General features: G+C 45.2%; 19 protein-coding genes across 23 annotated transcripts; 13 read left to right on the top strand and 6 right to left on the bottom strand.

Annotated features, from left to right (window-relative positions):
* Nucleotides 1–26,079: 26,079 nt before the first annotated feature.
* On the top strand, nt 26,080–51,435 carry snx7 (sorting nexin 7). 2 transcript variants are annotated; one of them, XM_070928076.1, is made up of 10 exons: nt 26,080–26,237; nt 31,230–31,311; nt 31,375–31,463; nt 31,933–32,043; nt 32,439–32,597; nt 32,981–33,179; nt 34,093–34,292; nt 35,372–35,458; nt 39,611–39,763; nt 49,529–51,435. In XM_070928076.1, exons 1-10 carry the CDS (start codon nt 26,154–26,156, stop codon nt 49,607–49,609), a joined length of 1,245 nt encoding a protein of 414 aa, XP_070784177.1. In that variant the 5' UTR covers nt 26,080–26,153; the 3' UTR covers nt 49,610–51,435. The 2 variants fall into 2 exon arrangements, with proteins under 2 accessions (XP_070784177.1, XP_070784176.1); XM_070928075.1 differs by having other exon boundaries at nt 31,230–31,463.
* Nucleotides 51,436–75,410: 23,975 nt separating this feature from the next.
* Nucleotides 75,411–144,273, bottom strand: LOC139304229 (phospholipid phosphatase-related protein type 5-like). Of its 2 annotated transcripts, none has more exons than XM_070928117.1 (7): nt 144,211–144,273; nt 129,658–129,846; nt 109,184–109,316; nt 96,978–97,228; nt 85,130–85,306; nt 81,677–81,811; nt 75,411–75,440 (listed from the first exon to the last, which is right to left on the bottom strand). In XM_070928117.1, the coding sequence occupies exons 1-7, from the start codon at nt 144,271–144,273 to the stop codon at nt 75,411–75,413; spliced, it is 978 nt and encodes a 325-aa protein (XP_070784218.1). The 2 variants fall into 2 exon arrangements, with proteins under 2 accessions (XP_070784218.1, XP_070784219.1); XM_070928118.1 differs by lacking the exon at nt 144,211–144,273 and adding an exon at nt 130,014–130,088.
* Nucleotides 144,274–153,864: 9,591 nt separating this feature from the next.
* LOC139304296 (phospholipid phosphatase-related protein type 4) lies at nt 153,865–180,405 on the top strand. Its single transcript, XM_070928211.1, has 10 exons — nt 153,865–153,936; nt 166,939–167,124; nt 171,565–171,694; nt 172,586–172,781; nt 176,609–176,666; nt 177,533–177,706; nt 178,705–179,749; nt 179,810–180,066; nt 180,133–180,196; nt 180,245–180,405. Exons 1-10 carry the CDS (start codon nt 153,865–153,867, stop codon nt 180,403–180,405), a joined length of 2,343 nt encoding a protein of 780 aa, XP_070784312.1.
* A 35,817-nt stretch (nt 180,406–216,222) lies between these two features.
* Nucleotides 216,223–244,877, top strand: palmdb (palmdelphin b). The gene is made up of 7 exons (XM_070927723.1): nt 216,223–216,267; nt 219,105–219,185; nt 219,696–219,826; nt 221,612–221,726; nt 242,016–244,299; nt 244,422–244,513; nt 244,794–244,877. The coding sequence occupies exons 1-7, from the start codon at nt 216,223–216,225 to the stop codon at nt 244,875–244,877; spliced, it is 2,832 nt and encodes a 943-aa protein (XP_070783824.1).
* Nucleotides 244,878–257,653: 12,776 nt separating this feature from the next.
* On the top strand, nt 257,654–264,422 carry LOC139304054 (CBY1-interacting BAR domain-containing protein 2-like). The gene is made up of 9 exons (XM_070927891.1): nt 257,654–257,823; nt 258,561–258,795; nt 258,903–258,971; nt 259,922–260,023; nt 262,725–262,730; nt 262,846–262,950; nt 263,047–263,160; nt 263,926–264,123; nt 264,222–264,422. The coding sequence occupies exons 1-9, from the start codon at nt 257,804–257,806 to the stop codon at nt 264,420–264,422; spliced, it is 1,050 nt and encodes a 349-aa protein (XP_070783992.1). The 5' UTR covers nt 257,654–257,803.
* Nucleotides 262,341–463,363, top strand: abcd3a (ATP-binding cassette, sub-family D (ALD), member 3a). Its single transcript, XM_070927890.1, has 24 exons — nt 262,341–262,431; nt 446,765–447,430; nt 448,833–448,869; nt 448,998–449,096; nt 450,112–450,200; nt 452,844–452,913; nt 453,989–454,086; nt 454,464–454,587; nt 455,030–455,086; nt 455,829–455,971; nt 456,061–456,130; nt 456,593–456,662; nt 457,003–457,100; nt 457,830–457,921; nt 458,088–458,179; nt 458,289–458,361; nt 458,483–458,546; nt 458,652–458,729; nt 458,825–458,890; nt 460,220–460,309; nt 460,428–460,547; nt 460,947–461,051; nt 461,690–461,746; nt 462,658–463,363. The coding sequence occupies exons 2-24, from the start codon at nt 447,321–447,323 to the stop codon at nt 462,733–462,735; spliced, it is 1,980 nt and encodes a 659-aa protein (XP_070783991.1). The 5' UTR covers nt 262,341–262,431; nt 446,765–447,320; the 3' UTR covers nt 462,736–463,363.
* arhgef4 (Rho guanine nucleotide exchange factor (GEF) 4) lies at nt 268,270–309,531 on the bottom strand. Its single transcript, XM_070928157.1, has 14 exons — nt 309,517–309,531; nt 307,370–307,406; nt 307,129–307,163; nt 306,728–306,983; nt 283,670–283,821; nt 274,435–274,614; nt 274,112–274,312; nt 273,367–273,546; nt 273,001–273,233; nt 272,092–272,221; nt 271,839–271,970; nt 271,089–271,332; nt 269,148–269,225; nt 268,270–268,427 (listed from the first exon to the last, which is right to left on the bottom strand). Exons 1-14 carry the CDS (start codon nt 309,529–309,531, stop codon nt 268,270–268,272), a joined length of 2,031 nt encoding a protein of 676 aa, XP_070784258.1.
* LOC139303942 (uncharacterized) lies at nt 344,013–344,843 on the top strand (the record flags this gene model as incomplete). The annotated part of the gene is made up of 1 exon (XM_070927755.1): nt 344,013–344,843. A coding segment is annotated over one exon (831 nt), but the record flags the coding sequence as incomplete, so codon positions are not given.
* chchd7 (coiled-coil-helix-coiled-coil-helix domain containing 7) lies at nt 362,628–366,864 on the bottom strand. The gene is made up of 4 exons (XM_070928217.1): nt 366,591–366,864; nt 364,751–364,810; nt 364,547–364,645; nt 362,628–363,624 (listed from the first exon to the last, which is right to left on the bottom strand). Exons 2-4 carry the CDS (start codon nt 364,802–364,804, stop codon nt 363,520–363,522), a joined length of 258 nt encoding a protein of 85 aa, XP_070784318.1. The 5' UTR covers nt 364,805–364,810; nt 366,591–366,864; the 3' UTR covers nt 362,628–363,519.
* On the top strand, nt 372,338–374,000 carry plag1 (pleiomorphic adenoma gene 1). The gene is made up of 2 exons (XM_070928455.1): nt 372,338–372,600; nt 372,812–374,000. Exons 1-2 carry the CDS (start codon nt 372,338–372,340, stop codon nt 373,998–374,000), a joined length of 1,452 nt encoding a protein of 483 aa, XP_070784556.1.
* On the top strand, nt 384,598–385,614 carry mos (v-mos Moloney murine sarcoma viral oncogene homolog). Its single transcript, XM_070928494.1, has one exon. It carries the CDS (start codon nt 384,598–384,600, stop codon nt 385,612–385,614), a length of 1,017 nt encoding a protein of 338 aa, XP_070784595.1.
* steap2 (STEAP family member 2, metalloreductase) lies at nt 389,598–394,705 on the bottom strand. The gene is made up of 5 exons (XM_070928240.1): nt 394,294–394,705; nt 393,114–393,280; nt 391,322–391,849; nt 390,192–390,356; nt 389,598–389,891 (listed from the first exon to the last, which is right to left on the bottom strand). The coding sequence occupies exons 1-5, from the start codon at nt 394,703–394,705 to the stop codon at nt 389,598–389,600; spliced, it is 1,566 nt and encodes a 521-aa protein (XP_070784341.1).
* On the top strand, nt 397,549–402,267 carry alg14 (ALG14 UDP-N-acetylglucosaminyltransferase subunit). Its single transcript, XM_070928454.1, has 4 exons — nt 397,549–397,693; nt 399,532–399,683; nt 400,794–400,916; nt 401,835–402,267. Exons 1-4 carry the CDS (start codon nt 397,549–397,551, stop codon nt 402,063–402,065), a joined length of 651 nt encoding a protein of 216 aa, XP_070784555.1. The 3' UTR covers nt 402,066–402,267.
* Nucleotides 403,221–416,072, top strand: cnn3a (calponin 3, acidic a). Of its 3 annotated transcripts, none has more exons than XM_070927819.1 (7): nt 403,221–403,402; nt 412,045–412,166; nt 412,277–412,343; nt 412,671–412,775; nt 412,897–413,013; nt 413,853–413,999; nt 415,079–416,072. In XM_070927819.1, exons 1-7 carry the CDS (start codon nt 403,346–403,348, stop codon nt 415,418–415,420), a joined length of 957 nt encoding a protein of 318 aa, XP_070783920.1. In that variant the 5' UTR covers nt 403,221–403,345; the 3' UTR covers nt 415,421–416,072. The 3 variants fall into 3 exon arrangements, with proteins under 3 accessions (XP_070783920.1, XP_070783919.1, XP_070783921.1); XM_070927818.1 differs by having other exon boundaries at nt 412,671–412,808; XM_070927820.1 differs by lacking the exon at nt 412,671–412,775.
* f3a (coagulation factor IIIa) lies at nt 439,608–445,154 on the top strand. The gene is made up of 6 exons (XM_070927804.1): nt 439,608–439,865; nt 441,122–441,233; nt 441,585–441,778; nt 442,514–442,695; nt 442,798–442,963; nt 444,456–445,154. The coding sequence occupies exons 1-6, from the start codon at nt 439,799–439,801 to the stop codon at nt 444,599–444,601; spliced, it is 867 nt and encodes a 288-aa protein (XP_070783905.1). The 5' UTR covers nt 439,608–439,798; the 3' UTR covers nt 444,602–445,154.
* Nucleotides 463,364–467,406: 4,043 nt separating the features above from the next.
* Nucleotides 467,407–479,407, top strand: LOC139304652 (putative ferric-chelate reductase 1). The gene is made up of 16 exons (XM_070928573.1): nt 467,407–467,641; nt 469,224–469,475; nt 470,083–470,219; nt 470,966–471,063; nt 471,173–471,311; nt 472,084–472,281; nt 473,016–473,117; nt 473,300–473,444; nt 475,551–475,658; nt 476,090–476,205; nt 476,730–476,816; nt 477,462–477,553; nt 478,234–478,292; nt 478,431–478,574; nt 479,201–479,220; nt 479,318–479,407. Exons 1-16 carry the CDS (start codon nt 467,407–467,409, stop codon nt 479,405–479,407), a joined length of 2,022 nt encoding a protein of 673 aa, XP_070784674.1.
* Nucleotides 479,408–481,453: 2,046 nt separating this feature from the next.
* ift74 (intraflagellar transport 74) lies at nt 481,454–496,096 on the top strand. Its single transcript, XM_070928215.1, has 19 exons — nt 481,454–481,582; nt 482,486–482,627; nt 482,800–482,848; nt 483,008–483,106; nt 483,322–483,382; nt 483,642–483,701; nt 483,942–484,003; nt 488,766–488,904; nt 490,136–490,198; nt 490,632–490,775; nt 491,180–491,220; nt 491,512–491,591; nt 491,931–491,984; nt 492,641–492,738; nt 492,922–493,048; nt 493,240–493,403; nt 493,486–493,611; nt 494,434–494,494; nt 495,560–496,096. Exons 1-19 carry the CDS (start codon nt 481,454–481,456, stop codon nt 495,679–495,681), a joined length of 1,821 nt encoding a protein of 606 aa, XP_070784316.1. The 3' UTR covers nt 495,682–496,096.
* Nucleotides 484,954–487,130, bottom strand: LOC139303920 (leucine-rich repeat-containing protein 19-like). The gene is made up of 5 exons (XM_070927730.1): nt 487,004–487,130; nt 486,607–486,883; nt 486,228–486,339; nt 485,894–485,981; nt 484,954–485,468 (listed from the first exon to the last, which is right to left on the bottom strand). Exons 1-5 carry the CDS (start codon nt 487,128–487,130, stop codon nt 484,954–484,956), a joined length of 1,119 nt encoding a protein of 372 aa, XP_070783831.1.
* Nucleotides 496,097–501,149: 5,053 nt separating the features above from the next.
* Nucleotides 501,150–569,107, bottom strand: LOC139304315 (microtubule-associated protein 4). Its single transcript, XM_070928236.1, has 17 exons — nt 568,921–569,107; nt 566,629–566,685; nt 548,959–549,072; nt 547,788–547,874; nt 545,576–545,770; nt 538,652–540,076; nt 513,290–514,338; nt 511,484–511,729; nt 510,056–510,236; nt 509,820–509,882; nt 506,852–507,159; nt 506,066–506,122; nt 504,750–504,842; nt 503,777–503,858; nt 503,048–503,160; nt 501,990–502,176; nt 501,150–501,223 (listed from the first exon to the last, which is right to left on the bottom strand). The coding sequence occupies exons 1-17, from the start codon at nt 569,105–569,107 to the stop codon at nt 501,219–501,221; spliced, it is 4,449 nt and encodes a 1,482-aa protein (XP_070784337.1). The 3' UTR covers nt 501,150–501,218.
* Between the last annotated feature and the right edge of the window lie 7,609 nt (nt 569,108–576,716).

Genomic DNA, 576,716 nt, shown 5'->3' with positions numbered 1-576,716 from the left:
CTTGCAATGACGGCGTATACGTAGCCTTGCATTGGCTCGGGCCTGAAAACATGGAGGCCATCAGTGTTTTTTTTTCTTGACCCATATTATGTCTATGGGAACCCTCGTCAGCTGCTAAAGTTTCTTCCTGTTTTTAACATTTTCAGTGCTGTTTTCTCAGCGTTAAGCCTAGCTACACACAGAGACGCAGGTACGTCTCACTCCTCATGCCTAGAAACCTGACCAACCATGACCACCAGTTATGGATGCCTGACAGGAGGAAATACATAAATAAACTCTTTAAAAGTGTCCTCATATCTGCCTACAACGGCATCATGGTATGTCATTTATTAAACGCTAAATAAAAGGTTACCATTTACTGGATTCTGATCTGTAAACTACAGGACAGTTTAATTGCACTTCCTTCTAAGTCCCTCATATTCTGATTTATCTGCGCGGGGCATCGGTTGGGGTGGTCTGACGTTTCTGTCACATCGTGGAGGACCAGTGGAAATCGCCTCCAAAAGGGCTTGGCGTTCATATTCAACTTAGGCGTCAATGTTCTTAGCAAAAGCTTTCATGAGTGGCTTGAAGTAGGAATTCATCAAGGCATCAGCCTTCATGGTGCGACCACAAACACACACACACACACACACACACACACACCCCCTGGAGAGCAACATGACGAGAGTGAAAAATAAAATATGCACACCGCCAAATGCTTCCAGCCATTACCATGAAAAATCCACATACCATTATGCACAATGTATACAGCCCAGACCTAGACAGGTGCACACACACACACACACACACACACACAAAACAGACGCACCTACGAGCTGTTGCACAGAGACACACAAAACAAACACACACACACACACACACACGCACACAAATGCACCTGATTTCCATGACAATCAAAGCGGCAGTGTTGGATGCAAGAGGGCGTTTGCACAGCGGGAGGCTAATGTGGATCCCTGCATGCTCGGCCAGGTGGCTGCGTCCTCCCCCCTCTGCCTCTGCCCACCCACACTCTGTGTGAGGGAGGGAGAGAAAGTGACAGAGAAGTGGGTGGTGGGGGGGGGGGCAGTAGAAAAATGGGAGATTGAGGGGAATGGGAAGAAGGGATAAAAGTGGAGAGCACATGGAGATGCTTTTTTTTTGCAGCGGCTTTCAACTCAAGCCACTCTCATTTTAATATGTGCGTTTCACTGTGACACTTCATATTTGGGCAGGGTATAATTACAGGGGTGGGGGATGGGGGGGGGGGGTTGATCACATTGAGTGAGTATGACTATGTGGCCATAGACTATCAGGGAGGAAACCATGGATGTATCAAAGCAACTGACTGTTGCGTCTTAATATGTTGACAAAAGGAGCAAATGCTTAAAAAAAAAAAAAAGAAAAGAAAAAAGAAGCTTTTCAGGCTTCAGACACGTCTGAACTAGCCACAGACACCCGACCTGCATGGACTCTGCCTCTTTTGTCGACCTGGTGGGGTTCCTCCAAATGGCCTGCGGTGTTATGGGAGCTGGTGTTCCCTTTTCAAAGTTGGCTAAAAAACGGAAATCGTAACGTCAAGTCCTGTTTCATCAGTCTTGCCTCAGTGCTGCACATTTCCCGTTTTATTTTGTAGCACTTAACCCCTCCTCTCGTTTCAGACGCCTGCCCCGCCCTGATTAGCTTCACCTGTCCCTCATTAGCCACTCACCTGGGTGTATTTAGTCCGTGTGCCCCCCCCCCCCCCCCTCTCTCTTTGTCCTCCGTGTCAACGTGGAGGAGGAGAGTTATATTATAAATACAGAGCATGATGCATGTATGGTTATTTTAAACCATTTCTGCATTGAATTTACGGAACAGTTACTGTAGTCTATCATGATGTAAACTGACCTAAAATTACAAATAACGTGGCAGAGGACTTTGCCCATATCGCCCACCCCAAGACCTATTTGCATTCTAACAAATGTCAGTGTGATTTTTCAATGAGGTTTTCTTACTTCTGAAATGGAAGCAAGAAGTTCTAGTTTAGTCTGCTTTGTAATGATGGTGTCTGGGGGTTAGGTCACTTCACCAAAGGGCCCAGCTCTGTTCCTGGGGGGCGTCTGCAGGTCTTCCTTTCGAGCCACTTGCAGCCCCACGAACCTCCACCATTTTCAGAGGGTTAGGGCGACTCGTTTGTCGCCTGAGAGGCGAGACCCAGGGCATAACCCATCTCCCACTTGTTTTTTTTTTTGCTTATAAAGCTTATTGCTGTGTGATATGACCCCCCCCCCCCCCCCCCCCATCACCCAGGCCTTAGCTGCTCACTGCTTCATTGAACATGTTCTGAGAACAGTTAGTGTTGAGGACATTATCCACAGATCCCCCCCCCACACACACACACACACACACAGTGCTGCTGTCATTTATAAGAAGGAAACAAATGCTTACTTTCCAAACTTGGCAGCCTGAATATTTAATGCAGGTTCCCCCACTGTATTTTAAACAGTTTTACAAAATAGGACATTGACTGGCTTGCTGTATAGTTTAAATAAACAACAAGAGAGTTTAAAAAAAAAAAAGCATTTTATGCCAGAAAATGTAAATGTTTGTTTTTCATTCTCCCTTTTCTCTCTCTTTTTACACAGCCAATAATTACAGTGACAAGAAACTAGTTGTGTGTGTGTGTGTGTGTGTGTGTGTGTGTGTGTGTGCACCATGGGGGGAAAGAAAATAATTAGCACCGCATTTCAAATCTAATTTTCGGACCAAGAGTCTAAGATCGGGGTCTCAGTTTTGTCCAGTGGGACACAGTTCCATCATGGAGTGATTAAAGCCCCGTCTTCACTGGGATCTTCCATTCCCTGACTCCAATTCAAGTTATTAGGCCTGGCTATTGTTATCAGGTCAATTTATATGCTTATAGGTGGGGGCAAAGTGATTCTTGGAAGTGATTCCGGGGGGGGGGGCGTGCTGAGGCTCGCTGCTGCCCATGATCCCGCCGTTTCCCCTCTGTCCCTGGAGTTTCTGTGGATCAGTCAGTCCTCCTCGATGCTCCATTGCCCTCCGAGCTCATAGGGGACAGTGAAGTGGAACCCAGAGCCCCCGTCAGAAGCTGGCTGATAAACCACCCTCCATCTCATCCTGCCACACTTTAGCATTCCAACAGAGTGCCAGGCCCCACTTTATCTGCTGTGTGCCGAGGCGACTATCAGGAAGTGGACCAAATGCACTTTTCGCATCCCTTATACGCCGTAATATCGACCGCACATTCTGTCATCATTTCAAAGCGGTCAGCACCACCGACCTTTAGGCAGACGTCACCACGTTTTGTTGGAGTTGCTTCCCGTGTGTTGTGTTAATTTCTCCATCTATGCTAACTAACTATTTTGTTCGTTGTTTGTTTCCACGTTTTTTTTTTTTTTTCTTTTTCCGGTACTTTTGTTCTCGTAATGCTGTGACTTAAAGCTTTAAATCTGGCGTCTGTGGTGACATTCCAGTGCTGGTGCGCCAGTTGGGACGTGTTTTACGTCATCCAGCAACGACTGGTTTGCCGGAGCTGAATGGGGGAAGGGGCCGTGGCGACGGAGTGGGCTACCACCATGGCTGGAGTCGCATCAAAATCATCTTGTGATTCACGTAGACTTCAGGTGGTTCTAGGAAGTTCTTGGTCTTAACACGTACATGTATTTGACAGCGCTGAACCTTTTTTGAGGGTCCGGAGAGTCCACGACAAAGGAAGCTGTCAAATTAGCTGTGTTGCACCATCAACAGACGTGAATTTGCGTAGCGTATTGTCCGGCTAGCAATTGAACTTCCTAGCTTGAAATGGACCGTCATAGATCTGGCCATCATTCCTATCTGTAATATCAACCTTGTAATCCCAAAGTGAATTGCTAAGATTACATGCCCAGATCTCAGTAATTTAGTGAGTACACTGATATTATAATCATTCAAAACGGTGAAAATAAGACCCAAGTCCTCTCAAAGTTTGCTATTCTTAATAGCAAGGTCGAGAATGAACGTCCACACTCAAGACCCACGTTTTGATTAACCACAATTAACCTTTAACAAATAATCCACGTCAAACCAGTGACGTCTGTTTGATTTTACTGTGCTTCGCTATATCATATTTTGCTCGTGCTGCGGCCTCATTTTTCCCCACAGGAATCATTGAGGCTTCATTGTGTCTAACAGCATAAACTGAGAGCGTCTAAACTGAGTATTCGGTGCCTCATCTCCAGCTGGCATCCCTCAGGACGCTGGGTGTTGACTCAGAGCCTGCTGAAAAAGCAAGTGATCGAATGAACTGAACTTCCTAGTCTACGGCCCCGTCAGCTCCATGACTCATTTCCTGCTCACTTTACGTCATTTTAGACTAATATTTCAGAACTAACAAACTGGATCTGGGCTGGACCTGAGTTCTAGACAGGACAAGCGATCAAAGGTACCTGATTGAACCAGAGGTGCTCATGTATCTGACAGGAACTAAATAAACCAACACAACTGTATTGTGTGTGTGTGTGTGTGTGTATATATAAGCCAATGGGAATACCAGCACTGCTTCCTTTTAGAAATACAGAGTCACCAATTTTGGAAAGTCACAAGATCAAGAAATCAGATTTCACTTCTCTGTGTCCGTGACTGACAGGTCTCTCAGCCTACCCAGCTGAGCTCCATCGCTCACACTGCCCAAACTTGAATGTTTTTTGGCGGCTCCAGCACTGACAAAGATGATCTTGGCTGTACAAGCCAGTTCAACAAGTCCTCCAAACTAAATGGCAAAAATGAAACATTTGTCATTGCCTTCCAAAACAGTCCGGCGTTTTCCTGATCTGGTGCCCCCATCAGCAGGACGGAATCATTTGTCAGTGACTGTTTGTTGTTGTTGTTGTTGTTGTTGTTATGTTTTCTTGTGAGGCTTTGAGCTAAATGCCAGCATGCTAACATGCTCGCTATAACGATACTCACACGCTCACGTTAAGTAGCTTGAAGCTCATGGTGGCACTAGAGAAAAAGTCAGAGGTTCCCCGGTAATTTAAGTAATTTGGGCACATTGTTTGGGGACCACGAATGCCCGTACAACATTTTGTGACAATCCACCCAAAAGTTGTTGAGATATTTCAGTCCAAATAGACCAAAGTAGCAGACCGACCGACTGACCGACCGACAAACGGCATTGCAAGCCCTAGAGCCATGTTGATAGCATGACTAAAAACTACTGAAGAAGAAATCATCGCTACGCACAAACTGCTTAGTTAGCGTTAGGGAAACCAACCGTGACTGTTGGTAGGAAACAAGATGCAAGATGCTACAGACGTAAACCCGGCTGACCCAAAAGTTGAACTTGACTCAACTTGTACCGCAGCGCAACCTCACCCGGCAAAGGGGCTGCTTTCCAAAGTGGTTCAATCTTGTCTGTGAGTATTGTAAACCTCTGCGCAGTGTTTTGGCGTCCGATGAGCCTTTAAACGCATAAATCTATAACTCCAACTGGACTTCCTGGACCGTATTTAATTGTCTCGCTGGTACCTTCAACAGCACACCCCTAGGTCCCCTGTGCCATTTCAAAACAGGACTGTTTTCGGTCTGAATGCCCCCTTCACTTCACAGTTTCAGTCTTCACCTTGAAGACAGCAGTTGAGAAAACAAGGTCGATTTTAGAGGCTTTTCCGGACCTTGCCATTGTATCACATGATCAGCTGATGGGGTTTGCTCAGTTGCCATGAAGTTGTGGATGTTCGAATGTCCTTTTTTTTCCCTGAGTGCAATATTGCTACACCGCGTCAACTGAGCAAACTCTCTCTGCTGACGAAGATCACGTGATGTGATCAAAAGCCACTATTATCTTAATTAGCATTAGCATTAGAGAAGTCTGTTCTTGCACACGGCGTCTTTCTGGATTAAACGCATGACCTCATTGCTACATGCCGTTGCTACAATGATATCACTTGTCAAACAAGCAAATGCAGCAGTGACAGATATCCCTGTTCACCCCAGTTGTACCAGTGACTCAGAGCAAATGAGAAAAGACTTGCTGTCTGTTTCTGTGGAAAGAAAAAGCCTCAAAACTCATGAAAAACCCATGTGTGGACGTTAATGGTTCTCCCTCTAATAGTAGTAGAAGGAGACGGTGGGGGGGCTAAGACGAGGAAAGTGAGGTGATAGGGTTAGGGGAAAGGAAAGGAGAGGAGGAGGAATGAGACGGAAGCGACATCCTGCTCTCCTTCCCCCCTCTCACCTCCCTCCCGTCCTTCCCCACTTTATAAATAATGCAGAGCGCGGCGCCCCCCGGTGTTGTGAAGTGTTTGTTAATGGCCGTGCTAATTGCAATAAACAGGAGTGGTGTTTGAGCCCTCTAACGGGCACAACACTCCTAATTAGGTTGGCTCGGCCTGATGGGACACTGGGAGGAGAGAGGAAGGAGGGGGCAGACAAAGAGAGAGGATGGAGGAGAGGGAGGGAGCGGAGAAAAAGGGAGGTCAGACTGGAGGAGGAGGAGAAGGAGAGGGAAAGCGGGAGAATGGAAAGAGGATGTTTCCCAGGGAGACACTTGTAGACAAGAGGGAGTGGAGGAGGAAGAGGGGGATACTGAGAAGAGGAAGAGTGACAAGGAGAAGAGGGGAGGAAGGGGACAATGCTGGGGGTGAGAGAGAGAGAGAGAGAGAGGGAGCAAGGGGTGGAAGATGAAGAGGCCAATGTTGGAGAGGGGGAAGAAGAGAATGCCGAGTAGGAATTCAGAGAAGAAGAAGGAGAGGCAGAGGAGAGGTGGTGGAGGAGGAGCCGAGGAAAGGTCAGATCACATCTGATCAGAGGTCTGATCGTGGAGGAACACTGGGCGAGAGGAGGAGGAGGAGGAGGAGGAGGAGGAGAGAAGGACAAGGAGGTCATCGTCCCTCCGTCACCCTGTTGCTCACAGACTGCTGAGAGGCTGAATGAATTACAGGTTGTAAAGGTAAACGCACGTATCAGCAAATAGTGCTTTCTTTAGATGTATATCGTTTCAAAACCACCACCGTGCCACCCTGTTGTGTGGAAAACTACTCGGACTGTGTGTCCACCATGAGATCACATTGCACTTGCTGCACAGAATGATTAGTGATGAGTCATCTCAGCCCTCTAGCGGCCGTAGTAATTATGACAGGAAGAAAAGGATGGACGGGTTTACAAAACATAGGACTTTTAACACAGGAGACAGCTGTTTCCAACCGACAGTCAACGTTGGTTTCTTTTAACCACGGCCACGATTTTTCCATATCCTCAACCAGGAAGTTAATATTGTAAACAAGAGTGATTTGTTTTGGAAGGCGCAGACGATGATGTCATCTGAACAGCTGAGTTTACAGTGTGCGACAGAAGATGTGCACGGCTTCTGCTGTCCCGGTGTCAATGGGGAGCTCGTTCCACCATTGCGGAGCCAGGACTGAGCGGTAGCTGGGCCCACCTCGTAGTGAGGGGGGTCGTAAGCAAGCCGGCAGTAGCAGAGCGCTGGTTTGACCATGTCCTGGATGTACAATGGGCCTGCGCCATTTGAGCATGGTAGGCAAGTACTAGTGTCTTGAATTGGAGTTTGGCAGCTGCCAGTAACCAGTGCAGGGTGAGAGGAGCGGCGTAGCGTGGAAGAACTTGGGTAGGTCAAAGACCAGCAGAGCTGCTGCATTCTGGATGAGCTGCAGAAGCCGATTGACACATGCAGGCAGACCAGTCCACCTCCAGGAGGTGGTGAGAACAATCCAGGGGGAACTGAAGGTAAAGATCAGGGATGCTAAGGAGAAGTACAGGAGGAAGCTGGAGTGGAATGAGGACCATCACGGGTTCCAGGCCGACCAACAACAGAGGAGCTGAAGGCAGCGTGGACCGGGCCAACGAACTGAATCTGTTTTTCAACAGATTTGACTCTGTGGGCCCTGCTGCTCACCCCAACCCTGACTCTTCTGCTGTCTGCCTCCAACCCAGTTGGTCCAAGGACTACAGACCCGTGGCACTGACCTCCCACATCATGAAGACCCTGGAGAGACTCGTCCTGGAGCAGCTCCGGCCCACGGTCAAGCCACACTTGGACCCCCTTCGGTTCGCCTACCAGCCCCGACTTGGAGTGGAGGATGCCATCATCTACCTGCTCAACCGCGCCTACGCCCACCTGGATAAGCCGGCGAGCACTGTGAGACTCATGTTTTTTTACTTCTCCGGTGCGTTTGTTACCGGCACCAGACCTAGGGGAAATCTAGGCCGGTAGCAAGGGTTGCACAGGCTGAGGAGCACTGTGTAGCCTAATATCAGCTTAGCTGTGGATTAATGAGAGAGAGAGGACCAAAGTTAGCTTCTTGCTCCAGCCACAGTTAACACGTCTCCCTACTGGATCCACAGAGGCACCAGAGCGCCATCTACTGTTATGGAGGAGTATTACCCTCAAATTCAGACCGTCAAAGTGTTAGTGTTAGATTAGTACAATAATAAACAAAAATTAGATGGGGGGGGGGTTGTTTCCACATAAAAACTTCCTCTCCCGTGTCTCTTTTCGGAGGCGGCTGAGGTCCTTCAACATCTGCCGGACTATGCTGAGGATGTTCTATGAGTCTGCGGTGGCCAGTGCTATCCTCTATGCTGTTGCATGCTGGGGGCAGCAGGCTGAGGGTGGCGGACTCCAACAGACTCAATAAGCTGATCTGCAAGGGGCCAGTGACGTTGTCAAGAAAGTATTCCTGATTCTGATTCTGATTCTGAAGTGTGAAGTGGATGTGAAGATGGGAGAGTGCAGGGCCTGAGACTCCCAGTTCTTGGGAGGGTGGAGAGGAGGATCCGGTGGTTCACCTTGTGTCAACATCTGCTTGGAAAGGTCCAACCCGAAGAGAGGGAGGCTGCTCTAGAAGTGTGGAGTTCAAGGCATGTTTGCTGCTCCCATTGGCCGCTACGTGACATACAACCACGAATACTCAAGAGTCATACACAAAGCGCCGCTTCCACATGCTCATACACACAAGAACAGCCAAACACTCCAGACTAATGATGTCTGAAGGCTTCTCCTGTCTTTTGATGAGCGCTCCGCTCCGCTCGGCTGCCAGCGCCTCGCGTTGCATCGGGTCCGGGCAGGTGGCATCACGTGGCGTGTTTGGGCTTGTGTGTCTGAACCCCTGACTTTGATTTTTGGGAATCAATGCAGCCTCGAAAACTAAAGGCGACACACGCTAATGTGAGCAGATGAAAAGCTGCAGGGTCCACTTATGCCGCATTCGTGTCATATTGGATTTACCATAAATACACACAATACGCAATACGGTGGCTGGAACAAGACAATTTTGAAACGCAAAATTCTTCTTCGCAAAACTAGACAATACTACTACAGTAAATGTTACAACAACAACAAAAAAAAAACACGGAGAATTGGCGTTACCTGTACTGTAAAGGCTCACATGTTAAATTCAGTATAATTACTTTATAATGTGTAATGTCTGATGTCTAATTCCATCAGTACAACAACAGAGTCATGTCATACTCACCACCGCCTTCTCTTCTCCAACAGAAAACACTGTCCTCATTCACTTTTTCAATTTCAAGAGCTCTGATGCTCAAAGCTTTGGGGTCTAAATGACAAACCACCCCCCCCCCAAAAAAAAAAAAAGTTTGCCTAAGTGCTTGTTTTTTGCTCGTGACAGGCTCAGATTAAGGAAAGGACCTCTTCCAGAGCTAGACCGCTCAGACAGCTTCTGTTATGATATTACATTGTTATAGACGCATAACAAAAATGCAGATAACCGACACATTCTGACCAGCCACCATGACTATTTTAACAGGAAGATGACAACCTGATGCCGGTGCTGCGAGGGGAGAACTTGTCCAATTAGCTCTGCTATTTCCTTGTTGCTGAAACGCATAAGGTCAATGATGAAAAACGCTGCATTAGACCAATGCAAGCGCTTTAAGAGTCCATATAGCATGTGCTGAAGTTTGTGCTTGCTTACAGAGTCCACGCACTTGTGAATCATCACCATTCCGATTGAGACGAGCCTATCCCACCATGCTTTGGTGACAAGAGGGTGACATCATCACATGTGACACCAGTCATCAGTGAAACGACAAGGGCCCCCCCCGGAAAAGAAGACAACCAGAAGCGGAGACAACATCAGCCGGACCAAAACCGCTCACAGCATCACCAGAGGCCACCTTTGAGCAGAGACGGGGGGGGGTTTACCATCTCCCACCATATACAGGAAGTGCTCTTGGTATCTATCTGTGGTATCGACGCAGCAACTCTGACGTTTTTAAGGGGTTAAAGCAGGTGTACCTGAGAATCAAAGGTCTTCCAGAGTGCTGGTCTTTCCCTTGGCTGTTGAGCGCACAAGGACTCGACAGCCACACCAACATTCACAGCCAGTCGATGGCAGCCTTTTTTCTCCCCCAGGAAAACCCCAAATATCTGCCGAATTAAGATGTTTGTGTGTGTGTGTGTGTGTGTGTGTGTGTGTGTTGTTTCGTGTTTTTGTCCTCTGAAACATGATGGAGATTAAACACGGCTGGATCCCATGGAGATGGGTTTGCAGCACTTTGTTTTCCTAAATAATTAACCAGCCCCCTAAAACATCACTGCTGTGTGTGTGTGTGTGTGCGCGACACACACATGCAGGACAATAACAGAGTCTGCCATAATGAGTCCTTCTGGATGAGGAGGAGCAGACATGGAGGAAAGACGGGGAGCAGGAGGAAGAAAAACAATTGGGGGGGGGGGGGGGGGGGGGGGTATGGACAGAGAAACAGACCGAGGCAAAAACCCAAGGAAGAAATTAGGCAGTTAAAGGAGGTGAGGATGCGACGGAACAGGAAAGGATGGAGGAGAGAGCGGGAGAGAGTGATGGATGAAGAGAAGAGAAAGACAACTATTAAAGGAGGAAGGAAAAGAAAACTCTCAGGGAAGTGGAAGTCGGTCCTGGTGTTCGATGAATTCTAATTTAGGGGGGCTGCCGCACTTCATGCGCCCTTCACGACGCTGTTTGTCTGTGATTATCTGCTGGAGCAATTTCCGCTGTCCATATTCACAGAAACAGCTCTATGAGTTTCAGGTGAACTGGTCCTACCGTTTGAGCAAAGAGGCACCTGATTTTAGTTTTATTTCGTCTTGCCACTGAGATGTATATTAGTTTTAATAGAATGTTAGTCATTTGATTTTTGTCATTAGCTGGATTCACTCACTAGTTCGCTGTCTGGATTTAGCTGGAAAGGAGAAGCCAAAGCATCAGATAATGTGTGATATTTCTTTAGGGGACACCTAGAGGAAGCCTTAGATCAGGGACACTCACCTTGCTTTGCCCGGGGGGGCCACTTTTGCAAGATGACACGAGGCCAGGGGCCACTTAAGAAACAGCACGGGGTTAACTTAGAGAAACAGCCACAGTTTTAGGCACCAAAACTACTCGGTTAGGTTTAGAAAAAGGTCATGATTTGAGTTAAATAATAATAACGCTGACTCTTGGTTGCACGCGGGGCACAAACAGCGGCCTCCCGGGTGAAAGTCCTGTCTTTCTGTCGGAAAGGCTTGCTTTGTGAGACAGGCTCTTTTGATTCTGATATTAATAGCTCAAAGTGAATCCTCAGCCCGGGCCTAAAGACTCTCATACAGCTCTGGGATCTTTACAGGACGGTGCGCCTCCCTTCATCGGGTCCACAGGTCAGCTTGTCGATTTTTTTGGTTTTTTTTGTTTGTTTTTTACCCAACCTGCGGGCCTCTCGCTCCGAATCCCCTCTGGAAATAATTAAGAACTGTGAGAATTATTCATCTCCACGATTCTCCCGTCACCTCTCGCCATCACAGATCCTAACAACAAAGTTCTGCATGAACGCACCGGGTGTCGGCTGATAAGACTTGGCACAGTGCGGCTCAAAGCACCCAGACAAAGAATTTATTTTCCATCTGCCGAGTGAATGTATGGCATTCATAAAGATGATGAGTTCAAGTGAATTTAATGAGTGAGTGTAATAAAGATATCTCCATTCCAAAACATGGCCAAGTGGGGCTAAAATTGAACATATAATCTCCCTCTTTCTCCTCTTCATCCACTCTCTTCTTCTTCCTCCTCCATTCCTCTGTATCCCTTCCTCTTCATTCCTCTCTACTCCTTATTGCCTCCCCTATCTCTTTTCTTTATCCTGACTTTCCTGTGCTTCCTCCCTCGTCTGTTTCCCGTCCTCTCGGTTTACTTTCCTCACTACTGCTTGCGTAGCTTCCCCCTTCCCTCCTTCCAGGACCCTTCATTGCAGATGGGCCCCAGGGACTCAGTAGGCCAGGCCTCCCTGGTCACGTCGCCGTGCCCACCCAAACAAACAATAAGAGGAAAATAAGTTGAGACATCCCTAGTCTGTCACACGGATTATGACTTGGCCTTGGACTTGTTTCGACCCTTGTGTTTTGTTGACTTTGTTGCCGTTTAGGGTTTAGGGTCCCACAAACCTCACTGCCATAATGTGCAAATATAGTAATCTTTCCTTCTTCTGACCTCATTAAAACCCAATAAGTAGAAAAGCACTAAAGTGGTAGTCCTTCCTGTTGACACAAATTAGGCTTGGACATTTGATGAAGGCGACAAAATACAGAAATGACCATAAAGACCCCAATAAGCATAGGCCTATTTGGGGGGCTGGCGCTGCGTAAAAAGTCCTGTCAACAACAACATCACTGATATGAATGAAACTCCATTGTATTTAACCAGGTTTTACAGCTGCTGTCTCTGACACCCCAAATAGAAGGAACGTGTCATCAGTTCAAAGTCGTATTTATACGCAACTGTCGTAAAATAAGTATTAATCTGACTTTTGCGTCATTCCCCTCCAGCAGTAGGCTGCAGTCCCTCAGAGTCAGGTTGAACATTCTGGTTTCAGCAGGCAGGTAAAGAGAAACATACGATACTTTGGAGGGAGGGACAGATACAGAGAGGTATGGGGACAGAGGGACAAAGACAAAGGTAGGCAAAGGTCAGGGACGACCGGGAGAGAAAAATATCTGCTGGTACTCTGAGTCCACAAAGAGCGACACCGAAGATTGAAAGAAACACACGTTTGAATCCGTGACATTTGAAATATGTTTTTTGACAGAATTTAGCGCTGATAAATGTTGATTGTGCCAGCAAACAGAGAGAGAGAGAGACAGATGGAGAAAGTGGGTGGGGGGATAGAGAAAGAAGATGCAGTGCCGCTGGATACATAGGTACCAGGTGGACACGTGGATTGGCTTTAGATGCTTTCAAGCCCCAAGCTAATGGAAGGATTTGGGTGGGGGGGGGGTCTCATTAGGGAAACAGCAGTGGAAACACTCCTAATCCCCATGCTGTTGTGTTACTTTATTAATCCCTCCTCTGTGGTTTAAATGCTCTCCCTGTGCACACAGTTTGATTGTGGTTTGAAATAAAAAAAAAAGTCCTCCATCATCATCATCAACTTTCATGGTGGCTCTGCGGTTGAAGGTTACGGTGGGATGGACGGGGTCTCGACCGACTTCAATCCTTATTATTCCGAGCCTGGACTGACCGGTGTCAGACCGCGTCAGCATTACGGGTGTTTTCAAGCCTGTGCCATGTAGTCCGGTTGAATCAGACTCTGGTTCGTTTTCCCCCCTTTGTTACGACATCGGAACGCAGCAATTGTACTTGGGTGCAGGCCGACACAAACAAACAAACAAACAAGCAAATTCCGGAGAGGTTTGTTTGTGATGGGAACACGATTCTGACCAAACTGCAAGGCGCGCCGAGGAAGGAATCTCAACGGATTGTCAGGAATTCATGACTGGCCATGTACTTCCTTTCTTTCTGTATTAGGATCCCCATTAGCACCGGCATGCACACCAGCCGTCCACCTCCACAGCATCCATCCACCTCTCTCAGGAGTGGTGGTGCGGCAGTGACCCTACCGGCCTCTGAGGGGCAAGAGGGTAGTTCTGTATCACTGAGGAGTCAAAGAAGCTTTGGTCCGGCATCACAGGGACGGTGCCCATATTTCTTTCTCAAAATAAATGCTATTTCAATCAAAAACACCTTTACAGGTCAAGTTACATGTTGACATAGGAGCCCTTCTTGGATATCACCTTCGCAACTCTCCCATCCGTTGAACTTGTGAGTCCATGTATAGTTTCTGCCTGGATTTCATTTGCGTATGCCAGAATTGCCTCCCAGAGAGCTGCTGTTTTGAGGTATACTGCCGCCCACCCTCATAGATCTTCCTTTTTAAAGGATGCTCCACAGGTTCTCACAAGGGTTGAGGTCAGGGGATGATGGTGGCCACACCATGATTTTCTCTCCCTTTATGCCCATAGCAGCCAAGGACTCGATGGGATTTTTTGCAGCACAGGATGGTGCATTGTCTTGCATGAAAATGTTTTTACTCAGGAAGGCACGGCTCTTCTTTGTATACCATGGCAGGAAATGATCAGTTAGGAACTCCACATATTTTGCAGAGGTCATTTTGACACCTTCGGGCACCCTAAAGGGGCCTACCAGCTCACTCCCCATTATTCCAGCCCAAAACATCACTCCACCACCTCCTCCTTGCTGACGTCGCAGCCTTGTTGGGACATGGTGGCCATCCACCAGCCATCCAGAACTCCATCCGTCTGGACCATCCGGTGTAGCGCGGCATTCATCAGTGAATAAAACTGTTTGAAAATTGGTCGTCATGTATTTCTGAGCCCACTGCAAACTTTCCTCCTCGTGAGCATCGGTTAGGGGTGGCCCAAATACAGCTTTATGCACAGCTGCAAGCCTCTGAAGGATCCTGCATCCAGAGGTTCTTGGGGACTCCAGAGGCACCAGCAGCTTCAAATACCTGTTTGCTGCTCAGCAGTGGCTTTTTAACGGCATGTATTTGCTTGACAGAAATCTTCCTCAATACACCTTTATCTGAACGAACCCGTCTGCGCTCTGAATCACACGCACATCTTTTCACAGTACGATGATCTCTCTTAAGTTTTCGTGAAATTTCCAGTGTTTTCAAACCTTTTGCAAGGCACTGCACTATTTCACGCTTTTCTCCCCATATTGCATGAAACCTGTGACTTGCTTAATAATGTGGAACAGCCTCCTTAAGTAGTTTCCCTTTAATTAGGCTCACCTGCCAAATGAATTATCAAACCTGTCTGAAATTGATGTCAGACAGGAGAAACAACACAAGCGAAAAACGAAAAAAAAACCAAATGTTTATTTAACTGAAATCCTACTTGCATAATAGTTTGGAACACAGTGCTTGCGAGCTAGTCACAATCACAGCTACAGCTACTGTCATAGCCATAGCAATAACCACGTAGCTACTGCATTAGCCATTAGCCACCGCAATAGCTGCAGCCACAGCCAGTAGCAACAGAAAGCTATGGCCACAGCACTGAGCGCATCCACTCGCATTGTGGTCACAGCCAGTGGCAATGGCTACTATGGTACAGACAGTCATGGACAGTTTACTGCGTTACAATTTACTTGCAGGTTGACAAATATTACATTAAAAGGAGTGGAGTGTGTCAAATGAAGGCGTTTTATGTGTAACAAACATTTACAATATTTGAACAGTGCGATATTCTAGTGTACACGCACATATTCAACCATGTTGGCAGCAGTGACTTTGGGGACATTCTAGTGAGTGTCAGTGGGGGGGGTGGGGGGGAGGGCAGCATATAAGTGGTTTGTACCATCTGTCTTTCCCATCTCCCAAACCCACGCTCCCCTCAAATTAGATTCAGGAGTGATGCACTCTGTACACTGAAATGTCTTTGTACACATACTTAGAGATTATGTTTGCATGTGAATATATTGTTGTTTACAGTGTAAATGTTGGGGGGTTATGTTGCCTGCCTGAAAAAATAACTGTATAAAAAGACACCTGGACAAAATACCGTATACAATAAAATGGAAAGAAAAAGTAAGAATGAAGAAAATAAGATTTGACGCTGACAGAAAGTTTTCTCAGTACATACATTTTTCTTGTATATAATGCTTGCTTTATACTTTATGTCAATTGTGCTGGACAGCAGCCACTGTGGCCAAAATATAGTAGAATAGTACCAATGCAAGTACCAGTAGTGCTAATTAGCCGCTATAAGCTACTGGTCATACCAGACCAAGTAAGGCTGCGGCAGTAAAACTCCTGCCTGCGTTAAATGGGCAAAGGCAGTCACGTACTGGTTCACCGTCACTGTTGTGTCCTTCCACTGCAGCTGAGAAAGGAAACACAAAGAGGGAATCTCGCAGTATACAGATTACAACCATTGTATTGTATAAAGATGGAGAAAAGAAAAAGAAAGCCTTTGCTTTAAACCAGGGGTAGAAGGTCCATAACTACCAGGTACACAATGTTCAATATTATCTGTATAAGCTGTCCCCTGATTAAAAAAAAAAAAAACCCCAAAGATCTCTGTTGAGCAAATTATTTCAATTTGTGCAAATCTATTCCATGCCCCCACTACACTTTAACATGCAGTAAGTGGGCGGCCACACTGGCGGCTCAGACAGCCTCTCTGTTTGTCTGATGGATAGATTTCTGTCCGCTGGGTTGTTTCTCAAAGTCACTGTGGTGGGCAGAGCAGAAGTACCGCGAAGAGAAAACACTGATGCCCAGACGGCCGCGCTCATCGCAGAGTGTTTCATTCTAAAAGGAATGAAAGAAAGAAAGATGGAACAAACACCACGCTGACGATTGAGCTATTCTAGAGGTCATGGGGTCATTAAATCAAATGTGTTAATCCGATAGGAAAAGTAAATATGTGAAGTTCATTTTTATGAAGAAATCTGTCAGTTAGGTTGTGACATAATTTGCGTACGAAGTTGACATTTTCCCTGAGGGTGTTACTGGATAGGGTTAGTGTTGGTGTTGTTCTGGCGATGCTAAAGGAAAGGTCGGTGGGTTGAGCAGTGGGGGAGCCGAGGTATCGGGGTCCCGCCCATGCAGCCGCCCGGCCCAATCGCGAGCACACCACTGTCAATCATGACGTCTCACCCCCTTTTTATAGCATCAAATAACTAATTAAACCAAACTCATCAGAAAATGAACACTTGAACAAACATCAGTGTGAAATGACAGAAATCATCTTTCTATTTGACGAGTACTTACATTTTTTAGTTTGGCCCATCCGCTAACACGGAGGGGGAGGGGCTTACGACCTATACTGCAGCCTGCCACCCGGGGGGCGATTGGATGAGACGTTTTTTGGCTTCACTTTTGGGGAGCTGTCATGCCGTCCATCTTTATATACAGTCTATGGACCAAATCTACGGTCCATGGCTGTGTGGGATGTTTGTGTTAGCTTATGCACAGCTGTTAGCGAATGCATTCCTACCTCCTTCTGGACCGGAGGAGGGCTGACCCTGACTCACATGGAGCCGAAAAAACGAAAAAGACGGATTGCAATCAGATTCAGGATCTGGTCCGACAGAGACGCATATATGTGGCTAAGTATAAATGAGAGTGTCTTACGAGACACTTGAAATGACAAGTGGAAAGACCCCTGGGCCACCAAGACATCGCAACTCCCGAATATGTTTTAAAAGCCCCTGCACACCCATGGTGTTTTCTCTTATTTGGCTTGTCATGGTAGGAAAAGCACAGGCTCACTGTCATGGCTTACTGGGACATGCTTCACCTGTGCTTTTGCCGCTACAAAAATATAAAATACCTGCTATGAAAAAAGGTCTATTTTGTTGCACCTGTTACCACAAGACGTTTTTCATTTTTCATAATTCTCATTGGGTCATGAAGTTGAACGATCTCGCGTCATTTCCAGCATAGCTCCATCCAACGTCTACGTAAGGTGTCATAAGCAAGAAATAACTGAAATCACCGTGCAGAGCCTTTTAAATATACATAATGGCTGAGTCCTTCATTATTCTTGCTCAACTGTCTCACACATGTAGGCCTGAAAATACGACGTTTCAGTCATTTCTTTTCCCATCCTTCCGCATTGTGCAGAAATATATAAAGAATTAAAATCATAAATCCTCCCCAAGCGTTGAAAGAAATCTATGCAGTCCTACATTATGTGAGAGTGCACGGCATAAAAAAAACATTTGAGACCCGAGTGTCTGGAATATGATGTCCTCTTTGCCACGTCTTTTAAATATGAAACACTGCGTGTTAAAACAGTCAAAACAAAGCACTCCATCACCGTGACGGGACGAAATAGACAAATCCTCAGCCCCTCTCTCGGGGAACGAGAGTGCCGGATCAGGCTTTTCAGATCACACTGAGAGCGCTTTTATTTGCTCATTCCATCGGAATAAAGACCGGTCCAAAACGCTCGCGCTCTTGCTGGAAATCAAAACAAACATCTCTTCCGTTTCGCCAGATACGTTTTAGGCCTATTGTACGAGTCCCCGTCTGAGTAATACACTATTTACCGCTGCATTATCATTATGTGGGCATGTAAGCAGGAGGATGAAAAACAATGGGATAGTTGGGGGGGGCATTAACACAAATATGAAACAACGTGCGAGGAGGAGGAGGAGGAGGAGGAGGAGAAAAAAAAAAAAAGCGGTGCCCTTGAACAGAAAAGCTCCTCTGGCCTGCATGCGGTCCTAATTAGAAGGCAAAGCTTTTTGACGGTAAATTGATTTTTAATTGTTCATTCCCTGCATTCATCCAGGTGGCCAAGTTCTCTCTCTCTCTCTCTCTCTCTCTCTCTCTCTCTCTCTCTGTCTGCCCCCCCCCCCTGCCCCCCCTCTCTGTAAGTGGAACATGCTTGGAGCTGCCTGCCACCGTTAGCAGCAATTTCCTGAACAAGAGCAATTCATTCAGCATTAGACAGAGAGGATAGATGGGGTTGGGGTTGGGGTGGGGGGGGTGGGTGGGGGGGGGGGTGGGCACTGGAAACTGACAAACACAAGAGTTGTACCATAATTGTGAGTAATGCTTTTCTACTTTAGTCATTTTGGATGTGGTACAGGGCAAACAGTCACAGTGGATGTTTTCCATTTGCTTTGATTTTTTTTAACCCCCCCCCCCCCCCCCCCCTTCTGTCTTAGCGAGGAGCCACTCAGGCCTGTGCGGCCTAATGGCCATGACAGTGTGTAAAAGCAGTTTGACAGCAGTGATCTACGTAAGCCATTGTTGAAGGAGGCCTGGGGATTGCTGAAGGAGGCCTGGGGATTGGTTGATCTGATTATCATGCTGCTGGCGGGCTGCGCACGGATCCTGATACTGTGCCAGAGGCAGGGGGGACGGGGGACGGTGGGGGGGGGGGGGGGGGGGGGGGAGCTTTTAGCAGGGTTACACCAATGCATCCATTTCTCAACACCAGCCTTTTATTAAGAATCAGCTGTGGTCCAATCCACCTCCCACGTGATGAGGTTCCTCTATCATATTGACAGGTAGTCAATATGTTTATTAGAATTGTTATATATATATATATATACAGTATATATATATATATATAAGACAGACAGATAGAAGCATTTAACCATTTTCCTGTGGGAGGTTTTTATTACACAAACCTATAATGAAACCTCCCTGTCTTTCCAGTCTGTAGTGGCCATATAAATTACTTATATATTCCCACATATATCATTGAAAAACTTTCGCACAATAGTCAAAATGTAGACCCCCCCCCCCAAGACAAGAGCTCTCGTCAAACGTCACCATCAGAGGCACTAAAAACTAGACGTCTCTCTTCCGGTCTAACACTCACAAACCTCTAACAACCCCTCCCCGTCCTCCTCCTTCTCTACTCATCCCCCTCCACTCTCCTTGCTTTCACTGTGAAAGAAAAAAAAATCGGCCACACTGAGCCTTGGAGGAGGTGAAGCTTTATTTTTAAAAATCAATCAGACAGACAAACTGGTATGAAATGGCAGGGAGATAATGCAATGGTGTGGCGTGGTGACCTTTAAACACAGCCTGCTGTTACATCCCAACCACTGAAAAACCCTGACCTTTGTAGAACCATTACGGAGGCCTCTAATCTGAAAGGTGGGGGACTGGGAGACACACACACACACACACACACACACACACACATATGTAATTTGCACAGGCACACACACTCCATACAAGCATGTATTGCATTTGTTTCATTCATACAGACACACACACACACACACACACAGATACAGCATGCATCCATGTAGATGAATATATTTACATGTGCACACACACACACACACAATTAACACAGACACACAAGGTAGAAACATGTAATCAAACTGAAACACGCACACACACACACACACACACACACACACACACACTCTGCAGCCTTCCTGGTGGCTGCAAAGGCCAGATGTGATAATGGCTTCCTGTATGTTAATGCCGCAACGCCTCTCTCTCTCTCTCTCTCTCTCTCTGTCTCTCTCTCTCTCTCTCTCTCTGCTCCTCAGTATTCCGCTCAGGCGGCGCTCGGCATCGTTTTGAATTGCAAAAATGCCAAAAGTGGATCGACACATTGTTTTGTAATGCCATCGGCGCTGCGCATTTAGAGAAAATACAGGGGGAAAAAAATAAAAAAAATACCCCCGTGGAGTGTTTGAATAGATAATTATGTGCGGCGCTGTGTGTGTGTGTGTGTGTGTGTGTGTGTGTGTGCATATGTTGAGGGCGCGTACGTGCGGCAAGTGCAGGCTGAACAATCTGACCCAGGCAAGTGGAAGACTAGCACTAATTGTTACTGTAGAGGAGAGGACGGATCGATGGGTATTGATTATCCTCTGTCCATTAGGAATAATTGGTGACTGGTTTGAGCGAGGGGCGCGATGGCGCATCGACGCGGGAGAGTAAAACACCATCGACCCCCAGCCCCCCCCCCCGAGGAAAATGCACAATTTGACAGTCGGTTTGAGTCGACGCGTCACGACTTGATCATCCGCAGCCTCGCTTCATCGGGGATCGGTCGATGTGGGATTGCTGAGATCCAAACAGCCGCGTGGGTGTTTTTCTTTTTCCTGATACGGGAAGCTCCCCTGCAGCTAGCCAACTTCATTTGATTCAAACCAAATGATGGGGCTAATCATCTTTACTTCTTTAAATGTTGGATGTGCCAATGACGAAATTGACCAACGTACCGTTTGGAACAACCCGAGCAAACGCATAACACATACATAGAATTACATAACTAACTTCCCCTCTAGCTAACTTGCTCAATACGGAAATATCTTAATTAAGCAAATTATTCCAACAACAGCATGTCTTTTTTTCTGGCTGGACTGTTGCAGACGTCGTGATTACGTCACGGTGTTAGCTGGAGGCAAAACACGAATCACCTCAGAGCGGTCGGCTACGTAACCTCCCCAAAAAAACATCATCTTGCCGCGTTGTTGCGTGCCAGAATCGAAGGAGTCGCGGCTCCACCATGTAGCTCACACTTGATATCACGTAAGTTTAAATAAAAGTGCTGTCCGTTGTAGGTATGGATAACGTTATGTGCGCAAAGCTTTGTCACGCCCACCTCATCAGAAATTGGGGAACTCTCAGGTCTCGTTATGCTAACTGTTAGCTAACTTTTTTTTTTAGCTAGTTGTGCGGTGGGGCCAGAGACAAGACTCGCCTCTTAAATCTTTGCATTTCAGGTCTTGTAGGCCTACGTCACCATTCAGGACATAGTTGTAGGCGTCTAAAGATTTTATATATACGCCCTCAGTTTCGTTTTTTTTTAACGATACGCGCTCTGGTTTCTCCGCCAGGTAGGTGTCGTTACGTCCGGCCCCGTTGGTTCGCGTTAACTTCAACCGGGTGAGTGGCCGTACATATTCAGAGAGACTCGTATTGTCTTCAGCCATTGTTTAAAAAAAAAAAAAAAAAAAAACAAGCCAACAAAGCTTGCTAGCTAGCGTGTTCAGGGAATTATTCGGCCTCCGCCTAAGCTCCGCCCACAAACAAACGTCATGATATTTACGAACAGAGGAGGGCTCTATAGGAACCCGTGCACTCCCTTCTTTCTTGTCAAATATTTTCATCATATTTTCTCTACAATTCGACAGAAAAAGCCCCCTCATCCTCTTATCCACTGCTACCTAACAGCCGTGATGCCAATGTGCGGCGTGCACGTCACATCCACATGGGGCTGTGATGTTAAATGATGTCACGTATGTCAAGTGCGCCACATCATGTATCCCCAGATGTAATACAGCTAATCTTTCATGCACATTACTCTTATTTTGCTTTTATTTTTCATTCTCCTCTGTAATCTTGTCTTTGGGTTGGGCTACATGTTGATATACAGTATGTCATATCATTTTGCTTCACCCTTCACGGTGTTTATGCTTAAAGAATGTAGATAAAGCCGTAAAAACTGGGATATCCTCATTGGTTCTCTTGCAAATTCACTTTTTCTTACACACAATTATTGTATTAATATATACATATATTATTTATTTTGTCTGTTTGTTGGTTGTTGTTTTTTTTTTGTTTTATTTATTGCTGTTTGTATGTGCAATAATCCTTGTCTATGGTACCTTGTTTCATGGGACAAACTCAATAAAATGTTGATCACAGGTTCACAAAATGCCAGACAAATATTCTTTTTCTTTTTTTTGGGGGGGGGGGGGGGGGGGGGGGGGGTAAATAAAGAATATCTGGCTTCCTCGAGCCTTGAAAGGCATTCGTCTTCTTTTTGCCGCGGAGTGAAGGAATGTGAATGTGAGAGGCAGCAGAGAGGAAAGTGCAGCCTGTGATCGATGGCCAGGACGCCTCCACCCGGGGACAGACTGAAGCCTGACACACAGCTTTGGCTTGTGCAACAGTGACATCTTTTGGTTTGTCCACGCCGGCCAGCCAGCCGGCCAGCCAGCCAGCCAGCCACGCTACAGTAAATAAAGATTATGATCGCATTATGCAAATGACTGTTCCATCTGTACACAGCTCCCTCGTGTTCGCCTGCGCTCTCTCTTTGTGTTCTGACAGCTATTTGAGTCCTCAAGGTGACGGAGAGTTTGACTGCGCGGCCACGTGTTGACAAGGCTGTGGGGGGGGGTGATAGGAAGCCTTGCTCTGACAAATACGCCGGGATATATCATATTGTTTCAGGTGCAGTGAGCATGAAATGAGCTTTCAGAGGTGAGCTGAAGCCGCCAGCGAATAAAAGCCTGGACTTGGAAATGTTCACAGGTTGAGACTTGTAGTTCTCATTTGGTTGCACATTTGATTGGTTGGTGCATTTGCATTTTTTTTTTTTTTTTTTTTGTTTTTTGTACGCTAATGTCAAACCAGGGGGAGCTGCTATTGGGTTGATGGGGTCAGACCTGGTTCCGATGAAGGGAAACGTTAATGCCACAGCAGAGAGCGCTATTTAAGTCAGTGGCTTTCCCGTTTCAGCATGACAATGCCCCCCAATGCACAAAGTCGGGTCCATAAACAGGCTATCAACACTTACACAGTAAACCACCCATAGGCTTAACAGTCCAACTTAACCTGATGCTCCTCTCAGTCTGAACCCACCCTTTATGTTATGAGCTGCTTAAGAGAGATATACATGGTCCTATCAGACAAAAAAACAAACATTTAAAGGTCCCATGTTGTACAAAGTGAGACGTCCACGTCTTGTTTGATTATAAAGCAGGTCTGGGTGCTGTTTAAATACTGGGAAAGCATCAAAACGCTCAGTCCACGGAGAAATGAAACACAGCCCGTATTCAGACACTGCGCCTTTAAACGAGCCGTCGGGACTCCCTGTAAGGTTGTGATGTCACAACTATGCGGCCACCGCCCTCAGCCACGCCCCCCCCCCCCCCCCCCCCCAGCAGGTCATCTGATCCAGGCACAGCACCACCCACCAAGTACAGGGACGAGCTCATCCACTCTGCTCAGGAACTACTCTTCAAGTGTTTGGAGGTTGTTCAGTTTGTCTGAAACGGCTTGTTTCAGACGGGGGGGGGGGGATTTAAAGTCACACAACTAACCTGTTTCATGAGCGTTGCGTTTCAAACCTCTCGCTAACTGTGCGGAGGATCTGCGCTGCAGTCTACTACAAAGCACGTCTTGTAAAATGCTCGTGAAATACACTGTGCTGTTCAAGTCTTTGTTTTTTTTTTAATGATGTGCATCAAGTTTGAATGTGGAGCACTCTTAAATAATCATTAAATAATGTTCTTCTCCCTCTGAGGGCAGACATTTTTTTTTTTTTTTTTCTATTCCTTTTTTCCTATTGAAGGCGATGTCACAGGACAGAACATCTGCATCTTGGTTTTATTTCCATTGGTTCGGCTCTTGTGGAAAACTCAGGAGCTCAGCAACTCAGCCCAGCTCTGTCCCTCCCCAGCTGGAGAGCGAGGGGAGTGACTTCTGCTCCGGTCCTTCCGCATATGCGCGTACGCGCTGCGCAGCTGCGTCAAGAGTAAACATTTCCAGCGCCATGCCGGAAGCGCCTTGATTTTTCACCAAAATAAAAGGCGTTCGTTTTGAAAAATTGTGCTTTGCAGATGGAAAACATACTACTATGTGAAATGTATGGGATTACATGTGAAACCATGTGCTCCACGTGTTAGCACATATTGCAACATGTGGTACCATGATTTCCACATGTGCTCCATGTGTGGATGCATGTGATGACTTAGACTTTATTAATCCCACAGCGGGGAAATTTACAAGTCACAGCAGCAAAGACAGAAAGGTGCAGAAACACACAGCAGACGAGCACTGTGTCAATGATAATTAGAAATGTTTTTTTAAAAAGGAAAAACAACATACAAATAATAGATACAGATATAAAAAATATGGGGGACAAAAATGAATATATACACGGAAAATATAAAGTATGTACAAACTGTGCAGATTTATGTGCAGTTAAACAGTCTTATAGCCGTATGTTGACATGTTGCAACATGGTTTCCCATGTCATCCCATAGGTTTCACATGGGAATTTAGATGGGCTTCACGCATGACACCACGAAAATGTTCCTAAACCACGTTTCCCATGTGCAAAGTATGTTTCCACATATTCCACATGTGACTTCAACATGTTTTCACGCGTTAAATTTCACACGTGTGTCTGCACGTGGAAAACGTGGGTAATTCATGTGGTTTAACAACACAAAGAGCCTAAACAGAACAGGCATCAGGAAGAGGTTGATGAATTAGTTGAAATGATGAATAAATAGAAAGCGCAGGAGACAGTCACCCGGAAAGATTATGCCAAAAATATACCAAGAGTATCGATCATTTTATCCTTTAATATTTTAAAAGGTTTCACAAGTCGCATCAAAGTGAAAAGCTGACATATTAGATTAAATACAGAATCACACTACAGCAGTCAAATAATTGTAATGATGAACTGCGTCACAGTTAATACATCTATAGTCACTCGTATACAACAGTAAGTAGCTAACTGATCAGGACGACTAATGAGACGGCAAACACACACACTCCCACACACACACACACACACACACGATGATCTATTTGAAGTAGCAATGCACCAATCTGATACACTGGATAGGCAGCGGTGCCAATGCTGACCTTCTTACGCAGATCAGGTACCAGCTAGATGTGACCAAACCACATCAGTGTTTCCTCTGTCAGTTACATTCATTCCGTTTGTGTTTATTTGTTCAGTTTTCAGCTTTGAACATCTGACAATTCACCTGGGCAAACTTTTTCACCAGTTTTCACCCAACTTGAGAGGTTTGCCCACCCTGCGTCAGTGTGGAGAGGCCTGCGGGACACCACCAGCTACAGGAAACCATCCCAGGCCCCCCTGCTGGACAGTCAGTGGATGATGCAGTCAACTTGGGACTGCACCACGCCACGGCTCCCCAGGGACGTATGCAAGGTTCTGGTTTGCCATTCAACAGCATCATCCCAGAAGTCCCGGAGGATGACCAGTTTGCTCCGAATGTCCTGCAAAAAAAACAAGGTTTTTAACGGGGCAACAAAATGATGGTCAGGCTGCAGCTGTGTAAACTAACACACACATTATAAGCTTTCACAATATCTTTTTTTTTTTTTTTTTAATGTACGAAGCAGCTGCAACTGAAATTACATTATTATTATTTATTATTATTAATTATGTAGTGAAATATATATATTTTTTAATCCATCACGAAAATCTGTAAAAAAAAAAAAGAAAAAAAAAAAAAAAAGCACGTTTTACTGAACAACAATTGCGCGGCTTTTATTTTGAAATCCGCAAGCGGAAGCGCTACTATGGTGTCGACGCCCCCCCCCGCTCTGGAGTTGCGGTGGAAGTTTTGCCTCTCGGGTCTGTCCGATGAGCCCAGTTCATTTAGAAAAGTTTGCGAGAGAGCGAGAGAGAGATGAGCGGGCAGGCGGTCCCCGCGGACTTCTCGGGACACATGTTGGACCTGGACGAGGACGAAGACCTGGAGGTTTTCAGCAAGGTAAAGAGAGAGAACACGGCTGAAAGCGTCGGACCTCCCGGCCACAAACTGTTCCGCTGCCTGTCTTGCTACGTGGATTCGATTCGACCCCCCCCCCCCCGGCGCTAACATACCCGCTTTAACCCTCGCTGGCACAAGAAGGCGTATACTGGGCTGTAAGCGTCCTCCAGTCCGTGCTGAGTACAGCATAGTGACAGTCTGGTGGTGCGCATCGTGACCGAACACTGTCACGTAGAGAAGGAAGGAAACCAGGAACCACATTTCCTGGATCAGCTGATGAGCTGACCTTAGGACCCGACTGTCCCAAACAGCTCGCGTCTTTTGTGGAAACACCAGCGCCAAACTCCGTTCACTTTTTCGAACGATTCAACGTTTTGTTTGCTCAAAATAAAACTTTCCAGCATGTAAAGATGCACTTAAGGGGCTTTTACAACTCTGCAGACCCGCCTTTTCAATTCGGTTCAGACAATGACCCTTGATCACTTTTTAGTCCGGCAGGTTTTAACCCTTGGTGATTGTACCTGTTGGTTGTTGCTGGTTGTTAAACTCGGGAGTGAGCAGTGTCAGATGAAAAAAATGGCGTTGCATTGGTGGTGTTTGGTGGATTATGTAGAAGCCGAATTAAAATATCCCCTCTGAAGATTTGATGAAGGCCCAGAGTTACATTTTTTTTTTGTGGGTCATGTAGTATGCATATAAATCAAGGCCACATATTGTGACATTTCTACATGCAGTTTTGTGCCACATTCTTTGCATGCAAGAAAGTTGTTTGTCCACATATGCTGTAGTTTGTTACTCAGTATTTGCTTCCATGTGATATTGTGCGAAAGTGACATACAAGGGCTTTGGAAAGGTTGGAGGATCGTGGGTGAAAATGGCTTCATTCTGTGTGTTTGTGCCGGGCCGTTTATTTGGGTCAGAATGTGAACAAAGGGGAGGGGGGGGGGGGGCTCAAACAAATCCGGAAAACAGAACACCTCAGCCTCAATCTACTTAGTCACAAATCAGCAGTCAGGCTCCGTGATCAGGTGCAGGGAGGGCCTGTAGGGTCTGTACGCGCCCAGTGGGTGGCCCCTTTCCCAGCCACACCTGCACTATCTAATGCAATCCAATACAGGGGGCTTCTGTTCAGTTTTTGTTGACACTGAAATTTGGAACCAGTACTTGATACCCCCAACCTTTATGACGCCTGCCCAGCAATAACTCTCCTCCTCTGGTGGTTTTTAATACAGTATGACAACAGGAAACCACAATGAACTCCACCAGAGCAGCTTTGCATGATTCCCAGTTGAAAAAAGTCCTCATGTATCTTCTCCTGGCCCTTTCTGCAGCGCCCCCCTGCCCCCCCCCCCCCGTCTGAAACAAGCCGTTTGAGACAAACTGAACAATACACAGAATAAAAAATGTAGAACAGTTCAAACCGCACCTGTTAATAAGTGGCGTCAACATGATAATACACAGTGTGCCATTATCAACAAATAATGGACTCAGTGGGGGAAAACGCAGTCCCTTCTTTGTCCTGTTTGAAGGCAGGTTGTAATGACAACCCCCCCCCCCCCCCCCCCCCACCACCACCACCACAAACATCACAATTATTATATAAAATGGTGATAAATAAACAGTGTTTCAAAGTCTTATTTTTAATCTGCATTAGTCGTGCTTTTGTAATAACTTTTCGACGCTGGTTGTACCGTTCGCAAAACAAGTAACCGCAGCCAGGCACGCGTCATTCGGCGCGTACTCGTCGAGGGAAAGACACGGATGCACAGATCCATCTTTTGGATCCCAGCGCGAGCCGAATCAGGTTGCTGTCACTAAAACACACTGAGCTGCTGCTGACGTGATCCGAAGCTGCTTTTCTCCACAACCACTGGATCTGAGTGGAACGGTTATTCGTAGCCGTGGATGCGTTTTGGCTCAAGCAGTCAACATATGTGCCAGCAGGCATGTGCAGCAGGCCTCCCAACGGCTCCGGTCTCGCCTGCCGCGCTGTACGATGACATTGTGGTACCTGGGAACAGAGGTAGAATGCCCTGCTCTCCTCCTCCTCCTCCTCCTCCTCCTCCTCATCTGGCTGTTACCATAACAACCAGTTCATAGACGGAGACACAGACGTTAGTTGTGCTTATTCTTTGTGTATAATTTGGTTTCAGCAGGAGTTAAAAGTCCACCGCGTGCCGCCATGTTTCCATTAACACACCGGCGACAGACGGTGCCGTGTTTGCGGGTTCCTGGAAAGAAAAACAGCGAGAGCTCCCTGCTGCATATGTATGGTCGGGTGATAACCACCTGTCAGGGAGGGGGAGAGAGAGAGAGAGAGAGAGAAGGCATCACATGTTTAGCGCCATTGTTTTGTAGCGTGGAGCGGCGCTCTGGGTCCTCCGCTGACCTCAGCAGCTCCACAGCTGTTGTGTACACGCGGGACCTGCAGGCAGGCGCACTTATGGTTCACTGCTGTTTGCATAAACTGGACGCGATTTGAATGCCATTCCACTGTAAGCCTGTGCTTACAAATGAGTCGCACAGATGTCGCCACCATATATTATGTACAGCCTCTTAGGTTCAACCGTTTTATTATCCGTTTGCAACCTGTGCGGTTGCAGTCATATCCCCAGTGTCCCCAAAGGTCCACACAAACCTCTTCAAAACTCTCGTGACCAGTATTTTTCCACAAATTAAAGATGAACGCATCACGGAACAAATGTGAGGCTCTCTCTTAAGGATTAGGGGTTAGGGTTGCAATGGCAATGAATTACTGGCGTCAGCTGGACAAAGTGTTAAAGTGAAAGAAATTCGGCAGTATGGCAATGGTTGTTCAGTCCCATGGTGGGAAGTCGGATTGTTAGTCTTGGAAAGTTACACAAGTGGTTGGACACAGACCCAAATGTTGGAAAGGTTTGGTGTGGGGGGGGGGGTTCTGATTTAACCAAGAGATTACTAAAGAATTTCCTAACAAAGGACAGAAATCATGCTTCATGAGTGCATCCCTTTTCAAGCAGCGTAGAGGCGGTTCACCCTTGTGAGGTTCTTGCGTTCAGGGTTTGACTTGTTAGTTGCGGGAGCTTTGTGAATCTGTGTACTTTGCCAACCCGGATCAGCGTCTAAACCCAGACTCCTTCGCACCACTGCGTCCCAAAAAAAAAAGGTGATTCTTGACATTGAAAAAGTGTTGTTGGCTTTTAAGAATGGGTGTCAAGTTGCGGTCTGAAAAGGTGGGTTTTCAGTGTTTGGGAGAACACAGTGGGGAGTTCATTCCGCAGGGTCCTTGGAGTGGCGCGGCAGCCGATCGTTCAGAGGTAGATGAGCGGAATGGTAGCGTCAGAGTGAAGTTCCAAAAGCTATCCTGACATATGTAGCGAGCCACGCGGCATACCTCAGAGAAAGGGTCCGTTCCAGGGTTGCATTTTTAGTCATTGGGTCGTTCGAAGTGTCAGTGGGACTTTGAATTGGGATTTTCTTTTCTGACTTCTGGAACGGGGCCCGGAAGTTCCCGGTTTCACTTTGGCTCTCGACTAGATGACGCTGCCTGTGCAAAATCTGACAGGAGTATCACCAAACCAGTGCCTAGCCTAGTGAATCGTGTAACTCCCATGCCCACTGGGGTGCCAGTAGCCTGGGTCCATGTAGTTATTCATCGTTCTATAAAATGCATGATCATTCCTCTGGTAAAATTACGGCTGCCACTTCTGATCTTTGACCTCCTTACTATGGGTTGTTTGGAATGTTTATAATCTTGGAATCTTTTCCCCCTGTTGATCTTGCTACTGTAAATTGCTCCGGGTTAGAGAGTTGAGAACGGCAACAGTTTCACTCTTTTACGACTGAACGTACAGTACAGCCTGTGTGTAAGAGGGATGGATGAATTGGGGATTAATCCAGTCCAATTTTTGTCTTTTCACTGAGCATATTTAGCCTCAATTAAGTTCTTACCCCACGCACCATCTGGATAGGTTTGCAAATTGAAAATGCGCCCACAGGGCCCAGATGGCTCCCGAAGTTAGTAGTCAAAGATAAACCGGGTGTATCACTGTTGGAAGTCCTAACTCCTGAAAGTCACAGCAGTCACAGTCTTCTAGAATGATAATCATACACTCCTTGAAATATGTAAGTTGTCTAACTGTGTATTTCCATTCAATGAGAGGCAACTTTTGGATGTTGCATTATAGTAATTACTGTAGTATGTAATGTACTTCAGTAGTCCAAGTACTCCTTAAAAAGTGACAACTCACAGGGTGCAATATATGTGCTTTTTACTGCCGTGAAAATACACTCGTGCTCTCTGGTGGCCAAACTTTTTCAATGACCTTAAACGTAATCTTTCTTGTTGTTTCGCAGTGATAATATGCACCAGCGCTGTAGGGCTGCACGATCCATCGAAATGACAATCAGTTCAGGCCTTGGCTTGATCTCATTTTTACGTTTAGATTCTGCAGTGTTTGCGTTTGCGTGGCGCGAGGTCCCATGTCGTCCATCTTCATGTAGGGGTCAGTGGGTGGTACAAGTTTATGTTCATTGTTGTCATGGAGTACAGCGAGACTATAAAACTAACTTCAAACAAGTTCCTCTTGCATACAAGACCGAGCTGACCTCATGCCAAAACCACAGGCAATCGGTAAACACTGAGCCGCTGTAAGGAGCTCAGTTACTGAAAGTCTGTCGCTTAGTAAGGTGTGACCCCAGTCTGTTTTTGTATGTTTAAAAACTGCCTTCTGACAGAACGTGTAGTGCATTTCTAAATCTAAAGTTTTTGAAAGATTGTCTTTGGTAACGGTGACGGAGCCTGCATGGCATTGTCGCGGTAAAGGCCTACATATTGTGGCGCACATGCAGGAAGTGATGGGTTTAGACTGAGGTACGCTTGAAATAAATGAGTTTGTACAAAGTTGGCCCCCCCCCCTTCCCTGTGTTGCTCACATGGAAAGTGACACAACTTGAAGAGCTTGTGTTTGCTGTAAACATCGCTCTGGGCTAACAGTTGTCTCATTGGTTCAGAACACATCCCTGGCAGATGGAAGTCCCGTGCCCATCTCTCCCAGCTCCATGGTCAACCAGTACAGACTGGAGGAGGATGAGGAGGAGGAGGAGGAGGAGGAGGAGGAGCAGCAGCAGCAGCAGCAGCAGCAGCAGCGGGATACCAACACCAAAGACATCTTCGTCACCGTTGATAACCCAGAGAGCCAAGTCACTGCCATCGAAACCTTCATCATGTACAGAGTCGTGACCAAGGTGAGGAGGTCTTACTGTGCAATCAGGGCAATCGGGGGGGGGGGTGGGTTCTTGGTTCAGGTGTTTTGATTCCTCCCTTCCAACCGTTCTGATTCACACTTCAAATCCAGAAAGGTGGAGCCTTCTGTAGAACGCCCTTGTTTGCGCAGAGCCGATGTGATTGGCCAGTTACGCGCTGGTTAACCTCTGATTGGTTGTTTGATTCAGACCAGGTCCAGACTAAATACAAAGAGGGGCGGGTGCTCACAGACACACATTTCTTTTTTTTTTTAAAGGAGCCCTTCAATTAGATGCTGTTAGTAACGGTCAAAATGAGTTATTTCAACCAAAATTATCATTCGAAAATATTGCCAACTGCAGCTTTAAGCTATTTATTAATTTTGCATCACTTAGTTGTTAGAACTGCCCCCTTAGACGTTAATGATTCGAGTCATTGGTTACCGATTTATGACTCTCTCTCTCTCGCCAGACCACGCGGAGCGAGTTCGACTCCAGCGAGTACGAGGTGCGCCGGCGCTACCAGGACTTCCTGTGGCTCCGGAGCAGACTTGAAGAAAGCCACCCGACGCTCATCGTCCACGTACGTACCGGCGCGGGCGGCACCGCCATGCTGAACATGCAGTGTTTTTTGCGACATAAACATAAAGATACAGATGGTAGCTTTTTTTTTGCATTACACACCCCCTTTTTGGTAGTTATTTGGAGTTTTTGGAGTATTTCAGAAATACTTTATTGATCCCCGGGGGGAAATTGTACAGTACCAGTGCTCCCATTCAAGAGTAGAAAGCAGCATAAATTTAGAACTAAAAGTATGTACAAAATATAAAAATAAGAAATAGAAAAAAAAAATATATACACATTTACAGTATTTAAGTGAACAATGAGGTAAAAAAATATATACAATAACAATGTATATGTATGTATGTGTTGCACTGACGTGTATGACTAATGACCAATGTCCCGCTGCGTCCTCAGCCGCTGCCGGAGAAGTTCGTGATGAAGGGCATGGTGGAGCGTTTCAACGAGGACTTCATCGAGACCAGGAGGAGGGCTCTGCACCGCTTCCTAAACAAGATCTCTGAACATCCCATACTGTCCTGCAGCCAGCACTTCAAGGTCTTCCTCACTGCGCAGGTGCCTCACACACACACACACACACACACACATCCCACGGGTGGTGGGGGTGCTCCCTCTGAAATCTCAAACTGTTTCATACCTTTCTGTTTCTGCATGGACAAAACAATTGATAATACACACGTGTGATTCTAATTAATGAGCTTTAGAGGGGTTGGTAGGCGTGCGTTTGAACTTTCGGACAGGGTCAGGCTAGCTGTTCCCCCTCTGCTTCCAGTCGTAATGCTAAGCTAGGCTAACCACATCACACGTAACCTCCGTCCTTGCTCGGGAGTGATTCCGCAACATTCTCAGAGCAGCTCTTTGAAAAGGTGTAATTGGTTGATGAAACAAAAATGAGGAAATAAAGTATACCGGGGTATGCTGGTGTGCGACTCCGGCAGGAGTTGCTGTCTGTCAGGAAACAGGGCCCGGGCTTCCTGAGCAGGATGGGGGAGACGGTGAGGGCGGTGGCCAACTCGGTACGAGGCCTGAGGAGCCGGCCGGAGGAGTTCACTCTGATGCAGGAGTACGTGGAGGAATTCAGCAACAAGGTCTGCTCCGTGGACAAAGTCACCCAGAGGATCATCAAGGAGCAGAAAGGTACCCTCCCCCTGAGTCCTAAAAAAGCTATTTAAATACTGTATATCTAAAATGTCTGTGAAGTAAATCATTTTCCCTCATCATGTACAATATTTCCCTAAATTTCAATATATACCAGTTGAGGAAAATAGAAAAAGAAAATGGGGGGGAAAAAAATATTTGCAATACTGCAAACTTTAATTTAATTGTAAAAAGAAAGTTATTAATAAATAGTTTATTGAAAGAAATGTCAGAATTAGGGGGGGAAAAAAAGGCTTGAATGGGAAATGTTTCATCACTATTCACACAATTTCAGCTTTTAAGTCTTTCCATTTGAAATGTTACGTTTCCATATTTGTTTATCCCCAATAAATGTTGTCATCAGCCCCCTTTTTGTTATGTTACGGTGCGCTACAGGGGTCAGGTCCTACAGTGGACACACAAGTCATTGCTCTGCGGTTTCCTCTGATTGTCATGTTGATGACACAGATTTTTTTTAAATCATAGTTGTTCTATCAAAATAAAACGGGGGCTGAAGATTACAAGCTTTGAAAATGGAAAAGAACCTGGGGGTGTGGAGTCGTAACGAACTAGTAGCTCACCAGACCCCTGGAGACCGCTCCTCATGTCTGCTGGAGGTCTAGAGGCTGCATTAGCCGCTGCTAGCGTAGCACACCGAAATCTCTGACTGCGCTGCCGGCGGCCGTGGAACCTTGCCCAATAACCGGCAAGGTTCCAGAGCATTCTCGCATTTGCAGTGCCAAGCTAGTTAGTTCCGGGTCATTTATTAGGATTTAATATCATTTTGACTTGGAAGGCGTTAAATAGTCAGGCCCCTCTGAACGTAAAGGACGAGGACACTGGACAATAGTTGTGAAGCTGTTGTGACTGTGACCGTTTAACCCACCCGGCTGTCTTACGTTGTGGCTTCCAGAGTATCTGGACGAGCTGAAGCAGTACAGCCCCTCCTACACCCAGTGGGCCGGGTCCGAGGAGGAGCTGGCGGAGCCGCTGAAGGGTGTGGCCGGCTGCGTGGAGCGGTGCGGCAAGGAGACGGAAGCGCAGATCCACCACCTCTCTGAGGTCCTCGTCCCGGCCCTGCACGAGTACGTCCTCTGCGGCGAGACCCTGAAGGTGAGCCCAGACCACGTCTCGGGAACTCCTCCACCCCCACAACTGCTGTATTCATGTTCGTTCTGAGTTGAAACTACGATTCCCCATGGCAACGGGTAAATAAAGAGCAGAGAAAAGAGTCAGTAAGTTTACACTACATTACATTTTATTCGGCGGCGTCCGCTCGCTCATCATTTACCGGAGCTGAATTCCCTTAATGGATGTTAAAGTGATGGAGTCCTACCGCGCGTCCCGTTACATATTTAAATGCAATGCGTTCAGCTGTAACCCCGATGGGGACAAAATGCAGGTGGCGGCAACTGAAGATGAACATGTAGGTCAAACAGACTGAAGACAGTTTCTTTTAGAGAAACGTAGCAACGGAGGTGGTGTTAAAACACGATGAGACTATATGCAGCCTATATTCAAAGCCTTTTAAAATATTAAAGGATGTTCTGCTCATGTCCTGCTCTGTATTTTTCTTCTGGGACTCCGCCAGAGCAGCTTTGCATGATTCACAGTTGGGGGGGGGGTCCTTATGTGTCTTCTCCCGGCTCTTTCTGGACTTTCTGTTGTTGTTCCCTCACATGCGACAGCCGTTTCTAACAGAGCCACTGTTTACTGAATCTGTTATCGGTGTAATTTGCCTACAAACAACGAACCGAAATGCTGTTTGGGGATCTAAGTTGCAGGTTATGTTCGTCTGTCTGTCGAGCAGCGTTAAAAATCTACAATAACTGCGCCCGCCCCCCTTTGCCTGTGAGCTGCATCTGTGCCCAAGCTTGCAGCCACGCACTGTGAGAATTTCCCAGAAAGGGATCTCCCTTCTGTTTTTTTTTTAAAAAGGGTAAGAACCCTGAGCAAGACCTGCAGGCGGCTCAGTCCGCATCATTTCTGGAAATGGTTTCTTTCAGAGTTCAGGGTGCTTTAAACAGCTGTTTGGGAGATTAGCAACATTTGTGGAATCGCACTTCAAAAAAAAAACTCACCAATATCAAGTGTTCTGGGCAATTTGTGAGTTCTGTAAAATAAATAAATAAAAATGGACTTGGATGGATGAGTTTTATTAAAAGTGACTCTGTGCCACTGGTCCGTCTCAGGCGGTGATCAGACGGAGAGACAACATCCAGGCCGAGTTTGAAGCCAAGAACGAGGCCCTGGCATCCAGAAAAGTCGACCAAGAAGCAGTAAGTGCATTTCTTTTTTTCTTTTTTTCTTTTTTTACATCCACATACACTGACGGCAAATCAGACACACACACACACACACACACACACACACACACACACACTCCCCTCCTCCCTCCCTGCGTTCCCCCGCGAGCCCGCCGAGCCTTGTTTGTGTGTCCTCCAGTCATCCTCCCAGAGATTAGGTGTAATAAAGTGAAGCATGGAGTGGGGCCTCTCCCAGAGGGCCACCCCCACCCCCCTCCACCCCCCAGCTCATATTGGGGAGGAAAAAGGGCTTCCTGGGAGTGTGTGTGTGTGGGGGGGGGGGGGCGGATTATCTAGATATCCAGGCTTGTCGGCTGGAAGTCAGTCCTCAGCTCAGTGGGAATAAGAGCTGTCAATATTATTTCACAGTGTAAGCCCGGGGGCTAATCGCGGCGTAATGAAAATTCCCACATCCCTTCTTTTTTTTTTTTTTTTTTTTTTTTTTTTTATATATATTATTTTCTTTTTTTAGACGACGACTCGCTTCAAAATGTCAGCAGACAAAAGGACGAAGATGGAAAGTTGGGAAAGCAAAGGACAGAGCTATTTTTAGACACTTTGTACTTGAGGTGTTAGCATCTAATGTGCTGTTGTGTGTGTGTGTGTGTGTGTGTGTAGATTTGCAGGTGTACCACCCACCCAGCTGATATCAAGATCCATCTGTGAGATTTTAATTAAGAAGCAGGACTGTGTATCCCCCCCTTCCCCCCCACAGACCTATATTGTATTCCTGCTTTAATTAGCTGTGTGAATGGAGTCCTCCAGCTTCTAATGCCTATCAAGCCTGCCTCCTGCCTTTTAACACATCTGTACTAATGAGAAGGGAAATGTCAAATACATGCCTTTTGTTACCGTTTCCAACTGGGCCTTTTTGTCAAAGAGACAGAGAGAGAGAGCCGAGGAAACACGGCGGCTTTCATTCACGAACGTATTGGTTACGCGGGGGCAAAGTGTGTTATCGGATAAAGAACTGCGTGTTTTTCGGTTCTCGACATTTGTTTAATGTGGGCGCTCGTTTTCCATTCTAAGTGAATAATCCTGCAAGCAGCATTTGCTTACCTTCGAATAGATGCTGAAGCAGAATCGGCATCAGCCAGCGTCAGCCAGCCGATTTGTAACTTTAGGATGGGGCCGTCGACCCGGGCTCCCGGCACATTTGAAACAATTTGAAATCACTGATTCGAACGGTGTTTTGCCTGCATGCTCTCAACGCGTCACAAATATGCTTTTATCTGAATGGACGGAGAAGAGCAGTTCGGTGAATCTGAAGAAAACAAAGACATCATGAGGCAAGATCTCAAGTTCTAGCTGTTTTTATATGATATGTAAATAAAATATAATATACATGCATTTAATTAATTTCTGTGACGAAGCCAACTGAATTATTAAGGGTCATTCTAGAAGTTTGTATCTTTTATTTATTTGGTATAAAGCCAAGGCTGCTTGGACTATTAAAACGGATGTATGATTAGTGAAATTAAAAGAGAATCATAATAAGGACGTGGATGATTTTTCCTCATATTTTTAGCAACACAAATATATCTGATGCTTTGCGATATATATCCACAGGATCATCCCGCAGGCATTAAGTTCACTATTTAGGTTATATTATTATTTTTATTATTATGTATATTAATAAAATAGGGGGTCCCTTAAGAAAAAGGTTGGGAACCGCTGCTTTAGACCGGGCAGGGCGTTTAGCGTTAGGCTAGATCTGTTCATACTGCTGCAATAAATGTCCTCATTTCTGTTTGCATGATTTTATTCACTCTGTTTATACGTTTTTTCGCTTGAAAGCATCGTCAGTAACGAAGCGATCCCTTTTTTCTGACACTTCGCTTTGAAAACTACAAACACTCACTTTAACAACAGGAAGCCAAAAACGTGTCAAATGCTGATGGTTCCCTAAAAGGCTACATTTTAGCTGAACATTTGGAGCGTCTGATCACAGGAATAAGGAAACCAAGACCAATCCGAACAGACATTTGATGCCAGCTTGCAATACTTGGCAGTTTTTTTATTTTTTTTTATTTTTTTATGCTTGGCGATATAAACGCATTTTGGCATTAAAAAAAAAAAAAAAAAAAAAGTATTAAGGTTCAATACCGAAACCTACACACTCTCGACTACTAGGCAAGAGTTAGTGTGATGATTTCTCATGATTTTCCAGACAGAAGTTCCTTTTGCACACTTTGGTCCATCACCACGACATTTGTTGCTCTCGTGGGAATGAACCCTTTTGGATTTGAATGGCCTTGTGGTCCCTCCTCTAGACTTGAGGTCTTCACAGGTCCTTTCAGCTCCTAGTGCCCAAAGCCCAACGTGGGACATGAGTAGGGATGGGGCTTGATGGCATTTTATCAGATGTGAATCCAGTTCCAAATCTGCTTATTGAAGCTGAATCCTTTCAAATCCCTTATCAAATCTTTTTTTTTTTTACGTGATCTGGGTTTGGGAGGGAATCAAGACACCTCTTAGTTAAAGGGGCTGCAGAAAGGGCCAGGAGAAGATACATAAGGACTTTTTTTCACCTGTGAATCATACAAAGCTGCTTGAGTGGAGTCCCAGAATAAAAATATAGAGCTGGAAATGAGCAGAATATGGGACCCTGAAGAGCTGTACTTCAGAGTCACCCTCAGTACAAGGGTATTGGACACCAGAGAGGCTGCTAGCAAGCCTTAAGACTTGAAGCCAACCTTTCCAGGGACAGGCTGAATGTGTTTCTATGACACGACACAACCAGGAGGGGGCAGCGTCGCTCCAATTTAGCAGCACACAGTGAGGAACCAGGTGTTTCACCAGAGCATATTGCACCATTATTTCGAGTTTCTTTAAAGAGGTAGAATACCACCACTGCTTCTTGTCATTTTACTTATGTCGCTCACTTGTAATTGAATCATTTTATATTGTTACATGGGTACTTTTACCAAAGGGCCTTCCAGAACAGCTGTAATTGAAAACACTTATTTTAGGGTTTGACCGAAGTGTTGTTGTTTGGATTAAAAGAAGTGGGCGGTGGAGGAAAGTATTTTGAATTCTTACTGAAGTTAGTCCAATATTAGTAGTTAGGTAAAGACACTGGTACATTTGTAGGAAGTTAAAAGTCAAATATGGCCCTTTTTTTTTTTTTTTTTTTTTTTTTTTTGCATATGCAATTGTGACCCAGCTAAATGAGCAATTTGACTATGTTTTACCTGGCATGCACATAGGAAAACATCGGGGGGGGGGGGGTACACACACATACACAGATGCTAGATGCTATTCAGCCATAGCCTTGCCTGGCTGATATCACTGCAGTAACAAGCAGGCTACTGAGATCCCCACACTTAATATATGTATATATATATATATATATATATATATATACATGGTGTGGATAAGCCGGTGTTATGCATGCGTTGTTTATTGAACTTGAGAAAATGCCACTGTCAGTCTAAATGTCAGACAGCTAATCCCTGCTCAGGCTCAGGGAAGCCAGCTGCACTCGGCAGCACGCTAACTAGCTATCTGATGACCTGCACCGCAAAGGAGAGGTAAACACCATGCGTGCTTCAGCCTCTCCATAACGCCTCGTGCACTCCTGCTCAAATATGCACAATAGGTTGTATACCTAATAACAAGTAAAGGCTCAGTGCGATTTTTTTTTTTTGTTTGTTTTTTTGTAGTCACAAGCGGTCTTTGTCCAAACTGAGTTTATTGTCCAGCGGGGATTCCAAGGTGTTTGAAAGTGTCAAACCTGTTCCGCTGTCTCACCATTGATGGAAATGGGGTTCAGGAGAGTGCAGTGTGAGCAAAGTGAATATTTCACTTTTTGATCATGTCATTATACTGTATAATATTTTTTTGCAAATCCGTAAATGCCAAAATAGCGCTGCAGGGATGACGTGTTTTTGTAGGCAAACCCCCGGAAGTTAGCGTCGCCCCGTTTCCCTTGACAAAAAGCCAGCGAGCCTCAAGCGGAGCACAATGCAGCTGTTATCCCCAACACCTGTAAACGCACAAATCGGTGGAGCTCCCCCTTTTTAACTTGGGACTTGAGACTCCAGACTTGAGGCGTACTTTGTCCCAGCAACAGACAGTTGATCAGTGGTCAGTCATTGTTTTTTTTTTTTTTTGTTTCCCCAGCTGCAGGAGGAGGTGGACGGTCTGGCGGACCGGGTGGAGCTGGCCAGCAACGCCTTGAAGGGAGACTGGTCCCGCTGGCAGAGCAGCATGAGAACTGACCTCAAATCAGCCTTTATATCCACTGCTGAGAAGAACGTGGAGTACTACGAGAAGGTGAGCTGGAGGTTGACGACCACACAGCGTTCGTTACGTACCGTAAGACTTTTAATCCAAGCCCACGCACAAGCAGCTTTTTCCTCACGGGGGGGGGGGGGGGGGTAAAAACGCCAACTCATACGGGGTAATCTTATGTTCGCAATACTACGGTAGCTAACATCCTGTTCTAGCGTCCGATGTTCTAGTTGCATTGACACCAACGTTGCTCCCCATTGACTGATCGAAAACCCCTAGGTCATGACTTTGGGGCCTTTCCAGTGGTGCAACTGGGTAAACCGAGATTGCGGTCTTTTTGCAGCTAGAGGATCGCCTGTCCTCCGGCTCCATCAGCGTAGGGCAGGGGGCCAGACGTGTAAAAAAAACAAAAAAAAAAGCTAGCCGTAACTTAGCTACACAGCGTGGATCTGCTTTATTCTATGCGGATGTGTTGGCTAAAGCCCCCGGACGCTCGCTCGTGCCTTCGGAGCGCAAAACAGCGGCCACCGGTGTCATTCACAGCAAACTCCACATCGAACTTTTAACTGCGGATGTCATTTTGTGAATCGGCAGAGGACACTGGTACCAACTTTGCCGGTTTCGTGTCTTTTCACGTGACTCTCAGAGGGAGAGGATGGAGATATATTGAGCATGCAGACACATCAGCAGTGGAGTAGGAGAGTGACACGTGGAACAAAAGGAGGACCCGAGAAAGAGGAGACAGTCCCATGTCCGGATTAACCAGCAGGCGGCCCCCGCGGGGAGTTAAAAGAACAATGGAGCTGGTTCGAAGGAGAGAGCATTGCACGGCAGGAGGAGAGTGAGACGGTGAATTTGTTATGGTAACTATCATTTTATAGGTTTTGTCAGTCATGCCGGAGTCTTAAGCGTGCAGTTAGGATAAAGATGTGCTTCCATTTGCTCTGGGTGTGTTTTGGTCCTGGAGGCTGGGAGCTCTGCCAGCAGGCGGCGGTGGCGGCGGCGGCGGCCTGTAGATGGGGTTGTCAGTTAAAGTCTGCCAACCGTTCCAAGGCACGTGTCCTTGTTCCCTGTTTTTTAATCGGGGAGATTTGAATGTCCGCTTCATGGCTGCTCTGTTGCGCAGCAGTCCCAGCTCCTGCCTGTCATAGGGAGATGGTTGGCCGCTGTTGGAAGCAAAGAAATGCTGAAAGGATTTGACTGAATACTTTAAAAGATGTTTATTTAGTTTTGTATTAGGGGTGTTTTGCCTTTATTTAATAGTAGACAGTGGAGATATAGACAGGAAGTAAAGGGTGTAATAAGGGGGATGACGTGCAACAAAAGGCCCCCCGACTGGAAGCAAACCTTTTGGTTATGGTACGCGTCTTTTGTGAGGGTTGATCACCGCTGAGCACTTACTGTTGAAACCGAAATGCCACCGAATCTATAGCACTGAAATATTTTACTTTGAAAAACCGTCTATCTGACTGAATGTGCTTTGAAACTGCCCCCCGTTTTCAGTGTCACAGCATCAGATAGAAAATTCAAAATGTCCGATATTCAAATGACTTTATTCAAGCAAATCTAGTTGGTCATTTCCAGATCTAAACTGGACCGGTGGAAATTCAGACCAGGTCTTGATTAATTGTTAAATTGTCGGTGTATGAAATAGTGGAAAATGTCCATCACAACTTCCCCAGAGCCCAAAGTGACATATTTAAAGCCTTTTCTCGCTCACATTAGATGACCATGGCATTTGAGTGGGCTTTTCTGTCACAGTGAGTGTAATAACTGGGAGTGTGTGTGTGTGTGTGTGTGTGTGTGTGTGTGTGTGTGTGTGTGTCCTTGTCCTTGTCATATTTGGGTTTTCTCTCCAGTGTGTCTCTCTCTCTGTCTTCGGGGGCAGGCCGCCTCTCTCCTGGCCTCAAAAAACAAAACAAAAAAAAAAACCCCACTCATCACACAGCACAGTGGCCCCCGGCAAGCAAATGCAATACGACAAATGAGCGCTGGTGTGCGCGTGCACGTGTCTGAGTGCGCGCACAAGAGCGTGTGTGAGTGTGTGTGTGTGTATATAGAAGCGGGCCAAGGGGCACTGGGCTTCTGAACGTGAAAGCATTTCTAATACAGCCGGTGAAACTATCTCTTAGAACTAAGCTTTAAAACGTCGGCTGGGCCTGATCTGTGGGTACGGCCATGGGCGCCGCCTTTTAGTGTCCTTTTGAGCTCTGCGCAGCTCGCTAGATATAAGTACCAATGATGTTCTGGGCGGTTTTAATCTCAGCCCTGGGGGGGGCTCCGGTGTTGAGCACTACATGGGAGGTGGTTTAACCGCCATTCCGAACCGTCCGGGGTCTGTTTTGTGAGGAAGTCCAATATCCAGTTGGTGAGTGTGTGTGGTACTCGAGCCCAGGTAGTTTGGAGGGTCATGGACACATATATATATATTTTTTTGTCTTTCCAAAACCAAAAACACAACAAACAAAAAAAGTTTATATGCTAACTTATAAGTTCATGTAGGATTGCGTTTGGTGTCCAGGTTGCAGCGACGGTGGCGTTGCAAAAAATGTGCGTTGTCATAGAATAGTACACGGCGTATGCAGACGATGTGATTTTACAACTGTTACTGTTAAAAAAAAAAAAAAAAAAGACGACGATAAACTTGGTCCTCGGCGTTGCTAATGCTAACGTCAGTTTGCAGGCTAATTAGCTGCTCATCTGCAACACATTGAACAGCTTAACGAATGTACCTGCAAATGTCCAAACCCACTTTTCACGCGCATGGACTACAGTTCTTTCGGCATGGCAGAATGCCTCTCACTGTGAACGGAACCTCCCAAATAACATCTTGGCCACCGCCCTCCGTGACTCAAGAAGCCGCCCAGTGGCATGACCCAGGACTGGAGACAGCCAATCGCGCAGTAACAGTCGTTATCTACTCCACACTCCAAATACGTAAAAGCGTTTGATTTGATTTGGTCATTTTTGGTCAAATTTCAAGCCCTATTTGGACAGGATTTAGTTCTGTATGCTTGGTAGGATGACTTTAATATTGTATATTCAGTGATTTCAATCCTGTCCAGATGTGTGTGTGTGTGTGTGTGTGTGTGTGTGTGTGTGTGTGTGTGTGTGATTTTCCACCCCCCTTCCCCCAGCATTAATTACAGCCCCAAATACCTGCTGGTTTTTGGCACACATGTCGGCCCTCTGAGAATTTCTTCCATCTGGATAATATCCGGTGCTCCCAAATGTATTCAGAGGTTTTTGCATATGAAAAGCTGCAAAATTCCTGTTATTTTATCAACTGGTTTGAGTCATGTGGGGTGTAATAAAAGAAAATGGAAAAAGGTGGTTTTGGGATCCCATCATATATGTTGTGGTGAAAAACACAGAGTCCGTTAGAGCCAGGCTAGAGTTTGTCAATGTGGACGCGATCTTCGATCACAGAATGTGTAATTTTCTCCCGTTATTGATATGCAGTTCATCATAATGTACATTTTCTGTAAATTCAATTGAGAAAAAGTTCCAGGAGGCCACCTGACAGTACAGTGCGTGCCGCCTGCACAGTATGAAGATGTCCGACCATGCAGACGCCTTTGTTTGTACTATAAACAGAACCACATACAAACCTGTGCAACCTGGGGGGGCACTAAGCTACTGTTCTGCATCCTGTAAATCCAATATTGCCATTGCCATCCTGCTTATTAATTCTCAACATTGCCCCCAATGGCCTACCGTACACCCAGAGATATTAAAGGGGAGCTGTAGGGGGGGGGGCGGGGGGGGGGGGGGGGGGGGGGGGCGAGGTACTCTGCAAACAGTTAGTTATTGTAGTGATCTGGCCCACGTACCAGCTGCAGCAGTGGCCGTGGCACGCAACTCGTGGAGGCTATAAAGGTACCAAGGAGCGGCGTAGTTAATATTTTCTCACCCACCTTCTTTCCAAATGGGGCTTTGGGCTGTTTTATTAAAACAATAGATAACCACATCCAGTCGATTTCGTCTCAGCGGCTCATTTGGAACCAAAAAAACAAAACAAAAAACCCTCTTGAGTTGAACTGTAAACAGCAACACCAATTGCAGTTCATTTGAAATGCATTCAACCCTTTTTTTTATTCTCCGGACGGCGTCCCGGAGGATGAGCTCGCTCCTCGCCGTGTGCTGACATTGTTATTCAGGTGCAGATGTGGGCCAGTGTAGCCACGGGCCCCGTAAATGATTTATTGGAGCGGAGCGCAGAGAGATGGCCCTATAAGAATCTAATAAGACACCTGCACCTGGGAGGGTTTCATACCGCCTAGGTGGGTTGCAGGGGAAAGACTGGGAGCTAGAAGGGGGTGAGGGCGGATGGGAGACAGAAGGAGACGTGAAGAGCGTAAAGAAGGCAGGGCGGGCGAGGAGTGCCGGGGGGAGGCTTAAGAGGAAGAGATTCAAAGGAGCAAGAGGAAGAGAAAGGATGGGATGTAGGGTTTGAAAACGGAATAGTGGCCGACGCCAACGTTCGTGAAACACTTCACGCTTGTTCTGGTTTGTCAAATGTGAGGATTTGGGGCATGGTGTCGCCCCCCCCCCCCCCCCCCCCCCCTCCTCTTTTATAGACCAATCTTCCGTAAGAGTAATCAACACAACAATCAAGACGTCACGGGACGAGATTTAGACATCTTTCAGCGCTCGAGCGCACCCGAAGTCGTCACTTTAACAAGTCCCAAGTCCTTCTGACAGTCATTCCCGCGCACCATTAACACAGAGTGACAGAGGAGGGGGCAGGGGAGGACAGGTGTGAAGTGGATTGCGGGGGACAAACTTATCCTCCCCCCACGCCAACCTTTTTGTGGCTTTTGTATTTTGAAATGGAACAATAACAGCCATGAGGTCCTAACCCTAAACCCTAAACCCAGCCCACACTTCCACTTCGCTACTGCACAGGAAGAGGATAACAGGCTGCCGTTCCGCAACGCACCAGTGTTCAGTAGATGATTGGAATCCCACCATGACTTGAGACCGGTACAGACACTGCTAACTCAACGGGGGGGGGGGGTAACCACCAAGCGGGGCTCCCTTAAGTGGCTGGACTGTCGTAACATTTGGCGAAAGACACGCTTACCACAAACTATTCAACGCCTCAAGACCTCAGCTGGTGAACCCATCTCCAACTTATGGAAAACATGAAGCTGACCCCCCCCCCCCCCCCCCCCCATATTAAATATTACATATTTAACAATAATACAGCATCGAAGCGCAACAGATATGGATATTTGCAGAATCAATTTGACAGACGTCGCCAGTTCAGGCTAGCTGTTTTCCCCCCTGCTTCCAGTCTTCATGCTAAGCTAAGCTAATTGTCTTCTACATGCAGACCCATACTCGGCACACGGCTGGTATTATGCAAGACAAAGCTGAATCCTTATGCACCACTCCTGCATCAGTTTTTTTTTGTGTTGGTTGCTCTTCAGGCACTTCATGCAATGGATCATTTGCCAAACAGCCACAGAACCACTCGTATCACTGATGGACTGCTGCGGGTAGGCGTTAATTCCGTCAAACATGGGGAAAGAGACTAATTTAGCAGCACTCCACATACCGGAGAGGTGATTACCTTCATTTAAAAAAAAAAATTCTATTCTAAAAATTTTATGTATGGATAGGACAAACCCCCGGCTCGCTGTTGGAGAATAATAACCCGCGCAGCAGAATGAGGACGCGGCGATATTTGCAATTCTATTAGCACGTCTGCAGGCCGCGTTCACCCCAGTTGCTCCATTTGCACATTCTGCGTGTTGTCTTACGGTAGCAAGACCACCGTTAACGTCCGAAGTATTCAACCCACGGGACCAAGCGTTATGCCTGCCAGGCAAATGTTCAACCTACTCGGGTTTAAAATGTGCATTTATTGAAAACATCGAGCTGATACTAATGACTGATTTATCTTTATTTCATGAATGCCCATTCGTCCTGGCGGGGCCATAGCCTGCCACAGTCTGACTCATGTTGCTTGGCAGTACGAATTAAGTCCCAAGTTCAAAACAGAAGCAGCACAGAGAGACCTTTTTCTTTTTCTTTTTTTCTTTTTCTTTTTTTACATTAATATGATGAACTGAATTTAAAGTTACATCAACTGCTAGCATCCAAAACATGACAAAGCTCTGTGTTCCCCACATCCAGCAGTTGCTGACGGCACAATGATTATCATACGGCCGTGGGTTTGTGATGAGCTGAGTGCTCGGGCCGTCACCATGGCAGAGCCTTGTCGGCGTCGCCATGGTTACCTCATAGCAACAGGGACTCTGCTGGAGAATGGGACTGATATAACTATGTAGGATGTTGTTTATATTTCAGATTATGTTTTTTTTTTTTGTGACTTCATAGGATCGTCCTGGTGTTTTTGGACCGAAGGTGCCAACAGTTGTGTGCCGCTGTATGTACATATTATATATGTATCAATCAGTGTATCTTGTGGGCTTGTGAGATGGAAAATCCTCCAATACAAAAATGACAAAATCATGGCACACTAAAACTTAAACCAATGGCAGCTCGATAAAGAAATCTAGTTTAGTAATCTTTACTTTTTCTGCTTTACTTCCTGCCACCAACAGTTTAATTCATCACTCTGGTTACTGTAAAGCAGTGTGTATATATATATATATGCAGGAGGTCAATAATCCGGCATAGCATAGAAGACGCTGTGTTTTGTTGCCTGTCAAACCAGATGCAAGACGCTGCTACTTTGCGTTAGTTCAGTGTTTTTTTCGCAGACGTTGGATGGAATCCTTTTTAAATACCAGGACGCATCGCCCTGTAGTCGCTCAGCTGTAGAAATTTAGATTTCTCGATTCAGAAAGCCGGCATCCCGTAATATACATTACAGAGAACTCTGCGTTCTCCAGAAGAAACCTACTTGGGGAAATCCGGTTTTCCTTCCCCCCCCTTTCCCGATGACAGAAACCAGGTTTCTCGTTTGCGTGGTGTTTAAGAAATCAGCGTAGTGGAGAAAGCTGACTGTAGCCTGGTTACTTCAGTACCACTTAAACGCCTCCCTGTGGCATTTGGATCCTTGACTTCCTGACGGGCAGACCCCTGGTGGTCTTCCACCCTCATCCCTAACACCGGAGCTCCCCCACCCCCACCCCCAGGGCCTACGTTTTGAGCTCCCCGCTGTACTTCCTACTTAGCGAGAACTAAGAAGCTGATTCAGGACTTTGGGAAGAAGCAGGGAAGGAACTTCGCCCCCCCTTAATATCAACGGGTCCTCGTGGAGAGAGTGGACATCTTCGAGTGCCTTGGTGTCCACATCACAGAGGAGCCTGACCTGGGCTCTGCATACTGACTCAGTGGTGAGGAAAGCAAGGCAGAGACTCTTTCACCTCAGACGCTTGAGGAAAATTCCGGGTATCCCCTCAAATACTGAGGAATTTCCACTCCTGCACCACCGAGAGCGTCCTGACAGGGAACATCATCACTGCCTGGGACAGAAAACAGCACCGAGCCTAGATTTACAGCAGGGGTTGCGTGGAATCTCGACAAGAGGCACCACGCCTACTCTTAATATAAAATAAAATTCTGCACTATGTTTTTTGTTGTTGTCAGTGTGTACGAGAGGTTGCGGTATGTCTCCCCCCCCCCCCCCCCCCGCCATCTGTGTGTGTTTGTTCTGATTCTCCATGGTTACCTGTTCGGCACCAGTGGAGCCTGGAGGATCGCTGTCGGCTGATCAGGCCTCGGCTTTCGTAATGAACCCTGTAATTAGAGCTTTAGCCCCCGGGTTGTCTGTTTGTTTGTGTGTGCATGTAGCTGAATGAAGCCCTGTGTGTGTGTGTGTGTGTGTGTGTGTGTGTGTGTGTTGGCGTTTTGCATGCATTTTGTGTTAATGTGTCGGTTCCTGTGCATTACACAGGACATGCATGTGGTCATTTAAACCAGAGCTTATATCTGCTCAGTAGAGAGGTGTTACGACGCTTTAACTCTCTGTCTGTGGTTTATTTATTTTCATATTTGCCTTTTCTGGGCTTTGCGTGGACGAACGTGCAAAGGGGTCATTCAAAAACCTAAACATCGCACACGTTCCGCTCCTGGCCAGAGTTGAATATACCAATCCTGGTGAGCAGGTCCTCGCAGCAATTGGCGTCTCCAGAGACACCGAATTCAGCTTTACCCGGCAGCGCCTTGTCCTCACCTGCTGTGGGTGAAGGTTGACGGCGACGCCCTGCTGTTTTCCAAGCAACGCAACCGCCTCCGGGGGGGGGGGAATCCCCTCTCGTCAAGCACGCTTGTGAATATTGGGGCGAATTAATCAAGCTACCTCAACCAAGTAGCTAACCGCCACGTGTGGTTTGAGATGATGGGAGGGGTTGGCTGGCTGTCCCAAATCACATGTTTAAAATTAGCGTGAATTAGAAATTAGCTGCTAAATCATTAGAGAGCCTTTTTTTTTTTTGGTTAAAAGAAATGTAGGTAAGTTGGTATAAGATGTGAAGTTCGTCTTCATGGCCTTAGTTAGTCTTTTCACTGGACTTTCTGGCTCCTCCCATTGTGGTTTTAAGTTGCCTCCCGAAATCATTTTGTACGACAAAAAACCGAGGTGCCATCGAGAGAAATTGGCTGTTAAACGGAGGGTTGACGGGCCGAGGCTCTGACTTATTGCCGCCTCTAAACAAACTGCCATTACCCTGGAAGAACCGACTGCGCTTTATTGATGCGCGCCGACGGAGTGGAACCCAAGTTCACAGATTGGCTTTTGAGTGTGTCTGTGCCTGTTGGTGTGTGCCTGTCATTTCCACTTCCTGCCTCTCCTGCTATCTAGATAACTGCTTTTACCGCCGTAAAAAGTGTGATTTGCTTTGTCCTCCGCGACACACACACACACACACACACACACACACACACACACACATCCACAATGGGACTCTCTCAGTGCTTCTGTCGCTGCAATAATGTGCCTTCACTGATGAGATGGCAAGGGAGTTAGAGAAAGAGCGAAGAGAGAGACGAGATCAAAAGAGAAAGGGGGGGGGGGGGGGAAAGCTCTGACAGAACACTGTTTTGTATCCGATAGTGCTGACGAGAACCTCACCACTGTTCTACTTTTACCACGACGGTAATGATGAATGTGATGCCCGTTTCTTTCAATTTATCATGAAGTGGCAGCAGCATCCCGGCGGTTTTTCAGTGCAGAATCTTGCTGGTCTAAACCCTGTTTCACCATCGATGGTAAAAAAAAAAAAAGAGCAACTCATGGGAAGCCCCCTTGCAGCCTGTCCCTCAAACGTTCAGGGACATTTCCTGCATGGGGTCACGCGCGAATGGGAGCAGGGATCGGTATTCGGGGGAAATCTAGCTAGCCTCGACCAAAAGGAAATGAGGAAACCCACTGTAAGTTCTCTCATTTATGTTGTGTCTTCTTAGCTGCTAGCTAGCTAGCTACTGGTGAGCCTACATTCTGGCATGACTTGGTTTTGTGTGCAGTCTCTGGGGCTAAGCTAGCTGCTGACGTTAAATATCTCCAAACTGTAGACCGGCTGCTTGTGAAACCACAATATCTCCATCTCCATTTCCATTTCTACACACATTAAATTCACAAGACATAACGGATAATGTAATGTGATGAGTCATATAGGCCACAACAAGTAGTTATTGGGATGATTTCATTTTGTTGAAATCAGATTTTGTTGTATTGACTTATGAAGAGGGCAGTGGAGAGAAGTGGCATTTTCAGCCTCTTCAGTATCAAGAGCGGCGGTCACTGTCGCGTTATTGGAAAGTGGTTTTTTCGGATGCTTTTAGACAACCACCTAAACCTCTATGTTGATGATGATGTGTCTTCTCTTTCAGTGCCTGGCTGTGTGGGAGTCGTTCCTCCTGTCTCAGAGAGCGGAGCCCGGCGAGCAGAGAGATGAGGAAGACGCATCTTAAAAAAGTGTGGAGACGATCCTCTTTCGAAAAATAATGACATGAAGCGCACCCTCTGTTGTCTGTCCCAACACATCCAAATACAGACTTTGAACCAATGTCCACTCATGCAAACATGCATCGATGTACAAAACAAGCACACTATCTTTTTGTCTCTCTTTCTTTCTTTCTTTCTGGCCAAAGAGGTTAAACCCACTCTCGCCATTCCAGTGATGATTGTGCATCACTAAAACCAACAACTGTGATCCAAATATCCACACATCAGTGTTTACACACCTCCGTGTGAGTTGCCAAAAGTTGAAAGAAGACTCCTGGCTCTTCTGGCTCCACTCTGCTGTTGTGTGGTGCATTCTTTTTCATAGATACACTAACTATACTCTGTTTAGACGACGTAGTGACACTTTCAAATATGGAGGACAGCTGTGTCCCACTTCTGGGGATGCCTAAAACTAAAGATGCATTCAGGTGGCCCTCTTAAACTGTGTTAGTTTCCAACTTTATCGTCAGGAAATTGTAGTGTTTTTAGAATTCCTTGTTACAGAAGGAATTCTGAAAGTTCCAAAGTAATGCGACGAAGCGCATGGCTTCAAAACCATAGAGGGAGGAATCGTAGATGAAAGTGCCTTTTTAACAAAAAAAAAAAAAAAAAAATGCCACTGATTTCGTTGTTACCAGGACAACAAATCAGAAGTTACTTGTAAGCTCAGCGAGGCAGCAGAGGACGCCACACTGAATGGAAAATAACGTCAAATTCTAAAACGTGGTTTATGATTAGGCTTCGTGGTTTGCATTTGAATCAGTTAGAACAAAATCACGCCTTCGTTAGGGTCCAGCTAGATTATTTTTGAAAAATAAACAGCCCTAATGTATTCATTTTAAAATGCCGACTTCAAAATATGACGTCCTCGGATTGGGACACAGCTGCTGATGCTAAGGTACTGCATCGGTAATACCAATGTCATGGAACCATCTGACCATCTTTTCCAATCCTTAACCATATTTCAGCATTTCAGCCATGACCACAGTTTTTTTTTTTTTCCCCCCTGCAAATATTAACCAAAATGCTTTCATGGAGCTCAGAGAAGTCTCTTGGAACCATGCCACTAACTGTGTATTGAGTGTGAAAGTTCATTGTTGATCTTGGGAACGGTAGTTTTGACAAATAGTCTTCACCCAAGGTCCACTTACTAGCTTTTTCCTGGTTGAAAGTTCTGGGGGGGGAAAGCTAGTAAATGGAGCCTGAGTTAAGATTTTTTTTTGGTCCAAAAAAAGAAGACCAGAATGCTATGCAGCTTTAAGACTTGTGGTGTCGTGATGTCTTTTCAGCCAAGTCGAAGCAAGACGTTTGGATCGCCCTCCTTTGACTAAAAGCTCGTTCAGGTCTAGAAACGTGTTTTCTCAAGATTCTAACATTTCGTTACAAAATGGCTCAAGGAATGCATTGAACATCGTATACAGATGACATCTACATTCAGCTCAAGTTAGTTTTCCTTTCGGACCAGTATGAATAACACACAGTGCCTTTGATCTCCTGTCAAACTTTGAGCGGAGAAGCCTTCAATGCTTTATGAAACACTCTCAAGAATGTTTGTGCCGATAAGAGATTTTGCGTTTACAATGTCTGACGAAGTCTTGGTAACAGAATGCTTAAATAATCTTTTTATACTGATCTTTTTCTTTCTTTCTTTCTTTTTTTTTTTCTTCTCGCTTTTATCGTTACTGAATATGTAAAAAAAAAAAAAAAAAAAAAAAAAAACAACAAAAAGAACGAAATGTGACTGAAAATTGATTTTGAGATGTTGACATAATAATAAAGGCAGATCTCACACTATAAACTGCTTTTTATTCTGTTTGTAGGCTGCAAAGGCGTAAAAAAGACAAATGTGAAAAGCTAAGTTGTTGAATGTCTCTCCCAGATCAGCTTGAAAGCAGGTTGTTTCTGACCTCTCCGTTGTTTAAAAGTGTCTCACAGAGTTTGTGCTAGTTGGCGGGGGGGTGGGTGGGTGGGCTCATCCTGCAGCACCTACGGTCATTATCCCTCTTTCATGACGAGCATATCGATCGAGCACGTTGTAGTGATTATTGCTCCGGGGGCCGAACCGAAACGTCTCATTTGTCTTTTAAACAAATCGTTCTGCTGGAGTTGGGCTTCGCGCAAATGTTGAGTTTATGTGCATCAGTTTGCTATGGAGCCCCACAGCGTGCCCCCCCCCCTCTGGTAAACGCATCGACCTCCTCCGGAGCTATAATGGGAAACGCGTCAATGCTAAAGGACCATAAGTTGACAGTTGGAGTCAAACGTCGCGGCTGTATTCTATGCGTAGCTCTGGTTATGGCGCTGTCACGTGTTCACTGGGGATTTGGCCACCCATGGGTAACCTCTTTTACGTTGCACACACACACACACACACGTCGTTTGGTGCACTTTAAATAATAATATGAAGATGTGTTGTTAGTGCGACTTTAAATAAATGCGGTCGAATTCAGTTTGTCGATTTTTATCAATGTAGAACGCTTATCAGAAGTACAGCAGACCTGTCGGTCAAACCCTTCTCATGAAAAGCGGTAGTTAGAACTACCAACCAACTCATCTTTGGCAACAGTTCAGTCGGAGGCCGTTGGTTTGTACATGCTGTACAATAATTGTGTGCAAGTGCAGCTGTGCTTTTAGCATTAAGCAAAAAAAGACTATTCCTCTCTCCCTGCACAGTGAGGACCGTGCAGACGTGCACGCCACCACTAAGTAGGTTATCCTACACACTTAATCACATTAAATATTAAAGAGGGTTCTTTAAATAAAGCGGCCCATAACAAGCGCCTTTTTCTTTTTCCCTCATGCAGTGGGGAATAACAAGCAAGGGAGGGAGAGAGAGAGAGAGAGGAAGGGAGGAAGGGGAGGGGGAGGGGGGGGTAGAGAACATGTGTTCATACATGTACATAAGAGCTCTACACTGATAAGTGCGCCGCGCCCTGCACCGGAGGGTCCCTGTGGAGAGATTATTGCATTGTTCGCGCGACGTGTTTCACGCCCACTAGCGGGTGACTGTTAAAGATTATTCGTGTAATTATTTGATATGTAAAAGGCACAAAAAGTCCAGTGATGTTCCTGCTCTCCCATACTCACTAGAGCTTTAATAAAAACTACACTGACCAGCTGTTTATATATATATATATATATATATATATATATATATATACAGTGCTTAACAAATGTATTAGACCACCTGTCATAAAAATGAGAAAGCACAAATATTTTAGAAATCTGTCAAAAACTTGTTTCAAACTAGAAATTGTGTTGTTATTTATTAGGCAAATAACAAACTGGAACAACTAAATAGTCCTTATTCACATATATTAACCAAACATCTTAATATTCTGTACGACCTCCTTTGGCCTTGATAACAGCTTGCATTCTTTGCAACCACAAAACAAATGTTTCTGTTCAGGAATGCAAGTAAATAACTGTAACTTGGCATCTCAATCAAAAAATAATAAATGTGCTTTACTATTTTTTTCTGCTTTTTTTTTAAAAACTAGTAAATTTGAGAATTCATGGATGACAACAATAATTATATTTTAGCATTAAAGATATCATCTTGAGTAAAGAGCTTGGCTTGCACATACTGGTGGATTAACCATTACAGAGACATCAAATATTTTGGTCATCAGCAATACTGTTCATTTAGGGCAGCGGGGGCAAACACCTTACACTGGGTGGGGGTCTAATACATTTGTTAAGCACTGTATATATATATATATATATATATATATATATATATATATATATATATATATATAGTAAAAACATATTTATATAATAAAATATAAAAATTGTGTGAATTCAACACTGTAAGGCAGAAAGTCATTGATATTGGTTTCAGCACAAACTGGGCAATTTGAAATCACACGAGAATTAAGAATATAGAATAGAATTAGAATAGTTATTGGACCAAAAATGTAAAATAAACCTTTTGTAGGGTTGTCAATGTTTTGTCATCATTCATTACAGGCCTGATAAAGCGGCTCGCATCATCCGTCCCACCAAGCGGGATGCGTCACTTTCAGCTTGTCTCACAGAGAGCTTTTATTTTGAAGGAGGAGCGGAAGGGGAAAGAAGTGAGGAGCCCCCCTGGAGGATAGCGTGTCGCCGCGCTGACAGATGTTAGGTGACGGGTTAACAGGCGGCAGTGTCATTTGAAATCAGCAAAAGGCTAACAGATGTATTTCTTCTCCGTGAGCGGTTATTTTCTCTGTATGAAAATGAATGCATCACGAGATGAATGTGTTCATCCTCGTGTTTTATGCCGCCACCTGATGCAACGCGGTGTCAACGCAGTGCACCTCTGAAGCTGCAGTTACACACTACTGTAAATCACCGCAAATCAGTGAAATCCATCTCCAAATATGACGCGTCAGTGGCATCTTAAGTACTGGTGCATCATTTATGGTACGCAGGAAGAAGAAGATCCGATCTGGCTGCTTGAAAAAACCACAGATATTTATAGTTTTCCACAGAATCGAACCCTTGTTTGACAAAGTCCCCTTCTAAAGGAGCCTGCTAGAATGTCTCTCTTCAAATGATAACTATTGATAGTTATCATGTGCAGCCTTCACATGCCGTCGAAATTGTCCACTTAACACACAAAATAGCAGCAATTCCCCCGTTTGCTCACAGCATCACATGTTCTAAACAGCCTTCACTGCACTCTGTCGGACACTGAGCAACGCATCTGCCCTGTTAAAACGCCGGCTCTCCTACGAACGGCGTCTCCCTCTCTTGCCTCTCATTTCTTGGAGCCTTCGGACGGCACCATATGGACCAATGGAGTATCCCCTCAGGTGCAGAGAGGGGGACTTGTGCTACAGCGCTGGGCCTGGCAGAGAACGGAGGTTCTATTAGCAGAGACGGAACGGAAGCCGAGTGCGCTGGTACCCAGCGCGACGCGCTCGGTGTGATGGAGGCAACCCAAGTGTGGCAGCGCTGACGGGCCTCCTGCAGGCGGCGGTTCTCTGTGAGTGCAAATGTGCATGTGTACATAACACACACACACACACACACACACTCACACACACTCACATTATTAATGTATCCAACTATGCATGCCCTACTTCTTCTCTGTCTGCTGCCACTATGGGCTCGGCATATGGAGTGCGACAATGTGGCTTTTGTGTTTCATTCCGATCCCGTCTCCCAGAAATGACTGTTTATACGCTTCTAATTTCCGAGAGCAATTTGTTTTGGAAGAAATGTGCGCTTTGCGGATTATGTTTCTTAACAACATGAGGAAACGTTTTTTTAATGACCGTACAATATCTGTAAATGTGTAAAATGTGCACTGCTACTTCGTCTGCCTCCCTGCAACAACTGGGGCGTTGGCCATCCTCCGCCTACACCTCCTGCATTCACCCTGAAGTCATACATATAACCGGCGGAGGTGTTCTTGGTTCATGGCTGTCATCATCAGCTGCTGTTGTTGTATGACCTCATTCATCACATCCTGGTCTATCGTGACCCCATGCCACCCACGGTCTATCGTGACCACATGGTCTGTCGTGACCCCATGCCACCCACGGCCTATCGTGACCACATGGTCTGTCGTGACCCCATGCCACCCACGGTCTGTCGTGACCCCATGCCACCCACGGTCTATCGTGACCACATGGTCTGTCGTGACCCCATGGCACCCACGGTCTATCATGACCCCATGCCACCCATGGTCTATCGTGACCACATGGTCTATCGTGACCCCATGCCACCCACGGTCTGTCGTGACCCCATGCCACCCACGGTCTATCGTGACCCCATGCCACCCACGGTCTATCGTGACCACATGGTCTGTCGTGACCCCATGCCACCCACGGTCTATCGTGACCACATGCCACCCATGGTCTATCGTGACCACATGGTCTATCGTGACCTCATGCCACCCATGGTCTATCGTGACCCCATGCCACCCATGGTCTATCATGTCCACATGGTCTATGGTGACCACATGCCACCCATGGTCTATCGTGACCACATGGTCTATCGTGACCATATGCCACCCATGGTCTATCGTGACCCCATGCCACCCATGGTCTATCGTGACCCCATGCCACCCATGGTCTATCGTGACCCCATGGCACCCATGGTCTAGCTATAACATTATTTTCTTTTCATCTATGCATTCTTTGTCTCATTAAGGGTTAGGGTTAGGTATTTTACTAGAAATCCACTGCTGCCGGCTCAGGCAAGGATCGAGATATACTGCGTCGGTTTGTTGTTCCTCTCACTACTCACGGCTGCGCTAACCCCTTAGATGTGATGATGTCACCATGGGGTGTAATCGTCTAAAGACTCCTCGCATTTCTCATCTTTATAGCGGACACAGCGCTAAAACACGTCTTCCCTCTTCTGACTGAACTACATTTGTCTTATTTCCGCGCTTTGGCTTCACTCTGAAACTCTTTCGGTTTGGTTCAAAGGAAGGTGCGGGTGTCTGTTTGGCTCAGTTTGTTTTGGCTCGCGAAAGCGGTCAGTCGCTCTTCTGTGGACCCAGCAGGTGTCAAGGACAAGTGGACTAAACGTGTGGAAGCAAAAGCAGACCAACCTCGGGATGTCGTGACGGTAGATGCACGATTTTTAGCACAAATTCAAAAGCTTTGTGGCACCAGAGGGAAAAAAAAACCCCAAAAAACATAAGGAGCATGTAATGTCACAGGAATTTAATTTCCCCCTCGTGGGTCCCACCCATTAACTAATGATGCAGGATGACATCACCAAAACTGTCCAATCATAGATAGAAATGGTGGCCAAAACAATAACTAAATGAAGTGAAATGGATAGGACCCAAAGCTGTAATAAAGTGGAATTATCGTTTAACTGTTTCCGTCAGACCTTTGTTTCAAGAAAGCAAAAGCTGGGATGATAAATCAAATGAAATATGATTATTATAATCGTTATTATTATGCAGAAGCACTCAGACTCTGAAACAATGCAATGCCCCCCCCCCCCCTCCCCCTCCCCCTCCCCCCAAGGCCAGTTGAAATGAATGCAAGGAACATTGTATAACCCCATGTGCCGTCATCTTGTCCTTAAAAAATGAGTCACCGCATTTTTCCTGCCGTGCTCGTCCCGCGAACGCTGATGGCCCGGCCTGCTCTTTCTGTTTCTGACATCACGCGCGAGCCGCTGCCGCACTTAGTGAGCCCCGAGGCCGCCGGACATCCAGACCCACAGTCGCAGCGTGACATAATGCGACTTAATGACCGCGGCCCCACTCCTGACGCCGCGCAGGCATCGCGCTTCGCCATGCCATCGTCTTGTTTTCATCTCGTCGGCCCCCGATCTGACCCTGTTTAGGATGAATGCTGCGATTAATTCTGTACGGAGTCTGCTGGAAATGAACCCTCTGTCCTTGGCCCGGGGGCCCGGGGGATTCAGAGGATACCCTACCTCCGCTTTGTAGAGTCCGAAAGCCGTGCCATTTAGCTCGAGACTTGAGGCTCGGGAGTGTCCGAATTGGATGTGGATGATTGCAAGTGCTGCTCTTTGAGATCGATATACAGCAATAATACTGAGCAGTGACTCATCAGCCTCAGAGCTCTGGGGTCCAAAGGGCCTCGCTGAGAATCTGGATGAGCGAACAGGAGAGAAAAGGTCTCATCAATCCTCCTCATAATGATATTGGACAAATTATGGCCCTGGTTAGAGCCATTAATATTAAAGCAGAACTCGCCCTATCCTTCGTTGGGTCTCGAAGATGACGCAAATGAGGTTATTCAAATAAACGGGGCAAAACCGTACTGTTAAGACTTCATTGTATCGGTGGCTTTTCTTGTTCATGGTGAAGCCACATTCTCTCTTCTTGACCTCTGTTCATTTAAAGGAATCAGATCAACACTTCTTCCCGAGAGTGAGATGAGCTAAGATCAATATCGATCTCGCGTCTGTGCGTTGAGGGCGTTAGCCTAGCTTAGTATAAAAGACTAAGAAAGCAGGGGAAAAGGGAATAAATACACCCCAACGGTTAAGGGTTGTAGGGGTTGTTATATGCTGGAATATTTCTGCCACTGTGCCAGACACAAAACTGCATGATTGGAGGAAGCGTCAAACCCAGACTTAATTTGATCACATCTCCTTTTAATAAGCATCACCCGGTGGGAGAGGAAGCCAGGGAAGAAAGGGACCGCTTGTACCGCAACTTCAGTTAATAGATTTCTTTCACACACTGGTCCTTATTGAAGGTGCGATTGTGCGATTGAACGCTGCATTCCACTGGCATTGGTTGTACGAGTCCCGCGGCAGAATGCGGCGTTATGTAACATTAGTCGCCTTTTAGCTAATCAAGGAGCAGACGGAGCTCACGGCGAGGGACGAGCCTGAACTCCTACCGACGGGGGTTGAGAAATGGCCGCTGCATCGGCCGCTCGCTGTATTTATAATTTGGCGTGCGTGAGCGGAGGGATCAAAAGGAAACCGTCCCAACTTCAGCGTCAGGGTCCAGGTTCATTGCCAAGTGGGTTTTCACATGCAAAGAATTTGCCTCGGTATTTTGGTGCATCACAATAAGCGTAGTAAGAGAAAATAAAAGTGTGAAGCAAAGTTTTTTTTTTTGTTTTTTTTTATTGGATTAGAGCTGGACAGTGTTGTTGTGCACAATTTGTATAAAGTATAAAGAACATGTGCAACGTACAGAGATGACAATCCAAAAGATGTGCTTTAATGTAACGCACTGAGTCAGCCAGGATAAGAGTAGGTGTCAAATCTCACCACACAGAAATCACGCACCATCAGCCGAACTGGCTCTTTTTTTTTTTTAACGGGCGGTGTGAGGACATCCAAGTCCGTCAAGGGCGGTCGGGCGCTCCTGATCACTTCATCAGATTAGACTTTAGACTTTAGACTTAGACTTTATTAATCCCACAGCGGGGAAATTTACACGTCACAGCAGCAAAGACAGAAAGGTGCAGAAACACACAGCAGACGAGCACTGTGTCAATAAGAATTAGTTCTTTTTTTAAAAAGAAACAACAATATACAAATAATAAATACAGATATAAAAAATATGGGGGACAAAAATAAATATATACATGGAAAATATAAAGTATGTACAAATTGTGCAGATTTATGTGCAGTTGAACAGTCTTATAGCCGTAGGAATGAACGACCTGCGGTAGCGCTCCTTCTCACACCGTGGGTGTAGCAGTCTGGGTGCTGAAGGAGCTGCTCAGGGCCCCCACAGTCTCATGCAGGGGGTGAGAGGTGTTGTCCATGATGGATGTCAGCTTGGCTAACATCCTCCTCTCCCCCGCCTCCTCAATGGAGTCCAGCGGGCAGTCCAGAACAGAGCCGGCCTGCCTAATCATTCTGTTGCCCCCCCCCCCCAGCAGACCACAGCATAGAAGATAGCCGAAGCTACCACAGTGTCATAAAAAGTCTGGAGCAGTTTCCTGCACACACCGAAGGACCTCAGCCTCCTCAGCAGGTGGAGGCGGCTTTGACCCTTCTTGTACAGGGCCTGAGTGTGGTCAGACCAGTCCAGTTTATTGTTCAGGAGAACACCCAGGAATCTGTAGTTCTCCACCACCTCAATGTCCAAACCCTGGGATGTTCACCGGTGTGATGCTGGATGACTTTCTCCTGAAATCGATCATCATCTCCTTCGTCTTGCTGGCGTTGATGTGAAGCTGGTTGAGCTCACACCAGCCGTCAAAGTCGCCGATGACCTCCCTGTATTCCAGGTCGTTCCCCTCAGACACACATCCAACGCTGGCAGCGTCGTCAGAGAACTTCTGGATGTGGCAGCTGACAGTGTTGTAATTCACACTTCACCTCCAGTAGCAGAGTATTCCAGGCCTGGATAAGCCAGTCTCTTGCAGGACGCTTCTCAAACTGGCTTCCGTGTAGGACGCCGTGTCTTTCGAAGTTTACTTTGGATTGCCTCAAAAGGTAAGCAGTATACATTATCTTCATTTATTCATCTCAGCGTGGGTTTGAGCATTTGTTTCCTTCTGAAGTATTAAAAGTAGTAATTTGTTTCGAATGTATGTGTGTCATGAACATGTATGTTTGCATGTGTGTCCAAAATCAATAAAAACATGTATGTTTGCATGTGTGTCCAAAATCAATAAAAACATGTATGTTTGCATGTGTGTCCAAAATCAATAACAACATGTATGTTTGCATGTGTGTCCAAAATCATTAAAAACATGTATGTTTGTATGTGTGTCCAAAATCAATAACAACATGTATGTTTGCATGTGTGTCCAAAATCATTAAAAACATGTATGTTTGCATGTGTGTCCAAAATCAATAACAACATGTATGTTTGCATGTGTGTCCAAAATCAATAAAAACATGTATGTTTGTATGTGTGTCAAAAATCCTAAAACTTGTATGTATGTATGTATATATATATATATATATGCAAAAACATAAAACACCTTGCAGGTATATATGTACGCATGTTTGGTTGTTAAAAACCATAAAACACCTTGTGTGTATGTGTGTAGGTATTTCCAAACACATACATGCATACACACATACATGGTGTTCCATGATTTTTGGACATGCAAACATACATACATACATAACTATGTACATATATCTGACTGCAAATGAGACAAGAGTTAAGTTGGAAAAAACAATAGATGCCACTGGAGCGGAGTGTTTCTGGGTTTTGGTTTGATGGTGGGGTTTAACGTAAATTTTGTTTTAATGATTTATTCAAGGTATAAATTGAAAGTATTGTATATGTATTATACATCAACTGTGAACTTTAGAGGCGATGGTAGAGGCATTTGTTTTGGACAGGTTCGGGCTAGCTGTTTTCCCCCCTGCTTCCAGTCTTTTATGCTAAGCTAGGCTAACCGCAACCTGACTTCGGCTCCGTATTTAACACACAGACGTGAGACTGATATCCGTCCCCTCATCTCTCTCTGGAAGAAAGCAAATGAGTGCATTTCTCAAAACGTCCGAGTGTTTGTTCGTTCCTTTACTGGGATTAGGAAATGACTAAATCATAGCCACAGAGAGAAAAGCTGGGTACGTCATTGTTTAGATAAAAAGGACTTCACTGTGTTGTTAGCCTACTTAAACTGCTCATAAACCATGTTTATTTACAACCACGGCTGAATCCTTACAAAAAAAATCACATTTTTTTTGGGGGGGGGGGGGGGGAATTCCCCTTGCACATGGGTTGCGTTTACTCGACTGCCGTTCATTTGAGTCACCAACAAGAGTGAACAATGGAAGATTTAAGAAGGATTCAGCCACGCTGTGCAAGTGTCTTCAGATAATGCCACTGAGTGTATTGTCTACCCTTGTCGGTGTCCTCCGAGGAGAGGGGCTTTTGATGAGAACGCTTGCTTCTCTATATATCGCGCCACAATTCTCGCAGTCATCATCTGACAAGGGCGACACAACGTTTGCCTCATTAAAAGCTCCTCCCGCGGGGCAGATTGTCAGTCATCTCCACCTGTTACATTGGGCCTAACCCCCTTCAGATGTTGCTTTCAGTGTAATTGACAGTGCGGGGGGGGGGGGGGGGGGGGGGGGTATAGCCTATGGGAGTGGGAATGCACACTTCCAAACCCCAATTCCCTATCACCATACCTACCCCACCAATCCACCCATTACTTCCCTCTGTCTCTCGGCCTCGTTCCCTCTCTACTTATTCGCAGGGACGAAAAAAAAAAAGGAAATGAAAGCCGAGAACCCGGTGGGAGCGCTGGGAAGTCTCGGGAGGTAGATTACCAACACGGCAGTAAGTAATCAACCTCCCATTCAGCCCGGCAGCCCCTTTCATTCATATGCACACTGTGGCGGGAATGTGACGGAAGCTGCCTCGGCTCTGTTGAAGAGGAAGAACACAACGCTGCTGATGTCTGCTTGATGGAAGGATGGTGCGAGTAAAAAAAACAAAAAAAAACAAAACAAAAAAGAGATGGAAAAGGAAGGAAAGTAAATATGATAACACTCCTAAAAGTCAAATGCAAATGAATATGATGAAAGTATTGTGATACACACTGAAAGACATGCCTCAGTGTTAAAACGGTCCGTAATGATGGGGCTTTCTGCCCGCTATGAATATTTTAATAGGTGTTAATATTTAAAACATTTCATCATCTGTATTATTTTGTTGTCATCGGGCGATGTCTAATCTAAGAGGCGACAACACTTCTCACGACGCTAAAAAAAGATCATTAGAACTATTACACTTAAGTAAAAGTACAGTGAAGAGTAAACAGTACTGTATTACATTTTCAAAAATTGGGGGTTTGTAGTGCATATGTTACTACATACAGTGCTTAACAAATTTATTAGACCACCTGTCATAAAAATGAGAAAACACAAATATTTTAGAAATCTGTCAAAAACTTGTTTCAAACTAAAAATTGTATTGTTATTTATTAGGCAAACTGGAACAACTAAATAGTCCTTATTCACATATATTAACCAAACATCTTAATATTCTGTACGACCTCCTTTGGCCCTGATAACAGCTTGCATTCTTGCAACCACTAAAACAAATGTTTCTGTTCAGGAATGCAAGTAAATAACTGTAACTTGGCAAAATAATAATGTGATTTACTATTTCTTTCTGCTTTTTTGTAAAACAGTCAATTTGAGAATTCATGGATAACAACAATAATTATATTTTAGCATTAAAGGTATCATTTTGATTAAAGAGCTTGGCTTGCACATACTGGTGGATTAACCATTACAGAGACATCAAATATTTTGGTCATCAGCATTACTGTTCATTTAGGGCAGCGGTGGCAAACACCTTACACTGGGTGGGGGTCTAATACATTTGTTAAGCACTATGTTACTATGTACGATAACTACTTTTAAAATAAAGTGAATTTTTGTTCTTACTCTGTCACCGATGTGACTCAAAATGTAGCCAGAGTGAAGTCATTTTTACTTGTGATAAAAAAAAAAGAAAAATTGCTACAGGTAACAGTTTACTATTAATAAATCATGACCAAATTTCTACCCAAGTAGAATTACCAAAAAACTAAATAGGCTGTTACAAGACAGATTTCAGTCGAGACAGAACATCAGTCAGCGTTGTCCGAATGTACAACCAAGGCATCAGCCACCCCGACCACAACTACACCCCTAAACTTAACCTGTAATCTGTAATACAAGGACTACTACTCTAGAAAAAAAAAAGCTTTAAATCGTGGTATCATGTGATCCCTGCGAAGCCGTCACTGTGAATGATTTATATTTGTACAATCATTTATTTCTAGTAGATTTCAAAGGACATGAGAATTCATGTAGTGTTCATGTTTACTGTGTGTGTGTGTGTGTGTGTGTGTGTCCACATGTGTGTTGGTCCATGTCCAGCCTCAGCAGGACAGGGTGTAATTGCACAGCAAGCGCGAGCACTGCCACAGGGCTAAATGATGGTAATGGATCCAGAGACCTTCCATTATGTGCACTGGGAGGACAGGCGAGACAACAGAGGCCTGCGCTGACTGAGCAGCATGCTGTTTGACAGACACAGCTGCTGCTGCTATGTCTGGGCTTGTATTGTTGATAATGGCAGAAACCCAAAGGACCGCTGACCAGATTGCCATGAAATTCACCGTGGATGTCCATTATCCCCGGAGGACGGCTGTTAAAGAATTTGTTGACCGTCGGTCGGAGTCAAACTCCACCTCCAAATTCACATGATCCATGACAAGCCGCCTTACAAAACTAGTGGACAGACTTCCATTAAATTGAATGTGGCTATTATTGGTCCCCAGAGATGAGTCTTAATGTGGCGCCACCTCCAGGCCCCTATTTCCACTTCTACATAGGAAGTACTCGCTGTAAGTGTTTACCGTCCATGAAACTCAACACTTCCTCTGCCGATGTTTCATGTTTAAAGCCTTGAAGTGGCTCTCTTTTTTGCATTGTTACATTGACAATTTGCTGGCACTTCCTAAACTAAATGAGCAATTTACTATTCACGGTAATTATATTGTAAACCATTTCCCCATAATTCTTAAAAGGCAACCTTTTAGTTATAAAGGTACGTGTGAAGAGCAGCAAGATGGTAAAATAGCAATTTAAAAGAATCGTTTTTTACTAATCAGTAAAAATCAAACCGCCACCAGTACACGAGTTCACCTCTGACCACAGCCAGCATGACTTGCTTGGTGTGTTTTGGGTGTGCTTTGTTGGACTAGCAAACACACCAAACAGTGATGCCACAGGGTCCTGGAGTACACCCGTACATCACTGCAGCAGCAGGTTAAACAACCAGTCCGCAAAAACAACAATTTTCAGGGGACGATAGGTTTAATACCGACAAATCCTCCACCTTAAACAACAAAGAGGGTCGCAGGTCTATGCCCTCTAGAACGACACATAGAAGCGTTTCTTGGATCTGATGCCCCTGATCAGCAGGACCAACACAGTTTGTTTGTGGCCTCCGGTAATTGTTAAAAATCACTGCTGGTTATGGGTTAAAAAGGTGAGACTGGAAAAACAAAGCCACCCCTGGAGACTTCCTGAATGCCCATTTCTAATGACTTTCAGGAGAAAGCCGAAGAAAACGGGACACAACTGAGTTTTGAGGACGATGTGCGATACTGCACGTCAACTGTGGCTTGATTGTACATGCGCGCTGCGTGATGCACTGTGCTGCCACGTCAACTGTGATCTCTCGAACGCCCAAGGCAAATTTCCCCCAGGGGAGACAATAAAGGCTAATCTATCCATCTAGCAAACGACAGACCAGATAAATGAACACTTTATTATTAGATTACAAGTCTTCATGTTACCCTGTTCTCCCCTGCGGTAAAATAAGAGTTTAGAATAAACTTGAGGCAAACGTTGCATTTAATTGCTGATCTGGGACCAGTGTCATTACCCGAACTTTAGTTAGTGATTGCAGGCCAGCAAAATAGCCAGCTGCCTCCTTAATTCATCTCGTCCATCGTTTGCTGTTGAATCCAACATGTTGAATGGAGGATAGGCTATAGGCTACTATCTGACACAAACAGCTCAGGATGGTCGACTGGGTGTAAGTAGGCTCGGTTGAGGCGTGGCCCTGCCCCCGAAACCTAAATGAACTAATTCGTTTCATGAAAAGCTTGAAGTTGACTATCAGTCCAACTGTTCACCGACACGTACGTGTTTTCCTTCGCACAGTAATAAACCTCAGGCAAGCGAGTCTGAAGCGCCCACAGTGTGAGACAAGAAGCATGAGTACAGTCATCCATCAGAGTCTGGGTCAAGGTAGACTCGGTGCTGTGATGTTTATAGACCGGGCTCTGATGGAGAGCTCTGGCTCTCCGGAGCCCCGGCTTCACAGACAAGCTTATCTAACTGAGAAATATGGTGAGACAGCTCACTGCTCAGAGTGCAGGCGAGGGGGGGGGGGACCACCTTCTGCTCAAGACTTAACCGAACTGCCATTTTAATCTGTCTGGGCTTTCTATAGTTATAGTATAGATACTATAGTATAGTATAGTTATAGTATGTTTATTGTATAGATTCAATTCATTTCATTCAAAGACAACTACAGAAAGGATATTTGGTCTGATAGGAAACACCACAGATTACTGATTTAGGATCAGATGCATATCAACCAACATTCCTCTATGCCTCCAAATGTACCTCTCTTTAAAGCCGGAATCAAGACTTTGGTAACACTTTACAGTAAGGTACACATATTCACCATTTACTAGCATATTAGTGGCATATTGGCTCTTTATTAGTCATTATAAAGCACTTATTAATGCCTTATTCTGCATGACCATATTCTACAACTACAAGGCCATTAACTAAGAGTTTTCCCTCAATAACCTCCTAATCACTGCTTATTGATAGTAAGTAAGGAAGTTGTTGTACGTGAAATGAATATGCTTTGCTCAATATGGGCCTTACAAGGCGGTAGCACCACAAGAACAGTCGTTCTGCCTTAATAACGCTTAATAAATAGAAACCATTCTCAGAAGACAGGCTCCATTTAGCGCCCCCCAGATCTGGTGACAAACCAGGCAGCAGCACCAGAGACTCCATCCGTTTTCCTGCTTCGCCGGCGTCATCAGACAATGGATTTGGGATGTGAACAGTTAAGAGTTACTGACATGACCAGAGAAGTGTAACACTTGTAGTTTTGTGTTTTGTTACATGAGAATTGTTTATATTCATTAAGTGTTATTAAGGGAGAATGACTATTCTTGCGGTACTACCACCTTATGAGGTCCATACTGAGCAAAGCATATTCCTTACTTAATGTGTGCCGATACACTAGCAGAGCTATACCATAATATGGTTTTTGAATGCTACAGTGTGCTCTCCGAGTCATTGACTTCATAATGACAGCATTTTCTTCCGGGCAAATGATCCACTTCATCCTCTGTGCTGTTGGATATGCAATGAAGCGATTCCATCTGCAGCGATTCCAGCGCTCGCACGCACAGATAAGTAGCAGGACCAGATTAAAGTCATTCATTTCACACTCTATATATGAATGCATTGTTACCCTTTCTCCCTGGCTTCTTCCCTCCCCCTCTGATCTCCTCACACATGATGATAATGAATTTCACACGCCACGGGATGAGACGGGAATCGCAAATGTGGATGTTTGGAATTAAGGATTATGGTAGTGTGGTGGCCACGCTGCAGCAGCTGCTACACTGTCCTGGCTGCATTTCAGTTTTATCCCCCCCCCCCCCCCCAGCACCACCCCTCTCCGAGCTGAGGCAAGGCACATCCCCAAGCATGCCCTTCCATTTCTCTGCTTCAGGGGCTTTACTGGGCTCAGACCCACTGTCTCTTGCCAGCAAGTGGCATCCAGTCACTCGCACTGACAAGTCCCTTGATATCAGTGTGCATGCAGATGAGGGTGATGATGAAGAACCAGCCCAGTGGCACTCTGCAGCCCTCCATGGATCGACTATCAAAGCACGGCCCTCTTCCAGTTTGACAGATCTGCAGCAGATCGCCTCGGGGGAAAAAAAGGCTTTGTCACCTCTTGAAGGTTGCTCAGTTGTCAAGGAGACGGTTCAGTAGTCATCATGTGACCGGTCACATAATAACAGGTGGTTGTATACGGGTGGAGATGGTGACCTCTGTCTCTGTTGATGTGAATGTCCTTCCTTGATCTTTCTAACGGTCGTACCACTGACCTTTGACCTCTTCCCAGTGGATGCTGCGAGTGGTTTCGGTCTAGTGCTCATTCAGTCTCTTGTCCAGGGTCCTTTCACTCCGTTTCACCGACGGAGTGTTCCCAAGAGCTGTCGCGTATTATGTCAGCGTGGTGGCGCTGTGGTTAGCACTGTCGCAAGGGAGGCAGGGCAGGGTAGGGGTTTGATCCCTCCTTGTCCCTGTTGGCAATAAATGCCCCCAGACCTGCTGCGCCTCCCGCTCTCTATCCTCCTTCTCACTGACGCTGTGCTCCGTGTAGGAGGCTCCCCACCACTGATCTTTGATGGTGTAAGTCAGTGCGTTTATTTATATAGCACCTTTTCAAGAGCAGACGTCACAAAGTCCTTCACAATGAAAAACAAAAAAAGCGAATAAGATGCAGGGCAACAGATGTAGTCTGAAGTAATGCGACCGTGCTGTAATTCGTTTAGCTTTTTACTGCTGGCGATTCCATTTACGCTTCAAAAATCCTGAAAGTGGTGTTCGTCAGTGAAGATTATCTTGCTGAACAAGAGAGTGTGAGTATCATGAACTTTTGCTTTGCCACAGAGCTTATTTTCTGCAATAATCCAGAATCCCGTGGAAAGATCCCATTGGCTTTTTGTCGAGGTGAACCGGGGCGACGCTAACTTCTGGGTTGGCCTACAAAAGTACGTCCTCCCTGCAACACTCTGAAATTAAGCTATGCTACCATGACCCTGTGGACAGGCCAGTAAAGTATATGCAAGTGCATTTTTCACCCTAACTGTTATTTCCAACAATGATGTTTGCTCTCAGCTGACAGTAGAAACAAAGAAACTGTGGTTTAGAGAAGAAAAGCTCACTGTGAGTAACTTGAGGCTTGATGGTCTGTCTTTTCTGGGTGTTATCAGGCCTGCTAGGCTGTAACCACAGCTATGTATTACATAAGTTGCTTTTGTCTTTAAAATAGAATTAGGCCAAATTCTTACATAGTCCGTATTTTAGTCTGATGATATTTGCGATCATGACTGTGTTGATCAGCGTGTGGGAAGCCAGCCTCTGAGTTCATGTGGAGTATGTAGTCTTTCTATCCCCGTGTTCTATATTTAATGTCAGTGTCTCTGCGCTTCCTTTGACATTTCGAAGAGAATGCTCAAGTCAGACTGTGTGCTTTGCCTGGGAAACAGTCAAGTACGGGAGAGACGGAGTTCACAGACTAAAAAGGCTTCACTACCCTTTGATGAAGATACATAAAAGGCGCAAAGCAAACTCAGGCAACAAGCTCGAGCACGTTGTTTGGAGGAATGCCGCGAGATCGCGTCTTTGCACTGCTTTAAAGCTAAATGTTGAATGCCATTGACGCTTGTTTGATCATGAAAAGGCAAAGTATGTCTTCCTTTTTTCGTTTTGACATGCACCTGTTTCACATTCGCACTGCAGAGGCTTCCGCAGCACTCGACGGCGTTCAAAAGCAGTCACTTTTTCACAACGACGTCAGCACAAAGTCACGCTGACGGTGACGCCGTGCATCACTTCCACTTTTCTGCATGAAAATATAAGGGAAAAAAATGAACTTCCTGGCTTCCTTGAGGGACCACTGTAGTGCGCGAGACTGAGGGGCTGGCCACCACCTCTACCACTACGTCCTACCACCTATCTCCATGACAACTAAGAAAACTCCAATTGCTGATGAATGCCGTGAGATGTGGCTTAACGTTTAGGAGGAAGAACCTTTGTTTGTCAAATCTCTTTATTACTATTTGTTACTTTGAACTTTTAGCATTGTGCTAAGTGATAAAACACAGAAAAGTCTATACAGTAATTACGTTAATGGCCCACATTTTGAAATGGAAATCATTCCAGAACCTTGCTCCTTCTCAGCGAGAAACAGGCGCTTTCAGCAAAGAGCAGAACTCAGAAGGTCATACTACCGCTTTTACATGAAGAGCAACAGACTGGCTGTGAGTCAGAAAATCCGAACCTGACATTGGTGAAGCAACCAGTAATGACGGCACATTAGTGCAATTTAATCCTCGGCGACACGATCCACTACATGACAATTTACAGATAATGATACCCGTGATACAATACTGGCTTTTCTTTAAGAGTGTGCCGTAAAAAGCGCACTGTCTTCAAAGCAAGATGTGCAGAGAGAAAGACAGAAAGAAGAAGGGCCGCAGAGAGAAAGCTAAGCTAATCATGTTTACTGCAGTTTACATCAACTCTCACTTGAAAACAAATTACATGGACTTTGTTGTCGTCGTGTTTCTCTCAAGATTTAAGCTTCAGAAAACTGGCATCCTTCATCAGCTTATTGAGGCTGTCAGACAGCATAACTGCAGTCCTCTATGTGCAATACCAGCATATATGATACCAATGGAACTATGATGTTTTTTTGGTATAGAAATGCCTTCAAAAATCTCCCGTGGGAGGAGAGCAGTGTAATGCACAAACAACACAAACATAAAGGCTTACTCCTGGGGGAAAAAAAACTACCTCAACCCTGGTGCTGCACCGGACACGTGGAAACAAAACATACTTTATGGGGATAATATCGCAGACTGACAGATACTAATGTCACCAAAGCACCGATTCATCACAAGAGACGAGCTGTCTTTTTGGTGTGTCCTTTGTCCTACAGGTGACGTCAGTATTTCCAAGCTACAGCGGAGACCGTCCTCCCCAAGAAAAAGACGACGGGCATCAGTCATTTCAGCAAATGCGTCAAGACGACATAAGGTTACGTTCAAGTCACAGCGCCCTCTAGCTGCCAAAGTAATCAAGAGCGAAGGAGGAAGTCAGGTGACGTTGTTATAGAGCGACAAAGTCTGCGTAGGGAGGGGGTGCGCCTTAAAAACTTGGTATTTCACCTGAATGTGCGTGGTTTTGCAGGAGTGCAAAAGGAGTTGCTCTGTGTGCATTAAAAAATCCTGAATTATTTTCCTCATGGTCAACATGACCTCAGTCAGTTAGTTCAGGGTCATTGCTGGTCATCGCATTGCAGTTTCTGATATATAAATGTGCATTGTAAAGACGTCGGAAGACGTGTATGGAGGCAAATGGGAGTGGACCGCAGGGTGCCAGGAGGCCAAGGGGAAGCTGAAGGCTGCTCTGGAGAATCCTCCAGTTGTTGCACAACCTAACCCATCGCTTCCTTTCAAGGTTCACACAGATGCTAGCTACGTGGGCTTGGGCGCCGTCTTGACCCAATCCACCCCAGAAGGGGACGGAGCAATCGCTTATACGACGAGAGGTCTTAAAGGGGGCAGGGTACAACTACTCAGCCTATTTGGAGGAGTTCCATTTAAGGTATACACGGCCGTGCTGCATTGTCGTGGGTCTTCAACACCCCCAAGACAACGTCTAGGTTGCTGCATAAACAATGTGCCAGATGCTCCCTCAAGGGCTGCAGAACTGCAGAGTAGAGAGGTGGTGGCTTCCTATGTGGCTCCCTCCCTACTTCGCTTGCAGAAAGTACTCAGGATCAAGGTCTTGATCGCTGTGTGCAAGAAGTAAAGAACAATGAAATACAAAGGGCTCAGCGGGCCGATAGGATGGCATGGGAAATACAGCAGGACGCCGTACACAGAACTATTCAAACAAAAGGAGAAGGGAAGACATAGTATCTAGTCAGCCATTTCCTTCAATATTTTCATGACAACCCAATAGGGGCTGAAGACCCTTTTGAGGGTGTTGGAGGTGGATGTCTTTCAGGAGAGAGGTTTGGCAGCAAGCCTGCAGGACTCACAGAGGATGACCAACGGAATGTTAAATGCCAACCGCTGAGGAGTTTTAATCCTGAAGTTGCAATTTAGGACACGTCTGGCTTTCATGGACCCAGCAAGGATCTGACAAAGGATTTCACTCTCACAACTGGGTGACTCTCAGCATCCTCATCAGGAACAACCCATGCACTCAGGGAATCATCCCGGCAAAGACGGGATCGTCGGAAAGGTGGAAGTCAAGGCGACACGGCAAGGAAATGCGAAGACCTTCTCAAGGCCTATCTCAGAGGTCATCGTCAATATTCTCAGTTACTGTTGCAGGCTAAACTCTCAAAGTACACAACCGATCGGGCATAATACATGTTGCTTTTAAAACAGAAGAACGACACAATTTCTGGAGACAAATTTTGATCCCTTTCAATGTTTTTTATTCAAAGGCTGTAAATTTCTTATTTTCTACAGTGTAAAAGGTCACAATTTGAACTCAAGTTGCAAAGAAGGGAAATTTTAAAGAAAACAAACAAAAAAAAAAACAACTAATAATATAAAACGAATTGGGATAGAAGAAGAGCAACAACACCCATACAAAATGGCCCACTAGAAGCAAAGAAATCACATGACTGTGTGGGGGGGGGGAAAGATAAAAACCACAAGTTTAGAAAAGTATGTCTCGAATTGAGCAAACGTGGAATGCACAGCAGGGTAAGGAACGTAAATATCAACATAGGAAACATGAATGTCACTATTCACAAAACAGAGTATAAAAATGCAACTGTAATTCTGAACAATAACATGAAATATACCTCATTTAAGTAAAATGACACAAAGAAGTTCAGTTCTCTTTTCCTTTATATATATATATATATATATATACTAGGATAGCGTAGTAGCTCTTGCAATGCACAGTTGAACAGATTGTATCTTTTCAGAGTCCGTTTGTTTCCAAGCAGCGACGACATGAGTGGCCATTTCATTAGCGATGAGGGAACGTTACAGCTTGATTTAAAGTGCTGCTTTTTGCATGTTCCTGCCCGGAGTCCTTATTCATAAGTGCTTCAGTGATAATTACAAAAATAGAGATTTGAAGGGGCAACTGAATGAGACCTTCAATGTGTTCTCATCCTCTCTTCTGATGGGAAAGAAAGCCTGACATGTTATTGCTACGAAGGAGAACGACTTAATACAAACGAGGGATGGGACTTTGACTTCGATGCAATGCAAATATACAATAGACGCGTCCATTCATCGCTTGCGTTAATGTTAGTGACTGCTTAAAACAATCAGTTAATCAAAGGACAGTAAATCAATCAAATTGATGAACCAATTAAATCTGCATTAATCCATTTTTGGCCACTAGGGGGCAGAAAAAAACCCATCCAAACAACCTAAAAGAGACACCGCCACTCCATATCTCTGGCTTTTTATGGCTGACCTGTTTGTGGTTAACCTACTTTAATATTCTCTCTCCTTTTATCACTGGTTTGGTCTCTCCCACAAACTCCTGAGAAAAAAAAAAAACCTGGCTATTTAGCCGCTAAGCGCTCCACTACGTTCGATTGTCTCTCTGCTGTCGTGGGACAATGTTCCCAAGCACAAGGCCAAAGCAACACGGGAGTGGTGAAACGACGAAAAGGAGAACGTTCAAATGAGAATCCGTGGCACTATTTGAAAAGTGTGGTCCACTAGCGTCATCCAACCAACCCGGACAAGCGGGAGCAAATCTGCCAGGAATAATGAGGGCAGATCCCTCCCAAGCAAAGTACTAAGGTGTAGGGGTTGAACACAGTTTTTCAGTTTTCTTTAAAAGGTCTGCCGACGAATGATTCATTTTGGGTTAGAAAAAAATTACTGTTAGAGCATATGGGTTTAATAAAAAATACCAAACGGAAAAAATATGTACAAGTATCATTTGTGATCCAAACAATATATATAAATATATATATATATATATATATATATGGTTAGTGTGTGACTTTGATGTGATTGTAGTACACTGGGGCTACTAGCCAGAAACATTAATTAATGCAGGTTTAAGTCATTTATCGAATCAACAGGCCAAACATTAGCCATTTTTTTTAGCATGTCCAACGTGAGTATTTGTTGCTTTTCTGTCTTTGATACTATTGTGTGTGCTGGCAGAACATGGATATCATCTCCGTGTGCCCAGTACAGACGCAGCCTAGCTACATCAGAGGAGAAGCTCTGTCACGTATCTTATCTTATCTTATATTTAACATACAAAAATAGAAGGTGTGTGATGTGACTTCACACAATATCTATACAAACAAACCATAACTGAACAGTTAAGCAGTTTCCAGTCTTTGCACCCAGCTAGGCTAAATACATCCTGGACCAGTTTTAAGTACTGTCCACACAGAGATAAAAGCGAAATAAATCTCCTCATCTGCGTCTGGGGAGGACAGCAAACAAGAAGATTTGCTAAAATGCTGGAATGTTCCATTAAATGGGACCGTGTCATCACGACCAACAGAGCGTTTTTTTGGTTAAATTTGATTGTAACAGGTTCGGCGCCTCTGACAGTATAACAACTACTATAATAGGAATATGACAGACTTTTCAATTATACAAAACATTTAGACGTGAAAAGAAACTGCATTGTACCCATTATGAGGGAGAGTAATTGATGTACAAATGGAACTAGAAAAGCCAATCAGAGTCCAGTAAAATCGTTCTTTCGTGTTTAACGTTACACTGAGCTACGTGACAGAATTTTTTAGGGGAGGAAACAGTGCAACAACACAACTTGTAGCCTCGCCGAATGATCAAAGACCTTCATGTCCTGATTGGCTGCGAGATTTGGAACTGCAGAGACTGCCCCCCCACCCCCCCCCCCCCCCCGTGTGTGAAGGCAGCCCGGCAATATCTCCATGTCTCTTTGATAGGCCATGAATAAATACTTTCTCTGAGAAAAGAGGGCGAAATCTCAACTGTAGATTTTCTTATATCTTTGTAACCTGATTTGACGTAGCAGAAGGGACGTCGGACGCGGAGACAAGAAGAGAGCTAATTCATTACTAGACTAATAAATGCGTACAATAAAAAAAAAAAAAAAGAAGAAATCTCAGTTTTGGCCTGTGAGTCAGACTGACCTTTGTATTTTTTTTTTTAGCTTTCATGTGGAAAAAGAAAGAAAGCGAACAGCATTCTTTTGATAAGCGGGATGAAGAGACTGTGTGCTCTTTTCATGATGACCACTCCTCATGTGCAACGTTGGATTATTATACCTGCAAACACACCCAATACCTAGTTTTAACCACGAGGAAAAAAAGAGGAGAGAGATAAAAAAAGAAAAAAAAAAAAAAAAAAAGGAAAGAGAGAGGGAGCTGGTGATTGTCTGGTGCGACTAAGAAACCACTGAAGGTGTATGGTGTTTTCATTGGTTGCACTTGAACTGTATATATACTGTACACATACATATATACACTCTTGTGCACGCGCCCTAAACCCTCGTAGAGACGTCAGGCGAGTAAATGACGCCTCAACACAAAGACCTAAATTGCTGCTTTGACCTGAGCCCATATTTATCAAAAGATCCAAGAGTTACACTTCCAAAAAGTTGGGGCGGCTTGCAAAAGAGACCCTCCCGGCCTGGTGATCGCCGCGTCTTTCGAACGTTTCAAGCTCATCGGGGGTTTATTTTCTCACACTTGATGAGGCTCCTCCAAAACTGCATGACCACAGCATGCAGACCTGAGGGTCAAGAAAGCTGCACCCCTGTCTCCTAACTGCTGTCGGAAGGCTGGTTCAAAATGTAAAAATAGCAAACAACAACAACAACAACAAAAACATTTTACAAACTTTTTACTCAAAATCAGCGTTAAAGCGCAACCAAAATCGATATCGACCTTAGCGCCAGTGCAGTACAGGAAGTGGCACAGCCAAATTCATCTGCGGGCCCTTTGAAATAGGTGGTGCCGGAGGCTTGGCGGCTAGCGGGTGAACTAACTGATAACCGCTCGCTAGTTGGGAATTATACCTATCACTTCAGTTAATGTTTTGTTCATCGTGACCAATGATGTATTTAACATCCATCTTAGAGCCAAGGTGGCTACCTGACCAATCTGCGACCGTTTCGCAAAACATCGAACACGTGTTAGAAAGCCTTTAGTTAGCCGAAAATAGACAACGGCGGCCGACGCGGAACACCCGCCGACCGCCAGTGGTCGACACTCAACACTCGTGGCGCATTCACGCGCTCGCGCTGGGTGTAAACAGCCAAATAGCTGCTGCGTACCCGGGTGCACATGGACTCTCTCTTAAATAAATGGCTTTTCATTCTTGAGTTTGCGAGCAAAGGATTTTTTTTTGGTTTAATCTCTCATTTAAGTCCGAAATTTCACCTTCATTTGTTTGATAAATACAGGCTCAGTGTCGCATTCTTGACATTCGCAGCAGCCCCCTGAATGTTACGAAGGTGATGTGATGAAAATCAACTTTAGCAGCATAATCTCTCTCTCCATTTGGACACTCTCACTCTGCTTTCTGACTGGACAGTTGTCCTTTACAGCCGTCTTCACGCAGGACACGAGCAAATTTGAACTGTGCAGAGTTGAGACGGTGCACTTTCCAGTCCTTCACTTGTTCTTCGGGAGTCCCGCAATGTGCAACAAGTCCGCTCCGGGGGTTTGCCTCACAACAAGCGCTTCATTTGGGAGGCGAGAGTCTAACAAGGATTCAGAATTAAGTGCATAGATGGAGAAAGCAGAAGCAACCTGTCCCGCTGAGTTACTCACTCTTCTTTCTTTAGTTCTTTTTTTTTTTTTTTTCCCTTGAATACAAGAAGCTGCAAATGACAACAAGGGCATGATAAAGACAACATAGAACAACATACTGCAGACCAGACACACACACACACACACACACACAGAGAATGAGTTTAGTGCTGCGCTCTGGTTAATTGGATTGGACGGTGAAGAGTGTGGACGTCCAATGGGTCTGCCACACGGCCGACTCCACGTCATGTGACCTCAGCGAAGGCGATGTGATTCTGCAGGGACAAAAGGGAAATCAGGACAATGGACAAGAATGGATTCAGGACGCTTTCGTTTGGACGGATCCCTCAAACGTAATTTCGAGCTGCTCTTGGGTCTTTTTTTAATGAGTTTGTTTGTGTTTTTGTTTTTTGTTTTTTTAATGAAATTCCAGCCATCATCAGCCGAAAGAGTCCAGAAACATCTCATGATGTCTCCAAGAGTCATGCAGCTTCTAGAGTTCAGCCACAAATAAATCTATGAGGGAGGGCTCCAAATAAAAGAATCATTTTAAGGTCGCTTTCCCAGCAGAAAAAAACAACAACAACAACAACAACAACAGAAAACCACATGGAAAGAGGTTTCAAATCTTAAAGGAAAATTCTGGTACATTTCAAACTGGCGTATTACCCCATAAATATATGTGGCTATTATGACTCTCTGGGTCGGATGTAGTGTTTCTATATGGCTACGTTCTGTGTTGGGCCAGACTCAAGCGCTTGAAATGATTCACGTAAAAACTGCTTGCCCCCCCGACATACGCCGTTGTTTCCCCAGATCTCCACAATGGAGGTGGCCACGTCTATGGGATATATACACCAGGTTTTGATTTACCTGAATTTTCCTTTGAGCTAAGCAACGCCAAAACACACAACCATAGCACTCCAATACCTCTCTCACGAAGTCCTGAAAACACATCAAAGCATTTCAAACAGAAAGAGACCTTGACCTGATTAGCAACCGCCGAAGCGCTCAAGAAGATGCCAGTGAGAGGCAGAAGCAGGGGATGGTTGTTCATGGAGACTCTAAGCTTTCATTTTCTAATCCAAACTCAGAGTGTGTTTGGCAGTGGAGCAGGAGAAGAGAATGGGGGCGAGTGGGGGGGGTGGGGGGGTGGTGGGTAAAGTGCTTTTCTCTCTGCTTCCTCGCTGCTAAGCAGAGGAGAGGACGTCCTATTGAGGCTGTCCTTGTTAGAGAGAAAATGACAGCACTGGCCGGTTATTCAAACACTTGGGAGACCCCGGCTCACGTCCCCTCCCCAACCGTGACCTAACGAGACCTTAACCACATATAGGCAGATCAGTCATGTGGGTCGTTTTTGGAAGGCAGTGACCTGCAGCAGCTACTAATTTAGGTACGAGGACTCTCTTGTTTGTCTCTAGCTTATTTTACTTAGTTGTACAGTATTGTGAAATATTCCATCAAGCTGCATCAATGGCAGCAGGCCTCTTGGTGAAACTCTGAAGGTGACGGTACTGCATACTTTCGGCGGGTTTGTGCGTCTGCAGAGGGCCGAGCTGAATTCTTGGCACGCCGACCTGCAATTACAGATTTTCGTGACCGGCAGGACGCGTCGCTCGGTGTTCTAATTCTTCTAATTCTAACTTTGGCTTACTGTAGGTACTTAAACGTTTCCTCTTTTCTTTAATCTATTCATGTACTTCTCTTTCTTCATTTCATACACATTCACTTAACATGGTACTACATTAATTAGCACATTAATATTATCTTAATACTATTATAACACATGTTCAGTCCGGTCTGCTTTTGCTATTTTGCAAGTGTGTGTCGTGCGTTTTTTGTGTGTCATCCTTTGTCTGTCTTTCTATATTGAATCACTGTCTATTTTTGTCAACTCTGTGAAATCTGTTGTTTTGTCGTTAATAAACAAATAGGAGCAGCAGCAACACACCATTAGTCAAAGTGGTGTACCAGTAAGAATCAGCATATGGCACTACAACGAGAGTGGCACACCACCAGTGTCCTATCTGAGTGAAAGTACAGAGACAACGGAATGCAGTTTAGCATCTGAGCGGAAGTGCAGAGTGACGAACGTATGCACGGAGGCAATATATAGAATAACAGTAAGGGGAGGACATGAACGTGGCATACCATCTGTCTCTTTTTCCATCTCAGCAATGCTGCTTTTCTATCTGTCTGTGTATCTTCGCTCCCCCACTTGAAGGTGCCTCTGAATCTGTGCGTCTGAGCCACAACAGAGACGTGATGCAACCTGATGAACATGTCACAGCTGCATCTCGTGTACCTGAGGGGGTCACGCAGCATCCACGGAGAAAATCAAATAACTGACGGTTGTGTTAAAAAAAAAAAAATTAAAAATAAATCCCATCCAGCAGTCTGTGGAGGTTGCCAGCTCAAGTCAGTTGAGAAATATTAGCATTTATACTGGAGAAAATGTAGCACTTTGCGTCCTGTCGCGTTTCTTATAATAAAACGAGCAATAATTCGCCCTCCAAAAACGAGAAAAGCGTGATTTCCTCCTGGGTGTTTAATTAAAGCCGGCGAGTAATCTGTTGAACAATCGGATCAAATCGTTCACATCACATTCATCTATCTTTCAGGGAAATCATACTTAGCCGCTGCGCCACAATTTGGCGTCTTCCAGCTGGGTTCAGCGTGCGCTTAGAGGCGTTAGCGTGATAAAAGCGTGGGATTCATTTATTTTATTTTATTTTTTTTGTGCTGCTCAAAAGGTTCCTTCCTGCCGTGGCATTTTGTTCACTGCGGCTTGTTTAGCTTCCAGGCATCTTTAGGCTGAGCTATTTTTAGAGCGGGCAATTTTCCACCGAGCCCGTCGCCGCAGAGGTGAGAGTGTGAGATTTTTGCTGCTCTTTTGTCAGACAGCCGAGCGCGGGGCTCTCTCGGCAGGAAGCCGTGAATTGGATCATCAGATAGGGATAGGGAGATTTTTCTTTTTTTTTTTTGCTTCGCTGCTAAATGTGCATCTCGTTAGAGGGGAAGCAAAAAAGAAACAACACGGCAGACTGGAGTGAATAGAAACACGCCGCTGTTGCATCGGGCATTATGGATTCTGCAGGCATCGAAACAGAGATTTCACTCAGATTGCAAAGAGAAAGGAGGAAAAGCACACGAGCCAAATACTCTGGACGTTTCTGTTACGTTTGGCTGAATCAGCCTCTTCCTCTCAGATGGGTACTTAGTGGGCCAAAGGACCAGGGTTTGATCAGTATTCATAGATTTGCTCACCCTCTTATCTTTGCAGTTTTGTTCATCATTTCTATCATGTCATGAAAACACTGTAGTCACCAAAGTGATACCTGAGATCTGGGAACACGGTGAAATTCCTTAAAAACAAAATAGGTCAGACAGGGCAAGAAAGACGATTCACGAACAGTTTATCCAGATGATCGAAACCACTTTATTTGGAGGTCAGAAACTTAAAGCGAGGGGGAGTAAATTGTGCAGGAAAGCATAAACCTTCTGTGCAGACTCAAAACCTGTTAAGAAAGCGTCCGTGCAGTCTATGTTATGGTCTCCACTGGACCGTGGTGATATTCATATGCATGCTCCACCGTCTTCAGCCACTAGACCTTTTGTGTCTTAAAGCTCTGAGGTTCATGTCGGGTGACGTCTTCAGGACCCGCCATCACTGCGACTTAGAGTAGCCCCCCCCCCCCTTCTCAGCTAGCAGAGACCTATATATTTCTTACATCTCTTCTGCAGTATAGCAAACTCTCCTCACTAGTTCCCAAATACCATTCCGGCACCTGCGATGGTTAGCTCTCTAACCAGGCCTTTATCCCATATTGTAAGTATTGTTTGGGGCATTGTTAAGAGATTTTGAGATTAAATGAGGGGAGAGACATTGGGAAGGATATACAACAAAGGACCCCCATCCAGACTTGTGTTGGGGACATTGGAAGTGGGTCTGTAAACCGCACCAATGCTCACAACAGATAGTTTGGGGTCATAATCGCTGTTTTTTGACTAACCCGTGCGCTTGTTCACAACCTGTCTGATCTTCTGACTTCTTGTATTTCTTGACCTGTCTGACTCCCTTTCAGAGATGTCACCATGTTCCCAGATCTCACCAGTTTACTTGGTTCATGGACAAAACTACTAAATAAAGCAAATTTCAAATTCTCCTAAGATTCAAATAATAAAAAAAAAAAAAGGTTATTGTCTTTGTCTGGCCAAGTATTCATCTCGGGAACGTTCTGATTACCAAAGAATTGATAGCTAAACAGACTAAAATGAGACCCAAGTTGTAATAAACCAGAATTATCCTTACATGCCAAGAGAATTATTTGCAATATTTGAAACCACTGGCTTATATTGTGTGCTGTTATTAGTATTAAACGTCTCTTAAGTATGCAGTTTTAATACAGACACGACCAAAGTTGCCAAATAAGAAAGGGAAAGGATCTCTTTACAGGCAGCCAATGGGCATGTGAGTATTGTATCCTATCCTTTAAGCGTGATCAGCCTAGTTACTGTTCACCCTAAAACACACCAGACACACTCATGGAGTGTGTCCAACTTCAGTTTGGCATTAACCAGAGTTCCAGTGCCTGCCTCTGTTTCTTCATGTGCTGAAAGTGGATCTCCCAAAAATACACGGGAATCATATGACCTCGGAGACACATGCATATTCAATACTTAAAACTACCGGAGTTCTTATTGTTGATGCTGCTGATCACTAATTCATGTTCACCATTGTCAATTTGAAAAGTTCACACACTTCCTGTGGGAGGATGGCCTGGTTTTCAGTCAGCTTTGGTAAAGTTGGACAGCTTGTGCTAGCCTGGTAACGTTTCTTGTAAAATAAAGCTTTTCAAGGCACTTGAAGGGAACAGAGTGAGTGTAAAGAGCGATGAGTCATGCTTCGCTGTCTGCCAGTCTAAAGTATGAATCTGGTTTTGGTCGCCGCCAAATGTTACAGTAGGCCCTATGCACACGGTTGGATGAGTCCAGTGTGGAGGATTTGTCGGCACAGAAGCCTGACCTCAACCCCACTGAACACCCTTGGGAGGGATCAGAACGCAGATTGTGAAGCCGGGCCTTCTTGTCAAACATCAGTGCCTGACTTCACTAATGCTGAGCGGCCACAAATTCCCACAGACCCACTCCAAAATCTTGCGGGAAGCCTTTGCAGAAGAGTGGCGACTGTTAGGGCTACAAAGTGTGCTCCAACTGCCTATGGTTTTAGAATGGGACGTCCAACGAGCTCATATAGGTGTGATGGTCAGGTGTCCGCCATGCCATATAGTATACATCTCTCTCATGCTACCCTGCACTGAATGTGAGTCCCCCAAACATAGCCAGCCTAGTGATTAGTCCTACTAGTCTCACGGTTTAAAAACACAACTACAACAAATTCGACCTTATCAAAGATTCCTGTTGTGGGCATCACGCGTACGTCATACGACAGATGAATGGGAAGGACCATAATGTCACTGAAAGTGTCTCCAACATTCTAACGCAGGATACTCTCGAGCTTGATGGAATTAGGTGTGCACACAAGTTGAAACGAGGAGTTTCAGAACAATATCAGCCAGTCGCATCGGCCTAATTCAAACGTGGAATGAAAATAAAAAGGTACAGTAGAGATGCGTCCAGATATTTGGAGGAGCTCAGCGTTGCCTTTTGTTTGTGAGACGCTGGAACCAGTCGAGACCCTGCAGCCAGCGCAGGAAGGCCAGGAGGCGCTCCTTAATGTAGCAGGACTCCTCATCTTCATCATCCATCTCCTACAGCAGCGGTGCGGGTGTGTCATTTCAACTGTTTAACACACTGCTACTTGTACCCTTCCGTGTTGGAAGACGTACTCTGATCTTTTAAGAAGTAAAAGTAGCAATACCACAGTGTAAAAATACTCAGTTACAAGTAAAAGTCCTGCAAAATCTTACTTAAGTAAAAGTATTAGCCTCAAAATATACTTAAAGTACCAAAAGTAAATGTAAAGACTCATTATGCAGAATGTCCCATTTAAGAATAATGTATATTATATCGCTGGATTATAATTCGTGATGCATTCATGTGTAAGCATCACTGATGTTGCAGTTGGTAAAGGTGGGGCTAATTTCAACTACTTTGTATACTGTCGGGTAGCTTAACCCGGAAGAATACATCGTACATTTATTAGTAGACTACAGATTTCATATTAATACTCTGAATCTGCAAAGTAACTAGTAACTAGAGTGCTGTGAGGGAATCTGGATGGGTAACAAAACATAAATGTATGTTTTTGCATGAAAACTGAACATTAGTTGATCAGCTACCATCAGCTTCAAACCATCAGCAGCCTGATGAGAGTTCAAAGAAGCATACTGGTCTGCAGCTGATGCGCAGTCTGACTTTACTTCTTCCTGCAGTTCACATACAGTATTCCAGCATGAAAAGGCGACCCGACTTTATTCTGGGCATAAATAGGTGGTGCGTTCTGCGTGCAGGTGTGTGTGTGTGTGTGTGTGTGTGTGTGTGTGCTAACCTGTGAGGCAATATACTTCTCCAGAGGACTCTCCATTCGGCCCATGTTCAGCATGGCTGCGTTGGGTCGCTGCTCCGCCGGTGACTCCTCGCTCAGCAGTAACTTGCCTTTGAAGTTATGGACCACACACACCACCTACAAACACGCACACACACACACACACACACACACACACACACACACACACACAGCAAATTTGATTCACACGTGAAAATGGACCTACACACAACACACAGAAGTCTCCCAGCAAAGGACAGAGATGTGTGTGTAACTGTATTTGAAGAACTGATAAGAGATTCCTGAGGCCTGGTTGGTTGGATTAAGCGAGTAACCCAAGTATGTAGGTCACATATGCGTGCGCTGACTTTCCCTGGGGGGTACTACTGTATGCTATGATGGATGTGGGTGTTGCATGAGCTCCTCTAATAAGGAGCAAAACGTAGCTTTGAGGTGCAAAATGAAATAACCAATTTCAAGTTGGCTGAGAAGAGAAGAGATACACAGAAACTCTGAGGGCTGGAGCGGTGGCCAGTCCTCAGCGGTCCATTATATCCTATAGAGCGATGCAACCGGGGGCACTTTCGTATGGAGGGTCATGAGGTTCGCAAGCAAACTTGACAAAAGTCATTAACCACAAACGGGCCAATCAGGTTTCTATTCCTGTGTTTTGCCCCGACACTTTACCTAGCAGGAAGTGAACACAAAAATGTAATTCTGGTAACTTAACTATAGGAAAACGGTCCCTCGGCTTACATACGGGGCTCACCAGGCCCAGATCTAGACCAGAGCTCTGCCCCGGGCGACACAAACGCAGCTACACTCCAGACTGAAATGTTCCTTTCACGTCTGGCTAGCTGATCAGGGAACATGTCCTCTGATAGGCTGTGTGGCTTCTGTGTCACTTAACTGATGAGAGAACTGATGAAGCCCCTCCCTCCATCAGTGGAGCGGAGGGAGGGGAGGGGCGGGGGCGGGTTAAAGAGAAAAGGAGAGGAGAGGAAACAAAGAGATGAGAGGAGAATAAAAGGAGGAGAGGAGAGGAAACAAGGAGAGGTGAGGAGAATAAAGGAGGAGAGGAAACAAGGAGAGGAGAGGAGAATAAAAGGAGGAGAGGAGAGGAAACAAGGAGAGGTGAGGAGAATAAAGGAGGAGAGGAAACAAGGAGAGGAGAGGAGAATAAAAGGAGGAGAGGAGAGGAAACAAGGAGAGGAGAGGAGGGGAAACAAGGAGATGAGAGGAGAATAAAAGGAGGAGAGGAGAGGAAACAAGGAGAGGAGAGGAAACAAGGAGATGAGAGGAGAATAAAGGAGGAGAGGAGATGAGAGGAAACAAGGAGAGGAGAGGAGTGTAAAGGAGGAGAGGAGAGGAGAGTAAAAGAGGAGAGGAGGGGAAACGAGGAGAGGAGAGGAGAGTAAAGGAGGAGAGGAGAGGAAAGGAGGAGAGGAGAGGAGAGGAAAGGAGGAGAGGAGAGGAGAGTAAAAGAGGAGAGGAGAGGAAACAAGGAGAGGAGAGGAGAGGAAAGGAGGAGAGGAGAGTAAAGGAGGAGAGGAGAGTAAAGGAGGAGAGGAGAGGAGAGTAAAGGAGGGGAGGAGAGGAAAGGAGGAGAGGAGAGGAGTGTAAAGGAGGAGAGGAGAGTAAAAGAGGAGAGGAGAGGAAAGGAGGAGAGGAGAGGAAAGGAGGAGAGGAGAGGAAACAAGGAGATGAGAGGAGAATAAAGGAGGAGAGGAGATGAGAGGAAACAAGGAGAGGAGAGGAGTGTAAAGGAGGAGAGGAGAGGAAACAAGGAGAGGAGAGGAGAATAAAAGAGGAGAGGAGAGGAAACAAGGAGATGAGAGGAGAATAAAGGAGGAGAGGAGATGAGAGGAAACAAGGAGAGGAGAGGAGTGTAAAGGAGGAGAGGAGAGGAGAGTAAAAGAGGAGAGGAGAGGAAAGGAGGAGAGGAGAGGAAAGGAGGAGAGGAAAGGAGGATGAGGACAGGAGGCAGTCAGTGTCCCTGGCGTTAAGAGAAACAGCGTTGCCTTAGTATTTGTTCTATCTCTTGCACAACATTAACGGCAGAGTAGTTTTTAATCAGGGCCAACAGTAATGGAGCTATGTGTGAAGAGGCTGAGCGAGGCCTCTCAAAGCCCTCGAGTCCCAGCAAAAAGACACGTCCCGGCCTTTCTCTGGCGAACACAAGAGGAAGACAGAGGATGAGAACGAGAAAAAAAAAAAGATGGGGGAGGGGGGAGGGGGGGGTTCTTCTTCAGCTGCTGCTAGGAAACATGCTGTATCTGGGGCCCACTCATCATCACTGTGTGCTCATGATAGTGTTCAGCACAGCTGTGCGGGAAAGACAAGCCTTGATATATACGTTTTCATGTGCAGCGTTTCATAACCGAATACATTGTTTTTCATTGTGGCATGCCGTACAAAAAAATCTGAAAATCAAACCCAGTATTTACATAATGGCAAAGTACAAAGTACATGGTATAACGTACATTTCCATAGCGCTAATTGGTGTGCACCACTCTGCCGCTCTTACTTTCTTCTCTCTAACTTAAATACGGTTTTCATTCACTTCAATACATTTCATTCATGCAGGTTTTTCATATTAAATACATACTATTTCACCATCATGAAGGTCACTGTCCGGCCAAAACAAAGAAAGCTGAGAGAACTGAGTGGAAGTACGCAGGGTTTTTTTTTTTTTTGTAGGCGGTGGTGGTCGGTCGGTCGGTTGGTCCACCACTTTGTTCCAGGCTGAAATATCTCAACAACTATTGGATGGATTGCCGTCAAATTCGGTACAGACATCCGTGGTGCCCGGACGATGAATCTTAATGCATTTGGTGATGTCTGAACTTTTCCACTGGTGCCGTTAGCAGGTCAAAGTTTCCACTTCATCTGTGAAAATATCCCCCACTGCTACCGGCTGGATTGGAAGAAAATGTTTGCAGAGACGTTCGTGATTCCCAGACGATGAATCCTACTGACTTTGGGGATCCGCCGCCTTTTTCCTCTAGCGCCACCATCGGGCTGGTATTTGTCCAAATGATCGACTGTTGTGACTGTTGACTTCAATGAGACATGGAAAAATCCAACGTCCACGTGATTGCCGTTTTGACGAGTCATGTAATTATGACACATTAGAAGGAAGAACATATAACCATGTGTACTGTGTTTCACTTTAATACTTTGTTTGATCTGTTTTAATCTAGGGATTTTAAATCTTCCATAGAACCTTTCAAATGCACCATGCAACATTATACTATTAACAACTTAAAATGCTACATTTTTTGGAATCATTGTCTACCTTGTCTATTTCTTGTCTACCAGGAAATCGAGGGATTTGAGGTAAAATAAGCCACCGTTTGAGAATTTATGTTGTCTGTGTCCACATGCCTCGATACCACTGTCCTACACAAACACACAAGCGACCACACATGACCTTTTTGTGGGTGCGAGCCTCACCAGGAAGGTGGCGATGGCGGTGCCGATGATGAAGCCGGCGATGACGTCCGACCAGTGGTTGCGGTATTCCGCCACGCGGTTCAGACCGGTGAGGAACGCCAGACACATCAGCCCGAGGGACATCACGGGCTTGGCCAGACGGGTGCCCTTCGCCTGCACCGTGCACGTCACATACATCTGCCAGGAGAGAGAGGTTGCGGGGATTAGGTCGTGTAAAACAACTGCTTCCCGTAAAACCTGCAGTTAAGAAGCATTGCAAAACGCAGGACCGCCCTTTGTTGAGAAAGTCTTCCGTGCTAATGTAACACAGCACTATTGTTAACACCTTCTCCACCTGCTTCAGCCAGTCTGCACCTGCTCAACTAAAAGTGTTCCAAAAACCCTGCAGCAAGGCTCTTAACTAAAACAGGACTCACAGTAGATCAGAACAGTTGTAGCCTTCATTGGCTCCGTATTAACTTGATTGGCAGCAATGCACACGGAGGCGTGATTCTATCTAGAAACCCCCGAAGGCACCTTTTAAAGCAGGTTTTTCCATAGCCCAGAGCCATGTAGAGAGAGAGAGAGAGAGAGAGAGCTGCATCATCTCCTTCCTCTGACTAATTACCAAACATCACAGTTCCGTCTCTCTGTATTTGCCGTGGATGTATTATATTTACGCATTCAAATTGGCCGCCAACAGCTTCCTGGAACGATCTGAAGTGAATCACGTGACGATCAAGCACTTCGACCCTCCTCCTCTACATGGCTCTGGCTGTAGCCACGGCGGTAGCCCACCCCGAAGCTTTCACCTGAGATTTATCTGGCGGTGATTGGCTTAATCAGCATTGTGTGAAGTCATTTTGGCAACGGCGTGAATGTAATGGATTTATGTGTAAAAGTCCTGCACTCCAGGACTCAACATTTTATACTCAAAATACAGATTTTGGGTATCTTTTTATATAAATATTTCTCTATTAGAGCTACTTTTAAGTTGCTAATCAATATTTTTTTTTTTTGTGCAAGCAATGGAATAAAAGGCGGAGACTATCCTCACAAGTATAATGACAGCATTTTGTGTTTGTTCAAATGCCTTCAAAAACCTTTGTGTTTGCATTTGCATTTCAGATATTGTGTTTCCAGCAGGTCCCCCCCCAAAAAAAAATCGAATAAGCTTTAAACAATTCCTGCATATAAAAATCAAACTTTGTTAAGTGGCCTTAGTTTAACCCACAGACTGTATCTAAAGATGGCCGACGCCTTTCCACTTCCTCCCACTGTACAAAAATAAATCTGCGCAGCGGTGATTGACGGGTGGAGCCGCGGTATCGAGGCCCCCCCCCCCCATACGCCCCAATACCCAATACATGGAGTTTTGCATGATATGTCCTTACCTTCTCCAGTACCTGAAACATCAGGCTCCCTGTGCTTTATGAAAAAACTGGGGTATGAGTGTAAATGCTGTGTGTCAAAAACCTGCGATGAAACCAGGTGAACAGTGCTTAATGGTGGAGTGGCTGAAATGCGGGATGTTTCGCTCATAGAGGCAGTGGCAGTGTGTAAATGTGTGGTTGTGTCGACTCACGCTGCCCGTCTCAGAGATGTTTACGAGGACAAACACACCCAAAAGTCTGGAAATCTGCATTACTTCAGTTTGACTTTTAAAAAATATTCCGATTTTTTTTTCTTCCTTGCTTCCTGCGCTCCTAATGTTTTGTTAAAAACTCCGTGGTGAAACGCCACCAGACAGCTGTGACTGTGTGTAAATATGAGCTGATACAGTAAATCTCTCCTCAGGGCATCTTTCTATTTTCTCTTCCCTGTATTTAGAAAAAAAAAAAAAAAAAAAAAAAAAAAGCGCTGGCAGATCTGCCACTGGAGCTACAGGATGAAAAAGAAAAATAAGGAGAAAGAAGCAGATGGAGAGTAATAGATAGATAGATATATAGATGGAAAACGGGGGAGGAACGGCGGAGAAGACAGAAAGTCGAGGCGGAGTATGATACCCAGGGGGAGAGAGACATGACAAGTGAGTGAGGCGAGGTGGAGAGAGGAGGAGAGAGGGAAATGAAGAGGGGGAGATAGCTCATGAAACTCCAAAAGCTGCGTCGCTGGAACGCCGAGACTTTGCTCAGGATGTGGATGTGTGATTTGCGCGAATCAAGTTCAAGCGAGAAATGGCAGTTTGAGTCTCCACGTTTGTCTCGAAGAGAGGCAAAAATAACACTGACAGCTGAAGGGCTCCCTTGTTGCTTTGGGGAAGAAAGTTTAAAAACGGGTTAGTCCTGCTGCTTAAATAGTTACTTTCATCCTAAATAAGGACGGATTTGTCTCCGCTTCGATGCGCAAGTTGTGTATGAGAAGTGCTGTTGTTGTGGAAGTTGGAAGGGTCGAAGTCAGAAAAGGTTGAAAAAGCAGAGGAGCAGATTGACAAATTAATAAAATGTTCATCCTAAGTAAAGACACTGTCAATTACAAGCATCAACATTATTGTGATCTGATGGTTCTGTAGGGAACTTGAAGCACTTGGTTAACCTTGGGAGAGATTGAAAAAGCCAGAAAAAAAGCTTTTCCACTAAAACTGCGCAAAACCTGGCCTCCAGTGTCAAGTCCTGAGCTTTGTGCCCCCATGGATGGACACGTAAAAGCAACCCTCCTCCTTGTGTAGTCTTTCTTCAACGTTGGAACGGCCCTTTTCCTTGCAAATGTGTTCATACTGAGATCACGCAACGAAACCAGGGAAGTGTCACGACCTTTTGAGACCTTTGGCCAATCATGTGACATTTGTGGAGGACGGGGTGGGGTGTGTGTGTGTGGGGGTGGGGGGGTGGAGGAGCCTCGGGTCCTCTCGCGCGCTGAAATGCCACAAAACAGCCCGCAGCTCTGCAGGAGGAGCGGCAGATGCGCCGCAGAATATTTACCTACAACTCTTTCACGGCGTAAATCATTTCTATATGAGTAAGTGCCTTTTGTAAAACAGACGCAGCACGACTTATCACCAGATACAAAGCACACCAAAGACACCTCCTAGCAAGGCGGCCTCGTGAGAGCGCACTCAAACGCGAGCAGACAACGCCGCTTCTTGTGACACGTGCACGTTACTATCCAATCGGGCCTCGTTTTGGTGCCACGGTATCGGCCTTGGAGAAGGTGGAGGAGGAAGGAGGGGCAGAGAGAGAGAGAGAGAGAGAGAGAGAAACAGACAAATATAGACCAGAGGAAACATTGTCTATGTTTGGCTCGAATCACTAATCTGTTGTTTTGAGGCAGCAGACAGCCTCTAAGGGCCTAATTGTGTGTTGTTGGGGTTTTTTTTTGTTTTTTTTTTATTAGAGTGCGCCATCTCTCCCAAGCCAAGATCAAATGTTTCCATTTCTCTCTCTGCACTTAATTTATTCTTCCATCTCTTTTGGTTATTCAGGACTTAAGAATACCATGGGGGGTTTCACATGCAGGGAAAAATGGCTACACTGCAGAGTGGTTTGATTCTGCAAGGTTTTATGTTAATGCTCTCCGTTTGCGGGTGAACTAAGGTGCTCTGTTTACATTTCCTCCAGTAAGTAACCAACGCATCCTGCTCAAAGGGACCCAGCTGCTTAGCTCTCTGTTTTCATGAATCAGTGGGTGGAGTGCCGGTTGCACTGAAGTGCTTCGGAGGTGTGCCAAACGCTTATACCAATACTATCGGTATTACGGTGGCCAGGCTCTCCCGGTGCACCTCGTGGCACACTTGGATACGGGGTAGGCTCAGAAAGAATACATTACCATGCGTTATCGTCGGGTGCGTTGAGAGAGGCTGTGACAATCGCGGCCGATCACGCTTGTGCCCTTTTAAATCCCCTTTCAAGCACAGCCCCCCCCCCCGTCACGGCGCACACTGACAGTTTGGGAATCCTGAGGAGAGAGTTTTTCCTCAGATGAAAAGCTTATCATTGTCTGGGACGTGCTGCAAATCTGCGAGCTCATGCCGTATTTGATCTGGCGGGTACGTCTGGTCCCGTTCAGACAGATTGCCACCAGTCGCAGCCTTCTGCCTAATATGGGACAGGTCGGATACGGCGACCCACAGAGGAGCGCCGTCGAGGCATTTTTTCGTAAAACCGCCAACGTGGCTGCCGCTGACGTGGAGCGTTTCCGATTGGACGAACTGGGCGGTAGTTCGCGCAGGCTCCAGACTCGTTTGCGAATTGGTCTGGCGCCTGTTGATTTGCGGTAGAAATTGTAAAATAACTGTGCACATAAACATGCAGGTTTCTAGGGCCAGTTATCTGCGAACAGATGCCTGCTGCCTTCAGGTGGCTGTAAAGAGTAGAGTGCACCAATGGAGGTTACATTTGGGTTTGGTTGTGTGGTCAATGTGGTCATCTGTATCCCCCTGCACCCAGTTTTGAGCTCGCTGCCCCTCAACATCTCATGTCCCCGCTCTGCACTCGTGATTCATGTTACTCTCGGCTGTTATAAGTTTGCACGGGCCGCACTGTGTGTGTGTGTGTGTGTGTGTGTGTGTGTGTGTGTGTGTGTGTGTGTGTGTGTGTGTGTGTGTCTGTATATGCCTGTCCTTCACCGGGTCAAGGGGATTTCTCCCTGTGAGTCTTTGTGGCTCGCATGAGCTGTCACATACTATCAATTTTATACTTAATGTTATGCGAGCTGACCCCTCCGAAACACACACACACACACACATGCTCTTATTTCTATATTGTCAGGGAGTGCCATCGTTTCACACACACACACACACACACACACACACACACACCACATGTACGCTACACTATGGTTCACGTTTCTCCGTTGGACCTCATTTGACCCGAGACTCCTCAGGTCAACTTGATTTGTCTTAACAGCCTTTGCGGGCGTTTCACGGCTGGGTGCCCGCTCCAACCTACATCTCCCATTTAATGTCAGACATTAGCAGCTGTTGGGCATGCTCACTATATCAGAGGCTTGTCAGCTAAATGGAGAGTGCAACATGAAAAATTAAACTGGTGAAGGCAACGAGGCAGAGCAGCTCGGCGCTGTTTCAGACATCAATCTCTCCGTCTTGCCAAGTTCAAACGGCGTCCTGTGGTGTTGCTGAGGTGGACCCGCTCATATATCAGGCTGATTTAAATGGGAATTCCAAAGAGATGCTCCACTCTCGGCTCTTCTCACTTAGTTTTATGACACCTATCTCTCTTAGGGGTTAGCCGGGTATTAACCTTTCATTTGAAACGGCATGAGGTCCAGCCAGAGTGGGTCCGATGTTCCGGGCGACGCATTTATTGTGCTTCAATACCACACAAGCTGTTACTAGGAAACTAGAACGGACTCTAAACAGGCATTATGATCAGATTCCACGCAAACATCAACGGGTGAGTGAGACATCTCACTGTGGGATATGGGAGAGGTTGCATAATCCACGGCGAGGCACTGGAACAAACATTATGAAAGACCAGCCCCGACTGATCACACTGATCACACTGTATCATTGTAACTGCATATAAGCAGCTTTCCCATACACCAATGCATGCGTGCAGCAAAGTTAAAAAGTGTTCATTTTGACACCTCGGATAAACGTCCTGAAGATCTCATCCGTCTTGCACGTTGAATTTTCAGGCATCTGAACGTTTCCTTGAAGCGAATACATTCGAGGGGGCACGACGAGATAATAAGGTGAGCGTCAGTTGCTCTGATACATCATGGCACTTCATTGCTAAGACGAGGTCCAAATATAGCATTTGGGATTTTTTTTTTTTTTTTTTTTTTTCACGTGTCTCCGTCAGATCCACGTGAATCCTGCGGCGCTTTGATCAGCTCCTGTGCTGAAAGAGAGGGAAGTGGCGCGCGACATGGGGTTCCATCTGGAATCAAACCTCTCTTTTTTTATCCTTCGTGCTTGGGCTTTCTGGCGGAGTGGAGGCTTGTTTCGCGCACAAATCCGGGATTCATTCATATTTTCCTGACCTGAATTTGTCTGTACTGCCAACAAACTTAGAACTGCCTCAGACCAATGCGTATGCACAAACGAAGGAAATGAAAAGAAAAACTCTGTGTAAAAACACGCCTTTTAACTAAATGCATAGCATATTAAAACCGCATTCATTAAAAAAGGCTTTCATTGACAACAATGACGTCGTCGCTTTCACCCTCACTTCACGGAAATGTCCCACTTTTGGACGTCATCTTGGGCTGCCCAGATCAGGCGGTCCTTGTCCTCCACCTCTTTCCTTCTGTTTCCTTCTGTTATTCTTTTTTTTTGTTCTTTTTCGCATCAACTTTAATGTCCAAACCATTTCATTTTTACCTGAGCCACCAGTCCGTATCTCAAGGGACATAACATGTGGCCCAGAATGATTCTGACTCACTAACATCGGCAGGGTGGTGAGAACTAAATTGGCCGGGGCGCGCGTTTCGTGAATCCGCACTTATTTTGTGCAAGTAAGAACATTTGTACGCACGTATTAGTGAATGAATCCCAATGTGCATTTCAAAAAAAATCTTTTTTTTAATGCACAAAATGGAAATGTTCGTAAAGAGAAGGGTCTGAAATGTACCTAGTGAGTCTTAAGTAAAACGTCTAACAACGTGGGACTTTTGGTGTTCCCATTGGTCCTATATTCGCAACGTTGTCTTACCCACAAATTAAATCTTAGAGACAAGGTAACTCTGCTGAACACAGCTACTCACAAGAGAACAGGCTGGGTCTCCAGCTAGTTCACGTAGCAAAAAAAAAGTATGCCTCTCCGACCAACAGGAATAAATAATAAGACCGAGGTTGTTCAAAAAAAAAAAAAAAAAAATGGAACTGCCAAATGATTCATGCTCGCCACAACGTGCAGATTCTGATCAAAATATTCAAATAAGTAATTCTGAGTCTCCACATTACTGTGACATTGCCATTTGAATGGGGGTAATTACAGCCTCATTTCGATAAAATCGGAACGCTGGATAGCGGTGTTTGGCCCAGGCAGTGCTGTAATGACTGAGACAATGAGAGTTTGAAGAGGAGTAATGATTATCTCCTCAGAGCTGCAGTGTGTGTGTGTGTGCAAACCGCATGTATATACTGAACGCCAAGCTGTACACACACACACACACACACACACACACACACACACAATGGCCTTTGCTAAATGACCTAGATAACAGAGGCAATCTGCTCTCCCCATCGTGCAAGGGGAGTCACTGATGGTCCAAAGCCTGCGCATTCCATCGCTCATGGGCACTTGGGCAAAACGCGCTCTCCGGCACAGAAAATCACAGAATCAGAAGAAGAAGAAGAAGAAGAAGAAGAAGAATCAGAGCCTTATTTTTTTGTTTTGTTTTTCTGGAAATGCTTGATTTGTGTGCATTGTGCTTAAAGGATAAATCCACAGTGAATCACCAGGGGGGGGTGGAAATCTGCTGGCGCACTCTCTCTGTTCTCTGTGGATTCAAACTTTCAAGCATGTTGAGACTGCTGACCAGAGGGTGGTGGGTCAGTGAAGATGTGAGTTTCAGTTGAATTCAGTTTCATTTATATAGCTCCAAATTACAGCTGGACGTTTACCTCGGGGCCTCTAGACCGCACTTTTGGCGAAAACCTCGAGCAGAGCCAGGCTCTGGGCGGGGGATGAGGAAGGAAGACACTCAAGTCGAAGAGCTGATCATTTATCACAGATGGATCACTTGGATTGCCAGAAAAAAAACCCGACACTTTAGTGTATTTTTGATTCATTTCTATTCCATTCCGTGTCTTGCTCTTCTAAAGTCTGTATTTCATGTATGCTTCCTTACATTTTCTTCATTGAGAGACACCTCGTGCCCTCGGAAGGCGCTGCATGAATAAAACATACTTAATTATTAACCAGTACCCAACATGGCAACACTTCACAGTACGGCCCGCAATGCACAGTGTCGAGGAGGATGCGTTTGCGGTGGGTTGGCATGGTACTGTCTACACTGGCTGTGTAGCCAAGGGGGCATAGGTTTTGTTTCATGAGTGCCGGGGGGCCTCGATGCAGTCGGTTGGGAGTCCAACTCATTTTACTTTTTTGTTCTATGACAACTGTATTATTCATGCATTTAGTTTTACTGGTAGATACTTTTGTTTGCATAATAGCGCCATCAGGCACTGTTCCTTACTGCCTTCTCTTCGATTGATGTTCATTTCTTGAGTCTCCCAAGTCTATAGATGCTGCTCGCTGAGAATACTGCAGTGAGCTCGTGCCAATATTTGAAATTAGCCTAAAGCCGTATTAATATTAGCACGGAAAGACGGCCTTTCTGCTGACCTCCTCCGGTGCTGCGTATGTGATTTGTTGCGGCAGTCCTACGTCGGTGCACTGCGCGGAGTCGTTGCTGCTGTGCGGCGATTCGAGACAGGAGGAGGTGGATGGATGACATCAGCATCAACATTACTTTTTCATATTCCCACTTTAGATGAGGCTGGTTGCCGGTAGCAACATGTAAATACATTATTGAGCAAATCATCTTCTGTAGACACCGATCATTTTGGATCAGCGGGCAAAAGGTCCTCACAAGTGCAGTAATCTTCAACAGATTCCTCCAGCCACGCTCAAATCTGGTAAGTGGGAAGCCGCCCCCCGTCACCCTGACGCTATCTGTGATCTATAACTGGGCCTTACATGAGACAATCCAAGTGCGAAATGAATCAGAGTTGAATGTGATTATCCTGCCAGTCGCCAGAGAGATGAGACGCAAGGTCGCGCACGCTGAGGTCTGTGATTGAGCAGCACAGTGCTCAGATAATATGTGACACGCAACACTTTGACATGAGGTGGTTCAAGGGAGAGGACGCTGAAGTAAGGCATCCAGCTCGGTCTCACTGACCTCAGAGCATCCGATGGGGGTTTGTGAACATCTGTGAAGGCTGAATATATATGTATATATATATATATATATATATATATTCACATTTTTGCGGTCATAAATTTGGATGATAGATGGTATTTAGCGAAGTGGAAAACAGGTCTAAGTAATGGCAGACTGCCCAAAAACAATTTGTTCCAATTCTTAAAGGTCCCATATTGTAGACAGTGAGATCTCCACGTCTTGTTTGATTATAAAGCAGCTCTGGGTGCTGTATAAATACTGTGAAAGTATCAAAACGCTCAGTCCACAGAGAAATGAAACACAGCCCGTATTCAGACACTGCGTCTTGTGATGAGCTGTCGTGACTTCCCTAAGATTGTGATGTCAATTATACAGTCACCGCACTCAGCCACGCCCCCTAGCAGGTCATCTGCGCCAATCACAGCATCGACCACCAAGTACAGGGACGCTCATCCACCCGCTCAGTCTGTCTAAGTTATCGGAGCGCTCTGCTCAGGAACTACTCTTCAAGTGTTTGGAGGTTGTTCAGTTTGTCTCAAACGGCTTGTTTCAGACAGACGGGGGTGGGGGTGGGGGGGACTGAGGGGCTGTAGAAAGGGCCAGGAGGAGATACATAAGGACTTTTTTCAACTGTGAATCATGCAAAGCTGCTCTAGTGGAGTCCCAGAATAAAAATATAGAGCTGAAATGAGCAGAATATTGGACGTTTCAAACTTTGAAATCCTGACAAGCAACCTCTTGCAGTCCTACGAATACTGACTCAGAAGAAAATGCAATCTCAAGAACTATTGGATGAATTGATATGAAATTCGGTAAATTAGTTGCAACCACTTTGGTGATTCTCTGCGTTTTCCTGTTCCGCATCACTAGGTCAAAATATCAAGCTGTCCAATACTTTGGTTTATGACCAAATAGCTGCAAAATGAATTACATTATCATCATCCTTTAGCTTAATGTTTCGAGCTAATGATCAAATGTTAGCATGCAGCATGCTAACATGCTAAACTAACATGGCGAACATGGTGAATGTACCTGCTAAACATCAGCATGACAGCATTGTTATTGTGAGCATGTTAGCATGCTGACATTAGCATCTAGCTCAAAGCACTGATGTGCGCCGCATTCCATCCAGTATTCCAGCTCTTCAGCTCTGAATTTCTTATCTTGAATTTAAGTGTCTGAATTTGACTAAGCCAATATCACCAACTGGATTGTTTTAATTGAACTTGATCTTGACCATTAAAATGTTCAATTCATTCAAAATCGGAGTTCAGACCACATAAATTCAGATCGTTTTCAGAGTAAAATATTTCAGTATTATGAATTCAGTAGTATTTCAATTTCAACATTATGTATTCAGTGGTGATTAAGTTGCACAATTAGAAATTCAGTTGCTTTGAGATTTAAATCTTTATGGACATTAGGCCCATTTGCTTCCATACATTTCCCATTGAAACATATCAGAGTAAAAAGGTAGAATAGAATACAACAATAAGGTTGCAAAAAGTAAAACTACTTTGGCAGAATGCAGAGTAGAATGTGGGTGTAGGGGAAGCTCCACCCATGAAGCTAATACAAACATTTCATACAGAAGGTTCCGATCCATCTTACGTCCTGGCTACTGAGCCCTGAGCTCTGCTGCTTGTGGATTCGGTTCTCTAGTGCCCGAATATCTGCCTCTCACAGGCTCCCACTTCCATGTGTGGCTAGCCAACAGACAATCCTATCCAAAATACATGCACGAAGGCTTGGATGGCTTTTCTATTAACCATTGCTTTTTCAAACTTTATATAAGAAAAAAATTAATAAATCAGTTCCTGCATTGACTTTCACCTCCAATACCTACCTCCTTCTGGTGATCACAGCTTCAACAAATCACTTACAGAACTTTCTAGGTCAAGGTTAAGGTCTGATTTCTACCCATACAGCCGATCACGCACTCCACCAAACTTATTTCAACTCCCACCTGAAAATCCGAAAACTGAATAGAAACTGCGAGATGCCCTCGGACTCTAACTCCTTCCTCTGACTAAATACTGTATCTGTAGCTGGACAGGCTGCTTTTAAACTGATGTTGCAGCATTCTGTGTGCAAACGGAGTTTGGACTGAATATGATTTGCATAAATCTATCAAACTCAGAGCAGAGGCATTTGGGAGAGAAACCTTGGACTGGAAAATGCTAACTTGGTCTGATTTCCTGAATAATCTGACTTGGCAGCCGTGCAATACCTAGAAAATAGATTTATTTGAACATGGGATCACTTTACCGTCTGAGTGACATTCAGCACCTATATAAACCTCACACACTCCTTTCGAAACTGCGGTTTTGCTCCTGTTCTCATTTATCCAATCATTTTTTAAAACAATTTCTACACAGCTTCCCTGTCTCTGTCCAAATCTCTAAAGCTCACCAACATAACTGATGGACCATTTCTTAGCGACCAGCAGCCGCTTGCACTGGTTTCCTGGAAGTCTCTGCCGGTTGACTGGCAACCCCACAGTGACCACATGACTCCAGGTATGTGTATTTTTGAACTTTGGGTACTACTCTTTATGCTAAGCTAAGCTAATCCTACCTCCAGCTCCTTACTCCTTAACGCACAACTGACGTCAATCTGAATCCGACAGGAAGATGTTGAAAATGCTGACCTGTTCTTTCAAGACTAATTGTTGCAAGTCAATTATATTTGTTTGAATGCCAACGTCTTTATATATGTGTTGTGTAAAGTTCAGCTGAGCTAAAATAATGGCAAGACGCCAGGATATCACATTGAATGAATGAAAACGAGCATACAGCTGCAGATTTTTAAAGGCTAGAGGCAAAGTCTTTTACTTTGTGGCGGTTGTGGCTGCAGTACTGAGTTTGGATGTTCACACCCTAAAGAGTAATTCCTGTTTATTCAGTCATGATAACGTTGTTCTCACCAAATTAATTAGGGCTAGTACAATGTTAATGTTGATAGAAATAGACAAAACTGTGTTTTTCATTTGGTCTACAGTACATATATATATATATACAGTGCGTGGAGTAAATGGAGAAGCAGAGTAACTCACAGCCAGGTAGAGGGCAGCGTAGACACTGAGCGCGGCCTCCTTGGATGGGAAGGTCTTGCGGGCGCGCAGGATGTCGTCCTGGTTTCCCGTGCAGGCCTCCTGGTGGCTGATGTAGCGCAGGGCCTGCTGGCAGCCCAGTGCCGTGTAGTTTGGCTTGCAGACCGTCAGGAAGTAGGGTGCCAGGTTCCCCGTCACGACCTGGCCTGCGTTGACAAAGATGTCAACGGTGAAGAGGCCAAAGGTGTAGACCCCTGGGAAGAAACAGAGGAGGTGTTACGAGGGAGGACGTATGGGACGGATGGGGCTGTCGTCAGCAGCAGCGTTTTGGTGGTATCAAGAGCGAAAGCTAATTAAAAATGCTGCGCTGTGTGGGATGTCCACCACTGAGATCCATCAGCCTCCATGAGCCCGAATATAAGACGGTGCCTTTCCTGATAAACAAGCTACACAGACGTGGAATTTGTTGTGTTCCGCTTCAGTATTTCCTGTTTTGCTTTTATGAGAGAAAAGGCTTGAAAGGCGATGGCTCTCCGTCCCTTGGATCAATACATGTAGCATCTTGTTAGATCCCAGCAGCAGTAGTGTGAAAGTGTGTCTCATCTTAGTAAGCGGCTAATTCAACCAATTCCAATTCTGCGTGAATAAAAAGAACAAACTCTAACGTGAAATGTGTTATTGACAATTGGCGGGGCTTATGACCTATACTACTACAAATGACTAAAAGTTCATATTAAGATCCTTTCAGACAGCAAGCAGTACATAATTCTGTAATGATATATGGGTGGGGGTCGTCAGAGTGTAAAACAGGGATCCCTTAAGAAAGGGGTTGGGAGCCACTGCTGTACGTAACAGAGACTTGAGTGAGTCAGTGTCTGTCCTCTGCCTAATCTCCTAAAAAAAAAAAGGGGACACATCGTGTTTGGACACCAGCAGAGCAACGAGGGCGGGGCGTCAATCGTTCGGCCAGCTTTGTGTTCTCGGTGTGAGTGATTCCGTCCAACAGCAGAGATCTGCTGCTCCTGACGGTGCATTAAGCAGGTGTCCCCCCCACCCCACCCCCGTCTACAGGTAGCGCAAGGTGCCGCCATCTATTCTCGCTGCTCTCAACCAAACCAGCCAGGCTTTATGTCTCTCCGTGAGCAAAGGGCTTTAACAGGAATAATTGCCTCCCCCTGTACGAGAGCCAGACCCTCTGTCACACTAAATTACCAAACAGACGCTTAGTCAGACAACTCAATCTCACACACACACACACACACACACGCTTCCAGGATGCATTATTTGCCGGGGGGGGGGGGGGCAACGATGGCAGCTTTACCAATCACTGTCAAGCGTTTGTGCTGCTGCAAACTAATTCAGCCCTCTGGAGCGCATTTAGCCGGAAGACAAAACGGGCAGCGAGGCGCCACGGCTGTTGAGCAAGGCACACGTTTTCTTCTTTTCTTCTTCTTCTTTCGCACAAGTCCCTGCTCAGTATGTCGTTGCCTTTCCCCCTTTCAGATGACGACAGGTCCGTTTCTTAACAAGCGAGTCAAATAGGTTTTGTCAAGCGTCGTGTGACTCACTCGCCGAGCGCTCGGGCTCCCTCGACGCTGGCCCACTTTCTCCGACACGAACGGTGGAAATGTGGGCGCTCGTTTTATGGATGACTTACACTCTCTAGCTAACCCCTCCACTCTCATCCTGTCTGGCTTTGGGAGCACAGAGAGGGACGGCCAAAATTGCTTATTAGAGCATAAATCTAATTCAGTTTGCCTGCTTCAAACAATGCCATGATCTGCTGCGGAGCAAACTGTGTGGCCATGCATGCGCGTGTAAGTGTAAGTACACATGATTATTGTGTGTGTGTGTGTGTGTGTGAGATCCTCCTGTCTTGTGGGTGTGTTGGAGGGCAAGCGGGGGTTGAAGCAATGCACCTCTCCTTTGATCTGGTGCCAGCGTCTCCACTGTGCTGCAGTGTGATGCACAATCCGGTCGGTCTCAAAGTTATCGCCGTGTCCCAGACTCCCCTGTGTGCTCGCAAACACTTTGACACACACACACACACACACACACACCTACCTAAGTCATACTGTAGATAGAGACCTCGGAACACCGGGCCGAGTGGCGAGCGTGAAGATGCAATTAAGCTCTATGTCCCAGAACTACATGCAGAGTTCGAGCACGTGGTCATATTTGAGTGAATTTCAATAGGCGGAGTAGAAGATCGCCGAACATTACAGCTAAGCATCCAACATCGCGCTCAAATATAAACACTTCTCAGTATAGACGAATCCAGGGTGGAGATGGAAATAGACAAGTCGAACCCTTTTAAGCGCTTTCACCGAGACATCTGTCCAGCGGATCCCGTAGAACCGCTTATATGTCGAAAACGCATCAAACCGAAATCGAATGTCATTATAATCCATGTTTCAACTGCGCTTCGTCCAGTTTTAACAAACGCTTGACGTATTTTCTGTCAGCTGCTCCGCCGGCAAGCCGAGACAGACGGAAAGGAAAAGCCACGAGCCTCGGCTCCGTGAAATCTGTTACTTTCCTGTATCTGCATTATTCTTAAATCCTGAAGTTTTGATGGCTTGAGTGGCATGCCAACAAAGAAGTGAGCCCACAGTGCTGAAGACCGAGTAATCTGGTTACATGGCGAGCTGCCATCTGGCGTGTCTCCTGCTAGCTTGGTACCACTGTTCCTGGCTGAAATTCCACGTTTACAGTATCACGTGCTTTCGATATTAATGAATTGTGCATTTCTTCTGATTACAAGGACAGGAATCGTGGGCTTTGATGATTTGAATGGGTTTAATTAGCTACTCCACACAGCGCTTTAACATCCAAAGCGTGAAGGTTGGACAAAAACACCGCATTCAGGTTATTGGGAAGCGTTCGAGGCCCCTAATCTACTTGGGTGCAACTGGGGTCCATCTGGACTGTAGAAGGCATGTACGTATCCAAACCGGTTACTGTTTTCGACCATTCACACATTTCCGAGTGTCCAGGGCACACAGGCGGCTGAAAATGTCCAAACCACGCCGGCAGAGATACGGCATGGGGCCGGGAAAAAAACAAACATCGCGCTTCAACGACACTAAAGACTGAGCGATCGAGGGGATTTCCTAGTTACGCTAAGACCTCATCGATGCCTGAATGAACGATGACAGTACTTACAGTGGGATATTTCGTAAGCATGGTAACACATCTGGGCATCAGCACGAGTGTGAGGATCCCTGACAAACTGGACCAGGAAAAAAAAAAAAAAAAAAAGGCAACAATGATTTATAATTTATTTTCCATTGGACCTACTTAACCAAGCCACAGGTGTCACAGCGATCCCCACACAGCAAACCTGGGGCCAGGTAATATTCCAGGGGAGAAAATACTGAACACAATGCACAATGAGCGGGAGCTTGATTAAAATTGATTTTTCCTGTAATCCACAGTCTCTGACCAGCTGCTGGTATTATCAGATTGTACACACATTCTAATTCTAATAACAAAAGTATTTATTTTTTCCACTATGCGTTGCTCAACTGCAAAAGAATTCCAACATGAAATCTCTCTGAGGATTTAGGTCCTTTTTTTTTTATTATTTTTTTTACTTTCAACACTGCTCTCTTCTGTAGCGTGCTGGCATATGTGTTATTACAGCTGCGCCATTGTGAGAGCAGCCATTTTCCCCTTTACAAGTCAAGACCGCTGATAAACTTTGCCAATGGGCATCATTACAGCAATTAGCCTTCCAGTATTGATGTGAATGAATCGGCGCAGAATTACTTTCCCACTGGCAACAATGAGGAAATGCAAAGACATGCCCCCCCCCCACCCTGAGAAAATGTCTCACAAAAAAACATTAAAAGACCATAAAACAATCAGTGATCACACCGGCCACTGAATGTCAGGATAGCTCAGCATCAGCTGCCTCAATGTCTTCTTCTTTTAAAGAAGAAGTCTTATTTGCTTTTACTGATGACTATGAATAAATACATATATATATATATATATACCTCTGGCCAAGTGTCAGATTATCTCCAGCCCTAAAGGAGTTAACAGATCTCTAATCCAGTGACTAAACGGTGGAGCGGAACACTCTCTTTTTTTAAACGCGTCTCTCCAACTTTATGGAAGACGCAGCACTAAATCATCAAAGGGCCTCTTAAACATTCGGTTTAGAACATCAGAGGATAGGCCACCGCCGTCTCCATCGGCTAATTGATAATTCAGTCAACATCTGACCACTAAACATGCTGCAGATCAGAAACAACAACTTCACACACACTGGACAATGTTCGGCCGTACAAATCCGAGCTGTTGAGAACACAGATCCTCCGCAAATGTTGGCAGGGTAATGACCTGTAAATACTTAAGAGAAGCAGGAGACTGACTGACGGGTTACTGATCGCTTGATGTACCCGAACATGCAACATCGAAAGAAAAGGTCCCAGGGTAGAATTTTAGAAGTAGAATCTTTTATTTTGACATGAATGAAGAGTGCGTTTTCCCATTCGATGTCAATTGATTCACAGGGAGTGACGTGATCAATGTGTCTGAGTTGTTTCAAGTTGAAGTTCTTCATTGTCATATGCACAACAATTACAGTGAGGCAGTCACTGGCACAGACGCGCACTCATATGTGCATATACTGGTGATGGTTACACAGATTGTAAACCAGTAAGGTGGAGCTCGAGACATGGCAGCCATCCTCGGCGTCACCTTCTACAGTTTGGAATAAATGGATGGATATGTGGATGAACACACGACTCAACATTGGAGTTCGGTGCAAAAACACAGCAGCAGTGACGAGCGAATCGGGGAATTACCATTGAGAGCAGAGAGATCATTTTTAGAGCATTTTCAGAGAGTGCTCACGGCGCAGAGGAACCTCGGGGGGGGGGGGGGGGGCGGGGGTGTTCTCTGTTGAGTGGAATCGTACTGTCAGAGTAGAGCTGTGCTGCATTCAGCGGCCGCAAACACTTTATCGCCAGCAGCACTGCGGCCTCTGGAGACGCCGCTCTTCGTGACAGGGGAGTGTGACATAGATTATACAATGTTAATGCTGAGAGGGGGAGAGGAGGGCAGCGCAGGTCTGTGGTATTGTTAAGTGTTGTGTTGTCATGGAGAACAGCTCTTGGCGAAATGAGCTGCTGCGAGTCGTCCGACCGTTCCAGCGGATGCGCAGACCCGATGTGTCTAATTACAACACGGGCTCCCGGTAAATCATACATAAATCAAGAACTGAGATCGCTGTGGAATACTTTGTCATCTTAGTAACAGTCTTTGGTCAGGCCTTTTAGAAGCCTTGCACCACAACAGCACTTGAAAATCCAGTTACTGGTGGAGTAACCTCAGGTGTTCAGGTGGACAAGAAGCCTTCCCACCTACCTTTATTTCAGGATAGTCAAGTCAAGTTTATTCATATAACACATTTCATACGACATAAACATGCTTGATAGGATAGAAGTTGGATTTGCCCAATATTAGCCTGATAAGGGCCCGACCCGAAAAGACGCGGCGTGTCGCGGACAAAATTGAGCGTCAGGCGCGGCGATTCAAAGTGGAAAGACAACCAAGCATCTGGGACACCACAAGACGTCCCAGCCAAAACAACAGCGTGTCGTTTTTCGGGGATGTTGACCGACAGCAGTAAAGAACGCTCTACCACGCGCATGTGTTCATTTGACCCAACCGGTCACCCACCTAGAGTCCTGGTTCTGCTCGAGGTTTCTGCCTCTTAAAAGGAAGTTGTTGCTCGCCGCTGTCGCCAAAGCTCATTGCAACAACGGTGCCATTAAGGTTTAGGGAAAGATCACGGAACATTCATTCCAGGTCTGTGACGAGAGGCTCCATCCACACCCTTAACTTTCACAGTGGGACTTCCTGCGTTGACGCTGAATGTTGGGACTGGGCGTGAAGTCGTACCTCAACTCTCAGCAAAGTCACAGAAATAATTTATGACTATGATTACCTAACCCAACCATCTCAAATGACAAAAACATGTCATAGCATTAATCTTCACTAGTCTTGGTGTATTTATGCGTTATTATCTAAATGTGTCGCTTCTGAAAGCTTGGGAATATTTTGTTGTGAGGATGTATACGGAGGCACTGGTGATGAAAAGAAAAGGTATTTACCAATAGTGCTGGTGCACTTTAAAGCTGTGTAATGTAACAGGGCTTTGTGTTCCCAAAGAGCTAGCTTCGCATCTTTTTAAACATTTATGTTGTGTGGACTCTTTTACATAATGTCACTGAAATAGGGGGCTGTGCATGGAAGTTCAACGAGCAAAGTCTTGAAGTGCACGAAGGTAGAAACACACTGACGAGGTTGAGTGTGCGAGAGCGCCACGCCCCTCGGCTCTGTTCTAAATTTAATCTTTCCCAAACAGCACGGCCCTGTGAGTCATTATGCAAAGCAACGCTGGGCCCGAGTGAACGGGGAGGAGGGATGCGGGGCTGCGAGATGGTCCAGCCTCACGTGACGCTGCGCTGCTCTCTGGCAGATGTAAATTCCGGCAACAAGCATACATACTGATGCGCATGAATACACACACACACACACACACACACAAACAGAAATACATATACGCACAGCCCAGACACTCACATGGAACGTGTCACGTGTGCACACTCTGACATTAGAAAAGACAGTCATGAAAAACACACGAGAGAGGATCTGGTCGCAGCCAGACTGAAATAATTCAGCTTCTGCTTGATAGCTGCAGGACACAGCAGAGCATTCTGGGTGAAAGAAGTAACAGTCTTCTGATGCTACTTTATATTTGCACTCAGCTGCACTTTCAGAAGGACATATAGTACATTTAATTTACAGCTTGTTGTCACTGGTCTTCAGGTTAACATTTTTACTTAATTTAACACATGATAAACTTATAATACAATGCATTGTTATAGATTAGCCCAGTGGCCCCCAACGTCTTTGGTGTCACCCCTTACAAAAGTTGGGGTCTTTTGTTATATGCTTCAGAAGTCTATGAGTGGATCAACTCATAGACAAAAAGGCATTTCGCTGCTAAAATTCACGTTTTGAGGCCCAAGGAAGTAATGTTAGACAGCATTTCACAATAAAAGCAGAGATAAATGAAAAGTCAAAAAAGGTGTGTATGAGAACTTTGTTTTTTTCTTTCTTTCCAACCCCATTATTTATCTCTCTTGTGACTCGACCAGCTAGAGTAAAATGCTGCTTATGTATTCATGGAGCTGTATAAACAATGATATATTATACCACTCACAGGGGCCATTTTTCTGCAGAAAGAGTGGTTTTATTTTGATACACAAAGTATATTTTACAGATAATACTTATTTTCTCCCTGGCACAAAACACAATTTTTGTTTGTTGATCGTACGTAGTGGCAGAGACCCTGTGAGACGCTCACCATGGCAACAACAATAGCAAGAGGAGCATATATTGGCAAAGGCAAACATTGGGGAAGAAGGGCTAATGTTTGGAACAGGCTGAGTACCCCTTTCCCAGTGTTCTACTTGAGGGGCATCCAGTCTTTGGAGAGCAGGATGGATGATGGGACACTGTAGCATCCTCTGTCTAACTGGGCTGTCCAACCAGCAGAGTCCTTCTCTCTCAGAGACACTAAAACTCGCTCCCTGCTAATATTCAGTCATATTTTAGGATGAAGCCTTCTTCTTTTATGATCTGCTCGCCTTCACCCTGTTTCGTGAATACAAACTCAGAAGACCTCTAGCGTTTCAGTGGACAGAATCTCTTCATCTCAGAACAAGGCTTTTATTGTGAAAGACTTCGTGTCAGTGACTTGCACAGTTCTCATACGGTACTTCAAATGTAGCCATTGCTGTCTTTGAGCACTTGTATGTTACTACAAAACACAGTTTGGCTGGGACATTTGGCTGGGACATAACAAATGTAGATGCATCCATGGAGCACAAGGGCTCACTCAGTTGTTTGAGTATAAAAAGTGATACGAAGACTCCCAGTCACGAGATCTCAAACCAACTGAGCACCTATGGGAGATTTGGAGCAGCATGTTAGACAGCGCTCTCTCCACCACCATCATCGATACACCAGTTCAGGGAATATCTTTGAGAATGCTGTCCAAGGACACAGTTCCACACCTGAAGAGTCTATGACAAGGAAAAACAACATCTTACTAATGTCAGGATCAGATGGTCACTGTATCAGATGAGGTGGTCATACAGTACATTATTGCTGTAACTTGGCCTAGCTGACTACACGTTGGACCCAGACCAATCATGGCTTGCCATCTTTAATGACTTGCATGATGTAAGGAGGTGATTTGGTCATTGCCAGGGCCGGCTTAACTAACAGCACTAACAACATCATTTCTCTTTCACTTCACTGTGTGTACACTTTGGTGCGGACAAACACACAACTCTTTCAGCTTTAAGAGATTAGCCCTGCAGATTAAAACAACAGGTTCCCAACAAAAGTCCTCTAGTTGCATTCACATCACAGCCTCAACCTTTCAATCCTTCGCTGTGCAAGGGAAGCACTCGGCTCCAGTGTTGCTTTTCCCAGCGGGTGCAGTTTGAGCCCTGCAGGGCAGGCCAGCCATTGTACCATCCTCCAGCTCTAAAACCTAATGCCCTCTGATCTCTCACACACAAATCCCTCCACATATAAGTCAATCAACTCGGGAGGCATTTGGCTCTTAAGCTCAGAGGGAGGCAGGCGAGCAACAGCGCTCAACCTCAAACGGGAGCTCTGCAGTGCAGGGAGGCCAGATCGCGCAACACAGCACGGCAGAGTCTCCGATTCATTCATGCGTGCTCTCTCACTGTGCCAAAAAGCCTGCCAAAAGTTATCAACAGCCATGGATCAAATGCACCATAAAACACACAGGCAGACACACTGTATGTAATTGGATTGGATATAGATTTCCAGATTGTGTATATTAAATGCTGCTGTTGCTAATGCTGCTGTAAAGAGGCACTGACAACTCACCACAAACCCATCAGCTCATGTTGGTAAAGAGAAGCAAACGCTGCACCTCTCATGCAGTTTGCTTCAGTGAGCCGTAAGCATTTAGTTCAAGGGCAGAAGCACTTTTCTGCACCCCTCCCCAAACATTAAAAGACAACTGCCTGCATGTCTCAAACACTGCATGCAGCGCACACTCTGGGAAATGTGCTTTTTGGCATCAGGACCTTCCTCTGAAAAAAGATTTTAAAAGGAAAATTCAGGTTTAAAGCTCAGGTCTTGTTTTTCTTGTAATTCTGTCCATCATTTCTGACAGTTAACTTTTACTCACAGAGTAATTGCCCAGATCTGCGGCATCACTGCGACACAATTCAAGGGGTCAAGGAGCACAAGCAGACAGACGATCAGACAGGTTATAAACGCACCTGGAGTGTTGAACCACGTAGCGCAAACCAATTGTGTGCCTCTAGCTACGGTAAAGGTTGGGCATCACGGTGACCTAGAGTTTTAAGACACGAACCTCGTAACTAACTAATTATCTGTGTTCTTTACTGAAACCTTCCTTCGACATAGTACAAACAGCTCCACGAAAGAGGCATGGGCAGTTGAGAGACAGGAGTCAATTACACAAATACGTCTCCTGAATAAACTGCGTAAAGTTATTGAGCGAACAGCTCAGCTAGCTATTGTGACAGACTAATACTTGCACGCTCCTGGCCACAGGGGCCACTTAGCTCTGCCACTCTAGTCTAACCAGGCATTTAGTAAGGTAGCCCAGATGTCCTTCTTCCTAGCTATGGCCTCCAGGAAGACCTGAAAATGAGCTCCTCCAGAGCTAAAGTATAGGTAGACTTCACCTCTAGGACACCGATGATCAAGTTATCTTCATCTTTTTTTAACAGTAAAAGTTGTAAAATCACATAGTCTACATACGTCGTTTATTTTGCTGGGATTTAACCATTTTAATGCCAGGGCTCGCCTCCCCACGTGCAAATGTTCCACCAAAACAAGCCCCCCCCCCCGGACACTATTTTGCAAGGGCACCGTCGCTGCATCCTGGGCTCAGTGCCACCCAAGATGTTTTTTTCCCTCCCATCCCAGAACGACGATGAGTTGAGTCAGATCTTTCTCCAAAGTGTGGAGACGGGTTTGGCTTTGCGAGACTAGTCTCAACCCAAAGCTTGTGACCATAGGTTTGTAAGGTAAATTGGAATAAAAAGGGAGGTGCACCAGTATAAGGCAATTTCACAACGACTCACATGGCCATAAACGCGGTTATACGGTGACTTTAGATGTTATTAGAATGCACAGTACTCCTCAAGAGTCAGTGGAACTGATCGAACCTCTCAATAACGAACAAAAAGTCGTTAGTCGTGTTGGTTGTTCACTGTTTTTTTTCATTACTTTTACTTTCTTATGGCTCTAAAATATGGCTATTGTGGCCATTTGATTTCTTCAGTGAATGTTTCCTCTAGTAAGGACGGTGGAATTCTTTCTGTCGTACTCTATCACCGCTGAAGAAACACAAAGATACAAAGGAAAGCTTGGTATCTTAGGCTGTTTATCCTACTCCCTCTGCTATGCCACTTTAAAGAAAAGCCATCGCACAATGCTCTTTTAAAGTGACATCAATTAACACTGAGACGTAAGCCTTATTCAGATACAACACTGTACCAGTGTATAATACATGATAACCAATTCCAATGAGTCTCTTAGGGATGAAAGGAGCTTTAGCCTGGAACTGGAGGCCTGTTAACATTAACGAGCAGCGTGAATGACATGCTGGATGTGTAAATGCGAGGGTAAAGCTGGGCCACCAAGTGGATTTCCCCTCAGGGATCTAGGTAATAATCCTCTTCTGCAGCCTTATCTCTGGCTCTCATTTAAGCATGAGAGAGGACAAGGGGAGGCCAACGCTGTGCTTCGACGCGTTTGACAGACTTTGCGTGTGGCGGTCTAGGGGATTCTTTTGCTGCCTTACCTGTAAGAATGTCTGTATGCACCTGCAGTGTTCGCATCTGTGAACGCTGTACAGTATAGACTTGGGAGAAAATGTGTGTGTGTGTTTGATTCTGAAAGCGTCTGGGGTTTATCGGCGCCTTCTGGCATTTACAGGCGTGTCCACGTGCATCTGGAGGTAGAATTTGTGTGAAGCGGGTAGATCTGTCTGACGCATGCCTACCTAAGACAGATAAGATGGTGCATACACTCAGGAGCGTGTGTGGGTTTGCGTTTGACGTTATTGCCATGAATGAGACGGAGAAAACGTCCAAGGACATTTAAGTACGCCGGTGCCCAAACTTGCCATAATTGGCTCATTTAAACTTGATGAATAGCACCCATACAAGAGTAGGCGTGCATTTGGGATTTGTAATCATTAACATGTTAGCTGGCACTACATTGCTTCATAAGGCTACCTGTTGTTCTGGACAGGTTTCGTTCACAAAAGTGTTCACCCAAGAGTGAAAAAGGAGAACACACCGCAGAGCCTGAAACCTAGCTTTTGAAAATCTGTACGTGGGAGCATCTTGAATTTGGCGGTGAAATTAGGGGACCTGAAGAAAATTGAAAATACTACTACAGCTGAGGATCCGTGGACCGGAGGCCTTAACAATCCCACTTTTCCACCACTGAATACAGGTTTCTGTCCTGTTGCGCAGGTTGGGCTGCGTAGCCACTCCTGGACTAACCAGAGACCGGGTTAGTAGCCTGCATGATAACTGAGGAAATTCCATCCAGTTGAAGAGAGGGGGGTGTAACATTTAGTTTGATAGGTACTAGTGTGGGAAATGCCAACCCATGACCTCAGCCATGGAGAGTATGCGCTGCAGGGAGTTGGGTGCCTTCTGGGCCCTGGTGGGGGGGTGGGGGGGGGGGACTTCTCCAGGCCAGCAGACATGAGTGTGTTTAGGGGTTAAAATAATCTGTAATTCTGTCTCTCTACATTGAGTTTGCCTTTGATAATGTTTCATTTCATTTCATTTATATGTAGTTTAGACGGAAAAACTAATTACCAAATATCACAGTTCTGTCTCTCTGTATTTACCATGGGTGTGTTATATTTATGCGAGCGTTCTGAACTTCCTTGAACTCTGCTGTAGCCACGGCCGTAATAAAAATAATGGAGTCAGAGCACGTCCTTGTTGCTGACGGCGCATGAGGTCAATACCCCGGAAGTGTCTGTTACAGGGATAACACACGGAAAACCCAACGGGTGGTTGCGTCTGTGACCGTGAGCCATTCAGACGCTGCTTCTGCTGTGTAGGTGTGCGGCAATTAAGACTCACCGAGGAAGCGGAAGGTCCTGCGCACCAGCGGATTGAGGTAACAGCAGTCCCCGGTGGCCACCGTCTTCTCTGAGCGGTCAAACTCCTTGGACGTGTACTGGACCAGGAACAGCACAGTCTCCGTTATTGTGATCTGATAGAAAACAGAAGCCAGAGGCACGCAGAGAGAGAGAGAGAGAGAGAGAGAGAGAGAGAGAGAGAGAGAGAGAGAGAGGGAAAGAGAATTCAGATGAGCCGAGTGACGGTTTGTTTGTGAGTCGAGCGCGTTGCCGTCGTTGGCAGCGCCATTTTCTCACACTCGGAGACAGTCACACAGCCCAGAGCTTGTGTGACTGTCTTCTCAGCGGGCTCCATCTGTACAGACACAGCTGTGAAACACACAGGAACATATGGGGGAAGAGCAAGTCAGCTCGTGCTACTGTGAGAGACGGAACAGAGGTGTGTTTTTTTTTTTTTTGTTTGTTTTTTGATGAAAGATGGGATCTGGTCCCAGCTCCATCCAGTTTTCCGTGTTCAAGAGACAGGGAAAACGCATTACAAACACTGGACATTCTAGGCATGTTCAGTGTGACATTCAAAGCTGCGCTCGGTACATTTACGTGTAAATAATTCCCCCCTGTGAAATTCCTCTCTAACTATAAAAATCAGTTTCTGAATAAACGCATGCATTTGTTTCATAGTTACATTTTTTTTTTCCCCGAGCAGTGGGAAGACACATCATCATCATCATCATCTAAAAGATTCTCATGGTGCTCGGTCCTCTAAACTAAATGACATGATACAGTTTCTCATTGCCTTTAAAAGAACAGCCCAAAGATCGACAGTGTTTGTCAGAGCTAAACGCAAATCACAGTTACGACTAAATAATATGATCCTGATCTACCGCCGTGATGGTTAAAGGACAAATCTAGCGTTATTCAAAGTTTGTCATACACTGTCAACAAAATCCCGTTTGCAGACCCAAACCGACATCAGCAATTGGACACGTCAGTCCCGAAAGGATTGGTATCCAACCTTAACCTGCATCATCAGGTTCGTATTTGCATGTATCTTTGCACGTCTTACCGAAATGAGTGCAATGTCAGTATCCAGCTCCGCAGCTTGCCAGCCACGTTACACCGGCTACTTTTTCTCCGTCAGACTGCCGCCGCCGCCGCCGCCGGTGACCTCAGACATAATGGCAACCACCAGTACAACATCCACTGCAACGCCAGCGGCCTCAAGATCAAAATTGCTCAGTATTACCAGAGCCAAAGTCCTGACAGCAGTCATACTGGGACACACACCAGCTCCCTGGGAGTCCAGACCGGCCACCAACCAAATCTCCCCCTCATCAAAATAACTAGGCTACCGGGAATATGTACATCCAGCAACCTGTCAAAATGACACTAACCCTAACCCTAACCCTATCTCTATGGACACACCGAGCACTCGATGAGCACTCTGGAAACAATCATCAGTTCTGCAACCAACCAGCTCCCTCCAATGCTGTTACTCAATTTTTTTTTTAAAAAGAAAATGATGGTGGTCAGTAATATTAATAATATACACAGATGGACTCTGCTTTGACTGGGATTGCTTTTGGGTTCTTTTTTTTTTTCATATATAAAAACACAATGGGTTCTACTTTTGGGAACCCTTAGCACACTTTTCATGTTTTCTTTTATTTCTGAAATAATTCTTAAAAGTTGAATTCAGCTAGAAGTTTTACATGGAAAAAACGATAACTTGACAATCTGGGAACGAAATAGCTGCCTGCTTAATATTCATATTGCGACATAAACGTGATCCTGGTAATAATAATAATAACATGATTATGTAATTGAGATTTCTTAAAATAACACTCTTTTGTCTGTGGGAACACAGCTATAACATTTAACCTGCTGCCTTCAGGTGGCGGTAAAAAGAGTCATCACAGAGAGGCCTTCAGTATAGACTAACTTTGCTGGTAAGAATCACTCATAAATTTCATTCTGTCTGGTTGTAAAATGTAGAATAAAAGCGGACCGACACTGTGTTCGCCCACCAAATTAGTGCCTAAAGTGTCACTTAACGATATCGCATCAGTGTCAGCTGTCTTGCCTTGCTTTGTCTTGATGTCGGCGTGTCTGGGCCCCCATGCCATTGTTTGAGTCCCATCCGTTGTTGTATGTCTTTTATTACGGAATGATCTGCACCAATATAAAAATATGACTCCTTATGAATCTACATATTTGCTATCATTAGATCAGTGAAGGGTCAGCTGGCAATGAATGTGATATCTTAGCTTGATCTCTGACTTGAAGTCAGCTGCCGAGAGCAAATGGAAACCACTGTATGTCTTAGTCGTAATCGATTTCATGATGTAGGATTGATGAATCATATTGTTGTCAGTGTATTCTTTGGTGCCAATTAGCTTGCTGCGGTCCCGTAACGTCTCTATATCGGACTCAATGCATTATATTATGCATTATTATTATTATTCCTGCATATTGGCACATGACTCCGATTCTGATTCAGCACAGCCCATAGCTTACAGGGACATCTGCGTTTGCAGATTTTGCCATTTCAACATTTGTGCTTTCTTCTGCTAATTACTGCTTGCAGTTTATTATTTAATTATTATTACATTTATAGCTATTTGTTAATCTAGATTAATATTACTTGGAATTATATGTTTGTTTTTTTACTGTTAAAATGATAACAAATAGGATCTCAACCCCACTGGTCCTCTCCAAAGACCTTTTGTTCTTCCCTTCGGTAATAAAAATAAAATATGAACAATAAACTTTTGTGTGCACAAAAAGGGATGACTGATTGTGATTTCAGACTGAAAACAGGGGCTATGAGAAGATTTTAATGCTGCCTACAAAGCTCTGATTGGCTTGAATGTTTTTTTTTTTTCCAACTGGTAGTGAAAACAACACTGAAGCTACTGAAATCACTCAAATCTGGAACCAGGCTATATTCATTAATGCTGCTTTAACTGCGGTTTAAATTTCACGTCAGAAATCTGCAGTGTATTGTTTTAGATTTCATAAAAGGTGACACCTAATACAATGCAATAAACCGAATGCACGAAACAAGCTGCAAAACACTTTCTCCTTTAGCCCTGCAAAGCATCCCTAGGAATAGAACTAGCTCCATCCAGGAAACCACAGGGAGGGAGTATATGGATTAAATCCAACTGAATAAAGCATTACTTTTGGGGGGGAAAAATGAGGGTATTTAAGACATGCTGAGAGAGCAGCACAATATTATGAAAAAAAATAAAGAAAAAGCTTCACACCAAATACCAAAAGCAAGTGAACTTCAAACACTGTTTGCACTTAAAACAGCAGGCCTACAGACAACCTTATTTTCGAACTAAATGAAAACCTATGAACTGATGGGGAACAGTGAGGGTGAAAGCCCAATTGTCTTTTCTGTCTTCATTCTCCGGCGTGCCAAGACAGGGAGGGGGGACGAGCAAACAAGCAAGGAAGCTCTGAATCAACAAATACTAATGAAAAAGGTCCCGAGTTCATTCCGAGGACAGCCGTGCTGCAGCCCCGAGGAGGCCGCGTGCTGCACGTCTGCTGAGCTTCTGCCGCTCCAACAGTGACGAACTCACTTAATAATAACGTCTTAATTTATGTAACACTTTGATGTGCCTAAGATAAATTAGAACAGGGTTACATAAGAGGAAAGGAAAACAAAGGCAAAGTAACATGCAATGGGAAAGATGGTAAGAAGCTATTACTATTTAACTACTTAAAGTTAAAGTTAAGTTAAAGTTAACTACTTAAAGTTAACTAGTACTAGTTAGACTGTTTTCACTGGGTGTTTGTCTTTCTTTTTCTTATCTTTTGTACTTGTGAAATCTCGCGAGGACTCTCTGTGGGAGAGTTACAGTTGAAGTTGAAGCACTGAAAGAGTTGAAGTGCCGGCTAAAACACTGAAAGGGTTTGACGCAACAGTTGAAGTAAGCACTGAAAGCAGTTGAGGTGTCAGTGGAAAGTTCTAAGTGGTCAAAGCGGTGGTCAAAAGTCATTTGAAGGTTAATTGCCGCAATGAGATTCAAGTTTCCGTTGAAGTGCTGAAAACTGTTGGAAGCAGATTAACTTGCATTAAATGATATGATGAAAGACGCTGAAATGTCGGCGAGTAAGAGATGAAAGCGAGCGAAAATGTCCATTGACTTGTGATGACAAAGAAGTTGAACTGTTAGTTGAGTTAGACACAGAAGCTTTTGTAATGTCAGAGGAGAAATAGATGAAAGAATGAAATGTCAGTTCAATCAGACTTAAATGAGTGAACAGTTATTTATTGACTCGTGCATGATAAAGATAAGAAGTGTGAAAGTCTTGGTTAGATTAGGCCCCATCGGGACGCCGTCATTATTTAAGGGGGTAGTTAAGCCTTTAGTATAGGATACTCCCCAATGGAGTCTAGACACTGGTGGTGGTGAAAGGATCAAATTACGGCTATCGGATTGGATCAAATCCTGGGTTGTTCGAAAGGAAATCTGGATTCTGAAAACCAGATCGGATCGCGCAATCCAATCCTGTTTTTAATCTGGATAAAACCCTCAGTTTGTGTTACTTGTGTTGTTCAAAACTTGGATTGGGATCACTTTGATCCAAAAAAAACCCCAAAAAACCAGGAACATTCTGATCCCAGCTGAAGGATGGATTCAGGATTCAAAATGTCATAAAACTTATGATGTGATTTGTTTGAACCATTACCGTGATAAAGTGAAAATGTACTACATTTAATCATCGTTTACCACTGTAAATGATTTACAACGAAACAATCGTCAGAGATGAAGCAAGTCAAAAGCAGTTTTGAACAACTGGATCCCTCATCCCAAGAGCACGGCCTGTCTCTTCAATTAAAAACACTTCATCTTACGCTGAGCTTCATTTGAAGTGGAAGTGCCATTCATTTATTCACTTGTGTCGGTTGACTGTAATAGGTGAAAGCAGTTGAAGTGTCACTTAAAATGTGAAGTTAAAATGGCTTTCTTGTTGTTCTGAAGGCCAGAGTTCAAAAACCTCTGGTCCTATCACTTAAGATTTGACCTTCTATGAGGGGCATGCTTGTCAAGGTTTTGATAAATAAATTGTGTATGAAGTTGATGGATAAGTATACTATCAACCTATACTATCGACAAATGTATACTATCATTGGTATCTTGTATTATTGGTATCCATATCTTGTGGGTAGGTCCTAGGACCTTTAAAGGTCTGCTGCTATGGTGACCAGCCATAAAGCTTCAAAATACAACTTCACACAATGGCAGCTTCAACAAACAGCATGAGGTTAAGTGCAAAAAAATCTAAACTTCAGGGGGGCTGTGCTACAAACTCCTCTATCATTCACCAAAAAAAAACAAAAAAAACAAACGTTTTTTTTTTCTAACAAGGCAAATTAAACCTGAACCACAATACAATACTTTCACCTCCATGCAAATAATGCCTGGGGCACGGATATGCATGGCAGGCGATTAAGAACTCGGCAAAACACCTCTAACATAATAACTCCTAATGATCATTTGATCACCATGTTGAGGATGGTAAAGTAAGTCAAGCCAGCCAGGAACTTAAAAACTGTTCACCACCTGCTCACATTTACCTACTGTATCAAAACAAACTTTATGTCATGAAGGTTTGAATTTTCCAATTGAACCATTTTCTTCCCTGACAAAATTGCAATGTATGGCAAACCGGTTGCAGCAAAATCCACTATTTCACAACAAGTTATTTAAAGTTCTTTAAAGCCAAGCGGCTGGTTCTCACTTTTTACCCTAGCAGATGAGAAGTTAAAGATTCATGACTGTGCAAACATTCTGATCAATACTTCGAAGGCAAGTCTGCACCAAGAAGGGCCTCCAAAAACTACCCGATAACTAATTTAAAATGTCTCAACAATACAACTCCTATGGATGCCCCCTTCTCCCTTTCCAGAGCTGTGATTGATTGACATTGTTTCATTCAGCCAGATTGATCTCTGAAGGAAACAGTGAATTTAGAGTTCGACCTTCGGTTCAAACTGGAAGAACCAGGGCTGAGCCAGGGCTTGAAAGCTGGAACATATTGCACGGAAAAAAGGTACAGAAAGAAGAAGAGCAGTGAAAAGAATAGGACCACCGTGGTCTGATCAGCAAGGCGTGACGTGCTAAGTGGCTGTGTCTAAAAAAGAAAGGGCGCGTTAGGTGCGAGGATCTACTTTCGAGTTGCCAATGGAAACGTGTATGAAGTGTGCGCATGAGAGTGTTGAGCTCAGCGGTGCAGTGAAAGTAGTGTGTTTTGGAGGTGTAGTGCTTTTACTCGACAAATGGCGGTGTAGTGCTTTTACTCGACAAATGGCGGTGTATTTACCAAGGCTTGAAAAATAAAGGGCTGCACAGCTTTTTTAGCAGCACATGGAAGGAGTTGAGAACCCCTGTGTAGCTGTGTCAACGGGTCATCTCCTAACAGCTCTCTGCAGGAACAAAGACACATGGGCCTTTTTCACAGCGATAAAGCAGTGATGGCCAGACTGCAGGCCTGGATTGGCACTTCTGGCTCCAGCTCATTGGGTTCTTAGCAAGCTTCCATGACCAGAGGCCCACAATTAGACATGATAAACACCATTGTGGCTGCTTGTCTCCAGGATGTGCCCCATGCTCCTGTGTCCTCTGAGCCCAGAGTAGTGCTTCCAGCGATTGGCCGATTTCACACCCAGCGCACTGAGGGATTAATCTTTCATTTACAGGTTCCCCCCCGCCAGGATTTGTACCGACAACCCCCTGACCTTGCCCGGTCTGAATGTTTCCACCTGGCTGAACACCCAGGAGCACAAAGTCCTGTCAGTGAATGCGGCACAGTGCGCCCATGCGTGCGTGCAACACCCGTCGGTGTGTGCGGTCGCGATGGGTACCGAGGCCAGGAGCTGGGACCCACAGAGCCGCCACGCACCCAGGCGCTGCCACAGTGATTTATTCAGGTCGACTGGTGAAAAGGGCGGACGGGGTAGAGGAGTAGAGGAGAACTGAAACAACAACAAAAAAAAAACCAAAAACTTGCAACTGAACTTGCAAATACACTTTGATCTGTGTGATTTTCAGGAAAGGAAAGATACCAACAGCCTTTTTACCACCGTGTGGCACTGAAATTGCAACCCAAGTTAAGATTTGTTTGTTTTTGGTTTTGGTTAACCCTTCATAGGGACCACATTAACCCGCCAGGAAGCCTCAATAATGTGTGATGGGCCTCTTTTTGAATCCCCTGCTTCTCCCACTCTCCGTCTACTGTGTCTGCAATTGTTAGTAATCACTAATTGGTTTGTGGTAGCTTCATTAAGCACAATTGTATTTCGTGAAATGCACCACCAAGCACAATGTGCAGTGAAACAATAAAGCCCTTACAGTAAAAGATCTCACTATGGGCCCCTCTACAAGACGGAGCCTCAAAATGAGGTAATAATGCAGGTATTGCCTGAAAAAGTCACTCTCGTTTTAGTTGGTGTTGTGCTTTTGGGGTGCTGCTTCACGTATTTAATGGGCCAACGCAGCCTGCTGGATGCGTTCCTGATGACCCTGTGTTTTCCTTGTTGGCACACCCACTATGCCGTTCAAATGAATGAGGGGGCTGCTGATGTCGGCCTGAGTATGGCCTTACATCTGCTTGTAACCAACATTTAGTGTCCATCCTGTTTTTACATAGTCATGGCATTATTTGGGGGTGAGTCTTGGACAGTGACTTCATTCAGGATCCTGGTGACCTGAGGGTAGAAGCTCTGAGCCCTGAGCCTCTCTGTGCTGGCTTGGTGTGTATCCGGTGCCTTCTTCCCGACCGCAGCAGGGAGAAAAGGCGGGTGGCTGGGATCCTTAAAGATTCTCCTAGCCTTACTCTCCATTATCCGTTAATGTCATCGGTGGCGTTGATGGTGGGGTCCTGGAGCGAGTTCCAGACTACGTCGTGTAGTGCAGACTCCAGACTGTGGTTTGTTTACATACTTTGACCTCAGCAAGATTCCCACATGGTTGCTCTTGTTGAACACGTGCAGCGACGCATTTGATCAACGGTAATTCCAGATCAGGTGAGCAGGAACGCGGTCGCTTTTTGATATTGCCGCCGTAATACCTTGCGTACCTCGTCTTTGCTCACCATAAAGCACGCGCTCCTTTCCTGCCGGAGCCCTGTGTTCTGTCAGATCAGTCACACCTGCACCCTGTGTAAATGGACCTGACTGGAGATCATGGGTGATCGGGTTTGGTTGTTAAAAAGCGGTGTCATGCAGGACAGACCCGGCTCGGAAACACGGGTTGAACGCAGGTTCTTGAAGGGAATGATGCACGCTCAAGCGAGTGTCTGTTGGCAGTTCTGTCAGTACTGACAGCAGCAGTTTTGCGTCTCCTCAGCTGCTGAATGCACCCACTTGTGTGTTTTGAGAAGTAATTGCACAAAGTACCGTGATTTCCCCAACACTTGGCATCTTTCTGACAGTAGTTAATATTTGGAGTGAAAGTGGTGTGCATTATGCAAGAGGGAGAGAGGGAGAGAGAGAGAGTAGTTACACTTTAATGCAGACACCAGAGAGCTTGTTACTGGCAGATGAAACTGATTCGGCTGAGCCGTAAGCAGACACAATGTGGACGTGAGATGCATGTGGATGTCAGGTATTAACAGGGCTGTAGATCCGCAGTTCTACATGGGAACGGTCTCTTCGGTGTCTCAGCGGTGTAACGAAGTGATGTTGCCATGACAGTTGCTTAACACCCATCCCCAACAACAATGCTGCCGGCTGAATGTTAGCTTCTCCAACAGACATTTGTGTAACGTCACCTAATAAGAACAAATATTTACCTAGTTATTTACCTGACCTCACTCTCTTCAGGTCTTGCGGACCTGGTCCCCAGACATGAGGCCTGCAGTTGGACCGTTTTAAAGTGTTTTTAGACTTAAGAGCGGCCTAAGACAAGACTACAGACCAGTCTGAAATGTCTTTGTGGAACTGGCACCTCGTGCACTATGGCTACTGGAAAACAGCATCGAGTTGGAAATTATGCGAAAGAAGAAGAGTGTCCTCAGGTCAAGCTATATTGTTGATGGATAATAATAACAACTGTTTATATCCGTGAATCAGTTTGCTGACTTCATGGGTGCTTTGATACCTGCAGTTCAGTTCAGTTCATTTGGTCTGGGGGGAAAAAAAAATAAACGTTTTACTTCTGCTCCATTTCATGTCCACACTGTCTTATTTCAAACCAACCGACAGGTGTTGACAGGTAAATCATTCACTGAATGAAGAAGCACAAGCTCAACACACCTCTGTTTTCGCAGACGTACCAGGGTCCAAGTCCCTACTCTGCCCTGGAGATGTGCATGTATGTGTTGTCGTGGCTACCTATTGATCTTGCGTCATTCATGCAGAGCGCTAAGAAGAGTGCTTTGTTAACAGTTCATGATCATTAGACGGATTGAATTGTTTACCTTTTGAATTCACTTAAAATAGTCTGCTTGGACGAAGGGAAATCCAATATGCCATTATCCTTCAAATGTTACATACATGGAATGGCACTACCGGTATAAAGTTACTATTATACCTTTTTTATTAAGTGCTATTATTATCATTATTATTATTATTATTATTATTATTGGGCTTGCATACTGGTGTTGGTCATGCACTTTAGAAGCCGCAACATATTGCCCGTGATTTCACTGAGATTGGCAAGAAGTGGCTGGAGGGCTGCCTGATTTCCAAAAAGCCCGAGCAGGACTTTGACAGCCACGGGCCATTTGTCCCACTTCCTCGTTGGCTATAACACAAGCTGACAGGGCCACAGTGACAACGTGCTGCTTGTTTAGTCCCTTAACTACCTCCCTGCCCTCTCCCTCTCCCTCTCTCACTGTAGAGCAATTCCCCCGCTGGCTAAGTCACGATGACAGGGACTGGGTGACCCGTGCTGCTTATTTACTCAACTGTTCCTCTGGTCAGGGCTGGACTTGTTCACTCCTCCCTCTCTCTCTCTCTCTCTCTCCCAGAGACTCTCGCTTATTTAATTTCACACCAATCTATGTCCGGACGCTAATCCATCTTCACCAGCATTGCGAGGCAGAGTGTAGCCAGCAGGAAACGACATTGACGTGGCCCGACCGATGTAGGGGGCGAGGCCGCCTGCCTCCAGATACGGCTTTCACAATGAAGCTCGGTGTCTCAATATGTCTCCATTTACAAGTTAATTGGGCTTGCGGTGGCGACGAGTTTTAACAGGAAAGTGAGACAATAGCTGACATTAAGCACAATAGATGAGGCCTTTGTGCACGCTGACACAAAGAGACCCCTGGGCCAGAGTGGGAGAGGAGTACTTCGTTTTCAGCCGCTGAGGCATGAATGAAGCATCCGGCCTCTGTAGTCCAGTGATACATGGCAGTCACTTTGGAAAAAGCTATGAGCAGCACCCCACACCAAGACGCAATCGCCACAGCTGAGGGATGAAGCCAGTGCAGAGGAGCCTTGTGATGTACTTCCTTGAACGGCCACTAGATGCAGACTCCACAAAAACAAACAAAAACCCCCCACCTCAGATCAAACTGAAGGCAAGGGGGAAACAAGTAAGGGTCTATCCCCTCAACAAATGCCATTGATCTGAGACTGAAACCCACAAGACGTCGAAGAATCGGCACCTTGGAAACGACACAAGAAACAAGAAAAGAGCAGTATCCAATGAGGGCCCTCGGGAAAACTGGGGGCAGGGCAGGGAGCGAGAGAGGCACACCGAATGATATTACTCATGTACTAGGAGTCATGAAACAAGCGTCAAAGGGCATGAAAAGGAGGTGGAGTGACATAATGACGTACAAAATATCCAGCTACAGGAACCCCCAACCCCCCCTCCCACCACCGCCCACCACTGTGGAGAACTATCAACTGGTCGACAACCTGAATGTGTAGTCATTCAAATCAATTATCTAAATTTGGAAAACTAATTCCATCATGTGTCATTAGCAAGATTTATATAAATGTACAAACGAGAAATATCATTCACATATGTGCAGTTTGGCTGCCTCCCCGACTTCTGAAACCAGGCCGGCCGCGAGTCGCCTCGGGTGTCACGCCCACATCCGCGGCCCCAAACACACCGCATCCAAACTGAAAGGGACATTTTTAAAGACGCGTCTCAGTTGGGGTCGCGTGCCGTGTTGCTGCTGCCTCCGAAAATATTTGCCCCCGGAAACAAAAAGCAACCCACCCTTGTCATGCGCGGCCAAGTGAATTAGTATTTCCCGCCGTCTCCTCTGCCATATCAAGATCCGTGGCTGGATTCTCAGCCTGACAAATGAGGATGACGATCCCTCTCCCACTCCTCTCATCACTTTTTTTTTTTTTTTTTTTTTTTTAAGCACAGCGCCATGCAGCAATATTCCAGGAAGCCTTACAGCCAGTGTGTGGGCCGGAATGCTAATTACAGCGGCGGTCAGAGATGAGGGCATTCGCAAATGTGAGGTCAGACATTAATAAAGCTGGATGAAATTGAGGGGTCGGGGGACTTGACCACAGGCTACACCTCTGGGCTGATGGGGAAATCATAACGGGAACGCCTAATATGGATGATATCGTTATCATGATAGTTTCTCAAATGCGCCACGTCAGATCGGCTGGAGTTTAGGTTTAGTGGGCTGGTAGTCGGAGCCATGTTTTTTAGATCGTATGCGTACATATGGCTGGGTAGGGCAAGTTGTGGACATACCACTAGGCGTCTCACCCTCTGCCGTTTCAATTTTGACCATTCTTTTTGGTCCTGTCCCGTCTCTCCCAAAGACTCCCAAATATAAGGCAGTGTAATACGAAATTGTTGGGAAAAACAGTTTAAAAATACTGTGTCGATATAAAGTCAGGTGTAGAAAAACACGTCACTTGGTAACTTGGGCGTACGCGGCCGTACTTCTGCATTCTGTGTTTGACAACCTGATCCCGAAGGCTCGACAACACGGCGATGCTTTGTTTGGCCACACTCGCACACTCGACAAATGATCCTTGGGGAAGAAATCAATCTCGCAGCAGGAGCAGTGGATTGGATTCCAATCTGTGACTGTGTGCGTTTCCTCCCACGGACCAAAGACATGCAGGGCAGGTGAACTTTAGCAACCAGGCAAAGCGGGACGCTCGCTGCTGCTAAACGTCAGGCTTTAACGCAGAGGACAACTCTTTTTTCCCAGTTTAACTACCGACAGCCGACGTCGGATTCTTGGAACTATGACCCCAACCCTTTTTAAACCTAAACCATGGGTGCCTGAACCTAACCAAACCTCAACCATGGCACTGCCACATCAACAGTGATTTGGAACGGTTTTGTTATAAATCACACATTTTGTAAATCAACTTGAACGGCTTGTTACATTATCCCAGATTTTTATATTTTATACCCCCCCCCCCCCCCACACTCCTTAATATCAACACATTTTAGTCACTACAGTACATTCACAACCCACATGATCACATGGTCGGTAAAATAAGAAAACCAATTCTGTGCTCCTGAATCCACAGGCAGCAGATGAGACAACAAGATATTCCGGACCAGCTTCCCTGTAACCAAGCGAATTATATCATCATCAGGCCTCACAGTGGGGTTTTTTTTTTTTATTTCATCTGCTGTGAGAATTGCCTGTTTATTAAGGAAATACTCTTTCAAATCAATTCAACAAACGCATTACGGAGAGCACAGTCCCGATTCAATTAAGTAGGTTTCTTGAATAGCACTGCAGAGCATACAGTCAATCTATTACCTGACAGCCATTTATATCTTTTACCTTCCGTTTGTGAGATTTCATGAGATGTTCAGTGCGTCCAAAGCAGTATCAGTCAGTCTTGTATTTACTCTGCCGTGCAGTTTCTCTCACCCTGTCTTGTCTATTTTTTTTTTTTTTTACTGCGTGGTGATTTCCTTCATGTTCAATGACCTTAAACACTTAGTCACAACATAACCTGCCTCACAGCTGCATTCAGCTTTTTTGCCTGTTGCAGTGTGTCTGTGGGTGGAGAAGTGAGTGCCTCCGCCTCTTCTCCTAAACATTTCTCCTGTCTGGTTGTTTTTTCGTGTCGGCCTCTTTTACTCTGCAGGACATTTTCTCTACAAACGTTTGACATGTTTGTGCTGACTACTTTCTTTTCTTTTTTTTTCTCGTCACGCTCCCAGATCTCAAACTTGACAAATAATTACCAGAATTATCCTTTGAGGCAGATGGATACAGACTTTTCCCAGTAAAAAAAAAAAAAAAAAAAAAAAAAGGTCAGAACTACTTCCTCTTGTTCAGTTTGTGGGAGTGAAGACGCAGTGTGGGCCTGCTGCCGATGCATACACCAACGGCAGTACTGGAGGAGTTATTCATCAGGCACACGGAATGTCAACAGAGACAGTCAACTCATGAAAAGCACCATAAATGCCATATTAGGAGGGAAAGAAAATTGAACTTCCTTGACATTTTTATGCTGATAGCGGGGTATAGACCGGATATCACACATCCTGATACAGTTTTTTTTTTTTTATGGCAGTGTCATTAGAAAATTCAGCGTTTCCACTCTCAGTTACATTCCTTAAGCCGCAGTTGGCCAACACACTCTGCAGTGGTAGCTCTTTACTGTACTTACGGTTAGTAAAGTTATCGGGCCTCATGCAAGAGCATGTTCATATTCTCTACTTCTGCGAGGTTTGCTCGTACGAGTGTTCGAAGCCGGATTCACCTCAATTCTTTTGAGGTCATAAATCACTGGTTCGAGCCTGACGAATACCCACCCATTCACGGGGAGGTGGGTGTCAGCGAGAGTTCGTCATTAGCGTAAACGACAGCCCTGTAAGGCTACCTGCTGCGATTCGTTTGTGGGGAAGTTTCATCCGCGAAAAATGTGCCCAGGGAGTAAAAGGGACGACTTCCACGCAGCAGAGCTTCGACAAAAAGACAACAAGGACCCGAAACAATTAGAAAATATTAGTAACAAAACAGCTGCCAACGACGTGTCATCAGAGCAGACTATCACATGTTAGATGAGAGAATACTGTAGCATACAGCAGGTGATATTACATCAGGTGAGCGTGATCCTAGACAGATACTGCATAAAGACCCTGAAGCAGAGAGAATTCTCTTATTAACTACTGAACTGCAGACATCGCTGCTCCGAAACAAGCAAATGAAAATCATAAAATCTAATCGTACTTTTGTTCATTTCTGTCTCATGTTTAAACTCCAAATTCACGTATGAATTGTGTCCGTAATTCAACACACGAGAACATTGGTGAATGCGACAACACAAATCCGTTCATACCAATACAAACAATCACCAAAAACCGAAACAATTACGACAACTATGACCAGGGAAGCAGTGTACACCGCGATTAGTTGTGTTTTCACATCACGCCTCGGAGTTTCCAGATGGATTTTCCTCACAGCGGCTGGGTGCTGCTGGCTAAGCCTTCCTGCCAAACTCTCTGCTGTGCAGATGCACATCCATCTTCGTGGCACTTTAATTCTTGGAAAGAAAATAGTTTACCGAGAACAGTGGGAGCCAATGTTCTGTAAAACAGCGGAAAAACTATACGGACACCCTGTTGTCTTTTACACCACTCACATGCTGGATGATGTGGTGTAACTGGGGATTTGTGGATCTGTTTGCTTCTGCACATTATTTAGTTACTCCGTTTGTCCTCGTTTGTCGTGAACAATAGGGGAATAATGCATCTTGCAATTTGCAAAAAAAATGAAGTACACTGGAGGCGTGCACTGTTTTATTTAGGCCCACGTCTTATAACTGTGAGCAGTTCTTTAGGTTGACTGTTTTAATCACAAGTTTGCTTGTTCAATCCCCAGGCCAGCCGGTTATATCTGGATAGGGGACATAAATGAACACCGCTTGCTCCTTTCTTATTACCATTTAGGGAATTGTTGATATCATTTAGGGGAAACCTGTCTCCTACAGTTATGTTCACATACAACTAATTGAAATTTGTAAGAAATGCAATGCCTTCATGATAGCATCTTTTACCAACATAATGAGGAAACATTTACACTGAATGTACCTGCAAAATATCAATATATTAACTAGCAAAATATTATAGTACCGGCCCCTGCAAGTGCACCTCCGAGTCTGAGGCCATGGTTCGCTGTCGGATTTCAAGTATCTCGGGGGCTGGGCTCAGCCTTAGAGATAGGGTGAGAAGCTAACACATCCTAAGGGTGATCTGATCAGGATGCCTCCTGGGCGCCTTCAATTTGGAGGTTTTCCGGGCACGTCCAAATGGTAGGAGGAGACCCCGGGGTAGACCCAGAACACGCTGGAGGGATTACATATCTGCTCCGGCCTGGGAACCCCAGGAGGAGCTTGAAAACGCTGCTGGGCAGAAGGACGTCTGGACTACCTTGCTTAGCCTGCTGCCACCGGGACCCGGCCCCGGATAAGCGGATGGACCCTGAAAGTTCTTACTAAACTGAGAAATATTCAGTTGTCACTAAATATTTATATAAACTTACTGATGGTGGAACTGTTGACTGAAGCAACTGACCAAACCAATTTGCCAACATCTGACCCATTTAGACTGAAGAGGTAATATGGAACACGGTCAACGTGTCTGACCTGACACTTGATCCAAATGCTCTTTAATAACGATGTAAACTGGAAAGAGTTTAATTACTAAATGGCCAAATGGTGCCAGTCATAGAATTGGCTATTTCTCACTCATTCTAAACAACGTGGAACACACATTTCTCCACATATGCAGACAAAAATAAATCCAAAGTTATACCTACATTTATTAGGGATTGACTCTGGGATCAGCTGGTCATGTTACATGTTAGCATAGCCATGGCGATTGGTCAAAACGGGCTGGCATTCGCTATGGTTAGCAATTACAACTGGAAGTTAAGAGACAAAAACCTCTTCAAAATCGCAAAACACCTTTCCTTTATGTTAAGCTTGGCCCCTTTCAGTTTGCTTCACATTTTTTCATCGACTACAGGTTGATATGTGCAACAAACGTGTAGATTTGCATGGGTTCTGATTGAACCCATGCAGTCATCACCCAGCGGCGGCAATGATACGTGTGTTTCATCTGCAGTCTCTGATTTGAGAGAGGCGCTGCAACGGGGATGACACAGCAGTGTGACTTCAGACTGTTGACTGTGCTTCCAGGTTCCAAGTTTAACGGCAAACGCCACAAAATGATCCATCCTATATGCCGTGACTTTGATTTTCAGTAACACGTTTTATACACACTGTGAAAAGTTTTTTAAAAAAAAGCACAACCTGGTTATTTCTGCTGAATGTACACATCGCACTAGGTACAAATGCAAAGGGCACAAATACCGTCCTGTGAAAGACTGGGAGGACGGAGGAAAAGCAGAATCTAGGACACAAAAACCAGCCTGGACCCATCCCTGGACATGATTTATATGTAAATAAATCAGTCATCAGAACAAATCCCTCTAAAAGTAGGACCGTGTAACATCCCACGCAGCAGCCAGATCTCAGCTAAACATCAAAGTGCCCTATTCTCTCTTAAAAAAACCACCACCTCTGTGTCACACATCCATGCAAACTGACTGGCGCGGCTTCAGACGTTTAAATCGACCACTCCGTCGCTGGGACGACCGACATCTGGCCCGTGTCTTTTCAGGCTTCAGACCGGGAACGCTGCTGGTTAGACAAAATGTGCCGCGGTTTTCAAGCTGACAAGCACGCGTATCACTCATTTACGTGGGGATTCTGAAAGCAACTACGCAGACCGCGGAGGGCTTTTTCTGAGCCGAGGATGGAAGGTACAGGAACAAGGATGTGTGTAAAAAAAAAAAAAAAGGAAGCTTCTGATGACAATGGGGCTTCGCTGGGTTGCTGAATTCACATTCATTCACATACATCATCAGAGTGACGTGATTGGCTGAGAGTTCTATCTATTAATCACCACACCCTCCGATTTCTGTTCCACTTCACCCAGACCTAACGCGCTTTGTGCTACTGCACATACAGCAACCAAAATAGCAGGCACTTAGGAGACGCCCCCACACAGTCTTTGTGACCAAGACATACCACTCTGCACTTTTGTTGCGCGAGCACAATTAAAATAGGGCCTCATGACATCTTTTCATCCGACCATGCCTGGCAAATGCCCATCTATTCTCTCAGACCTAACAAAGCTCCTCCAGAGCCACAGAAGACATTATGCAACTGTTTTCTCAGGGTGAGGACGATTTGCTGATGGCAAATGAACCGGTCTTGTGTGTGAAATTGGTGGAGCGCACCTTTAACTACATTTGACTCAGTAGTAGCTTGGCTGGAGCCTTCAAGTGTAGAGAAACCTGCAACCACATTTTCAGAGTAGCTTCCCGAGAGCACAAACATGGTCCATGCAAGTACGCGTTCTGCAGCGTGCCACCTTAACATCTCAACGCAACGAGCTGCAGTGCGAGCTGCAGTCGGACATGTTAGCAGCTAGGGGCAGTATAGCATGAAACAACAAGAGAGCAGCTGACCCCTTCTGTTTAGGTTCCCTTCCATTCAAAAACAACCGTGGCTGACCAGTTTGTGTGTGAGCGGGACTGTATGCACCCCTTCATTCAGACAGGAATGCAATTGGAAATGTATATACTGTGGTCATGGAAACGCTCCGATTAGCTTGATGTCGCCTCCTTCAGGGCCGCGCTTGTTACCTCCAGAGGATGTTCACCGGGCTGGTCCGTTTGTCGCCAGCTGGGCCATACGTTTCCATTTGCGTCCACATACTTGCATGGACCATGTTTGTGCCATTATGCGCCCAAAAAAAAAAAAAAACCTAAAATATTGTCTCTCAGAGAATACGCTCTGTTGTTTTCCATTCCAATCTCTCATGCTTGGTCCACATCCGTGCCCCTGTTGCACAGACGCTGCACACTTATGCGCTACGGGCTGAAGATCCAGTCAATCCGAACGAGAACATCATGACTGCGTTACACCAAAAAAGTAATATGCAGTGCAACGGAGGCTGCCGCCAAAGAGAAATTCCCAGGGCAGCGGAGGAGATGGAAGCAAACCTATGCTGCTAAATATGGTTTAAATGCGATATTGCTGCTTTGAGATTGTGTGACGTGCCAGGATGCCTGGGCTGTGTTCAGTTATTCACAGTGATTACAGTTGTGTGAATGTGTGTGTGGATGTAGACAGGTAGGCAGGCGGGCAGCCAAAACAGACACAGAGGCGTCCAGACAGTCCTGCGTGTCAGCCAGAGCAGGGGTAACTGTGCGTAAACGCTCGACCTGCGCCGTCAGGCCACCTACTGCGGCAGTAATCGCCGCACTTAACATTCAAGGTGCACTGCTCGCCCTGTTGGCTGCGTTTTAGAAGTTCTCGCCACAATCGGTCTGTGACTGGCAGAGCTAATGAAAGAGCAGCGAAACATAACATCATTCACGGGCCAGGGGGTTATTATGGCAGGGAGGTCTCTGCAGTCCACGTTAAATTGGATCCTGTTATTTTGTGATGATGTTATTATTATTCTTATTATTATTCTTATTATGATGTGTGAAAAATCATACATGCAGGTGCTGTATTTGGCAGAAAAGAAATAATCAAATCAGGGAGCATTCAAGACCTATATTCCCTGGAATGACGGCTTGGGGTCTAAAAATAGTCACGTTGGGTCGCTCGAGTCTGAAGAGATCGAATCAATACAGATGCACAGGTAGGTTTCACATTTGATCCTTTTGACTGAGCGTAAATGTAATCCTGTCATTTGGAGAATCATGTCGCGGGAGTGAGCTCAGGCAAAAGTCAACTGTAATGTGAGAGGAAGTCTTAAATCTGTATTTTTGTTTTTTTGAATGGATCAAATGACTATGGAAACTGTGAAAGAGGTCACTCATCACTGATGAGCTTCTTTTAGCTCATTGTTTTTGGCTCTCCGGCTCGCAAAACTCTCATCAGCCTCGTTTCCAGCAGCTGTTTTCAGTGGGAAATGTCCACCGTACGCTACCCTCCCTGCAGCAAACGTGCAGCAACACTTCATTGTCAGACCAACGCATGTCGGCTTATTTCTTTAACCTTGCTTTGCTTCATACCCATCTTATTGAAATGTTCTCTGTAATGTGTTTTGTGAAGACCCCGATCAAGGCCACCAGCCGAAAAGGTGTCAGTTGGACGATAAAGTTCTTTATACCGCAACTACGAGCTATCCAAGCCACAAATCCCTTCTCTGCCGCTCCAGCACACAGACAAAGACGAGCTGGTGAACGCAGCCCGGCATTTAGCAGCTAAAGAGACAAATCATTGTCTCAGGAGTTGGTGGAGACCAAAGCGAAGTTAAAAAAGGAGGGAGGGAGGTGGACACAAACAACTCCAAATGAACGCTACGCATTCACCAAATCAACTTAACCTATAAGGTGCGTTGACAGCTTGTTGCCCTGCCCCCCAAAACCCACCATAACAGGAGTCACTCAGGATCTATATTCCCTTTGAGACAGCAGCTAAGAATTCTTCAGATGGATAACGGTTTATCTTCGAAGAAACCAAGTCAGTGCGGACAAAACAGACAGGTTTCACATTTGATCTTGTTTCCTGAGCAATATGGCGAGCCAACTCGAGTCCCTGAATGTCATTTGAAATCTCGTCAAGTCGTTTTTTGACGTGACGGGGCAAAGATCGGTCACCAGAGTCAGCAGCGGCCTCGCACGGAGGCTGAATCATTCTCAGAATTACTCACAGCAGCGCTTCCTCTGAGACGCGGCGGCCGGTAAATTCAACGTTGGTGCTTTTTGGAAGAGATCAAATCAATACAGATGAACAGGCAGGTTTCACATTTGACATCTTGTGCACTTGAGTTAAGACTGGGGGGGGGGTCGGTGGGGGATCAGCTTGTGTATGACATTTTAAATTGGATCTTGTCATTTCTGACATGATATCATGGACCAAGATCGGGCCATTGTAATGAAAAAACGTGGGTCTGAAATGACAGCTAATCATTCTATTTAAACGGGTAGGCAAATATATGACAAATATTCTCATTATCAGTTGTGCTGTCCATTTTTTTTCCTCTCCGATTCATTGATTCATTGTTCCGTAACGTGTCAGAACATCACGAACAGCAACTTCCTGGAGCCCAAGGTGACACCTATATATGACATATATGTTGCCCAACCAGCAGTGCAAAAAACCCGAGGCTTTTCAGTTCACAGTGATACAAAACAGAGAGAAGCCGACCCCCCACGCCCCCCCACTCACACACACACACACACACACACACACACACACACACACTGGAGAGGCTGCAACAAGACAATGTTGGGTGTTTTTGATTGGCAAATGACCTAAATAATTAACCAATTATTCAAACCGTTGGCAATTTGTCGGTTGACTAGGCTGCTTGATTAATCAACTAATGTTTCAAGTGCCACAGTCGTCATTACATGATGATTATATGCCTATATAACGGATGAAGATGGAACCAGCATCTCTTTGGGAGAAGCATCAAGGGGGTGACGGGTGAAGTTTGGGCCGGCGGCGCGTGCACTCACCATCAGCGTGGGCAGACCGGCCACCACGGCGTACAGCAGGACGGGCGGGACGGCGCTGCTGTCCTCGGGTCCCAGGTAGGGTTTGGTGTAGGCGGTGTCGTAGCAGAAAAAGCCCTGCACGTGCACGCTGAAGGTGTCGGTGTACTCGAAGTAGTAGGCCAGCATTACGGTCCCGGCCATGATCACCAGCTGGAAGTACAGCATGATGCAGACAGAGAGCGAGAGACATTTAATTAGAACAGAAGCCCTTTCTCTCTCTCTCTTTCTTTCTCCCTCTCTCTCTCTCTCTCTCTCTCTCCCGCGCGGGCTCCTACCCAGCCTCCTCCTCCTCCCCGGCGGTACCGACTCCCGCTGACCGGCTCATGACGGCTCGGCTGCACGCGATGAGCCGCTCTCTGGTCGTGGTGGAGGCTCGCTCGCCCTGGCTTCCTCTGCTCGCTGCTGCTGCTGCTGCTGCGACTACAGACTGCCCGTGTATGTGTGTGTGTGTGTGTGTGGGTGTGTGTGTGTGTGTGAGAGAGAGAGGGAAAGAGAGAGAGAGAGAGAGAGAGAGGGAGGGGCGGGGAGAGAGACACAGGGGGGTGTGTGAGGGTGTGTGAGCATGGAAGAGATGAGGAGGCTTGGCTAACGCTCTATTCCACGTTTGTGTGTGTGTGTGTGTGTGTGAGTGAGAGCTACAGATTAGAGGGACATGTAGGCAAATAGGAGGATTGACAGCTCCCTCTATCTGTGTGTGTGTGTGTGTGTGTGTGTGTGTGTGTGTGTGTGTGTGTGTGTGTGTGTGTGTGTGTGTGAGAGAGAGAGACAATCCTAGTAACCCCAAACATAACATTTACAACATTTTCAGCCGTCCAGCTAGTTTGAACTGGCTGAGGGCGCTGACTGTATAGTTGTGACATCACAACCTCACGGAAGTCCTGGCGGCTCGTTTAAAGGCGCAGTGTCTGAATACGCGCTTGTGTGCGTTTCTCCGCGGACGGAGCGTTTTGATATTTTCACAGTATTTACACAGCACCCAGACCTGCTTTATAATCAAACAAGACACGGAAGATCTCACTTTCTACAATATGGGACCTTTAAGACAGCCTTATTATATGTAAAAGACACAATCCGCTGCTGGATAGCACGGATTGATTTTCCCCTGAGGTGGCTAAAGGTCCACATGAACGAAGGCAAATACAGTAAATGTGTTTCCCTCTGAGAGATAAACCTCCCTGTAAAAAGTGGTACAACTGCCCTACCTGAGACAATATTTGGCAAAACGAAAATTCATTCTAGTCTGGCAAAAATAATCTCAACTCTAGGTCCACTTCCTAGCTTTTTCTAGAGCTTTCAACCACATCACACGGCCTTCTATAGACATATTGACATTGCTATAGGCCACGTATCAATTATTCTGAACACTGTAAAACGCTGCTTACATTCCCTCACGTCTTCCCCTCTAATTTCAGGCGTTGTGCGTAACACCCCCTGCCAGAGCTTCAGATAATATTGTTGTTCACTTTTTGCCATACTTTCAAAAGAGCATGTTTTTGTCTCACTGTGTTCTCCTGCGTTTTTTTTTGCACAAAATTGTGTCATAACGCTTCATACCATCATTTCTACTTCCTGTCATGCTGGGATGGCTGTGTTATGTTAAATACCCACCGCTGGCTCTGTAGTTATTTATATTTCCTTTTTTCCTTTATTTATTTTCCTTCTCTCGCTGCAGCGACCCCGTTTCCCCACATGGATCATTGACGCCTCATCCTCTTTCCACGCTCCCGCTCTCTCTCCATCTCTTCCTCAGACACCAGAAACGCATTTATCTGCTTCACTGACACGCTGAAATCCATAAGTGAAGGCTGTCAGAGGAGACAGAGAGACGGATGGAGACGCCGAGGCAGACGGAGATGGAGATGCAGAGGGTGGGTGTGTGTGTGTGTGTGTGTGTGTGTGTGTGTGTGTGTGGAGTCAGGTGGGTGCATGCCGACAGCTCTTGAGTAATGGCTGCCATTACTGTGTCACTCTGTCATCACTCCCCATTTTAATACTAACCGGACCAAATATGTACGCTGCCGGCTTCATGCTCAAACACACCACAGAGATGCGTAAAGATGCACTTTTCCTACAGAGTAATATCAGAAAGTGTATGCATACATTATGAATCCAGCTAATTAACTCTATACCGAGTGTGATACCTCACAATAAATTACGAGGAAACGTTCCCAGGGTGTGTTTAATGATTTAGAGGGGGTGGGGTGGTGGGGGGGGGGGGCATTCAAGAGGCTTGAGTGCAAAACAGACAGTATGATAATCACTACAAACACATTTCTTTAGAAAAAAAATCATTGAATAGTTGCTTTTTTTAACTCATTATTGTAATAACTGAGAAAGGACACAAGAAATTTAAAGAAGATTACAGCCACGCTAGCAGCTTTTTCTTTATTGTATTGAGCTGAATGCCGACGTTAACATGCTAACATGCTCACATGCTCACAAAGACGTGTTGTGAACCTGCTGGTGTTTAGCGGGAACACCGTTAACCACGTTCACCAACTTACTTTAGCGTGTTAGCGTGCTAACGTTTGCTGATCGGCACTAAAACAAAGTGCAGCTGAGGAACGTGAATGTCAGATGCAAATTTAACGCCAACCCATCCAATAATTGTTGAGATGTTTTCAGTCTGGGCCAAAGTGGCGGGCCGGGCCACCCTCACAAACAGGAAAATGACTCACTTAAAGTTACTTTGGTTTTATCGAAAAAGGAATAAATCCATTTAACTGTCGCGCCGCTATTAGAGCGAGCGAAGCGGAACGCCTGGAAAGACACATTCATCACGAAAGAGATGGAGACACAAAAAGCCAGGAAAAATATACCTTTTTTTTTTTGTAATTATAGTATCTTAATACTGTCTGAAGATGTCTGCTTTCTAGGAACTACCAGCATATTGTCATATACGTGACAATTTGACGTATCGCAATGATTTCGGTGCTATTGTCGCTGAACGGAGCCTCAAATTCAGCTGCAGTCGTTCACTGGCCGAAGAGGCATTTGCAGCTGGTGACGCTGCATACCGTCAGCTTGATGGTAATCCTGCTGCACATTTAACGCGGTTCCAGGACAGCTCATTGTTTTCCAGGACATCTGGGGGGAAAAATAGTCATTCCTGTGACTGCAGAGTTCCATTAAAAAAAAACAAAAAAAAAACAAACGTGCTGGACACGTGGCAACTGCTGATCTTGCGGAGAGGCACATGTGACATGCATGTCGGCACATGTCAGGTGTCTAAAAACACGGAAAAACGTGTCGACATGAAAGGTGAACTGCAGCAGATGCACTGCTTCTTACACGTATGCGGCGTGTGTGCCATTTGCCACACACACAAACACGGGATCAGTCATGCAGAAAGGAGGCTCCAGTGCTGAGTGTGTGAACACAGTCGAGTCCTCTGTAGACCTCTACAGGTCCATCTGTCACTGTCCCGCTCAGTCCACGCCGAGTCCCACAGTCACCGCTCTGCTGCTGATTAGGCTACATGCGCACACACACACACACACACACACACGTATATATTGTTCTTTGAAGGTTTTTGTTTTTGTTTGCTTGTTTTATTATTGAATGTACACACGAGTGTTCAATATCTTTATTCAATATATACAGAGTGATGAGTCTAATAAAAAAGGATCAGCTGATCGCCTCACAGCAATTTCAGCAGTCGTGACCCCCCCCCCCCCCAAAGTTAAACTCCCATTCATATTCCAATCATTGAATCAGTTTAATAGTTTTGAATCAGGACGAAACAGCTCCCCGCTGTGGGCGACCCAAGGCTTTGCTGAAGAAATGTATGAAATATGTAATACGGCGCCCCCCCTTTTGGAATTACCTGTATTTATGTGTAACTCATCCGTAAAATGTGTATATATATATATATATATATATATATATATATATATATATGCCAAACAAACGTGCACCAAAACATGCAAATGATGCTTAGCGGAAGGTCAATCAGGAAGACTGGCACCCCCCCCCCCCCCCCCCCCCCCTTAAGTCCTTCATATGCATTAAAAGAAATCTCATTAAAAATCCAAAGGACAGACCGAACAATGAAGAGAAATGGTTTGTTTTCCGGTCCAAGGCAACAGCCAAAACGTTTATGATGCTATTAAGCAGAACTTGCTCTATCAATCGTGTCATATTGCTAATCACTTCTTCTATTTTAAACTGCAACCTGCGTGATGAGATTATACTCTGTTGTGGACAGAGACTAGCGGCGGCCTGTGCTGCAGGACTGGAGGTAGCTGCCTGAAAGCACCTTTATCGTTCAACATTCTTGATGTAATCTACAGGTGACTGTCCTCCCACAACGTAATACTCTCTGGGATGATACAAAAAGCTGCCACAGTAAATGTGGCACCAGAGCAAAGAATGACACAGGCATATTTTCTTCATCGTCTTCCTCTCGTAAGGGGCAGGAGAGAGAGCGCCCAGGCTCCTCCCTGAGGGGTGACTAATGAGCTCCGTTGTCTGGTGAATACAGGTGTCCCACTGCACAGCAGCAGCATTAAAGCATGAAAAGACTGCTGACACACACACACACACACACACACACACACTTGTAGAGAACATGAAAGCACAATCAAACACCTTTTAAACTTCAGCAAATACTAGTTAAAGCACAATTTGATCACTGAAACGACAAAATGAAACCTGAGGATTTGCTTTAAACTCTGTCGACACTGGAAACAACAAAGGGCCGCTCTGTCACGTCGGGTGAGCAACAAAGACGCAGACGCAGACAATCGAGGCAGACCGGGACAGTCCAATGATTTATTGCCAAAGTGAGGGGACATGCTTGCATTGGCTTACAGGTGGGCTGGCGGGCGGGTACAGGGTCAGGGTCTGAGTCAAGTTCAGGTTCCTCAGGCTCAAAAGCAAAGGCAGATGGCAACTTTGACGATCTGGCGGCAGATACACTGCAGCGCTAAGGAGGTGGAATCAGGGGAGCAGGTGGGGGCGGGGGAAGGTCAGGCGACAGGGACTGAGGGGGAAAGGGGGTTACTGCGGGGCAGATGAGGGAAAGTTTGAGCACTTTGCGTTGCACGGAAGTTGCATTTGTAAGCACGTGGTCAGTGAGTCAGCATCGGTGCAGACTTGCTGTTGGAGGGTTGTGTAAACCACTTAACCCCCCCCCCCCCTCGTAGTTGGTTTCGGATGGCACTTAGTATGGCGGACCCTCGACGTGGACGCGCAAACAAGAGTGGAAGTGGGTAGGGAGAGGGTGTAGGGGGTGGTTTGAGAAGGGAGTTAGGCGACTGGGGCAGGGGGAAAAGTCGGGCTACTCAGCCAATCACTCATGAATCCCATTTTACCGGTTTTAAGACGCCGTCTTCTGTTCCCTTTTTTTCGCCCCACTGACTTGTATTAGATTTAGCCGGGATCAGGAGGAAGCTAGTGATGAATTGGTGCGTGTTGCACGGCTGGGACGGCGGCCATTATGAAAGAGAATCCAAAATAGGCACATTGCTGTGCATCCATCTATGATCTTTGAAGTCCTTTAGTTTGAAGGGGGGGGGGGGGGGGGCACAGTGTCGGGATTGTAAAAACCCATGCCTTGCACATCCCAATCACATTCACACTGAGAGGTTTACAGATTTTAAATTGAAAGAAGAGCACTGGTATCTGATCTGTATTTGATGTATGGGGACTGGTATCAGGAGAGAACCACAGTTTTAACGTGTTAATTGGCTCTTTCACAGGGTCACACGACTATAATGTGCAGAGGAGACAATATTTTTTTGTTTACCGTTGTGTGAAACCTGCCTTCAATCACTCAGGTTCCCTGTGTGACACATTCAAAAGGAACGAAACCGCTCGAAATGAGCTGATGTGCTGCCAGGACAACACCCCTCTGATTGACTGAGAATCTATAAATAGGCGTGTTGTGGTTGAGATATGAGAAATGCTTACATTGGGTGTTTTATTACACCATTATGCCAAGGGCAGCAGTGCGACCCAGATACAGTCAATACATCACAGAACTAGACATGCAAAAAAAAAAAAAAAAAAAAAAAAAAATCCCTTTGAAATGCATATCAATCTCTCTCTCAGTCCACACAAATTCACACTGAGGAAGTTTTTTTTTTGACGCAGAATCAAGCAACAGCTACAAAAGGAACATGACCAGGATTTAAAATAGGTGTTGATTATCACAAATACGGGCCGAAGTGTACGGCTTTCTGATTTCTGCAGGCGCGCCAAATGTAGCGTACGAGATTTGATTTCATCGCCACGTGTGAATAAACAGCTCTTATTAAAAGGCAAAGCTGCAGAGGAGAAAACTTCAAAGTAGCATGCTTCAAGCAGCACAGGCTTATCTGGCATGTCACACTTCATAAGAAATGCATGCAGTGTCTTTCGCGCGACCCACTGATGTGAAGGCAGTTCCTGCAGGCCCGTGTTCTTGAATGAAAATATATTGTGGCAGGCATGGGAGGAAGTAGAGAATGGGGGCTGAGGCAACTCCCCAGAGAGGCGGCCAGCGCAGCTCTGTGTTCTCTACGTGCATGGGAGTCACCAGGTCACATCAAGCAGTAGATAGCTGATTTTAAGACGGTCTGAATCCTAAATGGAATTGAATCCATCTTGACACTCACAAGCTGGATTTTAGGAGAAATTCATGGTTCACAATGCAAACTTTGAAAGCTAAATCAGGACGTGCTCCTAAATTAAAGACGGAGGCCGCATTCAGACCAAATCGAGTGTTGCGGCGATAAACGCGGGGGGTTGCGCGGCCGTGTGCGGGGCTCTGGAGCTCCAAGACAGGTTGCGCTTCTCCAAAAGTTTAATCCGTCTCAACTTTTCGCCGCTAAACTGACTATCCACGCTCAAAATGAATGGGAGGACTGGCATTTTTTGCCGCAACAACCATGATTGGCTCTGGGGCCAGGCTAGCAGCTGTACTGGGTTGAGGTTGTACTTAGGCGCCCTTTGAACTAAATGCTAACATCAGCATGGTAACGCGCACACAATGACAATCCGAACACACTTGATGTTTTGCAGGTGTAATGTTTACCATGTTAGCATGCTAACAGTTGCTAATTGGCACTTCCATGGCAATCCATCTTTTCACTTAGAATCACAAATGTCAACCTTATGGTGGTACTGAACTGTACCAAACGTCAGGGGATCACCAAGGTCATTGAGAATCATCATCTGGGAACCATGGACGTCTGTACCAAATTCTGTGCCTGTCCATCTAATAGTTGTTGAGCCACACTGTTGCACTAGGTGACACCTTCCTTCACCACCATGAACACACACTGTAGTATATTTTGACTCAATCCTACATGCGCCGTCCTGCTGCCCAAATACTCATCAGAGCCCTTGTTACCCTGGCTCCAGACCTCTGATTTTGTTAGCGGTTCAAACTGGTCTGTTGTGTTCTTTGACGGCTGTTTCCCTTATTGTAAAGACAACTGAGCCAATCAGAGCTTTGCAGGCGAGATTAGGAACGGGGACGTTTTCTTCCTGTGCCACAGATGAAAATGGAATCTCGTGTGGCAAGGTGAACGCAACTGTAAAGGTTGCCGTAAGTCTACAGAAATGAAAACTCTTCTGAAATCTGAATATTTCTTCAAGCAATGTGAAAAACAATAAGTTAGCCACCCCTCACAACCACTACTACAGCTTCCATGGCAACTCGAACACAATGTCATGTTCTGCCAAACATGGATTAAACCGCCATTTGACCCCATTCATATGAGAGCGGTCACCAGAGACTTCCGGGAAGAAGCAGGGAAGGAACTACGCCCCCCCCTTAATATCAATGCGTCCTCGGTGGAGAGGGTGGACAGCTTCCAAGTGCCTTGGTGCCCACATCACAGAGGAGCCTGACCTGGGCTCTGCATACTGACTCAGTGGTGAGAAACGCAAGGCAGAGACTCTTTCACCTCAGACGCTTGAGGAAATTCCGGGTATCCCCTCAAATACTGAGGAATTTCCACTCCTGCACCACCGAGAGCGTCCTGACAGGGAACATCATCACTGCCTGGGACAGAAAACAGCACCGAACGGGACCACGAGGCCCTGCAAAGAGTGGTTCGCTCAGCTGAACGTGCAATAGTCAGTGCTCTGCCCTTCCTGAAGGATATTTACACCAGGCGCTGCAAGAATAAGGCTAGGAGAATCATTGAGGATCCCAACCAAGCTATATCCATGCTAACGAAGTAAGCGGTAATTGTTTTTGTCATCTTTGTGCTGCTCTGACTCTATTGGCAAGACTCAGAGGAACACCAGGCCAAATGTGTTGGGCTGCATCGCTCTCTCTCTCTCTCTCTGGAGGAGCCTGTTTCCTGGCGACCGGTGGGCAGATAATTACAAAGTAGATCAAGACTCTCTCTAGGGTTGTTAGTGTTTCAATTAATGATACATCCCAATAAAGCCGTCCTGCTTCCTAGGCTTGCTAAGCTGTTCACCTCCTCACACGATCTCAAATGCGCGCCTTTCTGCGCTGAATACGAGGAACAGTCAGTGCTGGTGGCTTGTTTCGGACATTTTGAGGAGATGACTGTATGTTACAATGTAAGAGATGCTTTCGTGGAAAACCCAATTCGGAACATCGCCGAATGGGTGTTGCAAGTTTCATGGTTTTTAGAGAACGTGCTCATGGACTTTGCTCAGGCCTTTACTTTCATGCTGGGGCAGGAACCGGCACAGGCAGCACTATGATATGTTGCTATTTTCATGACCTTGAAATGCTTTTTTTTTTGCCTGTTTGTTTGGTATTTTTTTCGTGTCCGGCACAGAGCACATGGCACACAGGTGGGAGGAGAGATGAAACCAGATGGGATATCTATGCAGGTAAGGTGTTAGTGTTTTAATGAATACTGGGTATTTCACCTAGCACATACCATTAAGGCCAAGTCCTGACCCGGGTTCAGGCCCTTTGCTGCATGTCGTCCCCTCCCCGTCTCCCGCATTTCCTGCCTCTCTCTGCAGCTGCCACTATCCAATAAAGGCGAAATGCCCAAAAAATGTACTAAAACTAATTTTCAGCGTTCATCCTGTGGGAAACACCCTCCACATAACAAATCCCAATTCAACCCCTGTGTGTGTGTTAGCCATGCTAACAGTAGCAGTGAACTAATTAGCACTAAGCGCAGAGTACAGCTGAGGCTGATGGGAATGTGATTAGTTTTCAAGGATTAAAATGATAAACCGAAGTGCTGCACAAACGCGCTGGGGGGAGTCAAAGTATCAGTCATTAGGAGTTATCCTGTGGTGACTATGAATGTAATAATTATAGCAATAGCTGCCGGGATCTTTCAGTCTTGACCCAAGTGGTGGGCTGACCCTGCCACCCCTAGGGCCACTCTACTAGTGTGGCTTAAAAGCAGGGCGCTAACCCTGACCCTCGCTCTGTCCTGGTCTTTAAAGCCCAAAGAAATAATATTCAGCCCTAACCCTGAGGAATTATGCATAAAGGCTCACATAAATAACTTCTAAAAAAGGACACACAAGATAGAACTAGCTTGTTCCACAACACTTACTGAAATGAACAAACCATGTTTTGATCGTGGGTCTAGCTCCGACTGTTGTGATTGATGCTTGGGATCACAGCTCTATGGTGTCTGGCAGATTAGTCAATCAATATCAATATCCAAGCTGACGACTGATTTCACAACAGGCAGGGTGCCGCTGGAAATGGTATGATACCTACACTGATTGTGTTTCCTCAAATGTGATGCCTTTCTCTGTTTCTTTAAGTGGACTTTGCACAATGTGACATTCTAAATAGAACCAGATGACGTGTAATTGATCAAAAGAAGACTAAGGGGGGGGTCACAAAGAATCCATTCCAGTCAGAGGTTAACAAGAGTGCACCTATCAACTGACATTGTTGTGTGTTACAGCCGTGGAGGGCCAGATGTACAAACCTGATCCACACAACGACATGTAAGGTTGTGATGTCACAACTGTACAGTCACCACCCTCAGCCACGCCCCCCAGCGGGTCATCTGCTCCAATCACAGCACCACCCACCAAGTACAGGGACACGCTCATCCACCCGCTCAGTCTGTCTGAGTTATTGGAGCGCTCTGCTCAGGAACTACTCTTCAGGTGTTTGGAGGTTGTTCAGTTTGTCTCAAACGGCTTGTTCAGACAGAGGGGGGGGGGAAGACTGAGGGGCTGCAGAAAGGGCCAGGAGAAGATACACAAGGACTTTTTTCAACTGTGAATCATGTGAAGCTGCTCTAGTGGAGTCCCAGAATACAAATATAGAGCTGAAATAAGCAGAATATGGGGCCTTTAAAAGAAAAATACCTGGTGACTGCGGTCCCAACACTTCATACACATAATGTGCATAGTGTCATAGAATGTGACTGACAGAAATAACTTATTATTACTGATAAAATGGAATGGACATGACCCTCTCAATAAAACGTATAGCCTGACGTCCTATTCGTGCTCAGGCTCAAATTATGGGACTAATAATAACTCAGAATAAAACATCTTAATACCTGTTTGCCTGTTGCTGCTATTCTGCTCCTGGAAAGGCGGCGGCAGCAGGCCGGCATCATGTAATCAAATCATTAGCTTTATAATCCAAACTAATTGACCCCCCCCCTCCGACTCAGGAAATAAAAACAAAGCCATTTCTTAATGACAAGTAAATCTGTACACATTCACATTCACCAGATCCAACAGGCCCCACAGAAAACGATGGGGCGGGGTGGGCATCGCAGTGGAGAGTGTGTGCGCAGCGTGTTGTGACTTCAGTTTGTATTTTAGGATGTATTTACTTGGAATGTGGTATGAAAGACAACATAACGGCAAGAAAAATCACTGTGGCACACAAACGCACACGGACAGACGTAAACAGACGGACCGGAGGGTCAAAGATCAGATGATGTACTTCTATCGAGATGTCAGAGAAGCCAACCACCTCCTGCTCTGTCTTTGCCAGGCGTCATCACACGTTATAATGAAGCCCCCCCCACCCCCACCCCATGCAAATCTGCACTCTGATCCTTCTCTGTATAAAATGCCAAATATCACATAGGTTGGAGACCCTGCGGGGAACTCCTGTCATCTCTCTACCATCAACTCAGTAACTCAGTAATCAGGAATATTTTCCATGAGCTTGTGCACGTAGAGGCTCACTTAAACCCCATAATGCCAAATACTGCCAAGACTCAAGACATCTCTAGTATTCCTAGTAGTCTTAATATAGAGTTACTTATTATGGGCACACCACTTCAGATGTATAGTGGAAGCTATTATATAGCAATGCACTTTGCTAATACTAAACTACACTACGACAGGTCTAGTACAGTATCAGTCTTAGTACAGGTTAATAGCAGCATCACCATCTGTAAGGGCATAACACTCATTCCATCCCTCCCCTTCTACAGAGCATACAGGCTGCGCCCTCCAGTGGTCAATCCCCGAACAACAGGAGCTCAGTCCCATTGTAGCTGAATCATTCACTAACAGGCAATAAAGAATCAAATAATTTGATGAGGCCAGAACTGTCTGTGAAAGTGAAATGACAAACAATTACCCCCCCAACCAGAAGCCTCAAAACCCATAATTCCAGATTCAACATGTCTCTCAGGATACAACAAGTAAAATTATATGTATACATACATACATAGATATATACATAGATATGCGCTGTGAAAAAGTATTTGCCCTTGTTGATCCGCATTTTGTAATAACGGTGCATTTTGTAATAAACGTCCAAAATGTAATAACTTTGTCATTTCATTTTGTGTTAAAGCCGCATTTTGTAATAAACTGCCGCATTTTGTAATAAACTGTCCCAACGCATTTTGTAATAAATTTTGCCGCATTAAATAATAAGTTATTACATTTTGAGAAGATTATTACAAAATGCACTTGCAACTTTTTTATTTTCTTGAAAATGTAGTAACATGGTGCATTATGTAATAACAATTCTAAAGCATAGTTTATTTGTTTGTTAATTGTATTTTATTTTACGTTCAAGTATTTGTAAAAAGCTAGGCCTATTATTAGTATCACTGTATTAGCCTAGTAGCAGTACTTAGCAAATTACTATCAGTACACTATTCAAAGGTTGCATAAACAGAGAATATACTGTAAATTCCAGATTTTTTTTTGTTTTGTTTTGTTTGATGGAAATTTTCCTATTTTGTTTATTGGATACCAAAACCACATCAAGAATAGTTAAAAACGTCCAACAAACCTTATTGTGCTTCTTATAATACAGAACAAAACTCTGGCCATCAAAATTTAATCCATTCGTAAACATTAACACATGCACATACAAAATAGAAATGCTGATGAATAGGTAAAGAACAGCTTTATTTATGCATTAACAGAACCTTTCAACAACAATACATGCGACCAACACATGCAGGCTTTTAACGGCCAATTTAAAATAATAATGAACCAATGAATAAAAGTTCTACCTTAAACAACGTAAGTGTCTTCTGTACATGTTTAGAGAGCTGCAGTGACCAGCAAATTTCTCCACTAGGATTAATTTATGAAATTGTCTCAATAGGCTAAACAAACAACAAAATTTCTATTTCCAAAATATATCTGTAATTTCAAATTGTCCATGTCTAATATGTTTAATTACCAGCCAAGCCATAAACCACTTGGAATGTTTTCCGAACTTATTACGTAATGCGGCAAAATTTATTACATAATGCGTTGGGGCAGTTTATTACGAAATGCGGCAGTTTATTACAAAATGCGGCTTTATTACAAAATGAAATAACAAAGTTATTACATTTTGGACGTTTATTACAAAATGCACCGTTATTACAAAATGCGGCTCAACAGCCCTCCCTTCCTGATTTCTTATATTTTTGCATATTTGTCACACTTAAATGTTTCAGATCATCAAACACATTTTAATATTAGACAAAGATAACCCGACTAAATACAAAATGCAGTTTTTAAATGATGATTTCATTTATTAAGGGAAAAAAGCTATCCAAACCTACCTGGCCCTATGTGAAAAAGCAATTGCCCCCCCCCCCCCCCCTCCTTGTTAAATCATGAATTAACTGTGATTAACCACATTTTTTGGAAAGCTGAGTTAAATTTCACTAGCCACACCCAGGCCTGATTACTGCCAGACCTGTTGAATCAAGAAATCACTTAAACAGAACCTGTCTGACGAAATGAAGCAGGCTGAAAGATCTCAAAAAGCAAAACATCATGCCGAGGTCTAAAGAAGTTCAAGAACAGAGAAACAAAGTCATTGACATCTATCAGTCTAGAAAGGGTTAAAAAGCCATTTCTAAGGCTTTGGGACTCCAGCGAACCACGGTGAGAGCCATTATCCACAAATGGAGAAAACTTGGAACAGTGGTGAACCTTCCCAGGGGGGGCCGGCCTACCAAAATTACTCCAGGAGCGCATCGACGACTCATCCAGGTGGTCACAAAAGAACCAAGAACAACATCTAAAGAACTGCAGGCCTCACTGGCCTCAGTTAAGGTCAGTGTCCATGATAAGAAAGAGACTGGGCAAAAATGGCGTCCATGGGAGAGTTCCGAGGCGAAAACACAAAGGCTCGTCTCACATTTGCCAAAAAACATCTTGATGATCCCCAAGACTTTTGGGGAAATATTCTGTGGGCTGACGAGACAAAAGTTGAACTTTTTGGAAGGTGTGCGTCCCGTTACATCTGGTGTAAAAGTAACACAGCATTTCATAAAAAGAACATCAGACCAACAGTCAAACGTGGTGGTGGTGGTAGTGTGATGGTCTGGGGCTGCTTTGCTGCTTCAGGACCTGGACGACTTGCCGTAACTGATGGAACCATGAATTCTGCTCTCTACCAGAAAATCCTGAAGGAGAATGTCCGGCCATCAGTTCGAGACCTCGAGCTCAAGCGCACTTGGGTTATGCAGCAGGACAATGATCCGAAACACACCAGCAAGTCCACCTCTGAATGGCTTAAAAAACCCAAAATGAAGGTTTTGGAGTGGCCTAGTCAAAGTCAGGACTTAAATCCAATTGAGATGCTGTGGCACGACCTTAAACAGGCCGTTCATGCTCGAAAACCCTCCAATGTGGCTGAATTAAAACAATTCTGCAAAGAAGAGCGGGCCAAAATTCCTCCACAGCGATGTAAATGACTCATTGCCAGTTATCGCAAACGCTTGATTGCAGTTGTTGCCGCCAAGGGTGGCACAACCAGTTATTAGGTCTAGGGGGCAATTACTTTTTCACATCGGGCCAGGTAGGTTTGGATAGCTTTTTTTCCCTTAATAAAATGAAATCATCATTTAAAAACTGCATTTTGTATTTACTCTGTTTATCTTTGTCTAATATTAAAATTTGTTAGATGATCTGAAACATTTAAGTGTGACAAATATGCAAAAAAATAAGAAATCAGGAAGGGGGCAAATACTTTTTCACAGCACTGTATGTGTGTATATATATACATATATACATATATATATCGCTGGATTGTGGTGTCACCTCCGTTTTACCAGCAAATTTAGGCTCAGCATCATTAAAGGAAGAATCCAGCTTACACTGTCTTTATGAATCTTATCTTACCTCCCCTGCCAGTGAGGTGAACAATTTCCTTTGCTCTTTTCTGCTGAGTCGTTTTGGAGGCATGTTGACTTGCTCTTCTTATCAGCGTGAACTGCAGAAGAAAAAAAAATAAATAAATAAGACAAGTTAGACTTGACAGAATGTGGACTGGAGTGTGACAGATGTATTAGTGTGTTATAAACAGTATGGAACACGAGCGCTGCCTTTGCACGGACCATGTCAGTGTGCATGCTCACTATAGGAATGTATAAAACAATAAAAAAAAAAAAAAAAAAGTCTGCCCCGCTGAACTGATAGTGTATGTGCAAACACTGAAACCTGCAGTCTCCCTACCTTCCACTGGGTGTCATTAGTAGATAGTCAATCACACACCAGTGGCTCAAAATGTCACACTTTGTGTAGGAGCAAAACATAGAGAGACATTAATGAACGAGGTCCATGAATAAACTACCAGAATGTGTGGTAGAAATCTAATGAAGAAGAGATCATTATGTAACATTGTTGTTGTTGTTTTTTTATCTGCAGGGCTTATAAATAAGCATATAACAATGTTACAAATTTAAAATAATCACTACAACAAGGAAGACAAGAAATGTCATCTGATTGTTTTGGTTTTTTTTCATTCCAGCTCTATGTTTTTATTCTAGGACTGTTATTTCAGTCACATTCTATGACACTGTGCACATTATGTGTATGAAGTGTTGGGGCCGCAGTCATCAGACGCCAGGTATTTTTCTTTTAAAAAGGTCTTCTGCTCATTTCAGCTCTATATTTTTATTCTGGGACGCCACTAGAGCAGCGTTGCATGATTCACAATTGAAAAAAGTCCTTACGTATCTTCTCCTGGCCCTTTCTGCAGCCCCTCAGACAAACATGCTGTTTGTATTTACCTTCCAAAACAACCAGACCAGAATAAGAATTACGTCCATATTGGAAGATTCTGCAACTCAAGTTTTCCATCCAGTGCCAATGCAGGAAATGGCGTGAACTTTATGTATTGAAGGTAGAAAGTAAGAGTGTGTAGATTTTCATGTAGCATGTCACATAGCACAGCGGCCCCCTTTCTTCCATCTCGCCAGCAGGAGGCACTCTCTCTCTCTCTCTCTCTCTCTCTCTCTCTACTTTTAAGAGTAGGCTTAAAACTTTGCTTATAGTTACGGGCTGGCTCAGGCCTGCCTGGACCAGCCCCCTAGTTATGCTGCTGTAGGCCTAGACTGCTGGGCGACTGCCCATGATGCACTGAGCTTTCCTCCTCCCCCTCTCCCTCTTTACACATTCATGTCCCACCAATGCATGTTACTAACTTTACGTCTTCCCCCGGAGTTTCTTTGTGCTTTGTCGTCTCGCAGGTTGCTGTGGATCGTGGTCCTGGTACGCCTGGCTGCTGCCGCCATGGGCCCGCCTGACTCTCATCACTACAGTTATTATGTTTAGTCGTAGTTCTGTTACTATTAAAGCTGTTATTGCTATTATTAGTCATATTTCAGTTACTATTACAGCTGTAACTATTATTGTTAGTCATATTTCCATTATTATTATAGTTGCTATGGCTACTGCTGGTGCTGCTATACATCTCTGCCTGTCTCTCTCCAACCCCACTGGTCAAAGCAGATGACCGGTGGTAAATTTAAAGCATGACGTTTTAGTGTGGAGGGGAGGGGTTTGCAGAACCTATGTGTGCCCCTTTAACATTTGGTTAGGTTAAGGTACAAAAACGACTTGTTTAAAGGGTTACGATTGTGTGAAAATAAAGTTAAAAGAAGCGAACACTGTCTGTTGGTAGAAAGTGATGCCTAAGCGACACACTTTGTTCATTCATTCGTGCGCACAACTCAACCCTACAAGGTTTTGTGGCTCTATAAAAAAACGTCAAACTACTTCCTTCCTTTTGCTTCTGACAGACAAGAGTCATACTTCACATGACCACTAGAGGTCCTCGTCAGGTGAACATAAATACAGGTTGTTCTAGGCATGTGAACGAACAACAGATTGCTGACGTTTCTAATGTGAGGACAGACTCATAACGGATGCTTACGACAAGGCAGTTTGGGTCATAATTTAATCCAAATAAGAATCTAAGAAATAAGAGTGGTCGTTTACAGGCAGAGCAAGAGAACACACTCCAGGAAATTAACTATTATTGGGACACGACACCCAGTGAAGTCGGGTCATTTGGTTTCATGACATGCAAAAACCACCGTAAAGCCTCTTCAGAGTCAAGCAGTTAATCTGAGATGATTTCAGACATCAGAAGGACCCGTGGATACCCAGGAGAAGCTCAAGATGACATTCAAAGTCCTACAATCCATCCTGAGTATCCGCACACGCACACACACACACACACACACGGTGTATTTACAGACCAGCACAGCATGCACATCCAGCTTGAAATCTAGTGACCTTTATCAAGCTGAGCAGCAGTCTGCCAGCCCTCATTACACAGCACATCAAACAGCAAATCACTGAGAGCCAGCCTATTCCAGGAGACATTCTCAGGAGCGATTACAAAGACCACCACACACTGAAAGACAACATCCTCGACAGGCCGACACACTGTGTCTGGACTCTGCGTGTCATCTCCACCCACAATGAACCCAGCCAGAATCCGTAGTCCCTGTCTTTACTTTAAACCCCAAATTAAAAGCAGGAACCAATTAAGATAAATCAACCCAGGTAGTTTACCAACTTGGAACCAGATCCAAAACCGAACCGAACTATCAGAAGTTAGGTCAGCATGGGATTTTAAAGCTGCAGTAGGCAATATTATTGAATTATAATTTTGATTGAAGCAACTCATTTTGTATTTCTTTGTATTTAGTCTTTTAAAAAAACTGGACCAGGCCTGAATCAAACAACCAATCAGGGTTAGCTGGCACGTTAACTGGCCAATCACATCGACTCTGAACAAACAAGGGCTTCCACCTCCTGTAGTGTTGCCTACTGTAGCTTTAAGTGAGCACTCCTCATAATGTAACCAGCACTACAATGGAGATCCAGACAAGTCATTCTAGCGTCCTCAAACTTTTAAGGACATTTTGTTAAATACACTTTGTCACCTTCTTTCTGAGAGAAAGATAAGGAGGTCAACGTCCGTCCAGCAGGCAGGGTACATCCTGAACCGGTCTGTCACAGAGGGGAGGGCACGTCCCATTCCGATCCCACTTACACCTGGTAGTAACATGCTATCTGTATCCGGATGTCTTGTGTGAACATGGACCAAACCTGGTCTGGCTGTGACATCTGTGCAGATGTGATGACATCCCTAAGAAAACAACCTCCAAGCTTACATGTGTGGACCTAAGCGTCTGTCCATCAGAGTGCGATCTAACGTGGAACTGAGAGAGGCGGAAATGTGCTGCAAGGCATCCAGTCTGCCGGAAGAAGAAGAAGAAGAAGAGTCAAGAGGGAAGGACGGCTGTGTTCGAAACCGCCTGCTATACTAGCAGTACGTACTGACTTGGCACAAAATGTAGCATGCAGTATGCAAACAAAAGCAAAACAGACAACCCGGATGTTGTACTGATTCTGTATCTGCCTGGACAGCTACTTGACAATTTGTGCCTGCAGCCGATTTATTGTCTGTATTTTTTAAAAGGAGATACTGCAGAGATTTAAGAGCGCACTTCCATAAAGTCGGGGGACTTGTGAAAGACAAATAAAAAAAAAAATAAAAAAAAGAGGGGTCCAAATCGAAGAGCAGAGGCTGAGATATCCCGGCTTTTAGTCCCCAGTATCGGTCAAATTCCAAAAGCACTGGATCCTACACTTCCCATGATGCAACTTCTACAGCATCTCTACATTAGACGTTCCCAGCCTGGGGTGTAGCAATTCGCTGATACAAATTTGAGTCCGGGTTTAATGTTAAAGACGCCGCTACGTTGATACTCAAGACCCCTGGATCCTATCCAAACGTGCCGCGAACCGGGTCGGCGGCCCCGTTCTAAAGTTACAAATCGGTTGACTGAAGCTTTGATGCCGATTCTGCACAGCGTCTCCGCTCGCGTGGGAAAAAAAAGGTCAAAGGTCAACGGGTCACGAGAGTGACGTTAGCGTAGTGCTGCTCCCCAACGCCTTCCGAACCCCATGCACTTCAGTTATATGTGCATTTCGTAGACGCCAAGCCCGAGATGAGACAACCCTGGTGACATCACTACGACACAACCCTGATGACATCACTATGACGCAAAGCTCCTTCAGAGACACGGAAGACGTTGCACCGTGATGTGTCAACTAAATGGAGAGCAGATTCATATAAATTCACCGTAGCCATGTCTACCACTGCCTCCGTCACTTGCATTTAGATAACACACAACTTCCTGAAGTTCGACGGCTAAAGTGCTACTCGGTGACCGGAGCTGCGGTGTACGTGGACTGCGCTTGTTCGGGGCTTGACGACGGCGTCAGAAATTGCGGGCAGAGATGACTGAAGGGCACGTCTCGCTATCTGACTCCGCCGCACGGCGTGTGGCAGCCCGCCGCCGCCGCCGCCGCTGCAGCACTTCCTGCTCCGCGGCTACACGCCGGAGCCGGAGGACACCGAGGGGGAGAGGGGAGAGAGGGAGAGAGGGAAGAGGGAGGCTCCTACCTTGGACAGCTCCAGGAGTTGTGTGCAGCCTCTCTGTCTGCGGCCAAACAAACAGCCAAGGCAAAATTACAAAATTAAAAAACGGCACCGGTTTCACGTTCGGACAGCTACTACTATGTCCGGTGCCGGCGCCTGTCACAACATCCGGTTACGCCGGCTTGTCTCCTCACACTTTTTTTTTTTTGTTACGCGATATCTTCAGGTCAGTCTGTGGCGGGCTGAGGTGAACGCTGCCTTCACGGGGTGTCGGAAATTGGGGGGGAAGACAAAACAGAGGAGAAATGGCCCAAAGCAAAACAAATGCATGCGATGAGTTAAAATGTAACATTAAGATTCGCAGGAGAGGTGCATCGCTGTTATGTTACAAATTAACACAAATGTTACAAATTGCAAGCAGGGAAAAAAAAGAAAAGTTTTAAAGTGAAAACAAAACAACGGCAGCATGTGTATGCCTGTATATAAAAACTGCAGTAAATGTTACCAATGTTGGCCAGGCTGTGATATACAACAATTTAGGTGAGATTGAAATTATTATTAAACATAGACATTACAAAGTAAGGGCATTCTAAATATAATAAAATTGCCATGTATAAACATTTTATGGACCCCTGTAAGATAAAAAAAAAAAAAAGACATGATGGCATCGATAAAAAGGAGTTGATAAGCTTTGGGACCGGTTCTCAACTGGAACCGGTCCTGGATTCCCATCCCTGGTGAGGAGCGTTCAAGTTCTCAGGCAGTCTGCACAGACACTCCAGTACCCGCCCTGGTTTCCAAGCATTGTGTGCAAAACGTGAGTGGACGTTGTGCAGCTACAAGCACCAGGTGATTGCACTCTCCAATCAATGGCAGGGTCAATGGACGTATTCAGAGATCGAAGTGGGGGTAACCTGTGTATGTGACCTAGTCTTGCGGGTTTGTTGTGGGAAGTGGGTCCCTCCTGGTGTGTGTGAGAGCACGCAGCCACAGAAAAGTGCATGCAATTAGGGGCGGTTTAGTGACTTTGTCAGCCATAAAGTGTCAAATATAAGCTCAGGTTGCAGTGTAATAGTTCCCGAAAGGCCGGCTGTGTTTTAACTTGGTGTTTAGTCAGTTTAGAGTTTTGAGACGCTGCAGTATGTCTTTTGAAGTGGACGGAAAAACCTTAGTCTTTAATTCTCTTCCAGTGTAACTGACATTTGTCCATGACAGACGTTCGTATTTTAGCTCCCAGACACATGCATCTGAGGCGAACAACTTAAAGGTGCATACAGGATGTCTTTTCACTCAGAGTTTTCAGATGTCGGGAAGCTTGGAGCCGACCTTGAAGGCAACAGTACCATTATCTGTGTCTGCTCAGGCAGCAGTAACAAGAGTCCTATTCACACACACACACACACACACACACTGACTTACTGTGGTGTCCATTTACTAGGCCAGCCGTCATGGAGCAGCGGGAAGAAACCTTGGCGAGCAGCTCGTGTGTCGGGAGCTGAGATGTTAAAACCTCACTCGTTCTGCGGTGACAGCTTCTCTCGTCACAGCAACACGCACGCTGAAATGTTGACAGCCAAATGTATTCATTAGCATGGGATCATATGGTCCTTTGAGCGCAGATGCTGCGAGTTTCATGTTGACATGACACAAACGAACACTTGCGTGGAATCTGATCAGCGTTGGAATCAATTCGGGTCCCTCTGATTCATTCTATAATGTCTCCATCGTGCCAGAAGTCAAACATACTCTCAGTTGGAAACTATATTTGCCATATAGGTATGAATGCTAGTGTGTCAACTTACACCTTATTAAATGGTCTGTTTTGCACGTACAAACACGTTTAGTGTGTGATATAAAACTATTTCTACTGACATCTTAATACATGTAAGATCCACACTGTTGGTTACCATTTTATTTGATCTATGTCTTACTGCTCCGCACGGCCAATGTGTGCAAAATGTGCTCAATGGCAGTATTAGTCATTTGTGTTCTGTTGCTCTACACTGCTTTGCACGGCTGCATGCACTGAATAGTGGATGTGCTCATTGTATTGTTGCATCGGTGGTTTTTTCTTCTTCTCCCCGTCGCTCTGCATGATTTGCGTACCTTTGGTTGTCATTATGGCGCCACACCTGTCAAATTGGCTTTGGAACGTGTCGATTGCTGCTTGTCGCCCTTGTACAGTAAGTGAAGAGATGAAATGAATGAAATGAGCAACCTGAAGGTCAAAACAAAAAGGGTTTTGGCGTACAAGTCCTGCTTTTCTTTGCTGGTCAAAAGACCAGAGAGTGTCCTTATAAGAAAAATAACAGTGGTCGTAATTTCAGGAAATGTCCCAAAACAATATTTATGTTTTAGTGACAAAGCCCTTGAGCAGCCAGTCAACTATGGTTTCTTTTAACCACGACCACGATCGTTCCCTAACCCTAACCCTAGCGATCGTCATTGTAACCCACGGTGAGAAAAAGTCCCCTAACTGAAACAATCCCTAAACCCTAAACCTAACCAAGTGTTTTTTTTTGTGCCTGAACCCAACCAACCCTTAACCATAGCTGTGTAAGATCAGAAAACTGATGCAGGCGCAGGCGAGCGATGTCATCCTGTCAAAGTGGCCTCAGATCAGTCGCAAATGAAGTGTTCTGTGTAATTTGGAGGGGAAAAACAACAGCATCAGTCACTCGTTCAAAAGCCTAATTCTTCTTGTCTTTTACCTTTACTTCATTTTGTAGGGAGGACGTCAGACATGAGACTACCAGTGAATGCTGGGAAAGGCTCAAGGCCGCTGCAACAGGATAAGTGGTTTGGAATATACATTGGAATTATATATATATATATACACAAAACAACTGGTACAGCACCGACGACAGGCACACTGGCTTCAAACTGGTCACCTTACCTTGACCCAAAGGTGACGTCGCTCTGTCTCTCATTCACTTCAACTGTCAAAGTCAAAAATCCAAGCATGTATTTCTTGTTTTTATGCGATCAGCAGCGGGCTCTGAGGGGGAAAAAAAAAAAAAAAACAGTCCACAGGAATGTCCCAAAACGTGGATCTGTGTCATAATAATACAATACCAGACAACAAACTGCAGCTTCGGCCTCATAGTTTACAGACTGCGATAGCTCTGCTCAATATTTACATGATATCCATATGAGTATCCTTTCTGAGTAGTATATTCATGTCTGTATCTGTGTCTCTCTCTCTCTATATAGAGAGATATTTATAGTGTGTGTATATACACACTATAAATATCTCTATATAGTACCAGGTGAGTACCAGGAGATGGTGTTTGGTACTTACCCCATACATAGTGTGGTCTTAATAAATGCGATCTTCCTCTCTGTCCTCCTCCGTGTCTCCATCACAGTCCTCTGCTTCGGCTTCCTGCACGGTAGATGATGACGAAGACGCACCTCCCGGTCCCTGGTTGAGCCTCCGATCAGCTGTCTCCACCCACAGGTCAACGTCTGGCTTTGGGTCAAACGTCTCCGTGGTGACCTTTGACGGGTTTCATGCCTCCATGCGGACCACCTGATAGTGGAAAACCTCCCTAGTTCCCATTCTCTTCACACAACTTTGTCAGTACGGCAATATGTTTTTGCTCCACCTGATTAAATGTCTCACAGTTAGGAACCTTGCGATCAGCCGATTTCACCCCACCTCAATCAAACCAAGGAAGTCTGAGGTGAACTCTCCGCTGTTGGACACAGACACAAACAATCAATCTCCTGCTCGGTTCGCTCTTAACTCCCCACTGAAAGTTGAATGATATGGACAGGGCCGCCAGCTTTTCTATTGAAGACCAAAATTGAGAGTGAGATTTGGTATCTGTCAAAGTCGAAGTGCGAAATAAACTGCAGTATGTCCAAAACTCTGCTGCTCGCCTGCTCACGCTCACACTCACACACCGCATCACCCCTGTCCTCCGGAACCTTCACTGTCCATAGGCCGGATCCAGAAAATGTGTTCATTTCAGAGACTTTCAGTTTTCCTGCATTCTAGTGAATCTATGGAGTCTGGAGGACAGGGGAGTCTCATATGAGCAGACATGTTTGAATTGTGGGGATATAGGACTGGTAGATCTTCAATAACAACATATTAAGAATATATATATAATAATGCATCATCTACATATATTGTAAGCATGCGGCAGGTGGAGCTAATATTGCTGTTTAAAATGTAGTTTATCATATCTTTTAACATGGTCACATATTTGTAGGCTATATCAAATCAAATCTGCAAATATATAGCTGGAGTACAGCACTTGAGCGAATGTGGTTTCCTTCCATAATAGGGGTCCTGTGCACATATGGTTTATACTAAACGGATAAAAAAGGATAAGAAAAACAAAAACAAATGAAAAGCAATGTTGGAAGGAATGATGGAAAACGTCTCAGGCAAAATAACCAATTATGGTAATTATTGAACATGGCAGCAACGGCCGGTGCATGTAAAATATGAATATGATTGGAGCTTAGAGCCAAATATGATCCCTTATTAATTAAATCACTGCATGCAATCACCAACGAATAATGCTGGTGTGGTGGAATCCGGATCCGGCTACCTGGTGGTCGTGACAGAGTCCTGTGGATGTGGGAGAATACCTGCATGCGTGCCGACGTGTACCAAAAAAAAAATAAATAAAATGATTGACAGTGATTTTTCTTTTTTTTAATTTAATGTGTGAATGTGAGATGTTTTGCTTGCAGAGTCAGTCTGAACCAGCCACCGTCATACGCTGTCGACTACCCTCCTCCCTAGTGCGCCTGCGCTCCCTCTCCTCCTCCTGCTCCCTCCATCCCTCCCTCCCTCAGTCGGCGGGGCTCCGTTCTCTACCTGACAGCCCATCGGAGGACATGCACAGAACCGAGCCCCGGGCTTCCCGCTAGCAGAGATAAGGGCGGGGGGGGTCGCGCAGGGTCTGGGTACCGGGAGTCTGGGCTGGATATTCTGACCGGCTGTTGTCCCGAGCGTCCGGCTGTGCGCCCGGCGGCTATGGAGCGCTCCTGATCCCCTGCAAGGAGAGCTCAGCCATTCTTCCCCCTCGCCACATCTCGGAACCTGTTTTGAGGACACCCGGAGGCCCCTGACCATGTCTGCGAGAGAGAAGGGGACCCTGACCAAAGACAGCGTCAGCCTGCTGCCCTGTTTTTATTTTGTAGAGGTGGGTTGATCTCGCATGGCTCCCGCTCTGCACTCCCCATCGAACACACACTACAGCACAGCGAGGGTGAAGGATCCGTTAGATCAAGTCCGCCTGAAGACGGGCTCCCTGCGACCAGCTTATTATGACTTGATACCATTTCAATATGTGGGTCAAAGAGAACGTCAGTGTAGTGCATGCAGTCCTACATTATATATCACACATTTCCTCTGTTACAATGTGCCCACCTGTGCTGGCAATGTCAAGGAATGGCTGGGGTTTCTGGAGTTTAAAGCAATGCGTTGCTGCTTTTTTTTTTTGTATTATATGTTGCTTTTATATTCATCTATTATGTCATTTATATGTCCCAATATAGATATTAGCTGTTCTCATAGTGAAGCTAAACTATACTAAGAAGCACATTGAAGGAAGTGCACATGGACACACACACACACACACACACACACACACACACTTTCACACACATTCAGGGTTTTTTTTTTTTTTGTTTTTTTTTATGAACTTGTCCAACAGACGCGTTTTGATCCTTTGCATCATATTTGCAATGCGCTGAAAATGGCAGCACGGGGGGCATAAACGCAAGAGGAGGTGAGGAGACAGCACACACTGTGGAGCGGCTTTAAATATGAGTCTGTGGTGACAGTGGGTAGTGCGGCCATGATGGATGTAGATGGTGGTGGTGGTGGTGGGGGGGGGGTTCTTAGTGGCAACAGTGTCTCTGGATGGGGATAGTCAACCAGACTCCTCTGATAAATTGTATTTTTTTTTTTAAAAGATGTTTTAAGAATATCCTTGTTGAGAGATTTTATCATCAGCAAATAATTCAAAATGAGCTGATGATCTCTAAAATGGAAGTGCAGATTGAATGCAGCTTGCGGTGGCCGTCACTCGTGCCCCCGCTGAGCGCGTTACCCGCGCTCTAGTTCACCGCTGGCCTGTGGCTCTCCAATCAAACCGGCATCATATATTATAGAGTCGCCTCTAATACTGCGTGATGGACGCTGCTGGGATGACTGCGTCGCTCCCGTGGATTCGTCTCGCAGCGAGTGACTTGGGGACAGGGGATTCCCTCGATTTTGTTGTTTTGTTTTGTTTTTTTTGGGGGGATTTTTTTTTTTGGTTCACATTCTCGCTACAATTAATGTCTGGCGTCAGCCTTGAGAATTTTCAAACCGCTAAAAAGCTGCTGTTCACCGAAAGGATTCCTTTGCCCCTCTTCTCTCTTTACAAACAGCATTTAAACTAGGTCAACGCTGGAAGTTAATTCTACTCAGTGAACTACAGCACTTGCGCATATAATTAGGCCCACTCAGGCTCATTCCCTGAGTGTGTGTCTGTGTGTGTGTGTGTGTGTGTGTCTCAGTGGCCGGTTTGCAAGAGAGCTGAGGTGGTGGCCTGTTCAGCTCAATCCCATCCTGCTCTCCTGTCAGCCGTGACTGCCGGTGTCCCACAATAGATGTGGAGGGGAGATCAGAGCGTGCCAATCATGATGCCATTTCCCCTCCACCCCGCAGAGATTTACCTCAGCGATCAGGGCTCGTGGCTCCTCAAGCGTTCACGTTTGTCCGGTTTTCAGGCACTCTCATTATTGAGCACCAAGTTGGACGTATCAGAGTCTTTAGAAAAACACGTTTTCGGCCAGAATTTCCACTTGGATATTGATGTGAACGCTGTTTACAGGTCGGAAACTAGGTAATAACTCTTATCACAGGAAGACAGCATGATTAATGACTGAACCAGCCAATTAGGGCGTTGTAGGCGGGACTAAGAATGGGCATGTCACCTTCCCAATTATGTAGCTACCTGCTGCTACCTAGCTGCAAGTGTGGATGGTGATTGATGCATATTTACATCTGTAAGTTGCTGTACGTTGAGACATAAGAACTCTTGAAGCAACATATTTCTTTGACTGATGTGAAGTGAGTCGGCCACTACTAAGTGGTTAGGGCAAAACTAGTCCTGCTGCTGGAGAAAAAGGTCTGGCCCAAACCATTATCATCCTGGGATAGAATTTCCTTTAAACCAATCACAATCGTCTTGGGCTTCTTTGAACCAATCACAATCATCTTGGGGTGGTGCCAAGCCCAGGATGCAGCGACATCCCTACCCTGTCGTCCGGGTAATGTTAGCTGGTAGTTTGGACACTACGACTAACTGGAGGCATCAGTTTGAAAAATGTGGGCGGGAGGGACTAACAAAATGATACTATCGATGCATTATGGGAATTGTAGGATCCTGTCTTTTTTTGGAGCTTGACCCACACTAGAGACTAAAGGTCAGGTTATGTTGGCCTCTTTGGATTTTTCTGGGGTTGCTGGTTAGCACACCCATTCCCCTTTTAAGGAAGGCGGCCTTGTGGGTAACCTGTGTGTGTGTGTGCTAGTCTAGTGGGTTTGTTGTAAAAGTTGAGTCTTTCGCGGTGTGTGAGGGGCAGTTACATTACTTTAGTCAACCATAAAGTGCGTAAATAAGCTTACTGAAAGGCTGTGTGCTGTGAAATAAGACATAAAGAGTCCCTATTTATGTAACGTTATTCAGGTGACGTTACTAAGATGGCAGCCTGTGACCAGCAGAAACACTGAAAACGTGAATATGACAATATCGCTGTCCGCTATATCGCACATGAATCGATATTTGAATATATTTGATACATCGCCCAGCCCTAATTCACAGTGTACATAATCTAAGGGCAAAGTTAGCTAATGCAAGAGACTGTAATATAATTACTGTCAACCCATGATTGGTAATCAGTTATGATCCGGTTTCGTTATGTGGCGTTGGGGAGCAGCTGCAGATAGGATCTGTGCGTTCCCTGTAACAGGCTGCCTGCTCTACTTTAGTTTGGGCTGAGTGGCGAAGCGCAGTGAGGCTCCACTGTGAAGCCTCAGGCCGCTTTTCCCTTCAAAGTGGAACAAATGGAAGCTTGAAGAGGGCTGACCAACTGTTATCTAAAGCTGGGGGAAAAAAAAACGAAAGATTTAATCACATGTGTAATTGTAGGGAGGTATGTGGCCATTAGCCGAAGGATAGGGAGGATGGTGCACCTTCAGAAGAGGTCAACGCTGGCTGGGTTCTATTTACTCACTGAGCTCTCGTGTTGATAGTGTTCTAACTTATTTTCTGACACACAACATGGTCTGTCAGATCAGGCGATCGTGGTCCTGCTGTGACTCGGCAGAGCAACATGTCAGACTACATGTTGAACCCTGATAAACGCACAGGTGTCCGACTAGAAGGTGCGGACCTCTCCGGTCGCCTCGCCGCTAGCCCCCCTATTTGGACAATTATGACATACGACTATGAATCACTCATCAGGATTGGGGAAACGGTCATCTCACCAACTTGCGCCAATTAACTCTCCTCCTGCCGACTCTGCCACCAGGCCGGTCAAAGTTTTCAAATGTAGACATCGGAGTAAACATCAAGGAACAGGTGGAGGGATTGAACACCAGCCACACGGCCAGCCAGTGCACAGGTGTTGGATTATAAACTGGACCATCAGTTTCCAATGGGATACCAGCAAGTGTAATGTCCTTTGTTTCACCGAAACTTGGCTAAATCCTGGAAAACGGGACAGCGGCATTCAACCAGGTGACTCTTTTTCTGGATACCGATATGGCAGAACAGAGGACCCTGGTAAGAAGAGAGGAGGAGGCGTGTGCTTTATGGTGAACAAAGATTGGTGCGACAGTGGGAATATTAAAATGCTACCCCGTTCCTGGTCACCTGATCTGCAGTTATTGTCAATCAAATGCAGACCGCACTGTCTACCAAGGGAATTTACATCGGTCATCATCACAGCGGTCTACATCCCCACCACAGGCGAACACAGAAGCTGCCCTGTCAGGTCTTTACAGGGACTTGAACTGCTCACAGACTGGTAATCCTGGTACTGCGCTCATTGGTGCTGGAGACTTCAATCAGGCAATGAACATCAATGGATTCACTGAGTCTGTGATGGATTTGATTTGTAAAACTGAAGCAACTGTAACCAAAACTATGATTAAATCATTCCACAAACAGAAGCCATGGATTGCCAGAACCATCCGAGGTGCCACAAACGCAGCAGCCTACAATTTAAAAAGAGCAGTAAAGGAGGCAAAAGGGTATTATGGGAAGAAAGTGGAAGTACAATTCCAGGAGAGCAATGCCAGAAGCATGTGGCAAGGTCTATGAACTGTGGTGCATCTCTAGCAGGTGAGCTCAACAACGGCAGCCAACAAGCAAAAAACAGCTGAGGCAGAGGTTAATGGATGGGTGGGCGCACCTTTCACATCTATCGCCACGTCAGGAGGGCCTTCAAACATGAGCACCAAGAAAGCAGCAGGACCAGACGGTGTCAGTGGGCAGGTCCTCAAACTATGTGCTTGACCGACTAGCGCCGGTGTTCACAATGATATTCAACCTGTCCCTGGCTCAGTCTGTCATACCCACCATGCGTTTAGAAGTCCACCATCATTCCTGCGCCCAAGAAAACAAGACCAGACTACCCGAATGACTGTCCAGAGGCACTCACCTCTGTAGTGACGAAATACTTTGAACGGCTGGTCAAGGGTTTCATCTGCTCCTCACTACCCAGCACACTGGACCCACACCGGTTTGCCCACTTTGCACATAAGTACACTCAACTTTGGCTATCAGAAGTAATCAATATTTATACTAAATAATGGAATTTAACGCATTGCATTAAATTCACCTCGGGCACCACCCTTACAAAAGGGATTGATGAGTTTAGTCTCAACCTAAAGGTTGCTACGGAGTTGACCTGTGTAATACTTCATACACACAAACTTACATGATAATTCTTTATAAATGAAAGGGTTATTAAAGTACCAGCTACAGCTAATAACTGCTCAACATCCAGATGAAAGAATGAATGCAACGGTGAATAAATGCAATGAATACAGTGATGAACAATAATTATTGTATCAGGACCATTTGATTAAAGCTAAGCTTCACCCGGTGGCTCAGGTGGTCAGGGGAGAAGTTGCTCTGGAGGGAGAAGGGAGACTTGATTCTCGTGTGGGCCAGTTCTTGGGGATTCTCAGATGCGCTCGGTCCCACATGGCGATTCGGCTTGAATCTACGGTTTCTCTCTCTCTCTCTCAGCAAGGCAGCGGGATGATAACATCACGTTTCTTCAGTTCTGACTTTTTTGTTGCGTTAGAAACACAGACGTTGAGCAGGCTTCTCTCGCCTTCAAAGTTGGCTGGATGCCGGCCTTCGGCGCTTTCTGGGAGTTCTCGGGATGCAGCTGAGCTCCCCGGGCGAGTTCTCTGGGCCCGGCCCGCATGGGCGCAAATGGTCAGGCACGAAAGGCAGAGCCAAGAGCAGATCTTGCAAAGAAGAGGTCAAACGAATAAGAGTTTATCAGTGACAGAGTATCTTTGGACCTGTTTTGTAGTCTTATGTAAAGGGGGCGGAGCTGAGAGTATTAGACTAGTTGGCTCCAGGCGTATTGCAATCTGGGCAATTCAGAATCAGAATCAGAAATACGTTATTGATCCCCGGGGGTGGGGGGGGGGGGATTATACAGTACAATTTAGAAATAAAAGTTTTGGATTTTAAAAGAAATAAAAATTGTCACTGAACTTGCCATTGATGTCATCCCTGAGTCCTGGCAGGGCACGCTTTTGGGACCCAGAGGTCTGGGAGAGATCATCGGTTCTCTGTGAAGGATGTCAAATTATTCATCATCCTCCTCCTCATCATCATCATCACGCCACGATGCACAGGCTGCAAAGTGCCATCTATAGAAAAGGAATGCATTGCTGCTTTGGACATCGTTGGCTCTGTGGTGTGATGTTTATTTTGTAAAGTAAATGTGTTCTTTCATTTAACAGCTCTGTCATACAACATCATCATATCTACAATTGTTTCCATACCTTCCTCCCCTACATTACACAACTCATTTTACTAGTACTTAAGTATAAGTACTGTTTCTTTATATACATTTTACTCAAGTAAAATATTACAGTGCTCTCTGCACACATTCGTCTTTTGCAGATGCCAGTTTATGATTTGTGCTGCACATTTGCTTCAAATACACATAAAATCAAGTAGTGAGTTCAATAGAATCTGATAGAGTTATCGGTCTAGTGGCATATTCGTTAATATTATTCTATATTAAGTAGAGGGAACTAGCGCAAAGCATTCGCGTGAAACGTTCAAGGTGTCCGAGGTGGATTCAGCACACTCTCTCTAACTGCATAGACCCTTTGTGAATTGCTCAACTTGGTGAGTCTCACCTGTTGTCATGAGACGTGAACATCAGAAAGATTTTCCCACCGACTACCGAATTCGTTGCACCAGCGAGGCCGAGATCAATTCAGAAAATACTGTATGTCCCAGCTCCCTCCCACTGCTGTCATTGGGAAAGACTCACTGAAGTTGATCAGCATCATGCCAGTGAGGCTGCAGAACATCTCTTGCCCTTCTGGCACGAACTATAAACTGAAACCGCAGCAGAATTCAGGAGATGCACATTTAATTCCATTCATTATTTGTGAATCCGCTGACTGTGATCAGCTGAATGAGCCACAGGTTGGTTTTGGCTCACTCCTTGCGCGTTTGCTATGGTGCAACATGTGCGCATCAGGTTTGGTTGGATTGAACCGTAGTTGACTGACTGGTGGTTTGACCGGAGTAAAAGGTGGGTAAAAGTGAAGGTTTTAAAGGTCCCCTATTATGCGCATTTCAGCTTCAAAAACCCATATCAGATGACCCCAGGGCAGGCAGACAAACAGAGGGAAAAGAGGAAGGACACTGCCAGAGATCCAGTCTGCCCAATAGAAAGGAGGCTCATAGTGAGATAGATCAGTACAATACGTGGCACACATAAGGGGGTCCTTTCATGTGACAGAAGCAGAGGGAACGAAGGCGCGACAAAGGGAAATGAGACACAGAGCGGAGGCTGGCAGCGAGCGTTAGCAGATGTAGGGCAATGGAGCATCTCCGCTGAGCTGAACTCTCCCAGAGGAGCCGAGGCTTGTTCGGAGAAAGAGAGCGTAAGGAATGCTAAGACATTCGACTGTGTGATTCATCACTCTGCTCTGCTTACGTTCGGACTAAAATCCGCCAGTCAGTTCGTTAGCAGTCAGCCAGACAGCCACTCAGTTAGTAACTCAGTCAAATGGGCAGAAGCACCTTATTTGTCTCTCTGAATGCTCATCTTGTGTTCATCTTCTGTCCTGTGCCTTTTTTGTTGACTTGCGAGCGTCAGAAGCTCAAATAACGTATTTCCATTTTTGGCAAGCAAGCTGACTTTTCTGTCGTCTTTATGTTGTTGTATCTCTGGATTTCTTTGGACGGCCCTTTTCCCCGCTTGAGCCAGTGGTAGCTAATGCGCTTACTCGAGGACTGTACTTGAATACAAATTTCATGAAAATTCATTTTACGTGAAATGTTTTTACGCCACTACATTTACCTGACAGCTATAGCAACTAGCTACTGCATGTGTGACGCATTGTTGCGGCCATGCCATGCGGTTATGTGTGCAGCACTTGATGGCTGTGTATATTTACATAGTCTCCACTACATTCATCCTGGTGTGACACCGTGGTGATCCCTTGAGCATAGTAACGCCTTAGTTATCAGTATTTACCTGCCCATTGTTACAGCTTCCCTTTCTCCAATATATTCCTTTACTTCTTGCATGTGTTTCATTATAAATGGGGTTTTCATATGAAAGCAGCAGTAAGCTTTTATTGTGAAATAACCCCATTGAAGCGTTGACTTGATTTTTCAGCACGTTTTTGTTCAGGAAGGACAGTTTGAAACCCTATCTAGGCGGAAGGTGTATAAGAGAGGGACCAAAGCATCATTATTGCGTCTCTGAAAAAGCATGGTGAACGAGAGCGGCTCGGTAAAAACAACGAGGACTGACAACAATTCGCTCTTTGCTGGGTTAAAAGAGAAAGTGAGAGACGTGTCGGTCGGGGGATCAGTTTCGGCCTGAGAGCGAATCCAATCCTCTTCTCTCATTCCTACCAGCTGATATCAGGACTTCTAAATATTGACGCTTTTCTGACGATGCCATAACTCGTCTAATTCTTTGAGTCCCACTGTTTTATCCGAAGCATCTCCGTGTTTTGACAGAGTTCGCTTCACAACACATTTTGATTTTCTACTTCTGCTTGACTTGTTACGTCTCGGACACCTCAACTCCCTGAGAAAAGCTCCATGTCCGACTGTCGGTGCCGCACTGTCGGGCCCAGCACCCACCAAAAAAAACTTCCAGCCTAAGCCCACTGGAGCCTGCTTTCCATTTTTTTGACACATCTACTATTCAAACTCTTCTGAACTCCTCTTCCCTGCTCCCTCATCTCTGTAATCACAGAGGGCCCGCCGGGAACACATGGGAGCCAGCAGAGGGATTATTGTCGGGGGGGGAAAACTTCCAGGCAAAACACTTATCCAAATTTAAACAGCAAAAGAAGTAAGCGCACGGAGCAGAAAATCAAATCCACGCTCCAACTGCACTGTGAAATGACACAATGACCGAAACCAAATGACCCCTAGAGGAAGCAGTGATCTTTTAACCCCGACGATACCAGAGTGTTGGGTGCAACGAACATACCAATTATGTAACGCTTGTCCTGAGAAGTCGGGAGATTCCAGATTTCACACACAATCGACAGTCAACAGCGACTAGCACAGCACAACAGTGACCGTCCTGCCTTTCACTTCCTGCCTCGTTCTGAAGTTCGAGCGTCGAGCGGACGACAACCTATTGCTATCGATATCTTTTCCTGTGGTGCAACTCTGATCCACATTAAGCTTGACACCCTATTTTCTGAGATGGCGGATGACTTGCTCCCTGCGCGTCAAATGATTTATGTAACTCACCAGCAAATAAAAATAAATCATAAGCATGCGTAGGGACATTGAACCGTATCAAATACGATTAGCTGCCATTGGCCCGGGAAAAAAAAAATCCTGCCGCACTTTCGGAATAACAGGATGTGACATCAAATATCCTGCAGAAATCTGCTTTGAAGTATGGAGAGTGTACAGTATTCCTCCTGGAGCAGCTTCATCCCGCAGGAGCATGAGCAGTGCGAGCGCTGACACCACTGACCTATATTTCTCATCTCCACAAGCTGAGATGCTGGATGGGAGGTGAGAGCGGCTCACAGTGAGCCAAGAACAGACCTGAGAGAGGGGGAGGGAGACGAGAGCTCAGTTGGGGAAGAGGGGGGGGGGGCTGCGAGAGCTGGCTTCAGGATGCTTCCTGCATGCATGTTGCGCCATGCGTTTATTCATCCATTCAAGACTTTGACTGAATTTTTGACTGTATTCATGGTCATATTCCACCAGTTTTTCTTTTTTTTTTAAATTTTATAACATACACAAATACAACTGAGACAACCAGCAGACTATTTCAAAAACCGTGCTTCCAGCCTCTCCAACGTGAGCATCTGCTGCTGCTGCTTTTATATGATTGCTGAAGTTGAATATCTTCAGGTTTCGGACCGTTGGTCATACAAAACAAGCAATCCGATGACATCACCTCGGGCTCTGCAAAATTGTAACAGATGTTTTATTTTTTTTTTTTTTCCTTTACATTTTATAGACCAAAACAATTCATCGAGAAAATAATTGGCTCTGTTAATCAACAGTGAAAGCAACCGCAGTGACCCATATTCCAACACAGTTGAGAGACCAAAAACTAAATACAAATATATATATATACACGCACAATAGCAACCCTAACCCATATTACTGTGAAGACCAGTCTTGAATGGATGAGCTTGATTCCTAAAAGCAACTGCACGCCTTAATTGGGAGGTACCACCACCAAGGTGGACGACTGGGGGACATGGGTAAATGGGTTAACCTGTGCGACAGATCCTTTAGTGTAACTATGGGGCTTTGTCCAGATGTAATAAGTCGTCAGCATTGACTAAACTAAACTGACTAAATTACATGAGTTTTAATTCTAAGACCATGTCAAGTGTTTTGTCAAAAAGGACTGAATATTCGAAGACAGCTGGATCAGTGATAATGAGAGTAACGAGAGATGAAGAGTTCCGCTCGTGGACGCATTCGCAAAGCTTCCCGGTTCTAACAAAAGATTTTGGATGTGACGGCAGCTGCTTCAATTTGTTTCTCTTAGATGAAATCTCGGGGCCTAAAAATAACCGTTCACCGTGCAGCTCATCCCTCCAGACCGCAGTGTTCAGGAGTGAGGAGGAGAACTTTAGCTTAAGCGAAACACAAAATGGCTGCAGGAATCAGAGGAAGAGAGTCAAATCGAGTTCTGTGTCAGTTTTGTCCATCGTTTTGTCATCAGTTATGATAAGGTTGTGACTAATGAGATCTGGGGACGCGGCCACATCGCTACAACAAAGTCAGGTGGGGTAGGAAACCAACAGTTTATCCAGATTGTGTGCGAAACAAACGCAGTAGGTCAAAGCTTAAACAGGAAGTGGGCCTGTAAACTGTACTAGGACATGTTATTATTAATTCAAGTTACCCTGTGGACTGACCGCCACTGTAGTAGCGCTATGTAGCCATGCTTTTATGAGCAACACGGGCGCCGCAATACATACACGCCACCGGTTTGACGCAGTTCAAGTGCATCTTTTTAGTCTTTGACAGTCAGGAAGGAGCATAAAGCTTACGAGAGCGGTACATATGAACCGCGGGAGTTCTGGCTGTAGACGACCCCCCCCCCCCCCGCCAAATCCCGCAAGATCGCCAACTACTGCGTGAGTTTGGCTTCATTTCTGTACGGTGGGAGGAAGTGGAGACGCGTCGTCCATCTTCATGTGCAGCCTGCGGGCAGACCCAGTCCAACTTGGTCCCGTCAGCCGTCACGCTCAAGTCGCATTAGTCATCGGCTCAACGGTCCTCATGTGAACTAAAGAATAAGAACTACAAATATAAGCACAGAGCATGCTAAACGACAAAAAGAGGCAGGCTGAGAGTGTTCATTATTGGCGAAAAGAACTACCTACTAATGGGATCAAGCACACACTTTCTTGTACTTGGTCTCGATGTCCTAAAGCAAGGGCTCCTTTTTCAGGACCCTTTATGCCACCATAAATTGAAAGCTTTCTGAGTACTCTCAGGTTGGGAATGCGGCCGAAAAAGATCATGCAGGTTGTCATCATGTTGTTACCCACACTTCCTATAATCTCTTGTAATTCTTACCTTCCTTGCACCTGTCTTTTAAATGTCCCCCATCCCTACAAATGTCCTACTTCCCCCGAGGTTATCGCTAATGTTGAATAAACCTACACGGAACATCTCTCTTTGTAAGGAAGGAAGGAAGGAAGGAAGGAAGGAGGGAATGATAGAAAGCCAGGACGGAGAGACAAGAAAACTAGTGTGTTACTGAGTAACCCCTGGCAGAAATGTGAGACAGACAAAAGGAAAATAAGTCTGCAAACAGAGGCCCTCTGTGTGTGTGTGTGTGTATAAGTGGCTCAGCTCCAAGCCAGAGTCGAGTGTTGAGTCGAAGAGATCCCTGTGTCGGGCTCCTAGCGGGGCCCTCCTCCATCGCGCTGCTCTACTTCAGCATTAGCTGAGCGAGCGGGGCGCCTGCCGCTGCGTACCAGCGAATATCAGGGTATTAAGCTGCATGATAGAGCCGGTGATGCTGCGGGCCACGTTCAACTCCCACTGAAGCATCTCACTGCAGTCCTCCGTGGACACTTTTAATGGGACACCAAAGGCCCTGGGGGAAATATTTGGGAGGGAATTTTGACACAACAGAGCTGCGGAGCGTTGGTGTGTGTGTGTGTGTGAAACGGGGTCAACGGTTATTGAGTTTTTCATTTCAAGTGTCCATGAGAAATACGTCGGAGCAGTTTTAGGTGACGTTGCGGCGGCGTTACCAGCCTTTAAAATATGACCTGATGCTTTAGAATCATATCAATTAAAAGAAACGTATGCAACAGTACGTACACAGGAACCAACACTGTTTTAGTCAGAGTTTCTGTGCCTGTCTCACACAGCAGACACAGTTTAGAGACAGAACTGTGTGACAGAGTCAGTCATGCTGCCACTTCGTCACATGTGGCCATTTGCGGTACTGCAGAAAAAAAAACGAAGGTGGTGTAACAAAGCAGAGAGGTAACCAGGCGCTAGCCAATGTAGCATTTTACAGGTCAGGGTGAGAGCTTTGAAATGAGATGTTTAAATGTGATGGAACCGGAACTCGTTTCCGGGTTTTAGGACTGTTATACAGCCTAGTGAAAATGATTTGTGTCCGTGAAACAGACACAAACAGTTTGTCTGGACTCTCTCGGTGCTCTCGACGGGACTGGGTGTCCACTGGTGAAATGAGTTGGTGGCGTTTCACCAGTGGGTGTCCAGCAGCGCACAGAGCACAGCGACACCGTGACACCGTGACAGGTCAGTGGTGAAATCGCTGCAGCCAGCCATTCAGCGCTGCCTAAAGCAGAACTTTTTACGTAACCAACCGGGCCCTCTGCAGAGTTGATCCCTGGCTGTCTTCCACAGGCTCACTGAGGCGCTTTGATTCGCTCGGCTGAGAGATCACAACACCAGCCTTATTACTCGAACTTTTATTTCATGCTCGGGATTGAGCTGCTGCTGTTGTGATCGTTTTTTTTTTTTACGATTTTTAAGACCCCGAGCCGGCCGCCATTAAAACAAACGAGCTAGCTGTTTCTCGGTGCGTTTGCAGGGATGACTGGAATTCACACAGCGGATCTGAGCTGAGCTCGGTGGGAGCACTTGATGCTCATAAATGCAATTCATTCCACATGCCAGCTTCCATCACCCTCAGCCCCCATCCTCATCCCCCTCCAGGTCATGAAAACTATTTTCCATGGCGTCGTCCTCATTACCAAATCAAATTAGCATGGTCATTGAACCATAGGGTTATGGGGACATTTGCAGCATTGACTGCCTGTTTATCTTTTTATTTATTCATTGGCAATCTGTTAAAACTCCTCCTGCCTCAGCTGTTTTACGACTTTGAACTATCTCGTAGTTTTCTATCTTCTCCCGTCCTGTGTCCATCCACAGCTGCCAATCCTGGTGTCGTCTTTGGTCAGCCTGTACTTCCTGGAGTGGACGGACGTGTTCAAGCCGGTGAAGTCCGGCTTCAACTGCCATGACCGCAGCCTGAGCTTGCCCTACATCGACCCCAACCACGAGGTCATCCCCCTGCTGATGCTGCTCAGCCTGGCCTTCGCGGGACCCGCCATCACGGTAAGGATTAGCAACAGAAACTGTGAGACAACTGTGACGCGGACTTATTTTTCGAAGGATTTCACACACTGAAATGCACCCTCTGGCGGGAAGGGTGGGTGTGGGGTCTTGGGGTTTGGCAGCCACACAGTGGGAATATCATTTTACCTTTGTATGCGCTTGTGGATGCATTATTCTGTTGTGGTTCAAGTACGAAAAATAAACGTAACTGGCCACAGCAAATGAATGGTGTACAAAATAACAAGTGGGCATATTTCTTTAATTTAAATATAAAGTAATATAAAGTAAGTAAAAAGGCACAACCACAGGTGCATTGGTGCAGAATATGCACTGGTTTTTTACAGTATTGCGTATTTAAACATACAACAGCCGTTTGAATGGAAGTGAATGGTTAACATCTGCGGGGTTTTTTTTCCTGGGACTTCACCATTCCCTTTAGATACACTTCATTGCTTTTGAGTAACGGTGCTCTTGTTAGCTAGCTAGTTGGCTCAGCTGGTGTCGTAAGCTATCCGAATGTTCAGATTTCAGTTTGAATGGCTTTTCGGCTTATAGAAAAGAGAAGAGAATTTCTTAAGGGCAGTTTGTTTCCCTTTCTCCAACCTGGTTTTCCAAAACCGACGTTTTGGCTGGCCACCATCACTCCCTTGACCTGGACCACGTGGTTATTATTGAAACCATGATGACGAAAGTCCCCTAACCTTAACGAAAAAGTCAAAAGGCAAAGTGTTTCCCTAACCCTGTTTTTTGTTTTACTAAACCTTAACCATAGTGTTTGTCACGTCATAAACATATTTTTCAGTTTTGTAAGGCACAGTCAAATGAAGTCATCCTGCTTCTATTTTTGACGCCAGTGCAGATCTTGAATTAGGGGCACTGGTATGGATTGGTGTCAGTAAATACCCTGAGTTTGGGTTTGTGAATCATTACCAGGAGAGGAAAAAGATGGATCACCCCCCCCCCCAACCCCAATGCAGGGATGTGAGAGAGATTTCCAGTTCTGACTGATGATCAGGAGCTCAATAATGTTTAATGGGCCCATCGATTAAGAGAGGACAGACATATTTTAGCATTAATTGTGTTCGGTATCACAAAGTTTGTGTGTACTAGACACGGTCCACATTCTTACATACTGTATGCACAAGGTTGTTTACACAGTAGTAGTACTCACATTAACATTAACAGTCAATGTTTTTTGGTTACGTTCCCAGTTTCTATTTGTATCTTACTCTCTACAACTGATGCCTCAGTTTTCTTTAATTATGTGTGTATGTGGAGACCCACCTGGAGTACAGTAATTCCCGGGGGGGGGGGGGGGGGGCAGGCTTTGGCATCAAACATACTGATACTCACACACAAAATACACGCCCACGCACAGTACAAAAAAAGCCTTTGCCTTTGGCATGGACTCTCCAATATTCCCCACAGAACACATAACACAGTCACACGTCCTCACACTGTAAGATGTAGGAAGGTCTGTGGGTCAGCAGGACAAGCCCCTCCGGGCCCGAGAGAGCTCGCTGACTGTTGATCTATATTATCAGCTGTGATCCCGGCCACCTCAGGCCAGCCGGCCAGCCAGCCAGGCTTTGTTGCCATGCGCATTTATCGCCAGCCAGAAAAACACACATACACACACACACACTAATCCATTCCAAATGCTTAATTGCATGAGAAGGTGCTTTGCTGGAGCTAACGTAAAGGTTTGTTTGCACTCGTTGTTATCGGGATTTTATAGAGAAAGACTAACACAAGAGGATTTGACATAAAAAAAAAAATATATATATATGGATATATATGTTTTGTCTCCCTCAAACAATGACTTATATAGAAGAATATAGTTGTGTGTATTTTCTTTTTATGTCTCATGTGCACTTGGGACTGTACATGACTGAAATCAAATCAACCAATACGTTAATCAGCATTCAGCATCATTGTACTCCTGGTGTTTACATCCACACTAGTATTCTGGTCTTTCTCTGGTTTTAATCACATTTGGAATATGATGGACATGGCAAAATGTTTCATCAGACTAATGCTGAAATTTCTGTTGAGCTATTTACACTCTACACACAAGTCTTGAATGCTGTCAGTATTAATGCAGCAGTTCCCAGATGGGGACGTTTTGGGTAATGAAGTGATGAACGTTGTGGCATTTCCTATCTTTGCTGGCACAGGTTTTGTGGCCCAACGGGGCCGTCACTAGCCAAAGTATCGCCACACGCCGCGCGCCTTTCCCCAAACGTCAGTCAAGCTCAGTTTGTACCCACCCACACAGTCGTCAGGCGACATAAGCAGAAACACCTGCGTGGGTGGAGCGCAGCGCGGCCAGCGCTGGTAAATGATAACTCCGTGACTGGCGGTGTGTAAACGGACGCGAAACTGAAGGGTGTAATGAGTCCAGATCGGACTCTCCCTCAAACAAGCGCTGACTATCATTTCTCCTCGTTCAAACTTTAGTCGTGTTCCATCTGCACCAGCAGCTTGCTCAGCCTCCTCCGAAGCCGAGCAATGAATCATTCCGTTATTCAAACTGCAGGGCATGTTCGCAGTAAGCTGCTTTTTTTTTTTTTTGTGGGGAAATCACTAGCTAAACTACATTTTGTGCTGACAAAAAAAAAAAAACGGGGTTTAAGCTTTAAACACACTAAACAGCCTCCCTGACGACAGTTTCTGACAGCAAAGAGTAACAACGCAGCACAGCCAGCTTTCCCAGCTCTTTATCTTCCACTCTAGTTCTTTGCTTTCTCTTCATGGTGGCTTCCCGTCTTCGTTGACCCTAAAACGCCCCCCCCCCCCCCCCCCCCCCCTTTATATTTTGAAGTCAAGGTATTCCTATATTCCCTATTCAAAGCTGCAATGCACGTAAATTGTCAGCAAAGGAAAGTCGGAGACTGCGCTGCCGGAAACGGAGGGGAAAGAATACTTTAAAGGATCTAATTGATAGGATCTTGATAAATCCTGTGTGTCTACAGTTGGTGGCAGTAATATGGCAGTTTTTTTTCTTTTGAGTAAAGAACTGAGAGAAACCTCACCCTGCTGCCGTAGCACCAGACTGCAGAGCAGCTTCTTTCCTCAGGCTGTCAGACTCCCCGACTCCGCCTCGTCCTCCGCACTCCACCGTAAACAAATGACGGATAATGGAACTTTTGCACACACCTGTTTGTATAACATATGTATATAAGTAACTGTACAACTTTAATTTCACTGTGACAAACAAATGAACCTTGAAAGACTGTCTGAGAGTGATAGCAGCTTCCAGGCTTTTTTTTTTTTTTCCCCCAGTCTGTTTTGCTCCCTCCTCACTCTGACCGTAAAAAAAAAAACAAAAACGGTAAAGAATGGTGTGAATGAACGTGAATGAGTCTCCATCCCCGGTCTGTGAGTTAAACGAAAAAGAATCGGAATTCCAGAAAGAGAAACGTGGAGAGAAAACGGCCTTTTCCCCTTTGCAAGGGAAAAATATGGTGTACGTTTCTCAGATAAACCCTGGTTTAGTGAGACTCGTAAGTATAGTGTGTCAGTTTCAGTATTATGCAAATCTCTGGAGGCCTTCCACTAAGTACTCCTAATCCCTCTTCATGTCCATCCTTTTTCTTCTCTCCAGCCATTGTTCGCCTCTCTCTCTCTCTCTTTCTCTCTCTCTCCTCTACTCAAACACTTCCCTGTTCCGCAAGAGATCTGTGATCCTAGATAGTTGCTCTGCAGATAGCCAGGTATCCCACTGCAGCACCACATGTCATTTCTGGAGCGAGTATTTGTGCGCTTCGCGCAGGAAGGAGCTGTCTTGGCACCCGGCACTCTCGGCTTAAGCCAGAGCTTGGAGGGCCGTGGACGGGCTGAGCTGTGGGACGCCACAAGAGCGGCTAAGGCTTGCTTCACGCGATTTAAAAGGCAGAAAAGAACATTCGGTTGCATGCATGAAATATGAATAATCACAAAACCCAATAGAGCGCTGCAGGGATGCAACATAGGCCAATCCGGAAGTTAGCGTCACCACCACTAAGCTTAACATTTAAGAGAATATAGATAGATGTAGACATGTAGACAGATAGATGTAGAGTGTAAACACAACGAGGCTGTAAAGGCGGCACTAGTGAGTAGATGACCGAAGACGTAGAATGTCCCTGACAACCTCTGTAGTCTCATTTAGCCGCTTGTGCCTTTTTTAAGACACGTAAAAACGTTGAAATCTCTTAAGCTTGTGTGTTAACCGCAGACCTTATTTCACCAAAAACCCACTGACTTCCAGACGAGGGAGCAGGAAGTGCACAGGTCCTGGGTGCAGTGCATGCTGGGATAAGCTGCACCTTGTGACCCTGCACAGAATGCACAGGTATGGACATGAAAAAAAACGAAATCACACCCTTGCCAGCCGCTTCTGCATGCAAACAGGCGTGTGACGTGTGTGTGTGTGTGTGTGTGTCGCTGTGTTGACAGATAATGATCGGAGAGGCCATCCTGTTCTGCTGTCTGTCCCGGAGGAAGAGCGGCGCCGGGGCCGAGGCCAACATCAACGCGGCTGGCTGCAACTTCAACTCCTTCATACGCAGAGCCGTCCGCTTCGTTGGTACACTCTCTTTTTCTCTCTCTATACGCTGGCCTGAAAGAGTAGCAACTGACTGATGACTGATGTTTTTTTTCCCCAGCCTTTCCTCATGACTTACAGTCGCTCAGCTTCTCCCGCCGGTGATTAACAAATCTTAACCACAGCACGTTACCTTAATTGTATTGCATTGTAGCCGCCTCTCTGAGGATGCGACTTGAAATGTAGTGAAGTACAGTGCTTGGGAGGAAAAAGTACTTCAGTACAAGTAGAATTACAGATTTTTACAGTACACAAAAATGCAACTTTGTCAGAGTAACGAGAGTAAATGTAATTTGTTACTCCCACCCCTGGTAGCTCAAATGTGTTGTTTTTAAAGGCCCCATATTCTGCTCCCAGTTGAAAAAAGTCCTTATGTATCTCCTCCTGGCCCTTTCTGCAGCCCCTTAGTTCCCCCCCCCCCCCGTCTGAAACAAGCCGTTTGAGACAAACTCCAAACCTCCAAACACTTGAAGAGTAGTTCCCGAGCAGAGCGCTCCAATAACTCAGACAGACTGAGCGGGTGGATGAGCTCGTCCCTGTACTTGGTGGGTGGTGCTGTGCCTGGAGCAGATGACCTTTTGGGGGGGGGGCGTGGCTGAGGTCGCTGACTGTATAGTTGTGACATCACAACCTTACGGAAGCCCTGACGGCTCGTTTAAAGGTGCAGTGTCTGAATACGTGGACTGAGCGTTTTGATGCTTTCCCAGGATTTAGACAGCACCCAGACCTGCTTTATAGTCAAGCAAGACACGGAGAACTCACTATAATATATTGGCTCTGTACAGCCCATCCAACAATGATATCTGTAGCGTTTATGTCTGCATGTCGAGCTTGTTTTCCTGACCTTTACATCACATGCTCCCCTGTCCTCAGGTGTTCACGCGTTCGGCCTTTGCGCCACAGCCCTCATCACCGACATCCTCCAACTGATGACGGGCTACCCGACGCCCTACTTCCTCACTGTGTGCAAACCCAACTACACCACGCTCAATGTCAGCTGTGAGCAGAACCCCTACGTCATGGAGGACATCTGCTCAGGGGCCGACCCCGCAGCCATCAACCAGGGCAGGTGAGGAGGCGTTTGAGGATATTGGGGGGGGGGGGGGGGGGACACCCACTGAAAGAAAGATGGGCCTTTATTTCTAATTACTGAATTATTTTGAATGTATATCCTGTTTTATTCATTCGTAATATTATCATTATTATTATTGTTATGTTTTATTAAGGATATTTTATCACATCTATCTGTAGCTTAGCTTAACGTTAGCTGGTGAAGTAATTAGCAGCGGCAAGCTAGCTTCTATCACGGAGCCAATGGTCCAAAATGAAATACAGGAACACTACAGATAGTAACGCCATCTGTAACGGGCTCCAATGCGTAATAGACCCCCCACCCCCATGTGCGCCCCGGTGGCACCACGCATTCTCTGTGATGATGATGAGAGCTGGGAGCAAAATAAAGCCTTACTGCTGTGAGGAAGAGGAGACGAAGGTTACACGCTGTAACGGTCCAGCAGAAGCTCTGATGTTCTTACATCACCACATTTAGTTCTACGTTCTACAGCTACGAGGAAAATGTCTTTGTTTCAGTTATTAAGATGGAGAAAAGTGTAAAAATATATACATACATACATATATATATATATATATATATTTAATTATGACGTGATACTGATCTGTAATATAAGTATAATGTATCGAAGTATGTTGTAACTCATTATATTTACAACATTGTGAAGGGAAACAACACCGTTAGCCGGTAGATGTTGTATCGCTAGCTGGTTCGCACCACAACTACATTTCTATGTACGGATATATTTTTGAAGCAATTATATTTTCCCCCTCCCTTTAAAAAAAAAACCCTTTGTTTTACGAAAATATCTCCGTCCGCGCAGGAACACAAAAACCATTCCAAACGCCAGCAGGTGAGTAAACACGAAGCAGCAACCGTTGTTTCTACCTACAGGTGTACTCGAGCCTCTGTCTGCCGCTGCCCCCCCCCCCCCGCTATGTTGCACCTGCACGACCCCTGATTTAGATAACAGTCAATATTACACAAAAAAAAGGTATTTGCTTTATTTTGATAGTGACAAAGGAGTTGCCGGATCCAATCTGGGGGAGGACCCGGATCCTGTTCCGGCAGGACTTACTCGCTTCTAGCAGCTGAAGCCTGGGTTCAGGGTTCACACGTGCGCGCGCCGTCACTTTTAGTAGATAATCACACGGACGTGTCGCCCCCCCACCATACCCCATAGTGTGTGTGTGTGTGTTTGTGTGGCAGTAGACAGCATAGATGTGTGGGCGACGGGGATGAGGCTAGGCTTGACCCGTGTATTTGGGACACACGTAGATTTGACTGCAGACTATGGGGGTCTAAAAATAACTTACTGCTCCTGGCATAAACACTGTCTTCCGCTCTCTCTGTGGCAGCTTTAGCTTCAGTCTCGTTTTTTCCAGAGCAGCATGGGAAGCTGTTTTGCTGCAGTGGTTGTGCACCAGGGGTATTATTAACCTATTTTAACAGCAGGAGCAAAAAGGACCAACTCACTAATAAAGACCGCCATAGTGAAGCGCTCCCTTTAGCGAGACAAAATCATGCGTTTCCAGAGAAGAAACTTTTCCAGGAACCTTTTTAACGCAGGAACATTGCCTACTTTTTTAGCCTTGGGGATTTAGTTCCTGAGCCACAGTTCCTGGACCCCAAAAACTCGCTGCCTCAAGGGGTAGTACTTTCCAATGGCCCAGGATGTATCCCGGTGAGGTTTGCAGTGCTAAAGACCGCCGATTAGTCAAACGCAAACCTCAGGCTGTGGCAACTTGTGTACAGCTTAATTCGCGCTGTACAGGAAGCAGCATTGGGGGCCACTAGAATGGATTCTAGAACACCTGATGGACACTTCTTGAAATCTTTATTGATGCTAATGATGTTATATGCAGTTCAACTTCCCAATGAGTCTAATAAGAGTGCCTGTAAATGAGAGTAAGCTGCTTGATCCAGTAGAGTCATGAGGATCATCAACACCGCTGCAACCATTCTTTACAACGTTGAGTTTCATAACAGAAAGTTGCAAAGAACAACTTGACTCTACGTCCGTCATCGTTGTAATTGGCCTAATCTTCAGGGTTTTTCCGATGCGACTAAAGTAGTTCCTAGTTCAGTACCTCCTCCTTAGTTCCTGGAACTAGTTGGCTGACCGCAAGAGCTGGAACAGTCTGTTGTTTGGGTGGTGAGAATCCTTCATGGTCCTACAGGATCTGGTTCTGCACCTCTTGGTGTATAAGTCCTGCAAGGACTGTAGTTCCAGTTCTTTGCAGGGCCCTCCTTTCCTGAGCGCGGCTGTTGCCAAACCAGGCAGGCAGGCAGGTGAGATGTTTCCAGTCTGGATGCTCTCTACAGTCCGCCATCAGCTCCTTGGTTTTGGCGACATTCATGAGCAGGCTTGTGGGCTGTCAAGATAAGAGAGAGTGGCGTGCAGAAACCTGGGAGACCGCGTCATCCGTGGATCGGTTTGGCTGGCCCGCAAACTGCAGCGGGTCCATGGTACGAGGGAGGAAGGTGCAGATGTAATCATTGATTAGCCTGTCGAAGCATTTCATGACCAATGAGGTGAGGGCCACTGGTCATATGTATATATATATATATATGTATATATATATATATATATATATATGTATATATATATGCTTAGCAAATGTATTAGACCACCTGTCATAAAAATGAGAAAACACAAATATTTTAGAAATCTGTCAAAAACTTGTTTCAAACTAAAAATTGTATTCTTATTTATTAGGCAACTAACAAACTGGAACAACTAAATAGTCCTTATTCACATATATTAACCAAAAATCTTAATATTCTGTACGACCTCCTTTGGCCCTGATGACAGCTTGCATTCTTGCAACCACAAAACAAATAATACAATAATGTGCTTTACTATTTTCTTTCTGCTTTTTTGTAAAACAGTAAATTTGAGAATTCATGGATAACAACAATAATTATATTTCAGCATTAAAGATGTCATCTTGATTAAAGAGCTTGGCTTGCACATACTGGTGGATTAACCGTTACAGAAACATCAAATATTTTGGTCATCAGCAACACTGTTCATTTAGGGCAGCGGGGGCAAACACCTTACACTGGGTGGGGGTCTAATACATTTGTTAAGCACTGTATATATATATATATATATATTTCTATGCTAGAAGTGGATCAGTTCATTCCGGAGCAGTGCTATCAGTTTTCATATACATTTTTTATGACTCCACAGATGTTGTAAATGCTGGTTTAAGGAGCGCACACACACACACACACACACACACAAAGATACATAAAGACACAACTGCATTGATGCACCAAAATACACACATGCCGAGTCAGGAGTAAAGACGAGGGCTTGCTGGAGGAGCGAGCACCAGGAGCTGTCAGAAGTAGGTCATTGGGCTGGAGCTCAGTGAGAAACTGGGCCACAGGTTCACTTTCATCATGTGGCATGCAGTCAAGCTCCTGCTGCTACACTGCAGTACGTGACGATAGATCAGACATTCACACTGTGTGTGTGTATGTGTGTGTGTGTGTGTGTGTGTGTATGCTTGCATATGTTTCTTTGGTACTTGACTTGTGGCATCAGACATCATGACAGTGTAAAAACACCTGCTTCGGTGCTGTCTAACCGCCATGTGAACTGAACGGGTGAACAAAAGGCAGAGGAACATGTAATTTGGTTTCGTCACTCAACCCATAACAACCATGTGTGCGCGGGCTGGTGTTTTGAGATATATCATGCCTGTGTTTTGTTGGCTGTGGTTAAACCCTCTCTCCACCCCCTGTTGACTCACACACACACACACAGATGTGAACGTTGGCTGAGTCTATTTCTGTTCTTTCATCTCTTGCAGAAAATCCTTCCCGTCGCAGCACGCTACCCTCGCATCCTTCGCCGCTGTCTATGTTTCGGTGAGTAATGGTTTGAGCCCACGCAAACATTTATTGCACTTGACGGGCGGACCGCGTTCCGCGCTGACAGAATCCAAGGCTCCGGTAAGACGAGGGGAGGCGGACTCCGCGTTCACGTCAGTGAACAGATGCTGAGTTTTTAATGTTAAGATATCACCCACATCACCTGCCCAGAGAGTTCACCAGCGCTCTTGTTGATGCTGCTTACGTTCCCCCAGACGCAAATTCAAAAAACCTTTCTGCAGGGAACTTTTCTGCATGGTTTGCTTCGCTATGTGGAATCCATTCATCTCAAAATGTCAACTTTTCAGGAACAAAAGGGAAAAAAAAAAAAAGACGTGGCTCGTCTGATTGCTATCATCGGTTTTGCAGGCTGGCTAGCTAATTAGCCAGTCAGCTGTAGCACATTGAACAGAACATTGAAAACGCAACTGCAAATGTCAACGTTGGTCAGATTAGATCCTAAATGGCATTGTCTTTGGACTTCAACACCGCTGCTAATAAGACGCTGAGAAACAACAGCAACCGAAAAGAATAGAAATAAGCTTAAGAAATGAACAGGAGGTACCTGAGTAAAACTGAGTAGGTACATTTAGATTTTCTTATTGTACTAAGCGTGCAAGTAGGTGTATATATGGGAGTTGTGTGTGCAAGGATATAGGGGTAAGAGACAGAAGAGAGAAGGAAAAAAAATGCTCATTTGGGTGTGAGGAGCAACTTTTTACTTAAAATGGGGCACCAATAATCCGTCAATATAGAGTGAGCACTCCCCCCCCTGTGTTGTCCACACTGCTATAACATTAATGATAGAAGTAACCTTCAGGACAATGGAAAAGAATTCAATAAATGTGTCATTGTGTCCACAGATGTACTTCAACAGCACGCTGACAGACTCGTCCAAGCTCCTCAAGCCCCTGCTGGTCTTCTCCTTCGTTATCTGTGCCATCATTTGTGGTCTGACCCGGATTATTCAGTACAAGAACCACGCCATTGACGTCTACCTGGGCTTCCTGCTGGGAGGAGCCATTGCTGTCTACCTGGTAGGGGCCAGTCCCATCTCCTTTCCAACAGTTTGAAGCAGCAGTCCTCCATAACGAAAGCCTAAGCGGCAGTACTTGGCTCTAACCAACCTAATTTAAGTCACGTTGTTATGTGTGGTAAATTAATTCCTTCAGACAGGCTGCCGCCTACCCTTGTAAAGCATCTGACAGTACAACATCAAATCACATCTAACCCAAAGCAAGTCCTCCTGAACACTCCTGGGTTAGAGGTTGAGTGTCCAGTCTGACTTGGATTGAGAAAATGTCTGAAATCTGTACAATTACCTGAAACATAACCATGTATTCCTTAGCATGTTCGCGTACTTACATTTGCTAATTACAGCTAAGCACTAAGTACAGCTGAGGCTGATGGGAATGTTGTTAGTCTTGCAGGTATTTGGTCATAAACCAAAGTATTGGACAAATTCAAATTTGAACATGGTGATGGCTCTAGGGGAAAAGTCAGGGGATCACCACAGTTTTCTGAAGTATTTTAATTCATGAATGACATTGTCCGCACCACACGTCACAGTTATCCAGATATTTCACTTTGAACCAAAAATGATTTATCCTCTGGAGATATTATCCTCTGGACCAAAGTGGTGGACGGACCAAGTGACAGACATTGTCCCCCCATAAAGCCACGCTGCTGGCATGGCAAAGCATTTCTTCTCATTTCTAATTTTGAATAGCCTTTGGAGTTACTATTATGTAATTTGCAGTGAACACTGATTAAGTTAGGTCTTCATTTTAAAAAAGCATGATTTTAAATTCATGAGTAAAATTGAATCCCTAATCTCTGTTTGGTTAATTTCAAACCAATCACATACACACAATTAAAGGTGTACCACAGCAAAACCATAAATGATTCTATAAGTTCAGATTTTTTAGTCTATCTAGTCTCTTCAAAGTGGTTCGACAAAGAACTCACATCAAGTAAAATAAGGATCAAGTAGAATGTACTGTACATAATGTTTATCCTTTTCCTCTGTTACCAGGGGTTATATGCAGTCGGAAATTTTCAGCCTAGTGAGGAGGCCAGTGCCAGCCCTCCCCCACTGCTACACCGCCCCCCATGCTCCTTGCCCCACATAAGCCAGGAGGCCATACTCCATCACCTGCAAATGAAAGCCAGCATGGCCGGGGAGCCCGGCATACCCACCTCCCACTCTGAAGGCCTTCTCCACAGAGGCCTTCAACAGCAGAGGCCGGATGAGAGTCTGAAGCGCTCCAGTGCAGATGTGGAAGTGATCTCCCCCCGCAGCCCTCAGAGCAAAGACGCCATGGTGACCTTTAGCCACACACTTCCTCGGGTCCACACCCCCCAGGCCATGGCAGCGTATGAGGAAGCGGCCAGACGTCACGCTGCCACCCTCCACCATGCCTCCATGGACTCTAGCCGCTCAAAGCAACTTCTGTCACAATGGAAAAGTAAGAACAACAACCACAAATGCTCCCTGCAGGTCCCAGACTCCTTCTCCTCCTCTGTAGACTCGTCATCTGGCCAATCCTCCCAGCATCCGCACCACCATGGCAGTATGGAGCTCCGGTCCAGCTCTGAGCCATCAGCTATGGGCCTGAATGGAGGCTTTGATGGTCATGCATACTTGTCTAAACTGGCCACAGGTGCTAGTACCACCCTGCCCAGTAACTGCAGTGGCATCACCGGAGGGGCCAGGATGTCCATGCAATCTAGACCTGGTTCTTCACAGCTGGTGCACATACCAGAGGAAGCTCATGAGAATTACAACACCACCTCCCAGAGGACAGGGGGAGGAGGAGGAAGTGAGGGAATATCGACATTACATAACACAGTTCAGGCTAACTGGCAAAGGGCAGCAGAGAAGACTACAGCCTGCAGGACTAATGATAATGGGCACAACACCCAGCCCCGAATCATGCAAGTGATTGCTATGTCCAAGCAGCAGAGCCTACTACAGACCCATTCCAAGAGCTTAGATGAGAGCAGCATTGGCTGCAGCACCACTGGGAGTTGCCAGGGCTCTACTCGCTACAGGGCGCTAACTGATCAAGACCCCACAAGCACCACGGGGCCCAGCTCACTGGGTAGCACCACAGGCAGTATTTCAGGGAGTACCGGAGCAATTGTCAGAGTAGAGGCCCACCCTGGAAACAACAGGCCGGTGATCCAAGCTCCGTCCACAGATGGAAGCGGATCATGGAGGTGGCGGTCCCTGGATCATGGCACTGGAGCTGGTGGAGGTACAGTGACTTGTGGAGCAGGAGGAGGAGGTGGGAGTTTGAGGCAGTCCTTTGAGCTTAACGACCTAAATAGAGACTCAGAAAGCTCAGACTCGATACGCGAAGGGTCCATCGACAGGAAGCGTGACAATCACATCGTTACCACCACTGCCACCATTAGCACCCCACCCATAGTTACTGTTCACACCCAGAACACTGGCCAGTCAGAACAGAGGCTTCACCCCCAGGGCCTCTCTACCATAAGGGTCACTCCGGGGGATGGTAGTGGTTCTGGATCTGGAGCAGGTGGTGGTGGAGGTGGAGGTGGAGGTGGAGATACCGCTTCTGAAACTCCCTCAGTCGCCTCCAGTCGAGAGTCCACACTGCGGAGAAAAGGCAATAATATCATCCTGATTCCAGAGAGAGCCAACAGCCCTGATAATGCCCGGAACATTTTCTACAAGGGAACGTCAATAACTCCGGTTTTCAAGGACTAACGTACTAAATGACTGGAGACTTCGGTGAAGATGTAGCTAATAATGCAAGACAGCTGGATTTACAGAGAACCCCCATATCTGCGACAACAGTCAGTATTACCTGCCATTGTATATATCATAATAACTTCAAAAGAAAAGGTTTTATTCAGCATGAGATTTTTGTACGTGTTTACACTAAATCACAACCTTTTAAGTATTGTTGAAATAATCACTGTGTACTTTTGTGGTCACTCCTAAGGAAACCTATTGTAATGTCGATGCTGTGCCAGTGCTTTGGGGACAGGAGAACCTTTTTTAAATAGTTCCATATGTTTTGGATATAAATCATCACAAAAAATAAAAGAAAAAAAACGAGTAGCACAGTAACGTTCAAACTGTAGCAAACTACAGCAAAATAATTGTATCATAGCTGTGAAACCAGTGTTTACTCCCCTGCACTGTAAATATTGTGTATGTTTGAAAAAGGTGCTACACCAGAAAATACTATTTACTATACAACATAATATATAATTTGAATAGATAAAGAATTAATTATTTTACAAAGAGTGAACAACAATGACATTAATGTGACAGAGATATGTTTTGTATTTTGTCTCTTTTTCTGTACAGATTCCACTCAACAGAATACTGTTTTGAACCATAAGTGTGCTTAGCATTCCTTCTGTAGCTATGAAGTCAAATATGCTGTGACTTGCACTGAAATATGCGTTTACTGTACCTTGTATACTGTAAACCCTGACCTTACTCTTTATATCCTGTACTTACATTTCGATGTTCATGTCAATCCCATACCTACAGCACAAAAAAAGAATAGCAGCAAAACAGTGGAATATTACGCTTCTTTACAATATAAGATAATTCGTACGTTTCCGAAACTCAATGCAATACTTGACCTCACGCTTCCCAACTGAATTTGGCGGGTTTCAGTCTGCTTAAGAGCGGTCTTTGTAGCTTTCAAATGAGCAGTTTGCAAAATACACTTGCTGCTGTCAAATCCACAGCCAAAATGCGTTTAACAGAGTCAGGGAGTTGGGTAGCTGTTTTTAGGGGGAATCTACGTCGACGCATCTTTTGCATCGACGTGGTTAAGTGACCGGTGGTTGAAACACCTCAGAGGCTCGGAAGAACTCTCCCAGTTAAACCAGAAAAGATGAGCAAATGCCAAATACCGGAAGAAAAAAAACCAAAACATACATCCTCAGAAGCGAAGCTGAAATAATTAAAACTGATGGCCATGACATACACTTACAGCATTGTCACAGTTATCTCGGAGCCTCCCGTGTTTCTATGTTGAGGAACATTGAGGACATCAATAAAAGAACATTTAGAAAGGGATGTGTTTAGCCTAGCTTAGCACAAAGCCCCGTCTTTCTGCTAAGCTAGGCTAAATATATCCCAGACCTATTTCTGTACTGGACGAAGGGAGATGAGACTGATATTGATCTTGTCTGACTCTGGCTTCAGATAGCAAGCAAATATATTTCATAAAATGTTGGAAGTGTTTCTTTAATCTTTTTCTTAAAACATTTTTAAATAACTCCAGACTTTAATTCTTGGTAGCAAAAATCAAACTTGGTTTGTTGTAGCCTACATTTACAGGTGCTACACGTAGCATTTTTTCCGACAAGAATATACAACATCGCTGTTAAATTGTAATACCTCAGTATAATTGTCACCGTCAAATGAAAACCTTTTGGCATCTTTGCCTTTCTGGCTGAACAGAATGAGCATGTGACGGGTGATTTTTTTGCTGGGTTTAGCACTCGCATCATCTGCCGTATGCACTTGAGGAACAGCACCTTCTTCCAGCTTTGTGCAATTTACTTTTGTGCCATAAAGCAACCAGCAGATTTTCTATTTTCTACCAAATCCCACCCAGTGTAAATGTAAAGTCAAATGTTATGTGGAGGCCAGTAGAGGCTGCCAGTTCTCTCAGCAACCGTCTGTGAAAGTAGTTGTCTGAAAAGAATATATTCTGTTTTGAATGTTTTTTTTTTTAAATGAATACCCAGTACGTACAGGATAGTGACTGTGGGAAAAAAAAAAAGCTAAATGAGGACTGTTTCCCAGTTGATTCTATTCTTTATAATGGTTTACCTTATGGTGCATATCAATCATTAGTATCTCAGTGGTTAAATAAGCACCCACTGTATAGACATGGCCCCAACTGTCCTTTGAAAATATTTTGCAAGAGTGACTATGTGAGAAAATTTGCCAAAGCTAGAACTTTTCATCAGAAAATATTATATATATATATATATATCTGATGATATATATATGTATCATCAGATGTAACTTTTCAGTATTTGTATAGCAAGCCTGCATTATATTATATGTACATGATTTATTATATACCCCAGTAACATTTGCATGGCCACTTTTACATAGTGCATATCACAATATGTTTTTATCATAAATGTGCTTTTACTTTGAAATTACAGAAGTGTTTAACAGTATGTTCTTTATTTCAGTGTTTCATAGTTAGTTATGTGACAATCTTTTTTTATTTATTTATCTAAATACTGTTACCCCATCAGGTAATTATTATTACGGGCTGGGTTTGTTTTTTTTCTTCTTTCTTTTGGTTCAATGACACTGCCACTCACTCTGCATCATACGAATTGAAATGTGTACATCATTTAACAAACATGTTAAAACAAAACAAACAAAAAAAAACTCTCAAAAAGAAAATATTTATTTTTAAAGTATTCCAGGTGGATTGACAATTTTAAATACAGTGTTTTTGTCTTTCTTTTTCTATTTCTTTTTTTTTTTAAATCAAGCACTTAAATCACTGGATTTGGTTTTAAACTGCACCTCAGAATCATTTTCTTGCCCCCAGTATCATCACAATTACCGAAAGTAGTTTTGACCGCTCCCAAAATGTGTGTTGTTAGAATTTGTGGAACACAAAGATTTCATTTTTTAGCACGAGTTAACTAAGCTTGTGTCATTTGTTTGACTTCAGACGTGCGAGCCAGCTTGGCCAACAGTTGTGTTCTCCACTGTCGTACTGCGGTGCGTTTTTTATAGCGATGGCTTTCCTACCGAATGAACCCTCGCGCTTAGACTGTCCGACGCAAGCCTTTCCTGTTTGAATTTAGACTCACGAACCACCGCATGGCCACAATCACAAATGCGTACAAAGTACAACACAGCTGGGAGTAACAGTTTCTTGTCAGGAGACACACCCTCTCCCAAAGGATCATCTCCAACGCCATGCTACAGGGACAACAGTGAAGACAATTCAGTGGTACTTTACTATCTTCTCACTTCTTTTGACTGTGTTTTTCTTCTTGTCAGCAAATCCCATGAAAACAAACAAAACCAACAATGTGTTAGTCCCTCTCTCATTTCTTTTTGAGTTCCCTACTCTGCCCTCTGTGGCTCTCCGCTCTAACCCCATTGTTGAATACTGAACTCTAATAAAATATATAGTTTAGTTTTTTTTTTTATTTAAAACAACTTGGGGACTATTTTTAGCCGAGGAATAATACACATGTGGTTCTCTTGTGAGTATTAGGGGCCGCAGGACGGTGTGTGTGGGATTTAGTCAAACTGAACTACAGTGTGTGTGTGTGTGTGTGTGTGTTCATGGGCTCTATGACACAGAGGAATAAGATCCTATCAGGCTTGGATACACGGAAAAATGTTTGTCAGTAGGATCAAGTCGTTGTTGGCTTTGGGTCTGCACACGAGATTTGATGACATGAAGAAAAACCTCCCTCGATTTATCCTGCATTGTCCTCATGTGCTTTCTCACACTGCGACCTAACCAGCCGACTAACACAAATCAATAACTGGCCTACTGTTTTGATAGCCTTTTGGCTAATGTTAACAAAGAACTGATGATTTCTAATACAGCCGCCCACTGAAACAATCTGGCACTCATTTACTCACGATTCACTTTCCATACCAGCCTCCTCACAGTAGATATATCAAAGGAGATTATTTTTTTACGTGCAGCACATGATATGTCGATGACATGATAAACCAGCCTGTGTGACCACCCGATCATGGCCATCTTTACAAAGCTGTACTTTCACGACGCGAGGGTGCAAAGCGCAAGTTGCATTCTTCAGGTGAAAGTCTTAACGTTGTCAATACTCCTTTAGGATGACACGTAGAAATCGCAGAAATCCCCCCCCCCCCCAGAGTAACACGTTTAGCATATAGATTGGAGATGACGTGAATATTTCCATGGCATTGTTTTAAATGATTTGTCTGATGCAGAGTCTGTCCCAAATAACAAAAAAGAAAGAAAAAGGCCCGTAAAAATCAAAGAGTGTGACGTGGGACATGGGTAGAAGTGTAGATCCAATGGGTAGAACTGTGAACGGATATTCTCTGCATGTGTAGCCTCTTGTGTTGTCCCTGGATGAATAATTCATGTTTTCTGATACTGTGATCAGCTGTATGAATTCTATGCAGCAAGAAAAAAAGAAAAAATGTAAAACAAAAAAAATTTTTTGATTTGCCATCAGTTGAGTTCAAAAAGACAAAAAAAAAAAGGCTCAATAGTTACGTTTTTGTGTAACAGTCAAAATAGCAAAGTATTGATTTCTTAAAGACCTAGCAATCACACTGAGTATTCAGAGCACGTTGATCAGGGTAGATGACAAGTTGTCCGTTGTCCAAATGATTGGAATAAATGTTTGCTATTGAAACCAGTCGACGTATGTCCTCTCATCCATGTGGCTGCCGTCATTTCATGTTCATGTTTGTTCTGCTCAGGCCTGAAACCCGGAGCGTTTTTTGCTTAAGTAGCCTCGCTGAAAATCTACACATGGACTCGTAATCGAGCCACCAACCCTCAAGTCCGTCACGAAAAAAACTCTAAAGCCTCAATTCAAGAAATAAGCGGATTGCGTGAAAACCTCCACTACGCCCAAACAGATGTGGACGAGGTAATCCCCGAGGATAAGCAACCTTCCTCAAAGCTTCACGTTTCAATTATTAGCTGGAAGATGGACTACTTGGAGGGTCGGTTAACCCCCGACGAAGCGACATTGTGACCGACGGGTTTCCAAGAGTCTGGTAACGAGCCAGAGGCTAAAGGTGCGGAAACCCCTTTCACGGGGATTTGATCGGACCGGGGCGACCGACTGGAGTGAGAACCAGGCCGATTTTAGAGGAACAAACGTGTACCATCAACAAGGACTACTCGGACGCTGTTTGCCGAAAACCGCAAGGAACTCATACCGGCTATGAAGGCTGCGTAGGAGCAAGGGGGCACGGCATTCCTGCGACACGACAAATTTATTGTCGACCCTGCCCCCCAATCAGGTTTTCAACCCATACGAGCTAAATACACGGACAACATTGACTCACGTGACGCGGATGCAAAGCTTTTTGAATTATGCAAAACGGTGAGCCAAATGTATCAAAGAAGTCCGCCCTTTTTAACCTACGTTTCACCCAAAACATGCGCAGTTTACCTAAAAGCGATGATCAGGCGTGTGACGGCTTTAACTCGTGATTTGTCCTGCAGTTGCCTTATTATGGAAAACATGGCTCACCGATGAAACGGCGGGCGTTGTCTCGACACAGTGCTGGTCGTTCATGCAGGAAGGCAGGAGTCTCTATTTGTGTGCGTAATGATCTTCAGTTGATTCATTATTTATTCTTGGAAACACCTTGTTGTCGGAGATGCTGTGTTTTCAAAAGTGAAAATCCTCCTGCAGCAGATTTTTATTTTGGTAAATGCAACGCATTCATCCTACTTTTACCCTCCCATATATAGATGCATAAACGTCCACCCGATTTGAAAATATTTAACAAGTTCTTTCGATTATGTATACAACTCAGGGATAATGTATACAATTTCTGTTTTTACCTTGCTTATGCATAACACACAAGTTGCATAAGTATCATACAAATAGCCCAGTTACCTGTGATTCACAATGGAAGCTTACGAAGGAGGTGATGGCGTAGCATATGTCGAGAAGGACGGGAAAAAGCCTAAAAATATATACAATATACATCAATAAAATAAGGTGCAAATCAAATGTCGCAAAAAACAACAACTAAGAAAACACAGAAAGACACTGAGGAAATTCAGAAACTAGAAAGGAGGAACTAAGCGATGATTTCAATGCACACTGTAAGCATGACTGTAACACGATGTGTTAATCATTATGTTTGTTCTCTCCCATGATCCCAGCAGGCATGTGATCCCAGCTAAATAAAGAGGTCAATAAACATGTTGTGTCATGAATGTACGGTACTCTATGTTTGTACAATTATGAAACCTATGACTGTGACGATGACCATCACGCGAATAATTATTAAAAAGAATAACAATGGTTCCGATGGTTAAGACGAATTGGACGGCAATATGTAGCTGCCTGTGCTATTTTTAATGCGGGCTGTTAAAAAAAATGAGGACAAATCCATACATAAGAACATGGAATAACATGTTTTATACATACAGACTAGGCTAGCAGCGCAGAATAATGGTCATTTATGTGCCACTGCTTCCATGACACCGAGTCACGGCTAAATTCAGCCAGGATGACCGCTTAAAATCCGCTTAATCCAGGTTTTGTGAAATAGCCCTCGGGGTGTGGGTTCAAATTAGTGCTTAGTTAAGGGACCTTCGTCGTCATGGTTACCATAGTGACCACTTTGGGGGGCCATCGCGGTCAAAGCGGCGAATGTCGAAAGAAACAGGTCTCCCGCGTTAAAGGCCGACCTCCCTCCTACGCAGACGTCGCGTCTGTTGGGTGAACGAACACTTAACCCATTTGTGCCCAAATTTTTTTCGGAGTTGTAAGGCATATAATTTTATCAGTTGGATTCCCTCTGAATCATGTTATGTATTTATTTCTTCCATTTTGTACTTTGTTTTGAAGAAAATTGCATTTTTATGACCGGCAACAATTGTTGCCAGTAGTCACACAGCTTGTCACTAGGTCAAATGTCACCTAATAATAATATAGAAATAATAATAATATAGTAATAACAAATTAATAATATTGTAATAATAAATAATAACAAATAGGTGGAGGGGGGGTGGGGGGTGTAAAACAAAAGAAAAAAAGTAAAACTGTAAATGGATACCAATGGATATTATCATCCCAGGAAGGTAGCTAATGATCATGGTTCAAACCTTGGTTCCCCCTGTATAAAATTCAAAACATCAAACAATTTGAACTGGTTTCTTTATTCATAAATAACTTTTGTAACAGATTTACATCTCAGACCAAGTCTGTATAATATAAAAACACTGTCCAACAGGTTAAAACATAACAACAAAAGGTTTGAAACATTGAATTCACACTGCCAATCGAAAAACTGCCAAACAAGGGTGGGAACAAGTTGGTGGAAATAAAATCTCTAAAAACGTATTTCTTCCCATACATTCCGTTACCTTTCATTCATGTTGTACACAGTGTGGTCCTTCTTGAAGCACTCCACATGTAGCGGCACATTACACTTTTCACATGCAAATGATGTGCGTCCGTCACATTGCTTGCATCGCTGGCACCTGCTGCCAGTGTTGCAGGGCCAGGACCTCTGTCCGCCACAGTTTGAGTCCTGCAGCATGGCCAGGACCTCTGCCATTTGCGGCGTTTTAGGTGTGGGCATTGGCTATGGTAAGTACTTGTGTGTCAAGAAAAGTGCACCTCCAACTGCACATCAAAAAATGTTTTACCTCAGTGAAACACAACCTAATGTTAGCTAACAAAGAAAGATCGCTTAGCAGCTAGCAAGAAAATGATGTATGGTACGGTATCAAAATCCTATAGACACAGGCCTTGAATACCTGTGAATTTATTTAGCTAGGAAGAGTATTCTAAGAGGACTAAAAAGAGCCATTGTACATCATTCTACAATTTAAAATAAGTAAATTATGAGCAATCCTGCAGACAGTGTTTTCCTTTAGTTAGCGACAAGCTATGTGCCCACTGGCAACTTTTGTTGCCACTCACAGAAACAAGCCCATGAACCAAAAAATATTTATCCCAGGTACAATTTTTTGGGGGAGGGTTACTCTAGAGACTTCAATGATTAAATAATAATAAATATGTTTGGGGGGAAAATCATAAGAAATCTATGAAAATGACCTCTTTCCGGGAGGATTTGCATCCGCCATGTCTTCAGCCGGAAGGAGCAGGAAACAGGTGATGTGATGTGACAGGAAGCACTTGGAAATTATTTTTTATAAATCAAAACCTTAGTCTAAGTTGTCCACTAGCATATAAGTGGAAAAAGATGCATTAGAACCTTTGAGATTTTTTATTGTGAATAGAAAATGACAGTGATATACTTCGGCAACAATTGTTGCCAGTGGGGCAAAATGGGTTTTAATACCTTCCAAAAAGACTGAAAACGGTAAAAAGACAGACAGCATCACCATTCCGAGGAGCTTTAACGGACCGCTCTCAAACCGTACAGTCATGTCAAGTTAACGGTGAATAATTCAGACAGCTGTGATCAATAATTTAGAAATACACACTGGAAATGCTAAAGCCGTCTCATTCGGAGGGATGACGAGCCTGGCAAATTATTTAAAGGTACATTGCGCTGTGTCCTACATTAGGCCTGCCGAGATTTGTTTCTGCTGGAGTCGGGGGGGTGGGTGGGGGTGGGGTGGGGGGGAGAGGACAGATGTGCTGTATGGCTTCCAGTTTCATATTTATCAGTAGACGACCGTCTTTTGTTTTTTTACGTGTCAGATTTTGTTGTCAGTGTCAGATTTGGTTTTTTTTGACGTTAACTTGAAATCAAATCGCTAAATGTTCTGTTAATGGGGTTAGTAGTACAGAGGAAGGAACTGGGGAGGATAGTAGCAGCTAACTCAGCAGCTCTGAAGCTTTTACGCTCTCGTTAGATAGTTCCTTCGGTTCAACAGCCGCAAGTAGTGCGTTTTCAAGCAGGTGTTGTTGTTGGTGTTCGCCGCATACGACCGGTGGCCTGGGTCACACCCCTCTTTCTCCCCACGTTTCCTGTCTGTATCTCTACCAAATAAACATGGTATACTTCACCTGACTGACGGAGGCTTCATGTATTCCTCCGCACTAGGCGTTTGAACAGCAGTGATGACCACTTTTATTGACTTTTACATGGTTTTATTCCAACTGTTGACAAGACCTCCGGGTCAAGAAACAGGCCTTCAGGACTCATGGAAGATGAGCGAAGGAATGTTAGTGCCCCCCCCCCAAAGACAGGGCATAAAAGGACAAGTACTTCCCATCAGTGCCGCCTTCCCGTTTGCGAGCCATGAGGCGATTTAGCACAAAGTCGTGCGGGCCTCATTTGCGGACTGGGTCTGCTCGTTTGAATGGACCTGAACCATTTCCACGGAAACTGAGAAAACTAAGTAAAGGTCAGGTGAGACACTTTTAGTCAAATCTAGCAGATCCAAATCTCTAGATCCGAAAGTAAAAATGGATGACGGTTCACTCGTGTGGTTTATTTACAGTATTTATATTGAAACACCAAATTTCTGCCTTATTATTATTATTATTTTTTTTAATGTCTTGTACATCTGTCACGGTTGGTTTGTTGTGACCTTCTGGTTGTATTAAACGGCTGGGCCAGACACCATGACTCACACACCGATTGGTCATCTCAGCGATGAGTCACGTCGCCACTAACTCAGGACGACCTGTTGTAAAACGATACATGCCACGATAGCCGGCATTCCTCAAAGCAGCCTCGCTCCCGGCCGACAGCGGCGAAAGGTTACGCCTCATTCATTTGTTTCGCTCCGCTTGCAAAGTGTCTGTGCTTAATGGACTCGGTCGAAAGGCGGCGACTTTTACAAGCCTGCAACACCACCGACCCCGATCAACCGCAGCCACACACCTTTAAAGAACAACCAAAGCCGTGGGATTCATCAACATGAAGACGTACGCAAGCGAAACGCTAAATCAAGACAGCCAAAAGGGCACAAAGTCAAAACCCAGGCAGAGAGGCAGCGAGCAAAACCAGGTGCGCCTCATTATTACAATTACGATGCACACCTGGGCAGAGCAGGAGGGGGCGGGGGGGGGGGGGGGGGGGGGACCCAGGGAAGCTCGTACCTCGGCCGTATTCAGTTGTACTTTGTGGTGATTATATACAGTATTCATTTTGGCGCCAGTGTTTTGATTTTTTTTTTTTTTTGTCTTAATCGTTTGACAAAAATGTATTTTAGTTGTAGTCAAATTTTAGTCCTTTGATTTTTGTTGCGTTTGGTCGACAAAACACTTTTAGCGTGGCTTCGTCAGTGAAATTTTGGTCTCGTTTGTGATTGATTATGAGGCATTTTTACAGCTACTGTGGTTACAGGCGTCCGCGTGACTCTGCTCTTCAGAAATACAACAACTGGCGTCGCCCTGTTCTCTCCGCTGCTGAGCAGCTGGTCATGCAGAGGCTGGATTCACTAAACTTAACTTCACAGGATTTAGATTTTGAGTGGAGAGGCGAAAACGAAGAACAGTACTTATTTAGCCAACGTCTAGAGCAGGGGTTCTCAACCTTTTTGACCTCTGGGCCCAATTTTCCCAGTACAAAGTGGCCCGGGGCCCATTTAAATATTAACACTTTCATTTCAATTGATCCGAGTCTTGGTTTGATTTGTATTCGATAACTAAATCAAGTCCATTTGCAGTTTAACAAGCTAAAACCTTGTAAAATAAATGATATGACACACTGTGATCATCTCAAAGACATTTCTCCGTTCACAAAGCCGAACTTAATAAAGTCAGGGTTGTACTTGCGCAAAACCTTTGCCTTTGAGGAGGGGGTGGCATCACTTTCATCTTCATTTTTTCGTTTTAAAAACTTTTCCATACCGTCAGCCAAAAGTTTGCAGCTGGCTTCTTTTGCTGCTGCTTATTGGAGCGTGTTCAACAACTGAATGACGCCTCACTGTCACCAAGTGGTGGGAAGCTGCATTGCGGTCCCGCGGCCCTCGCGGCCCACAGGCGCAGAACTGAAAGTTTTTCGCGGCCCAGTAGATGGCGCTCCATGGTTGAGAATTACTGGTCTAGAGGAAGATTTAGATGGTTGACGCCCGACGCCCGTGGGACTTACTCATTCCTTGCAATAGCGACATGACAAATAGCTGATGTTTGACGTTACGCCCACATCCACAGCTAATGCTACGTTAGCTTTGCCTGTTTCACAATGTCATTAAAACGATAGCAATTCATTTGTCCGTATGTCCGTCTTTCGCGTTTTCATTTGGCTTTTATTCGCTGGCGAAAACTGTAGCACATTTAGTCACTGATGCAGCGTGAATCAACATGGATGCTGAGGAACATTTTGTGTCTTTTATTGATTGAAAGAGTTCCACGTCCACATGGCCTCTGGGTCATGAAACAGGCTCTGTTTGGACTCAAGGATGCATTTCCCCCCCTAAGATCCCATCTTCACGGGACCCCTGGGTCATAAAACAGGGGCCGCCCATTATTCTGTTATCCGAAACCCCAATATTCCCAATTGTACCGTCCTCCCGAAAACAAACACCCATTGCTCCGAATATACAAATTCTCCCTGCAGTTCGGTTTTGCCTTTAATAAGCTAGATTTCTGGCCTCACACCAAATGACATTTCAAGAGATTTGACTCTCTGTCGCAGGCAAATTTCCAATGTCGGGAAAAAAAAAAAAAAATCATGAGCGTTTGACCTCAGGCGGTGCGCGCCCCCGTCAACCGAGTCGTTGTAGGCTGATCAAAAACCTCGATCTGAGCTGCCTTAACGGGCCTACAGTCTTTTTGTTGCCTTGGCTGTTCCGGAAAAAATCCTGTTTGATATTAGTTATTGGACATTAGGGAGTGTTAGGTCTTAAGCACGTGAGGCACAACAGAAGGATTTTACAACCCTACGGTAACGGCCGATCGATTAAAAGCTAGTGAGTGGACCCGCCGAAACGAAACCAAAAGTGATCCGGCAGCATGTGCAGAGCCTTTGTGAAACCATTTTTCGGACGACTGGGGCTTCAGAGGAATGGGGCCGACGGAACAGCGGCATGTCACCCGTTAGCCGGACCAGAAACAAATGAGAACAGCAAGACTGATCCCGGACCAGGAGAGTGCAGAGTGGAGTTCTGCTCGTCGGTTGTTTCGTTTGCTGAGTCTTGCTTAACCCGTTGACTGTGTCGCATCAGGAAGCTGCCATGAAATGCAACCATCGCGAAAGGCTGCGGCTACTTATAGCGCCCAAATCTTTGATTTGCTACGTGTGCACGAACGAGTGATTTTTCAATAACCGCCATTAAACCTCCGAACGATAATCAGTGGTTTAGTTTACCCCATTCGTTTACATTTTTGAGTAGGCGCACATCAACTATGGCGTAACGCCTTAAGTCCACCTATTGATCTTGACCGTTTTTGGGGGGGGGGGGGTGAGCCTGAAACGAGAGCCCACAGTAGACAGCTTTGATTGGTTGTGGAGAGTATGGATGGAAATCCTGAGGAGAGACGATGAGAAAAACTCAAAGGGTACTGAGATGTAACAACGACTGATGTTGCACACAAGGCCTCGGGGTCCAACAAATGTGCCTGATTAAAACTGGCACAGAGCAGAGACGAGAGAGAGCAGCCTGGAAAAGTTTGTGTGTGTTTGTGTGTGTCGGGGGTGGGGGGGGCAGGTAGTCTGCTATTGCTATTTATGTCTCTGCAATGTAGGCTCATAGGAAACCCAAAACATGGCCTTTGAGAGCAGAGCGAAGAGAAGCGGTCTGACCCTGCTTCCAGTCACTGCTCAGTCCATGTCGGCCGTCCAACACATCAGATTTGATAGCAGACTTCTCTTTTCGCTAACCTGCGGCTCTCTCGAGCAGATCAGCGGCGTTGTTTTCACTCTGCAGACCTCGAAAAACTGTTTAACGGCGGCGCGAGCCGGGCAGATGACACGAGAGCCCTGGAAAAACAAATGTGCCCTCCCGTTCGTCCCCCTTTCGTGCGGTATTTTAATTAGCAGCACTTCTTCCACCTCTGTAGCCGTCTCCGTCGTTCTTCCGCCCGGGTTGCCATGGCAACAGGGTCCCTGCCTCGGCGTACATTGTCTCCGAAATGAAAAACCAAAAGCTCTGTGCCTTGAGCTGGGAGCACGCAGAGATGTGATGATTTCTCGCTTCCGCCGACCAAACAGGGATAATTGTTGCAGAAAATACACAGTCCCGGCCTTTCAAATAGCATGGGGGGGGGGGGGGGGGGGGGGGGGGGGGGGGGGGGGTGACACAGGGTTACTTTATGCAACTCAAGCTGAAACTTTAATACCACCACCCCTTTAACTATTGATGCAGTGGATACATGGAAAACGATCAGCTCCGGTTGGCAGTCATCACGGCGTCATTCTAAGAATCAAACGGAAAAACCACATTTCTTTTTCAGGTTGTGCGCAGGTCATATTAAGAATGAATGGAGAGGAAATGTGCTTCCCTTCCTCTCTTGTGGGTTTTACAGTACAGCTGCTGGCCTTGTCCTACTTTCTCCGACAGAAATGTTCAAAGGCAAAGAGAGGGAGATAAAGAGGAGCACTGAAAACACCAGAGACCCCCCCCTCCCCCCCACCCCCCCCCCCCCCCCCTCCAATAAATAATCTGTGTCTGCTATTTATCAGGTTTTTATTAACTTTAATCAAGATGTTACATTTCTAAGGTGATAAAACTAAACAATAAAAAGAAGAAAAAAAAAACATGTAATCATGTGACTTGGTGTAGAGCAGACTCCCCATCATGGGTCCCCAAAGCTCCATGGGGGGGAGGGGGGGGGGGGGGGTTTATACACAAATTGCTAGTTTTACACACACTTCCTGCAGGTATCACGTTCACTATTTAGGTTAATTGCACAGTTCATTGCTCTGTGCTGTTGTTGTTTTTTTATGCAATGAATATCATGAAATATACATAAAGATATTTCATAAATAGTAGCCTTCTTTGATGGGGTTAGATGGGGGTGTACATACAATGGTTGGGAACCGTAGGTGTAGAGTGTGATGTAAACATGTGTGGTTGACAATATTAATAGTATAAATAGATCCAGCAAATTTGTTTCAAATGTTGAACTGGACTCCTGAAGTCCACCCTGGGTGCACGGGACCTGGAGGCTTCAAGGTTTCCACATCACACTTGTCTAAGTCGCATGCTCGGCCGTGATTGGCTTGGAACAGTTGCGACGTCATAAACCCCGCCTGAAGACACACGCTTCCTGAACTCAGATTTTAAGGTGGGCACAGGCGCCAGAGCGTCTTCTTCATCTTCATCCTCCACGATGTGATCAAACAAATCCTCTGCAGGAACGCACGTTCTGTCTCATTCAGAAATAGGCTGAATTTGTATTCGGGGATTTGACTGCAGGGCTCAAAGGAGGACATGACGTAGCTGGAGAGGACCGGTCGCCTCCGCCCACACCTCCCTGACCCGCGTTGGTTACATCAGGAGGAGGAGGAGGAGGAGGAGGAATACATGAATATAATGGAACGCAACCGCGCTTTTTTTTGCCACGGTTTTGGCCAGCTGACACACAAACCCACGCCTCCTACGATGCTAGTGCGACCAGACGTGACCCAGGAGCAGCTTCATTTGGATAAACGCATGTAAAATAAAAATGTTCAGGATTAGCCATCATATACGAGGGTATGTAAAATGTCATTTAAAACAAATTTTCTCCGCCACCTAGCTTCTTGGATTATTTGTGTGCGTCTACCCTAAAAATCAGCAGGGCTACACGACTCTTTGATTCGGCTCCTTCGCGAACATCCCACCTCCACCTCCACAGCCACAGCCGAACCCCGTCCAACGGGGTTGGATGGGCGGCCTGGCAGAGGTAGCTCGACTCGCAAATCTGTTTGCCGTTTTTCGGCGACATCCTGCTTTGAGCTCATTTAAAGTCTGGCTGGAGTCAGCGGGCCGAGCAGGTACATACGCCAGCCTAGTCTTTTCCTATGTTCTAAACAGGCATGTTTCTCGCCTTTTTGTAAACAGTCAGACCCCTGTGTGGATGGGTGATTGGCAGCCAAAGCGTGCCGTGGCAGACGATCAGCGACGGGCTCAACTGGGCCAACTCAAAGGGTGGTCCAAAAGTGTCTGATTTTTTTAATTACTTGCTGCTGAAAATTGTAAGATGATCATTGCTCCCCCTATTTGAATGGTGGGGATACATTTGCTCCACTTGCTCAGGCGCCTGTGATCAAAAATCTCGAATGTTTTACAGGAAAGAGGAAAGAGACACTAACACACGGACGCAGAGACCGTCCTCCCAAGAATCAGCTGTTTCCGGGAAATGACCCCAAAACAACATTTGTTTGTACGGTGCTGCTTCCCCAGCAGCCCCCCCGCGACAGCGACAATGCTTTACATTACATACCATCAATTTGTAGACTGCTTTTGCTCCGAAAAACACAAGATCCTACATCTCCCGTGACGTACTTGTAAGTCATACAGTGATAATGGTGCGAGGAAATGCTCCCTGTTTGCGACAGAAAGTGAACGGAACGTTGCTAACGCGATGTGTTACTCATCGCAAGCAAGTCTCAAATCACTGCAAGCTGATTTGGACTGAAGCACGCCGAAGCCGGCCAAAGCCTGGAAGGTCGTAAGACGGTGTAAATGGTGTGTTCACTGGGGAGTGAAGCGAATCGTGCGAATCCAGCGGTGCAGTCCTTTTTAAATTTGACTAATACCCTGATAAAAACCTACGTGCGAGTGTTAGGAAGTGTTTCCTTGAAAATGATCATCGGCGTCTGAAACACTATGTCACTAAACGTTCGATTGAAATCACCAAACTGGAACGATTTCTCCCTTTTTGAAAACCGATGGAAAGCCGTGGCAAAATCAAGCGCCAACACGCTGTAAAACTTTACATTTTAGGCCTCGCGTCTAGTTCAGGAAGGATCTGCGAAAAATGTATGTTGTGCTGTGTCCAACAGTTTCGTATTGTTGGGTGTAACGCAGCCTGTTCAGACCGCTAGTGTGGAATTCTTCTTGAGCCATGTTTAATCTAAAAACTGGTTTGCCCCCAAAAAACGACGCAAATGAATGCACAGTGTCTTCATCCAGTTTGAGTTGTGTGACGCGTGAATGAATATTGAATGCCCGCTCGGCATCACGCGTCACCCCGGGAATTATTTACTGATGGAAACACGGCTCCCCCCCCCCGTCCGCTCATCAAGCCCAGTCGTTCGTTCGTTCGTTCAGCCATTCCTACATTCATTTATTTGCTCGCTCTTTCACGTTGCCCAAAAATGGGTGTGTATGGAGAATATGCTGGTATGAGTAGGAGCTTACACACACACACACACACACACACACACATAATGGGCACCACGTGGTTCCAGCTTTGGTGACGTCCTCATCTTTTCCTTGGGAACATGCCGTAGAGTATTTAGAGAACACACTGCACGCTCAAGACACTTGGCTCTGCACGCCTCCCTGGCCTTCCATGATGCTCTATGATGATTATTAAAAGAATGCACAGGGCCAAGTGGGCAACACTTGCTAGGGTAAGGGGGGGGTTAAGTTCTCAAACTACAATAATTGTACCATCTCCTGCGACGATTACGTGGTGAACAGCAGAGCTGGGCCGTTGCAAGAATGCTCGGCTTGCGCGTGTTTGGTTGTCCGACGCAACGCGAGTTTCCAAGAGCAAGGGCTTTCAACTTCCCCCACCAGCACCTTCCTCTTCCTGCTGCATTACTTACAAGCCCTCCTGCCGTCCCCACTGGCGGAGGAGTCCACGCTTCCCAAAAAACACAGAGCCCCTGAGAGGCGTCGTGGTGCTTGACACAGACAAACAGTGACATCTGGTGGAAGGCAGCTGGTATTGCATTTCTATGGGGTGAATTAAGTCCAGACCTCATGACGACAACAGTATGAAGATATTTAAGTCGATTCAGCATTGCTATCTCAAATATTAAAGTACATAACAGCAGAAGGTATATTGTATTTTTTTTATGCATGTCCAGGAGTCATAATTCTTGGTTTGACAGCAAGGTTTAAGTCGCTTATTTTTACTCTACAGCTGTTTGGTTCTTTGATTGACCGTGTGATAAGATTTAGCTTCCAAATCTGGGCTTCCAACGTGACACTAGTCTGAAACGAACACGCTGGTTTGGTGTGTTGCGTCTCCTTTTCTAAACTAAAGCGATTCTTTGGCGCAATCCGGGACATTTACCGCCACAATATCCTACGGCTGGAGTTCGCTGGAACCAAAATACACAAACCAAGCGCCAACCTGAGGATTGGACGACGAATAATCTTCGGCCACATACTGCACACGGAATGTTCTGAAAAGACCCAGGATGAAATAATGATGATAAACAAAAATAAATAAAGTCTCCATAAACTGACTGTGTGTGTGTGTTAGTGGAGATTGGAAGCCTGTCTAGGACACCATCACAGCCAGTAGAGGGCACTGTTTGTCTTTGAGTGTATTTTCCTGTGAAAGGCTGCCTGTGCTTGTGTGTGTCCGACTGCAGACAGTATGTACAGTATATGTGTCTTCACACGTACAGCATCACATTATAGATCTAAGACATCTACATAACGTAAACACAAATAAATATAAACAGCGTGTTTCCATGTTCATCTTGGGAACTGCTTTCATAAGATTCACGACACGTGATTCTGATTATTCTGGGTTCCCCGCTGAAACTCATAATGGCCTTCGATTCGTGACAATTTGTGACTTGTCCAGCAGGATAACGACTTTTAAAAACCAGCGTCGGACCGGAGTTGACTGCAAGTCTCGCGGCAATTCAGCGTGCATACGTCGAAATGTGGCACTGCACGCGTTACACGGTTTCTATGTACAGCATGTGCTGTAATATCCATGCCAGCACAGCCCCAACGTGAACACACTGTCCCCCTGTGTGTGTGTGTGTGTGTTGAAGTGGATGTGTGACATGAGGAGGTTCTGCGAGATGGAATGAGGGTCCTTATCTGTGCACACGTGGGTGGATGAATGGATCGGTACTCGATGGATGCAGCAGTTAAAAGCTCCTGATTTGCGATTCTGATCACTTCGACGCTCTTTTTTCCGCTCGACGCACGACGATCCAACAAGTTTTTGCTCAAGGGGGGCTCAAGGATGGAAACGCCAGTTGTTTGATGCTAAGATGTCGACACAGGTACTGGCCAGATGCAGTTTAGTATGGATACACACGGTCCCCAGAGAACTAATCTTGAAGGATAAAGCAAGCGATTATTCTATATTTGTCTTATTGTCAGTAAAACCAAAAATGAATGTATCCTGCTAACAAGTGTCGTGTGTGTCCAAAAAACTGTTAAAAACGCACACATCAGTGAGCACGTTCCCGCCTTCGTTACCATGAACGCACGCCCAAACACTCACTAGAGCGCAAATGTGTCAAATCAATCCACCGCTGGAAATAGTCCCCAAGTATTTCTACCTGTTTGAGTTGCTAAAAACTGGCCAGATATTTTAGGAGATTAAAGAACACCCGGTCTGAATTCTGCCCGGGGACAGGGAGGAACTACATTTAAACCACATTCCAATTAAGATGGGGCAGCGAGGTACCTCAATCCTGAAGTGTCATTGATTATCAAATAAATATTAGCCCCAGTCTTCTTACAGACGTGAATTATAAAACGCATTCATACCAAATGAATGTTAATGGCCAATTCATTATCACTACAACTGCAGTTGAGCGTCAGCGGTGCCAGCAGCAGCTTGTTACTCAGCTGTATGTTCAGCTGTCCTGTTGCTACGTGCTGCTGGACAGCAGATCACCCATCTGCTGCTTCCTCCATTCACCCACCCATCCATCCTTCTGCGTCTGTCTCTACGTTCCATCTGTTCGTCAGCGCTTCCCCTCAACCCTCCTCCAGGCTGAACCGACCTGAGGCAAAAGGTTCAACGCATTCCGCCTGGGGGGGGGGGGGGGGGGGGATAGATAGGGGGGGGGGTAGATATAAAGTATAAACACAACGAGGCTGTAAAGGCCTGAAGTAGACGACTGAGGACGTTTAATGACCCCGACAACCTCTGTAGTCTCATTTAGCCGCTTGTTAGCAACCGCCTTTTTTATGACACGTAAAAGCTTCAAAACTCACGATTGGGGGGGGGGGGGGGGGGGTATCTGCTGACGTGTTTGATGTCGTAGAACAAAACGTTGAAATCTCTCAAGCTTGTGTGTAACCGCAGACCTTATTTCAGGCATCTGACCAAAAACCCATTCAAAAAAAAAACCCCCCCACTGACTTCCAGACGAGGGAACGGGTGTTCACAGGACAGGAGTGCATGACACCAGAGCTATTTCTGTCAGCTGATGCCAACCGGCTGGCGATATGACTGCAGTCGTGGCACAAGGCTCTGGAAACAAGAAGCCAAAAATGACAGTGAGGCGAGACACGCCGTAGCTAATAACTGTGGCAGGCCTGAGACCAGCTACGCCGTCCACCGAGCGCACTGTACCTTCACGTGGGGCTCGGGCAGAACTCCTGCTTGGGAGACGGGAGTGACGCCTGCGGGACCGCCCTGATTTTAAACGGTTTTCGTCTACAATTTCAGAAGTGTTGCATTAAATTCACAGCAGAATAATGAATGAAGCCTACTTATAAAATGGTTTTGTAGACACGAAACATTTTTATACCTTTTTTGGTCATACAGACAGTCATAAAATCTCGCAATAGAGAGGATAGAGAAAGAAATCATGTTTCTTACACACTGTAGGTTCTAAAATAGCAACGGCCCGGTCACTTCAACTACTGAGCATCCGTGTCTCAAAGGATAATCTCTTATTATCTTATTTATCTTATCTTATTTTTATTTTCATTCTTATTTTACCTTTTATATTCTACTTATTTGTTGTCAAAACAATAGCACCTTCAGACCAAATTCCTGCAAATTCCTTGTAATGCATGTTACTTGGCAATAAACAGTTTCTGATTCCGATTTCTGATTTTCATCTTCATCGTTCCGCTTCGTTGTGGCTCATGGCTGCGCGCATAATTCCTCTCTCCGGGACAGAATGTGAGTAGGTGGGAGGCTGTGGATGTGTTATGAAGGCCTCTTCAGAGAGACAGGCAGCCTTGCATCAGGCACAACCGGCGCCAGCTTCAGATGCTCCATACATTTCCATTCATTAGAGTCACGGTGGAGAATGTGGCGCGGTCTTGTGGCGGGGGGGGGTGGGGGGGGGCGTGCAGTTGGGCGGGTGAAGTCACCTCCTCCAGCTTGTCTACATTTCTGGGGATTTTGCTTGTCTTCTTTCTGTATTTCATAGTACGTTTGTGTGTCTCGCTGAATACCCACAGAACGCGAGTGTCGCAATAGCTGAAACCAGATTCTGTTTCGGACACCTGTCGTCAAAGCAAAATGCAATTAGTGACTGTGCCATTAAAGGAACTCCCGACATTTCGGTGGCTGTGGCTGCAGGGCTGGAACGTGTTTAGCCTAGCTTAGCACAAAGACTGGCAGTGTGGGGAAACTGCTAGCCTTGCCACGTGCCGTGTCCTGGAGAAGCTGCACCTGTGGTTCAGCCTGAACCTGGTTGCCGTGTCCTGTAAGAGAGACACGTAAAGGGGGCACAGCAGGATAGTGTCATTTCAACTCCTGCTCTCTCTGTCTCCTCTCCCCCCCCCCCCCCCCCCCCCCGGGACACTTATTGCAAGTAGCCTACTTTTGTGTTTTATTACTGTTGTGATATTAGCCAGCTTAGCTTCTCCTGTCGGTTGGGTGATTTTATTGTTTCAGTGATTATTTATTCATTGGGATTAGTTTATTTATTAAAGGGACATTGTAGTCACTATGCTGAGGCCTGTGTGATTTGAACATTGTTTTTAAGACTGAACCGTTTTTAGTGAGTTTGTTTTGGGGCTTTTTAATGTTCAGTCTGTGCTGTTTTTAAATCGTGTCCAGTATCGTTATTGTCCCTTGTTAAAATACATTGTTTTTTTTATCATTTATCCTGGTGTGCTGCCTGCTCTTTCCCCTACTGAGGGGCTCCACCCAAGGTTTTTGACAGGTCCCAATCAGATCGCTCCACGTGACCAGAAGTCCCGAATCAACGACGTAAAGAATGCGCTAAATTAAGATAATATCCAGTATCCAGATCCAGACGCCTCCAGCTGACTCGCTTCTCTTTCGCTGGACTTCAGAAGCGGGAGGGGGGTGGCGTCTGGGGGTATGTGTTCAATTATTGTGAGTATTAACTTTCTTTGTTTACCAGTTGGAGGACGTTAAGCTTGCAACCTCTCTGTAGGCTTTTTTGCGTTTGCTCAAACGAAGGTGAGTGACACGTCCCGCAATGACCTCGGCGTCGGTAACTCAACACGCTGGCGTAACTCGCGTACCAATACCTGCAACCTTGGGCGTCTGGAATTTACAGAGGGTTCAATCGTCGTCGTCGTCGTCTCTATAGGACACGACCGTCTCGCATTCTCAATCTCTCTGCCAAATACGGCGGGTTTCCATATCGGTGGGATGGGGATGCAGCAGATGCGACACACCGGTGTCGAAAAGCCCTTCTTCTTTTTTAACGATTCTGCTGCTTGATACTTTTTTTTTCCAGCATTCTCGTGGCATCGCCTCTGGCTTGGTTCGGTATCACCTGAACAACCAATTCTAGAGTGCTGTCAGACAAAAAACCAGAGCCAGAGAACCCTGGCAGATCCACGTCGCAGACTCCTCGCCTCTCAACTCCAGCTGCGTCATGTCTTGGCGGCCTCGCATGTGAGAAGGCCTTTTTCTGACAGCTCGTGCACACCTCCCATCACCCCCCCCCCCCCCCCCCCCCCCCAAGAATAACCCAAAACTGGGAACGCTCTCTACTTCGCGACGCCGCTGTCGGTTTGGAGGAATGGACCCTTTGTCATGTTGTCGCCCTGATTGTTCATCAAACTGTGTTCCGTTGTGGCTGTTTCGGTGTATCTAGGTGATTACGATTACAGGTGCTCTGCGACTCAGTTTGCTTTGAGTCACACTTTCGATTTAGAAGAGTGAGGTAATGATCGTCATGGACACCAGCCTGCGATAACCGCTCTCCCATCTGCCGTACAGCTCGTGGTGGAGATCATATAGGAGTGGATAAAAAAAAACAAAAACAGGCTTTTTGTCTTTCAAGCTGCATCGCCGTGTGCTTCTTAACATTCTTTGTCTTTGTTCAAAATGATCACTGTGGTTGGGCTGCCCAACTGGTGTGTTTATAAGGGCTCTATCTTTAGACTGGAGCAGCTAAAACACTCCACTTCAGTGGTTGCCATGGAAATGGGAGTGCCGGGTCTAACGGCAGTGGAGTAGTACTGGCGCGTCGAGGATGAGTACGAGCACAGTGATGAAAATGACTGCTGTGAATGAGCGAAGCAGGTTTACTGATGTGTGTCTTTATGTTGGGTTGAGGGGGTCATTTTAGTCACATCAAGATCTGAAAGCTTTCAATCCGTCAACTGTTAAGCCAACACAGATGAGAGAGGAATGGAAATCTACAACATCCCCTGAGAAAGATCAAGTCATGAGTCACGGAGTTGGAAAAGCCGCTGAGTGGACCTCGTGGTGAGGTCGCATTGCCAACTGCTGTTTCCAAGACGTGAAATCCCCAATTGATGTCATGTTTATGGATTAAGTCTGCGAACCAAAATGATGGAAACGTAATTTCAGTTCGTTTCTTTACTTATACGGACAATGCACATTAATCAGCATCTCTGTGGCTATGTGTGGCAGTGTTAGCCAGACAGCTACCTTTCAACTGGACAAGAAATACAAACGTATGACGACAAGATGCTGAAATAGAGCGCTGCAGGAACGGGTCCTAAAACCCGGAAATGAGTCAGCATTTTTACGCTTCCTGTTTCGACTCGTCTGGAAGTCCGTGGGTTTTTTTGAATGGGTTTTTGGTTAGATGCCTGAGATGTTAACGGTCTACGACATAAAATGCATCAGCAGATTTTGCCACGGAGCTTATTTTCTGCAATAATCCAAAATCCCGTGGAAAGATCCCATTGGCTTTTTGTCGAGGTGAACCGGGGGCGACGCTAACTTCCGGGGTTTGCCTACAGAAATGGTCCCCGCAGCGCTCCGTTAGAACAAAAGCAACGAAATCAGGCACAAGACGCAGTACACAAATCACGCAGAGCAACAGGGAGAAGCAGAACATTGATGCAGCAATACAATTAGCTTGTCTTCCGACCGCGTGGCTATTCAAAGCAGCGTAGAGCAGCAGAACATAAATGAGCAATGCTGTTATTAACCACGCAGAGCAGTAAGACAGATGACAGCCAACACTATGGAAGTTAATAGAAGTTAATAGTTTAAAAGTTGGTAAAATGGTAATATCACACGCTAAACTTTTCTTTACCATGCAGCACAAAGTCATAAGACACAGTTGTAAAAACACATTGTTAATAAAATACGAGTAAATATGTTGACACGGGATAGAAGTTAGAAGCGGATCAACGAAATAGCGGAGAGCGACGCCCGCATCTTCTCCCGCCGAGTTCCACAACTTCTGAAACTTACACGATTCGCGTCAAGGGATCCGCCACGGTTGTAGACGCCGTAAACGCCGCAGGTTTATAATGCTGTAAGAGAGGATTTTACAGGGCTTTTTTTTTTTTTTTTTTTTTTTTTTCAGGGCTGACCACGTCCTGAGTCATCGAGCACTTGGTCTGAGATTTCTGCTTTTCTTACCCGACCCTCCGTCCAATATGCAGAAACAAAATGTCCTGCAGCTTAGTGAACACTGTTCTCTGATATATATATATATATATATATATATATATATATATATATAAAAGGGACCCATCTTAGATGATAGCATAAATGATGAAATCAACAATGACAGTAAATAATATCAAACTGCGACAGTCCTTCTGTCATTCTAAAAAAGACTCCCTGCCTGAAAAGCAGATCCACGGCAGGCATTCCTCCTCTCGGGTCTGTCTACCAGCCGTGTACAAATTTGGAGCGATAGCGTTGCTATGGCAACAGCAACCTCTTAAAGCTTTTAGGCAGAACAGTGTTTCAAAGGGAAACTCAAGAATACAATGAAGAGGTACTGATGGCTTCTGCGTTAACGTGCGCGGCTGCCCGACAGCCTGAGAGCTCACACGGTGTGTGTGTGTGTGTGTGTGTGTTAGCGTGTGTGTGTGTGCCCGCCCGTCACTGTTCTTACATTGGGAGTGTTTTCGGCTGTTATTGTTGGCCCAGGATAACTGGAGTTGAGTCACAAAGAGAGTGACATGCAGGCAGACAGATACATGCCCGTCCCCACCTCACCGCTCACACTCTGAAGCTAAATATGGAGAGGAGTGGCGCGCTAATTGTATGTCGGCGCTGATGTCTGTGCACGTCCATCATGGACATGGACAGCTGAACACACACACACAAACACACACACATATATTCAGATAGTGAATGTGCTGCTGACGCAACTGTACTTTTGCAGTCTTTATAATAAACAAAATATGGTTGTATACTCTCATTCAGGCCATTAGAAGCTAACTTATAGGTACCCAGTTGTTGACTACTAGTAGGGCTTTGGAGAAACGTCTATTGCGGATCGGTCACCTTTTGTTTGCGTTGCATGCGCCTGATTTATAACCACCAGACAAACTCTGTAGCTATGCTCTTCTGAGAAGTTATGGCTCACTGGAAACAGATTTGTGACTACCAGTATTCCCACATTAACTTGGCATCTGTGGAAAGACGTGTCCTGTACAATTAAAAGCAGAGGTCAAAGTTTATGGTGACATATATGGTAGGTGGAATAATGAAAATATAATACCAGTGACAAGCCAAAGAGTCAATGGTACGGCTGGTGATATTCTATATATTTCTTCCTGAAGTGACCTAATTCTATGAAAATATGTTGGTGGTGGGACCATGTGCAGTGGGGCTGAACAAATGCAATGGCAAACCAGGAAGAGAAACTTCACACAAACGTATCAGCTTGGTGAGCCACTTCCATTCCAAGTGAATGGGCGCCATGTTGGAGTTCAGTGGAATTTTGAAAATGAAGCTATAGATCTCTAAAGATTTACATCTTCGGGAGGAACCAATGGGCTTGGGGCTGAGACGGTCCGTTTCTTAATACCTTTTAGAAACGGACTTTCCTACCTGAACGCATTGTTGGTCTTCTGCCATTTACCATATAGTGGTCTATAGTCTATTTCAGATAGTAGTGTAAAGCTTTCACTGTAATTCTGTGCGTTCGAAATCGTCAGTGACGATGCAAAATAACGACGATTCGTAAGCGTTCAAACTTTGTCCTCAATTTACTGAGTGTTTATTATGTATGGAGTGGGTCAACAAGGGAGTGATTTCAGACACGGAGCACTCTTACTCTCATATATCTACTGCAATAGGAACGTTTCCAACTTGTAAAAACTGTCAACATTCATGTCGTAATTACAACTGGGAATCTCCAGCTTAGTGGCATTAAAACCAAACAAACGTGGACGCCCCCCCCCCCCCCAGCAGCCTCGGCCTTTTTCACGGGGCCATGACAAAAAGACAGAACAGCACCAGTCTTTGTCCTTTTAAGGTGACAAGTGAGCAAGTGTCTCTGTATGAGAAATGGATGGGAGAAGAATTATTAATTACATTTTTGTAGCTTTGGATTGCTGTGCATTGCAGCATTTATGCAGCATATACCTGTATTGCATGTGTGTGTGTGTGTGTGTGTGTGTGTGTGGAGCAATTGTTTGGCAGAGATATTTCAGGCACATGGTTGGGCTCGGTGACAGACTCACAGGGAGGAGATAAAGACAGAGAGAGAGAGAGAGAGAGAGAGGGAGAGAGAGGGAGGGAGTCTTTCCAGTCAGCCTGAATCTCTCTCAGCCTACACGATCTCCCGACACAACCTCAGTAATGTTGGATACGCTGCGAGAGTGAGCTCTACCTTCCACACACACACACACACACACACACACACACCCAGGCTGCTATCACCTGCTCGAGGACACGCGCACAGCACACGCCCGGTGAGTAGACCTGTATCGCTGTCACTGTTTGCCACACTAAATGTGGAGCATCTGTTGGGAAGCTGAGGGCTTTTTTTCGAGGGGCAGATACTCTTGTCAGATCAGAGAGATTAATACGTACGGAGAGAGAGAGAGAGAGAGAGAGAGAGAGAGAGAGAGAAGTCAGTTACCCAGAGGTAACTTGTCGTTACAGGAGCTAAAATGAGCCACGAGGGTCTTTTGATTCCATAAGCTTTTAATTCCTTTAAGCTGTTGGCTGCTTGCAGACTCCCAGCAGGGGTCTGGCTTTAACTAACAAGTACTTTTACTCACAGATGGACACACACACACACACACACACACACGCAAACAGCCCATACAGTCACCACATGACACCTCGTCTTATTGTCATCCTCTTCAAAAATCTTTAAAACTGACAAGCCGACGGGAAAAATTGCACGTCTCAAAGGGTGTAATTCACGTATGTGCACAGGGACACACACACACACACACATGCACTCCCACATAAATGCTGTTGCTGCTCTGGGCCGCCTGCAGAAAAACCAGTCTCCGCGCCCCTTTCCTTCCCACTCATCCCAGTCGGACCAACATCGCAGCACACGTGGCAGAGCAGGGGAGGGAAGACGCTAATGAAGTGCCAAAGTACAGGGCTCATCAAGAGCTCGAATACGCACCCACCACAACGCCTCCAAAGCTCGCTAACGGACACGTTGTATGCGTTTGTTTATTCCGTACGCAAACACAAATGTAAAAATTAAGTTTTAAGGTTTCTTGGAGCCAACTTTAGACAAACCTGCCTCCAGTCTTTATGCTAAGAGCCAGACCATTGTCTCAGGACTTGGCGGATCAAGACGGAACCGCCTGCATCCCTATCCATCTGTCCCTAGGCCAGTTGTTGTTAGAAATAAGTAAAAGGCCAATATCACCTTGATAAATTGGTGTTTGGCAGACTTTGCTGTAAACTAGTGAAGGCATCTGCTGTTAGCCTGTCTGCTGTTAATCCATCAGAGATCAGATTAAGGAAGGAGCGGCAGGGATTATAAATCAGAAGGGCCTCGGCTGAATGGCCGGCCAGCCAGACAGACAGACAGACAGACAGACAGACAGACAGGGAGGTATTAGGGTCACGCCACTGGGACTAACCATCCAAACGAGCCGCAGGTAACCAAACTCAAGGCGTGAGGAGACAGGTGCTGCCCTCTTGTAGCCCTGAAAAACAGATATGAGATGAAGTCACGGACTGTGTTAGGGACTGTGTGAGGATCATCAACGGGACACGCCGATGTCCAGCTGTTAAGATCATACCTGTATGTTTTTTTTTCTCAGTTAAAAGTCTCAAGAAATATATAATAATAATAATAATAATAATGATAATAACGGGATGGAGCAAAGTAGCCTGAAACGATACATACTGAAAACATACTTGAACAAACTGCACAAAGGTGAGCTTTATGCTTTAATGGGAGCATTTTCAAACAGCTTCTTTTGCTTTTATGAGACAAAACCCTTGGAGAATGACGGCTAGAATTACAGTTGTCCAAAGATCCCGGTAATATATGCCCGGGGGTTAGCTGGTTGGTTTTTTTCAAATGTCCATTGGGTGACCTTACCCAATTCTGATAAAGGACAGCATACGGCCACTTCCCTAAGCTTTTCCCTGAGGTGCGTCCAGGAGAGGAGTGGATGAGACAGTCCCAAAACGGGGCTACCTACTGTAGAAACGGTACAGCAAATATCTAAAGACTGAGAAAATGAAAGAAAGATTGATCATGAACAGTCTCTCCACTTTATGCAGGGATTGGCTCGATGTTGCGGAGATATGGAAGTAAGCAGGGCTCTTTTTTTTTCATCCTTTACACGACTACTTCCACCACTCTCGAATGTCTAATTCATTACCCTGATTTGCTTGATTCATCAAGTCGAGACTAGAAAACCATGCGTTCTTGGAGAGAGGGAGGGAGGCAGCCAGTAGAAAACCATGAAGGCAGGCTTTTTCGAATGTGGCAGTTCTGAACAGGAATGTACCCTTTTGTCTTTAGACGTTACTAACGCACTGCCTCTTTCACATCCACCAAGTCAGTCTGAGGATTAGGAAGTATTAGCCTTTCTTTATTAACCGCTTCCTCTACCTCTAATCTTTACATTGTCTCTAAATGTGGCTAACTGATTGCTCGGTGACTGTACGGTGCCCCCCCCCCCCACCCCAAGGCCCGAACCATGACCCCGACTCCCATCTGTTTTGTTTTGAATGTAATGAGAGGTAGCTTTTCAAAGGGGAGGGGTGAGAAGTGAAAGTCTATAAGCCAAGAAGCTTGGGAAACTGCCCAAACAGCTTGCGCATGCCAGTGACTGTACTCTTGGCGAACTGGAGCACTGTCATCATTCGCGGTGCTGTAATGGCACCCACAGACCGGTGCTGGCTCCATGTGGCCACGGCATTTATTATGGACTCTCTTCTCATTGGGGGTCCCGGCTCGATTTTGGGCACTGCATCAGTCCAGGCGGAGCGTCCCTGCCAGGTTCACTGGCAGAAGATAAACTAGGCAGCACCTTTCCTTTTTCGGCCCAGAACACACCACCAAACACGCATGGGTTGGCTCTCGTCACACCTGGCGTCATATATTCAAGGTGTGCACGTGTGACCACATGTTTCTCCAATGTGATTGACAGGTGTTTTCCCACCATACTGGAGCGCATGTGTCACCAACTTTGAGCACTTTCTCACGCACACAGTGTTCAGGTCGGTCCAGCTGTGAGCCAGGCAGCGTCTCTATTTTCAGTAGCGCGGGATCAGGCCTCCATGGTGTCAACAGGTGGACAAGCTGAGCAGCAGCACGACCTTCAGTAGCCTCTTTCTCCTTCCTCCTTCCTCCCCCCCACCCCCGCCCCGTCACTCAAATTTCAACCTTTTATGTAACGCTGGAACTGGGTTTCCCCTAGCACGTGAGCTCCGCTTGAATTACCTCACTGTTTCATAGTTTTAGGATGACAGTGTTGAGTTCGTAAGCGACATCAAGCTGCAGCTACGTGGACAATCTTTACCGGTATTCAGATTGGATCCGCTTTCCTTTATTGTGGTTAATCTCTTAAAGTGAAATGTTGATAATACGAATATGTGACACAAACCTTTTCCTTAAAAACTACGTTGAGGAATGAAGGCTTGTGGAACATGAATTGACACAAAAGCGAGTTGAAAATGTTTCAACTGAAATGTTTCGTTTGCATAACGTCACGTCTTTGGAAAAACATCGGATTCCCGGTTGGATATGAGCTCGTTGTCCGAGGAGTATCTCTTAGATTACGGCTTTTAGTAATCACTCACCAATGTAGAGGATGGAGACAGCGCTCTCCTCAGCTCAGAATCAAATCTGTACATTGCCCGTCTTTATGACACTGGGGCTCTGTGGACTTTAAAGCACCTGCCAGGTCAACATTAACCCCGCATTACTGTTTAAATAAAACACACCTGTATGAAGCTTTAGACACACAAGACACCTCTCATAGTTAGTATATCATGTTGGAGAGTATGGGAATATTTCCCAGGGAGGGCGATCGCGGTGCAGCTAAATGTAGTTTAGAAGTCCCTTTTCACTTAGGCTGCGTAAAGTCTTAATGTGTTTGAACGGCATTTCAGCGACCATGTTTGAATTTACACACGTCGAAATGTCGAGCGAGATTCTGAAATATAGACGTCTAAAAATGTACCCTCAGTTCTAACTGTGGACGACTTTCAACTGCAAATCACCGAAATCATTATTACTGGTGCATCCGTAAACTATCCGTCCCATCTGTTTGATCCATGTTTTCGTCTTCCGTTGCTGCCACCTGCATTCGGTCCCTGTCGCAGCTGTTACAGCTGAATACATATAATTGAGAATGTAACGCAACACACAGTAGGATTCCAGCACTTTGTCACCCATTAAGGAAATTACAGTCTGGTAAATGATGAATGAGTGAGGGCTACGCTGCATAAAATGTAATAGCACCAACTTATTGACTCTCCCTTCAAACTCAGACTCTTCCACTGCTGCTGCTGCTGTTTTTAAAGACAGATGTCATGGTCCGCATTCGTATTTTTTTAGCTCCAGGGTTCACCGACTCCGAGTTCAGGGTCAGGCTCAGCGTTCGTTAAAGCCTGCTTTGTGGAAGAGGCCCCCTGCTCGGTAACATAGAGAGTCCGCTTCTCAGTCTCAGCACCGCTCCAGCTTCCATCCCCCTCCCACTCCCTCGTTCCTTTTCCAGTATGCAGAGCCGATTTATTCAACACCGTTACATAAGCCACATCTATACACATCGCTTGATGCAACTGAAAGCGACTGCGGGTGGGAATCATCTTTTTGTCGCACTCAATCAATAGGACACTGACGATTAGAACAGTTGCTGATTTCGTATCAAAACTGTAGACCTAGGCACGCCGTGAATGTGGGAAAGCATTAAAACACATTCATAATACTTTGTTCAAATGCCTGTTTGTGTTTTCCGTTAGTGGCTGTATGGATTATGACTCTTTTATCCATCAGGAGCAGAGGCAGACACATACTGTGGTGTGGCGTTCAAGTGCCACGAAGGGTCAGGGTGGACGGTCGGTTCAGCAAGTGGCAGTGACGAGTCTCTCGATTATTTCTGGGGTTTTAGGCGCTGTGACCAAAAATGCCTCGATTATTTTACTTGATGGTGTATTTTAAAGCAGCACGAACTACGTAGTTCCCTGCAGTTGTGCCTGAGAAGTACTCTGCGACTACAAGCTCCGTCTTCTGACGCGAATGCTGTGCCTTGGGTGAGCCACGTGTGGGTGAAAGGCTGCTTTCAGTCGGTGCGTGTGCGTGGGCGTGTGAGGGGGCTGAGCATAAATGTGTAAAAATATAAGCGCCTACACGCATACATGGTATGTAGAACAGACTCGTACTGCCACGACTGGGGTTCATGTGATCCCCCCCCCCCCCTCAGCTAACAACAGTGTGGACTGTCAAGGACATTTGCATTGATCCTGTCTGCATGTGTGCACGGTATAATAGTTGTTTTCTTCTTCCTTTATGTTTTCCTTTTAATAATTAATTAATTAATTTCACAGAGCACAGGGACGCTTATTGGACCGCTCTGCTCAGGAAGTACTTTTAATACTTGAAAGAGTTAATCTACTTTAACCTAAGCATCTATGATGGGGGGGGGGGGCTCATGTAATTTCAATGTGGCAGTTCTAATTCCAAAAATCAAGGGTTGATGTGACATGGACACAGAGGCCACTGGTCATTTCCTGTTTCCTACCTACAGTCTAGACCTAACCCTAACCCTAAACCCCTAGTTTTGGGTCTAAACCAAACCTATATGATACATTTTTGTAACATTAATTTGTAGCTGTTTTGGAAGGCTGGTGTGCAGTTTGGAGGAGTTTTTGGTTTATTTGCTTCAACAAGGCCAAACGGGGAAACATGGGTAGGAACTGCTGGGTTTCTGGGAAATGCAGTCCTAATTTAGATACATTATTTATAGGTCGTTTCCCAAATCCAAATAACGCAAATCACAAGTAAAAGAAAATTACTCAAACAAATATTCCCACAGCGTTCATTTGTTCATTTGAAGACAATAGAACAATAGTAGTGGTTTTACCTCGTCGTTGTGTAGCGTGCAGGACGCGGACAAAGCTTCTGTTACCAAGTTAGTCGTCAAATTTGAGATTAGAATTAGAAATGACCCCCAGATGTCTTACCTGTGTACGGACACGTCGGAACAGAGGCTGAAGACAATTGGCTGGAGAGCATTTTTTCGGGCCATCCGCCATTTAACATCCTCAAGTAAGCTGAGGTTTCAAAGCTGTAGGTGTCATCAGCGTGTTATTAAAAAGGGAAATTGTGTTCCCAAACAAACAGAACCCAGCTGAAGCACAACAGTGCAAATAAGGTATAACCCAAAAATGGAACCTTGAGGGGGCAGTGGTGGAAAAAAAAGTATTCAGATCTTTTACTAAAGTAAAAGCACCAATACAACAATGTACAAGTCCTGCATTCAAGCTCTGACTTACTCAGTAAAAGTGTTGGAAGTAAAAGGACTGAAACGAAACTATGTGAGAGGTTCAGAGGGGAAATGTCTCTTCGGCGGAACAGACATCTGAAACGTGACGAGGGCCCGAGCTAGACACTGTAAGGAGTCACAAGCCGGAAAAGGTTTGGAGGAAAAAAAAACCTGGTTTCATCTCTTGACAATGCATCGTGGTTTTATGAGCTTATCATGTGTTTTATGTCAAATCTTTAACCTGAAAAGTAAGCAGTAACTACAGCTGTCGAACAAATGTAGTGCAGTAAAAAGTGCGGCATTACCCTCTGAGATGTACAAGTGTACTGGAAATACTACAAAGTACAAGGATGTCAAAATTGTGTGCTTCAAGGCCTCACCCTGAATGCTTACTGCGCGGTCGAGACGATCTGGGAGAATGCCGGAAGAATTTGGAATTTGCCCAAAATGTATGGGATCTAAGGAGGCAACTGTTTTTTTTTTTTTTGGGGGGGGGTCCTTAGATTAAAATGCCAGCTCGAGATTTGCCACTTGGGTTTTTATTATAGGCTGCAGGATGGCACGTGCAGGCGAGAAGCTGGGGAATGTGTCAGAGTCGGCTGATTCAATAATGAACCCCCGGTGCGAGAACATGCTACATTTCATTATTTCATTATTGTGCGCACCCCGACCCGCTGCACCGCCGCTGTGAGACAGAGGCTGACATTTTCCCACCACAGCCTCATGCGTTACAATTAACTTGACAAGGAGATGTTGGAAATTCCGTACATAGCACCTTTCATGGAGTCATTACGAACTCCAACACCTTTTAGTTGTACTGGACATGAACCCCAGAGTACCCCCCACCCCCCCGATTTACCGAGGAGGCAAGGCAGTAGTGAGCACGGGACAGCGTGACATTTACCCGGCTCAGATGCTACTAGCGGTGTGAACGCTAGCATCACATAAATAAACATGTCCCCCGCTTATTTATCACCGCGGATCCTGTTACCTCCCACAGCAGCTTTGCCATTTCCCTGTCAGTCAGCTGATCCAGTGTTCAGTCTATGCAGAGCTATACCTCCTGGAAGTGTTTTTTTTTTGTTTTTTTTATAGCGGAAGGCGTCAAAGTTGGAGTTATGTGCGGTGGAGCTGAGGAAAGACAGCAGAATTGCACAGGACGACACTGTAGAAACAGATCACAGATAGCATGGATCGATGGAGGGATGGATGAAGAGATTGTAAAGGGCATCTATTACAGTTGTTCTAGACCTCAGACATGCATGCTTTATATATCAGTCAATCAATCAAGTTTATTTGTCACTTGTAATCATATAAGGTGCAATCACAGTGAAATGTCAGGTACTTGTCTGTAAGTAAAACTTTACTGCGAATGTCATGATGCCACAAATGGGTCAGTGACAAATAAAGACAGCTGCTGGATCAAAAGGGTGAATGGAGAAGGGGAACTGTTGTGGCCAAACAGGGTATCAGAGTGGATTTGATAGGTTAGCCTCCTTTAAAGGTCCTGTAGAAAGTGAGACATCCACGTCTTGTTTGATCATAAAGCAGCTCTGGGTGCTGCGTAAATACTGTGAAAGCATCGAAACGCTCAGTCCACGGAGGAATGAAACACAGCCCGTATTCAGACTCTGTGCCTTTAAACGAGCCGTCGGGACTTCCTGTAAGGTTGTGATGTCACAACTATACAGTCAGCGCACTCAGCCACCAGGCCAGCAGGTCATCTGCTCCAATCACAGCACCACCCAACAAGTACAGGGACGAGCTCATCCACCCGCTCAGTCTGTCTGAGTTATCGGAGCGCTCTGCTCAGGAACTACTCTTCAAGTGTTTGGAGGTTGTTCAGTTTGTCTCAAACGGCTTGTTTCAGACAGGGGGGGGGGGTGGGTGCTGAGGGGCCGCAGAAAGGACCAGGAGAAGATACATAAGGACTTTTTTCAACTGGGAATCATGCAAAGCTGCTCTAGTGGAGTCCCAGAATAAAAACTTAGAGCTGGAAATGAGCAGAATATGGGACCTTTTAAAGCTCCCAACACATCCACCGAGGACCAAGTAAGCGCTGTGGTTGTTGGAACCACAGTGGCTGTAAATGGCTTGTTAAAAAGGCATTCAGATTATGTATTCAAGTCATATAAATATACTCAAGGACATGTGGTTGTGTTGTGTTTAGTCTCAAACTCCCATGTGAATGAATATTAGGGTTGCTGCTATTATTTTAGTTTGTCATTGTTTGTCCTGAAGGTCCTGCGAGGCGGCGGTGGGGGGGTGGGGCAATGCCTTCAGAGTGGTCAGAGGGGCTCGTTTGAACAGCCTTGAAATTGGAGGTGTGTCCTCACCCACTTGGCCAGTCCTGCTTGAGCTAAGCCGTATGTTAGCTGCTGATGTGTCGACAGGCCCCTCTGCGCTTTTGTTAATAACCCAGAAACGTTCAGTCGCACCGTGATAAACAAGCTCTCTCTCTCTCTCTCTCTCTTTTCTGTCGCCACAGCATTTCGATGGTAAATATTCAAGGCTCAAGGTTCAACTTTTCATCCTACAATCGTGGAAAGTGTGCATATCCCACCCCTAATGCTGATTATTAACACCGATATCATTATCAATACCCATGGAATAAAACCAGAGGTAAAAACAACGTAAAACTGTACTCCATTAGCAATTTAAAAAAAAAAGGCCCTCGGCTACGAAGATGTAAATTACTGATAAAATAACAGGCTGAATTGCAATCATATGTAATCATTTTTGCCACCGCAATTATGTTGGAAACTTGGACGCTGCTGTTAAAAGTTAATTGGAAACATTTCATTCCCTCCATATCTGCGGCAACTACAGCAGGTTTTGGTTCCGAATGATTACGGTTCCATAAAGATAGGACGTTTTCTTATTGATTTATAGGAGACTTGCACTTGGGTTGCAGGGAAAGGGCTCGCGCCCCCCCCCCCCCCCCCCCCCGTTCTCTCTTTCCCACTTCTCTTCCTCCCACAGCACATTGTATTGTATCAAACTGTGTGCGTCTTGCCGAGTCCCCCCCCCCCCACATGGCCTTGGATGCGAACCGCATGGCCTCTTTTCAAACAGCACTGTGAGAGGCTGCTGTCCTCTCTCTCTCTCTCAGGTCAGGTGCATCTTCACCCCTCGGTGATCTCTCCGCTCTCCTCTGATTTACTGTTGCGCGTTATAACACGGACGCACCAGCGCAGCCGTGTTACATTCCCTGCAGTCGTTCTGCCGTAGCCTCAGGCCCGGATCGATCACCCACCTGACGGGTGACGCAGACGTGTGACTTCTGTCAGGGAGAAGATAAGCGCAGATCCGTGTTGTGTGTTACGCTGTGCTGCAGTGAATCATTGTTGACAGGCACACCATTAAATGATAATTCTGGCAATATTCTATATTTTACTTAAACCAGTACTGAATGTGTCCTACTAACAAGTATTGTGTGTGTGTGTGTGTGTGTGTGTGTGTGTGTGTGTCCAAAGCCTGATATATCTTGTTCCACTGTGCCACAGAGCTCCACTGTTGTCCAAAAACTAAATTAAAAAATTAACTAAAAAAATTAAAAACACATCAGTGAGTCACACTGTTGCACTGGGTAACATGTTCTTTCATTACCATGAACACACACACACACTGTAGTTTATTTTGACACAACCCCAGAAACACCGTCCCGCTGCCAGAAATACTCAGCAAATGTGGATTAATCCGCCACTGAAAATAGTCCCCAACAAATGCGCTATGTCCTTAAGACTTTGTTTCCTTGGATAATGTGAAAGACAATTAACAATAACAAATAACTTGCAATTTCTTACTATTGAACATTTTACTACTGCATTTACTGCTACAGTGGTCTTCTGAGGTAACAACAGCCCCGCCCTCTAACTTCCGCCTCCAGTTCACACACTGCCATGTGTACTTTGTCTGTCCTGTAGACCACCATGGAGGAGGCTGACCTGCTGAAGGAGAGGCTGCAGGCGATCACGGTAAGGACCAGTTCTGTGCTTCCGGTAGTAATAGGAGAAAGCTAGGATACAAATAAAGAGAGCTGCTTTGCTGACCTGAACTCCTCTTTTTGAAATTATTTTTTTTTTTGGGGGGGGGGGTAACTTAACTTACCTTAGATATATTCCAATCAACATTGAATGTCTACAAAATCCACGGTAGTCAATATTTGTCTATTTTACCAATAAAAAAATAGGGTAAAGGGCATTTTTTTTTAATATATATAGAATATAAAAATATGGAAATGTATGTATTCCCCCAGTCTTAGAGCAAGTCCACATTTTCAGGCCTGTCTTCATACAGACTTGCATGCCGCATTCACATTGAAAGACTTACGTAATTGTTCCTTACATCCTGTCTTATCCTCTCCTAATATGACTCCAGTGTAAGAGACAGGAGGAAAAAAAACCCACAGTCCCGGTTCTGTGTTGAAAGACATTCTGAAGTTCAGCCGAAGCTAACGTGAGGCGGCTGCAGTTCTGAGTCGGACAAGTCCAGTCGGGATCTTCCAAAGTTATAGTCTTACTTTTGGAACACTGGAAGATACCCACTTAATCCTGATTAAAGTAACTCATACTGTTGAGTATTAGGGCCATTGAAGTTTCAAAACAAAAACGAGAGGGGTAATATTCCAAGAAATACAAACCAACCACAAGAAAAACACAGACACAACAAAAAGCTACGCGTAATACAGCCTCTATGCTAGACTCATAACTCATGGTCTTTCAGAATTAGCGTTTCCAACACCAAGACACCCACTGAGCATACAGTTGGGAAGTAGCACCCTAGCTAGCTAATTCAGTGCCCCCATCTCGCTGTTATTTCCCAAGCAACTGCAGCTGGACTGACGCTTCCATGGGAACGCGGTTTCCATGGGAACGCAGCCGTCCAGGCTTTCATCAAACGGAAGCAGATCCAACCTTGCAAAGTTTGTGGCTTTAATCCCGGAATATATATATATATATAATGACCCTAATACGCTGTCGTACAAAATGCATTTTCACACAGAGCCAGGATTGTGGACTGTGGCCCCATCTCTTCCGGTGAAATCACATTAGGAAGGAAAATCTCTTCATGGCCGATAACTCAATGCACAAATGGGCATGTGGGTATTGTCTGTAAGACGGACCTGAAAATCGTGCAGAATCATCCAAAACCAAGACATCATTTTTAGGATGCCGGTCTGTGCTTTTGCCATTGTTCATTATTCTTCATGTAACTCATGAAAGATGAACATATATGTCGAACCTGTGAATTTGGATTACAGTTTCCGAGAATGTTACTTTAGTAGTGACATCTGCAGTGGATGCACCCATATATATTGTATGGTCATATCAATGATGAACCCATGCAGAATGAAGTTTAAACTCTTACACTTAAGAGTAGCATGCAATGGCTCAACAACGTGTATTGTTTCGAGCAATAGATTCGGTGGGTCTGAGCAGGATGCCGTGATGCAGCGCTGAGCCGTTTCCAAGCAAGCAAGAGTCTGAAAATAAAAAAAAAGTGTGGGTGGGTTGTAGTTGCAGGACGACAGAGCTGTAGAGGAAAACCTTCAGAGTTCTGCCGCCTTGGTATATCCGGTACCTCCAGACCACAACAGGGACCAAAAGGCCGTTATCTGGCCTGATTCTCCTAGCCTTATTCTTGCAGCGCCTGGTGTAAATATATATATATTTTTTGCGGTCCTGTTTGGTGCTGTTTTTCGTACCAGGGGACCTCTCATAGGCTTGGAGGCTAAAGGAATATTTCGTTTTTTTTCTTCCTGACAATATTAACAGAACAGAATGTGAATAATGACGTAGGAACATCACTTTGACACGAGTCTTGCTGCAAAAAGCAATGAGTTGAAAAATAAAGGAGAAAATCGCATTTTTTATTTTTGGTATATTATTTGTATATTGATTGCCAAAACTTTGCAAAGACGTTTTAGGGCCCCTGAAAAGATCTGCTCTGCTGCCCTGCCTTCCCCTCTTCAGACATTTCAGACACATCAGAACCCCCCCCCCCACCCCCCCGCCCAACAGCTATCTGAAGGTGGAAAACAAACAACGATGAGTTGCCAATGAGGTAATTAAATGAGGACCATTTGATTGGTAAGCGTCTAGTTGTCGTGGTGCCAGTTGCCCCCCCCCCCCCCCCCCCCCCCCCCCCGCGAAATGGTGTTCACGGTCCCGACATTTCAGCAAAGTGACGTCACTGAGTCCGACGCAGACGGAGACAGAGCTATAAATACCAGCAGACGTCATCTGGGAGATCCCCTTTCACTGGGGATTAGTGCCACATTGATCCAAGATCCAGGGGCTAATTTTAGCCCACAGTGACCCCCCCCCCACCCCATCAGTGTGACATCCAGGAACACAAGGCTTGTGTTTTGATGCCGAGCTAATGATTAGAGCACACTAAGCAGCGTGTTTGCGGGCGATTATCCAGGCAGGACAAATATGTGGTCCGTTATTAAATTACTTTTAAAAGTCCAGCTGGCAATCTAACTTAATTTAAGGTGAAATTATATTTTCCACAGGAGGGGGTTATTCGCCGGGAAAGTTGTAGGGGTTGTAGCGAACAGGTGGACACACGCACACACACACACACACACACATACACAAACAACAGGTAGGCTGGGTGAGGTCATGAAGATTGTGTTGCATTTTTTCAGCTATTTATGGCCGTCGGCGTCCAGCTGTCAGCCCAAGGTTGAAGTGTCAGCACGGGGAGACAACAGGTGGAATAGTTTCCATGCTGTTAAATGTACACATGTTGTAAAAGTATGTTCTGCATCCCCCCAACCCCACCCCCCCCCACCCCCCACACACAGAACAAAAGGAGGATCCAGGAGAACATCGCCAAGAAGAGAAGACAGATCGAGGAGGAGAAATTAAAACTCCAGTACATAAAGGTACTTTTTACTGTAACGACAGCAAGAAAAAACAACCTGCAGAATGTGGCTCTAGCATCGTATTCCGTTCTAATAAAGAACATTGCAGAGCAGAAATGCGTCTCCAGCAGACACTGAACCGCAAAGACTCCCAGGAGGAACTCCGGGATGAAGGCTTTGTGATTTCATTTGCCTCGTCTCAGAGCTAATAACACCGCCGCAATCTGTTTCAAAATTTCAGCACAAACTGTGAAGCATGGCCGGGCCTTAATTTCACAAATATTAACTGGAGTCCCCCCCCCCCTGCAGCCGCGTATGACTTCCAATATTGTTCTTAGTAGTTGTTTCACTGTCTTTTCAGTCTTTTCTTTAAAGCTGCATTCATCAAGCACACCACATCGTAAACAACTTTTGAAATGCGAATTGGACTCTCAAATGCTGTTGGCAGCCGTAACTGAGGTTCCTGTGTGTGTGTGTGTGTGTGTGTGTGTGTGTGTGTGTGTGTGTGTGTTGGTGGGGTTTGATTGACAGAAGAAAGCCCTCAGGGAGCAGTGGCTGATGGACGGTCTGAGTCAGCAGTCGGAGGAGGAACAGGAGGCCATGAGGCTTCAGGCCCACGACGAGCGGCGGCAGAGCGACGAGCTGCAGAGCAACATCGTCAGGTAACCTGAACCCGGAGAGCACCTGGAAACTGCAGTGAGTCCCACGGGCAGAACTAAAGCGCCATGTGGGTGAAGGCATTTATATTTAGTTGAAGCCTGCAGAGACTGAGTGAAAGCCTCGGTGCTGCTTCAGAAGCAGAAGCTCTATAGCTTTGCACGTATTTGCCACCCTCAATCTTCTATATAGAACCATTTAAAGGTTCAATCAGTATGCCTTTTACTGCCTTGGTTGGCCACAAGCAACATTTTTGTTTTTTTTCAATAATTCCGCAGAATTACCGTGATCTGATGTTAATTCAACTGCTATCACTAGTTTAAAATAACCTGTAATATTTATCATTGTCATTAGCATTTGCCAAGAAAAATAAAAAGAGAGGTGGTTTCAGATTGACCGTATTGACCGTCATCAAGCAGTTGCACCATATGAAAACGCTACTGTACGCAACGTAAATCGTGGGCTACATTACAAGAGGTTGAAATGCAAAATGAACAGGGGGGGCCGACGCGTACAAGCTAGTTTTGAGGAGACGCACAATATGCGTGTTGTTGGAAAACAGTCATCAACAGCGCATCATCAGCAGAAAGTCTACAGGAACGAATGACTGATTATGTGTACAGAGCCAAAACACAACGGTAATCAAATGGACATGAAGCGCTGTCAACCGCTGACAGGCTTGTTTTCTACAACCTCAAGGTGTTTGTCTGTGTGTGTGTGTGTGTGTGTGTGTGTGTGTGTGTGTGTGTGCGGGGGGGGGGATAAACACCAGACTGGGTCACCTGAAGTGCCCGTCAGCGGCATGTGTGCCAGTCAAAGCGCAGACAGGTTAAGCTTCTTCTTCATTAGGTAACAGGACTGCTTAGCCGTTGGCTTAGCGCGAAACACGCGCGCAAACCACTGCGCAGCGGCGTGGGATTCTTTTAAACAGCGCGCTGGGTGGATATGAAGGAAGGACGTGTCAAATGTGTACAATCCGTCAGTCAACCGCTAGTTTACAACGGGCCAGGAGCGTCCATAAAACTGCCTGAACTTGTTTTATGACAGTTGATTAGTGCATCGGAAAGCATTATGAGTGATATACCCCATGTAGAATATGGCCGTATATGACCACCTGTCATCATATGAAGCAAGTTCCCTGCTTTTGTCACTGATGACAACCGAGCCAACTCCATTTATTGATGGAATTCTAGCAAGCGGACACTGAATGAAGTTGACGTGTGGCTTTGCGAAGCTTGAACAAACTCATTTGGCTCGCATGGACCAGGTATGTACCAGATAAACGTTCACGGTGCTCACCTGCTGAGAACTAACCGGTCTAAATCAACCTGCCCCCCCCCTGAGGGAGAGCAAATTGACTCCTAATGTGTGTTGATGTGAGCGCGGGATTGGACTAAACTCGCCCTGCTAGCCGAGCCCTCTCCGTGCTGCATCCTGGGAGCTGGATCAATGATGAAGTCACGCGGGCAAATCTGTGGACAAAAACACACGGGACGGGCTGTGAAAGAACCCTGAGCAGCCCCCTGTTATTGACAATAAAATACCACCTGCGGGCCCCCGAGGCGGACTGAGCTTCATGAACATGAACTGCAGATCTCGAGATGTTTAAAAAGTTTATGAGGTCCTCATTGTTTCTAAACCGATTTAAACGGAGTGAAGAAATGACCAAAATATGCAAATACAAAATGTCAAAAATGTAACAAAAAAACATGGTTACACATTAGACTTAACCTGATCTGGAACTCTAACCCGCCGAAAGTCCCAACGCAGCTCGTTTCTCTCTCGCGCAGAATCGAGAAGGAGATCGAGGCCTTGGAAACGGAGGAGCTCAACATCTCGGCCAATGAAGAAGCCGTCCTGAAGCGGCTGAAAGAGGTGGAGAGGACGCCTGAGGACATCATCAAGGTAGGCTCAAATAACACCAATCTGCTTGCTTTGCTGCTTTGTTGTGATTAATTCGGCTACAGCGTGCAGCTTTTTCGCCTCACGGCAATGAAGCGTGACGAGATCTAACAATCCCTCAGCTTTTAACAAACGCACTCGGCCGATTCCTGATGAACACACGGGTCTCTGTGTGGACACGGTGATGAAGCCTGAACGCTGTGCACTCCAAAGCCTCTTCAGCTGGTGCCTCTCTCTCGTTATGATATGTTCCCTCTTGCCGAGAAAAGCTACGACGTTTGCCCCTTCGTCACAATGAATACACAGCTCATGATAGGTTTGATAAATGTATCTCTTCCTTTAGCTGATGTGTAAGTTTCACGTGAAATATCGGCTCCGTAGAGAACATTTATCTGTAAAAGTCGATTCGATCGCCAAACACATTCGTTGTACGGCAACTGAGCACGTCCCTGAGAACCTTGTTTTTGCTGACCTCCGGTAGCCTTAACCCTTGCCGGGTTAGGTGAACTGGCAACCCTAAGCGGCCTGCGGTTGTGAATGTGAGAGTGACTGGTTGTCTCTCCGGAGGTGTTGCTGCACTGCTGAACTGAAGAATGCAAGCGGCTTTGTTGGCTGGGCCTTTGTTGCTTCTAGTGCTTGAGTAGTAGAGTTTGAAGGTTTAAAGGTCCCAAAAGTGAGATCTCCGTGTCTTGTGTGATTGTAAAGCAGGTCTAGGTGCTGTACAAATACTGGGGAAGCATCAAAACACCCGTATTCAGACACTGCGCCTTTAAAACGAGCCGTCAGGACTTCCGTAAGGTTGTGATGTCACAGCTATACAGTCAGCGCCCTCAGCCACGCCCCCCCCCCCCCCCCCCCCCCTCCCAGCAGGTCAACTGATCCGGGCACAGCACCACCCACCAAGTGCAGGGACACTCATCCACCCGCTCAGTCTGAGTCTGAGTTATAAGAGCGCTCTGCTCAGGAACTACTCTTCAAGTGTTTGGAGGTTGTTCAGTTTGTCTCAAACGGCTTGTTTCAGACAGAGGGGGGGGGGGGCTGAGGGCCAGGAGAAGATACATAAGGACTTTTTTCAACTGTGAATCATGCAAAGCTGCTCTAGTGGAAGTCCCAGAATAAAAAAATGTAGAGCTGAAATGAGAAGAACATGGGAGCTCAATCATTTCATCCTCCATCCCCATGAGCATTTAGATAACAAGCAGAATTATGTTGTCTATGTTACAAAGTATTTCGGAATGTGTGCTTTCGCCATATTTTACCGGCCAGTGTGTAAAATGTGATTCCACATCGGTCGATGTCATGGTGTGCATGTGCAGTGTTGTTATACGCTCTTAACATCTGTTTGCGTGTGCGCCTATTAGCATGCAGTTAGTGTGTAACATGGAATTGGGATTGTCTTGATTTAAGTCACCCCGTCACGTCCAAATGTGCATTTCTTTATTTGAACAACAGACAAAACTAAACTCTTATGAATTATGAACACTACTGGTTTGCTTAGAACCCAAGAGGTTGGTACGAGCTCAGCTTCAATTTCACAATGTTCTCGGAGGTCGGAGAAAAATTCCGACTCTGTCAGAGGTGTGGGTTGTGTGAGATAGAATTCGGGTTTTCAACTCAGTAAATAGATTCTAGCGCTTTCTACGAAACTGCTGTATGGAATTCAAATGTCATCGCTTTCGACTCACTCCGTGCTGCCTGTGGCTGTGAGATGCACCCACTGAGGACTGTGTGGGTGCGCTCCGGTTCACAAGAGGCTGCTCTGAGTGAACAGGGCGGCAGGTAAATGGATGGCGCACGTGGGGGCTGCGGCCCCCCCCGAGGACTAATATACGCATGATTTGCTTTCTGGTTGCTGTCTGTGCTCACACTTAAAGACGCAGCGAACCATAACTGTGGCTTTAACGTGACATAGCCCATGGACTGCTGACGCGGGACACCATTAATCTGTAGCGCTGCTGTGATGTTGACTTCCTGCCTCTCTCACCGCTTTGACCCTCGACTACTCTGTCTTCACATGTAGGAGCTAAACGCAGAGTTCCAGGCAGGTAAACACTTTTTTTTTTTTTTTTTTTTTTTTTGTAGCATTTTGGTGTGTTGTGATTGGTTAATTAGCTGCTTAACAATATAATTGTTTTTTTTGTGCGTGTGAAAACTAAAATATGTAAGACCAGGCTGTATTAACATACTGATAGATCTGACATTATTAATTAACAAATAGTCATAATGTTTAACCTATTGTTGATATACTAACCATTTTAACCGTTAACCTTTATTGTTTATCATTCAGATTTGAGCAATGAGCGTTTTTTGGACCCGTCATTTTGAGATTATGATCTAATGTATGTTGACATGTATGTATTTTCTGCCAGCCATTGAATTTTGGAATGGCATTTTAGGCCTTAAGTCCTGATGAGCGCAACACTTATGTTCCTATACCTCTAGATGGTTTTTAAAGGTCAAATAATCAGAGTGAGACGGATCTCAATCTCATGTCTGTGTTCTAAGCAGCTGGAGTCAGAACGTGGTTAGCCTAGCTTAGCGCAAAGACTGGAAGCATCTAGAAAACACGTCAATTTGTGGTTCAAGGGGAAGTCACATGTTTGAACTGTCCTTGTAGTTCACAGTGTGTAGCTCAGCGAGCCTTAGAGGAGTTGGTAAGTGTTTAATACATAACTGGGTCATAATCCGTACCTTAATGATGGTTTGACGCCTTGGTATAACGAGAGCCTTAAATGATGATTTTACTCCTTTAATCTTACCAAACATGGCCGCTCTTGTAATTCACCGTGAGTCACCTTTTTCTCCACAGATGTGACGCGTCTCGTCACCTCGCCGCTCGCAGATATCCCACCGTTCACCCCACTGACACCAGCAAAAACCCCTCTCATGCGCCAGTCTGGTAGTGAAGAGCCAAAGAAAGGTACAGACATCGCCTACGCTTTGAGAACAGTTTTTGCTTTGCTGACCGATCACGCAACTGTCAGGATAATCGGTCGAAAATACGACGAGAGACGAGTGGCTAACCCGCGGAAAAGAAGTATAATTCAAACTGTGCACAGATTTCATTTTCAAGCTAAGTCCCTCAGCTGCACGGTTATGCAGACATCCATTTCAAGCTCTTAAAGCATAGCTGTTTCCGTCAGACTGATTGCCTTGACTGAAAAAAAAAAAAAAAAGAAAAAACGCCTCCTGGTTCCATTATGCTATTTTAAAAACTGTAATTTTACATTTCACCAGGATGCAAATTATGAAGCAATTAGATTTCACTGTGAGGAGAACAGAGCATTCCCATGCCTACCGTTTTGGAACTTTGCTGGAGTCGTGCATCAGAGAAAGCACAGCTTTCATCAGAGCGGGGATCTTGCGGCATTCAATAGTCCAGAGAGATTCACGTTTTGACACTACTGTGTCTTCATCGGAGTCAAAACGGACATGAGGCAGATACACACACACACAGGCGACCCAGAACATATGTGCATTTGCCACGAGAGAGAAGGTTGAACAGGATTTTCAAACCCATTGGCTAATGAATCCAAGGGTCAGAGTTGACGGAGCCAAGTTGACGGAGCCAAGTGCCACACCTCGTTCACTACAATCACAAACACAATCAAAGAATACAGATGTACCTTAAAATGAAAATGATCCTAACCCTAAGCCTAAGTCCAAGTACTCTATTGAATATGCATCATCAATTAGAGGAAAGAATTTAAGTAGAGGAACCATTATCCTATGGATTATCCTGTAGATTAGAAATTCTGTTCCGGTGACAAATGTACACCTATATCTGTCCATTTTGAATCTGATGAAGACAAAGTAGTGTCAATATGCTAGTCTGTTTGCACTATTAAAGGCTGCAAATCAATCTGCGGGCTCCGGCCCTTTTTCCCCTCTGAAGTTTGCTGTCCTCAATCTGAGAAGCGCCTGAAGCGTACCTCAGCCGCACAAAGCTGTAGGATGCGCAAAGAACCCCATTTTCACCAGGAGAGTATTTCATGTCTGCCAAGACATGCATGCTTATTTGACGCTGCAGCTCACGATTATTTTCAATATCGATTCGTCTGCTGATTATTTTCTCGTTTAGCTCTTGTCTATAAAGTGCCTGTCGCAATTTTCTTAAACCCAAGGTGACCAGAAAGATTGATAAATTGTTTCAGCTCTAATTTGATGCTGGATTATATGATTTACATGCCATGGCCTTACACTGATTTCAATTGAAATGTAGTGTTTAAGTAAGTAAAACAGCATTATGTCAAGTTTTCCAAGCATGCCTTGTTTTTACCCTTTTTTTTTTTTTTTGACAAGAAATGTCATTGAACCATATTTATTTTCTATGTCTTTGTCCAAAGACCTTCATCTAAGACTTTTCTTTATTCCAGCTACGTTTGCGATGGAGATTAGTGTGGAGCATGATATGAGAACAGGCAAAAGTCAGGTGGTCTCTACGGCCACCATCACCCCAGAAACCATCCAGGAGAGGGGGTTAAAGGTGTACGATGATGGCCGCAAGTCTGTGTACGCACTGCACCCAGACAGAGGCAAACTGCACAACGGAGTAGTTGGAGAGATGACGTCCACAGAGGTAGAAGAGCTGCTGCATCAGGCCACAGATAAGAACGTGCCCACTGAGGTGCAGTACCATCAGCCTGTCTACTCTGTACCCTACACAGAGAGCAGCAGGCCTCCAACTCCCAGGACACCAAATAAAACACCAAGGCAAACCCCAACACCCAGCCCCAGCCCCTTCCAGACCATGTCCTCATCCAGAAATGGAGCTCAAATCCTCAGAGAAGAAAACCAGCAAGGCCAAGATCTGGAGGGATGGAAAACCCAGAGCGAAACAACCAGCCCGAGCCTCATCCAGCAAGACTCCATGTCAAGAGCCGAAAGACCTGGAGGAGAAACCAAGATGTCCTACTTCCACATTCCAGGACAATCCAAGTACTTTGGAGCCAAAACTCCACCAGGACTCACCAACAGCCAGACAGATGCGAGCAGTTCAAATCCAGCAGCTCTCGTCTCTGTCAAAGCCAGGTCCGAGGGAATGCCGGCACCCGTACAGCCGGTCTACAGGGCTGTGGATAGCCGAAGTCCTTCACGAGCCAGCCACAAGTCCGAAGTTGATCCTGATGCCTTGATAGAGAGCTCAGGTGATTTCAACAGACACTCGCCCTTCTGTGCAGAGAGTATCACCTCTCTGAACCTCGTCGACACCCTGCCAGAGGAGCTAGAATCCGTCACCATGATCTTCATGGGCTATGAGAACGCTGAGGATGAGGCAGAGGAAGACATCCAGGCTGAGCTGGTGATCATAGGCAACAGCGATGATGATGATGATGATGATGACGACGATGACGAGGCCCAATATGTTAAAAATGAAAGTGGCGGCGAGGAGTGTCTCTCATACCACCCAGAGGGATACAAGAGCAAAGTCTTCCGACCCAAAGTGGGTGTAGCCAAGGTCACAGGCTGCAGGGACATTATGGAGGATGCCTACACAAAGTGGGATGATTTAGGGCTCCACAAGCCAACGTTCATCCACAAGCCTGGAAAGCACAGTCCCTACCTGCAGGGACAGGGGGTGGATGAGTCTGCAAACACAGGCAGCATCAACATGGAGAAGATGAAGCTCTGTTCAACAGGTAGATAGGTGGTCTCTGAGAAAGTGGGCTGTTGAAGGAGGAAAAGTATGAATAGAATTTTGGTGATTCATTCGGCGAATCTCACTTTTCTGTCTTGCTGTCTAATCCCTCGCCGTGTTTTTCTATGGTTCATGGGTTCGAACATATCTTGTGTGCGACTGCATAACCTGCCAATCCGCCCTGCACTGCCTCCCCCTCATGTCGTTTGCTGCAAAAAGCGCTTATCTTGACATGTCTTTGCTTTGCCATTGTGTCTCTCAATCCTTGTGTCGAGGTGATTCAGTAGGCTTTATTGCCACCTCCTGGCGGATTAGCTTCATTACACAGTCACGTTAACATGGGCACAGGGATTGTCAAAGCCTGACCAGTGTTATTCTTTTTGATACCACCGTCTAACGTTATATACTCTATAAATGGTTTATAAGTTGTACAAATTAGATGTATTCATGGCGAATGAAGCCTTTATTAATGCTTTACTACTATTAAGGCATTTGAAAACCTTTTAGGTTGCCAGGGATGGAATCCCTTTTTTGTTTTTGTTGCAGCCATACAACCACCTCTAGTATAAATTGCTTTTCCTCTTTATTCTATCAGGAAGACCCCTTGAAATGACAGCGAGACCACTTACATTAATGGATAATTGCGGTGGAGGAAGCATTCATTAATGCCTTACTGATGTACATGACGACAGAACCGATGGCCCCTGATCATTTAACTGCAAACCTTACAGTTAAATTCATGATTATTAATGGCTGGCTCACTTTCTAACCAGTCATCAAGTCTGAAATTGAAAATGTTAACAGATTGTTAATAAACTGAGTTTGGTGTTGCCCCAGATAGAGTTATGATGCAGGATTATGTAATTTAGCCAAAGGGATTTTTCACTATCTGGCAAACCTACACATCATCTTTATTAGTGCTCTTTAATCTTAACTCTAAACTAGATTTTAGACAATAGTGTTCTTCCAACTTCGTGTCAACAGTTTGTGTTTGTTGCTTCGCTGTTTCAACATGATAACGGCCCTGTGTGCAAAGCCAGCTCCATAAAGAAATGTGGCTTCCGCAATTTGGTGTGGAAAACTTGACTGGCCAGCACAGAGTCCTGACCTTAATCCATCCAACACCTTTGGGATGAACTGGAGCGCCGACTGTGAGCCGGGCCTTATCACCCGACGTCAGTGTTGGACCTCACTAATGCTCTTCTGGCTGAATGGGAGCAAATCCCTGCATCCAGGCTCCAAAATCGGTTGGAAAGCCTGAAACCGGAAGAGGGGTACAGCATGCTATGGCAGCACACTAACGCCCATAGAATCCTGTGTTCGGCTATAACATATGAGAGGAATGTTCAGGTGACCACATTTTTTTCCAAATGAAGGTGTAAATCACGCTGCTCTCACTGTGTAAACTAACCGAACCGTGTGCTGTTACTTCCTCTGCAATTAAAAAAAGATTTCCACATCAACTAATGGTGACAGTGTTGTTTTTGGCAGAGGTACCTGACAGTCTTTTACCAACACATGGGAAGTACTCAAAAGACGCTCTGTATTTGATTGATCGTTGCCTGTATTCACCACCAAAGCCGGTTCAATTACAGGAATGACAAATCACACACAAGTCTGAGGATTGTTTTAATTATGTTTCGATAAAAAAAATGGTATTATAACACTTTTTGGACCGCAACAAAGGCACAGCTTTAAATCACGGGCGGAAAATGCCAACAAAGAGGTGTGTGTGTGTGTGTTTGTCTCAGCTTGTCACGATACAGGCAAGACAACAGGCTTTCGCTCTGAATCCCGTTCGCATGGACACAAGGGCCGACAGCTGAGGGAGCGAATGTTGTTGTTCTGCTCCTCATGTAAAACACTCGTCCTTGGATTGCCTGCTCTTCTGTGGCATTATGAAAAACATGGAGGAGGAGGAGGGTGGAGAAAGAAAGAAAGAAAGAAAGAAAGAAAGAAAAAAAACGAGGTGGCACCTTAGACATCATGCTTTACGGATACAGTTACATAACAGCAATTTCTTATGTAAGACAAACACCTGAAAAGTGAGAAACCCACCAGGGCCACTCATTGTTACCACTGCGATCGGAATTCAATATCCACGGCGTGCCCGTCTTTCCGTTCGCTTGAGGAGTGCGCTGAGCCACTGGGTGGATGTATTCAACCGTCCTCCTCTAACGGGAACGCACATGCCTGGTTAACTGAGAGATCCTTCATTTCTTGGCTTGATGGGATGACTCACATTCCACTCATCGTGGACTGATTAAAGTCAGCGACACGTTGCAGATGGTAGTTAGCACCTCCTTCCAGAACAGCCTTAAAAGGAGAGAGACGAGTCCGGCAGAAAGCGCAACCCCAACCTCTAACGGAAAGAGATGTCGACATTTTTAAATGTGATTTCTTTTTTTTCTTTTCAACACTGTGAGCAGCACAAGCCGCATTTATTTCGACTCCATTGTAGGGGGGTGGATATTTTGGGTCCTCCAGACTAAACGGCAAAATAGATTGTTCGTCATCGCCTTCAAAAATGCGATGTTTCCCTGACCACGGTCTTTCCCAAGCCTGAACTGCTTGGTTAAGGTTAGGGAAAGATCGTGAGCATGTAGAAAAGAAACCAGCGTTGACTGTCGGTGGGAGATGGGGTGTGAGCACTGGTCTCCATTGTCAAAGTCACTTTGTTATTTCCAATGCTGTGAGAAAAATCTCAAAACCCGGACAGGTAAAATCAAACGTGCGTGCATGGATAGATACCACTAAAGGTAAGCTAGAGAATACGGTTTTTGTTTTTGTTCGTTGGGTGAGCTGACCTGGTTGGATCTGGCTGGGAAAGCTGCCAGGTTGCAGAAGGTGCTCAGTGCTTTTGCCCATGACAGGTGGCAGTCACACGGGGGTAATGGGATAGAGGAGTGGCACTCATTAGCTGGATGGTTGGTTAATTTGGGAATTGGAAAAACACTGGAACTAATTATTTAGACAGGAACTACTACGATGGGCTTGTTTGTAGTCCAGGTTTTCCTCAGCCAGCCTCACCACTGGGCCCAATACACAGCTGTCTTCCTCAGTATAGCCTTACCAACATTAACCGGAAGAGAGAGAGAGAACTCATGCTATTACATAAACAAAAATAGCTGTTTGTTGCACATTTCCTGTTTTATTTTGTAGTACTTAACCTCTCCTCCCGTTTCAGACGCTTCACTTCCTTCATGATCACCTGCACCCCCCGCCCTGATTAGCTTCACCTGTCCCTCCTTAGCTACTCACCTGGGTGTATTTGGTCCTCGACGAACTGGCAACAGAAGGAAGGGAGCCTTCTGTTGCCAGTTCGTCTCCGTCCTCCGTGTCAAGCGTTGCGGGGATTTCCCGGCGTTAGCGTGTTTTCGGTTATTTGTTTTCTTGACTCACCTTTTTTACTTGCTAACCCTGAGCTGAGCTGTGCTTTTGCGTCCTTTTCCTTGCGCCCCCAGTCGTTACACAGTCTGACACCTCCTATACAATCGAAGACAGAATAAAGTTTGTCCATGCCCTCTTGAACAACACATACTCTAGAAACGTTTTCTGATCAGCAAGACATCATTTTTCTGCGCCTTCCAAAACTGTTACGAATCAATGTTGAAAAGTACATCTGTTTTATGATGTGACAAGGTTTTGGGGAAAGCTCGTGATTTGGTTTATTACTTGGTTAAGGTTCGAGAACGACTGCGGTCGCGGTTAAAGGAAACCCACGTTGGCTGTCGGCAAGAAAGCGGGAGTTCAAGTCTGACGTTTTGCAGGTCAGCAGTTGTTGACATTTTCCTCTTCTCGAGAGTGAGTTGCAATCCGTCAGCGTGAGGTTCAGAGTTTTGTTTTTGCTCATTCATTCATTCATGATATGACCGGTCCACTCTGTTGTTCCACTGAGCTCCTCAAATAGATTAAGCTGAGAATAAGCAGTCGAAAACTGTGACAGGGGTTGTCAAAAATGGCAGAAAGCTTGGGTTCACCTCGCTGAAGGATGAGGTTTCTGACCGGAGGTAGAAGGACCGCATTGATGAGCATTTTAGCCGGACGCAGCATCCACTTGGTGTGGGCATGTTCGATTTGGAAAACCTAACTTGCTTGCCTGGAAGTTCATTAAATTAGTGATTAAAAAAAAACAAAACACAACCCATAATGCCGTCTTGTGCATTTTTATACACTTTTCACAGTGAACCAAACCAGGCCCCGGGCACGGGTGCAGCTGCACCCCTCACACACAATAGTGGCCTGACGTACCCACCCTGCAGGGGTGGAAAGTTACTAAAAGCAGATTTACTGAAAGGTACTTGTGGTACTTGTACTCATCACATTTTGCGCTACTTTATACTTCACTACATTTCAGAGGGAAGTATTGTACTTTTTACTCCACCACATCTATTTGACAGCTTTAGTTACAATTTGCCTGAGATTAAGAACCGAATGATAACCATATATAAAACACAACGCACGTTTAAAGATCAGTAGTGATGTGGCCCAATGACAACAAAGCTACATGTAGTTGCCTATTGTCGTGTTTCAGACGTCTGAGTTATTCGCTCCTCGCTCTAAACTTCTCACACGCTCCCATTTAAAGAACTGTTTGACACTCAAAAAGGTCAAATTGGAGAAGATTTGGTAGTTGGATTTATCTTGTGGCCCTTTGGATGGGCCCAACCCCTGGGTGAAGAATCAGTGGCATAAACTACCTAACTGTTTACAGTATAGCTCCATCTCAAGCCGCTAAAATCCTGTTTACACACTGATGCATCAGTATTAAAGGTCCCATATTCTGCTCATTTCCAGCTCTATATTTTTATTCTAGGACTACACTAGAGCAGCTTTGCATGATTCACAGTCGAAAAAAATGTATCTTCTCCTGGCCCTTTCTGCAGCCCCTCAGTTCCAAGCCGTTTGAGTGCTTAAGTCTCTTTAAGCCCCCCCTCCCCTCCCTGTTTCCCTCAGGAGTTGGTGGAGACCCAAAAACAGAGCTAAAAGAGAGTGATTATTGGATTCATCAGGTGGACAGGAAACGCCACTCCACATAAATGATAATGTTGCTCCGTAGCTGCTGGCTGTGTGAAACAAGCAACAAGCTAACAAGTTATCAACTTAAAAGATGATGATGCGTGGATCACTTGTCATTGCTTTACAAAAAAAAAAAAACCCATATAAATTCAATGACCATGACCTTTCAAGATCACTCAAACCGCCAAAACTCAATTTTCCACAGTCCATGTTGCACGTGTTTACATACCACTGTAAGAACTAAAACTGTAAATTCAACATTCAAAACCTGACACAATAGTACTGTCAATCAGACTGTAATTTACACCATTCTGCTGCATCTACATTAAAAAAAAAATGCATAAACTCCTATTTTGAGAAAGATTCTTCACAGACAGTGGTGTTTTGGTTGCATGAGCGCATTTTCGATAGTTAAATGTTTAACTGTTGCCCGGACTGTTTTGAAAAAGAGAACTCTGTATAGAAGCAATGCAGAGAAAATGGGTTGCGTGACCAGTTGTGAAAGCATGGCCCTGCCCGCCGCCAAAATTCAAAACAACGAGATTGAAGCACAAAATCATTGTCCTGTTAATTTAACAGTTTTCATGTGAATGTTTGCTGTTTTAGGCAGCAGGAAAACAGGCCTATAGAAAAAATAAGTTTTCAACTATAACCTGAAGTCTGGTGTAATGGTGTAAAAAAAAAAAAAAAAATACTAATCAGGCCTTTAAAGTTCTCCCTGCAAGCGGAGAGAATTAAGGAGGCGCTTCAAATCAGTCCCGCTGTGGCATAGAATGCGTGTACGCGCACAAGATGAGCTCCTCTCTGCCTGAGTGTGTGTTCATCAGAGAAAGCTCGGTTATTGGCTGACTCCGGTACACCCCCCCCCCCCCTCCTCCCCCCCAACACTTCCACCAGCCGTCCAATCAGAGGCGGCAGCAGCAGGCAGAGCTGCCAGTGCGAGGCTGCACTCAGAAACAGAGCAGAGCCCTCTGCAATAGCCCGCCACACTGTCTCAGGTAGGTCCATTAACACACACACACACACACACACACACACACATGCATGCCAAAGTTTGCAAAGATTTTCCTTCGTGTCAGATTTATAGATCTGCACTGCATTATCTGCTGCGGCTGCTAAAATGGAAATCCCGTCACGTGTGTGGTGTGGATGTGGTCGGAGGGATGCTGTAAGCCTCCCAGCACAGCAGAGTTATTGGGTTGATAATATGCTGTGTGCTGACTAGCTGCAGTAGTCCGTGTGTGTATATATATGTGTGTGTGTGTGTGTGTGTGTGTGTGTGTGTGTGGGCTCAGAAGGTGTGAATGAGCAGTGAGGTTAAATGCTGCTTGCTGATGAGAAAATATTTCCATTATTTTTGACTTGCGAGGCTGATATTCGCTGTGGTGTGCCTTTAAAAAGGGCTCCCACACCGAAACCTGTCGTGCCACTGGTGTTATTGTTACGAGCCCTTATGGTTTGCTGTATTTTGCTTTTTGCACGCGTGCAGCATTATGCATTATTACGGCTAGTCCTTGAGCGCTCAGTTCGGTTCAGTTAAAGTTGCCAGATACAAAGGGCCGTTTTCGGAATAGCAGCAGCATTTACGTGCGTGTTTGTGATCTTCAGTGCTGATGATGTGCGGTGACCTCAGGCGTCTGCCGTTTTGAAATGATCCTCGTTAATGCTCGCTAATTAGGGCATTTCTTTTATGTGAATAGAGTGCTGCAGGAACGGGTCCTAAATGCTGGAACTTCTGGTTTCCCCTCGTCTTGAAAGTCAATAGGTTTTACACCATATCTATATATCGATGTTTTCTTAAAAGTTAAAAGTTCGGGATTAGCGGTGGTGACGTTGGAGGGTAATGCGACCGTGGCGTAGCTCCTTTTATAGCCTAACGTTAGCGCTTTTTTTTTTTTTCATTTACGCTTCAAAAATCACAAAAAGTGGTGTTCAGCAGTGAAGATTACCTCGCTGGTAAACTTTTTGTTTTTGCAGACGGAGCTTGTTTTCTGCAATAATCCAAGATCCCACGGAGGAATCCCGTCCGCTTTTTTGTCGAGGGAACCGGCATCCCTGCAGCGCTCTAATTTCTTATTAGTTTCTGTGAAACTATACGTCGTCATCATCATCATCACCATCACCATCTGTTGCATGATGATCGTCTTGGTTGTTGCTGTTTAGCGTCCCTTGAAAAGGCCCAGAACCAACAGTACACCCTTTAAGCTCCAAGCCCATTGATTCCTACTGAAGATGTTCACAAATGTCACTCCAACGAAAGGGAATTTTGCATTTGTCGGGGACTATTTTCAGTGATGGGTTGGGTCAAATTAAACTACATATATATGTGTGTGTGTGTGTGTGTAGACAGTATAAAACGATGATATTATATTTGCAGTTTAGCCTGCAGCTGTCTTGCACAGTCAGCTGCAATGATTGCGTGTGAGTTCTTGGTGTAGAGAGGGATGGAGATGGTGTTTTTCAAGGCTTTCACAGCCAGAAAATGAAAACTCTCTACACGTGTCAGTGCCTCTGTCTAGCTGCAACAAAGTGAGACACACACACACACGTACACCCACAAAGCATCTGTATGCATTTTACGGATTTCTATCCCCTCCGAGTGAACTCCCACTGACGTCTCTGTCGTATTTGTCTCATGTGTTCGACCGAAGCTCTGCTCGCAAGTTGAGCGCAGGCAGCGCTGGCGAGGGCGTTCTAACGAAGGGACAATGCTTCTTTCCCACTTTCTGCTGCCTTTAAGGCGAAGAGAGCCCCGATTGCCTTCATCTCGTCATCTGGTGGTCGAAATATATTCACTCGGTGAGTGCAGCCTCATTGAAGTCTTGATGGTGTGATTCAGAGCAGAAATTAGTGCCTTTTCTCAACAAGCGTCGGTCTATTTTCGCTGCACGTCACTTGGAAAATAGACTTTCGCGTCCTGTAGATGATGAAAAGGTGTGTAATGCAACATGTTGTACATTTCAAGCTTCCACTGATACACTTTATTTCAAGGTCCTTGTGTTTTTTTTGTCCCTCCAGGAAACCAGTCACTCCCCATTTCAAAAAAGATGTCAGGACTTGAGTTTAGAGGATTGAAAAAAAACAAAAAAAACAAACAAACCCTCCCTGATGACGCTGGCACGTGTCCAGCCTCACAACCTCAACGTGAGCGCAAACGTCTCGACTGCCTCTCGCTGAGTTCGTGGGTTTGATCGGGTTTCCGGAGGAGCGGGCCTTTCAATTCAAGGGACAATTCACGAGGTTGTCGCCTCGCTTGATTTTAGTGGCACCCCAACAGAGATAGTCATTTTGATATTTGTCTTTTTCTTTTCTTTTCTTTTTTTCTTTTTCATTTGGTGTACCCACTGGCCCCACATGCTGGAATAATAAAGACTCTGACAAGCAGACTGTGGCCTTTTCTATCTCTTGTCGAGATGTTTTGGCTTCACTTTTTTTGGGGAGCTGTCATGCCGTCCGCCTTTTATGTAGTCTATGGCGTACACGTTTGCACTCACTGTAGTATACATTGTAGTATATATATATATATATATATATATATATATACATGCAGCATGTCTTTCATCAGATTTCTCCTCTACCTCTGACCTTATTTCAGGTTTCCCAAATCCCCCACCCCGATTGCAGAAGCCGGGTTTCTCATTTACGTGATGTTTTTGGAATCAGCGTACTGCGTCTGCAGAAAGCTGACTGTAGCCTGGTTACTCATTAATTGCATGTAAACGACTGTTCTAGCTTCTCTCTTTCTTCTTTCTTTACGCGATACACTGTGGGTTGTTTCCTTGAGCAAAGTCAACAGATCTGTGGACTCGTGAAAAGCGTGCAGAATGGACTCAAAAACCTCTCACTTGACGATGGGCCCCTAATGAGCCCTCGTGGACTTCGAGGGAGCGTGTCGAATCAAATAAATCAAATGAACTCCATTCGAAGTCTCCTCTCTTCGTCCTAACTTGAGCCGGCTTGTGACAATGACCGCAATCTCTCCCCAAATCTGGCTCTCGCCGCATAGATGGGACACACACACTTTTGATTGGGATTGGGACACGCGATGTATGTGTCCGTCATTAGGAAACAGCCCCGGGGAGCCTCATCTCCACTCTCTCTATCTTAATGACAGTTCTGCCAATTCTCTCCTGTGTGTGTATGTGTGTGTGTGCGTTAGCTTCAGTTTAACACAACTGTCCACGCACAAGGCCATCAAAGCTTGGGTTGACTCGGTTAGCACTCCAACTAGGCGTCGCTCTATGGACAGTATGCAGTAGCGGTGCTCGTGGCGTTTGTTTCTGTCCGTCTTCTGCGTTATTTTGAAGCTCCTCTCTGGATATGTTTTCTGTGTGGATGATCTACTACACGTTGAGGGTAGGTACGGCTCGGCCCTATGGCATGTTGGATAGAGGAGCAATGGACGGATTAGTTTGGCTTGAATCCCATAAATCGACGTGGAATTTCATCTACAGCCATAAAATAAAAGATTCTTTCCGTAAATAGAGTTTGGCAGCCCTGTCATTGGAGCTTTACATTAGCCTTATTAGACCTATGGTGCATGCTGTATGAGATTTAAAAATGAAATTAGGCTGGTGTTCTTTTATATTTTCCTTATTGTCAACAAACCCCATGAAAGGACCAAAAACCAACAACATGTTAGTCCGTCTCTTCCCCGTCTGTGGCTTTCAGCCTCGAGCCCATTGGTTCCTATACTACTGAAGACGTAAATCTTTAAAAAAAAAAAAAAAAAAAACAGCTCACAAATACATAGCTGGCCACTGTAGTTTGGAACAAACAAATAAATGTTTCGTCTATTTGTTGGGGACTATTTGCAGCTGCGAATGAATCCACATTCGGTGCTCTAGTGAGTATGTGGGGCAGCAGGACGGTGTACGTGGGACTGAGTCAAAATAAACTACAGTGTGTGTGTGTGTGTGTGTGTGTTCATGGTAATGAAGGAACATGTCACCCAGTGCAACAGTGTGACTCATGTGTTTTTAATAGTTTGTGGACAACAATGGAGCTCTGTGGCGCAGTGGAATAAGATATGCGTACAATACTTGTGAGCAGGAGACATTAATTGTTGGTTTGGGTCGTTTCATCGGATTTGTCGGCAAAAAAAGGAAAATGTAGAATGTCACCAGGTTTATCATTTAAAAATTCTTACCGTTTTAAAATCAGTTAAAATCAAGAATGCACACGAAACATTGCAAAGAAGGCTTTGAAACCACAAATGTACGTGACACAAATATCTTACTGGAGGTCCGTGGGGTGCAAATCTTACAGATACTGCTGATCATGCTCTGAACTCGTCTTCTATTGACCAAAAAACGCAACAACAACAAAAAAACATCTCGCCACTGCATAACAAGACATTTTAAAACTGTTAAATCACTTTTAAAAAGTAATTCATTTGCTGAATTTTGTGGAGGATATTTGGGGATTTAGGTCTAGACCGGGCTCTTTATGATATTATCACAGAGACCAAACAGTTCCCACCATGAGCGAGCACTTAGCGACCGTGGCGATACTTCCCTTTAAGAGGCAGAAACCTCGAGCAGAACCCGGGACTCTGGGTGGGCGGTCATCTGCCTCCGTCGGTTGGGTTGGGTAGAGTGAAAGAGAGAAATAACACACAGTAGCATAATCCTCCACTTGGGGATGTAAAGTAATGGCACCGGTAATAATAATATTAATCAAAATAATAATAACAATAATTGTAGCAGCGAGTGTTGAGCAGTAAGTGGCTTGCAATCATAGATCTGGATCTGGTCTACGGCTCCGGAGGCAGAAAGCAACGGAAGGAGAGAGACGAGAGACGAGAAAGCGAGTTATTAACATAAAATGAATGGGATAAGAATGCGCACAGATGGGGAGGGAGAGGGGGAGAGAGGGGCTCGAGGACCCTAAGTGTAATCTTCATCAAAGGCAAACGTCTAAATGTGGTGAGGGTGTCTGCCTCCCCGAACCGGGACCTGGTTCCACAGGCTCCTCTCCTGCAGTCTGTAGAGAATGCTCACTATGATGCGTTCAAAGCAACAACAAAAAAAAAATTTCCCCACAAAAGCATGAAACAGACATCAAACAAGATTGCAGAATGAAGCTCGGTCGGTAATATCAAAGCTAATATGTAACATCCTTTCTAATGGCTGGATATCGAAATCAAACGAAGCCATGACTCAACGCTGCAGTGGACCACGTTGAACAGCTGTCAGAGCTGTGTGTTGGTTTTACCACAGCACCGTGACTGGAAAACTCTCGGCCAGTCACTCGGAAGCTGCAGGGGATTTAGAGGAAATGGAGCTGGAGTAGGTTTAGATTTGCCGTGCAATATTAATTACTGAGGGAATTCGGGCACCATGTTCTGGAGGCAAAGAACAAGTCGGCAAGAAATGGATACTGGCTTTGTTCAGGATCAGATTTTGCAGAGGCAGGAATAGGAATTCTGATACTATTTTAAAAGATATTATCTGCAGTTTGAGTAAAAAAAAAGAAAAGAAAATCGTGGCTCTGCCCATCAGTGATCAAAAACAGTCAAGTCTATATGTACTGGATGTATTTGGCTTAGCTAAGCACAAGTAGCTGTAGGCATTCGTGAAAAGTCCTGACATGACTCGCCTCAAACTCACTGAGGGTTTCTTTCGTCTTGTCTGTATTTCTAACACACGTGTGAGCCTGTCATGATGATGAACCTAATCGGCTTTCAATAAAACTACAGCTTCCGCTCTCATCTCAAGTCATCTGATTTGACACGTGACACGGTGAGTAAAGTTGTGTTGTAGGACTGGGAGTTGTTACGTCATTGAGATTTTGAATGACGTTTCCGGAGATACTTCTCGAGTAAGCTAAGGACGGGTTGACAGGTTTGCGCACTGTCCTAACTCAGGGGACTTTTTGCTGTTTTGGCGATTAGCTTGCCGGCTAACTAAGTTGACTCTTGGCTTGCAGCTTCTCCACGCTTAATTGGCCGATACACCAGACCGAAAAGGTTAACGCCGCATTCTAATGACGACATGAGCAGCCTTTGTGGAGAAGTGTTTGTCAGTGTCCTTTTGGCAATAGCAAAAAGGGGACACGTGGGAACGATCTTCTGCCTCCAGAATCCAACGTGACGATCTCTCCGATATGATCTTGTATTACGTCGGCTGCCTTTATTTTAAATGTGTGAATAAAAATCGCTCCAGTGTGTCGAATGTCACCGAGATTCTTGAGATTTTTCAGCATGATACGGTGATGAGGTGAACCTTTTTTTTTTTTTTTTTTTTTTTTGGAGGAAGTTTGTATTTACCACTTTTCCCGACGTGACGTGAATGCAGCACCGCTCCCCGTCACATTTAACAGTCTGCTGATGAGGTGGTGAGGGGGAGGCGGAGAAGGCGAGAGCTGAGCAGTGCACTAAATGTCAGGCCTGTTGATGGTTACCATGGCGCTCAGTCTGTCGCATGCACGTGTCCTTGTAGGTGTGTGTGTGTGTTTGTGTGTGTATATATGTGTGTAATTGAAAACTTCCACAAGGGAGCGTGACAGGCCAGTTGCGGATGAAAAGGAATGGAGAAAATAATTTTGTCAATTCTGGTCTCTTAATGAGAGTAAGTTTTTTGACCCAGCCATGAACAAATTAGATGTAAATTAGATAACACACACTAAGATGATTATATTGATTTGCAAGCATTGACAGCCACTGCAGCTAAAACACTGATGCCAGTCCCCCGGTTAGACCCTGCTTGGTCACATTATGCAGGAGCGGGCCTGATGAAAGGAATGTGCCTACCGTGACTGTTCCAAAGAGAGATGAGGAGAAAGAGGAAGGCTAAAGGATTAGAAACTTGGTGGAGAGTGGACGGGTGCTGGCAGTATTCGATGTTTGGAGTCAGCAGCCGCGGGTATGCTGTTAAATACTCTGGGCTTTGGAGTGAAAAGAGGCCGTAGGCCCTGGTGAGCTGCTGCCCTGACACTTGGCAGCAGGACCACATGACATCAGCTGCAGGGTGAGGGGGATTCAACCAGAGCCTTCCACACACTGGCACAAAATACCAACACCCAATTTTTGGTGTTGATGAAAGAACATTCTGTATTTACCCCAGCATCTAACAGACACAGTCATCGACTCAGACAGCTCTGTCCAGTTAGCCCACCAGTCAGTCACAGGGACTGCGAGACATGCGTTTAACATGCCGTCCCAGACGGTTGGTTTACATGGTGAACCAGGGAAGTTGTGGTTCGTGGTCGGCATCTTAACCCCTAAGCTATGATGACACCTAGAAAGTTAAATATAGGAATGGAAACAATAATGTGTCCAGTGGGGAGTCACGTGACGCAGGAATAAGCGATGATGATGCCTAAAACTGGCCGCGTCAGAGCAGTGACACATTACTTTATTATAGCAGCCAGTAGCGCCTGCAAATCCCCCAAATTTCAACTCATCTCACTGTTGATGTTTTGAACACAAAAGGTGCGCTCAGACAAAACGCTCAATGAATTTAGCTCTTGCCGAAGTCTGTATTTTCTGTAGCCGCTGTTACCCACAGTGAGCTGAGGGGAGTGTATCTTTAAAATGTAAAAGTCAAGGAATGAATATAGCCGGTGATGGCTCTCGCAGTCACTGGTAAGAGTAATTCTAATTATCTGAGAGTATGTGTGTGCATGTGTGAACACAGGGATTGTGGGGCTCAGCTAATCATCTTGCAGGGACACTCCGGCAGTGTGTGGGAGGCAGACCCAGCCCGCAGTCTTACATAAGAACACATATAATTTCATCAAATTCAGCTGCTTTTGGTGCGCTTCGTCTCTTTCTGCACATAACCCACTTAGGGAAACATTCACCCAGCACAGCAACAGCAAGCACCCCCCCCCCCCCCACCCCATCCATCCACAGATACATTTGAAAGTGATTCTCTGCCTGGCACAAGACATTTAAGTGCCGTGCATGGACAACTTTAGTGTGCTTATTGCACTTCAAGACTTGTTCAGGAGGATTAGCCAAAGTCGCATTGGTGTGATTGCATTCACAATGACATCCTGGAGTGTTATTGAGCCTGTCCAGTGTTCTTGTCTGTGGTGTTAATAATGATGGCGATGATCCTCGTGATGAGTTCTGTATGGACAAGAGTGATCGTTGCAACAGATAGAATCTTCTGTCTGACAATCCAGGGTCTTATTTTTATGGATCACAACAGTGTTTCCGATGTATCTATTTCATAATAATCGTACATATAATCAGGTTGTGATGGACTGATCCATCTAATGTGCTGTGTTACATAGAGCGCAATATTGACAAAATGTCCAAATGATAGTCCTGGCTTATCGTTCAGACGCTGAGTGCAATTCATCGGCGTCTATCTCTTTATCTGACAATCTCTTTGCTTTGTTATTCAAGTGGGGTGTCACGCAGGCAAATCCCAAGAATGGACTTGTCATTTGGGAAATTAATTAAGATATTTTGAATTCAGGTAGACACTGGGAGGAGACATGGTTAAAGAGACTGCAGATATTGCTATATGGGTTAAGTAAGGATACTGTGGAAACACTGCTATTGATTCCCATGCACAGAAGTGCCCAACTCATCTATGCATTTAGCAAAGGTACCAACTAACAATTCCCTTTCTCCCTACCAGAAAATGAAAGTCTGTTTTCCTTATTCTCTGTTTTCTCAGAAAGCTACCTCGGTGGATAGAGAGGCAGATGGAAAAGAACTGAGCGAAGGTTGCAGCACAACTGAGAATCACAACTCCTTCTCCGTCACCATGGAAACCACTGAACAATCAGAGCTGGCAATGGACTGTGAAGTGGAGGTCGCTGTGGCTGATTCACCTGAGCAGGGAAAGGATTTCAGTGCAGATGATGAGCAAGTTTGTTTAGAGACAGACTCATCCCCATCGTCCCCAGGGGAAAAAGCGATGCTTGGCGAATTATTAACCGGCCCACCAACCGACACAATTGAGATTTCCAACCCTGACAGCTCTGAGGCCAGTGTTTATACTGCAGTGCCTTGTCAGGATCAAAAGGAGGCTTTGATATTAGAGCCAGGGCATAACGAGCTCAACAGGAATGAGTCAATCACCTCATCTGTGTCTGACACATTCTCCAGTGCTGACAGTGTTTATGAGAATGAGGCCCATCGTAAGAGGCAGGACACGCCAGAACAAGATCCTGAGCAAGAGCAAGTTCCTGAGCCAGAGCAGTATCCTGAGCCAGAGCAGGACCCTAAACCAGAACCAGAACCATACCCTGATTCAGAACCATACCCTGAGTCAGAGCAAGACCCTGAACCAGAGAAATACCCTGAGACACAGGAAGACCCTGAGCTGGGGCACTACCTTGAGCCAGAGCAAGACTCTGAACCAGACCAGTACCCTGAGCCGGAGCAATACCCTGAGCTAGAGTTATACCCTGAGCCAGAGCCTGAGGCTGAGGATAATGAGCTTAATGATGACTATCAAAATCTGGCAATCGACATAGAGGAAGACCCAGAGGCCCATGACATCCTATTTGAACCACCCATTACAGAGGAATCGATATTAGAGCAGTGCATTAGAGAGGAGGCAATGTCAGATGTGTCCAATGAGTCCTGTCATGACCTTGACCCTGAAGAAATGGACGAATGCCTGAGAGTTGAGATTGCAGCAGCTTCTTCAGATAGTGAGACAGACGAGAAATGGAGATCAATATTCTCGTCTTCTATAAATAAAGAAGATGATGACTCATATTTGGACAGTCTTCAGCTCAGTGCCCAGGAGCTCTTTGTCCAGAAAGTTGAGGTGACAGACTTTGAAGAACAAGACAACAACAACTTTGAAGAGGTCCATATTGAGGTTCCACAAGTGGAAGAAGTTCTGGAACAACCTGAGGATATCATTTCCTTTCCCACCCCTCAACAAGAGGTTAAATATAACCCTTTAGGCCTTCAAGGTTTGTCAAAAATCTCTGAAGATGAGAGTGAAAATGGCAGAGATGCCAATCATAACCACACCACCCAACAACAGCACATCAATGCAGATCCAAACAAGAAGCTGCCTAAAGACTTCTGTGTGATACAGGAGACCAAGAGCGAGAATGTTAGCACTGAGCACGTGGACTTCCAGCTGGCTCGTAAACAGTGGCGGGAAATGGAGGAGCAAACCACGAACAAGATTGTCTTACCTACAACCAAGCAGCCCAGCTTCCATGGCAGCCACAGCTTCATGTACACACCGGTCCGCAACATTGAAAGAACCCAAAAGAAAGCACATGATCTGGAGAACTTGAATCTGGTTGGGGATTATCCTCATACCCAATTCAGCCCTTGCTCAGAGGATTCTGGCCTGGATGATTCCAGTTACAGGTCCCCCTACGATGACCCAGAAACACCAATTGAAAGGGAGATTCGCATATCAATGGAGAGGGAGGAGAACTTCAGGAGAGAGAGGGGCCTCTCCAGGATGGGCAAATCAACTGACTGCGCTCCATCACGAAGTTTTCCCAGATCCATAAGCACTCCACTCACGCCATCATTCATCATCACCTCCTCACCCACTAAGGAACCACTGAAACATGAAGTGTCAGCGAACAATGTCATCATTCTCGACGCTAGCAATGATTTCACCTCCAGCCCCAGACATGGCAAAGACAACGTGGCAGCTCGGTCTGGCGAGTGGCGCTCCGAGGACAACAGCTCCAACTTCATCATCCTAGAGACATCCAATTTGATTATTCGCAGCGCCTCCGAGTTCTCCCTCAACAAAGCCTGCGAGCAGCCCCAGGAAAAAATGTTCCTGAACAACCCCTTTTTCAAGCTGCGTTCAAGAAGCTCAATATCACTGGTAGATGAAGAGATTAAGATGGTGAAGCAGAGGGAGGATGAGCTGAGGAAAGAGAGGGCAAATCTGTACGGCAAAGACAGGTTCAACACAGAGAGGATGTTGTCAAATCACATGGACACTTTGGCGTTTGACAATTCAGGTATGTCTGCAAAATACTGACCGCAGAACAATACATTATTTACAACACTTTGTTATACTTTTTCCCTTTTTGTTTGTGTGTATACCTTTAAGCTAATATTGATATTTGGTCTTTGTTATTAGTTGATGTACCAGTGAAGTGCAAGTCCTCTCCATCATCACCAATGAAAACAGCCTACAGGATGGATCGCTGTGCTTTATCCTGTGATCACAGAGTAAGCTCCCGTTCAAACAGTTTCTTTTTTTAATGTTTATGCATGTATTGAGTGTGCCCTGTCTTAATTTACAACAACAACAAAAAACCGAAGAGAAAGATTGTGGCAAAATGTAGCTTGGTAACTCTGAACAGCAATATTATCATGCAAAACTGATTTCCTTATTCCACCTTCAGTCTAATAACCTGAGAGAGGAGGTGGAAGTGAAGGAGGTGGAGGTGGAGGAGGAGGTGGAGGAAGTGCTATGAAAGCAGGTAAACAATCAGCTGTTCTTTCTCAGTTTCCAGAGGTCTACACAGGAGGAAGACGCAAGAGTGCCATGGCTCTGCGCTGGGAGGCGGGCGAGTTTACGAAAAACGACTGAAGAGAAACAAGTCAACGGTTTGCCATATTGTGGATTGTCAGTGTTAATCTCATTCAAGTTAGATTCAGCTTTGCAGTTGTTTCATGTCGTGACATAACCTAAACTCTCCGCTTCTGTGATGCTTTGGGCAAAACTAGCAAGACAATGAGAATGTTTGTTTGAATGCCACATTAGTTTTCGACAAAGTCCACAGAGAACTGATACACACAGCACTATATCGTACCATGGACATAGATGACAATTAATTCTGGCCGCCAGAGGGTGGGCATTATTTTCAGATAACCGCACACCTCTGGCATGTCCTCATCACCTCTGAATCAACACTCATAGCTGGAAGGCTGCTGGTTTCAGCTCTTACGAGATTAGACAAAGGAGACTGACACGATTGACAGTGAAGACAGTGCCAACACACGCTTTCCATTTGAATCAAATTATGAATAGACAACACCAATACTCGACAGAGGCGGTTTATGTCATGCAATAATTTTCAATAACTGCATGCCTCCTTGTGGACTACCCCTTGCCTATAGAAGAACTGTTTAAAAGGTACGATCCAGAAGCACAGAATCTCAAAGAACTGCCAGTGGAAGAACAAAGATTTTAAAACGTGTTATTCTCTGATTCCTGATTTGGCCTTATTTATGAGGATAGTAGTAAAGGATAAGACTATCTTAATACAGTACTCACATGCCATAGTACATCGATGGAGTTATTGGTCGCTGTGATAAGAAAGTTCAGCTGAAACTAACATGAGGCCTCAGCAGTGTGAGTTCGACAAATCAATGGGGCCGTTGAGTGTAGGCTTATTGCTGGTGTAATACTGCCCGTAATGTTGTATCTTTGCCTTGTGTTGAAGTCTGTTTCCCCTTTGAATAGTGTTTTCTGCAACGCTGCCCTCTAAGGTTGGAGATAGGGCTTAATTTAGGTCAACGTGGGGTCACGTTTTTCATCACTTGGGGGCAGCAGAAACAAGCTTTAAACAAAACCTTGACATATTATCACCTTATAAATTGGTTTAACAGGTGCCTATTTACACATCCAGCAGGAACAGAGCAACATTATCATCCATTTGGAGTCGGGTTTGTGTTCACCTGAAGTCCAAAATTCACTCTTATTTTAGCTCTAGTTTGGTCTCCACTATATCCTTAGAAATATATTTGGGTCTTTAACCGCTAGACGCTCCACTGTGTTCACCAACTAGTCTCTAACTTTGTCTGTCCGCTGTTTGGTGATGGGCGGGTAGCGTAAAGTGGGTTTATCAGAGCTTTTTTCACTGAAATCAGCTGCCTAATGCTGCTGGAAATTAGGTTGACGCGAACGCTGAGACAGAACCAGCTCTTAGCTAAGGGGAATCACAACTGGATGGGGAAAAAATACCAACAACAAATCTGCCTGCGAATGCGGACTTCAGAAGTATTCCTCTGCTTCAGCTCAGTGAGGAAACACAGACTGGCTGAGACTAGCGTCGCATTAGCTTCAGCTGAACATTAGGATGCATTTTTACAGATAAGGACAGTGGAGTTTGTATCCTTCAGCATCCTTTACAGTGTAGTCGCACTATGAAGAGATTGCTTCATGGCCAGTGTGGACAGAAGGAGTGATTACAGTGACACACACACACACACACGGCACGTGACTATTGTATTAAGATAGACTTGAAAAAATGTGAACCTGTCCTTTATATAAAAGGTGACCATTTGCTGACAGTAAACTGAAAGTATTTGCAAAACAGGTTTGTTTTTTTTGCTGAGATGCCTGAGCGTTAGACACATGTATTGTTGTATTGTCCACTCTTTGCTAAACTTTTCTTGACATTATAAATGTAAATCAGATTTGAGAACATATTTTGATGTTATCGTACGTCTTGATAAAGCAAATGACACATTGCTCAGTATAGTAATTGTATTTTCATACTATGCTTTTTTTTTTTGTTGTTGTTGCTCCAAATGATATTTCAGGGTGTGCTGGAAGGGCATGAATCAGCACAAAATATATTATACCCACACCTTTCACTTGAAAAATATAGTTCAGCCAGACAACTCACATAGTGAACGTCCAGATTTTAGTGAGAATAAATATAAATTTCCGTTTTTGTCACTCCCCGAGTGATACTTCAGGACACAGAACCATTTGAGTTGTCTGCCTTAACTAGCTCCACGTGTTTCTGTATGACCTACAGTACGACAATCCAATAAGTGCAGGTATTTGTGACCGATGCTGTCACAGTATTCTAGACGACCAATGACACTATGTGGGAAGTGGACGTCTCTTGAAATCTCACGCCATCGCTTTGGAAATTCTAAATAACGACATAGGTTTCCACAAATGAAAGTATTTTATTCTTTATACAATAGCACTATAAATGAATGTTCACTCGTGTAGGGTGAAGCTACAGTATACTCACATAAACCTCTTGTTAATGTTCAATCAGAATTCTGCCTTTATTTTCCAACACTACGCAATTCTTTCTATTTTTACGTTAACAGGGCATTTTAAAGGACTTTTTTTTTTTGTGGTTCCCTTTATTGTGAATTTCATGACGAACATGCAACGCATTTCCCAAAAAGGGTTTTTCTGAAGTATAAACCCTGGTATCTGCTGATTTTAATGAAGAAATATTTATTATTATTTACAAAGCCTTGATATTTCCGGCTACTCTGAAAAGCAGAGTCTAAGAGCTTGGTACTTTCTTGACCTTAGATTCAACTGACCTTAAACAGAATTTTGTTTTACATTTTATGTTTGTATGCTTCATTGTTAAAGTTACAATTACATTGTTAGGAGTCCCATTGTTATAGCTTACGATTCTCAAGGATTGCTTGATGATGTTTAAACCTTCTGTGAAAAGCCCTTGCCATTGGCTTTTTGGGCTCTTTATGACTAAAATGTGTGGGGGCTTTTCACTTTGTATTCATCATGCGAGTATTGAAGAGATTAGTGTGTGCAACAATAAAAGATGTATATGAAGAATGTTTGCGAGCCTTATTTGTTTGAGTGCATGAACGTGGCTATTTCCTAATAATTTCCTAAGAAATAAGGGCTCCATCTAAAAGTCTGCGATGTTGGACAAAACTACAAAAACCAGACCAAAGTTTCCTGAAACCAAAATCATTGGACGTTGCCACTACATATGTACTACACAATACACCAGAGCTGAAAAAGTCTTTATTTTTTAAAGGTCCCATATTGTAGAAAGTGAGATCTCCATGTCTTGTTTGATTATAAAGCAGCTCTAGATGCTCACAACGTTCAGTGCACGGAGAAATGAACCACAGCCCGTATTCAGACACTGTGCCTTTAAACCGCCGTCAGGACTTCTGTAAGGTTGTGATGTCACAACTATACAGTCAGTGCCCTCAGCCACGCCCCCCCAGCAGGTCATCTGCATCAAGTACAGCGATGAGCTCATCCACCTGCTCAGTCTGTCCAGAACTACTCTTCAAGTGTTTGGAGGGTGTTCAGTTTGTCTCAAACGGCTTGTTTCAGACAGAGGGGGGGGGGGCAGAGGGGCTGCAGAAAGGGCAGGGAGGGGATACATAAATAATTTTTTCAACTGTGAATCATGCAAAGCTGCTCTAGTGGAAGTCCCAGAATAAAAACATAGAGCTGGAATGAGCAGAACATGGGACCTTTAGATGAACCATTAGCACCAAGTAATATGACCAGTGGTGAAAATATTCTTGAATAACAGAAATATAACTGAATACTGAAAAATTATAAGACATTATCATGGATTTCATACATCTTTGATAATTATACACTTGCAATAGCTTTTACAAATGCAGCCACGAACCCTGTGTTTCCTATTAGGAACCCCACTAACATCATCTTCTTGCCATCGGAAATCTGAAAGAAATGTCTTTGAGGAAGAGACGTAAAAACAATAAAGCAAGCAAAAAAAACGAGCAAACACGACGTTCTCTTTGTTGCCACTGCTGCTGTTCCCTGTGGCTACATGTGTAATATTAAGTCGGGCGTGTTTGTCGAGTAGAGAGCAGATCGAATACGAAACAGCACGTGTGGTTTTAGTGCAAATAAATGTATTACAGGAACAATGCAGTTCAGAAAAACCTGTACATCAGTGCATCACTGCATAGGAGAAAGAGCACACAGTCTTCCCACTGCTGTCCTACTGAAATGATGGAAGAGTTCATATTAGGTCTGTAATTAAAAGACTAGCACGGTGGGTTGACATTTCCAAGCTATTTAGCATTCACATTCACACACACCCACATAAATACACCCACATCTGACACACAAACACACACACACACACACACCATAATCATTTTTGGCTTTAGTTATAATGTGTTGGAACAGAACTATTGATTTTGTCACTGCAGGCAGCAGCAGCACTCACCACTAATTGAAACAAACAAGTAATACCAACTGTTTACGACCGGGCAGTGAGAACTAATCCACAGGCAACAGGAGAGAACATTAAAAGCACACATTGGAGGGGAGTGCACTGGTGGCATGGGGTGCATTTGGCGTCTTAGCTCTGAACTAGTTGCTAACTCATTCATCGCTGATTACGTTTCAATGACTCACTCTCGTTCGCGCACCTCCAGGTAAAGTGGCGCATCAAGCTGAGCAGTGACAATGTAGTTCTTTGAGAAGTCCGATCAAAACTTCCATAAAGTAACGGTCGGATAATTATGAAGTAACAAAGGAAAGTTTGTGTCTGAAATAAAGTTTGAGCTCCAGAGACGGCAGCGCAGCATTAACCAAGTGTGTTCCCATGTGTTCTGAAAATCCCCCCACACTCTGGCTCAAAAACTCATAGAGTTCTAGAATAATAACTGGATTCCTCTGTTCAATTCCAAGAATTTAGCCGCGCTCGAATGGCAGTTTATGATTTGCTGGCGCTGGATTCAGTCAGGATGTCCTGATGGTATGTCACGGGGGAAAGACAGACACCTAGAGGCCAACGCAAAACACTGTCTGCAGGGTCAGGAACAGAATGACGGACATGCCTCAAGGAGCTGAAAATACGAACGGCTTCTACGTTCCGGGTTTTTTGTTTTGTTTCCATTTCAGCCAATTTCCTATAATTATCATGGATATGTTTTTAATATATATATGTATATATTTTTACAGAATAACAAATCACTGAGGAGGTGTCAGGACTTTTTAGGGAATGAACAATGAGCATACATGTGTTAGTAATGTGATCGACTGAGAGGTGCTCCTACACATCTTTGCGAGTGGAGGCTAAGTCAATGCGTTGGTAAATGTGTCTTTTTCTTCATTTCAGTGGAGACGTTCTTTACTCCTGGGTTGACTCTTAAGGTCAAAAGCAGGTCGGCGCCTATGTTTGTCAAATCCCTAAGAATTACCCTGATTTAAAACTGGGCAACATTATTTTAACTTATATATATTTTCTATGTTTTAAGAACTGTAATTGGACATTTAAGGCGGGGTTTTTTTTGCCTTGGTGCTATCTTATTACATTTGTAAGATGTACAGATATGTCATATTTAACGTCTCCAACATGACATTCTATCCGGAATCTGATGTCACCCTTCTGCGTAACTGCCTTTAGAACTGGGATTCTGCAAAGTCTGTATTCATTCGCACTCGCAGAAGACACCGTAGACTTCCACACGCTCATCGTCTGCACGGCGAAGCGGTTCAGCCGGTGGAAAAACCTGCAGATCGGTGATTGCGGCGGCGTGTCTGTCCTGAAAGAGTCAGGATGAACAAATGCTTGGATGGACGCAACACTGTGTCACTCGCACCACAGAACGACTAACACGACTGAGTCATTCACACACATACACACACACCACAGTGAAGTTACACAGTAGCAGTGTTAGCCACAAGTTAGTTCACAGCAGAAGAAGCTGAATTACAGGAACACTTTCCTGTAGAGGAGTTTGATGAACTTGATTATGTCAATAATCACATCATGCCATCGTGATCTCCGGCTCGAAGGATGTGCCTTGTTTGGCTAATCGTCCGATCTCGGGAAGCTAAGCAGGGTCGGGCCTGGTTAGTACTTGGACTTGGGCGACCCCCTCGGAATACTTTTTTTTTCGTATAATTTGGGGATCAATACAGTATTCACTGATTCTGATCTGATGGCAGTATACAGATTGGCATTGTTAGAACTCAAAAGAATCCCCTCACCGCAGCGCTATCACGGACTAAGAAGTGAGCATTACAAAGATCAGATGATTTAACCCCAGCCTGAAAAGTCTCAACAACTGTCGGACGGGTTGCCATGACATTTGATCGAGAAAATCATGATCCCCTCTGGATGGGTTGTGACAACTCTGATGATCCCTGAACATTGGAAACATTACAACTGCTAAACATTTAGCATTTAGCTCAAAGCGCCGCTGTACCTGAGTGCAAATACGTTTTTGAATGAAGTGAATGAAGTAAAGATAATTGTTTATTCATACAGATGAGCTGAGATAATTAAGTCACGCATAACAGCAGCATGAACGTACTGAAGGCAGAGGGGGAGAATGACGATGATAGGCTAACGACGAAGGTCAAAGAATCTGTCCATCTTCCCCCTTACTCAAAGGGCGGATCACTCCACAATTCAGGGTCCACTTATTTGGATCCACTTTATTTCACGATGCATTCACACACACAGACCCCGAACACTGGAGACACGTCAGGATGCGAGATGTGGATTGAAATACATCCCTCTGGAAATGAACTCCTTCATTGTGTGTCAATATAGTGGCAATGAGAGAAAAATACCTAGTTAGGGTTGCCTGGGTCCAGACCTTAGACTGATTCTGGTCTGGCGTCATGACATGAAACAGCGATTATCCAATGAGCTTTGTGGGGGCGGGGGCATTGGGGTCGTTATAAATATAAGGGTTCTTCCCCTTCAAAACAGGCATGTAAGAAGCAACTACTATGACAATCTAGCTTTTTGGGCAATGATGTCCTGCGTGCAGAGTTGACATTTTGGTCTGAGAGAGCTCTACAGGACAGAGAGGTTCCCTTATTCCAGCAGGAAAAATCTGCTACTGCAAAGAGTACTTTCATATTTTACTACTAGTACAAGTCTATATAGATGGCTGGTGTGCACACACACACACACACACACACACACACACACAGTCTGAGGTCCACCAACACAAGAACAAGCCATGATGACACAGTGAGTCGTCGTGTGTGGGACAGAGATGCCAAAAGCCAGTTAGACATATGGAGGGACAGGTGGACACGCATGGAGGGGGTGCAAATGCACACTTACACACACACTTCTACCATGCTCCACCCCCCCCCCCCCCCTCCTGTATATGAAGGCCACACCAGTTAGTGTAGAGGCTCTTCCTGAGCCTCTCAGCGCTGGCTTGGTGTACCTTCTTCCCGACAGCAGGGAGAAAAGGCCGTTCTCTGGGTAGTTGGGATCCTTAATGATTCTCCTAGCCTTATTCTTGCAGCGCCTGGTGTAAATATCCTTCAGGAAGGGCAGAGCACTGACTATTGCACGTTCAGCTGAGCGAACCACTCTTTGCAGGGCCTCGTGGTCCCGTTCGGTGCCGTTTTCTGTCCCAGGCAGTGATGATGTTCCCTGTCAGGACGCTCTCGGTGGCGCAGGAGTAGAAATTTGAGGGGACCCCTGGAATTTCCTCCAATGCCTGAGGTGAAAGAGTCTCTGCCTTGCTCACCACTGAGTCAGTATGCAGAGCCTCCTCTGTGACGTGGACACCAAGGTGTTCCTGAAGTCCTCTATCAGCTCCTTAGTCTTGCTGATGTTCAGGAGCAGCTTGTTGTCCTGACGCCAGCGGGTCCTCTACCTCCCTCAGTTAGGCCTTTCTGTTGTCATCTGTGATCACCAAGCATGGCGACAGCTCAATAAAAGAAGAATTGGCTACTCCAGGAAATCATGTTGTTGCCTGGATGGTGCAGAGCGGCACGATGTAAATCTGCAGTCAGAGGCAAATGGTTTTGGACCAGTTAATTCATACAATGACAATAGAAACAACTCATTTTGCAAAAACATTTTTGGTGAAGCCGTTTATATATATATATATATATATTGCATCAATCTGACACTATTAAACCCTGTACAATTAAGAACAAAGCGAACCTGATGATCCTGGTGCGCACTGCTATATGCTGTATATTGTTTGGTTTACTGTGGCTTGCCCTGCGCCAACTGGCACCAAGGAGAGAAGCACTGCTCTGCAAGGGGTAGCTTAAGCTTTTTGACATATATAGTTTGTAGTACAAGTAAAGCACCAACAGGTGGAGTTATTGCTGTGTGGATAGCATGCATGCACCCGAGGGAAGTCTGTTGTTAATGAGAAGTGTAAGAGTACAGTTTCAGATGAAGTATGCCAGTATGTGTATTATGTTGGCTGGCCTGAAGGAAACCTGATTATGTAGGAAAATATATTCTGTAGGAGAATAGAAGGATGATAGATGGATATCGGCGGCCTTCTTGACAGTCAGGTACCATGATTTCAAATGGTGACCCATTTGCAATGTGGATAAAGTAGGAAAATGTCCATTGAAACATCCCTGTGTGTACTCAGTATCTCCCACTCAAATGTTGTCCAAAATATGTCAAAAGTGCCTCCTCCAAGTGCATGTTGTACACATATTGGAGGCAAGGTGATATCTTTTGTTTCCTGCAATGACAAAGGTCGCCATCGAATTCCATGGCTGTCCCTCAATGAGGAAACCACAGACCCTGTATAAACACGTCTCAAGTCTACGTTCATCCACTCCTGGAGTGTGCAGTCCCCGTCCGTCCCACAGTTCCTCGACCGTAGACCAGGCTGAAAGGCTGGAAAGTATGCAGAAAAAAACTGGCTTGTAAAATACTTGGCCAGAGGCTCTCTGCACTCTCAGATTGTGTACATTAGCAGAGAACCACGCTTTCGGACTTCGCCAGAAAGCTTCTTCAGTCCATCTTCGGCGAGTGGCTACACCCCCTTAGGAAGCTGTTACGTCCCAGACCCAGTCAACCACGGAGAAACACCTTAAAAACAACCAAAGCCGTGGGATTTATGAACATAAAGACATACAAACAACCAAGGCACTGAATCAAAACACAAAAGCCACCCAAAAATCCCAGGCTGAGAGGCAGCAAGGTGTTGCTTCTCTGAGTCTTGTGGACTGAGAGTTCTGTGTATTTCGCTGTGTTGTACCTAACATACAGCCTTAGAAAGTAGCACTGCTCATTCTAAGTGCTAAGTGCACTTCACTGCAATGAATGAATAGTATGGTGGTGGACAACGATCTATTCATTGTTTTAAGGGTGGCTGCATGCGTTTCCCTGGCCTGGCCGGCTAGGCTTGCTGCCTCTCAGCCTGGGGTTTTCATGTGGCTTTGTGCGGCCTGTGTCTTGACTGTTTGTATGTCTTTATGTTGATAAATCATATGGCTTTGGTTGTTTTAAAGGTGTTTCCCTGTGGTTGATTGGGTCTGTGGGGCCCGCCTCAGGGTGGGACATAACAGATAACCGACGATATGAGAGCAAACGATCCTATCTTTCATCAATCTTTTGCAAACCTTTTGAGGAAGATGTTTTAGATAAAGCCATATTTAGGGATTGGTGGATGTTTTATAGTGAATAGCGACATTGGAGGGAAATTCAAATTAATACTTCTCCAAAACTATTCAGTATATTGACTTCAACATGTATATGGTAACAGGCAAAGCAGTCCATTTTTCAATAAATCTAATAATGAAACATTTTTGTGAAAGCTAAATTATGAGGGAATTGTCATGTGTTACTATGCATTTTGACTTTGGACCAGACTGTTCATTGCATTTTCTGGAAAAAAAACAACAACAACATCTGTACAGTAGAATGACTTCAATTTTTATGGTCACAGTCAGGGTCATCCTGAACAGAACCCCATTGAAAGTTTCACCAAACCTCTTGACGATTCTTTTTCATGAGGAATTTGTGAATATGTTACAATGTAATTTGAGCTGACCCCAAACAGAACTCCATTGAAAGTCTCAGCATACTTCTCCAAGATACTATTATGCAACAATTTACATGTATTAATCATAAAAAAAAAAAGAGTAATTCCCCGACTTTCTCCGTTGCCTATAACAGCCTGTGGACTATGTAAAGGACTCGGGAAAAACCCAAAGGATGTGACATTATCATATATCCTTTCGCCCCTTGGATAGTACCAGTTAGGAGGCTGAATGCTAATGACCTTTTCCGCCCCTTGAACCCCTATTGGTTTATTTTCGAGAGATGTGCTTACATTCCGCACTTCTGAGCGTTGACCATTTTGCATCGGCTTCAACAACTTAATACCGTGCTCAATTACGGCATTTTAAGTTCCTAAACTCTAGTGTACGTGATTGTTCTGCGCTAAAAAGCACGTGGTTTTTAATCCCAAAAGCGCAGGATGGTGAAAGTTTACGTGTTTGTGCTTTTCTTTTATTGTCTGTGGTTGCCACCCATTCAAACAAATCAACATTACAGACTTGATGAATGAAGTTGGTGCACGCACAGGGTGTGATTGCTACACGGTCCAGGGTGCGTGAGATGTTGACGAGGATAAATCCTACCGCTGCTGCAAGGAGATGGAGCCGGACAGTTGCAAGACGAGTTTATCACGTAGCGTACCCCAACAGTTCATGGCACATTGATGGGAACATGCGTACACCAGACATTTTGAAAAGAACTACTGAAAAAAAGTTAGAAGTTTACAGCTATATTTTCATCATTTTCAAGCAATCGTGTTTTTATTTGTTATCCAACCCTTCTAGATAGGGCTTTGTGATTCACGGTGCCATTGATGGACACCCCCGCCTGATTATTGACTGAACCACCTCAGCTCCTCCTCGCACAGCGACAACAAGCATGTGCGCACAATGCAGTCCAACACATTTCTGACCTAAAGATCGAATATTAGGCTCGCTGTAATGCAATTGTCAGTATTTTACAAACTCAGGTGTGAGCTAGTGAAGTTCAAAACCCAGGGACTAAATCTGATCCATCGCATAATTATCCAGGACGCAAAAAAGATTGAATCTTGATCACGATTTTGTGCTCCCAACAATTAAATGAACATGATCGGCTGCGATATTAACGTTTAAAATGCACGCCTTGCTCATAGGAAACTCCTGCTGCATATCAAATCAAGCGCTTCCCAAACTAACAGCTGTCACAGTCTGCTTCCTGGAGTGTGTGTTCCGTTCATTCGGCCATTTGCGTTTCATTATTTCCTGTTTTATTTTGTTGCTTACCTCTCCTCTCGTTTCCGACTGCTTCACTTCCTGCCTGTGTGATCGCCTGCACCTGCCCTGATTGGGTTCACCTGCCCCTCGTTACCCCCACCTGGCTTCTGTATTCAGTCTGTGTGTGCACCCTCTCTCGCAGTTCGGTGAATGTTGTGTTACTGCTCTGTGAATGAGCACCAGTCTTGTTTTGGTGCAAAGATGTGTACATTAGCAGGAATGTGGCACGTGAACATGGAAGTATTTTGTCATTTTGGCCATAATCGTGCAGCCCTACTCTAAACCACATTACTGCATAAGTTTCTAGACAAGCTGCAGGTGTCAGTTACCTATAAAATGTCCATCTGCACCAGCATTTTCTGTAACTGGGATTTAGCCATTTTAATGCCATGAGCAAATGTTCCACCAAAACAAGTCCCCCGCCACTATTTTGCAATGGCACTGTTGCTGCATCCCGGGCTCAGCGCAGCCCAAGACGATTGTGATTGGTTTAAAGAAACACAAACAAGCCAGAGCTTGAACAACGATGGGTTGAGCCACACTTTGAAGACAGGTCTGACTATGCGAGACTAGCGGCCCACAAATCTGTCGGTGTAGCCTGTCTGAGAAAGAAACTCCGTGGAAGAGACACAGCAAACAACTACAGTTAGTGAACCCACCCACGGCTAACGAGTTCAACTACTTATCAAAAAGACATGTGTGGCAGGAGTGTCACCTCCACGCAGATCAAACTTAAATCCACATCCACTAAAAATCTGCAGAAAACCTGACTTCCCAAGTCACGAAGACAGACTAACCTTTCCGTGCTCAGTGCCAGTCTGCTGTCCTTTTCACGGCCCTCAAAGATATCACCACCCTGGATTGCTTTCATGAGCAGTATCTCTGGAACTCTCCTGTGGGCCCACCCTCATCCACCGACCCCTCTTGCTTTCATGTCTTCGTCCACAAAGACAGCGTCGAGTTTTTGGTTGAAGCGTCGGCGCTGAAATGCTTGCAGGCTGCGTTGTTGCCCCTGCAAACATTTATTTGGTTGCTGGTTGGACACAAACTGAAGTCCACCCCATTGACCGATTTGGTCAAGATGGGCCATAGATTAACTCTGGAAATAGCAAGAAGATATAGATTTAAACTTTTTTTTTTTTTATTAAGGGCCACACTTTTTAAATTATGTCTGAGCTCAATTTACAGTTCGTGTAATTGTTACTTTTTTTTTCTTTTTTTGTGGCTTTGATTAGACTGAATGCCATAATATCTATCAGCAGTTGTTGATACTCCAAGTAGTCTTCATCCACATGTGAGAAATTTGGAATGAATGTACTTCCAACGAGCTATTTTTTGACACACATAGAAATAGCCAATCTTCTCGCTGATGGTCTCATTTGCTTGTGTAGGTCATATAGAGGCATTGGTGTTCCTTAAGCGGTAGTTATACTGCCTTTGGACTCTAAAGAAGCATGCTGACAGTTTCCCTTTTTGTAATGAGCAGCACTCCTTACATCATCCTGCACAGGGTGAGACAGAAAGACTAATCATTAGTTCTAAGGTCCGGTGAATGGCCATAATGATACTCTGCTACCCTCGTGTGGCAAAGAGCATCACTTGCACCTCCCCTCCCCCCGCTGTTACACACCCATCTGTTGTTGGTGGCTGGCATGGAAACGGTGTTCCGTTACCTGGGGCAGGTGAGAACGAGGCGAGGCAAACAGCAGAGCTGAGGAGCTGCGGGGGAGGACAACATGAACAGCCTCTTCTCCAGGTACGAGTCCAGTGCTTTTATGATTCACAGTATCGAGAGAGAGACAAAAAAAACAGCACTGAGGTAGTTTCAGCAGCTCCTCTGCATATTACATGTCTCTACATTCAGTACATGGAGTACAATTACAAGGTACTTAACTTTACTGGAGTGTTTTCATTTTATATTTGTACTCCACTACAATTCAGAGGCAAATATACTTTTTACTTCACTACATTTACCTGACATTTGTAGTCACTTTACGGATTATACATAAATAAATGTATGATAACCTTTTTGATTCATGACCTCAAGTGGTTTAATTTAAATTAATGTTTGAGACCAAAAAAACCAACAGAAAAATAATAATTTGTGTATCAGAACCCCTCAGATCTTTCTGATGACCCTTTGGAGGGGCCGGACCCCCAGGTTGGGGACTACCGGATGTAATTTCCTGCTACGGCAGTAAAATGCTGCTTAAGCATTGATGCATCAGTATTAACAATCTGATGAGTAAATATATAATAATGTTTCAGTCACAGGGACCATTTTCTGCAGAACGAGTATTGTTACTTTCCATACTTCAAGTACATTTAGCTAATAATACTTTGTACTTTTACTTGACTCGCTTGAAGTGGCTTATTTATATATGTAGTAAAAGATCGTAATGCTTTTTCCACCAAGCTGGGGATAACGCTCCCAATATGTTATACTAAAACACATCCTGTATCCACTGTTCCCTCTCGATTTCGCCCTCGCAGAGATGTCCAGGTGAAGGGCATGGAGCAGACGGTGAAACATGCTGAGAAGTACCTGGGTGAGATCTGCTCCCTGCTGGCCTCCTACACCAGGAAAACAGGCAAGCTCAGAGACAAGGCAGACCTGCTGGTGGCTCAGCTCTTTGACTTCTCCAGCACAGAGGACCCGGAGCTCCAGATCGGCCTGAAAAACCTGGCTGAAGACCTGGCCATGGTGCAGGACTACAGGCAGGCTCAGGTCAGGGCCACTGTGGTTATCCACGCCTCAATGTGCTATCTATTTTCTGCACTGAACTTTTGAACTGTCATGCGCTTGTTGTCACGATGAACGCTTTATTGTTGCAGGTAGAAAGACTGGAGGCGAGAGTGGTTGCTCCTCTAAAAGCCTATGGAAACATAGTCAAAAACAAAAGAGTGAGTTTGGATACGTATGTGTGCTTCTGACACTGATATATCTGCAAGATGCTAATATCGTCTGATTACCACAATGGCCTGAATATAAGACGACTCCCCCTTTTCCAACACCTGATATTTTTAGACTCGTCCTGATAGGAACGTTTCTCTGAGATACTACCCGAGTTTGGTCTGGGACCTTGTCCTTCAAGCCTTTCTTAGGAAATACTTCAGCAGAACGTCAATCCCACACTTGTGCAGCTCTAAATTTGTTTCTCTTTGTCTTTTGAGCTCGTCATCATCTGACAGAGAATTCTTGGCAGCTTTATTTAGTCCTCGGGCCTGTTTCTGCGGTGAAAGATGTCGGAAGACCTTTCAGTTTCTCCAAAAACATGTTTCGTGAGCCGTCAGAAACTCTTGTAGGTTACGCCTGGCTAATGCAACACATTTAGGGCTGACTAACTTTAAAAGTCCAGTTCACCTCTAATGTAACACACCAGTACTCTCTCCGTTCCAAAAGGTTGGGTCAGGTTTAGGAACAGGAGCTGGTTTACCGTGTTTAAAAGAATCCACTGTTGGTCGGCGACAGGATGCAAACAGTGGTTTGACAGACAGCACTCATAATTCATGTAGGTCCTTGTCAGATAAATATAGTGTAGTGGCCTGGGGTCAGCACACCAATGTCCCTGCCTTTGCCTGCCGCTGGACTGGCAACTCAACCGCTCCCTACGTCCACCAGGGCTGGCTCCGGGAGAGGGCCCCCAGTCTGCCTAATCTGGGCGAGGTAGCTTGCTTCAGTGACCCTTCCAGCATTTCTAAGGTGGCAATTCTTACAGGAGAGGTATAGGTGAACCCGAGTCACATCTCGTCTCCTGAGGACAGCGTTACACATTTACACACTACATCAAAAAAAGACTTGACTGGCCTTTGTTTTGTGTGTCGTGTGAGCTGACGGCGTGTCCACTATTCAGGCAGACCTGAAGAAGTTCAGCGCTGATCTGAACAGAGAGCTGAAGGAGTTGCAGAAACTGGAAAAGGTCCGACTGAGGAACCCAGCCGATCGACAGAGCATTGTATCCTTCACGTATATGGACATCTGACTCTTTTCATCACCATTTTACTGAACTTATTACAGTGAATCGCCAGCGGGTCAGTCCGTACAAACTCATGCTGTGCAGCCAAACGTTGTTCAAATCCATAGAACTTTATCTACAATTCTAGCGGAGAGGCCAAACTTTCTAAAGACACTCAATCTCACTGTGAATTTGAAAGGAACGTATCTAAAATGATGCACAAGGCATCTTGAATATTTCCATTTGATGGCGCCGTAAAGGTCAGGTCTCAGGTTCGAATACGTCACTTAGTGTAAACATCATGTACCTTCAATGAAGAGCTGGAACAAGCTGAAACAGAACATTTATACTCGTAAATAGTAAAAAAGTAAGATGATTTTTTTTTTCCCCAAACGTAAAGCCAGTTAAAGGAAAATAAAAGCAGGGAGGTAAATGTTAAGGGTTTAATGCTAGTGTTGTTGTTTTGGCCAACACGGAAAAACGGAAGTATCTATTGGTTTAGATCCGAGTCATTCATTTAATTGCTGAGGTTTGTGGGCAAGGTGATCCGAGAGAAAAGCATCCGCAGTGTCTGCAAATCTTAAATGTGATGGAAGTAAGCTCGACAGAATAAGCGTTGATAAAGAAAAACTTGACTAAAGTTAAAGTAACATTTAGAGCATGAGTTATGTGTTTGAGGGTGTTTTAACCCTACTTGCTTTGCCTTGTGTGTGTGTGCAATCTGAGCCATCAGAGTTCATAGTTGTCATAGCAACACCCCTCCCCCTCGGCATGCTCAGAGACACACTGCAGCGAACGGGTCGGCTTCAGAGCTCGGTGTGTGTGTATGTGTGTGTTGCCTGAACAGGACGAGAAGAGGGGGTGGGCAGTGTTCAACTTTGGAGGCGGGCTGTAGGCTGCCCACCCAATCAGAAGTTAGAAACTCTACTGGTCATTCCAAAGACCGTGGGGCTCTTTTCCCCCTAATTTGGAGGACGCAGCAGGTGTGTCCTTTGCAGTCCTGAGTATCCCAAGATCCACTGGGCACCGGCCCCTTGTTTAGGTTGGAATGGGTGATGATGAAGGCCCCTTCAGACCATATCTATTGGGGAGGAGGTTCAGATTCAGCCCACAAATCTTCAGCTACCTTAAGAAAAATCACTGTTTATAAGACACATCCTTAAGAGAAGACTGTGACCCTCGATTCTGATAAGCGGAAGAACAGATGCAATAGATGTCGCATGAAGCCTGAGTGAAAAGAGGAAGACGAGGAGAAACTAGGGAGAGACCGTTTTCAGCATCCTCGTCGACAGGGCAAACATGGACTATAAGCACTGGGCTTAATAGATTCATTGAGACTGAGACCGAACCGCCGGATAGGATAATGGTAACAAGTACAAGGTATTTTTAAAAAAAGAGCAACTAGAGGAAAGTTAAGGCAGAAAGATGAGTTTAAAGTTTGGATTTAAAGGACCCAACAGAGTTCACGCTGTCTGATCTCAGCAGGGAGGTTATTCCAGGGGGAAAGGGGGCACGATATGAGGCCCTGCAATATCAGTTGCAACTACATTATGTAGCCCACAGGGATGTTGAATCATCAAATGCAATCTTTTGCAGTTGATTTTGCAAAACAATTGAAAATATAATGCTCTCGTATCATTACATCAGCTTTATTTGATCAACATGCCATTTTTACATACACGCACATCACATTCAAGACAATCCTATATTTTGGGATGTTTGGTCTTACCTTAGCTGCGCGTTGGTGCCGTGGTTAGCTGTTGATTTGGGTTCACATCCACCAGCAGGCAGATGGTCTTATTTACATGAGGAACAGTGCTCTAACCTCATATATATATTAGAATTTATCTTTATTATGTGAAAAATACCATTTTGCTATAATTTGAAATATATACACAGTGCTTAACAACTTTATTAGACCCCCACCCAGTGTAAGGTGTTTGCCCCCGCTGCCCTAAATGAACAGTATTGCTGATGACCAAAATATTTGATGTTTCTGTAATGGTTAATCCACCAGTATGTGCAAGCCGAGCTCTTTAATCAAGATGATCTCTTTAATGCTAAAATATAATTATTGTTGTCATCCATGAATTCTCAAATTGTTTTACAAAAAAGCAGAAAAAAATAGTAAAGCACATTATTATTTTTTGATTGAGATGCCAAGTTACAGTTATTTACTTGCATTCCTGAACAGAAACATTTGTTTTGTGGTTGCAAAGAATGCAAGCTGTCATCAGGGCCAAAGGAGGTCGTACAGAATATTAAGATTTCTGGTTAATATATGTGAATAAGGACTATTTAGTTGTTCTGGTTTGTTATTTGCCTAATAAATAACAACACAATTTCTAGTTTGAAACAAGTTTTTGACAGATTTCTAAAATATTTGTGTTTTCTCATTTTTATGACAGGTGGTCTAATACATTTGTTAAGCACTGTGTATGTTAGCATTTATCTTTATTACATGAAAAATACCATTTTGCTATCATTTGAAACATTTGTGGTATACAGTACGTGTACAGTATGACTTTTCTATATATGTGGCTTTTACGTCATGGATATTGGTGAGAGACATACATTGAGATATGGATATCAGTTTGTTTGCAGTGTATGTTATCCGACTTTCACATGTAGCCATCGAATATTAAACGTGTTTTCAACTTACAGTCACACTTAAGAATATGTTCTTGACAAGACCTCTCAGTCTCAGGTAATGTAAACCGCTTTACGAGTATCTCATGAACACCATCACATCACCGAGCCCTCAGGCAGCTCATGCGGACTTGTGACGTAAAGCTCGGTGTGCTTGTGCCGTGTGTCGCCAGGCGGAAGTAAATGCACAGAAGGCCTCCAACAACGCCCAGCGCAGTCTGAGACAACTGGAGGAGACCATCACAGACTTCCAGAGGCAGAAGCTGGAGGACATCAAAGTCAGTCTCACACACACACACACACACACACACACACACTGTAAACATGCATCCTACAGCAGGTAAATGATCGTTGTTGTGTTTTTTGTTGGTCAGAGGATATTCACAGACTTCGTCACAGTGGAGATGCTCTTCCATGCTAAGGTGCTGGAGGTCTACTCACACACATACCACAACCTGGAGGCAATGGACACTCAAAAGGATCTGGAGGTAACACGTGAGACGAAAGTGTGTGATTACTGATGTAGCTGTGCACGACCCGCTCAGCACCGTGAACGTAGTGGAGCGCTTAGCAGCTAAAGAGCCAGGTATTCTCTTCTCAGGAGGAGCTGGGGGAGACACGGCTCCAAGTGAATGGTAATGCTGCTCTGTGTCTACTGGATTGTGTCGGTAGGCGACTGTTTGCCGCCACATTCGGCGTGTCAACTTGCAAAGGCGATGACGGTCAGATGGTGTGCTCGCAGCGCGTTCTGCTGCCCCCTAAAGGCCATTTGTGTTCCCCACAAAAGCAAAGCGTTTGTTTTTTCAAAAAGGCATGCTAGATTGAACTACTAAAATCAAAACGCATTGAATGTATGTGTTCTGGCTGGCCTTATAAGTAGCTAGCGCCTTGTTGTACAACTATTCGGACACTCTTTCTGACCTGCAATACCCCCCCCCCCCTTCTATTCGAAGAATGTATTAACGCGGTTTTAAAAGAGGAACTATTTCTTGGTGAATGACAGTGGGTTGCAATGACTTGTTGTCACAGAAAGGAGATTTCAAGACCAGGAGCTCTTTTCACTGTTAGCCCCGCACAGAAGTTCACCAATAAATAGTTCCATAATAATAAGGTCTCCAGGAGATCCTCTTACCATCATCCTCAGGTGATGACGATGGTTTTAAAGTCAAACTAAAAGCTTGAAACTCTGCCTTTGTCCTGTTTTTTTTTTTTTTTTTGGAGTTTGTTATGACACCGTCTCCCTTGCTCCGTAGCTGTTCAACGGACGGTTCAAGATGTCCGACTCTCTGGCCGGGCGCCTGGACACCCCTCTGAGCGGCTACTCTTCGCCCCTCGCGAGCTGCTACACCAGTGCTCCTCTGGCCTCCCCGAGAGGCCGAAGCCCCAGGTCGACGCTGGCCTCTACCGCGGGCCAAAACCACAGACAGCAGTACCCAGACACGGCCAGGAGGGTGAGCCCTACTGTTACCATGGTGACAGGATGGGAGTTTTTGAACTGCCATCCTCCAGGCAAAGCTGAGAGTTCTCACCACCTTGCTTTCATTTGCAGTCTCGCAACACCCTGCAACGTCAGAGAGGCGTGGAGGAGGAGGAGGAGGAAGAGCTGGAGGGGGAAGAAGAGGATGAAGAAGAAGAAGAAGAAGAGGAAGAAGAAGATGAGATGTATGAATCAGAGATAGAGGAGGGTCAGAACACCAGCAGGCTATCTTATGCTGCTCAATATGCCAAGATGTCAAGATGGCAAAAGTAAGCATATTAAGTATATTAATAATGTCACTCTGAACGCACTAATATATTAATAGTTCCTTTGTTTGCTCATAATCACGGCTGGAGTGGTGAGCGGAGGAGTGAGCTCGGCAGAAAAAAAAAGGTTCCCGAAAATAAACATAGATGGAACAACTTAATCTGATTAATAGTGTTTCATTTTTCTTTTAAATGACAAGATTTGTGATGTGAAAAAAACAACCCCCCCCCCCCCCCCCCACACACACACACACACACACCTTTCATAATGAGCTGCCGGCTCGCAAGTAGACGTCAAAGAAAAGGGGGGAGAAACAGTGACACATAACGCAGATGCAATGTTTCCCTTTGACGTTACAGAAATCAATGTTTCCGCCAAGAAGGGCCTCAACATCGTGATTTCCTGTGTACACTGCTCCAGTTCCATTTCCAATACGTTTGCATATGAATGTGTGTGTGATCTTGTTTGACTTTCTCGTCGAGCTTCTTTCTAAATACATGCAATACCTAAATGCTTACTTTTTTTTTCTGGTGATTCTTAAAATTTTGGCTTTGGTTCGATTTGGTTAAGGGTTAGGGAAAGATGGTGGTTACTATTGTAGGACTGCGATAGGCCACGACTCCAGTCTCCAGACCTCCACACCTTGGACATGAATTGTTGCAGAGTCGTCCGATCTGGGCTGGTGTTTCCTTGTGAGCCCCAACCTTGAACCACCTGTCCTCGGCACAAATGTGTGTATATATACAGTATATATATATATATATGTCAGTCAAATTATTGCTGGCCTTTATTATAAAGAAGGCAAACTGTGCCGAAATGTGGATTGATGAGCCTTAATACTTAAGTTATTCCGAGTGAAACCGGGAAACTGATGCCACCTGCACATGCATATCTTCAACTTGATGTAGTAGAAAAACAAACACGACAAAAGAGGTCACATCATCCCGATGTACTTGTGAGAAACGTGTGTTGCGTCGCTGTGTCCGTTGTCCATTGCTGGCTCATTAGCAGGGAAAAGCGCACGTGTCGCCTGCGTCCCTATGTTGCGAAAGAAATCAAATCCGGCGCGCTGTCGAGCCTCGTCCCGCCGGCCCACTTCTCCTGTGTGTTTTGAAGATCTCCGGTCTGCTCCACAACGCGAGCACAGACAGCTTGTTTCTCCTGTCGTCGTCCTCCCGTTGTCATTACTTCTTTTCTATTTCTTCTTCTTCTTCTTCATTCTAGCTGGAGAAGACCGTGTGAATAGTTAACGAGGTGCCTGGCAGCCAGTCATCATAAATGGGCCTTTTCCACAGCAGGCGTTCGAACTTGTCAGAGCAGGAAAAGGCGCAAAGCCAGTGAGCCAGCGTGCTCAAAACCAGGACCCCGGAACTCGCTGAACTAAATGGAATGCAGCCGCTTCTGATGTCATCAATTACACCTGTGCTTTTCCTACTGTGTCACGCCAGAATGCCTGCTGTGAAAAAGGTCTATTGAACCCCAATTGTAGTAGAGAAACAACGTGTGTGAGGTCATTTATAACCCTTTCATGCATGTTGAAGCTTTTTACTTTGGCGTCCATGTTAGCAGGTTAGAGCAGCCACACAGCTACTCGCTTACCTTGCCGGGAACTGAAGCTACGAGACCTCCGCGATATGTGTGATATGCAGTGACTTTATTTTGCCAGCTGTCCCCAAACGTTCCAGCAATGTTCTAGCCCCATGACTGCTTCGGTTAGAGCAAGCTATCCTCCATATCAACATAGTTTTGCTGGACATAATGGAAATGACGTCACACCTCTAAGTCTCGTCCCAACAGTGTCTTTCATTGACGGGGGCCGAGTTTTAACAGCACAGAGTGAAGGTAGAGGTACGCCGATAGCAGAGGTCACAACGCATTTGTATGCCGCGCTAGCTTACGCGGAGAGGAGATAAATAGGCTCGAACTTTTACCAAAAGATTGTTCTGACCGAATGAAATTGGGCTTATTGGAACCACAAGAGCCTCACTTTGTTGACACCGTGTATTTTACAGCAAAGACACAGTTGCAGTTTTGTATATAGAGATGTGGTTTCCATAACTCACAGTTTTCCCCCTAATGTTTCGAAATAACGTGGCCCTAACAGAGGCGAGATGGACGTTATCCACGTGCTTATCAACACGTACCTCAAGTCTAACAGTGAGCAAAATGATCATTTAAACCAGAAAGTATCAGATCAAAGATCTTTCTGATTTCCGATACTTTTCCGGCAAAAATGATGGAAGTTTGATACCCGGCCCTGGTTGTGAGGTCCTATGGACATAACGTTACCGCAACCTTTTGCCATGTGCAGATATTGTCGGTATCGGACATAACCCCCCCCCCCCCCAAAAAAAAAAACATTGTCATAGAATGTAGAATGGCTGCCTAGGTTTTGCATGGCACAATTTAAACAAGCACAGAAAAAAAAGAATCACTCCGACTGACGGCCACATTTGTCAGCGTAGGAATGTTTAATATTCCATATCGTCAGAAGCCAACACATTTGAACAAAAAGGTGAAAGGAGTACATTTCACTGAATGCACTTACAGAGCTATATCACTGGGTTGCATTGATCTGAAATGAGATTATACTGGGGACCAGACCAGACCACAGAGCGGGAATACTGGATATCAGAAGTACAGGTAGATAAAGGAACGTCAGTCTGTGTGTGTGTGTGTGTGTGTGTGTGTGTGTGTGTGTGTGTGTGTGTGAGATGCTGTCAGCCTAGTAGCATAATGAAACCTCAGTTCCTGAATCTGGTTAAATATAGCAGGGTTCTTCAGAGATAAAAAAATATTCTTCACAGTATTTTTTCATCACATCCATGCATGTCATTGTAGGTCACCCATGACACACTTCAAATGGCACTTCAAAAAAAAAAACAAAAAACAAAAGAAAGAAAGAAAGAAAGGGAAAAAAAAGAGAAGAGGTTGTTTACTTTCATAGACATGGTAGGTGTGAGGAGGAGTCGAGGATCTGACTCGAGGAATGTGTGTTGTGTTGTCGGAGTGTGTGTGTGTGTGTGTGTGTGTGTGTGTGTGTGGGTTGCTGCTGTTTGTTTTCGAAGAAAAAGCTCCTAATCTGCGATGAACTGAATGGTCCTCGGGCTGCGTTTGATGACCTTTATCAAGTGTTTTTTGCGCAATACCACAAAATGCGCCAGAGACGTACAGAACCAAATCCCGGCGGATGGAGATCACAAAACAAACTAAAAAAACGAACAAAAATAAAAACCCCAGCTGAAATGATCTTGGAATTCTACATTTTGCACAGAGAAAAGCACAGGAAACGTTTCCTCCAATTTTTCCCTTTTTTTTTTTTTTTTCATAAGCAGACACAGAACAAACAAATATATAAAAAAAAAAAAAAAAAAAAAAATCATCTGGCACTGTGAACGCTTGGCAAAATCTGTAAAATCATAAAACAACAGAACAGAGGAAAGAAACGACGTGATTTCGTTGGCAGCCAACGTCTTCACGGAGGCAGCACAGTCAGAGAGTCCCGCGCTCACTCGCAGCAGTACGGTAGTAGTATTAGTACCAATCGAAGGTGTAAGAAGTAGTAAGGTAAGTAAGAGTCCACGCTCCCTGTTTGACTCAGTGTCTCCGGGAGACCATTCTCAAGTCTGATTGTTAACCAACCTATAAAGTGCTTTCAAAAAAATCATCTCCTCCTCATCATAATCATCCTCATCTATACAATAAATCAGTGTGTCAATAAGGGCAATGTTACGAGTGGGAAAGGAAAAGAGAGGAAGGATTAAAAAGGGTCTATTCAGGCACGAGCAGGGAGCTCTTTCTCTTTCTCCTCCTCTGTTCCTTCTCCCCACAGCGTTGCTTTTCCTTCTCCCCTCTACTTCTTGAAGGGCGTCAGCCGGCCGATGTTGTGCCAGAAGGTGGAGGCTTTGCGCTTGGGCTCGGCCAGCATGAAGACCTGCTGCTGGGGCAAAGCGGTGGGCAGCGAGGGGTGTTTCTGTCGCAGGAGAAAGTCGTAGTAGGGTCTGGTCACCGCTGAGGAGGAGGAGGAGGAGGAAATCGAACAGAAAACATCAGTGCTCATATTCATAGTCCAAATGAGAAAAGCTGACAGGAAGTATACATTCATTACATTATCATAAATTCTAAAAAAAAAAAAAAAAAAAGTGGGTATTCAAATAACGGCCGATCCTTTTGCTTCTACTTTGCCATTTCTTTATTTGCCGTCAATGAAACTCAACACTTCCTGAAGATGTTTCACATAAAAAATAAAAAAAAAACACCGGCTAGGAAAAGGCGAGATGGTTATTTTGAGCTACTGAAATGCTTTTAATGTGAAAAGCTCGAACAGCGATTGGAAAGCTGGCATTCATTTTTAAAGGAGATCTTGTTGAAAGAGTGTGTGTGTGTGTGTGTGTGGGGGGGGGGGGTATTTTTAGTGCAAGTCAAACCTTTACTGTGATTGCTAGGCGGGATGGAGGTGCTTGAAGAATGCAGGTCCTGGTGACATGCGGTTTCAAGGGAAAGTGCTGTATGCATTATAGATCAGTGCTTATGTATTATACACAGTGAGGGGGCCCATACGTACAAACGCAGGGAGAAGGGAAGGAATCCTAACACTGATATTACACTGAGACTTTAGATGATCTCAGGGGTAATCTATTCCTTCTATCGATACAAACTACTACACTGGGACTCAGCTGCCTAATGTGCAACCGCTCAAGTCCAATGATTTGCCTCTCTCTGAGTTCATACCTTTGGGTTTCCCAGCTGGATGGCTTTTGCAGGCATTCAGCATGGCCTGTTTCTTCTGCACCTCTGTGAGAGAGAAGCCTGAGAAGAGAAAAAAAGAAACAGCGTCACTGTGGAGTTATTCTTTCTTTCAAAATTGGAAAAGACAATGAAAAAAACGGAATGAGCCGTACGACAGAAAGCATCCCAAATCAGCACGTTCAAAATCTCATATGGGTTTGTACGTGACTGAATCTGGAAACTAGACAAATCAAGTGAAAACTTAGGGTTAAAGGGTCCGTGTTTTTATTTATGGCTTGTGAACAGATGGAGTGACATAATACGATGCATCAAAGTCAAATCATAATCACAAATCATACAGTCAACCAGGACCAGCAGGCAGCAGGTCCAACAGCTCACGGCTCCCCTGTATATTTATTGTTACAAAACAAATCTGATATTGTTTATATATGTGTATAATTATAGATTATTGTCATCAGTTGTTAGTTGGGCTTCCGAGTCACTGTGATGTCATTGAGAATTCCGTAGTTCTGCATTCATTCTGATTAAATGCTAAAGGGTATGGAAGGCTTAAAATGCCCAAATAAAAACAAACCGAAGACAGAACTAAAGTGAAATACAATACACACTGTAGTATGTATTTGCTTTTTAGGCATATATTTACTGCGTCTGAATTAATTGAAACACATTTACTTTCACGCCTGAATGGGTTTTTCGTTTCGATGTGGACTTTCCAAAGTGAGGAGGTGTATTGCATTTCAGCGTTGCCCAGCAGAGAGCAGCATTGACACGTCAATAATAAATGCAAAGCACGGCTGTTAGTTTTCATGATGAGGTGCATAATCTTTTGAGATGGCGATGCAGAAATAAAACAGAAACAACAACAGAAAAATGTCCTATAAGAGGGGCTTATTGCCGCCGACGGCAGTCATGACAGACACGCAAGTCTTTCACATTAAAACTGTTTCCAGTGGGCTTGGGGGTGGAAACTATTGAGCGCATGATTAGTGCAGTTTTAAGAATCCCCCCCCCCCCCCCCCCCCCCCAGCTGGCTGGCCCACAGGAAACATGTCATGACTGCCATTGGCTTGTGTCAGCAATGATAAGGTCCAATTCAATGATGACACAGTAAATGCATACATAAAAGGGTAATACATACAGTATGACAATGTGTACTGTATTTCCCTTTATTTCTTTAGTTGGATTTGTTTTTATGTAGGCACTGAAAATCTTCCATGAGCATAACCTAAATTTTCAGTTTTCTGCACAAGTCAGTTTGTCAAGCAGTTTGTCCATAATGAATCAAGAATTAATTAATATTTACTTGGAAATGACTATTTTCTGTGTAATGAGTGTTGTGGAAATCTGGAAAAGAGACAACGGTCAACTCATCAGTGAAGGAAGGCTCAGTTCCTGTCCTAGTGACCCCTGAATCTGGCCTGGATCCTTCAATGTGTTTCGCCACTCTGAACTCAACCACAGATCTTTACAAAAGGCGAATCCAACAGATTGTCCATCCTCTCACTATAACCCTACGCCCATTTACATCATTCCGAAACACTACGAGAAACACTAATTCCTCACAACTCAAAACGTCACAGCGAGGCAGCCAAATAATACAGACCAAATGGCTCAGGAACAAGACGCCTGGCTGTGCGCGACGGAGGGAGATCAGGTGCAATCACTGGCATTCTGCTTGTCTATTCTTTGGATCAGCCTCATAGGTTTACCATTTACTGCCGGCAGTCCCACATTTCCTGACACGCCGCCAAGTGAGGGTATTAAAGTATTAATGCAGATGCAGTTGAGGGAGAAGAAAGGAGGATGGAGATCACATGATGATAGCTAATGGGAGCGGCTCTGTGGTCTGCAGAGAGGGAAGCGTGGCTGAGAAGTTACGGAGAGCTAACCCGAAATCTTGATTCCAGAAATCTTTCGCCGTACCTGTCTCGCGGTCGTGCTGGACCTGAATCCTCTCGTCAGCGAAGGCTCGGAGCCAGCGCTGCTTCTGCTCGGGCTTCTTGGCGCTCAGGAGGTGGATCTCGTCGCCGGCCAGCGACCGCAGCTTCAGGGCGTTCTTCACGCTGATGTTGAAGTCCTTCTCTTTGCCGTCCTCCACGTCTATCACCTCCATGTGGTCCATGTCCATCCGACCCTTGTAGTAGAGCATGTCCCGGCGCAGGAGGTCCTGCAATGAGGAGGGAATGCAGGCAAATCCAGTCAAGAATCCTTCTGAAGAGCACAAGAGCGAAGCAATCGGCAGAACCAGCAGGAGCCAACATGGCTGACTGGTTGATAAATGTTGTGCTTCACGCCACAGGTGTGAACAAATAGAAGAATAATGTCAGTTCATTCTAGTACATTCCATATCACTGATTAGAAAAGATACATTCTTCATTATTTCCTAAGAGATGTCCTACAAGGCAAGATGTTTTATTCAGCAAACATTTTCTGCGACCTTGCCTTTATCAGGGTGGTGTTTTCATGTTGATGAAACAAGTATTCTGAAATGTACAGTTTGAAGTCATAGTCATGGCTGGGTCAAATTTTAAGGGTTAAACGAATTTTCTTTGGATCCTTGACGAGAAAAAAAACTTTTTTCTTTCCACGTAAATAAGCGACTTTAATCTCAGAGAATATCCACGTTTTTTTTGTTTTTTTTTCTCGTAAATACAGCGTCAACTGCTGAGGCACCTTTTTGCAGAAGACCATCTGATGATCAAAGAGGAAAAACATTCTCTGTTGGCTCTTGGCCTGAGGCTGGGACAGCTTGGTCAACTCCCCCGAAAAGACGAGATCAGAGCTCCGGCTGAGGACGTCTTCGCCCTGCGTGCATCCAGACACACACACACACACACACACACACACACAGAGATGTTACTTGCTACCCGGCCCTGTTGCAGTCGCATTGAACAGTGAGAGACCATGTCAGAGCTTCTTGCCACACCTCCCAGTCCTCTATGGAGCTCTGCCACTGGGCGATCTTGTCGATGTTCTCAAGGCGACGCTTCCTCTCGTTGATCAGCCTGGCCACGTTCTTCATGGCGTTTAAGGCCGCCTCCACGTCTTTGTAGTCCCTAAAGATTAAACAGTCGCGTCATGCAGCTGGTGTGTAAAGCTGGACCTGGTGATATTCTACATTGTAACATATGTTGTCTGTTGCATTTCCTGTTTTATTTTGCCGTTTCAGTTCCTGCCCTCGTGTTTCTCCAGCCCCTGATTATCCACACCTGCATCCACTTACCATATATATATATATATATATATATATATATATATATATATATATATGTATGTACATCACTTTCTAGCTATTTCTTAGTGTTTACTTCTCTGGCTTTTGGACATTACTGAGCCGTTACGTATATTTTTCTTATAGTCAAGAAATTCCACAAAAAGACCAAAACCAACTATTAATGTATCTTACTTACAAATATTGTGTGTGTGTGTATCCAAAGCCAGACACATCTTATTCCTCTGTGCCATAGCAAACACATCAATGAGCCACACTGTTGGGTGACATGTTCCTTCATTACCATAAACACACACACTGTAGTTTATTTTAAGTCAATCTCACATACGCCGTCCTGCTGCCAGAAATAGGGCACCAAATGTGGATTAATCCGCCTTTGAAAATAGTCCCTATTTCCTCATTGATGAGTAAGTTTTGATTAAAAACTGCAGTGTCCAGCTTTTTTTAGGATTTATCTCTTCAGGGGGAAGAGTGCAACAGTAGGAAAGTCAGAAAGTACTGAGAGACCTTTGTGACTACTGAGAGTTTTGATGTTTAGCCCTCGCCTACAGAAATCTGAACCAGCACAAACACGAGCTGGGACGCCGCAAGACTTGCAGTCACCTGTGCTGTGGGTTGGTATATTTGAGCAGCTCAGCCAACTGCAGTGGGTACTTGCAGATCTTCTGAACCGGCGTGAGCAGGAAGCCGTCCAAGGAAATGTCGATCATCTTCTGGAGCAGTCGGCAGGCCTCGAAAAAGAACACGTACTTGTTGACCTTCATGAGCTTGGAGAGCTGGATGCAGGCGTTGGGGTGGTTGTTGCAGTACTCCGAGTAGATCTGGAAATCCGTTTGCTGCACACAAGAGACAACAAGAGGAAGGGTTGGCCGCGAGACAACAGCTCGGGTGTTTTTTTACACAGTGACATTTTGAAACACGAACGCAGAAATTCATAGGCTCTCCGCGAGTTCTCCGGATTGGGCGTACGTGTTCGAGGAAGCAGCAGCCGATCTCGCTGAGGTGCGGCTGCTCCTTGTTGAACTTCTTCTCCAGGCCTTTCAGGAACTTCCTTTGGAATCGGTAGATGTCCTCGATATTGCCGAAGATGGTGCGAAGCTGCTCTTCGGTGAACATGTCTGTCCTCTTGCGGCACTGTTTGATGTAGCCCTGAGGGCAAACGGGAAACGTGCAACGTCAATAAATACATTCAAACATCCATCACACACACGATACATATACAGTGTAAGGACACACGTATGAGGGATGTAATGCATAGTATGATGTTGGGATAACTCATGCCCACCAGGTTAGAGCTGGTGTTGCTGACTTGCGCATCCTTATTCACTTTTTGGGTGTTTGACTCTGTCATTTTACTGTCACCTCTTGCATTACATTAAGGACCACTGTGGAAATAGTTATTGGATTTTATTGTGTCCATCCTTGACATTTTTTGAAGTGTGGGATCTGATGTCCTCCATCTGCTTATAACATTAAAAATAAACTAAAACTGAAATGAACGGTTAGGTTAGTTTCACCAGAGAGCTACTTAAGGTAGCCTTTAGTGTACGTATTCAGAACAGTGGTCAGATTACTGACTGGAACTAAATTTCAGACCTGACAGCCAATCAGAAAAGAGTATTTTCCATGGCCATGGTAAACGAATGGGTTTATTGGAGCCAGTGTACAGCAGTGTATGAACAAGGCAATAAATGAATGAAAGTCTAATCCAGACCTCACAGATGTCTTTCAGGTGCTTGATGTAGTCCCTCTCTGTGCTCATGATCTCATTGATGACGTTGGTCCTCATCTGCTCTTTGCAGGGTAAACCGGGTCCTAGCAACAAGCCCAGACCTGCCCGGTCCTCCTCTCCGGCCTGAGCCTCCTCCAGGTGCGCCAGATACTCCTCCATGGGCTCGTCCTGGTTCACGCGCAACTGAGGAGGGCACAGGGAACTTTTATGTTTCTCAAGTTTCCTTTCTCACTTGGAGATCCTTTTGCAGGAACGCGGCACGCTCGTGTCGCAATGAGGATCCACCCTAGTTAAGTTTGTCTTACCCGTACAAAGCTGGCAGGGAACCAGCCCTCACTATCCATGATGCGACCCCACCACCACTCCTTGTTGGTGGCGTCCACTACTTCGATGACATCGCCGGCCTTGAAACCCAGCTCCTGGTCGTCCATGGTGACATGGTCCCAGAGGGCCTCAGCATACACCACGCTGCCATCACTGATCAGCTGCGGAGGAGGCACCACAGAAAGGGACACAGGTCAAGTTTCTAGGTTCATCAACATTATAGTTGCCACGAAATGTGCTGTAATGTCATGGTTGGCACTTTTAGTGATACAATTAATGTCAAATACGCCACGAAAAGGACAAAGGATGGAGTTTACCAGTTATCTTCTTCTGCCATTGTTACCCACGGGTCGTCAAATGCTGTGCAGTGTTTGTCTGAATGTAAGACCAGTATTCACCCTCTCTCAGTCTTTGGTCTCTAAAAACTCGTGAGGGAAATATGTGGCTCCTTAGCTGCTGTGGCTGAAAACAACCCTACGAGAGCAGTGGGAGCGAACCATAACAGTAAAGTTGTGGACAGGTTGGGGGACACCGTGAAGCCGCGTTCGGTGCAGTCCGTTTTGAGTCAAACGCTAACACTAGGCTGACTAACACTGACGACTTGTCTTGAGCGCAGAATGGGAAAATCAATGAGGAGCTGAGGTGGAAGTAGACGTGAGGTGGGGGTTCAGTAGAGGGAAGAGGAAGTGCGCGAGACAGAGGAAGAAGAGGAGGCAGAAACAGTGAGTGAGACCAGAGAGCGCTGGAGCCAGTGTTATTGATGAAGACACTGCAGTGGTCATATTTCACACCGCCTCGTGCACTGCGTCAACATGGCCCCAGGCTCCACAGAAGGCCGTCCATTACGCCTCTCGGGCTCTCATTCCTGCAGAGGCAACACAAACAAATCCTGCTGGACCACATCAGCCCCAGCGCTCCTCCTCCTCCTCCTCCTCCTCCTCCTCCTCCTCCTCTCAGCAGGCCGGCCTCTTTCAAGTCATGACAGCGAACGCCTGGGCGTCTGTCGCACTACCTCGCCAGCCCGTGTTGTTAAAGACACGGCCGCTTTTATTTTTCTATGTGCGATCTGGCTCGTAGCTCCACTGATCCATCATGGCGATGAGGGAAACAGACGATGTGGCTGTTGCTAAGCAACACACCCACACCATCTTGCCTCTCTGCTGCCTTTCTCTCTCAGATTCCTCTTGGACTACACGACACCCCAATATTCTCTTATTAAATGTTATGATAGTAAACAGCTACATACAGCTTGTTGTAAACAGGTAGATCATCATGACGGCATCTCCTGGAGCTGGTCTAAGGGTCACTATGGCAACAGCAGTGGCTAATTCACACACACACACACACACACACACACACACAAGCAGCTGTGCCCTCGTCACCTTTCCCCCCCCGATCCTATTGTGAGCAGCTGAGGGGGGCTCGGGGGCCAGACATAACCTTTTCCTGGGCACACACACACACACACACACACACACACACACACACACACACACACACACACGTAGGAACCTGAATTGAAATAGGGAAGTAAATGAAATACTGCTTATTCAATGCGGATGTAAGATTTAATGTCATCTGCGCCACACCAGTACAAATATTCTGTCATTTAGCTTTAAGATCATTTGACCTCGTCGGGCCACTAATTCTAACAATGTGAGAAAGAACAGTCAGTGTCAGTTTTACTCCATTTTTTTCTTCTTCTTTAGATCTTTCCCGCCCAATCTCAGGTTTTAAGATAATCATTTCATTCCGCGGCAAGGCTACAGAGCACGTAACCCTTCCTTTCGCATTTAAAAAGCTGCGTTGGACTGCGGAACTTGTCAACGCAACCCTTTACGCTGGGAGTAACAGCACTATGTCTTAACGTAAAAAGGTTGACCTGGAGCGTGAACAATTTTTAAGAGAGGTGGGCAGTTGCTATTTATTTATTTATATGTTTTTTTGTGGATTTTAATGTGACTGCTTCCTTTTTTTTTTTTTTTTTACCTGCAGGCAGAAAGCTGCTTTTTCTCAAGGAATACAATCTAAAGCAACATAACTGTACTGTTTAACACGTGGAGCAGCGTGACAGGCGTAAGAGCGAAGGGTTGCCCCACTTCGCAGCGTGTACAGTTCAAATTTAGGTTGAAAATTAGTTTTGTTAAAGCCCTAGCCTCCACGTGACTCACAGAAGCAACGCTTTCGTTCAATAATTATTTCCAAATGTTTCATATTGAAAGCCTACCGGGAAAGGGAGGACACTTTTGCCCCTTTGAGCCGCTGGGAGGCTTTTAATTTGAAACGTCTGCCTAAGAAGTATTGAGTTTCGTTGACAGTAGCTTGAAAAAAACCCAGCAAGGCACGAGCAACTGGAAACAATTAATGAAAGAAAGCAGCATCTCTGTTAGAGAGGAGAAACTCGAGTATGACGTGACTAAAAATGGACATTATGCTGAATTGATCAAGTGAGTTTGCATGAACAGATCAGAAAACAGGGAGGCTTCCTGACTAAAAAAAAAAATGATGCGATATAAATTTGGAGGAAAGCTGCAGCTGAGGTAAACAAAGGCCCGCCCACAAATCGTCTCTCAGCGTGCAAATTTGGAACAGATTCACTGATATTGACATTCATAACTCATAGCTCATAAATCAGTATGTCCAGCGATAAAACGAATCGGCGTCCCTGTTACAAACGCAGCTGGTGCAGGTACGTTATAAACGTGCGTGTCGACGTTTGATAACGTAGGTGACGTCGCGTGGGACCTAAATTCCCCCATTTACTGCATGCGTAAAGGCAGCATGCCTATTTTGACAGCCTATAATACCATATTTTTTTATTCCAATCACTTTTGTGAAGTCGTTACAGTCTCCTTCCTCCACAGCTTAGATCATCCCGTCGATCTGTTTCAACAACCAGGCAGAAAACAGAAGAAGTCCACGTGAGAAGACTGATGTGGATCCAGCCAGTGAAAGTCAATGATCTCCGCCGCCTTGCCATTGGCTCTAGTCTCTCATATCAAATACCGTGTCCTGAGGTGTCACCTCTGTTTACCTGGACAAACCGCCATACTGCAAATGCTGTGATTTAGCAACAGCAGCTGATGCTAAAGCCCAAGTGCACTCCATGCTAAACACTAGCTGGCTAGGCTAGGCGCCGATTGCATCACGAACACAAATATTTTGAGTATATTCCATTAATATTCCATTATATATATATATATAGAGAGAGAGAGAGAGAGCAACAAATCAATGGTAAAATTGGGCAGGTCAGATCAGCACTCGAATGAGTCCATTCAGTTCAGTTCTGTTGAAAGTTGTACGGCGGTTGTGTGTTCAGAACACAATCAGCCATGGTTATCTAAGAGCTGAGGAGCTGTAACAGGGTCGCCGCAGAGTGTGTTACATCACCTGAGAGCCCTTCTGTTACGCTGCTGTTGCGTTTCAAGGATTGGTTCATCCAAACCAGGAAAAAAAAACAAAAAAAAAACTACTTTACACCAAAGAAATACTCCATATGAATAAAAAAAAAATAAAAAAAGTGGGACACCGTGTACTCTATGTGTGTGTGTGTGTGTGTGTGTCAAAAGATATAAACATATCTTATGTGCCATAGTTGTCCAAAAACTATTTAAAAACCACATCAGCGAGCCACATGTTCCTTCATTACCATGAATACGCACGCTAGTTTATTTGGAGCACAATCCCACATACACCTTCGTGCAGCCAAAAATACACGCTCTTGCGCCACACGTGTATTAATCCACCCTTGAAAATAGTCCCCAATAAAATACACGATTCCCTCCTGTTTGAGTGGCAAAACTACAGTGGCCAGCTGTTTTTTTTTAGTTTTTTTTTTTTAGTTTTTTCTTTTTAGTGAAACTACACATTTGTGAGATGTCTTTAAAGATTTGTGTCTTCGGTAGGAACCAATGGGCTTGGAGCTGAGAGCCACAGGCGGGGTGGGGAAATCAGAAAGTAATGAGAGACTAACACATGGTGTTTTTTTTTCTTATGGAATTTGTTTTCTATAAGTAAAACATAGCATAACATAAGCCTCATCCTTCAAACACCACAAACTGAATTCCATCACCTCCGTTGTATTAGGGGTGGAGCCTGAAAATCACAACCTGGACAAATCAAACCGAAACTATCTGCATGGATAGTCACTGCTAGAAGTGTGAGAAAAAAAATGTTTTCCCACAATTTGGATGAACCCACCCTTTACAGGCTACTGTGCTCATATACCACAAACTACACTACACACATCATCCATTCTCACACTCCATGATCTTCCCTCTCCTCCTGGTTGTACCTGTGTTCTGCTGCTGCCATCTTGGACACCCATCAATCCCAGCAGCCCCTCTCATCAACAGGGCAGTCCTCCTGCGCTCCTCGGTCCCTCTGTGTCTCAGTTTATCTGGTCTCTTCCTCCATCGAGAAGCGTTTGTTTGTGTGTGTGTGTGTGTGTGTGTGTGTCTGGGAGAGTGGTGGTCTTCCGTCTGTGCTCTCTACTGGAAGGCCAGCAGGAACATGAGCACCACATTGATGATGATGAGCAGCATCATGATGATGAACACCACCACCTTCTGGGTCTCTGGGGGGAGGTTGCAGCGGAGCATGGAGCTGAAGAATCCCATCCTCTGCCTGCTCCACCTCCCCGAGCCGCTGCCGCGAGCCATCAGTCCCCGAGCCTCCTCCTCTTCCTCCTCCTCAGCACCGCTGCCCCTCCCCCGTCGCCTCTCCCTCAGCGCCGAGCCTCCGCACCACACCGCGTCGCCCCGTCGCCCTCCTCGGCTGTCTCCGTCGCCGTCCTCTAGTGCCGCTCTCCTCCTCCGCTCAGCTCCGGCGGTCGCCTCCTCTGCTTCTCCTGCCACTTTGCCGATGCCCAGCGTTGCCCCGGCCTACCAGTGGAGGCTGGGTACCTATCTGTGTCCGCGTGTGTGTGTGTGTGTGTGTGTGTGTGTGTGTGTGTGTGTGTGAATCTGCACGCTGTGAAGCTATTCGCGTGTTACGTGCTGAGCATCTCCCCCGTCCTCCTTTACTCCCTTTCTCCTCTTTGAGAGACGGACGCCTCCCCTTCTCTTTCTTCTTTCTATCTCCCACCAGTTTAGTCTTTCTCTCTCTCCCCCCCCCCCCCGCCCCCCTTCTCTCTCGGTCAGGCTGTCAGGATAAAAGACACGGGACGGGATGCTGCATCTCTCCGGTTCACGCTCACGCCTCCTCGTCTTTTCCTTCCTCTTTTCTTTCTCTCCGTCTGTCCTCCCGTTTTCCAGCTTGCTCTTCTCTCACTCCAGCCTACATACGTCGCTTCTACCTCTCAAACCAACCTGCCATTTCTTCTCCCCCCTCCGGCTTCTTTTTTTCTCTCCTCGTCCTGCCCACCTCTTTTCTCCGTTAAGAGGTCCTGCTAAAATGGTGCTCGGTGCTCTGCCTGGAGCTGTGCTGCCTCAGCCATCCATCCAACCACCAGAATCACCCTCTTTTCTTTTTTTTTCCCTTCCTTCCTATCCTTTTTTTTGTGTGTGTGTGTGTGTGCGCCCACCCTTGAATAGCAGGCAGCCAATCAGGATGCAGAGTGTGTCACCGTATCCTGGATACCACAGTAGTTGAGGCAGGGCCATGGCAACCCCTGGGAGGGTGGGGTTAGGATGAGAGGGACAGAAGGGGGGGGGGGGGGGTACGGCCGTACAGAATAATGGACCGATCCCAAGGGAAATAGTGCGTGTGTGTGCACATGTGCAAGGGTTTACGCTTGAGTGGTATTTGCTGCATTCATATACATTTACACTGATCTAGCAAATAACAGATTTTGACAGTAGACTCTCTCTCATATATCATACGTTTATATATATATATATATATATATATCATACGTTTATATATATATATATATATCATACGTTTATATTATAGATGCACAACCTACACGTAAAACCACATCTGGTGTCTATGTCTGCTGTCCGTCTCTCAATCCAAGCCCAATGGTTCCCACTGAAGAAATCTTCAAAAACGGTGCACAAATATCTAGTTTCATTTAAAAAAGCTTCAGTCATTTCCTAAAATAGCTGGCCACTGTAGTTTTTTTTTTTTTTTTTTTTTTAAACGTTACTCAAACGGGAGGAAATAGTGCATTTGCATGGGGACTATTTTCAGCGGGGTGATAAATACACATTTGGTGCTCTAGTGAGTGTTTCCGGCATTACACCATATTCTGTGACTGCGCGGATGTTACTTTGCATGAGAGGTCGTTGCTACAACCCTTATTCAGGCAACAAAAAAAAAAAAAAAACGGGTGAAAGAAAGGCCAAGGACCTGACAATGTTTAGATGCTGCATGTTTTTGGTTCATTTCCAGGCACAGTAGTGCAGTATAATTTCCTGTGCCAGACATTGGTGGCATTTATTCTAATGTGCTTCCCTGATAGATTCAGTTAATATTCAAATGGCACTCTTTGGCATAGAGGTATAAGAAGGTTAGGGCCACTACATAGCCTGAGAGGTAAAACCCAGGGCAGAAATGACCACAGAGCACTCATTGCTGCTTGTAAAGGTCATTGCTGTGACTGATGCTGTGCCCGTTCAGGGCGTGGCCGTTCGAAGGGGCGTGGCCTAGTCCTAGTTTGTGTTAAGGATATTTACCTATCGCTGACAGGCCACATCATTGAGTCCAGTTACTGTAACATATGCTAGTCTTTGTCTGTTGCTACTCCTGTCTTATTTTGACATTAAACCTCTCCTGCCGTTTCAGCTCCTGCCCTCGTGTTCCCCCAGCCCCTGATTATCCACACCTGGATCCACTTACCCGCCCCTGGTCTTGCCCTCAGTCAACCCTGTTATATATACACCCCTTGTTTCATCGCTCACTTGTCAGATTGTCTTTGTTTCCCCAGTGTGTTCATCGCTTTCCAGCTATTTCTTGGTGTTTACTTCTCTGGTTTTTGGACGTTTCTTAGTTTCTTGGTTTTTTTTCCGGATCTCCTGTGTGTGACTGCCTGCTTACAGTAAAGATTTTGCCTTTTTGAACTCCGCCACATGCGTGTGTTTCTCTGCGCCTGAGTCTCCTCAACTCCTCTCCTCTACCCATCTTGCATTCTGATAGCTGGACAGTCAGAGGGCGCTGTTGAGATTTTAGCAAGGGAATCTATAAAAAGCTGGGTGACAAAAATAGTGGAAATTACACCCTTGCACATGTACTTATATACAGTATTTGTTGTTATGCATGTATATCAGCGTTTGCTTAATTCCCTTCTCTCACTTCACCCTGAGAGTAAAGAATGTCTGAGCTAATTAGCTTGTAGCAACTGACCCGGGGAAGTCAGGTAGCCGCTGGGTTTTCCCTGGGCCCGCCTCTCCACAGACCTGACCTCAATGTGCAGGTGTCATCACCACAACAAACAGCACAACACGTTCCTCAGATACATTTCCGCACGAAGCCACGACAACACGAAATAGTGAAAAATGCCAATAGAGCCTCGATCCCCGAGGTCAAATTCGGTTTTTGTCCGACCAACAGTCAAAAAGCCAAAGATAATGAGTTTAAAAATGGAAAACAGAGGAAGAGACGCAGATCTTCACATTGAAGAAGCTACAACCTGAGAACAGCAAATGGCTCCGACATGATTCCTAAATATATTTCCCACCTGCTCACTGGCTATAGCCCAGTCAGATCCCTCAGATCATCAAGCGCGCATCTCCTGAATGTACCTTTTGTACTTGCGCAATTAAAACCAAACCAGGTGAGGGTGCACTTGGCGGCCTGATGACCTGAGATCTGCTGCAACTGTGTCAGTCTTTTAAAATCGGTCTTAAAAGTTGCTTGCTTTTCTCTCATGTTTTTGGAGGTTAGCGTGTGTGCTTGCTGTAGTCCGTGTGTGAGTGCTGCAGTATAGTATAGTTTATGTATGTGAGTGTGCGTTGTATGGATATTTATTAATGTGGCGTATTTTGTGTGTTTTCTATCTTTATTTGTTTAATGTTTTCTGTGTTTTACAGTCAAGCATATTGTGTTTACCTGTGTATGAAATGTGCTGTACAAATAAAACTGACTTGACTTGACACACACACACACACACACACACACACACAGCCCCCGAAGCCACATCTCTTCACAGCCATTTCACCAAAACCTCTATGAGTATCCATTAACTGAGCCTCGATCCTCTGGGCTGCAAAGACAGCCTGCCAGAAACCACACTGCACCATTTTGTTGACACGCGCACGTTAACTCCTTGTGTTCCTGGATGCCAGACATCGGTGACCCAGGGGATGGCAGCAAAGTGCTGACTCTGTCTGAAGGAAGCTGGGTGATGTGCAGCCGGTTGCCTGGATATCTTACATGAGCCACTCCAACAGAGCGTGGACGAAATGCAGCAGCGTGAGGGCGAAGGGGCAGAAGGTTATGACTCTACGTAAATATTTTGTCTGAAGAAATGATTTAATGATTTAAAATGACCAAATCCAGACCGGGCTGGCGCTAATATTTTCCTTTTAGTCTTTTTAAGTTGTCTGAAAGGAAGTTTGAAATTGAAGTCTGGCAAAATTGATCAATGTGAGAGACATTAGTGGTACATTTGCAAAAAAAAAAAGAAAACCCGCCAAAAAACAAGCTGCTTGCTTTTGCTGGACCGTCATGAACGAGCTGAAATGCAGTGCAAAATGTTCCGTAGAGCGGAGGGGAACTGCTGCTGGTACATGTGGTTGTTAATTGTTCCCTTGTTAGTTATATAAGCATAACATTTTTGATCATCTTCTTGGACTGTGACGACTGTGCGGCGAGAGAACTGTGTTCGGAGCGAAAATCAACCGGAAACTCGCAGTCTCATGCTGCGAGACTTTGACTGAACTTCACTGAGGTGCCGTGTGAGCGCATTTATCTACTCTATGAAAGATATTTTTACTGAGCTTGTGCATCTGCAGAATCCAGAGCAGGTATCCCTGACAACCAAACGACCCAGCAACAACCTCAGAGCTTGTTTTTGCCCCCCCCCTTACCCAAAAGGTAAGAGCCCTTTGCTGTCATTTGGATACAGACACATTTGCCACTTTAAAGCCACTATCATTAAATGAAAATACTACAATAGTGCCCCCCAGTGGTAGAATCGAACAAGACACTGTGGCAAAATAATAATTTTTCATACAGCTTTCTTTTTTTTTTTTTTTATCTTCAACCTAGGCCCACTTCCTTCTGGGCCAATCGCAACGCTTGGCGAAATCCGTCATTTGCCGTATCGCCTACCTCGTTGATGGCTAGCTGCTCTCCTCCGCCGCCCCCCGGGTGTCCAAAGCGGTGTCCGGAGCTGCGAAACTCTTCGTACAGCAGGTCCTCTTCGCTGCCCAGCTCGTCCCCAAGCCCCGCCTTCTCCGACGCCCCGTCAGGAACGACCACCGCTGAGAACCCAGAGGGAAAGGGGAGGACAGAGGGGAGAGACAGGGGCGACAGACAGTCTGGTTAACTGAATTACAAACGATGCGTCAACTTTTTCTTTTTTTTAACCCAGCCTGAAACTGTGGGTGCTAAACAAGTTGGCAGTCTTCAACAGACCAATACAAGAAATATAGTCAAGGGTTCAATGCCTTATACATACATACGTATACATTCAATCCAAGATTTACAACTCAGTAACATGGGACAGAAGCTGTCACACAGTGAAACAACAGAGCCAACTGCCATATTTCTCATTGACAGAAGATTTGATGCCAAAAATGAAAATCGCTGTATATAATATTAAGCCGTGCATTACAACAGCACACAGTAGAATAACAAGGAATTCCTGCGTTCCTCCGTTCTTTATCACTGCGAACTGAATGTCCCTGTGGGTTACGGTCAGATCAGAATTAGAACACTGAAGGCTTTGGGCTCTGAGAACATGTAAGGGGACATCTTTATACAGTAAATAATGAACTCAGAAATAAAAATGAATGAACGCTCAGGAGAAAGTGTGTCACTCTCTGGCTATCGGGACAATCAGCTGTGAGACAGGCACTGTGACAGTGCAGATGAGGTAGAGCCCCCCCACCCCCCCACCCTGCCCCCGGTGACTGTGCCACCCAATAACCACAGCACGGAGACCTCTAAACACAGGGCCTGACAGCATCCCATCAGCAGCAGCTCAACAGGGCTTTAGAGTCGGGGCAGATTCCTGAATAGATCCTCTTAGTTTAAAAACGTAGAAAAAAAACCCCCCAGCTATTTCAATCTGCGGCCAAAGGGGGTGATATATTAATTATTACGGAAAGAGGCTTTCCGGATTTATAATCTCGTAAGCTTACATCCAAGGGGAATGATTTTGTTGTGTTCTTTTATTTTGAAGTTTTTTTTTTATCCTGCATCTACTATATATACATATATATATATATATATATACATATATACAGTAGATGCATACCTCAAATGAGACAAGAATTCGGCTGGACAAAACCACCACAACACACACTTTACAACTTTATTCACTGATTTTGGTGAAACTGGATCATATTGTTTTTCCCTCTGATGTCCTCCGGCTGCTCTGCCTCAACTCTCTGTGAGTTTCCTAAAGCAACCGCTGCCTGTGGCCTACATTGTTTAATTTATGTGCCTTAATAATGCTTGAGTTTTGTCCCCTTTTCTATAGCTTTTATTTTCTCTTGCAGCCTAAAGGTGCTCTGTTAATTTGACGGCGGTATCTTCAAATCACCATCTTCAGGGCAAACCATTTGAATTTAGCTAAACAGTTATATTGAGGCTTGACTTTGGAACTTGTGAGCAGCTGCTGCCACCAACTCTTGAGCGCCCTGCCAAGGATTATTGAAACTGTGCTGTGCGGTCTCGGAGCATTTGTTTAGCCGTTATCAGAGGTCTCACAGCACCCAGGGGTTTAGCAGCACCCTTATTCACCTCATTCAACGACGGAGAATGCTTGCGAGTCGTAACCATGGAGACCTTTCCCATCCTACATGAGCGCGGCATTATCCGCAGCAGTCACACAGCATATGGCTTTTCAATACGGAGGTCTGCTGTTTCTGACAGGCAGATATTGGTCAGTAGGAGTCATTCCATCAGGGCATGATGCATGTGATGGGGAGGAAACGGTTCACAATGGAAGACAATGTGGGCACCAGATATCAGCAGCCTCGCGTCACGCTAATATGAGGCTCTGTGTGGCCACCTGGCTGATTGAGCTAAAAATACACCCGCTGCCACACCTCATCGTAGGCGTCACCCTCGGCTGCTTCCCCCCCCCCCGACAGCTGTTGCCATGGAGGACGTATCCGTGGTGACAAATCACCGTGGAGACAGAGAGAGAGAGAGAGAGAGAGATGGATATAATGAAAGAGCACGTAGAGCCCCCGCCCCCCCCCCCGGGCGATTTGGAAAAGATGCACTCGGCTATTAAAGAATGCACAATAAGATGCAGTTAAATATGATGTGGCGTCGCCATCACTGCCATCATCGGGACCACGGCAGTTGCGGGTGCTGCCCTCACGGGGGCAGCGTAGGACACCCTGACTGGTGGTGTGTGGCGATGCTGTGGAGAGATGGAGGGGCTCCAGGTATCGACTGGCCTTTTATTCATGAGCAGAGAGCTCCTGCAGTCTGGCTTACGGCAGCATGGAGGGGGCGGAGGGAGGGACGCTGCTCTACACTTCTAACTGGGGGATCCCGGACAGCGAACGGCAACGTCGAAAGCCACCCCAACCCAGCTTGAATTCCACATCACATCACATTTCAAAATCTAGAGCGGAGACCACGATGTTTTGTTTGCCCGAAATACTGTGAAAGTTCGACGACTAGAGCAGAATGGGCGATGACCCCCCCCATCGGTGTGTATATGAACTGTGTATTATTGCACTGTGGAATGCACACAGCAGGCAGCTTCATTATATGGCCAGAGACCAACCAGTCCTCAGCATGCACTCAGCTCGTAGAAATACACTGATCTGATTAAACTCAAGCTTTATTTAGGAGCACGCACCCCAGACTCTTCCAGTAAGTGAACCACACTTGATCCTCCATTTAACCAAAGAGGTTTTTACAGAGTTGGCAAAAGCATTTATCAAATCTATCAACAACAAAAAAAAACAACAGTTTCATTCTACTTGGGTGCAAATTTTACGAGATTATAAATCCAGAGGGCCTCTTTTCCGCGATACGTAATATCAACTGACCATGTGAAATATAGCCGATCTAAATCAACTAAAATAACAAATACATGAAGTCGCTTTCCTCACTGACAGGGCTGCTGAGTCGTCTTGTTTTAATATTTTATCATATATAAACAATCTGACGAACAGGAAACTGATTAACACACACCGTGGGATGTAACGGTGATAACAGAAGGCCTCTCCTCTGCTGTTTCATCATCCGCAGACAACAAAAGCAGTCAGTGTCACGTGTTGAGCAGCAGCAGCAGCTTCATGCAGGTCACTGTGTCACTCAAAGCAGGGAGGGAGAACTGAAATTGCGCCGCTCACTGTTTTTTTTTTTCCCGCTCACTGTTCAGCTGGCCAGCCTGTCCTTGAGAGCCGTGACCGCGGCGCCAACGGGATCGCAGAACATACACCCCTCGATTTCAAGCGGGATTTTGCACGCGTTTGTGCGTAAGCGCGAGGACGCCGAGGCAAACCATGTTAGTGTGTCAGTTTTTAGACTGCAGCATGTAATCACCCTGAGCCTCTGGATGTGGGTTAGCCATATGAGTGGATCAGATTTGTCTGCATAGAGGACATTCAATACTCACTGGCACCAGTGTGCGTGCGTGTGTGTGTGTGTGTGTGTGTGTGTGTGTGTGTGTGTGTATATTTGTGGTTGGCTGAGGAATTCAAGCGTAATGGTTGCATTTTCATTAGATGTGTGTGGGCTGTGGCACGTGTCCGCTAGCAGCGTGTGACTGGCAAGGCCTCGTACAACCGGCTGCCCTCGCTTGCAGCTTGGCCTGCTAACCAGGGCCAGGGAGAGAGAGAGAGAGAGAGAGAGCACCCAAAGCCTATATGCTAGATATATCGTGTTCCTCTGTTCCATAGAGCTCCGCTGTTGTCCAAAAACGATTACAAACACATCAGTGAGCCGCACTGTTGGGTGACATGTTCCTTCATTACCATAAACACACACACTGTAGTTTTATTTTAAATCAATCTCGCGTACACCGTCCTGCTGCCAGAAAGAGGGCACCAAATGTGGATTAATCCGCCTTTGAAAATAGTCCCTATGTCCTCATGGAGGAGGTAAGTTTTGATAAAAACTGCAGTGGGTGGTCCTTCATCACCATCGTGGAATTCAATCAAGCATTTCTGATTCTGATTCTGATGACCACACACACACACTTTTGATTCATCTTGACTCACGCACACACACACACACACACACACACACACACCGTCCTGCTGCCACAAATGCACTCACTACAGCCGACGAATGTGAATTTTTTAAATTTCAATTTCCACCCCGACACCTCTCGCTCGATACGTATGGCCTCCGGCGGTTACAGCATAATACACACCTACTGCAGCATATTATGTACATTGGTTTTTCTTTGCATCATAATTTCTATTTTATATCACAAGAAGAAATAACAGCGTGCAAGGCTCTGTTTATTCAATATTACCCTTTCTTTTTTTTTTTTATATCATTTCCTTCTTGTCTGTTTTCTTATTTTACACTCAGTACATCTTGAATAGAAGCGTGGAAGTGAATGGATCCCATGGACAAACTGACCAACAAGTCTTACCCAAACTATTCACAGCCTGTCCGATCGCCTGGCGGTTTTCTCGACATGTCGCACTTTGTTATGGGGATGTAGCGTTGACGTTTGTGAGTACGATGTCACCGTCACAGACAGGAATGACGGACAAAACTTTGAATGTGAAACCCAATTTGTAATCAACCGGAATCATCCTTTCTGTCCACGTGACAGTGTAAAGTACGAACGTCTATTTAGCTGTTTATTGCACTTGAGCACGTGAAAACATGATTTGTTTAGGTTCAGTAGGAAACTGGGCAAAGTGTGACATGTGTGCTCCCCTCAGCGCAGTGTGACGCTACCACTGCCCGTCTCCTCTCTTATAGGAAGTGACAGATTGGAGTCGGGCACCTTGCCAAGCGCTCCCTTTAAGTCGCCCGCTGCCCAGCGCCTCAGCTGCCACTTCCCGACAGCTCAGTGGGAAGGCTGCACATACACTCACACGCCACACACACACACACACACACACACACACACCTTCATAGATTAACTTTTCCCCTCTCCCTAGATAGCTGGATTTGCTCCTCGAAGGAAGAGGAGGAGAGGCTTCCTTGACACCTCAGGGTTTTAATCTCGAGCCTCAGCTGAAGGACGGGGACGAGGGATTTTTGGTTGGTTGCGAGTTCTGCTCTCCACCGTGACCCTGCTGTGCCCTCCAAAACCCACCTGTGCCAACGTGGGCAAAATCCGATTATAAAAACCAATGTTTTGCTGCCTTGCTCCTCCGTGCGCGCTGGAACAAAACAAGCAAGTCAGAGTTAGGAATCGGAAAAAAATAAGGCGGCCCGAAATGTAGGAAATTGTCCTTATGTGTGGAAATGTGATGAAGTCATGTGTTTACTGCGACAGCCGGCAGCTAGAGCACCTGTGCGGAATAAAACACGGCAGTCGAAATCTGCACACACACGGAAACCTTCAGGGTGACCTTGGAGAGCTTCTTAACGGTGCCGGTGAATTAAAAGGAAAGCTTCACTCTTGAAAACTTAAAACACTGACCTTATTAAAATGTAATTCCCCAACACTTACAACGAGAGGGAGCGGCAAAGGCGAAGAGGCAGCTTGGCTACAACTTTGGTACTCCGACTAGAGGTACTCAGCACGGATACCCAGTCAGAAGGAGGAAGCCCAAACGCATGAAAAGACCACAATCTGGAAAGACAATGAGGTGACAGGCATTCTATAGAATTCGCACAGGCGTTCTATGGAATGCTTGTCTTTCAACAGGCTTAATATAAACAGTTTTCGGGCCAACTTACTTCATCTATCTTGCGCTAAAGCACCACATTAAACGCGGGAGGTAAATGCCAATATCCCACGAGATCCCCCCGGGGAAAGCCCAGTGACAATCCGACCCAGGTTGTTAAAACACTGGTTATATTCTATTACCTGCGGATTCCTTCAGTAGCAAGTTACAATAACCACCATCAGTTTCTAGATTTCATGCAGGTCCCATAATCCTGCCCCAGGTGTGCGGGACGCTTAATTAATGATCATCTCACAATGTCCTCGACTGCTGGTGACACGGAGCGCCCCCCCCCACCCTCCACCCCCGGCGACTGAGCCAGACCCCACGCTGCATCCTGCTCTTGTAAGTGACGAGCAGCCTTCCATTGATCTCTGAGCGGTTGTAGCATCATCGAGGGCTGGTGTCAAGGGGTCAAATACACCACGTTAATAGGCTGTCTGTTGTGGCTGGATACATCAAACAAGTCCTGAATCAGAGAGAGGGGGATCGATGCGGATCATCAGCACAGGCACCAGTTTCTCTGTGTGCATCGATCCGCACCAAAATGACTTTAGATCGCGGGGCCACATGTGCAGGGGCAGGACGGCATTTCAACGGCACACTGAGAGCCGTTCTCCTAACTTAGAGCACCTCGTGACTGGATGCCGGCCTTATTACACACTGACACCAACCAAGCCCTGGACAAGCTGTTACGGACAGGGGCGAGACCTCATAACACCAACCCGAGGAAAGTCCTGCCAAGGTATCACCAACACATCAGCCTGCGCTATGCTGTCCTAACACACCATGTTCCCGGTCCTTGGGACGGATATAAGACCCTTCCTCCCCCCCCCCTATAGGCTGAAACTCAAACGGGACAAACTAGTGACACAAGGCTGCGGAAGTTCAACATGGACTCCAGGACACTCTGCAACTTCTACAGGTGTGCCATCGAGAGTATCCCGACTGGCTGTCCGAATCCCCCTTTGTAGCACAGGCCCCTGGCGACAACGCTGGCCAAGTTATCTGACTGGAGCGAATTTCATCCACGATCAGCTTATCATCTCTGCTGGTCTAACAGTGTGTGTGTGTGTGTGTGTGTGTGTGTGTGTGCGCACCTCACATTCACTGGGATTAACAGGCCCAGGGAGGAGTAATTACTACGGAAGCCCTGAGAGGCAAGTGAGACAAAAAACAATTCTGGGGATCCATTTTCTAAGTCTGATCTCAATAGTTTTAGCAGGTGAAATATATATATATATATATATATATAATTTTTTTTCGGGCTCATTTTTCTAGATTATGTTTTTTTAATCTGTGAAAACAGGTGACACGTTTACTTCCAGATGCGTTTTAATCTCTCCATGCACTGTAAACACAAGGTACAGAGTGTATACTCTGTGTATTTTAGTCAGCCCTAATCTGCCGTTAGCAGTAGTAGTAGTAGTGGCAGTCCCAGATAGATACTGGACATGGATGTACAGGTATGCAAAGGATCATAAATCAGATCATTTAAATAAGTCGACACCAAAGTCCATCATAAAGAACAAGGTAAAGTCTGGCTTGAGCAGTTTAATTCACCAGCTTCCACAAGTTTACAACTTGGCTTCAGTGCGCCACGCACACGGGAGGAATGTGGACTCTGCAAACGTGACTGATCCTCTCTGATGAGGACGTCCAGCCAGGCTTTGACCGAGTGAAGTGAAGAGGAATGACAAAGTGTAAGAAAGAGTGGAGATGGGGGGGGGTTGACAGAGTGCGTGCCAGGCTGAGTTCATCCTCTGGCTCTGTGTTTACAGCCATACATGGGCAGTATAAGAAAGCGAGCACGTATACAGTGCAAGTGCACAAACACACTGACTGCCACTAAATGGAATGTGACACACACACACACACACACCTCCCCTGTGCATGTCTGTAAAAACCTCAACATCCCTCCTCCTCCTCCTCCTCCTCCTCCTGCTACTGCTGCACACCTTTGCCTGCATTATTATCAGAGAAATGGGGGGGGGGGGGGGGGGGGGGCTGGGAAGGAGAGGAGGAGTGAAAGAGGGGGGGATGGGCGAATGAAGGACAAGAGGAGGAAGGAACGGAAACTAAAGCTCTCACACATCGCTGGCTTCATCTATCTGCGATGGCTTTTGGGCTTTCAAACACATCGCGGGCTGTTGCCACTGTACGCTTCAGAATGGTTTTATTCAGACATTACAGCAGCGATATGGAGATGAAGCGGCTAATTGGAAAGTGGCGCGTCCACAGGCTGCATCAATGGTGGATTCCATGACTTCTTTTGCTGAGGAAGCCTTAATGATTGACCATCGCCTGCACAAAAATTGCTGCATGCTATCATTTCACAACTTTCCTCATCATTTTTGGGGTATTCTGCCTTTATTCGATAGTGACAGTAGAGATGCAGACAGGAAACGGGGGAGGAGCGATATACATACATTCCACTATTAGACTAACAGTAATACGACCATTAGTCGCAACATTTCTGTATCACTTCCAACGTGACACAAGTCTGAACCATATGCCGTCAGAGAGAGAGAGAGAGAGAGAGAGAGAAGTGTGAATCTTGTACCATGATGTTTAATCTTGTAGGATCACTGTAATAAATGTAGATCAGATCAGTCTGGGAAAACGGTTTTTTTCTCCTCACGGTGCAACTGGGGCAAAAGAACAGCGTACGGGCCACAGTGATAATCAGACCACAGCTCTGTCTTTTGAAGAATCCCAACTTCATGCCTGTTTTCCAATGCCCTTCGCTGTTGGACATCACTCTCCAATAACGTGTTAGAATCTATCAGCGCGTACACTGTCAGCAGTCATTAATCAAGGCTTCAACAGCAAAACACATTTTAAATCAATCAGTGATGCAGCAAAACTGTCTTCATTTTTTTTTTTTTTAACTCGCCACTGTGCCAAAATACATATAATGTCTGAATGACAAAAAGCCATAGATTAAGTCAGCAATGTCGTGTATCCCATGTCTGAAAAAGGACTAGAAAGAGGGGCGTCCAACACAATAAAGATCCCTGGCCAGAAACAAACAGAGGACCGCTAGGCCACCGGGATGCCCAAAGCTTTTCTCTTCAGTTGAATCCTTTATTATATGCCTTACACATATACCTTATCCTGGTGAGATAATCATGAAAAATATGTACATCACATGTAATGTGCTGATGCTTATGTTCTACAGTCCAACGGCGGTTAAGCGTAAATAGAAAATGGCAAGATGTTCGGTTGGGTTTGTCATTTCATCCTACTTTTGCGGACCTGCAGCCAGCTAAGGGATCTGACATGAGAAGAATCCCCCTCCGTCCATTCCATTTTCTATAACCGCTAATCCTGTGCAGGGTCACGGGTGGGCTGGAGCCACTCTCAGCTGACACTGGGCGAGAGGCTGGGTACACCCTGGGCAGGTCGGCAGCTTGTCGCAGGGCCCACAGAATCGCCTCCATTCAGTTCAGACTTGTGCCACGTTCGAATGTGTTATGGAAAGGTTTCTTGGTCCAACATTTGCAGAAAAGTGACTCGTATTTTGTCGCAGCTCACTTCCTATGTGTGTGTTCGGTTCATTCGGCCATTTGTGTTTCATGTTTCCTGTTTTATTTTGTGATTTACCTCTCCTCTCGTTTCCGACTACTTCACTTCCTGCCTGTGTGATCATCTGCACCTGCCCTGAATAGTTTCACCTGCCCCTCGTTACCCCCACCTTGCCTCTGTATTTAGTCTGTGTGCTTCCCTTTCTCCAGAGCCAGTTCATTCTATGTTAACTGCTGTGCGTTACTTGTCTTGCCTCCCTGCGTTCCCAGTGTTCCCAGTTTTATTCCTGCATCAGTTCTGCCCCTGTGTCTGCATTTAGGTCCCGTTCCCCGCGTGTCCTGCTACCTAGCGTACACAGCCGTGACACATTTACTGAACATAAAGACCGCGTGAAGAGGCAGAAATGTGAGGATATATATGGAAGGTAGAAAGAGTTAACCACCAGAACCAAAAAGGTGGAAGGTGGGACTGACATGGCATCCATCTCTCCACATTTGTCCCTTTTTGTTTTTTGATGTCTTTGATGTGTCTTTGTCAGCTGTGTCATCATTCAAGCATCAGTAAGCTTTTTCTGCCTGCTAATTAATCTGATACCATCTTATCATGTGGTCTTCTCCTAACATGAAGGACACAAGTTCCCTCACCACAGCTACTGTGATATCAAATGGCAGACCGGAGAAATCTGCAGTCAAACCCCAAGATGCTGAGATGGTCTAACTGTCTCCTTTAGCCTTTTGCCAAAAATAAAATACAATACAATTAAATGAAACAATCCGTACCTATTTGTTGTATTTTATGGGTTTTACACCATGAAAAGGGCATATTTCAGATAATGAATACTGAACTGGAACCAGCACTTTAAAGAGGTTCTCCAGTGATTTAATATTTCACTTCCAGAGAGTAAAACACTGGAACCTACATTTCCCATAATACAATTTGATGTGTATTTTGTTACCCTGCCTAGTAAATGCTCATTCCAGTTAATTCCGTTATAAATGTAAAGTCTTCAAGGCTCCACGAGATCACCTTGTTGGCATCACTGCGACACCATCAGTGCAACAGAAGACATTATACAGGATGTTTGCAAGATGAGGACAAATGTCTAATATTAGTGGAGTTCAGCCCACATTTGCAACAAAAGCTTCTCGAGCCAGGCTTATCAGTGTTGTGACATCCCATCACAAACAAAAGGCAATGGCCACACTGAGAACCATCCAATCAGACATACACTCACTGCTTAGAAATGTCCAGTGACTCCTGGCTCATGCAACGAGGGTCAGCACCTTGAGGTGTGATCTTCTCGAAGTCTGACAGGACCAGGGTCTTATCTCACATGCCACGTATCATTCTCGAAGTCTGCCTTCTGTTTTTAGGCTGGACACTAGAGATCAAATATTTCGTGGAAGAGTCCAGAGCTCTGAGAGGGAGAACACGGTCAAACAAATACGTGAATATGAAGAATAAAGGGGGTCAAAAAACAATGGCCAAATGCAATACAATGTTAATTAAACAGGCCAGATTCTCAAATAAGCCAGTGTGCACTCCCTTTAAGCCCTTTAATTTAAGAAGTCATTGCTTGGACCAAAATTGAAGGTTCACCTTAGTGAAATGGCATCGTAAACAGTAAAAGGTGTAGAGAGTATGCTGTCAGATAGCCTCACACCATGCACCCCTACCTCCCAATTCCAATCTCACCCACTTTATGCATTAATTGGCCAGGCGTGTAAAGGTGGGAGGCAGGATTTAAACATCTCTCTCAAGCCCTCTAAGCAGGCCTAAGCAGCTACAAAGCTATGATAAGAAAAGAACAGCCTATTCCATGAGCTTGCAGAAGAGGTAAAAACAGATTGAGCTGGGGACAGGGAGCGCACATTACTGAAAACTGAAGAAAGAATGGAACAGAAGCTGCCCTTGTGGCCGGCAGAAAGCAAAAACATTCAATAGCTGAGAGTGACACCAACATCGAGTCCACGGTCCATCAATACTCCTGTAACTGAAGCAGAGATAAGAACTGAAACGGGGTCTGGTGGGTTAGCAGCTAAGGACAAGAAAGACAAACAGACGGAGACATGGGTAAATTCTGATTCTGGAATTAGACAGAGTGAAAGGAGATATACATGACAAACCAGATGTAGTTGAGGATATTATCTTGTCTATGCATTCATAAAGGAGGCAGGAGGCAATAGGAGCCCAAAAAGATTTGGAAAACATCAGCGAGAAGTCGACTTTCGACAAAGGCGGCAGCTCAGAGGATGAGATAGAAAGAAGGTAGTGGAAGAACTGAAATGTGCCTGATAGCATTGAGGAAGACAATGAATATTATTAAACATATTATAAAGTCTAGACCTGCTCTATAGGAAACGTGCCCTGAGATAACTTCAGTTACGATTTGGCACTATATACGTAAAATTGAATTGAATGTTACAGAGAAAAAAAGAATTTGCAAAGACTTGCACTTCCTCAAAACACCCTTCAGCGTGGAGAAGTCAGTGCACTCAATGCAGAGATGCACCAAGTGAAAAGGAAAAGAAAATACATTTAATGATATACAAAGAGGCCCAAGGGAAGAAGGGTGTACCATTTAGCTCGATCAACAAAGGGGTGTTCTCCCCCAGAAATGTTGTAAGACATGCATGAGAATTATCATTGCCAGGGCCAAAGAAGCACCACGGTTTCTGGAGAGAGATGATGCTACTGATTTTTCAAAATGTCGTTTTTCAGTGTTTCAATGCTTCAATGCTTGGACTAAATTCCAGAAATCTCAGATTGAACTATTTTCATTGCTAGATGGTCTCGCATAGCCAGACCTATCTCCACACTTTGTTGTAGTGCTGTGCCAAGCGCTGAAGAAAGGTCTGGTTGAACCCATCATCATTCTGGGACAATCAAAAGACCAGGATGCAGCGACGGTGCCCTTGCAAAACAGTGAGAGGCATTGACTTTACATTTGTTGGGTTTGAAACCAGACGTTACGTGTCTGACTCAAGAAGACCGAGCACAGACGTTTCAAATGGCAGCATTTAATGTCGGACTGTCTAATTTTCCGTGTTACCGCATGAGCTAGTAACCTCTGGGACACAAATTCTAAAGGTGTAAACTGCGGCTCTTACACCTCTGTGCTGTCATAGCACTTGGAAAGATGTTACTTGATTCATTCACGTGTGTCGACACTATCTTGAAGACAAGACTGTAGGGATTTACAAATGTCACGAGGGGTGTGTAACAGATTACTGCTCCTCGCGACCCCTTCATGCTTACACGCAAACACTAGTAATTAGTTTGGGGATACTGTACTTTTAGTACTGTACTGTACTAAAAGGGACATTGACAAAGATGAAGCCTTCTGCTACAAACCAGGCGTGGCCATGCAAAAGAACCATCCGAAGTGATGCAGTGGCAGCGATAGACAATTGTCAACCTGCTATTTAATTGCCAGCCACCCTCCAGCCTCCCCCCACGCCCCTGATCCTGTCTGCGCTGTCTCTCTGCCTGCCTGTCAATCAACACCGGTGTGAGCAGCCAGCATGGAGGCAGCTGTACCATCAAATCTCCCGTCAAACCTGCTCACCCCTGCTCTGCCCTTCCCAGCAGTGACGGGGGCGAGGGAGCGATGGAGCGATGGATAAGATGAAGAAAGTCAGAAAGAGAAAGAACGAGAGTTTTCAGCCTCAGTTCTTTTCAGCCCGGGGGGGGCGGGGGGGGGGAGGGTGGTCGACATGTCTTGCCATCAGAGGATCTATTTAAAGGAGAAAGACTTCTGAATATCTGCCTGCCAATGAGACAGCGGAGACAGGGAGGCAATCTTTTCTTTCTCCTCTCCTCTTTCTCCGACAAAGGGAAATCATTTTAGCTTTCTGTGTAGTTGGGGCGCTGCCAAGCCAGCCGCAGGGAGGCCGTTGATTACACTTTGTATGTTAAATGAAGTGTTTTAATGCCGCATTAGATATATGGAGGCAGTTATATGCGCCTATTTTGTAAAAGATACACTGAGGTGAACCTAAGGTGCAAGTGAAAGGATAGCGTTAGTCAAAAGACACCATCTGCTGGAAGGTGATCGATGTTTTGTCCAGTGAAAAGCTGTGATTTGATCTGGTAAAAAAAAGCGTAATTCATGTTTAAACTTTTAGTGTTGGTTATTTCATGAGCAGAAAACCAAAGGCAACGTCGCTGTATAAAATGGCATCCCACTAAACGGTGCATCAATATAAATCTCTATGATCACGCCGTAGACCAAGGCTTTACATAATGGTACAACAGACAGCTGAATACTACAGTTTGTTTCAAAGCAGCTACAGCTACTACACACAACAGCGAGTGACAACTGCGAGGAAGACAGATGACAGAGACACGGGGTCGCGAGGGAGGGAGGGAGATAAAGAAGGTTTTCGGCTTATCATGGTTCCTAAAAATGCAGTGCACTGAGAATACATTCAAACTTCAGAGCCACTCCTCTACAACTAGCTCTATGTTATATACTCACAACAAGAGTCTGCCGCCACGCTAGCGGCTCTGTGGGGCTCTGCTAAGTGCTAGAATAAGCATGCTAACATGCTAGCACGCTCACGATGACAAATATCAACATGCTGATGTTTCGCAGCTGATGAATGAATCTCTGTAATTGATTCATTGAGGTCTTTTATATCTTGCATCTTAAAGTATGTAGAGTATGGATACGTGAAAGTAAGAAGGACTATGTCCCTATATAAGCCATTGCATTGCAAGACAATGAGATGGTGGCTATACAATGTTTTCTTATTTTCGTATTAAGTCACGGGCTGCCCAGGTGTGCTGCAGCTAATTCCTCGACGAGGTGCACCTGGTCTGGGCATGGAAGTGCATAAAAGGTCCCAGGTCCAGCGTCAGAAGGGGAGAAGCTCCTGGCGTGGGGACCGCTAGGCTTGCTGCCTCTCAGCCTGCTGGGAGTTTGTGTTTTTAACTTTTGTACCTTTTGGTTGTCTTGATTTCTAGCGTTTTGGTTGTGTACGTCTTTCTGTTAATAAATCCCGCGGCTTTGGTTGTTTTTAAAGGTGTTTGGCTGTGGTTGATCGGGTCGGTGGTGGAGTTTTTGTTAGTCCCATAGGGCCGCCAAAGGGGGTGGGGACATAACATAACATTTTTTTAAAAAAGGGAGTAAAAACAGCATGTGTTTTGAGTTACAGTGAGAAGCTAAAATCATAATGTACCCCTCCACAATAAGGAGTAGACACTGGACTTGAGCATGAACAAAAGCTAGATAGATCTACCAGTCCTATCCTTCAAAGTATAGCTTATATCCCTCATTGAATACCACAGCATGTGATTTTCAGTGGGGTTCTGGGTTAAACATGTAGCTTTTTCTGATGTATAAACTATTTTCAAATCTCTCTTCTTTTCAGCTGTAAGACCCCCAGACCACCTGCTTTAACGTTTTGATTTTTAAATGTTAAAACAAAATTCCTGGGGTTTTCTCCAAACTACATTGAAAGGTTGGCAGCCCTGCCTCTTTGGTTATTTTGATAGGGTGACACTACTTCACTCAACAAGTGCTCCAAATCAAAACAACAGAATCTCTCCGGAATGATCCGTAGAGGTGTCAAAAGTGCACAAAAATGACTTGGTTAATCATAGTTTGGGTTAAAATTACTTCTTTGGTTAAGGGACCTTCATCATTACTGGTCACAGTAATAATCACAAGGTTAAGGTTACGGAGCAATCTTGGTCATGGGTAAAACAAACCATTGACTGTTGGTTGGAAAACTGGGGAAACAACGGTCTCCCGTGATAAAGTCCAATGTTTTGTTGACCCATCCATCCACCCCCAAACTCCTTCCTGTGAGGACTTTGTTGCTCTAGAACGTCACTCTACTTCCTCTGCTCACTTCTCTTCACTCTACTCTGATATGTTGATGCACTGCACTGACTAATGGCCAACAATTCACCTTCTGTTACAGCAGGGCCTGTAACATAAAACCATGCAGGATCATTGAAATAACTCCCCATAGCCACTACCAAGCCCAGGTGCATTCGAAATGTACTCACATTTGTCCAGACACAAACAGAGAAGGGGTAAGGAACTGGAGCAGTATACCAGATAATAGTATTAATCATGAACGGTGGACATTGTGAAATGGCAGTTTCACCCTTGTGTTGCAATAATCCACTTTCGACAAATGTTCAGTTCAAATTTACTGTTTAATCAATCATTATTGAAAGAAAACCCCACTGGAAACTATTGATTTGTGGAAAAAACCCTTCACTTCAGTTGCTACATGAGATCGCCCCCCCACCCCCCACCCCCCCCCCCCTTTAAACGGCTTTAACCACCACAGCATTCCATCTCTTTTATGGAACATGCCATGCTTCTCTGACATGAAGTAATGGGGAAGTTTGGAGACAACAATGCCATTAGGCAGATAATTGCTCCCAGCACTTTAGATCAAAACAGATCCTTCTGTTTTGACACTCAGGTTCACTGCTGGGGAGACTTCCAACTCTACATTCAACTGATCACTGTCAGACACTGGAAGGAAAACGTCGCACAATACATATTTACGCTGGTCTTTAGAGTGATTCTCTGTGTAAAGCCTACCAAGGGATGGGGTTCGATAGCATATCAAACTGGTATTGAATCAGATTTTGTTTGTTTTTTTTGAATCCCCTATCCAACCTGATCTGTTAACAACTGAACTTGTAACATTTGCAAGTTTCTGATGTTTTAAATAAGGCCAGTATTCACGTATCTGCAATGACCCTTCCTTGGCTGAGGAGGCAGAAACAGTTTTGAGTGTCAGCTTGATTAATGTTCACAACCTGAAGCTCCAGCCTGAAAACGATGTGAGCAGCAGATTATGTGACACGTTGTTTATATATGTATCTGGCACATTTAGCTTTTTTTTTTTTTTTAACCCATAAGAACCCATGGTGACACCAGTGTAACACACACTTCAAAGGCCCCAGAATCTTCCTTATACAGCTTTGTGCTTGATCTTAACTCATTAAGTCCCTAAGAGACATATACGTAACATCCTGGTGTGGTGGTCATGCCGCAGTCATGTGACTGTGACAGGTCGGGACCTTTTCAAAATGGTGGTGTGACATGTAAACACAAGTGAAGGAAGCAACTCATTTCAAAAAGCCTGTATTTTGATGCTAAAGGTAAGTTAAAACCCATTTAACGATTCTAATGCTTTGATAGTGTCTCCTGTATACAGTCAACCTGACCATATTTCTTGAACAAATTAATATAAAACAATAAAACAAGTAAATTTACCATAAACGCCCAACGTAACGTATATATGTACCATCACAGATCTTTGACATTAAGGGGTAGTATAAAAAAAAACCATCAGAAATGTCTTCAATGTGGTCCACTTGGTCTGTGGAGTACTCCCCATAATTTTCCTTTGAGGGGAAATGGGTCTGGGTTCTTATGGGTTAATGTTACGATGCCGGCCCAGAGAGTTCACTAGTGTTTTTGTTGCTGCTGCTTACATTCCCCCAGACGCAAATTCAAAGAATGCACTACAGGAACAGTGTGAGGTCATCAGCAGTCACATGACAAAACAACCGGATGGTTCTCTTTATTGTAGTTGGTTGTGGACAGATGAAGCTAAATAAGCTCTACAGGACTGTTTTGAGTGCGGACTGGCACATGTCTAGAGATGCCGCCACCCAGGAGAACCACATCAACCTTGAGGACAAAATACATCATCAGAGGCATCATACGTCAGCAAATCTGATGATGATCACAAAGACAATAAAATCATGGTCCCTGTACATAAACAAAATGTAGCACTCTGGGCACAAGTACTACACTGGATATTGGACTTTCTCACAAACAGACCCCAGTCGGTTCAAGCTGTGCACCCGCGACTGCAACCCCCGACATGGAGAGAAGTGGTGTTTTGAAGTTTGCGGAAGGCACCGCCATCATCGGCCCGGATTACAAACAATGGCGAGACCTCATATCGGGGAGGAAATCAACAATCTTGCAGAGCTACTGTTCAACGTCAGCAACACACCGAGGAGCTTTTTTTTTTTAACTAGGGTTGTGTGTCTAAGATTCGGCTATATGCAGCTGAGTTGACGATGGCTGAACTTTTATCAACTTGACGCAACGCCACGTGACCACGGCATTCCACAGAAACCACATCAAGGAAAATGATTCAGCGGCTAAATTTTATCCTGAGTTTCCTGAATCACACACCTCCTCTACCAACAGTGAACAAACTTCCCTACCAAAACAACAGTGACATGAAACTTTGTCTTCGGTCATGCCCTATCAGTGCAGACTGCTGCCGAGCTGTAGTAACGGATTAGATGACAAAGAAGTTAACGAACGGATAAAACGAAGCAAATGATTGCAGTAGCTCTGTCCCCGTCTCAGCTGCGGAACTTTAGCAGAGGTAGAGCACTGAGACGCCTCAGGCTGAATGGCTGTTCCACAGCGACCTATTTCCCAGAGAGCCTCCCATTTTTTCGTGATGGACGCTTTCAGACATCCTTCCCTCCTCCCCTCACTGTTTCTTGCCCCACAGATGAGGACAGTTGGCAGTGTGTGTGTGTGTGTGTGTGTGTGTGTGTGTGTGTGTTTGGGTGGCACAGTGTGCTGCACAGTCGCCAGCTGGCCTTGGCTTTAATTCACCGGCCCACACATCGGCAAGCGTTAACGCAAGCATGGGCCAGTCACAGACATATTTAAACACATGACCTCTGAGGCATCATTTTGACACACTTTATTGTTATTGGGTACAGCACTGAGTGCAAGAGGAGGAAGTGAGATGAGTAATGGTGGCTCGGGGTCAGGCGCGACAAAGCTCTGTAGGGGATGGGATGCACCATTGCTGGGAGAGAGTTGCGTCATGCTGCATGATGGTAAATGGATGAGAATGAATTCTAACAAGGGGTGAGGAAACAGACTCAAGGTTCAGGATGGAAATGTACTTCAACTATATGGACAAAAGTATGTGGACACCCCTGTCCAGATACGTAACAGCACTTTCGGTCTGGGTTTGTTTTTCCTGGTTTGGTCTAGGCACCTCAGTTTCAATGAAGAGAAATCGTCGTAAATCCATGTATACATGACAATGGCCGCATGCCCAACAGCCTGCTCCGTAAAGAAATGGGTTTTCCCAGTTTGGCATGGAAGAACTTGACTGGCCTGAGTCCTGACCTCAACCCGATCCAACACCTTAAACTGGAACACTGACTGTGAGCCAGGCCTCATCACCCAACGTCAGTGTTAATGCCTTTTTATTTTTGAATAAATAAATACTATACATCCCTGGAACATGCTCCATACTGGCTCATGTAGTGCAGACTGTATGGTGGCCTCTGATTGGCCTAACCATTTCCTCACCATCGCTGGGGGTATGCGTCATAGCTTATTTACATACTTTGACCTCAGCAGGATGGCCGCATGGTCGCTCTTCCCTGTTATTCCGCTCTGTAGCCGTTTTTGAATAGCAGTGATCCAGAGTGTTTATTCCCCTTGTGGCGCAGGCAATATGTTGATGGGAGTTACGCATAACCTTAAGGTTGGCCTGATTGACGTAACCAGCAACAAAGAGAACCGCATCAGTATTACCGGTATATGAGCAGTTCAAGTTCCTGTAAAGACCTGACAGGGCAGCTTCTGTGTAGACAGTGCGGTCTGCATTTGATTGACAATAACTCCAGATCAGGTGAGCAGGAACGGGATAGCATTTTAATATTCCCACTGTCACCTGGCTGAATGGCGCTGTCCCGTATTCCAGGATGTATACAACTTCCAGTGAAACAAAGGACGAAACAGTTTCCGGACCTCATCCAGTTTATTATCCAACACCTGTACATTGGCTGGCAGGATGCTGGGCAAAGCAGGTCTGTGGCCAGGATCGCATCAGGTGTTTAATCCCTCCACGTTTTCCTCTGTGTTTCCTTCCATGTTGAGATGGATACAGTGATGGTTGAAGACTTCGACTGGCCGGTTAGCAAAGTCGGCAGAAGGACAGTGGTGAGTCGAGCATTTCCCGATCCTTATCAGTGACTCGTTCTCGTATGTTATCATTGTACAACTAATAGTAAAAAAATTAAACGCAGCGGAGCCAGCGGAGAGGTGACTGGAGAGGTCTGCACCTTCCAGAATGCAGCTTATACATTATCTGCCGTGTTTGAATTCAACATGGGACGTTAGGATTAACAACAAAGATGCCCAGGAATGATAAAGAACACCTCCTCACATCAGTAGGGCAGTGTGTGTGTGTGTGTGTGTGTGTGTGGATTCCTATCTGTCAGAGGGGCTCAGTCTTGTGCAGGAGACAGACGTTCTCCTGTCCCTTTGCCAGCACTAAATGGAGGGACGTCTCATTTGCCCCAGCTCCTTTCAAATGGGAAAAAAAAAACCTCATCCTAAATCAGATTAAACTTCTCTTTTAATCTTCATCAGTGGAAATCTCAAAACCAAACTCCCCTTCACTCCCTCTCCTATCTGTCAAGGGCAAAAACACAGAAAAGAAGAGCTTTGGTTACATGTATGCGCGCTCTCACTGGTGGTGCAGAATTCCGCAAGGTGACATCTGAGGGGAAGAAGCTGTTGCTTAGTTCTGTGGGGCCTCCCAGAGGGGAGGTCTGTGGCTGGGGTGAGAGGTGTATCTGAAAATGATGGATAGCCTCGATGGTGAGGAGTGAAGGTCGGTGCTTTCTGGTCCCAGACAGAGCCCTTGTCATACCATACTGGGAAGCACTTGGGAAGGAAGTTCTTGATGGTGCAGCAGTGGAAATTCACCAGAATCTGAGGAGACAGATGGAGAAGAGGAGACGCTGGTGAGCCATCTTGACCAGGGTTGACGTGTTTAGGGTCCAAGAGAGGTCCTCTGAGATATGGACATCCAGAAACTTAAAGCTGGTGACCTGTTCAACCTCCATACTGATACTGAGTGTGTGTGCACCCTTTGGGTCTTCCTGAAGTCCACGATGAGCTCTTTCGTCTTATTGGTTCTGAGGGCATGGGTTGTTGTCAGTACACCGTGCCGCCCAGCGCTTGACCATCCCCCCCTGTAGGCTGATTTATTGTTGTGGCTGATGGCGGAATCACTGGTGTGCAAAGTCGAAGATGGAGTAGAGGAGAGTAGAGGAATAGAGGACTCAGCATACAGCCCTGTGGTACGCCTGAGGAAGTGTGGTTGTCTTACCTACAAATGGGGTATGTTGGTTAGGAAGTCCAGTATCCAGTTGCAGAGGGAGGTGTTGATGCTGTTGAATGCTTAACAAAAGTCAATGAACAGCATTCTCACATAGGTGTTACCGTTGTCCAGGTGTCTCTGAGGATATGGCATCCTCCGTCCTCCTGTTCTGGTGGTAAGAAAACTGGAGGGGGTCCACTGTGGGTGGTAGGCAAGTTTTGAGATGAGCCATGGAGACGGCGTCCCTTGTACTGGCTTTCTGGCGGTATGGGGAACTGGAGGGGGTCCGGAGGTATGCTTTGAGACGAGCCAGGCCTACCCTCTCAAAGCACTTCATTATGGTGGGGGTGAGTGCAACAGGTCAGGAAAGCTGCTCGGTCCAGTGACACGTTGAAGTCAGTCAGTGACATGTCAGTCAAGACGTCAGCCCTGAGCACGCGGCTAATGTGGCCATTTGGAACGTGTTCAGACACTTTTTCCGTTAGACATGGTGACACATCTTTCAAACTAGTTTGTTTCAAGCGTGCTGAACACTTACAAGTACTTGGTTAGGACTAGGGAAAGCTCACGATAGTGGATTAAAGACACCAACAGTCAACCAGCGACTGTGGGCTCTGATACAGAAAGTCACGTGCTTTGTCTGAACCCATCCATCCACTTCGACATCCTCCCCCTGGGGCTTTATGGTGCTACTGTAACATCACACTACTTCTGTCTTTGCTCCTGACTGACCACAGTCATCGCTCGTCATTGTTTTTGAACCAATGACCAGTGATGTTTTTGTGGTTAGGATGGTCAAAGACACGTCCGCATGTACACCATTTATTGTACGTGACTACACACCTTTCTTTGCATGTACTGTACTCTTCCAACAGTGCATAACGTATGTAAATACAACAGCATGCCAGCATATATGCTTGTTTTTCCACCTCAGACTGAGCAAGAAACACACTTGCTAATGTTCCAACGGGAATATTCAGTGTTGTATCCGACCCTCCTCCCACTCTACCGTACATCTTCATCCTTCCTCCCCCACCACCCTCTCCTCTCTGAAATGTACACACTCTATTCTTTACAAGTTAAGAACCACAGCTCATCGCGCCGACACACACACACAGCTTGACTGACAAAGCTGCAACGACACATTAAAGCTATAGTGATGCCATTTCAACGAAGCAGATTCTGGCTAAATGCCACAGTGTTGTGAGCTAATAAGTCTCCCCCACACTGATTTCGCTCGCTTTCCAGCTTCGCATTTCACAGCTGTATAAAGCCTTGACCTGAAGGCCCGGTTTCTCTCCTGTTCTTCCTGGTCCCTCTTCAGAAAGCTGCAGTGAACGCAGTCCCATGAGAACGACAGAGAAATAGGCCGACAGGTAGGGTCGGTGAGTGGAAAGCGTGCATACCAATTATGAGATGCAAAGGCTCGTAACCGTTCATGTGCACAAACAAACAAGCTAGACACGAGCACAGAGGCACCATCGAAGGACAATACAACACCGCCGGGCCTGCAGCTGGCTGATGACACTGCTCTGTTGTATATCTTTGTAAGTGACATAGACATTTAACATCTTTGAGTTTTGGGCTACTGGTCAAACAGTACAATCAACATGAAGATGTCACCCTCATCTTGGGAAGGTTAGTTACAGCCCTAATGAAAAAACACTTTGTAGTACAGAGATGAAAACAGTGAAAAAAAATGTGCAATCAACATTTAAGTCCGTTTCATATAATCTTGTTTATGACCTTTTGATTAGATAGCTTCCAATTCAAACCAAAATGCTCATTTTAGACGATTTAAGTCTATATAATTTAAGCATATAAGGTCAGTTATTTAACAGTTGCTTGTATACAGGCATTAAATGTTTAGAAAAGAAACCTTTCGTTGAATGTTTATACTTCTCAAAGAAAGATTTTGAAAAAAGTATCATAAGGGCATCCTGGTGGCCCTATGGGTTTCAGACCCAGACCACGTAATCACCATATTGCTGGTCTGAGTCTGCCTGTGAATCTTTGTTGCATGTCATTCCTCCTCTCTCTCCTGCCATGCCTGTGCTGTCACATTCAAATAAGCAGGAAAAAAAAAATGCCTGAAAATATGGTTAATATAAAAAAAAAAACCCTCAAACAAATTTTAAATGACACCCTGAGAGGATGGTCAAGATGGTCAAGTCAGATTCCTTATATGCCTACCTGAGGGCCACCATGGCAAACAAGCCACATGCCTACACGGTATACAACCCATGTGTGTAGCAGATGAGCTCACAGCTTTAAATCGGGGAGAAGGATACCATAAGATCCTGCGCTGTGAAAGGCGAAGCTGCTGGCATTTGCCGGCTCTTTCTGCATGACCAGAAAGCCAAGCAGCCGGCCCACCCAAACACGTAAACACAGCACCTTGCCTGTCAGCGGGTGTCAGCTGAACGGCTGGCATGACGCGTGCGCGCGCACACACACACACACACACACACACACACACACACACAAACTATACTGTCAATTCAATCCTGGATAACACACTAACCTCATGGCAGTGTCAGTCTGCTGGCGTACACGTGTGGTCACATACAGTGCAGCGTATGCATCCATGTGCAAATGACATATTGCAATACAGTGATTTTGAGGGAGATCTGCACAGACCTGCATTGTGGGTGCAGGGCACTTACCTGTGGTGGAGTGCAGACTCTCCAAGCTCCAATAGCGAGACAGGACCCCCCTCAGAGTGCCGCCCAAGCTACCTCCGCTTCCGCCCATACATCCACCCACCCCAAGACCTCCGTCAACCACGCTGTCCACCCCTCCCCCTGTCGGGCTCCCTCCGTCTGAGTCGGACCCAGGCGACAGTCCAGAGCTGCCGCTGCTGCCACAGCTGCCCCCGTGCAGGGGCACACCCCCCTCCGAGCCCTGCTGGGTCCGCATCCCGATTTTGGATGCGCGACAACAAGCGGGGGGGGAATTGGAAGTGGGCAGCGAAGAGGAGGCGAGGCGGCAGAGCAGGTGGTTTATTCCCCCGGCAGGAAGAGAGCGCAGAGGAGAAGGGAGAGGAAGAGGTAGGAGGAGGAGGTGGCCTCCTGGCCGATATCTGCTGCACTATTCGCTGAGGTAAGCTTCAGCTGTCAAGTTGCTGCTTCCTCCTCCCGTGCACAGAACTGGAGAGCTGTAGCAGCGCTCCTCTCCTCCCTTCACCTCTCTGCTCTGGATCGCTTCTCATACAGCAGCTGCCTCCTCTCTCACTGCTCCTGTTTATCTGGCTCTCTCTACCTATCCTCTCACTGCTTCATTTCCTCACATTAACTCACCCAGTCCATCTCTCTCTCTCTCTCTCTCTCTCTCTCTCTCTCTAGACTGACATCAGTGGGGGTCCGGCAAGGGGGTTTCTGCAGCTCTACCGTGTCATTTGCCCGCAAGCGACAGCGTGATGGCTCACTAATGGTGCAGGATCCATTTAGGTGGAGACTGAAAACAGCCAGCCCTCCCTCCTCCCTCAGTCCACCCCCAACCCCCCTCCACCCTCCCAAACACACACACATACACACACACACACAAACAATCCACATTCCATGTTGGTTTACAAATCTACAGTGAGTTACAGAACAGATTTTCAGATTAAATTCCTGGGATTTTCAGCCATATTGGGTCTGTGACTGTAAGGACTGAGGTATAATATTTGCAATACGATGCTGTACACAGACACCAGGTTTGCTGTGAAATTGCTCTTTAAAGGATCCGTTCTGAAATGTCTGTTTCTGAGATTTCTGCCTCCCTTCCAATACAATGGTGGTACTGAAATGTAGTCCGTGTTGCTCACAGCTTTGAAACATAACATTCAAAAAATGTAACTATGGTTTTATGAATTCTGAATGGCCACTGATTGCCATCTGTCTCATGCAAGTGCAGGTCGTGTATTTATTATGACCTGGGATGACGTAGGGCGTAGGACTTGGTGTATGTTAGCCCACATCAACATGAATCCCGACAGAATATTCTTGCCAAGATTCTGAGTGACAGAAAACCAGAATTCATAGAACTGTAGTTACATCTGTAACTTGTTGTATTGCATTCTTTCTGACCACCAGAGGCAGTGCTTAACACTGGGTGACGATTACCACCATAGTCACGAGGAATCCCCCTTTACTGGGAACGGTCTGAGGGCGCCTGTAAGACCTACTGCATGGGGAGCAGCAAATTGACCCGGTAAAAATGGGCAAAGGTGCATGGTGTAGCCCAGGTGGCCACAGCGCAAACTTAGAGGCACCCCCTGTAGTGCTGCCCAGGTAGTGGAGCCACTCGTAGTGGAGTGGCCCAGACATTAAGAGGCAAGGGCAGTCCTCTTGACCTGTTTGCCTCCTCAATTACCTCAACAATCCACCTGGAAAGTTTCTGTTTGGACAGGGCGTGCCCTTTCCTATGGCCCCAATGGCAGACAAACAGGCTATCAGCGTGGTGAAAGCCAGCAGTTGCCTATATATAATGCCTCGAGGCCCTCATTGGGCAGAGCAGTTCTGCCGAATTAGCTTCCTCATCGTGTAGGCAGGAGGGGTCATAAACTGCCGGCTCAATGACCTGATTAAAGGGGGCTGGAGCAAACCTCTTTGGGAAGATTGATGGGTTAGGCCAAAGTGCCACCCCTGTGCCATCCGAGTTCCAGTGCATGCACGCTTCACTCACTGACAAGGTGTGTAGCTCACTCGCACGCTACGTTACTGCCATCGCCAGAAGAAAAGCAACCTTTGCTGAAAACCACTTCAGCCCAGACTGCTCCAGAGGCTCAAAGGGAGAGGGGGCAAAGGGCTGCCGGCACCAGAGGCTGGTTCCATGAGGGAATCTTGACAGCCTGCGGGGGGGTTTCGCCATTATACTCCTTTGAGAAACCGGGTCACCTTAGTGAGACCCCACGGTCTGGTTATCTACTCCTATATATATTATTAATATGCCTGGCCAAAATCACAGCCACACAGACCCTGAGGGTAGAAGTAGAGAGTTTCTTTCCAGCAAAGACTGCAAAAACTGCTCTATTATTGGCACAGAGGAACTCTCAGGTACCTCTTTGTGAGCTCTACACCACTCTGAAAATATCTTCCATCTGTTGGCATAAAGTGCCCTGGTGGAGGGTGCTCTTGAGTTCATAATAATTTGAATTACCGCCATGGTCGCATGCCCTTAGCTTAGGTCAGCATAGCTGCAGTCCTTTCAGGCTTGGATGCCAGGTGTGGCCCCCTGTTGCGAGAGCAGGTCTTGCCTCCTGGGCAGGCACCATGGAACTCCATCTAGAAGCCTGTACATCCCTGGGAACATTGGGCTCCCATGTCAGTTTGGGGTGACCAACAGGAGTCTGTGGTTGCCTTGCTGAACTCTGTGTAGCGTTCCCGCTGTCAGTGGAAATCTAATCGTAACCCTTGTAGGATGAAACTGCATCTCCAACCGTTTGGTTGCAGGGCTTCTAACAAAAAGTCACCAAGTCAACCTGCATTTGTGGATTATCTGACATGGGCTTAAATACACTACATCCTATGCCCTACGTCATCACAGGTCGCATGCGACTTTGTTGATATCAAAAACTCGACCTACGCATGTGTGAGATGGATAACATTCAGTGTTAAGCACTGCCTCCGGGGGTCAGGAGGAATTAAACACAACAGCAGCTTTCTCTGGAACTGCTTTTGTGCAAAGAAACACCTATCCTTGACAACATGTTCTGTGGTATCTCCAAATCTAGGCAAATCAAACCAAACTATATGCATGGATAGATACCACAAGAGAAAGTAAGTAAGAACATGAAGCTCTGTCACAAGCAATGGCTAAATCTAATGCCATACTCCTGAGGCTGACAGTGCTTGACTTATCAGTTGACTGTCTAAATTTCTAAGATCAGCCCGCCATTAATAAGGGATTTCAGCCCAATGAAACCATCTTAAAGAAGATTACATGAGAAAAAAAAAGAGCTATATCACTGTACAGATTAACTCAGCTCGGGCTGGGGATCAGAAAGATAATGCATAGCATTGTCTAAAAAGATTGAAGCGGTTTAATTGCGTGTGTGTGTGCTGTCCCAGTCTCAGTGCCAGACGGCCCAGCACAGTGAGGTGGCACTGCACTTGTCTTATGATTCAGCTCACAATTCAATTTAGTCCAATGAATCTAATTACACTGAGGACATCTGCTGCAAGACCATTGACCTCACTGTGAGAGCATGTAATCTACTTTCTGACAGAGTGTGATCTCAGACTGTGTGTGTGTGTGTGTGTGTGTGTGTTTATGCAGGCATGCCCTAATGTGCAGTGAGTGTCCCGAACATGCAATGCATTCAGCAACCAAAACCTCTCAGAGGACGCCGAGGATGACCCAATCCAGGACAGAAGAAGACGCTTTAAAACTGAGGTTTAGTTTCACATCCTCAATATTGTTGCGGGGCAGTTTGAGAATCGATTTTCCGACTTCAAAGAACTGGTCAAACTGTTCATGGTACTCAACCCAAAGCGCTTTTTTGAGGGCCCTCTTTTTGTACATTGTATTCTGAGTTAGCCACGGATCTTCCCACGGACGCTGCTGTCCCACCATTCCTGATTGCCAACGACATGGATCGAGCATACCCACGTCTGACCATTCTTCGTAGAATCGACAAAACCATTCCCACCAGCAGTGCCAGTGCAGAACAAGGTTTCAGCCGTCTGAGGCTCATTAAGAGCTATTTGCGTTCGTGCATGGACGAGGGCAGGCTACCCGACCCCACTTTGCTGTGTGTTGAGCAGGACATAAACACTGACAAAGGCAAAGTGGTTGGCAAGTTTGCAAGGTTGGATTAATCGGTTGTTTAACTCAATGTTTACCACATCTCGGGACCTGTCTGTCCTGAAAATTGGCTTTTGTGTTGAATTATAGTGGAAACTTTTTCCCATAACAATGTGTTCATACAAAAGAATCCAGAAAATATTGTTTTTGTTTTAGCAAGACTGATGATTTTAGAAATGTCTCTCCAAAGAATCTGATGGCCTGTTAGTATGTGTTTGTATGGATCTATATGGTGAGAGAGACTTTCTGAGCTTTGAGTAAAAGTGAGAACTTACTGCAGCCAGAAGGTTGGATAAGGAACTGCACTGGTTCTGTGTTAATACCAGCCGGAAGTAGACATGTCAAAACAGTGTTCCCTCATAGAAAACGGCATGGACTAATCATGGACTTGTCCGTGATGTTTCAAGCGTCGCTAGCTGCAGTTCAAGCAATAAAATGTCAGCATATCCACGTAGCGCAATGTGTCTGTGGTTTAAGCACATGCAAAATGTAAGGGACTGTGACTGTGACTTGTCAGCAGTGGTGTAGAGATAACCTGCACCATTGAACATTGGACAGATCAGATCTGCACCCATGGTCCCACACTTTCAGCACTCAGACTGGTGTGGTATGCTATCACTGTGTAAGAAACATCTCAGACTGCAGATTTTCAGCTTGTGCAGATAGTGATAGAGTAACACGCTCATATACACTGTTACATACGACACCTCCTGTTAAAATGCTGTTTATGCATGTGATCTGTAATGGTGGAAAGTAACTTAATACATTTACTCAAGTACTGTACTTGAGTATTTCCATTTTAGGCTACTTCATAGTTCTACTCCACTTCATTTCAGAGGGAAATATTGTACCCAACCTTTTTTTTGCTTGTGACCATGTTTCAGATGTCTATGAGTTGTTAGCAGTTCCACCAAAGAGACATTTCCCTTCCTTCTTCCCTTCTCCGATATGGTCTAATTTAAATAATTACTAGCCATACTAGCTAACCGCGCCACCTTGAGCAGCTACAACAGTAAAATGCTGGTTACACACTGATGCATAAGTATTAACAATCTACTAGCAGACAGAATAGTGTATCAGTCACAGGGGACATTTCATTGCAGAATGAGTACTTTTACTGGTGATAGTACATTTTACAGCTATGCTTCTGTACTGTCAGGTCATGTAATTATTTGTCTGTTGCTTCCAATATCTTTCCTGTGAGTACCAGAAAGAGCCCGGCCTGATCTCTTAGAGTAAATCCGAGGCTGCACATGGAACACGCATATTTATCGTGCCTCCTCTGATGACTATTGCGATTTATTTGACCAAAATGACAACCCTTAATTAACACCAGCACAGACCACAATTTGTAAAAAAAAAAAAAATGGAAGAAGGTTGCGTATATGGGGCTCATACACTGTCATATCGCCCAACCATACTGCCAACTCTGCAATTAGTGGACAACCCGCTCCATGTTATGTCACACAGGCACACCATGATGAAATAAATAAACATCCTTTTGGTTATAGACATGATTTAGAAACCAAAATGTTGCAGGTTCAAATGTTCCCGACAGCCAGCGCACCAATCGACAACCCTGGGTTAATCTGAAAAAGAGTGCAGTGTCTAAAATGCAGAAGACTGAACCAGAGTGCGCACTTACAGAAGAGGGAGTGGCGTCTTCTCCAGCCCAGGCAGTCAAGACCGATGGGGGTGCTCTGAGAGAAGCAGTGGGCCTTGAGGGGCATCCCCCGGAAGGCCTCGATGGGCCCAAAGGTGACTCCGGCATCTGCCTGTGGGAATGGATGAGGAAAAGTTCAAATCACTGATATTAAAGGCGACATTTATTTGTCTGTTAATGGCGAGCTGGCACACGAAACCGTAAAAGGAAATCACTTGATACAGCTGAGTGATATGCAAAGAGAAGAAATGAGATGTATGGGCAGGCGAATTACAGTGCGGAAGAGCGGAGAAAATAGATGAGGAGGTTATGCCTGAAAAAGAAAGTGAAGTGATGACAGAGACGCCCAGGCCTAAAAATCTAAGAAAAACTGTCAGAGGCCACCAGAGAGAAACAGACGGAAGGACGGTAACTCAGAAGCAAGGCAGAGAAGGAGGAAGATCAGGATTACAAAGACTTCCAAGGTTTGGGTCTTTGTTTTGGCAGCTCACCGCACTGTGGCCACATCTTACTTTGTCCGTGTCTTCAGATAAGAGTGTGTTGAGTTGGCCCAGGCTCCCCCTGATGGCCCTGGCCAGTTTGCGCTTGTATTTCTTTTGCTCTTCAATCCAGAGGTCATCTGAACACTCTAGCGTCCGCCGCAGGCCACCTCCATCACGGCCCACATCCACCCAGCGGCCGGTCCTCAGTCCGCCAGGAACCACAAAGGCCTTCCCCTCGCCCTTGACCCCAAACAGCTTTCTTGCTCTGGACTGGCTCGCAGATCGACCACCGTTTTCTGTGCCCTTTGGAGTGCACAGTTAACTGGTTAGTCACGGTCCCCTTTTCTTTACCAACTCCAGTCCGTTTAAGCCCCCCCAGGTACAGTGCATGACTGTCGCTACTTTAGATTTTGATTGTAACCTTGGATATAGGACAAGCAGTCAGTACTGTCAATGTCAAAGCCAGTTCTGGTCACTGAAATAGAACCAGTCAACCTGTGTCCTGGCTATAGTGTTGACATTTTATTGCATTTTATTTCATTTATAAATGATACAGACAGAGCAAGATTCATATCTCCAATATGCAGTGTCTTCTGCGCTGCCTTCATCGTTTCATTTCAATAGAAGTTCAATTGTACAGCCCAGATTCCAGAATAGCTGGGTTCCATGTCATTCCATACACATTTAAGCACTAAATTTCTGACATCAGTCAGCCTGGGGAAGATAATTTGGCTGGTTGCTCTCCCTTCAGCACCTCAGGAAATGTGCTGCTGCTTGACAGCTGGTTTTGAGCACAAGGCGCAGCCAAACGGCGGTCGGAGTCGGTGTGGATTAAAAGGGCCGAATGCTTCAGCAGCAGCGTTTACGCGCCGCTCACGTCTCGCTTTTTTAATGTGGATTCTCAGTAAGGCCGATTTCAGTCCATCTCCTCGATACAGCCAAAACCGATACATCAGCATGGCCAATTTTAGCACATCACGGACATATTGGTATTGGTGTTTAGAACAGCAGTAGAGAAATGCCAGAGATGTGGTTGATGTCATTCAGAAACAGTCTCTCCACGTCCACCACTGAGGTGCCCTTGAGCAAGGCCCTTAACCCCCAACTGTGGTTAGTTCGTGCCATTAGACACAGGATTATTTTTTTTTTTTTTGCTTAGTTGTTCGCCTTGTAAAGTGGGGAAGTATCAGTGGAAGGGTCACAGGTATGGCAAAACATATAGGTAATTCAGATTAGCTGCTCAGTTAGGTCACTAGACAGCTATTTTCATTGGCAAGTGTCATACTGGAGGGAATCTCAGGTTTCTGCAGGGAAACAAAGCAGTCTCTGTCCTTTTTTTTTTTTTTATGTCTCTATAAATGGTGTGTTGAGATGTCATAAACTTTGGAGAACTCCGAGACAGCCAAAATGAACTGCCTACCTGATTGTCAGGATCCCCCACAAAGTAATAAAAAGTTTTAAAAAAAAGTGTTCTTTCTTGTCAGATCACATTGCAAGGCAGTGGGGGTGGGGGGGGGGTTAACATAAGGACTCAGGTGTGAGCTTTTTTTTTTTTTCTGGAGAGGTCATACAGTATTCCTTATGAGTGTAAGGTCAATAGGGCTGCTCATGCCATTCATGTTAAACGGGACCAGAGGAGAGAACAAAGGAACAAGTGAACATAGGATACCCACACACATTGTTCTGATTATGTGATTAGTCTGCAGTTGGCAAGGCTTAAGGGTATTGTGTACTGAGTGGGTGTCTAACTTGGGGAAAATGCTGTGTTGAAGTAACTGCTTCACAGTCCTATTTTGTACCATGTGGGTGAAAGCCACAAGGGGGGGCTGGTCCTCAAGTTATCCTGCTCTGGCTGTGTGACTATTGTGGGAACTGGCAGGGAGAAAGGACAATGGTAACCAGCTAACTCTCAGAATGGAAACCTATACTGGGGGGGCCGAGAGGGAGAAAGAGATGACTCTGCTTGTTTCTCTCCTCGTCTTTATCTAGTTCACAGAGGGCCACAAAGAAAGGGGGGCTTGTTATCTGTCCCAACCCAGATACCGACAGATATAGATACACTGGCAACCACACTGAGACACACATTAACACACACAAACAATCGACTGCAGAGCAAGAGATTAACTGGTCTTGGCTTTTTCAGTCTTTTCATTCCAAAGCCAGAGTTAGTGTGTGTGTGTGTGTGTGTGTGTGTGTGTGTGTGTGACGGAGGCGGGGGAAGAAACACTTTTCCCAAGGACCTGGAACCCCATTGGCATCTTAATTGAGGCCTGAACAAGGCTTGTTTTAGCCATACTGCTTTATAGTGATGTTTAACTTAGGAAAAGGAAGGGCATTTACGACATTTAAACATACACATTTGAATACAATCCCAGTAAAACTGGTACTCGATGATTAAGATTATAGTTTCTGTATGAAGATGTTAGACATTTCTTTTTACATTTTACAAAAATCTGATCTGTGCGTGACGAACAGATTGTTTTTCTTACCTCTAATTTGTTGATGGAGCCAATGGCATATAGGCTGATGTGTGACTGGCTGTCTATTCTGCCCTCGGCTACATCCAGAGGGCTAGCTGAGGGTTTTAGGGTTTTAGGTCTCTCTGGGGGGTCTGTCAATCCCTCCACGCTGACCGACTGGCTTGGAAGGATAGCAGAGACAGAACTGGCCCTTGGTGAGAGAGGGTAGCGAAAAATTTTGCGCTGAGACGCCGGCCTAGGGCTGTTGGGTTTAGGGCTCATTGGACGTAGGGGGCTCTCAGTCAAGCCCTCACTGGCCATTGGGTGGGATGTGGTCCAGGATCGTGAAAGCTGATGAGCAAGGGTGGCTAGTGAGCAGGGGGTCAAAGGTGAGACAGGGCTAGTGTCATTGGGCAGTGGGACTGCAGAGTCATCCAAAAACGGAGGTAGGCCAGACACACACAGTGTGGTGGGAAGACCATTTGGTGAACATTTTCTTCTCTGGCCTTCAGATTTGCACCCATGGAGGTTTTCCTTCCCAGTCCCTTGTGGAACTCCCCGCTTAGAGATGGGGTCAGTATGGCGAAGGGCTCTGAGCGAGGACGGTGACCCTGGACTGCTGAGCCTGTCCCGGAGTGGAGAAAACGCTAAGTCTCCAAGGTCCTGCTCAGAGGCCGTGCTGCTACATTCCCCATCTGGCACTGAAAGACTGATATTCAGCAGCTCAGCCTCCTTGGCCTTTTTTAGCTTCCTCCAGGATTGTTTGGCTTTACCAGAATCCACATCAATGCCCACAGTGGCCTGCCCCTCATTCTCCTTATCCATCGAACGGGACTCAAATAGGCTGGAAAGGGACTTGTGTGCTTGAGCAAAGCGCATGCGGATGTTTAAACTGTCGTTGCTTTTGCTCCTCTTGTAGGTCTGCCCATTAGGTGACTGGACTTGCCTGAGGAGGGGGTTGTCTGGGCTAGGTCCGCCGCTACCCTCCCCACCAGTCCCTTGGCTGACTAGCTGACGGACATGGCAAGTGTGGGGAGAATGGGGGGGAAACCCACAGTCCCCTTCTTCTATATTGTAATGCAATGAGGAAAATGTAGGGTGGACAGTTTGGTTTAGAACATCACCTTTGACAAAAACCTCATCATCTGAGTTGTCCCTCTGTAGCCCTTGCTCATGCGCAAGGCCCTCCTCACCTCCTCCATCTGATGACTCCTCACTTTTGGCACCCTTTGAGCCCTTAGCTTTCCTAAAAGAAGGCATTTTAGCAAAGACAGAAAATTTAGAGCCTTTATTTCCTGTCTGGTTGCCTTTTATTTTGCTTGTCTTGGTCATTTTGTCAGGGTTAGGATTTCTGGCTGAAATAGCAAAGTGAGGATCCTCCAACTCATCACAGTTGCTGCTAGCTGAGGTGTAAGACACAGCATCATAGGCAGCAGTCATAGGTCTACAGAGCTTTTCGCTACTACCACATAGGACAGGTGATGCTGGGTTCACCTCAGGCTCTAACTCAGCAGTGGTCAAAGATTCTTCTTCCTTCTCAGGCTGGTGGTGTGGACTTTTGGGACTGGAGCTGTCCCCTGAAAGGTTAACATTATCCCTAACTTCCTCAGCAGGCTTCGTGATATCATATTCTTTCATTGTTTCTTTTTTGAAATCATCCTCTGTTGTGCCAGAACTTTCCAGTGGACACTCAGCCTCCAGAATTGGCTCTAAACTACTGACAACAAGCAGGCTGAGGCTGACATCAGGGTGTGAGTACCGTACTACCCTCACCTCCTGCAGTGGAGCTGGCAAGCTGACCTGTGAGTGGTCTCTGCTCTCCTCAGCCAGCGCATATTCCTCAAATGATTTGGATGAGCTACCTCTTCTTTTGTTAGGTAAGCTGTGATCCCCTGGTTGGCTACAATAGTGCTTCTCTTCTTTAAATTCACAGTCCACTAATAGGCCTCTGCTCTCTGAACTTGACACTGAGGGCTTGAGGCCTTCATTTCTTTCTGAATTAGAACACTTGTAGTCTACAACAGAGTTAGCCTCAATACTCTTCTCTGTCTTAAGTGTTTCTAGTTCATTTGCATCAGCCAAACTTAAATGGCCAAGGCTAGCAAGGTCTTTCCCTAGCACAGATTCGGAGTCCTCACTGCTCCAGTTAGCTCTGTGGTCCAGTGAAGAGAGTAACACCTCTGAATCTTCCTGGGACTTGTCTACATCTTCCAAGGGGTCAGAGGTCACATTTGTTGATGGCTCAACCAGGCGGCAAATTATTCTCTCATTATTTTCGTAGTTGTTCTGGAATTCCCCTGAGAAACAGCCTACACCCTCCCCTCTCCCCACCCCTTTTATACTGGCCTTAGTGTTATTGTTGGGGTCTGAGAGCAGAGAAAGAGAGGCTTGCAGGCTACAGGGAGGTTCAGGGATCTTGACTTGCTTACAATGACTGGAAATTGTGCTGACAGTAGTTTGTATGTTGGTCGGGGAAATTGGCTTTTGAGGTACACCTGGGTGTTCTCTGCAACTGTCCTGAGTAGACTCAGCAGCAGCAGGACCTGTTGATGTTTTTCCTATCTCACTAGGCACATGCTGAGTAAAGCAAGCACCAGCATCACAAGCAATTGCTTTAGGAATTCTCAGCTCACTGTGTTCAAAAATCTCTGCTGTGCCAAGTTGTGAGTGCGGAAGCCTGACTTTGCTTACTGCTTCCAAAATGTGTTCGTGGTCAAGATAAACATGCCTTTCTTCCTCCTCCTGCTCCTTGTTTTGCCGGAGAAGAGAGCAGGGTGAACCTACCCTCCTCCTCTGTCTTTCAAAGTCCTCTGATAACAGAGGGGAGGTATCCTCTGATCCTTGTTTGCCAGAAATAAACAGCAGATTATTTGAGAATGGGTGATGACGCAGACATTCCTCAGACCCCTTACCAGTGTCAGATTGGATTTGAGTTGAGTAAGGCCCTCGTTCTACAGTGCCTGACGGTACTCTCTCCAACTTGTCCACTGAATGGAGCTGCCTTCGTGTGGGTATTTCTATCGTAGCACCCCCCTGATCCAAGTGATTAGGGATTAAATCCTGTGTTCGACCTGGGACTTGCAATAGCTGCGACCTTGTGCTCTGAGGTTGTTGTTTTTGATGTGGTTGCCTCTCAGTGAGCCTGTCTCCCTCCCTGTCTGAGTTTGCCAATGGGACAACAGTCAGCTCAGTAGCACAGGTATCCAATGGAAAAGAGGCTGCGGTCTCTGTGGAAAATGTGATGGAGGAACAAATTTCATTTACTGTCCCAGGTGGTTTAGTCCCCTCTGTTGTAGTGCCAACACACCCAAACTGCTCCGCCTGGAAGCGGACACCTGACACCCATGCCTTATCCTCTGGCTTTGTTACACTAGTACAAACCTGAGGGTGGATCTCTGACAGTCCTATGCTGTGGCTCTCGTCACACGGAGTTCGTGAACGGCAAATATCCACCTTGTGTGCCAACACATTGATTTGTGTATCGAGTGTGTCTCTGAGCTCTGACCTTGTGTCAGGTGATACACTATTTGCCTTTGTACCATGCGCTCCTGTGATGTTCGGACTTGCTCCAACAACTTCTGTAATTAACTGGGAGTCGGTGTATGTGTACGAGTGTGCTGGTGTGCACGCACTCTCAAATGTTTGTGCCTTTATTACATCAGCGAAATGTGTATCAGCTATGCGTGTGTTGTCTTTGCAATTACTCTCTCTTTCGTGATGTGTTCCATTACAATATGCCCCCACCCTCTCGCACAAGTCCTTAGTGTGCACTTTTACAGCCTGTATCTCTCTGTCGTTGATTGTACCCTGGTGTTCTGAATTTTGTCCCTGTCTGTGATGTCTATCATTGCAGTCACTGTTGCATTCATTCAGACCTATGTTTTTCTCTACAGAGTAAGTGGTGAGCAGTTCAATATTCTCTACTTCTACATCCTGAACATGACAGATTTCTAAGCTTCCTCCGCCTGTGTTCTCTACGCTGTTTCTGTCTGTGTGTCCTGTCTGTAACCTCGTCTCATGTCCATGTGCGCTTTGCTGTTGCTGTTGTGTCTCTACAATCTTGTCCTCTGCAGAATCTATATATATCACGCATGTTTCTGAGTCTGTGGATTCATTCAGTCTGTCGGGATTGCTTTCTTCAGGCTGTGCATGCAACTTCACTTTCTGAGTGTCTGGTGGACTATTTACCTTTGTGTCAAAGGTGTCTGTGTTGTGTTGGCTTTGTACATGTAAACTGTATGGCTCCGTCCTGCCCTCGACTTGGGTTTCTGTGCGAACAGCCCGTAAACTGGACTGTTCTTGGTGCAAGTCTAGTTTCTTTGCACTTGGATGGGGTCGTATGGCGGTGAGCTTCAAGGGAATATTAGGGTCCACATGGTTGTCTGGGCTTTTCCTCCTGCTACATCTGGATCGTCTAAAATAAGTCTCTGTGGCATCTCTGTGGCCGTCCTTGGATGTCACAGACTCTCTCCGTCGGGTTTTACTCTGCCCAGCGCAGAAGCTGCCGGCTGTTAATCGCTGAGCAACGTAGGCGTCCTCCAGTCCCAGGAGGGCATCCAGAGAGTCCTCCCCACCCAGACTAAAATCTGACAGGGTGTTGCTGTGCCAAGAGCTGGAGTCAAAATACTCATCCGATGTGGCGCCCCCTCCTATGCCTCTCTTGCACCATTCCAGGGAGTCAGCACTCAAATCCCCCTCCTCCAAACCTAATCCTTCCGAGAGGTGAGGGGAGTCTTCAAGGGCTTCCTGGGGCTGCAGAGACAGTAAAGAAGAGGAGGGTGAGCTAGAAATCAGTGCACTAAAACAGTTTAGCACAATGCTAGAAAGAGTCTTAAAGCTCATTTAGAAGGCAACATGTGAAGTACTGATTCTAACCCCCAGAGTCAGTCAACCAAATCAGCAAGTCCTTAGATAGGCTAAGATAGTCCAAAATAGACAATATTCAAAAACGCACAAAATTCGTCTACAGTCACTAAGGCCCTGTTCAGACCTGGTATCAACGTGCGTCCTGGGTGACGTACTGAGTGGTCGAACTTCCCTCTATTAAAGCTAGCTAAAATGTGAATTCTCTTCACATTTTGGGTAAGGAAAGCACAAGAATAAATGATACCATCGCTTTTGTGTATACTCTTTTTTAACTTTTCAAAAGTGAACAAAATTGTCTTTGGACGTACTATATATGTGGAAACAGATGCTTAGCCTCGAGTCTCTGGGTGGCCGTGTCCTCGGACATCGGTTAAAGGCGGCATCGCGAGGAGATGCGCTGTCAAGTTCTACGCTGCACCGCTGACCGGAGAAAACGTAACGCCTGTGAGTGTTGACACAAGGCCTCCACATCTACCAGTAGCAATTAGTGCTAAGTTTGTATTCCAACTGAAGCAATAAAATGAACCGTTTTTTAGTGCCCATGGACGCAGATATTGCATAGTCAGATGGAGCCAATACTTTACTGCACAGAAAGGAATGACAATTCTGACCAAATAAGTCACAAGCCAAAACAAACGAGGAGATATACACTGATTTCTTAGCGAAAACACGTTACAAGGGACACAAGGAAATAATCATAAATGTTCTCCATATTGTTGCTGCACACACACACACACACACACACACACACACACACACATAATTCAAAGTGCCTCTGGTGCATGCACAATTCTTGAATGACACCCTACAAAGTCTGAGTTTTACTTACTCTCCAGCGCTTCCATGCATCAGCTGTATCCAGCACCAGAGCGCAAAGGCAAGCAGCAAACCAGCTAAGCACTGCTCCCATGGTGTCCCTCACGCGTACAGTCACGCACATAACCACACACACACACACACACACACGCACACACACACACACACACACACACACTCGCAGGGTCTCGGCTTTCCCGGTTTCTACGTGCCCGTAGCTTCCCTCTGCACCCTTCTTCCTTTGTCTCTTTGTTTATCTTCCATGATCATCAATCACGCCTGCTAAGAGCTCCAAGTCTTAAGTTACAGATCCACCCCTTCCTTCGTCTACCTGCGGTGACTGGCCTTATACACACAAGGGAGGAGAAGCAGACCTTCCCTTTCCACTGCATGCTAGATAATGTGGTCCTTCCACAGCAGCCAGGACTTAATCCAACCTCAAACCAGCAGGCGCACAGTGATCTCTGTGTCTTGATAACAAGGAAAGACATTAAGAAGCCCTGCTATAAATACAGAGCTGCAACTACAGGCAGTGCAGGGTGCATGACAACTCGACTCAAGGACAAGTGACCTTAATGCAAGCTAACCCGAATCACATTAGGAGGTAAATAGCCTCATGGGTTTGTACAGGAACAGGGGCACGGTCCGCACGAGACCTCATCAATTTCACTATTCACTCGTCGTACTCGAGGCACACGATTGTCTCTTTCCGCACTAAAGTCATTGTTATAATGGTACATGAGCAATTGTCTAAGACCCGTTACAATCAAGTCAGTTCAGATTACCAAACCATGCAGCAATCCAACAGAAAAACCACACGAAGATTCTTCTATTATACAGTCAAACAATGTGACTCAACAATGGTCAAGAATTAGCAGTGAAGCTCAAAAAAGACTTAATTTATTTTCTGTTCTTACAGTTTGTGGTATTTTGTTATATTTCCTCCAATAAATTCTCAAGTTTTGCTGAAAGAAGAATCACAGTTCACCATGTTTACTGGTTTCTTTCAACTACTATTTCAACTTAAAGCTGCAGTCGGGAATATTATTGAATTATAATTTTGGTTGAAATACCTCATTTTGACCGTTGCATGTCACTAACTAATCTAATTGAAGTGTAATTTTTTTTTTTTTAACTGGACCAGGTCTGAATCAAACAACCAATCAACCTCCAATCTACCACCCAGCCTCCACCCTGCTCAGCCCGAGGGGGCAGGACCAAATGAGAAAAAACTCCAATCACTGGTTAATCCAGACTAGCTGCTCCATTCACAGAGTGGCCGGCGTTATTTTCTGCTAATTAATTAGAGTTGAGTGTCTTAGAGAAGCTTAAAGGCTTAGCGGAGCTCCCTTTCCAGCAGATAGTGGAGTGGCTGACCGAGGCGCAACACACCACGGTGTTCGCCACAGTTATCCAAGCGAGCACACGGGCCACGTTAGCCTGCCCTGTCGCAGGGTTCTCAAACAAACAGCGGACCAACACTCAAGGAGTGACGAGTTTCATTTCTATATTGTTTCACGATTTGAAATTCGGTGCGGTGCCCTTTTGAAGGTGAAAACCAGGGATGTCCCAAGCCGATCCATCCATTCTTCACTTCCAGGGTTAAAAGCCGTCCTACTAAACCTGTTCGGTTTGTAAAACCGTTTATATAATGTCTAAAAGCCATCGTCATCCAGCTAAAACACAGCTGTTCCTCTTATTTCTTAAAATGTTGATATTGTGGCGATACAAAAGTTTCCACCCTACAACGGCAATATTCGACCAGGGGAACAAAAGGACGGAATATGGAACAAAAAAACACAAAAACCACTGCAGCCTTGGTGGATACCTATTTGATTTGAGGAAGTTAGACTGTTTGAGCCTCATATTAGCTTCTGCAGGACAAGGACTGTGGATCACACACAGTAGAAGAACCTCGTACCAAAGCCTCACAAGGATTTTCTTAAGGCTTAAGTCAGAGGCTAAAGACATTTTTGAAGCTGTCACTGAACCAGGATATGGACAGGTTAATTATGTATAACTTCAAGCACTTAAAATAACAGTCATCAAAACCAGCTCCCTGTTTTGGGTTTCAGCAACAAAAGTACTGAAAGAAAGACAGAAACACTTCAGCTGAATTCAAGTTATTTACTGTAAAACAGCCCATTAGTTCTTGTCTTTAACATCTGATCATGAGGTGGAGCATCAGTCCGGCTCTATTCCACACTGCGTAACCAATCTGGTGAGATTAGTCTTAATAGTCAGCGACAACATCAACAATCTGTGGCGACACAGTGAACACTTCCACCCAGATCTCCAGATCCTCTTTCTTTAACAATAACTGCAACAGTAGACAAACAAAACACACCTGCCAACGGGGGCAACGTGACTTACTGATTGTTCTTGACTTCAGCAGGAGAGGAAAAAACGACTGACAGTTCACCAGCGGCTGCGCCTGAAAGGTAAAACCCCTTTACGGGTCTTGCAGGCATAAAACCCACCCTCCAAATGAACCGAGTGTGACCTCGGAGGGCTGCGTAAGTCATCGGGCGGAGTGACGACAACCTTTCACACACACACACACACACACACACTCACTGGTCTTGGAGGATACAGTCAGCTGTAGCTCAGCAGCAACACCAAACAGATGAATGGGTTTCCCCCCCCCCCCTTCCCATGCCGACAGGCCATTACTTGCTCAAGGACGAAACATGCAGACTGGCTTTCACACAAACACACAAAAGGATACCTGTGTTCACATCGCTTTTCATCTTCCTCTCCCCTTGTCTCTCTCTCTCTCTCTCTCTCTTCTTTGTCGCTTTTGCCTCTGGAACCAACTGTTGCCTCGGTTCTCCTCCCGTTTCCTCCTGACGGCCCGGAGACGCCACCCACACCCAGCACGGAGGGAATGTGGACGTGGGTGCTGTGGCCGCACAAGCGCGGCTATTGTGCCAGCGGGGCTCACACAGAGTTCGCACACACACACACACACACACTGTTTGAATGAACACATGCACACCCACACACACTCCCGAGACACAATATTCCTCGTTCTGCTGCACCAGCTCACCACGCCCCGAGCTGACCCGGGCTTCTGCTCCACCCGTTCACATGCAGTAAGACATAAGAGCACCTCGAACTGTCCCACGTTTACTTCGTGTAACTGTAACACAATAGCAAGTGACATCTGGGCAGCATCAATTATTCACACTTGACCCCCCCCCCACCCCCCCACCCCCCGCCCTTACCGAGCTTTAAAGCCAGCCGCATACACGTGCGGGACTCACCTCGAGTAGTGTCTGGCAGTGGACGCAGGGTTCGTGTTGGCAGGGGGAAGAACTACTACACTTTCCTCCCCTTCTGTCTCACCTCAATCTACCACTGCACTCCACCCATCACCATCACCCCCCCCCCCCCCTGCCCTCTGAGTTCATCCCCAAATTGCCAGCTACTGTCTTGCATCTCAGCACAGAGGAGGAGGAGGAGGAGGAACCTGATCTCTATTCTGGAGGCTACTTGGAGTAAAAAAAGGGGGAGGGGGGGTCGTTCTCTGGAGTGGAATCTCTGAAGCTCTACAGATCAGAACGTAAGCGTAAGTGTATTTCATGACATGACATGTTGTTTTATTTAAGTTTATTTAGGAAGCTGACTGCCGTTCACCCCGAATGCAGGACTTTTTTTTTTACGCTGTAGCATTGCTGCTTTTACTTTCGGGACACTTCTCCCACCATCGCCCTCAAAAACAAGTCAGAGGTCAGCGGATGGAGCACATCATCTTATCAGGGAGGAGGAGGAGGAGGATAGAGAGGGGGAGGCGCAGCAGGTCCAGGGTCAACGGGTACAAGGAGACCCAAAAAGGAAAAAAAAAAAAAACTTTTTGCAGCATCCTCTTTCAAATTCCGTGGATCGTTCCATGATTGGATTGCACCGATATTTGAACATTTGCAGCAGCCAATCAGTTCCGATGACTGAAGTCATATCGGAAACAATATGCCATCACGGACCCCGGCCTAACCCGTGCCCCTTGATGGCGAGTGGACCCTGTGGAAGCGGTTGCACGCAGGAGACGAAGCGGGTCGACTTAATAGAGGTGCACGGTTACAGCAGCCGGACGTCTCCGTTTACGTCAGCCACTCAATTATTCATGAGAGGAAAAGAACGCACAAGCTGCCGCACACATGGTGGCAGCCTTACTGCGGACACACAGGAGCACCCGGACCGCGTTTAACCCCCATTATTATTCGATCTCGTAAGATTCCCGTCAACACAGAGCCCTCGAAAGTGACTAAAATGCGCTACAGGTCGCTTAAACGGGGCCCAATGAGTACTGAGATGCAGACTAAACACGACCAAATCGACTAACTCGCTCAGTTCTGAACCGATTTTCAAGGAATGCGGTTTGCTGTGAACGTGAGAAATTGGACATGACACTGGTTTCTTGTTGGGGAATTAAATGCAGGCACTAATCACCTCTATGACAAAACATCACCCTTATGAATAGCCACAACCTCCACTGGAACATGCAAGGCGATCTATGATCAGGCAACGTCAAGCGTAAAATATTTTGCTAATAGATTAGCAGCTATTAGCATGGACTTCATGCTCACCTCCAATTCTTCCTGAATACATTGCGGGAAATTGCTTGTTGAAGATGAACACGCTGATTTAGTCTCTGTGAGACTGAATTCAATTGACTTAAATAGCAGAGCAGAGTGAAGGAGAGGGAGGCCTCTCCTTCAATTTTCACACACATGTATAAAATATAATATACATGCTTTGCGCACACACACATTTCCGTGAAGAAGTCGACTAAATTTAAGGGTCGTTTTAGAAGTTTATGTCTTTCTGTATTTAGTATAAAGCCAGGCTGCTCGGACTATTAAAACGTATGATAGTGAAATTAATAGAGAATCATCATCGCAATATCCAGAAGTAGGCTACTTTTCCCCCTTTTTATGTGGGTGGGGGGCATTGGTCTGTATGTAACAGATCACAGCTACTTCCTGCGTTTTGTGGGCAGACCTGATGTCAGTCAACATGAATTAGAGAAAAGGTCAACATTTACCATTCGAGTTTGTCTGCTTGGCTAACTGTCCACAGGCCGCAGTGAAAACAGAGCACTTCAGTTTGTAACAAAGGCCTCAATTCACTGCTTCCACCCGGCCCGGGCTAAATAGGCAATATTGTGCCTTTACCCCGGAGGAACGGCTCAAGAAATTCATGCGTTCCAAATGTCAGAATACAGCGAAGACGCAGGCATCCGATGTCAAAAGAGGACGTTCATCAAAAAAAAAAAAAAAAAAGAAAGGAAAAAAGAATAATGTTTGCTCTAAACAGAGGTAGTTGTTCACCGTGAGGGGAGTCTGTGAGAAATTTCCGTGAGACATGACAAGGGAACAACTTTCCCCTTCGTCCCGGTCTAGATGCTGCGCAGGGAGGTATGACCAGCGGGATCAGCACAGCCTCAGAGCCAATCAAAAGCTTTCGTAAAACCAAAAGATGCGACACTTTTACGCTCACTACCATTCATCACATCAGATCGACCAAACTACACCTAACTGATCCAGATCCACTCCCTAAAGGACCCCCATTTCTGTTCATTTTGAAAAAGTCACATTTTCTTTAAGGGGACTTACATTTTGCTGTGTTACTCTATGTCATTTTAAAGAGGACTTAAAATACATGTCATTTTGTATTTGTTCTCAATAACTTCATTCTTACCGCCACAATAAAAAAATAAAAAAACAACAACAACCTTTTTCCGTAAAGTCAAGCTCTGTTTTGAATCATGGCTCGGACTAGAGTTGGTTATGGTTGTGAAAAGCGTCTTCGGAGTTCAGTTCAAAATAAAAACAAATCGGTGGCGATGAGGGCGAAGAAAGCTGAGAAACGGCTGTACTTCTTAAGGAAACTTCTTGTGCCAAGTTCTGGTGAGCAATAGAAAGCGTAGTGTCACAGTCTGCTTCCTGGAGTGTGTGTTCGGTTCGTTCGGCCATTTGCGTTTCATTATTTCCTGTTTTTATTTTGTTGCTTGCCTCTCCTCTCGTTCACGACTGCTTCACTTCCTGCCTGTGTGATCGCCTGCACCTGCCCTGATTGGGTTCACCCGCCCCTCGTTACCCCCCACCTGGCCTCTGTATTCAGTCTGTGTGTGCTTCCCTCTCTCTCCGGTGCCCAGTTCCCTGACTCCCCAGTTTCCCCAGTGCTCTCAGGCTTCTCCGTGTTTTTGGACTTTCGGATTGTTTATTGGAATTCGATTCTCGCCCGCTCCCTGTCAGTCTTATGTTTTTATGTTACAGTTTAGCTTCCAGCTTTTCTTGCAGCGTATTTCACCTCATAGCTTCTGTAGGTTTCACAGACGCACACACACACACACACACACACGTCTTACACTTAACTTGATACCTCAACTCCTTTTTTGAGGAGGCTTAAATTCATAAATGTACCCTAATCAGGCACAACCCGGACTTTCAGATAAACAAAAAATAAACCGCTAGCATTCAATTCACAGAAAAGAGTAGGAATTGCACGTTTGGAACACTTATTTCCTCCGCCGATATCAACTCTCGGATGTGTATCTGCAGTAGCATTTTCGCAATGTCTCAAAACTCCAAACGGCAACTCATTCAATCCAAAGTCCTAACACTGAGCTCACCTCGTCCAATGTAACCTACACAAAATGGGACTCTCAGGCAGCGACACCTGTACACACTGCACATTAAACACTGCAGATGACCAGCTCCATGCCCCCCCGGCTCCAGCACCACCCGTTCAAACGCTCTGGACAAACATCGCACATACACACAATGATCAACCATAGGTTGACGGCATTCCGGTCTCCCCATCTGCATGTCTCTCATCAGCCGAACCACCACTTGTTACGACCCGGCGGGCGAGGGGGGGGAAAGGGAAACGACGTCAAACCAGATGTTTCGGGTAAAATGAAGTCATTCGTGGGAGCTTTCTGGATGTAAAAGGCAGAATATAGCTGCTTTTGTTGTGGCCCATGTTATGTTCTGATTTCCATTCGTGTTTCTTATTGCAGTTTTACAAAGTGGAAAAAAAACAAGAAAAGTGTTTATATTGAGTCGCAGTCGTCACACAACATGAAGCACCATAACACAAACTCAGCAGCCTGACAAACTAAACCAAACTTCACTTAAAAAACATGTATTTTTTCTTTTTTCTTTTTTTTTTACATTTGAGATGTTTGTGACGTCTGTCCAGTCGTGAAAACAGGTTGCTATTTTCCATAGTCCAGACTGAGGCTGTGCTTTAAAACTACCGCATAAATGAACAGCTTCACGGAACATTATGGAAAGGGACTGTGCTAGCAGGAAGTTTTTTTTTTGTGCGTTCACAGGCCGTCACAGATGGATTTGAAAACCCCCTTTTGCTGCTGAAGCCTTCATTAATGACCACGCTTGCCTCAGTTCTCAGAGGGACGTCACTGAGACATCATTCAAGTTGTTCGATAACAAATTCTGCTGCCTGTTCACCACTGACAAGCACCGAATGCTTGAAATCTTATTTGCTCACATGCTGTATGCAAAGCTCTTTGCTGGACATTCATCTATTTCACAGTTATGCCATGAATGAAAATTGAAAATATGGAGAGGGGTGGTGTTGGTCTGATTATTGCTGTGTGTTGTACAAGTATAAACTAATCTGATCTAAGCTCCTCAATGATTTAAAACGGATTTTGTGCATAAGCAGGGTTTTTCCCAGCTCAGAATAGAATGGGCCTTTTGATAAACAAAGGTCTATTATTCTTGAGTGCAACATTAGGCCTGTAGGAATCACTTAATTGACTTTATTTAGGAATAAACTGCTCTAATAAGCATTCACCGTTCTCCCTCCCATCTTCCTCTCTCCTTATCCTTTGAAAGTAGGCGGCAATTGTGCCAGCTCCCATCAGGGTCGAGCTGAAAACAATAGAAAAAAATACGGAAACGTATTCAAATAGAGAATTATAATTGTTAATTTAAGAATTTTTGAAGAACCAGCTCCAAAAAATAGTCCAGGTATTCTAGTAGCTCACACACACAGAAGGACAGAAGGGAGTGTGACTTCCTTCTCTGCTCACTATATCTTTATATAGCAAATAGCTGTTTGCTGCTATATTTATGTTCAAAACCTCATATGTAGAACCTTTTAATAGCTTCCAAATTCACTGGCTTTGTCATAATAGTAGCTCCGCCAAAATAACATTATCAAAACACCAATAAGAGTGGGTGTGTGAGTGTCCATGTGCTTCCTCTCAGTAAAGTTCCAGCATTGATCGCTAAGCTCCCAGGGGACTGAAGCGCAGGGTGTGGATCACTCGCTGGAATCCGGCTCTGAGCTCCGCTCGCATACCTCAGGCCTGAATCACACTGCTGTAGCATCAGCCCCCAACCGTCAACACACGGTTTTGTGACGCAGAATAGAACGCTGGCTTTCTGCTGTAAACTGGATGTCATGAAATTGGTTCCCAGTCAGGAACTGTGCAAAAGTGATGAAAATGACGTGTGGTTATGATGAACAAAAGGAAGTTAGTAAGTTGTAGCCAGGGAATCTGCGAGCTCGTGTTTTATTTGCTCTGGCAGATGCGTCTGGCCCCCCCACCCCCGCCTCCGGTTCAGACAGATTTCCATCCCACCTGGCCCAGGTCGGGCCAATCACAACCGTTTACCTAATATGGGGCGGGTTTGATACGATGACTGACAGAGAAGCAGCACCTTTTGAGGGATTTTCGTAAACAACCAAGATGGCTGCCACTGATATATCAGATACATAGACTTTGCGTCGTGACGTTTAAATGGTAAGTGTTGGCTTTAAAATCACGTCATGCCAAACGCCTGCGCATTATGTTGAACTCGAGGCCGTTTGAATCGGACGTTGGCATTAGCTACCTAGCCTAGCAGCCTACCACCACGTCACATGTTTCGTCTTTCTGATTGGCTGTAGCGTCCAGAGGCATTCTGGTCTGCGCCCGTTGATGACGAAACTGAAAACAAACTGAGAGGTTCCAGACTCGTTTGCATTTGCGAATTGGTCTGGCGATGCCGGGCTCAGTAAGCTCTGCGCGGCACGAGAAAGGCGGCATGAATCAACCAGAACAGCCAGAAGTGAATCCACACAAGGAGAACTGAGAGATGTGGTTCTTTCTATACAGCAGACAGAAAGCAAAGTTAGCAGGCTTACCTGGAAGATAGTGCGGAGGAAATACATAACACTAAGCATTCTTGAAGAATTCAGTCAGAGAGTGAACCCACCCCCCACCCCCACCCCCAAGTAGTTTGCTTCCGCCCGGCTCTTGTACCAGGTCTCTGGGTCTGTAGAAGCTCCAGCTTCAAAACGTTATTTTAAACAGAACCGATGAGAGAGAGAGAGAGAGAGAGAGAGAGAGAGAGAGGGAGGGACGGATGAACGGAGGGAAGGAGGGAGGGAGGGAGGGAGGGAGAAGAATAGTCCTGCCACAGGAGTTACATAACACTGAGAGCTTAACTAACAGAGCGCCACACAGGTGGAGGACTTTACTGTTCATGCGGGGGGGGGGGCAGGCCACATTCTGAACTAAAGACACCAGAGAATAGATCTTTAAGCATATACAGTAGCAGGGATATCTTAAAGCTATAAAGAAGCCCAGACTGGGTACATAGTAGATCGATGACGAGGCCCCGTTGGATCAGATCTGGATCAGTGCTAGAGACGTCCCGAGCTGATCCTAGGTATCGGTATCTTGGCAGATCTGGACATATCTAATGGAATCGGCTAACATAAAGCCGATCAAACTCCGCTGCTAGTGTTGCAGCGCTGCTCACCTTTACCACAGCCAGGCTCTATAAGTGTGGCCATTCCGCTGGGGGCCGACTCTGAGGTCTTAAATTCAGATGGTAACAAATCTGTTATCTTGCCTCTCTTTCTTATTACAGGGCGCAGTGCACAGTGAAATGCTCTAAAAGGTTCTCCTTGTTATTTCAATGAACGAAGAGGAACCCTTTTACATGGGTACAACTCCCACCTGACCCCTACTGCCAATTACTAAGACTGGATGACTTCAAATTATTTGTCAAAGCATTTCAAACTTTCCTCTTGCCACTGAGGCCTGCAGCAGTACTGAACATCGGAGGACTGAGAGCCAGGATTCTGATCGGTTTAAAACGCTACTGGTATGCTGTGCTGGTATGCTTCGGAGGCATAAACAAGGCATTACCCCACTAAAAGTGAGCCGCATCATGAAATAATGAATCACGTGGCTTTCCTTCACAGAATGTAGGCCAACACGTCGCTGAATATACAGACCCGTCCCAAATACTTCAGGAAAAGCCAACAATACCATATAACACATAAATGTCACCGAACCACAGACAGTGTGAGAATGTGTTGGACTCCTGGACAGTGAGGGGATTTAAATCAGCTGGAGTAACGGCAGAATGTGGAAAACACTAATAAGACAAAGACAAATTATGCCCCCTGCTGTGTCAAATACAGAACTGCAACTTATTTTTCTTCCTCTGTCCAGAGAACCTCGGCTGAGAACCATTTCTTAGTGCTGCGCTTTACTTTTACTCATTCACACTGAGGTGTCCAGTACATCCACTGGTACGGTTCTCAGCAGCAGCACTGGAGCAGTTTTTGGTGATGGTTTTGAGGAGGGGGGGGGGGGGTGCAAAGCTCACTGACTTTCCTCATCCAGATTTTCTCAGTCGGTGTGGTGGTCTGATACACTTCTTTAACCTTCTCTAACCGTCATACAACTCTTCGACACTGTGAATTTACATCTAATAACAACTCTAATATCAACTAAACGAAATGACCAACAGCCTTTCGCAAAATACTTCCTGTTTAAAATATTACAGACACCAAATTCAAGTGTCTCCTCCCAGCTCACTATTGGTGAATCTAAAGACAACTTGCAGGTTTTCAACAGTGAGCTGGAGGAAATCCTGGGAAAGTAAGTGATCATGATTGGGTTCCACGAGGAAAACAGTATCCTATTATTTAAAGAAAATTATGCAACTCAAGTCACCGTATTAACATTAATACTGCCACTTTCAACCACACCTTCCATGGTCTTCATTCAAGCAAGCTCAGGTGTGATCACGTGACCTGAGTGTGGAACTTGACGTCACGTGATAACCGACCTTTTGCCCCCACCGTCGGTAACATCATGGTTATAAATACTGGGGGGTTACATGCAGAGCATCAGCTACTCGAAGCTGGTATCCTTTGATGTCCATGCTGTTTACCAGCTTCCTCACGGAGGAAGCAGTGAAGGTCATTAACACAGGTCCTCAGCTGGCAAGATACAACCAACTTCAACTTCAGATCAGATCATCCAACTACGACAGTGGTGCCGTGATGCCACTTCCTTCATGTACAGAGGGAATTTTCACGAACAAACCTGAGGATTAGTCACAGAGTCACCCATCCCCCCCCCCCTTGTAGGTAACATTTTGAACAGATTACCCTCAAAACAGCTCCTAACTTAACCTGACACCTGGTACTGGCTCATGGACGACGCTTTAACCAAACTGAACTGTTGCAGTATCAACAGCTTCACCCACAACATCAAAAAACATCAACCCACACATCTGGTTCAACAGGAAGAGGAGACTGGGGACTCCAGTCTCCCTCACGTAGCTGAACTGTGAGAACATCTAACCAGAGTCATCAAGTCACAAGGAGTCAGCACTTACCACGGAACACCTTAAGATCTCTGCTGGTACACCCTTGAGACAGGACCCCACTGAGATCCTGCAAGGAAGACTACTTCGGTTTTTCTGTTACATATACAAGTATCATTTTTTCAGTATTCAAACCTTGGGGTTATTGAAAGCTTCTGAATCTGACCAACACATTGTATGAGAATCAGTTCTGATGAAGGCCCTCTTACAGACAAACAGGATGATCCCTGAGTTAAACAAAGTTGATTTTGAGATTGCGCAGCTGCCTGATGTCTTTTGCATCCCTAAAAACCAGCAGCCCCCAGTGAACTGCAGCCATGACTCTGACAGCCCGGCCTTTCTCTTCCCAGAAGGCTTGAAATAAATGGCTGTGTTCTGGCCAGGCTGCCAGCTGCCTGTAAGGATTACAGAGGGATAGAAACATCTCTGTGGTTCAAGAGCCACAGATGTCCCATTTAGACATTTGGCACATCAGAAAAGATGGACAAAACAGAACAGGATGGGACTGATCAGACTGTGTCTGTCAGCTGAGAGATTCAGCATATGTCACTAGTGGATGTCAGCGGTGGAGGTGCTTCATTTACCAAGCAGCTGGATAGACGATATTATGTTTATAAGACACAACGTTCAAACCACAACAGATTGAACTACTAGCCTGATTGGTGTGAATGCCGGAAGCAAGCTCTGGAAGGTTCTCTGGTCTGATGAGACAAAAACTGAGCAAGGCCTACATTCTACAAAACAAAAACCTACAAGTTGCGCCCGATGCATATTTAAGTTCCCAAACGTCCCACATCTGTTGGGTCAGGCCATTATCTGGCTGATATTGTGTAGGCTGATCCCGGCATTACACCCAAGTCAGAAGAAAGCAGTGCAAAGGGACACCATGGGCTGCAGCTATGTGCATACAGCGTTACAAGGCTGTTGGAGACAAGTATTGATTAATACTGAAGTGTATCTTTCAGATGCAGCTGAAATGAGTCCAGTTGGTGACTTAAAAGTATAATTTTGATAATTCTATTCTAGTATTTTTTTTTTTTAAGCAAAGTTAGTATACAGCGATAAGCACTGGCGCGTTTGAATGGTTAAGCACTGTTTTAGTATCAGTGCAGAAACTTCAGGTGATTTATTGGTCCTGGTATAGAACACGAGAGCTCTACATAGATGTCTGCGCAAGAATGTGTTCATGCTACTCGTTGCAATCTTAAATGTACACCCAATGAGTTTGTTACAGTGCCCACAATCCCAAAAATGTCTTACCAGCTCAGTTCTGAAAAGCAGCACAGTGTACAGCAGATCTTCAACAGAAAGCTGGGGGCACTATTTGGTGTTCTGCCCGTGCAGAACGGTAACACGCAGATAGCTGAAGGCCAGTGGCAGACTTATCCCGACAGCCTACATCCGCTGAGACTACTCGGAGGTTAAACCTACACTCAAATACGATACTCCACAATGGATATTGTTACAGATTATGATTATAAATGTTCCAGTCGTCACTAAAAAAAAACCTCAAGGAAAAAAAAGTCTTTATAAAGGGAAAAGAGGCAGGCTGTTTTTTTTTTGTTTCTTTTTTTAATCATGTGAGTTAGAGTTAAGTGGTTCTGTTCATTTCTTTATGAGAAACTCAACAATTAGGACAAAACAGGCTTAAAGCTTTTCCTGCTCATGTAAAGACCCTTCTGCTCTGTGCCAGCCACAACATCTTAGCCTCCACTGGAACTTGTCAACCAGAAACGCGCCAACTAGCACAAACATTAATGCCTTGTTTTCAGATGTTGCTTTGTTTTTTCCGTGGGAAAGAAACTAGATGTGGTGAAAAGGGCTTTGCTCTCCAGGAATTTTAATAAGCAACAAAAATTGTAGAGGCTTCATGTATCCAGACAGAATAAAATCAATACCTGGCAGATACAATTCTGACCAGGTTAAACAAGCCGTGAAAGTGGCAATTTTATCTACGTAAAAGGATTCCTTTTATCCATTTGCACAGTTGAATTCTTGACAATGGTGGTCTGTGAGGGAACAGAGACCCAGAGAGTTCAAAGTGGAGGAAGCTGATCATATTAAGTGTGTTGCCCCATTGATTCCAATAAAAGAGGCTCACCGTGTCCTCAAGCTTCTTTAGGCTTCAGTGTTTTTGGCCTTACACATCAGGATCCTTCTCCGGCTGAACAGGCTGAGAGCAAGCGTGTCAGAGATTTCATTGGACTGACTTCCTGTTGACTTCCCACAAAACGATCGACTGATACTGCTCTTTTATTGTAACGGCTCAAATTGTGGTAATATATTATTACAGAAAAGAGTCATTTAAGGGTGTTTGTGATGCAAATGCTTTCATCTTTTTGCAGTTTCTTTTGTAATGACTGGGTATGAAAAAAAAAAACATTTTTTGGGCCAGTGGGCATCATGTGACCTGCAATACCGACAATGGCCACAATGGAAGGTTCGTGGGAGGTCTGTTGCACCATCCAGCTTTATATAACTACTCTGTCGGAATATAAAGGCCATGCAAATGAATTCAGCAGTGCCACTTTCTGGTCTGACCTGGCAAAAATGCTTCATCAAAGACTTTTCATTGCACAAAGTGGTTTTGACTCCTACAGCACCAAAACAAACATACCATACAACTCTTTTTGGCCTTACTTGATAGTACACCACAGTAGTCTAGCTTTTATAAGCCTTCTGCGCAGATGTAGACAGGCAACTGGAATTGAGGTTGACATTTGCTTTACTGTGTTCATGTTTATTGTACATATTGACATTAGCACTGAACACCGCCGATCATCTACCGCAGTACAGGCCTATGGTTAACCTACTCCACCCTGCACTCTTGCTTACAGAGTGTATCAGCAGCCTTCCCCTTTAACCACTTGCTGAAAGAGGTGAGGCCTGCTCTCGAACAAGGTATCATTTCAAACACAATGTGGTCAGAGGTCACCGGTTAAACCCCTGGGGGTCAGCGTGCAGGACTGCCAGCGGTAAGGCCACAGGAAGCTATTATACTCCGTCTTTCATGGCACTGACAACACCCCTCAATGGGAGAAGGGGACAGGGTGTTTTTTTTTTCTAGAACATTTCTCATTGGCAGGATGACGACGGTGGCCTCTGCATATACATGACAATGCATGCGCCACTGTAACATGCTACGCTCAAGGGATCAGGCCATCCATTCGAAAATAGAAGGGCTCTGTGCCGAAAATGAGCGCTCAAATGGTAGCACAGGCTCCCAGAGCAGAGAGGAGGTGGATGGCGTAAAAGAGCACACTGGGAGCTTTTGCTACAGGCAGACTAGTAATGAACAAGACCTTAATGGACTGTAGAGCATGGGAAAAACACTCGAACCTTCTCTTTCGCTCCTCGTCACAAACAGAAAAACAAAGGCGGTGGATTCTTCAGACGAGTCCTTTTAATGAAGGAGGAGAGGAGCTAAGAGCTGGTTTAACCCAGACTGATCGAGGCGAGGATGAAAGATTGTTTCCTACCTTCCAAAGAGGAGCTCATACCTGACACCGAGGCTTGCTGACTGATAAACATCCATGAGCTCAATGGCCATTGGTCTCCAGTATGGTGCAGTTGATGGGAGACACATATTGACGGCAGAGCAAGACTTCAGGCAGACATGTTTTAAGTTGCAATGTAATTCTTCTGCAGTAAAATTACAGCATTTGAAATGAAACGTGGCATGATGGGAATACAGCACTGACACGCGTATGACGAAATATACACTCACAGTTGCCAGTTTATTAGGTGCTGCCAGCTGAAACGTAATCTAATCTAACAGTCCTGCAATAACTCCTACCTTCATGAAGCCTCAGCTGCATCAACACGTGTAGTTTTTGTTGTGCTGTTGCTGACAGGCGGTTTCTAATATTTGGTCCACCAAGTTTACATCAACGAGGGCAGGCTAAATAACAGGAAAAACCTCTCTCTCGTGCAATGCAACAGCACCACAAACTACGTCCTCCGCAGTGATCGTGACGTTGGATCAACACCTTTCTAAAACTGTTTCAACATAAACAGAACATCAGAACTCTCACGAAGGTAGGACTCATTGCAGGACTTACTGTATTAGAAACAGAAACTCGGCTGTCAAACGATACCTAATCACTATACACTAGGCTCTGGTTACTCGGATGTACTTTTAATAATCATGGACATTTCTATTTAAGTACAAGTAGACAAAATATAACTACCAGACCTCCACGGTGATACCAATTCAATCCAAACAGAGTAAGAATGATAGCACCAATCTCTTGTTTTCTCTACACAAGTGAGTGAAAGACAGTGGGCCCTTCGTATCTCCTGGGTAACCAGCAGTTACAGGAGGAAATCATCATCCATCCGCTCCGTCATTTGCATAACAAGCACTGCAGAGGCCCCCGGGGCCAACGCTGTGAACCTAAGGGCGTCAGCGCTCTTTTCTCTACCCCTTCCGTTCTCTACAAGTGGCCACGTAACACTACGCTTTTCTTCTAACCGAATTATTGAGGAGAGGGACACCAGAGGCACAATCAGCTGTCCAAAGCTCTGCATGGTGATATGGTTGAGAATGTACCGCCGGATCATTTGGGCCCATTAGCAGGATCTGGTTCTGTGTTTATCAAGAGTAAGAAATCAGTCTTAACTGACTGAAAACTGTCTGGTCCCGCTTCTGGGCCCAGGAGCAAAAGCATTTCATCAACTTTCTTAACAAGTGAAGCGACTCCTATCTCTGCTGATATTTAGGAGAGCTCCAGAGGTGTCCTAACCTGTTAGACCGGAGATACACAGATGGCAGACGTTTTGACAATGCTTGAAAAGAATGACCATTTTTAAAAGCTACCCTTTTGTACCCAACCTGGTAATGCACAGACTCATTCATTTCCCCACCACTCAGGCTCTATCATAGTCATTGTAAAACAATGTGATTGGATATACTGTGTCTCATTACAAGCAGCTGAGTCATATTTCCCACTCTTTCAATTCGTACATACAGTAGATTTACTTTTTAAGCCACATGAGTGGCTTGCCAATGTCTACTTACAGCCTACGATGCAAACTGCTTATTGTTAAATAATATTATAAGATTCAAGCTATTAGGAATTGGATATGTTAAGCTTTCCTCAGTTTTTAATTTTTTTAGTGGGTAGTAGTAAGTCAAGTTTGAATTCTCACTACTACTTGGGGAGACAGAAGATGGTCAGTTCAACTATTTATCCATTACTTTGAGTTATCCATTCAAATTGAAGATTGACAGTGTCTTTAGTCCTAGTTCAACTTTCAGTACAATTCCAAGAAGGGATTCTGGGACACACACACACTCAGAGCAGCTGTGGTTAAAGGTGAGTCTTGTAAATCAGGGTGGGGGGGGGGGGGGGGGTCTGACAGTTGTCTCTTGAGCTAATGGATTGACGGAGTGAATCATACAGAGAATCATGGAACATTTATTGTCTTCAAACATAATGCAGGTTGAGTTAGCATGCCAATATAAGATTTCCAAAGCTCCTCAGCTGGTTGACGTGTGTTAGATGTAATATGACCAATAAGGTGACACTTTGTTGAAAATTATGTTTTTTTTTAGGCCCCTAAATACAAGTGGAAGATAGATGTTTCTAGATGTTCTGTTAATCACTGACCACATATTGTCTGTGCCTACAATTTATGCAGTTCCCCTTAGCCATGTTCCTGTCCTGGAAACCATTTATTATGGTTACATCCATTGGAACATTCTCGTTATTGTCCTTGTAATGCTTGTTTCGCTCAATAATCATAAATACTAGAAAACTTCACATCAGAGTGAAATACAGTAATGAGATGCAGTACAGTACAGGAGGATCAATACGATCTGCACTCATTGATCACACTGATGTTTTCTACTGCTTTTGTGTTGGTCAAGCTGTCATTACTGTCACTACTGTGTGTCGGCATCGGTCCTTCACTGGCCAAAAACACTGGATCGGATATCAGAGAGGGGGAAAAAAAAGTATAATCTGATACGATCCACCAGCCTTGACTATCATGTAAGTACTTGAGCGTCAAGAGAGATGTGTCACGAGTAACACAGGTGAGCTTGCACTTTTTTTTTTACATACAGTTCAACCCCAGAGGTTACATGTGAAAGAAAGTAACTTGATATCAGGTGAAATGGCCTCGAATTTCAGCTGCGAGCGCCTTAAAACGCCGTGTGTACCGTGCTGTCCGTAAGCGAGTGACGTTGTGAGCTCTGTGTTTCTTCCTTTAGGGGAGTAGAGCTGTTAGGTTTTGTTAGTTAGCTGTTTAAGAGCGGGAAAAAAGACGGTATCGGGATTGGTATCGGTATCGGCAGGCACGTTTGATGGATGCAGGCCCTTGTGTTAAAGGAGAAGCATCATCGTGGTCTCACAAGTGACACAAGGCGAACAAGGCAAAGTGTAATACAACACTTTTCTCTTTCAGAGTCAATGTTCTACAACTCTCTCTCTCTCTCTCTCTCATCTGTTGTGCCGGGCCTGGAGGGCCAGAGAAACCTAATGACCGGGCAGAGAAACCACAGGTCCAGAAAAAGAAAAGTCAGTCATTACGCTCCCTCTGGCTCATTTCATCCTCCTGTGTGAGGAATGCTTTCTTTGGCTCACCCCTCTCCATTCCGTTTGTCTACCGACCCCTTTCCTTTCCTCTCTATTTTCAACTGCTGGAAGAATTTGGGTTAGAGGTGGATCAAAGCAACCCGGTCCTACTCCGAAGCCCCGGCTCGCGCTCATACAAACAAAGTGATGTCACGGTCATGCTGGATGAGCGTTCAAATTTGCGCTGAATTATCGCGGTGTGTTGTTATCTTTCTGGTCACTTGGTGTCGTGACGGGCATCGTTTCGTCGTTTGTCTATTCTGATTGGTCGCCTGGCATCAAGAAGAAGATTTTGGAGAAGAAGATCTGTCTGTTAACCTAACTGAACTAAGACCTAACAACAAATCATTTTACCAGTACTACCTGTGCCATGACAGAGTACACGCAAGTAAACTCGAACGAATTAAATCCTCAGTAATGCCGGCAGGGGGCTTCATACTAGAATATGACCAAACATATTCATCAAGTATATAGAGAGTTAGGAATAAAGGCATGTCTCTGATGTAATCCAGTAGAGGGCTTTGTCACCTGAACCTAAACACCAACTACCATTCTACGGCACAAAGGAAGTGTGTCAACCATTGCGCAACCAAAACAGAAAGAGGTTAGCGCTTCTACCGTTCCCTTTGTACATACATGGCTTTTACATAAGGTGTTGTAAACTTGTTGGATAGTGCTTGTGTTTTCCCCCCGGTAGCTATGGTAACTATCCCCATGCAGAGGAAAGAGGGTGAGGAGGAAAAGCGATTCAAAACCAAGGTAAAACAAGAAACCTCGGACGCATTCGTTCAATGGAGAGAGCTCTGGGACTTGAGAGGGTTCCAAACCCACATTCAGCAATCTTTCTACTAGATCAGTACGTAACAAAAACCCGCTCACTTATTAATACTACCAGGTGTTTTGATCTGCCTTTATCATAGCACTGAGATCGGGATTTCTAGTTCAAATTGGGATTGGGGTTGTTTCTTGCTTTGGCGATTAGCCAGGCTGCTAGCGGTAGTTACTTGTGACGACTCAATATAAAATTATGACAATTCACCTTACCCCTCAGTGAACATGCTTCTTTCTTATCTCTCTATCTCTTGTCAGGCAGACTGTCACCACTGTTTGCTTCTCCTGAGAAACTAGGCCAGCTATAGAAAACCACACAGAGAATCACACAAGCAGACGACCTTCGGCAGAGAGGACGTATCCCCACCGGCACAGCCGAAGAAGGGTCAAGTTTACTCCCCTCTCTGGTTCCGCTTCACCACAAACTCTAATGAATGGGCGTCAGCCAGAGGGGGTGGTGAATATTACGTGTTAAATACTGAGGTTTAAGATTGCACAGCCCACTACTATGCTGTCTGAAGACAATAAGAAAGCCAGCAGTGTTTTGGTAAAGAACACTCTTTTAAGTGAGGATGAGGATGACAATGAGGACATACATATATATATATATATATATATATATATATATATATATATATATATATATATAGAGAGAGAGAGAGAGAGATATTTAATATCCTTTGTTGACACTAGCTCACAGGAGAGGTTAACCGGGGAAGACTTCCAGTGATATGCACCTTACTACTGGAATGACCTGCAAAACAAACAAACTTATTGATATTTAAATAATATTTGTGATTGTTTAATTAGTGTGTGTGTGTGAGAGAGAGAGAGTTAGTATTCACCATCACATTATGGAAACACTGTGTTTACACTGTCACGTCATGGGGACCTCTGACAGTACGGGGCCGAAAAAATCAGGTCTGGTTTGGTCGGGTCCTCATTAAGAAGGGTTTCATTAGCAAACGACATTTTCAGTGTTAAAGGTGGCGATCAACAAGGTGGTATATTAGCAGCAGATGTTGGCTAAGGATATCAGAAGAGGAGCTAAGTCAACCACAAGGTAAGCACTATTGTCTTGATCTGACTATAGTCATTATTTGTGTAATACCCGGTAGATAATCAGCGTAACCCGCTAATTAAGTTTATTAGGTCTAATTAGTGTGCCGATGAGTATGTTCCAGATGCCACCTCAGAAAGTGAAGGCAGTGACGTTAGCCTTAAACCCAGCTCAAAGACGAAACGGCCGGCTCTCGATGATCCGCTGAGTCCTCCAGTCTGTGACACCACAACATCAGGCCACGTGACCTTCGACAGCAACAGCATTACATCTGAAGTCGCTGGAGCAGAAGAACCCTGCTCAAGTCAGGACACAACTGACAGCATAGTTGTTAGCGCTTCCCAAAAAAAAGGAACGGCAATAAGAGTGTGCAACAAGAGCCATTATAGCTTGTGTTGCAGTAAGCCTTGCGCCAAGATGGCAAGGCATCTAGAAAGTGCCCATGAAAATAATTTGGATGTGTCCAAAGCTCTTAGCTTTCCAAAGCGATCCATGGAGAGAAAAAAAACAAAACAGCTAGATTATTTTCGCAACAGCGGCAACTATGCACACGATGCTGCTGTTATAGAGTCAGGGAAAGGGGGGAACTAGTACCATGTAAGCAACCACCTAAGGAAGCACAGGTTTCATGCATACTGTGCATACTGGCGAGGACTTTTTTTTTTTTTTTTTCCTGTGGTGTGAGAAATGGGAAGGCTGATTCACAATGCCAGGAGAGGTTACCACCTTGAAAAGAATGGAAGATTTCATAAATCCAAAGAAACACTTGCAGATGGTCAAAGCTGTCAAGTTTACTTGCGGCTATGACGGTGACACAGACAGATTATCGATTCCGTCACTGGCAAATAAACTTGGGAATGCCTTGGTTAAGGTCAGCAAACTCTTTGATATCAAACAACACGGAGATTGAGAGGAATGCCACTGAGTTTCAAGAAGTCCACAGTGAAAAGGCCACCGGGACACCTCAAAACGTCAGTCCTACCAGAGGTTTATGCATCCAATTGTCATAGTATGATCAAGTTTCTTTTAGTTCAACTCTTTCGAATTAGTTTTACTTTAGGATTTCATTTCACTTTTAGCTTCAGTCTAGTTTCCTGAGCTACTGGCCATTAGAAGTTTATTTTTACCTTTTATTTTGAAATGTATGCCAGCGCTGCCACTCTTCCTGTACTTTCCAGTGCCGTTAAACAATGGCACCATGCAACATCGTAAAGGTGAAAGTCACAAAACTCCTTAAACTTAGCCTTGCCAGGAGCAAACAATGAACATGCGTTATTTTATGAAACGCCAATCTTCAAAATACGTCATATTTATATAGTAAATAGAATGCTGCTGTCCATCACCCCGTCCTTGCTTCCGAATCTTAGCCTTACTTGTTTTCTGTCAAGACCATGATCTACTGCATATTCACACATCAGCAGCCGACAAATACGACTATGGACCCTGAATGCAGCACTCTTTGATGTTGATTTCCAAGCCCTGCTGCTCCTGTTGGCTATCTTTTTGGGTACCTCTCTGTTCAGTCATCTTTGAACGTATCCTTTATAGACAGTCGAGGTGCATCCACAAGGCACCCTGCGCTTGCTTCAGTGAGTTACTTTATGCACCCAGGCATTTAAATGCAGACACGGCATTGAATGGTACAGATGCAATGTCCAGGAATGTCCCAATATTTGTTTGCATGCTAACGTCAAATGGGAGGAGGGAGGGAGGGAAGTGCAGAGGAAGCCTGACTCTGTGGTCAGACTGGTACTGGCTGGATTCCATTTGCGCAGACGCCACTGAAATAGGAAGGGCGCAACACAAGAAGAAAAGGGAGGTAGGCTGTGTGTAACTCAGCCACAGTGGGCTAACTCAGCTTCCAGACTGGCTTCACCTTTAACATTTGGTCCTCTCTAATTGGAAGCCTGGTCCAAAATTAGTGGTCAGGCTCTGGAAGGAAGCGGAGGAGCCAAGTGCTGCTCGGCTGGGAAACTACCCATACACACACACACACACACACACACACACAGGCGGTAACTCACTCTCATTCACCTATGCTCATTCACCAACAGTTTGTCAACAATGGTGTTTTTACTATCTAACAACAGAGTGCTGTGCCGAATTTGGCTAGATGGTGGCGCTATAAGAACAAACTTTATGCTTTGGCCTTTAACTTTTGAACCGGAAGTCATAAGACAGGAGGAGCTGTGATTATTATTATTATTATTATTAAAAACAGAACATGTAGTCATATGTCTTATTTCTAATCAACTGCAAGGTTTTATATACCGCCATTATACAGCTTGGGCTGTGCCTTTCTGTCTAAAGTAACACGATAGGGCAATCAACCCGAGCAACTGTCGCCCACTCAGTCGCTACGATATTCAGTCACTAATCAAAGAAAGTCTGTGAACTGTCAGGAAGTCAACGAGCCCATTCCAGGGGGAAACAGTTACCCACAGAACTGAGCTGCTGGTCTGACGTCTGACGTACTGCGGTAAGCGTATTGCTTCACTTCCGGCTTCTGTGTCATTGGTAGCGTGTGTGTTTGGCCGCTCTAAGCTCAAACAAGTTATATTTGTTTGGTATATATTTCATTACAGCGGCTAAATAGCCGCTAACCACTTAAACGTACATTAGTTTTGCTTAACGCTGATAGTTCTCTCCTTTTTTAGCGACTTTTTCGCTAATCTCACAGTTGTTTACACACTATTCTGTCTGTTACATTAGTTTAGCAGCTAGCGATGGCTTCTCTCTCTCCTTCTCTCTCTCCTTCTCGCTCTCCTGCTCTGTCCTGCTCGGTGTGTCAGATGTTTAGTTATTCCCCCGCCTCCTTTAGCGATAATGGTAAATGTAATAAATGTAGTTTATTTAGCGCGCTGGAGGCGAGGCTCAGCGAGTTAGAGGCCCGGTTCCGCACCATGGAGACGGCTGTAGTCAGCCAACCCCCAGTAGCCGGTGCGGACCGACTCAGTGTAGCTCCTGCTAGCCGTCCCCCGGCAGCTCCCGAGCAGCCGGGAAGCCAGGGAGGCTGGGTGACTGTCCGAAGGAGGCATAGCCCTCGGCAGAAGCCCACGGTTCACCACCAACCACTTCATGTTTCTAACAGGTTCTCCCCACTCAGCGACACACCCGCTGAGAAGCAGATTCTGGTAATTGGCAGCTCCATAGTCAGAAACGTGAGGTTAGCGACACCAGCGACCATAGTGAAATGCATTCCTGGGGCCAGAGCGGGCGACATTGAATCAAATTTAAAACTGCTGGCTAAGGATAAGCGTAAATACAGTAAGATTGTTATTCACGTCGGCGGTAATGACTCCCGGTTACGCCAATCGGAGGTCACTAAAATTAACGTGGAGTCGGTGTGTTCGTTTGCAAAAACTATGTCGGACTCCGTAGTTTTCTCTGGGCCCCTTCCCAATTTGACCAGTGATGATATGTTTAGCCGCATGTCATCATTCAACCGCTGGCTGTCGAGGTGGTGTCCAGCAAACGATGTGGGCTTCGTAGATAATTGGCGGACTTTCTGGAGGAGACCTGGTCTGATGAGGAGAGACGGCATTCATCCCACTTTGGATGGAGCGGCTCTCATATCTAGAAATCTGACCGACTTTATTAGTGAACCAAAACCGTGACAACCCAGAGTCCAGACCAGGAGGCAGAGTCGCAGTCCTACACGCTTCTCTGCGCTTCCATTAGAGCAGTTACCCACCCAACACCCCATAATGACTGTGTCTGCCCCCCGACCACTTAAATTAATTCAACCAAAGTTAAACAGGAGAGGAATCATTAATAAAAACTTAATAAAAATTAAGACCACTACTGCTATAGGCCAAAACAATAGGAAAATTAAGTGCGGACTGTTAAATATCAGATCTCTGTCATCTAAAGCTGTATTAGTAAACGAGCTAATATCAGAGAATCATATTGATCTACTGTGTCTGACAGAAACCTGGCTGTGTCATGAAGAGTATGTCAGCCTGAATGAATCCACTCCGCCCAGTCATACTAATACTCACATCCCTCGAGGCACCGGCCGAGGAGGTGGAGTTGCAGCCATCTTTGACTCAAGCCTGTTGATGAACTCTAGACCTAAACTGGATTATAACTCATTTGAAAGCCTCGTTATGAGTCTCTCACTCCCAACCTGGAAAACACTGAAGCCAGTCTTATTCGTTATAGTCTATCGCGCTCCAGGTCCATACTCTGAATTCTTATCTGAATTCTCAGAGTTTTTATCAGGCTTAGTCCTTAAAACAGACAAAGTCATTATCGTAGGTGATTTTAATATTCATGTGGACGTTGATAAGGATAGCCTTGGTACTGCATTTACCTCTTTATTGGATTCGATTGGCTTCTGTCAGAGGGTACAGAAACCCACTCACTGTTTTAATCACACCCTCGACCTGGTTCTGACATATGGACTTGAAATTGAACATCTAACTGTCTTTCCACAGAATCCTTTGTTATCGGACCATTATTTAATAACTTTTGAATTCCTATTACTGGACTACACGCCATTAGGCAAAAAAGTCTACACCAGATATCTATCTGATAGTGCTGTAGCTAAATTTAAGGAAGTGATTCCTTCGGCATTAAATTCAATGCCACGTCTCAATACAACTGAGGACTCCTATGCTAACCTTCGTCCCTCTCAAATAGACAATGTTGTTGACAGTGCTGCAGGCTCAATGCGATTGACACTTGACTCTATTGCCCCTCTTAAAAAGAAGATAATAAAACAAAGAAAGTCAGCTCCATGGTATAACACCCAAACCCGCAAATTAAAGCAAACAGTGCAGAAACTTGAAAGGAAATGGCGCTCCACCAAACTAGAGGAATCACGTTTAATTTGGCAAGATAGTCTTAGAACTTATAGGAAGGCCCTCTGTAAAGCCAGAGCAGTCTATTACTCATCACTAATAGAAGAGAACAAGAACAACCCCAGGTTTCTCTTCAGCACTGTAGCCAGGCTGACAGAGAGTCACAGCTCTATTGAGCCATGTATTCCTATAACCCTCAGCAGCAATGACTTCATGAGCTTCTTTAATGATAAAATTCTAACTATTAGAGACAGAATTGATCACCTCCTGTCTTCAGGTGGTATCCTACCTTCAAACACAGGAATCTCAGAAATAGCTGTAAAACCTGATGTATATTTGGATTGCTTTTCTCCCATTGACCTTCACCAAATTACTGAAACTATCTCTTCATCTAAGCCATCAACTTGTCTCTTAGACCCCATCCCAACCTGGCTGCTCAAAGAGGTTTTACCTTTAGTCAGCACTTCTTTACTAGACATGATCAATCTGTCTTTATTAACAGGCTACGTACCACAGTCCTTTAAAGTTGCTGTAATTAAACCTCTTCTTAAAAAGACCACACTTGATCCAGAGGTTTTAGCCAACTATAGACCTATATCTAACCTCCCCTTTCTCTCCAAGATCCTTGAGAAAGCAGTCGCCAACCAGCTGTGTGACTTTCTACATGACAATAGGTTGCTTGAGGACTTTCAGTCAGGTTTCAGAGCTCATCATAGCACAGAGACAGCACTGGTGAAAGTTACAAATGACCTTCTCACTGCATCAGACAAAGGACTTGTCTCTATACTTGTTTTGTTAGATCTTAGTGCTGCATTCGACACCATTGACCATCATATCCTATTACAGAGACTGGAACATTTAATTGGCATCAAAGGAACCGCACTAAGCTGGTTTAAGTCGTATTTATCAGATCGATCTCAGTTTGTACATGTTAACGATGAATCCTCCATGTACGCCAAAGTCAGTCATGGAGTTCCACAAGGTTCTGTGCTTGGACCAATACTATTCACCTTATATATGCTTCCTTTAGGGGATATTATTAGAAAACACTCCATACATTTTCATTGCTATGCAGATGATACCCAGCTATATTTATCGATCAAGCCAGAAGAACCTCATCAGTTAGCCAACCTCCAAGCATGCCTTAAGGACATAAAGACCTGGATGACCTGTAATTATCTGATGTTGAACTCAGACAAGACAGAAGTTATTGTTCTTGGCCCTGAACACCTCAGAAATACAATATCTAAGGATATTGTTACCCTAGATGGCATTGCCCTGGCCTCCAGCGCCACCGTGAGGAATCTCGGAGTTGTCTTTGATCAGGACATGTCCTTTAACTCCCACGTAAAACAAACTTCACGGACTGCCTTTTTTCACCTCCGTAATATTGCAAAAATCAGGAAGATCCTGTCTCAAACAGATGCAGAAAAATTAGTCCATGCATTTGTCACGTCTAGGCTGGATTATTGCAATTCCTTATTATCAGGCTGTCCCAATAAGTCCCTGAGGACTCTCCAGCTGATCCAGAATGCTGCAGCACGTGTACTGACAGGAACCAGGAAAAGAGATCATATTTCTCCTGTATTAGCTTCTCTGCACTGGCTCCCTGTAAAATCTAGAATAGAGTTTAAAATCCTTCTCCTCACCTACAAAGCTCTTACTGGTCAGGCACCATCATATCTTAAAGAGCTCATAGTACCTTATTACCCCACTAGAGCACTCCGCTCCCAGAATGCAGGGCTGCTTGTGGTTCCTAGAGTCTCCAAAAACAGAACAGGAGCCAGAGCCTTCAGCTATCAAGCTCCTCTCCTGTGGAATCGGCTCCCAGTTTGGGTCCGGGAGGCAGACACACTCTCTACTTTTAAGAGTAGGCTTAAAACTTTGCTTTTTGATAACGCTTATAGTTAAGGGCTGGCTCAGGCCTGCCTGGACCAGCCCCCTAGTTATGCTGCTATAGGCCTACACTGCCGGGGGACTTCCCATGATGCACTGAGCTTTCCTCCTCTCCCTCTTCATCTTTGCACATTCATCACAGTCCAATGCATGTTACTAACTCTATTTCTTCCCCGGAGTTTCTTTGTGCTTTGTCGACTCGTAGGTCGCTGTGGATCGTGGTCCTGGTACGCCTGGGTGCTGCTGCTGCCATGGGCCTGCCTGACTCCCATCACTACCGTTATTATGTTTAGTCGTAGTTCTGTCACTATTAAAGCTCCTATTATTAATCTCAGCTAATATTACAGCTATTTCTACTGTTAGTGCTGCCATACATCTTTGCCTACCTATCTGTCTGTCTGTCTGTCTGTCTATCTGTGTCTCTATGTCTATCTCTCTGTCTCTGTCTGTCTCTCTCTCTCTCTCTCTCCCTAAAACCCAACCGGTCAAAGCAGATGACCGCCCACCTAGAGTCTGGTTCTGCTCAAGGTTTCTGCCTCTTAAAAGGAAGTTTTTCCTTGCCACTGTCGCCAAAGTGCTTGCTCATGGTGGGAACTGTTGGGTCTCTGTAATAACATTATAAAGAGTCGGTCTAGACCTGCTCTATTTTGTAAAGTGTCATGAGATGACTTTGTTGTGATTTGGCGCTATATAAATAAAATTGAATTGAATTGAATTGAATTGAACGAAAAGAGACATTGCGGAGACGCGAGGACGAAGCTGAGACAGCGCGAGTCAAATGAGAAGACTATTGTCTTTCTGGTAGCCATGGACACAACGAGGGAGCATGGGAAATGGGACAGCTGAGTGTTTTCCCCGCCATCCATTCCCCTCAGCTTGGCTGGACGTGAAAAGAAACAAATTCCTGAGTATCTCTCTTGTGTCAACTTTGCAACTGTGTGTTAAAAGCTTGGACGGCAGCCCGTCACCCCGTCACCCCGCCAACCGCACTCCAGCCCTAACCCTCTGAGAGGAATGTGACGGCTTCCCCTCTGGACTGCGAGTGTGTGTGTGTGTGTGTGTGTGTGAGTTGATGCACAGTGTTTGGTCAGGTTCTGAAGTCTTATTTACTTATTGCACATGCGACCCACTGAGTCCGAGACGTGCTAACGGTAAAATCTGTCTGCTGGGGGGGGGGGGGGGGGTTCCCTGTGAAGGATTCGCGAATGAATTAAACAAAGCCGAGGAGGTTTCCCACTGGAACATTTGGAGGATGTACATTCGTCCTGATAACTGTGCCCTTCTTCATTTTGATGAAGCGGCGTACCGTGATATAATTTAAGTGATTCAAACTGATGGTTAGAACATAAACCTACGCCGCAGACTTCTGTGTTTCCAGCGGATCTTCCCATTTCGCAACTCCATTGAGGTAGGACCCCCGGACCAGTCCTAATCTAGAGTGGCTCACAATGAGTGCAGCTGTAGGATAAGCTTTTGGCCTAATTCCTCGACGCTCAAAAAATACCAAGCAACCCACGGGAGGCGGTCTAAAGTTCAGAGGCTTATTGCTATTCCCATACTCGTGTGACTGAAGAGCAGCAGAACATACGTGATATTTCCATGACTTGTCAGAGCTGAGTTGGCTGCCGGGAGAGTATCCACGACCCAGCGAAGCTCCGGCCAAACAAAGACAACACAAATCAAACGCAGTGGAACTAATGAGGCCGGTCGTTGCATAACAAGCTCCTACTGTTGTCACATAAAAAGACTCTGTGGACCTGAACTCCTCCTCCTCCTCCTCCTCCTCCTGCTCCTCCTCCTCCTCCTCCTGCTGCTCCCTCACAGCTTCCGTCCCGTTCAAACATAGAGAGAAACTGCCTCACCTGTGCCATAGCAGAGGTGCAGAGACATCCTGCGGTGGCTCGCGTTGGGGCGGCGCGGTAGCGCGGAAACACAACTTTCTCTCCCTTCACACAAGCATCTGTCTCTCCACGGCGGCCTGGACTCGTGCGGTCCAACCACACAAGAGAAGCTCATGAGAGGGAGGAGAGGGAAGGGAGGAGGGCCGGAGGGAGGGAGGGCTGCTCAGCAACCCAAGCTGTTTGTAAAGCTGTGTTTTGAATTCTGGCTAGCACTTTACTTGAGGTGCGTGGTGATGCATAACAAGCAGATTAGACCATCCTGTCCACACAGGAGTCCTTCGACATGAACCTCTTTTCATCTTGAACTTTACTAAAGGTGGCATACAAAATAGAAATATGATAGTATACATAGACAATAGTACAACATCATGCCCTAGAATTCCATTGACTGCTACCATACAGACTTTGATAAAAAAAAAAAAAAAGTTAAGGGTCGGATCGCGGTCTAAAATTGGGGGACCCGAAGCAAGCGCTTGAGCAGCAGCAGCAGCAGCAGCAGCAGGTCCAGACGGCCTCCACAAAACCGTTCACTGGAAGAAGCTTCAGTGCTCTGCTGCGGTATGTTGCCAATGAGACGGGACAGTCAGAACGTGTGACTACTGAAAGACGCCAGTGCCAGTTTAATTCTGATGCAGGGGCGGTCAATAAGGGTAAAATCTCCTATTAGCTCGCTTCCACTGCAGGAACTTTTCCAGCAGCTCTCAGGGACTTTTCATGAAACTGAGACTGGGTCTAAATTTCGCTCCTCGACCATAGTCCCTGCACCCCCCAAAATTTTTTTTCATATTTTAATGAATTTATACTGAAATCAGTGGTGCACTGTGGCAAAACTAAAATACACAAATGAATGTTTGCACCAAAAAAAAAAAAAAAAAAAAAAAGCTTGAGCTCACCGGCTAGCTGCACGACGTGAACTTGAGTTGATCCTCTTAAAAAAAAAAAAAAAAAAAAAAAAGTCCCACACTGGCCCTGACACTGATAATCTGCTGTAACGTGCTGTGGAAAGACGCAGACTGAAACACACACACACACACACACACACACACACGCAGGCCCATGCTGTGCTCCTTCATGCTGGCCTATTAAAAACAACCCACAGGGAAGGTGGCAGTTAGCACTTGGCACCAGTGTCGCCCCTGGCAGCTTTAAATGCCCAAAGCCCTTTGAGATGCTTTCAAAACACAAATGCACTGACTGCAGCACTGTGTGAGACTGCCACCGAAAAAGAAGACATACAGTCACCAGGAGAAAATACCCCGTCTGTGCTGACTTCTGGATCGGCTGCACAGTTGCTAGGTTTGAGTTTCGTCCCGACCAAACAATTTATTTTTTTTATCTCCAAGCACTGATTCTCAGTTTAAAGATCCCATATTCTGCTCAATTCAGCTCTATATCTTTTATTCTGGGACTCCACTAGAGCAGCTTTGCATGATTCACAGTTGAAAAAAGTCCTTATGTATCTTCTCCTGGCCCTTTCTGCAGCCCCTCAGCCCCCCCCCCCCCCCCCCCCCCCCCCTCTGTCTGAAACAAGCCGTTTGAGACAAACTCAGACAGACTGAGCGGGTAGTGACTGTATAGTTGTGACATCACAACCTTACAGGAAGTCCTGACGGCTCGCTTTAAAGGCACAGTGTCTGAATGCGGGCTGTGTGCGTTTCTTTATACACAGCACCCAGATCTGCTTCATAATCAAACAAGACGCGGACGTCTCACTTTCCACAACATGGGGCCTTTAAAGTAATCGACACACCCAGACCATTTTCAGTGGATGTGAAACATTTTAATACATCTGATGAAGAATGCAAGAAAAAGAGGCTTAAAGAAAACAAACTGTGCTTTTCACCGTAAGCTGGATTTATACCTGATGCAATGGGTTAACAGCAGTCCCAACGTACTTTTGATTTTCACTTGTGATAGCCTTTTTTCTGTTTGGAGGGGGAGGGTTTACTATGCCCCATCTTTCTGACATCTTTCCCGTCAACATTATATGAGCTGTGGTAGGTGTTGCTGTGTTATATACGGCTGTAGGCGTTTCCCTGTGCGGCTTGTTCCTCACGCGGATCGAAGTATAAAGTGCTGCAAACAGCTCGTGCACACACTCACCGTTTCCGTGGTCCCGTTTCTGGGACTATTGGTTGGTTTACGCACGTTGGAAAACGATCAAAATAAGCACAATACCAGACTTTGGGGTCTTTCAGGTTGAGGTTCAGAGAGGTGGGCTGCAATTTAGAGGTCTGGAACCAGGGGCTTGCTTGTTTTCTGCGCCCATGCATTGAGTGCCGATTTGTTTTTTCCTCAATACACAATCACTGTATCAGTGCATTGATTTTTTTTTTTTTTTTTTATTCCAGTCTGGAACTGGTAAACCCAGTATGTGCACTCATCCCAGACCGTTCAGTTTCAGGACTCTGGCTTCTGTATGCCACCTCCTCGGTTTAGCACACACCCTGTGACACAAACGGTTACCGTCAAAATGGTCTGTTTTACGTCTACATAGTCGCGCGCACGGGAGCGAAACTTTGGCAGCGCACCAGTGGTTGTCTATCAGCTGTAGCACGCTAGACTGCACAAAAACAGACTGGAGGGCGAGTCCTCCTCCCCACAGCGTTCAGGCAGCCTCTCACTGCAGATTCAGACCCAAAAAAGCTGAGGCGCACACTGAATCGTGAATTTTTGCGGACTGTTAACACCCCTGGCTCCTGTGCTGCAGCATTTCCTCAAAGTGTGGAATGAGGAGTTCGTCTTTTGACATAATGAGCCCCACTCCCCCGAGGGGGCACCACTGACAGGCAGACCGTAATGGGCCGGGATATTCAGGTTCAAGCGGCGGTCACGGTGCTCGAAGCGGGTTTCCCTCCCTCGCATTGCGGTGTAGAGGTGCCCCAACGACACAAGAGAGGGGGGTCGCAGGGGGTTTTTACAGGCTTGTGCAGTCAATTCCACTTACTCTACACGTTGAGCCCTGTGATATGAAACAGCGGTCGGCTTTCTAGGTTATTCTTGAAGAGCTGAACACCAGCGTACAGCGCAAATGTCACGATAATATAACAATGATGAAGCTGTTTTAGCTTCCAAACACAGGGTTTGATATTAGAGAGCTGCTATCTCCTGAGTATTTGTATTCAAACAGACATTTGTCACGGCCAAAGGCACCTAGCACGCCTCTGTGTTGTTGCTTTTATTTTTTAATTTCATCCTCCATCACACCCAGCAAAGACTGGATTATCGCATTATGTTTCGACTGACAACCTGACAGCTCCTTTAAGAATATAATGAAAGTAAACACGCTCCAATCCAATCGACCAATACGACAAGCCGCCAGGAGCTCCAACAACCCCGGTGCTTCTCCTCCCTTCCACCTGTTGTTGTTGTTGTTGTTGTTGTTGTTCTGAGGAGTAGGGAACCCGGAGGAGCAGAGTGCGGACACACACAGGCTGGACAGCCGGCAGCACAGTCCCGGGGACCGTTTCATTCTTTTCTTTTTTAGTTTTCCCGGCATCACTTAGAGCATTGGTGGGGTTTTTTTTTTTTTTGTTAATTGAATTTTGGTTGGAGATCACCGGCAGTCCAGTTTTCAGGTGTTTGTTTGGTTTGGTTTAGGTTTCTTTTTTACGTTACGAGCTGGGTGCGACGGCCCATTGCGCGGCTGGCTCCGTTCCTTTGACGTCTTTTTCTTCTTTTTGGCTGGGAACTCCATCCCCGTTTTTTGTTTTCCTTCTCTTAAACAGTGAGCATCATTTTTGTTCAATTAAATTATTATATGTATATAGATGGAACTTTACTGTAAACCCCCCCCCCCCCCCCCCCCCCGCCCCCATATACAGACATAACGACTTACAGTGACCCTGTCCCCTGCTCACCAACTCTGCTAACTAAGTGACATTTGTATTTCCTGTGGCTCCTTCACAATAACAGCCTTGCAGTGGTTCGCCGGTGGAAAGCTTTTAATGTGAAGCAGGAAATGTTCAGTTCAGCTCAGCTTCAGTAACTTGACGCAGAAAAACACAGCCGGGTGCCTATTTTGTTGAAACGTGTTCAACCTTTCCTGAAGTCGGTCGTCACTTTTCTTCGTGACCAATCGCAGCCCGGATGGGGCGGGACGTTTTAATAAAGAAAAAATTAAAAAAAAAGGTTTATGTGCTGCGGTTGAACTCATTGTTATGCATGATTGGTTATGATTATTCATATTGACAAGTTAGCACTGAGCATTGAGAAATTCACCACCAACCCCAGGCTTTGTCCATTTATTCATGCAGAGGCTACAGATACATCTACTGTAGATGTGAAGGAGGAGGGACACAGTGTACCTTCCCCCCCCCCCCAGCAAGAAAAAAAAGAAAAGAACAAAGTTCAAAAGATGAATTTGCTGTTGCCTTCTTACCTGTAGAGGAGCTGACTGGCATCTGAGTTTCTGCGGAGAGAAAAAAAAACAAACAAAACACATTGTGATGAAATGAGCACTTACAGTAAGTCAAGGAAACTTTATTTCCACCTGCAGTAAGCGATATTGGCGGGTCAGGGTAAGACATCTATAGGATTAATCCTTTAAGGGGCACTCGTCTGATATTTTGACTATCAGATGCTGCAGTCAGATTGGACTCACAGTGGTAACAGTGAATCAAAATATCCATTAACTCCCCCCTACCGTGGAGCTTCACTTCGCAAACACTCTGGTTTTAGCAGTAGTATTCCTTTGCAGCCTCTTTGTGTCACCGCTGCTCTGAGGACACGTGGCGACAGTCTCGTAACGAATGCCAGCCTCATTCTGAAGTTTCCACAGCAGTTAAAAGACGCAGTGTGGCCTCATAAAAAGGCTAACCGGAGTGTGCTCTTACAAACTGCACATAAACCACTGCACATCTTAGCCGTGATGTGGCAGCTGCGACATATGGTCCGTCTGCGGTGCTTTGACGCTCATAGAAAACAGGATTCAACATAAAGAGGGCTTGCAGCCGCTTGACGAAATAAAATGAACCCCAACACTTCGTAAATGTGTCACAGTGAGGGTGTCTTGCTAGAGAGGGAGATGTGGTTTGATGAGAGACAACCTTACCAGCTTCCTGCAAAGCTTCCAACCGCATCTCATGGTCTTCTTCAGAAGATGGAGTTTGCCGAGTTGTCATGAGTCGTGTTTCCATAGACTTCTTTTATCGCATTAGAAAAGCTGTATGGACACTGCACAATTCAATAAAACTTCCTCAGCTGAGCAAAACATGATTTTTACGCTCGCTTGAGGTCGTTTTTGACCTTTTTCCTCAAAACAGAGTTGATGCGCTAAATGGCTTATCGATGGCCAAAGCGCAAAAACCTCCTATCTGCAAAATGATCCAGGAAAAGTGGGGAAAAACCTCCTATGTTCACTTTGTGAGGCACTAATACCTAGTCGGTATTGTCAACACATAATGTAGTAATATAGTCCCACAACAGTGTATTATGTATTGGGTATCCTTAACAAATAGCATTCTGCAAGAAAACAACAAGTTTCTGTTGGTTTCTCAAAAAAGTGCATTTTTCAGATAGGAGGTTTTGCTCTTCGGCCATCGATATGGAAACGCCTTTGCCGAATAAGTTCTCATGCAACAAAATTTTCATTCACATGACTAATCTGCCGAACCGTTCTGATCCTCGCCCCGATCCAGAAGGTTGGTCCTCGGACAGCATGGAACGTGGCCAATGCTAGCTGACATGAAAGACCAACAGAAGACCTGGCCCAATAGAAACAAAATTCCAAATTTCTTAGGCTCTACTGAATTGTGATGGCCATTTATCAGAATTTCTGGCATTCTGTAAGTGAAGCAGTTCATGAAAACACTGGAAACGGGCAGGTTGCAGCGCCCTCTGAACTGTAACCCAAGCATCAGTTAGCGGTCAGCTAAACCAAAGTACCCTGACCTAATTTGGTCTGTTGATCATTTCTTAAATGTTCAAGAAATGTGTTGCTATAGTGATATTGTTAGGAAAACCTCCATCCATCCATTTTCTGCTGCTTATCCAGGTCTGGGTAGTGGGGGTAGTAGTCCAGATGGCCCTCTCCCTAGCTACTTCCTCCAACTTGTTCTGGGGGTTCCTGAGAAATTCCGAAGCCGGATGGGACATATAGTCCCTCCAGCACGTTCTATGACTGTCCCAGGGTCTCTTCTCAGTTGGACGTGCCTGGAAACATCCCAATCAGTGCAAGATTATTGACAATCACCACCTTTTTATTGTTGTGGAGGGGTTTGTGTGTCCTTGTGACCCTGGGAGCTGTGTTGTGGGGGCGGCTCCTGGCAGAATCTGCTGTGGGAAACTGGTCCCATGCGAGGGGCCCAAAACAAGAGCAGTTCAAGAACCCTTATGAATGGGTAAGACATCAACGGCTAGTCAACTGATGGCTTGATCTAGTCGACCAGGAACATCTTTGGTCTGGGGCAGCCCTACAGTGAAGACAAGCGTACACGCTTGCATGTCGGCAGGTGCCCATGAACCGAGGCTTGGAATCCAACCGTGTGTCGAGGAGGTTGGATCAGTCCGGCTGGATGTGAGCCACTACACCTCCGTAGCTGCTGAGAGCAGAGAGGAGCCTGCAGGCAGATTCAAGACATGACTTTGCTTGTCCCTGCAATCAGCGCTGCAAAGACAAGAACGGGAGCCAAGTCCGTGGACATTTTCCACCTGGGTCAGCCCCTCTTCCTGACACGCCCGTGTTTTATTATAATGGTTTTGTGATCTGTATGATCTGTGACGTGACAGGTAACAAGCAAACGTGTATTCATTTTCAGGGTTCACAAAACACCTTTCTTTACACTGGTTAACACCTCTTCCATCTGCTCAGCCACTGAAGGCGGCTGGATGTGTAAATAAGTTCCAACCCATGTTATATGGTGTTATTTTTATGTTTCATGATATAGTACATTTTCTGTTAAATGAATCGAGAAACAGTTTATGTATCAAACAGCCAAACGGGAATGTCTTGCAAAAAGTAATCCCATAGCTGCCGTGAAGCAGCCCTGTTCGTCGACTGAATGCAGCCAGAGAGACACTGCAGTATAAACGGCGTGGCAAAATCCCTGAACATCAACAAGTTAGTGTTGTTATGCCTCAACACTAACGTGAGTGTGACAACATCAGATCTGTTGCTCCACAACTCACGCAAACTCTTATTTCAATGCATGTTTTTTTTGGTTTGGTTTGGGGTTTTTTTTATGGCCACATTGCACAAAAATAGCCACATAAGCACACAGCAATGATGAAGTGTGCAGGGTTCAGACACTCATTTGACAGCTGCTTTGTTGTGTCAATACTGTGTAGTAACCGGGTCACTGGGGAACTGAGACTCTGGGGAAGCTGAGAGAGAATGTATGTGTGTGGATTATTAATATATGGATTCCATGCAGTCTAAATGGCCTCTGGACCACATCGTGTATCTATGCCAGTCTATATATTCTATAACACTGGATTTATTGCAACAAAATGTCAGGACTTTACATGAGGTTAGACCCCCACATAGCCCCCCCCCACCACAGTAAACTGCGTGGGACTTTGTGATGGTCCCATGTGCTGAAGTTGCAGGATCAACAGTGCGGGCGGCGTAATCAAGTTTACACTGAAAGTTCCGGACGACGCTAAACATTTCTCAGGCAAACGTGTTCGGAGGGGGTGAGGGTGGTGGGGGGGGGGGGGGGGTCTCACCTGGTACCACCTGAGCAGCGCCCAGCAGAGGAGGTAAGCCGCCAGGCTGAACTTGGCGGTCCCGTATGTCTCCGGTAGAGAGGGCAGATCCGACCGTCCTCCGCTGCTCGGCTCCTCTCCGCGGGCCGGGCCGCTGCTCCCCGCGGCCGAGTCTCTGCTGCGACTATCCGGGCTATCCATTACTGCACCACCACCACCAACACCAACACCACCCCCACCCCTCCGGAGAAGTTCACAGCCTAACCTCGCAGTGCCTCCCACGTATGTTGGAACGCTGTCCGGTACTTTTGAGGAACGTCTCCCATTCTGTGGAACTTTGCTGTTCCCGGACACTTGACGCCGATGCTGCCGGTCTGCACCGGGCCGATCACTCAACCGACCCGCAAGCTTGAGTCCGGAGCACTTTTCATTTCACGAAGTCCTAGTCCCAGGACCCAGGTCCCTCTATCTCTCTCTTCTGATAAGTATCTGCTGCTGAGGCGCTGTCAGTCATAGCCAGTTGCCTGCAGTGAGTCCAGTGACTTCCACAACAACCTTCGGGGGGGGGGGGGGGGGGAGGCTGGCTTACAGCGCCCCGTGCTGGCAAAATCACACGCTTACAAACTGGTTTCTATTATTTTGTCCACCCCCCTTTCCATCAGTGAGGGCAGGGCCAAGAAACAGAAACACCTTCTCTGTATAATGCAGTTCAACCCCCACTGCACGCCACCACAGTGAGTGTTCAGTGAGCAATGCAGTTTTTGTTTACCCCACCCGAATTAATGCATTTCACATTTTAACAGCAAAACATTAACTTCAAACTGAATTTTTTCGTGACTTGAAGACTGCGGTTAGATTTTCTTTCCAGTGCAGAAACTGTGATGCAGTGGCCTCTGGGGGTGCCCTGCCAGTGAAGGAAGCACGGTGCAGTGACATATATATATATATATAGGCTGCCCTATACGTGTTAGAAAGTAGTGATGGCTATATACTTAAAATGAGTCATAATGCTGAATTTAAGATTTGAAAATTTGCTAAATTCATTCAGTCTCGGGGGGGGGGGGGGGCGCGGGTGCCAGCAGAGATCTTCAGAGGTTCGGACAGTCCCCGTTGATTTAGCAGTGTCTGTTCTGGAGTGTTGGATGAAGCTGTTGATCCTCTCCCATGTTGAAGGGGGGGGGGGGGGGGGGGGGACACCCTCCTGGGTGCCCCTACGGTAGATTAAAATATGATAAGGTGGACCTCTATGGTGGACCGGTGTCCCCTAAGGTTCCCTTCCAGTGGAGAACATGTGATGCAGTGCCCTCTAGGGTCCAAATCTATTCCCTGAAAGCTCTGGGAAACACTGGTAATTGGATGTTGAGTTCAGAGTATTTTGACACGATAGTAGTGCCCCCTGCGAGGAGCAGCAGGCCGGGCCAGGCCAGGCCGGGTTTCGAAGGGACTGCGACAGCGACAACAATCCGCCGTATCAGCACCGCCGCTGGCTGTTTGTTTTTACAAGGCTACGGCAAGCAAAACACAGACACAACCAGAGCCACACATGACGCGGCACACGCTTGACACAAACGGCTAAAGAACGCCGCTTGGTTGACCACGTTTAAAGTCGTGGTATCTAGTCATTCTCAGGTCACCTCTCGTACAGATACCGTGTCGCGTCCTTTCACCAGACGCAGGTGAGATGGACAGCTGAAACATTCAGGCGAGACGCCTGCATAGAGCGTGAACTGCTTCTCTTTAATTCAGATGGTTCCTGTCCACTTACAGCGAGCTCACTGCCGATTGACTACGGGGGCTGACTCAGAAAAACCCTGAAACAAGCAGTCGATAGAACTTAACAATCAGTGCAGGCCGTATTATGCGGAATAGCCAATGGCGGGACACTGTAGCGGGGGCCAAAGCCAAACATCTTGAAGCACGCTAACAATAAACCTGCAGAGATAACCAGCTTTGTACATTTCCAGTGCAAGCACAGGTACGACGAATGAGAATAAGACCCGCAGTTCAGTTGATTTTGTGCAGATCTTCCACCGTGACGAACACCACCTGTAAAAAGACACAAACACAGTTACACGTAATTAGATTATATTATGACCACGGGGGCTGCGTGGGAAAAAGACTAAAGAAGAAGAACATTTGTCACACACCACATCGAAGGTGACAACTAGGCTGTGTTCGAAACCGCCTGCTATACTAGCAGCGCGCCACTGATTTGGCTGCAGTGCGGCGAAATAGCAAAATATGCAGTATGTCGACAATACGCGGAAGTCACACTGACCACCCTCTACTGCATCCTAATTATCATGCTATCAATATCACGTTCATAATAACATCTGGCAGGATTTTTCACTGGATGGTGTGTTTTGACGAGCCACATCATCATCATCATCATCATCATCAAAAGCATACATATTGCTTTTCATCACCAAGGTGGCAGTAACTGTTTCGAGGACGGTGTAAGCAAGGTCAGCTAGTCCAGCATAGCGATGACTGCACCCTGGGGTGTAGCCGTGCTACTGTTTACTCCTGCTTCCCAAAACCGGAGACCGGCTAAGCCTGGCCTGGCGTACTGCAAAATAGATCGGTTTGACGGTTTCATAAGGCACACCACTACGAAAAGCTGCATGTAGTACATACTGCATACTGCGGCCCGTCTGTAGTACGTGGTAGGCGGTTTCGAATACAGCCCAAGTGTCCTTGGTGCATATTATGGGAACTAGAGCCCACCGACCATCTAATCCACTGTCGGTCTTTGGAGCTGAGCTGATGCGCGGCTTCTGAGACAAAAACGAGCCGCAGAAGGGGCTCATAGTCACCTGATCGTGGCTGGGGTCGGGGTAGTCGCAGATGTCCCGCGGGAAGACGGAATGCATCAACATTTTCACCTCCTCAGGGTAAACGTAGGTGGGCTGGCGCAGATTCCCCTCCTTCACGCCGACCCCATGAAACAGCTGGAATCAAACGGAGAGGGGGGGGGGGGGGGGACACAGTCATCAGGAGTCATTTCTCAACGCATTCATTTTTTTTTTTTTTTTTTTTCCATCCACACATTCTTTTTCTGTTTCTTTATCCAGGCCCACCAAATGGGCTATGTGATCCCTCCAGTGTGTGTTTTCCATACAGTTCCATACATAAATAAAGTTATCACTACTGTTATTGTTACATGGGCGTCAATGTGCAAAAGATAAATGGTCAAAACAAAGAGAAATGGCTGTAACGCATTTTTTTTGCATTTTACTACATGAGTAACCGACCAGTTTCCTCTGCAGGAGCCTGTAGACCTTCTTCCGCCGGGCCCTGTCCGCCCTCAGGCGTTTGGCAGCGTGGAGCAGAGGCGCTATCCACACAGGAAGTCTGAGGAAAAGGGGTTAGATTTAGACGTTTTTGAAAAGTACCGAGGTGACACAACTGATTGACTTCACCGCCATCCGACAACGGTTGGCTCTGCAGATACACTCGCCCAGTATTTTCATGTTTGTCTGCACACGTAGCGTGGGCGCCCGTGGCCGGCTCCTGCACCCGGACTGCTTCTCTGGTCGGAGTGTTCAGTGTGTGCTACCGCCATCAGGATGGAGATAAAAAGGATGGAGTTGGAGGCGCAGCGGAGAGAAGTGGGTAAGGAAGAAACGTGGTAGGAAAGAGACAAATGGCTGAACATGGGCAGGGAGGCTCTTGAAATCTTCGTTCAGGCCAGATAACAGAAGAAGTAAGGCACTTTTATATATGTATGTATCAAACAATAAAGGAACAAAACCAACAGAACTTCTTCCACGGCGACGCTTAAGGTTCAAGGAAATCCACTGTTAAAAAGTCACGTTTTTTTTTAAGTAATGTTTTAATGTTAAAGTTCAGTAAATGAGGGATGTTTCCGAAGTCAACGAGTAATCGTGTCAAATAATCGTGATCTCAATGACCAAAATGACGGCGATTATATTACGATTTTAACCCATAGTCTCCTAGCCTAGTGCCCTCCCCACGTCCGCTTTAATCTAAAACAAAAGCTGAAAAATAAAATTCCGGGTAAATTCAAACTTTTCAGACGAAACAAAATGGCTGACCGAGGAACCACGTCAGACTGCTCAACATTTGTCTGATGTTAGCCTTCTGGAAGAATTGAACAATTACAAGGACACTTCTACTGGGGGGGGGGGCTGGGGCCGCTCATCAGCAGGCGTCACTGATTGTTACCGTGGAAACCTGGGTGTTGGTTGTTTAGTTAGCCAAGGGGTAGGGTGGCTAACTCGAGACTACGACTGGCCTGACTTGAGCGCAGCATTAGCTTGCCAGCTGCTGTCGTTGGAAGCGGTTGCATATTTAATATTTTGTCACAGTTACATTTGCAACAGGTCCAACTCAGTGCTCAACTGGTTTTCTGCTGAATTACCATTACATCCTCTTAAAGCCAGTTCTGAGGGCTGGGAACGCTAAAGGAAACCTTACCCGAATGAACAGCAGATCTCAACGTACATATCCATGAGAAGGCTGGTGGAGGGAAGCACGGCTAAGCGTACGCGGTAGTTCCAAGTGTGCGAGGGTTGCGTCTCAGCGTTCGGCAGCTGGCGAGTTGCAGCGTAGCCGCCAGGACTTCCGTATGTGTGTGATGTCACCGCACTCAGCCACGCCCCCTCCCCTCCCGCTCCCCTTCTTCGTCTTACTGGCGTGGCTAGGGCTAACACGTGCTTCTCCGCATGGCTTTGTTGCTGGAAACAGACTTAACTTGGTCCCGCTCTGTCCTTCGCGACTCCCCCCCCCCCGAATACTGCGCGTTGAACCCAGCGGGCAAGCGCAGCTCACGTTGCGTTGTCATTTAACTTGTAATACACAAGAAGGCTACCTCGCGCTCAGGAGCGGAGCCTCGGCCCGGGCCACTAAACTGAGGACCGAAATGTGTCGGGCGTGGGACGGCGTCACCGTCTCGTCTACCGCCTGGCTCTGTGTGAGGACAGGCTACCATTCAACCCAGAGTGTTAAGCATGGTTGAAAATACAGACGACGGGTAAGGTCAAGAAGTTATGACGTACCCTTACCTGTGACCGGGAGTTCGGATCGCTCTCGATGACAACAACTCCAAAACAATGAATCCTTGTCGGGTTTCTGATGAAATCACAGACACTCAGTGTTGTACAATTTTGTGAGATTATTTATTCAAGTATGAGAAGCAGTACCCCGATGTACATTATGGGGTCAAGTCCTGCATCCAAAACCAGTGTTTAAAGCCTTGAGTATATTAATGCATCTGGTCCAGGTGGAGCTGCACAATGAGTACACTTTGCTGAGGACACGCATGTACTTTTACTTGATTTTGAATGCAGGTCTTTTATTTGTAAGGGAGTATTTTTTTTACTTTGTGGCATCTTCCTGAAATTCAGGTTCAGTCAGGCACAGCACAGAAAGGAACTTCATAACAAAAAGCAATACCAACCAAGACATGGTGACCTACGTTGCCTTCATCCTCACAATTATTTCAACATGTATTGACATTTTCTTTGTGTTGAAATAGAACAGAAGTGATGGCTTTTGTTCAACTTTCGAAGTCCAAAATGTACGTCTTGCCGTCGCCCGGCTTGCTTTACAGATGAAGTAGTCCTCAACACGGATTGTTTCACATTGTAAACAATACAGTTGAACACCGTTGTGTCGGACCTTGAATATTCACGATGAAATCTACGCGACAGGATCTCAGCAGTTGTGCAATATCATAACAATTCATGTGCAAACTGCTTAAGAAAAACGCTCGCAGTTCCCCATATCGTGTCAGTTCATGTCACGCTGTTCATTAACCTCAATAAATAATCAATCTTGTATCTTTTCTTTCTTCCTTTTCTTTTCCATTTTATTTTACAACAGACCGGCTATGGATCGCCACGTCCACACAACCCGAGCTTGGGCACCTTGGATCACATGGGGCCACAATGCAATGCAGGAGCATCACCAGAACGCCTTGGCCTGAGGTAAACGTCCAGGGCCCAGCTGGTCTTCACAGTGCCTCCTCCGTGTAACCCTGCTGACTCTCAGTAGGGTTTGCCTCCGATAGCAGCGAGCATCTCCTGCCTCTCTGTGGCGGTGGGCATGTCAGGCCTCACGCCGTCCCTTCTCCTCTGCAGCATTATGTTGTGCTGCATGGAAACAAACAAACAAAATTGTCTTTCATTTGAAAATACAGCGTGTCACATGCGACTAGCTGCTGCCACTGGTTCCCGTCATTAGTAGAAAGCCTTACAAAAGATAGATTTGTACTAACACAGGAAGCAGATGCAGCTGTGCTTGTTTGTATTAAAAAAAAAAAGGGGCACTTCTTACCAATTTACCAAGTCAAGGTCAATTTCCAGTTCATGGTTAGTTCTTCTCAGCCCGTTCAAACGGTTGTCTAATGTCTTCTGTGGCTCGGGAAGAGCTTTGTCAAAATAATGATGTCACTGTGACATCATGATGTGTTGCAAACTGGTGGCGTGGAGTTTGAAAGACATGGGTTTACCAGACCGGGAGAGTGTGAATGAAAAGATGCTGTTGGTTTTGCATTATGGGGACTGTAGTAAACAGTAGGCGTTCTGGGGACTCCCTGAGAGGAACTGCCCACTCGGGAGCTCCCCCCTCCCCCGAGAACTACCTACCTTTCACTAAGAAAGTTTCCACACTTTGATTTGATAACTTTAACTTTCCTCGACTCTCTCCCAAGTTGTCCAGTTCCCTCTGTGCTGCTGACCCTTCTGTTGGCGAACACGTGATACCTCCATGACTCATGGTGCCACTAGCTGCTTCTTTTCACCCACCTCCTCCCCTCACTACACTGTACCCTGACCAGCCAGCGGGGGTCGCTACTGCAGTGTCACGGACGAGAGCCTTTGCTGTCTTCCCACCCGGGCACGGCCACGCTTGCCTGGATCTCTGGGATGATGAGCATGCCTTGCCAGCATCAAACTCTCAACTTTTTACGATCTCTTCCGTACAAATACAACATGCACAATGTCTTTAACACATCACTCAACTGTTTCCTCACTTTTTTTCCCCCCTCTTTCATGCTGGAAGCATACAACTCACCCAGTATTTCCTACAGTCCTTATATCTCTGGAAATAGGCGGAACACATGCTCTTATCATAGTTGTGGACATCCAAGCACTTCTGGGAGGCATTGCTTTCCTGAAACAGACAACATAACAGGATTGGGGACTTAAGAGAAACTCGTCACGTCCCAGCAGCAGGTAGATGTTTGACACAACGCGGGATTTAAAAGGGTAAGCTTACGTCAATGCATGGGTTAATGTCCTGATTCCGAAGTTTCCGTGTAGTTTTATCCATTTGGATCTGTGCGCAGATGGACAATATAAACAGGTTAAGATTTTTCTAAGAAGCATGTTTTATCTCTTCTGTGTGTGTGTGTGTGTGTGTGTGTGTGTGTATTACAAGTCATCATACGGTTAACTGGGGTTTTAAGGGCATTCAGTGGAATTTGCATTCTAAATGTGTCCTTGATGTGTTTTATAGGCTAGAGAAAGAGTTACTGATCATCAGACAAACTGAGACCAAGACAACAACTACACATCAATTTGAATGCAATTAATCAATTAGTTGTTCTACAGAAAACCAAAGTTCATCAATTGTTCTAATCAAGTCATTTAAGTCATTTATAAAAAGGTAAAAAAATCCATTTGCTTGTGTCAGTTTCTTCTCGATGGAACAGATTTTGCTCAGCAGTAAAAATGAAAACTGAGGGACACCCGTGTGGCCTTGGGATAAGATGACAAATACAATGGCAAATCCCTATCGCTCAGTTCTCAGAGGGCAAAGATGACATCTTCAAACTGCCAACTGTGTCTGACTAACAGTCCAAAACCAAAAAAAAAGTAAAAACACAAAAAGAAGAAAGAGAAAAAAAAAAAGTATTTAGGTAAACGTGTTTCTTTAATAATTATATGAAAGAGAGAAAAAGCAATAAACTGCCAGATTTCTGAAGCTGTAACCAGCAAATGGTTTGTTTTCTCTTACTTGTCATGAGTTCCCCTTTGAAATTTTCTTCAAATCAGGAAAAACAAAACACTTTTCCACATTGTACAACAACAAAACATGTTCTGTTTCTGCTTGTTCATTCGCACACTCTATCACAGCTATGATGATGTGCGTGAATGGCGATCGCAAATGCACGTATGAATCACTTGTTGGAGCACTTGTTGCAAGAAGTACACTCTGATCTGAGTTAAAGTGATGCTGGGTTTTTGAGGAATGAGGACAATGTCAATCTTGATATTTGAACACGTTACGTATACAACAAATTTATATTTGAGGTTTAAAAAAATGTCGTAGTCATATGTAAAAGAGAAAAAAATGCATCTTATAAAAGAAAAAGTCTATTACAATTATACACACATTATGTCACACCAATACAAATGACAGATATTGAATGTTTGAGGCTATTTAATGTGTCTAGGACAATTTAGACTTTGCAAACTTTCAAGGTTCAAGGTTTCAGTAGAAAGAAAAAAAAACTTTAAATAAAAGGTATGGCAGTATGTATGGAGGGAAACAATCACAATATCTTCAGCCTGTCGAATAAAATACATAGTTTCTAAACCAGATATTATGACAACATCACATTCGTAGTGCCTACTGGAAGAAGATGTACTACTCCACAAAGCCAGCTACCAGTTTAACTTTCAGCTTAGGTTTATACTTTTTTTTTTTTGCCATGACTATTTTCACATTGTGTTTTGGTGGTATAGAAAAGTTAAAAAATAAAACTGAAACCTATGTTTTATATTACTATTTCAGCTAGGTGGGTAAAATGTATGCCGAATTGAAAGCGGTTCTCCCGTTTGCAGAAAATATCTTTATTCGCATCAGTGGTGTAAATGTAACACTAAACACGTCTTGCTTGACAGATTTAACTCCCAGATTTGTCAACGGAGTTTGGCACGTTTGGCACGTCTGGGTGTCCCCCCCGCCCACATCATATGTAATGTTGCTACATTGTAACAAGTTGACCTTCATTGTGTTGTTACCAAACGACTTTTCATTCGGGGGAGGAGGGGGGGGGGGCGACTAATGTTAGGGGTGAATGGAGATACACCTACACAACGTTAATACGTACCTTTAACAAATAGGCTACCAACTTTTATCCGGCGGCAAGCTAACGACTTGGGGGTGCGCCTAATATCCACACCGGTGAAGGTTATCCAGTTTTTTTTTTTTTAAAAGACCTACTTTGACTGGCGAGCCTATTCACGCTTCCTGTAGCTATTCAAAAAAAAAAAAAGATGTTGTCGTGTATCCGGTCCGTGCACGACTATGTCTTCAACAAGCTAGTGAAGCGCTATACATTACATGCAGCTAGGCTATCCAATACAGCTACACAAGCCATAGGCTACAACCTCCCCGTCATGCTCAAAACAACTCCACTCTTGTTGCTGCAACAGCGCACCAGGAAAATCACCCGCACGTCACCAACGACTGACAGCAATCCCAGCCAATAGGAGCCGCTGAAAACTGACAATGTGGAGTGACAATCCAACGAGCCAATAAGATTCCCGAGCAGACATGTTGTTCTCCCTATCGTTGTAAATTGGACTAAACCACGTTTAAACGATTGACAGTATATCTAGCAAGTCCAAAAATTGAGTTTTATTGAAAGGGACTGTAACTGACATTGAAGTGAAAGTGGCAGCGGCTTACGCAAATCAAAAAGCACAAGTGGGCGGAACTTCGGATGGGCGTGGCTAAACCCTAGTGCGGTTGCATCGCAGCGCATACACAATGGCTGCTCGAAAGAGGGGAAAGCAAACAATTTTCAGGCCCGCCGCGTCTAGCAAAAAATATGAGAAAAAAATTATTAAAAATTCGGAAAATAGTTGAAAGTCAAGAAAAACTCAACAGAAAGGATGCTAAAGCGTCCGGGGTAAGTTTGATGTAAATTAAGTAAACGGTTATTCAGTTCTTGAATTAAAATATCGGGGTTATTTAAATTATGAGAGAGGGGTGAGCTGGGGGAAAAAAGTTTGCGTTAATCAGTACCCAGTTTGGGACCACAGAGAAAACCAAGGCAAGGCACAAGTATTGGAAACAATTTTAATAAATTGTGTCACTGGTGATATTAGTGTCACGGTTGCGTGTCCACGAACATTAAAGACCGCAGGAGCCAGAATGAGGGAAAGTTGAGTAAAGTTGAGCGTAGCCTCCTCTCTTAGTTTTATTCTTATTCTCCTTATTTCTTTGGAATATAATAAGGGTATATAGTGCGGTGAGCACCGACAGGGACGGGCGCACTTGGATTCAGCAACAATGTCAATTCCCCTGCTATCTGCACTCACGTTTTATTTATTTTTTTTGGCCTCATAATACACACACACACACACAGACACAGACAGACACACACACACACACACGCTTCACCGCGGGCAGTGGCCAGCATATTCTTATCGACTCGAGCATCTCTTCTCTCCAAAACTCTTCACGTCAAACTCGCAAGCTCCCCCGGTGTGCGGCCACGGCGGCGTGTTGTCACGCTATTTTCTCATTCGGGCGACGTGCTCGTGTGGCATTTTTTTTTTTGTTTGTTTTTTTTTTTGTTGTTTTTTTGTTGTTTTTTCCGCCCGCTGCAGGTATCGATCACGCGGAGAGAAAGTACGGCGCGGCCCGACAAGCGTCCACAGAAGCTGGCTGCAAATTGATTCCCAATAAAGCAGCAAAATGGAGGAGGGAGAAGTTGAGGCAAAGTAATTAGGCGACGCGTAGGGTCTCCCCGTGCAGCCTGCGTCCGAGAGGAAAAGACCCAAAGTCTACTTGTGTGTGTGTGGGGGGGGGGCTGGCTTGAGTTTGATCGGTGTGACAGGTTGCACTGTGCACGTCGGTGATTTGTTGTCGGGTCGAGGCAGCCAGCGTGCTGCTGGGAGTGGGGTCGAAAGCGGTTTCTTGAGAGGGAAGTGTGTTGTCAGTGTTGGCTGAGGTCTGAAGTGTTTACACCTGTCCTATACCCTTTTTTTTTTTTTTTTTTTTAAAGCAAACCTAAACTCCCAACATCTGATATGGCATGTTGACTCTGGGCGTTTTTTTGCATGGTAGCTGGTATCAGTCTGGATTGCACGCGTTTGTGTCAATATGATATAGTCCTGATCTGTCATGCAAAGGCATTTTATTTTTAAAAAAGGCAGAGAGTTGCATGAGAAAGAGACCATTCTTCCTTTGATCCAGATGTTTTGCTGGTTTGCTTCACACCAGACTTTGAATGATGCTGTTGAGGCTGTTCATCTATTGAAAAGATAATGTTGACATGTGCAAGCCTGGGAGGAGGCTGTCAAATGTCTTGATGTCCTTAATGAAGCAACAATGTGAACGCTCTCATGTCCCTAAATGTTGTAAGAAATGGGAATGTTTTGATAGTGAGATATTGCAACCAGGTGCTACTGTTGTTGTTGTTGTTGTTGTTGTTTTTGAAGGCATTATAATTAATGTATTTCTCCTGGCACTACTCCTCCTTCTACCTGGGGTTCATATGTGTTTGACTGGTTTTATTTCCCGTCCTGAGATCAGCAAATTTTTATATTAATGTGCAATATAATCCTATTGTTGTAAACTCTTCCCAAGCCTTGTCCAAGGCTTCTAAAATATCAATTGCTAGGCTTTTTTTATTTTGTCTTGAAAATAATATTAACCATAGTGTGCTAACTTTCAGTTATACTACACTTACAAAATAATAAAAGATTTGTCTCTATCTGATATGAATATGTTTATCTATTTAGTATACATACGAAAAGCAGCTAACGGAAGTGAGTAAAGATACAGAATGTATCCAGTGTTTTTGTTAGTATCACAAATGTTTTTTCAGAATTATAAGAAACAGAAAACAGTGACGTGAAATTTTTAAATGAAGGGTCAGTAATGAGGATGAAATAATTTATCTTTTTTTACAGAAGGAATACGTCACTTTTCTCGCTGAAGTTCTTTTAAAACGTTTTAAAAACTCTGCTAAGTCTTAATTTCTGCAAAATAGTTTGCTGCCATCGGTGTCGTTTGTGGTTCATTTTCTGTGTAGAAATGCATGAATCGCTGCAGACAGGAGCCCTAATAACCCCTTCATTTGAATAGCGAAAAGGCTCAGAGATCCCAGGAAATAAAATGAAATCAATGTATTTGCAGCGATACAGAGACGTCAGCCCTCTACACAACCAAAATGAGGCGGAGGGAATGATGTGATTGTGGTGCTTTTGCGGTTCAAACGCTGTGCCAGCGTGGACGAATGAGTGTGTTTATAATCTGATGGAATATCCCAGAATGACTGCAGGTCATGATGATCCTCCCGTGTGTGTGAATCTTCAATGATAATATAATGTAAGAATTCGCCTCTGCTCCACTTCTCGTGCGTTTGTTAATCTCATCTATTTGCCTTTTTATTAAATTAAATGCGCCTTTTAAAGCTCAGGGTTAAGGCACGAGCTAAAACTCCCTTCGCCGACTTTGCTTGAAATACTTTTTAGATACTTTTATTCGTTTCTACACTAATACGGAAAGAAACCTGATTGAGACAGATTCTTCAGTCTATCGTGGAAGCTGGTTAACCTTTTTAAAGGAGTTTTTTGTTGTTGTTGATAAAAGCATTGTATATGTACACGTACGCTGGGGAGGTGCATGCATGCATACAAGCCAGCTGTGCCATAGTGCCGGGTTACATTGATGTAGCTAAACTACACGGACCATACCTGTGTTTGTAGAGTGGATACTGCTAATAATTATAAACGCTTTACATCTGTGGTATTAGTAGTAATATCTGTAGTATTACCGTACTTTATATCCTCGTATGATTATTACATATAAATGCATGTTTCTGTATTAGCCATATGTAATTATTGGGGCTCCTTTAAGTAAATGTGTGTCTGTGAGCACCCCGCCCCCCCCCCCCCTTTTGTATTTAGTCTTTTAAAAAAACTGGACCAGGTCTGAATCAAACAACCAATCACGGTAATCGGGGCGTTCTTGTGTTTTGATTCCTGCTCTTCCAACCGTTCTGATTCACACTCCAAATCCAGAAAGGTGGAACCTTCTGTAGAACGCCCTTGTTTGTGCAGAGTCCATGTGATTGGCAAGCTACGTGCTAGCTAACCCTAAAAAAAAAAATAAATAAATAAATACAAAGGGGGTGGGTGCTCACAGACACATTTTTTTAAAGGAGCCCTTCAATTAGATACTGTTAGTGACTAAAATGTGTTATTTGAACCACACTTATAATTCAATAACATTGCCTTACCATACCAGTACATGATATCAGCCTACAGGATCTACAACCAATACAGTATATTACTAGGTATTATCGTTATACAGTGTATAGTTGTGTGTATATATATATATATATATATATATCATGGTTCAATTTGTAGCTCCAGATTTCGGTTATATACCGTTTCACTGTGTTTTTGTTTATCAGCCACCTTGACCTATCCTTTTTGTCCTCTGCCTGTCCGTTGCCCAGCTTGCTGAGACCTTGCTCGGGCTAAATGAGTCCACCACGGCGGGCATCGTGGCTCACAGCCGCGCAGGCTATTGCGAGCAGTGCTGTGACATGCTGGTGTTTTCCTGACTTTCCCCAAATGCGTATTGTCCGTCCCAGTGCATCGAGCCTGGGTGGGAGAAGAGGAATCGAGTCAGAATAGAGTCTTTTAACTCTGCGGCGAGAACATTAGTGAAGCAGTCTGCCACGAGCTGAAGGTGTGTTTTTACATGTGGCTGTGGCTCAGGAAGCAGAGCTTCCACTGATCACAGGGGTGTCTCCATTAAGCTACTGGTGCATGCTGCTGCTTTGTCACATACGATCCAACGATACAGTGTTTCTTTGCGTAGCAGCTTCAGGAAATGGAGCCTCGGGCATGCATGAGGGCCAAATCGGGGCGTTGCGGCGATAAGTGCAGGGGTAGCGCGGGTTTCGTTTCTCCAAAAGTTGAACCCGTTTCAACTTTTCGGGCCTAAACTGACTACCCACATTGAAATGAATGGGAAGACCCCCGACTTGGTCTGGATGCAGTGACTTTTGCAACTGAGTGCTAACTGCTGGTTTGATGTTAGACTGCCTCGATACTTACTGTCGTTCTTTTTGCCACTCGAGTCGTGACTCTATGTTGGGACATGCTCACGGTTCAGCAGTTGTTTCTGAAGCCTCCCGTGATTTTTAGTAAATGGCAAACATGCAACAAAAAACATACATTGAGACTGTTTTTAAGGAACAAGAGTGTAATTGTGACCTTCATTTGAAATAGACGTACCCACACAATGGTGTTTTTCTGAGGGTTTTGAATACATATCGAAGGAGAAAGAACCAAAAGAGCTTTTGCAGGAATGACACACACACATATACGCGTATTTATAGCCAACTACTTTTAATATTTGGATATTATTTCTAGTGTTTCACAGCTTTTTTTTACCGACACCTTCTACTCATGGTTCTGATTATGTTGCTTGAAATCAAGGACTCCTCGATGCTCTGAGCTGGATTGTAAAAACCCAGAGTTAACCGAGCCAGTTGATAACCAGCTTCATGACACCGCTTATCCAGGATTACCAGTGTACAGGTGACCCAAAGAGAGCCGGATTAAGCCGAAGCTGCTTCTTGATACAGGCCTCGGATCACTATTTCTGTTGATTTATTCTGATTTTAGGTTTTAGTGTCTTTGTACTGCCAGAAACACAGTCCGTAACCTGAAACTGAACCATTCAGATGATATTTTCTCTCTCTCTCTCTCTCTCAGGCCCTTGAGTCCGGGCGGTGTTGAGCACATAAAACTGGATAGAATAATTGCATCAGTACTAGTTGGGCACTGCGCCCCTGTCCATGTAGCTGGTCTGCCTTAGAGTGCCATGGCCACAGGAACCCAGGGCCACTGTGACCACGTCCTGGAGAAAGCCAAGCTCGCGCCGCCGCCGCCGCCGCCGACGACGGGGAGGCGCAGGAAGGCGGAGGGGAAGCCGAAGAAGAATTTCCCCTGCCAGGAGTGTCAGAAAGCCTTCAACAGTCTGGAGAAGCTAAAGGTGCACTCGTACTCTCACACAGGAGAAAGACCGTACCGCTGCTCCCACCCCGACTGCACCAAGGCCTTCGTCTCCAAATACAAGCTGCTACGGTACAGACAAGCAGCAGTGCATAGAAGGCTGCAGCATGTTGCTTTTCTCATTACACCTTTGGTAACATAATGCACAGTAGTAATCAGAATCATGTGTGTGATGAATGCTTGTTTTCAGCTCTTTGTGTTTTTGTGTGTGATGTAAAGCATGCGTACTTGAAACGTGATTGCAACAATTCTGAGTGCTCATAGAATGTGTCTGTGTTCCAAGGCATATGGCAACTCACTCGCCAGAAAAAAACCACAAGTGTTCATACTGTGAGAAAATGTTCCACCGCAAGGATCACTTAAAGAATCACCTACACACTCACGACCCCTACAAGGAGGCGTTCAGCTGTCAGGAGTGCGGCAAGAGCTACAACACCAAGCTGGGCTTCAAGCGCCACCTCGCCCTCCACGCTGCCAACAGTGGAAACCTCACCTGCCAAGTGTGCCTGCAGCCGTTCCCCAGCACCGGGGTCCTCCTGGAACACCTCAAAACGCACGCCGGCAAGTCCTCTGGCGGGACCAAAGAGAAGAAGCATCGCTGCGAGCACTGCGAGCGGCGGTTTTACACCCGTAAAGATGTGCGACGCCACATGGTGGTGCACACTGGACGCAAGGACTTCCTTTGTCAGTACTGTGCCCAGCGATTTGGTAGAAAGGACCACCTGACGCGCCACGTGAAAAAGAGCCACGCCCGGGAGCTGCTGAGGGTAAAAACTGAGCCAGCTGATTCGCTGGAGCCCGTCGTCTACGACTTGGTGTCTGGCGGCATCAAGGGCGAGCTCCCAGGAATGCTGACGCAGAGGCCGCACCAGCTCAACATGTACACAGGCCCCGTCCTGGAAACAGAGCCCTTCCCCACCCCCACGCACCCCTTTTCTTTAAAGTACCCGCTGGGCTCCAACTTTACCTCATACACCGTCTCCTCGCAGGAGCGGGAGCAGAATCTAAAGGGAGAACTGGAGACCTACCTGATGGAGCTGCAGAGCAGCATGCCCTCCTCATCCTCTGCAGCCCAAGAACCCCAACTCTCCTCCTCCAAACTTGTGTTGGAGACTCAAGTGGGCATGCTGGAGGAAGCGAGCCCGGAGGAGTCCCTGTCCAAAATGTCCACACCGATGGCAGCAGCCACCGCAGGAGACTCTCTGGCCTCATCCTCCTCTCTGATGGACTTCTCGCAACTTTTCAACTTCCTGCCACTCAACGGGCCTCCGTACAACCAGGCGGGGGGCAGCGGGGGGCAGGGCGTTGTCTATCCACCCAACGAAGAGCCCACGCCTCTCGTCCAGCTGCCCCCCCAGCCGCCTGAAGGCCCAGAGGCTGCGGAGAGTCCGCTTCAAGGGCTCCCCTCCTCCTTCATATCCAACTTGAGCGCACCCACCACACTGCCCCGTTTCCACCAAGCTTTTCAATGATCCAGTATGTACTGCACACACACACACACACACACACACACACACACACACGACGAGCTACACAACCACACACACCGAAAACAAGATGCCAGTAACGCAGACATTAGCACTTCTGTCCATTTTTAATATGACAACACGAGCAGACACATGACGAGCAGCACTGACAGCAACACACACACACACACACACACACACACACACACACACACCAAGGTTTGGCTTCATCAGCCTTCTAATTGCTACTGTTGGGATGTCTCCTTTTCAACCTATCAAGCTTTTTATTTAAACCTCCGCCGCCAGTGTTCCCCAGCGTGGACACACGACGGCGGAAGAATCCCCCCCCCCCCCCCCCCCCCCCCCTTGTGCCGGGTTGTGTTTATGCAAATACATATGTCCAAATCCTCCGTTTCTTGCTATTTGCAAGTTTTACAACCCCGTTACGTTCAGCTGTGATTACCAGGAGTACATTGCATTTTTCAAAGACCAGCAACAAGCACGTAGGATGACAAAGGTCAGCGCAACCCGGATTCACACACACACACACACACACACACACACACACATTAATAGATAATGCGTCAGTTTAAACGCGAGCTAGCCTGCGGGAGTTTGAGATTAATGATAATAGAGGTTTGATTTGCAGTGGCAGTTTCTTTTCTTCACCTAACCCCACACGCCGTAGTGCAGATTGACCTTTTCATAGTATGCAGATTTTGACATTGTGCGTTGTTGTTGTTGTTGTTGTTGTTGTTGTTGTTTTTTCCGTGCAGCACTTACTTCTCCGTGATGCCGCCTGTCATCCCCGTTGACTGAGTTGAGTCTATGTCTTCCTCATTCGTGGTGGGGACCAATCTGTAGTTTTGGGACGTTGTTTTAACGTCTATTTAATACAACAGCGCCTATAAATGACTGCTGAACCGTTTTCCCAAAGCATAGCAGATTTTGGATGAATTTCTTTTGCAACGCTCCAGACACAGCTATTGCCTTTTCATTTCATTTCTATTCGGTGTGGAAATCAAACTCACTTGAGTCAGGTGGTCTGTGATAATATGCGCTAACAACTGCGCTGCCATGCAGTACAATAGTGTCACGTCGTCGGCAGTAGATGAAGCAGATCTAATGTTCACTGTGCTGGATTACACAACCCGGTTTCAAGCCCCTGCGAGGGTGATTTCCAACACGCAGTGAAATTAATTCAGCATAGTTCAGCAAATGAACGTATATGTTATCGGCAGTAAATAGGCTAAAACGTGCAAAAACAAAGGTCAGGTCCTTTTTTATGAACAGTTCATAAAGCAGAGGTTTATTCACATTGTTATAGACACGGTACTGAGTAGGAACTACTGAGCAACAGTATTACAGTTTCACGTTTCATTTTTTTCCTGGTCAAGTTGTATCTTAATTCTCCCTACAGCGGGGACATTTTCATATAAGCTGAGGTGTGACAGAGACGGAGCTGGCTTCTACCTGCTGAAACGTTACTGTAGGGGCAAAAACTCACATCAGGGTATTTCAAACATAAGAGACTGAATTGACACCAAGGGCCGTCATTCTCCAGCGATACCCTCCACCACACACACACACACACACACACACAGTATCCCCAGTTTCTGTATCTGGATTAACAGGCACCAGTTTCCATGACACACATAATAACCATTCACTGTTTCTGATCCTAACCCCAGTATCTATGCTAAGCATCCCAGTAGAGCTATCTTTTAAGTAGGGGTGAGTACCACAGGTTCCACTCTCCCCTGGTTCATTGTGCCTTATTTTTCAAAGGTTATAAAAACCACATTTGATCTAAGACCACAAAGCAAGCACTCCTTCAAGGATGAAGCGAGGTGTTACTGCCAAAATGCATAATCACACACTAAGTGTCTCCTTCATTTCTCTCCTGTCCTGTAGCCGAGCACCTGTGCCTTTTTTTTAACAGGACTTGGACCTCTAGGATAATTACCTTGTTTGTGACTGTTGGACTGAAACTAAACCTTTTTAGTTGTGGATTGGGTGTTTTTTTACGTCTGCAAGTCATCACCTTTGAAGTGTTTATATGTGGTACCTAGCGCCACTGTATGTCAGGTATCATAGAACACCATTGCAAGGGTGGCATGCAAAAGGTTAACCATAAAAATGACAGTTGTTATTCAAGGAATATACATTTTTACAATGTGCACCACTCATGCACACGTTAGCAGTGAAATTAGCAATCGCCAGATTAATGGCAAATACAACAAAAGGTATGCTCTGTTTACTGTATATTCCAGCCACTCTCTATCTTTGAACCAATAGCCAGATATCGACCCCTTCTCTGTTAGTAAACATCATGACGTTTGTTTGTGGGCGGAGCTTAGGTGGAGGCTAAATAATTCCCTGAACACGCTAGCTAGCAAGTTTTGTTGGCTTGTTTTGTTTGGGTTTTTTTTTTTTAACAATGGCTGAAGACAATACGAGTCTCTCTGAATATGTACGGTCACTCACACGTTTGGAGTTAACGTGAACCAACGGGGGCCAGTTTGGCCAACCCGTACACGCTCACTCAGTGGACGGACGATCTGACAGGATTAGCTTCAGCGGAATGGCCAGACGTTTAGCGTTACTCCTACCTGAAACCAGAGCGTGTATCGTAAAAAGAAACGTATAAAATCTTTAGACGCCTACAACTATGTCCTGAATGGTGACGTAGGCCTACAAGACCTGAAATGCAAAGATTTAAGAGGCGAGTCTTGTCTCTGGCCCGACCGCACAACTAGCTAAAAAAAAAAGTTAGCTAATGCGCTAAAATGAGTTAGCATAACGAGACCTGAGCGTTCCCCAATTTCTGATGAGGTGGGCGTGACAAACCTTTATACACATAACGTTATCCATACCTACAACGGACAGCACTTTTATTTAACCTTACGTGATATCAAGTGTGAGCTACAAACGCGAGCATTTATGACGATGACCTCAGTCCAGTCCTTTCATCTTATCGCGCTCATTTTTTGACTGGCAGCGGCAGCTTGTATGTGATGAAATTTTGAAATTTGGAGCCGTGACTCCTTCGATTCTGGCACCCAACAACGCGGCAAGATGATGTTTTTTGGGGAGGTTACGTAGCCGACCGCTCTGAGGTGATTCGTGTTTTGCCTCCAGCTAACACCGTGACGTAATCACGACGTCTGCACCGCAAGGGTCTATAGAATATAAAATATGCCATTATGTGAACGGCCCAAATTTTTTTACTGCAGTTTTGGTGATTTAGAATTTATGAAACAAATATTCTGAATCTCAAGAGGAAATATTTCATGACTGTGCCACATCCTCGGTAGTCATTCCATTTTTAAAGCCCGACTCTAAATGTTTTCCTCAGACATAAATCTTTTTTCTTTTTTTTTTCCCCCAACTTGTGCAGAGGCTTGTTAGGTGTGACTTGGGGATGGGAAACATGCTTCATGTATGTTCTGCTTCCCATTAAAACTCAACGCGCAGGTCTCCGGAACCACCCTCGGAAATAATGCCAACATGTCGTACAAGTTCCACTAGGTTCAGAAATACTTCATAGTTCAGGATCGGTTCAGCAGTTTAACGGTGAAAATAAATGTCCACAGCCACATGTTCTGACTTCCTCTGGCACGGCCCCACTTTGCTTTATGTTTAGATTAAATGGAAGTCCCCCCCCCCCCCCCCCCCCCCCTAAAACACAAAACACATGTTAGTCCTGTAGGTTTGGCCTGAATCTGTGAACACGAACTCTCTCTGAAAGCTGAAACATGATGGAGCTGATGGAGACACGGAGACTCTGTTTGCACTTGCACGATCATTTAAATCATTTAAATTGAAATCCTGATTACAAGTACAAAGGCTGGCATGTGAAGAGAGATTCAGTGTAACGGCAGTAAAGACTTTATTACATTTAAGTAAGCACACTGTAATACTGTAAAACGGTATTTACCCATTCCGACAACACTGCGGTGATAAAACATCATATCACGAGCTTGGAATTCTACGTTTTAAAAACGATCCACGTATTCATTGAGCAGCCATTCTGTCAGGGATAGGAATGCGTTCTTGCCATGCAGCTCCTCAGCAGTCCACCCCCCCCCCCCCCCTTCTTTAACTGCTTCTAGTGCCCTCTAGCAAGGCACTCATCTGCACCAGTAAAGCTACTTACCTTGCTTGGGTAGAACTGTACGAATGTGAAAAGAGCTGAGCTTCACAGCTAGCCTTCCCCTGGATTTAAAGAAAAATGGGATTGGTTAGGCCGAAGCGTGCTACATTTAGATCATTAGTCGAGCTGGGTCCTTCCTGCCCCTGCAGTGGTAGTAATGTATCTACGCATGCAGATCATTTATTCATTATCTGCCTCTGAGACTTCTGCTTCCACTCCAATACAACGGCGGGGAAAGGGACCGGAAACACTTTGGAAAGACTCCAGCCCGGTATCCTTAGGAACTGGAATAGGAACTGTGTCCATATTGGGTGATTCCTTACCTTACCTCGCATTTTTACATCCAAGTGCCAATGCAGGAAGTAGTGTGCCCTGTATGTTGAGAGGCAGGAAGTAAGGACGGTGGATGGGCACGTAGCACGTCGGACTTTTCTGCGGGATGCAGGAGTTTGCGTTCCATCCCTAAAACTTACCCGTACCTCAGTGGCCTCGAATGTAGAGTGTAGAATTGCAGAATTGAGCAATATCAAAGGTCTGGCGATAGGGTTGGACAAATGACACGCAACAAAACACAACACTAACGTATTGGATGATCCAAAAACGTCATTACCACCCGCTTTCATGTACACAACTGGCTGTCAGCTGTCAGTGCAGACTGCTGACGTTGCGTTCTGGGACTTGCTGTTGAATTTCGCGAATGATCTCAAAGTTTTGTTTGTTTGCTCTCAGTTCCGCGACAACCAAATTCCGTTCACTTCCGTTGTGCTGACGTGGTGGTAGAAGTCTCAAAACCTCAACCACCAGAGGGAGCGGTTAAAACGTTGTACCTTGATGTTTCACGCGACACTTTAACAAATACAGGCGTGTGCTATCATTTCAAATGAATGTGTGAAAACACAAAAAGGGCTTTCTTCAGATCGCAGGAACATCCCTGAACATCGCCTTTTCACGGACAACCCTCTAAATGATTACATTTAAGTGAATGATTCCAAAAATCCCAAAGAAATGTGCGGGAATGACGGCACAGCACATCTAGAAGTTTTTGAATGGCCATTAGAAACAAGGAGTCTTGAGTTTGTGGAAACATTGTACACCTTCAAGCGGACAGAATAATACATCTGTGATAATATATTCATGAGATATTTTTTGCTAACAGCAGAATCATAGTAAACTACAGTTAGCACTGATGCATTGCTTTGACATGTCCTCAGCAACTGCCATTACCTCTTCTTGACTGTGTTGTACATTTAGATTGTCTAGATGTGGTGGCGTTACCCCGTATGTCACTCCTATGCAAACCTCAGGGGGAAAAGCCAGACTTTTACTTTTTTAATTTGTTCACTGGTTTCTCATTCTGGCCTTGACAGTCTCTAATATCACAAAAAAAAAAAAACATTTTAAAGATGCTGCTGGAAAATAAAATAAAAAAAGTGTTTCCCCACTAAGGTTTGCATAGCGAAACATCCAGCATACAGTGGTCACACATGGGGCCATGTTTGGGTTAGGTGTCTGTCCTATTACGGTTGCTGTGTTTGTTTTCCAGCTGCTGCTAGCTATGAGCTTATGTAGTCTACTCTCTCATAAACTTAGCATTGCTAGCAATCACTTAGCCGGCAAAGTAGGGCTGGGTATTGACTGAAATGTGTGTGTGTGTGTGTGTGTGTGTGTGTGTGTGTGTGTGTGTGTGTGTAGCACTGGATACCAAAATCTTTTTACGGAAAAGCCAACATCAAACGTCTGCTCAGATCCATAATCTTGTTGACTTTGGACCCAATAGTTCCCGATTTTTGAAATCACATTTATAATGAAAAAGAAATAAATCAATAAAAAGTGGAGGGAAAATGCACACCTGTTCTGGAAGAGATTGCTCGAAGGCACACATCAAGATAAAAAAATTAAAAATTAAAAAAAAAGTGAAAGAGCCTCATAACTGTTTGGACAATATTTGACAATTCAAAATCAAGTTCCGCACTTAAAGCTGCAGTAGTCAATATTATTCAATTATGATTTTGGTTTGAATAACTCATATTTAATTGAAGGGCTCCTTTAAAAAAAAATGTGTCTTGTGAGCACCCGCCCCCCCAGTTTAAAAAACTGGACCCAGCCTGAATCAAATAACCAATCAGGGTTAGCTAGCACGTAACTGGCCAATCACATTGACTCAGCACAAACAAGGGCGGAATCAAAACACAAGAACCCCCTGATTACCCTGACTGGTTGTTTGATTCAGACCTGGTCCAGTTTTTAAAAAGACTAAATACAAAGGATACAACATTTTTTTTTTTTTTTTTTTTTAAAGGAGCCCTTCAGTTAGATATTGTTAGTGACATGCAACGGTCAAAATGAGTTATTTCAAACCAAAATTACAATTCAATAATATTGCACTACTGCAGCTTTAAGTCACATGAGACAAGCGAACAAGCTCGATTTGCTGACGAAGGCGGTAAGATGCTGTTGGACCTTTTTAGTTGAGATTATTTTTTGTCAAACTACTGTTCTCAAGGTCGAGAATAAGCGTTCATGCTCAACATTTGAGTACCGTTGCTTCTTTTGTAAAATTTATAAAATGTTTGTAGGAAAAAAAAAAAACCTTTATATACATATATAGTTTTGGCATTGGTGTCAAAAACTCTGGTATCATATTGACACAAAACTTTCAATCAATAATCAGCCCTACAACGACGTAACTGAAGGGCGACGAGTCACACGCGGAGGCGACGTTAGCCGATGTGCATTATTTCAGAGAAGGTCACTTACGTCATCATGTTGGACACTTTTATGCTTTCGAGAGACATTGTACTGCACGCCATGCGGCATAAGTGTGAACGTCACAGCCTGCAAAAACGACGTTTGCCAAACTTCGTCTTTTCACTTCCACCACGGCAGTTAACAGGTGGTGCGTAAAAACCCCATTATGCTATCATTTACCTCACATACTCATCTTGTTTTTTTTTTTGTTTTTTTCGTGCTCCAAGAAAATGATGATGATGAACTAGAAGTGTTGCGTTCCTCCCTCCCTCCCTCCCTCCTTGAATGAAAGGACTCGATGAGACATGAATGGAGACGATACTTTTCTGGCGTTTGTGTGAAATGTAGAAATGAATGTGTAATGTTTCAAAGCATTTATGGAAGTTTTATGCTATTTGTATCTCGTGAAGGATTGTGGTTTTTACAAGAGAGGGTTGGCAAGCCGCTTTCTTTTTTTGTTTGTTTTTTTTGTTTTTTTTTGTAATCATAGCACTTTTTTTTGTAAATTCAATGCCTTTTATTTCCTCCAGTACCTTTTTGTTTGTTTGTTTGTTTGTTTGTTTGTATGTTTGTTTAAAACCTTTTATTACAAATGTATAGATTTAGCTCTTTTAGAGAACAATAACATGTAAATACAATATCAAATGTTTTATTTTTACAGGTACAATTTTTTTGACAGTGTTTTTCCTATCAAAGTGTCATTTTTTTTTTTTTTGCTTTACTTGCACAAGTGTTCTGTGTATCTCATTGAGAGGTCTTTTAACAAATAATGTACCTTTTTTTTTTTTTTTAAACCGATTTTTTTGTTGTTGTTGTTGTTGTTGTTGTTGTTGTTGGCCTATAGTTTTTTCAGAGGGTCTTCTTTGACTGTTCAACCGCTGGTGTAGGTGAGAGCACAGGCAATAATGAAGCTTCAATGGACGGTTATATAGCACTTAACTACATCATCTTGTCATGGGTTGTTTAATTAGTTGTTAAAAAAAAAACCAGATATATGTTCAGTAACTCCCAGGGTGATCCTTGTCCTCTTCTGTCATCCTGTGACCTCAGCGTGACATGATGGAAAACAAAAACAAAACATTACTTGATTTCTTAGTTGGTTCCTGGCCGAAAGCTGTCGCGTGAACAACAGATTTTCCAATCCAATGCTTAACTGCGGTTTCAACTTGATGTAGAAGTCCGTATAGACTAGATACACATTGGTGTCAGATCAAGTTCGTAAAGCTGATCTAAACTGTCCGGGGGGTGGGTGGGGGGAGGGGGGGGGGGGGGGGGTGGGCGCAGACCTTCAGCAATTCATGTCAAACTCTTTTATAAGCTTCGGTGGTACCAGTGAACCTTTATTGAATGTGTATGTAAGAAACACTGCAATACTGCAATATATATTTGGTATTGGATCAAGCTGCTAACATACTTTTTAAAGCTCCTTAAGGTGCTACAGACCTCTTTTTCTAGTTTCTTAAATGTATCGTTTGTACAAACAAAGTCATCAGTCTAGCTGAACAGTTGGCATATGTGTGTGTGTGTGCCCGGTTGTACTATATAGCTACATATATATATATATATTTTTTTTTTTTTTTTTTCTTGTACTGTGACTTTTGTAGTCTTTTTTTTTTTTTTTTTTTAACAGACTTGCCTGTCTGTTGCCCCCCCCCCCTTCCTCCCCTGTGTGTTGTGACACTGGGGATAACTGAGTCATTGTGGGAGATGATGCTCTGAGCGGAGATGAAGACGTCGGTGCTGACGCTGAGAGAGAAAACGCGACTCCGCTCGGCGCGTGTTCAAAAAAACAAACAAAAACAAAAAAAAAAAAAAACGACGTCGAGGGGGAGTTCAGAGACAAACTGCATTCCAGCAAATGTTGGTTCTGTTACCCGTTGCATTTCAACAATGATGGACTAATTTCTAATTCTCAATATTTTACTTCAAATCTATTTTACAAACTACTGTTGTATTTTTTTTTTTTTTATAAATATAGGCCTCATAAGGCCTAATAAGTAATTCACATCAACATATATATAAGTAAATATATATGTATAAGTTTATAGGTTGTGTAAAATAAAAAAAAAATGAATGCTGCAGCTTTTATCCTTTTTTGTTTTTTTTTTGTTTGTTTGTTTGTTTTTGTTTTTTTGTTTTTTTTTAAACATTGACATCATCCAAAGAGGCAGATTATTTATTGTCTGGCAGAATAACCTGATTTGATTTTTACATACCATGCTGCTATGAGAGAGAGACAGACAGACAGAGAGAGAGAGAGACAGAGAGAGACAGAGAGACAAGACGGAGAGCGAGAGAAGAGCTGCAGTCGTCAACTCCAGTTGTTTTTTTTTTACACAATGTAATGAAAAGTTCAATAAACGGCAAGAGAAAGGATCCAACTGCGTGTTGTCTGGTCATTCCTGAAGATGTGTGGTTGACTGTTCATGGTAGAGGACGCACCCCCTCAGCTCGCCTCATCACCATGACATCGTTTTACCGTTGTTTGCCAATGTGAGCAAAGGTGACAAAGGTGACAAAGGTGACAAAGGGTGGGGAAGCGTTCAGGATGACGTGAGTTTTGAATTCTCTGGTGTCGTTTGGTCTCATTCGTTCGTTCCACCTTCTGGTCGTCCAGAACACACAGACGGTTCCCAACCATTCTCTAAACCAGCGGTTCCCTGAGCTTTTTCTGTTTTACCATTGTTTATGTACACTGGGGACCCCCCCCCCACCCTACCTTTTTTTTCTTTTTTCTTGTATATTTCATTATATTCACTGCATAAAAAAAAAAAAACAATCACGGCACAGAACGATGACCCCAAATAGTGACCTTAATGCAGGAAGTTTGTGTCAAACTCTGAACAGACTATTTCCTGTGGATACTGCAAAGCATCAGAGGAGTTTTTTTTTCCTCATGTACAACATATCCACGGTCCTTAGTATGATTCTCTTTCAATCTCGCTCATCACACATCTGTTTTAATAGTCCGAGCAGCCTGGCTTAAGGACGTAGAAATATAGAGTGTATTCTATTTTACACACACACACACACACATAGCAAGTCTTACACCCATAAAATCAAGAGGGGGCCACTGCTGTAAACCACAGCTGCGGTGGGCCGGAGTCTAACCCAGCATGGCAGGCCGTCAGAGCCGAGCTGTGTTCAAACATCTCAAGAGATCTAGTTTGAAGTTAGTCTAAGAATCGGCAGAGGGAGGGAGGAGGAGGAGGAGGGAGGGAGGGAGGAAGGGGGGGTTGCTGTTAGAATGTGATGATCTCTTCCTGCATGCTGGGAAAAGGACGAACGTGGTCCTCCCTTCTGGCACTCCTGAAACTGCGCACTGCACTGGAGTGTCCAGCTGTCTGGCTGCGGGTCGTGTTGCCCCCCGGCGTGCGCACACATGATGGTTACTTTTTTTTTGACGCGCGCAAATATTACTGTGCTTTACTGCCACAGATGCAATAAGCGGCCCGTTCAGCCCCGTCCTCCCGGAGTAAACCGGGTTGAACCATCGGGATGAACCCGTTGAACCCGAACAGAGAGCATTACGTACTCCGCAACACTAAGTGGCGGTGTGGCTGCCTCGCTCTCTCTCTCTCTGTGTGTGTGTGTGTGTGTGTGTGTGTGTGTCCGTGCTTGAAAAGCTGTGAGACTGCGGGGCTGCCGCTCAGTCCACAGCAGACCTCGAGCAACGCGGACGGTCCCTTGCAGCGCACGATGCCTTCTCCGATCCCCGTGACCCGGCTGCTGCCCCCAAACATCTACCCCTCTGTGGACCTCGGGACCTGCAGCAGCCCGCTGACCAAACACTCGCACGGCTCCGCCTTGCAGGTCCCCGTGCAGCGGCTCCACGGCAGAGTCGCCAGCCGGCTCTGGTCCTCCGTGATCTACTGGAAGGAGCTGCGCTCCGTGCAGCCCGTGGGCTCCGGGGGATTCGGCTCGGTCTACAAGGCGGGGTACCTCGGGGAGACCGTGGCGCTGAAGAAAGTGAAGAAGTGCGCCAAGAACAAGCTGGCGTCCCGGCAGAGCTTCTGGGCCGAGCTGAACGCGGCGCACCTGCGCCACAGGAACGTCGTGCGCGTCATCGCGGCGACCACCTGCGTCCCGGCGGACTTCGGAGACGAGAGCAGCATCGGGACGATACTGATGGAGTTTGTGGGGAGCCGGAATCTGCAGCAGGTCATATACGGATGTGGCGAGCCGCTGGGGGAGAACAGGTGGGTCAGGTACTCCACAGACATTGTGCACGGCTTGCGGTTCCTACACTCCCACACCATCGTGCACCTGGACATAAAACCGGCCAACGTGTTGGTGTCGAGTGAGGACGTCTGCAAAATAGCCGATTTCGGCTGCTCCTTGAAACTGGACCGCGGGTGCGAAGCGAGCGCCATCGGCCCCCACCTGTGCCACGTAGGCGGCACGTACACGCACCGAGCCCCGGAGCTGCTGAAAGGCGAGGGGCTGTCCCCCAAAGCGGACATCTACTCCTTCGGGATCACCCTGTGGCAGCTGATCACCCGAGAGCAGCCCTACGCCGGCGACAGGCAGCACGTGCTCTACGCGGTCGTGGCGTACAACCTGCGGCCGTGCGTTCGGAGCCACGCGGTGTTTGGGTCGGAGCTGGGGCGGCTGTGCAGGACTCTGCTGAGCCGGTGCTGGAGCGGAGAGAGCCGCTGCAGACCCAGTGCCCAGGAGCTGCTGCCTCACCTGGAGCAGCTGCGCTCCCAGATATGAGCTTCTTTTTTTTTTATCGCTGGAGCACAGATGCACAAGACTCCCTTTAACAAAGTGTACAATTTAAGTGTCTTCTCGTTTATCGGCGAAAATAAAATGTGCCTCACAAATTTTAAATGACTACCATATAATGATGTTGGCCAGCTTTTCAATTCGGCACATGTAAAACAGGCGACAAAGCACTTGTAGCCTGACTAAAAGAAAAAAAAAAACTGGTTTGATATTGTTTTCCATTGCTCCCTCCAACTGATTTATTTTTATTGAGTGTTGATAATTATGTGCCGATTTGAAGAGGCTGCCAGTGATTATGCAATGACACCAAACAGTTGTTTTCTTGGCGGGACTTGAATGAGCTGCCAAGGAAAGCATCTTTAAAATACCCTATAAATGAGTGGAATTCGTCCCCCCCCCCAGTCACTACACTTCAACAAGATTTATTTTCACTTTTAGTTTTTAAAGTGTTAAACTTCTTGCACGTTGGAAACAAGGGAGACCTCCAGTCTACCAGCAGGCTGATGTATTTGCACTTCTTTTTTTTTTTTTAAATTTCCAATGCAGATTGGTGTCTTGGAACAAGGCAGATTACTCCTGTAGCATCACAAAAACATTAAGCCTATTGTCAGAAGTTCTTCATTCATTCAAAGACAATAGACTTTTTTTTTTTGTTGTTTTTCTTTTATATAAAATCTGTTTATTTAGTGCCAACTCAAACCATCCACACTTTTAGTTCCTGTGAGAGTTCCAGCTAACATGTCTTCTTAAACTGAGGAATAAAAATGTGTTTTATTATTTTTGCCACGATGAGATTGTGAAATGAGCTTTAAATGTGATGGGTTTTCATTAAAATTATTTTTATACTAACGTATGTGTGTGGCTCTCCCTCACCTCACGTTGACCCGGGATGGGGCTGACCTATCCCCAGGTTTCACTCAGCAAAGTTCTCCCGAGAACCCAGTTCACCCTGCCCCCCCCCCGGAACAGGCACGACCGAAAAATGAAACCCCTCCAATAAAATGTTCACTGGTCACAGCCTGGCCGATAGATTTGTTTGCGAACTCTCGAGCTGCGGTGGCCTTAAACACGAAGAGGGGTTGGGGTTCATGTTGAATCCATCATGTCAAGAACTCGATGATTTCCTGTTTTTCATGCTTTGTGGCTGTTGGGACCTTTTTTTTTTTTTTCAACAACTTGTCATCAGATATTTGCTACATCTTATTTGGTATATAAAAAAAAAGTGTGTATCCTCTGACTGCCACCTGCTGGTCACTCCTGGTCCAGACTTCTGAAGCTCTCTGAAACGATTTGGGAGCCGAGACCTGTCTCAACATTTCTGAACGAGCAACAGTGGCTGTGCAACCTGATTTTTAAAAAATGATGCAGCCGTGATAGGGCGCCTGCTGTGGGTAGACATGACTGGAGTTGTTGTTGTTTAACTTGGATACTCAAAGTTCTTTATACAAAAAAAAAAAAAAAACCTCACTAGACCTACTCTTTACTGAGACTTTTTTTGATCTAAGCCAAAGTTAAGGGCCATTCTTCAGGCTACTATTTCCTAAAAGTTGTAAACATGTTGCCTCAGGTCCACATTTGGGAGAACCTCCTTCAGAAAGTGGACAGGGACCGGTCGAGGGGTTTTCATGTTATTGATTATTTTCAGCAGAGTTTTCGAGGGAAATCTGGTCTGCAGATGTCAATAATTACTTGTTCACTCATTTAAGTGTCTCCTGATTGAAATACATATATGTAGAGTGGGATAAGCCTATGTGCCACTTGTCGTCATAACCGAAACTGAACAAACTCTTCACAGATTCTCACACACACACACACACAGCAGGCATGGAGGGTCGTCAGCGGCATGAGCTACACCTGGGCCCGGTGTGCTCTGCCCCAATAAATACCTCCCACCTTCCTCAATCCTGCTCTCTGGACATCCCCCGACAGCGGATTTCTTTTTCAGATTGTACTGAGATGTGTGGAAAAAGCAGAGACCTGAAACATTTGCATACATCGTTTCGATAAACGATCCATCACGGTGAACACGGCGACATTTTTGCTTTATTTTTTCCCATTAGTTACATTACTGCCGCACGGCAATGCAAGTGGAAGGATGGACTGATCTCGAAGTTGTCGTGAGTTCATGGCGGGAGAGTCAGATAAGTAAATGTCTCGGTGAAATGAATGAACTGAGCAGTTCACTGATCACCTGTAGGAAACGGCAGATTTTTTTTTTTTTTCGTAACATCCGCCCGCTTACAAGAAGGTTAACAGTGCTGATGGAAATGGTACACATACACCTAATACACCAAAGGTCACCTGACATGTGCGTACCATGAGGCTGGCAAACTACTTTTGCCGCGCTGTCGGCTAAGCCAAGCTGCCCTTGCGCTCAACGTCCCGTCACAAATGAGGCCGTCTAGAATGGCGCCAGTTCAATTCCGTCAAAATCTTCCGCGGATCTCATCGATTGGGGCATGACAAGCGCACGACTATATTCAGTGGTACAGTAATACAGACACGACCGTCAGAGACGTTGTCAGACATTGACATTTTCACCAAAACGGAGGTGAGGTTGCAGCTGAAGCTCAGATATCCTGGATTTTAGTGCCTTGCGTGGGTCAAAAACACCGGATCCTACGCTTCCCACAATGAGTAGCATCTTTTCATTTGACCATCTCTGCTTGGTGAAAACCAACATCTTTTAAAGGGGACCCATTATGCTTTCCCTTAGGTAAATGTGTGTAAAAGCAAACTTGATGATTGATTTCTGATTCCCAGCTGTAGTTGCCGTTAGCTAGTTAGCTCAGCTAGCTCAGGCCTGAAAACCTCCTCCTCCTCCTCCTCCTCCCCCCGGCTGTCCAAAGTGTGCTAGCGGTGTTAACGCCAACCCGCCTCCAGTGCTCCGAGCTCCCAGTCTGGGCTGAGTCAGCTAAGCTAATAGGACAGGTAGCTGCATGGCTAACTAGCTACGGGCGGCTACTGTTAGCAGCAGTTAGCGGCGCCTTAAACGCTATCTGTCCATCAGCCAGAAATCACCCGGAGCTGAGGCAGAGCAGCCGAAGGACATCGGAGGGATAAGCAGAAAATATCTCCCCCACAAAATGTGATCCAGTTTCACCAAAATCAGTGAATAATGTTAAATAACTTTTTTTGTACAATAACCAGTGAGGCCCGACCCTGCCTCCCAACCGCTCAGCCTCCAGCGGTGTCCTCACATGAATGACAGAAACAATGCCTTGGAAAATAACTCTGGATTTGGCTATTAGTGAATTTTACAACATTTAGGACATAATGATTGAAATAAGGTCTATTTAAAGGTTCCTACCAGGAACTTGTAGTAACAATGTAAGTCTATGGGGGGAAAAAAGAATTTTTGGGCCAGTGTGCATCACGTGATGGACCTGGAAATTGTAATTACACAGTTTGGCAACTATGTCAATTAGCCAGCAGCACCAAGTGGACAATCGGAAGACGGTTGGCTTTTAGGAAGAGGGGCCTTAAAGAGACAGCAGCTCGGCTTGTTTCAGACGGGGGGGGGGGGACTGAGGGGCTGCAGAAAGGGCCAGGAGAAGATACATAAGGACTTTTTTTCCACTGTGAATCATGCAAAGCTGCTCTAGTGGAGTCCCAGAATAAAAATATAGAGCTGGAAATTAGCATAATAGGTCCCCTTTAAAGTCCACGGCCCCCGTTTGTTGACATCACTATAACATCATACTGGAAAGGAAAGAATATTCAGTTTTATAATCTAGATGGGCAAACTGTTACATAATAGTCACACAAGGTCCGTAGTTACAGTGACTACTAGCAGCTAATAACTACAGTACACAAAGTACACAATGTCAGCAAAAGCTGTTCACAGTAACAAAGACGCCCTCTCAACGAGAATCACACGAATAAATAGTGTTCATTTGCTTCAGTAAAACAGCTAACTATGGCAGTATTTGCGAATATCCCATTAATAGGAGCAGGCAGCTCTGTGCCGATCACATGATGGTGACTCTCTCAGGTGAAATGTGGGCAGCCGAGCCCACCGGCTCCAGGCGCTGGCACCGGTACTGGCTGCTGTCCTGGCCCCGGCGGATCCGGTGGAGCTTGCGGGCCACGCAGGGGAGCAGCATGAGCACCTTCCCAAGTATAACACACACCGGCAGGGCCAGGGCGACCACGAAGCTGGGGGGCAGGTAGAAGCGGTAGGCCTCCTCCTCAAAGGCCCGCTTCCAGCCAAACAGCAGGCCGTGGAAGGTAGCGATGAGCAGGGCAATGTAGCCCAGAGTGGACTGGAGCAAAGACAAGGAATGACATACAAACAGTGACAATTCCTGTGATCAGACAGCAAAGAGAGCAAAGCCAGCGAGCCAGTTCAGACCGTAGACTGTATGTAACCATAGAAACCATAGACTTAAATCATTTAAAATCAAAAATGAACACTCGAGCAAACATCAGCGTGATAAGAACTACCTGAAATGACAGAAACCTTTCTTTGGGAAAAATGTATTTGACGTGTACCGCCATCATGGAGGGGGGCGGGGCTTATGACCTATACTGCAGCTAAAGCACATTAAAGACACATTTTGTACCTGTATGAAGCTGAACTCCCTCCAGTTGAGCGTGCTATGGACAGAGGGGATGGACGTGATCGCCAGTAGCGACAGGAGCCCGAGACTCATGATCCCGAAGGAAACGTACATCTCCACCCTCCACACCTCCTCCTCGTTCCACGCGTTCTCCACATTAGCGTGGATCTGCCAACACAGAGGGACGCCCGAGATGGAATCATCATCGTTTCACTCCTTGTTTTACACGTGGCCAGATTGATTTTGATTGTTTTAAGATAATTTTAGCTCGAAGCTTGTAGAAAACAGTGCGAGTCGGTATGCTGCATTGTGAAATTTGAGATGACCGTTGTCACCGAAGGACAGCCTCTTCACGTTGCTGCCAAAAACGTGTTGGTGACAGTCATCAGACCATTTCACTGCCTACAATTTATAAATGAATCCACTCTGGACCTCCCGTCTATCAAACAGCTTAAAGGAGTGGTTCAAAGGAAATGATTTGCTTTCTTCCCGAGGGTGAGATGAGAAGATGGATATCAAATCTCACGTCTGTGTGTTCAGTACAGAGTGGACAGGGTTAGAGGACGCCGTTAGCCTGGTTTAGCATAAAGACTGGCTCTGTCCAAAGTTCAACGATGCACCAACCGACACCTCGGAAGCTCAGCTCGCTAATTGACATCCCATCGACACCTTCCGTATCCTGTACACGAACAGACATGATCCTTTGAGGTTCAAGGGAGAGTTATGTGCTGGAACTATTTCTTGACGGTGTATCCAGCCGCCTGACACTTCTGCGCAGCACCTGTGGCTGTGGGGCTGGTCGCCAGATACAGATCAGTGAGCACAGGTTTTGGTTTTTAGTCAGTTTTTGTACAAGCACGATGGTACCAAACCTGGCAACCTCACCAGGTTTGGTACCATCCAACATTGGACTTTGCCCCTGCTGCCAGTCTTTATGCTATGCTAGCCTAAACGCTCTGCACTCAAAGCACAGAAGACATGATACTGATCTTCTTGAATCACTGCTATCATTTGAGCAAATTATCACATTTCCCAAAATGTTGAACTGTTCCTATTTTTTAAATTTTGGTGGAAAGTGCCCGCTTTGTGTGGAAGGTGACATGCACGGTGTCAGAGCCCTCCATCCCACTGACCTGCTGGTAGGCGGTGTTGAGCAGCAGGTACCTCTCGGACCTCCTCATGGGCAGACAGAGGCTGTAGAGAACGTGGACAGCGGCCAGGAAGAAGCTGAGGAGGCCCAGCTGCTTCCGGCTCTGCAGCCAGCCCTCCAGCCAGTGTGGGAAATGCCTGTATTTGGTGCCATAGTAGAGCTGGTGGGCGGCCGCCAGCTGGCCCGCCAGGTACACCAGGGCCAAGAGAGTGATGGCGACAGTGGGCAGCGTCCGGTTCACCATCTCTATGGGGATCTTGTAGAAGTCACTCTGCTTGTATTTCACATATGGGTGGATGATATCTCGTACGAAGGAATAGGCAAAAAAGAAGATGGAGAGGGCCACGGCTGCGAGGACGGGGCCCTTCCAGCCGGGAAATAACTGTATGGGCATGTTCTCAATGTCCCGCGAAGAAGACAGGGTGCCCATATCCACCGGCTGGAAGTAGAGCTGGCGGGCTAGTTCCATAATCTGCTGCCTGGCCTCCACAGAGTCGCTGCAGACGAACACCTACACACAGCCGGGATTACAGAGAGGAGGATCGGTTAGAGGCGCACTGCAGACGACCAGGAAGGACAGAACAGAGAGGGGAGGACATATTCCTCTGAGCCACAGAGCTCCCTTGTTGTTCGAAAACTATTAAAAACGCATCACTAGGCCAGTCAGTCAGTCAGCTGCACTAGGTGACATGCTCCTTCACCAAATGTGGATTAATCCGTCGCTGAAAATAGCCCTCAACAAGTGCACCATTTCCCCCCTGTTTGGGAAATTAGTGAGCCTTTTTGAAGAATGAAATGATTCATTTGTGTTCAAGTCCAACCCGTGTCGCTTATTCAGTCAAAATCCAACCTTACCAATGCCTATTTAATAAACACAACTTTACTATCTACCGCCTATGCTGATAAGATCTAAAGCACTGGTTCCCAACCTTTCCGTTTCGGCTTGTGACCCAATATAGCCGAGCCATGTCTAGCTGCAACCCCCGCGTCACAGGTTGTCTGCGAGCAATGAACGGTTAAACAATAAAAGAGCCAGCATTTGGGGAAAAGTCAGGAAAAACATCATTTTGTGCCGCAGAAATGCTTTTCTTCTACCTTCCTACCCTTTTTTTAATCATCTCGCCACACCCTCAAATGTATCTTGTGATCCCCTGGGGGCTCTAGACCCCCACCCCCCAAATTAAGAAGCGCTGATCTAAAGGAACGAACCTGTTCTTTGCACCAGCAGATACATTTCTTTTCCCTCGCTGATCCCTGAAACGAAATCACCTTTTCTGCTGCAATACTGCTAATATCAAGAGTTCTGCAATAGACGTTTGACCTTCCTGGCCTTCCTCAGGGGATGGACTTTGCCCCGTTGTCATGGAGCTGGCTCGGGTGTCGTCACATGACCTAAGTGCGGAACTTCAGTCACATGAAAACAGTTCTCTGACTCTTTCTCCGGGCCGTCCGCCGACACCTTAGACCTCTTTTCAGCTGCATGCTGTCAGTCTCTTGTCCAGGGTCCTTCCTGCCGTCCTTGCTGGATCCTGTCTCGCCTCCGTCCCTGTTCTGGAAGTCAGTGGGTGTGCCGGGTAAAGATCAGAGGGAACACTCGCATCCGACAACAGAGACCCATCTTTGAACATATTCAACCACCTGTTATCATGTGACTGAAGGTCTGTACCATTCTACTGCCTTCATGAGAACTGAGCCATCTCTGTAAATAACTCCATGAAGAGCCATTGAAATCTCCACCTAGGTGGACTTTTGAGTTGTTCTTTGTGATTTTGTACCTGCGTGCTGTCATCTTTGGGGCAGCTCTGCTGCATGGCCCAGGCTGAGATGACGTTGAAGCCTTTGACCACGACGGAGTCTGGCAGCAGTGAAGCCAGATACTCAGCGTTGGAGTCTGGATACTGGTTCACCCTCCTGTTGTTACTCACATCCACCAGGATCTTGCCTGCAGGACAAAAAGACAAACACGCATGACTTCTGCAGTTAAAGAGGTTAAATATATACTACATTTAGGGCACAATAGGCCTCTCTAGGCCGAGGGACTGAGGGGCTGCAGAAAGGGCCAGGAGACGATACATAAGGACTTTTTTTCAACTGTGAATCAAAGCTGCTCTAGTGGAGTCCCAGAATAAAGATACAGAGTCGAAATGAGCAGAACATGGGACCTTTTAAGTTAACATAATTCTGGCTACAATATTTTTTACTGTACTTATTGTATCATAGCGTCTGACAGATGACATAATATATCCAGAAATGTTAAAAGTTAAGTTCAGAAGTCTATCCTAACTCATGCTCAATCATTCCTCCACCGTTCTCGTTCTGTGTAAAAATGCGTCTCAAAGTTCAGCTGAAGCTAATATGAGGCTTCAGCAGTCTGAGTTAGAGCACAGTTTTTGCGTGATGCTCCCTCTTTGCGTTACCTCCACTGCAGTTAGGCAACGAAACGCTCGCTGGGGAAACCACAAAGAAGCAATTTCGCTTGCTTTTTCGGGGATCCTCACTGATTCGTCTTGACCGCTGAGGGCTCGTATTGTCTTCAGCCGAAACCTCAGGATGTCTTTTTTTTTTTTACACGGAACAAGGACTGAAGTGGAGTTTGTCCCTCCTTTACTTACATCTGAATCATACTGGGAAGGGGATCACTTTTTCACAGCCAGTTGGGAAAACAAGAATTATTAGAGTGTCCAAAAAAAGTCTTTCAATGTACATATGTGAGTATTGTTTCAAGATATCAAAAATCAGAACGTTCCCTTTAATATTGAGCAAATTGAACAAGCCTATACATCGGTGTTAGGAGCTCACCTGCTTATTAGACTACATTGTGTCTTCCTTCTGAAAGACTCTTGCATCTTTTTTCTTCCCCTTTTGTACACATCATCCTACCTGCTTTCCTTCAGTCAGCCATTGCTTTCCTTTTTTGCGTAATGTAAAGAAAGAGTCGTCACTGCTGTTGTCTACCTTCCAGCAGATGCTTGAGGTCCCACAGGACAGAGTAGTGCTCGCGGCGGATTGCCAGGAACACGATCCTGGCCTTCCCCACGGCGTCTTCGTGGTACGTCACATCCACCACGTGGGGAAACGACTGCGCCGCCAGTTTGGGATGGCGGCTGCCCACCACCACGTGGTAGCCGCAGCGCAGCAGGCGGATGGTCAGGCTCTTGGAGAAGTCGCCCGAGCCCAGGATGGCCACCGTGGGCTGGGCGGGCAGGCAGGCGGCCCCTGCGTCTCCGTCTCCGACTCCGTTCTTCATGCCGTTGGGCAGGAAGCAGGCCTGAGCATAGTGGAGGTGGTGGTGGGAGGAGGAGGAGGAGGAGGAGGCTGTGAGGAACACAGGACTCCTGCTGCCGCCCATCATAGATATGGAGTCCATCCTTCCTCCCTGTCGCTTCTTCTGTGATTTACAGCTTAGGAGGATTTCAGCGGGTCTGAGGAGAAGAGGGACAAGAGTTAACCAACATTGTCAACTGTTCACTTCTGCTTGAGCTGATGCTTACAGCGTTAGCGGAATGAGTTTTGGCAGCATTTGATGGCACTGAGGCAAAACAAACTAGCTGGCACATCATCTAAATAAAGGCAATTTTTTGGGATCAAAGTCATTTAAGACAGGGGGAGGGGGGGGGGGGGGGTTGCACAATGTTTTTTGGGCAACCACACACATATGATTCAGATAGTAGTCAGTTTTGCCGACTGATAAACAACAAAAAAAACAGTGTTGACATTGAAATTGAACTCGCGACCTTGGAAGAAGCTCCACTCAGCGGATGTTCTGGGGCTTTAAATATGGGAGGGGGGGGGTGTTTTGAGAGCAAAAATATTGGCGCCACTTTCTAGCAAGTCCCTGCTCATAAAGGGTGTATTGATGTTTTAGTAAATGATTCACTGACGCGGACAGATCAATCATGTGACATCACCAGCTCAGCAGCTTTTGGGTTGCCAGTTTTGTGGCTGCTCGCGTTCTCTCCCGCGGCGGAATCGTTTGACCGTCTCCCCTCCTGGAAGTGCTGCAGGACACGTGGCCCCACAATCCGTGTATTAATAACTTTTGAACATTTACAGCTATGGACTGGATGTTTTCACTAACAACGTATATAACATTCATAATTATAGATGACTTAGTCGCTCTGATTGCTTATTGCAAATTAAAATATATATATATAAAAAAAAAAAAACAATGACCCTAATGACTTTAATATTGAATAATGACTCAACAGCTAGACACATTTATCACAACCCAGCTGGCAACCCACAAGCTGTGCTTATAATAGGCTTATAAAGCATCAGTAAATGACTTATTGGCCATTAATGACTGATAAACTCTTTATAGAGGGTGCCCGCCTTCGGACTGCGTGCCTTATTACAAGGATGCCGTCCTGCAACAGCTGTCGATCATCTGCTGCAGCAGCTCGGCAAAAGCCGATCAGAGGACGTCCGTCCACCGGGACAAGCTGCGTCTTCTGCTGACCTTCTGTCTTGCAGCGACAGTCATCTGTGAAGGCCGCCCGTGTGCGTGTGCGTGTGTGTGTGTGTGTGCGTGTGTGCGTGTGTATGAGTGCGATGCTATGTTACCCACCTGTCATCGAGCGGAATGCTGCTGTTAATGCCGAGACGCGGAGCATCTGCTAGCTGCCCATCCTGATGCTGATGCTGCTCAGCTTCCGCCGTCTGAGCACCGTGCTGCATTCACGTCCTGCACGGGAAGATCGGAGACACCGGCTTTCATCAGAGAATGTCAACAACAACAACAACAACAACAACAACAACAACAGCAACATACAGGTTAACACTATACAGTAAATAACCAGAGCAGCAGTAACCTATAAGATGCACTAAGATATTAATACATACATAATATGAACAAAAATTAAATAAAATAATAAGATACACACAGCATATACATAAACTTTTTTTTTTTTTTCAAATACTATTTTCAATAGCTTCTAAATCTGAATTCTAATGTCTAAAATCATGAATGAGACATCTGTTAACCAGAGGGTTTTGATACCATCATCTGGTGTAAGAAAATACTTTAGTTGAGTTTTGACTTTTGTCAGTTTTGACCATTCACATCCCAAAAATGTAAGCGGAATATACTCCTCTCACCTGGTTCTGTAGTCTTTAAGGTCGCCCCGATGCGCTAATCATTGCACAGGGGCGCACACTGTGCTGACACACTGCACAGCTCCTGTTACAAGCGACCAAAGTCAGCCACCAGCATCTTCATCCTCTCAGCTGGCAACTGAGAGGGAGCAGGCTGAGATGAGGCACTTTGTAGTGAGTCTTTTCCACACGTAAGATGCCACATGTTAACACAATTCAGTGACATTTTTGAGATCATACCTATTGAAAATATTCTGACGCACATACTGCATTTACGGCACTGGGTTTGTCTATGGTTCCTTAACAAGTTCTCCTGTCTAAATGCAGATGCAGTTAATGTGCTGTAGTGAGATGATGATGGTTGATCTGGGAAAATGTTCCAATCTTAAATAATAATAATAAATGAACAATGAAATACTAAGACAGAAGCCAAAAGATGTGCTCTGTTCCTCATTGAGTGTTTTACACATCAGCCCTGGTGAGCCAGTGTCTGAGAGGAAATATGCACTCTGTCTATAATAATAATAATTGTATTAACCATCCCAACCATTGCTCAACAAATGGGAAACTACAGTGTAAGAAGGGTGGTGCTTTCTACATAGGATGTGAACAACACACCCTGCAAAATCCTTGAAAGTGAAAGTCAGGAATGTTTTTGTGCGGTAGTACGGAGACAAAACCATGGCCAAGTCCATCCATTCATCCAGGTGGGGGGGTGCAGCCGGCTAAAGCAAAGGTAGTCCTGATGTCCCAGACAACAATAGTAACATTGGAAAAAAAAGAGAGGGGGGGGGGGGGGATTAAGGTGCATCCTGCCCTGAAAAAGGCTTTCCAGGAGTGTTTTCTTACTTAATAGTGTGAAAAAATGCCCTGGAAGTGGTCTTGGTTGTTAACAAGAAAATCCTTACCAACAAGTAGGATCGATTACATACATACACAGATGTTACGCAGTGAAAATGTTTATGGTCTAAGGATAAACTGGATTTGCTGCTAAGTGTGCTTTTTTTTTCGCCCACAGTGCGATAAAAAGAAAATCTGCCTGAAAGCCTAAACTTAGGGAACCAAATACATAAGCAACGCTGACTGATTTGGTCCTACAGAGCTGCCGTAGACGTCATGGCGTTTCTGCTAACGCTGGGAGCTGTGTTTGCTGTCATTTGTTTGTTGTTTATTATCCGGTTGTATATTGTTGTGACGACTGGGTCGAACTATCAACCTGGAACCAAAGGTCCGGTCGCTGTCCTCGTCGTTGCGGGATCAGGTAACGGTACTTGCACGGACTTGCAGCCATGTAGCGTTAGCACAGTGCCTCTGATATGTGCTGCTTTCTGCCGTTTTAAGGCTGAACTGGTACCTCAGTCATGTTCTTACGACTTAACGTTAAGCCTTATGTTAGGTAGTTCTTTCCGGCGTGTTCGACATTATTTTAAAATCCGGCGCGCAAGCAAAATGCCCTTTCAGTTAGCTTACTGCCTTTAGCCGACTTCCCTAGCTCCCACGCTAACAACACGTAGCCTAGCGATGCAACGTTCGCGGACGATCCGCTTCTTTTCGCTTCGTTCTTGTTTTATCGCTGTGTCCACATTTCACCGCCTGCCCTTAACTCACTCGCCTCTAGCCGTGCGAACAGTGACAACCAGCCGTTCACAGAGCTGCGTGAATAGCGTTCAAGGCAAGCCAACTTTATTTCCACAACACAGTTCACATAGAGGGTCAAAGTAGTAATTCAAAGTAGTAAACAGCCGGACGCCCAGACCCATCTCCACACTTCGGCTGTATTCGGGAACCGTCTATTACATACTACCGACGAACGCAGCATGTACTACATACAGTATACGGTGTGTACTACATACTGCTGTTTATGTCAGTATGCAGTATGAAACTGTCAAATGGATTTATTTGGCAGTATGCCCGGCCAGGCTTAGCCGGTTTCCGGTTTTGGAAAGCGGAAGTAATAATCATGCAGGTATTGTCATTCATTCATTAATATCTGAATATGATATAGCAATACATGCACAATCAGTGACCAGCTATAGCATAGCTAAATGACCATGGACATACTAACAATATAATAATAATAATAATAATAATAATAATAATAAGGACTGTCTCTATGTGTCAGTCCTGTGATTGACTGGCAACATGTCCAGGATGTACCCTGCCTCTCGCCCCCTCAATGGAAAACCACCGCCAACGCTTTGCATTGTGGGGCACGGCATGACAGATAGACTGGCCTGCTGCATACTGCATGCTGCATTTTGGCCAAATCAGTGCGTACTGCTAGCATAGTAGGCGGTCTTTGTTTTAGTGCTAGGTCTGGCTTCTTCTTCTTCTTCTTCTTCTTCTCTGATTGAATGGTGGATCGCAAACCAAACGTGTATCTTAGGATCTAATTCTTAGATGATCTAAAGAGAGCCCTGCAACCTCGTCTCACGTTCTCCCCCATCCCTAAAATCCCTTTCCAAATTCCAAACCCTGTCGTAGCTCATATGTCTTATCACGCCTCCCTTTTGAAAACCTTCGCCTCCGCTGATTTCTGAATGCTGTAACAGTGTCCCCCTTCGGTTTCTGCGTCCCACTTCTTCTGCCACAAGTCCCTCACTGCCTTTCTTAGTCATGCTCTGGCCTCTCCTTCTCCATTGTTTCGCCATCATTTAGATTCAAAGCTCTCTTCACAATCATGCATGACATGCACAGCGGTTATGTCTTTTGCTGCGTTAAACTCCCTTGACTTCCACCAGTAAATGTTGACATACAGTCATGGAAAGACATTGGGCACTGGGAATATCCATGGAGGAGCATTACCCCACACAATATTTTGCACGTAATCTAACCTATTAAAACCATATTCTTCTGCCACTGTATTAATATTCCAACCGAATCCTTTACCTTTTTGTTGCAGGTTGTTCCTCTCCAGATCCCTTTAACTTAACCCAACATGCTCATGACAACTTTTGAGGGCACTTTTCATATAGAGCAGGTCTACACTGTGCTCTTCTATAATATTATTTACAGAGACCCGACAATAGTTTTAATTCAGTCATTGTCGCGGTGTAATTGACGGCATGTCGTGTGATTTTTTTTTTTTTCTTTTTCCAGGTGGTCACACCACGGAGATCCTGCGGCTGATGGAGTGCCTCTCCCCAGCCTACACGCCTCGCCACTATGTGATCGCCGACACTGACAGGATGAGCGAGGAGAAGATCTGCGCCTTTGAAGCCTCGAAAGGACACTCAGACTCTGAGTCAGAGGTACAGTGTGTCCATAGGTGTAGATTTGGGTGTGGCTATGTCCCCACTAATGGGTTTAATTTCCAGACTTTTTTGTTTTTAACCAGTCAGAGCTATGCAAGCAAACACACTGAATGAAGTAAATGCTTTGCAGAGTCAAGGTAGTGCCGTCTGATAACAAATGACCCTACCAGATTGTCTGGCAAGGCCCGCGCAGTAACTGATGGGACTGTCTGTGGTGCAAGTGTTAGCATTCACCGGTAGGTGGCGCGAGTACGCTTTTCATCTGTGCTTCTCTGGCGCTTTTGAACCCATATGGAGTTCCAAATACAACACACCTGACTCCTGCTTTGAACCTATTTGAACGTCAGTGAGAAATAACTGTCGCGAGGATGAACACATTTATTTGAATGTTTGTTTGGCATTATCTGGAAGAAGACACAAGTTGATAGTGACTCAGCTACTCAAGATAATCCACAGGCCGAAGATTTTTTGAGCCAGGCCTTTGTCCAAAGAGTGGAGACCGGTCTGGCTATGTGAGGCTATATGGTATGTGACCAAACGCCCCAGGAACTACTTCCTACTGACGATGAAGTGGGCTTTAAAGTGGATTATGCTGAAAGACACTTTGCTGTGTTTCAGATCTATTTGTTTAGGCCTTCAGTACCAAACATTTAATTTCATCTAGGGCTGCAGCTATCTGCCGATTATTGTCCTGATCGATTCAGTCTATAAAATGTAAAAAAAAAAAAAAAAAAAAAACACAGTCCAAAACCCAAAGTCTCTTCATTTAGTGTCATAAACGACCAAGAAAAGCAGAAAATCCTCACATTTCAGAAGCTGGAAGCAGCGAACGTTTCACATTTTGGCCTCGAAAAACGACTGAAACAATTTATCGATTATCAAAATAGTTGGCAACTCATTTTCTTTCGATCGATTTAATTGAGTAATCGCTCAAAAAAAGCTCTAATTTCATCCGTTTTCATTTTATTTTTATGATGATGTGAATGGGAACACATTTTTGTGATTTGGGTGAAGCAAACATTCATTGTTATGTTTCAGTCGTACAATTTTTTTTCCCCCTGATGAACTCTGAGCGCCTCTGACGGGACGTGTGCCCTTGTTCCCCAGTTCACCATATGTCGGATCCCACGGAGCCGGGAGGTGCGTCAGTCCTGGAGTTCCTCTGTCATCAGCACCCTGAATGCCCTGCGGTACTCGCTCCCTCTGGCGTTCAGACTCAGGCCGGACATGGTGAGTGGATCCCCAACTGACAAGAGTACTACATACCAGGCAGGGAGGGTCTGATGAAGATGTGGGAAATGCAGCATAAGCAGAAGGTCTCATTTTTTTAAGTGACGTTACACTCCGTTCACACATTGGTACATATAGAACCTTTTTAAGGCAGGATATCATGAACATTCACTAACAATAGCATGCACTGTAACAACCTGCTCACTGTTTTAGAACCTAGGTTGACATATTTTGAATGTAGTGATGCACGTTTTTCTTATTTGAATAAAAGGACATACCTGTGCTGTTGTCACAGCGGTACGGCCTGTCTTTGTCATGCATGTGCTCACATGGAGGTACGAGGTCCACAACACAGGGCGGCACGACGAAGTGAAAGTTGTAGCCCCCTTCGCGCTGCGCACACAGAACATGTATGCAAATACATACAACTTTGGCGACGTTTAATGAAAGTCGAGGGAAGAGAAAGGGGGGGGATGACTTGCAGCAAAGGGCCTGGGCTGGACTCGACCCCGGGCCTGCTGCAGTAAGGACTCAGCTTTGACACGTGGTACGAGCTACCGGGGAGCCCCAACGGTTACTTTGAATCATTATCTCGATAGAACAATAGTTGTCATCATTCATACTTTTTAAAGAGACAGACTTCTGTCTGGCACACGTCTGCAAAAGTAATGTAGAACGTTTTCAGGTTCTTCCGTAGCTCCAAAAACCTAAAAGAACATTCAATTGTGCGCATCGTCAGCCAAACGAAACGAAATATTTCTCACTTAGACTCTGCGGTTCTTTGGAGACGACAGTGCCTGGATGTCAGTTTTCTGCAGTGGCTCTGAACACTGCTTTCTATGTAGCTCACTTCCTGACAATGTGCTCACCCCCTTCCTTTCTGTGTGTGTGTGTGTGTGTGTGTGTGTGTTGTTTCAGGTGCTGTGCAACGGCCCGGGGACCTGCGTCCCACTGTGTGTGGCAGGACTCCTCCTTGGAATTCTGGGAATGAAGAAAGTCCTGATAGTTTATGTTGAAAGCATTTGCCGGGTGCAGACGCTGTCGCTCACGGGGAAGATCCTGTACCCCATATCAGACTATTTCTTTGTGCAGTGGTCCTCCCTGAGGGACAAATACCCCAAAGCCATTTTCTTTGGAAGAATAGTGTGAAAACACCTGTTACATGTGCTCATTAAATAAATGCTCTATTTTTTTTTTATTGTTTTATTGTTATGTGATCATTGAACAATTCAATATGTGTGACTTTCCATAGAGTGCAAGCTCTGACGCTGCAATATACTTGTACCATATAAAAAAAAAACATGAGCTTCTTCTTTACAAAGAAGAAAAAATAAATAGTTTTACCCTGCACTGAAAAGTTTCTTCCTGCTTCTGGTTGAATATCTTATTCAAGTGTGCATTCCCCTATTTTTATAGCTATTTCCTGTGAAGCCTGCTTTCCACTGTGCACTGTTATTTAGGTGTTATGTGGGATCAAGTACGACTATTTACTTACTAACTTATATCACTGACAATATAGGTCATATGTATTTACATGATAAATGAATGTATTGTTATATATGCATTTCAACTTGCCATCTGATTTCATGTTTTCATGATTTCTCTCGGGGGGGTTTTTAAAGGTAAAAGGAGGAATATAACTGTCACAGTCCAATTTGAAAGATTTTTTTTCTTTGTGTTTAGAAATAACTGACTTGACCTTTATCATAATAACAATAATAATAATAATAATTTAGAGTCTCCATCTGTGTCGCTACAAGGCTGTCATTGCTCGTGTTTTGTATTAGAGCTAGTGGGTGGGTGGTGGGCCTGGTCCATTTATAATAGGTGGTCATAGTGTCTACCTGACCTGTGAGCGGAGCCACAATTTCAAATTGATCTCAGGTAACCTACCGATTCCAAAAAAAAGAGGAAAAACAAAGAAAAGATGATACCAATGGGGGAGGGCATCACTTTGGTCGTATCTTTAATTCTGACTTGTACTGGCTTACTTTGCTCAAGCCTGGCCACAGTCTTCCCCAGGCTGCAGACTTGAATGAAACCCCTGTGTTTTTGTTCCCAGGCTGACACACACTGAGAGAGCTTCAGGAGAGGGAGTAACCCGATAGAAAACCTGCTGCTCTGATTGGCTGTCGTGGCTGTCGATCATTTAACGATTTTTTTTTTTGTTGTTTGTTTTTTTTTTTTTTTTTTTTTTTGCAATCTGAGCCTGTCCTGCAGATAGTGGGATCTCTGGTGCTCTTCTCCGTTAAGACTCACGGATTTACTTTCCTCCCGGTCCTGGTGTTCACGCTGGAGGGGGGGGGGGGGGGGGCGGCGAAACAACCGCTGCTTGAGAGGAGGTTTTTCTTTTTTTCCCCCCACAGCAGGCTCTGTGCTGCTCTGTAGCTGAGGATATTCATCTGGGTTCACCAAGAAACCGAGAAAAAATGACACATTTTAACAAGGGGCCAGCCTACGGACTGTCTGCTGAAGTGAGAAGCAAAGTAAGTGTCCCAGTCCTTGTCTTTACCTTTTTGTGTCTCAGAGAGGGAGAGAGAGAGAGAGATAAAAAAAAAAAAGCATCTTTCAGACACTTTTTAAAAAGTTAACAAAGGCTTCGCTAACGCATTTGTATCCGCGGTGCCGTCTTCACGGACAGACCAGCATTGGAAAACCTCTCGTTCTTTCTCCCATTCACGAACACTGGCCTATTCACACAAAGTGCCAGTTTCGTTCATGTCCACTTGCTTAACTTACCCCCCCCAAAAAAAACAAAAATTTCCCGAAAAAAAAGTTCCCCGAATTTTGGGAGCCTCTCGCCGTTTCGGCGTAGCTATAAAAAACCAAAAGAACGGGAACGCGCCGCATTCGGTAAAACTCCCTTTTAAATTTGACCTTTTTTAACGTTATGTCAGCCGAGGAATGTGAGCCAAGTGGAGCCTAACGGTTGAGATTTTAGCTAAGGTCAACCTGGAGGGTGTGGGGGGGGGGTTGGACGTAGCCCCTAAAACGAATTAAAACCCAGCTCCTAAACTGTGTGTGTGTGTGTTTGTGTGTGTACGTCCGCCACCGAGCAGTGAGCGGGGTGAACATCCAGACATTAGGTCGACACCACTTCTTCTCCCTCAGTGATGGGAAGCTAACTTTCCTTCCGTCCCTCTTTGTTTATCGGTTGCGTCACAGGGGCGCTTTTAAAATGGAGCCGTGGGGCTAACGTGAACTTTTTTCTTTTTTTTTTGTACGACGTTGTGGGCTGTGTGATGCTGTTTGCGTTATAAAGAATCTTGAATATAATGGGGGGGGGGGTTATTAGTGTAGGGCGGAGCTGGGGCTGGCTAGCTGGCCCCTAGCATATATATATATATATATATATATATATATATATATATATATATATATATATATATATATATATATGTATATATGTACGATACCTAGCCTGTTGATACGCTCACTGTGCCTTGTCTTGTGTTTGAATGTCATGCACTGTTTTGGAATCAGATTGCCACGTAGTAGTGTCATTATAGGTGTGTTCCATTATTACAGTAATAATTAAGGCCTATAGTATATAATCCTTACAGCAGAGCAACAGGGAGGCCGCACTTCAAAAAAGGTGTCTCAGCTTTATTCGTTAAAATAAAGAAACATAGGTGAAAGGTGGTATTGTGGTCCGGTGCTGACTTGCGGGGGTTGTGGGAAATGTCGACCATTTGGATGACGTCACAAGAAGCAGCAAGTTCACATCCTCCCGAGTGCATCGTCATACATTGACACAAGTGCGTGTTCATCACATTACGGTGATACAGGTCTGCAAATCACATGTTGGCTACTTTACATCACTGCTCGCCATTTTTAAATGCGTGCTTTTAGTTTTTAGTTTTTTGGGACTGTTTTGCCATCACTTCAGCAGCACCTTTTAGTACGAAATGTGGTGACTTAAAAGCCCCCCCCCACCCAAGTCCCTAGGAACAGAGCTGGGCTGGGAATTGGCATAGTGGACTTTCGCGTTCATCACACGACACACACTGAGCCAAAAAGCATTTTCCCCCCCTACGCAATCATTGGAAAAAGGAGCTGTCTGTTAAAAACATTTCTGAGCGTCACATTCACCCCCCCCCCTCCCCCCCGAAATGACTCTTGTTATTATTAGAATTTGAGCCATTCGGGGTTCAGTAACGTTTGGAAAGTCTTATGATTAAATGATTTTATCCCGTTCGTGTGTGTGTGGGGAGCCAACAGGAAGCCGGGCAGGCCTGACCAGCAGAAGTCTCCGACGGGCACGCTCTCGACCGCCTTGGCTGGAGAAGGGCTCGCGTGTGCATGGCCAAAAAACACGGAAGCACCGAGGAAGCCCGCGGAGGCTGTTCTGGCGAATGTGCCCAGTGAGCAACTTTCATAGGAATGAATAGGGCGTCATCTTTGGCTGCAGTGTCCAGTTCTCCTTAATATGGTTGCCCCCCCCCCCCCCCACTCCTCTGAGTCGCTTGTTTGTGATTATCCCACTTAAACTATAAGTTCTGCAGAGTGAATGTGGAAACCAAGAAAGTCTAGACTGAGCAGAGACATACTGGTAAGACTGAGCCAGGGACTTTGGGGTTGTGTTTAACAGGGAACTGCATGTCACTGCCTTAAAATTGAAAGTCAAATTGAATCGTGGGTTTGGAAAATCGTGAGTAGTTGGTAACCTACTGTCCTGAAAGCCTTTGCTAATCGTTGAAGTCACTGTTCAAAGTATCACGTATAGTATATGTTGTGGTTCGTAAGATTAGTACCACTTTAAGTTGAAGTGCTTGTATTTTATATTTTTCCCTGACCTCTTACCAATGTTGGCCTAAAACGCGAAGTTCAAAGTTCATTCGTTGAGAAAACAATCCAAAGAAAATCTACAATGTCATGAAGATTGGGTAAACCTCTGCTGATAAAGTTCATGTGACGTGATCAAAAGCTCCAGGGTAGCTACTGAACGGACCATTTAGATTGTTTTCTCAACGGCTGTTTCAGAGGCCAAGGGTGAACCTTGAACCCCATTTAGTGTGTTGATGGGATTTGCAACACAAGGTTGATAATGGACTTGTCCGTAATGCCAGGGCACTGTGATACCTTGGGGCTGGTTGGAAGGTTGTGATGAGTCACGAGGCTGTGTGGTAGGTCTGAAGTGTGAAAGCTGCGGTTGAAGGTCCGTCTGAGAACAGTCCAGGTGGTTCCGGGTCCACGTCAGTGTGTTCGATGCTGTCCCCTGCCGTCTGTTCCGCATTGCTAGAAGCAAAGTGGTGTCATTGTTGAATTTTGTCATTGGCCCATGTCCATTAGGGTCCTCAAGGACATCCTCAAAAACATCTGCATGCAGCCCAAAATGTTTACAGTGGACTGTGTGCAAGGACCGTACTCGGACTGCACATTTTGTGAACGCATCCACGCAGTCAATGTAGTATAAATAGAACCATGTCTGCACTGTACAGTATGTATATCAGAACTTTAAGAGACTACAAAGAATTTAATGTTCAACAATACAAAACACCACGGCATGCTTTGATACTGAAGTAAAAATGGCAGAAAGACATTCAGAAACACTGGAAAGGTCCCTCAAAAAACACAAGTATCAGTATTCACTCTCTCCATTTTTATCCTTTGTTATCCTTCCATATGAAGTATCACAGACAGCTTGGAGCTGGATACACTCGCCTGACAGAATTCTGGATTTTGACATTCAAATTCCTTCCTTTTTCCATTTGGAGGCAACTGTGTTCTAAATCTGTCTGCAGCCCTTACACTTTACAGTCACATAGTTCATGGCAGTAAAAACCCTCCTCTGTCAGAGACTGCACATAAACAAAGGAAGGAGGACAGGCAGGGGCCCATCTGGGTTCCATTGCTTCTAGTGTGATCAGTAGTCCATGCTCTTCTCCGAGCTGCATACATCACATTCCTGAAATTCCTCTGATGAGGACCCCATCCACAGGGCCTTCAGCCCGTTGCATTTCACTTTTCCCTCCGCTCAGTTGGCATCACAGTGTTTTTCTAGCTTGGGGAGTAGACATACATTTCAGGTACAAGCCAGTTGTGGCTCTCTTATCTCTAAAATATGTTTTGTGGGGGGAAAAAAAAAAAAACCTGTTAAATAGAGCGCTGCAGGAATGAGGCCTAAAACCCGGAAATGAGTCAGTATTTTTACACTTCAGGTTCCCTCGTCTCGAAGGCAATGGGTTTTTTTTAGTTGAACGCTCCCAAGCTTGTAAACCTGATTTTTAGTTTGTGAATGGTAAATGTACAGTATTTGTGAACAAGTTGTGTTGTTGGCCAGGTGAAAAAAAAAAGAAAAAAAGAATCCCTTAGTGGTGGATTGGTGGGCTTTGGAACATAGTGCCATGTAAAGGTCCTCTCAGCTTAAGCTAAGGACCTCTGTCACACAATGAGGTACCAGGGTTTCCCCCAGAAAAGCTGTTAGGCCCGGTGGCAAGTATATTTTTTGACGGGGGCCGGTGGCCCAGCACGGGGGAGATTTGAAAGTAATGTATAAGTAAGTCATTTCTGATGTTTGACTGTTACCTCCAAGATGATTAGAAACTGGCCTAAAGGAGCATTTGTAAAGGACACATTTTTATTCTATCTAACTTACAGTTTGTATCTCTAAATGTTGTGTCGTTCGTAAACCTTAAATTTAACCATCTTTTTTTTCCCACACTTGACTCGTGATAAACAACAAGAGAGCTCTCTCTCCCATGAACCTCTCAGCCCACGTCTTTTCACCGGGGTCGTGAACTCCGTGGTGACTGACTCATCAGGTTCTGCCGGCTCATCTCTTCGGCCCTGTTCACACCTGGCGTCAAGCTTGGCTAGTAGCAGACCTCACAGCCAAGGAGTCGTACCTCGCTGTCATGTTACAGCCTTGTTATATTTGTCTTGTGTGGAAGTTGGGAATTCCAGTATCGTGGCGACACTAATTATCACCGTTGTGATACATTCTGATGGGCATAGCATTTTATAGCCTGAACAATCAAACAATTGTTCATTGTTCAGTCAAAGCAAATATTGACTAGTTGCAGCCCTAAATCTTTTCTTCTTCTCTCCTGGAAGTTAGACTCCCAGTTGATGTCATGGCCCATCTCACCGCAGTATGTTCTATGTTGCATGTTTGTGAAGCTCAGAGACGGTTATACTGTATATTAGTGAATAGCAACCTCTATATACTATTTTCCAAATGCGTGTAATTTTGGGCTGTCATCAGGAAATGCTTTTGGGTACGTAGGTGAAATGGGGGGGGTTGTCTGGTTTTCGCTTCCAGCGCGCTCAAATCGTAACCTTCCAGATTATTCCCTCAGAAGCTCAGTTTAATGGATCCGTCAAGAGAATTGGATCCCTTTTTCTTTTTTTTCCCCAATGCTTGACTTTTGAAAAAGGAAAATGTTTGAAAAAGGTTCTTGCTTGAAATTGAGGTATATTTTTTCTAATAATGCATTTGTGAATCTGTGTGCAAGAGAGGCACACTACCAGACAAACTGAGAGTATGTAACTGCTGGTCTGTCCTCAGGACAGCAGATGGGTTCTGACTATAAACTGAAGTGGACACTTTGTCCTGCTGTAAATGAGCAGCCGATGAGAAGACCAGTACCACCAGTGACCCCAGAGTCATTAGAGTTTGAGTAAACGGTAAAACAGTGAACAGATAATGGTGACTCTCGCCAGTATTCTGCTATTTTCATAGTGACATGATCAATGAGGAGCATAGTCCTTATTCATGTTACAAAACCTATTGATTTTGGTCACCCAATAACCTTTCCCATAGCGCTGCTGTGTAAACTTGCTATCCATTGGGTGAACTACAGTAGTTTGACTTTAGACGTGATTGGAGAACACGTCGAACTAAGTGTTTGGGCCTGTCCTGAATGGGTTTACAGAGCTTTATCGTGAGTTTCAGCTGCAACTTTACTGTTTTGGTTCACCATCACTGCTCTCATAGCATCGCTTTTGGCTTAAAAACCCACTGTGCACTACCTGCTCGGCACCAAACAGCAGACAAGACACAGTTAGAGACTAAGCTGGTGAACATGGGGGGGCGTTTAACCCTTAGGAGTTGATAGGAACCAAAAAAAAACGGAGCTAAAAGAGTAAAGTGATTTTATTGGACTTACATTGATCAGGTGGACGCAAACAGCACCCCAAATGAATGATAATGTTGCTCCGTAACAGGACTAGCCAGATTTATTTGATTCACTTGTGGGATTATAGTATTATAATTAGACATATAATGTGACAGGTCCAGCTGGTGAATATTTAACTTTAAAACTACATCCTGGCTCTTGTCCTCTCAGACGTGCAGGACTGCAGCTGAGAGTGACTGACCGAGGTGTTTGCTCCCCATGTGTGTTCAGTTCTGTTTATACCTAACCTAACGTGAGGCCATTTGTGTCATGTTTGGAGCATACATACAGCGAGTGAGCCTGATCAGTCAGAGCTGAGTCTAAAGATCCTGAACCAGATCCTAAACCCATTCTTTAACTGGCAGAACCAAGATATGACAACTTTTCAAATAACATGGTGTACCATTAAGCTGTTGTTGATTCATGATATAGTTGTGTTTGGTTTGAAAAAGAAATAGAAGACATTGGGGACAAAAAATAATAACAGAAAATAATTGACACATACTTACCAGTATACAATACTCACACCGATCTGTACCTGACGTGGCCATTTTTGTAATAACTTTATCAATCACCTGTAGACAGGTTTAAAACCTATGTGATGTCCCATGCATTAAACAGGGGAGTTGAAAAATGAGAAATAAGAAATTAGCAGCCCAGTTACTGAATCTCCACTCATATTAGATCTACGAGGCCTCATTTAAAAGCTTGTTCCGACTCTCACAAGGAAACCTGTATGATTATTACTTCTGCATTCCAAAACCGGAAACCGGCTAAGCCTGGCCGGGCATACTGCAAAATAAATGGGTTTGACAGTTTCATACTGCATACTGACATGAAAACCAGTATGTAGTATATACTGCATACTTCCCTTACAGTAACACCACATGAATTTCACGTGTGCAAAAACATGTGATCACATGTACATCTACATGTGAAATAAGTGGAACGCATGTGCTTTGCACATGTAAAACATACTTTGCACATGGGAAACGTGGTTTTGGAACATTTTTGTGGTTTTAATGTGTGAAGCCCATGTAAATTCCCATGTGAAACCTATGGGATTACTTGTGAAACCATGTGCTCCACATGTTAGCACATATTACAACATGTGGTACCATGATTTCCACATGTGCTCCATATGTGGATACATGTGTTGACATGTTGCAACATGGTTTCACATGGGAATTTACATGGGTTTCACACGTTACACCACAAAAATGTTCCTAAACCACATGTTTCCCATGTGCAAAGTATGTTTTCACATATTTCACATGTGATTTTAACATGTTTTCACATGTACATGTTGCAACATGTGGTCATATTTTTCATGTGAATACATGTGGAAAACGTGAAATTCACATGTTTTTTTCTGTATTTGTCGGCGGTTCTAAATACAGCCAAACACTCCACCAATGATCCAATCAACTACAGAAAAATGCCTTTAAAAACAACCAAAGCCTTGGACTTTATTAACATAAAGACATACAAACAACCAAGATACTAAAATCAAGACTGCCATAAAGCCCAAAGTCAAAACACAACAAAATCCCAGGCTGAGAGGCAGCAAAACCAGGCTTCATTCCCAGGCCAGGTGCACCTCATTGAGCAATCAAACATGCAGCACACCTGGGCAGTGCTGAGAGAGGGCAGAAAAGGGAGAACACCGGGAACGCCATCAAAACTCACTGGTGAAAGAGTGTCTCCCAGCTGGTTTCACAGATCTGTCCGAGTGGTCGAAAGATCCCAGGCTTAGCTTTGCTATTATGCTCATTTGAGTTTGAGTTATACAATAATTTCATTCAGTTCAGTTCAGTTTTATTTATAGCGCCAAATCGTAACAGATTTCACAACAAAGACTTACTAATTCTGAGCCTAAAAAGCCAGCCACCCTTACACCCAGAGGCAACTTTTGTCTCTCCTTACTGACAAAAAGTAGCCTTTATTAGTGTTTTAGTTACAGTAAGTAGTAACTCCAGAAGGCAGAAGGGAGAACAAAGCTGAGCGGTTTGAAGCTGTTGCTTGTTTCTGTTCCACGTTTCTTTTTTTTTTAAATATGAAAAGCCACTTATCGTAGCAGAGAATTAGTCAGGTTTTTGCAACTAATGAGCTTAGATGTTTAGCTAAAGTCATGCCCGTGTCCGTTAGTCTCAAAAACAGCTTATTATTCGGATCCTGTGTGAACCAGTCAGGGTTGGGGTCACACTTTGGAGAAAGGTCTGGTTCGACCCATTGTCAGTCTGGCATTGGCCATTAAAATGGTTAAATCCCAGCAAAAGAATACTCCACATGAAATCATAAAATAGTAAAAGACGTATGTAGACTATGTGATTTTACAACCTCTACTGTTAAAAAAGACGAACATAACCTGGTCCTCGGTGTCCTAGAGGTGAAGCCTGCCTATGCTTCAGCACTGGAGGACCTCACTGGACCCGTTAACAGCACCGACTTTGCAAACAGACTGAAACAGTCGCCAGACTTGTCCCAGCAGCCTGCTTCCGGTGAGCCAGACTAGGTTCTTAGTAACAAAGATCTGACGCAGGGCCTGAGGCAGGCCAGGTCCGAATTATATTCCCTCTAATCAGGTCTGGCAGGGTCTCGTTGTTATGGGTCTTTGGTCTGTGTGTCAATATGTGTAAGTACCTTCTCACCTCCCTGTCAGGTGGTTTGTCGCTTGTGGTCTCTCCATCATCTATCAGTAAATTGGATGGGTATCTGCTGCTGTAACAGCCTGTAAAATAAAATGAATAAATAAATACTAAACAACCGTTTGTTCAGACCTAGTCTTACTCCTCCTCTTATCACTGACGGTCATAGTGAGTGTGTACCAGCTGGGTGTCTGATGAAGGATGGAACAGGACTCGTGTCACTTTAAAGGACTTCTGGGGGTTGAAGAACTCAAAATTTTACTGCTGACTGGCAAAATGGCCGAGGGCGGATTGAACTTATTCGTCCTCATTGGTATTTATAGATTTAATGCGGACTTAACGCGAGGTCTCATCTTTCAGATTGCTCAGAAATATGACCCACAAAAGGAGGAGGAGCTCCGCTTCTGGATCGAGGAGGTAACCGGGATGTCTATTGGAGAGAACTTCCAAAAAGGCTTGAAGGACGGAGTCATCCTCTGCGAGTGAGTCGTGTTGCAGGCACAACTTCTGTGACGGCAGGACTTGTACCAGAATGTATCCCCCCCCCCCTCCACGGTTGATAGATCACATTGTCTTCTCATTCCTCTCCTAGGCTCATTAACAAGCTGCAGCCCCGTTCAGTGAAGAAAATCAACCTTTCACAGCTGAACTGGCACAAGGTAAGGCCTGTTCTGACCAGGTCCCATATTATGCCGGGGCGTTTCACATTGCCTGCTAATAACACAACAACAAAAAAAAAAAAAAAAGTCATTTTAAAGAAAGCCTGTCAGAAGTCAGCACCACAAAGAGGACATTCAGCTCCTTTTTAAGACCAGTCACAGCATGCCACGCTTTGACGAGAAGTGGACTCATTCATGAAGCTTTCGCCGCTTTTCATTAACGGCTTTATTTCTGCTGTTATTGCTTCCTCCTGCTTTTGTGGGAGTCCCTGTCCCAACCCCCATCACTCCTCTTTTTCTTTTTTTTTTTCCCATTGCTCTCTGCAGCTGGAAAACCTTGGGAATTTCATCAAAGCCATCCTGGCCTATGGCCTAAAGCCCAATGACATCTTTGAGGCCAATGACCTGTTTGAAAATGGGAACATGACTCAAGTCCAGACCACACTGCTCGCACTGGCCAGCATGGTGAGTGAACACACAGTGCAGAGCATTGTTATAGGAAACACATCTAATGTCTCGTCGGTCCCTTTGATCAGCATGTCCTCTCTGTTAGGCAAAGACCAAAGGTATGGACACAAAGATCGACATCGGGGTGAAATATGCAGACAAACAGGCTCGACACTTTGATGATGAGAAGATCAAGGCCGGTCAGTGTGTCATTGGACTGCAGGTAACTATGGCTGATTAAGTGGTTCTGAAGGTCAGCACATGAACTGATATCTTCAGGCTGACATCACTGAGCGTTTATGTTTGGTTTTTAGCTTTCAGTATAACCACTTTAGCACAAGTTTCATTTCTCCTGCCGTGAAACTAATCATGGGACTCTGAAACTCTCAGAAACAGGGATACATCAGGCGTTTTCGGACCGGAGTTCTGAACTAGGAACGGTCTTAGCTCTTAGAACGTTGTTTTTGAGGGACTTTTTTTACCTCCTACTTCAGAGTATGGGTGTACGTTGATTGGTTGAACACGATTGTAACGGTAGCCTGAAAGGTCCCATATTCTGCTCATTTCCAGCTCTATATGTTTATTCTGGGACTCCACTAGAGCAGCTTTGCATGATTCACAGTTGAAAAAAAAGTCCTTATGTATCTCCTCCTGGCCCTTTCTGCAGCTCCCCTATTTATACAGCACCTAGAGCTGCTTTATAATCAAACAAGACATGGACATCTCACTTTCTACAATATGGGACCTTTTTAAAATGTACCAAAACACAGACAAATGGACAGACTTTACCAGGCTTAATTCAGCGTATGTGCGATGGGGGAAATGGCTTGTCAAAGCAAAATCTTGAGTGTGACGTTGCTATACTGACTGCCAGCCGGCATATGTCACTTCAGCATTCCTATTGGCTGTGTGAATGAAAATAGAAAAAAAGCCCTTGAAGTTGGGGAGTTCTCTGGGGAGTTTGGTCCGAAAACGCCTTTTACTGTCTTTTGAAATAAAGAAATAGTTCCTCCAGATCTGATACAATGAAACTGATTGTTTAAATAACCTTCATTTCCTCAGATGGGGACAAACAAGTGTGCGAGTCAGGCTGGAATGACTGCTTATGGTACCCGACGACATCTGTATGACCCAAAGACTCAGACTGACAAGCCCTACGACCAGACCACCATCAGCCTGCAAATGGGAACCAACAAAGGAGCCAGCCAAGTAAAAAAAACCCACTCCTTTTAATACTGGTCTTATTGGATTTTTTAAATTTCATTTCAATATGACTAACAAATATTTTCACTTAATAATTACATGAATGAATATAGCTAGAGTTTTTCAGTGACAGCAATAACTTATGTGTTTTAACAGGCCAGGTTAGCACATCCACAGCCTAACTGTGCCCCTATGTGTTACCAGCCGAGCCTTCCCCCTTGGCCTCGTGGGTGACCTGTGTATGCGATGTAGTCTAGCAGGTTTGTTGTGGGAAGCGAGTCTCTCCTGGTGTGCGAGAGCGTGCAACCACAGAAAAGTGCATGTGCTGTTAGGTAGTTACTTCAGCCGCAAAGTTCGCTGCCACTGGCGAAAAAAATCGAAAAAAAAAGTCTTGATTTCATGCAATGTTACGACAGTGTCTTCAGAGTTGATTACCAGCTACCGGCCAGGCTTAAAGTACATTAAAATAGCTTAAAACCCGAGGTATAGTACAAAGCTGATTTCACCTGGTGAAGCAGCTCTATTCTTTAAAAGGTCAGTTCACCCAAAGTATACAGAAAAGACATTCTCAACTACATCCAGTGGTATCATTTAGGCGAATGGAATGGAGTTAACAGCACTGAAAAAGTACATATAGGAATGCGTCAAGCTCATCTCTTCCCAGAAACAGTGTCGCTGTTACACATGAATACTGCGGTTCTGCGGATTATCTAGTGTTGCCCGGCATTCAGACCAGAGCAGGGAGCTGTGTTGGCGGAGGCGTGTTGTTTCAGACACCGGCGAGACATGAAATAGGATCCAGGAAGTCCAAGTCGGAGTAACCGATCCGTGAATGTGAAGGCCTGTAAGATCCCGAAAACACTAAACACAGAGGTTTATAATGCTCTCAGAGGAATTTGCAACCCTGCAAAGTTATTACGGCAACAATTATTTGAACTTTTGTTGAGAGCAGAAGTACTCTAGTTCAGTTAAATAATCTTACAATGTAATCACTAACCTTGATTGATGTGAATGCCGGTCCAATTAGAACAGATATATTAATGGTCATGTTGTAAAGTTTCTCCCGCATGGTGGTTTTCCCACAGGCGGGCATGTCAGCCCCTGGCACCCGCAGGGACATCTATGACCAGAAGGTGGCGCTGCAGCCTCTGGACAACTCCACCATCTCCCTCCAGATGGGCACCAACAAGGTGGCGTCTCAGAGGGGCATGAGCGTGTACGGCCTGGGACGGCAGGTCTACGACCCCAAGTACTGCGCCCCCTCGACGGAGCCAGCCGTCCACGCTAACGGCAGCCAGGGCACCGGCACCAACGGCTCAGAGATCAGCGACAGTGACTATCAGGCCGAGTTCCAGGAGGACGAGTACCACGGAGGTTACCACGACAATTACAGCTCCCATTACAACGACCAGGGCATTGACTATTAGCGGAGACCTCCACCTCCAAGAGCAGTATTATCGAGTGTATTTTATCGACTTCACAACAGAGCAAGTCTTTTGCTATCCTCGCTAGTCTTTTTTTCTCCTCTCGAAGCATGAAATGAAATGTTGCCTCGGGGGGGGCTTTCCTCTTTCCACCTAGACTCTTTTGATCTGAGCGGCAAAGGCTGTACGAAGTTGTAGTAGCGTAGAATAATGAGACGCAGAGATTACAAATGTTTTTAAGCTGAAGAGCATTCTTTTTTTTTTAATACCCACTTTTTAAAAAGACGTCTTAGTGATGGAACACTGAAGTAGTGATCGTTTGGTGTAGCGTCAGTGGAGGCTGCTGCATTCCTGAACTGAAACTGTGCCGAATTGTCCCATGTGTAGTCCCCAACAATAGACTGATTTCTGTGCCCATCTCCACTCTGTGTGTTCTGTCTGTATTCATACACCCAGCCACAGTTTGGTATTCTTTACATTTTTGTACCACATTTAATCACTAGATAGTGTATTTGTTTTTCTCCTTATAATGATGAGCATGATGACTGTTCAGATAGTGCAGATGACCAAACCCAAGCTGACTCTGTTTTACAGCCAGGCTTCCTTGTTCACGTTACATGACGTATATATTTTCATATTGCCCCCCCCCCCCCCCCCCCCCCCCCCCAACCCCCCCCCTTGTATTCCCAAACTGTATTTATTGCAGTGGCCCTCATTGTAAAACAGTCCACTGTTTATATGGTTTCGTTAAAAGACAACGGTATGTTATAAATAAAGCCTTAAAATTCTTCAATTCTGGAAGCCTGTCTGCACACTGTTGTTACCAAACACATCACGTGTCCCGGCCGCATTGGCCGGGAGGTGCTTGCTACATTTTTTTTCCCGCTACAGCTTCAAAGTGTCGACATCTGCGATAAGAACACCTGGAGGCATCTCGTGCCGCATTCCTTGTGCAGTGGAAATGCCGACGCTCTGAAAGGTTGAGGCGTTCCGGTATGTCGACGTATAATGGCTAACACAATGTTAAAGGGTATGTCCGGTGATGTTCTATAATGCTGCTGTAGTCGTCAAATCCCAGCAGTGAAAAGATCCTACTGACAAGCACTGTCTGTGTACACAAAGCCTGATATGTCTCATTCCATTACCTCCGGACATAATAGCAAGTCACAGTGTTGCAGCAGCCAACTCATAAAACACACACAAAAAAATGAGCTAAGTAATAAAGAAAATACAATAAAATAATAATAATAAAGACTAAAGGTAGGACCATAATCTTTGGCTTCAGCATGCATTGAATATACTGTGCACTGTACAGTGATGGCAGCCCGGCAACACGCTGTGCATTAGTAGAGCTCAGTAATGTGCAGCATTGTCCTTGGACGGGAATATGTTTACCCACGGGTGGAGGTCTGGTATGTAACAATCTAGAGTTTCTGTCATAATAGAAAAGGACATTGTGATTGTAACGGTGCTTAAGAATACTTAACACCTGCGTGGACGCCTGCGCACCACTGGTTATCTAGAGAAGCCCAGGAAGTGCTGCGTTTGGAACGACCGTTGAACCTGTGACGTAACGGATGCAACATTATTATTACAATTAATACACGTACAAGACTTGTTGCGTGGAGCACACCGCAGCACGTTTTGACTGGGAATTGAATTGGCCAAAGTCTGTATTTGCGCACAGTAAACTGAGTAATCCAATCGGAAGATTAGTCAAGAGAAAATATCTGCAGCACCTTCGTTTCAGCCGCCCCCCAGACTTCGGACACAGTTCCTCCTCTGCCGCGTCCACTTTGCACGAATTGCGTCTCCTATCTACGAAGCAGAGTGAGCACATTTATGCTCCCTGATTTTTACGACCCCCCACCCACATCCTTATACATATACCTCCACCCTTTAAAGACTTTTAGCCCTACATCTGGTAAGGCTGTGAGGTTGCTGGTTCCAACACTTACAATGTTGTAATAAACATGTCAGCCTCCGGGGAGCCTCAGTGGCCTTGACCTCTCCGTCGTGATATTATCGTACAAATGATATTGACGTAAAAGTACCACATCGCAACGAATTAAGTCGAGCAAATCGTTTCTAATATCTTTAGGATAAGGATTTTGTGCAATGAGCATCAGCAAGTCAGACCAGTCCTGACTTTACGCTAGGAAAGGTCAAGCGGGCCGATTTCAGTCCGGAACGTTCCAATGATGCAGCTGCTGTATCGACATGTTGTCGACATGGCAACTCACCGTGGAAACGCCCTCTGATGCTAGCTGCCGTTCTTGTGCTGGACACAAGGCGCGGGAGAGACGTCACTGGCCTCCATCAGAAGGGATTTCAGAGGCCGCGATGCGTGAGGGCCACAGGAGGGCTACTCCAGTGATTTAGCGTTGCAGGAAGGCAAGCGATGCCGCTTTTCATAGAATTGGCTCATTTTCAGTTTATATTGCAGAATGGATGTCCTACGTTAAACAAATGTTAAGAGCACCGAGTCCTTCTGTGTTAAAACGTATCGTCCCTGAATCGTATCGCAGCCCATGTATCTAGATGTGGTCGTCTTATAAGGCAGAGATGCACAGCCCTAATGAAAGCATCCCTGGGTCCCCCTGAAAGGCGCTTATTATTATTATTATTATTATTATCATTACAATCGGCCAATCAGAGTTTAGCGGGCTTAAGAACGGGCTGCACGTCTTCCAGCAAGCACACGTGAGATGGAGGCAGCTGCACAGGTTGACTGTTAAAATCAGCGCAGTTCTCTGATCGGTACATTTCCCATGATGCGGCTTGGTGGCATCTTTCATTAAACCCCTAACCCGTCAGGCAAATCCCCCACCTCCTCTCAAACTCCGCACCTCTGCTTGCTAACGGGCAGTTGGATCTCAACACGGCAGAGACCTCAAACATATTCATTTATCTTGCTGCCTAATGAAGTACCGACTGTCTGAAGAACCGTTGAGAGTGTGTTTTAGTGATGGGGGGGGGGGGTGGGGGGGGTCCTCTTCGTCCTCCAGGGTCATCCCTCAATGCGATTGAGTTGACCAAACCAAACAGGCTTGTGTCTGTTCTGTGGCTTCAGTCAGGCACCCGGCGATTTCAGAGAGTGGAAGACAAAGAGTGAGCAGCCAATGGGCTTCATGAGAATGTAATGGCATTCATTCAAAGCCTAACCCCCCCCCCCCCCCCCAACCCGTCCACTGCTCTGGAATAATCATTGCTTTGTACAGGACTGCGGAATCCAGGGTGAAAACGCAAGACTCAATTATAGAGAGCGAGTCCAAAAAGGCATGGTAACCACGGCGACCGCAGAGGGCCCTTAAAGGGAAGGCATAAAAAAAAACAAAAAAAAAACACAACCAGTCCTGCAGGCCCGGCTTGTTGCGAGCAGAAACCAACTCGGTGGTACCCTCCCAGGCCTAACACATGTTGCTGGGGGGGGGGGGGGCAGAAACATGTCAGAGGTGTTTTTGTGCCAAATACTTAAATGATAAATGCATCTAAAGTAGCATCACTTTCACGAGCCCAGCGGGCAGCTACGGCAGCGCTCGGCTGCTACGTCTGTGCGGCGTCAGAACACTGGATCCCTGAATCGATGAGGTGTACGTTTGAGGTTTGGAGGAGTGTGTCCGACAGTGTGACACAGCGGATCACTTTTTAGTCTTCCTGAGAGATGCTCTAATCAGTTCCACATTCACAACTCCTAAGAGTGTCCCCGTTTTCAGTCAGGAGCTGTGGAGTCTGTGGAAACACTCTCGGCATGGAAGGCCTGGACTTTATTAGCATGGGAGTTCCAGCTGCCCCCCCCCCACCCCCCTCCTCAGGCTGTAATTCAATGCACCGCTGCAAAGGGAGTGAACGGGAGGAGGTGTGTGCTGCGTTCTGGCAGACATATGGACAACTGGGACAATGAGAGGGGAAAGGCGGACGTATGATTCCTGCGAACTGACGGGGGCCGTTGATTATTCTGAGCGACGGCCCATGCTAGGGGCCCGGAGTTGTGTGTGTGTGTGTGTGTGTGTGTGTGTGTGTGTGTGTGTGGGGGGGGGCTCTGCTGAATGTCTATGTCAAACTCAGTGAAGGGAAGACTTTGACACAAAATGGCCACCGAGCACAGCACAGTAATGGCAGTGTTGCATACAGTTACGCCTTGACATCTACGCGGGCGACTCTGACGAGAAGAATTTAGAGACTGTCCAGAAGTTCAAACATTTTGAACCTCTCGCCGTCCTCCGCGAAGGAGAAAAGGCGGAAACACGGCCAACCTGGACAACGAGAAGCTGCAAACCCAATGAACAAAGTGCAGTTCAATGAATGACCTTGTGATGACCTTGTGTTCTGGAGGGAGAACTCAACATTCGACAAGTTTGCAGTAGAATATCATCCGTAAGAGGAAGCTGCATTTTATAGCTACACGCATTACTAGAATAATGACATCAGATAACAGACACAAAACGAATTTATTCAATGTATCTTATTCCATTTCTTTGTCAAACACTATGACATCGTCGTTCCGTCTGACCTCGTTAGGAAAGCCTCCAATGTAGTAGCTTCAACAGGCGTCCGCCCGCCCTCTCCCCTCTCTCCTTGCAGATCTTTCCGCAGGGAGCGCCCCGACCCCTCCAGCTCTGCTCAGCAGCTTTTGTTCGGAGATGAGCCAGAGTCAGTTTCAGCTGACTGCTCTGATGGAGCTTACGATCTGGTGTGTAATCCCTTGGCTCGGGGACCGATGGGCCCCTCTCTCTCTCAATAGAATTGTGTGTGTGTGTGTGTGTGTGTGTGTGTGTGTGTGTGTGTGAGGCCTCTCATTGACAAAAAGCATTCCTTATCTCCAAACTCTAAACTTAGAGCTGCAGCTACAGTGAGTATAGAAGGACAGAAGTTAAACAGAGGGACAGTCTACAAAACTGAAAGGAAGGGGGAGGGAGGGGGGGGGGGACTTCCCATGATGCACTGAGCTCCTCCTCTCTCTCTCCATCTGTACGTATTCTAATCCCATTAATGCATGTGACTAACTCGACCGTACCTGTACCTGTTTTGGCCTGCCTCTCTTTCCCTCTTTCAGGCCCCCTCCCTACCTCATTGAGGGGTTGGCCTCGCCTGCTGGGAGCCTGTAAAAGCTGGTTGGTCCCAAGATGCACCGAGGTGAAGCCTGCCTATACTTCACCTCTGGAGGAGCTCGCCGGACCCGTTTAAAAAGACCGCCGACGATCAAAACCTCATCAGCTTCATCGCTATCGGACGTGTTGCAGTCGACCAAATCCTCATTCGCCCCCTACCCACTTAATAGAGTTATCTTTGGTATGCTGTTGGGTTTTTTTTTTTAGACGTGAGGCAACTCATGGAGCTATTAATCGAGTATGCATGAGGTCGGGCATGCCTGAATTTTCCACAGTTCGCAGAAATCCACTGACATTCACACGATTTGCTGCAATAACTTGGTGACTCCGACCAGCCTGCACTGGAGTCTCATGATAGAACGATCAAGCGCGTGCACATTATCTTACGTGAGTCAATCAGTTATTATTTCGGTAAAAGCAAGTTTACAGCCTCTAGCTCCCTAACTGCAGATCATTTACATGATTATTAAAGGCATGCTGGGCAGTTTTAGACTTTTCAGTGTGTTGTTATTCCTACACTGTGCGTTCGGGATCATCTCTGTCGTCATGTGGATGTTGAACGGCATTATGGGAATGGACGCCGTGAGAGAGTGAGACACATCCTAGCTGATGCCTGGAGTTTAAGCTCAGCTCATCTGTCGAGCAGCGGAGGCCCGAGGCAGGGCTCGGTGCTGAGTCTGTGATTATAACGACCCCATGTGGATGTCCCGCGGAACTGCTACTTGACTTTTCACTCTTTGACCGGGGATGACAAAATGGAAGCTGTCTTTCCCATGACTAATGAAAAGCTTGCTGACACGCTCTCTGCTCTCACTCTTCTCACTCCTATTTATAATAATAGTCCGCAGACCCACGCAAAGCCACTAACTACAGACCCAGGAGCACTCAGAGCTGCTGAGAGAGTTGGCGACTCATCTTTGCAGCAAGCTATTCCGGTCTCCATCATACGCAGTTACCTTACACCTAGGAGATCAAATAAAACCTGTAAATAATCACTGTACGTGCTCGTATCGGGTAGCTACAGATGCAGTAATACAACAATGCTAGTCGACCCTGTATTCTGCATTTGGCCACATGTTCTCATCATCATCATCATCATCATCATCATCACACCTTCTGTCCTCCCTTGCAACGCATCCGGAAAAGGATCTTTTTGCACGTCTGATCCGTCCATGGCACTCTTCGGAGTACACGTCCAGACATTCGTTGCGTCCAAGAGGGACACCCGATCACGAGGCCGGCGGTGATAAACTTTCCACCTCCGCGAGGAAAATATTTCCCCTGTGGTTGATGGGCCCTGAAGCACTCGGTGACTGGACGAAAATGGTGAAACGCCACATCGTCTCATGCAATTACAAAATGTTCTGGGTCCTGACTCACTTGCCCACCTTCCTCACCGGGCACAGGCACTTTCATGGAACTTTTTTAAAATGTAGATGTAGCAGAATGTAAGGTATGTTTATTCCATGTATGTCTTAGGTTTAGGTTAAGGGTTAGGGTAAAGGTTATGGTTATGTGAAACACACAGTTCACAAAGCACCCAGCAGGCTGTAGTGTTGAAAGGCCAGAACACAAGAAGGGAAAAGGCTGAAGTAGAAATGCTGCCAGGCGCTGCTGATATATATTTCTGTTTACTCAAGTAAACATCATTTAAGGAGGGTTCAGAGAAGGACGGGTATGACTCCCTTTGAAGTTTTTTTTTCCGTGAGATCAACACTTCTAATGAGCCACATCCTGTCTGAATGCTGCGTGTGTCCTCTCAGAGCCTTTTTCCCCATCCTCACCGTTCGCAATGTGACCACGACTCACGGGCGCCTCCCTCTGAACATGACCGCTCTGACTGCCGTGCGAGACTGGAATAAATTGTGTTTACACAATTCTTCGACAGCTAAATAGAAGGAGAAACAAAGAGGAGTGAATAATGGAACAGTGGAAGCTGTTAAAATGAAACCGCTCGCCCCTTGTTTCTTAGTGCGAGTCACTGGACATCGTCGCATTCACAAGTCCCCGAGGTAAAATGACAATTTCAACAATGCTGTAACAATGCTGTGTTAGTTTGAGGTCTAGACCAGGGGGATCCTGCTCAGGAGTCTGGACACAAACAGTACGGGCGCAGGAGTTCACAATTATCTGCTGGAACCAGACTGCGGAGTGCTTTGGGCTAAATCGAGGGTTACGCAATCTCTCCCTCTAAAAGCATGAATAACTTTATCCAAGACCTACTTTTTTTTTTTTTTTTAAATCAGTAAGAATTACAGCAACACTGGATATATAACTCCTACATTTTTGACACATGGCTAGAAATAAGGTGCCAGGTTATCATTAAAATCTGATTCGTTTAATGACCTGAACAAGACTTTTATTTCAGATTTGTCTGTATTGAGTTGGAGGAAGTTATTAGACATCAAATGACAGAATATGACACACTGTTGTGGATTGAACCACTCAAAATGAGCTAATCATGAATCATTCATAATGTACTATCATATGCACACTTGTACTTTTACTACGACTTTGAAGGCAGGACCTTTGCCACTGTGTGACTTCTACTTTGACGTAAGGATTGTAAATGATTCGAGTCCTCCTTTCACAACTGAATGTTAACATAATGACTTTGTTGCAAGGATGCAGGCAGTTCAGGTAAGGTGGAATACATGATTTGGTCATCTGTGAATTTTTGGATGGATCGATAACGTTATTATTATTATTATCATTACGTCATGCTACCTATCGGCTGCTACAACACTGGTCTGCAGTAACACCGGCCTACAACAACGTAGCTACAGCCAGATATCTGACCACGCCAACAGACCGTAGCATAAAAGTTTAAAGAAGTTTCTGAGCGTTGTATGTATCTGAGACAGCTTTACTATACTAGCAGTATATCACGACAGTATTCGCCACCTAAAAGCTAAAAGCATAGTGGTTTTACTGATCTGATCTGGAAGCGGAGGTGAACAGGATAGGAAGAGGGACAGAACATGAACGCAGCGTGAGAGCCACATGCATTGCATATGTCGCCGTTCCTCCTGACGGTGCCTCCCATCCCTGACACCGCTCTCTGTATATTCGCATGACCATGAAAGGAGGTAGCAGCACAGTGATGGAGGGAGGAGGAGGAGGAGGAGGAGGAGGAGCCTTCCCACACTGAGGAGCACAGTCCACGGCTTGTATCAGAGGCTTCGTGCACTTCAGCTCGTGCTGTTGACTCAGCACAGAGCACAAAGTCCTGCAAATCTCAAAGCCACATGACGCATTGAAGAGGCCCTTACTGCTGTACCATACTCATAGTATTTATGAGGGGCATGATGTGGGTCATGGCCAATGTCAGGCTCATAATAACAGAATGATAAAAAAGTTGCAAAATGACAGTGCCATAACACTCTCTTGCTTAAAATCTTTCTTTCTTTTCATCCCCCACATCCAGTGCCTTCTGGGAAGCCCGTCTAAAGCACTGATTAAAGCAGCTTCGCTGGTTCCCAGCTCTCCTGTCAGCTGCTGCCAGCTGGGTAATCCAGGTCTTTAGTCTTTTAGTGTTGCTTGGTGCCAGTCACCACGTTTCTAAAGCATGCAGCAGTGTTGTCAGCAGGCCAGACTAAATACAGAGAATGTAGAGCTGCTTCATGTTTCCTTCCACCTGATGAAAACAGTATCTGCTCTGCAACTGCAGGAGCTGATAAGGTGCAACGACATTAATATGAGTCAAGACATAAACAAGACCATTTTGAAGCATTGCTGCATGTAAGAGAGAATTTCTTATACCCTATGTAGCACACTCGATGTATTGTGAAAAGACAGGACAAAAAAAAGGACAAAAACTGAACCACTTAAGTCAAGTCCAAGACCGGGCATAGTTTGAATCTACAAGTACATCAAGAAAAAGGTCTCCCAAGACTGGTTTTCCAAGGGACCGGTTGTGGTCTTTCAGCGTTGTCTTGTATTTGCACGAACTCAGCGAAACATAACGCGACATGTATCCATTCTCCCCAGTTCCACTTTTTGTCTTCCGCTGGTCTCTGCCTGGAACTAAATTTGATGATTGGACAGACCATCACATCACAACAAAGAGGATGATAACAAACGCAACAACAGAAAAAACACAGTTTTACTGCTGCCAACCGATGCTTTAGAAAGAACAGTGCTTGTTCGACAATCAACATGCCCAGGCCCCTTATTTGCATTTGTGGAGAGGGGGCCATTAAGAGGGAGATGGAGTCAGTGGAGGGAGACAAAAGTACAGCCAGACAGTGCAGGACAAATTTAAAAGCAGCCGACTTCACTCAGACCGAACAAAACAACACAAAAAAATGGAATAAATTACATTGTTTGGCCCGCTGTTGCCTTTATTTGATGGATATCCCAAATGTCCCGGCTTGTAAAAACAGTAGAAAGGCAAAGAAGAAGCTTGTACCAAGGATTTTAAATGTGCCCTATGACGGTTCTGAAGAACAGGCAGGGGTCTTGTGGTCCTATTAAAATATAACATCTTTCCACAAGTTTGTACGTGAGGTGGCGCATCCAAATGGAGGAAACTTGGCAAAAGAGGGTTCCTTGGGAAAGACACACCATGGACTGTGGCCTCTGGTTGAGCTTGAGGAGACGACAGTTATGTGTATTCCCTGGAGAGCTACTTTGACTTGGCTTTCTCTAACTGTTTTGTTTACTTCCTGTCAGGGCAGGGGTGGGCTGGGAAGACCTAGGCCAAAATAAGAGAAACCTAACGGGACTCACCACCCTAAAGCCAGGTCAAGACCATCATAAAGCCAAGTCAAGACACAGACAAGGCAGAGACAGTTCTGAGAGAAAACCATCTCAACACGAGGCATGAGACTTGAGACCGAGACTGGACTTGAGCAAAGCTCTGGGTCAGGGCCCTGACTGAGTATTTTCAGTTAAGCACTTAGATGTGAGGATTGAGATTAAAGCATGAGAACGGCTATGATCTAAATGCCTGGACCATTTTTGCATCTGGTTCTTCTCCAAACAGTCACAAAACTATTCAAATGACCCCTAAACAACCCAGATAAGGTCTGGACTCTAGCTCTCAACTTGTATTGTTTCACAGCTCATTTAGTAATCAAACATCTGGAACAACAGACCTTGCAATGACAACTATGCCAGATTACAGGAAATGCTATGAGGAGCTCCATCAAGGAAGGGGGTGGGGTGCTGTGAAGCTCATAGTATCCTGCTGACATGCTGCTGAGACTGTTTGCAAATATTTAAGAAAGTTTAGTGACTCTGGCCAGGGGCAGTCTGAGGGTAAGAGGCACTGAATGCTAATAAACATCAAGAATGAAAGCATTCTGTACTGCACCTCAACAGCGTTGTTGCCAGGCCGATGTTTGGATGTTTGGACGTTTGGATGTCTGGATGAAACCTTCCCACGGGACGGGGGTGGAAAATGATACTCCTCAATTAAAAGTGCCATTAGGTGAAAGCTAAAAGCAAAAGTGTGTAAAACATTATAATATAGCATAGACCCGAGTCAAAATAAAGCGCGTGGATAAAATAAAACCTCATCGCTCGTCTGTTTTCAGTTGGCGATTCATGATTGTCCATGTTTGTGACCAAGTGGGAACCAATCCGGCTGAACGTCGAAGCCAGTGCGCGGCGGCCAGAAGCTGCACTTCCCCTGTTCCAAGAAAACTGTAGTTGAAGTGAATGGGAAAACAACGTTTTCAAATACAGAGTCAAGTACAGTAAAATGTTGGTCCTCAATAGAAAGTGTCACTTTTTTTAATTATTGCGTGCTCAGAAACCCTTAAGGAAACTTCATAAAGAATTTCCCGTACCAAGTTCATGTTAACTGTCACAGAGGAGCAAGGTGCGTCATTTTGTTAAGGAGCTCTTTGTTCCCTTCCCATCTCCACCAACACGGGGTTGGACAGAGGAACTTTGTAGACGGGGGACACCCTCTGCAGTGAGGTCTGATATACAAACGTTACAGTTCAATTCAAGAAATGGTCTCCCCAACACATTAAGGGGCAGTGGGTTGAAGATTTGGGGAAACACATATACTACACTTAAGAAGAAGCAGACTATCAAACATGTTCCCAGGCTCCTGCTGTCAGAGTGGCTTCATCCTGATGTGTTCTGGAACTGCCCAAATCGTGTGCCATTCTGGTCGGCCATCTTTGAAAGAGGAATCGCATTATTTGGAGTGGCTCATGGACTCACGGGTGCACAGTGTGATGCCTGTAAATGGGTGGAAAGTGATGTTGGAAAAGTTCAATAAAAATATTCCAAAAAAACAAACTGGCATGGGATGTGGACGGCCCAGGACTGGAGGGCTCTGCATGAGATATGTAATCCCCCCCCAGCGTGTTCTGGGTCTCCTACCAGTTGGACCAGTACACCTGTAGCTAGCCTAGACGAGTATGTCTCGTGAATATGTATTGTTCTGTATTGCATTCCTGGAATTACTTTATTTCGCGGAATTACTCAAAACAAAGCCTTTTTGAAGCATGTTGCAGCATTTCTGTGACATATACTGTAAGGTAGCACAGTCCATGCACTGAGGAAGGACCCCTCTTTTTGTTGTAATGAAATCTTGGTTTATACTAAATCGATATAAAATGATGAATAAATAAAATCTACTTCAAAAACAGTAATTGTGATGTCACGGTCCCCGCCGTGCCTCGCCCTCACCCCTTGTGTTCCAACTTGTTTAACCCGTCCCTGTGTGTCTTGTGAGTCCCTTGTTTGTCAGCTCAACAAAACCTAACGAACGATATATGCTGCAGGTCTTCGTGCAATGAGTGACGAAATGTTACTGTTGGGAGACAAACGTTAATCAGTGTTGTGGTGCAAGAGTTGACCCTGAGATGTGTGGGAAGTGTGTTGGCTGCATCTGTGTATTTTGGATGTTACATTAACCGTTGTGCCGAGCTGCATGTGCATAAAAAAGTACTTTCAGAGCAGTTTTGGAATTCAGCATAGAGAAATGTGTCTTATCAATTGTAAAAAAAAATTAAAAAAAAATGTAATAGCGAGGGCGGTGTTTTCCGTGTTTCAGAGGGACTCTGAGCCTCAGAGGAGCCAGAGATAACAAACATAACTTTATTTAAACTTGAGCAGCATTTTTGTAACCCCAGATGATTAGGCTGAGGCAGATATAGTGGGAGTTCTTGGTCTGAATGATTGATTTCATGAACACAGAATGATTTAAAGAGGAAAAAGTTTTCTTTTGCTGCATCAATTTCGAGCTTTTCTTTAACTTTAACACTTTGACAGGTTTTATGTTCTTAGTGCGGAAGCAAATATGAAAGAATATGACCTGTCCGGGTCGTGTACTAGCTGAGCTGGGGCATGGCTAGCGATGAGGGAGGGGAGATGATGAGGCAATCGTCGGAATCTTGCAGTTGTTGGACAGGATCCGGCAGAGGGCTTCTGAGAGGGCGTTCGAAGGGTTCAGGGCAAAGGTGAAAAATAACATGCACCTCGCCAGCGGACGCCGAAGAATTGCCAGCGTTGACCCTTTCCCCCGGCGACTTCGATGAGGGAGATGTCATGGTTAATGGTCTCTGGCGTACTGACCTCAGAGCCCGCCGCACTGTGCGCTTGTACATCTGTGTGGAAGTATTAGCTGCTGTTAGGCGCTATTTGAATGCCCTACTCCTGCTGTAGCTTCAGCCATTACGCCGCTTTGAGCAGTAACGTGGAGGCTTTGCTGGTAACAGAATAACAGAGCGCCGGCAGACCTGGGACCAGCTGACCACCCGACCCTCTTGAATGCGTGAAATAAGAAATAATAAAAGACGCACGACGAATGTAACGACGTTTCTCTAAAAACCTACTCAAGTGAGAGTAAAAAGTACGTCCTCACTGAACTGCTGAAGACGGCCTGCGGCTTCGGAGTTAAAATGGATGTGATATCGGTAGAAACCATTGCCTCCCATATTGGGGGACCACCCTCCATCCTCTTAGTTTTACACACACCGTGCAGCGTCGGCTCTGATTTAATAACTGAAATAAAGATTGATCAGTCAATCAAACAAAAAAAAGTGGAGGGAGAAATGTAAACGAAAACCCCCGCAGGCAGTTTATTCAGTGTCTTGTTCTTCTCTTATTCAGACCTTCAGACCCTCATGATAAGCACTATAAGTGGACACAAGGTTTTTGTTTTTTTTCTAGTTGAATATAAGGATTTCAGTGGAAATGCTGTTCTTTCAATTAACAGGAAGTCAAAAAGCTTACAGTCTGCCACTGTACGTCACTGTCTGGGCATGTTAGGGAACCACAAGATCCCTGAAACGCTCTTTGTGCCAACCTCGCGTACATATGAAACATTTTCCATCTGGAGCTCCAGTGCGTGGTTTTAAGTACTTTTACAGATACATGGAATGGTGCAGTTCTGGTGGCCTGTAAACAATAGGAGCTTACAACACACTTAGAAGCGGTTCAAGTAGGAGTCAAGTTTATTTGTGCAGCTGATATACACATGCCTCTGCGGGCTTCATGGGCCAATCAGCAACTGATCCTGATTCCAAGACAAAGGGGGAAAAACAGGAATACGGATGAAACTTCTGGGGAAGCTGATACAGATGATGAGTCACTCACGTGCAAGTATTGGAAAATCTATCGATCAAGCCGAGGTTTGTTTCCGAATCAATAGCAGGTATATATTTAGCTGCCGGTGGCCTCAGTTATGTGTCAATTTCCACGCACCAACCGCATTCTTAGTCACATCCGCTGTGTCTATGAGTTCACAGCGGGGCCGCGCTGAACTGGTTTCGCAGGCACTCGCAATGTTCCCGACGTGTACGTTCAATAAAGATAACGGATCCAAAGCGACAGTAAAGCAAATATGACGCGCCCACTGTAAAGGCTCGCAGGTGCTATCTCTGGCTGCATCTGTGCCCTCACAGCCAGCCAGCCACAACAGGGCGGACGCGTCTGCATTGACTCCCAGACTTTGATCGTGGCCTCACATGCGTTGTTTTTCCGTCCCTTCAAAGTAAAAGTGCTCACCCTTGACCTGCACACCAAGATTCTGTGCCAGGTCAAAGTTCAAATGTAACACAGATTTGGGAGGACAGACAATAGCGTAACTGATCATCAGTGATTCACGTTCTGTGGGTCGCAGCCAGTTCCCATCAGCATGTTGTGCATGCTTTGGCAGATGATAAACACTTTGCTACTGGGATACTCCCCACCCTGATGACTGTGCTGGCCTCAAACGAGGAGGCGGACTAAGCGTTAGGCAAAGGTAGACTATTGCTTTAGGCCCCATGACCCAAAGAAGGGCCCAAACACACATACATCCAAGAATAAATGTTTATATATATATATAAAGAAAATATGGCGTAGCGCCGAGCGACGGGAAAATGTAAACAGACTACAGCGTGCAGAGATGGGCTGCGATGGTGTAGCATCGATATATCTGTGAACAAGTTTTTGATCAACTTGTTGATCCAGGATTGACTCTGACAAAAAGTCCAGAATAATCCACACATACTTTCCCAAAGTGTAAACGAACCTACTTTAGAGAAACAAACGGAGCCTACTCCTTCGATGATGCTCTGAAAAAGTTGTGCTGCAATCCGCCAGCTCCACACTGGACCCGTGTCTGCACAAAGACTATTTAGACTTTGCAAATTGTTTTGTCTATGAACCTTGAGTTGTTGAGCCAAATTTTGCGCCCCCCAGAAACACTCAAGAGGTGCTGGGGGCTCAGAAGCTTCTCCCTGCCCCTCTGTAGGCTTCCAGGAAGTTGGCCAATGAGAGGGAAGTGGGCTATTAGGGAGGCGGGCCTTAAAGAGACAGGAGCTAAAACGGCTTGTTTCAGACGGGGGGGGGGGGGGGGACTGAGGGGCTGCAGAAAGGGCCAGGAGAAGATACGTAAGGACTTTTTTCAACTGTGAATCATGCAACGCTGCTCTAGTGGAGTCCCAGAATAGAAATATAGAGCTGGAGATTAGCACAATATGGGGCCTTTAAATGTTCTTGTTAAGCCAGTCTGTTAGTGTTCAAGTAAACTTTATTGCACTTTACCAGCTAGAATTATTTACAATTATTTATGTTTTGTTTCTTTCTTTTATGGCCAAAAGCAGAAACAAAAAGCTTCTTCCTTGTCCTCCTCCTCCTCCTCATCGCTGACGTCTTCAACACCGTAGGAGGGAAAGAAGACGTAAAAGAGGAAGAGCAACAGGAAAAGGCAAAAACGAATTAATTAATTTGTTTTGGTATATGCAGAAAAAAAAATAATATTCCAGCCTGCACACTTAATTAAAGAGCTGTTTACAGAGCCCAGTTTGGGTCATGATGATACGCTTCACCCTTGTTTTCTCTTCCAAATAAGTGTGTCCGGCCTGTTCCAACCTATCTGATCATCTAGTGATGTCACCACGTTCCCACATCTCCCAGACTAACTTGGCGAGAACAACAAACTATTGAAATAACTAATAAACTGGGATTTTCCTTAAACATATTTGAGCGTTGTAGTTTTTTTTCCCTTTCCCTTTTGACATGCTTTTTGCTTATGTTAGTATTTGCTGCTTTACCGGTCGAGGGATCCTCCGCGCTTCTTTAATGTTAATATGCCCTAGCTTGTTTCGTTACATCCTCCCTTACTGTTATTCTATCATCCTCCAGGTTTGGTACACCGTGTCCTCCCCTCCTTGGAAAAAGCTCATTCTGAATTCCCATACGTGCGTCACCGCCATGCCATGACCCCTTTCACAGGAACCATGATCTGCGGGTGCCCCTGCACCGCACACTCACGCTAACAAACCTATCTCTCCATCTGATCCCGTTGCAGTTTTTATTTGGAAATGAGGTGCAGGCGGTCATGTTCCGACAGGTGAGTGGCCCACCTCTGCTCTCCCAACAGCCCTGCATACCAGCACACCAAACAACCCTTCTCCACATTCCTGAGCGTGCCGAGGCGTCGCGCTCCCACCCAGTCTGTGACGGTGGAAATTCACTGCTCCACGCAGTTCAGTCTGGTGCCGCAGTATTTTCGCACTGCACCGTGTGTTTTTAACAGAGTCGTGACTACGAGGGGGCCGTCGTACAAAAGGTAACTCAGTGCACCTGAGCTATTGTCTTCTTAAGTACTGTATGTTCCCAACACTCAAGCGGCACTGACTAACAGAGCAAACGCTGTGCCGGCCTTTGACCTCAGCACGCAGCATACTGCACATACATCATGTAGTCACGACTCCTCCAGTCATTTGCTAATCGCATCTCACGAGCACAATGGCTGGCTAATGGAATTGCCAGGAGAGTGGGACAGGATGGTGTCTCAAGTGTGATTTTTACTACAACGTGTTATTGCAGGAAAGGGCTGTCTGGGCTCAGCTCACTACTGGTACTTGATTAATACCACTCTGCCGACTAGCACCGAGTGTGCAGCACACATGCTGAATGGTAGCGTTAGTGCCAGACGTAGTGGAAGTCGAAATAGCACCGGCAGTAGCTGTCCAGTGTCGAAAGTGGAAATTATGCAAGACCTAACAGGAAAGGGACGTTTGACTGACACACCAATGCAATAACATCCCGAGCTGTTTTGGTAACTATTAATAACACACACACACACACACACATTTGATGTAGTGAGAAGAAGAAGAGAGACTGAAGCCCTTTAATTCATTCTTGGCTTTTTATATGCGTTCACCGTAACTTTTAGTTTTAGATCACAATAGAAAACCACTTCAGCTTCATCCATGGTCTTGGAAACAGTAGTTTGACAAAAAAAAATCTTAACTAAGAGGTTGGTTTACTAGTTTAAGTAATAACTTGCTCTGGAGGAAGCGAGTCAGTGTCAAACTACTTGAACGTGCTCCTGACGACTATGAATAGCACAAAACTCATACCAGAGTGAAAAAAAAAAAACGTCCATTTATTCATTGCTTTTCGAACCAACCCGTTTTGAGTTTTCCAAAATTTGACTCTTTGCCGGCTCTCCAAAAACCTCTCCCAAAAAACAGCACTGTGATTTAAAAAAAAAAACCCAACAACAACAAAAGAAAATGGCTGCATTTGTGCGGGTGTGGTGATAACAGACGCGCAGGCGATAGATAGAATACAATGCAGCCCAGTTTGAGTGATACAGCCATGGATTTGAAGCCACAAGGGGACGAAACACTGCAGAGTACGAAGTTGTAATTACTAAAACTACTTGGTTAGGATTAGGCAGAGATCGCGGGTTATGGTTTAAAGCAAGCAACCGCTATCAGTTGTCGGTGGGAGACTCGCACTTTGCACAGCCAGCCCTCCACTCTCATCTAACATCCCTCGCTGCCTTTGCTAAGACATTTAAGATGATTGAACATGATTTTTTCTCTAGGTCAAAAAATTAAAACAACCAATGTATTTAATTGCTATTAGTTATGACTCATAATTTAGCTGATTCAGAGGCTAGAGGTCTCAGTGGACTCCAAGACCATTTAAAGACACATTTTCCTTTGAGTCGCCGTCTCTCATTACGCACCGACGCGACGTGATTGCATTGTCTCTGAGTTTGAGCTGAATATCAGCGTTACTGAGCGTGCGACCCCCCAGGTTCTGGCCCCTCAGGGTGGATCCGCTTCTTCTTGGTTAGCGTTTAGGTGCTTGGGGGAAGCCTGGCCTGTAGGCACGGCAAAAAGCCCAGTCGGCCCCATTAGGTGCAGATCCCCGGGGGGGGTGTCAGCGTGGAAGAGCCCCCTCCCAGCTTCTGAAAAACATGAAGTTGCCCCCCCCCACCAATCATTTCGAAATGATATAGAAGCCGACACCGCTTTACAAATGATTCACACAAAAACACTTTCTGAAGGTTTCGTTTATGTCCTGCTCAGTGGTCTGAGCCGTTGCATGTACTAAACTAAGTTCGGGAAATGAACCTTTAACTTCACCCGGATACCTTTTGCATGATATTGGACTATGTTTCCAGATTGCGTCTTCAGCGTCTTAAACCCTGGTCCTGTGGCTTGTAAGTTCTTTCGTTCAAACAAACACTCTGAATGTTTTGTTACTTCCATCAACAGAATAAAAAATTGTAAAATACCCCTATGACTATTTCCAAAGAATGAATCCTTTGATATACGCTGATGATATTATTGATATTCCCTCCAGAAAATACTCTTGAGAAAATTCCCAACTTGTAATGAGGTCTGGGCCCTTGGCCAGCCCAACATCCCAGTGACTTGAAGAAGCCCTCACCCTGACTCCGCTCTCTCTCTCTTAATAATAATACACTTGATCCAATTTTGTCAGTTTTCTGGCACTGTCAGAGAGGTGTTCATTCAACTCTATGTTCATTATTGAGGTTGCGGTTACAGTAGTGGTGGTGTTGTGTAATTCTGCATTAAATAATTGACACCAGAAAACTACCGAATGAGCTGACAAGATATCAAACGTCAGAGGCTGGCTGGAAACAGGGCTGAACTACCTCAGAATTGGCTGAATTCACTCAAGCGTGGGAGATGTCTGACTGTACACGACTTTCTCTTGTTGGTGACCCCTCCGCTCTTCAACTACAGCCGGCGGCGGTTTTTCATTCAGGCATTATCTCTACCCAGGGAATCTGACACATCAGCACTTCCAGCGTCACAGGAACAAGGCCGGATTTAGTTGCTAGCGTTGCTGTCTGTAGCCACTCCCTGTGGGTCAGAAGCTGGACCAGAGTCCTGCTGGATGATAGATGTGTTTTATTGGTCAAAGACAAGTTCCAGTCTTTGTAACTGCACAGTAGGACACATGGTGGCTTTGGTTGCACTATTTACTGTGAATGTCCGAATCTCAAAAAGACATGAAGAAGTATACAGAGTATAAACTACGTTATCTCTCCTGAAGCACTGTCTCCCTTATATTACAGAGAGAGAGAGAGCATCTGATGGAAGTGGTCCACAAATCCTGCACACCACCCCATCTCACCAGGACAAGAAAGGGAGCTATGTGAGAATGAATGCTGTTCATGGACTACAGTTCAGCGTTCTTCCACCCTCATCCTGCTGTACTTCCTGTACACACACGACTATGTAGCCACTTTCAACTCCGACACCATCACCACGTTTGCTGACGACACAGCTGTGGTGGGCCTGATCACAGACGAACAATGAAAAGGTCTAACTGAAAGAAGTAGAGGACCTGACCCGCTGGTGTCTAGACTAGACTAGACAAGACTAAGGAGCTGAGAGAGGACGTCCGGAAGAAGCAGGGAAGGAACTACGCCACCCTTAATATCAATGGGTGTCCTTGGTGTCCACGTCACAGAGGAGCCTGACCTGGGCTCTGCATACTGACCCAGTGGTGAGAAAGGCAAGGCAGTGACTCTTTTACCTCAGACGCTTGAGGAAAATTCCGGGTATCCCCTCAAATACTGAGGAATTTCTAATCCTGCACCACCGAGATCGTCCTGACAGGGAACATCATGAGGTGCCTGGGACAGAAAACAGCACCGAACGGGACCACAAGTCCTGTTTTTTAATGTTTAATGTCAATGTTTCTTCCTACAATATCTGCACCTGGCGAGAGCGGTGGTTTCAGTTAGCAGTGGAGATGTCTTTGTTAGATGTGTGTTAGTGAAAAGCAGCAGATTACTGAGTCTTTCTTCAGCTCGCTTCATGTTGCCACTATCTACAATCTCCAACAGCATCAGAAATTTAAAAAAACACTAGCGGCCCGAGCTAAAGTCTACTTGCGGCCATAGCCCCGACATATCATAGCATTTTTGGGGAGGTGCAGGTAAACTACCTTGTAGCCTGCAGAGGCTACGAGCCTAGGCTCCACATCTATGCTGTAACCCCTTAATGCACAACTACGCATCTAACCTTCAGGGAAAATCGCGGTTATATCAATTTCACCTGATTTGATTGTTAAGGTACAGTTATAGTTAGGTGACTAAAAACCAAACTAAAGCTAGAAAAAGATTGTTGTCATGGTTAAAACATTTTTTTAAAAAAAGGACATATGACTTCCCGCACTGGTGCTGCATATCTTGCTTGTACTTTGTCCACTTGCATCTGTTGTCCCCCCCCCCCCCAAAATAACCTCAGGACAATCACTAAACCTGTCGAGGAAACCTCTGGAGATGACTACAATACGTTTGCCTGTACTGTAGGAGTGGCTGCTCTGTTTGCGTCCAATCTCTCCTCCATCACAGGAATGTAAACCCTGTGGTTCGCTCCTATCAGTCATCTGAGGTGGCCGATAAGCAGGCTGTAGACTGTAGACACTCTTTGTTGCTGCTGATTGACTTCCAGCGTGCCTCCTTCGGCCTTGCAGCAAAAACAGGCCATCCCAGTCGAAACCGCTGAATGAGCTCACTGCTAACCATTGAACATATATTTAATGCTTTTTTTTTTTTTAAAAACGACATTTTAGGAGAAAATACATTTACCGTGCGGTCAAACAACACCTGATCCCAGCTTCTATCAAACCAGTATGTTTCTTCCAGACAGGAACTATCGGGGTGGAATTTGCAGCACTTGATTTTGGTGCATTGTACCGCACATCGTACTTTGTTTCTTTTTCATTTTGTCACGATACAATTTTGGCAGTCTGCTCAGGCTGTGTGCGAAACGGGTCGACACATCTGAGCTCGGACTTGATGTTGTCCCAGGATTTTGTGGATGGGTGGTTTCCCCCGAATGGACATACCTGTATGCATGGACACAGCGTGGACACTGTTGCTTTGCTAATGTTAGGTATGTGGTCCTCTGGGTGAACTAGGCGTTGCCTTAACATGTTGCCAGGTTTGAAAAAAATACCTGAGTGTTGGGATGTCTTAAAAACCCACAGCCACCTCTTCAGCTTTAACTTTGGCCTTTTCCTCCAACAGTTCCAAAAAAAAGTTAAGTTAGTCGGAGAAGTGTAACGTGGGTTGATTATAGAAAGGGAATGTAATATAATTGTTTCCTACAACGCGCCAAACCTTGGATGACGGCCCTGATTTACACATGTTATACATGTTGGTACTTGCTACATGTATCAAACTCATCCAATTCATTGCTCAACTCGGGCAAACCTGCATGCAGTGCTCAGGGGCTGCACTCTCCGGCCGAGGATGCAGGCTCTCAGTAAATATACGATAAGCAAAACAGGAAGCGCTGGATGTCGCCCAGCCTCACAGGCTTAGTCCTTAAGACGTCCCCCCCCCACCACCACCACCACCACCACCACCCTGAAGAATCAAGCAAGACACTTCCTTTTCCTTAGAACTCTAAACAAACACGAGAAGTGAAGATGGTTCACTGTAAAACTCTGACTCACACTCTAGAACTAGAAAGAGAACAACAAGTCCTCCCAGCTGTGTGACTTACGCTCACACAATGTGTGTCCGAGTTATGGGTCTTGACATTTCGTCAGTGAGTAATAATATTTTATCAGTGCGTACTGACATATCGCTTACTGCAGAAGTATTTACCTTGAGTATTGTTGCCTTCTGTCTGGGACAAATGTGTTTCAGTGTTTCACGGGGACTTTTATTTTGCAGGGAAAGCAGATCCAGTGAAATCTAGTCACAGTGAGGTCTGTGGCTGTGGCTATTTACTGTTTAGCCCGCTACGTTTACCTCGACTTTTATCTGAGCGTCTGAATTGGAAAGCGTGCAGATCCATGTACGTTCATGGTAGCCTACTTTCTGCTCCCACAATGCAGTGCGCTACATTTTTATAGATGCAAAAATGACAGTCGAGCAACTCTACGGCCTGTCCACAGTGACAGTGAGTAAACTACTGAATATCCATTATATGGGGAGTATAGCGAATGAGGGGACAAGGGGGTGGGGGGGGTGGTTTCGGACGCAGGTTGTAAGTATAGCAGCAGGGACTAGAAATGAACCAGAGCCCACTTCGCGCCTGTCGATGACCTACAGCTGAGTTGATTGACGAAGCAAACAGAGGAGTGTTAGCACCCAGACATGCTGCCCGGCTGATCCTCCCCTTACTTCCAGGAAGAGGCCTGGCAGAGCGAGCGAGGCCGAAATCCAGCGGGCGGAGCTGATTGACTCTGCACCGCAGCACGGCCTCGTACAAATACAGGCAGAGAGGCCCGATGAGCTCATGCCATTGTATACTTCTACGTGAAGCAATGGGCCACAGAGCCAAGGGACTGCGGCTTACTGCGGTAGTTGCAGATGGGAACATGAAGATTTTTTTCCCCCCCCCCAGTAGTTTGGTTGAATCTAGTCATCCATCACAGAATCGATTTTTGTTCATTAGAGAAAAACAATGGGAGAAATCAGAGTTCTTATTTGAGTTTTTTTTTGCCCCATCATTCCATTCCAAATGTGAAAGAGGCAGCCGTGATAAATGTTGCGCCGATGAGTCATTCCTGTAATAATAGTGATAATAATAATACTAAAAAAAAAAATCCTCCTCAAATCCCCCCCCAAAAAATGAGCCAAAAGAGGCTCTCGCTGTGCTTCTTACCCCTCGGAAAAGAATTTGGCTGAATTGGCCGCATTTGCATTCAGCCTTTTTCCTGTCAAAGCAGGCTTCCCTGGTATTCAAAGCGGCACAGTGGGCCGTGATACAGCCCGGGGACCCTGGCTGCCAGGGAGGGAAAGGGGGAAAGGGATAATGGTGGCAGGAGGGGGGGGTGGACAAGGTCTGGCACGGTGCCAGATAGGAGATGTTCCCAGAAAAACAAGAGCCACTTAAAAAGGACTGTGCCACATTAAACCCGTTTAATAAACAGACGTGATTTACTGGAACCGCCGTGTGAAAACCAGCACGCGGAGACTTTCGCTGTTGAATTGTTGTTGAAACGTGGCTGCTGTATAACACGGTAAGAACCACAACTTTGACAATAATAATAAAAAAAAACAAAAAACTGCCTGAACAAAGGGCGTTTCGGCCATGCCGGACCCTCGTGTTAACCGGTGGTTACAAACCCAAACAAATCTGCGGCGTTTCTGTGCGTCTGGAGCTCCAGCGTTCCTCTAGACTGAGGGTATAAATAGAAGCCCCCAGGTCACCCACTCGAGAGCCGTGTGATGAGTGGAGGTCCTGACTCACGCACTGAGCTGCGGTTTCTGTCACAGATCTGCCACAGTAGGCACATCCAACCGCGGCTTCTGGTTCCTCCATCGTGCCGTAGTAAAATACAGCTGTGTGGTCAGCATACCACTCGGGAGCGTGTCATCCATCCTTTAAGCTATGACCACACCACCAGCTACTATATACTGGACGAGGCCACAGTGAGCACATCATCGCAGTTTAAGGTGGGGGGGGGGGGGGGTGGGGGGGGGGGGGGGCTGAGGCTTCTTTGCCATTTATAATCCATTATCTCATGGGGCAAATGGACAGCTGATATGTCTGATTTCAAACAAGATTGGCCCTCTGGAGTGAATTCCTTGGGGACCCCACAGGGGCAGGTTTTGCACTATGCACCAAGCCAGTTGGTGTAGAAAGAACTTCAGGAGGGGAGGGGAGGGGGGGGGGGACACCCTCGCTGCTGCACCATCCGGCAGGATGATGAAGCCACAGGTTGAGCTTTTTGTGAAATGTGGTCGGTTCATCATTCAGCAGTTTGAACCATACATAACTTTTTTTTTTTGGGGGGGGATTTTAAGTAGAGTGTGTAAGATTAGCTGTGAGTGTGTAGAGCTCCTAGTTCCTAGCTCTGCTTGGATGCTTGCCGGTGTCACTTTGAGTCATTCGGTTACAAAATGAGGGGAAAAACCTGCTTTGTGGGAGAGGAAAGTGAAACCTTCCATTCTTACTAATCCTGCTAAAAGAAGAACAGACTTACCACACCGCATTTATTATCTAACTGATTGACCATTTCTCTGCCTCTCTTTTTTGTTGTTGTTGATGTTGTTGTTGTTGTTGTTGTTGTTGTGATGGTCCTTTGTCGTCGGGCTGAGTTCCCTAAATGATGGATCACGTTAGAATGTAAACAAGCAGGTCTGGTGCAGTGAAACGTCACGGGTTCTGCGCGGTCCTGGTTCGGGGTTTTTTTTTTTGGAGTGGAAACAGTTGTAATCCAGGAGAGCACCCCGACTGCATCCACTGGGTGACCTCAGCGGGACAGGAACGTTGCGTTGCGGCTGCGTGTGTTAACAGTGTGGTGACGCCACGGCCGGACGCTCCTTATTTGGCCAAGCCTGGCCGCGGCGACAGCGTTATAAAGTGTTCTGTAGTCGGAGCGCAACGGGAGCCTGAGCACATACAGTACGGGGATCACATCACTTCTGGACCCGGGACCGAATAGAGACGAGGCTGATCTGTCGGATCTAACGCACACACACACACACACACGCACGCACACACACACACACACACACACACACAGAGTCTTTTATCTGGACCACATCGCTTGGGAGGAATCTGTACCCGACATGGTGACAATAAGAGTGCCAGGAGCTCTATTTCTTGCCTTCCTCCTCTCCACACACCCTGCCTCAGGTGAGCTCTCGCTTTCATTGCGCATTTTAATTGTTAAAAAGAATTATTTTGAAACTTTAGACGACTCCAAGCACCAGTGGCAGAGTCATGGTGAGAGGAGTGTGTGTGTGTGTGTGTGTGTGTGTGTGTGTGTGTGTGTGAGTAAAAGTGTGTTGATCAGTCCACATTATGGGCAATAGAATACAATAGAACACAGAAGGGAGTGTTATAGGGCACATGTAGGCGCTCCTTTGGGTGACAAGAAGAGAACACGTGGATTTAAAGCAAATCTGAAGTTGTGGGCTGTAAAGGTCACAGTGTAGGTAGGGCAGGGCTTCAACTCACACTCTTGTCTTTTTATATTTAGATATATTTTGTCACAGACACTCTTGTTTGTATGTATCGACTCACTTGTTAGGAGTGTCGGATGGTTCCGTAGAGAATTTGTGGTACGAGCAGGAAGGTCACTGTGCGCTCTCTGCGGGGTCAACTTTCCAGCAGAACTCGGTCATTTATTGAAGAATATATATAAAACGATTCGCTTGTAAAGGTCTTATTCATGCCTACTCCTGCCATTTTAAGTCAAGAGGAGCTGCAGCACTTTAATGCGCAGCCTTCGGTGTTAAACACATTCCCAGAAAGGCCTGGTCTCTGTTTCTGCTCACTGCGGGACGGGAAGTCTGTCATCCGGTCAGATTTTCAACTGTCCTACTTTTCCTAACTGTGACGGGATTCATTACAAACCTGTGGCACCTGAATGTGCACAGACAGACACACACACACACACACACACACACACACACACACACTTTTGCCCACAGGAAGCAATGGCCTGCATCATCAGGCTGTTGTCGGTCTGTGCAGGGACACTTGCTTATTGTCAAAACAAACCCCCCCCCCCCCACAGGTGTTTGTGGTAGTGACCGAACAGTCAGTCAGTCAGTCCATAAAAAACAAAACAAACAAAACACATGACGGAGGAATGTGTTATGAGCGGCTGATAAGAGAAACTCCTTTCACTCAGCGCTTGATTTAGATGATCTCGCCTGACGAAGCGCTTGCGCCTGAGCACTTGGCTGTTTGTTATTTCTTTTTAAAGGACTGTAAAGGACTGCGCTTCAGGTTTTTCCCGCAGAAAAAGTGTCGCTCAGAGTCAGGCAACGACTTAACCTGCGTGACAAAGTGTTCCAGGTCTCCGCCTCACAGACCCCATGTGTACCCTCACTGTATCTGCGAATGTTGACTGACCTTCAGCGCCTCACCTTTCCTTTTTGCAGGCTCCTATCCCCGAGCGCAGAATGTCACTTGGAAATCCAGCAACTTTAAAACCGCCTTGACCTGGGGGCCCGAGGCGACGGCCGATTACTCCTACACGGTGGAGTTCTCTGCGTAAGTACCTGCGTCCCAAACCCGCTCCCCTGTTCATTCCCGGCCTTATTCATTGCAGCTCATTCAGGTTGTTAGAGTTTTTGTGTGTGTGTGTGTGTGTGTGTGTGTGTGTGTGTGCGCCACCCCCTCTGACGTGCTCGCCGAGTAACCTCGAAGGACAGGTGAACGGCAGCAGGGCACGATAAGAGTCCGTTAATGATCCAGAAAAAGCTTTTACTGGAATGTCGATTTTAGGCCGGAGATCTCTAAAGATCCTTTTTTGTTGTTGTTGTTGTTGTTGTTGTTGTTGTTGCCTGATTTCTAAGACGCCGTTCGCTGGCCGTCATAAATAATGTGACTTGTTAACTGCAGGGTTGGCGAGAACAAACAGAGGAACCCTCTCTGCATCCGGTCCTCCAAGACAGTGTGTGATCTGTCCAGCTCTCTGACTGACCTGAACGCTTACTACACCGCTGACGTCCTGTCCGAACCCCCGCTGGGGGCCACCTCTGACCTCATTGAGTTCCCTTACACCAGCTCGCCACGATTCTGCCCCTACAAAGACAGTAGGTGTTTTTGTTTTTTTAAATCAACATAATGTTGACACACACACACACACACTGTCACAGTTTTTTTGAAAAACTTTCTTTATTTACAAAAAGCAGAGAACTAGACATAAGACATAACCATTTAAACACACACATCGATAACCACAAAACATGTCAGTAAAGCGCCTGATATGAACTAAGGACAAATAAATGAAATAAAATGTATCGAATATTCCCAGCAAACACTTCCCCCCTCCCCCCGTGGTGTAGGGGGAACATGGTGCAGTCCATTTGTCCAACTGATGATTAAGTTTACAGTCAGCTAATCTGCGAGATGATTTTCTCCGTTATCGATCAATCGTCCTGATCTGTGTGTAATCAGAAAACCGTTGCCCATCAAATAAAAAAAAAAAAAAAAAAAAGCAAAACAACGCCCATTACAATTTCCTAGAGCACAGGGTGATGTCATCAAATTGTCTTGTTTTGTCCCACCAGCTGTCCCAACATGTCAGTTTATTAGCATGTCCAGACAGGGAACAAGCGTTAAACTACAGACCGTTGCAGAAAAAGGGTTGCCAGTTAGTTTTTCCTGCCGATTTAACGAATTGAAAAAGAATCCATTAATCAACTAATTGCTGCAGCTCTAGTTCAGACGGTCCGGATGCTAAACCGGTTTGTCTCCAACCTGCCTGACTGCAATAATAGGAACCGTGAAAATTTAAGACCAACGTTGTAATTGTCCCTCCTCCGCAGCTGAGATAGGCAGACCTGACTTCAAGCTGGAGGTAAGCGCAGACAAAAAGAAGACCACCCTGTACGTGAGCGACCCACTCACCGCCCTCTTCAAAGATGGCCGCCAGCTGAACATCAGGGACATCTTCTCCGACCAGCTGCAGTATAGAGTCACCTATCGGAAAAATAAGAGCACCGGCAAGGTGAGTGGCAGCAGACGGCGCGACATCGGCCTCCAACGCGCGCCAAAAAAATGACAAAACAAACACACATACCACATGTTTTCCTTCCTGTGCTGTGTGCAGAAAGTGTACAACTCTAAGACCAACGTGATAGAGCTGACAGACCTGGGCCCAGGGGAGAGCTACTGCTTCAACGTCCAGGCCTACATCCCCAGCCGCAGCCTCGACAAGCAGCTGGGGGAGCTGAGCCACACCCAGTGCTCCCACAGCGACCAGTCCTTCTTGGAAGGTGAGTTGTCCTGACTCTTAGACGGGCTGCCGGCAGGAAAAATTGTGGGGCAAGCAAGCGATTCAGTTACACCCTCCCTCAGGGGCACCTGACATTAGGCAGGGTGGAGCTGAAAACCACAGCCAAGCTCAATGTACCTACCCTGGATACATAAAACAGCTGGAGCACACGTCCAGATCTCCTATTAGTCATTTCCTGTCGTGAAGGAGGCAGAGCATGGGTTCAAGTGAGATCTCCATGTCGTGTCTGATTATAAAGCAGGTCTGGGTGCTGTATAAATACTGGGAAAGCATCGAAACGCTCAAGTCCACGGAGAAATGAAACACAGCCCGTATTCAGAAACTGCGCCTTTAAACGAGCCGTGAGGACTTCCGTAAGGTTGTGATGTCACCACCCTCAGCTACGCCCCCACCAAGAGTTATCGGAGCGCTCTGCTCAGGAACTACTCTTCAAGTGTTTGGAGGTTGTTCAGTTTGTCTCAAACGGCTTGTTTCAGACAGAGGGGGAGGGGGGGGGCTGAGGGCTGCAGAAAGGGCCCGGAGAAGATACATAAGGACTTTTTTCACCTGTGAATCATGCAAAGATAGAGCTGGAATGAGCAGAATATGGGACCTTTAACACTTTAACAATATCAATCAAAGCACCTGATTTAGAAGATCAGATTTCCACCTTTGACTGAGACAGAAGGATCAATGAGGAATCCAACAGCACCCTCTTGTGGAAGCAATAGGCAACTATATCTTTGCAGGTGGCACATTCCTGTACGTGCCTCGTAGGTGATTATCATTGATTCAGCAGAAGGAAAAACATAAACACTCACTGATCACGTGCACGTTAAACTCCCTATCACCTCAACCACACACACACACAAAGTCACTCAGTGACTGCTGGAGGTCCAGCCACGCATCTGTTAGAGGATGACGGGAAGTTAAAATGAAGCTATGACTCATGTTAACTTGTTTGGATTTCAAGAAATGCAACTGAACCACCCAGATGCTTGCAGGAACTTGTCCTATTCTGGATACCTTTCTTTTTGCTCCACCCGGGGGCAAAACCTCAACTTTGCACGCAATATATCTCATAACCTGTGTGGCGCATTGTTGATGAGGACATTTAAAAGAAGGAGTCTTTTTGATTTTAAAGGATAGGTTTGGTAAAGTAATTATTTGTTACCATTTATTTAGTCTCCCTCCCACATACGCCGCCCTGCTGCCCCCAAACGCTCTCGAGAGCACCAAATGTGGATTACGCCGCTGAAAATAGTCCCAACCAAATGCACCATTTCAATAAGAAATATAACAAGTGCGCACACGACAAACCCCCCCCCCCCCCCCCGCTGCGATGAACACCATTCTGAAGATGTTTGTGTTGTAGGACGTGATAAATATCGCAGCCTATAGTATAGACAGCGTAGTATAGAATGGGGATTTAGCCTTTTAACGCAAAGTAAAGCTCCTTAATGTAACGTGCTGTATTGTTTTGTCCTCCACAGTGTATTCAGTGGGGGTGATCATTGCTGCCGTCTTCTTCGTCCTGCTGCTGATTGGCCTCGTCATCGCGGTCACAGTGGTCTGCTGCAAGCGCAGGAGGAAAGCTCTGAAAAGAGGAAAAGAAGGATTGCCACTCCAAAATGTATAGAGTGTGTGTGTGTGTTCCAACACACACACACACAAACACACACACACACACACACACATCACTGTGGGAACATGCGGTACATGCTGAACTGGATTGTGGCCTGTGAGGAGAGCAGGGCGGGGGGGTTGCGGGGCAGATCTAGTCCAACATTCCTTTAGTTTCTGTGAAACTGCCTGAATATCTTGGACCTATTTATATTCTTTCTTCGTCCTTTCATGCTGCAGAAAACACTGTTTGAACACTCCTACTGTGCACACTAGCTGTAACGTTCCATTCCTTGTCTTTTGTATATTTGGTGAGTGGTACCTCTGATGACTGTCGATAAACACTACCAACTGGTTTTATATGTAGTGCACTTTCTAACATGAAATAATTGTCATGATGATTTTTGGGAGACTGGTGAAAGCGGAACACCTTATGGGAAATCGAGATCTAGCAGATGTTATTTTTGTATCCGAGGCTTTATTTATTATTGTTTAAATGAAATTAACGTATGTGTATATGATGGTGTTTTATACTTGTGGGGTGAAATAAAAGTAGTCATGCAATTTTACAGAGCACGACCAATTTGTACATTTAAAAAAAAAAAAAATAAAGTAATATGTTGCCATTTCACTGTCACTACTGTTAGATGATGATGCTGGATTAAGAAGTCATTAATGTGGCGGTAAAGTACTTTTTTGTTTCGAATTTTGGTAACCAGCATTACGGCTGGGATGACAACATTATTTACGAATCAACATTTTGCTAAAACAGAAGGAGGCTAAGATGTCTGCTTAAGAACAATTGCCAATATTAATAAACTAGGTTTGTTGTTTTGTTACAGATGCAGTATATGAGAACGTTTATGATGAATTATCTATCTATTATTAGATAAGCATTCTCATGCGTGTAGGGCATCCAGCAAGGCTCCATTGTGGCTCTCAGCCTGGGCCAATATCACTCAACTCGAAGAAAATTGCATTTCCTGCAGAAAATTATTTGGAAAGCAATTGCTGGAAATGCAGGAATGTGAAACGAATTGCCTGAAACATCTTAAAGCTCAAAATGCGTCGACGGCACTGCTGAGAAAAGCTGGAGGTTGAAACGAGAAAAAAAGCTGGTAGTTGGCATGAATTGGCTGGAAAGACTGAGAGAAGAAAATGCTTTGCGTTGATATCAGACAGATGAACTGAGTTGCTAAACACACAGCTGAGAGCCGCAAAGCATTGCCGAAAAGGCAGAAGTGTGAAATGAATTGCCAGAATTGGAAGCTGAACTGTAATATTGTCAATGGCTTTCACTTCTGTTGTCGTAATTGTTGAAAAAAAAAAAAGCACACTATTTTGGTGTATAGTATAAATGGTAGGAAAAAAAATGGTTCCATTTGAATGGTTCCTGTAGCTTAAAATATGCAGAAGTAGTAGTCGACCGAAAAACAAAGAATGAATTCCACAGCAGTGAAGCGCTGCTTAAAATGCAGAAATCTGAAATGATTAACCCCAGCAAGCTCCTGTTGCCACCTGGGGCTTTTATTTTGGAAATCCAGCTCCCCACCAGGCCAAGGGCCAAAAGCTCTGCCTGCTGTATTTGCATGCTGAGCACTAATCAATAAGTTGGCCCATGGAATTACAGCTAGTTGACCACATTTATAGAGGAAGTAGTCCACTCTGATTTATATTTCCTACCTGACAGAATGTGCTGCCCACGATCAGTGGGGAGGTCATTTCAAGTGATAGGCTTAGTTCATCGGACGAGTCTGACAGGATGGGCCGCTGCTAGTTCATCCTGAGTGGGTCGTGTAAACTGTCAGAAATCCGGCTGAGGCCATTTAGTGGACCAATTCCAAAACTTTTGGTCACTATTACTCAAATCGCCATGAATTCTCAAATTGACTGTTTTACAAAAAAAGCAGAAAAAAATAGTAAAGCACATTATTATTTTTTGATTGAGATGCCAAGTTACAGTTATTTACTTGCATTCCTGAACAGAAACATTTGTTTTAGTGGTTGCAAGAATGCAAGCTGTTATCAGGGCCAAAGGAGGTCGTACAAAATATTAAGATGTTTGGTTAATATACGTGAATAAGGACTATTTAGTTGTTCCAGTTTGCCTAATAAATAACAATACAATTTTTAGTTTGAAACAAGTTTTTGACAGATTTCTAAAATATTTGTATGACAGGTGGTCTAATACATTTGTTAAGCGCTGTATGTATGTATGTATGTAACACTGAAATAAGGGGAAGATTTCTGTATAATTGAAAAAGTCAAACATTTAGAAACGTCCTTTTCAATACAATTAATTCAAATTTAAACAGCATGCTAAAGATAATAGTTATTGCGATCCATGAATACATGCACAACAGACTCCTCAACCTGGCACTGCTCACATAGACCTGTTGGATGCCTTCCAGTGAACACGAAAGGCAACATATGCACGAAGATACAGGAAGGCTGGAATTCACCATCTTAATATAAAACGCAATAATGAACCTGTCCAGTTGATCAGGCAGTGGACTTTTCTTTGATTTTTATCAGAGAAACAGGAATAACATGAAGGATCTAATCGCCAGTACACGCTCCGAAGCAGAAGGTGGCGGTAAACGCCGCTAAAAAAAAAAAAAAAAGAAAAACCAAAAAAAAAAAGACGAAGAAGAAGAATGACCTGAGACTCCCAGAATGCCATTGTTAAACTGAAGCAAACTCCAGCCGAGCGAAGCGGTCGTCGTGCCAGAAACATGGCGACTTTCAGTAAATATCTGACAGCGAAAAACTCCTCCATAGCAGGCGGAGTTTTGCTCGTTTTATACCTGCTGAAACACAGGAGACGGGCGTCCAAACAGGACGGGTAAGTGTGCGGCAGCATGGAAGCGTTGGGGTTTGCTTTGACGTGCGGGGAAAAAATACGCGGCTTTCGGTGGAGTTTGTGACGGCGGCCGGGATGTTAGGTTCTTTAGCAACTGCTAACTCCCCAGTTCTGACAGGTGACAGCGACCTGCCGCTGGGACGCTCCTGAATCCACGACCATGTTTAGCGAGCAGGCGGCTTCTCGCTCTGCGCAGTTTGCCCGCCGTGCCAGCAAAGTGCAAACAACGAATGTCTTTGTGTTCCAAAAAGAATCACCTCAACAGATTGCTGCACCCACGAACGGCCAATTTGTGTAACTTTGGCTAACTTGGTAACGGCTTCATTGTCGTGTCTTTGTGTTGAGCTGTCTCGACCGTTTCGTAGTTATTTGAATCTCTGACATTGTTCTTAAAAGCGATTCTCTCGCTTGGACGGAACGAATACACCAAACTCCATGTTTAAAAACGGCCAATTGAATCGTGTATGTCTTCCCAGGAAAGACTCACTCAACCGTTCACAGTTGTTATAAGCCACTTTAAATGATCTTTCTTTGAATTACGTAATATGTGAGTAATGCTGTAAAATACGTTTAAAAGAGGATATTCAAGAGAAGCTTAAAATGACACACCTGACCCTGACACCTTCCTCTAAATACGATTTGTAACTACTGGCACAAGTCTTTCAAAAGAATGCCCACAACGTGTGTATTGCAATCATACATGGCAGGGCAAAACAGGCACTGGGAGAATTGCCTGTAAGCCATGATTGGACAATGTAACACTGTAAAAATGCTAAAATTGGGCATTATATTCCATTCCATTTAATGTGAGTGTTGTATTAAGGACGATCAGGGGCGTAACGGTACACAAAATTCAAGGTTTGGTATGTGCCTCAGTTTTGGGGTCACAGTTCAGTGCGTTTTCCAGAAAACAAAATGGAGCAAATAGTAAGAAACCAGTTGAATGCACATCCTTCCTCCATAAAACATATTGCATAGCATAGCGCTGTACACTACATTTTCCGTGCCAAAATGGTCTAATGTCATCACGGAAACTGATATGGATAAAAATCTGCTATTGCTTTCTAATTTCATGTTCACAATATTGATATTGATCATGATACAAGATTTCTGGACAATTAGTAGAGAATTAAAACTGTTGGTTGATGAAATAACCAGACAGGAATGTACGTTTCTGATTGATCCCGCAAATGAAATGTCTGACGAATCGAGTCATCACATCGATGCAAGAATCATGTCAAAATCCAATATTACCATCAAGTTATCTGATTTGCAACGTTGGCCACAGTACTCCAATACAGCCAGCGCTATTAAAGGAATAGCTACCACATTCCAATTCCGCATTATAATCTGTCTGATTTGAATTATTGTTCTTTCTTTGCAGTAGAAAAGGAGGCTCAGATCTGTTGGTCAACGCTGAGGTATGTCAATCTTCATGTTTGAGTACCCGCAGCCTATAAAGTCTCCATAACATTTTTCATAAATAGTTAGCTGTAGTTGTATATGAGCCCCCCCCCCCCTCCCCTTTTTGTTGTGTGTCTTCATACAGAAAGATGGCAGAAAAGACCGTGCTGCAGTGGACAAGGTCTTCTTCCTCCGAATCCTCCAGATTCTGCGGATCATGGTACCTCGAGTTTTCTGCATGGAGGTACGACATCGAGCTGCTGTTGGGCTGGTTTTGCCTTCACCATTTTGTTTATACATCCAGCAGTCGTCCAGATCATCGAAGCGGTTTCCCCAAATGAAACCCAGTGTAGGAAAGTTAGACAGACTGGAGAGATCTCAGGGGCAGTAAAAGGTTGTGCGCTGTTTCAACATTACTAATTCTGAGCCACTGAAATCAGAATGCCCCACAGGCAGAGCGGACGCTTCAGAGACTTATGTGTTATCCGTTTAGCCCTATGCTGACTTGAATGGAGATAATTAGATAATTGATGCATAGACTTTGAGAATGTTATCGGACCAAACTGATCAAATCCTGACACTGAAACGAGTCATTTTGCGGGGGTCGTGACGCTCAAAACAACTTGTCCGCCGTTTTTGCAGCCACAACAGTAGCGACGGAGTAGTGTTTTGGGGCTCGTCTGACATCCTAAGAACCTATGATGTAAACACAAGTTTAACACCCTCTCATGCACACTTCGAAAGACAGGAACTCAGAGTGGGCTGGTAAAGAGGCAGGGCCGCATAAAGGGGAGACACGCTGCTTTATGCATCATTTTTGTTTTTGCATAGACAATCGCAGTGTTTTGTAATGTCACACATTTTGTGTTCTCTCAGGATGTCAGATGAACCCCAAAATACTGCTTCTGGTGTGATTTCAGATGAGGTTTTCTTGCATTACTGAATAATCTTCCATCTGTAAGGCATCCGATATTAGTGGAGGTCAGTAGGTCCACTTAGAAAAACTACAGCTGCTGCAAAAAACATTTTATTAGATGTTAGTTAAAACATGTCAAAAAAGCAGAGCCCTTTGACACGGATAGATCAGCTCCATAAGCCAAGGTCACAGCCACATGGCTCCTCTGGTTCCATTCAGTCTTATCCAAACATTTCAGCAGATATGAGCCGAGTCAAGGGCAGGACGATAAAGTGCTTTATGATCTGCCGTGTTTTACTGGCTCGACTAACTAACTATTCCGTGGTTGTTGTCTTCACCACAGACTGGCTACCTTATCTTTATCGCTGCCATGTTGGTGGCCAGGACCTACTGTGACGTGTGGATGATCCAGAACGGCACCATGATCGAAAGGTCAGACTTCAAGGCGTCACGCTTGGATAGTTATTTTGTTTTAAAATGAACATTTTTCCAATTCGTGACTTCTGTTGTATAGTGTGGGTTTTATGTTGGCACGACGTTAGCAGCCATGTCAAGTCTGTCAGTCCTTAATGTCCACACCTGACTGACAGTAGAACTATATACAGTACAGTGCAGTCTGAGAGGATTAGGACAGTGACACATTTTTTTAGTTTTGGCTTCAGCACATTCGATTTTAAACAAACAAACAGTGGTTTACAGCCACGCAAATACTTTCTGTTGTTGTTTGACTTCTGAAAGTAGTAGTAGTAGTAGTAGTAGTAGTACAGCATTTTTTAGCCTAAACAATCCCCTTTGTTCAGCAGGGTAATCCGCAGAGCTCACTGCCATCAGCATCATCTAATGTCTGTCAAGCCATTCCAGGCCCATAAAAAAAAAAACAACTAAAAAGCAGCTTCACCAACTTTAGATTTAACTTTGTAACATCCAGAGGGCCCGAGCCAGATGACCTTAGAGATTACGCAGGTCAGAGAGACACTGGAGAAAGGCCACAGGCGCAGAGGCAAAGAGCCTAACCAGTTCTTGTCTCGCTCTTGAGGTACTGTAAGCTTCCTTGTCAGCTTCTTTCGGGGCTCTGGATAGGACCTCTCGTATAAACATGGACCGTTCGTATAAACAGTGGTCCAGGGTATGACTTCCCCCTAACCCTTCATCCATTTAATTTTTTCATTAGCCGTCAGTGGGCTGGGTTAGCTTAGCTCTCAGGAGGGCATTGCAATAGTAAAAACCAACATAAATGCATGATCAAGGTTTTCTGCTTCAGCCTTAGACAACAAGCCTCTTGCGCTGGATATATTTCTGGGATGAAAAAAAAAAGAGGCAGTTTTTGTCCTATTGGTCATGTTGCTCTACAAATATGAAATATGTATCTGGTGGTCAAGTAGCTCCAATGAAAACTGTCCAAACCAAAAAAAAAAAAAAAGTGTGTCACTGTGTTGCTACTTAGGGACTGCACTGTACATTTCACCTGCTTTGCTAAACATAGTTGGAACTAAAGTGGTGTGGTCGGCGTATAGCGCTGTCTTTGCCCAGCTTTCTAAATGTCAGTCAGTCACGGTATCAATCCGTTAAAAATATTGAAGCCGGCTGAAACGGACCTGTTCTGCCCTCTGTTTGCTGTTTGATTCTTTGCAGGAACTTATGGCTTTGTTTTGATTCTCCACAGCGGTATTATAAGCAGAGACATCAGTCTATTCAAGAGGCACTTTTTTTCCTACATAGCAGTCATACCAGGGGTAACTGTCCACCGCAGGTTGTCTGTAGAAGTGGAAAAAAGCGAAGCTTTAAACCACTAACGCTGTAGTTTTAACATCTCGCTTTGTAATAGTGTCATGTTGTGCTTTCTCATCACTTACTGTCTTGAGGTCTGCATTTCCTTCCAAGCCATAACACTGACCTGTGGATTTTATCAGGTGGTAAATTTAATATTGTTAAAATTCCATTCAATTTATGTGTTTATGATTTCACTGAAATTTATATTAATTATCCTAATTTATATTAGTAACAGCCAACGTTCTGTTGACATTAGTGAGCAACCTGTTTCAGGAATTAACTTTTTCTTGCGTCTAATTAAATAATGAAACGATTCAGAGGAATGCAAAAATTCCACTTATTACCCTTCTATCTATTGAGTGCTGCAGGAAATGAGTTCCAGTTCCCTCGTCTGGAAGTTGATGGGTTTTTTGAATGGGTTTTTGGTTAGATGCCTGAAAGAAGGTCTGTGGTTAACACAAGCTTAAGAGGTTTACACGTTTTGTTCTACGACATAAAATATGTCGTCGTGTTTATACTCTATATCTATCTATATTCTCTTCAAAGTGAAGCTCAGCAGTGGCGTAGTTCCTTTATAGCTATATAACGTTAGCTTTTTACTTCTGGCGATTCCATTTACGCTTCAAAGATCATAAAAGTAGTGTTCAGTAGTGAAGATTATCTTGCTGAACAAAAAGTAAATCATAAACGTTTTGTTTTGCCACAGAGCTTATTTTCTGCAATAATCCAAAATCCCACGGAGGAAACCCGTTGGCTTTTTGTCGAGAGAACCAGGGCGATGCTAACTTCCGGGTTGGCCTACAAAAACGATCCCTGCAACACTCTGTTACACAGGCCCTCCTAGAAAGAAAAAATGTGACATAGTAACTTTTATTAGCTCCATTCAAAGGCCAGTGTCTATTGAATCCATCAATTCAAAGCCAAAGACTTGAATCAATACATAAACCATATGGATATACAATCCAGTCGTACAACAGTAACAACAATATCAGTAGAAGCTTCGAACTTTTTGGGTCAGCCCTCGTTAGGCTTAACGGTGAAACACTGTTTTGAAGGCACGCTAGTGTCTCACAGCCATCCAACGTTTGTCCACAAGCCAGTGTGCCTCATTAAAAAAAAAAAAAAATAGATAACACGGAAATCCATAAATTGAATGGTATTCCTGTGTTCATCTCTGTCAGGACTCCACTGTTACTGCAAAGCTGCACCGATCCCACAGGGGAGGGGGGAATTTAAGTTTTAAGCGTTTGTCACACTGACTCTCTTGGCAATGTTCGCTCATCTTTGTGCGTTTGTGGTTTACAGTGCAATTATCGGTCGCTCAACAAAAGATTTCCAGACCTTCTTGTTCAGCTTCATCAAATTCATGCCACTTGTAAGTGCATTTTTTTTTTTGTTAACTTTATTTTTTGGTCACACTCTTCAAGTGTGATCTTAATTGCTATATATGCTATATATATATATATATATATATATATATATTACTTTGTAACACATCTGTAGGTCAGTGTGAGGTCATACTCCTGCACATAGTTGTTTTGGGCAGTTTCACTTGTGATTTAAAAAGTGTCAAAAGTGTACAGAGGAGACCTGATATGAAAAACAATGCCATTTCTTTCTTCTACTGTGTAATTACTCATTCCCTGGCGATAGTGGATTGTTTTCATTGAGTCATTTCATACACTTAAAAAAAAAAAAAAACAACTACCATTTAAGCGTGATCATTCTGTTGAGCTAACACGAGCAGTGTGTTGCCGTTATGCATATGCACCTTTTTGTATGCTGCAATGTTAAATGATAATTCTGTATTTATTTTTTTTTATTGTCAACAAAACCCATGAAAAGACCAAAAACCAACAATATGTTAGTCCGTCTCTCGATACTTGTTGACTTCCCTACCCTGTCTGTGGCACTCAGCCTCAAGCCCATTGGTTCCCACTGAAGGCGTATATATCTTCAAAAATTCAAAAAAAATACAATGTGTAACAGTGTGCATAACAGTGTGTGTGTGTGTGTGTGTGTGTGTGTGTGTGTGTTCATGGTAATAAAGGAACATGTCACCCAGTGTTGCTCATTGATGGAGCAATAGAGCTCTATTGTTGTCCAAAAACAGAGGGAACACAGAGGAATGAGATATAATAGGCTTTGGATACACACACACACACACAATAAGTCATTTTTGTTTTGTTGACAATAAGAAAAACATAGATTATCTCCGTATCGCCTAATTCTGTAAAGTGTGAGTTTGGATTGCTCTTGTAAAATCACTAGATATTCTGCTTTTGCATGTTTTCATTCCCTGCCTTGTGCTTCTAATTGAAAAACAAAACACACTAAAAACAGCTGCATGAATACTATAAAGTTTCTAAAACCTGTACAGCTGTACTGAAGCAGTGAGCTCACAGTGAGAAATGGATTCTTGTGTGTTATGTGTGACCGGGTCATTCCAGATAGCCTTGGTGAACAACTTCCTGAAGTTGGGTCTAAATGAGCTGAAGCTGAGGTTCCGCGAGAGGCTCACAAAGAACTTGTATGACCAGTACCTGCAGTAAGTACTTTTTTTTTGTATAATTATAAATCGGATATCTTTGGTCAGACGTTAGGAGCAGTTTAAAGACATTGCCTTGCAGGGTTTCCCCCAGAGAAGTTGCTAACTATAGCCGGGTCTTACAAATAATCTGTCAATGTGCAGTCTTGGAAGGCTGTGTTTTCAACAGCAACGGAAATGTAATTAAATTAAGATGAATAATATGTTCAGTGGGTGTGTGTGAAAGACGGAACAAATAGTCATTCTAACCCGATGTTTTGGAACCTGCGACACACCTGGAGATTCTCTGGCTGTTCCGTCACAAAGTAGAAGCATTGTGTTCCGTGTGTTTCCCGGCTTCTTTTGAGTGCTCACCCTGTGTTCTGGCTCCTCCCCAGAGGTTTCACTTACTACAAAATGGGAAACCTGGACAACCGGATAGCCAACGCAGATCAGCTATTGACACAGGATGTGGAGAAATTCTGCAACAGTGTGGTGGACCTGTACTCCAACCTCAGCAAGGTACCGAACTTTGTTTTGCTCTCAGCTGAGTAATGTTCCGCAGTCTCCTAGAATACACAGCGAATTAGAAACAGTATGATTAATAGATTGGAGTGCAGTGCAAGTCTTTCCATAGAGTGAAATTAGCTTCAGTGGCACCACCACTCAAGCTCTGTATGCCAAGCAGATTACCCTTTATCCATGACACTCCCCCTGACAGCCTCATATGCAGCCCACTGTAGAGGGCCAATAGAAGTGCAGTTTGAAAACAGACCAAAAAAAAGAATCTTCTATATAACCTAGATATTCAGATGTCTTTGTGTTGAAAATGTTGAAAATCCTCCATTGGCACGAGTTGGACCAGATTTCTCCAAATGATTTTGAGACCAAACACAGTTTGAACATTTCTATCCGCCAACGAAGTATTGTTCGTGAAACTTCCTGTCCTCTGTCTGTCCTGCAGCCTCTGTTGGACATCGGCCTGTACATCTTCAAGCTGACAAGTGCTATCGGTGCTCAGGTAAGCAGCTTATCTTATGTTTACTTCAGTCTGTGGAAATACGAGTAGTACATATACCAGTGTTTCCCATGAATTACCTGGACTATGGCGGCCCGCAACGGTCTCATAATGAACCGAAAAATGTATATCATACACAAGGTGAGGTCCGACCAACAGGTGGGCGTGGACTAAAGTGTTATATATTCATATCTACACAGCCACTGTGTTTCTGATTAAATTGTATACAAGAGCACTTTATTCTTCATATATCGAGCCTCTTCATTTTGCTCTCAAAATGCATTAGATAGATGCATTTCACTTTGATAAGTACAAAATTTCCTTCCGTGGGAGCATGCACCCAGATCCCCTGAGAGGGGCCAAGGTCCGCCCCCCACAGTGCTACAAAATCCTGTGGGAAATACTGACATGCCATACCTACTTAAATAGGAACGAGGGGGGGTGCAGTATATTTTCCTGGTGGTGAAAGGTACACTCCCTTTGTTACAGTGCAAACAGCTCTCCCTGTCTCTGCATGAGAGGCGAACTAGGGGATTGAACCTTCCACGTAAACTACATCTTCTTCTTTTAAGTATAAGAAAAACTATATTTTAGGTTTTCCTTTTTTTTTTTTTTTTTTAACCTTTTTTAAACTAGCTGTGCCCAGAGTTTGGACAAGAGAGAGATGTATTGTATGTCACCATGGTCTTTACCACCACACCACAGTGCTAAACAGGACTTCATTGTGTCCACCTCCTCCCCCTAGGGCCCAGCCATCATGATGTCCTACCTGCTGATCTCAGGTCTGTTCCTGACCAGGCTGAGGAGGCCCATAGGCAAGATGACGGTCAGCGAGCAGCGCTACGAGGGAGAGTACCGCTTCGTCAACTCTCGCCTCATCACCAATAGGTTAGACAAATCGGCGACTGCGACCTTTTGTTTCTACTGCACAAGCGTGAACTCCAACACCACACTGACATTTCTGCCTTTCTCTTTAGTGAGGAGATCGCCTTCTACAATGGGAACATGAGGGAAAAACAGACCATTTACGCCACATTCAAGAAACTGGTGGGTAACAGTTAAGCAGTGTGAGTGATTGCATTCACCATGTCCAGTTGAGTGACTAGGTCCCGCGTCACCTCTGACCACAGCCAGCGTCTCTCAAGTCGCTTCTTCTTAAATATTACTGCACCAGCAGTGCTGTGTTGTCATCGGTCATCAACCGTGTCCCAGACTTGGAAGCGGGTCAAATCGTCCTCGGCCTCTGAACGGTTGACTGACAGGCCCATGCAACAGCTACATTTGATGCTTCGGTCGAGTTTGAAAACAGCTGAAAACATTATGTTGGCTAGTAGAGATATAAAAAAAATAAAAAATACAACCGTAGCTCTGCCTGTGGGAGGAAAGAGACGGCAGCTTTTTCTTTTTGAAAGAAAGCAGATATATTTGGAAGGGTTGCCCAGATTCATTCTACACGGGGGAAGGTCCTCATTACTATGTATTTCCCAACTTATTGATTTTGTCTTCCAGGTGGACCACTTGCATAACTTCATCTTCTTTCGCTTCTCCATGGGATTTGTGGACAGCATAATTGCCAAGTGTAAGAAAAATATATCTCTTGCTTTAATTGACAATATTTAGGTCACATCGCGGATATTCATTAGTTTGCCTTGCTGTACCAAATGCAAGTAGTAACGAAAAAAAACATTCACATTAAGCCATTTTTGTATCTGGGGAAGGAAATAATGAGCAAACAAAAACGCAAAGATAAATATATGAATCAAAAAGAAAAAGTGAACCCCATAGTTTAACAATAACATAATTAATAATTGATAATTGGGATGAAACCCGCATTACCTCCTGAGCCACAGCTGCCCCAAAAACACGACTTATGTGTGTTTTATTCTCTGTTCCTTCTTCATGCGTCCGCATGTCTGCAGACGTGGCCACCGTGGTGGGCTACCTGGTGGTGAGCCGGCCATTCCTAAAGCTGTCGCACCCCCGACATCTGCACAGCTCACACTCTGAGCTGCTTGAGGTCAGAGAAAGCACACACACACACACACACACACACACACGTACACACACAAGATCATGTAGATTCACCTGCTTTGTACAGTTTTCCCCTTTTGAGCTTGAAGTGAGACAGTTAGAATGATCTGCATTCTGTATTGAAATGAATGGAAAGATGGCCTTGCATGTCTTACTCCGGTGACGCCACCTTAAAATGAAGAGACACCAATGACTCCCTGGTAGCAAACACATTCGCTTTGAAAATGCTTTGCAGTAATGTTTTGGTACTATGAGGTTTAATGTAACAAAGGTAGCTGTGGTTCTGTGAATTTCTGGATGACCAGTGGCAGTAAACAAAGTCAATGATTGATACCAGCAGCGTCGTGAGGAGCGGACATCTACCTACTAGTCAAACTGCAGAGGTCAGTGTTAGCATAGCTGATGCTAGCGTGGACCCAGAGCGCCAGATGGCAGTTCTGTGGCCTGATTATGATGGCTGGGGGACAAGACCTTTGGTAGGAAAGAGATATTATAATCATAATTATAACGCCAGGCTAACAGCGAGAAGATCAAACAGGCCGGATGTAGGGTACCACGTGGTATTTATAGCTGGGCCTATACGTCACACACACACACACACACACACACGTGACTTTGTTTATGTCAGATAGAAGAGACATATCCACTTTGTTCACTCTGACTGCCAGTCAGTCATGACACAGAACTGATGTGATTGGACCTGTGTGGCCTGTAGGACTACTACCAGAGTGGGAGAATGCTCCTGAGAATGTCCCAGGCCCTGGGCAGGATCGTACTGGCCGGCCGAGAGATGACCCGCCTCTCAGGGTGAGTATTATAGAATAGTAAAAAAAGAATTGAGTCAAACATGCTGCAAGCTAGTAAGGGAACAGTAAAAAATAAATAAAATACACTCCCTTCCAAATGAAAAAAAGGGCTAGGATCTGTTCTGATGAATTTTTTTTGTTTGGATTCATGTGTATGACCCCCACAGATTCACAGCTCGCATTACTGAACTCATGAAAGTCCTGAAGGACCTGAAAGTCGGCAAATATGAACGCACCATGGTCTCCCAGCAGGAGAGGGGTACGCGTGACTCCTAATCGTATAGAAATATGTCAAAGAGATGAGTTCTCATCTCGGAATAACTGATTTTTTTTTTTTTTTTTTTTGGTTTATTCCATTCACCTTTTAGAATCCGACACAGCAGAGAAACTCGTGCTGGTGCCCGGAAGTGGTCAAATTATCAACCAAGATAACATCATCAAGTAGGACTCTTTTGTTCCGAACTTAAATATACATTGGCATATTCTTTTGTTTGTCTGTTCTTTTCATGAGCTCAGCTTTAAAGCAGATCTTTTTTTCTTTTTTTTTTCTTTTTCTTTGCAGATTTGAACATACTCCACTAGCAACACCTAATGGAGATATCTTGATCAAAGACCTCACGTTTGAGGTAACGCTCTGTTTAGTTGAATCTTCGTTTTTTTTTATCATACAGATTTAAGCATGATGTTTGTGTTTAATAATGTATTCCAACATATTTCTCTGTCCTCTGAAGGTGAGGTCTGGCACCAATGTTCTTGTGTGTGGACCCAATGGCTGTGGAAAGAGCTCTCTGTTCAGAGCGCTCGGAGAGGTGAGAAAGCTTCCAGTTAACGGTGGCGTAGTGGAAAGCACAGTTAGTTCGGCCTGTAGAGTAATACACGGACTGTTTGTTCTGTCTTTCTGAAGCTGTGGCCACTGTTTGGCGGACAGCTGACTAAACCTGAGAGAGGAAAGCTCTTCTACGTTCCACAGGTAAAAAAATACTCCCTCGGAGCCAGCTATGTCCCAGCTCCAGCAAGACATAGTTTAGCAAGACAAAATTTTGTTAGACGTCGATATTTGCTGAACAGCAATAGAGCGCTGCAGGGACGACGTATTTTTGTCGGCCAACCTGGAAGTTAGCATCGCTCCAGTTGCCTCGACAAAAAGACAACGGGATTCCTCCATGGGATTTTGGATTATTGCAGAAAATAAAGCTCTGTGGAAAAACAAAAGTTCATGACATTTACAAGTTTTGACGATAATCTTCACTAATGAACACCACTTTGATGATTTTTGAAGTGTAACTGGAATCGCCACGTAAAAGCTTCAAAACTCATGAGTGGGGGGTATCTACTGACGTATTTTATGTTGTAGAACATGGGTCAATAACAGGCGGAGCGCGTCTTATTCGGACCCGGACCTATAATCAATAAATTATTAAGGGATTTAAAATGTTGACGGGGCGCTTCTATTTTGACCGGCTCAGCTTTTCTAGTCCTTACGGCGCTGGTTCAGCGGATCAGGAAACTCACAGACCAATTGCATACGAGTTACGACCAGCCCACGTGATGCCACTCAGCCAATCAAATCTGTGCATTCCAGGGCGATAAAAACACTGCGACTCTGAATACAGACAGACGAGAGAGGCGAGAGGCGAGTGACAGATGATAAGACGAGTTAATGATACAGGGAGAGAGAGACTGTTAAGTCAAGATGTGAAACAGTTAACAAAGCAAAAGGGTGATAGCCCTTCTTTTAGTTAATGAGAGAAGAACATTATAAACATCTACAGTATTATATATCTGTACAGTTCAATGTTAAGTGACAATAAATATAGTCAGAATGTTTTTGAATTGTACTTTCTTGATTTGATTTGACAGTCAGCTGTTGATGACATGCAGACGTTGATACAACTGCTAGGCTACTTCAATATATATATATATCACACTAAATCACAACGCAAGTCAGACATTATGATGTTCCGGACCTTCGCTTGAGGACATTTTCTCTAACTGGACCTCTTCGAATTTTAGTTGAATACCCCTGCTGTAGAACAAAACGTTGAAATCTCTTCAATTCAAAAAAAAAAAAACATTGACTTCCAGACGAGGGAAGTTGAAGTGTAAAACTGCTGACTCATTTCGGGGTTTTAGGACTCATTCCTGCAGCGCTCTATACACAGAGTGAGTATAATACATACTAAAATACATGTGCTGCGGCAGAACATTTCCACGTAGATAATAAGCATTTTTACCCAAACTAAAATGTTCAGGAGGGGAAAAGTGGAGGGATTCATGCAAACCTGTTGTGTTTGTCCAGAGACCCTACATGACTCTGGGCTCTCTGAGGGACCAAGTCATTTACCCTGACACCCATGAAGAACAGAGGAGGAAAGGCATCTCTGATCAGGTGGGACACAGCACACTCCTAAACACCTCACCCTTGTCTATGTCTATGTGTGTGTGTGTGTGTGTTTTCTAATGACATGCTTTACATTTTACCGTGTCTCCTCTTATCGTGTGTCCAGGTGTTGAAGGACTACCTGGACAATGTCCAGCTGGGCCACATCCTGGACAGGGAGGGCAGCTGGGACTCAGTCCAGGACTGGATGGACGTCCTCAGTGGAGGAGAGAAGCAGAGGATGGCTGTAAGGAAACATGACACAGTGATCGATGTTACATTACTTAAAAACCAACAAGTCAGACTGATGATCCTGCTCAGGGCGGTGGGGGGCCTGTGCCGGCTCATAGTGGGAAGTGGGATTGCTGATTCACTTCACCCTTTTGTCTTAAACTGTTTTTTGGGCCCTTTTGTCGTGTGAAACCTGCGCAGTCATGCAGAGAACATCGCAAACCCCACACAGGAAGTTAAAAACTGAATTCAGCTGGCCGCTTTAAACCCAGGGCCACCTCGTGATGTCACCGAGTGAAAATCTTTTTAGACAGCAGGTTTAGGCTTCATGCATGGCACTTTTCCGCTCTCTATTTGGGAATGACTCTGGTGTTATCACATGATGAGCGCGTCTGTTTCTGTTTTATGTACGTAGATGGCCAGACTGTTCTACCACAAGCCCCAGTTTGCCATTCTGGATGAGTGCACCAGTGCAGTGAGTGTAGATGTGGAGGATTACATCTACAGCCACTGCAGGACGGTACAACCTCCACCACACCATCATACACACAAACACACAGCACATCTCCGAGAGACCAGGTTTAACCCACCTTCTTAGCCAGTGAGCAATAAGACATGACGTGTTAACCGGCAGACTACTTATTACCTTTTGCACGAGGACCTGCTCTCTGTTATTGTTCATCAACGCCAACAGACAAACCAAAGCAAAATGCTTGTGGCAGCCACAAACAAAAATCAAAACTGCCAAAAGAAGACTTACATTTTCCACCAGCTTCTCAAGGAGAACTGGCAAACACTTCATGATGTGTTGGCAGCACTATAAAACAATCTGCAGTGTGGACAAACGTGAAGGGAATGGCGGAAGTGAGCAAACGCATGCTAACATGCCGCTTTTCTTCAACCCTTACACCTCCTCCATCCCTCACTGGAGAAGATGCATCTCTTACCAGTCTTTCAGCTCTCTTTGTAATTGCCAGCCTTCCCTTTTGGGTTTAGCGTTATAAAGCAGTCCGTCAAATGTTGGTTGCGCACAGTACAACCTGGTAGTTGAGGCTGCCACCTTTTGTTTATGAAAATTCTCAGGATGAATGCAGTAATGACTGGAGTGACGCACATTCTGCAGACTAAGGTCCCTGCCTTGTTTTCTTTGATCCACAGGTGGGCATCACCTTGTTCACAGTGTCCCACAGAAAGTCTCTGTGGAAGCACCACAAGGTAAGGGCCGTGTATCATCCGTGTTCTTCTGACTTCAAGTCAAATCCTCCGATTCCCGCAGCCACCTTTTTACTGTTTCACGGTAGTCTCTCTGAGCAGATTTGGTCTTTTTCACTCTCGCTATTTTGTCTCATGCTGTATATGAAAAAAGAAGGCGGGGTGAAAAGCCTGCCATCATGGTTTTACACCCAGTTCAAACGCATGAAAAGTGACCCTTAGTGGTTGGGGTGGGGGGGAAAAAAGAATGAAAAAGAGAGGTTTCACGCCTCCACACACCTGACCAATCACTGCGTAAAGCGGGGGTCGATTGTCGGAGAGCCCGTTTCCGGAAGTCACTCTCCGACAAACTCCTTATTATAATGGAAGGGAGAAATGTTGTCGCAAATTGTTTTCCTGGTTCAGACAAAGGAGGAGGAAGAGCTCGCAAAAAACCTGGAGAGTCAAAAATGAAACCGTTTTATTTTAAATAAAGTTATTTACAAAGCAAATCCGTGAGATCAGGAGATCATGGGGGAGCTGAGAAGAGAGACCGGAGGCCTGCACTGCGAAGCAGGATTTGGGGTTAGCGAGGTAACTTCAGGGCTAACCCTGGGTTTTTCAGGCTTACGATGGTGCTTCCCTACTTACCGGGTGAGTCGCCAGAGGGAATGACTTACCTGTCAGCTTCTAGAGCCGTACGTCAAAGCTTGCGCTAGAATGTGTCACACTATGGAGACTACAACTAAGCATTTCACTGTATGGTATAAATGCGTATGTGACAAATAAAATCTGCCCACATTTCTGTTACTTTTGACAGCGAAATCTGTCCATGCAAAATGCAAATCTGTCTGTTCGAGCAATGTTAATATTAGATGTCTTCTGTCTTTCTTACTGACTGTGTTTTTTTTCCTGTTTTCATCTCTGTCGTGAAGTACTATCTCCACATGGACGGCAGAGGGAACTACGAGTTCAAGCCCATCACAGAGGAAACTGTGGAGTTTGGCTCATAACTGACTGCTGACATTGGCTGCAAATGCACTGCTCCGATAAATCCAGTCCATTAATTCTTTGCACTCAAGACCGAGGTTCTAGCTTAAACTAGAAAATCATGTTTTTAATTCATGTGTAACTCTCAACTTAATCCTTTACGTTGTCTGTTATTTAAAGCATCACTTTAGTCCTGTCTAATCATTAATTTGTTCAGTGTGAGTGATTGTAAAGAAAAAAGAAAAATGTAATTTATATTGCCAACTTCTAGGTTGTGTTTTACACGTATGAGATGTTTGAGTGAAGGTGGAAGGTGTGCTGTACTGTGCGGCCATATCTCACGACAGGTAACGGGTTAGCCTGTAGAGACGAGCTAGATACCGCCAGTGGTCTTTGAGGGCGTCGTGTCCCGCAGTCGACGGCGCCCTGCGCGGGATGATGATACTGAAGTATGCGTGCACCACGCGATTGCCTCCTAAATGTGCGCCGACCCAAGTGAGCCATCCACAGCTGGCAGAGGCTGAGAGCAGCCGAGGCCGGCCATCATCTTCAGGCCTGTTATCTTGATATCTTAAATGAACAAAATAAGTCAAGGAAACTACTCATTATCTGGAGGTATCAAGCTAATATTAAAAGTGTCATGTAGGCCTACTTGCTGCTTCCTCCTCTGTCATTTTTTCCATCCATGGCTCTCTTTTTTTTTTTGGATGATGATATGGAAAACTGTTCTCCTCACTGAGACATGGAAATCATTGGATCAGAGGGCCCAAAAAAAAAAAAAAAACAGTCAACCCACAGGTACTCTCAAACAGTGCTCGCTGCAACCGAACGACGGTTTTCAGAGGCAGACCCAGCTGTTTCACACAAAGGTTTTGGAGTGCGTACGGTGTAACATGGCAGCAAGCCTCACAAGTACTCTGTGATTAGTGGGTGGCTGCGAGGTAGGCCTGATCCGTGACCACCCTACCCATCGCTCCTGGACGGCTGGCAAAATGGAACAGGAACATATCAGGCAGACAGAGGAGTGTGGAAAATATGAACTCACTAGAGGGAAGGCTGTCTCCCAAGAGACCCATAAGAAAAAAAAAACAAGTTAACCTACAGTATACATTACAACAGTACTGGTGTAGAGACACGGACTGTTGCTAGGCAGACCTCCCTCTGCTTCTAGTGGCAGCACTAAGCTCCAGTGATTTTTGTATTTTGAATATTCCTCCTGTAACAAATTTTTTTTATCAACGCCTAAAATGGGCCCATCAAGGACCCTGACGTATATCCTATGACAGTGCTGCATCAATGGGCCCATCAAGGACCCTGACGTATATCCTATGACAGTGCTGCATCAGGTGTAGCTGCTAGGGTGCCAAGGACCCGAGCACCCGAGTCACACCAGCGTTGAAACGGCGTCATTTTGGAACAAAATGGGTTCGTTTCAACGGGAACCTCTGCCATCGGGATCTGCTAAGAGGGGACATCTCACAAAGAGTTGACGGAACTGATAAACGTAGTGAAGTGGACGTGCTGACCCGTATATGAAAAGTAGGACTGCAGTTCATGAAACATGACGCTGTCATTGAAGAAGTGGAGGTTGAAAGGTTCAGCTCCAGTCACACGCTTGTTGTCCATCTATGTATAATGTTTTCATTATCGATTAATCGGTGAATGTGTTGGTATTTCCCAGAGCCCGAAGTGACGCCTTCAAATTGCTTCTTTTGTCCCACCAACAGTCCAAACCCCCCCCCCCAAAGGCTCTTCAAGAGAAGCAGCATATTCTCACATTTAAAGAGCTGGAAGATTGAAAAAATGACTGAAACGATTCAGCGACCATCAAAACAGTTGGCAACTAATACTAAAACCGTACTGATCTAACAGCAAAGTGGGGGGGGGGTGGGGGGGGCGTCTAAAGTGCAATGATGGCTTCTCTGTGGTATCGCTGGTACTTGAATATGCAGATAAAATCCTTTCACGCGCTCCGTTCCGTCACTCACAATATACCGGTACTATAACTTAGAAAATGGAAACAATGGGCCTCAGCTGTACCTGTGCTTTAATATGTACAATAATACTGTTATGATCTCACTACATTAAAAAAAAAAAAAAAAAGAAATTGCAGGAGTAATGGTCTTTTTCTTCTTCGGGCGTGTTGGTCATGAGCGCGATAACAACCGTGTCAAAGAGCGACTTCCAAGTGTAATCAAGATGAGGCGTCCCTGACGGGATTACGCAGTAGGCCGAAGGTTACTCTTGCAGGAACCTGGACTCGAGCCGGAACGTGGCTCGCACTGGGCTTTATTTCAGACATTTCTCAAGTTGTCTGCGAATGCTTGGACCAGTCTCTTGTTTATCGATGCTGCTACAACCTGCCTTTCGTTGGCCTCAAGCTGGAGGTCAGAGTGAGGCGCTGTCATTGAGGAGGAGAGGTTCAGTGTCGGCCTACAGCATATAGTGAGACTACTGGTTAAGTCTGGGCCAAAGGTTAAGAAAAGTGAAAAACATAAGGGAATAAGTTCAAGCGCTGGGGGGGGGGGGGGGGGGTTTGAGAGCTGATGTGTGCTGCTGGACGGTCCACCTCTGTCTGTGTGTGTGTGTGTTGTGTGGGGGTATGGCAGTGTGTGTGTGTGTGTGTGTGAGGCTGTGGAATGTTTTTTGTAATGTGTACTTGATATATATATGTAGTATAATTTTGATTGAATAGACATATAGGTTGTGATTGGCTGCAGGAGATTAACAATTCATAAGGCAAGATATTTTTTTTTTTTTGATACAGTGTTAAAAAACCAATGAGCTCTTTTTGAAGGGACTTTATAATTTGATAAAAAAAAACATGAGCCCCAAAAAGGAGGACATTTACAATTGTATAAGAGAATGAGCCCATTCAGGGACATTAATAGTTTGATAATATAATGAGCCTCTTTGGGACATTTCATAATAATAATAATAATAATAATAATAATAATAAGTCTGAAGACCGGCAGGGACAGTTTGTTTGCATAAGCACTGGACAATAATTTGAGAAGTTAAAGGGAAAGAAAATCTCCTGATAAAGAGTATTAAAATGTGTTCTTCTGTGGTTGGTGGATTGCGCAGAAAGCAGAGGAGAAGATTGGATGGTTAAAGGATAAACTCTGTATTTCGGCTGTTGATTGGGAAGATGTGGTTCTGGCTTTTGGGTGTACCTCGCCTCTGTCTTTGTGCTTCACACACTGAGTTGATTTTTCTTGAGGAGAGTTGGGCCGGACGTTCGCTCCCCGACAGTCAGTGTAAACTGGAAGTCTTTGTTACTTTCAAGAGGCGGAGAAAAGGGTGGTGTCTCATTTTTGAAGGCGACTTTTTCTTTCTTAAAAGGGACAGAGAACTAGAGGTCACGCCAGATTGAAATTATATTAAAATACTTTTTCTTTAAATTCATAAATTGATAAAAAAAATGTATGTATAAATATAATGAACTGTGATACATTTAATTAATTAAAATTGTTTAAAGAGAAACTCTTATAAAAAATATACTTATTATGACAGAATAAAATAACTTGATGGTACATAGAGTGTGCAAACTTCATTGAATTATTCATTGTCAGATATGCAAAGAGCAAGGGTAAGAATAAGACATTGAAAATGTTGTTTTGTTTTCTCTTTTTCTTCCTCTACCCAACTATGAGGGTATGAGAGTGGGGGAAGACAGGAGGTGGAAAGTGTTTGAATTTGGACCTTCCAAGAGACAGATGAGGAAAACATCCGGCAGTTCTTCACATCCATCAAGGCTTGCGGACGACAGCATGTGTGGATCCTGAATCCAGCTCAATCAAGGCCAGTGTATTTATCCACAAACTCTTTTAACAAATATCTGTAGTCACCTACATACTTATACACTCACTTATAACTAATATTATTTCAAAATAGTCACACTACTTTCCTTTTCAATTATTGGTATTTAGTTTGGAGGTTCATAAAATACATATAGGGGATATATATATATATTACACTTGGAGGCTTGGCAACGGACTGATCAACTGATGCATTTAATCTAACAGTGGAGCAGTATTGATTTAATTACTTATTTGTGAACGGTTGATTTGTTTCAAATGCAGTTGAAAGCTGCAGAAGAGGATTTCAATGTCTGAGCATGGTCTTGTTTGATTTGAGTTAAGATTAAGTGTTGAAATAATTTGGCAATTTAAGATTTTGTTTTTGGTTCTTTGGTTTCCTTTGAGGTTTGGCAAATTCAGTAGTTTTTCTGGATTGTTTGTGATAATAAGGTGCTTTCATAAATATACTTTTAATTTGTTTTTGATATAAGACGAGAGTACAGGGAAGCCATCACAATGTCAAAGATGGACACTAAAATTATGAAAGCAATTACCCCTGTTGATGAAGTACGGAAGAATAATCCTCTTGTCAAAGGTGTTTCAGAAATGTCGAAAAAATGGAGCAAGCGTTGGCCGGACATTGATCAACCCTGGCCAGTGGAAGGCACTCTCAACCCAGATGTGATTAAAACAATGCAAGTGCTGGTGGCTCCTTATAAAGTAGGGCAAAAGAAAGGTAAGAAGGGACAAAAACGTATGGACAAGAGACGGACCGAGCTTGGCATTTTGCAGTTTGAGAGTGAGGGACAGAAAGTAGTAAAAGCCGCAAAGGAAAGGAGAGAAAGAACGGAAGAAGAGATAGGGAAAAATGTGAAGGAAACAGAAAAGTTCATGGCAAAGGTCAATGCTCCCTTCTCACATACTGCCTCAGTAAAGAAGCCCCCACCTTATGAGGAAAAGGTGCAGCTCACTGATGTGTATCCTCAGCTCCCAGTGATCAGCCAGGAGGGCAATTACCACATCAAAGATGAAGACGAGCGAATAATCGAAACGGGAAAAGCCAAAACAACCATAGAAATATATCCGACCTCCAAATCCAAGAAGAAGAAGAAGACACGCCGGAGAGGTTTGAGTGGACTGAGGTTCAAAAGGATGGAGTTGGGAGATGAGAGTCAGAATGACTCGGATGAGGCCATTGGGGGATACAGCCAAGCAGTCAAAAAGATGTTGACTAAAGCAGAAGGAAAGAGGATGTAGATCAGTAAGGAGTCCAGAAGAGACTTGGAGGATGAGGGTCTTTCATTTCTTTTCCCTACAGCATCCAGTACTGGGAAAGAAGACGAGAGACAACAGGTCCTAAGAGAGGTTGAGAACACTCTGGGCAGACGTCAATTGGACCTGGAAGAATCTGTCTGCACGGAGCGCCGACAGGCATTGAAGAAGCAGATACAGGACCTGCGGGCAAGGTCGCGTGGGAGGTAGAGCGGGGGTTGGGGTTTCGATCACCACATGTCGAAGTGTCTTTGAGCATTGTCCTGTGCTTTGGGAACCTTCTTGAGGTTGAAAAGCACTATATAAGTGGGACCATAATCACATTACTGCTGTCTTATCAAATGTTCTGCTGTTGCTTTTGCAGGCATATATGATATTCACACCTTCGGTTATATATCTTATATTGTTTGAACATTATTTTATACAAAAAAAAAGTGTTTATTGATAAGCTGTTATACTATAACAAACTGAGTGAAATATGTATTTTCAACACAGACAAACAAGGTGCTTCCATTCGGGCCATGTTGCTCATTGTAACAGTGTCACAATTGCCCCCTATCTTGTGCTGGATTGTGTGTGTGTGTGTGTGTGTGTGTGTGTGTGTGTGTGTGTGTGTGTGTGTGTGTTCAATTAAATATTGTGATTTCAACCAAAACAGGTGGCATTTCTGTTCGGGGATCAATATGTGGATCCAACAGAACTCAAACTGGATCATGACTGGGATCACTTCAGTTCACACTAAGCTGAGCCGGTTTTTAAAGAGGGATCGGTCATGTGGTCATGGATTGTCGTTACCCTTTTGTGTTTTTTTCTTTCTTTTTTTTTTATTGTGTCATCGTTTGTGTTTTGTGCTGTTTTTTTTTTTTTACTGTATGTTATTGTTGAGTTTGGTGTATTTTTAAAAAAAACCCCGTGGGGCAGTGCAAAGTAGCTTAGGCTATGAATTCTGTGGTATGTGACATTGGTACTATCAATATATGAATAAACATTCAATGAATAACCCGATCGCTAGCTTATCATGGGGCTGTAATACTACATGTGTAATGGCTGGAGCTGTGTATTGGCAAGAAAAATAGGGCGAGGGCGAACTGTAACACAGGAGGGCATTACAAGTCTGCCATTTAAATGCGATTGTCTTTGTCCTCGTGGGAATAAAGACGCAGGAAAAGCCGTCGCCTAGCTACACCAGAGACTCGCACATACACAGCTTTCTGTCTCTCACACACACACACAAATACACTTTCCAACTTCCAACCCTCCCGTCTCTAGTTGCGATAAACAGAGCACAGGTGTGCATCCGTCTACCCGTGGCCTCCTCCCACTGCTCCATACATCCCTCACCCCTCCCCTCCCCTTGGTCATTGTCTCCACACAGACTCCACCTCAGCTCCTCTCAGCTGAGTAGCAGCGTTGTATTACTCATGTTTTTCACTCAGCTGTATTTATAAGTAGAGTGGAAACTGATCGTTTCGTTGCAATGGAACATGTTGTGTTGCTGCTGCTGCTGCTGCTGCTGCTGCTTCTGCTGCATGTCCCTCCGGTGGTCAGGTGCTACAGCTCAGGTCTGGTTATGGAAAGCTGTGAAGACATGCGACCCCGCCACTCTGGGCTGAGCCCGCAGGCCGAACCCGCAGCCTTCGCCGTCACTGCGGACCACAGCAGCTACAGACTCGGAGAGGAGGTGAAAGGTGAGCGTCCAAACCGGGCATTAGAAGCTATTATGCATTAAGCCTGAAGGAGAGGACAGTCCCAACTTAAAGCACTACTACACAAGTGTGTTCTGTTGAAGGGTCAGTCCACCTCTCTTTCCTCCGGCGGCATCTAGTTTTGGATTTCAGAACTATCTGTTCAAGAGTCAACTGCAAAGATTTGTTCACTCTTATAGATGACTTATCCTGAGTAGCGCACAAACGACAAGCTCGTGCGTTTAGTTGATCAGATGATTAACGAACAACTTTTCCATAATCAATGAATGTTTTATGTCATCTGTCAAGTATGAAGCCAAGCCCTTTTTTGGGTTCCTCTCGTATTCCCTCCTGCTGCTTTTCTCTGTTTTATGTCATTGTAAATATAATACATGTGTTTTCTGCCAGATGTCACCTTGGGCTCTGCATGTTTTGGCATTTTATAGACCAAAAAAAAAAATCTATTATTCGAATAAACAATGTAATATTGAATTGATCGTGAAACGGTTGGCAGTGTACTGAAAATGAGTGAGCATGCTAACACAAGTGCTTTTCCGGGCTGTGGACACTGACCTGGAATGTTTCCCCCCCCTCCCTCCTCCTCCCTCAGTTCAGCTCCAGGCTCCGGCCTCCACGCCATTCATTGGTTTCCTGTTACAGGCAAGAGAGGTGGGGGGGCGGTCTGCTGTGGGCTCCTTCGCCCTGACAACAGGGGCCGCTCAGCTCCTCGCGTGCAGCCAGAGACCTGTGAGTTTTCCTCCCACGCACCACGCCATGAGAGAACTCCTGCGCATTGTCTCGCTCGCTGCTGGAATGGTTCCTCATTTGTCCACGGAATCAACATTCACACTAATAAGAAATAAGCCAGAGGAATAGTAACTGTGTGCCACTGTGGCGTATTTTGGAATTGTCCATTGATACATACAGAGGTACACAAAAATATTTGAAGAATAAATTCTATACATATGGGAGTTCCTGAAGCCCTAACATCTGAAAGCTTAGATTATGGTGGTTCAAGCCGGAAATGTTCCCAACTAACGACTGGATTGAAATAATATACAGTAACACAAAAACAACAGGAAAATTGGGGGGAAAACGTATCATGTATGTGACACCTTTCACTGTCACAATCAAAAGAGAAACACGTTAAATGACAATTATTCACATTTTTCTTCTTTGACAACGGAATGATTTGGAATTTTCATTGTGACGTGAACGTTCCACGCCGCACTGAAATCAAGTCACGGCACAAAGATAACGAAGCGAAGAGGCGCGTTGCGTTTCAGTGTCCAGAGAGCGGCGTCGACCGGCCAACACTAAAGCACCGTCTTTAGTTTTCCTGAGGAGGTGCATGGGAACGTTTTCTTTCCCGAGATGGACATGAAGAAACAATCGGGGAAATTAAAGGTGGAAAACATATGATGACTTCCTTTTCTATCTCTGTCTCCCTCTTTCTCTCTTTCTGTGTGTGTGTGTGTGTGTGTCGCATCCAGAACTCAGCTGTATCCCACAGCTCAGAATCTGTTAAGACCTCCATTCACGTGACATGGACATCGGAAGCCACAGCATCCGCAAAACCCATTCGGTTCCAGTAAGGTCGAAATTAACTATTTTGTCATGAAAAAGTGAGCCGTTATTATTAAAAACCTCTTTCGTGTTTCTACCTTGACTCATGAAAACCGGTTCTGGTGTATCTGCAGTGCGTCCTTCGTGCAGAATTACAGGACATTCTGGGTTGATGTTGCGAGTCCTGCCTTGACCTTCACTAATGACAGTGCTGGCGGATCTACAAGCCCCCCCACTAAGCCAACAACGACAGCTACAACACAACAACCTGCTGTAAGTCATAACGAACGATCAGAACGGGGTAGGAAACGAGCTAACTGCCTGACACACCCACCAGCCAGTACAGCTTAAAAAAAGGACACACTCCAATCTTCACAGGGTAGAAAACAATTAGATTAGAATATAGTGAAAGGTCCAGGTGTTGTGGAAACACTGCACAGAGCCCAAACCCCGATTTGACCCCTGCTCATCAGGAATCCAATCCCTTTCACAATTTGCCTTATTGCCTTTTCTAACCGGCCTTTAAGCTCTCGCTATCTTGCTCGTGTTTACTTAACGTGGCTTCAATGAACTGATAATGATCTTTAAAGACCGCTATCCTGGATGGTTCCGACTGATGTTCTGCTCTTTGGAGAGCTGTTAACAACTCCAATGCCACTGATGCCCTCATTCTTGCTTCTTGCCAGCCAGGGCTCGGTATTGAGTCTTAACACTTATCTTTTTTTTGGTGTCTCTGGATAAAGAACTGTATGTTTATGGCATTGACTATCAAAAACTGTCAGTGCCAGTTTCAGTTTTTGCCAAAAAAAATCCTGTATTACAGTCAATTACATTTTTAAGCGTCCAATACTAACATTTTTTCCAGTTCCTTCTTTCTGCAATATTTGTGCTTGGAAACTCAAGTAAGGTTTAAGTTGGGGAAAGAGCGTAGTTACAGTTGAAAAACTGAGAGTTTTCCAGGATGCAAGGTGCACCGAGCCGGGCTGAACTGTGTTTCTGCGGTTGTAGTGACATGATTGTGCAGCTTTAGTCTCTTTTCCTGCAGAAAAGCATCTCCAGTGCAGACTGCGGTGTCACCAAGGTGTGTTTCAGTCAGCCCTCAAACTGCGACCCCGCAGTCGGCGCCGGCTGTTATTTCATGTCGGCCACCATGTCGTCTCCCGGTGACGCGGCCGTCCGCTATGAGGTGACAGGTCCTTCGGATGGATACGTCTCTTTTGGATTCTCGGATGATCGGATGATGGTAATGCGAAGACAAAACGTTTAATTCCATAACTCTAGCTCTTGACATACTTGTTCGCATACTTCCTTTTGAACTTTGTGTGTACCCGGAGGATTAAAAAGTATATCCATCAGAGGGCAGATCAGGCAATATTGGGATAGTGTCCTTTTTTCCTTCCTTTCCTTTTGCAGCCCCTTTACTTAATTCCATCTTGTGGATGGGCAGCAGTACTTTTTGGGAGACACGCAAAGAAACCGACCTCTGAAGGAATGCTAATACACATTGATGGGCTTTTTGGGCCATCGTGCTCACACAAACACGTTAAAAGCAAGAACATTATGAGTATAACATTAAGTTAGGCCAAGATCAAGATTTTTCAACAGCGCTCCATTGAATATTCAGCAGATTTTTTTTTTGCCTTTGTCCAACATGAAGGAAGGTGATCAGTCTTTCCGTCCATAGCCTTTCACACTTTCCTCCAAAGCCGATGTCCAGATTTCAGTTTCTTTGGCTTTTCATAAATCGACGTTTCTTGTAGTACCTACTTCAGGCAAAATGTTGGGACCTAAGCAAGCAATGCTTTCCAGATGAACCATCTGTATGCTAAGGATAACATTTGTCATTCCTAAAGCCCCGTCTGACCAGACAATCAAGAGTACGCTCAGTAATTGAGCTTTAGAGAGTATGCAGCAGTATTGTTATTAACTGGTGAAAGCATGCGTTTTTTTTTCATTCTTCCCTCTGTCTTTCCTCAGGGAAATGATGACATTTATGTTTGTGGCATAGGCAGTAACGGCCTGGTGCAGTTGCAGCATGCCTTCTCAACAGGACGAACAGCTCCACGAGCCCTTCCTCTGGTACTGAAGTTCCTCTGAATCCACTGATACATATCTGGTCATGGCGTACGCCCAGACTTTTGCTTGTCAGACCACGAAATATTCCGTGCTTTGTCACTGCTCGCACGATGAGTGAACTGCCAAGTGTGTGACTGTGTGAATCCAACTTGATGTTGAAACGATTTCTGTCCACTGTCCACCAGGGGAATGTTTCCGATGTCAGAGCGTCAGTGCAGGACAGGGTGATCAGCTGTTCCTTCACCTCCACGAACGCTGTTTCTACTCAGAGGACCACTGGCTTCAACGAAACCTACCATCTCATGTTTGCCCACGGACCCAGCAGCAATGGTAATGAAGGCGTTGTGTAATGGCGAACGGGGGTCAAGATGTTACGAGAACAAGGGAGTCCGAACGTTTCACGCACAGGGGCCACATGAGCAAATTCACGAGTCTTTTCATTTGAGAATCTACTAGAGGGTTTTATCGCTATTAAATTTCACTCATCAGTATATTTCACTCCTAACGGGAACAGTGGCGCCGGGCCTTGGACCGCAGAATCGCTGTCCTGTCAGTCTTGTAGTAGATTCAGTCATCTTGGACCTCGGTTTGCAGTTCAATAGGCTCCAACTGCACTTCCTCCTGTACTCCTTCCACGTCAACAGAGAAAGGGTTCGAGAACAGAACATGAACGTCCTTCTCGCCGGCGGTGAAATCTCGAAAGTGTTTGTTAAATTCTCTCAATCAGCGACGCGTGCGCAGTCGCATGTTTCCCTATTTTCACAGAAATGTTGGCTTCGGGAAAGTGGAGATCATTTCCTGCGGAGTTGGCGAGTGTGCATTGTTTTGCCTCTGAAAAAGTCAAAGCTTCTCAACAAATGACTTCACGTGTGCATATATTTGCAGACATTAACACAAGACCATGTTTTCCTTGCAAGCTTTGTCCAATGTGTTCAGATGGCCCGAGGGAGCAACTAAAACAGTGAGGTCTGCCGACCACGCTCAGGAAATAGATCTGCTCCGGGACTGTCCCACCGCTAAGCCAGTTTCACGTTTGATTCGTGACGGCAAAGCCTGAAACTCCTGGTGATCAAAGGAGATGAATCGCTTTCGCCACGGTACTCAACCCAGCTGAGCATTCCCTGACGCGCGATCCAATCCAATTTCACGGCCTCTCCTCCAGGAACTTTTGCTGCGCACCGGGGGATGCCGTTCCATCCCACTTCCCACTCACCTGTCACGGGCCTGAGCGCCACCGGTCGTATCCTCGCACCTAATTTCTCCCACGGGAAGTTGACGTCATGGATGGCGTCTGACGTAGCATCAAAAATGATACTTCCTGTTGTCTCGAAATCCTAGCAAAAGAAACAGCTGAGCAGCGTCTGCAGTGTTGTGCTTTCATCATGACTGCTGTATAAACTGTATAATGGAGAGAAACAAAAACTGAAAAATTGTGCGTTGACAAAGATCAGAAACTTAATGCATTTATTTATTATTTATGTTTAAATTGATAGTTCCTTGAAGGATAAATCCAGTTTATTACAATATGGATCTTATTTTCATAGTTTTGGCCATCACTCCTATCAGTAATAATAATAATGATAATAATAACGTATAGCGCTCAACAAGGTAATTGCCCACTGCCGTGGCTGTTGCCAGACAATATTGGACAATTGGACGTTTTTGTAATTCTTGTTTTCTGCAGCAACTACAGTGTGGTTGAGGTTAGGGGAATCCTGTGGTTGCGGAAAATAAACTATTGTTCGTTTATTGGCCATAGACTAAATTCATGGGTAGAGTTAGGCGGCTAAAAAAAACTTGGGCTGGTGAGATTTCATTTTTTTTTTTTTATTGTCTAATGACAAGACTGAAACCAACGTCTCTGGTGTTCGTCCATCTCTCAACGCCTTCTCACTTCCCCACTCCGTCTGTGAATCCCAGTCCCAAGCCCGCTGGCTTCTGGTGAAGACGTAAATCCTTAAAAACAGCTCACACATATATAGTCTCATTTTTAAAGAAACCGTCGGACACAGGAGAAGAAATAGTGCACGTGCTGACTATTTTCAGTGGCGGATTAATACACATTTTGGTGAGTATTTCTGGGTCAAAATAAACTACAGTGTGTGTGTGTGTGTGTGTGTTCATAGTAGTGAAGGAACATGTCACCCAGAGCAAACAGTGTGGTTCAACGTATTTTTTAATAGTTTTTGGACAAGAATGGAGGCACAGAGGACTAACACAGATCAGCCTTTGGATACACGCACACAATGCTTGTTGGTAGGATATAGTCATTTGCTGTTGCCAAGGGTAACAATGTGCAGAAAATAACAAGATGAGCAGCAGTTATTAGGAAGCTTTTGTGGTCTCCTAAGCAAACTACTAGCATCCTTCCAAAGCTCAACAAAGAACTGGAGGCGGATCATTCAGCTCCGTCTGTTTTATGCGTCTCCCCTACAGGACGAATCCAGTTCCATACAGGTACCTTCATCAGCACGGACAAGGTAGACATTTCCAGACCTCAGCTCGTCAGAAAAGCTGGACGGCCTCACATCATCAAAGCGCACGGTGAGACCCTGCCCGGAGGGGTGTCGGTGTGACACAAAGTCGGTTTGTCCGACAACCTTGAAAGCTGCTGGACTGCGATAACACAGTCAGGGTCTTAAGAGGACGAGTCCTGATGATTTTCGGTGACCCCTGACCTTTCCTTTAGCACCCTAACCCTAACCCTAACACAGCCAACAGTACGCCACCTAACAACAACCAGCCAACTAGCATGTTGCAAACACAAATCTTGAAACACAAGATTTCAATCATGTAGTTGAAGGCTAATTAATAAAGTGATCATTTAAGTCATGATTACATCTCTTCTCTGAAGGATAGTGCTACAGCCAGTCACCTCCATAGAGAGAACGTTTTGTGTCGGGACAAGGGGAAGAAGTGGGTGTCGGGTGTGTGGTGAGAACTGGGCAGCATTCCAACATTAAATTGTGTTGCAGGAGCATTGATGCTGATAGCCTGGATGACCACGGGATCACTGGGAATGATGGCAGCCCGATATCTCAAAGGGATGGCCAAAGGACAGAACGTGCTGGGAAAAGATGTCTGGTTTCTGGTGAGACTTCATAGATACAACAGTGTACCACATAATTCCTTTTATTTATTCTTTTTTTTTTTTTTAAATGTATCCCACTTTGGGAACATAACCATGAAAACACAACATTTAAGTCAACATCATGTCAGGACGTTACATTCTAAAAGCAAACACACACACACACACACACACACTTGGGAAGTGTTAAATATCATGTCTTTGTAGCTGTGGGGGGAGAGGAAAGTCACAAAGTGTGCTGCATCATAATTTACCAGAGCTGAAAGGATGACTTCAGATTGATGACTTCAGATATTGAATCCAGCTTTCGCCAAAAAAAGGAAATAAATGCATGTGTAATATAGTCACCAGGAAACACACTCATTTGAAAACCAGAGTCAAATGAAAAGATCCACATCAGAGAGGTCCAGGGTGGGTTTTTTTTGTCCAGCTGACTTCTGATTGTCTGAGATTATCGGATCTTGCACGTGGGCTCCTGAGCTCTTGCATGTGTTCGGCGTCATCTTGTGGCATTTGTGTTCCTGCAGGTCCACGTTGCGCTGATGAGTGTGACGGTAGCTGCCACGGTCATCGCCTTCATCCTCTCCTTCTCACATGTCAAGGCCTGGTCTGGGGTCAGTACACCGGCGCTTCGCAGCCTCCTGTGATGCATTGTTGAGGCTTTATCCTTTTTTTTGAAGCAGTCTTCTTCTCATTGATGGGCTTTTGGGCCTAGATCAGACCTTTCAATTCACTGTATTATAAGCGCTTATGTCATTTGGTAGCTACATGACAACTGGCTTATGTTCATAAAAAAAAAAAAAAAGAAAAAAAGGCAAGTCTTTGCTCTGGGCTGTGAACTGATCTAACATAACTATCACAACCTTTTCTTGTGGTAGAGCACTGGTTATGACACTGTATTCTGAAATATGCATGATTTTGGCCTAGAAATTGCAATATTGCATTATTTTATAATGTAAAGCAGCCCAATTCATTCAATATATCATCGAATATATTGAGAAATGTTACACCCAGCACAGTCAAATTAAAACACTGAATCCGATTTTATCAAACTCTTGAATTTAAGTAAGGCTGCACTTTGCCACCCTAATAATTAATTGCATGATGATTAAATTAATTGTTTTGTCTGATGATGCACGTAACACTTGTTCCTCAAATACTGTCCGAATGGCTGCGATATGTTTTACAGCCATTTGAAGTAAACATATGTAAATGGGTGCGTGTCGGTGACTGTCGGTGTTGCTGTGTGCCGTTCGCAGGGAGCCCATCCTGTGTTAGGCTGCCTGGTTATGATCCTCTCGTTCCTCCAGCCCATAATGGCTCTGCTGCGCTGTGGACCACAACATCCACTGTAGGTACCCTGCTGTGTGTGTGTGTGTGTGTGTGTGTGTGTGACTCACTCAACAACATAGCTGAAACATAGCTGTGAACAGAACCGCAGTTGCACACCTCCAAGTCACTTTGAGAGGTCTTCATTCAGGAGTGCTGGTTGGTGTGGAGACCTCGATTGAGTCCAACATGTAAAGATCACAAAATACTGTAAAGGCTTGTTGTAGGTGTTGAGGCTGAGATTTGACGTGAGGGTGTTCCGTTTCCTCGGTGCTTCTTTCTGACCCTTCTGTTCAAAACACATTGATTCCTTTTATTAAAGCTTTATAGCTTTGCAAAAAAAAAAAAAGTTAAGGGGTTAAGGGATTAAGCCCACCCCTGCCACAGCCCATGCATCAGTCTACCTGGTGAAGACAAAGGACCCTCATCAGCGGACGGAGGTTCCTCAGTCATCATCATGATGATGGATGATGAAGGACGGATGAGGAGAATCCCAGCTCGACTTCAAACCCAGGACACTGCGAAATGAACACTAAGACAATGAGAAGCATTACGGTCTCCTGTGGGTCGATAATGTTTCACGCGCATGAACGCAGGACATTTTAAGCAACAAAACGGCCAGCGCCGCTGTCCTTCTGGTGAGGACAATCTCAGCTTCAGCAGCTGATCTTTTAACGTGTTCCCTCTCTTCTTCTTTGACAGGAGGTTTGTGTTCAACTGGTCACATGCTTTAAATGGAGTGGCAGCAAAGGCTTTATCTGGTAAGCTCTCGTCTCACATTACGCGCTCGAAATGTCTTCGGCTTTCATGGCAACTTCTGCCACAGACATGCCGTCAACCCTTGTTGCAAGTCTTGAAAAGGCTGCATTTACGTTCTTTATTTGTGTTACATCGCGCAGTGGCGGCCATATTTACAGGCCTGAAGTTAATTGACAGCACTCTGGACCAATGGCTGATGAAGGTGATGGGTGGTTTTGTTGGCTGGGAAGCTTTGTCCTACATCCTGCTGGATGTCCATTTAAAATGGAAGGTTAACAGTACAGGTAAATACACATTCTTATCCTTTTTTTTGCCGGAACCCTCTTGTATTTGTCAGGATTCTTCTTCTTCTTCTTTCCTTTTCTTCTTCCTCCTTGTGCCCTATGAATACCTGGGTCTCAGAAACCATAACAGCTACAGATGGTGGCTCCATGACAACAAACTTTACATTTTGCTTGGAAAACTGCGATGTGAGGCACTGAATGTGATGGATTTACTGTTTATCAGACCTCAAATGAGACAAGAAGTAGGTTGGGAAAAAAAACGATAGATGCCGCAGGAGTTTTCTGGGGGCCGGGCCTCACTGACTACTTTACAAAAACACATAGCTTTTATAACTTTATTCACTGATTTTGGTGAAACTAGATCATATTTTATGAAGACAAATGTTGCTCTGATGTCCTCCGGCTGCTCTGCCTCAACTGTCTGGGAGTTTCCCGGACGGGTGAACTGTAGCTGCCGTTAGCAACAAGTAAAGCCATCTGCCCATCAAGAAACTAACGAAGAAATACGTGCCATAGGAAAAACTGTTGGAAACCGAGTATTCAGAGCAGCCTGAAGCCTGAGCTTGTTTTGAACTCTTTGAGTATCCTGCAGCAGCTTTAACTCTTCTCTTTTCTTTGGATTACAGCTACTTTGGAATCAAATGTGGTAAGAAAAAAAAAATGCTAAAAGTACATAAACAACCCAACAACAACTTATAATAATATACTTATACTAATAATTTGTAATTGCATTGTTTTGTCAGATAACAGTTGATGTCCTGCTGATGGCTCTGTTCCTCCTGGGAAACTTTACCTTTTTGGCGGCACTGCTGGTTGGAATCGGGATGTCATAAGAAGAGAATGAAGAATGATGATTCTATGATCACATACCAGGAACTGAATTGCCAAACTGAAGTGCGTTTTTTTTAAATGAAACGATTGAACGTATTGTTGTACTGTCTCCCTTGTCGTCCTGTCTACCTCAAAATAAATGAAATAAGATTTCCACGTTTTCGTGTTGTACAGCCACATTTCTTCTTGAATGGTAGATGTAAATAGTTGCACCCTGTAAACATGATAGTTAACTCACAACTTATATGTATTATCTGTAGATTGAGGAAAAAGCCCATAAAGCAACATGCTTGCCGAGTGAATCCTACAAAATGAGATATAATGCAGCAGGAGGTTGAGTATCTCCTTCAGAGTGGCGTTTTTGTTTTGTTTTGTTATGATTATAGGAAACTTAACGCTATCACCAAACCGGATTTCTTCCCGCTGTCTCGGATTGAGGATTGTGTTGATCGCGTGGGTTCTGCAAAATTCGTGACAAAAATTGACCCGCTTTAGGATTGACCTCTGGTGTTCCAAATGTCGTGGCCTATTCCTCTACTTGGTCTGAGCAGATGTGGTAACCTTAGCAGACATCTTCAGCCATTTGCGTGATGCTTGCCTAACACAAACTCTGGCAAAGTGTGAGTTTGGAAAAGCAGTGGTTATATATTGGGTTCCGGTGTGGCCCGTCAATGCACAAATGCAAGCAAATATAGGTTTTCCAGCCATGACGGGAACTTTGCTGTTTTTTGGTGCCGCTGTAAGAAGATGTCCAAGGGGGTGACCACCCAGTTTGTTTATTCTCCAAGAGGTTTAACTGACACCAAGTAAATTACAGTACAATTGAGCTGGGCGTTAAGTATGCTGATATAACGCTCTTGCTCAATAAGCGTGGTTATGTAGTAAGTGAACGTATAAACAAATTCTTCGATCAAGAGGTCTCTCCAGAAGGAAGCAGTACGGTAATCTGTTGATTTTGTTCATGAGCAGGTATTATACTCAGGCAACTGCACGGACACAGATGGGTGTATTCTAAATGTAGAGAGTCTGCAGTGTTTCCCACAGGTTGAGAATTTTACTTGTGGTGGTGGGTGGCGGTATCAGTAATAGACTAGTCAAACAAAGGTTTATGAATAACTCAGAGAGACCTGAGCAACAGGAATGATCGAGAGAACTGATTTATTTATTTGACGTCGTTTTGTTTTGTTTTCTGCCGATCTGCTGCTGCACACTCCAGTCCATAGGTGGCGGTAATGCGCCTTTAAGCTGATTTGCCAACCGCCAGCTGACGGTTGCTGGGGTAACGTCAACATCACCTGGAGCTGCTGACTTTCTTTCAGCTAGCTGGCGTTTTACCGTTTAGTTGACACCTTCCCCTCAAGTAAACGAGTAACCTCGGCTAACTTAAGACAACTGGACATTACTACATACTTTACGACATACTGTCGACGAAAGCGTCCAAGAAGGAGCTCAGTTTAAGGTACGAAACACTTGCTAGCTTATCCATGCTATTCCGTGGCAGCGAGCTAAGCTAACGGAGAAGTTTATACCCATCTCTAATGGTGTGTGGTAAACTAAATGGCTAACATGTGCTACAAATTCAAAACGTTACAGTATTTCTAACACATAACGTCAACTTTGCCGTACATTGTAACGCTAACGTTAACGCTGTCGGGTGGTGACGTTAACTGACCGACAAAATAATGAAAAGTTAGCAAACATTTTGACGGATAACTTTGCTCACCAGCGCTAAACGCCAGCAGCAGCATATAACTAGCTTATTGGTATGCTTTGCTAACTTCTGTGACTTGGCATCACTGGTGCAAGCGTAGTGCGTGGAGAGTCCCAGCACTAGTGTGTCTACTTCAGCACTAGTGTGTCTACTTCAGGATTCAAACCAGCCACCGGCCAGTCATGAGGACACTTCACTGTCCTCTTGGCTGCTGTCACCAAGCGACCACACTAACAAGCACTGACTGGGTGCACCGCTAGGTTGTATGAATTTGTTTCAGCTCCAGATGTTCGATTTGTTATTGTTACTGTTAATATGTCCACTGGTTTCAGGCGTCATGGCGAGCCAGCGTCCTCCCTCTAGCATGGGCCGACCAGCTAGTCGCAGTGGATCTGTGGTCCCCGGCGCTGGAAGACCCCCAACGTCCATCCGACCTCCTCCTACAGCTATACGTGTCGCAACTGGGGTAAGCCAGCTGCAGCTTGAATGCATTGTAGCTTTGAGATACAAATGCTCTTCCTGTGAGCATACTCTGCTGAAGTGACAGCAACACATCACCCAGAACAGCAAAAGTCCAGAAGTAATGCTATCTTTCAGTGCCCTGGCCTCTGAGGACTTCTTTTTATATCTCAGTGGATCTAAATGAAAATAACTTCATCTTTTTGTAATTCAGTATTTTCATTGTGTAATACAGATTTAAAAAAAAAAAGAAGAAGTGAATTTGGTTAGTTTACAGAGCATACAGAGGACAGAGTTCCCATACAGTTTCTATGTGTGGGAAAGGCACTGCCTGGACAGTAAAAGAATGCCATTTGCACACCTTGTTTCCCCAAAGGAAACCTAAGTGCCTATTGCAGCTTCATTTTCCGTCATCTCTATTCGACGTCACTCTGTAGCATGCTACAAATACAAGTTTATTTAACAGTATCCAGCGATGGCGCGGCCAGTTTCATCGTTGTGAGAAACAGGACACCAAGCATCTCCTTTCTCATAAGAGGCTGGCTGACTTGGCTCTCTGAAAAGTTGAACTTTTTCTCAAATTTAAAAAAAGCTCTTTGCTCCGACTTAACAAAGAAAACACTGGTTGCGACACTTTTTTTCTGGCACTACAGAATTCACGTAACTTTTGTTTACCTGGTAGCAATTGTAACTCTCCAACAAACCACTGTATGAGGAACATTTGTGTTTCCATGTGTGATCTGCATGTAATTAGCACCTGATTTACTAAGGTACACAATCAGCACATGGGACTGTCTTCAGATGTTACTGTGTTGGTAACTAGCCTTCATTTTTCAATACTTATGTTTTCTACAGATGAGCTAGTAGAATCCCAGTCTTATGGAGTTTTATTCTTTCATTTTCAATCCAGATGGTTCCGGGCACAAGTGGTCATCCTGGTATGAGGGGCGGCATCCCCATCGCCACCCCTGGAATCCTGTCTGCACAGATCAAAGTGACCGACAGGCCTGTGACCCAGCAGGGGCTCAGTGGGATGAAGACTGGAATGAAAGGTAGGTGTGAGGTGACATCAGCCCACTCCTTCCGCACGGATATATGTTTAATGTTCGGACAGACATGGTGAGCCACTGAGAGCTATTTTAAAACAGTCATTACATCATTATAAGTCTCACCTCTCTCTCTCTTTCTCTCCACTACCTCCTCCCTTCCTTCCAACCACAAAAGGACCTCAGAGACAGATTCTGGATAAGTCCTACTACTTGGGCCTTCTTAGGTAACGCATGCTACTATTAGTCCTACTGCCCTTATTGATATTACTTTACACAATGCAGCAGGTGTTTCCAGCAGGGCAACCGTTTCTTAAACCTCCTGTTGGTACACACCAGTCAATTTTACCATTTAAAAGTGAATGCTTTTATTGTTGTGCTGTTAGGAGTAAGATCAATGAGTTAACCACAGAGACCAGCAAACTGCACAAAGAGATCGACAACTACAACCAGGAGAACTCTGTTTATCTGTCCTACGAGAAGAGGTGAGTCCTGACGCAGTACGTTTTGTAATTAGAAACAGACCATGTTCTCCAATTTTGTTAAGGCCTACTGCATCCCACTGCCTTCAATATTCATGAATGTAAGAAGATACATACAAATACGAGGGCTCTTGTAATAGAATACAATATGGTATGAATGAATATTGAAAGAAAAATCTCCAAATTACCAACCCTTTGTTGTTTTCTTTCCCCTTCAGAGCCGAAGGCCTGGCTATAGAGATTAAGGATCTGCAAGGCCAGCTTGCTGACTACAACATGGTAAACGGCCGTAAACTAGAAGTTTTAGCCATCGTCTGTAATTATTTCCAATGAGTATCCTGGAAAACAATCTTCAGTTCCCACATCCTGGACATTACAAGCAACCAACTAAACAAATATTAGAACAAATACTTTTACACTTTATGTATTTAGCTGGAGCTGAAGCTGAAGGACTGTGCTACCCTTATTGAGCACTTGAGACATGTAGCTGAATTTTTGAAATTCACGTTTGTGTAAATTCTTTTATTTGCATTTCCAGCTGGTGGACAAGCTCAACACCAACACAGAGATGGAGGAAATGATCAACGACTACAACATTGTAAGTACACCATGAGTGTTTCCCACAGGAAACTTCTGCAGCAACGGTATCTGTATCATTGATAATGATGAAATTGTGTTTGGGCTAGTGGAAAACTGCAGTGGATACTGTAACGTTGCTTACCTCAAACAAGGTTGTGTCCTCAAAATGCCTTGCTGTCTTGGATGCAGCAGATCTCTCAAAAATTGGAAAGACCACTCATTCCTTTCATTTTCCTTCACCTCTACGCCCCCCCCCCAGGTGAAAGCCCAGAATGACAGCGAGGCTGAAGGCATTGATCGCATCTTCACTGAGAGGAGAGAGTAAGTACTTGGTGGATGTTTAATTATGGTTATTGCAGGGTGTTCTCTCAAATTTCAAATTTTAATACAGATGAAAAATGCATTTTATAAGCTTTTGATGGTTTATCAATTTATTTTTTTCATTACAAAAGAGGGTCCAGACATACATAAATACAACTGAAATAACTGCGCTCCCCTCTTTTCCCATCTGCACCGATGGTCTACCCTCCCTCTATGACCCTTCCCAACACGGACACGCATCCCAACCTCATGTGCTGCTATGCTAACCTAGTTGGTCAGCACATAGTTTGAGGTCCCTCCCACTGATATAGTCTGGTCCCGCTGCTTTCTTGGTGCTCATGTTTGAAGGCCCTCCTGAGGGCCCTAATGCTCAGAAAGGTTGATGGTGTGAAAGGTGCAACCTCTGCCTCAGCTGTTTTTGCTTGTTGGCTGCTGATGGCATCAGGATTACCGGTCTGTGAGCAGTTCAAGTCCCTGTAAAGACCTGACAGGGCATATATAAAAGCACCGCCTACCGACCAATCAATTCTCTCAGGAAAATTGCATCACTCATAGAAGATCCTGTGGAGCTTGTTGCGTGGATTGTGAGAAGGTCACTTGCGGGGGGGGGGGGGGGGGGGGGGGGGGGGGCGTAAGTGTTCAGAGACTGGCATAGCCCTATAGCTTTCCCTGTCATGTTTTTTATATATAGATATAGATTGTCGTATATAAGATTCTCGAGTAAGCCTACGCACCGCTTTGAATTATGTTATCATATTTATTTGTTTCCAAGTCGGTTTGAAACACTGGGATGATAACCACCGTCGCGTGACCGCTTAGCGGGATTGCGGTTGTTAACTGATGTTGATCACTGAAAGTTATCCTGGGTGTGTTACCTCCTCGTCTTGTGACTGGCTCACCAGCTGCTGTTTGCTTCCCCACGGTTCTGCTGAAGTCTCCTCCCCTGCATGTTACTCTTCCCTCCTGATGTATGGATCCTCAAAATACCCATCCTCCTCCTCCTCTATCCGCCCGTTGTCTTGCTCGAAGGTGAATGTCCGTTGGCTCAGGTGTGTGCCGGTCTCTGAGAAGGCCGTTGACGCGACGTTCTCCTCCTCGTCCTCTTCTTGGTGCAGTCGCCGGTGACGGTAATTGTGGAAGAGCTTGTACCAGGAAGGCCCCTTTATGGCACATACGATGAGCATGGCGGTGCTTAGCCCCACGGCTGCAACACATGCTGTGAACTTCCACGTGTTGCTGGGCACAGCTGTCTGGCCTAGTCGGGGTTGCAGGGTCGAGATAAGGATGTTGTGGTTTTGGCTTGATGTCAGTGTGGTCTTCAGCATAGTGGATGAGCCTGCCGACTGCTGAGAGTTGACTGGTGTTGGTGGTTTTTGTGGGTCTGTAGTGAAGGGGGATTGTGGTGAAGGGTAATACACAGCTGTAGCCTGCTTTTCTGGGCAAGCACAGGTGACTTGTGGCCCCCCTGTAGAGCCAGACATCACATATAAAAGCAATTTAATTAATGAGCATTCACTTAAGCCCCTTTCAGACATGCACCCCTTTACGTTAATTTGACCTCAATTTAATTTATTCGCGTCTGAATAAGCACGCTACGTAAAAGTCACAATGGCAGTCTTACTAGTTTGGACCTTGTAACATTTCTAAAACGCGTACAACAATGTCAATTGAATTATGCCAGCTTAGCACAAAGGCTGCTGCAGCACAAGGTAAAACATGCAGAGTCTCACTTTCAAGTAACGTTAAGCGATGAAACTGATAAGAAATGGCGGCGAGCATCCTTTGGGCTCACGGTGGCCCTCAGTCTAAAGATTCTGGACCGCTCTGGATAGGGTGTCACATGTTGGCTGTATCCCTGAAAGTATAAAACTGCAGAAAGGAAATTATTACCAATGGTAACTCCTGCTGCTTGGGCCTCTCCATTACTGCTCAGCAGCAGACTGGAACAATTCCATGGGTTTCCCTTTAGATTCAGCACCTGATGGGATCAGACAGAGTCGGGTTAATGGATCAGTAATAGCGTCACCGCAGCTTGATTTCTGATGGGAAAACGTAATTGCCTAGCCAGATTCACACTTAGTTCTGTGTCTTTTCTTTTGCATGGAAACAACCCTTGTCCACTGACACTAGTCTGTTTTTTAAACATTAAGTCCTAATAAGTCTTGATAGCTTTGCACATTTCGGGGGATCTTCCAGAATATCCCCAGGGATTGTTTTGGTTTACCTGTAGATTATGTAGCTGTCTGAATAGCTCTGTGTGGAGACTCGTCAGCAGGTTGTGGGACAGATCCAGCTCTCTCAGGTCATCTAGGCCAGAGAAAGACTCTGGGTCCAGGCTGCAGGAACACCCAGTCGTAGCATCAGTTGTAAATGCAGTAATTATTGTAGCATTAGAAGTGGAAGTACAACTCCTTCGGTCATGCTTATACCAGTGATACAGTCACCTTTTGTCAGTAACAAATATTTTGCCTTATACAGAGATGTCGGTAGTATCCATTGACAGCACTTTAGAACAAATTTAGTGCATCTTCCAGCGTATTCAAAACTTGTAAAAGTGACTATGCAGAATGGAAGCTAGCGTCTTTATTTTCTTTCTTATTTACCTGCTGATTTTGTTCCTGGACAGAGACAGCACTCTGAGGTGTGGTACCACGGAGAAGTACTTGGCTGGTATACCGGTCACTAGGTTACCATCCAGATGGAGTTCCACCAGTCTGGGATAACTAGCCAGGGCTAGTCTGTCAGTCTTATTCAGGGTAATCAGGCTCCCCTCAATCACCAGTTTGGTAACAGAGGAACCGTTGCCACAACGAGGAATAACTCGCAGAAGCTTGTTGGTCGAATTCTTTACCTGCTGATGGGTAACGGATGGATGGTCAGCTTTTACAATAGACGAACAATGTGAATAAACACATGAGCGCATATGAAACCAGGAACCACATAAGCTCTGGATGATCAGAGTGTCAGCAAAAAAAACAAAACAATTTCCACTCTGCCAGCTTAACAAAAATAGAACTCTTCCTACCAGTTCGTCTTCTTCCTCGACCACAGCATTACTTCCCAGTATATTCAGTGCTATCACTGCAGCCAAGCACAGCAGTAGAAGAGGTTGCTGGCACACTTCCATTACCCTACCCTGAAAAAAACAATGAAAGAAATCCACTGACATGCACGTCACTCATTAAAACCTTAATTAAAAAAAACGTTTCTTTCATTGCAGACGTCATTGAGTTTGCCTGCTTCATCACTTTGAGATTCTTTTCTTCATTTATTGCCAAGTTGGTTATCACAAATCATGTAGCAGCGCTCACATAATCAGAGTGGAAGTGGATCAATGAAATCCTCACAACTGTTGATCGTTTACATTACTCTTTTGTAAAGCTGCAACAAGCTATCATTTCCCAATATTTGATAATACTTCAATAGTCTGTAAAATATCAGAACATAGTGAGAAATTACTGTCACAGTTTGCCCGAGTTTAAGGGGAATTCTTCAAATTGCTGGTTTAGTCTGCCCAACAGTCAAAGACCCGGAGATACCTTTTATTTACAAAGATTTGGTGAAGAGAAAAGCAAGGTATTCCTCATATTTGAGAAGGCGGAGCAAGAGAAATCAACAATTGTGACAACTGGCCAATCAATTGATCGATTCATTGTTTCAGATTTGCAGCTTAGTGACAAAAAAAAAAGGAACAACTTTTAAAGAAAGAGCAGCATGTATAGCAGTATAATCTTGGATGACTGAGAAGGCACGTTACACAGACCCATGTCAACGCTATTAAAACCTAGTGTCCCGGTCTCCTGGTCGTTATCTGATAATGGACTGACAAATCTGCCGACTCTTTTTTTTTTTAAGCGTAAAACCTTCATCAGAGTACAGTATGCGTATATGAAACCTTTTGAGACCGTGAGTTCTCTTTTTAAGGGACGTCATGCCATCAGTATCTCTCATTTTCCTGATATCCTTCGGAGAAAACAAACACATCGAACTTCTTGAAACTGAAATTCAGTTATGAGCCAATGTAGATAGGTGTCGGCTGAATAACATACGCTACAGCTACATCTGTCAGTGGCCTTAGTTCTGTCTTTCCGTAATGTTTGTGATCTCAGACAATGGCCTTACTCTGCTTGTTATTCAGTAATACAGAATAGTGACAAAGACACTTACCTTTGCGCTTCTACGGGGCACTTAGGTGAACTTTAATTCACCTGTCCCCGTCATGCAGTCAGCACAGCAAATGACCTTTGTTCCTTGTTGTAAAAGCCAGGCTTTTACAACAAGGCTGACATACACTGTTTCAGCAAGCTAAACATTTATGATTGATGAAGTCAGTCCTCCTTTCTATTTTTCGAATCTTACTTTCTTACTTTGGTAAAGCCTTTTGTTGGAAATACCATCTCATTTCAAAATGTATAGCTAATTTAGTTTGAAATAACTCATTTTGACCATCGCATATCAAACTAACAATATCTAATTGAAGGGCTCCTTTAAAACATTTTTATAGTATTATTAGTAAAGATTGGGGAGTTATTAGAGTATTGCGAGTAACTGGAGGCGTGGGGTAAAGAAAAGAAAAGAGGATTTACAGTAATGGATGGGGGGGAGGGGCAGAAGGAAACGGACATCCAATGGACATCCATCTGACATCTCTTCCACCCTTCCATCTCTGCATCCTGTCTTTATCTATCTGTCTATCTTTACTGTGTTTGAATGTGGCCTAGGACCCCCCCCTCTCCTATTAACTACTGTGTTTGCTCTGCAGGAGAGAGGAGGCCATCAGGGCAGTTGAGGAGGAGATCAGGAGGGAACGGCGGGTCGCTGACGAGGTTGTCCAGGCGATGCCGGCCGCAAAGCAAGAGAAGTATTTCACCATGACAACGGCTAATGAGGAACTGCTACAGGTACTAATGTAGTTGTAGCCTAATATTGTTATGATGCTACTTTCTTGCTCATATTACTTCAGTATTGTTATGTTTACATGAGACAGTTGCTGATAGTCATATTGACAGCACACGTGCAACATTACACCTTTCACTACAGTTTCAATGTCCATATCTGTAGAATATGTCACAGACATGAACAAAATACAAAAAAAGTTTTAACTTCATTCAGACCAAATCAGACGTTGCAGTGAAAGGCTGGATTTGGTCTGAATGCGGCCTTACAACTCACCTTTTTCTGTCTAAGCTAAATAAGTTCAATGAGGCAGCCGTCACGCACAGGTAAAGGTAGGCTATGTGGCCCGGACGAGATACGGAGATGGTGTATTGAGGTGATACATTGTAGTAATCGCTGAAGAGGTCGGTGTGTTTACCGGGGAAACTACAGCTTATCGAACACTTAACAAATTAATCAAAGTGTGGGAACACATTTTTTTTTTCTCTCTCTATGGCCACTCTCCACATTATAGGACTAGTAAAAGAGAAAAATAGAACTTTATCTTGAGATGACTTCTTCTAACTACAAAAGCCACTGGATTTTATTAACTGCCAGTCTGCCACCACCACCACCACCCGCACATTATCTCTGTTCAGCCCACTGATGTGTCGGTCTTCTCTGTGGCAACAAGTGTCATCGGGTCCTCCAGCAAGACTCTGCGGAAGAAGGGCGCTTATTTACGATCTGTTCATTATGCTATGGGCCTTAAGTATTTAAACCCAGCAAGGCTTGTCTAAGTAGGCTAACTGCATATTAGACACGCTGCATTGTAGGCAAGACAATGTCATACATGCTACGATGCTACTTGTATCACCAGCATCTGAGCTGCTACACAAATCCCGTCATATACCGTCATATACCGTATACTCCACTGAAATGTCAGGAAGGTATAAAAAAAAAAAAAAAAAAAAAAGATACCAGCCAAGCCTCGTGGACACAGTGTCTGCTTCCTTTTCCGCTGTTCCTGCCAGTGTTGCCTCTAGGATTACATCCAGATCCTCCTCTAATCTGGACCACTCCATTGTGTTGTCATTTTTTTTTTGTGCTAGTATAATGCTTCCATGGCACTGCAGTGATGATGCATTAATATTACTCAACTGTCGTCAACACTGTCGTCAAATAAATACTTTATGTCCCCTTTTCTCCAGCTTCTCATCTCTTTTCCTTGATTCCTTGTTTTTTTTTGTTTTGCAGGAGCTAGCCGTTCTCCAGGAGGAGCTGGACATTCTGATAACCAGGAAGGAGGACTACGAAGTAGTGAGTTGGGTTAAAGGAAGGGTTAATGTATGGAAGGAAGGCAGGGGTTCTGCAGGGTTTATATACCACATTGAATGTCATTTGATACATTGATAAGTCCACATATATTTTACATAAGGTCGGCGGTGTGGAACAATAGCACTGGAGATTTTTCAGCCAGGTTCCACATACCAAAACATTTACTTACAGCCTGCAGCAGGCTAGAAAAAGATATTTAATGCATACAAATGACGATTAAGAACTTGATACCCTGGGAAGGGAGGAGATGAAGTGTGGAAAAGAGGCAGGGAAGAAGAAACATGTAAAGTAAATGTAAATAGGTTTTCAGTGACATCCCGACACTGCGTGGTGTAATGGTAGCTGTTGTTGCTACTACATCTCTAACAGTAACTGTAGTGCGAGTTGTTTTATATTACATTCTCCTGTGCAACAGGAACTGGCCCACTCGCACATAAAGCAGGAAGTGGTTCGGCTTCACGAGACTCTGTCGGCGCTGGAGGTGAAGCGTGACGCCATGGAGGCTGAGCACAAGAGCCTGGGCTCGCCACAGGAGGAGAGGGAGAAACTCTTTAAACAGGTTAGCGTCACAACCAGCCAAGGAATGTTAGTCAAGAACATAAAACTTAAATGGACAATAGGCAAACAACAAAGTTTTATTAGGCTAATATAAGCTGCATTCATTAAGACAAAATCGACATGTTGTTTGACAAAGACAAATTTGAAACTGAACACATTTTTAATTGAGATCATTTCAATATGATTACAATAAAATCAAGATCAAAATCATAATCTAGACAGAAGCGGACTCGCTTAGTTGGTGTCGACACAAGTGCAGTGCGACGTCAACACACTGACTGATACGGTCAGTAAGCGCTGCATCAGTTGTGATGATAAACCAGAGTGACCGTTTTATTTTAGCCGACAGGTTTGAAGAGTTGGGGTTAGTAAACAAACGGTTTAAGCTGCTGCTTTGTTTCCCAGGTGAAGGAGGACAACCAGGAAATCGCCAGCATGGAGAGACAGTATGTATTCACGTTAAACACAAAAGCTCCAGATGGTGACGGTGGGCACTGCGACACGGAACTTCAAATCTCAGTTGTTATTCCTTAGATTACTCGGATAAAGCCAAATCAAATCGAGTGTGACCACAGTCGATTTTGCAGCATATTTTGCCAGAAGTTAACAAAAACATTGGCTGCCATAAACGGATCCACCTGGAGGCTAGAGGTTTTTTAAAAAAATGGCAACGTGTCGTAGTATTCATACATTTTGCTTTTGTGTAATGGTGTGTGTGTGTGTGTGTGTGTGCTCAGGCTTACAGAGATCAGGGACAGGACCGGACAAATGACAGAGGAGATCCGGCAGCTGGAGCAGGACTCGGAGGAAGCACAGGGTAACACTGGATGGACTGCTTTCAACTTTCCGTTTCTCTTATCACAGTTCTCTTCTTGCTAATATGTGCATTTGAAAACATTGCCTCTAGAAGTTGTTTCACATCTGTCGTCTTGTAGTGATTGCTTGGTCAATAATATAGTGAAAAATGCCCTCCACAATTTACCAAACCTGAGAAGTCTGTGGATCACTTATTCTGTCCGAAAACACAAATGTATTCAATTCACTGAGACATGATGTGTTCCTTAAAGAAAATGTTGTCTCTCAATCAACAATTATCATTTTTTTTTAAATGTGTCTTTTACTTTACAAACTAAACATCTTTTTTTCTGTCCATAAGGAGAGTGTCAGCAGAAATACAAGGAACTGAAGAAGAAAGAGGAGGAAATTGACCGTGAGTTGAACATTTGATAATTGATAGATAGACAGAAACCACAGTATTATTTACTCCGTACCTGATATCAATGATGTGTCAATATTGTGGGTATGACTGTTTATATGTTTTCATCTATTTAGCATAACCTAGGGGTGGATAATAGTCTCTGAGATATAATAGCAAAGCAAGAAGAGATTATTATTAAGACAACATCTGCCTACTGCCTCGCCTGAACAAGCGATGACCGTCACAGTGTTCTGTTCTGCACGGGCTACGATAAATTCCCCGAACGGCTCGAGTCCCGATTCCCTGACTGGAATCACCTGCCGACCCAAACCAATTCACTTTCCGAAGGCCCCCGTCTTTAGTTCTTATCTAGTTACTGTATATTTGATTCGGCTCTAGTCATATTACAGTTGTCGTCAAACGTATCTGCAGGGTTTTGCATTGTTTCAAAAATGGTTTCACTGAGGCAGATGCTATTTGCACCCATGTGTCAGTAGCCTACAATGCTATTTGCACCCGGGTACATGAAAACTGACATTGGTGACTCCTGGTGGTAGTGGGAGTGTTTTCAAATCCTGCACGTAGAAGATTGAATGAGTCTGCATGACCACATGTTTGTTTAAGTACAATTACATGCAGCTAGTAATAACTTTGCCCTTTTTTTTCAGGGTACCTGGAGTCATTTGAGGAGTCCAGGACTCAGGAGGAAGAGAAGATATCACAGAGCCAGGAGAACATCGTCTCCCTCCTGGAACACTGCAGCAGGGTGAGGAGGAGAGGGGAAAGAAAGGTCGGGGTGATAGTATGGTAATAAGAGGGAAGGAACGTAAATGTTACAGTAAGGGAGGGAGATTAAAGAAAGGTGGAGGGAGAGAGAAGGAGGGGTGAAGAGATGAGTAGTTGGAGACGGACAATATATGTGTGTGTGTGTGTGTGTGTGTGTGGGCAGCACATGTTGCGGCTACGTCAAGTGGATACAGTGACAGCCAGTGAGCTGAGGAACATGCAGGAGGTGCTGGTCAGCAAGGAGACAGAGATGGTCCAATCAGAGAGCACCGCCAGGGGACTGTCAACTGGTCAGTAATACACACACACACACACACACACACACACACACACACACACACACACACACACACACACACACACACACACACACACACACAGCCCCAGTAAAGTGTACCTTCTTTGAAAAAACCTAACATGCCAAACAAGCAAACGCTCACTCGCAACTATCACTCCATACCCCCGACCAACCACCACCCAGAGTCCCAGCGTCTGCAGCAGGACCTGGAGAAGGTGCAGCAGCTGGAGGGGAAGATCACAGGCGAGCTCAGCACCCTGAAGGAGCGCGTAAGCACCATGGAGTCTGAGCTGCACACCTACCGAGACCTGGACACCCTGAGGCACACGGCAGAGGAGAAGAAAAAGGTAACAGTAAACTGTCTGTGTGTATTTTGCTGAAGGCCGCTAAACTGCAGGCTAACCACGTGTATGTTCTGCTTGGTTGCAGAGACTACAGGAGGACAGAGTCTCGCTGGCTCAGCGTCGGGACTCATTCCGACAGCTGCTGGAGGAAATGAACCAGAAATATGAAGCGCTGAAGACCAAGCTGCAAGAAAACGAGACCCACGCTCAGGTTAGAGCATTGACGAGTGTAATGAGTGGATTTATGAGAAAGATGTACAAATTATTTTACAAGTTGATGCATATAGTAGTATATATATATATATACTATATATATATATATATATATATATATATATATATATATATATATATATATATATATATATATACTATATATATATATATATATATATATATATATATATATATATATACTATATATATATATATATATATATATATATATATATATATACTATATATATATATATATATATATATATATACTATATATATATATATATATATATACTATATATATATATATATATATATATACTATATATATATATATATATATACATATATATATATATATATACTATATATATATATATATATATACATATATATATATATATACTACTGATATTAGTTTTCATAGTTCAGATTAGGTTTGGGCAGTATCTGTTAGCAGTACCTTCCTGACATTTCACTGCAGGATTTGTGTGTGTAAAAGCCACATTCGAATCATCCGCTCTGAGTGAGAGAAGCAGTGCACGCGGAGGTCAAGCTCATCTAACAGGCTAGGCTATGAAAACGCAGCTAAGCAAGCTTTCATTCACAGGCTGGCCAAATTTAACAGGCCGGCTTTGTAATGTTTCTTTGCAAATGTGTGTTTTTTTTTTTTTTAGGCCCAGGCTCCGAGAGTCACGTGGTCTGAGTCAGTTAGCTGATTGGACCGTGGCTCTCTCGAATGACATAGGCTCAAGCTAATTCCGCTAATGTTAATCTTGTGTATCTTTGTTCCCGTGTGTGCTTTGTGTTTTAGCTGGCTAACCTTGAGAGGAAATGGCAACACTTGGAGCAGAACAACTTTGTAATGAAAGAGTGTATCCTTCTGATATCTGTGTCTTTATCTCTGTATTACTTGTGTTTTTGTCTGCGTTAAAGACAGTTGAATTCAATTTTATTTATAAAGTGCCAAATCACAACAGAAGTCAGTCCACAGTCCAATGCGTGTTACTAACTTTACGTCTTCCCCCGGAGTTTCTTTGTGCTTTGTCGTCTCGCAGGTTGCTGTGGATCGTGGTCCTGGTACGCCTGGGTGCTGCTGCTGCCATGGGCCTGCCTGACTCTCATCACTACAGTTATTATGTTTAGTCGTAGTTCTGTTACTATTAAAGCTGCTATTATTAATCTCAGCTATTATTACAGCTGTAACTACTATTATCAGTCACATTTCCAGTATTATTATAACTATAGCTGCTATTTCTACTGCTAGTGCTGCCATACATCTCTGCCTGTCTATCTCTCTCTCCCCCTTTCTCTTTCTCCCTCCCTCTCTATGTCTCTCTCTCTCTCTCTCTCTCTCTCTCTCAAACCCATCCGGTCAAAGCAGATGACCCCCCCACCTAGAGTCCTGGTTCTGCTCGAGGTTTCTGCCTCTTAAAAGGAAGTTTTGTCCTTGCCGCTGTCTCATGGTGGGAACTGTTGGGTCTCTGTAATAAGCAAAAACTTCCTTTTAAGAGGCAGAAACCTCAGAGGGAGACATATATGTAGAGAGAGAGCGAGAGACAGGCACAGATGTATAGCAGCACCAGTAATAGCCATAGCAACTAGAATAATAATGGAAATATGACAATAGCAATAACAGAACTATGACTAATAATAATAATAATAATTGTACCGATGAGAGTCAGACAGGCCCATGGCAGCAGCATCCACAGGAACCTGCGAGACGAGAAAGCACAAAGATGCAAGACACGCATTGGTGGGACACGAATGCGTAAAGAGGGAGAGGGGGAGGAGGAAAGCGCAGTGCATCATGGGAAGTCCGCCCCGCAGTCTAGGGCTACAGCAGCTTAACCAGGGGGGCCGGTCCAGGCAGTGTTACCGATAAGCGAATGGAGTCCAAAGATAACAGCTGTGTGAGGTATCCTTAACTGCAACATCAGTCATCGCCTCGAAATCTCAGGAGAGTGACTTCGACGCAGTTGCCAGCAGTGTCTCCCAGCAAGTGGCAGAGTATAACAAGAGTCTTATAGACAACTTGCAAAACAACAACAACAGGGGATAAACACACACATCATCACAAACACATACAAGACATCCTCAGTCTGTGTTACTACTCTGTTATCGCCATACATTTCAGTTAACGTCATGATAAAGTGGTTAGCACATGGTCAAATGATGATGATGATCCATCAATGAATTAGTCACTTTTCAGGAAAAAGCTGTGGAGTTATTTTAAAATGTTGTCATCGTAGATTCATTCATAAATATGTTCATAAATCTACATTATCAAATCCATTTACCCAACCAGGAAACTAATACATAATCACATGTGTGTAATTACCTGGAGCTCTGTATTCACCTGTTAAGAGTTTATATAAAGCACAGGTCATAGCTTTTACAGCTCAGGAAACATGTGACTAGTGGCTCATGCTGTCCAACCCTGTGAAAAATCTAAATAAATTCACTTTGCTTTCTTATATTATGTGTTGCCTTTTTAATTACAGGAAAAAACAGATCAACAAAAAATGCATAAAATCCAAATTCCGCTCTAGAATTATACTTAAATTACCCAGTAAATAGATACAGAGCACAGTGAACATTACAACTGAGGGTGGCAGCACAGTGACCCCATGCACGTGTATTGCATAGCGTTTTTTTCCAAACCATCAAGGTCAACAAAACTACACTGGTGTGGATGAAGAGGGAAGTCTAGTGCATATACAGAGGATGCAGAAGAACAACCCAACAATGTGAGTGGTCCACATCTGCTCACTGCTTGTGATCGCTGGATCATGAAAGGAAAGGAAGGAAAGAATTTGCACTATTTTAAAAACATGTTTCCTTCCTGACCGAAAGCGCTACACTATTGTATGTCTGAGATCATTAAAAAAAAATGTATGACACACATACAAACGTACATGTTTTTCATAATCTTAGACACACCAACAAACATACGTTTGTTTGTATGTGTGTCTAAAATCAAGAAAAACATGTATGTTTGTATGTCCAAAACACCATGTACGTATGTGTGTATTTATGTATATTTGTATGTATATATTTCCAAAATCATAAAAACATGAAGTATGTATGTTTGTCCAATATCATAAAACGTCATGTGCGTACGTGTGTTCTTCTCTCACAGCTCTCTGTTGTGCCCTTATTGTACTTTTACTTACTTTGTCATTTGTAATCCCTCCAGTTCAACGTGAGAACTGACAATACATGTTATTGACTTGTGCAGTCAGTTGTTGACTTGCACACACCTACATGATGGCCAGCAGCAGCAGCAGCCCTGGTGGCACGTCCGTTAGCACACCTAGACTGAGCAAGAGGAGGATCGCGTTTCTGTTCCATGAGGCTCCACTAGAGGTCAGTGTCTGTCCATGTTTTCTGCTTCAGCAGAGCCCCATCGGTCCCACATGAATTTTACCCTGAAATAGTTATCTCTAACATGTAGAAGACTACAGGAGAATATTACATGCCGAGCTGAGCAGATGGGAACCTGATGAGGAAGTCATCATTTCCACATTTGGACATGTAATATAGCAGGAAGAAGCACAGGTGCAACGCGAGAGGCCACATGATACGATTTTGCATGAGCACAGGAATGCAAGTATGAATCTGTTGCACTTACCTTGTCTGTCTTGGGGGGGCGTCCCTGGGGAGTTGTTCAACCTCTTAATTGTTCCTGGGAGGGTACTCATCGTATTCATGGCTGCAGGAGATCTAGGCATCCTGCTTCCGTAGTTCTCAGGTATGGCTTACTGAGGCACTTTAATCATTAATATTATTAGTTACAACTGTGCTTCACTTGCAAAGGACAGTTTAAATATACCCCCCCTCAACCTGAAACCGACACCCGCGTGGTGCTCTTGCTCATTTCTGAAACAAAAGAAAGTTAAAACACAAGCGAGGGTTTTAGTCCATTTTATTTCATGTTCAACAATCACTTCACTAATTAACAAGGAATCACAATAAACACTTTTTTTTCTCTAAAGCGAAAAATAAAATTCAAATTAATGGAAAAAAAAAACAAACAAAAAAAAAAAAAACCCCAAACAAAACAAAACAAAACAAAACAAAACAATAAAACCACAAACAAACAAACAAAAAAACCACAAGGAGGTTCTGCAAACGACATAATAGGTCTTCCTAACACATCCCACTGTTGTTGTTTTTCAGCGACCCAGCAGGTGTTTATTAGCTAGCGTTACACTTGTGGCGGGAGATGAAAGCGCTACAATGCTTCCTTGGATAGATTACTGACTGAGGAGCGTTTCTTACACAAACCAAACCCCCCCGAAAAACTAGAGTTAAGTCTCCTTCACCTTAAACGGGGACGTGTTAGGGGATGAGCGACAGGTTGCTGCTCTTTTCTGAGCGCCAGAAGTGGCGGCCGATGCTCTGTTTTGACGCAGCGCTCTCCAATTGACAGCCCTATACATGGACCTCTGCGCTTAGAAATCCCCCCCCCCCCCCCCCGCGTCACGAGTTTCATTCAGCTTCGCTCTTTTATCATATGTGTAATTGTACAAATGAATTAAAAAAAAAGAAAAAAAAGAAGAAAAGCAATCAAGCTCTATGTTGCCAGTTTGACATTTCCAAATCAAGCAGCTGTCGGGGTGCTTGGATAAAATCTGATTTTTAAGATACTTTCTAAGTGTTGTATTGGGTTTAAATCTTGTTGTGCACCCCCCCTCAACCATTAAGAGCCTAACAACCCACGAGGCTACAGGAACACAACGATAAATACATATACAAAAGTGTTGCGTCTTTAGTACAACATATCTCAAAAGACATTCTTTCACTTCAGTGGCCCCTTTCTAATGAGAGAGGCAGACCTTTTCAATTTGTCATCCTAATAATCAGAATAATAGTCATGATAAAACACCCCCCCCCCTCCCCTCCCATGCTGTTGCTGTGCTGTGCTGTCTTCTGTTCTCTTTTTTTTTTGTAGGGCCTTAAAGAGTGCATCAACAGCAAAATATCAATACACAACCGTGTGCAATTTCATAAGTAGTGGCAAATAAAAGCAAAAGCTAAAACGAGGTTAGCCAGGCGGCAGCTTGTGGCACCGACAAAGCCGTTTCTTCAACTATTGGGTTCGCTCACTCGACCCTCAACCAAGCAGAAAAGCATCCCAGCGTCTGCATGTGAAACATATGGAAGTAATTCCTGCTCAATTTTTGGAAAAAAAAAAGAAAAACTTACATTAAGCTTAAAGGGATTCTAATGTAAAACAAAAACAAACAAAAAAAAAGTCATGGCTGACGTGTGTCGTGATTAAAAAGTACGAGGATAAACGAGGGCACTGCGATTCGGTGTATTGCTCATTCATAATGACGTCGTTCAGGGAGGGGGTGCATTGTTGATCGAATGCCACCGGCCCATCACAGCGAGCCCTCTTTCATACATTAAAGCATTAAGGTGCAATTAAGTTCCGTCGAAGCTACTTCACAAATCATTGCCGAAGCGACAAATTTGAACAGAAACACTCGGGGGGGGGGGGGGGGTGCGGGGGTGCGTTGTGACTCAATACGAACTTGTGACAACATCACTTCAGCTCTTCGGTGAACGCGCGTCTTATTTCCAACGTTTGGCTTCTTCGCGGGAACATTTGGAAGAGACGCAGCGTGTCCTGTGTTGCTGGAGGTTGCTAGGCTCTGAGGAGAGAACTTTCAGAATTCCTCGAAGCTAAGGTTCGCGCTCGAGATATTTTTATGGGAACAATGGGTCACGTCAGATGGCTGCCGCTCGTAGTGACGAAAGCCGCGGAGAGTTAACCCCCCCCGGACTCTGCAGGGCATTTTTACCGTCATTGGGGTCATCGTTCTGCCGCTCGCATTAACTTACTTAACAGCTGCAAAAAAATGTTGACAACTTTGAGTCATACTGCACATAGGCTTTCAGCTCTGGGGCGTGACATTATGTAATCTGGCCATGCATTACAAAGGCAGGTGGAGGTGGTGGTGGTGGTGGTGGTGATGGAGGAGCCGAATACATTTCTGCAGAGAGAAGACGATAAAGCCACATCGTGTGAGCACGGCGCGTTCTAAGAGATGTTTTTGCATATTTTTTTTTTTTTTATCAACCACCGAACCGACATGCTGCCGTGACCCTCAGAGAGAAACGCCTGAAACGTGACCCACGACCGGGGGGGGGGGGGGGGGACAGCTTGATTTACAGAACTCCCTTTAAACAGCTCTGAGCAGCTTTTCGGGTAAGAAGGCGAGACGCACAGCTCCTTTTGACTTGAGACGTTTCCTGCCTGCGGCCCTCGGACACCTTCCTCATCTCCCTCTGGACTGCAAGCTCGGTTCGAGCTTCGCTACGCTCTGGCAAAACCCCCCCCCGTTGCATTTTTACACTTCCTTTTTCACCCTTGCAGCAACGGCTCCTTATTCACTTTCTCCCTCCTACATCATCTCCTTCCTCGCTGTGTGTGTGTCTTGCTTTACAAAAAAACAACCTGTGCGTGTTTCCAAGATTTTTCTGGGTTTTTTCTGCTATTTGGGGGGGGAAAAAAAGACCTGTATTGTACCACTGAATAAATAAATAAAACCTTTTGTTTTAAAAATCAAGAAACTGGGAAGGACGAAAGAAAGAAACGCGCGGAAAGACAGAAATAAGATCCGAACAGAACACCGAAGCTCGTTTTTACACAAATGTTGTCACTCAAACACGTCATCACAAAACACAGAGAATAAAGAGTTAAACGGTTCAAACAGCCTACTTGTTGTCTAGCTTTTGTTTTGTTTGTCAGCTTGTTTACGGTAAAGAGACGGTGAAGAGAGAGGAAGCGATGCAGCACGTGGAGGAGGACGATGATGAAGTACTATGGTGTTACTGAAGCAGAAGAGGTACGCGGGTTATTGGGAACGAACAGCCCCGAAAGTCACAAGGAAAAGTGAAGCTATGTGTGAGTCTGAGAGGGTTTTCCGCGCTACTCAGCGGACACATGAAGTTTGTTTGGGGTGGGGTGGTGGGGGGGCGGTCAGAGTCCGCCTCCAGGCCGTGGGTAAAGAGGATCCAAGTGAAACCCGATGATTCCAAGTCAGCCAGCTTGGAGAAGGCGCGACCAAAATATGTGAGGAGGAAAAAAAAAAAAAAAAAGCTGTCCCCTCGTTTCCCTCCACATTAGATTCCCACCAGGAAGGCCCACACTCTACAGTCACTTCAGCCGAGTACGGGGTTAGGGATGGCGACGAGGGCGCACGGTGATGACCTCAGATGTGTGAGAAGCGGTGTGATGACATGAAGTTGATACTGAGCGGCTGAACTATTGGGAGGACTCAAACATTTGTAATGACAGATTGAAGATAAAAAGGGGTTTGATAGGGGTGGGGGGGGGGCTGCTGTTGTCCCCCACGGGGGGGGGGGGCACAGCCTGCAGAAGCCAACGATTCGTGAGGGAGAAACTGCGAGGAGTCGGGTGGTGGTTTCGGTGTAGAGAGTGGGAGGAGTGTGTGGGTGAAGGTATTGTTGTTGTCCTGGGGGGGCGGAGGTGGTGGTGGTGGGGGGGGGCTGTCCAGGTGATGATTTTCGGCGCCGTGGTCCATGCGAGAGCGAGCATTCTCGCGGAAGTTGAGCTTCAAATACTCAATCTGCAGCAGAAAGGTTGGAAAGAAAGGGATAGAGAAGACGGGAGATAGGAGAAGATGGAAAGGGAGGGAGGGGGGGGGGGGGGGGGGGTAGGAGGTGACGTTTTCAGGGGGGATTGAGATGAGGAGGGCAGAGGGACAGCAGAATTAGATGCCTGCAAGATAAGAAGTCAAAAGACAGTGGTGTGATCAGGTGCTTCGGACCGCAGACAACATGAACAAACAGAGATGCAGATTTAGATTTCAGTCGCAAAGGTTCACGATGAACAGTTTGCTCTCGTCTTTCGCTTCTTTTGTGGCGTGACGTGACGTACACCAGACTGATTTGCCGTCATTTACAAGCATATTTAGAAGAACATTACGATCTGTAATCTGGAGCTCCAAAAGTTGAAACCCCTGAAGTCCCCACCGCCGCTAACCCTAACCCTAAACTGACTACCCACATTCAAATGAATGAGAGGACTGGCGTTTTTCTGCTGCAACGCCGGATTTGGCCTGAATGCAGCCTTAGAAATAAAGCACCTTTAAGGAGAAAGATAAACTCCCGCACCCTGTTAGTACGTCTATAACACAGTCTGCTTTGTTTCAGACGCATCAGGATACTACTGGGCATCATCCTCTTTTCCCTGTGCATCTCCTCCTCCCTGTGCATCTCCTGTGTTTGCTACGGGGGAATCAAAACCCTGCACCGACAGCAGATGAGGCACGCACACACACACACACACACACACACACACACGCACACACACGCACACACACACAGACTTACTTGTCTCTGGGATGCGCGAGTCCCCCAGAGTCTGGGGGTCCTCACTATCACAGGGAGCCCTCTCCTTCAGCCCGTTCTCCTGGGCGGCAAGGCTCCCCGCCTGCCCTGGCTCGGAGCCTGGGGCTGGGGCTGCGGTGCCACCCGCGGGGGTCCCATTCCCCTCTGTTGTCTCCTGGGCGCCCTCGGCCTAGAAACACAGAAGGAACGTGGCACCCAGTGCATACTAATACTTGTTGGCACAGGTGGTTTGGTCTTTTCATAGAATTTGTAAATAAACACACGGGGTCACCCTTCGGTTGGAGACTCGTGATGGTGAGACATCGCGAGACAGGATGAGGTGCCTTGTGTCTTTAAGCCTACACACTTCTATTGTTGCTATTGTACGCATGGCACACTACAGTCTGCAGAATAACTGGTTGTGCTGTTTCAAAGCCCTACAAATCATTTTTAAAAATAGACTTCAGTCTAAGCCCCCCCCCCCCCCCCACACCACCGCCCCACCCCAGACAGGTTATTAATATGTGAATGCTATTTTTATCTGTCCTTATGATCATGCGTCTTCACCGAGCATCGGAGGGTGCAGAGGAAAACAGTGTGTGAAGGACGGGACGTTACTTTTTGAAATGTTTGATATTTTGGTATTTTAGAACTCTACGACCGCGCCCTAATATTCTGAATTAAATGTGACTTAGCTTAGCTTATGCTGTTGCTATCATGTCAACACCCTTTCTCTCTATTCTCTAGACAATTTCACAACAGAAGAACAAAAAGTTGAGAAGAAGGGGGAGCCGCACTGCAGGTGTATGTTTGGCAGGTGATTTAGGACAGGCTGCCATTGATCACCAGTGATCCTGCCTTAAAGCATTAGATATGCCCTTATCTTAACTACTGCGTTGGACATTGGACATCGACGCCCAGTGAGGACGCCCTCTATTCTCTGAGCTCGTCAAACTCTTGCCCTCTTCCCGAAACCTTGGACGACCCGATTCATCTCCCGCTGTGACTGTGGCTGGCTGGCGAGGTGACCAAAGGGCGTCCTAACGTTATGGCGATCTCACCTTGACGTTTCCTCCACCAGGTGAATGGCTCACGTTGTCCATGGAGCCCACCTTGGACTGAGCCTTTTCCCTGAAGCTCACCTTGTGGGACTCAATTTTCACGTCGCCGCCACCTGCGGGGTCACGGATCGTGAGTCAGTCTGGTGGTCATGCACGCACACCTGCTTGCGTATTCATGAGCATGCGCAAAACAGACCCAGCGACTGCATGGCCTTCTTTACTGTACACGTCAAGTCAAGAATGAGCTGATCTTGTGTTCATATATATTATTACAGATGTTGTTGGTGGAGATGAGCATGACTTTTGACACCGTTGAGAATGCTACAAACCTTTCATGGCCTTTCAATTAGATATTGTTAGTCACATGCAATGGTCAAACCAAAATTATAATTCAATAATATTGCCTGCTGTAGCTTGAAAATGTAGCATATATTATGGATCCACCAAATACAAACGCACATATACTCAATTGCCGATTTATAGTTCCACCCAGCTAAAACGAACACAGTCCAATCCAACAGCCCTGCAATACACTCCAAAGTATTTCTAACATTTAGTCTGACCTCACCGATATAACCGCATCTCTCTAGAACATTGCAGCCCTCGTGGCGGGAGGATTTACCGCAGGACTGCTGTATCAGACTGCATCAGTTCGCCCGGTAAACTGCCAACTCTGAGCGCCATGCGTTACAAAACAAAGTGATGGAACGGCATTTCCTCCCAGCTCACCGGGCTTGTGCTTGATGTTGTCCTTGGAGCCGCACTTTGACGTCACCTTACTCAGGTCCACCTTCTTGTTGAGTATCTGCACCTGTCAAATGTCACACGTATCATGAGTATTTTTAAACATTCTACGGGGGGGATATGGGTCCCTTGATAATGCTTTTTAAGGCCTATTTCTTCTTCGGTCCCATTTACACCTTGATTTACCACCGTCGGTACAAGTCAAGTGGCGGAGCACAAACTGTCCTCCATATTGTGGCGATTATGCAGTGGAAAAAAAAAACAACAACAACAAGACGAATTCAGAACGCAACTTCAGGATCATGCTGCTTCCGTTACAATTATCAAAACTGGAGTCCAGCCTATCACTTTTGAAGTGAACACGCGTCGTAAATGTAGTTTATGTCGTAAAGTCACTTTAGACATGTGCTGTAAAGATGGCAGGATCACCCCCCCCCCACCCCCCATTACAGACAGTGTAAAAAGGCCAGACACCAAAGGAAGAAAGCTCAGCATACAGCATCATCTCAGGGAACCAGAAATCCCGGATTTAATTCTGTGCTGCGGTGCTGTTCTGGTGTCGGCTTTGCCTGACTTTATTATTTGTTTAGTAAAGTTAGTGACGGGGCAGGACAACACAGGAAGAGTTTAAGGAAGCAAGGGACTGTGAAGCGGGTTCTGGGGTAGGGGCTGGTACATCAGACTTGCTTGCATGCTGTCCAATAAATCCCTTGAGTTCCAAAGGTCCAACCGAGAGCAGCACTAAGAGTTGGTGGCCATAAGTACTGTAGCTTGACTTGACCTTTTTTTTTTTTAAAGGCTGACACCTTTCATATCCTGTACAACGAGGACTCTCTTTTTATTTAATTAGTTTCCAATTTTAGGAGCAAACAGCTCTGTTGTTCCGTCACCGAGTCAAATTTGTCTGACTAATTGGCTGATGCATATGAGCTCCGGTCGTGGGCCGGGGGGTACTTACATTCCCTCCACCAGGAACATGCTTCATATTATCCTTGGAGCCCAAGCGTGAAGTGACATGGCTGAAGTCCACCTTTTTGGAGACTATCTGAACCTACATGGACACAGCATAGCAGCAAGAGGGGAGAGGAGAGCAGAGGAGGGGGGGGGGGGGGGGGGGGGACACGAGAGGAAGTGAGAGGAAAGGGAGATGAGAAGAGAGCATAAGAGAGGGACAGGAGGGAGAAAAAGACAGGAGGATAACAAAGAGAAGAGAGTAGAGGAGAAGTCATCACAGGTGGGGTTAGAAAGGAAGGGACAGAGGGACGCAGCAAGGTTCACCTGGGCACAATCGAACATGGCTCCAACGATTAACTTAACTATCTAAGGTGCGCTTGATGTCAACTGCTGGGCAGTTCAGATGAAATGGTAAATCCTGCTTGTGCTGCCACTTGAATCGGTGGCAGACAACAAAAAGTGACTGGAAAGTGTTCGACCGCTGATTTCACCCAAGTCTGGAGAAAAGAAAAGCAGCAGCCACTGAAAGCCACACACACACACACACACACACAAAAAAAAAAATCTATTTCATAGAACACACGCATGCAGCACAACATAAACATGTTATCAACACAGATTGACAACTGACAGGAAACCCGGGATTAATACTGCGAGGACCTTACAAACCCAACCTGGCACAGAGAACATTTCGGATCCCGAGTTGGCTGTCAATAATTGCCTCCCCCGTTGACGAACGCTGCCGGTTGTGTTTGAGAGTGTGTTTGATGGGAATGCACCACTGCCGGGGGACTGTAGTGGCGGGCCAGTGCCTTTTGTACCAGCATCATACATTTGTTATATGGAGTGCAGACTTAGCAGTAGGAGTTACTTTGGTAACGGGCCAAAAAACCAGCTGACTAACGGAGGCTGGTAGCGAGTTGAGGCGATAAAAATGTCAAGTTTGTCCGGAACTACTGTTTATCTCTATGGATCACATTGATGCTGAATTGACAAGAAGACTGTCGACATACGACGTGCTTCATCTTGTGTTTAAAAAGTCGTTTCAAAGTCTTCTAGGCATCGGACAGACTGAGCAGGTGGATGCCCCCGGACACCTTTGGCGTGCTGTCACTGCTGTGCCTGGAGCAGACGATCATATGAGGAAATCCGTGCCTATCTGACGTCAGCTTCGGCCCTCAGCGGTGTGATTTATTAGAAACAAACAAAAACAATACGAGAGGTGGTGAAAAGAAAATAGCAACATGTGTACGGACAGAAAAGAGCAGTGGGAGGTGAGAGTATGTGGTGATGGTGGGGGAGGATGGAGAGGGAACTCACTTTGCCCTGGCTCGTTTCTTTGGAGGCGACGCCCCTGCTCTGAGAGGCAGATGACACCTGGGGAGACAAGCCCACCCCGGGTCAACAACAACAACAACAACAACAACAACATGGAGGAAGAGGAGACGTGCAAAAGAATTGCGTATGAGAGGTAGAGAGAGAATGGGAGAAGTCAAGAGAAAAAGTTCGGAGACAAGAGGAGAGGATGAGAGAGTCAGGGATGCAGGGAGGAAAAGAAGAACGAGAGGACGTGAAGGAAGAGAGGGTAGCTTATAAAAGTGGGAGATGGAGAGGGAGGTGAAATAGGGAGGAATAAGGAAAAAGAAGAGGGGCGACGATTTGACAAAAGAGACGGAACTTAAAAGGAAGATTCCGGTTGATTCCGGTCTACAGAATGCAGTGACCTCACCGCGAAGAAGTCCAAACGGGCAAAGGCAAAGCTCGGTTACCATTTCAGCGAAGCAGGCTCCAAGATTTTGGTCATTTGGTTAATTGCAAACTTGTTAGGGAATTTGTACCACTAGAGTACTAAGACGAGTCCTGCATTATGACAGGGTACATACACACTGTAGTTTGGATAATCTCGTGAGTGTGTTTTACTATACATACTCTAGTTATTATTTCAAGAGAACAACTGAGGAAAAAAAAAGTTGAGGAACTACAGGAAGCCAGTGTCACGTGTTAAGCAGGCCTTGCGGCAACATTGCCCTGTTAATTGAGTGGCGGCCAGTGTCAAAACATACACGAGTTGAAAGCAGCAGCGGATGAAAACGCAGTGGGGCCTACCTTCCCTCCTCCAGGCTGGTGCTTCATGTTGTCCGTAGAGCTGATCTTTGAGCGGGCGTTACGGATGTTGGGGGCCGGTGCTGTGCCTGGGCGAGCTGTGGTCCTGGAGGTGGTGGTGGTGGTGGTGGTGGTCGTGGTTAAGGAAGCGGCCCGGGAGGCGCGGGGCACCGGGGGCCTCTTCTCCGGCACTGTGCCGGCGGTGGAGGACGGTGTGGCCGGTTTGGCTGCAGCGGTTCGGGTGCGTGAGGCAGCAGCGGTGGAAGCAGAGCTGCGGGTGGTGGTGGTGGTCTTGGGCTTGGTAGGGTCGGCTGGGGGGAGAGTTTTACAGTGTTATTTATTGCAAAACTAAATCAGGAGACCGGGATAAAATGTTTCCATGTAACTTTGTTTCTGTCTCACTCTTGATGAGCAGATCGATACCACTCTCATGTCTGTGCGTTACGTATGAAGCTGGAGCTAGGAGGCGATTAGCTTAGCTTAGCATAAAGACTGGAAACAGCTGACCTGCCTTTCTTGAGAGTTCCAAAACGCATCATGAATACATACAAAACCCCTTAAAGCAGACTAATTCACACGATGTATCTTCTTTGTTGAACCAGTAAACAAAAAGAAACATAAAGACAACAATTTGTGGGTCAACGTCGCCATTTTTACATTTCCGTTCATGGACAGTTGGTGTCGACAGGCGTATTTTGGAAGTTTGGACAGAGCCAGGCTAGCAGTTTCCCCCTGTTTCCAGTCTTTCTGCTAAGCTAAGCTAAGCTAATCAACTCTTGGCTCCAGCTACACACTTAATACACATTGGTATGGATCCTCTCATCTACTTCTTGGTGTTTCAACATGAACTATTCCCTTAACATCTCTAAGATGCATTCTATGCATCCGGTCCGGCTGAACACAGAGAGGACAGGATATCAAGTCAAAGCAAATACGCAATTTGAGTTCGGCGATGCGCGTTCCAGAAAAGAAAGTAAACGAAAACAAAGAAATGGTAGTAAAGCGGGGCCGGAAAGCAGGCCCGAGAGAGACGCAAAAGAAGGACAACAAGGCATGAAGGGAGCGTCTCCTTTTCATCCACATACACTGCAACACCAGCCTTTCTGTCATTAAGAGCTCTTACCTGTTGAATGTAAATCTAAGTATGTCAGTATCTATTTATAGCTGACTGAGGAAAACCCCCCCCCCCCCAGTGACACATTTGCTTTCTTTTTTTTGGAATAAAGTTTGAACACAAGTGAATGAATATATTCATGCAGCGAAATCAACAGACAACAATTAAATGTCCAGGAATTGCTTCTGTTGTTGTGTTGCTTGTTTTGTAAGTGGTCACAAATATGGTAAATCACTGGGGTGGGGGGGGTTCAAAGTGAAGATTTTGAATGCCTGGGGGTCACTCATGAAGTAATTCCTTCCCCCGCATGCTAAGCCACTGAGGCAGTGCAGCGTTTGCATCAAATTACGATCTGTAACTGACACACGTTTTTTTTTTTCTTCTTCTTCTTCGTCTGAGTGCTGAGGCACGGTGAGCCGCCTGTTGTCAACCCTCCCTGAAAGTCGACCTGATACCTCCTGCTCCTGTTAAGACGTGGTTTAATTGAGGAAATCCTCCGGCCCGCCTCCGTGTTTCTAAAGAGTCACTTGACTTGCCGTGTGAACCCCGGCAGATTAGACAACCCGAGGCTTCATCAGCAGGAGCTGCAAAAACTCCTGTCAACAGCGATGGGACAGTAATCCACAGACTGCTGTGGTGCTGGTTTTTTAACTCTCTCCAGGGCCTTTCAGCAATAAAGCCCCCCCCCCCCTCTCATTGTCATGGTCGGACAGTGTGTGGAGCGGTGTCACACTCCTGCTGACGGCTCTCCTGTTGCCAAAATGTTAACTAATCCGCCGACAGGAGGAGTAAAGCTGTAGAGAGGGAGGGGAAGGGGGGGGGGGCAAAACTGAGGAAAGGATTACAGAAGAGAGGAAGGAGTGAAGAAGAAAGAGGACAGAAATGTATGCAGAGAGCAAAAAGCACAGTGGGGGGGAGAGAGAGAGAGAGAGAGAGAGCTGCACTGCAAAGTCTGCAAATAATGGCACCGGTTGGTTAGAGTTGTCGACGAAGGGATTTCATTAAATACTAAATACTAGCCGCTATATTGCACACTGTGTATCGTATCGTAGCAATGTGATCATGCACGATCGAGCACGGGGGGTAGAGCCGGGTAGAGCAGGTTGGCGGTTCGATCCCCGGCTCCACGTGTCGAAGTGTCCTTGAGCAAGACACTGAACCCCCAGCTCGCTCGCCATCGGTGTGTGCAAATGTGTGTGTGTGTGTGTGTGTGTGTGCGAGCGGGTGAATACGACCGATCTGTAAAAAGCTTTGGGAACCGTTTGAAGTGTCCATTTGCCATATTTGGATCATACATTTACAACTCCCCTTTGTCCAGATTAATATTTCGCAGCAAATAGTCATTAAAAAAACGAACGGAATCTGCACATTTCGCGCCCTTTGTAATGCAATGAGCACTTTCCACCGGATGATCATTTCGCATTATTCAACGTGTCATTTTGCATAGATTTGCCATATTACACCCTGTCCAAAAACATCCTTATTATTGATGACACTGATGTCAACTTTACTGCCTGGCCCTAATGTACATTCACAGATCTTACGAAGATCATCCTGTGCATTAACCTGCCTTACACAGTTTAGTACACCCTTTAAATAGTCTGATCCTTCACAGTCTGATAAAACATAAAAAAATAGATTTATGACAGCACAGCCTGATTCCCCCCCCTGCAGGGCCTAATGACACCATTTAACATACATGTGTCACATGACATGTTGCATTTTTTGGTCTCCAAATTCAATTTTCACTGTTTTTATTTGACTCCTATTCCTTATGTGCCTCAATGACAAATTGCAGACAGAGGCCGAGAGAGTGTGTCTGTTTCTGTTCCGCAGTGCAGGGAGGGCTGTAAATACCTGCGGACGTCTTCAGAGCGCCGGGCTTCTTTTCCTCTCCTGGTTTGCTGTCTGTCTTGGAGGCTGAAACGCAGATGCGGACTGCAATGTTAACAATACTCAAGTCATTTGTAACATTACTACTGCAATCCATCAGAAAAGATACTAAATAAAGCACAAGTGCATTCGGTTGAGTGCACTTGTTTTACAGTGTGTGTGTGTGTGTGTGTTCATGTGTGTGACCATGTCTGCCGTACACAGAGGCTTTTTGGCTGCAGTGGTAGTAGAGGTGCGGGTGGACGCCATCGTGCGCACTGATGAAGCAGTGTTACTGGCTGCTACGACGGCAGTTCCATTTTTGGTGGCAGCGGTGGAGCCTGCGTGATTTGAGGTGGCAGTGCTGGCCTTTGGCACAGAGGGGCACTTCTCTGTGGTTGTCTGAGGAGGGGGGGGGGGGGGGGGGGTGGATAATAAAGACACGGGAGACATCAGGGTGAGGAAACATTGTCAGCAGCAGTAAATGCTACAAACCTATAGAAAACCATCATCACCAAATCAAATGCTGTTAGGGCTAGTGTGTGTCATAATACAACCCCCGTATGTGAGAAATTCCTGTGCCTGTAACGTGCAGAGTCCAAGGCGCTCCTTGACGATTGCACATTTCATGAAGCAACGTAACCCCCACCCCCCCACCCATAACCCCTCGGATGATGCCACGCTCCACATACAGCTGAGCCATCCTGTAACAAGCTGGCCGCTCTGAACTGAGTCACCCCGCGCCCCCGGGGCGCCGAGAGGCTAAACAGAACCTGTTCATTTAGCTGCGGTGCCACACTGGTTGCAGTTAAACTGGCCACTGAATGAGGCTGACGAAAGGCTGAGAGCGCAGAGCGCGAAGGAGGGGAATAAAGTCATCAAGAACTCAAGGGGACTTCATAACAAAAATGTCCAGTTTTAGAGGTTTGACAGTAATATGTTAATCCACTGATCTGAGAAGGTTTTGTATATTTCTTGAAAATGTTGACAAATGTTTTTTTTTTTTGTCATTTTAAGATCATGGAAGCTCCGATAATAGCATAAGGGGGTACATTTTTACACATCTGGGTATCACTGTCTAATAACACATTTTTAAGGGTTCTTAAATTGTAATACCTTTATTAATGGACGGCGATGCCCTTAAAGTCACACGATATGACTGAAAGCTCCAGAACAGCTACTAAATGGACCTTTCCCCCTGAAGTGTGGACTATGCGAGGCTAATCATTTACTAACACTTAATAGTTCATCAGTTCCAAGCCATTAATAGGAACGACATTTGGCTTGTGTTTAATAGAAAATGTGAAACTCACTTTGTAATGTTTGCTGTCTCAAGTTTGTAAAAGTGACCGGAGGTATTTTTCAAAACCTGGCAACGCAAGACGTGTAGCTTATAACTGCTCTATAAAGTATTAATAAATCATAAATGAATTGGTGATACGATTAATAAAACCATTAGTTACAACTTATAAACCAATTGCAAAGGATGCTTTATTAGGAAGTGCTGCCCATTTCTGTATGAGGACTGTCAGCACATTGAAAAAAGGATAAAATAGCCAAAGCAACGTCTGTGGGTGTGTCGTTCATTATAGAATGATGGGTGTGTTGTCCCGCAGCCTTTGACGGACGTCCTGACAGGTGACACTTACCTTGGGTTTGACGTCACGCGCAGTGACGGTTGAGGATGCAGGACGACTACTAGAAGCGGTGGAGGGCCGCTTTGGACCAGCAGCGGCTGTGGATGGCGCCTTGGCTGTGGGTGTTTTTTTGTCTGAGGTGGAGGTGGTGGTGGAAGGTGTGGCGCGCTTAGTAGGTGCTGTGGCCGAACCACCAGCAGCTGCAGGACTCGGCCGCATTTTGGCCGCGGCACTCGGCTTGATCGCGCCAGCAGCGGGCTGCGGCGCAGGCAGGGGGGGGGAGGGGGGTGGGGCCGAGGCGTACGTGAGCGATGGAGGGCAAAATGAGGAAGGAAAGCAAAGGAAAGAAAAAAAATAATAATAATAAGGAAAATGCATGGTAACAGCAGGGGACGTGAAGCAGCATTATAATCACGAATGGTCAAATAAAAATGGAGCGAAATAATAATTAGCATCGGGCCTGCTGTTTAAATGTTAACACAAGGTCGCGACTTTAAAAGGTGCTTTTGCGCAGTATGCGCAAAGAAAGCAGCAGCGGAAACTTCAGCAGGAAGGATGCTGAGTCGCTTTATCCGTCATCTAAACTCACCCTCGACATTCAACATGTTCGGCACAGCTCCGGCAGATCGTGCCAAATGTGTCCGGCCATATTCCCTCCATCGAGGTGGTGCCTGAGGTCCGTTTCCACTTTCCTTTTAACCAGTCCGTCAATTAGTCGTGCGGCCTCGCGTGTGAAACGCAAATGACCACAAGTACGAGAACGCGAGACATAGCAGCCATCTTTTTAACCACATGTAGTCTGTCCTCTGTTTCTGCAGGTCTTTCTGCCTCCAAGCTGTGGAGAAGGACCTAGGATTGAACACCTTAACACAGCCATCATTAGTCTTATTATTATTATTATTATTGCTGTTGTTATCGTTGTCAATATTAATTGCCACTACCATTACTTTGACTTGAATTTATGACGCAGTGTGTGTGTGTGTGTGTGTGTGTGTGTGTGTGTGTGTGTCTCATCTAGAAGATTTTTTCCTGCACATGCAACATTACACCTTTCACTATTACATATATTATATACTATTTTTTTTTTAACTCAACACTTACTATTACTTAAACCTTTTTCTGTCTAAACTAAATATAAATACAAATTAATGTATTATTAATGTCTGCAACTCCTCCTAATCATATTTTTTAAAAGTTAAGATGTGATCAATGCTTTACAGCGGTAATAATATATCTTAATTGGTTATTATTTCCCACCTAACTTGCCCATCGCTGCCACGCGAGTAACCGATGGAGGATTCTGCATATAAAGAAACGGCGAACGACCTCAGACAGCACCCTGGTGAAGGCAAAACAGATCCGCAAGTCTCGAGGCGTGTTACATTTCGATGCTCCGGTGAAGCTCGCGCCAGTCCGCGCCCTCGCCAGCGTGCCCCTTCTTACAATTAGATGTGAACCTCACCTTGCCACACTACTTGCGATAATAAAGAACGCACCTTGGTTTCCACGTCTCATATTATAAACTTGGTGATGTAGGTTTTAGTCTGATGTGACACGTAGACTGTATATAAAGGTGGACGACATGACAGCTCCCTGATTGCTCCCCCCCCCCCCGCCGGTGGGTGGCTGCAGTACAGGTCATAAGCCCGCCCCCTCCATGTTAGCGGATGGGACATTTTGGCTTCATTTTTTGTCAGTGGGAGGAAGTGGAGACACATCGTCCATCTTTATGTACAGTCTATGCTTGTTGTCAGTCTAGATTCTGGAGGATCCTATCAGCACAATATAAGGAGAAACGTCACATACAATAAATCCTACCTTCTTGTCAGTACTTGCCAGGTCTCTGCTCGGTGGGGCACTGCCTCCATTAGTTGCAGGTTTCCCTTTTTTGGCCTTTTCTCCTCCGTCCGCCTTTGCAGCCTTGTTCTTCCTGTCGTCCTTTTTCTCCGCGAGCTTTTTGTCGGCCTGCGCTTTGTCCCGCTTCCCTTCCTTTTCACTTTTCTGCGCTGGTTTCTCAGCGGCCCTCTCAGGCGGTTTCTCCGCCTCGCCCTCTTTCTCCGCCTTCTCGGCTTCGCCTGCCTTTTCTTTCTTGGCTTCTCCCACCCCGGCCGCCGCGCTCGCCTCCGGGTCAGCCTTCTTCTCCGGCTCGTCACGACCGGCGTCAAGCTTGACGGGCGTCGGCTGTTTCTCTGGGGTCTTCTCCGCTTCGTCCACGCGCTGCTCTTTGCCCTCCTTCATCTCTGCTTTCTCTAGCTTCTCTGGGCTTTTGCTCTCTGTTTTTTCCCCAACGGTAGACTTTTCATTGTTGTCCACTTTCTCCACGTTCTCCGTTTTCTCCACTTTGCTCTGTGCTTTTTCTGTCATCTCCACTTTTTCTACTTTCTCTGTCTTGTCCACTTTATCTGTCTTCACCAATTCATCTGGTGATTCTTCTACCTTGTTAATTGCATCCTCTTTTCCTGCCTTCTGCTGCATTGACTCCACTTTCTCTGTCTCTTTTTCTTTCCCCTTTTCTGTCTCCTTCTTTTCTTCCACCTTTTCCGCCTGTTTCTCTGTAACCTTCACTTTGTCTGTCTCTTTCTCCTCTTTAACCTTTACTGCCTCTTTTTCCTCTTTCGCCTTTTCTGCTGCCTCTTTCTCCTCTTTCGCCTTTTCTGCTGCCTCTTTCTCCTCCTCTTTTTGTGTCTCTTTCGGTTTTTCCTTCTCCGTCTCGTTCTCCATCTTGGCCGGAGTCTCACTGCTTGCGTATTCAACCTTCACGCTCTTCTGCTCGGCTTTATCCAGGGGGTCAAACAGGTCCACCTTCTTTACATTGTCCTCCGGCTTCTCCTCCTTCTTCCCCGTCTTCTCCATTGTGTCTGGTTTCACTGGAAAGTAAGGTGATTTTAATTAGAAATCACGCCAGTGTGTTGAACACTGCACCTGAGCTTCAGTATTTTGCTCACGCTGTTTATAGCACACAAAATACTGCTAATTTCAATGTCAGCTGATTGTAGCCCAAGTATGTCATGTGTAACTGTATTATGTAGGAAAACAGCCAAAAATCTAGGGTGGAGTCAGCTGAAATGGGCCGTCGTGTAAAATGGGCCAGATAAGGTTGGAGCATCACAATAACTGATCTTGCATTGTTGCTACGACACTAGTTGACATGCACAAACAGTTTTGATTTGTCTGAAGTTGCTAAGGTGGGCGGGACAGAGTGTTACATGAAGCAGTCAAGTAGATTTTAGCTTAACCAGCTAGCTAAAATGGGCCAAAACATACCCGGTATTTAGGATCTGGAGTAAAGACACAAATGTAATCGATCTCCTTTTTTTGGCCGAGCTCTTTGATTTTACAAAAAAGAAAAATCCACGACAGTCACTTCAAATAGAGGCTCTGGCTCTTCGACCCCTGGGCAAATGCCTGACAGGCCCATTTGGTAATCCATCCACGACTCGGATTGTCAACAACAAACCCAAAAGGGCGGGTGAGGTCATATTTAAATCAAGCTCACCCTGCTAACTGCTTGTGCACCTGGGAGGCGATACAGGTACCTGCAGCTCTGCATCATGTATGCTGAAACTGTGTACTGGGTGTTTCACCATGCAGTACCGGTCCGGTAGCTTGGAGGCAGCTTGAAGGCAGGTATGACTATTTTATCCGTTAAAAAAAAAAAAAAAAAGACCCAGTAGAGACAAAACATTCAACTGGGTGTCTGGGTGAAAACAGCCTGAACGGAAATTAACTTCATCCGACCACACAAACGGAGACACAATGGGAAGAAAATAGCGATGCTGTAAACATCTCGTTGTGTCCTGCATCTTCCCCTCCTCTTGTCTCCCCTCTCCTCTTCACCCCACTCCATCGTCACGATCCCCAGGACCTCGGACTATCACTATGTTTCCATACTTTCAAATTTCTTCTTAGGACGTGCAAACAAAATCCATTTCTGGAACATATGTCAAGACAAACTGCGCCTGAAATCAATGCAAAGAACGTTTTTGTCTTATTCTAAGGGTTCTCTGGATGCATACTGGCATCAACACAGTCGAGTAAGAGAATGTCAAGGTGTACAATGATGATTTCAGACCTGGATCACTGATGCGAATAAAGACTAAATACTATGAATCTGGGTGATGTTGCTGCCCCGCTAAACCACGATATCATGCGATATAAACAAGCCAAAAGAAGACATTTCTCTCGCGTTGACTCACTGAATGAAACACGTGCGTCATCCGACCTCAGAGGGGCGATGACCTAACAACGGAGCTACTCACTGTAGCTGTGTCCTCAGATGTCCACGTTTTTTTTTAAAACACAACAGATGCGGTTCTGTCAGAGAAACGGTGTATCCTGTGCAGCCTTCACAATCCACAATCGGCAATCCACTGTGCGTCTTTCGCACAGACCCCGCCCCCCCCCCCCCCCCCCCCCGCAAAACCTCACACCGACGTGGATGCGAAAAGTCTAAATTTGGTTTCGGTCGCAGGGATGAGTATTCTGTGAACGAGGACAGACACGTGGTTTAGTTCTGCCAGCTGCACACAGGTGAGGAAGGTTAAAGGAGTTCAGAAGGACAAGGACTCACGCCCCCAGTCCGGGGGCTTGCAGTAGGCATGTGTACTGTAGCCTATGTATTCTCTTGTGCTCCAGCGTTTTATGACTATTTTCTATTCAGTTTTGAAGTTTTTAAATCAGTGTTTTGGCACGCCTGGCTGAATGGCGCTATCCATGGTACTGAAAGGGGGGATTCTAATTCTAAGCTTTTGTTTTGTTGTGTATGTGTCCGCATGAGGAAAGGACAAAGACATAAGAGTGAAAATATTGATATTAATTCAATAAAAACAACATATAATACGGACTGAGCAGAATCAAATGACATTGCTAGCTTGCATAACATGAGGCAACCCCGGACCTGGAACAGTGACGGACATCAGACCAAACAGAGCGAGCGCAATCAGGTGACGTATATACAACAATACTGACCTAAATAAAGACACGCTTCTTTCTCTACACTGTAAACAATGAGAGACTCGGGGGATCAACTTGATCCTCTAATTAGGGCAGAAATCTGACATGTGGAAATCAAACAGCAGGGGGTGACACCCAACCTACCCATTCTCACACTTTTTACTGTGTCACTCCTTTCTTTTACTCTTATTATCACTTATTGGCTCCTCTCACCTTAACCTTCTCTCCTCATCTCTCTTTTCCCACTTCATTCTTTCTCTCTCTCTTCCTGTTTTTTTTTTTTTTTCCACCCAATCCTGCAGCTTCAATTCTCACCAGGGGAAATGTTGACCTGCTGATTTTCTCAAAACCTCTGCCCGGCAAATTCTAGCAAGCAAAATGTGATGCAGATGGCGCCGAAATCTCGACGAGCAATGGGACCGGAGTGAAAACGCAGGCATTGCATGAGCTCAGAGTGTGAACTGTCTTGGTTTGGACTGACCGGCAACAAGAAGAGAAAAAGGAGGAAAAAAAAAACCCCAAAAACAATCATTCAACTCCCGAGAGAGGGACATTAATTATTGACAGGACATGTGACTGGAGGCATCAATCACAGTGTGCCTTGAGGGCGTGGGTTACTACTGAGGGGAATTACTGAGGGGAAATATTTCATGAGAACATGCTGGTGCGGAGGGCGGTCATGATGTCAGTAGTAATTCTCAAAGAGGATGGACTACCTTCAACCAGAGCAGAGGTCCAATAACAGACTGAGCGGGTGGATGAGCTCGTCCCTGTACTTGGTGGGTGGTGCTGTGATTGGAGCAGATGACCTGCTGGGGTGGGGGTGGGGGGGGGGTGACTGTATAGTTGTGACATCACAACCTTACAGGAAGTCCCGACGGCTCGTTTAAAGGCGCAGTGTCTGAATACGGGCTGTGTTTCATTTCTCCGTGGACTGAGCGTTTTGATACTTTCACAGTATTTATACAGCACCCAGACCTGCTTTATAATCAAACAAGACGTGGAGGTCTCACTTTTCTACAATATGGGACCTTCAACTCTTGTATAACATAAGGCTCAGGCCTGCAGAGCCACTTGCAAAGTGAGCCAATCATCTGAAGGTTTCATTAGAATAATGATCACACAGCTCATTTAGGGCTGTTAAGGGCTGAAGTTATTTTCTTCTTGTCTCATTAATATGGTAAAATATGCCAACTCTTTAAGCTGCCTGACATTTGCAAAGCATATGGATGTGATTTGCACTTAAGAATGTCTTTCTTCTGTTTTGGGAAAACGCTTGCATTACACTGACCTATGACGTTCAGTTCATACAAAATGTTCATCATTGAAGCTACTATTGAAGAAGTCCATCATCTTTATCTTCCATAAGGAATCCAAAGCAGGTAAACGGGTTAGGATTAGAAGTTCTGATCAAGGGAAGCTTCCATCCTTACACTGAACCCTTACAGCTAGCCTGCAGTGAAGTTGCTGAACCCTTTCAACCACGGACTGGACTTTTTTTTTTAATGCAAGTTAATATTATTTGGATTCACGCTTGTATGACCATGGGCACAGAAGATTGGCAGTGTTCGAGGGATGTAAGAATCATGGTGGATAGGGCACTCTATGCCATAGTTCTGTCAAAAAATGCACTGATATTGTGCAATGGCCAAAAAATGTTTGTGATGTTGAGACTGTCTCCTCGCTTATCTCGACTGACATATCCAGCTGCTTGTTGTGAAAAACAATGTACAACATATGTAACGTTATATAAGTTTTTTCAGCGCTACACAATTCATATCTATACAACCAATGTGTTTCTGATTAAATTGCTCGTTGACCTAGCCTCTTAATTCTGCCCTCAAAGTGCACCAGATTGATGCATTTCACTTCGAATTGTACAGAAGAGGTCCGACGTCCACAGTCTCGCACAGTGCCTGTGGGAAACACTGTGCTGACACACACATTCGCGCAGAAATCTAATAATATGCCCACAAGCCGACAAACAAATATGCAGCGTCTAGCCTCTCAGCACCGTGACAACCATTAGCGAAAAGCGAACACGTGCCCACGTCCCAGAGCCACTTCCAACGGCAGGACGTTCAATTCAGTGTGCTCGACGGAACGCTGTGTGTGACGATCATCAGCTTGATTCTGAGAGTGAAGGTGGGCTGAAAGTCTCCCCGAAACCAGGAAACTATGAGGCCAAAGCAATTTGACATGACAGGGATCTACACGCTGACTCGGGGCCATACGTTTAGCGTGGGATTCGGTTTGTGTCTGTTGAAATGCAAGCTGATGGACTGACGTCTGGCCTTTTTTTGGTATGACTTTATCTATTTCACTGTTCCCCCGTTCTTCATTCCCTCTATTACTTTATGCCCTCCCCATCTATTCAAAAATAAAAAAAGCTTCAACCAAATCCTATACTTCCTGTTTTCCCATCCTGACACACTCATCTGCGTCTCCCCCTCCATGCCTTTTTCTTTATTTCCCATTTTTTCCCTTTCTACCCCACCCAATCCTCCTTCTTCTTTTTCTCTGTTTCAAATCTGCTTATCCTTATTTCCCACAACCCCTCTGGAGAGACGGGCTCAGACCAAGCTATGGTGTTGCACATGTGCAGCTCATATACACCATATCACCGTTTGGGGGAAAACATCATACCTACAAAAGGTCTTCCTTTCAAGGAAAACCGTATTTTTGAGCTTTATCCAGTGGGTATAAAAGGTTTTTACACAAAACAACAGGAGCTACACATATTTCCATGACCTTGGTAAGAAAGCAAACAGATGCGTAAATACACACACAGCCAGAGGCTATATGACTTTGCCATGCTCCTGTTTAGACTTCGGGGGGGCAGAAGCTCCAGTGGCCAGACTGGCAGCCTCTGCCACACTCGGCTTTGTGGTGGGCGGCAAAAGCAACCACAGCCTGCCGGCGAGGAGGAAAAGAAAGACACAAAGAGACGAACAGAAAAGAGGAGAAGTGTGAGACAGAGACTAAAATGAAAGACAGCTGGTCATCATCGGAGACCACCACCGTACAGGGCCGCACTTCCCAGGCAATGACCCCGTTTTGGCTCAGAGGCGGTCATCATGTGACCGTGGCCGTGACCAGCTTTCAGCCATCTTGGCTCTGCCTGTCTTCACCGAGAACCTAATGAGCATTCAAGAGCAACAGGGAGACAGAAGAAAGAGCCGGAGAGAGACGGCATTGTGGGCTGACAGAAAATGAAGGCAGCATGGGGTGGGAGAGAAAATGAGGCCGAATGAAGACAAGAGCCTGCCTCAGCTGTAACGAGCAGCGTTGTCCTGACCCTGCATCGAAATGTCAGCTGGAGAGTCAGCTACTATACCACCTCAAGCTGCAAGCTCACCGGCAGACATTTTCATGCGTGAACATGAAAGAGAGGCGCACTCAGTCTGCATGTGAAGACAGCCACCTGTGTCCACAAACGCCAAAAAAAAAAAACTAAGCCAATATCCCTGTTGTCCCGGTATTAACACACTATTAAATGAATCTAATCACACACTCCGTACGCTTTGTGGCAGATCTGTATCTGAAACGGGGCAAGCTTGTGTCTGACCAACACAGAGACGGATACTACCATCACGGAATGTCAAGTAGGGGGGGGCTGCTCTGTCGCTGCCGACTTCTCTCAGCTTTTCATTCTCTCTTTCACTCTCTGCCTGACACTCCTCCTTTCAGGCTGCCCTCTATGGCTATTTCTAACCCCGAGCCAATCCGCGAGCTAAAACCAGAAAACCGAAAAACCAGAAAACAGAAAATAGACCAATACACCCACGATCACCCACGCATCTACGCAACTGGAGAGGACAAAATAAGATCTTTATAATCTTGTCATCATTATACAGTTAGCCCTAAATGATAAGGGTAGTATTGATTGCCGGCATGCTGCACCCACTTTAACTCTTCAGCACTAAACCCCTTTTCTAGGTTGTCAAGGATCAATTACATTGTTGGACCGCCACACCACTTTTAAAGTAGGGTGCCACCACATTTTGTAAGATTTTAGTTGTGTACTCTGCCGTACATTCTACCTGGATTATTTTTCTTTTTCAAAATGATCCCAGTCTGTGGAAGTTATACATAGTGCTAACGTCCTGCAAACAGGACTGTGGGCAGTAAAAGGTTTACCCACAAACTCCAAATCAACGTGTTTAGCAGTCAACTTTGATGTACTGGTGAACGAGTAAAGTTAAAAGGGGGTGACTGCAAACGTGACCTCCACCTACCATCCACTGTGATGAAGGGGTTAGTGCTGGAGTTCAACCCAAGGTTGGTATAGCCACCACTGGGAAGGTCACCATCAATGTCCCCTGCCACTGTCAGTTTGTTGCCATCACCAAAGTCTACATCTGCACTAGTGTTACGTTTAGTATCCACTTCATTGCCGTCAAACTCAGCATCTTTAGCCATGTCAGATTTACTATCAGTTTCCCCTTCAGTGTCCGAGCCTACAGACAGGGCAAAGCTGGTGTCCATGCTGCTGAACCCCTTGGGGCTAGGAGGATCAGGAAGCACAATGCCACCTGGTTCCTTCTCTGCCTTGAAGCCCTCCACTGGGTCCTCTAGTGGTAACAGAGGAAAGCCAGCATTGCCGTCGTTCAGCGGTGGGAATGGGGAGAGGCAGAGTTGGGGTTCAGGTGGGGCTTGCCGCAGGTCAATGTGTGTTGTGCCTGCTGCCGAGAGGGTGAGCGGCAGAGTCGGGGGCTGATCCTCTGTGACGGTCAGTGAGCGCTTCATGGAGTGTGGTGAGCGACGCGGACCGCCCATAGGTGACGCCAGCTGGTCCAGCCCTGCCCCATCTCCACCTGGGTATTTATCAGGCAGCTCTAGACTGGTTGGTACCAACAAGTGGGAACATTCGGACATTGCACGGCGCATAGCCTTCCTCTGCTGCTGAGCACGCCCCATAAAACAGGGCTCCAACTCCTCTTCTTCTTCAATCTCTTCCTCCTCGCTGTTGTCCCCCGAAGAGCCCTCGGAAAATTGTCGGACCCCCAGGGCTGCCCCAGCTCCAGCCACAACCTTGTCGCCCCTCTCAAAGTGGTTGTCATTAACTCCAATGACGCAGTAGTTAGGGGCCACTTGGGGCATGGCGACCTTTGGGCTGGATTCAGCAAAACTGGAGTTGTTCCATGGTTCAGATGGAGAGTCTCCATCTACTGAAGATGCCTCCATCAGTGAGGCTCCCAATGAGTATGGAGGCATTGCACTAGCGGGTAATGACAGCTCCATATGGCTGGCTGGAGATCCAGGAACTGGTGGCAGGGAGACCCTGCTGGTGCCCCCACATCCCAGGGCAGAGGGTAGTCTGCCTGGGGAAGCTGGGGAGGGAGATGGGGAGGAGGACAGAGGGCTGTCTGGGCTTTCCCCTGTGCTGCCCAGTGATGCGTTACCCAGCGAGGTGCTTCCGGAAATGCCCCCAACCCTGCCTGGCACCTTCAGCTCTGCATCCATGCTGCCCCTGCCCGGCTGCTCGAAGAAGCACAGCTTGTCTTCATCTGTGAGTCCAGTTGGCACCAGAGCCCCGCCACCTACCGCCAGACCCCTCTGGGTGCCCATGTCCATGTCTGAGGGGTGCTGCCAATCCCAGCTCTGAGCCGGCACGGCGGGCGACAGGGATGGCACCTTACACAGCTCGCTGCACTTTGCGTAAGGAGAGCCAGGCTGCTGATCGGAGAGAGAAGACATGCTGTCTCTCCTTTCTCGTGCTTTCTTTCTTCCGCCGTCTGTCTTTGTCTCGGTCTTGCGTGTCTGAAGGTAATCTTCACCACTTCTCTTCCCTTCTCTCCCTTGTTCCTTTATTGTCTTGTGGCTGTTGTTCCTTTTTGTCCGGTCACTCAGGTGCGCGCTGCACTTTGTGTGTGGAGTCTCTCGTGCTGTGCCTCCGCTCTGAACTCAAACACATACTGAGGCTGAACTCGATGTGCAGCTCTCTCCCCCCAGTTCCCTCCTTCTTTCTCTCTCTCTCTCTCTCTCTTTGGTTCACTCACTGATTGTTAGTGTCGTCATGTGACCCAGTTGTGGCTGCCAATTGGCTGCTGCCGGTTTCCACATCCCACTCACTGTGGTGGAGTGAGTAAACCCCCTCCCCTCCAGTGTTCTCTTTAACCCCATGTTTGTCTCCCCTCGACCCCTTTCTTTCTTTCTCTTCGTCTGTCTCATGGTTAAAAGCACAACATACGCATACAGACATACAGCTCTGTCTTCCCCTCCCGAGTACGACATCGTGAGGGCTGAGGCACTCTGACCTTTTCAAACCATGCACACTCTACATACATCCATGCCTGCGTGCTCTCCAGCAATGCAATGAATTCATCTCTATATCAGATCTGTTACTACACCTTTTCACTTTTGCGTCACACACCTTCTCTGTACTTTATTAGCTCCTCTCATTTGTCTGGCCCAATGCTGCGCTTACTGTAAAACATAAGAAGGCTGGGGTCTAGTCGATGGTCTCTCTGGGAGTGCTTTGTAAAAACCTCCTCAAGAACATGTGTGGCAAGAAAGAGAGAGGGACTGATCACAGGAGCGTACCCTATGCTGAAGGAGATGAGAAAGGGAGCACTGAAGCACCTTTCCTTAGCATCTAGAGAATTCGACCAGCTCTTATCAAGGCTGCCGCTTAAGATACTTCCGGGTCATTTCTCCGAATTAAAAACCTTCCTAAGCAAAAAAGGACTATTCGACCGCAACCCTTGTTGTCTGTCAGACTGCATCTGGTCACATGTGGAGAATCACACTCCATTAACCCCCCCATACTCCTACCACGCTCATACACACACACACACACACACTTGGATAATCAAACACAGGGGCTACGCAAAATACACAAAAACAAACAAAAGTTCTCACAGACACAGTGTGCTGCCACGTAGCATGTAAGAAACATTCATGGAAAGACGGACATGCTGACACAAATGCGGTTCAGCGCGGTTCAGGCTAACTCAGATGAACGCGCTGAGTCAAGCCCGTAGGCTTTTAACGGGAGCTTGGCGTCTTGCACAGGAACACTTTCGACTCAATATCTGCTATTCTGTCTTTGTGAATCGCGCTCAAACTGCAATTTCCAATGAAATGACATGAAACTGGCAAACTTTTGCTCGAGCTGTGGTGATGCAACACAGTCTGAGGGGAACTGACTGTGTTACAGCCACGTGAAAAAGTTACTTCAGGAGAGTCGGACAGATTGTGAGGGTTAATGGATGCGCTGAGTCACTGAGTGATGATTTACTGTTGCAACACAATCGGAGTTGTTGCTGTAGTTTGTGTTCAGGAAACTACAGCTGAAACCCTGCAAAAACTGCAGACCAGGGCCTTTTGGAAATAGGCCAACATTAGAGAAAGTAGGTACGTTTCTTACCTAGTTCTTCAATGATGTATATTCTACCATATCTTAGTAAGCCGTCTCCTTGTTTTCTGATCTGCTTCTGTTTTAATTTGCTGTTGATTCTGTTGGGTGTTAATGCAAACTCATGGCACATAATCTGGGCACAATGTAAGCGCAAGGCGCGAAGGGGTTGTGTTTAGTCCCTCAAACACTCATAGGTGTGTTTTGGGTGTAACACGAATCAAACCAATTTAATTAAACGTAATTAAACCAACCGCGTGTCATCTCCCATTCCCCAGTGTGTGCGCCTGCCGATATTTAACTGGTGAGGCGGAGGAGAGCTGCTGCGCGTCACTGCGAGTGTAACAAGCGTTGGTTGAATTGGGCCGGGGCTGTCTGGGACTCAGGTTTCCTCCGTCTTAATAATTCAAACAGTAAAACAAGTTTTCTTCGTAGCTGTAGAGATCAGTGCAGTGCGTATTGTCTCCTCTTCCTCATTGTTTCATTTTCGTGGCGTGGGTGTGTGTTTGTGCATGTGCTACCGGACGGACCCAGCGAGGGTCTACATGGACTATGTCCTGCTGTGCCCTTATCCCACTAGCCTATACGATACAGAACGCTAGTTGCATACTGTAAAGTATAGGTGTAGCCCTCTGAGATCTGGGCCTCACTGGTTCCTGAACAGGTGGGCGTGGACTAAAGTTTTTTCAGTTCATATCTATACATCAATGTGTTTCTGATGAAATTGTTTACAAGAGCACAGAGTTCTTCATGGACCTAGCCTCTTCATTTTGCTCTCAAAGTGCACCGGATTGATGCATTTAACTTTAAATTGTACAAAAGAGGTTCCGAGGTCCACCCTACTGTCGGCCACTGCTGTCCGTCACATTATCATCTAGTTATCAATCCAATACATTTCCTCATAGTTCTCATTTTTCTCTCTTAAGGTTGCTTTTTATTTAGTTTTAGTCTCGCTTTCGGCGTGAAAAATAGGTCACGAGTGAATATTTTTTCATCGTAGGCAAAATGAACACTGGTTGACAGTAAATACACAACAATAAAATGGCAAAATAGAGGTGACAGAAATTAATCAGTGAGTGAAAGCAGTGTTTCTGTTAAAAAGAGAAACTCAAGAGCAATAAAGTGGTGAGGACGACGTGCTAAAAATGTACATTATGATGAATTTACCATGTGAGCCATTATACCACCGGCCTTTAAGGTCCTGGCTGTAATTTGTCAACTCCAGAGAAGCGATTAACAAACCTCAGAGTGACACAGAAATATACTAGAAATGAATGTATGTATTGCATTACTGATGTCCAGCTATCAGATAGTGTCAATATATTATTTTATGGCTGCAAACATTTGATCAATATACGCAAACTGTCAATAGCACTGTTACATGTAGAAGGATCATCTGAGGCTGCCCCGCATGCTTTTTAGGGAAAGGTCAGTATGTAATGGGAAAGTAAGGGGGGGGGGGGGCAAGAGGGAGAGAGATGGGCATGTTGGCCTGGGCTGAGCTTTGTATATATGTGTGTGTGTGTGTTTGTGTGTCCAGTACCAGTCACAACAGCCGGCGGTTACAGGCGTTCCTGTGACTGGCGGTTTGGACTGAACGCTGAGCGTCGGCAGAAAAACAATGATTTATAACAGGCAGACAGGCAAACGGGGACAGAGCGAGGGACGGCGGAACAGAGGGTGAGGAGGATACAGACAGATGGGGGCAGAAAGGGACGACAGTTGGGCATCACGGGGAGGGAAAGCACAAAAAGGGAAGAGAAGGGCGCGACAAGATGAGGAGGGAGACAGAAGCAAGTACAAGGAGGTGAAGGATGGAGAGGCAGGAAAGAAGAGGAAAGGTCAGAGCGTCGAAAGGAGTGAGGAGAAAGAAGGTGAGGAAGGTAGGCGAGGAGGGGTGAAGTGAAGAAAAAGGGCGGAGGAAGTGAGGGCAAACAGGAAAGCTGACCTGGAATGACGGCGGTGGAGATTTGGTGTGTGTTTGTGTACACATGTCGCCTCCCGACGCCGTCACAGGACACAACAGAACAAGACACAGGGCGAAAGGGCGCAACGCTTCGGTCCGGTTTGTCCAGCACATCTTGCTTTTTACTCGAACAAACAAGAGACTCGGACAAAGTTCTCATGCACATGCACATGCAGGTGTCCTTTGAGGGCCATTAAACCTAAAGTCATACACAAGTCCAACCTTTAGCATAACCCTAACCGTCACCTTCCATAATCCTACCATCACAGTAACGGTAAAACCTGAGGATTGGCCGATATCGCCCTCACTTCGCAAATACTATTTCCCAACTCTGAAGGTTCAACTTGAAGTGGTGCTTACAAACAATGCTGTTCACTTTGAGTCTTTATGGTTTAATAAAACAAAATCACAACTGCAAATGGCTCTTAATACCCAGCATTTACCGGAAACATCACGAAGAGCTTTGTTTTCATTGCACTGGGGAGAAAAAAAAAGATGGCATTGGAAAAAGGAAAGGCGGGGAGCCACTTGAAAGCAAAAGTAAACATTTTAATAACACATCAAGGAAAAGGAGAGAACCTCTCTCCGTCAGCCCAAAACAAATGGATGGATATTTAAAGGAACTACGATACACAAAATGGTTTTTTGTGTCTAGTCTCGGACCTGAGAACTGCTGGGCACACATGCATCGACCCACCTATGACTGAATCCGTCTTCTTCTTTCGAAATGTTTACTCCATACAGTAGTTGACAGTCAGTTTTATTCGTATAGCCTGATATCACAAATCACACATTTTCACAAAGGAAAACCTCCCCCCAAAAGACCCTTTTTCAACAGAGAAAAAAAGGAAGAAACCTGAGACATGCAATATAGAATAGACCAACGGAGCAAAATTACAGTATGAACCATCAAAAAACAAACAAACACAAACAACAAAAGAACCCTGCTCTCTCATAGCTACACTGTATATACTGTCAATAGAGGAATAACGCCCCATTCTTCTGAAAGCTTTCCATCTGATTTACCATGTTCATGAATGCACAACATCAATGAGAGCTCTTTTGTTGTTGTTGTTGTTGTTGTTGTTGTTGTTGATGTTATGGCATCACACAGTGAATGGCAGGCCATTGCTTGGGGGGAAGTGGCATTTACATCGCGGTGCGTGCAGGTTTGGTATTTTGGCGACCCACCATGAGCTCGACTTCAAGGAAGTGTGAGGAGACGCGCAGCATGGTGCGTGTCACTAACAATCATGCAGTGGAGCGCGTTTTTTTTTTTGGGGGGGGGGTGGGGGGGGGGGGTTGCAACAGTTATGTTTTGGGCTGTTTCCTATGTGGTGCCTGTTTGACCAGGCCAAGCATTTTGGCGGACGACATGTGGCCACAAAGTAGTGCATGCACATCCCATGATTCTGTCAGGTGCGCGGGCAAAAAAGCAAAAACAATTATCATGGGAGTGTTAAAGCAGCTACATGTCGTTTTTTTAACCGTCTCAAATGATCTCAATTTAATACCGATGCCTCTACACGACCTACAAAAGCAAACGAGACCATCAGAGAGAAGATTGGCTATTTCTATATAGTTATCCTTAATGCCTGTCCCCAGGTCAGATTCCCCCGCAAAATCTTGCCGGCTCAGCAAGGATTAACGGTCTTGTTTGAGGAAACGCGCGACCGCACTAACACTTTGCATTTTGAACGCTGCTTGTTGTTACGGAATTTTTTATTATTTTTTTTAAATCAGTTCATCTATGGCAGGGAGGCGTGAGCTACAACAGTGTTGCTGCACAGACAGCACTTGCATCACGCAATCATCGCCAAATCAAATGTCTACCACCTTAATCACTGCGCAAGTCACAGTTCCCCAGTCAGCCCTCACACAGACATCACACCTGCACAGACAGACAGACAGACAGGCAGGTGTGAACAGACAGGTAGTTAGGTAGACCTGCTGGCAGGTGGGTAGACATGCTCAAGGCCAGTTTACTGCTGCTGTGTGTCACATCTGTCGTTTTTTTGTTTTTTTACCCCCCCAAATGTCTTCTCTCCCTGTCAGCTTGCCTCTTGAAGTACAAGACTGACACCAGAGTCCCGCGGGAACACACACACACACACACACACACACACACACACACACACACACAGACAGACAAGACAAAGTGTTAGATATTCCCACTGGGTGACAGAAGCGTTGTGTCTAATAACCTGTGCAGGCCCCTAGGAGGGCATACAGACAAGACGAAGTCTGTGGCCAATCAAAGGGCGACATTCTACCTTTGATTGCCCTCTCTTTAGGGTAACAGCGACAGGAAACAGCTGTACTGTCCACAACAAACCACCGAAGTTTTCTTCTTACGCATTCCGTATTCGTCTCTTGTCTTGTCTTTCAGACCGGGTTTTTTGTCGGTCAATGGCACTATTGATTGATTTCAGAATCTGCTTCACGCCACAGTTGACATGGCTGAGCCCCGTTGGGGACTGGCCAGACAAGGGTTTAAGTAGCTAAGGCGTCGGCACACCAACGACGTCTTGGCGCAGCTGTTCGGTGGTTGTTTTCTGTGAGGAGGTTTCCCTGACGGAGTGCTCAACTCTCCTGTCTTCTGTCTGACTTTTGATACCAAAACAATAGCACGTGATGTGTTTGAAGGCCGCTTAAAGACTTCTAATATTGGTTCAAAATAGCTTCACGTGTTGTTTCTAATTTTTGCTTTATCGAGAAAGTGTTTCTATGACAATCCCTGTCTTTGGCGTTGATGTGGCCCAGCTCTGTTGTCTCCGGTTTCTTACACGTTCCAGCCTTCTTCGATGTGTAATGAGGTTGTGCTATACATTACCAATGCCGCTGTTCGGGGGCTGTGGTAAATCTGAAACTGCCAGACTGCAAGTCGTCTAAAAATACAGAAAATTCCTTTGCTGTGGCCTGAATACAGACAGGCCTTTTTTTTTTCTCCTCTGTATGCTAATTCACCTCTCAAAGGCGGTAATACAGAGAAGGAGTGATGATCACAGGTTTGGAGAGAGAGGAGGGTAATCTCAGCAGGGGGGTGCTGGAGAAATGGATGATGGAACGTGACAGACAGTCTTTAGTCTATATATAGCTCAATTGCATCTCCTTCGCAGCCCGTCACAACACCCCCATCCTCGCTAAACATCCATTGTTTCCTAGCCCCTCTTCCCATTAGTCGCCAAAGCAACTCCCCTCCTGTTGCTATGGCAACTGGCTCCTCATCAGTGTGCCAGCTCCAGCCACGTGGGGGGTTGGGGGAAAACGGTTAGCAGGGTTTTTGGTGGTGATGGTGGGGGAACTGTCTGAAGAACCAGGGGCTGATGGAGAGAGGGCGGATGATGCTCTGAAGCGTGTTCATGTGTGTGTGTGTGTGTGTGTGACGTGGGGGGAAGGTTATTGATTGGAAGGTATTCCGCGAGGCTAACCGACATTGTCTCTTGACACAGGTCAGAGAGTTTCCTCCAAAGTCAGTGGTGTCTTTGCATTGATTGCAGTCACCGGGAAAGAAAGCAGCCTAATGATGGAGAGATGAATGAACATGGAGATCTGTACTTGGCTAATGCAAAAGAAGATGAACAAATACGTGCGGACGCAGAAAAACAGACAGACATGCAGACAGAGAGACAACGCTCCCTTCCAGAAGCGAGAGCGATTGGTGAAGAAGACAACAGCATTCCCTCCAGACCAAAGTTGCTAGCGTGGCTATAAACGGGGACGACATCAGCGGTTTTTGTTATTGAATAAAAAGTGGCATTTTTGCACCCAAATTGGCGAGCTAATATCCCAATTAAGTGAAACGAAACAAAAGTGAATGGGGTTTTGTGTCCAAGGGCGATACAAGGTTATTGCCAGCCCGCAGTTCCTGCTGTTTGGTGTTACTGGACAAAGTCGGTTCCCTGATAATGCAACAAAGACAGCTCTATATTAAGCCTCAGGTGGCATTTCAATTCCATTGCCAGTCTGGATTCAACCTGTGTCACAGCCAGACACAGGTTGGGGGGGGGGGGGGGGGGGGGGCGACACTGCGGCAACAGGCACTTTACCATCACTCCATCCTGCTCGCTCTCTTCCAGGCTGCTTATTTTCATACCAGTGATGGCTCAGTCTCTGCCCCATCTATTTCACTCTCCTCCTCCTCCTCCTCCTCCTTTTAAAATACAGCTTTCAATTTTTATAGCAACCTGTAAACGCTGAAAGGCGCTTGACACATTTCAATATAATTTGACACACACACAAGGCAGGAAATTGGACTTTGCATATCTCAATGTAGAATGTAGAATGTGTGCTTGTCTGGCACTCAGCTCAGACTGCTCTTTGATGGCAAAAATATTCCCTCCTCCTCTCCATCGCTGTCCCTCAGCTGCCCGCTGGTTTAGGATATCTCCACGTTGCACAGGCTGGTACAGAAATGCACCACGCCCTGTCTTGTTTACTTGTTTTGCATAATTAAGATGCTGAAAGGGGAGGCTTTGCTGTTTGACTGCCTCCCACTGAGGTTTGTGCAGAGCAATCACTTCCCAAAACCTAGACAGTCACATACCTGCTCTATCCGTTTCTACATTTTGTAACGTTACTACAAATACTGCTCCATGAGCTTTCACCCTGCTTGTGTTCCAATTTGTTTCTTCAGACTTACATTGTAAAAAAGAACAGATGGACTTCAGCGATCAACAATCCTTTCTGCATCATTGTCATGGCAACAACAAATGACAATACCGTCTGCGACATGAACTACCAACTGCCTTAAGGTCAGTTGACTCAAAGTGATTCACTGTGTAGAGACGATTCAAACAAAGGACAAGGACGATGAAAAATAAACTACGAGGAAAAGCAAAATAAAACGACGTAATGCTTCAGAAGAAAATATCTGAGCAGGTTTGGTTAGAGGTGAGAGAGCCCTGTCACCATAGCATGTAGTCTTGGATCTAGGGATCCAATTTGACCACCTGATTCATTTGTTTGTGAATCATCAAATCCGAATCAAATTTGCATTTGCATGTGACTCGACAAAAGGAGACAAGATGAGTATGCCGGTCCAAATAATATGGAATTGTTAACTCATTAAGCTAGAGAAGGTTCTGAGCCATCCAGGATTTGATGCCCTGAAGACAGTTAATGGGGGTTTGTTGGTTTAGTTATTGGGCCCTGTAGGTAAATGTCGGTGTCATCTGCATAACAGTGTTGTGTGTTTTTGGGATAATAACGAGATCATATAAATTCAGGAAAGAATGGTTCCCAGCGTGGTACCTTGGAGAATATGGAGGCTGAGGATTTCAAATTGAAATGTTTCAGAATCTTCTTTTTCTTTCAAGTTCTGAAAATAATTTTGCAATTACATGTAAAAACCTGTCCACAGTGCCTTTTGACAGTATAAGGGCATATCATTGTTAAGCTATAGTTGTTTTTCTTGGTTGGTTTTTATCGCGGATCAAAGTGTGAACTTTTGGAGTTGACTTACAATATTGTGCTGTAAAATTAAAACAGCTGTTGTAGATGCCTTCTGGTCTTTTGAGGCTCTTGTTGGTAGATGAATTGATACTTCCGAGTCTTCTTCAGTGTCTTACGAAATGATCCTGGTCTTTGATTCTGTCTCATTTTTGGCGCGCTCTGCTCAGGAACTACTCTTCAAGTTTTTGGAGGTTGTTCAGTTTGTCTCAAACGATGATGAAATGATATGAAATAATGGCGCAGTGGAGTTGGAACTGTTTATGTCCATTCATCGTTTTGTGTGTGTCTGTGTCAAACAGACCCTGTACCATCAGCAAGTGTATTGTCAATGTAGTGTCTCATTAACTCCAGCATCTGTTGCTGCTCCTCGGGCAACATTAACTGATCCTTAGTCTCTATGGCAACTCCCCCCTCCCTGTTCTCTTTCCTTCCTCTTGTCCCCTTCCCAAAGGCGCTTCCCATCTCTATCTATCTACCACTGGAAACCTGAAAATAACATTTTGAGTTGAATCAACATTTGATCTAGAAGGCGGTACATCCTACAGTCTCCATAATCCAGTTGTTTAAACTAGTTCACAATAAAGCAAATCTGGTTAAAGGAGTTAGTTACTTAAGTGACAAATTAGGACGCTGTTAATACCTTCATTATCACCTAAAGACTCTCTACATTCCTGGATGGTCTAAAGTTGTGTGTTTTTACCTCCAATCAGAGCTTTTTTCCACACACACATATTTCTTCTAGCTGCCGAGGCATAAAGGGCAAGCTATGCACAATGCTAGAGACATCTCATATTGGAGCTGCAATGTGAACTGTTGCCTTTACGTTGAAGATTTGGTTAAAATTAGGCAACTAAAACTGATGAAGCGAAGCCTACAAGCTAGCTCGGCAGTCAGTTCCGAGTTTGTCGAGCTCTGCTCACTATTTCATTGCCAAGCCCAATTCCGCCCCAGCATCCGTCTGTAGGCTCTGAGTCTACGTCCCCCCTGGGTGAAGTTGTAATCGTCACTCTCCACTCCCTGCTCAACTTGTGGGTGTTTCCCTATTGGGGAGTGACAAGGTGGGAGCCTAGACGCCAAATATCATCGCTGTACACATTCTACATTTCACATAATCATCCAGCCCACGTGAGTTGCCTAATTGAACTTGGTTAGGATTACGACCCCCCCCCCCTTTTTTGCAGTGATATAACAAAGTCACACTACCGTTCTGAGAATTATCAATTATTATTCCCATGACCACATGAGACGCTTTAAATATTTGAACTTATGACTAACACTGTGATTTTTCTGGTAAGGACAGTCTCTAGATGATGATGGTGGACAGGCCCATCTAAAAGGATGCTCAAAAATCTCCCATGGGTGTTCTACTTGGCTGAGATCTGGTGAGAAACTCTGGCCATAGCGTTCACATTTTATTGTTCCGTGCTAGTCAGTAAGCGCTCCGGTAATGAAGCACCTGCATTTGTTATGTTCCCCTACTCTTTTATTCGGGTTTTTTTCTTTTATTTGTCCGGCCTCAGGTGCTTCTATTAATAGCCTAGCAAATAGGTACTGTAAATACCAAGCTATCCTTGACTGATCCAGACTTTTTCCTAGTGTTTCTCTCTCATATTTAAAGCACACAAAAATGACACCATGATTCAATGCTAACAATGACATAACATGGTATATCTAATACAATCTGAGTGTCCCTCAAAGTCTTGTGTCAATGTGTTGTGGTTCCCTGTCTGTGGGAACGGATGTCTGCACATGTGGGCTTTGTCTATATATCCATCTGTTTACTACCCTGCTATATTATACTGTTTCTATATGCATGCATCTGCATCTGCATATGCATTTTTTTTAATCTGCCTATAGAGCTCTTCAGTTTATGTCTACCTATTTGAATCTGTTTGTATGCTCGTCTGCCTCTCTGCGCATCCATCACTGACCCTCTGCCCATCACCGACCCTCTGCTGGACCCCCTGCAGTTCGCCTACAGAGCCAACAGGTCTGTAGGCAACGCCGTCAACCTGGCTCTACACTTCATCCTCCAGCACCTGGACTCCGCAGGATCCTATGCCAGGATGCTGTTTGTGGACTTCAGCTCTGCCTTCAACACGATCGTCCCGGCTCTTCTTCAGGACAAGCTCTCCCAGCTGAACGTGTCTGACCCCACCTGCAGGTGGATCACAGATTTCCTGTCTGGCAGGAAGCAGCACGTGAAGCTGGGGAAACACGTCTCAGACTCGCGGACGATCAGCACCGGCTCCCCTCAAGGCTGCGTTCTTTCTCCTCTACTCTTGTCCCTCTACACCAACAGCTGCACCTCCAGTCACCAGTCTGTCAAGCTCCTGAAGTTCGCGGACGACACCACCCTCATCGGACTCATCTCTGGAGAGGATGAGTCTGCCTACAGGTGGGAGATTGACCACCTGGTGACCTGGTGCAACAGCAACAACCTGGAGCTTAACGCTTCAAAGACAGTGGAGATGGTTGTTGACTTTAGGAAGAGCGCAGCCCCACCCGCCCCCATCACCCTGTGTGACTCTCCAGTGGACACTGTGGAGTCCTTCCGTTTCCTGGGCTCCATCATCAGCCAGGACCTCCGGTGGGAGCTGAACATCAGCTCCCTCATCAAGAAAGCCCGACAGAGGATGTACTTCCTGAGGCAGCTGAGGAAGTTTAACCTGCCACAAACGATGCTGGTTCACTTCTACGCCGCCATCATAGAGTCCATCCTCACCTCCTCCATCACCGTCTGGTACGCTGCTGCCTCCACCAAGGACAGACGCAGACTGCAGCGCATCATCCGCTCTGCAGAGAGGGTGATCGGCTGCAACCTCCCATCTCTTCAGGACCTGTACTCCTCCAGGACCCTGAGGAGAGCAGGGAAGATCGCTGCCGACCCCTCCCACCCCGGACACCATCTGTTCGACCCCCTCCCCTCTGGCAGGAGGCTGCGGTCCATCAGGACCAAAACCTCCCGCCACAAAAACAGTTTCTTCCCCTCTGCAGTCAACCTGACGAACTCACACTGACCCCCCCCCCCCAGAACACAAACACAAGTTATACGTTATATTAATGTACATCACCCCTGTCCCCACTGCGTTACATTAACGCACCCACCCCCTACTGGACACTTTATCTGGACACTTTACTTTATTCTGGTCACTGCACTGTTTGTTATTTATCTTATTTTTATTTTTATTCTTATTTTACCTTTATATATTCTACTTATTTGTTATCGAAACAATAGCACCATCAGACCACGGCAAATTCCTTGTAATGTATGTTACTTGGCAATAAACAGTTTCTGATTCTGATCCATAAATCGTAACTACCATAAACATCCAACAACAACGTCCTTCCTGTTTATCCCTCAGCTTTCTTGCCAGTCGCGTGTTTTTCTGGACACTCCTCTGCCTCCGAACTTGTCTGTTTTCCGTCACTCTCTTCTCCATCTGTCTGAGGTCTGCCCGCCTGGGGAACGGCTAGGCCTCCTCTGTCCTCAGATGCATTCCTCTAAGCGTCTATTTGAAATTCATTCCTATTTAACGGAAGTTGAATCTGCATATCACGCTCTCTTCAGTGCTCTCACACACAAGACTCACATGTCGAATGCAGACTTGGCTTCGGCTAAATGTGCTGTAACTGACCGAGCCACGAGCCTGGTTAAAAACAGATAAAGGTTTGAATATGTGTGTGCTATATGTTGTAGAGGTAACATTGGCTTTAAAGCGAAATCCCTAGAAACCAAGCTACAGCACTAATGATACCATATGTAAAATATATAGATATAAGAATGTTCTCATACCCTGCAAAGCTGATATATTTTATTCATCTTGGCAGGAACGCTGAAAACACACTGTACATTGTGGACCTACTTGTTTGCTTTCCTGCTGCCTAAGCAAGGCTCAGAACATAAAGTTGCTCGGCTAAACTGGAAATCAGGTCACCTTCTTTTCAGAGAGGAAAAGTTTTAGAAGAGCACAAAAGAGATTAATTGTATGGGTGAAGTCTATATAGATATATGGTATTCAGTCCCAGCAAAGCGAACCTTTCAAGTCATGTTTTGCGCACGTTTGGAGTAATTAAACTTCTGGAAAAGGGGCCTCTTATCACAAATGGGGATAATGTAATAGATTTTAATAGATTAGACAGATAGATAAAAGAAGAGCAATGACGTACTGTATGAAAAGAACTGTGGTGATGGGGGACATGAACGTAGGCTCCCTCCACATGGACAGAAAATATATCCCCCCCCCCCCCCAGAAATCAGTGCAACAGGAACGTGCATGATTTGGCCCGACTCCGACTGCCAGTTCCTGTCCGTGCACGCTTTGATTTGCGCTTTACAGGTTTATTATTTACCTAGTTGGAGTCTCGAGGAGGCAGACCATTTAATAACAAAATAAAATGACAAAAATCACAACCGGCGATGGACTCAACGATGCCTCATATATTGGTCGAACATGCTTTGTGCCCACAAACAGTTATGAAAACCATTTGCCACAAAACTACAATACTAATGTATAATATAATATTATACATATAATATAATAAAAATGTATTCAATCTTAAGCACACCCCACACTGCTGGCCTGGAACCATTCCTTTATACAGTAGGGAATCTGTTGCTAAGGCTAAATGGTACACCTTTTTGAGAAAACAACCCAGGACGACTCACACTCCTGACCTACAGTTAGCTTTTGGGTTAGCCTTTTTTTAGTGGCGCCAACAAGGCGATTTCCAAACACTTCCCCCATAGCCCGTCAAAAGGCATTAGCTCACCCCAGTTCAGGCACGTACTGTACAAATGTCTCTTCGATTCACACGTTGTACTCTAGGTTGTCTATTAATAGCCTCACAGGTAGGTAACAAGGTAGACACTTTGAAGCAACACCGGTCCCTACTAGTTCGACTTTTTGAAGTTGAATACTAAACATTTGAAAATGTCCCACATTTGTACAAATCTTTTTTCCATTTCTAAAAAAAAAACACAATGAGAAATTAGAAGTATTATGTATCCGCTTCAGTTGGTAGCTTGCTGGCTCTTTCTATTGCTAAAGAGGATCTACCACCACACTGTATTCCCTAACCCTTTGTCACGCCCTTGTCCACATTTGTTCACAAATGTCTCGCTCTCCAATTTTTCTATCAAGGCTTAACACTTCTCTGAACCTCCCTCTATCTTTTTCCTCAATGTTTTAAACATCTCCCTGCCTAATCGCTCTCCATCTCCATCTAGGTTCTCTTTTTTATTCATCACAAGAAGGGTTTATAAATTATCCTCATCCATTCCCTCTCAGCATTCTTTTTACCCTCTTCATATTCCTTCATCAATCCCCCAGGTTTTCCACAGCATCCTCTCTTCTCCCTTCAAATGTTGCCTCTCTCTCTCTCTCTCTCTCTCGTTACAGAAACCATATTTTTCTCTCCCTGCACCCCTCTTATATATCCCACTGTTTCTCTCAAAAGTATTTTGTTTCAAACTCTTTTATCAGTTCTTTTCTGTATGCCTACCCCCCTCTTCCTCACTGTATTGTACTCCCCTGTATGTAACCCTCGAAAAGCTCTCTTCTTGCTCTTTATTGTGCTCCACATGCCATCGTATCATTTGTGCAAGGCTTAAATACCACTCTTGGTGACAGAGACCCACCCCTGGACACTGACAAAAGGTCTCATTACACAGGGGAAGATGAAGCCAGCTGGGTTCAGCACTTTGTCTTGCTCTTTCTCTCTCATATGTACACACATTTATAAAAGCACACAAAGGTGTACCCAAAAACACATAATACAAAATATGACATCAAATCAGCTTACCATGGTAAGCTTACTTACTGTCAAGGCTTGTATGGCAGCACTAAACGGTTGGATCATTGGTTGGACACATGCACACAAACATGTACTGACAGCAAATACACACATGTATGGAGGCCCACATGTCACACACACACACACACATCAGCAAAACATAAACATTCACACAAGACAACCACTCAGTGTATGGCGAAGAGGTTAAAATCCAACCCAACGTGCATGAAAACAGTACCCTATTCAGATGTTCGAGATTATCTATGTGAATTGGAAGTTTCCTAGTCGGCTGAAAACTCTTCTCCTAAATCGTTTATTTCCTAGTTGAATTTCACAGCTCTGTCTGATTTACATAAGTTAATACTATACCAATCCATCAATTCATTCCTCTTCATCCATTCCGCCGCTTAACTACGTCTGGTCACAGTGGTAGCAAGGAAGCAAGTCTTCCAGCTTCTCTTGGGGGATCACAAGGCATTCCCACGCCAGGTGGGATAGTTACTCCCTCCAGCATGTTTTGAGTTTGCCCCCGAGTCATCTCCCAAATTGACATGACATTGAAAAACTATGAAGGGGGCGTAAAGGAGGCATTCTTGTCTTATGCCCCTTAACCGGCTCCTTTATAATGTAAATTCTTCCGGATGTCTGAGCTCCTAACTCTTCCTCTGAGGGTGAGCAAAGCCACTCAGCAAAGGAAACTACTTTCAGCCACAATTCCAGTCTTTCGCTCATGACCATAGTTAAGGGTCGGAAACACAAGTCTCACAACGGTGACTAGTCTCAATAACGACGCATGGAAAAAAACACAACAAAGGGAATTAAAGAGGAATTAAAATAGGACTCACCTATGGTGGAGACGTGGCCAAGGCAGCAATCATCAGAACATGGAAAGTAAAATCAACAAAAACAACAATTACCATTTGATATTGTTTAGAAGTGATACTCTCAGGAGAAACACCAGGATGTGAACCGTTGATGCGTAACAACCGAGGGGAGTTAACATGACACCGACAGAGCCTTCAACAACCTTTTCTAGGAGAAGTTGTAACGAAACAGGCAGCTGGTGAGAACAGTGAAAACAGAGTTAATTGGACACCTCACCCCTGGATGCAAAGGAAACTGAGCATGATTACAGTGTTAACACATACACCTGGACAGAAGAGAAAACGAGAAGGTTGGTTTTGATTTGGTGAAGATGCCTAGTGGTGTCGGAGAAGGAGAAAGACTCCGTGATTGGTTAGTAGTAGCCCACACGCCAACAGCAACACTGTTAATTATGCAGTGTATCATTGAAAATTAAGATACTCATAGATTAAAGTCAAGCCAATCCACAGCCTCAGTTGGTCAACACTTGAGCACATGCATTAGTCACTCACAAACAGTCGAAATTGGACAAGCCAAAAAGCCCCAGCCACATTTTTAGACAATTCTGTCCATGCAAGGGACAATGCAAATGGTTCTAATTATCCATCTAACCTTTAATGAGTAAAAGACACCCAAGCAATCAATCCTGCCCAAATTCAAATGATTTGAAATCAGTTTCAAATATCTGAACGACTCAAGTTGGATGAAAAGATCATGCATGACAGTCTTTGTTTTTTAGTTACTCTATATTTAACTTCTAATTTGTCCAGGGCTGACTGCAACCAACCTTCGATGATGGGGGTAACTGGAGGGACCATGGCTGGTTCTTCCATAGGATCAGCAAAGCTGGGAAAGAAGGGCTTAGCTGCAGGGTTAAGACCAGATCCTTGGACTCCCAGAGGGGTGACCGATGGAGAGGAAGAGGGGCTGATGACTGGGGATGCTTGTGGAGGGAACTTCTTATTTCCTGGGGAGGTGGGACTCTTTACAGAGGAAGATGGAGAACGAGACTTCTTGAGTTGTTTCTGGCCCGATTTGGCATCTTTGTGCTCTTTGGGCTGGAATTCCTGCGCTGTGGTTTTGGGGGAGCGGAGAGGGGCTGGGCTAGGGTTGTCTAAGGAGAGTCCTAAGGTTAAAGAATGACATGAAGTGCTCATGTCACTGAAGTCAAATAGCTCGCTGTTGCTTGTCATGTGGGAGTTATTCAGGAGCCATGAAGCATCTGAAGGTGAGAGAGGTGGGGCCGAGGCTAACACCTCACTTTTTGAGGGAAGGCCTGGGCTTGGCTGGGAGGCAGGGCTGAAAGCTGAGGTGTCTCCCTCAGGCGTGCCTTGCACACAAAATTCTTGGAGGGAACCGCTGTCAATGATATCACCACCTGTTGCTTCATTTCCTGGAGAGAAAGGTGGTGAGAAGGGCTGGCTGCTGTTAGCAAAGCTTTTGGTATCCATCAGGAGGTCAAATGGATCAACAGGGTGAGGAGCCGTGTGGAAGGTGCCGAGTGTTGCACTGTTGGTGGTGGAGGGCATAGTGAATGAAGCAGCTGTGGCTTTCAGCTCGCTGTTCAGGGCCAGTGGGTTAATGGAAGGAGCTGTTGGGGAGAATAGGTCCTCGGACAAGGGGGAAGGGACCAGACCTTCTTCTGGGTAAACCTCCTTTTTCCAGGGGCTCTGGCTGGTGTCGATGTCTGCGAAAGAGGCCTCCAGGTCTGCCTGAACAGAACCACGTAGATCTGTCATCACCTCCTCTGTTATTTGAGAGGTCGCTGAGGACGCAGGGACAAACGGTTCCGGCATCACTCCCCACTCCTCTGGAAGCTTCTTCCTGCTCTTCCCCCTCTTCCCCCGGCCTCCACTCTTTCCAAGCTGCTCCTCCCAGCCACAGTCTCCTCTATCCCGCCTTGGGCCAATCCTGTGGTAGAACTCCTCTGTTGAAGGAGTGTTTTCTCCCTGGGCTTGCACCTCGAGGTGTTCATATGATACCTCATCTTTCTGTCGTCTTTTCTTCTTCTTCTTCTGTTTTCGGTCTGATCCATCTCCCTCCCTTTCATCGCCTCCAGTATAGGCGGTGCTCTCTCGGCTAGGCCAACCGTCGTCAGGGCTGACCGCGAGATGGCCTGCATGGCGACTGATCACAGTGGAAACACTGGGGGTGAAAGGGAGGTCTGTCGGCAGGCAGCCAGCCTCGTCTGGCCAGCAGTCACTTAAGGCACCTTGTTGTGGATGAAGAGGGGAGAGTTTAAAGTTGGGGGAGATGGATATGTGCATATGAATTGGTTCCCTTAGTCTAACTCAAATAGAAAATAACTGAGAAACTTCCGAATGAAAACATTTTTAGCCGAAAAACAATATAACGAAGATCATAACACTCAAAGTACACACGTTTACTGCAAAAAGAGAGCTTTAAATCATAGTAGCTAGTATAGCTATTTATTATTTGGGATAATGATGGGATGGTGGTAAGGCTGAAAAGTTGACAAAATGGATCAAACACAGCATAGAAGCATCTGGCGGAATTCAATTCAAGGCCAGATGGGGTGCATGTTGTTCCAGAAAGCTGAGCTTTAGTCACTACATCCTTCGTGGATATGAACCGTTGGAGTGCTTTTTCTCTTTCATTTATCTTTAGTCAAACAAGCAAATCTGTGTGTTTTGTTGATCTTAAAACATAACCAAATAAAAATCCACCCCAAACTGGATTTCAAGTCTTCCCTCTGTGTCAATGCTGAGAGAGTGCTTGGCGGAATGACAGTCAAACACACACACACACACACACACACACACACACACACACACACACACACACACACTCACACAAACATGCTGAAGAGTATTGAATTAAATGATATAGAGAAGTGGTACTTTTGGGTGGCTGACTCACTGCAGCCTCGGGGGCTTGTACAGAGTGTACGCTCACACTGAAACGATTGGGCAGCAAAAAGAGCTCTGTTTGAAATCAAAACAGGGAGCAAGAGTCAGGTGTGTGTGTGTGTGTGTGTGTTTGTGTGCAGACACAAAATGAGGTCACGTGGTACATATATACAGCGTTCCACACAGAGACGTACACGAAACAAAAACACTGCTTAATGGTCCCACAGAAAGGAGGTCAATTACAGACAACCGTGGTATACCTAAAACAGCCTGCTCTCGGGACATTGTATAATAAAGCTCAGGTAGACGAAGAGGGGGGGGGGTTGCCCACTGAGACAGGGTTGTTCTTCTGCTTTGGCCAAAGTTTGTTTCTAGTTCAGTTACACATACACACACAAACACACACACACACACACAGAAGAAGAGCTAAAGTGGAGCAGCTGTCAGGCCCCATACAGTACAATTGCTCTCTGGAGTGCCATGTTTCATATTAACAAACCCATGCCAGAACTCTGCTTTCTATACTGTGTGTGCAATAATTGGGAGAGGCAGAAAGAGACATCAGTCAAATGGATCAGAATGACTTAAATGTTGTGTCGTGCAAGCTCATTAGTCTGGGGGAGCATCAAAGCCATCTCACTGTATATGCATACACTGTAGTTACTTTATAGTTCCAAAGGTAATACAATTATAAAATACAAAAGAGCGGCATGCAATGTGGCTAATAATTATATTCTCATATGGCAATAGCAATTTTATTCACATAGCAAATTCTCAATGTGCTTTAGACAAAATATAGACAAACACGAGAACATATTGTAACATAGGCTCAAACTACGTACATTAAACGTACCACACAGCAACGCAATCAAATAGAAACCCCTGCCCTATCACACAGCCGCACATGCAACCAACTGACAAAAAGCCAATGGCATTCCTCCATGGGATTTGGGATTATTGCAGAAAATAAGCTCTGTGGCAAAACAAAAAGTTAACGATACTTACACGTTTTGTTCAGCGAGATAATCTCCACTAATGAACGCCACTTTGATGATTTTTGAAGGACTTTTAAGAGAATATATATAGATAGAGATATATAGACAGATAAACACAACGAGGCTGTAAAGGCGGACTAGTGAGTAGATGACTGGAGACGTTTAATGTCCCCGACAACCTCTGTAGTCGCATTTAGCCTCTTGTTAGCAACCGCCTTTTCTAAGACAAAAAAAAGCTTCCAAATTCAAGAGTGGGGGGGTATCTGCTGACGTATTTTATGTCGTAGAACAAAATGTGACCTTATTTCAGGCATCTGACCAAAAACCCATAAAAAAAAAAAAAAAACATTGACTTCCAGACGATCGAACAGGAAGTGTAAAAATGCTGACTAATTTCCGGGTTTTAGGACTCATTCCTGGAGCGCTCTATTTGAATTTGAATTTTTACTAAATAATTAGTAAAAAGTAATTTAATTTTGAATCCAAAATTGAATAGCTCTGAATAAGAAATAAATTGTCTGAATATTGTCTTTTCAAATACAGATTCGATGAACTTTGCCAAAAATGCCATTAATAGCTCTGGTGAAAACAGTTCAGGGAGTAATATTCATATCAAAATTGTGCTTAAAAGCAGTGCTCTATCATCCGCCATACAACAACAGCAAAAGACTACCTAAACCAGAGTGCTGGTATATACGAGGATGCTCAAGGATTCAAACCCCCACACCTCCAGGCAACTGCCAAGTCATTATTCTGCTTGTTCCCAACCTGCTGACTCCCACTTACAGCAATAGAGTCATGACAGGCTGAAGTACCATCTCCTCACTACATCGTACCCCACTCTGCCTTATCTTTTTCCCGTGGACACTCCAGTATGTAGTAGGTTCTTCCCTCATTTCTTTTCCTTTTTCTGCAGCACTCCTCTTATGTAAATCTAGAATCACCATGTATTTAACGATTAGAAATCGATGGAGGTATACAGTTTGACCCCTGTGGTTCTTACCCTTAATGGTCATCATGGTGAGGAAGTAGTAGTTTATCCTGCCTCTGTGCTTATTCTACGTTGCTGTGAATGACAGCATTATCTAGATACCTAGAATGTATTTTCAAGGTTTGCCACTGTATTTTCTCAGAATGCAGTGGCGCTTTAAAAGGTACCCTGTGGAGTTTTTGACCACCAGTGGTGCTAGTGGGCAGTGTGGTAATGGCTATGAGCCTATAAACGGAAGACCATAGGCACTGAAGAAGAAGACTGCTAGCGAATAAATATGGATGTAAACAATTTGAAAGATTTTAAACAGAAGGGTTGGTAACACCTCAGTGTTACATACAGTTCATTTTGGTGACAAACACTGAATGTAAACATGTGAATGCAAACTTTTGTTTGTTTACAAGAAAATTTCACAGGGCACCTTTAAGCGTGTGGAGCCCTAAACCAGTGACTGATAGGGTAGGGCTGGAACATATGTCCTAAAATCTATCACAAATAATTGTCACATGTACTGTACTGTAATAAAAGGTAAATACAACAAGTACTGTTTTTAATAGAACAGTGCATGGCATTTCCTTCCTCATGTTGGCTCACTTCTGATTGGTTTGTCCTGAAAGTCTGGTCCGGGCTGTGGTCTGTATTGTTGGTTGAACTGGTCACTGGTTGTTGTAGCTATTCTCAGTTTAATTACTGGGGATTCAGACAATTTATCTGCTGAGATACAATTGGGTCATTCCTAACGTTGGACGTTAAATGAATGAATCTGGTTTATTGTTCTGCTCTACGTCAGGGCGTCATTCAGACTCATGACACGAGTCCCTTTAGGTTTTCAAAAATTGATGTATCTTGTAATAGGGAAAGGGGGGTTTGGTGGTTGCTGCATTGTTGAGTCATCATGTGTTACCTAGTAGTTGAAACACACACACACACACACACACACACTGAGACACACACATAGACAGGCACACAATCTTACAATCACTTCCAGAGTGGCGGTGAGGGGTTCACAAGCAATAGTAGTCTCTATGCCTTCATCGCCTGTAACAAATCCATTGAAAGGTTTGTGAATGAATCACCTCCGTCTGCTGTAGAGTGAGTCAAGCAGTGGCTCTGCTAGTTGCTGATAAACTGAAGCACTGCTCTGTTGTAATGATTCAAACATTCCTGCTCTTTTTTTGTCTCTGGCGGTTCATATTCTAGCTGCAGAGGCCATCAGACAAACCACTTTAGCCGTTTTTTGCTAGTTACCGTCCATGAAACTCAACACTTCCTGTGCAAATGTTTCCTCTTGAAAGTAGGGACGCAGCGATCGGACACACTGGATCTGTATTGGCTCCAATACTGACCTTAAGTGCATCAGATATCTGCCATGACGTGAGTGATCTACATTAGGTGCAGTTTCTTTTTTTCGGTGTCATTATTCAATTTGATTGAGTTCCGTGTTCCGTGTTCCGTGAGCTTTACAGGTTCTAAATTTGGAAGGAACTCTGGTGTCAGGATGGTGGTCTGTATTGGCAGATTAGCAGACTCTGAGTTGAGGTGTCAGAATCAGTATAAGGAAACGTTAGATCCGTGCACCCCTAATTCACTACTTCCAGCGGCTCAACAGGCACTTTCTGGGTAGGCTTTTAATTTGAAAAATCGGCAAGAAGTGTTTAGGTCCATTGACAGCAGTTTAACAGCAAAAAAAACTGCATAATAGTTCTGTTAAAAAGATAAACTCCGAGCAACAGATGATGGTGAGCATGACATTACTGCACACCAGCCTATATTTGTTTGAGACTTGGTCATCATTGGAGGACCAGCTTTTATTTGAGAATTTAACAGAATATCTTGAGACTGTTGTCCTTTAAGAAGACAGACAAGTAGAAATAGCTGAAAATGAGCACCAGTCCATGTTATTAGGGTTTGCATTTGTTTCACATTATTCTAGGATTTCTACTTTCTATGGGGGGGCGAAGGGCAGGCTGTGGTGGGGGAGGGCCTGGCCAAGAGAGAGTGGACAGTGAGAGACACAGACAGCTTCTCTCTGTAGGATACGTACACACAGACACACACACACACACACACACTCACACACAGCATAGGACTAGAAGCCATGGCATGATGGCACACCCTATACATGTCAGCATCAGATGTGCATTGGCCTTGACATGGATGACTAAACCACGTTGGGGCTGGAGTGGGTGAGGAGGAAGCTATAGAAAAAGCAAAGACAGACAGCTGCTCTGTATACTGCACCCCTCTGTGGAACAAATCAGGCAGTGCAGCACAGTCATATATGATATATTACACTAAACAGTAATTACAATACAGAGTTAATCCTGCTGTGAGAATGTGAGAAATGACCTCATTATTGAAGAATTGTAAAGTGCAAACAATGCAATGGAAGAAGTTGATATTACACAAGTCTAAATAGCAATCAGCAGTATTTATCTGGCAATTAACACTTTGGTATATGAATTTTAAAAAGCAACATGGGACAACTATAAGCAGTACCCAAGCATAGCAGTGTTTCCTGTGACTTCAGGGATGAAGCTTAGGCACAACGCTGGTCTCTAGCATGTGACTGAACATAGGGGTACATCAGAAACTTAAACTATTTAGGTCAAACTGGTTGGCCCTGCTGAGAGAGTCCACCAAGAGAAAAAAAAATAGAGAACGGCTCTCTTCATCACAGATGCTCCATTTGCTCCAGCTAATTGGCTGAGTTGCCTTGGGCAGCTCGCGGGTGTGAAAGTTTGATGTTTCAAGCACAGCCTCGTTGAAGAAGAGCAGGTTAACGCTGCCAAAGTTTTCTCATCACCTAGACACACATTTCTGTGGCGTGTGAGGTGTTCATCTGCATGTCTTACCTGCTGACAGATCCAGAGGGCTGCGAGGAACCTGGGGTTCAGGCAGCATGGGGCTGTGGGGCTCTTTGGTCGGAGCGTCTGACCCCGCCGGGCGCGTGGGATGCTGGGGTTCCGCTATACTTGGAACCCTCTCTGCCGAGAGGGGCACAGCCCCCACCTCCACGTTCACCCCCATCCCACCAGGCTGGGAGAAACCTGACAATCAAACAGGCAGACAAACAGATGCATTGCACTGATGCTACTGTTGTTAAAGATACACCAATAATAACGTATGGTGGTACATTTTGTTTCTTTTAATGAAGCCCGGTGACCTCATGTAACAGTTTTCCCGACCTACAGGGAACATATCTCCTCGTGGCTTGCAACAGCGCGGTGGTCGGCTACACTGGGGTTTCGATCATTAATAAGGTGGACAAGGATAACCTCTCTATTGGTTTATTCATCACAACATGGACAAATCAAAGTACAGTACTGAGCATCGACAAAGCAAGGGAGGGAACAGAACAGAAAAAAAGGAGAGAGTGCGAGACGAAAAGACGCAGCAGCAAGAATGACTCAGACAAAACTACAGTAAGTGTGTGCTGTCTAAACACACGTGAATGAGCGAGATTAGTCAAGATTGTGCGCGTGCATGAGGCAGCGGTGTGTAAACGAAATTGGGTTAGAAAGTTATTTTGTCAACTGTGTGTGTGTGTGTGTGTGTGTGTGTGTATGTGAGTGTTCAAGCCCGGAGCGGCAATTCGGTGGCCCAGAGACGACAGGTCTCATTATGGCAACAGTGAGAGCTGGGTGTGCAGAGGTTGGCACGGTGAAAGGCATAACTCAGCCTCATAGCTCTAGTACTGAGTGTACGCAAATGTGTGTGTGTGTGTGTGTGTGTGTGTCACTCTGTGGACTACCAGTAGATACCAAGCTAGTGACAGCTAGAGCTCCGCGTGCAGCTGACAAGCTTTGTCTCACACACAAGCCATTTATCACAGGAGGGGGGGGGGGTTACGAGCACAGATTCACAGGCCAGTTGGACTGACTCAACGATTGACACCACATTAACCAAATAATAAAAAAAAAAAAAATGGAATACTAACATGTAAGAACTGTATACAGTATGTACACAAATATCACATGGAAGCAGTATGAAGCTCTGTTGGCACTGATGAGTATTTTTTTTAACACAGGCTGAGAAACTGACTAACAGACACATGCCTGCGATTGGTAACACAAGATCCTCTTCCTATGCGTGCACTCGGCCTGTTGAACTAAAAGCAGCATCTTGCATTTCAGTGGTGTCACCATCACTGCCAGTAATGGTAGCTAGCTTCCTGTTCTCGCGATGAGAAAATAATACATTTATGGACGTATGTCATCTGCAAACCATGGCAGCAAAACAGCTGGAACAAACAAAAGGAGGGTTAGCAGCCCCGGATTCATAAGAAGGGGAAGGGGAAGACAGCGTTAATGTAACATTATCGAGAGCCCGCGGCTGTGGAAGTGCTGATGTGAACAGATTAATGCTACTTTAAGTTGGACATCTTTGGTGCTCAGTTCATGTGCTATCAGTAGGAATGAGTGCAGGATTAATGTACATTGACTTGTGTACGGTGCTTTCTGCAATTCACCTGACTCTCCAATTCCTTAACACACAATAGTCCAAAATATACTTAAAGATTGTTTTCGAATAGAAACGTTCTCTCAGTACATTTTCTCTTTTGTTCCCGATTAATGTCCAAAGCTAAGAAAGTGCATTTCAAAAGGAAAAAGGGTCAGACGAGTCAGCACGTAAATAAAGGCATTAGATGGGCAACAGGTGTCTCCACAGAAAGCACCATGATGGAATGGTGCTGTTACACTGTTTCTATGGTGGCGCTTGATGGAGAAGAAAGCATTTGCATTGCCAGCCCAGTTAAAAGCACTGTCACCACCACCCAGCACTCCAATTCAAACTAACTGGTGCTGCTGATGCAAGCTAAAACCTTTCTGATGCTAGTACTGTCACTCAGCTTCAGTGGCGAAAAATAAAGGCTTAATATAGTACATTTTTGGGAGTTGGGGAGTTTAAGCTCGGGTTTGTGAAGTTTCTGTCGACGTAATGTTGGAAAAGTCCACTAAGAAGGAAATTATGTTAGCACTAGTATTTTTAGTATCGCTCTTATCATAGTACCAGCGTCAGTGCTAAAGTTGCCGTGTGGCGGTTTGAAGTATATTGGGAGAATACCTGAAAAAGCTCCCATCCGGCCAGTATCCATCATTTGGGCAGGGTTGGTCTGAGAGCCCAGAGGATCTGAATAACCTGCCATGGAGGCTGGCAGGAGGGAGGAAAAAGAACAACAGAGAGAGAGAGAGAGAGAGAGAGAGTCATGGAGCAGGAACAGGAAAGGGAAGGGTTGGGAAAAGAGAGACAAAGTGTGAAGGAAGAAATAGGGGGCAATTAATGACGACGAGGCAAAGATGCATGAGAGGGACAGAGAGGAAGGTGGAGATTGGGCACGTAGGTATTAATAATTCAGAATGGGTGAGTTGAAGGCAGACAACACGGAGGAAGGAAACAAAAAATACAATATTGTTCTGAGCACTATACGGCACTAAGAAGAAAAGCTCTGGCTTTGCACCCACAATAAATTGTTGTATATGTATATATATATATATATACATGCATAATTAGTGTACATATTGTTTTTTAAACCTCTTGACTGTATATAATAGGTATATGTTTCTCTGCTTATTTTCTTTTAGCTTTGTTTAGTTGCTTGGGAGCTGTTGACAACCACAGACAGATGCCTTGTATTTGTCAACATAAGATTCAGATTCTTATAAGATGAAAGACAATTCATTATTTGGATATTGAGACCCTTGAGACTAACAATGCCCCTGAGCTGGGATGAAGTCATTGTTTTGCAAGTCACATAGTCCAAGTCCAAGTCCTAGACAAGTCATTTTTTTGTGCGTCCACTGGTGTGCACTGCCCAATACACACTTCCCTTTCTGCTCCCGCAACATGATTGGCTGCTCTCAAATTGATTCAAAGTTGATTGGCTGCATACAAGTCAAGTCCAAGCAAAGTCGAATTTTTTTTTTCAAGTTTAAAGAGAGCTAGATTCTGACTCTGGCCTGACTTGAGTCTGAGTCATGTGACTGGACTTCACACCTTAGTTTAGTGTCGATAGTAATGTTAAAGCTCAAACATTCACAATCATTGAAAATAGCACTGGAGCTGTCTTCAACATGCATCCAAGTCCAATTATTAACCACTTATTTTGACTACAAATATTATCATATATCTCCTTCCTTGTTTATATTTAAAACTTAAAATGGCCGTAAGCGACGACAACAAGCTATTGCTGCACTATAATAGCGTCACTTTGGAGCAATGCTCTTGACCTCCGTACCTGATAAGAAGTCTGTAGCCAAGGCCTGCTGCTGGTCGAGTGAGCGTGGCCACACCTCTCCCTGTGGCTCTGGACGCAACGCTGGTGTCTGTCCCCCCGTGGTCAGCTTATAACCTGCAGTGACAACATGGGTAATCGAGCGTCAGTTCCTCCTCTTCGCTGATGATGCGCCACTGTACAATTGTAATCTAGTGACACGGGGTTATTGAAGGCGCACTCCACTGAACGCAAATCCACACACACACACTCACAAATGACTCACACATAGGCATTTACGAAACAAACATTTCAAAATAAAATGCTCACATACACAGCGCATGCACACGCACTCTCACCTGACAAATTTTCTCCCAAAAGCAGAAATCCCAGTCCCATACACCTTAACACTCAGTGCCTCTGTCTCTGTCTGTCTCCACTGCAGCCTCAGCTGGCTCTGAGCTACTAACACTGTGAACCCCCAGTCTCACACACACACACACACTCGCCACACAGAGACACACACACACACACAAGAATGCGATCACAGTCGGAGAGTCTGGGTTTGGTGTGACGTTTCACTGTCTGTCTGGTTCAGGTCCCAGGCCCCGCCAGCTAGCGCCTCCCCTCCCACTCCCTGACTTCCCACAGCCCACTCCCTCCCTCTCTGTTCCTGCAGTCACCCTTCAACTCTTGTCCCAGTCTCCGACCAGAGAATCCTGACTGGACCGCAGAGGCCATAACCCCACGACTGGCAGATTTAATGTGGCTGTGTGGGTGGGGAAGGTAAAAAAACGGAGGGAGGAAAGGAGGAAAAAAAAAGACGGCGAGGGAGAGGAGGGTCAGAGAGGAGGATGAAGGGTTGAACGGAGTAGGAGTTATAGAAGAAGGACAGCAAGGGAGGAGAGAAGCAGGAAAGAGGATTTACAGAATGAGTAAGAGAAAAAGACAAGGATGGAAATAAGGGAGTGACGAAGGGAGGAAAGGAAGGAAAGTGGATAAACAGGAAGGAAGGGAGGAAGGAAGGGGAGTAACAGAGGGATGGGAGGAGCAGAGGAGAAGAAGGAGGGATGCACCGATGGCAACCCTTCCTCAGCAGCGCTCACAGACAGTGACAGTGAGGCGAACAGACAGGACGCCACCCAAAGTCACAAACGCTTCCATATATCAGACACACACAGGGGCTATGGCAGGGTGTGCATTGTCTGTCTCGACAGGACGCAGAAAGCACTCCGTCGGCAGGGTCACCGATTGATTCAAAAACACTCGCGCAGTAGCACTTGTCCTTATGGTCTCGCATGTGTGTCTTTCTGCCCGTCTGTGTCCTCTCCCTCTGCCTCTGCAAACAATATTTGGGGGTATGCGCAAGGTCACAGTAGACTTCCCGCATGGCTGTGGTGGCCAAAAAACGAGTGCTCCTGAAAATGCACTGATGCGTCTTCTGCTCTTCTTCGAGAAATCAGCGAAGAAAACAGAACGTTGCAGGAAAACAGGCGGATGTCCCCCCCCCCCCCCCCCCCCCGCAGTGCTGTGGCCCTGTCCAAGGTGCTGAAATCAGACTAAGCAGCTTTGAAAGGGCAGTCAGGGGCACTGATGTGAAAACCTCTAATATCGCTCCCTATTTGAATCCCTTACCGAACCACTCGGGTTGACTCGGGTAGATCACTTCTAAAGCTGTGGTCAGACGGTGTTGTTGTATTGGGGGGGGGGGGGGGGGGGGGGGGGGTTAGCTGTTTGTAAGTGGTAAGTGCCAAATCACTCAAAGAAAACATCTCTTGTGCCAAAGTTAGAAACCATATTACCATTGTGTTTGCCAAGTTAATATGGTTTCTGCAGAGATCTGGGAAAACAGCAACATCGCTACAACAAAGTCCAACAGAGCAAGAAAGATAAGCAGTCAGGAATCAATGCAAGTTTTAAACAAGCTCTTAGGTTAGCCACTTTCTGGCTTTGACCCACTGGGCTCACTTGTAGTTGTACTCGCACAGATTTTCCTGTACAATGAGCTCATTTTCGGTTTTGCATCGACATAAAGTTTAGGTCGGTGGTTCCCAAAGTTTTTTGTAGCTCTACAAGAGGGGGCGAAGTACCTCTTCATCATACCCCGTCTATTTATGGGATGGCTTAAGCACATTGTTTGAGAAAGCACGGCGGCCCTGGTGGATACCTGTTTCACATGAGAATTAATATCCATTATAACATGTAGATGAAGTTGACTGCTTTTTGGTCAAATAGAATTGTGATGTAAATCACAATTAAAAAGGCACTTGGTATTCTCCAGCACAATTACATGTACATACTGTACAGAGAATCAAATTTTCCAAAGGTTTTTTGGTGGCTGGTAAAAACAAATATTAGGTGGTGGTGTAATTCGGACTCAAGACGAAGAACATTTCTAAAATCCTGGCTACAGCCCTGCGGCCCTCTTGTGTCTCTTCTGCCCCGTTGGACTTTGTTGTAGAAATGTTGCTATGTTTCCAGACCTCGGCAATTGCTTTGGCGAATACAGTATCATTGTAACTGATACACTACGACTACTGAACTAGAAAAATAAGACCAGAGTGGGGAAAGTTTTGATCTATCAGTAGTGTTCTTCTTTTCATATTGGAGTCACTACTATCTGCATCAGGCCAGACGTAAAATTACCCAGTTGGCTAAAATTAATTCCCATATAACTGCTGTGTTTGTCTGCTGTGAGACAATTGTATTTGGGGCTCTTTTGGCTCAGTAAATGCTGTTGTGCCTAAAGCCTTCTTCTAGCTCAGACATTTTTCTTTTTTTTTTTTTGGGGGGGGGGGGGGTCATTTTAGTCCGTGAGGGAAAATTTCATGCTGAGTTATTCTCTACACGCTGCAATGTGTTTAATGTACCAGTGGTGAACTGCTCAGCTTGAAAGAGGGAGGAAGACCAACTGTGATGCACCAAATGAGTGTGTGTTTCTGTGTGGGGGGTTTTTTTTTTTTTGGAACCTGTCCCATGAAATGTTCCTAGTACTGTAGGTGGGTCATTACAGTGTCATCACTCGTCATGACTACTTGACCTTTAACAAATCACTACTACGCTTCTGCGCCAACACTGAAGTACTACAACCAGCACTACTGATTCCCGGTTTAACTGTAACCTGTAATGTACAGTTTGTACACCTCTGTTAAGATATCATGGAGTCTACAGTTAGTGCTACATACACTAGTGCTAGCACGCTAGTGCACGGGCTCCGATTACCTTATAATCACTGTGACATTTTATTTGAAATTTGAACTTTTGGTCAAACGTAACGCAATATTTAATATTTCAGATATTTCAGATTTGAACTGTGATGACTTGCTCCAATTCAATTCAATTCAGTTCAATTCCAAATTGCTTGCCTTGTGCTCCCGCATAGGGCTCTCTTTGTCTGGACCCCCGGCATGCCCTTATTGACCAGTCAACTAAGCTAATAGGCGCATGGTGGCACCTTGCATGGCAGCTCGGCCGCCATCGGTGTGTGAATGAGTGAGTGAACGGGTGAACGGCAACCGCGAAGGTTGAAAAGCGCTATATAAGTGAGATCATGTACCATTCAATGACAAAAATGGAGGAGGACACTCGCGAGCAAAACTTCTGCCACTAAGAGTTAGATATCTGATCCTGTGTTCAGTGTGAACAAAATGTCCAAATTACGTAAGAGCTGCTGCTGCTGCTGCTGCTGCTGGGGGGTTGCTGACCTAAGTATCAGGACGAAGTATGGCGAGACAGGCTGGAGCAGCTATCAGTTTGACGGATGAACTTTATCGTCTCAGAGGCATCTGAGGACACACACACACACACACACACACGCGTGCACGCACAGCTACTCTGCTGTGGCTGCACTAATGTGGACGAACAAATGCGCATGCACCAGCACGCAAGCGCGCAGTAACACATAGGAACACACTCCGAGCACACGCTCAGACGGGGAAGGACACACATGCGCAACATGACGGCAGACAAACAGCCAGAGAGTCAGACCCCATGCTCGGTGGACACTTGGCTGACCTGACAGAATAAAACGGATAAATATAGCCTAGAATGAACACACACACACACCACACACACACACACAAACACAAACACAAGTCTCGCCTAATCCTACTCATGCACGGTTGTGGAAGTGGCACTGGAGCCCTGTTAGGATTGTTCTGAGGACAGGCAGCAGATTCAGGATCAGCAAGAGGAAGGTGGTGCAGGGTTAGTGGAAGGAACGATGACTCAGGCTTCAGTGCACTCCGATGCTTTACTGAGCTATGCTGGAACATAACTGGAGTTCACCAAAGCTCCGTGTGCTGATAGAAAAGGTGTACATTGTCACATACACTACGAATAGATTTTGGGGGTTTAAGATTAGAATCATTTGCTCTCTCTCTCGATAACTTGTTTCCATGTCTGGACCTGTCTGTGTCTGCACTTTATGTCAACATGGTTCAGCAAAAGGGGTTCTACGGGCTTGTCTTGATACAATCAGTTTAATGTGCATTGAGAGGAGAGGCAGAGGCGGAGGTAGAGGACACCAGGCCTTTATTCTGAAGCAAGCCTAGAGACGGGTCTTTACTTCTGATTCCCTCTGTTTGAGGGTGGTGCGAGAACGAAGCCTCCTCGTCGGTCTCATCTGCTCACCCGTCTTGCTGCGTCGAAGCTACTGCATTATGCCGAAGTTAAGCTGAAGTTCAGCCTGGTGTCGGCTAGCTTACTCTGTCCTCATGTTCTCTCACACGGCTGACAGCCTGCGGGCTAGTCTCTGTCCACACTGAAATGAGACACACATTGGTGGTTCAGTAAAGTAACCTCCGATGTGCAGTAGACCTCATTATGCGCGACTGTTTTACGCAGTTGTGCCAAGACTGTAGACATTTCCTCGTGCCTACTCAGCTACTGAGAATATTGGCCCTTTCATCATGTGGGCACACTCTGGAAATAAGGCCACGGCCTGGTTTGGATCTATAAGAAGCCAGGGTGTAACTCGTATGGCGCATATCTCAGCCTACTTGAACATTAACATTATAAAATGACTATACTGTACAGTCAAGGTCTTTCTTGCACCCTCAACAAAAATGTCCAAATCACCTTAGTTCGTTCGATTATAATAATAGCTTCCTGCCATGTATTCCGCGCGGTGCCGTGTGGTTTGCTTGAACAAAACTGTCTAATATGGGATGAGCCAGCAGGAAAGGCTGGAATCCTGCAGCTGTCCTCCAGCTGACCCCAGCCCCTCCCTGCTCCTCGAAGTGGGATAGACACTATGAACCGGCTGGGTCAGGGCCGCTGCAGTACCACGGGCGCACAATGACGGTTCACCAAAAGGACAGAGTGCTATTCTCTGGTGAGGACAAACATCCCGAGTGTCTTGTTGATTCAGCCACGACGGAGCATTAATCATGTACTTTGAATCAGGTTGAATCAGACAGTTGTTCCCTTTCTGTCCACCTTTACCTGCAACTGTCCCCTGCAAACTCCCTGGATGTGCTAGGCTTCAGAATACAATTCCCTTATTTTACACCTGAGTCTGGTCTATGGCCTTGTGGAGGTACGGAAACTGTATCCTCGTATTATGGAGTAATAATTCTCATTCCTTCCAAGAATATCTTATGCTCTTTATATAAGACGTGCTAGAAAGAACTGATTTAATAACAAAGAGTAAAAAAAAAAGGTGAGACGAGGTCAGGGTGAAACAGATCTGGTGAGGGGATTAGAAGAGCTAAAGGACTCTAACACTGTCTCTGAGGTTGGGGATGCCGTCTAGTAACAACCATATGGTGCTCGCCTCGGCACAGTTTCTTGTGTTCTGGCATTCACCCTCAGAGATATAAAAGAGACTTCCTCCAGTGGTTCTGTATGTGTGTGTGTGTGTGTATGTATCTGACCTGTTATTATAGAAGACCAAAGCCTGGTCTGGTTTTAGATAATCCAGCCAGCAACTCAGTCAACATTTCCAACTTTTACAACGTTTTACAACTCCTGCTGCAGCTGCTGGAACACAAGCGGACTCGGCGCGCACGCTGGGGAACGTGGCCCGCATCAAAAACCCTCATCAACAGTATTTACAGGGTTCTCCTTTGGTATATGTGAAGAGGGAATTCTGACGCTGTAGTGACGTACGAGCGCTGACGTGGACGGTGCACAAGACATGGCTGCTATCACTGAAGAAAGGACAAAGCAGATATATCCATCAGCCTGGCCTCCCACATCTCTGGTTTGGTCTGGTGCTGGGCCCACTGATGACTACTTCGGCTGGCCGGAAAAGCGTCGACCGATCAGCGCTTTGAATTTGCGCGTGATCCTCCTGTGTGCCGTGCTACCTTGCTACATCCACGAAAAACCCTAGCTAGCAAATGCTACTCGGCTTCAACTGAAAATGATGTCACCTCGCCACTGCAACGACAACACAAAACACCTTCCCAACAAGGAAAGGGCACCAGGAAAGAGGACCAAATGGCTTGTGGTGACCTCTATCCATGTGTGCTGCATTTTGCCATCAAGTGCCATCACGCATGCATTTGCTGCTGATCACTTCAACTGACAAAGGCAGTCCATTCTGATTGCCACTTAGACCCCCCCCCCCCCCCCCCCCCAAAAAAAAAACAAGCTTTTTTTTAATGACTTTTTTCTTTTTCTCGTATCTCGTCCTTTCAAACTAAAGCGCGGAGGGTTCGGCTGCTGTTTAAAAACGGAGGAGGACACCCGTCCGTGGAGGGTGAGAAGTCAAGAGGCTGATGCAGAGATGGTTCAAATTCAGTGTGTGAGAGAGTGATGTGCATAGACAGGCAGTAGAGAAGCAAGGGGCATTGGATGTGACAACGTCTCTGTAGTGTGTGTGTGTGTGTGTGTGTTGTGTGTTCATGTTTGTTCCGGTGGTTGATGGGACCTGCAGGTATCTTTAACAAACACATACACACACAGCTGTCCGTGGAACCCGTCTTCTCCCTCCGTCCTGGCTTCCTTTCTGTGAGTCCGAGCCCATAGATCTCATTGCATCTTCCACACCTCCTTGTTTTAGCCTGAAAACATGCTTGTCCGCCCGATTCGTCTGTCTGGAAAAAGGGAAGCAATGCTGAGGCAGTCCCCTTTGTGGCTATTTTAATCCAACCGTAACTTTCTCTTGACCTTCTTCACGTCAGTGTTTGTTTTTTATTGGCAGGATTAAGGAGTTGAGCTACCGCAAAGGACTGGATTTTCTGACTACCCTCTGTATTTTTGTTCGCTCATATTTGCATTTGCGGCTGTCATGCTTTCTAGCACTCCTCACTGTCATGGATTACAATTCATTTTACTGAGCCGAGCGCGCGCGGGGGGAGGGTGGGGGGGGGTGAATTTAGCTCCCACCAGCAGGGATTGCGCAGTCGGTACCTGTCAAATCAACAGATGAAGTGAACAAGTGCACACTTCAAAGTGCAGTGGAGAGCGTAAGAATCACTAGTTGCCCATGTTGATGTTTCCCATCCAGAGCATTTCACATTTAGAGCTCAAAGGCAAGTCTCAGGTCTTAATTCCACACACACACACACACACACACACATATACACACTATATTCTGACATGTAAAGAGGGAGACATTTACTCTGTCAAACACACACACACACACACGTACAGTACATGGGGGAGACACAAAGCCATACGCATTCACAGTCAAACGTAAACCTTCACATGTGAGAGAAGTCGAAAAGCTTTCGGTCTACACAGAAGACATCAGTGAAGGAGGAATTATGTTTTTGTTTTTTTTATTTTATTCCCAGCTCGGGGATTAAAGCTGCATCATGAATATTTAAAAGGAGGGTGTGTTCTGGTTCAAGTCCAGCACAGGCCCTTTGCTGCATGATGATTCTGCAACAGTGGCTCTACAGAGTCTACGGCCACACCTGCAGCTCTGTGAGGTTTTAACACTCACTGCTAAGGAAGGTCTGAGGTCCTAGGTTTGCTTTTGACTCTCATTATTATTTCACTCTCAGCCAAAAATGTGAACCTGCTGGTGGACAGGGGGTTTCATTGAGTAGCATGGACAGCACAAGGGCTTGGGGCTCCACCAGTTGTTGCTAGTCGTGAAGCAAACCCCTCCTCCGCCCTTGGACTTCGCCAGACTCTCCCGTTCTACCCGCACGGAGAACACAGAAGGACACAGTTGGGCATATCACTTGATCCGGCACCAGCGGGGTCAGCCATGTCTCCATCAGACAAAGGATGTTGCAGTCCCCTTATGTCCTGTTGAAATATAATCCATCCAGTTTATTTTCCAGAGAAGGATGCTGGGCAGAGGTGGGCGGTGGGCGGTGGGCTTGGGGGGCTCTTGGGTTCCAGACGCCGCTCCATTATTCTCGATGTTCTCTCCCTCGTTTCGCATCTCCACCGTTATGGCTGTGATTTGCTTCGTGTGATCTCTGGCTATGCTGGATCGATGATGAATGGTACGAAGAACTTCGTTTAAATCAAAAGCCTGCGTGCAGGACTGTGTTGCGATCGCAGGATGTTACTGCCAAAAAATATATATATATATATATAAAAAAAAAACATACAATCTCTTTGGAGCTACCACCGTGGCTCCTCTTACCACCACTTTGGAGGACTTGAGCAACTGAAAAAATACATTTAGCGGACCCTGAGGTATTAATCTGGATAACTGAAAACTTTGAGCTGCTGGTGGCACGAGCTAAAAAGACAGGGGGATCACCAAATCCATTAGGATTTGTCCTCTGGGGACCCTGACTGAATACAAAATTCTAAAAGTGGTGCACAAACATTTCTTCCTATTGAGCCTATAATGTAACACCTCCATAGAGTAGATTAGTCATTTTTTTAAAGCATGCTGCAGGCATGACAGGAGTTCAAGGTCCTCGGATGATGTACTGTATCTCTTCGCTGTGTGTGTGGGCAGATGCACATAATGTACTATACTTGTGCGGGGGTCTATCTATGCATTATGTACGCCACTCCTCAAGCCTCCATCTCGCTCTCTCTCTCTCTTGAATCCGGTTCCCCTTTTGAATCTTCCGTCGACCTCTTTAAGGGTAATGTAGGGTAACAGCTGTTCGGGGTGAGGTTCTGGTGGTGTGTTATTTTGAAAGGTACGGGGAGGATCCCTCCACCAGTTCCGTCTCCCTCCCTTTTTCTCCCTACGCCACAACTCTCTGAGCCTAAGTAGGACAGTCTGCCCCATATAGACTCCCCCCACACGCAAACACACACCCATGCTGACAAAGAGGATCGCAGAGGTCAGGTTGATCTTTGGAGGTTACAGTATAGTATAATGTATAGGGGGATGGTGACGCACAATTCATCTCAGAGCTGCCCTGCTGGTAGTCTCAATACAAGTGTTACCTAAATAGGGCTGAAACCAATTATTTGCATTGTTTATTAAACAGTTGATTCATTTTTTTTTTTCAATTAATGGTACAATCTCCAAAAATGTAAGAAAGTAGCCTTCCAAATTTGACCCAATGACATTTTAATCAGCCTCGGCTGTACTTCAGTTACAGTTTAGTTAGTTCACTGCTAATTAGCAAGCTCTGAAAGTTAGCAAGCGGACCATCAAACGTTTGCTACATATACTGTTCCCAAAAGTCAACAATGCCTCCATGCTCAAGACCTATTTCTATGCTTTCTTGACAGGGGCCTCTTGTGGCCATGCAAATAATGACTGCTGTCCGTCAACAGTAAAGGAGGAAGTGTGCGATGTTGTTACAGTGCTGCAAAAACCTCTTAGGGGGAGGAGGGGGGGGGGGGGTCGTAATGGGGAGTTAAGCCTACAAAGTGCAGACGCCGGAGAGCGCCGCTGGCACCCTGTCAAAAGAGTCAAAACTGGTTTCTTTAAAACATGATCGAGATCGCGACCTCTCCAAAACCCTTCCCAAGTGGTTTTAAGTTGCGTGAACTAAACTGAACCTTGATCACAGAGGATGATCAGAAGACTCTTTTTTTTTTGGATGCCACCTTGCAGATGGGCGTGGGGGGGGGGGGGGGGGGGGGGGGGGGGCATTAGATCAGATCAGCTCATCCTGGTCATTTTGGATGGTCATTTTGTTGTTTAGGTTGGAGATTTCAAGGTGTGAAAGATGTTTGTTTTTTTTTTTTTTTTTTAAAGTTTAGCTGATGATGATGCAATGTAGTTTAATGAAAGCTGTAGAAAAAAGAAAAAGCAGATAAGCTTCTGTCGTGCTGTTTCTCTCTAGCCCTTTCATGTTTGGAACGTGGCTTCAGTCAGCCATTGCTTTTGGAAGAGAAGCTCTAAAATACTGATAGCTGGCAAACGTCTTTAGGGACAGACAGAATTCCCTTTTATTTCCCTTTCTACGTGTAGTTTTTAAGCCACGACAAGAAGGCAAAGGAAATGACTGGTGTCTCTCTTTTTCTCTTTCCGAATGAAGAAAGAGTGATAAAGAAGTCTGTTTTGTAGCCAAAGAGGCACATCTCTCGGAGGCAATTGAAAATAATTTCCCTGCAGCGCACGCTAATCTCTAAGCTTTACACTGTGCAAACCCACCGCCTCCAAAGGTTACAGCCAGGATGACTAAGCATTTTGTTCTCTTAGAAAGCTGCTAAGATAGAAGAATATCTGGAAAGGGAAATAATACTGCACATAATATTAAAAAAAGGCTGCGAGAGACAGGAATAGAGAAACCAAGAGAAGGGGGGGGGGGGGGCGGCAGTCAGATAAGAGGTTTAGTTGAGGTTGATTAGAAGAAGAAAGAGAAACTCAAAAGCCAAGTAAGTGTGTGTTATACATCGGTTTATTAGCACAAGGTGCAGGCAGACAACAGAGAGAGGCACGTCTATAAAAAGGACACTCGGAGATAAGATGTCTTCGGGAACAAACACATAAAAGAGGCTGGATCTGAACCTTTTTTGGCACATTTACAGTGAGTGATATTCATATGCCTCTAAAAAGTCAAAGAGTCAAAATCCATAAATAATATACACTGCAGGGTGAAAAAGAAACTGTTGCTGTTGTGTCTGTAGCTGACCTTGACCTCGGACTCCTGATAACACCTCTTCAACGATCTTCTGTCCATTTACAGCCGTGAAAAGGTCAGGAAGGAGTGTCGCGCGTATGACATCGCGTGGTGTGTTCAGGTACAAGTCGCACTTTTCACACTTCATTCTGTCAGGCCAATGACTTGTTAGATTATGAAAGGAAATGGCTACAGAACACTACTAGGCCTCATTCAAATTTTTTTTTTTCTTAAAGTGTCATTTCAAACAAATTATTAAACACATTTCCTTCCTGGTCTAACCACGCAGAAAGTTGCAGATTAATGTGTCAGCCATCTAATTAGTGCTACTAATATTGCCACAATCCTGATAGAATGGAGGTGAATGGAATTGTGTTTGTGGTACTCAAGAATTAAAAAAATTTAATAAAAAAAAATGTCTGGTTTCCAGAGGGACTATTTCTTGGATGGACAGTAGTTCCAATGGAAACCAAAAAGCTATGTAAGGAAAACAGAGACGGGTGCCAGGATAGCAATCTGTTTTGATAATATGCATGCTATTCTTTCAAAAGGCTGGAGTTTGTTGCACAGGACGTCTTAATGACGGGGGGTTCTGATGAGTTCGTTTTCAGCAACAGACACAACAAAACACACGGCATTATTAGTAAGCAAACACGGAAGTAAGGAATCAATAAACAATCATTCAAAATGATCCGATCAATTGAGGCGGGCATGAAAAACAAACTATGCATCGCAGTGATATGCAACTGAGGGCGGCAAAGAAACAGCCGAGACAACTTTTTGCATTGTTTACATTAATGATTGTCTACTGAAGGTCTGTGGTCTTCAGTGTTTACTTCTTTAACTATCTGGTTAAAGACAAACTGAAAATAGTGCAGAGCAGTTATAAGAGTCCAGGTTGGACAGCTCAGAGATTTGACCACCAAAGAGGGCAACTCAGTCTGACAGCTTTCACACAGGAGGACAAGGGCTGGCTGCTGGATGGTGTATGTGACATGAACTTATGAACTTCCTGTCTGCTTAAGCGTGATTGTGAGACAGAGCTAGAGGGGGTGGGGGAGGTGGGAGGGGGGCACAGATGTAAATGATTTTTAGGTTTTATGATTTTGATTTATTTCCTTATGGCTTTTTACACGTGCGAAGTTGAGCTGAATTTGTACATTTGGTTCGTGAACACTGGAAACATACACTTGATTTCCAAATAATACGTGACGAGAGAGAAACAGACAGGAGGAAAACATTTCAGTGGACACAGTGGAAATAAGTAATAGCGGTGGTAATGCTGGTCCAACTACAGACAAAAACAAAAAAGCCAATTGAATTTCAAATGTGACTGTGTGTGTGTGTGTGTGTGTGTGTGTGTGTCCAAAAAAAGTTAGAGACACCCAGTTTGCCCCGCGGAGTGGCAACACATTACGTGGAGGAAGTCGTGACATGGCTTTGTGTGCATGTTTGTGTGTGTGTGACATGTGAGTGAAAGTAATGTGATATCTTGTCCACAACCTCAGACATTCTCCTTCACACTAGATGAAAAACAGCCATGGACAGGGTAGATAGGATGTGTGTGTGTGTGTGTGTGTGTGTTGGAGAGGGGAGAGGTGCACAGAAGCAGAAGCACAGCTGATTGACAGTCTGCTGGCGATGGAGGCGGGTTCTAGTCCTCTGAAGCATGGAGATCGGGGAAAGGGGGAGATAAACGAAACAATGGAGAGAAAAGGGAAGCAGAGGGGAAAAGCAATCAAGAGGAAGGGAAGAAAGAGTAAAAAAAAAAAAAACTAAAATAAGTGCATCAACAAAAGATGGTTCATTCAGGAAGAATTAAAACAAAGAGAAATGAAGAGAAAAAAGAAATAAGAGCATGAATATATAAAAAAAAGAAATGTGTTTATGCAGAGGGCCAAGAAGAAAAAAAGGGGTGAGGGGGAAAAAAAGGAAGAAAGTCGGTTAGTAAAGCTGTCACAAAATCAACAGCAACTCATCTAACAAATGTCAGATACCTGACTCACATGAGAAACACCGGATTTGTCTTACTGTGAGGGCCATAAGCCAGAGGTGAATGGTGCCAACGAAATGAGTCTTCGCGTGCCATGCAGAAGCGGCGTGCATCAGAGGCGACGTGCGGCGCCTCAACACATACAGTACACATACATGCGCACACATCTGCATTTGCTCCGTCAGGATTCAGCGTACGCTCTCAATTCTCCCTGACCCAGTTACTACTTATACCGCCTGCGTTCTCTCCCTGGGCTCTGCTGGCATCACAGTGATGAATGGCTCCAATGCACCTCGAAAAGGCCAGATGCCTCTTGCTACTAAAGTAGGCCCGCTGAAAACAAAGATATATATATATATATATATATATATATATATATATATATCTCACACCTCTTCTATTGCTGCTGATCTCATTACTGGTGCAGTGTGGGGAATCAGATCTAAGAGTTTAACCAAAACTTAAAACAGAGCCTCCCTTCAACAGTGTTCCTCTCTATTAGAAATACACCCGTACAGCTCTGTAACCATGGTAACTAGGGATGGGTATAAGGTAAGATTTTAAGGGTAGCGCTACTCTTAAAGGGGACCTATTACGCTCATCACCAGAATTATTTTTTACCAGAATTATCTTCCCATGTTGGAAGAACTTCCAAAGGCAAGCTGTAAACCTAACGTTACTAAGGGACGTTGACGTAAACATAAATATCTGGTCTGTGCCCGGAGATACCACATAAGGACATCCATACCTATCTGACATCAGATAGACACGGCAGTTGAAAAAACTGAAATGGAGCGTTCAGAGCAGCGAAGCCTGAGCTACCTCATTATTTGGCAACTTTGGCAACGTTTAGTATGAATATCTGACATTGTAACATTATATATACAGTGCTTAACAAATGTATTAGCCCACCACCCAGTGTAAGGTGTTTGCCACCGCTGCCCTAAATGAACAGTATTGCTGATGACCAAAATATTTGATGTCTCTGTAATGGTTAATCCACCAGTATGTGCAAGCCAAGCTCTTTAATCAAGATGATCTCTTTAATGCTAAAATATAATTATTGTTGTCATCCATGAATTCTCAAATTTACTGTTTTACAAAAAAGCAGATTATTTTTTGATTGAGATGCCAAGTTACAGTTATTTACTTGCATTCCTGAACAGAAACATTTGTTTTAGTGGTTGCAAGAATGCAAGCTGTTATCAGGGCCAAAGGAGGTCGTACAAAATATTAAGAGTTTTGGTTAATGTATGTGAATAAGGACTATTTAGTTGTTCCAGTTTGTCATTTGCCTGATAAATAACAATAACAACAAATAACAATTTCTCAGATATTTGTGTTTTCTCATTTTTGTGACAGGTGGTCTAATACATTTGTTAAGCACTGTGTATATGACAGAAAATAAGGAAAAGCATAATAGGTCCTCTTTAAGCCGGGCTCAGACTACAGGAGTTTTAAAATCCTCACCGACTTTGAAATCAGGTTGCATCGCCCACATAAAGAGACCCTTCACAGATGTTCTTCTACTCTGATCTCACACATGCACACACCACCAGAGGGAGCCCATTTAAACCAGTCTGGATGACTGGATGAGAAAATGGTTGAAGAGACGCCATCAACGCGGGTTTGTCTACTCTTCTGCGAGAACTCGAGGTGAGATTTTAGCTAATATCTGTCAACAAGTAGTATGCTAGCAAACGTTAGCTTCAAGGGTTGGATGGTTACTGTTGCTTGGCAACACACCGTCAGCTGCTCCGGGACTTGCCTAGTCTGGTCTCTCTCATTGGCTGGTGTGGTCCTGCTACATTACCAGATCATCGGTACCGCCCGAGGTCCCAGACCAGATTTCTCCTCCAAATCTCGGGAGGGGTGAATCGGGGATAAATCGGCCCAAAACTCCTGTAGTCTGAGCCCGGCTTCACCAGTGCTGCTTATTGGTCGGGCACTTTTGTTATGAGCGCACCCACTTTTATAGCTAAACAATCAGCTGGCTAATGGTTAGTTTTAAATCATTAACCCATGTTTGTATGATTTAGTTAACTCCTGTGGGCTCTAGGCTGTTAGCATGCATAACATACCTGAGGTGAATGGGGAAAACAAGAGATGAACTACGAGCTAGGCAGTCGAAAATTGCAGGACCGATAACAGTCTTTAATAATTTAGCTCAGGGCCGGTTTAACGCCGGGTAACACAAGATATCCATGCCATGCCAACAGCCAGACAGCTAAGCGGTGAACATGCCAACACAGACGTCTGATTTACATGCCGATCACTCCTCCCACTGTCGCCAACATCCATCCCACCAAGGCTTTCAGTGGACCGGGTTATTTACATGCCATATCACCTCATTAATGTAATCTTAAGCAATCTCCATCAACAGTAAACCGACATTACACGTAACAAACCCAGTTTTTGTTGGGGGTTTTTTTAAATCTGCAGAGCACTGAACTCCAGGTTTAAAAAAGAATAGATAGATAGATAGATCCGTGTTTGTGCAGTCTAAAGCAGATCTCTCTCTCTCTCTCTCTCACACACACACACACACACACACACACACACACACACACACACACACACACACACACACACACACACTCTGAAGGTGAACTGACTCATGGTAAATGACGCCGTAGCCTGCAGATATGTGTAGCCATGAGGATTGAGCGTTGTCAGTGGCGACCTCACACTAATCCATATACCTCCATTCAAAATCCCTCCTCCCCGCTAATGACACGCGCAGTCTCCGCTCGCAGTCTATTTCAGTCCCAACAGACAGCCAGAGGGGAAGACGGAGGGTTTGTTCATTAGACATGAGAACTGTTCCTCTCCAGAGCTGCATCTTCTTCTCTGTAGCTAATCCCCCCCCCCCCCAATATGAGATAACATTAGAACAACGTCTCCACATCGCGAACAACGAAAGCACTGCCGAGCGCAAGGGACTCGCGCAAGTGAGCGTCAATGGCTGGGTGTTACACAATTTATTAAAAACTGTGGACTGCTGCTTTTAAAAAATGTTTTGGAAGTTCATGTGGTCACAGCGTCTTTCAAATTTCTCTGACCACACATGCTTTTGTTTGGAGAAAAATTAAGACTACACTAGACACGGGGAGTGAAGGGGAGCGTGTAGGCAGGGCATGATTACAAGAGGGTTTTGTTTATTTGGCATGACGGGCAGGGCTAGCTGGTCGCCCCAAAAATCACATTTGAGTGGGAAACTTCCCATATGTCCCAATCTCCTCCCCCAGTTCCCCTCAGCCACAATGCTCACTTCCCCGTTTTTTTTTTTAACTGCAACTCCCCCGAGCCTGCCTTCCTCGAGCCGTCCACCAGATGCCGACTTCTCCACCACGCCGCCTCGTTCACCCGCTCACCTGTTCTTGCTCTCCCCTCATCAGACACTCACGACAAGTACCGGTCCACGTCTTTTGCCGGCTCGTCTTGGTTCCCTGTCTCTGCCTGCCTTCCCCAGTGCTTTGGGCCTTGCTTTATGGATTTGGATTTTCCTCTCTTCTCCCTTGGGATTTGTTTGCCTGTGTTGGACTGCTTTCCCGGGTTCTGAGCCTTGCCTGCCTCACTGTTCTGTAAGTCTTCAGCATCAAGCATTTGGGCCCTATTTCCTATGTTCCAACATGTACACCTCCCAAGCGCAGGATGAGTCAGCAAAAATAATTTAACACACTGAGAAAGGAGAGGGACTTTAATACATAAATCAATAAATTTGGCATATACCAAGAGATATATATACAGGATTACAACTGCATACGTACTTTTATTTCACTGGCTTTTTTGGGATAACGAGGTCATGTCCTCCTGTATATAAAGTATTTCTTTTCTCCTGGGGGAGAACTTGAACTAAAAAAGATTCAGTATTCCCCAAACAAACTGATAACCAAAGTGGACGAGGCTTTAAAATAAGGTACCAAAAGGTGAGAATTTTCAAATGATACACATATATAGTAGCTTTAACTTCCTAACTTGAACACTGCACTTTTACTATTTAAAACACACACAGAAGAAGAAAGTGGCCACGGTGGTACTGTAATGTGAAACGTCTTTTTAGTATTAATTCTACGTCTTCTTCTCCTCAGTTGAACGACTCAAATTGAATAAAAAGGGGGGAAAAAAAAAAAAACGAGCAGCAGCCTTGTACTTAATGGGGCATTGAAAGGACGTCGGAGCAGCGAGAGCAGCTCACATCCTGCTCTGAAAGAATACTAATTATACTAGGGTTACACACACAAAGCACACAGAATTGAACTGAGGCGAATAACAAGAAGAACGTAAACAAGGTTAAAAGACAGCAAAAGGCTGAAGGCCTGTGTCCACACAGCGCTGGGAGAGCCGGGGATGAAGCGCTCGTGCGATGAGAGAGTCAGTTTTGTTTCTATGCCAACAATATCTTAACGCTACGCTTGAGGGGTTTACCGCGCGGCTCCGACGGGACGCGACAACTGTTCCAGGCTGACGTGCGGCTACATACGGGCTCTTCTGTCTCTTCTCTCTCTCCGGCGCCTTTCTGAGATTTTCAACTCAAAGGGCGGAGCACACTTAAAAAAAAATAAAAATACGCGGGTGCAGCGCTTTTTCTCCACATGGCCGCATGCGCCCTCTCCTCATTGGGAGCAAATTTTCGCTCAGGGGAAAAAAAACAAAAAACGCCAATGTGGACACAAGACCTGGATAAGAATGACATGGCGGCCTTAGCACACTGACCGGCGGCAGAGGGAATTGTGGGATATGTCTTACCAGGCTTTTGCACCCCATGACCTTCCTGCTCTCCATTCTCCAACGTAGTACCCACGTCTGCACATACATACACACATACAAAAAACACACACACACACACACACACACACACAAACACATTACTATCCATCTGAGTGCTAATGACTTGACGGGATAGAAAAAAATCGAACTGCATCGTGTTGGTTTGTGGAAATATGACAGACTGAGCCTGGAATTAAATGGAAAGCGCTGACCCTGACCCTTGAGGCTGTTTTACTGTACTGCACCTCACTGTACCCTCACCTGTTAATAGCACACAGGCCCGTTCTGGTCAGGCCAGGGCAAGCAGAGGGCAGCAGGTGAGGGGTGTGCCTGACTGCTGAATCACCGCACGTGAATGACTCCGACAAACACATACACGTTTATAGGCATGCACAGGAAAACACACGCATGCACATACATCTGGAGCTACTGTGCCTAAAGACAGCTGGTTAAGCCACTCTAATCTTGCATCGCAGTACAGGCCAGGGAACCACCATTCCTCTCTTTCACACACACACAAACAACATAATAACAAAAATGCATCCAAGTACATGTAGCTGCAAAACCAATACATGCGTACACATATATACAGTACACACACACACACACACATTAAACACATTGAGGCGCAGGGATGCAAAAACCTAAAACCACATGCAAGAACCCGTACACACACACACACACACACAAGGTATGTGTCCTAACACAAGTGCCACAGACAAACAAGAGCACAGGACACCCATCAAACACACATCGGTCATCATGGGGGGGGGGCAGCGAAACCAACAACTCTGGTGGGGGGAAAAAAAAACAAAACAAAACAAAACAAAAAAAAAAACAACAGCCCTGCTGTTTGGCATGTCTGCCTTTTTGTCCAAAAGCAAACAGCGTGCCACAGTTGATCACTGGCAACACCACCCACGGCGCGTCCCGCAGCCGCCTGTCACTGCCGAGTGCCCACACGCAGTCTGACCGAAGCGTCTGGTCCCCCGAGAGCTGAGTCAGCCCCGGTTAACTGTCACTTCCTTTGGCCTGGTTATGCACTCAGCTGTTTATTTGATCGAATCTGCAGTTTATCCATCTGCTCGCTTACCTCCCCGCGCAGCTGTCTGTGTGCGTCTGCGTCCCTTTGCTGTATTACAAACTAACACGCTGGACAGCGTAATGCAAGGTATTATATCTCCTGTCAATATTGAGCAGCAAACATTCTTCAGCTCTTGACCTCTTCCACTTCATGTATTTTGAGATTCTGCTGAGCTTTCACTGGAGGAGCGTCATTAGAGCTCCATGCAGCATGTGCTCATACAACTGCTCTCTTTCTCTCACGTTTATATATATATATATGTATATAAATTGTACAAGCAGTGACCGCTACTCTACGTATCTCCAGGCCACTCTCCTCCCTGCGGCTGAATGGCACCCCAGCATATCCAAAATGGCCCCCAGCAGTCCAGCCGTGTCCGATGCGATCAGTCATTCGGGAGCAGCTGCGGTTCATGTTACATAACACAGATTGTCATCCAGTTCAGGACGGACGGGATCAGATACAGAGGTGCAGTGCAGTCAAAAACTCTCCAGGAACAAAAAAAAAAAAAAAGACTACCTGCTGCTTTCAGTATTCTAAATGGAGGAATTAAGTCTGGAAAAACTCAGGAAAAAGCAAGGAAGTGGACCTCGAGTTTATTACCTGCAAGGTGGTTCTGGTTTTAACTGCCCAGGTTTTGAGATAGTCACTGCTGAGACTTCTGCCCCTCTACCCATCCCAATACAGTGGAGGTAAAGGGAATTTTGCTTGCTCTACTCAAATGATTGAACAATTACATTTTGAAATACTCAACACAAATATATTCTCAGAGAAACAATTATATTGAGTAACTACTACTACTTATCAGAGCTTTAAATGTGTATGTTGGTGCAGGTGTAGGTGCAGAGGCTTCTTCGGATTCAGATGCGAAACGTCTCGAAGAATCTAAAGTGCAGTTGCCTTTGACAGACGTGTTTTCTCAAATGAAATATTTCAATGTTTTTAACAGCACAGACGAGGGTCCATTCAACTCCATAGTGTTGGGGTGGAAGCAAAATGTCTCAGCAGTGCATATCTTTAAAACCTGGACACAAAAAAACAAACAAACTGTCCTGCAGGGATCGATATCAAAGGGGCTGAGAGTGAAAATATTGCGCTTGTCTTTGAATTTTCATTTCAGTGGTCAATGGGACTCTCTTGTTGCAAGGTTTACGTGCTCCACGGGGGCTACGTCACGTCAGTCTCACCTGCCCTGGTGTCGTCGTTGTCCAGCAGGGGGGTGTAGTCCGTCTTTCCCACCGTCTCCCCGACCTGATCGTCGAAGGTCTCCGCCTCCAGCTGCGCCACGAAGTCCCTCTCCACCAGGCTCTCCGGGCCCGGCTGGGGAGCGCTGTCCGTCAGCGCATCGCTCAGACTCAGGTCTAACTCTGCCATGGCTGCTCACACACATACGACAGAGGAGCAAAACGAGAGAACGGTAAACGTGCTGTCACCAGCTGAATGTTGCCGTCTAACTCTAAACAAAAGACAAGAAAATAAAGAACTACTTATCATATCATTTACACAAATACTACAAATCTAACGGAAGGGGCAGCGATTTGTTTAATAAATTAGAGGAGAAAAAAATCGAATATGCACTTTGCACTGATGATCTTGAAATATCGATATACAGACACCAAGTATCGGTCTTACAAATGATTTGATGCCGCAAATACAAAGTTGCTGAAGGGGCCGCACCTTTTTTGTGCGTCTGCATTGTTCAAAACACCCGTAATAGTACCACAGTGCATTCAGCTGCTTGACAATCCTATTTTGCTGAAATAAGAATGACTGAAGTGAAATTAACAGACTGAAAACTTTTAATAATTTGCAGTTGACAAAAGGAAAAAGGGGGCCTCTGATGATTCCCACCTCTGGGCAAGGGCCCAAATATATCAATATATATCCGATATATTCAAATACCATTTCACGTGCGATATGGCCGATGATCATATTGTTATATCGATGTATTCGGCAACTTTGTTTGCTCGCGCCGTACCTTAAGACAAGGAAAGTCCTAACTGGAGATAACAGCCGCAAGTGACCCATCACATCGCAAAAGACGCGCCCCCCCCCCCACGATCAGCAGCGGGGAGAAGAAACAATCCATCCGAAAGACGAGCTGCCGAGAAAGCACTGCCTGGGTTATAAACTGAGAGAAACTTCCCACAGTCACCTGTCTCTCAGCCGCAACACACCTGAGGACTGTGAGTTGTTACTTCCCAGATGATCATGCAGGCGAGATCATCGTTCATTCGATTGTTATAATACATACATATATAGATATTAAGAAATAAACTTTTAAGACATTTAAGGTCGAAATGATATCCCTTAATCACAGAGCCCGACCGATTTATCGGCCTGTCACAGATATATCGGTTATGATATGCGCCGATGTGAAGATTTTACTTTTTAAAGAATATTACGCTGAGGTAACTTAGAAATGATGTCATCACGTAGTTTGTCCAGCAGAGCGCGCTCCGTGATCAAGGATTCATTAACACGACTGTATAAATTCAGCTGGAGTCAAGAAATGTAGCAGCCACCTCACTAATGGTTACAACAGTAAACCGGCCCACAAAAATGGCGGTCACCGATACACAAAACCGCCTGCAAACACAGACGCAGCGTTCGCATTGTGGAGCGTTAAACGGCACAAACTTGACGGACCACTCGGTCCAGCACGAGGCAGATGATACAGATGTGACAATACAAGTTCTGGTTGCGGTTTCATTTCTTTCCAATTGTCGAAGACAAAGACGGGGAAAGCATGTGGATTTAAATTCACACGAAAAAACTGAATAACGCATCGTGTATTTGTTTCTCCTGTTATCAAACAAGCTGAACCAAGCTTTGGACGGAGGGTACAAGGACCCTTACAGATGAGCTTTAAGACTTCACGATGAACAAAATGACAAAATGTGTTTGCTTTTGGTGACCAGGGGAAAATCTGATGTGAGCTGAACTGGGCCGAAGGTTTGTGTCCCGATGTGGCACCAAACTGGCTGCTGGAGCTCGTAACAAGACCGCAGGACCTGGAACCAAAACCCTGTGATGGCAGTCGTTCATCCTGCCTGAGCAACACACTCAACGTCTTCCAGCTGCAAGGCCTGAGCCTGACCTCTGACCTCTCTGGTGGGCATCTAGACAAACAGACTTCTTCTTTTTCTTTCTTTTCTTTTTTTTCTCAGTGATTATAACCAAAATGTAATACAACTTTCTACCACAAGGAGGCACCGCTTCAGATGGGATCATGCTGTGTGAAAGAACTGCAACGACATGGACTCAGACATACACACACACACACACAGACGCACAGATCCAAGCAGTCATCAGCACGTCTGGGAGTTCAGCTGACCAATGGCCACCAGGGGAATTTGCCGAGTCATGTTGTGTCATCTTCCAACTATAATGCCAGATTATCTTCGGAGCCAGCAGCAGCCAGCCTTATTCTGCTGCTCAGACACTGGCTGGGTTTTATCTTTCTCATTTCCATCTTTATAAATCTCTTTTTTTTTTTTTATCATCTACGGTACAATTAACATCTCTGCTCTGTCCAAAACACGTCTTCCCTCTCTGACGAACTGACGGAAACAGCAGGTTAGGCTTCAAGGTCTTGCTCATGGACGACGCATAAATGAACCCTTCTTTCCTTAACTGCAGCCAGCGACACAGAATATCATGAAAGCTGTGTGATGGCAAAGTACAATTACCGCAAACATTCATTAAAGCTACAAACCCTGCATTCAAAAATCAAATGATGCTTCTGCTTATGTGCATTAATCAGAGAGGAAACAGACTTCGTTGAAGAGTGACATAAACAACACGAGAAACTAGTTTTGCTCCATGAATGTCAAGGCGAAGCCAACAACTAATGAAACCACCATTAAATATCCAATGAATTAATATCAGCGGTCAAATGCAGGCATTTATATACAAAAATAGCCCCCAGTGTGTTGAGAAAGTGGGGCGTAGAAAAGAGCTAGCATGGCAGCGGATTGTCTCCAGCCTGAAAGTGACGCAGCTGCATCCAGCGGGCACTGGGGGGGGGATGCTGCTGTGGCTGATTGGGAGCAAAATCTGGTGGGAAATAATTCATCAATCGCGTGTGTAATGTAGGGATGTCCACATACTTTTGGCCGCGTGTTCCCGGAGCTTAAAAAAGGGTTTTATGTGGCCAAAAGTAGAGGGGATCATTTCATTCTCTTTACGGGACACAAATCTATTGTTTTTAATCGGCCATTTAATCTGTTAGACGGATCAGTCAGTAAATCAACTGGAAGGACAGTCAACCAATCAATTGACACAGTCAATCAGACACATGGATAGTCGGCCAATTACGCGGTTACTAAGTTAATCTGTCAGAACTCGAGCCAATTCATCCGCAAATCAAACATAAAATCATAGCTCAAGGCTCGCAAACTCACATGCTGAACAACGGGTGGTGTCTGAGGCATGAATAGGAATAAACTATACGTAGGCATACTCATTACACGCCTGACTGTCAGTGTGTCAGCAGACTAAATGGGCCCCCAGTGCTCCAGAGGCCAGGGTGTGTCGCAGGAGGACGGCTGCCGACTGCCCCGACCACAAAGCCATGCTGGTCAGAAACACTGCCCCACTTTCGAAATTTAACCCCACATCCTCTGTGTGTGTGTGTGTGTTTAGTACACAGTGGGTTAGCTGGGTGCTCCATGCTGCCCAGCTGATATGATTTAACGCAGGATGACAGCCGTCACAGGCATTTGAATACTAAGCCGTACGAGTTTGTTTGGTCTTTTTTCAGCCTCCTCCAGCTTCTGTTTCTACAGTGGGTCCCCGAATGACCACAGGAGCAGAACCTTTTCATTAGCCTGGGTCCTACAGTGGGATGGATTTAGATCCTGGGATGAGAAACGTCATGAGCTCAAAAGGGTTTTTGTGACCCCTGGTGAGGTGCCCGAGTCTGAGCTGAGCTCCTGTTTGCACAAGATGTGGTGTGGCCACTAGGAAATAATCTGGATCCAACAAAGGAAGGAAATCCACGGAAGAGGCAGTTTCTATTGTGTTGTCCGCTCACAAAATGAGCGTGTGTGTGTGTGTGTGTGAATGCATGGGTGGATTAGTTGTGTGTGTGTGTTTGTGCGTGCGAAAGCCTGCATGTGTATATATGCGTGTGCTCACAGGACGGCGGCCGTGTCCTCCGGCTGCCAAAAAAGCGGAGATGAAGGTTAAGCCTCCTTTTAATCTGTTTTCACACACCGCCAGTGTATGTAAACTATGCGGCACTACGGCGAGCACACATAAAGCAGCCAAAAGGATTCAAGCAATCCCACGGATCTGACAGTCACAGCTAACGATAACGTAACCCGGACAGTTATTTCAACAAAGTCGCATTTCTCTGTGCGGGTTCACTTTTTCAAAAACTCTTCACACCGTCAGCACGGCAGGCGTCAACGTGGGCCGAGCTGTTTTCCTTCTTCCGAAGCAGAAAAGTGAATTTTGGTGAGCAAAAGTGCAACGGAAAAAAGCTCATAATTATGAAAAAGAAATAGGCTGTATTTTGGACATTTATTTTGTTGGGTGAATACTACTCAGAATGTAAGCTGGAATCCATAATGAAACTAAAACGTTGGTTACTATGAACTACAGTGGCCTGTGTCTTTTGCACCTGGAAACACAATTTTTCACGAATTGGAACGCTGAACACTGTGACGATTGGTTTATACAAATCTGAAGAAAAAAAAAAAAAAAAAAAAAGAAATTCTGCTGAAAATGATTTAAAAGTTAAAACTCTTCATCATATAGCTGTGATTTTGCAGGAGCATTGCTAAGATGATGGAGTGAATGTCTGAGAGAAGATCTGTAAATCTACAGGGGAGTGAACGCGAGAGAATGGAGTGGTGTGTGTGTGTGTGTGTGTGTGGGGGGGGGGGTTCCATAAGCTTAACCTTGGCAGCACATCAACAGCTCCTATGGCGGTCGTCAGTGTGACACATGACATAACACAGAAGACCTAATCCTAAAAAGAACTCCGTATTTTCTTGCCGTTAATATATGAGAACACAGTGTAATGTCATGCTTGATTAATCCCCAGGAAGCTCGGGGGGGGGGGGGGGGGGGGTATATCTTGCTCAAGGACACTTCAAGCAGTGCTACTGCTGCTGCTGCCATGTCGGCCTCAACTCTCTGCATGACCTGGATCCGATGTCAACTTCCTTGGTTAAACATTAAAGAACAATCTGGGTTGTAATCAGGTTTACGATAAGACGTTTACTCTTCACAAATCATTAACCCTTCATATCATTTCTCAGCCAAATATCCCAAAGGAAAACACTCTACGGCTTGATTGCGATAATGCCGGTGAGGATCGCAGAGGTGAGCCCGCCATCGAAACATTTATCTGTTCACACTGTCGCATTGCAGCTGCATGTTTGAAACCAGATGCTGGGCACTGCAGCCATAACTGCTCCAGGCAACTGCTATTATCTTCTTCATTGGTATTTTCATTTTCAGGTTTTAAGATTTATAAAGGGGAAAACAAATCCAACACATTTACACAAACACACAAAGTAAAAAAAAACAAGGAAAAAGACAGGAAAGCAAAACAAAACTGACTGATTGACCCATTATAAACATTATAAACATTTACAGCTGTACTTTCTTTTAGATTCTTTCTTCGTCTGATTCATCCTAAATATGTAATATATAAAATATGGAATGCAATTTTAGGCCCCATAGCCAAAATGTTGTAGAACAAATGAATTAATGAATTAGTAAATAAACAGTTCAGAGATTCTCCCAGATTCTCTTCTTTGGAAGTACCCGCAAGAAGTGTGAGACGGGGGAGGTCAAAGTTCAGGCTCGACTGCCGAAATGTGTCACCAGCGGTTGACAGTCCTCCGTCTTCCCAATCAGTAAACGCGTCATCTGTCTGTGACAGTAAGAATGAAAGGTTTTTACAGAAGGGGGTGGAAATGGAGACATCTGGCAACTTGAGAACACTTTTTAATTATTTACGAATTCTTAAGGCATGTCCTAAAGTTGTTACCTGCCAGCTTTTGGGGGATTCTATTTTAGAAAAGAGCATGGCAGAGAGGGAGGATTTGGTTGCTGCTGCCAGTTCTATTTCCAACCATTTGGTTTCTCCAGGGATTCCCCATTGCCAGTAGGTTAGGGCCCAGGGATCGGCTGCCCAGTAGTAGTGTCTGAGTATGGGTGCTGCCACATTTGTGGGCTGTCTGTAAATGGGCTTTAGATATGCGATGGATTTTATATCCCCAGACAAATGGTAAAAGAATTCAGTCTCATTTCTTAAAGAAAGCGTTTTTGAAATAAATACAAGAACCAAGCAAAGAATACGTTGCAAAAAGGAAGTCAACCTGGAACACAAATCCTGTTTGATCAGGATATATAACAGATGAAATACTTAGCCTATCAGCTAATACTAACGCTAATAACGCATTTGGTCTTTGCAAACAGAAAATGATGTGATGATGTGTTTATCTCAGGACCCCCCCCCCCCCCGGGCAACTATTATTAACTCAACGACAAATGCCCCGTCCCTGGCTGGTGTATGATGACTAAAAGAAAAAAAGTGAGAGACCACAGAGTGTGAGATCACTTCCCTGAAGTACCCATACCCCAAAGTGATATTCTTGTGCTGCTGGGAGGCTGTGAGAGAGCAGTCTGCTGTTAGGAGCAGTGGATTTGAACAGAAGCAGACAGCACTACCGATAATTGGCAATTTCAAATGTCCATATTTGCCTGCCTCTATGACTTTACGGGTTCAGGAAGTGCAGTGGAGTGTTCGCTTACAAAGGACGATGTGGCTGTAAAACAACTGCTGAGCACTTTAGTGTCCCTACATCGCCACTATGCGGACCTGCGATCATGAGAGGTCACATGGACAGAGCGTGAGACGGGAGGTATATAAAGTCGCCCATTGGACAGTGGGTGGGATCCGCTTGGCTTTAAAGATGGCCAGGGTAGAAAGATGTGCAGACATTTTTCTGTATAAAATGATAATCAATTACTAGAGGGAATATCGTCTGGACGATCAGACAGGTTGCAAACCACCCCAACAGGTTAGCCGGTTTATCGAAACCACTTTGATTGGAGGAAACATTAACAGAGGGTGCAAATGCTGATAATTATCAAACAACTAGAGCAACTATGGTAGGTCAGAATTGAACTATGAAAATAACACCCAAAGTTAATACACAGGAATATTTTGCAAAAATCGCATCTAAAATTCTCTCACACGAAACATTTAATAACTCAAGAGTTATTAATTTCCTGATGATGGACATTTATAAACCCGTAATAATAATAATAATAATAATAGGACATTTGCGCCATATTATCTGTCACCGCTCACAATGGGATATTAAATAAAGCTACACAAAGCACTCCATGTAGACAAAAAAAAAGTCCTTGCACAGATGGTACTACGTGTGGTGAGTAATATGTATCAAAGCAGACTGAGCCACTGTGTGGAAAGCTCCACCTCTGATGTCACTTTCTAAGAGAGGTGGGACACTTCCTTTAAATGCTCGCCTTACTCGGTTACCATGCAAGTGGGTGTGTGTGTGCGTGTGTGTGTGTGTGTGTGTGTGTGTGTGTGGGCAAAAGACAGACTGAGAGCTGGCTCGGACTGCTGCTTGACTGAGTTTATGACTCTGTGGTTGTTGCTACCGGCTTCTCTTGTTACTGTCACTTCACACAGGGTCAAAGTCAAAGTGCGGATTTAAGAAGCACTGAACATTCTGCGCTTTTCCCAAAATCATCAAATGCCAACAGAAGTCCGGAGCTAAATAATAATTGAGTTCCTTAATCATCATCATCATCATCATCGCAATATTTATTAACAACTACATAATCTGGATGTCCTATTTCTCCCTGAGCGCACAACTTTTTATTGAGTTTGTTTTGAGTGTATGTGAGTCCATTTCCCCTTTCCTCTGCAGCCACACTTCTGTTTTTGTTCCACCTGTAACACACACACACACAGAGAGAGAGAGAG

Source organism: Enoplosus armatus, chromosome 21 (assembly GCF_043641665.1).
Source record: "Enoplosus armatus isolate fEnoArm2 chromosome 21, fEnoArm2.hap1, whole genome shotgun sequence".
In the NCBI taxonomy this organism is placed as follows: domain Eukaryota; kingdom Metazoa; phylum Chordata; class Actinopteri; order Centrarchiformes; family Enoplosidae; genus Enoplosus; species Enoplosus armatus.
Note: the sequence above shows the minus strand (reverse complement) of the source record. Positions and strands in the feature narration are given on the sequence as shown.

What these genes read in the sequence shown, in the direction of transcription:
- LOC139304229 (XM_070928117.1), bottom strand. Translation starts at nt 144,273, where the DNA reads ATGCCTCCAAAACGACTCAGCAGAAAAGAGCAAAGGAAATTGTTCACC. An exon ending in ACGCTGCCCTCTACCTGGCT is followed by an intron (nt 85,307 to 96,977) that starts GTGAGTTACTCT and finishes CTCTCCTGGCAG; the next exon opens with ATGTATGTGACGTGCACGGT. An exon ending in CCGCCATCGCCACCTTCCTG is followed by an intron (nt 81,812 to 85,129) that starts GTGAGGCTCGCA and finishes GCGTGTTTGTAG; the next exon opens with GTGGTGTGTGTGGTCCATAA.
- ift74 (XM_070928215.1), top strand. Translation starts at nt 481,454, where the DNA reads ATGGCGAGCCAGCGTCCTCCCTCTAGCATGGGCCGACCAGCTAGTCGC. An exon ending in CTAATGAGGAACTGCTACAG is followed by an intron (nt 488,905 to 490,135) that starts GTACTAATGTAG and finishes TTTGTTTTGCAG; the next exon opens with GAGCTAGCCGTTCTCCAGGA. An exon ending in CGCCAGGGGACTGTCAACTG is followed by an intron (nt 493,049 to 493,239) that starts GTCAGTAATACA and finishes ACCACCACCCAG; the next exon opens with AGTCCCAGCGTCTGCAGCAG.
- snx7 (XM_070928075.1), top strand. Translation starts at nt 26,154, where the DNA reads ATGAGCGGGCAGGCGGTCCCCGCGGACTTCTCGGGACACATGTTGGAC. An exon ending in ACCTGGAGGTTTTCAGCAAG is followed by an intron (nt 26,238 to 31,229) that starts GTAAAGAGAGAG and finishes TCATTGGTTCAG; the next exon opens with AACACATCCCTGGCAGATGG. An exon ending in ACCCGACGCTCATCGTCCAC is followed by an intron (nt 32,044 to 32,438) that starts GTACGTACCGGC and finishes CTGCGTCCTCAG; the next exon opens with CCGCTGCCGGAGAAGTTCGT.
- mos (XM_070928494.1), top strand. Translation starts at nt 384,598, where the DNA reads ATGCCTTCTCCGATCCCCGTGACCCGGCTGCTGCCCCCAAACATCTAC.
- cnn3a (XM_070927818.1), top strand. Translation starts at nt 403,346, where the DNA reads ATGACACATTTTAACAAGGGGCCAGCCTACGGACTGTCTGCTGAAGTG. An exon ending in CTGCTGAAGTGAGAAGCAAA is followed by an intron (nt 403,403 to 412,044) that starts GTAAGTGTCCCA and finishes CTCATCTTTCAG; the next exon opens with ATTGCTCAGAAATATGACCC. An exon ending in CCAACAAAGGAGCCAGCCAA is followed by an intron (nt 414,000 to 415,078) that starts GTAAAAAAAACC and finishes GTTTTCCCACAG; the next exon opens with GCGGGCATGTCAGCCCCTGG.
- alg14 (XM_070928454.1), top strand. Translation starts at nt 397,549, where the DNA reads ATGGCGTTTCTGCTAACGCTGGGAGCTGTGTTTGCTGTCATTTGTTTG. An exon ending in CCTCGTCGTTGCGGGATCAG is followed by an intron (nt 397,694 to 399,531) that starts GTAACGGTACTT and finishes TTCTTTTTCCAG; the next exon opens with GTGGTCACACCACGGAGATC. An exon ending in TCAGACTCAGGCCGGACATG is followed by an intron (nt 400,917 to 401,834) that starts GTGAGTGGATCC and finishes GTGTTGTTTCAG; the next exon opens with GTGCTGTGCAACGGCCCGGG.
- palmdb (XM_070927723.1), top strand. Translation starts at nt 216,223, where the DNA reads ATGGAGGAGGCTGACCTGCTGAAGGAGAGGCTGCAGGCGATCACG. An exon ending in CTGCAGAGCAACATCGTCAG is followed by an intron (nt 219,827 to 221,611) that starts GTAACCTGAACC and finishes TCTCTCGCGCAG; the next exon opens with AATCGAGAAGGAGATCGAGG. An exon ending in TTTGGCGTTTGACAATTCAG is followed by an intron (nt 244,300 to 244,421) that starts GTATGTCTGCAA and finishes CTTTGTTATTAG; the next exon opens with TTGATGTACCAGTGAAGTGC.
- chchd7 (XM_070928217.1), bottom strand. Translation starts at nt 364,804, where the DNA reads ATGGATAAAACTACACGGAAACTTCGGAATCAGGACATTAACCCATGC. An exon ending in ACATTAACCCATGCATTGAC is followed by an intron (nt 364,646 to 364,750) that starts GTAAGCTTACCC and finishes TGTCTGTTTCAG; the next exon opens with GAAAGCAATGCCTCCCAGAA. An exon ending in AGGACTGTAGGAAATACTGG is followed by an intron (nt 363,625 to 364,546) that starts GTGAGTTGTATG and finishes GTTTCCATGCAG; the next exon opens with CACAACATAATGCTGCAGAG.
- LOC139304315 (XM_070928236.1), bottom strand. Translation starts at nt 569,107, where the DNA reads ATGGCAGAGTTAGACCTGAGTCTGAGCGATGCGCTGACGGACAGCGCT. An exon ending in CCCTCTGGATCTGTCAGCAG is followed by an intron (nt 540,077 to 545,575) that starts GTAAGACATGCA and finishes ATCCACAACAAG; the next exon opens with GTGCCTTAAGTGACTGCTGG. An exon ending in ACCAGCCTGGAGGAGGGAAG is followed by an intron (nt 506,123 to 506,851) that starts GTAGGCCCCACT and finishes TTGTCTCCCCAG; the next exon opens with GTGTCATCTGCCTCTCAGAG.
- LOC139304652 (XM_070928573.1), top strand. Translation starts at nt 467,407, where the DNA reads ATGGCAAAGGTCAATGCTCCCTTCTCACATACTGCCTCAGTAAAGAAG. An exon ending in GAAGAAGACACGCCGGAGAG is followed by an intron (nt 467,642 to 469,223) that starts GTTTGAGTGGAC and finishes TTTTTCACTCAG; the next exon opens with CTGTATTTATAAGTAGAGTG. An exon ending in TCACATCATCAAAGCGCACG is followed by an intron (nt 475,659 to 476,089) that starts GTGAGACCCTGC and finishes ATTGTGTTGCAG; the next exon opens with GAGCATTGATGCTGATAGCC.
- LOC139303920 (XM_070927730.1), bottom strand. Translation starts at nt 487,130, where the DNA reads ATGGAAGTGTGCCAGCAACCTCTTCTACTGCTGTGCTTGGCTGCAGTG. An exon ending in TCCAGGAACAAAATCAGCAG is followed by an intron (nt 486,340 to 486,606) that starts GTAAATAAGAAA and finishes GTGTTCCTGCAG; the next exon opens with CCTGGACCCAGAGTCTTTCT. An exon ending in AGCAGCAGGAGTTACCATTG is followed by an intron (nt 485,469 to 485,893) that starts GTAATAATTTCC and finishes CTGGCTCTACAG; the next exon opens with GGGGGCCACAAGTCACCTGT.
- plag1 (XM_070928455.1), top strand. Translation starts at nt 372,338, where the DNA reads ATGGCCACAGGAACCCAGGGCCACTGTGACCACGTCCTGGAGAAAGCC. An exon ending in TCCAAATACAAGCTGCTACG is followed by an intron (nt 372,601 to 372,811) that starts GTACAGACAAGC and finishes CTGTGTTCCAAG; the next exon opens with GCATATGGCAACTCACTCGC.
- abcd3a (XM_070927890.1), top strand. Translation starts at nt 447,321, where the DNA reads ATGGCGACTTTCAGTAAATATCTGACAGCGAAAAACTCCTCCATAGCA. An exon ending in ATCTGTTGGTCAACGCTGAG is followed by an intron (nt 448,870 to 448,997) that starts GTATGTCAATCT and finishes GTCTTCATACAG; the next exon opens with AAAGATGGCAGAAAAGACCG. An exon ending in CTCTGTGGAAGCACCACAAG is followed by an intron (nt 461,747 to 462,657) that starts GTAAGGGCCGTG and finishes TCTGTCGTGAAG; the next exon opens with TACTATCTCCACATGGACGG.
- f3a (XM_070927804.1), top strand. Translation starts at nt 439,799, where the DNA reads ATGGTGACAATAAGAGTGCCAGGAGCTCTATTTCTTGCCTTCCTCCTC. An exon ending in TACACGGTGGAGTTCTCTGC is followed by an intron (nt 441,234 to 441,584) that starts GTAAGTACCTGC and finishes TGTTAACTGCAG; the next exon opens with GGTTGGCGAGAACAAACAGA. An exon ending in ATTCTGCCCCTACAAAGACA is followed by an intron (nt 441,779 to 442,513) that starts GTAGGTGTTTTT and finishes CCTCCTCCGCAG; the next exon opens with CTGAGATAGGCAGACCTGAC.
- LOC139304054 (XM_070927891.1), top strand. Translation starts at nt 257,804, where the DNA reads ATGAACAGCCTCTTCTCCAG. An exon ending in ATGAACAGCCTCTTCTCCAG is followed by an intron (nt 257,824 to 258,560) that starts GTACGAGTCCAG and finishes TCGCCCTCGCAG; the next exon opens with AGATGTCCAGGTGAAGGGCA. An exon ending in AGGACTACAGGCAGGCTCAG is followed by an intron (nt 258,796 to 258,902) that starts GTCAGGGCCACT and finishes TTATTGTTGCAG; the next exon opens with GTAGAAAGACTGGAGGCGAG.
- steap2 (XM_070928240.1), bottom strand. Translation starts at nt 394,705, where the DNA reads ATGGACTCCATATCTATGATGGGCGGCAGCAGGAGTCCTGTGTTCCTC. An exon ending in CCTCAAGCATCTGCTGGAAG is followed by an intron (nt 393,281 to 394,293) that starts GTAGACAACAGC and finishes TTTGTCCTGCAG; the next exon opens with GCAAGATCCTGGTGGATGTG. An exon ending in TCAACACCGCCTACCAGCAG is followed by an intron (nt 390,357 to 391,321) that starts GTCAGTGGGATG and finishes CTGTGTTGGCAG; the next exon opens with ATCCACGCTAATGTGGAGAA.
- arhgef4 (XM_070928157.1), bottom strand. An exon ending in AGAGAGAGAGAGAGAGAGAG is followed by an intron (nt 307,164 to 307,369) that starts ATGGACTGGGTG and finishes GCTGAAGCTTAC; the next exon opens with CTCAGCGAATAGTGCAGCAG. An exon ending in GAGTCTGCACTCCACCACAG is followed by an intron (nt 283,822 to 306,727) that starts GTAAGTGCCCTG and finishes CTGGGTTCTCAG; the next exon opens with CGGTGGTCGTTCCTGACGGG.
- LOC139304296 (XM_070928211.1), top strand. Translation starts at nt 153,865, where the DNA reads ATGTCTGCGAGAGAGAAGGGGACCCTGACCAAAGACAGCGTCAGCCTG. An exon ending in GCAGCCATCAACCAGGGCAG is followed by an intron (nt 172,782 to 176,608) that starts GTGAGGAGGCGT and finishes CATCTCTTGCAG; the next exon opens with AAAATCCTTCCCGTCGCAGC. An exon ending in CACTCCGGGGGATGGTAGTG is followed by an intron (nt 180,197 to 180,244) that starts GTTCTGGATCTG and finishes GTGGAGGTGGAG; the next exon opens with ATACCGCTTCTGAAACTCCC.